The 576716-nt window shown below is 36.6% G+C and overlaps 1 protein-coding gene, 3 long non-coding RNA genes and 3 pseudogenes across 5 annotated transcripts, besides 7 other annotated features; 2 read left to right on the forward strand and 5 right to left on the reverse strand.

Annotated features, from left to right (window-relative positions):
* Positions 1–20714: 20714 nt before the first annotated feature.
* On the reverse strand, positions 20715–25917 carry LOC124903069 (uncharacterized). Its single transcript, XR_007063563.1, has 2 exons — positions 25486–25917; positions 20715–25015 (listed from the first exon to the last, which is right to left on the reverse strand). It is a non-coding gene; the product is annotated as an uncharacterized LOC124903069 (long non-coding RNA).
* Positions 25918–26004: 87 nt separating this feature from the next.
* PDZRN4 (PDZ domain containing ring finger 4) lies at positions 26005–412430 on the forward strand. Of its 2 annotated transcripts, NM_001164595.2 has the most exons (10): positions 26005–26788; positions 29143–29229; positions 31766–31873; positions 344141–344397; positions 347496–347598; positions 390341–390439; positions 393383–393445; positions 401233–401334; positions 405468–405584; positions 410049–412430. In NM_001164595.2, the coding sequence occupies exons 1-10, from the start codon at positions 26141–26143 to the stop codon at positions 411573–411575; spliced, it is 3111 nt and encodes a 1036-aa protein (NP_001158067.1). In that variant the 5' UTR covers positions 26005–26140; the 3' UTR covers positions 411576–412430. The 2 variants fall into 2 exon arrangements, with proteins under 2 accessions (NP_001158067.1, NP_037509.3); NM_013377.4 differs by lacking the exons at positions 26005–26788; positions 29143–29229; positions 31766–31873 and adding an exon at positions 275424–275698.
* Positions 117564–118763: an enhancer, noted in NCBI's record as "BRD4-independent group 4 enhancer chr12:41673681-41674880 (GRCh37/hg19 assembly coordinates)". NCBI's record gives its function as "activates an origin of replication core promoter dependent on BRD2, P300/CBP, MED14 and CDK7 cofactors, and independent of BRD4, by STARR-seq in HCT116 cells {active_cell/tissue: HCT116}" and the evidence as "EXISTENCE:reporter gene assay evidence [ECO:0000049][PMID:35650434]".
* Positions 117564–118781: a biological region, named in NCBI's record as "BRD4-independent group 4 enhancer GRCh37_chr12:41673681-41674880".
* Positions 117680–118231: an enhancer, noted in NCBI's record as "H3K27ac-H3K4me1 hESC enhancer chr12:41673797-41674348 (GRCh37/hg19 assembly coordinates)". NCBI's record gives its function as "activates a minimal SCP1, AML or CMV promoter by ChIP-STARR-seq in naive H9 embryonic stem cells {active_cell/tissue: H9 hESC(naive)}" and the evidence as "EXISTENCE:reporter gene assay evidence [ECO:0000049][PMID:30033119]".
* Positions 118232–118781: an enhancer, noted in NCBI's record as "H3K27ac-H3K4me1 hESC enhancer chr12:41674349-41674898 (GRCh37/hg19 assembly coordinates)". NCBI's record gives its function as "activates a minimal SCP1, AML or CMV promoter by ChIP-STARR-seq in primed H9 embryonic stem cells {active_cell/tissue: H9 hESC(primed)}" and the evidence as "EXISTENCE:reporter gene assay evidence [ECO:0000049][PMID:30033119]".
* Positions 130470–131669: an enhancer, noted in NCBI's record as "MED14-independent group 3 enhancer chr12:41686587-41687786 (GRCh37/hg19 assembly coordinates)". NCBI's record gives its function as "activates an origin of replication core promoter dependent on BRD2, BRD4, P300/CBP and CDK7 cofactors, and independent of MED14, by STARR-seq in HCT116 cells {active_cell/tissue: HCT116}" and the evidence as "EXISTENCE:reporter gene assay evidence [ECO:0000049][PMID:35650434]".
* PDZRN4-AS1 (PDZRN4 antisense RNA 1) lies at positions 247143–249969 on the reverse strand. The gene is made up of 2 exons (XR_001749091.2): positions 249899–249969; positions 247143–247647 (listed from the first exon to the last, which is right to left on the reverse strand). It is a non-coding gene; the product is annotated as a PDZRN4 antisense RNA 1 (long non-coding RNA).
* On the reverse strand, positions 393355–403991 carry LOC107984498 (uncharacterized). The gene is made up of 3 exons (XR_001749090.2): positions 403516–403991; positions 398223–398399; positions 393355–393519 (listed from the first exon to the last, which is right to left on the reverse strand). It is a non-coding gene; the product is annotated as an uncharacterized LOC107984498 (long non-coding RNA).
* Positions 414487–415177: an enhancer, noted in NCBI's record as "OCT4-NANOG hESC enhancer chr12:41970604-41971294 (GRCh37/hg19 assembly coordinates)". NCBI's record gives its function as "activates a minimal SCP1, AML or CMV promoter by ChIP-STARR-seq in naive and primed H9 embryonic stem cells {active_cell/tissue: H9 hESC(naive and primed)}" and the evidence as "EXISTENCE:reporter gene assay evidence [ECO:0000049][PMID:30033119]".
* Positions 480373–480927: an enhancer, noted in NCBI's record as "H3K27ac-H3K4me1 hESC enhancer chr12:42036490-42037044 (GRCh37/hg19 assembly coordinates)". NCBI's record gives its function as "activates a minimal SCP1, AML or CMV promoter by ChIP-STARR-seq in naive H9 embryonic stem cells {active_cell/tissue: H9 hESC(naive)}" and the evidence as "EXISTENCE:reporter gene assay evidence [ECO:0000049][PMID:30033119]".
* On the forward strand, positions 496361–496478 carry RNA5SP360 (RNA, 5S ribosomal pseudogene 360; annotated as a pseudogene).
* Positions 536180–536867, reverse strand: MTND2P17 (MT-ND2 pseudogene 17; annotated as a pseudogene).
* On the reverse strand, positions 537079–537936 carry MTND1P24 (MT-ND1 pseudogene 24; annotated as a pseudogene).

Consider the following 576716-nt stretch of genomic DNA (forward strand, 5'->3'; position numbering starts at 1 on the left):
TCAAACACTATGTCTGTCCAATTTTCTTCATTCTGGTATTCTACATTAGGTAAACATTTAAAATTCTATTATCTGCTATATTATGCTTTATCAGGGACACTGGTTTGATTTTCTTTATTTTAGGAAGCACTGTCACCTCCTTCTTTAAAACATTTTTACTATTTTAAAATTTGCACTGTATATTTTTCTAAGCTGTGTGGTTAACAAAGCAGTACAAATTAATTTGTAAAGTACCAACGGGTTATATAAACATTTGAACACAGACATCGTCTTCTGATAGGGTCGATGACGTATGTGGTCGCCCTGATGCTATTTACACAATGCTCTAGAGAATTTTCTATAAAGGGCCTGCAGATAGTTAGCATTTCAGGCCTTGAGGTCCATACAGTCCCTGTTACCATGGTAGTAGGAATAAACCATAGACAATACATCAACAAATTGATGTAACTTTATTCCAATAAAACCTTAGTGACAAAATAGGTGGCAGGTCAGATTCATCCTTTAGGTCATAGTTTGACAACCCTTCTCTAGAGAACCAAATATGTGCTATGTTATGACTTTCTCAGTAGACTATATTATTTTAGTGACACATGCTTTTTTAACATTAAGTTCCGAGTTAGAAGAAGAACATAGGAGTTTATTCAACTTTATCTTCAAGGTACATGCTGTGGGTTACTTCATGAGTGTGAAACTATATTATTAAAAGTTATTTTGGATTCTTCAGAAGCTAAACCAATTCAGATGTGATTTAAGAAAAGTTTGCATACAAAGAATTCTATAGGGAATAGTAGTTAAGCCTTCACTTCACTATGAACCAGTGAAGTTTAGGTTTATATCCTTAAACATTAGTATGTTTAATCTTAAATATTAACAGGAACTACTTGTGATTTATTCAATTTAAGGAGTATGTAGAGAGGGCGAGACAACATGTAAATTTCAAAATTACTGAGATGATTTATTTAGGAATGTTTGTGAGGCTGATTATAAACATAATTTTAAAATAAAATTTTAGAAATGAAGAATATAAATGCCTGTCTGTTAAAAAGTAAATTATTATACTAAAATGTAAGAAGCAATGTCTCCTTTTCAAAAGTAAAGGCATGAGTGTGGTAAGATATAACATATGAAAAATGTGAAAATAAATGCAAAACCCACAGGTCACGGGAAAAGAGAAAAAGGTTAGTAAGTAGGGCAACAGAATATATTTACAAGTAGATAATAATGATATTAATATTTTGATTTTATTATAATTATTTGTGGAAACTGAAGTATTATTCAATGGTGACACAGAGTGTGTCACAGATCAATGCACCCATCAAAATACTCTTCTGCTTGAGAAAAAGGGACGGTAAGACCTCATTTCAAAAGGTTTTCTGTTAAAAATTTACTTCAGACACGGTTATTAGATTAGACTCTAAACTCAAGCTGTACACTGCCAGCTGTAATATACACAGAACAATTAAATTTGGGAGATTTTATGAGTCAACGGACAGAAAGTCTACACTATTAAAACTATTCTAGGGGATTGCTTTTCTGAACGCTAAGTAATTTAGTGTTTACCAAAAGAAGCATAGAAACTCATATTTTAATATGAATATTGAACCAATTTCTTCCTCTGATAAATTTCCATAATACAATCGGACATTTTGAAGGATCTAAAGAACTGTTAATTTTGGTAAGTGCGTATCTCCAGTTTGTCAATAGAACAAGATCTATGGACACTTAGATGCCAAATCTAAGTCTTCATGCCTAATCTTAAAATCAGAGTACAGCCGTTAGCATACATGAAAACAGAACTTTTAGAGAAACAGGAGCTAACTTTCCTTTGGCAATTTTCTGCAGATAATTAAATAAAGCAGAATTACCAATAGCTAGCAAGGATTGTTGACTTCAAATTTAGCTATATGTATTTTTTTTGTGATTGGTGATATTTTATTGCACCTTATTTTTAATTTTCAAAGTTCATAATAATTGAATATTTAGACAATTTCCTTGCAACTTTCAAAGGACTGCTGCTAATTTTATTAGCAGTTGTTCCAGAGATATATATGTCTGTTAAGGTTCCAACAGGTTATAGGAGGTATGTATTAAGTGTGTAGTAGAAAATATATCAATGATAGTATTTATCAGACGAATGGAGAGCAATTAAAATTAGAGGTCGGAAAAGACATACATGGAAATTAAGTAAAAGATAAAAGACTAGGAAAAGATGGAATTCCATCCTTCTTACCTGCTCCAACCTAGACTGTTTCACTGTCTTTACCCCCTCGTTCCTTCCTGTATCATCAAGTGTACAGACAGCAGAAATTATGCCAAGTAAGTGAAGCCCAGAGTTGAAGGATAGGGTGAAGAACAAAAAAAATAGATTTTATAAACTATATTGATGACCCCAATCCTCCTCACACATCTCTATTATTTGAAAGAAGTTAGATGATATGGTTTGGCTGTGTCCCCACCCAAATATCATCTTGACTTGTAGCTCCCATAATCTCCATGTGTCATGGGAAGGATCCAGTGGGAGGTAACTGAATCATGGAGGTGGGTTTTCCCATGCTGTTCTCATGATAGTGAATAAATCTCATGAGATCTGATGGTTTTATAAAGGGCAATCTCCCCTGCACATACACTCTTGCCTGCCGCCACGTAAGACATGCCTTTGCTCCTCCTTTGCCTTACCACAGGACTATGAGGCCTCCTCAGACATGTGGAACTGTGAGTTCATTAAACCTCTTTTTCTTTATAAATTACCCAGTCTCAGATATGCCTTTATTAGCAGTGTAAGAACAGATTAACACAATAGGAAACCAATTTCTCTACTAAACCTATGCTTACACATTTTCTTCATTCACTCAGCAAATATTTGTAGAGTATTTATCATGTGTCAGATATTGCTCTGGGCATCAGAGTTACAACTGAGAACAAAAGTAGACAAAGTTCTCTACCCCTAATGCAGGCTCTTAGAGAATAGATTGGATTAGGAAAAGGTGTATTTCATAAAACAAAATATTTTTCTAAAGATCGAGATTCTCACAAGCCAGAATACTAATATTTTATTAAATAGAAAAGCATGTCCCTTATTTACCTTGGAACTTAAGCCAACTTCTGTGGTAGAAATGCAAGTCACTTGTTTTGCAACTAAGTCAATGGTCCAGTTTATTTTTCTGACTGAAACTTTTTATTCTATTTCTATTCTTTCTCTGATACATTTCCATAAAACATTTAGACGTTTTGAAAATCTAAAGAACCCATAATTTTGGTAAGTCCGTATCTCCAATTTGTCAGTAGAATTGATTTAGTTCTTCTACACAGCATTGATATTAGAACGAAATCCAGATATTTCTGGTAAAATACATTTTTAAAAATGGTATTATGGGGGAATATTTTAATTGTCCTGTTACCATTTATAAAAAAATTGGTTTTATGGAAGAATAGGGGGCCTGAGTATTGTAAAGTATAATGGATAATAAATCTGTTTAGTGTATAATCTCAACTGGAGAAGATATATAGAAGCAAAATGGCAATAATTCTTGGTGCTAAGCTTTTCAAAACTAAGAAAAAAAAGCTAAATAGTTTAAATGTGAAATAAGCATTAATTTTAGGATTAGTTGATCAATGTTCAAATTCTAGCCTATGACTTTGAACAATTCACTTAAAGTTCTGATACTTAGTTTTTTCATTTGCACAATAATGAAAATGGTAATGCCTGTCCTTCCTTGAGGAGTTGATGTGAGGGAAGATCAAAAATATAATATTTGTGAATGCATTTTGTAAACCCTATGGTCCTACAGAAATTGGAAGAATCATTGTTTTTCATCTCTAATATATTTTTTGGGATAGTGTAATGAGGGCACTTTTCATTTATTCAAGAGTCATATAAAGACACATGCACACGTATGTTTATTGCAGCATTATTCACAATAGCAAAGACTTGGAACCAACCCAAATGTCCAACAATGATAGACTGGATTAAGAAAATGTGGCACATATACACCATGGAATACTACACAGCCATAAAAAATGATGAGTTCATGTCCTTTGTAGGGACATGGATGAAATTGGAAATCATCATTCTCAGTAAACTATCGCAAGAACAAAAAACCAAACACCGCATATTCTCACTCATAGGTGGGAACTGAACAATGAGATCACATGGACACAGGAAGGGGAATATCACACTTTGGGGACTGTTGTGGGGTGGTGGGAGGGGGGAGGGATAGCATCGGGAGATATACCTAATGCTAGATGATGAGCTAGTGGGTGCAGCGCACCAGCATGGCACATGTATACATATGTAACTAACCTGCACAATGTGCACATTTACCCTAAAACTTAAAGTATAATTTTAAAAAAAAAGAGTCATATATTAAATATATATTCCTTAAGTTTTATTCACTTGATCATTTCTTCTTTCTAATGTAACTCCTACTTTACAGCAAAAAAAAAAAAATAGCAAAATGAGATCAAATTAATGCTTTGCTTTCAGACCTCTTTACTGAGGTTTAACCCTTTTTTCTATTTTGCTTTAAGATGACATCCAGGATAAGAGTCCCTGACGTTCGGGAGGACATCTCCTAACTATATTAAGCAGTAACAGTTATTAAGATTCTCTTCACAGAATCTTTGGGATGCTTGGCTTAGCCTAAGAGTCAGCAAATTGCATTCTAATAGAATAATATTTAAGCTTCATTTCAAAATCCCAATTCCAAGAATTAAAATAAATACTCCGGAAATCCTCCATGCTCTTTCTTCTTTTCTTTTTTTCTCCTTCGTTTTTCTTTTTGTTAACAGCTATATCCCTCTTTAGAGTTCACATTTCATTTGCTTTTTCCTACTTTTAATTATGTTAGGTGAACAATAAAGGCCTTTCTTCTATAGACATAAGTTTAAAAATTAATGTAATTAAGCAGATTGCCTGTATAATATGAGAATCAATCATTTACTACAGAAAGCAACTAAACAAAAATCTTAGTAAAGCTGGAACATTTGCTGTGAACACTTGAGGAATCTGTCAATCCACAATTTAGCAAATTGTCCATTTTCCTGAAATTTGACTTTAATGAAATTTATGTTAGTGATTCATAATCTTGGTGGTTACAATATTTAGTTGCTCAAAACTTTTCTTAGCAATTTAATATCCTGTAAAAAGTGTAAGATAAATAAGTTACATGAGGAAAATCCTTAGGAATGTAATTTGTTTTCTATTTTATCTTTAAAAAAAATGGCAGGCCTTTATTTTTCCTGAGTGCGTCGTTAGCTCGACAAATTGTGAGGTACCTAAAGTTAGCGTTCAGTGAAGTCCTGACTCTCCTAGTGAAACTCATCTCTACCATATAGTATATTTTCTATTTTGTTCAGAGAATACAACTCCTTAAGCCAACTTTCTGAGTGTGAATCCTTGCTCTATGCCAACTGATTGAGTAATGTTATCCATCTGTAAAGTAGGATTAGTAATAATACCCACCTCTTACAGTTGCTGTAAAGCTTAAATGATTTAATAAGTGTAAAGCACTTAGGAAAAGCCTGACACAGGGTGTGTGTTATTTCCTAGTATTAGGGCCTTCAAACCCAGGCAACCAGAACTTAGCCTTCATGGCTTTCCACCCGGGCCTGCCTCCCCAGCAGCACCCATTCTCCATTCTCCTAAGTTATAATTTGCCTGCCCTCTGTTTCATTCTTCCAGAAGTTTGATAGGCAATGGCTAACATAATCAACTGATTGACCTGGGATTATAATGACTAATGAAAGCCAACTTGGAAAAAGTGAGGCATGTGAAACCAGAGAAACCCAGATTTAAATCTCAGGTTGCAACTTATGAGCTGTATGACTTGGGGCTAAATACTTAAACTCTGTTACCTATGGTGGCTTCATCTCAAAAATTAAGATGATAATAAGGTTGCTGTCACCAACTGGGGATCCTGTGGATTCCATCACAGAAGCTGAACCACTCTGAGGGATGTAACACATTGATCATGGTAATTAGATCTCGTGTGATTGTGGCAGCTGATTGGGCATCTGTCTAAGTGTACCCCTCCTGTATCTGAAGCTGTGCCTGAAGTCAGCAAGTGCTAACAGCAAGGAAGGGGAGATAGATAAGAAGTCTGGAGAACAAAGACAAACTGAGGACCATGAAGATGAGCTGGAACCCACAAGAACGTGCTGGAGCCTGCTTCTGTCTTTCATTGGCACCTGCATCTGAGTCTCACTGCCTCTTGGCCTCCAACGTTGAAGAAATTGGTGACACTGCCATGGAGCTGTATATGAAATGGCTCAAATCTGGAGAAACTGAAGAAGTATCCAGTGGGAGCTGCAGGAGCTGTTGATCCATGCCAAGGAGGTGAGCTAGCAGATGTAGGACACGATGTGTGAGGACACAGCACCTGACCCTCTACCAACCTTCCCAGCATACATATGGCTGCTGCATCATTTCTGCCTTCCAAACCTTGCACAAATTATGCTCTTGGCCTATCAGAATCCAAAACCATTCAGGGAAAGGAATTCTTAAAACATCAATCCAGTTTAGCTAAATTGACATTCTATGAAACCACCACACATATCTACAGATATCAAAACCTTATACCCTTTATCTTAGGTGAGCAAGAAATTAGAGTGCCTTCATGTTCTATAACTGACTTCTTCCTGCTCCTGAGCCCCACTTGCATAGTGCTGAAAGAAGGAAGGACATAAGCTTAACAGTTAAATGCATATTCCTTGGTTTAAACAGTTTTTGGGGATAAAATCAATCTCTTTCATGTAAATAATTAGTGTTTAAGTATTTCTTCAACAACCCAGGACTTGTTGCCTTCACCTTTTCTTGTAGCTAAGATGACATCTGGCTATGACATCAGGTTTGTAAGATTGTGTGAAGATTGAGTATGTTATGGCCTCATATGCATAGATATATCCTGCTGGTTTCTGCCACTGAAGTCTGAGTTCATGGAAACTTGTGGCCTAGTTTTAGCATAGTTAAGGCCTGGTAGAAGGATCAACTCATGTTGGTTCTCCCAGGACTTTCCTGGCTTTGAAAGAGAAAGTCTCATACTCTCCTGATGACCTCAGTCTCACGCAGACCTGACCAAGTGGCCAACATAGGTCTTAATGTTCCTCCCCTTTCTGACTTGGCCCGGGCTCAGTTCTTGTCGGTGCTACCAATATCTAAACCTTTTCTTCTTGCTCCAACCAATCCAATGTTTGGTGTGTCCTGAAGTCTCTATTTCAGGGTTACCTTATCCCTCCTCCATGGCAACCACTACTATCTCTCTACTCATCTAATTTCCTAAAACCTCTTACTTGGAGGACTTAACAACTTCTGAATTCACTTTATATGGCACAAAAGCAGAGGGAAAATAGGGAGATAGGGTTGCTATTTCAAGCCCTGAGCATTTCCAAGGTTTGAAAGTGTGAGGATGGAGGTAAAGAATACACTTTTCTAAGAATGTTCACATCGAGTTTAACCACAGAAGGGATATAGGAAGGAAAGAGGGAAATGGTACATGTGTTTGACCATTTCAGCTTCTTCTTTTCTCTTTTCTTTTCTGACATCGAGTGGGTACTGTACTTGTGTCATATTCTGAGTCCCCTCTACCTATGGCTTATGGTAAATCTTCAGGTAAAATACACATATCAGGGTTGCTCCTGATATGTATATTTTGAAAATTAAAAAAAATAGTATTTCTTTTTTCTGTAAAACCTAGCTTTCAAGAATAATGCCTTCTTATGGACACAGGAAAGTTAACTTTGAATTTGTTCTCAGTAGAATCTGCTCTCTCTCTTTTCCTTGCATGATAAACCACATGGTATATTATAAATGGGGAAAGTCAGATTTAAATTGAGATAGAAAATTATTTAAATTTTTGCAAAATATTACGCCTGTTTGCAATTATGTCTTTCTGCTCCTCTTTCCGTCTCCCCAGGATGTTTATAGGAGAGTCCTGTTGTTTGTGCTCTAATTTAAAAAAATAATAAAGACAAATGAATCATAATTCTTGAATTACTTGTCTGGTAGGGAACACATTTTGAGAAGGAAGTTATTTATAATAATGTTTTTCAAATCAGAAAACATGCAAAAATGCACACTTTACAAATATATGACTCAACCATCTTAAAAATGTTTTACTGACTCAAGGCCAGAGTCGGACATCATCAAAAATAAGAGTTCAGGGTAAACTATTAGAATGAGAAAAAAAGTGTATTTTAGCAATCTGACTTATATGTCATTTTTCCCATTGTAAATAGTGTTCACATTTTGTAATAATTCATTAATAATTAATACATAAAAAGAACAATTATAGGCACTTTACATATATATTGACTCATCTAATATTCCTCCCATAACCCCCTGTGCTACAGATGAACAAACTAAGGCGCGGGGAAGTGCAATGACCTGCCCAAGGACACGCTGTTAGAGACAGCAGAACCATGAGTTGGACATCAGTGGTATAGTGAGTTGAATGGTGACTGGAGGCCCACATCCTAGCCCCTGGAACCTGTGACTGTGATCTTACTCGGAAAAACAGTCTTTCTGAGGTAAATTAAGGATCGTGAGAGGTATCATCTAGATTATCTGGGTGGGCTCTGATTTCAATGATAAGTGTACTTTCAAGAGACAAAAGAAAGAAGAGTCAGAGAGGAGGAGGAGGAAGCAATGTGACCTTGGAGGCAGAGAATGGAAAGATACAGCCACAAGCCTAAGAATGCCTGAAGTTACCAGAAACAAGAAGAGGCAAGGAAGGAATCTCCTCTAAAGCCTCCAGAGCAAGCATGGCCCTGCTAACACTTTGATTTTGACTTTTGGTCTCCAGGACTATGAGAGAATATGTTTCTGTTGTAAGTCACTCAGTTTGTGGTCATTTGCTGGGGCAACACTAGGAAAATCTATAGGTGGCCCAGCTCCATAACCTGTGTTCTCAATCCTGAAGCTATACTGTCTCTCAAAGGAGCAGATAATCCTTAACGTTTGAAATTCATGCTACCCTTTCCCAGGATGTTTGCTTCACCATCCTCCAAAGCTACTATTTCAAACATTCTCTCTCTTAAAATTAGTACATCTTTTTTCTCTTCTCCTTAGTCTTATTTGATGAAATTGCTCCATATTTTATTTATAAACAAACCCCTTTGATTGTTCAATTTCCAAACTTACCAAATTGGCTCTCCACATTTTTGAATTTTTTCTTCTTATGTAGTTGAAGTATTCTCTGCTTCTATCCAAAGAAACACTTACACAGCTCTATATCTTCTTATTTGCTGTCTCAAATTATTTACTCTGGTATTCATTATCTATTGCTGTGTAACAAATTACCCCAGAACTTAGCATCTTGAAATAACAGATATTTATTAGCAAAGTTTTTGTGCATCAGATATCTGGAAATGTCCCACCTGTGTCCCCTGCTTCAGAGTCTTTCACAAAGCTGCAATCAAGGTGTCAGCCAGCATTGGAGTCTCATCTGAAGACTCAACTGGGGAAGTATATGTTTCTAATTTCACTTATGTGGCTGTTGACACAAATCAGTTTTTATACTTGTGTTGACTGTGAGACTCAGTTATTTGCTGGCTGTTATACAGAACCCATCATCAGATGCTTGCCACATGGGACTTCCCAATATGGCAGCTTGTTTTATCAAAGCTGAAGAGAGTCTGAAAGCAAGACAGTAGTCATAGTCTTATGTAACCTAATCATGTGAGTGACAGCCTATAATCTCTACCACATTCCATTAGAAGCAATTTGCTAGGCTAGCCAACACTCGGGGAAAGGGATGAATACTCAAGGACTATGGATCACTGGGGCCATATTAGAATCCACCTGTGACAATTCTCCAATGCCTTCTTTCTCCTACATAATCACATTCTCCATCTCTAATAGAACACACTAGTCAGTATACAAACATGCTTTAGATTATCTCATTTTACAAAAATCCTGTGACTCCATTCTTTCAGCTAGTACCCACTTTTTTATTTTTTATTTTTATTTTTATTTTCAGACAGTTTTGCTCTTGTTGCCCAGGCTGGAGTGCAAAGGTGTGATCTCGGCTCACTGCAACCTCTGCCTCCTAGGTTCAAGTGATTCTCCTGCCTCAGCCTCCCGAGTAGCTGGGATTACAGGCGCCTGCCACCACACCCAGCTAATTTTTGTATTTTTAGTAGAGATGGGGTTTCATCATGTTGGTCAGGCTAGTCTAGAACTCCTGACCTTCCTGACCTCAGGTGATCCACCTGCCTCGGCCTCCCAAAGTGCTGGGATTACAGGCGTGAGCCACTGCACCCAGCCTTATTATTTTTTAATTTTGTGGTTATCACTTTATGTATCTTGTTTATGAAATTTTATCCTCTTCTGGTAATAAAAAAAAGTTCTTCTATGCTGTTTTTCTAAGACTTTGTTGTTTTTTGTTTTATACATAGATATGCATACCTTTCATTTAGAACACTTTCATACTTAAAATTTTGTGTATGGTATAAAGCAGAGATTATTATATTTTTTAATATTGTTATCAAATTGACCCAGAGTGATCTAATTTTTTAAAAAGTATCCACTCACATTGTACTGTAGACTAAACTTTGTCATTAACATGTGATTCAGTGTAGGTTAATTAGATTCCTGTATATTGTGTAGTCTAAATAAAACTGTGAAAAACAATTAACCTTATAAGACTGATTTTACATCTTCATGGAAGGTTATATTTTCCCACAATCTTGAAATGTGAAATTAAGTAAATCCCACTGATGAACACACAGACCACAGACACACAGTAAACGGATAGTCCACTCATGTATAGACACACATAGGTATCAAGACATCTACACTGTCAATAATAAATTAATTTGATTAATTCATTAGACAAATAGCATTCCTTTGCTGCTTCTTTATGTAACCTATTTTTGACTTCATAAAGTTAAATTTTTGTTTATTTCTCAGTTATTGGAATTTTTTGTGTAGATGCGCTTCACTAATTTTTCTGTTGGTATTTCAATGATTTTCTTAGAGATTTATAACATGCATGTTTATTACTCACTTTTTCACTTTGTTGTTAATTTGCAGAAGTTTTAAATTTAATGCAGGCAAACCTACTGACATTTTTCTCTATTTTCGTCAGATAGATTTTTAGAATTTTGATATGTTTTTATTATATAGAACTTATGTAGGCAAATGGAAATTGGTTAAAACTTAAATGGATTTTGTTTCCAGTATACTATGTAGGTAATTTTCCTAACACCATTTACTGAATAACCTGTTCCTTTCCCAATTTTCGTGCTGGATTGGGACTAGATAATTTGAGAAGGCTTGGCTCAGTGTTAACTCTTGCAGTATTTGTGTGGAAGTCACCTATCTTCCCTGTCAATTTCCTCCCTCCATTCCTTCTCATTCACCCTAGGTTCTGTCCTGGATCTTGTAAGCTAGGGTATCTTCACAGTCCAAAGAGATGCTGTGTGTGTCTGTATTCTGTCTTTCCTCTTAGGTTCTCTTAATGTTTGATATACGCTTTATCTTAGCTAAACTATCTCATAGCAGAAAAATTAACTTAGAAAAATATAACATATATTATCTTTGTGCGCCAGTGCACAGTATGTTCACAAAACATATACTACCCTTTTATTATTATTTTCTCTTCCTGAAGAACAGGATTGAAAAATAGCTATAGAAACTATTCTGTTATAGCAAATGCTCAGCAGACCTAGTAAAGGACCAAAGCAGGTAAAAAGGTAATTTGCTTTTCCTGCTTTTACTTTCAATATGGCTTAAATCAATCAATTTAAAATCAAAATATCTCTGTAATAAGTATATAGACATTATAAATAGGCACAATTTATGCAGCCATCTTCAGGAAATATGCTCTGGTGATATACAGGTATGCAAATTGAATTACACTTAGTATGACAAGATTAAAAGAGAAGCTGTTAAATGGATATGCATGAAGTAGGACCTGCCTGTAATTTTCTCTTTCCTTTTCCTTCATTCCTACCCTGTCCCTTTCTCTCACTGTTTTTTTCTTTTTTGTTTTTACTGAGCCTTAGAAATAGGAAATTGAATTAATCATAATTCTCAATTCATGATACACCGTCATTATTAGTCTATGCAAGTCACTCTATTGCTTTATTTTTTGCTTTTATTTCCACTCTTCACTGCTATTACCTTCTTTATATAGTCACCTACTCCACTTAAATTACTATGTATCCTTGAAAAACGTGCATTGTTGTTTTATGAATGTCTCTGTTTTAAATTTATAAACATGGCATTCTGCTACAGATGTGCTTATTGTTATTTTTAACTCAACATTGTGGCTATAGACTCAGCTGTATGTAGATCATTGCTCTTGACCACTGCACAGCCCAGAGGCTAATCTACCACACTTTTTTTTTTCTCTTCTACTGGAGACGAACACCTAGGTTTCTCATAATTCCCTGGTGCCAAGACAAAGCTGCAAAGAACCTCCAGATCAACCTTTGGAAGAGGCTCCCAGGGGAGAGTTGCCGGGTCATAGGGCTGCACATTCTTGATGTCACTAAGTGCTGCCAGATTGTTCTCCAGATTTGTGGGCTTATATTTCTTAAGTATTTTGGCAGAATTCACATTAAGTTGAAATTTTGATTTTGTGCCAACATTCAGGGGCATGTTAGAGTAACTTTATAACTGTGTGAAAAATTAAAGAAAAATATCTAATGTTTAAAGTGCTTTTATATGCAATTCTTTTTAGATTATTTAACTGAAAAACAGCATTTCTGAGCAATAGTGCATACAGTATGTAGTTTTATTCATATCTATTAATGTGGGTCAGATTTTAGGAAAATACTTTAAGTAAAATTCTACTCTCTATATCATTGGAATAAAGGTTTATATATTGTATAGCATGATTAATAGAATAATCAGACATTTTATTATGTATATTTTACATTTACAAATGCTGTACCATGAATTATGTTTGCCCTAGAGAAGACCTGCCATTTACTAAACACTTCCTATGTGTCCAAGAAATAAGCACTATTTTATTATTCTTCACATAATATATGTGTAGTAGTCATTATTTTACTCATTCTACAGGTAAAGAAATTAGCATTCAGAAAGGTTAAGTCATTTCCCACAAAAATTGTACAGCCTGTACATATAGAAACTAGAATTCAATTCAAGGACTACATTAACTACAAAGCCTGGGTCTTTCGTCATTAACTTCAAAACAAAATGGTGTATGGCTATAAGAAAGACAGCATGCCTTAGTGGTTAACAGCAAAGTCTTATAAGCCAGATGTCCAAGTATAAATTCCAGTTCTGCCACTAAGAACTCTGAAACCTTAGCATGTCACTCAAACTCTGTATCTTACCTTCCTCATCTATAAGACAAAGATAGTGACAGTAATAATATAATAATAACTCCTTTCTCAGGTTGTTTTGTCTCCTAAATGACTAAAACATATTTAAAGCTTAGGACTGTTTGTGGGATATTTCCAGCCAGTTAATGTTTCCTATTATTTTTCCAAAGAGGACTATTCTTTTGTTCAGATATTCACTCCTCTTCCTCAAAGCCCTGTTCACCCAAGGGAAGCTGGACTCATCCCCAACTCCAGGTGTGGTCCTGGTTAGTCTGAGTCAATCAGCATAATTCTATGCTCCTTAGTGGTGAGTAGTTCTGGAATGGCTTTAATAAGCAATTATGGCCAATGAAAATCAAGAAGATTTTTGCTGGGATTTTTCTAGAAAGGCCCTTTGCTTGCTTTTCTAGGAAGAACTACCTCCCTGACTGTTTGACATGCATGAGGAAACACAGAACCCTGACAATGACTGGCACCCATCCTTTAGCTATGAAGAAAACCAGCCTTAGAAGCCAGCCAGGATCATAGAAGTTAAGAACCTGAGTCATTGAAGACATTATTCCACCTGCAAACACAAAGCCTGCTCTACCTCTAGACTCCAAACTATTGGTAATGCCAATAGGAGTTCAATTTTTGGTGCCGTAGGTGAAAAGTTGTGTTCATAGAAACTGACCATGAATAAATGTTATTTTTCCTAGCTGTTAGAATTTAGAGATTAGGAGAATGAACTACTTCAACTTGAGGGGGAATTCAGGTGTCAGAGGAAATCCTGCTGAATGTCGAAATGATAAAGACTAAAGATTTTCTAGGAAAGTTTGAACATATGACAAATATTCTTGGAAACAGAAGAGGGATTACATAAAAGGGCATTGTAAAAGAAGCAAAACATTGGATTAAAAAGATAAACAACTATGTCAAATATTTTTAAAAAGAAAAGAAAGACACACAGTCAGAAAGAGTGGGGATGACAACCAATCCAAAGGGCATAAAATGTGGTGGAGGATTATGAATCGGATAGGAGAAAGGAACATGGAGCTAGAAAGTGGGCGAGGAGTACATGAGTGGAATTGATCAGCCTCTTTATTCCAGTCAGAAATTTGGTGTGCAGTTGTGGGATAACTTTGTAAATGAATACTTTAAGCATAATCTTAACTGTGAATCAAAATTGCACATAAATTTATATTTATTAAACATTAAACAAACATTCACTGATGATTATATTGTGCATACAAACATGCATAGAAATTGGCTCTCCATAAAAATATATAATTTTAGCATTGGTAATACCAAATAAAGATAATGCTATCACAAAACTGGTGAACAAGATTTCCAGCATATATGAAATATTGTTTTGGGGGCTTCAAAAATCCAGATGGAAGAGTGGTTTCCCTAGCTCTTCTTCAAAATTCCATTGAATGACACACTCTTCTCTCTAGGCTTGTAACGAGGAATGCATATCTACTTAATAGATGTGGTAAGACACAAACAAAATAAAGACTCATTCTTTTCTTTTCGAGACAACACAAGTTGTGATTTGAACCAAGACAACCTGGCTTCAGAGTTTATAGTGATTCTCATTCTAGTGATAAGTATCAAAATTGTTATAAAGGTAATAAAAACATTATTGTTCTAAGTTTCACTTATTGAAATTTATTCCAGCTCTTTGTCTGACATGAAAACAAAAATATAAAATAATTCTAATTGCAATATTGTTTATAATGTGCAAACACTAAAATCAAACTAAATCCATTAATAATCGATTCAGTTTTATAAAGATGATGCATCTATACAATGAATAACTAGAAAATAATTTAAATATATATTGTTGTTGATTTCATAACCTGGAAAAGCATTGAATTTATATGGTGAGGTGAAGAAAGACAAACTACAAAACTGGGTAGATTGGACTCCATTTGTTGAAAAATTCTACAGTAGGGCTGTATATATTGAAGAATATTTCTAGAAAATTATACAACAAATATTAATGGTTGTTATCTCTCAATGGTGGATTATTTTCCACAATGAGCACGTCAATTTTATAATCAGAGAAAATATAATAAAGCAGTTACACTTCAAAAAAATGAGAGAGAGAAAGAAAGGAAGAAGAGAAAACTAACCAAGTTGGAGAATAAATAATGACTACCAAATCCACCTTGTATTGCTGAGAATTTCTTCATAGATAAGGGGTACATTTTGTAGCAGTTATTATTTTAGTAGATTTACATCTAAATTTTATTTATTGCAATGACAACATTCTTAGTGCAAGTTATTTCTGAAAAAAAATTTTTTTTTTTTTTTTGAGACAGGGTCTTCCTCTGTTGCCCAGGCTGGAGTGCAGTGGCACGATCATGGCTCACTGCAACCTCTGCCTCCTGGGCTCAGGTGATACTCCTGCCTCATTCTCCCAAGTTGCTGGTTGCTGGGACTATGGGTTTGCACTACCACACCAGGCTATTATTTATTTATTTGTAGAAATGGGGTTTCACCATGGTGCCCAGGCTGGTTTAAACTCCTGGGCTCAAGCAATCCGCCCGCCTCGGCCTCCCAAAGTACTGAGATTACAGGTGTAAGCCACCATGGCCAGCCTACTGAAAATACTAAATTCTTATCATTTGAATAATGCAATACTTTTAACTATCTTTTAAATGTAAAACTTAACAGTCAATACTACTTATCAACTGTTAAAAAGAAAGCTTCTTGATTTTTTATTGTGTCATGACTAATGGATCATTTTCTAGTTTGACTCTTCTTCCATCTCCTGTGAGTTTGGATTGACTTTAAAGAAGTTATAATGCTTCAAACTGATTGGAGGTAAGAACTAGGGAACAGAGTAATTAGATTTACAACTCCTGGTAACTGTGATTTTTAATTACATAACAGTTATTGAAAACATGAAAATCTATATTAGACATTTTCTTAATTATGGCAAACAGCATACATTTGAATGAAGTACTTTCTCTTTAACATAAAATTATACAGAGAAATTACATTAAACTAAAACAGAGAAACATATTTTTAAACAGTCATTACAAATAGCAAAATACGAGAATTTTTTCTAGAAATTCTCTAAGCCTTCCCATTTACACAAGTTTAACTATATTTTGAGAGACTCTAGTGCACTCAATACTCTAAGTGCTACCTTGCTTTTGGGTTGAGAGTGGGAGGACATATGGCTCTTCACAGGAAGTGATGGGTATTTGCTTTACATTAATAAATAATAGGATACTCTGAGTTCTACTGTAACATATAATCATTTTATACTAATTGTAAATGGTAATTGAAGCATTCAAAACATAGTATAGACATTTTATTTATTCTTTCTTTTTTTTGTTACCATCTTTTTTTTTATTATACTTTAAGTTTCAGGGTATATGTGCACAAAGTGCAGGTTTGTTACATATGTATACATGTGCCATGTTGGTGTGCTGCACCCATTAACTCTTCATTAAATGTTAGGTATATCTCCTAATGTTATCCCTCCCCACTCCCCCACCCCACAACAGGCCCTAGTGTGTGATGTTCCCCTTCCTGTGTCCATGTGTTCTCATTGTTCAATTCCCACCTATGAGTGAGAATATGCGGTGTTTGGTTTTTTGTCCTTGGGATAGTTTGCTGAGAATGATGGATTCCAGCTTCATCCATGTCCCTACAAAGGACATGAACTCATCCTTTTTTATGGCTACATAGTATTCCATGGTGGATATGTGCCACATTTTCTTAATCCAGTCTATCATTGTTGGACATTTGGGTTGGTTCCAAGTCTTTGCTATTGTGAATAGTGCTGCAATAAACATACGTGTGCATGTGTCTTTATAGCAGCATGATTTATACTCCTTTGGGTATATACCCAGTAATGGGATGGCTGGGTCAAATGGTATTTCTAGTTCTAGATCCCTGAGGAATTGCCACACTGACTTCCACAATGGTTGAACTAGTTTACAGTCCCACCAACAGTGTAAAAGTGTTCCTATTTCTCCACATCCTCTCCAGCACCTGTTGTTTCTTGACTTTTTAATGATCACCATTCTAACTGGTGTGAGATGGTATGTCGTTGTGGTTTTGATTTGCATTTCTCTGATGGCCAGTGATGATGAGCATTTGTTCATGTGTCTTTTGTCTGCATAAGTGTCTTCTTTTGAGAAGTATCTGTTCATATTCTTTGCCCACTTGTTGATGGGGTTGTTTGTTTTTTTCTTGTAAATTTGTTTGAGTTCATTGTAGATTCTGGATATTAGCCCTTTGTCTGATGAGCAGGTTGCAAAAATTTTCTCCCATTCTGTAGGTTGCCTGTTCACTCTGATGGTAGTTTCTTTTGCTGTGCAGAAGCTCTTTAGTTTAATTAGATCCCATTTGTCAATTTTTGCTTTTGTTGCCATTGCTTTTTGTGTTTTAGACATGAAGTCCTTGCCCATGCCTATGTCCTGAATGGTATTGCCTAGAGTTTCTTCTAGGGTTTTTATGGTTTTAAGTCTAACATATAAGTCTTTAATCCATCTTGAATTAATTTTTGTATAAGGTGTAAGGAAGGGATCCAGTTTCAGCTTTCTACGTATGGCTAGCCAGTTTTGCCAGCACCATTTATTAAATCGGGAATCCTTTCCCCATTGCTTGTTTTTCTCAGGTTTGTCAAAGATCAGATAGTTGTAGATATGTGGCATTATTTCTGAGGGCTCTGTTCTGTTCCATTGGTCTATATCTCTGTTTTGGTACCAGTACCATGCTGTTTTGGTTACTGTAGCCTTGTAGTATAGTTTGAAGTCAGGTAGTGTGATGCCTCCAGCTTTGTTCTTTTGGCTTAGGATTGACTTGGCAATGCGGGCCCTTTTTTGGTTCCATATGAACTTTAAAGTAGTTTTTTCCAATTCTGTGAAGAAAGTCATTGGTAGTTTGATGGAGATGGCATTGAATCTATAAATTACCTTGGACAGTATGGCCTTTTTCACGATATTGATTCTTCCTACCCATGAGCATGGAATATTCTTCCATTTGTTTGTATCCTCTTTTATTTCATTGAGCGGTGGTTTGTAGTTCTCCTTGAAGAGGTCCTTCACATCCCTTGTAAGTTGAATTCCTAGGTATTTTATTGTCTTTGAGGCAATTGTGAATGGGAGTTCACTCATGATTTGGCTCTCTGTCTGTTATTGGTGTATAAGAATGCTTGTGATTTCTGCACATAGATTTTGTATTCTGAGACTTTGCTGAAGTTGCCTATCAGCTTAAGGAGATTTTGGACTGAGACAATGGGGTTTTCTAGATATACAGTCATGTCATCTGCAAACAGGGACAATTTGAAATCCTCTTTTCCTAATTAAATACCCTTTATTTCCTTCTCCTGCCTGATTGCCCTGGCCAGAACTTCCAACACTATGTTGAATAGGAGTGGTGAGAGAGGGTATCCCTGTCTTGTGCCAGTTTTCAAAGGAATGCTTCCAGTTTTTGCCCATTCAGTATGATATTGGCTGTGGGTTTGTCATAGATAGCTCTTATTATTTTGAAATACGTCCCATCAATACCTAATTTATTGAGAGTTTTTAGCATGAAGGGTTGTTGAATTTTGTCAAAGGCCTTTTCTGCATCTATTGAGATAATCATGTGGTTTTTGTCTTTGGTTCTGTTTATATGCTGGATTACATTTATTGATTTGCATATATTGAACCAGCCTTGCATCCCAGGGATGAAGCCCACTTGATCATGGTGGATAAGCTTTTTGATGTGCTGCTGGATTCGGTTTGCCAGTATTTCATTGAGGATTTTTGCATCAATGTTCATCAGGGATATTGGTCTAAAATTCTCTTTTTTGTTTGTGTCTCTGCCCGGCTTTGGTATCAGGATGATGCTGGCCTCATAAAATGAATTAGGGAGGATTCCCTCTTTTTCTATTGATTGGAATAGTTTCAGAAGGAATGGTACCAGCTCCTCCTTGTACCTCTGGTAGAATTCGGCTGTGAATCCATCTGGTCCTGGACTTTTTTTGGTTGGTAAGCTATTAATTATTGCCTTAATTTCAGAGCCTGTTACTGGTCTATTCAGAGATTCAACTTCTTCCTGGTTAGTCTTTGGAGGGTGTATGTGTCGAGGAATTTATCCATTTCTTCTAGATTTTCTAGTTTATTTGCATAGAGGTGTTTATGGTATTCTCTGATGGTAGCTTGTATTTCTGTGGGATTGGTGGTGATATCCCTTTTTTCATTTTTTTTTTTTGAGTCTATTTGATTCTTCATTGTTTTCTTCTTTATTAGTCTTGCTAGTGGTCTATGAATTTTGTTGATCTTTTCAAAAAACCAGCTCCTGGATTCATTGATTTTTTGAAGGGTTTTTGTATCTCTATTTCCTTCAGTTCTGCTCTGATTTTAGTTATTTCTTGCCTTCTGGTAGCTTTTGAATGTGTTTGCTCTTGCTTCTCTAGTTCTTTTAATTGTGATGTTAGGGTGTCAATTTTAGATCTTTCCTGCTTTCTCTTGTGGGCATTTAGTGCTATAAATTTCCCTCTACACATGCTTTGAATGTGTCCCAGAGATTCTGGTATGTTGTGTCTTTGTTCTCGTTGGTTTCAAAGAACATCTTTATTTCTACCTTCATTTCGTTATGTACCCCATAGTCATTCAGGAGCAGGTTGTTCAGTTTCCATGTAGTTGAGCAGTTTTGAGTGAGTTTCTTGATCCTGATCAATGAGACAGAAGGTTAGCAAGGATATCCAGGAACTGAACTCAGCTCTGCACCAAGCGGACCTAATAGACATCTACAGAACTCTCCACCCCAAATCAACAGAATATACATTCTTTTCAGCACCACACCACACCTATTCCAAAGTTGACCTCATAGTTGGAAGTAAAGCTTTCCTCAGCAAATGTAAAAGAACAGAAATTATAACAAGCTGTCCCTCAGACCACAGTTTATTTATTCTTTCAAGATTTCCGGGAGGTAGGATGATACAGGTGTCAATGATTTCATTTTATAGATGAGATTATACTGAAATTAAATAATTTATGTCAAATCTATGGCATGGCAGAACAAGTCATGGCAAAAGCATCTCTTTGTTTCTTAGACATCGTTCTAGTCAACAGAGTTTCCATGTGGAATTTCCAGTATCCATTATTTTAAAAAATTATATTTTCATGTAATAAATTATTAATATATAATATTAATTATGTCTAGATTTCCTTTGAGTTTGGGATAAACGAGCAAACAAGTGGCTTCAGAAGCCCAAAGAAATACTGATGGTAAATGAGATCAGTGATATTTTTCCTGGTTTTGTCTTCAAACCTTAGTTACATTGGTTTTAGATTGTGGTTTCCACATCACTGTAATAAAAAGTAAAAAATGACAATTGACAAAATAATTTCTTTTCTTCCACTAAGCAAGAAGCTGACTTAATGAGCTCACATCTCAAAATTCTGTGAAAATTGCTGTAATTTTGCAGAAACATCCAGAAAAATATTACTATAGAAAATTTTTATTGAACGAAGCACAAAGTAAGAGTTTGACCGAAATATATAGTGATTGATTTATTAAGACAAAACTTAAAGAACATACGCAATTGGTTTATTACATAGAAAACTTTCAGCTATTTAAGACCAGTTATGTGGAACAAAATGGTCTAAAATAGCCATATTGGTTATTGGTATTGCATAGAACAGTTAAACGATATTCTCATTTACATAAACTATTCAAAGGCCTCTAATAAACATGACCTTGGAACTTCCCTCATCAGAGGAAGCAAAACAAAAAGAGAGCTTTTAAACGATGGAATCAAATGAATGCAATTACAGAGTCCATTCACATATTTCATTCGATAGCATATTTTATTCTAAAATAACCCCATGGCAAGTGTAAGAAAAACAAGCCAATACAATATAGCGTTTAAGAGTCTGAGTTCTTTAGTGAGGCTGATCTTAGTTTAAGCCTAGGATCTGCCACTTTTGATTTGTGTGAACTTGGTCAAGTTATGGGAACAATAAAAGTACCCACTCAAAATCGTCATTGGAAGATTTGAATGAGATTGTGTATGTAGGGAATGTAGTGCTGTGGCTGTCACATAGTAAGAGTTATTATCTATTAGCTTGTGGTTGTTTTTTATACCATCTCTCTTTGTCAGTGACTATGACCCACAAGATATAACACAAAATTAAAGTTAACTAAATGCAGAATTTAATCTATTTTTCTCTATAAACCATCTCTCACAATAGTCCCTTCTTAAAAAGAATAATAGTACCCTTCCTAATGTCTGGGTGACTTTGGAAGAATCAGTCTGTAATCTAATTTTAAGTTGCCACAATTTTTAATTTAATACCTCACTTTAATTTGATTTTCTTCAAATTCCTCATTCTGCTGTGTCTGATAATTCATTCCTGCAGAGACTGCACAATTATTGTAAATTATTTACTCAATTTTGGTGTACATAATTGTTTTATTCATATTACTTTATTCCCCTTAAAAATGGCATTCTGTACTGTCATAATACCCCTTCCAACTACATTTTGCCAAAGACAGCAGGAAAGCAAGATAATAGCAAATAACTCCTAATGGATTATGTGTCAACAGACAGGAATTATAAGAATTGATACTGCTCTGTGTTCTCAGGATTTAACTGATTATGTATAATTTGGAGTGAAACATATCCAAAATGTATCACTTCTCTAACATAATATATTATCAGCCTACTTTTGTAAAATAAAAAAAATCTGCCTCATTTTTAATAAACTTTCAACTAACTCAACTTCAAAGTATCTTTTATTGTTCTTATCAAGTTTGGAATTTTTCTGTACTGTCAAAGTGACCTCGTTATTATCTCATGCATTACAAACATAGTCATTTATGCTACTAGGTGCAAATCTGATCCCACATTATGATGGAAAAATTATCAAGATAAGAACAAAGTCCATTAACTTCAACACAAATGAATGTATTCCACAGGAAATATTTTGACCTAAAGTGGCTAAGTACTTTTGCCTCAGCTACCAGAGTAATTTAGTATAGTTACAGATTACATTTAGAGCACTTGGGATAATTATAGAAATAGTACTAATTTATGATAAATGACCAGGGAATTGAGAAAAGAAAAACATAGATGATGAAATTTTCTTTATGAGAAAGTTTATATAATAGAGAATTGAAAAACTATTGTTATATATAAAGTACTAACTTATGCTATATGAACACATATAAAATAAATGTTTAAGGTCCTATTCTTTGAAAAATTCCCCCAACCTTTCCAACTTCATGGCCCTTAATTAAATAAATAAAACATGAAAAAGAGTCACAAATGAGTTGGTTTTGACAAAGCATTATCTGTGCATGAGGTGAAAAAAATCTTTCTCTTTCACATTTTACCTCTCCATTCATCATTTTTGAGTCTTAGAATACAGTATTTTATTTTGGGACTTTTAGCATTTGACTCAACAACCAATACTCCTAGATTCATTCTTGGAAGTAGGCATGACTCAGAGCTGGGATGGAACCCTGCCTCTTCTCACTGGAAACACCCAAGGCACATCCCAGTTTCATTACTGCACTAGGAATTGGCCCAAATAATTTAGCAACTTAATGTTTTAATCTCTTTTCATGAATATATGACTGCTGATAGCAGATGAAAGCAAAAACTAGTTACTAAGCTGAAAATACTCAACCAACTACTGATTGCTTAAAGATTTTATTTTATTTATTTATTTTTTCCTTGAGGTGGAGTTTCACTCTTGTTGCCCAGGCTGGAGTGCAATGATGTGATCTCGGCTCACTGCAACCTCCGCCTCCCAGGTTCAAGCGATTCTCCTGCCTCAGCCTCCTGAGTAGCTGGGATTACAGGCACCTGCCACCATGCCTGGCTAATTATTTTTAATAAATTTTTAGTAGAGATGGGGTTTCACCAAGTTGGCCAGGCTGGTTTCGAAGTCTCAGCCTCAAGTGATCCACCTGCCTCGGCCTCCCAAACTGCTGCTTAAAGATAACTTGAATCAAGCCATGATTCTTGGCTTGGAAATAAGCTAAGTGAATTCATAGTCTTTCCTTTGTTTCTTGGCTGGCAAAGCACAATCTCAGCTCCAGGCTGAACAAAAGGTTATGAGAAATGTAAAAGGCTTGGTTTTGGCTACAACGCACAACACAGCTAGAAGTTGGCCTTGCCCAACAAGAAGACAGTGGGTTTCCTTTCAGCTCTTCCCCAAGTGTTAGTATTCAGCCTGCAATTTTCACTATCCAGGGATGTTTAGATGATAGACAATTATGATCAGTGAAAACATAAGAGTATGCCCAAGCTAAAGATGCAAGGTGTTAATTTGTCTAATTTGCCAAAAAGCATCTAAATATTACTGGGTCTGTTTTGCTGAAATATTTGTGCATATATTAAACTCATTTAAAGTGCTTTCTTTGTTTACCCAAGCTAATTACTTCCATTTAATTAGGCTCCATATTCCTAGCTCACTCAAGCTTTTCACTGATATTACAATTTTGCTAATATGTAGAAAAATATTTTACAGTCTGGGAAGTGAAACGAGACTATCTGACTCAACTGATGTCACAGACTTATGCCACAATGTTTCCAGATGGCAAAAGTTTATGAGGTTCACTTGGGTGTGTCCATTCTCTTAGAGTTCAATTCTTGTCATGTTTTTTCTTTATACTTAGCTCTTTTGGAAATGCTTAGGCTTTTATTTTATTACGTAAAAGATTTTCCTGTTCTGTTTGGCCTATTTCATTACTCAGTTTCACTTTACATGCCCTCATTTTGGAACTTCCTATTCTCTGTGGACAACGTTTTTGACATCTGCTTTACTTTAATAATAAAAATGTTATGCATCCTGGAATTAGTCATAACATAATTTGCTCATGCTCCTTACTTTTGCTATAGGAATTGCATGGGTATACCAAGGATATCATATGAACTTTTTTTTTTTCCAAGTAACTGAAGTCTCATGGTCCTAACAGTCTCATGTCTCAAAATAATATTTTTGGATTCCATCTCTTCTCTCTCTTTTTAAAAATGCTGTCAGTGTCATTGTGTTTACTGTAAAACCAATAAATGTCAAGCTATAGCTATAACTGTATATGCATGGTTATAATTATAAATGTTTATAGCTGTAAGTCACAACTTTTTCTATAGCTAAAAAAAGGAATAGATTTCTCCTGCCCAGAAGTATTTTAATAAATTCTAGAACATGTATTTCCAGTTTATGCAATTCACAAAAATATTTTCATGCTGTTAATATTAAATGATTTCTTATTTAATCAGTAATTCATTGTTTGCTTATTTATTTGTAGAAAGACAGGTCGAAAGAGGGGGGAAATTTGGAACATAGGGGCAAATGTTACTTTATCACATATGAATCTATATATATTAAATGAGAAATATAGCATCTTATTTTGAAAAAGAGTTTAAAAGCATATCAAACATCTAGCACACCAATCATCACTGGTTATTGAACAACTAACAAAATCTCATCTTTCAAACAGCAAGAAGGCTCAGAAGGTTATTAGCCTCTATTATTAGTCTTTGCTAATTCTTCAGTTAGCTCCAAGGATTTAAAAGACAAAGTCTGGAGCTGTTCTCATCAATTCCAACTGATGCCATTTGGTGTCATAGAGAATTACAAGCTTTCCAGGAACAAGGCTCAACTGGCAGCAAGGAATCATCAATGATTAATTTATAAAACCCACCCAAGCATCTGGTGGCAGCTTCAGGATAATGGCAGTAAGTGATATGCAGCCAGGTGACAGGATCTCTGCATTCCTAAGGTTCAGAAGATGGTAAAGGAAGTGGAGTAAGAAGGGTTTGGAATGACGCCCTACTGCGTGTTTTCAGGACGGCTTGTCATGCTACACAATTTGAGGAGTCAAACTAGGAGGGGAGGCAATTTGGATCCAAAGGGTTCATTCAGGGTAAGTAGAAGGAAGCAGCCACTAAGATTTTATTTATATGTTATTTCACTGCTTTCTTTCATCATCCTTCCCTTTAATTTTCCCTTCCAGGTTCCCAAATGATCACATTCCCGTCCCCAGTAGTAAAACGCCCGTGGAAGTAGAAGATGGATGCTGTGGCAACTGAACCTGGAGTCAGACTCAGAATCCCAGCTTCCTCACTCGGGAGGAGGCCTTGCATGGCTGTTCATGGGCTCCCTAAGAAGGCAGTGTCCTGAGGCGGGCCCTTGACTTTTTCCCCATCTTTGCTGCTAGGTCAAGGATCGCGCCATTCTAACTCACCTGATTTCTGGATCACGGTTTGAGAAGCCTGGCCCTGTGGATTTCCTAGTGTTATTTTCCTTATAGTGATTTCCTAAGGTCACAGTTTCCTAACTTCTGATTTTGTAGTTTTGATGTGAAAGAACAAAAGTGCTTCGATTTCAAACATATTGGAGATAGACTCGACGCCGGGCGGGCCATGGGCATTCAGCGGAAAACCAGACAGACAAAAAGATTCTGCTCTCCCGAAGCTTACATTGTGGTGAATTTAAAAGTTGTTTCTCAACATTAGCGCTTTACCCATCAGCAGCCCTGCCCAGGGCGAGGCGCCTCGATGCTTGAAGTTCACTGTTCAGGCGAAGGAGAACACAGTGTTCCCAAGGACCATTGTAAGCTGGGCGGCCAAAATTTGAAAGAACATAAATCGCAGGGCAACGAAGGAGGCGGGGGTCTCTGGAGGTTACTTCTATTAGCGTCAATACGGGCGAAATCAGGGGACCTAGCAGGAGCCTGAAAACTTCAAGCCAAACAAACAGTGAGATCACACCTCCCACCCGCCACCTCCCTCCACTGCCGCCGCCGCGAGACGGCTGCCCCGGGGGTGGCCCGGGGAAGGCAGGGGGGCTCGGAGAAGACGGACTCTGCTTTCGCTCCCCCTTTCTTCCCCATCCCTAACATGGGCTTTGCCCTGGAGCGCTTCGCAGAAGCCGTGGACCCGGCTCTGGAGTGCAAACTGTGCGGCCAGGTGCTTGAAGAGCCCCTGTGCACGCCGTGCGGGCACGTCTTCTGCGCCAGCTGCCTGTTGCCCTGGGCGGTGCGGAGGCGCCGGTGCCCGCTGCAGTGCCAGCCCTTGGCGCCCGGCGAGCTGTACCGGGTGCTGCCGCTGCGCAGCCTCATCCAGAAGCTGCGAGTCCAGTGCGACTACCGCGCCCGCGGCTGCGGCCACTCGGTCAGGCTGCACGAGCTGGAGGCGCACGTCGAGCACTGCGACTTCGGCCCTGCCCGCCGGCTCCGCAGCCGCGGGGGCTGCGCTTCGGGGCTGGGCGGTGGTGAGGTGCCCGCGCGGGGGGGCTGCGGTCCGACACCCAGGGCTGGCCGGGGCGGGGGCGCGCGCGGGGGGCCGCCGGGCGGCCGCTGGGGCCGCGGGCGGGGACCCGGGCCTCGGGTCCTCGCCTGGAGGCGGCGCGAGAAGGCGCTGCTGGCGCAGCTCTGGGCGCTGCAGGGCGAGGTGCAGCTCACGGCGCGCAGGTACCAGGAGAAGTTCACCCAATACATGGCTCACGTCCGCAACTTCGTCGGCGACCTCGGTGGCGGCCACCGCAGGGTAAGCAAAGGGGGGTGGGCACCGCGGGCATGGTCGATTGGGGTGGGAAAAGGAGCGGTTCTTTCTGACGCTTCAGGATTCCTTTGGAATTGGGCATCCTTCCTCACTATGCAGCAGGAAACATCCACACCCTGATCATACTTTCCTGTCATTATCTTACGAATGGATTGGCGTCGAAGTTAAGGATTGTCCCTTTTCTGATTATATTACGATTGGAAAGAGTTAAACAGATTCGATTCTAACTTTCCCCCGGGAAAGTAGGAATTGTGAAAACTCATTTTCCATCCAGACTCTCGTTTTCCATCTTTCACCCTCCTGCCCACCGTCTCTGCCTATTTTTTGAGCACTTGTCCCGTGCCTGAAGCAAATCCGAGAAGGAAAGACAGAAAGCGAAGACTTTCCCGGCCCAGCCTTTCCTCTCCCGCGGCCACCAGCATCCCCGCGGCCCTGGCAGCCGCGCACGCACACCTGGGACTGGTGTCAGCGTTGATGACACTTGCGCTGCCACTGCCTGAATCAACTGCCTTCTATTAAGTTGGGGACTGTGAGGCACGTTGGGGCCAGGACAGCCTCAGGAGTTGAGAGATGGGGTTTCTTAGACTTGCAGAGTTCATTTCATCACTCTGACTTTCCCTAAATAAGCCTTCCTTGCCTCGGGATCTCATTATTGGTGGAGAGAGAGAGAGAGATTGAGATTGTGTGTGTGCGACCTGGGAAGTCCAGTCCGAGAACCTCCATCTGTGGTCAGACCGGCCCTGCGAGCCCCCAGGCAGCGGTTGTTTCCCTTCTTTGTCTAAGCTGCTGGCCCCGAACTGCGCTCCTGGTCCTCCCGCCGGCTTTCATACCGAATAAACAAGCCTCTTTGCAGCATCCCGTGTGAAGAGGCTTGTTTATAAAGCTGTTACTTCTCTCCTGGAGGACTTCTGCACAGTGTCTGACATTGTTGGTCGCTGCCATGGTGAGCAGGGATTTAGCAGAATTTGCGCACCATTCAAGGAGCTGTTTTCATTCTTCAGCACTCCCGGGGAGGAGCAACCCAGAAAGATTCCCATTTGGGACTGGCTGCTCCACACTGCCTCTAACTCAGGCACTGAGTTTAGAAGCGCCCGTCTTGAACGTAAAAGAGAAAATTGAAGTGAGAGGGACTAAAATGTTTCTACCTTGATGAATGGAAGCACGTTGTGTATTAAACGACCGGTTTCAAGGAGTATTTCTCTAGTTCATATATGCATATACATATACGCATATATACAGGTAAATTTACAAAACGGGAGGACCCGGGGAAAAGCACAGATAGAAGCTTTGTATTACCAGTCCAGGTTTCAAGGTCGTAGGAAACCAATGGTTGAAGGAAAGGAGGAACAGCTAGAATAATATTACAGAAAAGTCCATGCAACAAGTCAAGCTATGATTCTGAGAAGTGAGAAAAACTGCCCATGATTTGCAGACTAGCCAAAACCTTCTATGTGTTCCTCAGAAGTGTTTTTCTACTACCAGTAGGGGCTGCTCTGCGCATTGCCTGGGAAAAGCTCCTGGGAAAATATCTTGATGCTGATAGCAGTGATGATGATGCATATGTTCTGAATGTTATCATTCAGAAATAGTTTCCAAGTAAAGGTTAATAACATCTACAACCATGAATAAACCCACCTAGTCCAGCACTAATTCATCCTATGTGTAAGTTAGTCTTTACTAATAAACATTGTAGCTATAATTCATATTTGTTTTACTATTATTTGGCCAGCAGGAAAAAATACATACTACTTTACCTAGCACAAACCCTTATTTTTTTATTCTGCAGGAATTATGCAAAACCAAATAGGAATATTATTTAAAATTAGGACTACAGTAGCCTAACAGATCCTGCATTACAACAGCAACATGAATGTTATGACTATAATTTATAAATAGTTCCAGTGTTTCTTAAATTCCTTAAGACTTTACAAAATAAAAATTTTACACTATTGATAATTTATATTTTACTTTTCTGTAATGGAGGGAAAAATAAAGATACCTCCAAGGTTTAACCAGAAATCTGTTTTCAATTGCAGTGAAATCAGATTTAGATACTGCATTAGGATAAAAGAGCTTCCTGTCTCAAAATGCAAAGCCATTTAGTAATTTTTGAAAATAGGGCTTTTTCCCCTCACATGCACAGTTGTTCTTTTTCAAATACATACTTGCAAAGTAAGTATAGGAAAATGTCAACCTTCTGCCACATTCAACCATCCTTAATTTTAAAGTTTTCCTCTTTTCACATGTCAGTTAACTTACAGTACATAAAAACTTATTGTAGGATTTATTTTTCTTTTATATTTTTACCTGGTTAAGTCATTTTATACATTTTTTTCTAGGATGGAGAGCATAAGCCATTCACTATTGTGTTAGAAAGAGAAAATGACACTTTGGGATTCAATATTATAGGAGGTCGACCAAATCAGGTAAAACACCTTGTTAATGCATTACTCGTTACTTATAAAATAAGCATTAATAAGCATTACTCATTGCTTATAAAATAATAGAGGACTTAGCTTTTGTTTGTGGATTTTGAGTAAGAAAAACAAGTGGTTTAATCTTTAAAATTATACTTGTGATCAAATATCAGATTTCTTAATGCAAATATTCCAGTACATACCCAGATTTTATTTATTTATTTATTTATTTATTTATTTATTTATTTATTTTGTTTGTTTGTTTGAGACAGAGTCTTGCTCTGTTGCCCAGGCTAGAGTGCAGTGGCACGATCTCAGCTCACTGCAACCTCTTCCTCCTGGGTTCAAGCAATTCTCCTGCCTCAGCCTCCCAAATAGCTGGGATTACAGGCTCCTGCCACCACACCCGGCTAATTTTTTGTATTTTTAGTAGAGACAGGGTTTCACATGTTGGCCAGGCTCGTTTTGAACTCCTCACCCCAAGTGATCCACCTCACGGTCTCCCAAAGTGCTAGGATTACAGGTGTGAGCCACCATGCCTGGCTCTGATTTTATTATTTTTTAATTTTTAAAAATTATTTTCTTTTTGAGTTGGAGTATCACTCTGCAGCCCAGGCTGGAGTGCAGTAGCGTGATCTCAGCTCAATGCAACCACTGCCTCTGGTTCAATTGATTCTCCTGCCTCAACCACCCAAGTAGCTGGGATTATAGGCGTGTGCCACCACGCCCAGCTAATTTTTGTATTTGTAGCAGAGAAAATACAAAATGTTGGCAAAGCTGGTCTCGAACTCCTAATCTCAAGTGATCCACCTCCCTCACCTCCCAAAGTGCTGGGATTACAGGCTTGAGCCACTGCACCTGGCCTTTATTTTTGAGAAAAACAAAAAACAACAGCTAGCAAACTTGGTTCTCTTTGCTACTTTAAAAGAAGAAAAGGAAAGTACATTTCACATTTTATCTAAATTTTATTGTCCTTTTGGCAAATTTCTTGAATAAACCTATTTCACAATACCATGTGTAGGCAATTTCTATTTGATAATATTAGGCAATTGTATTGCCTGCTTAAACCTATTTATTAAGTGCAATTACTCAGTTTGAAGATGCTAATACAGACTAGGAAGAAAATTATATTGAATGAATGAATGAACAGTTGAAACAAGGGATGATTGATTTCAATAGGAAGTACCATGTTAAAGAAAAACAGTTGATTAGAAATATTTTTGGCTCCCCAAACCGAGTTCTTTGTTTGATTGCATGAATAATATTCTTCATGTTGATGTCAATTGTTTTCAAAATGCATATTTTAAACTTATAGAATATACTGTAGTTGCAAAGTTCTTTTATATCTTTGAATTCCTGTGTCAACTTAATTTTCACCGTAACTGGAAAAAGGTGGTTAAGTTTTAAAAAATGATGTTCTTTAATTTTTCTCAATAAACTGCCATGAAATTTTTGCATCCTGCATTGCAGATGTTGTACAAGGAAACTGTCTTAGTGTTGTTGGCCATATGCTCTGTTTAGGTAAGGATGGCAGTGACATATTTCTTCCTTGTTTTTAGTATTTTGAAAACTTAGCAACTAATGACTGCTGTGCTTCTCTTTTTAAAACAGTCCTCATTTATTAAGATGAAAGCCTTTTCATCATAGCATTTTCGTTATCATTTTCCCTAAGGAATATTTTTATAGATTCTATTTTGGTATTTGACATTTAGATGACATCGGGCCTTTTTAAAAAGTCTCTTAAAATTCATGATAAGGACAGCTAAAGAGAAATAATTTTATTTAACCTGTCATGAAGTCAAATGACATTTAAAATTATATAATGTATTATTATAGGATGTTGGATATTTTCCCCTAAATAAGCTTTGACTTCTTGTGACTGGCTAAAATGTCCTATTTTTACCATATTGGCTATGTTTGAGGTTTAACTAATCATGAGTCAGACTGCACCTGGAAATATGTAACGATGAGTTTGCATGGGTTCCCTTTTGCATAGGTTCCCTTGCAGTTTAGATGTGATCTTTTGGGATTTTACACTTGAGTAAGCTACCAGTGTCTCTTGTGAATAGACACAACTAGAGCTATGTTTCTAAATCTGGCACATCAAAAAGCTAAATTACATTTCTAAACTCTACCACATCTCAAACCAGTTATACAGTGGGAACCAGATATATGTTTTTTTCCTTCTTTAACCTTATCACCCTTTTACTTGCTGTCTCTCTTTAGAAGTGAGATGTTTTATAAATAATACTTAAAAGCCAGTTTATTTCACCTTGTACATGCCCTTTCCCATAGCTTTTTTATGTGAACTCAAAAATGTGAAGTAAATAGATAATCTTGTCAGAGACCCTGGACTCATTCATTAAAACTGCCACCTTGATTAATGACTAGTTGGTGTTAAGTAAGTTAAAATTCTGTTCCAAATCCCCAGCTAAGAGAGTTGCAGGTTTACAGAGGATTGGTAATGTTACATTTGGTAAATTGTCCCTAATAATATTTAAATTTTGCTTACATCTTTCTTCTGCTAATGATTTTTTAAAAATAGAATAATCAGGAAGGAACATCGACTGAAGGAATTTACGTTTCAAAAATTTTAGAAAATGGACCTGCTGACAGAGCAGATGGCCTGGAGATTCATGACAAAATCATGGAGGTAAGACAATGATAAAACATGTATATGATCCATGCAAGAAAGATTGGGATATTTTAAGTTTTCAAATTTACCACTTTACCTTGGTGTGGTGCTTATTAGAATATACATTCTTAGTAGCAGTAAAGGCATTATCATTTTTACTTTCTTACAAAAAATGTAAAAGTCACTGGGAGAGGTGGCTCATGCCTATAATCCCAGCACTTTTGGTGGCTGAGGCAGGAGCATCACGTGAGCTTAGGAGTTCGAGACCTGACTGGGCAACATTGTGAGACTTCATCTCTACCAAAAAACAAAACAAAAAAATTAGCTGGGCATGGTGGCACATACCTATGGTCCCAGCTACTCAGGAGGCTGAGGTGGGTGGATCACTCGATGTTAAACCCAGGAGGTCAAGGCTGTGGTGAGCTGTGTGTAGGCCACTGCTCTCTAGCCTAGGCAACAGAGCAAGACGCTGCCTCCAAAAAGAAGTAAAACTCTATTATGATTCTATATAATTCGTTAGATATTGTGATGAAAGAATAAAATGCCTGAAGTTTTCAAATGTGTTAATGAATACCTCTGTTTTAATAACCTGTGTTTCCCATGAACTATGATGTCACTTGCTTGATTATTAAAGGATTAATTATTATAACATTTCAAAAAAGGATGATAAATCTCTGTTGAGGAACATTTCTGATGAGGAACTATGATTATATTTTAAATTTGTAATTAATATTTTATATGTAGAGTTTGGAATAAATTATACAATACTTTTAATATTTCTTGGTGTAATATGGCTACCTTGTTCCTGTCATTATCTTTTATATGAAAGAAAAAGAGAAATACCTTTTTTTCTCTTTGTTGTGAAAACCTGGTGAGAACTCTTTGTATGTTTTAACTGTATTGTTGTATTCGGGGGTGATAAAGTGAGCACCTATATGCTAGTAAAATTGGGTTATGTTAATGAAATTTTATGTCCCTGCCATCTGCCATCTCTGTCCTTTTGACATTTTATTAACTGGTTAAGATAATATTACTTTTTGTTGCCAAAAATGGTTAAGTTACTTTTATCAGTGAGTTTATTTCCAATGGATTAGTGAAGCTATAAATAGGAATTTGGAAGGTTTACTTGACTCCACTATTGTTTTTAAAAATTCTGTTCACTCTAGGCTATATAATCACTAGTGCTATCTCTCTGAATACTTATATAAACTATCAGAATGGAGGCAGATTTTCTATATTAAATTTTAAATAAAGTTTTAGCTTTTCATTCATCCTCTGTGCACTAAACAAAGTTGAATTTTTAATGAATCGACATAGAGTAAGAGTGAAGAATATAGAAGACCCAATAGTTTGCTGTTTTGGGAAAAAAGAACACAACATTTATAAATTAGCCGACTACAAAATTTAGAAAAAAAAGAAGAGTTATCTTTTGCCAAAAAAAAAACTTTGATTTATATCTAAAGAGGTCTCTTGTATCAAGATTTTTATTCTTCCAGTTTTGTTGCCGAGAAAGTGCAGACCTACTTTTGCTGTTGCTATCCAGTTCATCTTGACAATTTGTCTAGTGGAAACATTCACATGCTGTAGCTTCTAAAGTTAGAATGTGCACAGTATGATCTAAAGGGCAACATACTTTAAACAGAAGATTGTCCCTATTACTTTCTGCATTATCTCAAAAACATATTAAGTTGTCCAGTTACCAATGGAAAATAAATTCCTACATTTGATATTATTAGAAGAACTGATGGAACTGAATACATATATTGTTACACCCACACAAACACATAGACACAACAGAAATACGTATTGGCAATTTAAAAAATAACTTATTCTAGCTAGATGACAATATTATGTATGCTTCATTAATGTTACATTAGAAAAGAAAAAGAATTTTTTATATTGTCATACAACAATTTGGTTACAAACCTACTGTTTTTTTTAAAGAGGTAATTTTATAAAACTATGGTTGAAAATCAAGTGCATCTAGACACCTACATAGTACTGTTACTAATATATGTCAGATTAACCTTATTTAAACCCTGTAAGATAAAAAGTAAGGAGGTCAACCACAGAAATTCAAATGAAATTTAACTAGCTGCGGTATTATTATTCACTTTCATTTGCATATATTAGCAGTTAATGACTAGAGCTTGAAATTTGTCTCAATGATATAGATTTTTCAATGTGTCTTTTATACCAGGGTACATTGATTTTATGTATATATGCTATAGTTGTAGAATGGATCAATGTGACCACATTTGCAGTTAAGAAATGGGTTAGATGAGGTGCATATTTCTAGAATGTTGTGTGTTAAATAGCATGAAATATTTTAGAAAGAAGATTATTAGAAATAAATTGCTCTTGCTTAGTTGTTCAGTGATGCTATCGGCTTTTTGAGTGAATAGATATTTGTGTGACTTTAATATCTAGTTAAACAAGAAGTGTGTTTTTTCTTGTGCATATGGTGTGTGTTGTAAAAGATCCCTATGTAATCATTAAAGTTAGAAATATTTGATGCTTATCATTATTTTAGTTTCTCTGTCATTATGATATCAATCAACTTTAAGCAGTTTTTAGCTAATTGGAAATTGAGAAGAAATCTATCAATTTAAAATGTGCAGATGCATATTTTAAAACAGATTTTTAAAGTAAAGATAATAATTTATTTTCTGTTTTGTGATCAAAGATTTGTTCATTGAACAAATTTAATGGCTCAATTTTTGAATTTCAAATGGTCATGCTGATTTAAACCTGGTGCAACAAGTAAGTTTGTTAACAGTGTAAAGGGTACAAACTAGTTCATATATTATAAAATTATCCGTATGACTTATGCACAATCTGACACATTACTAAATGCTTTGAATTTACTGATATATAACTGAAATAAAAAATAAAAACAATAAGAGATTCTATGGTTTATATATAGTCAAGATATGCTCAAAAATATTTTCTGTAGCTAATTGCTTGATGCACACATACAAGTTTATGAATTGTTTTTAAAAAATAATAAAATTTTCCAAAGTTATTCACTTGAAGAGGAAGTAGACATGTTAAAGGTTTTGTTCTGTTGGTGGTTAAAAAGATTTTATAAACTCTAATAAATAATATATTAGTTATAATAGTTTTGCCACAGTTCAACAAAGGCTAGTAACACGTATTATTTTTTAATATTTGCATTCTATTGATAAAATTCAAGAATAATAAAAGAATAAAAAATTACTGTCATTAGGTAAACCTATGTCATATTTTTCACATAATATAAGGCAAGTTAATTTTTGGAGTCAGTCTCCACAAGCAACTATGTTAACCAGTTTCTAGCTATTTCCACATCCATATTTGTTAAACTATTTATGCTTGTAAATTTTAAAAAATCAGTTGTGATAGTTGAGTTACACTAGGTGTCAAAATATCACTGGAGACTGAAAAGGCAGAAGATATTGTTGAAGGCATTTTGAAACATCACAGAAATTCACATACACCAAGAATTCACCACAGTATACAGCTGAATAAAAGCATGCTGTTTTTCATTCTTTCAAGAATCAAAGGAATCACAGAAAATCCCTGATCCTATCGAAGGTTGGGCACAATTCTGGAAGAAGGCATGACCATTGCTGTAGTTATCATCATGTTAGGATGCCTAAGTGGTATGTGGGAGGGAGTTGAGAAACAAAGTTCACTGTTGCTTTTAGCATCGATTCCTCTATTCTTTCTTTCTTTCTTCTTCTTCTTCTTTTCCTTGTTTTTTCTGGGTTTTTTTTTTTGGAGACAGGATCTTGCTCTGTCACCTAGGCTGGAATGCAGTGGCATGATCACAGCTCACTGCAGCCTCTACCTCTGGGACTCAAGGTATCCTCCAGCCTAAGCCTCCCAAGTAGCTGGGACTACAGGTGCACCCCACCTCACCTGGCTAATTTTTTAAAAATTTTCTGTAGAGATGGGGTTTCACCATGCTGCCCAGGCTGGTCTTGAACTCCTGGGCTCAAGCGACCTGTCCACCTTGACCTCCTGAAATGCTGGGATTACAGGCGTGAGCCATAGTGCCCAGTCTCCTCTCTTATTTCTATGATACTGATAGCAGGCAATGCAACCATAACTCCAGAGTGGGAAAGGGTGGATAATCATTCATGGCTCTTTGTTTACACTTTCTTCTCCCAGCACTCCCCTAACCCCTGCAGCTCCAGGCCAATGTTGTTTGAAACAGTGCTGGAGGCACAGTGCTTCTCTCAACTTCTGGAGACCAGAGTGGGGCTGAAGGTCTGTGGAATCTTTGAGATGAATAGCTCAGAGCACAAAGCAGAGGATTTTTTTTAGTGTATATATTAAAATCTTTTTATTCTATTTTTTACCTTGAAATTCATAATGCAATGCAGCATAAAAGGCATTTTCCTTTTCTTTAGAAATAGTTCCCACATTGGAACATCACACTCTGGGGACTGTTGTGGGGTGGGGGGAGGGGGGAGGGATAGCATTAGGAGATATACCTAATGCTAAATGACGAGTTAATGGGTGCAGCACACCAGCATGGCACATGTATACATATGTAACTAACCTGCACATTGTGCACATGTACCCTAAAACTTAAAGTATAGTAATAATAATAATAATAAATAGAAATAGTTCCCACATTGAAGTGTCAGTGTAGCACTTTCCATTAAGTGCTGTTTATTACCAGAAGAAAGAGTTTCACAAATCAGAAACTTTTTAACTATCGCCAGACTACCAACTACACTTTCTTTTATTTCTGTAATGTTATACCTCTGCATTCTCTGTGGTCACTATCTGTACTGCTAAAATGAAAATCTTTGGTAGTTGTCACGTTTATTTAGCTAACACTCTGCATAGTCAGAATGCAGCTGTTAAAGCAGGAAAATTAATTGCAGTTCAGAGCTAAACATTTAGGCATGTTATTGAATCAGATCTGCAAGGTGCTACCTCTGTATATACCTAATGAAACACTATATCTTACTATCTCACAAAGCAATGGTGCTAATTTTTTGATGCATAAGAAGCATTTACAAGTTTCTATAGGTCACCTGTAAATCTGCTGGGCAGTTAGTTTTTTGACAAATTTATGTCTAATTCAAACAGCTAAATATCACTAATCATAGAGAAATGCAAATTAAAATCACAATGAGATACCATCTTACACCAGTCAGAAAATGGTTATTAATAAAAGTCAAAAAACAATAGATGTTGGTGAAAATGTAGAGAAAAGAGAACACTTACACACTATTGGTTGGAATGGAAATTCGTGTAACTCCTGTGGAAAACACTATGGCGACTTCCCAAAGGATTAAAAATAAAGCTACCATTTGATTTAGCAATCACACTACTGGGTATCTACCCAAAGGAACAAAATCATTATATAAAAAAGACACCTGCAGTTGTATGTTTATTGCAGCACCATTCACAATAGCAAAGTCACGGAATCAACCTATGTGTCCATCAGTGAATGATTGGATAAAGAAAACATGGTGTGCCTATATACACCATAGAATACTGTGCCACCATAAAAAACAAGAATGAAATTGTGTGTTTTGCGCAACATAGATGGAACTAGAGGCCATTACCTTAGGTGAAATCACTCAGACACTGAAAGTCAAATACCACATATTCTCATTTAAAAGTGGGAGCCAAACAATGTGCACACATGGACATAGAGAGTGGAATAACAGATGTTGAAGATGTGGAAGGGTGGGAGGAGGGAAGTGGATTGAGGGCTGATAATTACTTAGTGGGTACAATGCATCTTATTCAGGTCATGTTTACCTAAAAGCCCAGACTTCACCATGATGCAATGTATCCACATAAAAAAACTGCATTTGTAACCCCTAAATCTATAAAAATAACAAATACATTTTAAAAAGAGTGTAAATGGACATTACCACCTTGCCTTAGTGAAGTGACACTGTAGATTTATTCAGTGTCCCTGTCCTCCTAGAAGTTAGTTTAATTCATGATTACAAATCATTAAATCGAGTAGGGTAACAGTAGAATCTGTGGATGGAGGCAGCCTCATAGCTTCAGGAAAGGATGCAGGTGTTAAACTGGATTTTGGCCCTGACTTTGTGTCACATTGTCACTCAAAGATTTCTCAACTTTTCCATTTCTCAGTTTCTCTCCTGTAAGTATAAGTGTCACCCTAGACAGTCCCTCAGATTTTCCAACTAGGTGGTCATCGTGGTTTTGCCACATCACTGAGACTTTATTATTAATAAACATTGTTTTATGTTAGCCTACAAAAAAAGACTGGAAAGATCCTTATACCATTGAGTGTGTTAAGCACTGTTATATCCATTTTAAATTTCTAAGACTTGAACTTGTGTTTGACTTGTGAGTGCTAAACTCCTGAGAAGGGAAACAGGGCCACCTCTTTTTACTGTGCAGCTTGCACACGGCACAGCTGGATTTGGTGTTCCTGTCTGAAGCTCTCAGTGTGGTTCCCATTCTCCTCATCATTCTATGCTATAAAAATCTCATCGGAACACCTGTAACATTATTTTGATTCATTTTAATTTGTGATCCAAAGTTGCTTTTAGGTAAAATTCCAAATTGGGGCCTTAACATACTGGTTTTTGCCCTTCTTTTCTTCCTTTCAATCATCCTGGGCACCTGGCAACTCCTTTCTGTCTTTCTTATTCCCCTGCAACATTTATTTCCAGGAAAGAAGGTCCTTACATTCACTTGCACCATTTGAACCATATACGTTTGTTCCATCGTAGTATCCGAACTTTAACTAGAGATGATGCCTTAATGACACCTAAGCTTTTATCATTTTCACCTGGGCCTGCACAGTAGCTTCTTGAGAAAACTTTCCTTTCTTCCAGCCTCTGCTATCTATAACTCCACTTGTTTTCTACCCTCAGCAAAACTTGTCATTGTTTTGCTCCTTTGCTTAGGGGCCTTTATTGGCATTATATTTTCAATTGGTTAAACCCAGGTTTTTTTTCATGAAGCAAAAATAGCCGTTTGAAATCCTTACTTTCTTTGTGCAATTAAAAAAAAAAACCCTCTACTATCGTTTCGTGAAACTCCTCCCTTTTCCTATGGACAGGCCTCTCTGCTTTTATTTGTTGTTTTCTGTCTAACTGGTATTCTGTGCCACAGCCTTCTGTAGCTGACAAACTCCTTTGTATCCTCAAATATCCTCTACTCCTGGAAGCCCTTTGCAATCCACTAAGCAATACTATCTTTTCTTCTCCATTGTCAATAGATCTTTATACCTCTCACTTTCATAGCATTTTCTTGTATTATGATATATATTTATTCTTTGATGTTCTTTTCCCCCAACAAATGTATGGGTTTCTCAGAAGTGGTTTTAGTATTTTATTGAACTTACTATCTTCAGCATCTCTTTTGCTCTCAGCATTGTGCCTGGGAAACTTCAGACATTCTGTGAATTTTCTTTGAATGATGGACTAAATGAATGGATGAATCTCAAGGTCAAGGTTTTAGGCATTATGGTATGGATCCAAGAGTTTTTCAACATCCCTGAAATTTTTCCAGTTGGGCAGTCCCCAAAGGCTCTCCTGTAACATCCGATTCCTTCTTGCCATATATTTATTACGAGATCAATCAGAAGTCGAAAGATTATTGTTTCTTAAGTTGTAAGATCTCGAAAATCTAGCCACAATGGATCAAAGCAATTGTATCTTTCTAGACTGTTTCTTATAGCCTATAAATCAAGAAAGAATCCAAGTCTACAAGGCAATGTTTCAAATTCTGTTCATGTAAATGCTTGAATTGGATCTGAAGACATGTGTGCTCACCTTCACCCTCCTACAGAAGGTTAGTTATTGAACTTGAACAACCCTGGTAAAGCTGCCAGAATTTACATGCTTGCCTGCAAAGCAGATGTGCAGAGAATGGCACTGGACCAATTATGAAATTGAACAAAAACATGATTGATTGCAGAGGAACTAAAAAGATGGAAGATATTTTCAATGTTTCCAAGCCTTGTAAATGGTCTTGTGAAAAGACCAAAAGAGCTGGAAGCTTCCTAGAGCACTGGGGATGGCACCGGAGCCTCTTTGAAGTCCTCTTGGGGAGAGCTGCTTGGAATAATTACCAGTAGCCCCAGCTGTGAGGCATTCTGAAGAAGCTTAAGGCACAGCTCACTGAGCTTGATGCTGGGAACTTTTCAAGGCAAGTTTAGGGAGGTTGTGCTTTCGTAAGTACATGCTGTTGTATTCCTAGCAGATTTTAGTGTTTCTACAAAGAGATAGGAATGGAAACTTTCCCAGTCTTTTCTAAAAATCATTATTCTTCCCAATGTCTTGAGAAAGTGTCACAAAGGAGAGAAAGGTGACTGACATGGGTTGGGTGGATTTGGTGCCTGATCCTCTTAAGCCTATGAATTATTACAGCCACATCACAGTTCCATGGCTTTATAGACAGTACTTTTAATCAGCTTTGCTCTTCTTTCTTAAGCAGATAACAGTGTTCTTAAAAAGAATGTATCACTTATTTTATAATCAGCAACTCAGAGGTGATACATTGTTATCTTCATATCAAACACACCCCAAAGAATAGACATTATTCATTATGTGGTTTCAAATATTTTAAACAATTTTGTATTGCTGTAAAAGTAGAGCAATAAATCTTTGACTTATAACATTAGATGAGCAATTGACTATGCTGCTTAGATAAGGAAATAAATATTTTTCATAATTTAGAGTATGATGCAATTTAGTATAGAATACCTGACAAAATATATAATGTTAAATGAAAATATTGTTATTTGTATGTAAAATTAGGTGATTTGATGTTTTATTTGCATGATCTATTGCATTGAAGCTAAGGGAAACAATAGATTTACTCTATGAAATCATATTTCAGAAAAAAATAGTTAACAAACATTTGTTAGTTATAGAAAAGGTAGTTTTCACAGTGAAATTTGCTACAAACATGATTCATGAAGTACATAAACACATATTTAAATGATAATAGGCTTTTGTTACGGAAGGTTGAAAAAAAAACCTGTTATTGATTGGAAGTACCTTAAAGAGCTTATAATCAAGATGGGAAGATAGTTGTATATTAATTAAACAAGCAACAACAAAACAAAACAACAACAACAAAAGGAACACAGAATGAGTGATTGGCATAGAATCGCTACCAAGAAGACTTCCTTGGTATTCTGGTAGCCTAAGAGCTTTAAGCTTTAAGGGGAAATGGTACTTGAAAGGACTCTTACAGGAAAAGTCAGAGAGGGATTAGGAGGTGAGAGAGGATAGAACAAGAGTTTTCCATATTTAGGAAGAATGCCATGAGTCAAATGACAAGGTAGGACTTGTGTGTCTTGCTTGGCAGCCATTTGGTCGATTAACCTGAAAAAATTGTAGCTAATAATTATTGGTTATTATATGTCAAGCATTCTTTAGGTTTTTTACAGGTATTAATTCTTTGTATCCCCACAACACTCTATGAGGTTGGTACTGTAGGTATTAATGGTGTCCCATTTTACAGATGAGAAGACTGAGGCACAGAGAGATCAACTAATTTGCCAAGGCCACACAGTAAGAGCTCCTGTATCTGTGCCTTCAACCATTGCTTAATACTACCTATTATTAAGAATTATATAAGTGATTCATGGTAGATAATCTATGAAAAGTCCGTTGAAGCCAGACTTTGAAGAAATTAGGGGAAGGCCTTGCATGTTTGTCTAAGGAGTTTGCTTTTTATGGTATAGACAACAAGGAGTCAGTGATAAGGTTTGAACAGTGGAATGACACAAGCAAAGCAATGACTGAAAGATTAAATCCCAAAGTAAATTTCACTGGGGTATATACCTAACTTGAAAAGTGAAAGAACTTGAGATGGGATGCTAATGGTTGGGTATCACAGTTGTCCATATATGAAGTAGTAAGGGCTTGTAGCAAATAAATGCAATAGAAAAGTACCAGAAGTATCTTGAACATTTTCCCTTGTCTTCACTTTCCAACAGTATGCTCATCATCATCTCATATCAAGAATGTAGTCCACTACCACAGAGGTTATGTATCCTTTCTTTTATTCTCTTCATTGCAGAATGTGTCATGGTGTTTAGTATAAATAGACTATGGAAATCTATCCCCTATGTCTGTTAGGAAGTCATTTGATGGTATTGGTTCAAAGAGGTCCTCTAAAAAGTCTTGAGAGAAAGACGGAGAGAGACAAAAGGCTTGATGGATTACCCTCTGGACAGGAGAGTTCCTTAAGAAGAACTAGGGTGTTCAAGCATTGTTTTCTACTGCAGGCTTGTTAGAAAAGATCTTGCAGTAATATAGTGGGTGTTGGAAGTACTAGGCCAGTTTGGAGCCTGTATTAGTCCATTCTCACACTGCTATAAAGAACTGCCCTAGACTGGGGAGGTCTCAGGAAACTTACAACAATGACCAAAGGTAAAAGGGAAGGAAGGTACCTTCTTCACAAGGCAGCAGGAGGGAGAATAAATGCAGGAGGAACTACCAAACACTTATAAAACCATCAGATCCTGTGAGAACTCACTCACTATCACGAAAAAGCATGGGGGAACCACCCCCGTGATTCAGTTACCTTCACCTGGTCTCTCCCTTGACGTGGGGATTATGGGAATTACAATTCAGGATGAGATTTTGGGTGGGGACACAGCCAAACCATATCAGAGCCTGTTCACCTTTTAAACTTGATTTGATATAGTTAGAAGTACTATTGACACTGGAGCTTTTTTCAGACAAAATTTTCTCTCAATCAAATATGTCATCTTCCCTCTCCTAGAATATTGCAATTTACTTCATATGGTTTCTTACCCACCATTTCTGTGCTCTGTCAAATCTGTCTCTATGCCAGTACTACTTGAACTATTTTTGTTAAAAGACATTTAATTATTTTATTTTATTTTTATGATTCATAGACTATAAGATAAAAATGAATTACTAGAAGAAAATGAAATAAAATGAGACAAAATGCTACCAGAACCATTTTTTATTATGTATTTATTATTATTAGGTTCATCAGACATACATTTGTCCTACCAAGTTAACATAAATGATTCTAAATTCTTGAACTCTGTTTCTGTACTTATCCTATCATAGATTAGTAACAAACTGTTCGTGACCTAGCACTGGTCTTTGGTCCTTAGTCCACTCTGAGTAGCACTGCCTCTCTCAGCAGCCAGAGAGATCATTTATGAATGCAAATTACATCTTATGATCCTTCTGTCTATAATTCCTGAAAACCTTCCCTGCGCATGGGATAAAATGTAAGGTTCTTAAGCTATTCAATGAGGTCCTGCCTCCTCTGGCACTCCTATATAAATCCAACTCCTTTGTCCACCCTCCCCTTAGCTCACATTGTTCAAGCTACACTGGCTTTCTCTTTCAGTTTCAGAATGCACCCAGCACTTTCCCGTCTCAAGGACTTCTCACTGGAATTCTCTTTCCCCTCCTTTAACCTCACTAACTTCTACTTATTCCTTCTACTCAGCTCAGATATCACCATTGCAGACAAGCCTCCTCTGTCTTTCCTGTTTAAACTCTAATCCCACGTGATGCTCTTTCATATTGCCTTCTCCTGGCAATATCATAATTAGAAATTACCTGTTTCTTTTTAAGGTAAATGTTTACAGAAGATCACAGATCATAAGTGTCTAGTGCAACAAAAGATCAAAAAGTGAAGTTATGCTCGAGACCAGCACCCAGATCAAGAAACAGAGCATAGCAGGCTCCCCAAAACCTTCCCTTCTTCCCCTGTTCCTTCATTACCTTCTTCTACATTTTTCCTATTTTTGACTTTTATATAAATAGAATCACACAATAGCTATTCTTTAGAGTTCAACTTCTTTTATTTAACACTGTGCTTGTGATGTCCACTCACATTGCTGCATGTAAGTGTTCATTCTTATAGCTGTGTAGTATTGTAGCATTTCACTATATGACTCTACCACAACTAATTATGAATTTTACCTTCAATGGAATGGTCAGTTCTAGGCTATTACAACAGCAGTGCTCTGAACATTCTTGTTTTGTGGACGTATGCATGTATTTATGATACACACACACAAACACATTTACGGGTACATTTGCAGGGTCAGAGGACATATAAATGTTTAGCTTTAGTCATTACTTCCAAACAGATTTTTCAAATGGTTTTAGCAATTTAGATTCTCATCAGCAGTGTCTTAGAGTTTCCATTAGTCCACATACTTGCAAAGACTTGGTATTGTGTGTTTTTTTAATTTCATCCATCTGGTGAAATGGTGTATGCAGATGACTCTGGCACTTCCTTGATGTCTAATGAAGTTAAATAAATCTTTGAATGTGTATTGGCCATTTCAGTCTCCTGTTTTATCACGTACCATATTAATAAATTATTAAGCTTAATTATTTATTAATTAAGCTTAATTAATTAATAAATTAATAAATTAATAATTTATTAAGGAGCTTAGAAATCCTGCCTTTTGCTGTGCCTTCAACACCCAGTGGCACTCAGCAGGCACTCAGCTATTTAATGAATACATTGGTACTATTAACTACAAGGGTAAAGCAAATCTAGCCCTGCTATCAAAACTCTGTGCTGATATATATGAGGTGTGCAATAAATATGTACTAAATGCATAAATAAAAGTTTCCTAAGTTTCTTTTAAATACACATCTATCACAAAGCAATTAAATGCTTCCTATCTTACCTGGTTTTCTCTCGGAGAAAGAGAAGTAATTCTGTGTTTCTTTTGACATTATCATGTTTGATCATCTTGGCATGCTCAATTTTTAATGTTACTCTTTTAGAGGGACCAGTCTTACACTGTCTATTTTGCTTCGCAATTCTTTGTTATAGTGTCACAAAGATTAATATGATCCCAAAACTGATACTTTTGGCCTAGATACACTGTGTTACAAATCCTTTCACTTCTTCTGAATGTGTAGGTGTTATTTTTTAAGAGACATAATTCTTTTCAACAGATAAGGATGATCAAAGAAGAAAAATTCTTTGTTTTTCTTCTTACACAAACTTTCACTTAGAGGACATTTCTTTTTGTAACACAGAACTTTATAATGCATATCTTTTCTTAGACATGTGTAATTTTTTTTGGATCCAAATTAAAATCCAGTAATGTCACATTCTATTGATTCAGAATTCAGTCATTGAGGCATACTTAATTAACCCTAAGATAAAGTTAGATTCCCAGACATACAGCTGGCAAGATAGAATTTTAGAGTTGAAAAAATTGGGTGGCTCAAAATTATCTAATAAACAATTGAAAAATAATTTTCATGTAATTTTTATATAAAAATGTTATATTTCATACAGTATGCTATTAATATTATTCTAGGCATATTTATATAATTAAATATCTTATAATGTGGGGTCATGAACTGCCAAATAAATTGTCTTACTGTAATTCATAAATAAATATCTAATACAGGAAGTACTCACAAAATATATCTCAACACATAATATAAATTATATACCAAATGGCTGTTATATTCAATCAGAATGGTAAGGATGATGATGGCTATAAAATAGCTAACATTTATAAACTCCTTATTGTGTGCCAACCACCAGGCAAATGGCTATGTGTAACAAACACATTGGTGCAATTAAAGGATTTCAGTGAATAGCAATAATTTAAACTTTGACATGGTCAATTTCATCAGAATAAACTTCATTATGTCTGAAGAGGAAATATGGCTGGTTAATATGAAGGAATAGTAAACATGCTGTAACATTTTGTGGAGACCTATGGAGTTGATGGCTCCAACTCTTCTTTAAGCCAGGCAGTGAATTCAATTGAATTACAGTATTAGCCATGTTTACAGTTTACAAAAAAAAAAATCAATGAAATATAGTGATCATTATGTGTTTTCTTATGGCACTTGGAGTTTGTAATAGCTTTCATTATTGAAAGATCCTGAAACATTTTGTGGAGCACAGTTACAGATAGTCATCCTTAGTTCTGAGTGTCCTGTCTTTTGTGTGTTTTAAGCTTTGTAAACAATCTCTTGTCCACTACTGCTTCTATTCCCAGGATTCAACTGTTAAATCCCAGGATTCATAATCTATTGGAAATATCTGACGTGACAAAATAGAAGTCTTTAAGTGTAAGCTTTACAATTAAGACTTGACTATTTGGTTCAAGGGAAATATTTAAATCCAATTCTGGGAATAATTTGAAGAGATTTTGCTGCTTTAAGAGTGATTCCCAAAGTTTAATATTTCAGGTGGTTTTCTATATGAAATGTTTTCACTAAAGAAATCTTCATCTTCATGTATATTGTCTCCATCTCTTTGCTTCTAAGGGATTTTTCAGTAATATTTGCATCAGTTTAGGGATTTAGCTTTTAATCTTTGTCAATTATTTTAATCTTTGTCAAGCTTTTAATCTTTGTCAGTAGCAGCTGAAGAAACTTGACCTTTTAGAATAATCACAACCTAATGCATTTGCTTATCATCTCTACTATATCCAGATTAATTCCTTACACGGAAGTGGTTTTTTAATATCAAAATCAAAGAAGAATATATTTTTTTTGTTTAATAAAAGCTTGAACCTCTAATCTGTAGGAAGCATGCTATGTAGTACTTTCTCTTTCTTAAAAATAACTCAATAGTAAGAAGCCTGTTGTTTATTCTCTGGGTAGAAGGCATTATTAAGGAAACAAAGTGAAGATTGTTAATTTTAATGAACATTTTTTCTTGTTCTTTGTGCTTTTTTTCCTTTTCTTTCCTTTTTTTAAAAAATATTGTTAGGGGAAAAAAAAGATTTTCCAGAAGTTTTACACATAAAAGATAATGAATTTTCACCTTGTTCATGCTATAGGAATTTGGGATTGTGCAAGTTAAGTTACATGAAGTTAAGAAAGTGCTTAACATGGTTAATTTCTCTGTGTGTATTTGTGTGTGTGTGTATGCATGCATGTGTGTTTTCTCTTTCTTTGCCCTGTTTGCAAGTAATGCATCAAGACTTTGTAAGATAATTTTTTAATTTTTATTTTGGAAACAGCTGCTTGGATACTACAGGAGTGGCTAACTTCATGAATCACGGGAAGCGGTGGTTTATTTTGAATGGAAATGAGTTTAAAAATCAACAGTTACTTTCTTTAGCTTTCTAAGAAGTCATTTAGGCACAGATGACGACATCTGAAAATTAGGCATCATTTTCTTTATCCATAAGCACAATGTCAATGGCAAGTTTTCTTTTTTCTTTTTATTTTTTTATTTATTTATTTTTTATTATACTTTAAGTCTTAGGGTACCTGTGCACAACGTGCAGGTTTGTTACATATGTATACATGTGGCGTGTTGGTGTGCTGCACCCATTAACTCGTCATTTAACATTAGGTATATCTCCTAATGCTATCCCTCCCGCCTCCCCCCACCCCACAACAGGCCCCGATGTGTGATGTTCCCCTTCCTGTGTCCATGTGTTCTCATTGTTCAATTCCCACCTATGAGTGAGAACATGTGGTGTTTGGTTTTTTGTCCTTGCGATAGTTTGCTGAGAATGATGGTTTCCAGCTTCATCCATGTCCCTACAAAGGACATGAACTCATCCTTTTTTATGGCTGCATAGTATTCCATGGTGTATATGTGCCACATTTTCTTAATCCAGTCTATCGTTGTTGGACATTTGGGTTGGTTCCAAGTCTTTGCTATTGGGAATAGTGCTGCAATAAACATACGTGTGCATGTGTCTTTATAGCAGCATGATTTATAGTCCTTTGGGTATATACCCAGTAACGGGATGGCTGGGTCAAATGGTATTTCTTGTTCTAGATCCCTGAGGAATCACCACACTGACTTCCACAATGGTTGAACTAGTTTACAGTCCCACCAACAGTGTAAAAGTGTTCCTATTTCTCCACATCCTCTCCAGCACCTGTTGTTTCCTGACTCTTTAATGATCACCATTCTAACTGGTGTGAGATGGTATCTCATTGTGGTTTTGATTTGCATTTCTCTGATGGCCAGTGATGATGAGCATTTTTTCATGTGTTTTCTGTCTGCATAAATGTCTTCTTTTGAGAAGTGTCTGTTCATATCCTTCACCCACTTTTTGATGGGGTTGTTTGTTTTTTTCTTGTAAATTTGTTTGAGTTCATTGTAGATTCTGGATATTAGCCCTTTGTCAGATGAGTAGGTTGCAAAAATTTTCTCCCATTCTGTTGGTTGCTTGTTCACTCTGATGGTAGTTTCTTATGCTGTGCAGAAGCTCTTTAGTTTAATTAGATCCCATTTGTCAATTATGGCTTTTGTTGGTCAATGGCAAGTTTTCTATAGAAAGTGTTCAAGAAACAATATAAGTGAATAATGTTAAATTATTATTGATATCTTTTGGAAGGGAAGTGTTAAAATATACTTAAATTTTACAACTGTTTTAAAAATTGAAGAAAATATTATACTTTAGATCTACTCTTCATTTGTAGCAATTGATGAACATTTTTAAAATGTCAAAATATAAGAAATACTTTAAATTATTTTACTTGTGTACAGTTATTGAAAAATGAAACCATGGTGAAAAGATGTTATTAAAACCCACTATTTCTTTTGGAGGAGAAATCTTGGAAATTTTGAAAGCCACATATAAATCTGAACTTACCTAGAGTCCAAAATATAACCTGTGGTTTTCCATATTTTTTGTGTATTTCCTGTCATGGATTGGTAGGTAAGGCTTTTGCTAGAGGTTTAAAACCCCAGAATTGCAGACACCATATCTAAGATTTCAAATTAGTTTAGAACATTTTACCAAAAGACACTAAAGTCCAAAAAGAGTTAACTCATTTTTATTCTAAATCATTGAAATCTATTTCTGTTAATTATTTATAGCTCTTCTCTCTAAGTCAAGCTGTTTATTCAAATGTAATTTCTAAAACATTGTCAGTTGTATAGATAATTTATATCTACACAATGCCAGAGAATACAAATAAATCTTAAATTTTAAAAATCACAAGACAGTGTTTCACGCCCTCAGGAAAATCCGAAGTTGAAGATAAGTTATTTCATTGCCAATATTTCCAGCTGCCAGAGTTGCCACACAAGGGTACTTTATATATAATTACCTTATTGAAAGAATTGTCATATCCCTTTTGTCCCTGAGGGGGAAAACAATCAGAAGATGTTGAAAGATGACTAGATTCTAGATTGGTATTTTAATTTTCAGAAGCCAACCCAGTCCTGGGATTGTTCTTAGAAGATAACTTCAGATTATATTGCTTTGGTTTATTTTAAGAGAAAATCTGTTGTAGAATATAAAGGAGGTTCTTATCTCTTTTATACTTGCCCATTACTTTTATTTCTTTTCCTTTGTGGCACTTACAGAAAGCCTTGTGAATAGATCTGTTTTTTTTTCTAGTAATTCCTACACTGTTGAAGAAGCTTTTCTCTGAGGTGCTCATGTATTATCATTAGCATGATTAGTGTTAGTCACTTAAACAGAGAGATATGATCTTAATCAGAAAACTATTATCCTGAAACTGCAAACCTAATGAAATACAAGGAAATTCAGGAAGAAGACCATCTGTAGATACACTCTGCCGATTTGATAATTGGACTGTTTAGGCAGGAGGCACAGAAGCCTTTATGTATATAAATGCAATTTAATTTGATGAGCTGTATGAAAATCAGTTTAGGCAAAATAAAAGCCACTTATACTAGCTAAAATAGAAATGAAAACATAGTTTCAGGATTATAGTTTTTAACGAGACCAGAAACCCATCACGAGGCATTTAATTGTGCATTCACCTGTAGATACTTAACTGTCAGTGGCTTTTTATTGGTCCCTTTATATGATACCAGGTTTCTTTGTATATTATTTCTAAAATAGGTATATTTGCCTTAGTTTAGTTTTATGGAGAAACTCCCTTTGCATATTTTATTTTATATTCTTGCCTGTCACTGTACCCTGGAACAGAATCAACCTTTATCTGGGCCCTGTACCTGTCAGCCTAATGGTGAGAGGGCTGAATCTCATGTTAACTCAATCTTGCCTTATACCAGTACATGTTCCAAAATCTCTGTGGGCCCTAATTAGATTATATTGTCATTAAAGGGATATAAACCTTCATATGGATATTTAAGCATTTGTTTTTCTCAGACCAAAGTATTGTTGTTATATATAGACATATTACAATATCAATGCAATATTTTACTTTCATTTGTTTCTTAGTGTTTCTGCCTGTTCTGTTTGATTTGGTTTGTGAACCAGTAGTTATGCAAGAAGTTTCTTGTTCAGAGGTAGATTTTTTTCCCTACTATTTTTATTTACATCCATCATTCCAAGTGGAATACCCATGTCCTCTAAATATGGAAAAGTTGACAGCCCCATCTTATTTTTCATGTGTTTTATATAAGAATACTTGTCTGGAATTAAATTGATAACTTCTGTGAAGAGTACATATTCTCTAATTCTCTTTTTTAAAATATTAATTTTATCACTTAATAAATGTTTGCCTAGCTTTTGCTATGAGCCAGCTACTGTGCTAATACTAGTTACACTACACCTAAGACACTGGAATTATGGTAAAGTCATAGACACAAGTTAAATAATAAATTAGGAATTGTAGTAAATGTATGAGGGAAGTTCTAGCTGTTGTTTGGGGAAATATTGGATGTAGAGTGGGTGGTTTTTATCTGAGAGATCAAGGATTTTTTCTTTGAAGAGTGACATTTATAGCATAACTAGAAACATGACTAAGTGTTAGCTAGGCAAGGATTTGAGGACAAAGCTTTTTAAAGAGACAGATGAGTATGTGCGGAAGCTCTGTGATAGGAAAAGGCTTAGTGTATTATAGGAATTGAAAGAAAGCTGATGGAAGAACGGCTCTCAGCAAGGATTGGAGAGTGGGAGGGGCTAATTATTGGAACATCTCTTAAACAGGTTGACTACACATCTGGGTTGCCCTTAGCAGCCTTGTTGATCTGGCAAAATGATTACTAATACTCCTAGTTATTCTCAAATGTGCCCCAATTTGATGTTAAATTATATCCTCCCCCATTTATAAATCGGGTTTTCTTTTTTCATTCCAAGAAAAATAGGAACCCATGAAAGTATTTAAGCAGGGAAGTGACATGATCAAATTACCATTTTAAGAAATCATTCTGCTGTAACGTTGCAAGTGGATTTGAGGAATCCAGATGGAAGTGGGAGGCTGGCTAGTCAGCCAGTGCAGTAGTTCAGATGCCAGGTGGCAGTGGTTTCGATGAGGGGTTTGGCAGTAGAGAGAAAACCCACGGCTTCAACATATATTTCACGAACAGACTCTGGGAAGTCGTAAGCAACAGGCATCCTCCTTTTGGTCTAACAATAATAATGCTACTCTTCTTCACTTTAATAAACAGTCATGAGCGCATGCAATGCCCACACTGACAGTTCACTTGTACAGCCATTTGTTCTTAGTTTCTGTGTCTGGTTGGGCCAGTAAAGCCCTTTCCTCATCCCTCTTTCTGCTTATCACTAGAGACAGAAACTAAAAACTATGGCTTCAGGCTGCTGAAAGCCTAAAATACAACAAAACAGAACAACAACAAAATAAGGCAGATTAGACAAGCTTGCTTTAAGTGATGTCCTGATGACAATAAGGGACTCAGTTTTTTCAGCATTTTGTGTTTTGATTAACCTGTAACAAGGTTTTGGAAAGCATCATTGCAAATAGTTGATCTAAGAAAATAGCACAGAGCATTGGTTTGGAGCCCAGTCTCGAGTTCAGTGGCCTGGATTGGAATTTCAGCCCTGCAACCAGCTGCTTCTAGTATAGAAGAGTCACTGACCCTCTCTGGTCCTCTATGTCCTAATCCCTAAAATAAGGATAATAACCTCAGAGTTGTTATCAAGATTAAATGAGTTAATATTTCAAAAAATTTAAAGCAATGCGTGGTACATAGCCACCTTCGTAAAAATTTTGTTAAATTATTAAAACTGAGTGACTGTATGGTTTGTACTGCAGCTTGATCAGAGACGTAGTGGGATAATTCTTGACCTAACTAGCTTATGTAAACTATTGATTATGTTATCTTCTGGATATATTGGCTTACGCCTCTAATCTCAGCACTTTGGAAGGCCAAAGCAGAAGACTGCTTGAGGCCAAGAGTTCAAGACCCACCTGAGCAACATAGTGAGACCCTGTATTTAAAAAAAAAAAAAAAAAAAAAAAAAAGTTAACCAGGCATGGTGGTACATGCCTGTAGTTCCAACTACTTTGGAGGCTGAGGCAGGAGGATCACTTGAGCTCAGGAGTTTGAGGCTGCAGTGAGACATGACCACCCCACTGCACTCTAGCCTGGGCAATAGAAGGAGACCCTGTCCCCTAAAAAAAAAAAAAAAAAAAAGTTATCTATTTGGGACTGTTGAGAAATTCCTGAAACATAAATAACAAATGATCCTCTAGATCCGAACCTGAGTAGAATTCTGGCTAGAATAAATAGGTAAAAGATGAAAGAAAGGGTTATATGTTAAAAAGAAAAATGTGTGTAGGCTTAATTTCTTCAGCCTATTTAGCATATGATTTTCTGCCTAGACTAAAATTACAACTACATTTATGAAATGTTAGAGTTGAAAGCCATTATAAATGACTTTTTTTTCACATTGTCTTACTGTGGAGATTAGGGCTTAGAGAAATTAAGCAATTTACATAAGATCCTATGACACAGATCAAAGCTACTCAAAATAGTTATAACAGGTAATAATAAAAGATTTCAGAAGTCTGTGACTCACAAATTTGATCATACTTTGGTGATGCTATATAATGTATCTGTTTGAGAGAAAAAAATGTCTGAAAAGCATTAAATAATGTTCAAAGAAGTGTTTTATAGCTGGTAAAGTCTAATACTCTTATTTTGTGGATGATTCTCATGAACTATAAAAATCTGTGAGATATATTTGTGAAATTAAGAGACTCATGAGAGATGTATATGTTTTTCTAGGATGGAAAATAGCCTTCAAACACAGTTGCATGGTAGGCCACTTCTGTGATATGGAGAATAGTGAACTTGCTTTCCTGACCAAAATGTTCCACATCTCACCAATTACCTGGCTTGAATTTCCACCATTAGGGATGCATTTGTTTAAGTTTTGAGGATATCTTGGTATTAAGGAATGGCTTAGAAAAATGGAAATTGTTTACTGGGCTGTCTCAATCTCAGCATGTATTAACTAAGGACTTCTAGGGAAGAGGTTCTAAAACTATAGTATAGAAATTATAATGTCACATTCTTGAGGTACTTGTTAAAAACGCAGATTCCAGAGTTCAATCCCAGACCTAGTGAAATAATCTCTAAGGTCTAGACTACTCAGATCTATACATTGTTTGCTTGATGGTGTTCTTGAATGCCATTTGAATATCACTTTTTAAATTATCACGAGTGATATGTTGAAAGTTTATAATAAACAAAAAGTATACAATTTTATTTTCACTAGTAGAATAGTAAAGCAAGTACCTTTAGTTTTATTTGCATTCTGGCTGATAATTCACTGTCATTAGAACCTCAACAGATTGTCTGCCATGATGATTACATAGACATTGTAGGATTTTTTTTACAGGTAATTGTTATATCCACTTGAATTATAACTTGCAAATTTTTCACCTTAGGCAAAGACTATCTGGGTTTATCATTTCACCTCTCATCCTAATACCAGTTTTCTCCACTTTCTCCCATAGTGGTCTAAATTCAGTGCTTTGAGTCTACCACTTGTCTTTGAAAAAGCCTCATAAACACGCTAAGCCTCCATAGTTTTTTTTTTTAATCTGTCATTGAATTTAATTTGCTCTCCTAAATCTCAGGATAGTACGAGGATTTAGTTAGGTAATTTACATGAAAGCATTTTGTAAATCATAAAGTGTTCTACAAATGTAATGTACTATTACTAGTTAAGGACCTTAAAATACCTATTACCCCTGTGGTCCTGTCAAACTCATTCTATCAATTTCTTTTCTTTCTCAGAACTCTGGTCTCAGTGATACTAGTTAGCAAATTTAATTATGTTAAATAAAATTTTAACTAATAGGTGACATCCATTTCCATAGGCCAAATCCAGAGTGAGTACAGTTAGTACAACGAGTACATTCAAAGTATTGTTCTGGACATTATAGAGAAATAATGAGTAATCTAAATGTTCTTGATAATGTTATATAGATGTTTAAAAAGAGGAAATAAGAAATGCAAGCAATCATTATGCAAATTCTTACATAATCAGTGCCATTAACAGGATAGAAGGTACTGGGGGTGAAAGTTGTTTGTTTAAGGGAAGAAGAATAAAATTAAGTTTTAGGGAATCAAGGATTCTATATAGACCTTGAACGATGGGTAGGATTTTAGAAGCTTGTGTTTCAAAGAGTTTGACTTGAATATAAGACAGAAATCATTCCTAAAACAATTTTAGCTGTAAAACTTTGATACTTAAAACCAGGAAAAACTTTGAGTATCTTTTAAATTAACTATTTTTATTTATAAAACAGATAGTTCATCAGATCTGAAAGCCTGCATATTCTAAACACTAAACTTACATCCTTTTTTGAATTGGATTATTTTATAGTAGGCAATAATTGAGTAAAGTATTCTGGGCCTGTTTATTTGATCTGCTCTGATCAATTCATCTAATTAATTTATTTGATTAATCATCTGATTAATTCATTTCAGAACACAGACCAGATATCTGTCATCCTTTCTTTTTTTTAGGAAATATGGAATCATCAAACATTACGTTAAAAAAATAATCACCAAATCAACCTGCTGAGTTAAATTAATGTCCCTCTATTCTTCTTAAAAAGGAGGCACCTGCCTTACTAATGTTCATAATAAATGCCTTGTATAGAAGAGTTTTCCTCATGTAGAAATACCTATTTGTCTCATGAAGAAATCAACTCCCCAACATCATATCCTTCTCAAAACAAATAGGTGGATTTCAGCTTCTTCCCTTTGTTGTGAATGATCCTTTCATATCCCTTTCTTGTTTGCCTGGTCAAAACTGATAGGTTAGAAGCTAGTTTAAGCAGCAGATGAGGCAATAGTGTGCTTAAAGCTAGAGCAGTGTCTGGACTGGACTTTCAGTCTTCAGGTTCAAGCAGCTCCTGAAGTAGAGGCCAATGTTCCAAATCAGAGCAACTCAATGAACCATTTTGTCTTTGTTTGAAATCTCTAAGGCAGGGCTGGCTTCATGGGTGATTACTGGGAAGCTACACAGGGCTCAGGTTTAGAGGGGTCCTGTCCTTATTTTAATGCTCTGCTGTCACCATCTTGAAATTCTTAATGTTTTTGAACAATGATTTTCCTGTTGTGCTGGGCTTTGCAACCTGGTCCTGCTCTAAGGCTTTCATCCATTACTGCAGAGCCATCTCAAAACAAAATAAAAGCACCAAATGAGTGCTGTCATTTTTTAACATGAGAAAAAAAATAGCAGGTTTCAGAGATCCAATTAGATAGTAATGCCAAATTTTCCCCAGGACATTCCCATTAAAAGTTTATATTTGAAACAGTCAACAAAGACGTAGGTAGGTCTGATTGTTAAAAATCAGTTTAGCCTGAAAGAAGACTATTCTCTGGGTAAAACAGATCATTTTCTCTTCTCTACCACAGCCTCCTCTCCTTCTTCTTGCTTGTTTCCTTCCTTTAAAGGGAACATACAGACACCTTCCATCCTTGGCCTGCTTACTGTGAGCTGCCAACAAGATAGACAAGGCTACATTTTGGCCCTGTTTCCCAGTTTGCAGAGTTCCGCTCTGTGCTCCCAAGACCTTTCTAAATCCCATCCATAACTTCACTGAAGAAATACTGAAAAAAGATACCACATGATTCATATAAACTTCCCACAGAGCACTGCCTTCCCCACCAAAATGGAAAAGGACTTGGAATGTACAAGTCAGATAGCAGAAGGCCAAAAGGCTGTGGAAATGAATTCATTCACTGAACTGAAACTTTTGAGGGAGGCCAGTTTTCAAAAGCAGCCTTCCAAGTCTTTCTACCATTCAGGCTGCTCCCTCTGCATAATGAACCTATTAAAAGAATTAAGTCAATTTTTAAAAAGCAGTGATCTTTCTTTCATCTGATTTGTGGCATAATTCAAGTAAAAGCCTCTTTTCCTTTTGTCTGTTATATGACTCTGTACTCCTCTCCTAGTTCATTGCTTTACTTCATTTTCACTTCAGTTGATACCTTGTCCCTTGGTCAGGGGAAGGCAGGATAAAGAAGACAGGGCACATGAGAGAGGTTCTCAGAGTGTTAAAGAAATACATCAAGGGCTGACAAATGCAATTCTGTTTCAGAGCAGGCCTGATCACTGACTATGAACATTTTAAAGGTGAAAACGTTCATTCTGTACTATTAATCTGCTATAGCAAATTTACTTCTGATTTGCATCTCATATTCTTGTGCTTTTGTTTCAAAAAAAATTTAATGTCTAGGAAAATGCTCATTATATAAAAATTTTATCATATACTGACATACCCCCTGTAAAGAGTGTTCTTTCTAATAACAATTGTTGGGCGTAATAAGTGACTCCTCAAGAAAGACTCTCAAATAATTTGGTTGTATCTGTTAAATAAAATAATATAAAACGAACTGTTAAAAATCATTAACTGCAACTCACTTTCAGCAAATATATAACACAAAGATTAAAGTATGTTCAAATATTTCCTATCCATTGCTCCTTGCACATTTTCAGTTAATTTCTGTTCCTTTATGGCAAGTTCAAATATTTGGCTACAAGTGAAGAAACTTTAACTGTAGAAATGTTTCCAAATCCTTAAGCAGTTATTTATTTTTACACATAAGTCTCTACATTATTATTCCAATAGCTAGGAATATTATTTTTCCTAGAATATTCCTAGATGTAGGAATATTATTTTACTAGGAATATTATTGTTCCTAAAATATTCCTAGATCTAGGAATATTATCTTACTAGGAATATTATTATTCTTAGGTAAAGGAATAATAACGTAGAGACTTAAGAGTAAAAATAAATGGTGTCTGATTTAACATACATTTAGAGAGGGTACCTTGTGTACAGAGATACAGATCCTGCCTTTCAGGGTTGAAGGTGATTAGAGAATTACAGCACTGGGTTTTTCACGCTGTGATGAAAGCTTAAAGAAGATACCCTAGTTCTAGCTGAGGTTGGTGGGAAGAAGCCAGGGGAAGAAGACTGAGAAAGTTCACAGGGAGCATGATCTCTGACCTGAATTTTGATGATTGAGTAGGAGTTCAGTCAAGATTAGAGGTGAGAATGGTAGGGAGAAGAAAACTGCATAGTCTTAAACTTCAGATTATATTTACTGCAAATATTATCTTTTTGTAAATATTTTATTATTAAAAATGGAGATGAAGGAGAAAGAATAATCTAGTAATAATGCTCTAGAAGTTGAAATGAGACACTTCTAACAGTGGGAGTAAGCTTCACTTCTTTGCTAATCAATTGCAGCCTTGGTAATGTTCTTAATAATCTGAATTTTAAACAGCACAAATACTTGAAAGAAATATGTGAGGTGAGGTATTAAAGCTGCCTCCCGAGAAACATGAGCTTGCCTTGAAGAGGCACAAAGTTTACTGTTAGATAACACAGAGTAATACTTCACGAAGTGTATGAAGAAGCAACCTTGATATGATATGAGCTGTGGGTATTTGCTGGTTTTGCAGAAAACTGAATCTTTTTCTTTAAATGCATATCTCAAAGCTGTGTTATGCATTCCACAAATTTTATTAGGAATTCCATTTATTCAGCAACAATTTTAAGCTGCTGTAGCTTCTGCTACTGATATAACCAACAACATTAATTGGGAAAATTTTGGCGACTCTTCTGTGTCAGTTTGACCTCAAGATGTCTGACTCTGCTCACGGGGAGGGTAAATCCATGGGAGTGCTTTCTGTAAAGGCAGAAAATGCAAAGGAGACAAGACTAGTCAGAAAGATCTGTGCCCAGCAATAAGGAGAACCTAGAAGCTAAGCTCCAAGAGGGTATGAAGATTTTTATGTTGGTGGCTCTTCCCCCACCTGCCTCTGTAAAGTCTTTATTAGTTTGCTAGGGCTGCCATAACAAAGTCCCATAGACCGGGTAACTTAACAGAAATGTAATTTCTCACAGTTTTGGAGGCTAGAAGTCCAAGATCAAGTGTCGGCTGGGTTAGTTTCCCGTGAGTCCTTTTTCCTTGGCATGTAGGTGGCCACCCTCTTGCTGTGTCTTCAGGTGGCCTTTCCTCTTGTGTCTGTGCCCTAATCTCTTCTTAGAAGAATACCAGTCATATTGGATTAGAGATCACCCTGATGGCCTCACTGAATCTTAATTACCTCTTTAAAGACCCCATGTCCAAATGCAGTCACATTTGGAGGTACTGAGGATTAAGGGTTTCAACATACAAATTTGGCCAGGAAAGGGGATGTAATTTAGCACAGAAGAGAATCCTCACTACTTAGAGGAAGGACCTGCCATCAAGTAGCACTCAGTAACATGATTTTAAAATAAGTGTTTGAAAGAACAAAGAAATGGCTCCGAGAGGAGCTGATGCCAGAAGCTGACTTGGATAGTGTATACAACTAGACTCTGGTAAGGAAAAACATAGTAAATTTGTAGTCAGTTCCACAGCCCTAAAAGGCTAAGTAAGTGGAATGAGGGAGAGGTTATGGAATAAACCAGGCAATTCAGAAAAATGTTAGGCATAAGTCAAGAAGGTAGATCCATAATAATGAGGTCTTAACCTTGACACTAGTTAAATCTGAGTACTTGTGGTTAGCACAACAATAAGCTGGAAGCAAAATGAAATACTATAGAGAAAAGCATCTATTTTAGGCTCCACCTTTCTACATACACTGCCTATAACCCAGTTATGGCTGAGGCAACATTGTGCATTTCTACATTTTCATTTTTCTGTGGACATAGAGGTGGGACCATATGACTGAGTTCTAGGCAAAGGAATACAAATGGAAGTAATATTGTTTCTAGGCCATGAAGCATCCATGCAATTGGCCTTGCTCTCTCTCTTTCCTGCTCACATGTCAGGAAACAAAGGACACTGGAAGGAGGCCAGATTCCAGAGTCCTTGGAGAGGGGCTACCCAGGAGAGCTCTTGGACTGGGAACACCCACTTCAGACTTTATGTGATCAAGAAACAAAACCTTTAAGGCTTGTGAAGTTAATGTTAAGTCCCTGAGATTTGAGGATTGTTTGTTACAGCACTTACTCGTCCTAACACAGAAATTAGTACGGTGAAGTGGGTGTGCTATTGTAACCCAAATATATTGCATCAACTTATATGAGGCACATGGGGAAGAGAAAGCTGATAACCAAGGCTGAAGCAATGTTAATCCATATCCTTACAGGCAACACATTTGGTAGAGCATTATATGGAAGCTAGACAATATATCAACAGCTCTAAGGAAAAAGGTTGAAAAACAGAACCTTATTAGTGTGGGTTTTTTTTTATTACCTGTGTTTGGCAAAATGTCACAAAAAGGAAATGAACTCAGGAAAGAACTGGCTAGTTTATGAGCAGAACTGATAAGGAATTTTTAAAAGTGTAGTAATTTAAGGCTTTTCAGGCTTTGAAAAGCCAACTGCTTCTAGATCGCAAGCAGTTAGCGGTCAAATTACGGTGACTCAGGAGAAAAAATCTGATTAAGGGTGTGTGTGGCCTTCCTTTTCAAGTCTTATAGACTTATTTGTCCTCAAGAAAGTTAAGTGGTGAGAAGGAGGCAACGGACAAGAAAGGAGAGAAAACTGGGCCCCTAACTTTCCTGGCACAACTGACAGCTTTTAAAGATCCAGTCCCCTACAGGGGATACTCATCGAGACATATTTGTACCTTGGCCAAGAAAAAAATACTAGACAAGGAGAACCTTTTAGGGTTTGGAGCCAAGGCCATGGACAACAAAGAACAAAGTTTGTCTTCTAAGATATAATGTGGTAAAAGAAACAGAAGCAGCATTGCAATGCTCACAAATTATTCCTTCACGTGGAGTTGATGGTGGTGGTGGGTTGGCACCACCAGAGTTCCAGCATATGACCAGAGGCCCTCTGTACTGCCTTTTCCATATGGAGCACATAGTCTACCATGCAGACTATCGGAAATTGTGTTTGCATCATAGGCCATGGGCCATATGGTATTTTTTGCTAGGCATGGACATTTGACCTGCAGCTCATTTCCTGCTAATGGATACTTATTTAACTTTTTAAAAAAATGTTTGTGCACATTTTGGAATGTCCTTTTCGGCATTTCTTTTCCCTGTCCACCTCACCTATTTAGACTGCTATCTGCCCTTAGGCAGCTGTGATGTACAGATTGAGAGGAAACAGGTTGCTGCTGTACTCGGTCACACAGAAATGAGAAAACTCATTTCGTATAAAATGAGTTTTATACTAAATTTCATGAGGTTTCTCTGATAGAGTTTGTCTAAAATGTAATATATTACTATTATTTCTATTTTTTTATTGAGATGGAGTCTCACTCTGTCGCCCAGGCTGGAGTGCAGTGGTGCAAGCTCAGCTCACTGCAACCTCCACCTCCCGGGTTGAAGTGATTCTCCTGCCTCAGCCTCCCAAGTAGCTGGGATTACAATTACAGGTGCACACCACCATGCCCGGCTAGTTTTTGTATTTTTAGTAGAGATGGGGATTCATCATATTGGCCAGGGTGATCTCGAACTCATGACCTCAAGTGATCCACCCGCCTCAGCCTCCCAAAATGCTGGGATTACAGGCATGAGCCACCACACCCAGCCTATAATGGATTATTTATAGCTCTATAGAACTACTATAAGCTGTGTTTCTATAGTAAGAAACCTGTTAGATAGAACCCACAGTATCTATGGTGTATATCCTATAATTCTTACCTTGGCTAGAACTACTCATTTTTAGTAGCTTATGTTTGGTAACCAAATTACAGATTTAAGATTCCATTTTTGCTTTATTATTAGCTTGGTGCAAAAGTAATTGCCGTGTTTGCCTTCTTTTAAATGGCAAAGCTCACAATTACTTTTGCACCAGTCTAATATAAAGAATGGGTAAGGCTTACACAACAGGTAGGTATTACAATATTTATTTGGCTCTTCTTAGACTCTATGAGAAGCAACACCTTGAAGGAACTCATAGTAAGCATGTGATAGGTTTATTTGTATCCAGAGCAGTATCATCAATATTTGGAATATAATAAATAAATTACTTTTATGATGGTTTGTGTATGTAGACATTAAAGAAAAGATTAGTCTTGTCAGGTTCTCAGTAAAATTTTCTAAATTCCATTCATCCCTATTTCTCCCTGTCTCTTCCTTCTCTTCTCTACTCCTCCCTCCTTCTCTCCCCCTACCCAGCCCATCTATATGTATTTAGTTCAGATAATCACACAAAGGACACAAAGATGAATAACATATACCTCTTGCTCTCAAATCCTGTAGACACAGAATACATTGATTGTGCTGTTTTATTTAAAAAGTGTAATCTTTTGCATTCCAAATACAAAATTCCAAATCAGAGTAATTTTTGTTTTTAAAATGTTAAAAATAAGATAATAATATTGATGCTGGGAGTTGTTAGGCCATTAAGTCTTGAAGTGGTCACTTAGGACAGTGAGCTGAAGTAGTACTCAAGCCTGTATTCACTCACTGCAGCAGAGCTAGCAAGAGGCGGAAAGAACTGACAGCTCCTCAGCCCCATTTTCTCTGTGGAATGGCACTGGGCGATGGCCAGGTGGGTGCAGCACAGGCAGGGGGAGTTGTCTCACTGCTGAGAAACCCAAAAAATAAGGCTGCAGCCCCTTTATGACCCTGTGGGTCCAGGGCAGGGTTAGAGGGAAGGGCTAGGAGTGGAAAGGTACAGAATCTTAGTGGAGAAAAGTGTTTCAGCCACGGCCTTCCACTAAAGAGGCCTCTGACCAGAAGGGTCCTGGACATGGTAGGAGGGGGACTAAGTTCTAGAGTGCAACTCTCTGCAGAAAACTGCACCAAGTTTGCTGTGGCCAGAGCAGCTTGCCCTTGAGGCCTGCCAGGCAAAGCTTTGCAATTGCCTATGGTTGCATCTGAGAGGTCACCCATAGGATTTTGTCCTGGAGCTGGGCTGTCCAGAAACTATCATTTAATGAAAGCTCACTACTTGCCAGTCTGTGGCATTCAATCCTCATGGAAGCACTTGAGTTGGGCTTTTATTAACCCCGTTTTACAAATGGGTAAACAATGCTCAGAGAGATTATGTTACTTGCCCCATACTGTGCCATGAATCTCTTAACCAATGGCCAGCTAAAGTGTGACATGTTATGAGCCATCTATTGATACATATTCATTACATTATTTTTTGTTGCAGTCTTGTACATTTATTGTATTAAATATTACTGCCAAAATTAATAGCTGGGGTATGAACAAGAGTGGAACTTTTCCTGTGCATGACACTTGATAAACTTACAGGTTCAAATGGCTTTCGTGAGGAAGAGATCAAGTGATAGTGCTTTTAGTGGAGTTAAAGAACAAAGTAAAGAGAAAATCAAGAGAATTTCTGTTCTGAGAAGTAGAGAATTGTGAATATTTTCTGATCATGGAGATAATTCCAATTTTATAGTATAGGTAAGAAAATCTGAGTTTGTGTCTTAGAGTAATTTATCTACTTTAATCCTAGAGATGGGACAAGAAGTCAAAATTCCTGACTCTTAATTCAATACACCTTTTATTATATAACAACAAGAGCTGCAACAGCAGTGGCTATTGCTAATATTCCAATTGCACAGATGAGGAAATGAACACTTTAAGATCAGTAGCTTCATCAGAATTTGAATGCAGGCTGATTAACTCCAGTTCTCATTGCTTTAATCACTACATAATAATACCCTAACACTGCCCCATCCTACTTTAGTAATAGAGATCATGTTTTCTTAAGCATAAATCATAATACCTGGCCTGAAAAATAAAAATAGAATACTTAAAGAAAAATAGGAACAAGTTTTACTTATTCAAATGATCATTATAACTATATACAGTTCTCCTGTCTCCAGAGTATAAAAAGTCATGCTATACTGAGAAAAATATAATATAGCTTTCATTTATTCACATTTTTATCAAGAAATAGTACATTATGAATTAATTATTGGACTTACGTTATCCTGTTGATGATTTTTTACTGCCAGAATTTGCAGTTATTTACCACATTAAGTTGCAAAGCTAAATAAAGATAGCTGTAATTTCAGTCTATAAACAGGAAGAATAATATCTTAATACTTTAAACTCTGGGTGGTTGCATCTGATGTAATAAATTGAAAGGAAGAAAGCTAAAAATAAAGCTCTGAATCAATGATGTAATGTATTTTATCATTCATATTGGGAAGTATAATTCACTTTATATTACACTGTGTTTTTTTTTTCTGATGTCATCTGTCACCTGTATTACTTTTAAACCAAACACATATAATTGTGGAAAATTATCTTATAATTTAGTGCTTTATACTTAAATGCTTTTGTAATAATTTTTTAATTTAGCTAAAGGAGCACAAATATTTTCCACAAATGTTTACAAAACACACCTATTTTAATTTCTCTCTGTTTTCTTTCTGTATCAAAATGGATGACTCCAAGTGGTAAGATGTTAAGAGACAACTGAATATGGGGGTGGGGGATCTAGAAACTTTATCCCTTACCTCCAAGTCAGTAACCAATACAAGCCCAAGCCATTTCTGTCGTCAATTGTGTCATATCCATTGTCTCAGCTTGTTTTGCATGTTAATTATAACAGCTATAAGGTGTTGTAGGAGTTGGCATCTCAGAATTTCATTTTCATCATGCCTTCTCCTATCCTTCTGAGCTATTCTGGAGCCAGGCACCCCCCTGGAGTAGGTAACCCTTGTCAACAGCACACTCTTGTCTCCACTTGAATTTTTTTTTCCTGCTATTCTTACCTCTCCAGGCATTCTTTCCGGTCAACAATTTACCCATTCTGAGTCTCTTTATTCCACGATGTGGTTAAATGATGTCTTGAAAGGTTCGTACTGATCATTTGGTGTCATTTTTTTTTTAACACAAAGCCCTTGAAATTGCCTGGAGAATGATGTGTGTCATATGTTGTCCTATATGTGTTACAAAATAAAGACCTTTCCCTGGCCCATTTGCTCACCAGCTTCATGGCTTTGCTCCAACATGAGGTCCGTGGTGAGCATTTGCCTGATCACCCTCTTTAATTTGCAGCTCTCCATCTCTAGCACTTCCTGCCACCCTTCCCTATTCTTTTTTTCTCCATAGTACTAGCATCTTCTAATGTACTGCATTATGTACCTAGATTTTTTTTCCTATCTACTTCTCACTAGATCAAAAGCTCTTTGAGGTCATGGATTTTGGGGTTTTGTTCACTGCAAAGAACTCCAGAGCCCAGAGCAAAGACTGGTACCTAGAAGCTCTTGAGTAAATTTTGTTGAAGGAATAAGGAATTATGGAGGAACAAAGCTTTGATTAGATTCCCAAAGGGGTCCATAATCTTAAAAAAAAAAAATGAACGTAAGGAAACACTGACTTAAGGTGTTCATTCATAGAGTCAAGCACAGATCCTCCCGATTTTAAATGTAGCTCTGATGTATAAAACAGTGAAGGTCATAAAAAATGTGTGTGGCTTAAATATTGGCCACATGATTCAAATTTGTAATCTGTATTTCAACGTATTGCACCTGCCATGCATTCTGGTATTTTAATAATGTTAAGGCTAGAAAAACTGTTAAGCCCTAAAGAAAATACCAAATAATCAGTGGCCAGATATCATAATATTGAGCTGTGACTGAAGACCCTCTGAAGACCTATGCATAGCATTCTTTCTGATGCTTTTTGTGCCAGTCAAACTGACTTTCTATTGACCATATTGTACTTGCTGTTTTTATGATCTAATACCCAGGTTTCTTGCCTGTTTGTATCATGCAGTTGCAGGATATCCCAAATTGCAAATAGGCATATGCATCTTAAACGGATAACTTTTCCCTATCCAAATTGGTAGAGTTATTCAAAACTATAGAAAAATACACATATTTAGAATAATAGCCAGGAGTTATGCTAATGTCAGATTATTTTTTACAGATAGTAAGTAAAATAAGCATAATAGTGAATTAAAAAGATAGATGTGTGACATTTAGGGAATGAGAACTTTGTTCAGTCAAGTGGTGTTCAGAAGTAATTCTGATTAAGTTTGAGGTTTGTTCTGTTTATCTTAAATCAAAGAACTAAAATCCCCAGTGATTTTGAATAACCCCATTGCTTCTCTATATTTTATCAGGGCCAATATAGAATTTGCAAATGACCTAACCAGTTGCAAACTGAGACATCAGGCTGGGTGCAGTGGCTCACACCTGTAATTCCAGCACTTTGGAAAGCCGAGGTGGGAGGATCACTTGAGCCCAGGAGTTCAAAACCAGCCTGGGCAACATGGCAAAACCCCATCTCTACCCAAAATACAAAAATTATCCAGGTGTGGTGGCACATACCTGTAGTCCCAGCTACTTGGATGGCTGAGGTGGGAGGATGGTTTGAGCCCAGGAGGTGGAGGTTGCAGTGTGTTAAGATCATGCCTTTGCACTCCATCCTTGACAACAGAGCCAGACCCTCTCTCAACAATAACAACAACAACAACAAACATTAAGACATTGATGCTACCAGGATCTCTAGTGTGACCATGTGCATATGAGATATATGCTGTTTGGTGTTTAATGAACCACAGCCTACTTCTCTCCTGTGTGAAGTGTGATAATGAAACAAAATGGCCAAAAGTAGAAATAGAAAGGAAAAGCAAAAGTCGTGTCTTAAGAAAACAAGCAAAAATCTACACACACACACACACACACACACACACACACACACACACACACCAGAAGGGTTGAAATGGTATATTACCATACTCTAAAAATATAATTACTTTCAAAGATGTTTACCAGTACTATTTAGTTGACTGATTATACTATAAAAGAAAAGGTCTTTGATGCCATCCACAGTAGAAATAAAGTGTTACCAGAAATGACAAAATAAAATGGTACAGGAAAAGACAGTCATCTGAATGGAAGTGATATGGAGCCATAAAGACTGAATGCCACATCTACTTATTACAGAACGTTATGAACAATCCTCCTCCGAATCTGCCAGAGCCCAGTGAAGATGTTTTCAACTGTTTCTCCAATCACTTGAACAGTGGCAGCCATTCATCAGTACATCACCATTTATGTCATCATAATTATCTTAAAGCACAGAAGGGAAATTCATGAGGGTTTCTTTAGGCTGGAGGCTAATTTTAATTAAGTATTGGGGCAGAAGTCAGACTTACTGACTACAGAATAATTTTTTGTGCTGCTCTGAGAATTTGTGAGTATTCAAGAAAGTTCACAACACCGTTAGTATTATATGAACTGTCTATTTAACTTGGATATAATAGGTCAAAAAAAAAGACTGACTCTTGGATTTTGAAAGGCCTTTTGCCAAAAAAAGAAAGTGTATGGTGGATTAAAGTGTTAACTGGGTTAAGGATCCCAGGAGAATGTTATCATCTTCCTAAATAAAAAGGCTACCTTTGTTCTGGGTATGCCATGCTCAGGAGGCTACCATGCTCTGAGTTTTATGAATCAGACAATTGTAATATCATTGCCAAGTATAAGCATGAGTTTTCTTAGAGAGAAAACAAAGTTCAGATTGACAGCTTCCTTTAAGTAGCTCAAGGAAACAATGTTCCTTAGTACTTCATTAGCTATTTCTATGAAATTCAATAGTATATACAATGAACTGAGGTGATTTTCTCAAACTCTTTGTGTTTTTATATGTGAAATAAATGAATTGTTCCTACAGAGATAATCTCACAGAATTTAAAAATCAGACAGAAGAAGTGTTTATGCTGGAGTATCAGCCTGGATGGGATTTAACGCTTAGATTCTTAAAGAATTCTGAAGATATGACATCCTTTTTTCCAAAAATATAAATTCTCTCCCTGAAGTAAACCTATGACCTCAATCAAATTCTGCATGATGTAGTGCTTCATAATTTCCCCCATTCTTTCACTAATTCATCTAATTGCACATCATTTCATCTAATGTTTACACTGATAACCTGAGACAGATGATCTGTCTCAGGTGATCTGTCTCGGGTTATCAGTGTAAACATTAGATGAAATAATGTGCCTGTTTAACTTAGTAATGGACCACGCAAAATATGAACCTGAAGATGCTCACTATGGCACACCCCAGAATTGTTTAATGAAAGAATCTTTTAAAGTTCCCTATTCAAATAAAACAGAGTGCCAGACAGGATTCTTAAAAAGTCTTATAACCAAAAATGGCAGGTTCAAGATCACAACCAAAATTCCCTGTGCACTGTGATGTCTGTTAAATCTGCTTTCTCATTAAACAGCAGATTCTCTGCATTTCAAGTAAGCATGAGTAGCCTGTTATGATTGCACACTACATGAATACTGCTTGACCCAGACCCCACTCCCTCAGTCCATGACCTTTTCCTTGTCTTACTCCCTATCTGCTATATCAAAGCATAGGAATAGTTGCAGTTCTGGTATCTGCTTTCCTTGAGTTTCACATTATTCTTTAAAAGAACTCCATGACCTCTGGCACCATTGGATATGGTGCCCTTGGATTTTTTCATTTGTAACCCTTCTTGTGCTGGCCTTCAGAAGTCTTGTGAATGAATGCTTAGGGCTTGGGTCCTGAGAGATTTCCCATTTTATTAACAGACTTTCTCTACCTTCAGAGTCCAAGGTGAGGTCAATGACATTCTCTACATTTCTTACTAGGAAGAGACTCTCTTTTGCCAGGCTGGAAGCTAAGGGATGATCCAACTGTATATATTTTTTTAAATACAATAATTTTTGTTACACATAAAGTTGGTGGACTTAGTGGTTTTTCCCAAGTTTCCACAAGCGGCTTTTGTCAGAGCTGGTTCATGACCTGATTCGTATTGCTGTGTTGGGGATTTCCTTATAATTCAACAGTAATCATTTTTCAAAGCCATCTGTGTCTCTTCTGGAGACCAGAAATCACAAACCGGATAACATTTTTGAATATAGTGGACATTGCTGCTGGGGAGGGCACTATGTCAGCACAATTTAAAGTAAGCCACCCCCTCTCCAGCTTTAAGTTGATCAAGCAGAGTACACACGCTCTTTAGGTTCTGGGTAAGGGACAGTGCATTCCATGTGAAAGTAGGGAGGTTTTTGAAACTTTATATTAGAGGACACTTATACATCCATGATTGCCTCAGTTGCAAATTTTTAGCCCTGACTGCCTTCCTAGCCCCTCTACTTATCACTGGAATGTGTTCAGGCAGGATAACTGTAATGAATATTCATTACTCTGAAGAAATAATAACTAGTAACTGCGTCTTCTGTTAAAATACAAAACAAAAATCATGCCACCCAATCAAAGGTCATATTTGTGATTTCTAGATTATTGCTTTGCTGGATTATCTTTATTTCTGCTTCTCTCCACTGGCATGTATCCCAAAGAATTTATCATTACTGATAAGTTATACATGCAATCTGTTAGAAATAAGGATGGCCTGTTTTAATAGTAGTGTGGAATCAGTAACATCCTAGTCTTCCTTCCTTGGAAATGGTAGATTCCAAATAAAGTGTATTTCATCTATATCACTGCACTTGAAAATTTTTCGTCTTTTTTGAAGTCATTTGTTATTCTTAGGCAGTGTTTCAATTATTTTAGAAATTTTCAGAAAAAAATAGATTTTTGTCTTTCATTTCCAACTCTTATACTTGCTTTTATTTGTAATAGTCACATGCATGGTAGTTCTTTTATATTAACACACAGCTAATCTCTTTTTTTACCCAGAAAACAAGAAAATCTGTATTTCAGTCACATTCAAAAATAACAATATACTCTTTGTTTTGTCTCTGAGCTGCCTGAATCTGCCATGGTAGGATTAATTTAAAGTAATTCCCATCACTTCCCCTGTGGTTTAATGGAGTGTGTAGGTGTGTGTGTACACACGTGCATGTGTGTTTTCAAAAAGAAATATCAAGGATATATCAAACAGAAATTCATTCATGAACTCACATTGCCTCCTATAGTAACATGATGTATTGAATGAAAAACACTCATTAGGGCTAAACAGATACAGGGAGTTAGGAGCTGATTTAGACTTGATAAGCCCTTGAGCAGTAAGATTGCTCTGTTGCCATTCCGGGTTTTATAAATTTCTCAATTGCTTTATTCAGGATTTTTATTAGAGAAAAATATATGTATGTTAACATGCCTTTGTGCCATCAGCATTAAAAACTCATTTGTTGGCATTTACATTGCCTAATTTTCCGGTAACATCATTCATTGCAGAAAGGATCAGATTTGGTCTGTTGTGACACACATAACAGCAAAAACACTGCAAGGTAGTATAGCTAACTTGCCTATCTATTTGACTCCCATGTTGTTAGAGTGATGGTGGCATGCAAATAGATTTCCCTGGAGGTATGATTATTCCAGAGTGATGGTTTTTCCTAATTATGTACTGAATGGCATGGCATCTTTTCTTAGACTTTATAAGAATTTACTTAGTCATTTTTACTGTTTCAAAATTATATTAGTTTCATTTATTTTTACTAAATAGTGATGACAGAAAAACCTGAAGCTATTATTTTATAGGGCCCAGCCCTAACTTTGCTATATGACAGTGAATAGTTCTCACATTTTCTGAACTGTGATTTCCTTATTTGTCAATTACAGTTACTAAACTACATCTTGAGTTGTGGTCAGTTCTAGTACCAAAAATTTATGGTTCCATGAAAGCAGGCTGATAATTCTTATTGTTGAAGTTATTCTGAAAAAGACAGGATCATTATACAGTAGCATTTTCAAACTACCATGGCACTGTTTGTAACTAAATTTAAAGTATATTAAATTTAAAAATCATTGAAATTATAATTGTTTTAATAAGTGAATTATTTGAAGATTTACTTACATTAGTTCTTTGTTTCTAAACAAAGACGAGGTATATAAAAAAATTTTTTTTGACTATTTCTAAGAGGCCAGTTTTAGAAAATTGCAAAGACATGTTGTAGAATGCCATCTGAAGCAGTGGAACCACTGAGATTATAAATCAATTACGGAACTGCATGCTAAAAAAGTAAGAGCTGAAATTTAGATTCCTAAGTTTTAATGAAATGCTGTCTTCATATACTGTTGCGGAATATTTATTTTCATAATAAAGCAGGTGTAAGGTGATGCTCATGTAGCCTCACCTGCCCTTCAGCAGAGGATGGTAAATAAGGAATGGCATTATTATGCTTTCCCTGGTTCATGATACACTGAATGTGCAATAAGAAAAAAAATTCCTTTGCTATTTTTCCATAGGCAGTTCCTGGATCTGTAAGCGGGTGTTCATCGGCTGCATCCTCAAGGCCTAGAATTTGGCAGCTCATTGTGAAATTTATATGGTTCTAGATGAAGTTTCTCTTATCCTTACATGTTTAGCACATCAGGAGAGGGATAACAAAGAAATCTTTGTAGATTCTGGATATTAACCCTTTGTCAGATGAGTAGGTTGCAAAAATTTTCTCCCATTCTGTAGGTTGCCTGTTCACTCTGATGGTAGATTTTTGCTGTGCAGAAGCTCTTTAGTTTAACTAGATCCCATTTGTCAATTTTGGCTTTTGTTGCCGTTGCTTTTGGTGTTTTAGACATGAAGTCCTTGCCCATGCCTATGTCCTGAATGGTATTGCCTAGGTTTTCTTCTAGGGTTTTTATGGTTTTAGGTCTAACATTTAAGTCTTTAATCCATCTTGAATTAATTTTCGTATAAAGTGTAAGGAAGGGATCCAGTTTCAGCTTTCTACATATGGCTAGCCAATTTTCCACACCATTTATTAAATAGGCAATCCTTTCCCCATTGCTTGTTTTTGTCAGGTTTGTCAAAGATCAGATAGATGTAGATATGCGGCATTATTTCTGAGGGCTCTGTTCTGTTCCATTGGTCTATATCTCTGTTTTGGTACCAGTACCATGCTGTTTTGGTTACTGTAGCCTTGTAGTATAGTTTGAAAATAAAAAAACAAACAACCCCATCAAAGTGGGTGAAGGAAATGAGCAGACACTTCTCAAAAGAAGACATTTATGCAGCCAAAAAACACATGAAAAAATGCTCATCATCACTGGTCATCAGAGAAATGTAAATCAAAACCACAATGAGAAACCATCTCACACCAGTTAGAATGGCGATCATTAAAAAGTCAGGAAACAACAGGTGCTGGAGAGGATGTGGAGAAATAGGAACACTTTTACACTGTTGGTGGGACTGTAAACTAGTTCAACCATTGTTGGAGTCAGTGTGGCGATTCCTCAGGGATCGAGAACCAGAAATACCATTTGACCCAGCCATCCCATTACTGGGTATATACCCAAAGGATTATAAATCATGCTGCTCTGAAGACACATGCACACGTATGTTTATAGCAGCACTATTCACAATAGCAAAGACTTGGAACCAACCTAAATGTCCAACAACGATAGACTGGATAAAGAAAATGTGGCACATATGCACCATGGAGTACTATGCAGCCATAAAAAATGATGAGTTCATGTCCTTTGTAGGGACATGGATGAAACTGGAAACCATCATTCTCAGCAAACTATTGCAAGGACAAAAAACCAAACACCGCATGTTCTCACTCATAGGTGGGAATTGAACAATGAGAACACATGGACACAGGAAGGGGAACATCACACACCCAGGACTGTTGTGTGGTGGGGGGAGCGGGGGGGAGATAGCATTAGGAGACATACCTAATACTAAATGATGAATTAATGGGTGCAGCACACCAACATGGCACATGTATACATATGTAACAAGCCTGCATGTTGTGCACATGTACCCTAAAACTTAAAGTATAATAATAATAAAGTTAAAAAAAAAACAAAGAAATCTGTTTCCAGATGTAGCAGAGAATCACTCTCTGATTGGCCCCCGTCAGAAAGCAATATTGGCCCTTTGAGGAATATTCATTTTAGTGAATTTATTGCTCCTTGATTAATAGAAACCTCAAAAAAGCCAACCTTTGGAAAGCATCTGCTTGATAATATATATTGATAGTTTTCCTTTAAACCCCCCAATTTATAGAGCTACTACTAAGACTGTCACTGTATTTTTCAAAATTATCTTGGCAAGTATTGAAACCTGTAATTTTCTTTACCTTCAAAACATGTACATAAAGAATACCTTCTCTGAAATCATACATTTGGAATTCTCATGTAAATTAGGAATATGAGCAGCCAGGATTAAAATAGAAACTCAAGACCATTGGTCAGAAAAGTTATCTTAGAAAAGTTCAAATGTATTTTTCAGAGCTTCAAAACAGAGAAATCTAGAACCTAGGCTGAGGGTATGGGTGTATTCCATTTATAAAAAGGGACTTCCATAATCACAATGTGAAACAATTTTTGTGGAAAATATAAGATTTTCATGTTATCACTGATAGAGATATCTAACTAGAAAGACAGACTGTTTAATGATGGTTTCTGGATTCCTGGGATAAGAGTTTTTAGTCACATTTGAGCACATAGGAAGCTTTTGCGGTTCATCTAAATGTACATATTAGTCATGTATGGGATGGAATAATCACATGCATAAAAACCCTAAAGGACAACGTTTTCTTTTCTCAGTTGCTCTTCAGTAGTTATATAAATGTGTCCTTTAAAAGTTGGTTGGATGAGAGCTGTATTTTCTAGCTCATTGAATCTCCTGAAATTGGAGATGGTTACTTAACCCTACGACAGATGGAGACAGCCTGTCTCAGCCTTCAAAGATGAAATGTCAATGAGCACGAGTGAATAAATATGGGACTAATTGAAGTGGACCGGCTGAGAGACTGAGGAAGGATGCATTCCTGGCACTCCTCAGACCCCAGCTTTTGAAGCCAGCCAACAGTCTGTGTAAATGACCCCACTAACCTACACCGGAAGGGGTTAGAAGGTTACCTAAACACACAGTCCTTTAGAAACCTATTAGAAACACCTTTCAGAGCATTGAAATATGCTGAATTCCTAAATATGCCTCGTCTGTCTTATCAATTATAAAGTAAGAATTAAAGAATACTGGTTTGGAGATGAGCACTGTAATTTTATGTTGTTCAGATATAAACTTTTAAAGTAGTACAATCAAATATGAACTCTTCATCTTGATAGCAATAGGTATGTCTCAAGCCCTAGGACCTTCTCACCTGATGTATTATTGTGCCATTGTGTTTCTTTTGCAACAATATATACCTCCTAGGAAAATAAGAAAAAGGCCAAAAAATGAAACAAAACTAAAAACAATATGGGTTTAAAGTTTAGCTTTTCAATATTATAGTTTTTCTTAGAAAATATTAAACTAACAAAGAAGATAAGCAATTATATTAACCAGGGCCACACATTCGAAAAACTTAGAAGGGCTAGGCAGACTTCACCCATGAAGGATCAGGGAGTGAGTTCCTATGCACACAGTGTGCTTTTGAATGGTGAGGATTTTGGGGAACTAGACACATAAGTTAATTTAAAAGCATGTGGGCCCAGAAATGCTAGACCTTATGTTTTTTAGAAAAAAATAGAAACCTAAATTTAGATGTAAAACATCTCAATTTTTAAATGCTGGTTTGAAAATTTTAAAAACCCTCTATGAAGAACCAAACCACATACACGCGGGCCTCAGGGGCCATTTGGCATACAGGCAATCAGTTTACAACCTTTGATGAAATGCATAGATATGCACAAACTTAAAGCTTTGTGTATCACAGGCACACCAAAAATATTTGTTTAACCAGCTTGAACATTACCAGGCATCAGCATTACGTAATTTCATTTCCAAATGTATAACACTCATTTTTTTTCATTGTTGAACTTTCAAAGTTAAATTAAAGCTAAAGAGTTATATTTAACTGTGTAAGTTAGTAACTTAGCCATTTCAGGAATCAAATTAATCCCAGAGAAAATAAACTCTACATTTATTTGAAATATTTTTTACAGTCTGATAACCCATGTTTACTGAGCACCTAGATTAAAAGACATTGAAGAGTGATTGAATAGTTTCTAACCAAAGAAGTTTGCAATCTAGTGAATAAGAAAGACTACCTTTAATATAACACAGATAAAAGTAAATGTACAAATGTCATGAGGGACAGAAGAAAATTATCTTATTTGTGCCTTTGTAGCACAAAGGCAGGAAAGATTGATTCTTTGCAGGGATCAAAGATCAAAGAAATCACCTTGAAGGAAGTGGCATTTCAGATGTGTATGACAGAGTGAGACATAGCAGAATTGGGGGCAGGGTGCTTCACAGTACTTGGACTGAGCATTGGGAAATCTGGCATGGCTGGAGCACAGAGGAAACGAAGGTGAGGCGGGAGGCTCATTTAGGGCAAGATTACAGAGAGCCTTGGGTGTCATGTTGGTGCCTGTTTTAGGATTTTATAGAAGGAGAAGAAGATAAGGCTGGTGCATTGCAAAACAAATTAGAGATGAAGGAAAAGAGACTAAGAGAGAAGAAAGGTCAGTTAGGAGGCCTTTTCAATAGTATGGGCAATAGATAATGAGGACTTGAATGGGTGTGGGGGAGTGGGACTCTGAAGAGGTGATAGATTTGGATGTCATAGCATATGACAGTCTGGGGATTGTTTTTTTGTTTCTTTTTGCCAATATGGCAAGTGAAACAATTAGACCTAGATCTTAATTTTTTCTTCCCACTTTATTAGCTCACCATTCTTTCTGAATTTCAGCACAATCAATAGAATAAGGAAGGTGTGATAAGACCATAGATACTTGGATTTTCTTTCATAGCCCCATAACAATTTATATTTTAAGCTTCTGCATCTATTTTATTTTATGTGTGGGGTTTATTGAAGAGGGGGCTCCAGAGAAGATAGAAAATGTCTTTTTCATAATATTATACTCTAAAAATGGAAGACTGATAACATTTCAAATGTTTACACAGGAAACATTTAACATAAGTAACAGATTGCAAAAAGGCAAGAAGGATTAGAATTCACAAAACTAACTTGCATCACTGGAAAAATAAAACATGAAAATAAAAAACATAATTAGGTGATATTAACTTGTAATCATTATACCTTCTTGATACTGGTGCCCCCTCATAGGCACTTCTTGGGAAAAATGGGAATCTAGAGTTTTCAAATGGACAGAGCATACAGTCCAGAAATACTTGATGAAATAAAGTAATTATTTCATAATATTTTAAAAAGAAATGTATTTCCTAGTTTTTTCTCATAAAATGGAAGTATAAAACATCTGACAAAATTAAGGTCACTAAATATGGGCACGTTTGTAGCAAACACCTTTATGGATCATATTGGCCATGTTATTGCTATAGATGTTTAAATAAATGTCTCAATTACAAGCTTTCCTGATTTTATTGCTACTGTATTCCCAGTATGTGTTGCTTTGTAATGTATGGTAAAATAATCTAATTTAATACTTTAACATTTTTGTCATGAAATATTTGCCCATACCTATGTCCTGAATGGTATTGCCTAGATTTTCTTCTAGGATTTTTATAATTTTGGGTTTTACAGTTCAGTCGTTAATCCATCTTGAGTTAATTTTTGTATAAGTTGTAAGGAAGGGGTCCAGTTTCAATTTTCTGCATATGGCTAGCCAGCTCTCCCAGCACCATTAATTAAATGGGGAGTCCTTTCTCCATTGCTTGTTTTCGTCAGCTTTGTCAAAATTCACATAGTTGTAGGTGCGTGGTCTTATTTCTGAGATCTCTATTCTGTTCCATTTGTCTATGTGTCTGTTTTTGTAGCAGTACCGTGCTATTTTGGTTACTAAAGCCTTGTAGTACAGTTTGAAGTTGGGTAGCGTGATGCCTCCAGCTTTGTTCTTTTTGCTTAGGATTGTCTTGGCTACTCAGGCTCTTTTTTCTTTCCATATGAATTTTAAAATAGTTTTTTTTCTAATTCTGTGAAGAATGTCAATGGTAGTTTAACGGGAATAACACTGACTCTATAGATTACTTTGAGCAGTACAGCCATTTTCACGATATTGATTCTTTCTAACCATGAGCATGGAATGTTTTTGCATCTGCTTGTGTCTTCTTTGATTTCCTTGAGCAGTGGTTTGTAGTTCTCTTTGAAGAGGGCCTTCACTTTCCTTGTCAGCTGTATTCCTAGGTATTTTACTCTCTTTGTGGCAATTGTAAATGATAGTTCATTCATGATTTGGCTCTCTCTGCTTGCCTGCTGTTGATGTATAGGAATGCTAGTAATGTTTTGCACATCGATTTTGTATCCTGAGACTTTGCAGAAGTTGCTTATCAGGTTAAATTTGACAAATGGGATTTAATTAAACTACAGAGCTTCTGCACAGCAAAAGAATCTATCATTAGAGTGAACAGAAAACCTACAGAATGGGAGAAAATTTTTGCAACCTGTCCATCTGACAAAGGTCTAATATCCAGAGTCTACAAGGAACTTAAACAAATTTAGAAGAAAGAAAACAAACAACCCCATTAAAAAGTGGGCAAAGAACATGGACAGACACCTCTCAAAAGAAGACATACACGCAGCCAAAAAGCACAAGAAAAAAAGCTCAACATCACTGATCATTAGAGAAATTCCAATCAAAACCACAATGAGATACCATCTCATACCAGTCAGAATGGCTATTATTAAAAAATAAAAAATAAAATAAAAAACCTCAGAATGGCTATTATTAAAAAATAAAAAATAAAAAACTCCGAAGTGCTATTATTAAAAAATAAAATAAAAAAACAACAGATGCTGGCGAGGTTGTATAGAAAAGGGAATGCTTTTACACTGTTGGCGAGAATGCAAATTAGTTCAAACACTGTGAAAGACAGTGTGGTGATTCCTCAAAGACCTAGAGGCAGAAATACCATTTGACCCAGCAATCCTATTACTGAGTAGTATACCCAAAGGACTAGAGGTCATTCTATTGTAAAGACACCTACATGCATATATTCTTTGCAGCACTATTCACAATAGCAAAGACATAGAATCAACCTGAATACCCATCAATGATAGACTGGATAAAGATAATGTGGTAAATATACACCATGGAATAGTATGCAGCCATAAAAAGGAACAAGATCATGTCCTTTGCAGGGGCATGGATGGAGTTGGAAGTCATTATCCTCAGCAAACTAACGCAGGGACAGAAAACCAAACACCACATGTTCTCACTTACAAGTGGGAGCTGAATGATGAGAACACATGGACACATGCGGGCTGAACCATACACACTGGGGCCTGTTGGGTGGAGGAATGTTGTGGGGAGGGACAGCATCAGGAAGAATAGCTAGTAAATGCTTGCCTTAATACCTAGGTGATGGGTTGAACTGTGCAGCAAACCACCATGGCACATGTTTACCCATGTCACAAACATGCACATGTATCCCTGAACTTAAAATAAAAGTTGAAGGAAAAAATACTATAGGGGATAAATCTGCCACCTGTTCTGTTTTCCCAATTTGGAAATAGTGTAATAACATAGGGAAATTACATGCTTTACTGTGTTCAATTCATTTACCAAATATTAGCTGAGTACTACCAGGTAAAAGGTGCCATATGCTATTGGGGGTAAGAAAGGTGACAAAAGACACATCAAATAAGTCATTTTCAAGAAATCGGATTTTATTTTACGAAGCTTTAGAAAGTCAAATTGTCCTTTCTTAAACAGCTTATATTTTCTGCTGATTCACTGGGAAGCATATATACCGGAGATGCTACAGGAGTAAACAGAGTTGTGTAATGTAGGATTTTGAAGAATATAAAAGCACATATTTAAAAAGGCAAATGTTAAAAATGAAAACCTTGAAATGGATTGGGCTAAATTTTTTTCAGAGAAAAGATATTTGATAGTATTTTAAACCCTGATATATCCATTATGAGAATCAGTTTTCCCTTTTTAGAGAGTTCTAATATGTGCATTTTTTTAAAGGCACATATTGCCCACTTGGGCAGCATGGAGTAAATCACTGAAGCAGGCAGCAGTTCATGTTGCTGAAAATGCGGCAAATTGTATTGCATATTGTATTTTCTTTCTTCTCTTTGCTCACTGCTTTGAAAAATTTGTCCTTGTAATATTACTATTATAATTGAATTTACATTAATTGTAAGCATTTGACAAATTTCTAGCTAATGTTTGCCAGAAGTCTTTTTGAGGGTGATTTCCTTAATATTTGTTTCTTGATATCTCCATCAATGACATAATGAGATTCTTGATATCTTCATCAACGACATAATGAGATTCAATTCCCATATGTGCATCTAAGGACCACACAAGGCCCTGTCTCAAAACATAATGGGTGTAATAACTGTAGTTTTTCAGCATCATACTAAAAAGTAAAAAGCTAAAATCTAAATTTTAGAGGTGCATCTACTAGAAGTAGCTGAAGAGGCATTTAATGTATACTTTGTGTCTGCTTTTGGCTGCCAGATATGTAGTTACAATGAAGACAGTGAACGCATCAATAAAATCACTCAAATTGGCTGCCAATGACTCAAATAGTCTGTTCAAGCTGCTATAACAAAGTACCATAAATTAGGTGGCTTATAAACAATAGAAATTTATTTCTCACAGTTCTGGAGGCTGGGAAGTTCAAGGTCAAGGTGCTGGCAGATGCGGTGTCTGGTGGGGATTCACTTCCTTGTAGACAGGGCCTTCGTGTTGTGTCCTCACATGGTGGACGGGGCCAGCTAACTCTCTGGGATCTCTTTGATATAAGCGCACTAATCCTATTCACTATTCATAAGGGCAAAGCCCTTATTACCTACTCACCTCTCAAAGACCCACCTCCTAATACTATCATCTTGGGGGTTAGGATTTCAACATATGAATTTTGGGGGAACACAACATTCAGACCATAGCGTATATAAACTACTTGTCTCTTGACCTACTAATTCTGTATTGATTATGGATTATGAAGTTTTAGAGTGGTAAAACTTCAGTATCTATTTTGCTCCTCCCCCCTCCCAACCCCCAGCTCTTTTAGCTCTTTCCTTATTATTCCAAGTTGTGTATCCCTTATCCAAAATGCTCAAGACCAGAAGTGTTTCAGATTTTGGATTTTTTTAATATATTTTGGAATATACCTTTATGGGTACAGTATCCCTCATCCTAAAATTGAAAATTGCAGATTCTCCAGTGAACATTTCCTTTGAGTATTTTGCTGGTGCTCACAAGGTTTCAAATTCTGGATTTTTGGATTATGAATACTCAATCTGTGCAGATAAAGGATACCAGGGATTAAGATCTGGAGCTATGATATACTGTGTTTGGTTGTTAATTTTGTTGTGCATCTAGATTTTTGGATTTGTTAAAAGGGGTTAGGCAAATTAATCCAAAAAGACAGTAAAGTCAAACTGACTTAAAAATCAATCCTTAAGCGAAAGAGCGTGGGCTTTTGTTACCAGATTGGCTTGGCCTGACCCTTTGTTCTACCACATACTGGCCCAGTAGTTATGGGTGTTACTTATCTCCTCTGAATCTCAGTTCCCTCATCTATAAAATGGGGATAATAACAAATACATTGGAATATTGTTGTGAGAATTAAATAATACAGTAAATATTGAAACACTTAATATAGTGCAAGGTCTATAATAGGAATTACACACACAGACATTTTTTTTTCCTTTATAAACCATTGGTGATTTGACCTTGTGTTTCTTAAGATAATATTAAAAGTGTTTATTAGTATTCATGGTTTTATTATGATCACTGAACGCTTTCCTGGGACCAGCCTAGATTGTTTATAGTGTCAGCCACTCTTAAGATTTCACAACTCCATAGTGTTTAGTTGAGCTAAGCTAGAACTAAGTCTGTCAGAACTTTCCAGTATAGCTTTGGTCTAAGATGAGCAACAAGAGAAATTTCTGCCAGATTTAGAAGATAGAATGAAGCAACAGCTATGTTTCACTCTTGGAAATTTGGTAGGGTCACTTGCAGTTGCAGCTCACACACAGTGTGAGAGATCTGCCTGCTCATGTTGTTGGCAGGAGGCAGCAAGCAAGTGGGTCTAGAGTTCCTCTGACTCCTGCAAGATTTTTCAGCTTATCCAACTCTTGAGCCAGGTATGTGTTTAACTCTGTGATGAAAGTGTCAGCATCTCCCACAGGTCATATGGAAATAAAATTTTTAAATACAAATCTTCAGGATTCCTTAAACCCTATTGAAAAGAAGATGTCATACTGATACCTACTTTCTAGTCTGTTTTCCAAAACAGTTGATTGATATGCTAAAAATAAATTTCTCAAGGAGGGAAAGAGAATTTCAAATGTGATTTGAGAGACAGAGTTCTGCAGTCCATCATCTGATGATTTGAACATTTACAAAATGTATCTCAATAACTTAGGTTAATATGTATATCCATAAATGTTATATATTGGATGCGATGTTAATAATACCTCGCTGGTTACACAACTATCCACACAATCTCTGATGGAAGCACTGGACAAGGGAGCTCTAAAACTATTCAGGATCAACACAAAGCACTCTTGTTATTCCAAATTGTAACACAAAATTATTAAGAACTATTAAGATTAGGAAGCATTTTATTCTTGTTCTTGTGGACACACACACACACACACACACACAAAGTTGATTGGGATTTCAGACAGGGTTTTGCCATATTGCCCAGGCTGGCTTCGATTTTTTTCTTGCTTCACCCAAAATGTCAGTTAGATAAAACTGCTGCTGCAAAACATGACTTTCCCTTAACACGTTGGAGAGGATGGAGAGCAGCTGTCACTTCCTGTAGGTCTCCACAGCTGTGGAGTTAATGCACTTAGCAAAAAATTGCAGTGCCCTTCTAAGCATAGCACTCAGCATAGCCACTGCCCAGTGGTAAATAGAATTGGCAGAAGCATCTTTTTCTTAATAAACTTCTGGCTCCTCTTTTTCACCTAATTGCAGTGTGTGTTGGTCCTAATGCTTTCATCATATCTGATTCTAGGTAAGATTCATTTCAGTATTTTCCTTTGCTGTTATTTTCTTTGTCTGTTACTTCTGCCTCCTGTATTTTTAGATCAAAAAGTTTTTGAGTGTAGAGGAAAGCAGAGTTTTCCCCTATGAAATGGAAGTTTTCCTTGTATCTCTTCATTTTGCCTGAAGAATGTTCTTGTTACCATCAGCAGATTGCATATGGAGTGAAAAGCATAGCAAGATATAGGGAGACATAGTCAAGGTCAGACTTCTCTAAGTAACATTTTCAACTTTAACCTTTTACACAGACATTACCCTTTGGATTTGTTTTAATTTTTATTAGTTGGGGCAGCTTGGTTAATTGTTCTGGTATTACAATGAATAATTACAATTTAAAAAATTAATAAGTTCAGTCAGTTAAACAAGGAAAAATATTGATTTTAAAATACTTCAGGTTTATGACCAGATTTCATGAGTTGTGCCAAGGTAATGACAAGGCAACTAGCTGAGAAGCAGAAGTTATTATTCATGCAAGTGATATCACGGCATTTGAATACGTTAAAAATATTTTCAGTTAGTCTGTATTTAAAGCCAGATAGATCTATTGGAGTCCCTTTCTGTTCACAACTACAATTAAAATAAATATATTATTAACAAATAAAATAAATAAAATAAAATTATCTTTCATACTTTAATTTGAGGTAATGGTTTTTCTTACTATGTGTTACAGATTCAGTACTTTTTCATTTCTCTATGGGATAGCACTGCCTGATAGCTAATTCACAGTAGCAGAATATCATTTCTATTTATAATACATTAGATGTAATATAGGACTTTATATGAAGACATGATATCCCTATAACTAATGTTCCTATTTCATAAGCTTAGCTAACATATTCACTCAAACATCATTCATTTCCCTCTCATATTCCCAGTCTCTCAATGTGCCTCCAGACTGAGTACTCTGATGGCTTGTATTTCCTACATACTCTCAGGTGATCTCAGCCAGATCCAAGGCTGGAGGAGCCTTTATGCCTCCTAATATTTTATGTGTAGGTCTGACCTTTATCCCAAACTCCATCTTCTTTCCCAACATTTTCAACTGGACATCTAATAGACATCTCAAATTCCCCACGTCTCAAACTTTTGATTTCCAATTCCTGCCCCCAAAATACTCCCCCAATTTGGTAAATGGCCATTCTATTCTTCCAGTTGCTTAGGCCAAACCCTCAGAGTCACCCTTGTCTCCTGTTCCCACACCTTACCTGAGATTCCATCTCACCATCTACACTAAGCCATTGTGTCGCTCTCCTAGAATATTTCAATACCTTCTAACTGGTCTCTCTCCCTTCCTCTTTTGTGCCACTAAGGTGTATTCTCCATACCACAACCAGAGTGTTCCTGTGGCTGTAAGTCAAATCATGTTACTCCTCTGCTCAAAGTTCTGCAATGAGTTCCCATTTTCCTCAGTAAAATCCGAAGTTCTTTCCTTGGCCATTGTTCTACATGATCTGCTCCACTGCTGCATCTCTGACCCTACCTTCTACACCTCTCTCCTTTGCTTACTCCACCCTTGCCAAACCAGAACACTTCCTGTTCCTTCAGCAGGTCCAGCAGACTCCCGCCTCAGAGTGTTGCCCATGCCAGGCTTGCCCCTGGAAGGCCTTCACCCAAGCACACCAATGTCTTTTTTTTTTTTTTTTTTTTTTCTTTTTGAGACGGAGTCTCGCTCTGTCGCCCAGGCCAGACTGCGGACTGCAGTGGCGCAATCTCGGCTCACTGCAAGCTCTGCTTCCCGGGTTCACGCCATTCTCCTGCCTCAGCCTCCCGAGTAGCTGGGACTACAGGCGCCCGCCACCGCGCCCGGCTAATTTTTTGTATTTTTAGTAGAGACGAAGACGGGGTTTCACCTTGTTAGCCAGGATGGTCTCGATCTCCTGACCTCATGATCCACCCGCCTCGGCCTCCCAAAGTGCTGGGATTACAGGCGTGAGCCACCGCGCCCGGCCCACACCACTGTCTTGACACTCCCTTCACATTGATCTCTGGTCCAATGGCACCTTATCAGGGAGATTTTCCTCAATTATCCCATATAAGATAGCATTCCTAGTTACCACCCTGGGCACTGTCTAGCTAGCGTCTTGGCAGTGTGTTATTGTATTTCATAGCATTCTCATCCTCTTGTGTATTATATATATATTGGTTTATTACACTTCCCCGAGCAAAAGATTTCTGAGCACAGGGACTTTGCCTGTTTTGTTCATGACATCTCTAGAACCTGGAACAGTGCAGCCTCCTGTTAGGCATTTAATACAAATTTGTTGAATGAATAAATGAACAAGTGAATTATTTTATCAACAAACACATATCGATTATATGCCTGATACTATTTCAATCCTTGGGGATTCAAATGTTAATAAAATAAGAGCTCTGCTTTCAAGCAGGAAAGATGGACATGTACAAAATTAATTAGAATATGATATGACAACCCCTCTAGTAGAGTCCTATAAAAAGTTTTGTATACACTGAAATATATATGGATAATGTAATAGGATACCTAGGATTGGCTTCAAAATGATATGTGGTGGAGGGAATGATTTCTGTACATGAAAAATATGTTCATAAATGTTGAATCTGGGTAATGGGAATATAGGGATTCATTCTTTCTGTGTTTTAAAATGTTCAACATTTTCCATAATAAAAAGTGAAAAAAAATATATGGCAATATAATGGATGAAACAGTAACTGTTCCTATGCTGAGGAGGAGTCTTTGCAGAGGAAACAGTATTTAGACTGATTCCTCATGGAAATCAAAGCAAGAACTCATTAAAATGGAGAGCAAAAGAAGGGCAGCCCCACCCTTATGTCACATCTGCCCTGCAAAGAAACAGAACAATGCCTGGGCTACAAATTAGATGTGGCTCAGTCCAGTTGGGTGATAGAAGGTGAGTTAGAGGGGTAGTCTGGGGAAAGCGAAGGATCTTGTTTGCAATGTGGAGGCATATGGAATTATTCTCTAGGGAGACAAAAGCCATCTGAGATTTTAAGTCTTCAAAATTTAGGATGGTAATTAATAGCATGCAGATTGAGGAGCTTTGGGTAGACAGGAGACATGTTCCAACTGTAGGGAGATTTCTCAGAAAAATAAAAATGTCTTTTTGATAATTTGCTTTGATGTCATTTGATTACATCATTTCAATATTTAATATGAGCTCTGTCTGCATAGATTTTTTAAAACTTTTGTTTTATCAGCAATGAATATGATTTTGATTAGTCCAATATATTCATCGAGGTTTTAAAACAATTGTACAGTTAATTGACAGGGTATTTCAACTGTACAGTTAATTGTACAGTTGATGGACAGTGTATTTCACTCTATATTGAAAAGCTGTCATTACAAGATAGTTAAATTTTTGGCAACAGATTATGCTGTGTGGATAGGTATGGATGGATATTAATCTAAAAATATTCTTCTTGTTATTGGGTTCTTTCATGTGCAGAGGAAGTTTTCATCCAAAACGTTTGCAGTTTGTTGCCCTGTGACATTTTGTGACACTATTACTACATCTAATTTTTTTCAGCTAACTTGTAGTGGTTTGTTGGAGCTATAGATGAGGTAACAAGTTCCTGGCATTTTGGTGAGATCAACTGCAGGGGCTTGACATCACAACCAATTTTCCTACAGCAACTGTTTCTGCTCTCATGTTCTTTATCTTATGAACCTTCCCATTCAGTGGGAGTTGTAAAACAGCAAATATGAGTTCAACTCTGTTATTCTTAATGCCTTTGGACCACTAATGAGTCCTGTTATGCCACCGGACATGAAATACAGTGAAGAAAATGACCTCTGCATTGCTTTGGAAGCTAGAAGCATTGCTCCATACAGACATTCTATACAGTTAATTTTTTTTCTATTTACTCTGAAAGGTACAGAGATCATTCTGTATTGAGTCTTCGGCTAGGATATTTTGCCTCACTTTGTTTTCAGGCCTTCAGGAATTTCTATGTCATTCATCCATCCCTTTCTTCCTTTTTTTTTCTTTCAAATTCAACAAATATATTGAGATCCAATATATCCAGTCTTCTCTGCTAGGCACTATGAGGACTATAATGCTGATGGAATCCCAGGGTCAAATAATTTAAAATTTAGTAAAGGAATTAATACCAAAATAATCATGGTCCAAGGTACAACATAAGTAAAAATGTTTAGAGAGTATGGAGGAACGATGTATCACAGCTGGTTGAGAAGAGAACTCTGGAAGTAAGATGCTTATTATATTGCCTACTACATTATCTCCTAATTAAGGTATGCAGACTGGCAGAACTAGCATTACCTGAGGAGCTGCTAGATAGGCAGATTTTCAGGCCCCAGTAAAACTCACTGAATCACAATCTTTGAAAGTGTGGCTTCAGAATCTGTTTTAACAAGCTGATATTTACACATGCTGGTACACTCCACTGACCATTGAAATTACCCAATATAAGTTGATTGATTGTTGATTTAACTTGGGGGGTTCCTTTAAAATGTTTTATGTGATGAACAAATATTCTTCCTCTGTGGTAGGGTTCATCGCCCTTTTGACTCCAATTCCTGGGTTTGGCTTTACTTGTGACCAGCTTGGAGAAATACAATAAATCTCTAACATAGTAATTGTTATATGTTTCTTGGCATAGTAGGCTTGGATAGAAGATAGAATGTACCTTGATGTAACAATTTTTTTAAAGTGCCCATTTATCTCCCATCCTTTTAATAAATACTTATATTTCCAAAATATTTAAAGACTTTAAAAAAGAAAAATAGCATTTGTGCTTAGGGTAGCCAGTTTCGAACATGGGTATTTGGAAATTGATTTTAAAAGATCTATGCTCAAACTAAGATTTTAGAAGATCCTGATTTAAGTTAATATACTTGGGACATGCATACAATTATCAGGCATTTCAGCTACAGAAAGCAATGGCATTAATCCATGTGCTGAAGGCTCACAGACGTGAAAGTTATTGGACTGTTGTTTTAGGCAGTCATGGCGAAACGGGAAATGACTTGCACAGAGCAGGCTGCAATGAACTGAAATGATGCTAGTTGTTGCAGGTTCACTTCACCACTTTGTTCTGATATTTAAACCGATGTTGCCCAGAGGGTTAGCAACTATATTTAGAAAATTATTATTTGCCTATTTGTTTTGATTCAGCAAATAATAGTGTGTGAAAATTATGGATATGCCTCAGCTGGCATGTTGCTGAGTACTTTTAGAGTCATACAGAACAATACCCAAAGTGTTAGATGAAGCTTACAAACCTAAATCTTATGGGTTATCAAGGCTTTCTATAATGGAATCCAAAATTTTTTGGCTAAGAAACATTTCATCACCATGCACACATGCACCATAGGTTTTACGAATTACACATGATATGCTGAAAACAGAGACTTACTGCAAATGACAAGAAAAATAACATTTTAATTGCTTGAAAGGAAAATGTTTACTTAGAATTCAATGACTAAATCCAGTAAGTTAGTGTGTAATGGACAGCAGTAATAGCCAAGATTTTACCCTCCTACTCAGGAAAGCCAGTGTGAAATTGTGAGTTTCGAATGGCGGTAATTAATCATTATGGTAGACTGTCAGAAAAAGAACTCAGGTCATTTATGTTAATGATTGCAGTGTGCAGTTTTTGACATATATTGTGAGCTCTAACATATTTCATATATAGCAATTAACCAAAAATGCAAACATCTGGAAAGCATTCTACCAGCAGTCTTAGAAGTGAAATAAATTTTAAAATAAATATTAAAAGATATCTTATTATAAATAATTGCATTGTAATGTAGCATTTTAAAAATAAACTAAAATACAGATTATTTGCTTGGCGTAATGTAATTATCCCCAGAGTAATTTATATAATGTCATTAGTAATTACAACCTGATTACAAAGTAATATTTGTTTGGTAATAACCAGAAAGCATTTAGATTTCATGGTTATTATATGAACCATATATGCATAGTACTTAGATAGTTTTAGTGGACATTTATGATTTCCCAGTATTTATCTTAAATTACTCTGAAGTAAAAGCTTCTTGGTTATTACTAAACAAAAATGACCATGTTATACATGCATATTCACATGTGCACATGTGTGTATACACACACATATACACACACAGAGATAGAGAATCAGTTTCAAAAAGATAATTATAAGACTCAATGTCTAAACATGCAGGTAGGTATGAAAAAAGTAATGGGTTTGCCATTAGTTTTAATGGCAAAAATCGCAAGTACTTCTGCACTGACCCAATACCACAAAAAGTACATTGTTAGTATGAACTATTTTGCATGAAGATGTATCTTGTCACTAATTAAGACAAATTCCTGTATTGAAGGTGACTTGTACAGATTGTATACAGCATGTCAAAAGAAGTTATTTTGGAGAAAATAAATTAGTATATGGGAACTTGCACACCATTTGGATGCCAGACAATATGGGAATGTACTGCTGTAAAGCCTGTGGTCTAGATTTGTTGCTGAATTGTGAGGATTTGGGGAAGAAGGTACCTGAATGAATGGCTTTGAGGCTGGACAGAAGTTAGTAGTAGGGTGACAGGAACATAATTGTGATGCCCGGAATACACCATTCCCTTGCTATTGCAGTTTATTTTCAACCTCAATTATTTAAGAAGCATAACGATGGATTTATCATCATCCAAGAGTGCTTTGCTGATGACTTACTGGGGCCTGAAGTATTATGCAGCCTTCCTTTGATTTGAAGACTTTACACTTTGACATTTTCTGTTGACTTACTCTGCACTAAATTTCAACTGTAGAAGCTAGTAGGAAGGTAAAGAAGCAGAGTGCATTCGCATTCATAGGTATAGAGTTTGGATTTGGCAACTGAAGCCTTTCCTTCATTTATAGTGAGGGGTTATGTGTGTATGTTTAAATTTCCCCATGAAGTTTTATGGGAAATCAATCTAATTTACGCACACTTTTCTCCAGGAAGCATAGTCGTGAGATAGAAATCTCAATTAAGGGGACAATTCTTTTAGACTGATCCTTTGTAGATTTGTCTAGATGGTACAGACAACTATGGAGAAAATGGGTATGGTAACTTGCATACTTGTTTGCTCTTGACTTAGGTGTTCAGACATATCATTGTAAATGCATTACAAAAGTGTCTTCTGACCACTCCAGACTCTCAAAGTATTATTTTTTTGTAACTAGTCTGTACTTCTGGTTCATTCCATGATTTAGCAAAAGCGAACAACTAATTTTCAGAAAAAGTTCTGTGTTACAAGAAAAACAGTTGTTATGAGTACAGTCTTGTTGATTTGCTCACCTCCAAAAACATTTTCAAGAAAGGTAAGAGTACTAACAAGAAATGCCTTGATTATTCCACCACCATCTTGCTTTCTTTTAATATGAGGGAACTTCAAATAGTTTGTAGAAAAATGAAATTAAAAGACAAAAATGAAAAATATAAACTATATTTCTCAAAATAACCTCCATCAAGTTCAAGATACTTTTGTAAGCAATGATGCCAGCCTTTTAGTCCATCCCTAAATAACTAAAAGTTCTGGGAATTTAACCATGCCAATGCTATCTTTTTTACATTATTAACTGGAGAAAAATGGGTGTGCTTGACAGGTTTGTCAAGCTTGGCAAATGAAAAGAAGTTTGGAGGAGCCAAATTAGAACTGGAAGGTAGATGCCTAATGATTTCCTGTTGAAACTTTCACAAAGTTGCACTTACGTGTTGAGAGGAATGAGCAGGAGCATTGACACGGTGGAGAAAGACTAGTAAATCTTTCCTGGGTGTTTTTCTGCTAAAGTTGTGGCTTTCTCAAAATATCTTCATAATAAGCAGATGTTATTGTTTGTCAACCCTCCAGAAATTCAACAGGCAAAGTGCCTTGAGTATCACAAAGAACTGCTGCTTGAGTATCACAAAGAACTGCTTTCACTCTTGACTGGTCCACTTTTACTTTGACTGGACCACAGCCAACTTTTGGTAGTCATTGCTTTGATTGTACTTTGTTTTCAGGATTGTACTGGTAAAGACATGTTTTACCTCCTGTTAGAATTCTTTGAAAAACTGCTTCAAGATCTCGATCCCATTTGTTTAAAATTTCCATTAAAAGCTCTGTTTTTTTCTGCAGCTGATCTGGGTACAATAGTTTTGGTACCCATCAAGTGGAAAGTTTGCTCAACTTCAATTTTTCAGTCAGATGATGTAAGCTGAACCAATTGAGATGTTTGTGGTGTTGGCTATTGTTTCAGCTTTTAATCATCAGTCCTCTTCAATTAGGGCATGAAAAAGATGAATTATTTTCCTCAAAAATTGATATGGTAATCTGCTGCCATGGGCTTCATCTTCAACATATTCTCATCTCTTCTTAAAATTTGTAAACTGCTTGTTTCTTTGGGGGCATTTTCCCTATAAACTTTTTGTAAAGTATCAATGATTTCACCATTCTTCCTCCCAAGCTTCATTATAAATTTGGTATTTGTTCTTACTTCAATTTTAGCAGAGTTAATATTGCTCTGATAGGGTCTCTTTTCAAACTGTCTTATCCTTAGTTCTTCAAACTAGACTCTGTTCAGACATGTTATAAAAAGTTAGTTTATTTTGATGCAAATAAATTTGAAATTCATGCATAATTTTTAAAATAATACACCTTTTCCATGAACTGTTTGAAGACCCTTTGTATATGATCTATGATAAATCATCCAACATCTCATTCCCCTCTTACCTGAGTCATTCACACTAGCCTTGTGTGGTCAGATTACAATATAGTCAACAAGTCATTAAACAAAAATTTACACAACAAACCAATTTATAAAAACGTTATATTTAAAATAAGGCGAGGCATGGTGGCTCACGCCTGTAATCCCAACACTTTAGGAGGCTGACGCAGGCAGACAGCTAGAGCCAGGGGGTTCAAGACCAGCCTAAGCAACACACTGAAACCCTGTCTCTACAAAAAATACAAAAATTAGGTGGGCATGGTAGTATGTGCCTGTAGTCCCAGCTACTCAGGATATTGAGGTGGGAGGATTGATTGAGCCCAGGAGATAGAGGATGCAGTAAGCCATCATCAAGCCACTGCACTCCAGATCGGGTGAAAAAGCAAGACCCTGTTTTAAATAAATAAATAAATAAATAATAAAATGAAGTAAAATAAGCATTGCAATACAATGGAAACCTTTGGCAATGTCTTATAAATACTTTATGGTATGATCAGTAATTCTACTCCTAGGTATTTAATACAGAGAAATAAAAACACAAACATAGGAGGGTGCTCTTTTGATAATAGCAAATATCTTGAAGTAACCCAAATGCCACAAACAGGTAAATGTTCATACAATGAAGTACTACTCAACAACAAAATGGAATGACCACTGATAGAGGCAAATTCTAAATGTTATCCTGAGTGATAGCAGGCAGACACAAAAGTTTCATTCACAAGAAACACTTAAATTTTAGGCAAAACAGGCCAGGCGCAGTGGCTCATGCCTGTAATCCCAGCCCTTTGGGAGGCCGAAGCAGGGGGATCACAGGAGTTTGAGACCAGTCTGGCCAACATGTTGAAACCCCATCTCTACTAAAACTACAAAAATTAGCTTGATATGATGGCACACACCTGTAATCCCAGCTACTAGGGAGGCTGAGGGAGGAGAATTGCTTGAACCCGGGAGGTGGAGGTTGCAGTGAGTTGAGATTGGGCCACTGCACTCCAGCCTGGGTGACACAGCAAGACTCTGAATAAAAAGAAAAAAGGCAAAACAGTCTTAACAGAAAGCAGATCAGTGATTGCCTGAGACTAGGGAGTAAGTAGGAAGAATTTACAATAAATGAACATTAGGAAATATTTTGAGGTGCTGAAAATGTTTTAGATCTTGAATTGTAGTGGTGGTTAGTTGGGTGTACATTTTCAAAATATATACTTAAAATGGGTATATTTTATTGTATGTAAATTATATCTCAACAAAGTTGATTTTGAAAGAAAAATATGAATATTGAGTGTGTAAGAACAAATGAATATGTAGTGAGATGAACATGTGGGAAAGAGCAACACTTGGAATTGTGTGGCATTAATGTCGGTATTGAATTGAGATAAAACTGTAGAAATCCCATTCTATTGATTATCATTTTACTTTGTTGATTGTTTCCCTTGCTGTGCAGGAGCTTTTTAACTTGATGTCATCCCAGTTGTCTATTTTTGCTTTGGTTGCCTGTGCTTTTGAAGTCTTACACAAAAAAATCTTTGCCTAGCTTAATATCCTGAAATGTTTCTCCCAATGTTTTCTTCTAGTAGTTTCATAGTTTCAGGATTAGAATTAATCTTTAACCCATTTTGATTTGATTTTTATGAATGGTAAGAGACAGGGTTCTAGTTTCATTCTTCTGCATACAGTTATCCAGTTTTATCAGTGCCATCTCTTGAAAAGACTCAAAACCAAATACAGAATCATCTCACTCCAGTTAAAATGGCTTCTATCAAAAAAACAGACAATAACAGAGCCTGGTGAGGATGTGGAGAAAGGGGAACCCCCATTACTGTTACTGGGAATGTAAATTAGTAAAGCCAATATGAAGAACAGGATGGAGGTTCCTCAAAAAACTAAAACTAAAACTTCCATATGATCCAGCAATTTCACTACTGGGCATATGGCCAAAAAGATGAAATTCAATATATCAAAGATATACCTGCACTCCCATATTTATCACAGCACTATTCACAATAGCTAAAATATGGAACTGTGTGTCCATCAAAAGATAAATGGATAAAGAAAATGTGATACATATACACAATGAGATATTATTCAGCCACAAAAAGAATGAAATTGTGTCATGTGCAGCAACATAGATGAAACTGGAGTCCATTTGCTAAGTGAAATAAGCCAAGCAGAGAAAGACAACTATTGCATATTCTCACTCATATGGAGAAGTTAATAAAAGTGGACCTCATGAAGATAGAGAATAGATTCCTGGCCACTAGAGGCCAGGAAGGGAAGAGGGAGAGGAGAGATAAAAGGAAATATATATATATATGTGTGTGCGTGTGTGTGTGTGTGTGTGTGTTTGCGTGTGTGTGTTTATTACCTTTGAACTACACACTTAAAAATAGTAAAGGTGGTAAATTAAATATGTGTATTTTACCTCAGTAAATATATATATAAAGTAAAACTATTTCAAAGGAAAAAGGAAAAAAAAGTATACATCAGCATTTTCTTTTATACTGTCAGAGAGATCAGAAGCAGCCACAGTTTGTTATTTAGCATAGTGAAGATATTACACTAAACACTTTATATGCATGATATTATTTAATCTTCCCCAAATACCCAATAGGTAGGCTTTAAAAAACAAAGCTTCAGGAGACGAAGTAAGATACTCAAAGTCACATGGCTAATAGGTGGCAGGGCTAGGATTTGAATGAGACTGACTCAAAACTATAATGCTTAACAGTTACACCCAAATGAAATCTTTCTGAATAATAGTTTCTTATATAATTATGCGAATGTTGATATTTAGTGTTGTTTGAATAAGATATATGTAAAAGCCTGTTGCAAATTAGAAAGTAGACCACTATACCCATGCTCATTTATGTAATAAATATTTTACCATTTCCTATGTGCCAGAAATTATGCTGAGTATGGGAGACAAGACAGATCCTCTGCAGTCCCAAGTCTGAAGATGCAGGCAGTAAAACAAAGAAATTAAAATGCTGTGCAATGAGTGAGTCACAGTGCTGTAAGACCACATTGCCTAGGCAGCCATGCCCTTGGAAGTGGTGATGTCTAAGTGAGAACTGATAGATTAGTAAGAGGTTGCTCTGGCCAGGCACAGTAGCTCATGCCTGTAATTCCAACATTTTGGGAAGCAGGAGGATCACTTAAGGCCAAGAGTTCTAGACTAGCCTAGGCAACACAGGGAGACCCAGTATCTACAAAAAATAAAAAATAAAAAAAATTAGCCAGGCATGCTGGTGCAGCTACCTGGGAGGCTGAAGTGGGAGGATTGCTTGAGCCAAGGACATTGAGGCTGAGCTGTAGTCACACAACTGCCCTCCAGCATAAAGAAAAGAAAAGAAAGAGAAAAAGAAAAGAAAACGAAAGAGTTGGCTCCCTGGGTGTGGAAAGGGGACTAATTGATGCAGGAGTGATTTATGGGGAAATCTAGGGGACAGAGTTTAGTGAGACAGGTGTAGTGGGGCCAGAGTATAGAGTGCACAGTGGGGAAGTGGTGAGGGAGAAGGCGCAAGTGATCAACAGGGCAGCCAGATCATGCAGGTCCTTTAGGTAAGACAGGTATGTTTGTCACACAAACCAGAATATGTAAAGATTAATATAGAGTTCGATAATTAAGCCAAGACAACAGATCTAAACTGGGGCTGTTCATGGCCTGCTGGTGAATCCATAAACCTTAACAGAAAGTTTTGTTTTTTTTGTTTTTTTTGTTTTGTTTTGTTTTGTTTTTGGTAAGGGTAGTAGGAATAATTGGAGAGTTTTAAGTAGGGAAGTAAAATTATTAGATTACATTCTACCTTCTGTCATGTCTACCAACATGCCTTGAGGAGGATGTTGAGGGAACCTGTTTTTATTACATTTTAACTTCCTGAAGTGTATGTACAAAGGCTTTTACATTAGTCAGTTTTTGTGTTGCTATAAAGAAATACCTCAGGCTGGTTAATTTAGAAAGAAAAGAGGTTTAATTGGCTCATGGTTTTGCGAGCTGTACAGGAAGCATGGCACCAGTATCTGCTTCTGGTGAGGCCTCAGGAAGCTTTTACTCATGTCAGAAGGTGACGGGGGAGTCAGCCCATCACATGGTGAGAGAGGGAGCAAAGAGAGAGAGCAAGGGGCAGAGCCAAGCTCCTTTGAACAACCAGCTCTCCTGTGAATTAACAGAGCAAGAACTCACTTATTGCCATGGGGTGGGTACCAAACCATTGGTGAGAAATTCACTCCCATGACCCAAACACCTCCCACCAAGCCCAATTTCCAGCACTGGGGATCAAATTTCAACATAAGATTTGGAGGGGACACACATTAAATCATATCGGCTCTTGAGGATTCACATTCTCTGTGGAAATTATGGTCACTGAAAGACTATTAAGAAAATAAATTTTTTAATGCATTGACAGGCAAATGTGTAAGGATAATTTTCAAAATAAAACTATGTATTTCCTAGTCATATAAAAGTGATTTTATTGGTATTCTAAGTAAAAGGGTCTGTAAAAGGAAAAGGAAAACAAATTTCTGAACAGGATATTTTAAAATGAATAAAAATTTCTTGAATACTTTCTAAGGTCCAACTATCTCAGAGTCAAATTTTGATGATGTTGTATAATGTAAAAGAAAATATTTAAGATTGTTTGCTCATTGAAAAAAAATTAAGAAGTGTGGCAAAAAGGGAACACTTAAATACCTTTATCCTCTGAGATTATGTCTCCATTCAATTGAATATTCAATAAATAAGTATGGAATAGCTAAAATGTGTTATAGAAACCTGGAGCAACATATTGATCCCCCTATACACAAGCCAACATTTACCTTCTCTTTTCTATCCTCTTGACGTAAGGCAAAGAAAAGTTGAACTTTTAGGGCTTCCAGAACTGTGAGGAATAAATTTATGTTGTTTACAAGATACTCACTTTATATAGTATCTTGCCATAGCTGACTGAACTAAGACACACATTCATTTGGCTGGATCATGACTGTCTCCAGACTTTCATATCTAAGTGTCTACCTGGCTACCTTCTTGTGTGTCTCAAGCCCTTTCTAACTCAAAAGGTCCATCTCATTCTTCTGTTTTTCTACCAAATCTGTCATCTGCCTATCTCAGGGAATGGTATGTCCATTCATCCAATTGAATAAGTCATAAACCATCTCTAATTAGTCAACTGGCTAGCCATCTCTCCATATTTATTGCTTATACGTATCACCATATTTCATTGTTATACATATCACCATATTTCATTGCTTTTCCCTTCTAAACATTTCTTGAACCTACTCACTTTCCTCCACATTCTTCAACCCAGCTTAGGCTACATTAATTTATCACCTGGACTGTGCCTCCTGCATCATCTACTTATACTCACTTCCTCTCAGTACCCCAACCAACCTATACTCCAAATTGCAGCCTAAGTAATGCTTTTCAAATGTAGATCAAATATGCTCCTGAAAACCCCTGAATGAATTCTCTTTCTTCCTAAGATAAGCATAACTACTTAGCATGGTTTTCTGGAAGCTGGGAAGTCCAAGATCATGGTACTAGCAGGTTAGATTCAGGTGATGGTCCTCTTCCAGGTTGCAGATTGCTGACTTTTCATTGTTTCCTCACATGGTGGAAGAGGCAAGGCAGCTCAGAGGCCTCTTTCATAAGGGCACTAATCCTGTTCATGCGGGTGCTTGCCCTCATCACCTAATCATCTCTCATAGGCCCTGCCTTCTAATACCATCGACTTAGTGATTAGGATTCAACACAGATTTAGAACATAGCAATGGTGAGTCAACTGCACAGGAGAGGTAACTGAAGCCTTGGGTGTAAATGGGATAGCCCTGGAATAGACCTTAGAGGAAGAAGAAAAGAGTCTCCAAGAAATTCAATATTTAACGGCCAGTGGAAGTGCAGAAAGCCTTTGGACACATAGAAGAAATGGCTAGAGAGGAAAGAGTAAAACAGGGAAGTGTGGTATCATGAAATTCAGTAAGTGATTTGCCAGGAGATTGGGTCTTTCAATTGTGTTTATTTTGAATGAATTTCACTATTGCTCTAGTTGGAGGAGATATTCTCAAATGGAAATTGACTGTGATTTATTTGCCCTTTTCACCTATTCACTCATTTTTATTTGTCTTCCTATGAGTGGGACAAACCACAGGTGTCTTAAAATTTGCCTGTTTATATATTTAACAGTAATATTAGAAGGTAACATTAATTCAGCACTTATGTACCTCTGCTAATGCTTTTGATGTTATTTAACCTATTCAACAAACTTTAGAGTAAGTAATATTATTATCCTTTTTATAAGTGAAGAAACAGTACCAGAACTTGAGTGATCCGGGCATGGTCACATAGCAAGTGATAGGGGCTGGATTTAGACACAATGAGCTACTCCCTGTGTAATAACTTCTGAGGGTTACTCCATCACTATTTGTCCTATTAATGTGAAGCTGACAGAGATTATACTGGACCAGTTGGTGTGCTCTAAGCCCAATTGTTTTGTATTGTGTTGTAAATTGTAAATTTTATGTTTCTATTTTTTCTTCTAGTATCCAAAGGAAAATATTTATATCTTGTTTAATTTTTAGCCATTTGAACGAATAAAACCTATAGCCTCAATGTTTTTATTTTGGTAAATAGAAGGAGGGAGGAAAGGAGAGAACGAGAGAGAGAGGAGGTAGAAAGAGTGAGACAAAGACAAATACTAGAAATAAAATGCTTTATTTTACACATAATCTGGAGTAAGAGTCATTGGTGATAGAAGTCATGTTTGTATAGATTAGCTTTAAGAAATCTTTTCTGTCCCCTATTAAAAGAAAAGGGGGTAAAAAGCAACTATTCTGTCATAAATATCATTTTAAACCATAAAATACATGATGAAAATACAAAGACTACTCTCTTAAAATTAAGTACCAAAAACGTGAAACTACATATAATTTATGTATTCCACAAATATTTATTGAGTGCATACTATTTGCTTGTACACTATTCTAGTGCTAGGGATGTAGTGATGAACAAACACCAAATTCCTTGCTCTTATGGGGTTTATATTCTATTAGGAGAGATGATCAATAAATAAATAAGCTAAGAGATATGTCAGGTGGTAACACATACCCAAAGGATAAAGCAAGATAAGGGAAAAAGGGAATGATGGAGGTGCTGTCTGATTAATGTTATGAGTAGTGATGATGATGATGGAGATGGTAAATACAGACTTTAGCTCATTTTTTGGCTTTTATGTTGGTAAAGACACTAGTAAGTAGTACATGGCGGGGGGGCACTACAATTCATTAACACTCTCCTTTATCATAGGTTGAAGCATCAATTTTGAAAACAATTGCATGCATTTAGAAATTAACCTGCATTTAAATACACACATAAAAGACACGGGAAGCAAACTTACCAAAAGTATAATGGATAATAATGGCTATCGTTGGCTGATTTTTATTTTCATGTGTATATTATAAGCATTTTCAACTGGTCCTATGATGCATAATTTTATAGTAACAATAACATTAAATATTTTCATATTTAGCCTATTGAGGAGAAAAGACAGAGTGGAAAGGGAAAGACAGGAGAAAATAAAGAAGAGTCAGAGAGACACTCATAAAAATAGACATGAAAATACAAATACATAGAAAGAAACCGTTCATATTAAGAAAAAGATGCAGAGTGAGGGACATGCTTACGTATTTGCTCACACAATATCACCATGTTATAGCCTTTTAAAAACAGTCACTGAATATTGTAATACTGCATTTTAACAAAACTAGCATGTCAAGAAACACTGGTACTTGAAAGTGTTTATTTGTGTTGGATGAAATTAGACTGAGGGTTGGATCTGCTCCTTATGGTAGAATTAAGTCAGTACCTGCTTAGGCTCTCAGATGACCTTTGTTGCAGACTATAACCACATCTGTGGACAAAGACTTCAAGACACAAGAGAAACAAGTCTGAAAACTATGTTAAGCATTTAAAATAAAAATAAAATCTTAAAAAAATATGAGTATATTGGCCGGACTGATTACTTTGCATCATGTAATTAGTTCACAAATGAGTTTAGTCTAGAGGGCTACTTTTAAGCTAATCAGCTTAGTTTTAGCCCTCTCTTTTAGATATCTTCATTGGTAACTATTTCACTTACTAGGATTATAAATTCTATTTATTTTGCAAGCAAATCTATAGAAATCGAAGTGTCAGTTACAGATGTCTTTTTCATCTATATTTCTGATAAGAGAGAATGCTGACCTTGAAGGAACAGCTTAGAATCATACTAGGACATTTTCTACTTTATTTTAGAATACTGTTGGCAAACTTATTTGTTTGGAGTATCTGGAAGCAATCTTTGGAATTGTTTTGTATTAGGTTAATGAAAATAATCTAATGCATTTTCTATCAAAAATACTGAAAGCAATTAAATTCACATTTCAAAAGTAAGATCTTTCAGATTGTTCTTTCTTTTGGCCAATTCTTTGGATCATATTTTTAGAAAGATTTCCTTTTCATGTGTTTTACTTTTTATTTTTTGACTTACGTATTAGGATAGGAACAACAATACTTCATTCATCCTATTTTCTAGCAGCATTTTTGTATAGTTTCCCTAACATAACAGCAGAGATGTGTGGAGTGGGGAGTGTCCACTAAACAAAGGGTATGAGAAGTGCCATCTTTTGTGGGTGGTCTCTGATTAAACAAGCAGTACAATTGAGTGGAATTGTGAAGCTTTATTTTATTTCGAAACTAAAATAAACTAAGGGCTTAAAGAAATTCAGAATGTAGCATATGTAAGTTATGACCCCAATTATACATGAGTTAATATAAAATTATATTTTTTACATAACAGCATTATGAAACTAAGGTTGCCTTATTTAAGTATTAGTAAAGACACATTTCTTAATATTAAAAATATTATTTGCTACATTTTCAGCAAATAAGAAAGAAAAGTTAATGTTTTATTAGTTCCATCAAAATACTTAACTGATGGTCTGTTGTGCCCACTATGAGTCTAGATAAGGTGATGCTATTATATATTTTAAAGTCAGTAATAAGAATCTTATATAAACTTGTGTACAATTGAAGTCATAATTTGGATTTTCTATAGTCTGCACTTCCTTAGTTTCATCCACAGAGAAACATTAACATTTCTCATACTTGAAATATCCCTGACAGAAAATAACGAGCTTCTAACCCCGTGGTTCTGCTGATTTTCTACAATATCACCCCCCGTAGTCAAGATAGTTTTAAATCTTGTGTTTTATGGAAATCAAATTCCATGATTTATCTCTCCCTTTTAATTAGAAAAAAACATGTTTCTATTAATTGAGTTAAATTGGTGATGCAGAAAGATGCACTATATTTATTATGTTGCCTCATAAATTCCATAGCACATCCCAGTTTTAAAAGACATAGGATTCTCTGTCCTCTTGGTTTATTAGGGATATGCAAATTTTCTAGGGGTTCAGGAATTCCCTAGAGTTTCTCATCCTAATTTGTATCAATTTTTATTAGAAAAAAAAAACTACCTTTCGTTGCATTTCGAAAAACGTATTCAGAATATTTGTGAAGAATGTAAACTGTAGTATTTAGTAGGAGGCAGTTACAAATTTCTTTAAAATATACCTAAGGGAAAATGTGTAAGCCCCATTCCATGTGGATTATTTGTTAGAAATCTAATAACTTGTGATAGATGAGTTCTGCTTCATCAGAAGTTGAAGGCTTAATCAAGATTTAGCAATTAAAGAAATTAGATTTCATTCTTTCACAAAGGCAAAGTAGTTCTATTTCTCTGTTTGTTTGTTTTCTTATTTTTTGAGATGGAGTCTCGCTCTATCGCCCAGGCTGGAGTGCCGTGGCGCGATCTCGGCTCACTGCAAGCTCTGCCTCCCGGGTTCACGCCATTCTCCTGCCTCAGCCTCTCGAGTAGCTGGGACTACAGGCGTGCACCACCTCGCCCAGCTAATATTTTGTATTTTTAGTAGAGACAGGGTTTCACCGTGTTAGCCAGGATGGTCTCGATCTCCTGACCTCGTGATCCCCCCTCCTCGGCCTCCCAAAATGCTAGGATTACAGGCGTGAGCCACCGTGCCCGGCCTCAAATAGTTCTATTTCTCTTTTTATTGTTTTGAAATCTCTTCAGTTCTACCAAATCCAGCAATTTACAATGAAGTGTAATGTAAGAAAGAGGAACGCATTCTTATGCTGGCAGATCCATGCCAGAGAACATGGGATGGGGAGAATAGTATCTGTGGTGGTGGGCAAGAATGGGAAGGGTACAGAATGGGCAGCCTGAAGTCCTGAAGATGGGCTCACTGGCTCCCCATTAAACTCTGGACATTTGTCCGGTGATTGCAATTTCTCTTCCAATCTTCATCCTTCCATTGCCTCCCCCGTGATTCCATTTGTACTCCTTCATGCCTCCCAGATGACTGGTCCAGTTCCCTAAATTAGCGTCTTCTCCAAAACGAGGACTTCTGGAACTCTTTTTCCATTTCCCAGTGGTGCTGATTGATGATACAGTGCTGTAACATTCATTATAGTTTTGCCTGCTGAAAGACCATGACCACAATCTGTCTACGGCCATGCACTGAGATAAGCAGTCACCTATGTGTCCACAACGTTCACTTGCTGGCCCTTGTCTGATGTGTTATCATACATTTGGTTCTGTTTAAGAAGCTTCTGTTGAGTGTCTTCATAAAATGGAATGCCCGTGGCCTGAGTATGCAAAAATGAGTAAGTCAAGGTTTGTGATTTTTAGAAACTTTCAAGTAAGTGAGGGAGCTGGAAAAAAATTCAGTTATTTTGTAATGTGTAATTCTTATAATAATTTCTTATGCAATAGCATCAGTATGGTTGTAGAGGTACAGACTAAAAGATACAAAGATACAACTTCCATTGAAGACATAGAATTTGTGATGATATTTGAAGGAAGATTGGATTTTGAAAGGGTGAAATTGCTATTGGTTAATAAACACCATTAAGTAAAACTATAGAAGTGATCACTGACAGAGAAAACTCAAGGGGAAACTAGTCATGAGCTGAATACTGTTTGTTTAGATATGCTAGATAATTTTAATAGTGAAATATCATTTTAGATGGATTCTATGTAAAATTATTAGAAGGTAAATGTAGATCACTAGAGCAAGATAAGATGTCGGCGTTTCTAGAATTCAATTGAAGACAAATCTTAAAGATTAATAGGTCAGTCAATTAAGTTACCATTTTTAGCCTGATTTTTTAAGTAGGGATAAAAAATACTGTATATATGTATATATATATAAAATATATCTCACTAACTAAACCACATAGTATATACTATTTAATAAAATTTACATGGTATAGATTACCTCATGCTTAAGGTAACTTCAGTGATTCCTCGAAATTATTACTGATTCCTTTAGTGAAGTCTCAAAGCAAAAATAATGTGTGTGTGTGTGTACACACACGTACATGTATCAATGAGACATATAAAATGAATTAGTCATGCTGATACCTTTTTTTGGTGGTGGTGGGGGAATGTACTGATAAAGCCTTTTTATCAAAATGTATCTTGTATTCACTTAAAGAAAATGAAAATAGTTGGGCGCGGTTGCTCATGCCTGTAATCCCAGCACTTTGGGTGGCCGAGGTGGGCGGATTGCTTGAGGTCAGGAGTTCAAGACCAGCCTGGCCAATATGGTGAAACCCCGCCTCTACTAAAAATACAAAAATTAGCCAGCATGGTGTTGCATGCCTGTAATCCCAGCACTTTGGGTGGCCAAGGCGGGAGGATCACTTGAGGTCAGCAGTTCAGGAACAGCCTGACCAACATGGTGAAACCCTGTCTCCACTAAAAATACAAAAATTAGCTGAGCATGGTGGCATTTGCCTGTAATCCCAGCTACTCAGGAGGCTGAGGCAGGAAAATCATTTGAACCTGGGAGGCGGAGGTTGCAGTGAGCCGAGATCCCACCACTGCACTCCAGCCTGGGCAACAGAGCAAAATTCAGTCTCTAAAGAAAATGAAAATAGAGTCTATCAATAAGTTAAAAGCAAAATGTTGGTAGAAAATAAGAATTAGCAATCACATGAATTTTTGTGCTTATATTAAATTTAAAAGCAAGTTACTAGTATAAACTATACAATAAAATATTTATCATATATAATCCCACACCTTAAAATACAAGAAGGAGGCTCCTCCTTTCCCCTTGTATTGATAATAGGTTTACATTTATCCATCAACATGCTTTTACCTCTGTGATCAAAGGTAAAATCAAGCTGTGGCCCAAAACTGACTCCATGAAAAACACACCCTTGACTTAACTTTTTGTCCTTTCAATTTCAGCAATATTTGAAAATATAAAAGTATAGTTAACAATATGTGCAGACTTATAAATTTACCAATTTAAGGAAAGAGAAAAAACCTATGGAAATTCTATCATTTAGCTGCCATATAATTACTTAAGGCTGTAGGTACAATGAATACATTGTTATTTATTTATATGATAACAAAATAATGAAAACATTGTATTGGCAGAGCTAATTATTCTCTAATTGCAAAGACTATCAAGTGACTTTGGCTTTATGAAAGTAAACTTCAACCTGAGTGTATACAATTTACAAAATTATGACATTGTTTTTTAAAATCATTATGAATAAAGCATCATACCAATAGTAGTTAGAATTGAACTTAGTCATAGCTCTTGGAAATTTGTTATCACCTTTGAAATATGTTCTTTTTCTTATTTTCTTTTTATCATGTAGTGGTTTGTAGTGGTTCAAAAAATCCATTAGAGGGCAATATAATATTGCTCTGAAGCTGAGAAAATATACTAGTGAAAGAACAGAGTATTACTCTGCCTCTCTGAGTTTTGAAAACAGCATTCTTACCAAAAGGAATTATTTAGTTCTGTTTTTTCATTAGTGTTTTATTTTTCTGAAACACAAACCATCAGCTGAATTTTAATCTTTTATTTATATTTAGAGCTGTAAAATAAATTATTCTAAATTTGAATTTAAATCTTGCAGGTGTATATTTAACTTGATAAATACAAATAGATGGTGCAGTAAATTTCCTTCTACAATTGTATTGTAGAAAACCTTTTTCAGAATGAAATCATGTCATTTGAAGCAACCTGGATGCAGCTGGAGCCATTATCTTAAGTGAATTAACGCTGAAACAGAAAATCAAATACCACATGTTCTCACTTACAAGTGGGTACTCATGAACATAAAGATGGAAACACTAGACACTGGGTACTCCAAAAGTGAGGAGGGAAAGAAGGAGGAGAGAAAGGAATGAAAAACTATCTAGTGGGTACTATGTTCACTATTTGGGTGACGGGTTCAATTGAAGCCCAGACCTCAGCATTGCACAACATATCCATGTAACAAACCTGCACATGTACCCCCCAAATCTAGAATAAATTGTAAAAAAACCTTTTTGTCCACAATATAATGTCAAATGAGTCCTTAAAAGTGAATAACAAACTTGCTTGGAATTTAAAAATTTAGAGATCTACATGTATAAGTGAAGAAATCCTGGGCTTCTTTTCAAAGTTGATCATTTATATTAAAGGACATATATTTTACATGCATGGTTTATAAATGCAAGACTTCTACTGGATCATCAACCCAAGTTATATTTCTAAGTTTGAAAATACACCTGAACTCATGTAACCAGTTTATATAATTTAACATAGATTTAAAGTTTTATTTAATTCAAATATAATTAAGAATTAATATGTTGTGGATATGGTTTTACCTTAAGAAACCATTCTATGTGACACCAGAAACACAGCAAGGACCGATCTCAAATCCTGTCTTAAATCCTGCAGGTTAGATTAAAATATATTGCATCAAAAAAATTGAGCATTTAAGGAAAACACTAGGCATTAAAGAACTACATTAGGAGTGCTGCTTTCTTCGAAATCTATGAGTCAGTCCTCAGTTGTTTCTTAGCATAGGGGCAGCTGCTGACTGACCCAAGGATGGACTAGACAAAGGCCATTCACACTTTTTTCTTAGCCAGATGCATGTACCACTTGTACTTAGTTATTTCATTGCATCATATTTTTAACTTAAATCAATGTATTGTAAAGGATACTATTATCAATTGCAAACCAGAATGATGTGCCATAAATATCAGGGTACCATAAAAATAAACACAGGGGAAATAGTTTACATTGAAAAAAGAAATTAAACAATAAAAATAAATTATGATGGCTCTAATATCTACGTAAAATGCATAGCTGAAAATAAGTTATTCAAATCAAAGCCTTTTTCTTCTCGGTTCGTAATAAAATGATTTGCTTTCACCCAGTGTTGCTTCGTTCATGTCTTAAAATGAGATATTAAGGCCGGGCGCGGTGGCTCACGCCTGTAATCCCAGCACTTTGGGAGGCCGAGGCGGGCGGATCACGAGGTCAGGAGATCGAGACCATCCCGGCTAAAACGGTGAAACCCCGTCTCTACTAAAAATACAAAAAATTAGCCGGGCGTAGTGGCGGGCGCCTGTAGTCCCAGCTACTCGGGAGGCTGAGGCAGGAGAATGGCGTGAACCCGGGAGGCGGAGCTTGCAGTGAGCCGAGATCCCGCCACTGCACTCCAGCCTGGGCGACAGAGCGAGACTCCGTCTCAAAAAAAAAAAAAAAAAAAAAAAAATGAGATATTAAAATCAATAAGTTAATTGCATTTTTTTCCTCTTGGTATTGATACTAACTGAAACTGAGAATCCCATTTTACCTGTGCACCTAGTTGGATATTGGGAGCTGGACTGCAATTTACATTTTCAATTACAGTCAGTGGTCCTCTGAGCAGTAGGAAGCAAATATGAAGCAGGAAGCTAGATCCCAGGCTACTCTTTGACCCAGGTCAGGAACTCACCTTAGGAAAAGATACTTTAAGAAATCTAAGAAATTATTAAAGAAGAATGGCACAAAGACCAATTCTGGCAAGAATGGAAGTGGGGGTAGTAGTTGGTTGTTCTAACATTTTAGCTTTTTAGTCCACTCATAATCTTAGACTGATCTGTTTTTTAAATCAGTGAAGGCTGTGTAAATATCCAGAATATGTTTGTTGGGAAAAAATATTTTTGTTCTAAAATAGTAAAATATTTCTTGTGAAAGTATTCAATTATTTTATAATTGATAAATGATGCTGTCTTTTATAATAATACATCAGTTAATAGTTGATGAATAGTTCTTAAGATAATACCATAAAGCTAAATACTCTTTCCAATTTTTTCACAGATTTTGTAGTACATATTTCCAGAATTATATCAGGTTGTCCATCCGTCTGTCCATCTATACAGTTAGACGACCAGCCCACCATCTCAGTGCATCAAAGCATTCTTTGCTCATGAAACTCTGCTCATGAAACTCTTTTTTTTCACGGGCTCTACAAACTGCTAGTTAAAAATAACTGTAGTGTTGGTCTGTGGACTCTCCAAGATAAACCTATCCAGACTTTGGCTATCATCTTATATGGATAATGTGAAAACTGCTTAAGACTTTCAGTGTATAATGAAACAAAAATATACTGTAGTGGATTGGGATAAGATGGCAAATACTTGGCACACATAGTGTATTACCCCTCCTGTGCCTGTGGCAGACATTGCTAATTGATCATTCCTACTGAAATTGATCAGAACCCATCTCTAGACAGCTATTACCAATCAACTGGAGCTGGCATGTTACTTTAACCTGAATGCCATTCCTATATCTGGAAGAAGAAGAAAAAAAAGACAAAGGTAAGAATATGGAACAGAAAAAAACAGAAGAGAGAACCAGGGTTTTCCATCGAATCAGAGGTTAGAAATGTCCTTTCTCTATGATATTGATAAAAATTGGAGTTGCAATAAAAGGAAGAAGAAAGGGCCAGGTGCAGTGGATCATGCCTGTAATCCCAGCACTTTGGGAGGCCAAGGCAGGTGGATCACAGAGGTCAGGAGTTCGAGACCAGCCTCGCCAACATAATGAAACCCCATCTCTACTAAAAATACAAAAAAAAAAAAAAAAATTAACTGGGTATGGTGGCGGATGCCTGTAATCTCAGCTATTTAAGAGGCTGAGGTAGGAGAATTGCGTGAACCCAGGAGATGGAGGTTGCAGTGAGCTGAGATCTCACCACTGCACTCCAGTCTGGGCAACAGAGCAAAATCAGTCTCAAAATGAAACAAACAAACAAACAAAAAGGAAGAAGAAGGTGTGAGTAAGAAAGTTGCTCTGTTAATCCCTTTCACTAAAGAAAAAGAATCCTAACAAAGGCACCTGTTACTAAGGCTGCCATTGCTTCCATGGTGGCCCAGGGGAAGCCAGAGACCTCTACTCTGAACTACTCTGATATCATTAAATTAAATTCAACAAATATTTATTAAGCAACATCATGCATACTATGCATAGGTTTCTGTTATACTAAGTTCTGCGACAGATACAAAAGAGGCATTTTTTTTATTTTTAACTTGGCTCCTATGTTGTACAAGTCACATACCAGGTAATTAACATATTTTGTTTAAATCCCCAAACACCCCTAGGTCCAAGTAGTGTTGTGTCAACTTTACAGATGAGGAGACTTGAGAAAAGTTTAGCAAATTGCCAGTAATCAAACAGCTGCCAGACGAGGCCAGATCTCACACAAAAATTTACAGTCCTTCATATTGTGTTGCCTCACATGGGCAGGAAGATAGTTTCACTTGTGTTTTTACTTGTGTCTGGATTTACTGCAAATAACAAAAGAAGCAAGACAACAGAGATGGCATAGTCTGCCTCCTGTTCACACGTGTTTTCTTGACCAAACCAGACAGGCTCCAAAGGATAAAGGTTAAACAAATTAGAATTACCAGTGCTAGACTTTTTAACATGGTCTCATTATTTGGTTTTTAATTATTTCCAGATACGAAAAACTTGACTTTTTCCCTCAAAGACAGTTGTCTGTTAAACTTTATTGTAAATATAATTTTAGAAACTTAAAGAGAATCAGCACATTAGGAAATCACATCATAATTTCCAATTAAATACATCATTCTTTTCCAACATAAAGAATTTTAGAGTCAGACTAATGAAATCTCCATTTTTTAGCAATGTTAATATTATTCTAATGGAGTACCTTTCATTTGAAGAGGTTGGTGTGTTTCTAAAAGTTCAAATTAAATTCGAGAAAGGACATTAGAGGGACACAAAGAACAAATCATTGAAGGATAAAAACATGGAAAATTGCGTGATTGAAACTAAGGGATTTCATTTTGTGCCTTGCCTTATAAATTATCAACTGGATAATACAATTCTGTATAGTAACCACCAATCATAAATTTTTCACTTGAAATGTATTGTCTGCTTCACCTAGCTCCTGCCTTGAGCTTGGAGAGCAAACAAGGATATTTAGGTTTAGCCTAGAGCAACGTAAAAGGAAATGGAATAAAATCTTCTCCAGATCTCTGTGCAGCTAGGGTCCTACAGCAAACAGAATTGAGGTTATAATGGTTCTGAAGCTAAGAACAGTACTGCTAGTGTCCATGAAAATGGAAAGCACCTATAAAAATGATTGACACTTTCTATAAAGTAGACTTTCACTGTCAATCATCTAAATATGATTCATTAATCATACTATAAGCATTTGACAGCTGACTGACAATAACAAATTCTCCCTAGAGAAAGCTATATAGAAATTTGAGAGCAGCTTATAATTGTTGATACTATTTAAGCTGGATGTTATGTATCATACAAGAAGCAGATAGCTTCTTGCAGCCCAACATAATTGATTCCAACAGAACCTTGTTACCACAGTCAGCATTTCATGGCTTCTGATGCATTCCCAATTACAAGGAAAAAAAAGGGAGAGAAAACAACACTTCTGATCTAAACTAAATAAATTGTTCAAAACAGACTTTTTGTAGAAAATAATTTTCAAATTCTTTCAGCAATTTGAGAGCCTTAATATTACAGGGCATAAAGACATGGCCAGGCCTGGCGTCAGTTTCTCCATGTTTCTAACACAGCCTGCCCAGGGTTCAAGACTCTATATGCCATATTTTGAAGTTTTCCACTGTATCAGACTGTGTTGTTTCTTGAGGTATTCCAAAGAAAGATGAAAAGCCAAACTTTAAATAAAGCACAAGATGGAAAGTTTAAGGATGTAATAATAAAGACTTGCTATGCACAGACCTGTGGGTTATCCTTGGGGAAGAAATAAAGTCAACACCAGGTTTTAAACCATAATAAGCATTCTGATACACACACACGATATTGCTAAAATATTTCTATAAAGTCAATTAAATGCCATATAAGATGAAATGTCTCTCCCCCTACCTCTCTCTTTTGCTTTGTCTGTCTCTCTCTGGTTTTTTGAATAAATTCTAATGGGTCATTGTGGTAAAGTGGACTGAGTTAGTAGTCATATAAACCTGGATTTGACTTTAATTTCACGTTTGCCCATTTAACAGCTATGGCTGAGTCAGTTACTCATTTCTAAAGCAGTGATAATTATTTTCCCATCACCACATGTTATAAATTAAATGCGCTAATAGATGTAACAATAGATTTTACTCAATTAACTCTGCAATTATCTGGGATAATTTTTGGATCGTAACTATTGTGTGTGTGTGTGTCTGTGTGTGTGGTGTGTGTGTGTGTCTGTGTGTGTGGTGTGTGTGTGTGTCTGTGTGTGTGTGTGTGTGTGTATTTAGAATTAGATTGTTAATGCATGTAACCTGGCCATAATTTAAGCAACTTATAGAAATAAAGATTAATGAATTTAGAGAAAATTGAATTCTATCACTTAATAGTAAGGGGAACTAAGTCATAAAACGCATAGATGGCTTGTGTAACAAAAGGCTTATTTCTTTAAAAAAATCATGTTTATAGAACTTTGGCTTTCTCAAAATTTCCACTTGCTTTCAGTGAAGATACAAAATTGGAATCTTTATTCCATCTTATCTTCACTGCAGTCAGAATTCACCATTTTAAACTAACTGATTAATCATACAATAAATGTACTTACTTTTGTAGTAACTATTTCTTGATATTTTTATATCCTAACAGGATAGAGATGCAGCCAGTTGGAAGAAATGATGCAGATTACATGCAAAATTTATTCATTCTTTTATTAATTTGTTAGTTACGTAGAAATCTCAAAATAATTATTGTGTGTATACCATCATGAGAGTGTTAAAAACTCAGTATATGTAGTGGGGAAGTAATATTTTAATGAGAAGTGCTCTTTCCTAAACTGATTTAGTGAAAAATTTGTTTAAAAATAATACAGTATAGTAAAGTTGATTATTAAAATGTCAAAACTTAATTTTTACACAATGAAATTTTATTTTCTAAATCTGAAATATAGTCTTCGTAGCATCACATATATGACTAATTCTACTTGACTTATATAATTTGCTTTTATATTATTTTTCATTTTGTGTTTTATATTATCTAAACCTCAATGTATATAAATATTCTTATCTCATCAGCTTAAAACAATATAGCTATTATTTTTTCTTGAATGACTGTATCTAGAGATTTTAAAAAAACTAATTTAATAAATCCACTCCTCCAACACAAAGCACAAAATAGAGACAGGATACATTAAATATCTTCCAAGTTTATTGTTTTATGAATAGCTGATTCTCATTACACTTAGCTACTTTCCCTTAGGTACAAAAAATATGGGTCAAGTCCTATTTTCATGGCCCTATTAAATCACAACTGCAGGTACCATTTTTAAGCATCTATAGCATTGTTTTAAAGGTATCTTTCACATGAAGGTAGTTTGAAAAGTCGTTCTTCCCTGGGTTTTGCATAATTATTTTCTCTTATTCCAAAACTCAGAATTTTTGGTCTAGTCTGTTTTAACCACCTTGAATCTTGCCAATTAAAATGCTAGCCTCCTGGCCCTAACTTCCTTTCCCTTGTTCCTAGCAAGCATCTGTTCTTCCACATTCTTGTATAGTTTAACTCAAAATGCCAATCAGTGATGATTGATCACATTTTTCACACAACAGCCTGGACCCGGATTCTGCACTCCACATGCATTTGCCGTTTTGATTAATGAACATAAATCAGCGGTGACAATTCACATTTGCAAGTGGATGGAAAGAATTATTAGAAATGCAGCACATTAGTAAGCAAAAGCTTCCCTTCATTCTATTACAATTGCATTGAAAACAAATACACTCCCCTCAGAGGACTTTGTGGTTATCATTAGGGAATATCTGAAATATGGAAATAAAACACATGCTGCCAGGCCTGTTTTCATTATTTTGATCTCATAAAAGATCTTTATATTTCAATACTGCACAGACAACAAATGATTTTGCAACATCATTTCTATGTTTATATAAGCCTCTACTATATAGAATATCTCAAAAAGCAATTCCTTTCTCTACCAAATAGAGTATTTTTTTTTTTGGAATGAAAGAATGGCAAAAAAAATTTAACTTGTTTCCTTAATTCACATAAACAATAAAAATCAAAGATTTTGTCTATGTCCATTCAATGAATTACTTACTTTTTTCCCTCCACTAATATTTACTTTAAGAACATAAAATTCATAAATAAATAACCTCTTCTGGTTTTAAAGCCAAAGTGCCAATGATATGTGGTGAATCAGCCTAAAGTCAACTGGTAAAAATATTGTTTTCTTTGGTTATGAAAATTTCTAACTCAGTTGAGACATACAGATCAGGATCTTCAAATAAAATATTCTTAAATGGAATATGTATGAAATATACTTCACAGACCAAATATATTGATCCTAAAGTGACCTGTTTGACTTATTAATTTTAAAGCATCATTACTATAATGGCCCATTTATTGTATTAAATGAGTATTAAATCTTTGCAGCTACTTAAGACTGCTTTTAAGGGTCACGGATTTAATTGCCTCAATAAATATATACCTATACTATCAGTTATTTCTAACTTCTCAGGAGGCAAAGGCACTGGTGTGTTTAGTAAGTATAATTGACTCTTTTAGTAAGAAATGGATACACTTTTAAAGCACATGTATCAAGACTGCCAGAAAAAAATTTAAAACTTTATCGGCAGTTCAAAAGTTATAAAAATATTTGCCAAGCTTGAAAAACATTTCTATCTTTATTTTATAATAACATATTTACTTAGAAAGTGCTTTGTTTTCTTTCCCCTTTGTGGCATCGAATTGTCAATTAAAGGCCTTTAGAGTGACCATGGGATGAGTTGGTTAAGTTGCTGTCCAGGTGGGAGAACAGCAAAATAGATGCTGTTGGTTGTAACTCTGAATTTCCAGAAGTCACATTGAAGTCCTAATAATCAAAATATTTAGGAGGAAATTGAATTCTGCAATCAATGAGAACTATAGTCTTGGCAGTTCCTAAAAGGCGCATTTCCTTGTTGTTTTGCTTAAGCTTGTCTGGGCTTCATTTAGTAGTCTGCTTATGTTAAATTTAAGCAATCATGGGTATGGAAAATGAATAAAGTGTTGACTATCCATTTGGATCAATTTTATTCATTCAAAAATGTACATTTTAATAAAGTAATGTTAGGCACTATGGATAGAAATATCAAAGAGGCTCAGTTTCTTCTTCCAAAGTGTTCCTAAAGAAGGAAATAGACATAGAAGGAAAGCAAGTTATAATCCAGTTTCATAAGTACAGTAATGGAAGATTGCATAAGACAGTATGCTGGCAAGCGCAAGAATGATCAAACCTGGTTGTGGAGAGTGTCATGAAAGTCATTATAACCAAATCTGAAAATGCAGTTCCCCAGACGCTTAAAGAAGAAAAATGTATTCTGAAAAGAAGAAACAGTGAATTCAGGACAGAGAATGAAACAGTATAGCGTGATAGAAACTACAAGTAGCCTTAACTGTAACTTACATATAGGGCATCTCCCAGAGATGGGGGAAGTGATAAAGGGTGAAGCTAGTAAGGAACTTGTATGCTTGGAAGTTTTGACACTACTCTATAAATGATGTAGAAACCAATAAATGAAGTGTTTCATTAAAGAAAAAGTATATTCAGTCAGAAATTAGCAATTTTAGGAATTTTTATAATACCTAAAAAATGACTGAACATAAAATCTTATTTTTAATTGATAAAATATGTTTTCAGGTTTACCTGCAAAAACTATGGTTGATTTGCAAACATGTCTTATTATAGTAGAAAATTACCAAATGTATGCTATTTATCATTAAATTTACCTTCATGGCAGCAGATGCCAAAGAACTAGTTCAGCAATTATGCCTTAATGTCATCCCATTATCATTTATCATTTTTCTTAATGCATCAAGATCTAAAGTCCTTGAATGCAAGCTTGGTCAGCAACCATAGAAATATGGGGTTCATTTTGTCTTTACTTTGTCATAAAAGGGGTCTTGCCTTCTTCTATGTGGGACATGGCATTTAAGTTAAGTTCATATAACTTTTTAAGTAAGGACATTATATATTTTTTTCATTTTGTACTGGGATAACTACCTCACCAATAAGTGGTAGAATAAATTGTAGCCACATGTCAAAAAGTAGGTCATCCTAATGAGTGTGTGTAAAGCTGGTATTTTCCTTTTGAAAATGTCAGGGTTTTTAAAAAAACAGAACAGAAATATGTTTTATTAATAACCACTCTGTGTATTGTGTAGTTAAAATCTTTGACTATATAACCTCTTTCATACCAAGCATTATTTAAAATAATAAATCTTTCAAAATTTAAATAGATATGGCACAAAGGTGCAATTTGAAGGAATATATAGAGTTGATCATTATAAATGGAAAACGCTTAAAATGCTGAGCTTGTTTCTATGTTTAGTGAACACTTCCTAGTTTAAGCTAGAGAGAAGGATTGCCTGAATTAATGAAAGTTCCGAATTAGAAAATATTTTGGAAGCAAATATAGTACCATAGATGCTCAGGGATATTAGAAGCCATTTTTAAATACCAACTAAAGTCTATGTAACATTGACATTATCTCTACCTCTTGTATCCCTAGACACTACTGAAATACCTGAATCCATGGTGGAGAGCAGATCTCCCAAGACAGCCTGCTTCTTCTTCAGATGATTCCATTAGGAAAAGTTTTCTTATATTTTGCCAAATCTATCATAGCTAGCATTCCCTGGCTCAAACTTTGCCTGGTGTGTTCATGAAGTATACACCCTTGAAATATCTGAAGACAGTTAAAGATTAATTCCCTTCCTGTTTACTGAATCACTGGACTCGCCATTAGGGAAATGTGGTAGGAAAAAAATGCTCTGAAATCAGTCAAATATTTGCAAAGTCTCCCAGTGAATTATTATAGACAGAACAATTTTGGCTGACAGTATAATTAGGTAGATTCAGGCCCAAGAGCTCATTGGTGGGTCAGTGTCGGACTAGGCACCTGATGCATCTATGTAGTCCAGATGCTACAGGGATCAGTGCTTTAGACTAAGATGCTGAACATTTTAACTCATGAATAAGCTGAGAGGCTTGACTGGCATGGGATCAAACTGATGCCAGAAGCAACTCTGGAAGGGAGAGTGGATATGCCTAACGACAGTTATCCCAGGGAACTGTGTGGCTCATTTCCTCATTTAATTAAAGTCTCTGATAAAAAGTCCGTATTTCAGATAGCCTCTGTCTTACCACCTTATAAAATTAGCATTCTTCCCCATCATAACTCTCTTACTGGCTCATTTTTCTTCATAATGCTTACTACCACTTGTTGTATATTTATTTATCAGTTTACTTGAACTAACCCACTAGAATGTAAGTCCCAATATTTTATAGTTTTCATTGCCAAAAATTCAATCTTTCAGTTCTTTCCCATTAAGTGATTTTGAGGCCAAGTTGTTGGCAGGATTTTTGCAGTGGCCTGAATAACAAACTTAGAAGAAGTGAGCTCAGTGGAGTGACAGGGGAGGCAGGAAGGAAATAGATCCTCTCTGCTCCACATCTTTACACACTGCATGCTAGGGTCTGTGCTAGGCGGTTGGTGTAATTTTTATTTATCTCCCTTAAAATTTTATAAGAGTATACTGTGGATTTTTTTAAAAAAATAATCATTTCTGAGGGATTATTACATATAAGGCTATAGATATATAGTAAGTAAAGGAGATAGGATTCAAACCCAAATATGGCCACAAGAGTAGGAAATAATTTTTAATATCTGCCTACAAAGGTTTCAGTGATGAGTATAAAGCATTTCACTTTTTAAAATAAAAATGGAGACTCATTGAATCTAAGGAAATAATTTAGAGAAAATGTACAGGCTGGATGTGAAAAATGAAGGTGATTTTGAGGGATGTGAGACTAGAGAAGACTATGATAGTACTTGTGAGTTTCGGAGTTGGGTAAATGGTTACAGGCAGAGGAAACTCCAGATTTATATGCTTTTCTATCTTGGTAGATGTGGTTGACTAGCAGTAGTTTCACAGTTGTTATTAATGAGAAGGGTGAATGGTGTAGGAAGCCTAGGACATTCTCGATAGGGATGACAGCAATCCCAAGGGACAAATATTGGTCCTTGGAGGGCAAGAAAGCTTACATATTACAATGGTTTGTGGCTCTCCAAAGAACTGCAGTATGTAAACAGATATACAGCATATTTGTGGTATTAAAATTTCATATGGAAGGTGGTGGGGAGATAATGGAAACCAAAAAGAAACAGGGACCTAATACAAGAAAGCAGAAACCATACAAGAAAATGATTTATACAAATAAGCTCTTCTCTGGTGTTTTAAGAACCCTTTTTAGTATATTATAGTTATTGTAGCAGTTTAACGAGTAGACCCTGGCCTCAGATAGATTCAGATAGACCTGGGGATTATTTTATACACGTCATAGTTCATATATTTATATGAAATATGAATATATTTATGAAATATGAAAATATATATTTCATATATTCATACATCATATTTATACATGTCATATTTCATATGTGTCATAGATTCTGCTAAGTGTTTCCCATTATATAGTCATTGATTAAAGCCTTGCAATAAATTTATGAGAAATTCTTTGAATAAAACTTACCCAAAGTCACACAGCTCTTAATGTTAGGGCCAGCAATCACTATGAGATTTATTTTCCTAATACACTGGGAATAGAAGGTAGTCATACTATTCTGCAGATTACAAGAATCACATCAGCTAATGTATGTAAAGTACTAAGCAAAGTGCCAGGCAGGAATGTTAGCTACTCTTATTATCTATCTATGGTCAGTACCCTATATTTGTCTGGATAAACCAGAGTCAGCAGTATTTACCATTCTTAGAGACCCAGTTCTACTTTAATAATAATGTCATGCATAATGGTTAGCTAGTGTGACAAATGTACCACACTAATGCAAGATGGTAACAAGAGGGGAATCTGGATATATGGAAACTCTCTGTACTATATTTACCACTTTTCTCTAAATCTCAATGTATTCTAAAATATAACAATTCTTTAAAAGAGATTCACTTCTAGCAACAAATTGAGTATGTTGTTGTAAATTGCAACTTTAAAAATCAGTTTCATAAATTCAGCAGAACAATGAAAATGCAAAACAGACAAAAAACAGTAATGAGCGTGCACAGGAATTTTAAACATTCCATACATGAACCAGCAGATGGCAGAGTACGCAAGCATCTGAACTTGGGTACTAAAACCCTGCTTCCCATCAAATGAAGCCTTTTCATTTTTCACGTAGTTTTAGTTAATTTATAGGGCCAACGATATAAAATCCTGCTGCCCCTAACTACAAGGCCGTTGCTGAAAATAAAACGGGCGTGAGTTCTGGGTGGATTTGTTAGCTCACAGGCACTGCAGAGGCGAATTTCCCACTGAGGAAAGAGTCCGCTTTCATTCTGAGCGTTGTGAACTCAGTTTATGCACCAGTGCAGATATGATGTCTATAAACAGATGGCCGGCCTTCTTATCCCAATCTCTTTCTCACCTTACGCTCACTGTGGTGATAGCTCACCTGGTCCAGGTGGGTGGATGATTGACTCTGTAGACCAGACTAGCTGGACTAATCAGTGATCCCCAGCTGTGCTGACACTAATCTAGAGTTACTGCTGGAACGAAAGTCTAACCTCCAACTGAAATAAGGTTGGTGAACAGCTCTTGTTGCAACGATTGAAGAGACTCTGCTGCTCTTTGGTGTGTAGGAAAAGTAATGTTTGTTAGAGGTAATCAATTTCTCTTTGGTAGATTAGCAGCTATAAATAGAATTCACATACAGAGGTTCCGTATGGATAAAGATGATTTTCTTTTCTTATGTCTAGGGGAGAGGAAGATAATTTATGTGAGCAAGTGAAAGGTGATGTGGAATAAAAAGGATATTAGTTAGACATTTTAGTCCTCGGCAAAGAATTTAAGGCTAATGGCCTCCATCTGATCCAAAAGCCAATTATGCTAATGACGCTCTTAGATGTAAAAGCTGTAGCTATAAGTCAACACAGACTTTTGGCACTCAATATGTTTGCATGGACACTAAGATGATCCTTTTCCTCCTGTTCCCTGGCTGTACTCAAAATTCAAATCCCTTTTACCTTTTGTTATATGCGTGACTCATAAGATAATAAGACTGAAAGAGGAGGCTTTTTATAAGGCCATGATTGGATATATCCTCCAAGCTAAGTCTTATGTTATATTCAGAAGTCATGGAAGAAAAACATAGACACAAGATACCAGAAAAGGTTGTCATCTCCCTATCCAGGATAATGTTTTTCACCAAATTCAAGGAGACTTTTTAATTTCTTTTGTTCAGAAGGTTAATCATTGAGATGGGTTAATGTACACACATTAGTTAATCTTAGCAGTCTGTTAAATGAACAGGTTTATTGACTTTACAAAAGATTACTTTGTGTAACGATTACATTGAAAGAGCAGAACTCAATATGGTGCAATATAAAGCATTATTTTTCCTTCCACTGTCCCTAAAACCCTGCTAGAGGGGCCAGCTATTTCTGTGCTTCTGATGAAAAGTGAAAGCAGTCCCATAGCTTCAGTAACTTTTAATTATAAAAACAGTCTCTTAATAATCAAAATTCCCTACCTCATTCAAAGTTAAACCTTGTCCAGTAGTTCCCTTGAAAGTCCTTTTACTCAAGATAGAGATAAGGGAACAGCGGAAAATGCTACATCACAACAACTGTTCCTAAGGAAATTCTATTCCAAACACTCCCATCCTTTGAACTTTCTAATTTCTAAATATCTTCTTAGTGCGGATTAAATGGAGGGTCTCAGTATTTGTTTTGGGATGCCATTTTAGCAAGCCCTGCATAGTGATGGAGCCCCTACTAAGGATGCATGGATAAAGGCCCTTATCTCAGCCTTTCAGCCTTCAGCTAAAACAGAAAGAAAAAGTCCCAGTTAAATATCCTGCCATATTTATAACTCCAGAAGGATTTTTGGGACACTAAAAATAAAGGCAGGGTGACATAAAAATAACGATGTGCTAGGATTCTTGTTAAGTGACTCTCAAAGGGCACTGGGAAACCAGTTACACGCAGGGTTCGGGTATACAGTGTTTTTCAAATGTTTGGGTTGGTAACATTTGAGAATCAATGCTCTTTTATACTTTAAACAAATCAGTCATTCTTGACATAAGTCATTTATAAAATAAGAATGCTGAACTAGAGAGATGTATAAGATTCCCTTAAACTCAAAATTATTTAAGAACTTTCTTAAGCAATCAAAAAGAGAAAATAAAATTGTCAAAATATTATTTCTAGTCATCTCAGCTTTGATTTTGTTTACATGAAGTAGGCAGGCAGTTTTTAAAACCTAAAAAGCTAAAACGTGTTGGCCCAATTTATGAACTTAAATGAGAAGCAGCATCTTCATTTTATAAAAAATGATGGTCGTGGTATTTAAAGATGGGTAGTAGTTTCCAACAATAAGTAGGAGCCACTATTATTGAATAATTAGTTTCTATTTTGGTTTTTCTAGGAAAGCTTGTATTTATTTATTTATTAACCTAAATAAGTCTCTGTGTCCTCAGATAAGAATATTAATTGACCTGGCTCCAGTCTGTGTGAAATGTGAATTTCCTTAAAACTGAAAATGTAGAAATCAAACATATTACTATTTCAAGGAAGTACTAATGTTTTCAATAGAGGGAAGAAGACATGGGTTGAAACAAAGAACTAGAGTTGGAGATAATTATAGTAGTATTGAGGATAGCCTATAAAGAGACAATAATGATTAATAAAAGCCCACCTGCAAGGCATATAAGAAGATTTTTAAAACTTGAAGACTTCTTTTTTCCATCAGTCTATAGAACTGTAAGGTAGAAAACAGCAACATAGGGAATTCCTGGGCAAGATGGCCGAATAGGAACAGCTGTGGTCTGCAGCTCCCAGCAAGGCCCATGCAGAAGGTGGGTGATTTCTGCATTTCCAACAGAGGTACCCGGTTCTTCTCATTGGGACTGGTTAGACAGTGGGTGCAACCCATGGAGGGCGAGCAGAAGCAGGGTGGGGTGTCGCCTCACCTGGGAAGCACAAGGGGTCAGAAAAATCCCTCCTTTTGCCAAGGGAATCCCTGAGGGACCCTGCCATGAGGGACGGTGCTATGCAGCCTAGATACTATGCTTTTCCCAGGGTCTTTGCAACCCACAGACCAAGAGATTCCCTCGGGTGCCTACACCACCAGGGCCCTGGGTTTCTAGCACAAAATTGGGCAGCCATTTGGGCAGACACTGAGCTAGCTGTGGGAGTTTTTTTCCGTACCCCAGTGGTGCCTGGAATGCCAGCAAGACAGACCCGTTTACTCCCCTGGAAAGGGAGCTGAAGCCAGGGAGCCAAGTAGTCTTCCTCAGCGGATCCCACCCCCATGGAGCCCAGCAAGCTCAGATCCACTGGTTGAAATTCTGGCTGCCAGCACAGCAGTCTGAAGTCAACCTGGGACACTCGAGCTTGGTGCGGGGAGGGGCGTCCGCATTACTGAGGCTTAATTAGACAGTATTCCCCTCACAGTGTAAACAAAGCTACCAGGAAGCTCGAACTGGGTGGAGCCCACCGCAGCTCAGCAAAGCCACTGTAGCGAGACTGCCTCTCTAGAGTCCTCCTCTCTGGGCAGGGCATCTCTGAAAGAAAGGCAGCAGCCCCAGTCAGGGGCTTATAGATAAAACTCCCATCTCCCTGGGACAGAGCACCAGGCAGAAGGGGTGGATGTGGGTGCAGCTTCAGCAGACTTAAACGTTCATACCTGCAGGCTCTAAAGACAGCAGCGGATCTCCCAGCACAGCGTTCCAGCTCTGAGAACGGACAGACTGCCTCCTCAAGTGGGTCCCTGACCCCCGTGCCTCCTGACTAGGAGACACCTCCCAGCAGGGTTTGACAGACACCTCATACAGGAGAGCTCCAGCTGGCATCTGGCAGGTTCCCCTCTGGGACAAAGCTTCCAGAGGAAGGAGCAGGCAGCAATCTCTGCTGTTCTGCATCCTCTGCTGGTGATACCCAGGTAAACAGGGTCTGGAGTGGACCCACAGCAAACTCCAGCAGACCTGCAGGAGAAGGGCCTGACTGTTAGAAGGAAGACTAACAAACAGAAAGCAGTATCATCAACATCAACAAAACAGATGACCACGCAAAAACTCCATCCAAAGATCACCAACAGCAAAGATCAAAGGTAGATAAATCCACAAAGATGAGGAAAAACCAGTGCAAATAGGCTGAAGATTTCAAAAACCAGAATGCCTCTTCTACTCCAAAGGATCACAACTCCTCGCCAGCAAGGGAACAAAACTGGACAGAGAATGAGTTTGATGAATTGACAGAAGTAGGCTTCAGAAGGTGGGTAATAACAAACTCCTCCAAGCTAAAGGAGCATGTTCTAACTCAATGCAAGGAAGCTAAGAACCTTGATAAAAGGTTAGAGTAATTGCTAACTAGAATAACCAGTTTAGAGAAGAACATAAATGACCCGATGGAGCTGAAAAACATAGCACAAGAACTTCGCAAAGCATACACAAGTATCAATAGCCAAATTGATCAAGTGGAAGAAAGGATATCAGAGGTTAAAGATCAACTCAATGAAATAAAGCATGAAGGCAAGATCAGAGAAAAAAGAATGAAAAGGAATGAACAAAGCCTCCAAGAAATATGGGACTATGTGAAAAGACCAAACCTATGTTTCACTGGTGTACCTGAAAGTGACAGGGCGAATGGAACCAAGCTGGAAAACACAGTTCAGGATGCTTTCCTTGCCTGATTGCCCTGAGGGATTTTGTCACCACCAGGCCTGCCTTACAAGAGCTCCTGAAGAAAGCACTAAATATGGAAAGGAAAAACTACTACCAGCCACTGCAAAAACATACCGAAATGTAAAGACCATTGACAGTATGAAGAAACTGCATCATCTAATGGGCAAAATAACCAGCTAACATCATAATGACAGAATCAAATTCATACATAACAATATTAACCTTAAATGTAACCGTGCTAAATGCCCCAATTAAGAGGCAAAGACTGGCAAATTCGATGAAGAGTCAAGATCCATTGGTGTGCTGTATTCAGGAGACCCATCTCATGTGCAACGATACACATAGGCTCAAAATAAAGGGATGGAGGAATATTTACCATGCAAATGGAAAGCAAAAAAAACAGGGGTTGCAATACTAGTCTCTGATAAAACAGACTTTAAACCAACAAAGATTTAAAAAGACAAAGAAGAGCATTACATAATGGTAAAGGGATCAATGCAACAAGAAGAGCTAACTATCCTAAATATATATGCACCCAATACAGGAGCACTCAGTTTCATAAAGCAAGTTATTAGAGACCTACAAAGAGACTTAGACTACCACACAATAATAGGGGGAGATTTTAACACCCCACTGTCAATATTAGACAGATCAATGAGACAGAAAATTAACAAGGATATTCGGGAGTTGAACTCAGCTCTGGACCAAGCAGACCTAATAGACATCTACAGAACTCTTCACCCAAAATCAACAGAATATGCATTCTTCTCAGCACCACATTGCACTTATTCTAAAATCAACCACATGATTGGAAATAAAACAATCCTCAGCAAATGCAAAAGAACGGAAATCAAAACAAACAGTCTCTCAGACCACGGTGAAATCAAACTAGAACTCAGGATTAAGAAACTCACTCAAAACCATACAACTACATGGAAACTGAACAACCTGCTCCTGAATGACTACTGGGTAAATAATGAAATGAAGGTGGGAAATAAATAAGTTCTTTGAAACCAATGAGATCAAAGACACAATGTACCAGAATCTCTGGGACACAGCTAAAGCAGTGTTTGGAGGGAAATTTATAGCACTAAATGCCCACAGGAGAAAGTGGCAAAGATCTAAAATCGACACCCTAACATAGCAATTAAAACAACTAGAGAAGCAAGAGCAAACAAATTCAAAAGCTAGCAGAAGGCAACAAATAACTAAGATGACAATTGAACCGAAGGAGATAGGAGCAGGGAAAACCCTCCAAAAAAATCAATGAATCCAGGGGCTGTTTTTTTTAAAAGATTAACAGAATTAGCCAGACTAATTAAGAAGAAAAGAGAGAAGAATCAAATAGACACAATAAAAAATGATAAAGGGGATATGACCACTGTTCCCACAGAAATACAAACTACCGTCAGAGAATATTATAACACTTCTGTGCAAATAAACTAGAAAATCTGGAAGAATGGATAAATTCCTGGATACATACACCCTCCCCAGACTAAACCAGGAAGAAGTCAAATCCCTGAATAGAACAAAAACAAGTTCTGAAATTGAGGCAGTAATTAATACCCTACTAGCCAAAAAAGCCCAGGACCAGACAGATTCACAGCCGAATTCTACCAGAGGTACAAAGTGGAGCTGATCCCATTCCTTCTGAAACTATTCTGAACAACAGAAAATGAGGGAATCCTCCCTAACTCATTTGATGAGGCCAGCATCATCCTGATATCCCAACCTGGCAGAGACACAACAACAACAACATTTTAGACCAATATCCGTGATAAACATCAATGCGAAAATCCTCAATAAAACACTGGCAAACCGAATCCAGCAGCACATCAAAAAGCTTTTCCACCGTGATCAAGGTGGCTTCATCCCTGGGATGCAAGGCTGGTTCAACATATGCAAATCAATAAATGTAATCCATCACATAAACACAATCAAGGACAAAAATCACGTGATTATTTCAATAGATGCAGAAAAGGCTTTCAATAAGATTCAACATGGCTTCATGCTAAAAACACTCAATAAACTAAGTACTGATGGAACATATCTCAAAATAATAAGAGCTATTTATGACAGACCCACAGCCAATATCATACTGAATGGGCAAAAACTGGAAGCATTCCCTTTGAAAACTGGCACAAGACAAGGATGCCCTCTCTCACCACTCCTATTTAACATGGTATTGGAAGTTCTGGCCAGGGTAATCAGGCAAGAGAAAGAAATAAAGGTCTTCAAATAGGAAGAGAGGAAATCAAATTATCTCTGTTTGCAGATGACATGATTGTATATTTAGGAAACCCCATTGTCTCAGCCCCAAAACTCCTTAAGCTGATAAGCAACTTCAGCAATGTCTCAGCATACAAAATAAATGTGCAAAGAAATTACTAGCATTCCTATACACCAATAACAGACAAACAAAGAGCCAAATCATGAGCAAACTCCCATTCACAATTGCTACAAAAAGAATAAAATACCTAGAAATACAACTTACAAGGGATGTGAAGGACCTCCTCAAGAACTACAAACCACTGCTTAAGGAAATAAAAGAGGACACAAGCAAATAGAAAAACATCCCATGCTGATGGATAGGAGGAATCAATATTGTGAAAATGGCCATACTGCCCAAAGTAATTTTGATGCAATGCTATTTCCAACAAGCTATTATTGACTTTCTTCACAGAATTAGAAAAAACTACTTTAAATTTCAAATGGAACCAAAAAAAGAGCCCATATATGCCAGACAATCCTAAGCAAAAGGAACAAAGCTGGAGGCATCACGCAACCTGACTTCAAACTACATTACAAGGCTACAGTAACCAAAACATCATCGTATTAGTACCAAAACAGATATATAGACCAATGACACAGAACAGAAGCCTCAGAAATAATGCCACACACCTAAAACCATCTGATCTTTGACAAACCTGACAAAAATAAGCATTAGGGAAAGGATTCCATGTTTAATAAATAGTGTTGGGAAAGCTGGCTAGCCATATGCAGAAAACTGAAACTGGACCCCTTGCTTACACCTTATACAAAAATTTACTCAAGATGGATTAAAGACTTAAACATAAGATCTAAAACCTTAAAAACCCTAGAAGAAAACCTAGGCAATACCATTCAGGACATAGCATGGGCAAGGACTTCATGACTAAAACACCAAAAGCAATGACAAAAAAAGCCAAAATAGACAAATGGGATGTAATTAAACTAAAGAGCTTCTGTACAGCAAAAGAAACTATCATCAGAGTGAACAGGCAACCTACAGAATGGGAGAAAATTTTGCAATCTATCCATCTGACAAAGGGCTAATATCCAGAATCTACAAAGAACTTAAACAAATTTACAAGAAAAAAAACAAAAAACCCCATCGAAAAACAGGCAAAGAATATGAACAGACACTTCTCAAAAGAAGACATTTATGTGGCTAACAAACATATGAAAAGAAGCTCATCACTGGTCATTACAGAAATGCAAATCAAAACCACAATGAGATACCATCTCATTCCAGTTAGAATGGCAGTCATTAAAAAGTCAGGAAATAACAGAACCTGCAGAGGATGTGGAGAAATAGGAACACTTTTACACTGTTGACGAGAGTGTAAATTAGTTCAACCATTTTGGAAGACAGTGTGGTGATTCCTCAAGGATCTAGAGCCAGAAATACCATTTGACCCAGCAATCCCATTACTGGGTATATACCCAAAGGATTATAAATCATTCTACTATAAAGATACATGCACATGTATGTTTATTGCAGCACTGTTCACAATAGCAAAGAGTTGGAACCAACCAAATAACCATCAACGTTAGACTGGACAAAGAAAATATGGCACATGTACACCATGGAATACTATGCAGCCATAAAAAATGAGTTCATGTCCTTTGCAGGGACATGGATGAAGCTGGAAACCATCATTCTCAGCAAACTAACACAAGAACAGAAAACCAAACACCGCATGTTCTCACTCATAAGTAGGAGTTGAACAATGAGAACATATGGGCACAAGGAGGGGAACATCACACAGTGGGGCCTGTCAGGGGGTGGTGGGCAAGGGGAGGGAGAGCATTAGGAGAAAAACTTAATGTAGATGACGGGTTGTTGGGTGCAGCAAACCACCATGGCACATGTATACCTACATAACAAACGTGCACTTTCTGCACATGTGTCCCAGAACTTAAAGTATAATTTAAAAAAGAGAAAAAAAATAAAATAAAATACCAAAGTGGTCAATAAGAAACAAAAATTTAACTCCTGATTGCTTGATGAATTGGGAATGTGATAAGAGGTAAGGCTGCCCTTCAGTATGGGCAGATCAAGAGTTGTCACACTAAGGAGACTATTCTGCCTAAAATTCTGTGTTACTATTTTGTATTTAAGTATGCTGGTATATTAAAAGTGTACATGTTTGAAAAAAAACAGCAACATAAAATCTGACTTTTAGGTTCTAAGATAGACACTAAAGAAGAAGGCTGATCGCTCAGAAAGTCCTATTTTCCTTTACAGATCATTTTCCTTCTTCTTCTTTTTTTTTTTTTTTTTTTTTTTGTTGTTGTTGTTTTTGTTGGGAGCCCACTGCAGACTTTAGCAGCCAAGGGAGAACTACCCCACTCTCCCAACCTCCTTAGAGACTCTATTTTTTAAAAAACATTCCCCAGCTAATCCCTGACCTGGTTTGCATGATCAACTGGGCACACATTCTAAGGTCTGTGAGGAAGTTTGTGTACAATGGCTGTTTCACAATCCCATTTCATTAAAAGCAGGCAAGCTCTGTTTAAATAACATTTCTGGTCCACTCACTATTCTTGGAGGCACAAGTGGCTGTCTCGATGTGTAAATGGATGTGTCAACACCAGGAAGAGTAAATGTTTGGGTGTTCACTACAAGTCTTTGCTTTGGACATTGCTGTTGTTTGCAGAAGACCCATAGGGCAGAGAGGCAGATTTCATAGCAGCAGCTTAGGATTTCACAGTGGCAAATGACTCTGATGATGTATTATGACACACACCCCATACATGCGAAGTTATGACTGTTTACATTTTAAAATATATGGGATATTTTTCTATGTTAATCATTTAATTTTTCACACCTTCTTTTCATGGTCTTTATGTTACCTAGGCTTGGAAGTGATGCCACTTGTTTTTATTTTTTTAATCAGTATCGTTTTCTTCCTTAGACATAAAAACACATCAAGGTAGCTTTTGTAGCCTTCTCATTCTAACTAATGTCCGCAGAGGACCCCAGCCAGCAACATCTTTTGATGTAGTGATGTGCAGAAATAGATCATTGTCTCCAAGCATTATTTAAATCATTCAAAAATCTTCTATATAAAACTGCAATTTAAACTCCAGAAAGTTCACTTGGAGTAACAGAAAGACTAAGTTAGAAACAGACAAACCTGAGTTCTAATCATGGTTCTGCTACAGCCATAGTCATGGTTCTGCTAGAGGCATAGCCTAGAGAAGACTTCATGAGCTCAGATTTCTAACTTGTAAAATGAACTAGCTAAATAGATGAACTCTAAGATCCTTTCTAGCTCAAAATTGTATCAAGTGAATTCTTGGTGTCTAAAAGAAACTTGCCCTTATTAAAAGTATCAATTCTACCCAAATTAGCTTTCATTCGTTACATTTAAACTATTCCTTTGTATATGGTGTTAAAATAGGAAATTACTAAATTTGTTTGCAAAGATCCAAATATCATTTCTCTATGCAGTTTGACTACTTTAATGTGAAAATAACTTGCAGAACTGCAAACTGCAGAGGAAGTCAGAGTTCATAGAAAATCTCTTGCCTTCTTTTAGGACCTTCTGCTCAGAGTGTGTTTTTAGAGTTAGGCACTTCACCATCTGAGGCAAGAAAAGAAAGAGAAAGCAACCTAATCAAATAGAAAACTCTGAAAAGAACTCTTCTTTCATAAATTAGACTTCCTGTTCTTTACTTGAGGATCTGCAGTTTGGACAGAAGCCTTACTGTTTAGTGTAAACTCCCCAACCCCCTTCAGTGAATTTGGGTAGAAAATTAAACATATTTTCCAGGACTGTCACCAAAGTTTCTCCCTTATGTAGCACTGACATTTCTTCAAATCTCCTCTAAATATTATGAGAGAAAGAAGTGGCCTTTTGTTTGGAATGCTAGTTGTGACTTAGGATTATCAGTGAAGCCCCTTTGTTTGGGCTTTATTGAAGCATGTTAACAGCTGTCAGCAATAATACTTGCTCCGCCTGCTGCAACGTGATGTATTGATGTGTATACAACAATATGTTACAAATTGAAATAAAATATGCATTTTTTCATAATTTATCAGCATTATGATGGCACAAAAAAGGCAGTCTTATGAGTAATACAGAGCTCTTCAGCGGGCATTATGTACTGTAGGTAATAAACGCAGCCTCTCCCCTGGACTGCTGGGAGAGTTGTAAAGCAGAATGCATTAGTTCAGCCCTGTGATAATAAATCATTTTAGTATGTCAGTAGGCCCTGGCTAACTTTTACTCCTGAGGTCTGAAAGAATAGTATGCCATACGGCTCTGGATGGTTTCTGAAGTGTTTAGACTGGCTCCGATTCTCCTGGGTAATGTTTTGAGTGAGTGATATGGTTAGATAACAAGTGGCAGTATTTCTCAGGTATCAATATTGTGATGCCTCCTGTTGTTTTATTGCCTGGAGTGGCTGATTTTGTCCTAATTGGAACTGTAGTTCTTCTTTGTATCTCTATTTGCAATATGGTGCAGTGTTTCTTTAAAAAATAGAAGTCGTTCTGTAATACTGTGAAACTGCTCGAAATGGCTTCACCCTGACTCTTAGTTATCTTTGCATGGATGAGAAATCAATAAATCCTCACTGTTGTTATTTTATCCTCTTAAAAATACGGATACCTTTCTAGGAACTGCTTTTCTTGGTACTACAATGGCCGTCGGTTCACCATGACCTCATTTATTTCAAATGGTAGCAACCCAGCCTCATTAGTAGCGAATTTAAATTGATTGTGTAGGATTTAAAGAATTATGTTTATATAAACTTTGTTAAACTATCCAAGCCTTCTGTATGTATTAATTTTTCCTAGGATAACAGCAGGCATAATGGTTTATACATATGTTGACAAGGCCCCATTTTAAATCACTCTTTTGGCTGAGAATACACACCTGAAATTTTAACACATTACAATTTTCTCCTATGGTAACAAAGATCTGAAAAAAAATTATCAGAAATACTAGATGGAAAACAACAGCTGCTCTGAAGGAGGTGAGATGGATATTTCATTTTGGCATTATTTTATTATGTTACAACTGTGTAAATGAATTCTGAACAAAACTTCAGCCCTTTCTTTTTGATGCATAAGATTGCTTCCCAACCCTCTGCTGTCTTGAACTAAGTATCCATATATTAAGTTCATGCTCATCCACGAACAGTTAAGAAAACAGTGATTTGATGCATCCACACAGTACTTTTTACTGCAATGTAATAGTATGACTTATAACTTAAGCTCATTTTAAACATTCAAACTAATTAGAGTCATAAAACTATAATAATAGTACATTTTAATCCACTGGTGTATTAACCAATATGGGTGGAGATGTGATTTTCATACAAAAGACTCTGAACTAGTCCAGAAAAATATATGGATTGAAACAGGTGGGAAATAACAGTTCAGGCTCACTGCTCCTTCATGTCCCTGAAATATAAATGCAGGGACTATTAGCAGCAGCACAACAGCTGAGCTGCATGAAGATGGTCAATTTCTAAGGAAACTAGAATTTATGTAATAGAGGGCCTTTTGGACCACATCAACTTGACTTCATTTTGAAGTAAATATGTAACCAGTGCAGCTTGCAAGGCACGGCATGCTTTCACGCATTTCAAATGGCTTGTGTGTGGCCTCTGTTCTGCCCCAGTGGGTCCTCTGAGCTGGCCCCACAGAAGAGATTGCTGCAGTCCAATATACAGATTAGGAAATCATGAAGCACTATGGTGACAGCAATTTCAAAGACAGATGCCTTCTGTTTATCTCCAGATTGGGGATAGTGAAGAAAATAGCGGTGCAAAGTTCTTTGCCATTAACTTACCTCTTCCATTTGCTTTGTGAGTGTACCCTAAAGAAGAAAGTGGAATTCTGACTGCATAGTGGATCTCCAGTAATTGTTATGAAAGCCTTGGAAATTTTGACAGCAAGTAGGGCATGCCATCAAATATATAAGCTTAAGGCTATCTACTGATTTGTGAGAAGCCACTGTGTACATAGGAAGTACTGGTGGTGGGCCTTTCCTTTAGGTTCATGTGTAGTTGGAGATTTATTTGATGCTTGAGATCCATTGTGCTTTGGAACAGAATCCTCTTAGCATCCCTACCATAAGCTCAGATGAAAGATGATTTAAAGTACTGTGGTTGGCTAACATGCATTGTTTCTACTTAGGGAAGACAGATTTTTAATAAAAAACTTTCAAAGCAAAATATCAAATATGTTTAATAGGGAATTTTATACCTCATTGAGTGAAGGCTTTTAAAAAATTCTTTGATTCAAAACATCTTTTGTTTGGAAAATAGAAATTCTGAAGCTGGTTGCTCTGTGGAATACACTTTAAAAGAAAAGTTAATAGGTCATTGATTTATCGCATTTTCCAGGAAATTCCTTTTTGCCATTTTATTTAGGAAAATGTAAAAGAAACAGAAAATTCCTTCACATATGTGAAAAAAAATCACCCTTCAGGAAAATTATACATCTTCATACATAGGTGTTCTAGAGCACACACATTCTGATATATATATACAAACACTTCAACTTGGAAGAAAGATCTAGAAAAATACAAAATCTAGTATTGATATTTCTTAATGAGCTTTCATAGAATAATAATTCTGAAATAGACCATGACTAAATCTATGAGGTATAATTTCATATATTTACCCTACTCTCAGAAAAATAGGTATTCAACAATCTTTTGGAGAAGGAATAACCGGTCATTTTTCATGGTCTAATGAGGTATTTATTACCTTTCCTGGGTCTGCCATGAATACCCCCTTTAGAAGTTTCAAATTTTTCATATTCATTTACAAAAATTTACAATTTTCTATGTCTAAGTAATTTGATTCATTTCCTTAAACATTCTTTGAATCCTATATTTATCTCTTTCTAAATTGAACAAAGCATACATTTAAATGAGAGAATGAAAGCCTCCTTTTTAAAGATGTAGGATCTATTTTGTTTGCTTCCAAAGTTGCTTTTTAAAAAAAAATGCTACAATTAATCTTGGGTAATGTAAATTCTAAGATGGAACTTATAAAACACTTTCAAGATGTCTGAATTATGTTATCCATTAGATTATATGTACTTTTTGCACAGATATAATAAAAAGATATAAAAATTTTATTTTACTTGGTTTCTAGGAACATTATGATCACTGAAAGTGTTGAATAATTTCTGAGATATTAGTGATCAGAAACACTATTATTTGTTCTAATAAAAAGTGTTTCTGAAGCATAAGATTTAAATGGAAGGGCCAAGAAAGTCATAACCTTACCTTAAATTTGCTTAGGTGAAGGCCTTCGTGAGCATGGTAGCATTTCTTGGATGTAGCCAGAATTCAGTTTTACCCCTAATTTCTTATTTAGTGGCTATATAAACTTCTATATATACTTAAACTCTCTGAATCTGTTTTATTATCGGCAAATTGGGAATAATGACTTTCAGAGTTTCTGGAAAATTTGAAAGTACTCAATAAATATTATTATTCTTTATTTACATGTCATAAAATCATTATTCATCCTAAGCCTCCCAAAGCCAAGAGTAGCCCTTAAACACAGTAGGTGCTCAATACACTATAGACAGGTAATGTTTATAGTTATTGAGTGAGGCCAGAACTATGTGAGTCTTGGTTTGTTCTCCTCATATGCTCAAGTTTTATGAACAGGGGTTGTGAAGAGAATAAGATTATGAAGGAAATAAGACAGCTTTGGAAACACCATGAGGAGGATCTATGGCAGGGTGGGCAAATCCTGCAGTTATTCTTCTCCATAGAGACCCCCTAATGTAGTCATTTCATTTCCAAGGAGGCACCCCATTACCTCAAACCTGGTACATGAGATGCAACCTTACTAGGAGTCTCAGCACAGGAACCCTGAGTACCAAACTGGGAGGAAGGCAGGACCAGGATAACTGGAAATATACTAGCATTGGGAAAACAGGCTAAAGGATCTGCATCCACCCAGGTTGTGTTTGGCAGTCTTCATCAGAGGTGAATCAATTAATCATCAGGCACACAAGCAACAAACAAAGCATGAGTAGCAGGCGTTAGAGAAAAAAGTGGGTCAGGCATAATAGTTCTTAGGCAAGAAAGAGATGTAATCCATATTTACAACTATGAAGTTATAAATTGCAGTGAACAGAAGGACTGAGGAAAATGGGAAGAACAACAGGTTTAAGCAAACAGCTAGAGAGAGTTGTTCATTCCCATCACAAGGCTCAAAAATCTTTATGAAAGGGGAGAATACCGTTCCAGATCTTGGCCTTCTAAGGATCATTATTTGTAGGAAGAGCTGGTTTCATGTTGCTGGAGAGCACATGTGTGCAGGAAGTGCAGACCAAGAGAAAAAATGGCAAAGGTGCAGAGGTCAGAGAAGGCAGTAAAAGGGCCCTGTAAGAAATGTTCACTTACAAATTTCATTGTGTTTTTGAAGTTACCATTTGAGGTTTTTTCTTGATTTGATCCTTACATTTCAGGACCCCCCTTTGACTGGGTTTGTGCTTCCTTTTGCCACTCGTTTGGGTAGAATTAGTGTCTGGAACCCCAGATAGCCCAGATATTTATTCACTTTTTAAGTACGCATGATATTATCTTGGCCATGCCTGGTAGCATGAGACTTCTTTTTAGTCTTTAAAATGACATTCTAAGTATGCTGAAGCATGCTGCTAATCTGTTGTCTTCATTCTCTAAGGAATTTGGAGAAGAACGTTCACTTTAGTAAGATTCAGCAAACTTGGAAACTATGTCCCAGAGAGTTGTGCATCACACCATTATGAGTAATGTTTTAGACTCTATATTGACAAAATTGGCTAAGGGTTTTAATAAACAACTCCAAATCCTCACTATTATGAAAAGACCAATGTGAATGTTTCTGGTCAGGCAGCTCTCTTAGGAGGCTCTTTTCTGAGATACGGCTAGGAATTCTGGGGTCCTTGCATGCTGTGGCTCCACTAACATCTTGGAGGCACGCGCACCTTGCTTCTGGCTGCTCACTCTGGGTAGGCTGGAAGTGAAAGGGAGATAGGAGGGACGCTGGAGAACAGGTCACTCAGGTTATTTTATGGTTATTTTATGGCCAGTTCTAAAAAAAGTATTTGTGTCTTATACCCACATTCCACCAGCCAGAAGTTAGTCATTGAAGCCCCACCTCAATGCAAGGTGGGGCTCTATGACTAACTTCTGGCTGGTGGAATGTGGGTAGAGGACACGTAATTAATTGTCCTAGGCAATGTAATTTCCCTGGTGCTGACGAGGAAAAAAATATGGACACACATGTAGCATCGTATCTGCCATAGCCTCTATAAAGCTTAGCTCTCTCCACTCAAGTGACTGAGCTAGCTCCTTCCCCACTCCATCCTTTTCTGGCTCTCCCCTACTACCTGCGCTCCTGCTCTGTCAAGAGTCATCACCTAAATAGCCATAAAGCCAGTGGCCCCAACTCTCTCTGCCAGTATTAAGAATGAATGTCAGAGCAAAGTGCCAGCAGTTTGGCAGATTTCCTTAGAATCTTTAACTGTTCTCCTCCTGTTTCGAAAAAGCAAACTCACCATTAATGCATATCCCTGGTATGTTGTACTCCAAGTAGAGGCAGAAATAACTCATCCTGGCAAAAGGAAATCACCCTGGAAATTACCAGAGGATGTGACATGGATTATTTAGTGTAATGGCTGAAGGTGTTTTCAGTAAAATGCAGTGTATGCTGTGTTCCCTGATCCCATTTGTCCTCTTAAAATTAATTTCTGTAGTGTTTCACAGTTACCTGTTTAATTATTCATTCTAGATGTCATGGAGAATGATACAGTACTGCAAAATAAAGCCAATAAAACAAGTTTCTAATGCTAAATATCAAAGCTGGAAAATATGACCATTACAAATAAGCAAGAATCTGTCTTCTCTTTTCATAAGTATTCTACAAAGACATGGCATTCAATAAACAATAGGGTTGCTTGGATTAATTTGAAGATGTTTGCATAAATAGGCTCAGAGTTTTATAGTTATGTTGTTGTGGGGTTTTTGTTTTTGTTTCTTTTTTTCCTCTATAGTTTGTTTGTTTGTATCACAAGAGTACGTGTTTCACAGGCAAAATATTCACCTTAAACTTTCATGCCATTGAAATGTCCCCTTCTCTTTGCAGTGTAGTGTTATGGGAGATGCATGAACTTTCAAAGTCAGGCAGACCTGGGTGCAAGTCCTGCCTTTAACACCCTCGTTGTGCAAGTCACTTGCCATCTCACAGGCTGTTTCTCACCTGTAAAATATACTTCCCAATATTATTATGTGTATGAAACTAAGTACTGTAGAACAAAATTTGAATTTAGCACACTGACTTGCCTCTTTCTTAAGAAGAGATTAATTTCTACTAATAATTTTATATGAACTATAAATGACAAGGTTGATTTCAATGGATAAAAATATAAGAAGAACAGTGTGAAAACTGCGAGGACTTTATGAAGACTCTTAAATGAGGGAAGGGAATTCATTCATTTTAAATATTTAACATTTAAAATTATTTTACTTAAAATAGTATAACAAAGAGAGTACTTTGAAACTAAGTTTCTTTATTAAAATAGAATAGATTACAACTCTATTACCTTAAATATTACCTCTTTATACCTGAGCTCAACGAATCACATTTCATCATGAAAATACTTAGAAATTAAGGCAGAGCTTTGCATACTATAAACAGGATTACAAAAACAATTTTCTAAAGTCCTATTGTAAATCTGGAAGATAAGGTTTAAGAGATCTAAGAGATCTTTTCAACAGAAAAACATAGAAGAACAACTCAGGAGGCTAAATATCCTTATCATAAATTCTAAAAGGAGAAAAATTAGAAAATGGGGGAAATTATCAAGTAAATGAACAAAGAAAATTTCATAGAGCTGAATAGAGACATGAATCTTCTTCAAAGAGCCCAAAGTTTTCTAGAAAGGGAAATGTGGTCATAGACATGTAAAAAAAAAAATCGCAGTAGCTCTGATTTCTCATCAGTACCACAGCAGAGACAATGGAGCAATCCTTTCAAATTTTGAGAGGTAATGTTTCAAACTGGAATTCCATACCCAGTCAAGATGTCTTTAAATGATAAGGTCAAAATAAAGACAATTTCAGAAATTCAAGAACTTCAGAAGTTTATCTTCTACTCACCCTTTGTGAAGAAGTCACCTGAAGGTGTACTCTGGCCAAACCATCATGAAAATTAAAAAAAGGATTTGAGATACAGGAAACACTGGAAACAATTCATTGAGGTCAATTACAAAGAGTTCCCATATTGTCATCAAATCAAAAATAGTCCCCAATTTCAGAAAATGTAAAACAAAGAAAATATAAATTGATTTAACTCAAAGATAAAATTACTAAGAAGCTAGAAATTGTTAATTTTGAAGGCATTTTTTTTTCTCTGCAGGACAAAAGAAAGGTAATTAGGAAAGTCAGAAAAAGAACAAATACACAGAAATGCACTATCCCTATATCACCCCCTCACCAAAATTAAACAGTCAAAAACTCCATAAGAAAATAATGGCCTAAATATGAGAGGGATCTTCAAAAAGTTCTTGGAAAATCTGTATTATGAAAAAATTATGGATGGATTTCAAAATTTTTGGCCACAAAATAAGCTCATATGAATGTGATATAACATGTCTGAACAGGATCTAGTTTGAGGTACTATGAAGGGTAAGACATCAGTTTCAAAAGAGACCCTATCAGAGCAGCACGAATTCTACTGAAATTGAAGCAAAAACAAACATCAAATGTACGGTAAAGCTTGGGTGGAAGAATGGTGAAATTATGGATGCTTTGCAAAAAGTTTATGGGGACAATGCCCCAAATAAATCAGCAGTTTACAAATGGATAACTTTTTTTCAAAACAGATGAGATAATGTTGAAGATGAAGCCTGCAGGCACAGACCATCCATTTCCTCAAAAATTAAATTTTTTGAGGAAAAATTTCATCTTGCTTGTGCCATAATTGAAAAGGATCTATGGTTAAAAGCAGAAACAATAGCCCATACCATAGACATCTCAACTAGGTCAGCTTATGCAACTCTGGCTAAAAAAAGTTGAGCAAATTTTCCACCTGATGAGTGTCAAAATTGTTGCACCCAGATCAGCTGCAGACAAGAGCAGAGCTTTCAACAGAAATTTTAAACAAGTGGGATCAAGATTCTAAAGGATTTCATTAAAGAACTGTAACAGGAAATGAAACATGGCTTTACCAATGCAATTCTGAAGACAAAGCACAATCAAAGCAATGGCTACCAAGAGGTGGCTGTGGTCCAGCCAAAGCAAAAGTAGACAGGTCAAGAACAAATTTCTTGGCAACATTTTTGGGGGCTGCTCAAGGCATTTGGCTTGTTGACTTTATGAAGGGTCAAAGAACAGTAACTTCTTCTTATTATAAAGGTACTTTGAGAAAGTTAGATGAAAGTTTAACAGAAAAATTCCCAAGAAAGCTTTCCTCTTTCCTAGAGAATCCTTCTCTACCATGACAATATTCCTGCTCATTGCTTTCATCAACAAAGGGCAATTTTTCAAGAGTTTTGATAGGAAATCATTAGGCATCCACCTCACAGTCATGATTTGGCTCCTCTTCCTTCTTTTTATTTTCTAATATTAAAAAATCTGTAAGGCTGGGCATGGTGGCTTACACCTGTAATCCCAGCAACTTGGGAGGCTGAGACAGGAGGATCACTTGAGCTCAGGAATTCGAAACCAGCCTGGGCAACATGGCAAGACCTTATCTCTACAAAAAATACAAAAATTAGCCAGTCATGTGGCGTGTGCCTGTAGTCCTAGCTACCAGGAGGCTGAGGTGGGAGGATCACTTGAGCCCAGGAGGTTGACACTGCAGTGAGCCATGATCATGCCACTGCACTCCAGCCTGGGCAAGAGAGCAAGACCCTGACTCAAAAAACAAAAACAAAAACAAAATCTGTAAAGGGCATCAATTTTTCTTCAGTTAATAGTGTAAAAAAGACTACACTGATGTGGTTGAATTCCCAGGATGTTCAGTTTCTTAGGGATGAACTAAACGGCTGGTAACATCACTTATAAATGTGTCCCGAACTTGATGGAGTTTATGTTGAGAAGTAAAATTTCTGTTTTTTAATTTTCATCTTTTAATTCCATTTTCCACAAACTTTTTGAAGTCCCCTTGTATAACAAACCAAAATATATCATACTTTTGAGCAGTTGATGGAATGTAAGGAAAAAAACATTTAATTATAATACTAGGATATTTTAATTTTAAATAGGACAGAGACAATAACATTGGACTAAAATAAATTTTTTAAAATCTGATAGAACAAATGAAATCTTTAACCCAGGGGATAATGTATTTCAAAGGCCCTAGTTCTGGCCCTGGTCCTGTCCCTGACCCCAGCTTCACTATGTGTCCACAGGAGTGCTTTCACTGGTGCTGTGACTTTTTACAAGCTCATGTATAAACTAAGGCCTGTTCTCTGAATCTTATTTTGAACTAGTTCTGACACCATTAAAATTGAGGGCAGACAGTAAACTAGTGCTGGCTGGCCTAAAAGGTGCTAGGACATTGAAAAATGGTTCGTTAAGATGTAGCCTGTTTACCAAGTGCCACTGGAGGGACATATAAAATATTCCTCTTCAGTGGAAAGGGGAGAATCTTTCCTTCCTCTTCCTTCTCCAGCCAACCCCAGTGGAAAACAGCTCTCTATAACTTGTGCCCTAAGCCCTTGTCCATGTGATTCTCAAGCACTCAGTCATTTAGTTGGGGTAAAAGAACACAAAAAATTAACCAAACTGACTATTAGGCTAAAAAAGAAAATGTGATATTTAATTATAGTCATCCTCTAAGAGACACAAGAATCCAGAATGGAGAGGAAGATCGATTAAAACAATTTCTAAGCAACCTAGAGAATCCCCTGTTTTAGACTTAGTGCTGTATTAACACAGTGACAGCTTTGAAATCTCCCAAAGTAAATTTGTAACTGTTTTTCCATTATCCCTTTCAGACTCCATTCCTAGTCTGTCCTACAGAATACAGAAACCAATTTATATTTTCTAGTCTAAACCTATGTTTTAATCTTTAATGATCATTTTTATATTATAGAAACAATGTCAGAAATTAAAATTCCCAATAATCTTACCCCAGGGAAAATACTATTAACAGTTCTTAATATATATGTTAATATATAGGTCAAATATATTTTAAGAATTGAACTTCGAAATTACTCCCAGTGATAATTTGTAGTGCTTGAAGATTATTTTTGCATATTCTCACATTTTGCTATTTGTATGTTATACATTCTTTCCCTGTTTTCCAGGCTGAGAATGTGCTATTCTGGTTGAATAATCCTGCATTAATAAATCTGAAGACTTAACGATACCAAAGCTGCGTTGCCAGTCAAATTTGCTTTTTGTTTTTAGATATCTGCATATACTTCATCCCCTGTGATACTAGTGTACAGATTTTTAGGTTTCATTTTATTTGTTTTATGAATTTTTAAAAATGATATGCTTTCTGTGGTAAATTTCTTTATAAATTACCTGATTTGGATTGGATGAGAAAAGCTGTCTAATGGAGCTAGGATATAAATTAGAATGAAGTTCAATGTATAAATTAAGGCCTATTTGCTGAAGCTTATTTTAAATTAGTTCTGATACCATTAACACTTCCAATACCATTAAATGAGCCAAACAGGTGAAATAGAACAGTACAGTATCTCCTAGAAAGAAATATAAATGTTCTAGATTATAATTAACATTTGAATTTCTATTATTTATTGATTAATAAGATTTGGGGAGAATATTCTTTTTCTTTGAGAAAGCAACATATACCCCTTCTACACTTTAAAGTGGTTTAGTGGTGATCAGTTCTCTAAGGATTCACTCTCTCATTGCTGTTAGAGCCCCAACAATCTGTTGTGTGATCACTGCATCCCCCTTTGGCCTTGTTTTCTAATTCCTATTATTCTGTGGCCCTTTTTTTCTGATGTCATCCACAGAGTGCTGTCTCAGACACTAATGCAAGAGTTGCTCCATGCATTCTTCAGTTAGAGCAATAAGCAGGCAGTGAGCCTAGGTTCTTGGAGGAATTCTTCATTTTACAACATTCTAGGGCAAATAATTATTAAAAATAAAGAGAGCTGGCCATTTTCTCGAGCTGCTTTAAGCCCTAAAAATAATCAGTCAAAAACTTTCTCTGAAATGTTCTTGTTTTTGGTTTCAGAGAGTAAAATGAGAGAGAGAGAGAGAGACAGAAATTAAAAGTTTCTGCAATTAAGCCTTGGTCTGGACACTCTTTCTCAATGAGTAGAGTTAGATTTTTCCTCTCTTTTGTAATCCAATTAAATCATCAAGATTTCTTGAATCTCAGAATGCTTCTGTTGGACGCACAATTTGTGTGTAGTTTATTTTAATTATTGGTTCTGAGTTCACATCCAAGTTGATGCTAGCTATTTTCTTGCCCAGAATTCATTTATTTTATAATCCCCTGTTTTTTTAGGCTTAGATGACACCCTTATAATATTTATAGTGACACTGTTCAGAGACAAAATTGCTATTCCCTTTTATCTGCTCGTTCTTCTAGAGTAAAACTTTCAGAGTAGTTGTTCAGGTAATAAAATTATTTTAATTTAATTTTATGGGAAACAACTGTAAATAATCCTACTATGTTTTTACTTTATAAAATTGAGTTAGTTTTCAAAGCATATTTCACTGTGTATTTGTGTTTCACAAGAACAGACTCAGCAATTTCAGTCACTAAAAGCCATTTAAGTATATTTATATATTAAGATATTACACAAGTTATTTTTTATCTTTGTACTGCAATAACAGTTGATAGATAATACTATTTTATGATGCTTTCATGAACAAAGTTTCTTTCAAAAATACATGCATGTCACCATCCCCTATTAAAAATAGACTTAGTGCATATATCTTTATTCAACTGTTTATCTATTTTGATCTCTGAGTGTCTTCTACCAGTATTATTCCAAGATAAATCTTACAATATTTATGAATGTATAGATGTATTTATTTGTGTCATATTTTATATAATGTATATTGTTATGTCATCTTTAGGTATATATTACTGATAAGTACATTCTAAAACGGAAAATACTATGTAACAATGATAGCAGTGTTACATTGCTTTTGCATAGCTCTTTTAGCTACTCTTTTAATATACATTTACTTTTGTCTTCCAAAAATCTTCTGAAATAAGTGTATTTATAATTATGCAACTTTGTTTTTGAAAACAAATGTACTATGTCAGTAAGTGATATGCCAAAGTCCCAACTCCTGATAAATTTAGTACTACAATTAACACAGTTTTCCTGAATCACAGTTCAATAATGTTTCAAATACAGATATTAAATAACAGAACTAAAATAACTCTTAATTATATTTTGAGATATATATGTATAACATTTTTATGTGAAACAGTTTAATAAACTGTCTGGCACACCCAGAAATGTGCCCAATTAAAATCAAACACATATTAGAAATATTTCATAATATGTAGGTTTTATTTTTTCCCTTGTGGTCATTATCTCTTCTTTGAGAAATGACCTCTAATAAAGATACTCATTCGGCCTCAGGATATGTGTACATTAAGGAAATAAAAACCTCAAGTGTTCTCCCTATTATATCCATAAGATATTTGTCAAATATCCCTAGGGCCTTTCACATACTGGTCAGCTGTACCCAGAGATCATTATGAAAACTTTCTGTAGTTTTACAATATAACTTTGTGATTTTTCAGAGCTATTATATCTTCTAAGACTTCCTTGTGTTTTATGGAAAGCTTCAGGGAAAATAAATATGTCTTTCTAGACCCAGAACTTGAAATGACAGTGGACTCAAGAGATCAAGGTTATCAAAACAGGAGTTCTGTGTTATGGCTTCTGTTTATCTGCAGGAAAGCAGCCAAGGTGAAAGGGGTTGTTGTTATTTTTAAAGTACTGGATTATCTATAAGGGGAATTTCTTATCATTATAGATTATTTTTGTTTCCAATTCTAAATGTTGACCTTATTTTTGATATCATCTCTGTCCTTTGACAGTTATTAGCTTATAGATGATTGCTGGGAAATATCCCCAAACTCATACACTCTTTAGGTTATTGTGAATATTTGGCTGTTTGCTTTCAAAGGGGGATGGGGGAAGAGGCAGAAACGATGAGAAAGGAAACACAGACAGACATCATGCCCATTTGAATATATTCTTTTCTTCCAGATACGCACTGTGAGGATTTCTAGTGTTTTACATTTAATACATTTAGCTTTTCTCAAATTTTCAATATTTGAAAATTCCCTTTGTTATTCTGCAGAACAGTGGAATAACTGTATTATTGCCATGATGAGGACTGTTGTTTCTATTTTAGGTATGTAGCAAATGAAATATGACTATGAACAGATTTCATGATCTTTACATAAGATATAAGGATATAAGGATAAGACATAAGGATATAATCCTTATAGAAGAATGAAGTCACATTATTGGGATTCTATGTCTTCCTGTACATAATTCAGAAGTTTTTAATATCTCACTAAATTCAAGAGCTTATTGCAGTTAATCATACTACATATTATAACCCCCCAAAAAAGATAATGCTAAATCTAACAGCTATTTTATAAGCAATGCTTTCCAAACAACTTTTTTTTTCCTTTTCACTGTGGCATAGCAAGAGAAAACAAGGTTAGTTAGTGGCTGGCAGAATTTAGGTATCAGGATGCCTGGCACCAAAATACGGATGGAAAGAGCCTGGGATTTGCTTGAGTCTCACAATTCTAGATTTGAGATCAAACCCTCATAATTTTAGCCATGTGGTCTCAGGCAAGTTATTTTGCCTTCTTGAATCTCACATGTCTCATCTCTGAAAGTGACCTAGTATTAATTTTCAAATCTGTTGATGTCATTATATGAGATAAAGCATTTTAAATATCCATCCCAAGTCCATAATATAGTATTGGTTAAATAAGCTTTTCTCCTCTGTTTTCAATTATAACATTAATAGAATATTTCATATAACATTTGTGTATGTGTGTATGCTTGTGTGTATATGTGTCTGATTATATATGTGCATATGCATACACACATGTGTGTATATAGATGTTTATATGTGTGTATATTTTTGTATGTACATACATACAGAACTACTCAGAATATTTAGACTGACCTCAAATATAACATTTCTTTGAAGTTTGTTTAATCTTAAAAATTTGTGTACTTTTGTATTTCTACATTATTATATATTTTATTATTAAAATCATATAGCCACAATCACCACTTGTTAAAATGAAACTGTCCACTCCAAAAGATAATATTGATATTGTAGCTTCTTGTGCATTTTGTTCACCAAAGTATATCCAAGGGAAGGGGTGTACACCCCAGTTTTTAAAATACAACATCAAGTGATATTTCCAGGATGTTTTGTGTGCAGAATTTTTCTTAAGATATAATGATGTACAGGATTAAAGATGTAAGGATACTATTGAGAACCACATGCTCTTTATATACCTCTCATAGACACTTAAATTGTTCTCTAGGGAGTGGGTAATAGAATCAGATTCATAATCCGGAAAGGAAGTTAAATTGTTTCATTCATGCTGAATTTGCACAGTGCGTTTTGGGAAGTTTCTTTATATTGTTAAAAATTCTTCATTTATTCAATGAGATGTCACAGCCTTGTAGAAATGTTTTCTGTATGTCATTTTTTATAACTCTTAGTTTATCAATTGTTAATTTTGCACTCCTCCCCCATCCATAATGGATGACATGAGATGTACCTAATCTAAGTGAACCTTAGAATCTAAGGGTACCCTAAAGGGTAAATCACATTATAAATTTTTCTGTCCAGGAGAATACTATTTTAGTCCTGTCCTGATTTCATATATATATATAAAATACACACACACACACACACACACACACACTCACACACACACAAACATACACTACTCAGACACTCTTGTGTTGAAAATCTAAAAGCTACAAGTGTTTAGTCCATAATACTGGCCCTAGTACTGATAGAGTGGAGTCAGTGAGCCGTGGCACACATGATCTGAAGAATTACCCACTAGAAGCACATGATCTCATGGCAGGATAAAGACGGTCTTCAGGGAGACTCCACAGTAGTTACAATGATTACTACAAGCCTTCTATTTTTATAATGTTGTCAGTGTTGGCCAGTAAATCAGTAAAACCACCAGTCAGACCATGCCCTCGGCAAAATATGATGTGGCATAATTACAAAGGAGATTTTTAGAGAAAACCCTCCTGAGTCCTTTGAGCTAAGTGCCTAAGGGTGATTTCCAGCTAGCCTGTGGTTTGATCACAGTTATGTATGATCTCATGCCTACGGGCTTCGCAGAAGTTTTCTCTATCTATGAACCATATTCTAAAACTTTTGCATCTCTGCATAGGCCAAAGGCTACATACATCTAATTATAAAAGATGATGTTTAGAAATAAAAATACTGAAGAACTCGCCTCTTTCCTCTGGAAATCTCACATTCAGTTAGGTTTCCACAAGACTTCATCTAGCTAAGCACTCAATATATATTGTGTTTTATTTAAATGTTGGAGGAGCTATGTCTGATTTGTCATCATCTTGCTTACTTGAAAATAATGCCAATACTGTCAGTATTCGAGCATGTGATTGAAAAGATTCTTGCAGACCTGTGGCATGCACCTAGGCTTCCACATGTCCACCAAAGGCTGGTTGCCTTCAATTATGTGCTCTTGCTTTTTCAGACTGGCTAAAATCTGAGTATGCTCAGAGTTCTGGATACATTAGGGGGCAGATTCTTTATTGTCACTCTGTGTGACTGCAGAACTGGGGAGGTTGTTTATCACAGACATGCAAGTGCATGACCTCAGCTTTTTTAATTCATTTGACTCTTGTTTTAGTACCTACTGTGAACAAGACACAAACTCTGGGCTCAAAAATCTCATGCTCTAGGTAAGGAACACAGACATATAAAGATATTATGAGACTAGAGCAGCTTTCCCTGAGGAGGTCAGAAAATCCTTCACAAAACATGAAAAATTCTGTCTTGAGGGATATATGGGAATTTGCTGGGTAGAGAAAGAGAGGAAATGCATTCTGGTGGCATATAGTCTCAAAGCATGGAAGAGTATGCTGTTTACATACTTTCGAGTTTACAAAGTGCTTTCCTATATGTCATATGCTTTAATCATTCACTAGCTTTGTATGATATCAGATCAAAAGGAGTTAAGTGATTATGCAGTCACCGGAATAATAGGTATCAGACTAGAGTTTGAATTAATCCATTTCTTCCTTGACTTAGTGCTTATCTAAATCCAAAAACTAAAAATAAACCTTGATTTAGTGCTTATCTCAAAGCAATGTTTCTCAAACTGTTTTTTAAATTATCTTCACCTATGAAGCTTTTTCCAAACTTTCCCCCACTCAGTGCTCTCTTCCCAGGAATTTCAATACCTCAGATATATCATATATTTGTTTTTGTTTGTACTTCAGCCTTTTGGAGGGCCACAAATCATTGTAAGAGCTAAGATTTCTTCAACGCCTTCTTAAGAAACAAGTTTTGCTACACTGAAAGTGATATCAACCCCAATGAGAATGCATGCTTTAGAGACATTCTGCCAAATGCTAGAGATATAAAAATGAATAGGATATGGTTCCCTTTTTAAGTAAACTCAATGACTAATGGATAAGAGATGCAAGCAAACAAATCATTTCAATAGAGAGTAGTGAATGCAACAATAGAAGAATGCAGCAAGCACAGAATGCATGACATTGCCTTCCACTTTGGCTGAGAGCAGTTAGAGGAGATGTCACAAACTTCCTTCATAAACATACTACATAACTGCATACTGCATAACATACTTCATAAACATACTACATGGTTGGGTCTTGCAGTATGGGAATATGACTATTAGGTGGGCTAAAAAGAGCACAGCATTGCAGACAGGCAAGAATAGCAGATTAAAAGGCAAAGGTGGTGTAGCAGCTGGGCCAGTTTTGGAGTCTGCAAAGAAGTTAGGAGAGGAGAGACTGGGAGGTATTGGGCTCATGACATAAACTGCGAGAACAGACTTGCAGTAGAGGGGTGACATTATCAGTTTTGTGTTAGAAAAATCATTCGGGTGTTTTGCTTCCTATTCAAAGTGGCTGAGGAAAGCCAACACGTTTCACTCTTTTCCCTCCTGCTAAAATACTGTTGAACTTACACACATACAACAAATCTACTGCATCATTGGAAACCTGGATGGATGCCATTAGTAAACCAGAAACAGTGAGAAAACTTGGGAAGACTTGGGAAAACAAGTGGACTAAAACACTTAGAACAGTGCCAAACATGCAATAAGTACTATTAAGTGTTAGTTATTTATGTCAATCAACTCGAGTGACTATAATAAAATACCGTAGATTGAACAACTGATGTGTATTTCTCACAATGCTGGAGGTAGGGAAATCCAAGATCAAATTGCCAGAAGATTTGGTATCTTGTGTGGGCTGCCTTGTAGGTGGGTCCTATATGGCAAAGGTAGTGAGGGAGAGAGGTCTCTTCATCTTCTTACAAGGGCACTAACCCCACCATGGTCACTCCATCCACAGGACCTCATCTAAACCTAATTACCTCCAAAAAGCCCTACCTCCAAATACCATCACATTGAAGATTAGGTCTTCAGCATACACATTTGTTTGTGGGGGGACATGAGCATTGAACCAATAGCATTCTTTCCCTGGCCCCACAAAATTTGTGTCCTTCTCATATGTAAAATACATTTGTTCCATCTTGACAATGTTAAGACAAATGTCTTAATTATTCCAGCATCAACTTTTAAGTCTAAAGTCCAGAGTCTCATCTAAATATCATCTATGTCAGATATGGTTGAGGCTCAAGGTACAATTCCTCTGGAAGCAGAATTCCTCTCCAGCTATAAACCTGTGAAACTAGTAAGTCATGTGTTTCAAAAACACAATAGTGGGACAGGCATAGTACAGGCATTCTCATTCCAAAAGGGAAAAATCAAAAGGAAGAATGGGTCCCAGATAAACCTGAAACTTAACAAGGCAAATTCCATGAGATCCTAAGGATTGAGAACAATCATTGGTTTAATACTCAACCCTCCAGGCCCACTAGGGTGGCAACATTGTCTCCACAGCTCAGGGAGCCACCCCTCAAGCGGTGGCTCTCTGTGGTAGCCCTGGCTATACCATGGCTCTGCTGGGCAGGGACTACACCCTCATGGCTCCAGGCAGCCCTGCCCCATGGCTTTGACCAGAGACTGTTGGGTCTGTTGAAACTGAGGTAGTGGCCCTGATGATCTCTGAATTGCCTTTGGGGCCATTCTTTCCTTTTCTTGAAAAATAGTACAAATTTGTAGCTGAATATTTTTATTGCCATGTCCTGTACAGTCAAAGAAGTCTGACAGCCATCCTTCCATTCCATCTCCCTCCATCCCCTTCAGTTCTAGCTGGCAATGTTTCGACTGGGGTGGGTGATTCGGTCCATAGTTCACAACTCTACTAATCTTTGTATCCAACGGTCAGTCAGTCACAACCTTACTGTTCTTTTCTGAACATGCTTTCTCATTTTTTGCAATACAGATAGGCCGAGAATTCTCCAAATGTTTAAGTTCTGGTTCCTTTTTGCTTAACAATTTCTTCTTCAATTCATTTCTCTCTTCTTGAGTTTTGCTAGAAGCAGTCAGGAGAAACCAAGCCACTCCTTCAACACTTTCACTCCCAAGTTCTGCCTTCCACAAAACACTAGAACACAAAAACAATTCAGCCATGTTCCTTGCCTCCATATAATGAGGATCACCTTTTCTTCATTGTCCACTAAGATACTCCTCATTTCCATCTGAGACCTCCTCAGAACAGCTTTTACCATTTACATTTCTACCAACATTCTGTACATGATTATTTTCATATTCTCTAACAGATGAAAGCTTTCTCTCCAGCTCTCTCTTTCCTTTCTGAGTCCTCATCAGAATCACCTTTAATAATCCCTTTATGGCAACCCTGACATTTTCTATCATGCACCTTGAAATGAGCCTGTATTCATTACCTAGTTCCAAAGCTGCTTCAAAATTTTTTTCAGTATTTGTTATAGCAGCACCCTATTTCTCAGTACCAATTCCTATCTTATTCTGCTTGGGGTACCACAGCAAATACCATAGACTAGGTAGCCTAAACAAAAGATACTTATTTCTCACAGTTCTGCATGCCGGGAAGTCTGAGATTAGGGTGACAGCATGGTTGAGTTCTGGTGAGGGCTCTCTTCCTGGCATGCAGATGGCTGCCTTCTCATTCTATATCTGTACACTACCTCTTCCCATGACCTTTCTTTGATGAGTGCTCAGGGCAAAAGAGCTCTGTCTCTCACTTGTTCTTCTTAAAAGGGACTAATCCCATCACAAGGGCCCTACCTTCATGGCCTCATTGAAACCTAATTACCTTCCATAGGCCCCACCTGTGAATACCATCACACTGGAGATTAGGGCTTCAACATAGGCATTTGAGAGGGCCATAAGTAAAGCAAAAGATGAGGAGATCCTTACATGAAGAAGGAACTTTGGAGAGCCAGATTTTTTTTTTTTTTTTGGTAAACATTTATTTGTATTATACTACAGCAGCTTCACAAAATGTGGTATTTTTTTCTTACCACATTTCTTCCAGAACAATCTTTTCACTCTTGATTACATGTGATATCCACTCTTGATTACATATGAAAACATATTTGGTCAATTTGAAATCATAATACTTTACACGTACTGATACCTTGTGATGTGTCAACCATTGGTATAATAGGTATGTTTTATAGATATTATTTCATCTAATCTATACATCACTTCTGTGAGATTATTGCTGTTATATTGCCCACTTTATATATGGAACAAAAAAACAACAACTTTATATATGGAAGAAAAAGCAAAAACTAAAGCTTAGGTTAAGTACTTTTCTCAAGTACCTGCAGTTATTAAGTGGTTGAATTTAGAATCATGACTCCATAACCATAGCCCTTCAATATCTGTAATTCTGATGTATATATATTATTATTTTCTAACATTCTAACATCAAAAAATAATTTTTTACTTAAAAATTCATAACTTTTCTGTATTATTTTTAGCTATTAACATTTTTCCCTTTACCTTTTATTAAGGTAAAACTAAAAAAATACTTCTGGCCTCATTGATAATATACGTGTTTTTGAGAAATGGAAAAGGTAAAAGCATTAGTATTTATTGTCTGTCACTAGGTACAAGACCCAGCAGTGGACTCTTTCCTATATCCTCTCATTTAATTTGCACCTTGACTTGTGACGTGACATTAAGATCCTTAAATATCGGTTGAGGAACCTGAGATTTGAAGATGTATAATTCTCACTTTTTTATATCGCATTATTCATATGTGTAAAAAATGTTTACCTTAGCATTCTTTGTTTGAAAAAAGTGAGTCAGTTGGAAACTAGATTACAACGTCAGAAGCAAGAAGTCTCAGGAAGCAATACCAAAGATGAAATCCTGAGACAATCTCAAATTCCAAACTGAGCACTAGAAATAAATCTCATATTGTCAACTTGATTGTCTTTATAAATAGGAAAAAGAGAGGTTTAGACAATGGCAAATGTCAAATAACCCAAGAATATATTTATATCTGATTTTAAAAGCTTTGGGGTATGTGTTTGTGTTCAAAAAGAGCATGTACTTATATTTGAATACTTAAGTGACAAATATTCTGGAAATTGTTTTTGAGGAAAAGAGTTTACCCAGTGAAGTTAGATTCATATTGTTTGTTTTTATACCTTACACAGTATTCTGGGAATAAAGAATACTATTCATTATTTTCTTCCTAAGAAACCATTATGCAGAATGTGATTTATCACATTCATAAATACGCTTATAATAAATTACCTCAATATATTTTATGTTCACATTTCCATTTGGGAAAAAAAGCTTATATTCCTATTTAAAATTATACATAAAATAACTTCCAGAAGGATTAAAGACCCAAAATGAGAGACCTAGATTAAAGACCTACAATACTCCCCTCAAAAACAATACTATAAAAGTACTAGAAGAAAATATAGGATCTGATGTTTCATATACTTTCAGTAGGGAAGGCCTTCCTAAGTACCACAAGAAACCTAACTTGAAACTTGAAATTTCTAAAAATAAAAGTAACCGTCTCAGTCAGTTTTGTGTTTGCTATAAACAGAATACCATAGACTAGCTAATTTGTAATGATCAGAAATTTATTGACTCACAGTTCTGGAGGCTGGATAGTCTAAAATTGAGGGGCCAGCATCTTGTGAGGCTTTCTTGCTGTGTCATTCCATGGCAGAAGGACTGAGAGGGAAAGAAAAAGAGACAGAGAGAAAGAGAAGGGGGCTGAACTTGTCCTTTTATAAGAAACCCTTATAAAGTCTGAGATAACAGCATTAATCCATTCACTCCACCCTCACGGCCTAATCATCTCTCATTAGGCCCCACCTCCCAACATTGTTGCACTGAGAATTAAGTTTTCAACACATGCTTTTTTGGGAGACATAGTCAAGGTAACTATAAGTAATATTAAAGTTAAAAATATGACTGTTAGAAACTATCTGCATGATAAATAACAGGTAAAGTTAATGGCTGTAATATGTAAAGCCTTGATATAAATAAATAAATAAATAAGAAAAAGTTAAACGATCCAATAGAAAATGAGGCAAAGCTAGCAGCATCAGGTAATACTGAATAACGGTAAAAAAATATTTTTAAAAAATACTTCACACTAATGATCAAATAAATGGAAAGTATTGATTATCAGACTGACAAAAATGAACAGAATATATACAATATCCAACATGGTTGTAGAAAGAAAAAGCAAGCTATCTCTTTTCACTATTTGAGAGACTTCGTCCTTTCTTTTTTTATTTTTTTTTTGAGACAGAGTCTTACTCTGTCACCCAGGCTGGAGTGCAGTGGTGTGATCTCAGCTCACTGCAACCTCTGTCTCCTGGCTTCAAGTGATTCTTTTGTCTCAGCCTCCTGAGTAACTAGGACTACAGGTACATACCACCACACCTGTCTAATTTTTGTATTTTTAGTAGAAACAGAGTTTTGCCTTGTTAGCCAGGCTGGTCTTGAACTACTGACCTCAAGCGATCCACCCGCCTTGGCCTCCCAAAGTGCTGGGATTACAGGTGTGAGCCACCGCATCCAGCCTTGTGAGGAACTTTCATTTTTGTTTGTGTGTGTGTGTGTGTGTGTGTATGCATATATTTAAAGTGTTACAAAAATTTGCACATTATCAATGTCCATTGGGGATTAAAAATAATAAAGTGATAGGTTTTACATGATAACAATCTGTAGAATTTTCTAAAGATCATATCTCACTCTTAACTTCATCCTCCTTTTTTTTTCACCTTGTGACTTTCAGTATTAAAGAGCTCTATTCAGTTGCTCTTAACCCTTCCACACTTGCGAAGAGGATTTAGCCTGGATCACAGTTTCATTTGCAAATGCTATCCTTAGGACCTAAGTACATTATAACTACATTGATGGTTCCATTATCACAGCTTGACCATGCCAGGCTTTATACTGTTGCTAAGTAATCAGTGTCAATTGTTGCTCTTGAGGATGAAGGACAAAAATATTTCTTAAGATAAAAGGAAAGCTTTACAGAAAAGCAAAGGCTACTTTTTTCCCCCACGTTATTCTATTTCTAAAACACTACCATGTTGTAATATTTTATTCATGAGACAAATTCTTACAAATATTTTGTCACTTTCTTTAGTAACTTTACCTTAGAATCCATTTACATTTAGGGCAAGTGGTTCTAACATACATAAAAGGGTTTTTTGTATGTTCGTAAAGTTCACATAGGATTAAGGGAAATACACAGATCTAAGAGTTAAATCTCATGAGCATATGGAAGTTCTACTATCAGCTTTCTCTGATCTAGAATGTAAATTAGGTCTCCTGCTAATAATGCATTTACTTCAGCACAGATAACAACTATTAAAAAATCTTTTTCATATCTGCAAAACTCTTATTACACCAAATCATCAAAAATAGATGAAAGCATTAAATAATTTGATTATCCTTGTCAACAATTTAGGACGTTATATAATTTTTCTCCAAAACTAACACTCTGGTACCACATCATTATATAGATTCATTTGGTTTTAATAAATTGTTTAAAAACCACACAGTCAATAAATATATATGTTAGGTATGATGTCTATGCTATAAGCAATGAGAATTTTTTTTTTTCAGAAAAAAAAATCCCCGTTAAAGTCTTATGTGGGGGAAATTATGCCTTTGCCTATGAAAGTTAATCAGCAATACACAATATAGGAGTTCAGAATGAGGCGGTGTGATGTCACATGCTGGAATTTTCAGGATGTAGAAATACCCGTTTCACATCAGTAAGTTCAGGTGGGCCTGAATATCTGTAATTTTAAAGGTCCACAAAGTGATTTTGCTGTGTATCCTGGGTTGAGAGCTACTGCATTCAATAATGTTAAGACTGAAATATCAGGAACCATTGTGATGAAATTAGAAATTATGTCTTTAGTACTTCAGGGACTTGACTTCCCAAATTTCTGCCTACTCTTACAGAACACAAAATGTCTTCATACAATGTCAAACTTCAGTTGATTATATTCAAATTTAAAAATATGTATGAATCATTGACTGTTTTACTTGCTGTATGAGTTATTGATGCTCTGTAGAAACAGAAATACATTTATATCAGGTGTAAAAATGTGTGCATTTGACAGAGACTTGATAGGTATCGTGTGACTTTTAAAAGAAAACATGTTAGAAAATTATTACACCTATTACAAAAGAATGCTTAGCTTTATAAAAAGTTATTGCAATTTCTTTTAAACTTAGTACATATAAAAATATCTGACTTGAAAAAAACTTTTTTCTTTTTCAAAACAACGTTCATCGCTGCCAGTGATTTGGCATAGTACTTTTTATAGCTACCAGGCAGCTGAGTGAGAGGAAAGCTTAGGTTGATCCTGCTGCTAAAATCATGTTTTTCTCAGTCAGTGTTAGGGTTCTTTTTCTACCATGCCCAAATACTAAAACTTAAATAGTATTACTTAAAATACATGTGCACAGTGCATTCCATTTTGTCCAAAATGTCTTCATGATCATTATATTTCATTTAGGGTTTCTATTTTTTTCTGAGTATTTTTATATTTATGAGCAGCTTTCCCTCTTTGCCAAACTGCTTTTATGGGGAAGAAAAAAAAAAACACACATACACATTTTGAGTTTCTCTATAGCAAAAAGAGACTTCCAAAATCATTCCACTGAACTTAGAATGTGGCAAACGTTGGGTTTGTTCTTTTAATAAATCCAGGTCTTGTAGTATCTTCATTTGCTCACTTGACTTTGCCTATCTGTACATACTCTGCTCCTGAGGCTGGGCGTGTGGCCTTCTGTATTAGTCTGTTCTCATGCCGCTAATAAAGACATATCTGAGACTGGGTAATTTATAAAGGAAAGAGGTTTAATGGACTCACAGTTCCACATGGCTGGGGAGGCTTCACAACTGTGGTGGAAGATGAAGGAAGAGCAAAGATGTGTCTAACATAGCAGCAAGCAAGAGAGAACATGTGCAGGGGAACTCCCCTTTATAAAACCATCAGATCTCGTGAGACTTATTCACTATTACTAGAACAGCATGGGAAAGTCCTGCCCCCGAGATTCAATTACTTCCCAGCAGGTCCTTCTCATGGCACATGGGGATTATTACAATTCAAGGTGAGATTTGAGTGTGGACACAAAGCCAAACCCTATCACCTTCTTTTCTTCTTTCTCTATATTCTGTTCCCAGGCAATTTCATTCAACCCTGCAGCCCCCGGAGGCTAGCAACTCCAGTGTCCGTTATGGCCAAATCGCACTGCCCTTCTTAGTGTTATGCCCAGAAACTCTGACTGTCCACCAGGCATCTCCGTCTGGATGTCTCATAAGCAACATAAACTCAGGACACTTATTGCCTTATTTCCACACTCTTCATTCCCCCTGTATTATCCATCTGTGTGAACTGGAGCATTATTCATACCATCTTCCAAACCAGAAATACAAAAATTATCCTATTGATTTAGAACCCCAATCTTAAATGTCTCTTAAATCACCCATCACATATTCAATACTTACTCCTAACCCTTGTAAATCTCTTTCCTCCTCATTCCCACTGTACTACCACATTAGTTCACTGCATCACCATCCTTCATCTGTTACAAAAGATTTAAAATTTTCCTTTCCCACTCCACTTTTTCACCATCCCCAGTTTTCCTTTTGCCATTGTAAAATGCAAATATGCTTTTATTATTTATTTGCTCAAATTAAAGCATGTCTTACTGCTTTGAGCAATGTTCCTACTAACAAGTTGCTCTCACTGGCAAACCCAGCTTATCTCCAGCGGACTGGTACTATTGGAAAGACCCACGTGGGTCATTCTGCTGTACCTCTGCTCATTTGTCCTGGTGCCGAGAAGGCCCCATCCCTTTCAGTCTCCCCAGCTTCCCTGAGAACTCCACTTTTCAATCTTCACTAATAGGCACCTCTGTTGAGATGACTTTCTTGACTCTCCAAGAGAAGGAATTCTTCCTCCTCGTTGAGCCCCATCCATGGACATCAGCCATAGCATCTGTCCATCACATTGCTGTGTGAACTTGTCATAAGTCTGTCCCTCCAATAGACCAGGTACAAGTCAGAGGCAGGGCAGGAGGAAGTGTTACATCTACTTTTTATTGCCAGGTACAAAGTCATCATTTAGTGATTTTTGACACAATGAATGATTTTGAACACCTTTAATTTCATTCTACCATCTGTATTCTCCAAATCTTGGTCAATTTTGAAGAGAAAATTGTTGAATGCTGTGTTTTGTGTGTATCTGTGTGTATAAACTGAGAGTAATGGGCTTTCAATGCCTTTTGTCTTTATATCAGAAGATAAATGTTTATTCATTCTTATGTGTTAGAAAACAGATACTTTGAGACCACCTATTACATCTTGCCTTGGAAATTACCACTTATTGTTAATAATTTGATGGCTCTATAATTAGACAAGCTCCAGAAATGAATTCAGGTTTTATTATTATAAGTATGAACAGCTTTTAGGTAAGGATAACCTGTAGTAAGTAATTGTGTTTTCTCAATACCCTCCTCTTCTAGCAGCCCAGATGCTGTCAAGTTCTTTTCATAGGTGATCCCTATAGAAGTTAAATTTGGTTTATCATCACAGCAAGTTAAGTTTCTGATCCTCCAACCCTATATTTTTCCCTCCCTTCCTTTCTCATTCATTGAGCATCAGCTAAGTATTAGGCACTCTCCTTAGTGCTCATGATATCAAGACTAGTTCACAGTCCCTATCATAGAGGTGGTAACAGAACAAAGACTTTGAAAATTACAATACACTGTAAGTAGTACAATTTACAGATGTAGAATATGCTGTGGTAGCATAGTCCACAAAGTGTTTATGGAGGAGCCTGGAGCCTTCACCAAAGAGGCTGCATTTTAACTGAGTCTTGAGTATTGAGTAGAAATATTCCAAAAGGAAGAAGGAAGAGGGCAATTTCATGCATGAATAAAAATGTAGACATCAAAAAGAATGTGGAACATTTGGGTAAGAGTGGAATGTTTGTGTGGCTGAAATGTGAAGGTCTTGTCGTTTGGGTTTTTCTTGTTTTGGTTATTTTTTTTCTTTCAGTAGGATTCTTTTTGCTTTTGTTTTTCCCATTCAGATATTCCCAATATGGAGATATCTAGACTGTTCACTATGATTTTTTTTCTTTTTCAAGTTTTTTTCAAGTTTCCCTATGGTACATGTCCATTGTAAGTCTTTTTAAACAGAATAAAGAAAATGCTTCTTGAGATTTCAGAATTCAAATATCCATGTAAAAACTAGCTTTAAGTCATCAAGAATGGTAACTCATGCAGACAGAGGTCACCTAGGAGAACTTGTGACTCCAGGTGATCTGTTTGCATGGTATACAGTGGTGTACACTAAGCCAAAACCATATTCCTAAATGTTCAGGGAAATTCATCTGTCTGCATTTCTTACTCTTTCTGAATTCCACTCAGTTATATTATCCATATTTTCAGTCTGAAAGCTTATGAAGCCAAACCTACAGGAAACAAGTGAGAAGATATTTCATTGTGAAATGACATTTTATGAACTCTACTTGTCCTTGTTCTTATGCATGCCTACTTCATAACAATGAAAACCTCCTCTGCTGACCAGTATATAAAATTCAGTTTAGTTTATTATTTCTACTGTCATGATCACCATAGTGAAAAAGTCAACTGACATTTGATTTTTTTCCCACTCTTGTTTATTATATTATAAAGCTTTGATCCACACCACTGGCATTTGACCTTTGAATTAAATGAAGATGCATATGAAAGGTATGAGAGCACATAAACACTACAACCCCTGTTTTTGAGTAAAATATAAAAAATTAATATGAGCATAAAGATTCCAATATTATTTGTTACCATTATAGTTTGATTTTTAATCTTGGTTAGTATAAAACTATAATTCTTGTGATTTTCTTTAATAAATTATAAATGCAGTTTTGATATAATAAGCTTGTAACACTAGGAAAATGAGGAATGAATGATCCAGTGATAGGATTTTAAACAGTATTATGCAGTACTTGTAAAGTACAGTGATTATTCTAGAACTATGTATAAGTACTATGTAGGTAAATTGCCCTGCCCTTATCCTAATTTATTATACTCATTTAAATTGTATTGCAAGTTGTTTTACTTTTGCTGTTGTCCTAGCTTTTTAAATTGGAAAGGTAGAAAGTCCTGGTCAGAACCTAAATTTGCAACCCAACATAAATCAAAGCTCCATTCTCCAGTCTGAAATCTCCTTCCCCCACCTTCACTCTCAGTGACCCTGTGAATGTAATCTTTTTAGAGTGAACCTTGAAGCTGGTCTAGACAGCATGTGACTTATGAAGTGAGGTAGGGTGAAGTGTCCAGGGAGAGAGGCAAATCCTTCAGAAATAAGTCTTAAAATAATGTATTTTCTTTCTTGGAACCCTAAAACAGGTAGAACTGTAACCCATTTTCTTTTTTTAATAGGAAAGCTGTTGATTCCAACTTGAATGCTGTCTCTTTCTCCTGATATTCGTACCTAGTGATCATAATCTATTATTACAATGTTTCTATTTTTCATGTATTGACCCCTCTAGTTTAGAAGACATGCCAGTATAAATAAATAATCCTGGGTAAGAGGAAAGCGTATGTTAAAATCAAGATAGGGAAGCAATGAGGAAGAGGATCTGCTTTTTCTTTCTTAATAGTTGGAATGTGCTTTCATTGTATGATTAGTATTCACCATAAGCAAATAATCTAGGAAGCATTTCTAATGAGCAGCTCTGAGATCAGTATGATTACTAGAGGAAAAAGGCAAATGTGTGTGTGTGTGTGTGTGTGTGTGTGTGTGTGTGTGTATAAAATAAAAACTGTAGCCCAGGACAATGAATTTCCTACAAGTATAGACACAACTAAATATTTATTATAACCTATGAAAATAATACAAATGTCTATTTCAAGAGGATTCCAATACATGGCATCAATAGAAATGGTTGTATCACGAGTACCCATGTTTGTATGGCTTATAAGATCACTTATAGTCTAGCTTGTTGGTACTTTAAGCAATTTAATCCAATTACCTCCTATAAAAGAAACTGAAATCTTATTTCTTATGGCATTCATGAGCCCAAATTTGATAATATCATTTTAAATTCTGATACTTTCAGTCATGCATTGAGGTTTGTCTATTATTTGCCAGAACACCTGGCCTCCATCTCATTGACTCCCCTCAAGGTTTCTGTGAGTCTGTCTGTTTTCCTGTCCATCACATAAGGGCTAAGGCAGGTACAGCAGCTTGCCTTGTAATGGTAGAAAAGCTTTTAATCATCAAGCACCCAATGTCACTTGCTCTTTTTGGGAGTAAGGGGGTGTTATATTAGAGTTCTCCAGAGAATCATAACTTACATAAAGTATATATATATATATATATATATATAGTATATTTGTATATTACATAGAGAATTATCTATGTGGTATACAAGTATGTATATTTGCATAATTCTCATATATATATTTAGAGAGAGAGAGATAAATAGGTAAACATCTATCTACCTAGAAACAGATAAAGAGATAAAAAATTATTTTAAGGAATGGACTCACATGGTTGTGGGGCTGTCAAATTCAGTATCTGCAGAGCAGGCCAGCATGCTGGAGATGCAAGGAAGAGTTGATGTTGCTCAAGTTGGAAGTCAGTCTGAAGGTAGAGTTGTGTCTTCCTAAGGGAAGGTCAGTCTTTTTTCTCTTAAGATCTTCAACTGATTGGATGAGGTCCACCCACAGGATGGAGAATAATCTGCTTTACTCAGAGTCTACTGATTTAAGTGTTCAGCTCATCTAAAAAAATGCCTTCAGAGATATCTAGACTGGTATAACCAAATATATGGGAACTGTGACTAGCCAAGTTGACCCATAAAATTAACCATCGTGAGATTGTTTTTTTCCTTTGTGAAGCAAAAGCAAAACAAAGAAAGAAACCCTGTGGAAATTATTTTAACTCAAATTTTGCTCATAATGATATAATTAGTATGAATAATTGTAAATTATAATGAACATTGTCCCTAGTGCAGTAAGAATTTTTTTCTAGTATTTTCAATGTGACACTTTTGGACAGTTATACATGGACTCCGGGCTCCACCTTCTCCACTGCTCTCCACCTGCACACACTGGGAGAATTGAACACATTAACATCAGGGTAGTAACTCACTACAAGAGTGATTTTCAATCGCTTCCTATTTTTAACTACTGATGTATCCAAATCTGGGAAAAGATAGTAGCAGGTGGTACGAAATGTTCAGGCAGGTTTTGTAAGTTGAAAAAAACCACAGGCAGGTGATTTTGATGTTCCCCATGGAGGCAAGTGTAGCCCTTCATTCTTCTCATTGCTTTATCCCTTAAACAATAGGTAGTTTACTCATTAATGTACTTTTCATGAAATTGCTTATTTATATTTATTGAATATCCCATTAAAAAACAACCCTAAAAGAGAACAGAGCTGCTGGAAAACTTTGTTGTTTAGATCGTTTATTATTGCCTAGATTTGAGTCTTAGGATCAGTTTTCAGAAGATAATCAAAATGACCTGGGATTTAGCATGTTTTCCTTCATTGTTTTTCCTAGAGACATTTTATTTAAGTACCTATATATAATTCTATTTGCTACCTTCTCACTATGACTACTCAATCAAAATTATTTCCATACTCTAATATGCATTAAACTTCAAAATTAACTGAACCCTTAGAAACTACTTTTGTGTTTAGAAATGATGCATGCTTATTGTAGAAAATTGGGAAAACAAAGAAGAAAATAAGAATTAACCACAATCCCAACACCCAGAGACAAATAACAAGTTATTAATACATTGTGGTGTCTCACTGAGCTTCTGCATATGCCAGGTCCTTGTGGTAAGTCAACATGGTGAGATGTAGGGACCCCCTAGCCACATAACATCATCCACTGTGCCTACCAGCCAAGAGCATTTGTATCACACTTTACTTTCTGCAGTTGTATAATGAAAACAGTGGATTTATTGGTTGTGCTTTTTAAAACTAAGCACACCAGATTCTAATGATTTTCTCCATCACCTCCCTTCCCTTCCCACTTCTGTTTGAGAAATCTAAGTGTAATGTGAGTGGGGACAGGAAAATAGGAGTAGGAAGTCTCTTCCTGTTCTGACTCTTTCACTTACAACTGTTTGATGATGGATAGATTATTACCTCTCTGAATCTTATTTCAGAGACATTAATAATTATCATTTAATAATTTGGAAAGTGGCCTGTCACAAGGATTAGAAGGAAAGATCATGTAAAGTTCCTTGTACCATGTTTCTGGAAGAAATAAGTAACTTCTTCATGCCAGGACCTACTTTAAACCCTAGCACGTATGTTGCATAATTACTTTCTCAGAACATCTGTAACCTAAAACAAACATGCAAATTTTCACATGCATCTTGAATGCTTCAGACCTCACTAGTACAAATGAGATCGTGGTCGCATTAATGCCTAAATTCTGACACTTATTTCAACAACAGAGACCTTAACCTCCCTTTGAAGTCTTCCTCAGCCTCCCTAAGATTTCACAGAGGGTTTTTGGAAGGTTTATTCATGTTCTGTTGCTCCAGCTGCCTTTGATGCACCCCGAAAACTGACCTAAGCCTCCAGTAGTGGCTGTAATGATGAATGCCCTGGGTACTGAAGCTGTGGGTGGACTGCTTTGCAGAGGTTGGGAGAGAAGCCTATGACCTGCTCTCACTCTGTCGTGAGCTAGGTCACTGGGGGCCTGGGTTCTCAGTGTTTGTGGCCACAGTCTCACAGCCTCCCATGAATACAGTCCCTCCCTCATCATTCTGCACAAACTGCTTGCTTCAAAGACCCTTAAAACCAGCCACCGCTCCTCCTCAATGCCACATCTACTGTCTCTCCACAGCACCTTGGCACAAATCTCTTTCCTCCTCCTTTCACTGAAAGGCAAAAGCTCACAAGCACACAGGCCCTCTCATGAATAACCTGCCCACCAATTCCAAAATCAGCCAGGGTTTAACTTTTCTTTTCTTCCCCAGATAGGACACCTTGGTTCTTTCAGATAATGTAACTGAGGTTGAAAGTCATTATTAAACGTTCCTAGAGGTAAAAAACAACAAAAACAAAAAACATAAACTATTTATCTCACCTGCGACTGTGTGGTTGCACCCCGGGTGCAATATGCCTGCAACCCTTGCAGAAGTATATTGCCTGCTGCCTGCTTTTTAAACCTATGGTAGCCCTACCCTTTTCTGCAACAAGAGCCACTCCATCTCTGCTGCTTGTCTTGGGTTGGCCACCTCCTATTGCTTCCCAGCAGCGGCAGCTGTGCAGTATGACTTTAGACTGTGCTTCTGCACGTCTTTAGGCATTTATTCTGCCACCACTGGGCCTTGCAGCCTCCCTGCTCAGCCTGTCTTACAGCTGCTGTCCCAGTACCTGCTGTTATCCATCTTCTGCACAGCCCCACCTAGGGGCTGAGGTAGCGAGAACATCGTTTCAGCACTAGGGCCTTGGCTGTGTTCCAGGTAATTGCTGGTGGTCTCGCCATCCCACTTCACATTCCTTGGCTTGGAAGGGTTTCTGAGAATGCTATTGGACTCACAGACCTGTGTGGGTGCTACCAGTTTCCTTAGATGTGCCCCGGGAGCAATATTAGATCCTGTGTTGACATTTCATCTCTCCTGATGTGTGCTGACTAAATAGATTCCACTTGTTTTCATTTTGTCTATCAATAAATGTTTGGATTTCTTGCTGCTGAGAACTCAGTTATGGCCATCGGTTTTCTATCTTAACAATTCAAGAAGAGCTTTGTTATCTGGGATGTTGTTAGAACACAGGATAAAACCCTATTCACATTGTCTTGAGGTGTCCTCTTATCAGTTCTTCCTTTCTAGCAGTGGACCTATAACTGAATGGGGAGACCCTGGGCACCTGGTCAGAAGGGAGACATGTATTTCCAGTTGACCTCAGGCTGTCCTGCAATCAGAGACAAGCAGATGTCAACAGTGAAATAGTTGACTCAGTACGGTTTTAAAAGTCTTAACATGTGAACATTTCATTGAATGAAGTAGGAAGTGACAATACAGAGAAAAAAAATCTCATCTCTCCTTTTGAATGACAATCTGTGAATTAAAATTCAGCAGAGTACATGAGTCAAGTTAATTAGAATAAATAATCTTATAACTATAAAAATTTCAAGAAGAAATCACACCACAAAATTAACACCAGTTATCTCTAGGTGGTAACAATTTTATGTAATTTTTATTTTGTTCTTTTTGTTTGCTTGCATCTTCTAGCATTTTCACAGTAAATATATATCATTTCTATAATAAAATATAATTAGATATTACAACTTTTACAAGTTTGGATAATCATACCCCTGAAACATTTTAGTATGAAGTAAAATCTTCATTTTTCAGCATAAATTTCTAAAATTTTTCTTACATACTGGGAAACCTAATAGTGAACTAAACAAAAACTTCTCATATGCACTTTTTAAAAATAAGGTGTCTGCTGTTTATGTCACAAAAGCTGGATTATGCAGCCCTTTAGTGTTTGAGTTTTCCATCTGCTCTTTTATTCAATTAGGTCGGTCATGGGAAAGTGGTATGCCTGGACCACACTGCCTCAATGGCACAGAAATGCCTTCACTGAGTTAAGATTTAGTGGTATATTCTCTGCTTCTAATCTTAGGATCATTTGAACATTATTTCTGGATCTGTTTTTAATGCTGTAATTTATAATATTGTGCAGATTTCACTGATCTTCACACACAGCCTGACAGAGAAATTTCCTTTGTGACATTATTCCTAGTAAACAGTGTGTTTCTATATGCAGATTTTGTGTGCTCTCTCATGGAAAAGTAAAAACTAACCCAATATTATTTCATTTACCTCAGTTCCTAGAAATTCTAGTCAATATCACTGTTCTTTTTGTTCATAATCTATTTATTCAGCTCACTTGTAGCATCTACTCCTTTGCTTTGTTTGTTTGTTTTGGTTTTGGTTTTTTGGATGGAGTCTGATCAGTCTTAATCACTGTTTTTTAAATAAATAGGCCATCTCATATTGCCTTAGGAAACAAAGACATAATAAGACGATGATCGCCTGTGTAAATGTGACAAACTAACCTTTAATTTCCTTGAACAGAGATGCTATCATCGAGGATATTTTGGAATTATTATAACTTTCTAATTTGAATAATTATATTGGGATTTACGGTTGGAAAACTTACTGTTTTCTCCTTCATTTAGGTGGATATGTTTGTAAACCAATCAAACTACCTCTCCACCCAGAAAGCATATTAGAAATTATATATTTAAAACTGGTTCTTAACACACCTCTGGGCTGGTGCACCAATGTTAAGATTTCCTCAATTTTTGTTTTGTTTTGTTTTTTGAGACAGTCTTGCTCTTCACCCAGGCTGCAGTGCAATGGCATGATTTTGGCTTACTGCAACCTCTGCCCCCTGGGTTCAAGCTATCCTCCTACCTCAGCCTCCCAAGTAGCTGGGACTACAGGAACGTGCCACCACACCCAGCTATTTTTTTGCTTTTACTAGAGGCAGGGTTTCACCCTGTTGGCTAGGCTGGTCTCAAACTCCTGACCTCAATCCGTCCACCTCGGCCTCCCAAATGCTTGGATTATAGGCTCGAACCACTGTGCTCAGCTCCTCAAAATTTTTGTAGGTAGACTTTGAGGATTCCTACTGAGTAATTTTGGATCTCATACTGGGAAAGTACTCCAAACTGTATAGCTAGATCTCATTTTATACAATGAGTGTATTATGGAATGTTGTATAAAACGAACTTTGGAAATTTAGATTTTCTTTCCTTTTTTTTTTTTTTTTTTTTTGAGACAGAGTCTCACTCTGTCACCCAGGCTGGAGTTCAGTGGCAGGATCTCTGCTCACTGCAAGCTCCGCCTCCCTGGTTCACGCCATTCTCCTGCCCCAGCCTCCTGAGTAGCTGGGACTACAGGTGCCCACCACCACGCCCGGCTAATTATTGTTTTTTGTATTTTTAGTAGAGACAGGTTTTCACCATGTTAGCCAGGATGGTCTCGATATCCTGACCTCGTGATCCTCCCGCCTTGGCCTCCCAAAGTGCTGGGATTACAGGCGTGAGCCACCGCGCCGGGCAAAATTTTCTTAAAGTTATTGGAAATATCTTCATTTAAAGGAATCTGAATTATGATCTTTTTCTCGATTTCTTTCCTTTTTTCTTTTTTTTCTTTCTTTCATTTTATTTTCTTTCTCATACATCTTGAAAAAAAATTAGATTGTTTTAAAATCTTGAAAATGATATCTACTGGATTGCTAGAGTAATGAAAAACATGGCAGAGGGCAAATAAGGCCAATCCAGTAAAGAAATGTGTTTCCTCATCCCACTGTGTCTGGCTGGTGATGAAGGTAGCTAGATTAGTGGTTGCATTACTTTTCTTTAGGACTTTCTGGATCTTATCAAAATATTGCATTTCCTTTACGCCCAGCAGGATAAAGTTCTCTGCTTTGCTCCTAAGGTTAGCATCTCAGTTGCAGCTTCAAATTGACAGGAGGACTATGCTGGAACAGTCTTCTATGGAGAGGACATGCCTTAAAGGAAATATTTAAATAAAGTAATTCTTCATTTGTATTGGAATGAAAGCTCAAAGTCAGTTTTAAAAATATAAATAATTTACCTTCTTAGTAATATATGAAAATATTGACCTCATTCTTACATTTACATAAGATCTTTAGTTGAATTTGATAGATATCTAAAAAAAGATAAAAGAACAATAAAATAGAATAAAGCCCAAAAGCAATGAAGTTATTGAAATTGCTTCCAAGATAAGCAGAAGATGAAAAAGTAATATTTTTGCCAGATGAAGAGATTGATCTTCTTATTGTATTGTTCAGGCAAATAAAAGCAAAAAATAATCATAACCAAGTTGTAGAATAAGAAGAGTATAATAAATTTTATATAATTTGAAATATATGCTTTAAAACAGTCATAAAATTATTTATATTATCCAAAAAGTATGTCACTAATACAGTAACAAATGCTATAATTTGAACATTTAATTTTTTCTTTTCTAATAATGAATTATAAAATATCTAAATATTTTCTGCACATTTATATGGTAATACACATTAGTTTTATTTTATTAATAAGTATGGTTATAAAATTTCTTGTAGAGATGTGATTTATATTAATTTTTTTAAATGACAGGTTAACCTGAGTTAATATATTATTATTAAACTCAAACAGAAAACACGTTATAAAGATATAATCCAAAACTTTAGCTGTGTGGCTCTTAAACGTAAACAACTGTTTAGGCTTATTTCTTTTGAATTCTAGGTACTTAGCTATTATAAGACATTCATAGTCTTATAACTGAACTTCCAAAACCCCACTTGCAGTAATATATGAAATAGGATGTTGTTTGTTACAGTTAGTGTTTTCAATATGATGCTGTGATTCATTATGATATGGAGTGATTGCTTAAATAAAACATATCTAAATAAAAATGATCTGATTTTTCCTTCCTTCATTCCTCTGCATGAGATTTTGCAGATACCACCAGCAAGTTATTAAATGTCTCCTTAAACATCCCATTTATATCTTACTATACAAAAAAAAATATCTGTGCAAATTTCTAGGTAAAACAAGTGTTTGAAGATTAGGCCATACTTTAAAAATCAGGAAAGAGATTACTGTTTTAATCAGTAGTTCAGCTTGTTGAGCTATTGAAACAACTGTATATTCTAGTACTTTTTGAGAAACATTATGAAAGAGCAGAAATTATACAATTTATATGAAAAGCACATTTTAATTGAAGAGCTGTCTATCCATTAACTACATATTTTCTCTTGTGTCTTTGGGAAAATAGCAATATTTTTCGTTTACACACAGATCTCTACAATCCAGCAACTGGTTTGTCATACATGTGTCATCAATAATAAGTGATTTAAAAGAACATTATGGTGTGTATTTCTATAAATCCAGATAGGTATTAGGTTGGTGCAAAACTAATTGTGGTATTTGTCATATATTCTAGATCTGTGTGCTTTCCAACATAGTAGTCAATAGTCACAGATGACTTTTGAACAATTAAAACATGACAAGTGTGAATTGAAAAGTGCTAGATTTCAAAGAGTTGGTATAAAAATATAAAAATACCTTATCAATTTTTATATTGAGTACATGTTGATGTGAGAATATTTGGAGTTAAATAAAATATATTAGAATTAACTCCAACTGTTCCCTGCTACTTTTTAAAAAGGTAGACACTAGGACATTTAACATTTGAAATTACATATGTGGCTCTCATCTGTGCTCACATTATATTGCTATTAGATAGCATGGGTCTAGATACCTCCAGTCTATCTATTTTATCAATTAATATAGTAGAGCAAATATCTCTCTTAAACTGTGGACCAACTATGGAGATATTTAAATGTATATAATTAATGTTTGTGAAATAATAAGTATTATACCATGATTATTACCTTTTTCTCTATAATATAGTATCCTTGATAATAAATATTCCAGTGTCTGGGATTTTAATTTTAGGTCATATCATTATGTGATAATTCAGTGGCATTTGAATCCTTACTTCAAAAAATTAGCAAAACTTATGTTAGAAATTAACATTTCTATGAAAGTTGTTTGTACCAGTGTGTTTAGATGGCATAATTTGCAGATTATACTGAAAATAAAATGAACCAAGATTCATTTGTATGCATTTGTGATTACAGTATCTTCGTGCTTATTGTCCTCTTTAACTGGATTATCAGAAATAGTATAATAATCAATTTTAAAAACATGTAACCAACCATCTCTGAGGAAATAAGATAAGACGGGTTATGCTAGGGAGGAGGATACCAAGTGTTGGAAACTCAACAAACTCAAGTCAACAGCAAGGAGGTTGACAGCTATGGGAAGCCAGTGAGGCCCTTCTAGAGAAGGTCAGCTACGGGTTAGTTAAGAGCAACACTCAAGGCCCAGAATTTAGAGTTTCTGTCAAAGATCATTTACTAGAGAGTTTAACTATTGATCTGTCTCAGTTAATGTGATTTTCAAACCTTAGATATGGTGAAATTAAAAAGTCAGAGTGATTAAAAAACACATTTATTTTAGCAAACAAGCATTATTCCCAACATGGAACATACACTATGATAAGAAATAAATAGACTTAAAGTGCATGTCTTGGAAAACTTGAATACAATAAATATATTATCAAATAAATTGAAAAGGCCTTCCAGAATAATTCCATTGGGGATGTTTTCGACTCTTTAGTTTCAGGGATAAGTGCTCTTCCACAACAGTGCTTTCGATGTTTCTCTTCTCTTTTTTTTTCTTGTTTTTGAGACAAGGTCTCATTCTGTTGCCTTGGGAGTACAGTGGCATGATATCATGGCTCACAACAACCTCAACCTCCCAGGTTCAAGCAATCCTCCCACCTTGGCCTCCTGAATAGCTGGGACTATAAGCATGTGCCACCACACTCGGCTAATTTTTTTTTTAGAGATGGGGTTTCACCACATTGCCCAGGGTGGTCTCAAATTTCTGGGCTCGAGCAATCTGCCCACCTTGGCCTTCCACAGTGCTGGGATTACAGGCATGAGCCACCATGCCCAGCCTCTTTCAATGTTTCTTGACCATAACCGGTAGCAATGCACTTACATGACAACATACACACACAGTTTACCTAACCATATTGCAGCTGGTGGACTTTGATTGTTTCTATCCTATTTGCTTTTATTTTCTGGTTATGATCCACTAAATAAACTTCAAATTCCATTAATTAAAAACACATCTTGATATTTTTAAAAAATCACAAAAATTGTTCCATGTGGATATCAGGTGGCAGGAGTCACAGAGCAAGGTTGAAGATTGAGCAGAAAAGGATTAAAAAGTGAGTAGAAAATTTGGCCCACATGGGATCAAGATACCCCAGCCTCAGCAAGGGCGAGAGGATCTGGAAGGTCTAAGCAACAAACAATGGTTATTAGCATCAAGCATAATTCTGGTGCAGGCAGTTATCTTCGACCCAGTATATTTTCCTCCATGAAACCACAAGAGTCCTAACTAGATGCACATGATAAGGTAAAATTTATTCCTGCTTACAGTTGGAAAATGAGGAAGCAAACAGTTCCCACAAGAGCAGAGTATAATTTAAACATCTAAAGAAAAAGTAAAATATCATTAGCTAAAGTGAATATCATATATAACAGGTTATCCCGGTGTTAATAAAGTACATGGACAAATAAGTTCAATTAAAATAAAAGGAAATAATACTGAATGACATATTATTTGCTCCCGAATGTCTGAACTGAATTATTTCTCTCTCCATTTTTTTCAATCAGTTTCTCTCCAGGTCAGTATAGTCATTGACAATCTCTATTTCTCTTGAAGATGCAATTCCTCTTTGTTTCTGTATTCCCTGGTTTTCTACCATTAAGAAGGCTTTGTTTCTTTCGAATTTGAGTACATATTCTCCATTTTGCTAACTTGGGGTGGTAAGTGCAGCCTTGAGCTTACATTGTTCAGGCCATTATTTTTTTTATTTCTCTCTCCCCCAGTAGCCCTTTCTTTCTTCAGCTGTTAGCTATTGGCAGAAAGCTTGAGCATATCCTCCTGTGGGTTTGCTCCTTAGGGGACTTTCCTTTTGCAGTTAATCCACAGTGCTAAAGCACAAGCCTCTCTCTGTTCTTTTGATGTTACTTCTTTGCAAAATCTTTTCCCTCTGTACCTAAGACACCTAAGCTACAGCACATTGTTTGGAATTTACAGGGAAACTGTTATCACTGCTAGAGTATGCACCTTGATTTCTGCTGCTTTAATTTTGGGAAAGTGGTTTTAGCTGTGAACGTCAATCAACCGGAGAGGCCTGTTCAATTTGAATAAAACCTATGTGTAGCTTGTGAAGTAGAGGATAAACAGCAAAAAGCATGCGAGCTCTCAGCACACTCTTGAAACAGTGCAGAAGGCCAGGGGCTTAAGGCTGAAATGGCTACTATCACTTTTAACTTTCTGTTGTTAAAGAACTCACAGTCACCAGTCACTACAACCTCTCCAGTGGTTCCTCTTTAAAAATGAACTCACATGTTATTTAACTGGGATATAAAATAATGTTAAACTGCTCTCTGTATGTTGGTATATGTATGTGTGTGTCTGTGTGTGTGTGTGCATGTGTGTGTGTATAAGTATACAGCTATAACTATAAATGTGAGATACTTTACATATCCAGTCCTCTACACATACTTATGCATTCAAATATATTTGTTTTAGTCTTACTGAAGCAATTAAAATATTTTTAATTTTTTGTTTATGCTGGGACATGGCTGATATTAGCAAAACTACACTAATGAAGTCAAATATGAAAAAATATGGTATATATATGATTAGGAATTCAAACGGTATTTAATGGGGCTCAGAAGACAAGAGGTGGTCTACCCAACTATTAACTATGCACTATAAAAGAACAGTGAAAGATAAAGCTGAAAACAAAATCTAAACTTTAATTGTAAATATTCTTGTTTTTAATCTTTGATCAGAGTCATTGACTTTATACAAAAAGCAGATTAAGATTGTTTGGGGGTTCTTTGGTATTTGATGGCTATGCACTAGATAAAAATGTGTCCAGAAAAATATACTGTGTATATAATACTGAAAAATATAGAACAACAGCCTGGGCAACATAGCCAGACCCCAACTCTACAAATAATAAAAAATAAATAGAATAGCCCAGTTTGGTGTCACATGCCTGTAATCCCAACTACATGAGAGGCTTAGGAAGCAAGACCACAAGTTCATGGTTACAGTGAGCTATGATAATGCCACTACACTCAAGCCTGGGCAGCAGAGTGATGCTCTGTATCTAAAACAAATAGAATATATATACAATTGCAGATTTGGCAGGTTTGTTTATAAAACAGCTCAACTTTTTTTAAAAAACATTGGTTGTTAAAAATCTGTTTATATCTGTCTGGATCTTCCCAAGAAAGAGGTGTCTAAGTTCTTTCTAAGAGCCCATCAGCATGGAGGATGGTGCTGCTTTCACTGATAGACTTAATATTTCCATACAGCAGTCTTCTTTCCAGAAAAGGATAACATGTATCTGTGACTCAAAACAAACAAGTCTTACCAGACTCAGGAAGACAGGAGACAGACATTTAAGCATAGTTGAGTGGACTTTATTTTGTGACTGGGAGTGAGGCTTTTCTGATTTGTTACTTTGTTTATTGGCCAGGAGGAGAAGATTTAGAGTACAGTATTATCAACAGTACTCCAGGAAGCAGCTTTCACAGAGTTCACTAATGCCTTTTGTAACTTAAACAAATTTGGGCACTATAAAACAGAATGGAAGCAAACTTGGGCTTGAGGTGATTGTCTTCTCTTTAGGGTTTGGACTTGTTCCTCACCTCTATTTCAACTTTAAATTTCTTCCTCTGCAAGTGAATCTAGGGATAAGGTTAGAATCGTATTGCATCTTCTTGACAGCATCCGCTGCTAGTTATTGGGTATTATAGCTTGATGTTCATTTGTTTGGGAAGCCTCAGAGATGAAAACCTCCTTTGAAGCATTCCCAGTTGCTTGTATTGCACACACCCATTCTCCTAAAGTAGGTGAGACTGTATTTAATACAGGAACGTGTATTCAATATGTTCTTCCATGGCTAAAACTAACTTTAATACCTACACATTCTAAGCTGATACTTTCCATATGTTGATGCACTATGTTTTCTCCATGTTATGCTTTTGAAAAGGAAAGTTCATCAAAGAGTAAATATTTGTCAAAGCATGTGTTTATAAATCCCATGGTAGCTTGTGAAATTTTTTTCTGCTTAGTTAATTCAGCCATCTTAGTCACTTTTAATCAGTCCCCTAATTATGTTTTCAAGTCAGTTCAGCATATTGTTTATGACAATAAATTTATCTGTTGTCATTTTTGGTGTGAGTGTATGTGTAGTAATGTAATGTTAATGTGCATTTTTTCTTTAATATAATTGTAGAATAATGCTAAAATAATGACTACTAAGAACAGGCAAAATGAGATTCTTAATTGCTGATTAAATTCCTTTTCTAGGCTTTTTAATGAGTGTTGTTTCATCTGACATTGTTTATACAAATTCAACTCCACTAAATTTATGAGAAAATATACAAAATCATCATGCAAAGAAAGTATTTCTGTAGAGTAAACCATCATTCAAGCCAAGTACTGTTTTTACTCAAGTTGATCAGACCTGACACCTAAGGATGAATCCTCAATCCTCCCCTATAATCTTTTATACCTGATTCTCTCATGATAGCCACTGGACATTCCTCGCCTGAAGGCTGGATTTTGATTAGTCTGAGAATTATAGCATACAGAGATAATGTGCTTTTTCATGTTTCCTCAAGAGAAAAGCTAAATCATTTAAAAATCCTTTGTTATTTGATTTTCCATAACAATGAATAATTTAGGATTATCATGTATTGTTTAAAAAATTTTATGTTACTTTTATGCTTCCAAAATTAGCATAGTGAGTGCTACTCTGGAGGACAAAGTACAAAGTATTTCTGATAAAATCTGAATGAGTTAAACCATTGATAACCCATGTTGCAGAGCTCACGAGTTGTCCTTGATCAAACTTCTCCAATAGAAGAAAGAGTTATCTTGACATTCCAAGTGTTGCTAAGACACCGTTCTGGGTTTTAAGTCTTCCAGCTCTTGAACCACCTGACCTGACTATGACACAAGTCTTGAGCAATCAACTTCACCTCTCTGTATCTCAGTATCCTGATCTGTAAAATGGGGATATTAAAATCAGTTTAAATCATATAACTTGCAGTTCTGTAGGTCTAATATGGTAAAAAAAAAAAAAAAAAGACAATTTCCTATGATCTTTCCTAATAGTACCTATTCCATAAAGCTCATGAGAAAATTAAAACATCTAATGTGTCTAAGCTCTTAGCACAATATAAATATGCTGGAATAAGCTTCTATAAATTTTAGTTACTATTCCTACTGTTATTAAAATAAGAAAAGCCAAAAAGTATTAGGTCAATATGCAAGTGAAGAAATACATTCAAAATAATACTATCCAGTAGCCAAAGTAATTCAGAATAAGTTACTTTTTTAAGTTTCTCAAAGTAAGAATAATTAGCCTTTATTTGCCTTTCTGGAAAATAAATGTTGTTGAAACAATATGCATGACTTTGTATGCATTCAATGCAATAATCTTTCAAGAAATCACCCCAGAAATATTTTGATACTGCCTTTAGCTCATATCATTAAAAGGTTTTCAGTATCCAGCTTTAAATTATAACATTGTACAGTTTTAATATAGTTATTTTGTTCCATAACAATTGAGACCAAAAAGCTGAGAGAATTACTGAAGTGGATTCAAACTCAAAATATCTAAAATCTGAATAGACTTTGGGGAAGACTAACATCGCAAATTGCAAATTCGTCCAATTGATTTTAGAAGTATAATCTATTCAATGAAGCAATCATAATAAATTCAGAGGATATTTAATCTCTGAGAACTTGAATTTTATGACTATGAAAAGCTGAGAAGTAGCAGGTATATTTGGATAATATTTCACTTATTCTACTGCATTAAGACCTGTCTTATGGTTTTAAAGATGTTAAGTATATTCTTAATAATTTTCTATATTTCGGTAGGTTTATCTGACCATTTACAGATGAGCGTGCTTATATACAAATATGTCAATGACCACATAAACCTAGAAACAATTACATCTCTCAAAATGTTAGTGGATATGAAGGGCTACAACTAGAAATGGGAAAAAAAGAGCTTGAAAGAGAAGCTGAAAAGGACTCTAAGCACCTGTCAAGAGATTGGCATTTACATTTCTTAAATGTGAAAGGAGGGAAAAAAAGAAGCTCTGTGGGTATATAAGTAAGTTTTAGATCTGGTTATTAAGGAAGTTGGCATTCAGCGATTTCTATTTTCACAGTAAAACATAAGAATAGAACTGTATTAGTCCATTTTCACACTGCTGTGATGAAATATCTGAGACTAGGTAATTTATAAAGAAAAGAGATTTAATTGACTCACAGTTCCATATAGCTGGGGAGGCCTCAGGAAACTTACAATCATGGTGAAAGGCACCTCTTTATAGGGCGGCAGGAGAGAGAATGAGAACCGAGCAAAGCAAGAAAAGCCCCTTATAAAACCTATGATTCAGTTACCTCCCATCCAGTCCCTCCCATGACACATGGGGATTATGGGAACTACAATTCAATGTGAGATTTGGGTGAGGACACAGCCGAATCTATCTGGAGCATTAGCTAAGAATGAGTCAAAGAGCTAGGGTAGGAAATGAACAAAAATAATGTTTGAAATAGTCATCTGTGGTAGGAAACGAGAGAGGATAATACTTGAAGTAGTCATCTCAGATATCAGGAAGTGAGCTTAATTGAGAAAGAGAATTTCTGGTTAGTATTGAGACCCCATTTGACATATAAGGTCATGAAGTGAAAACAGTATGCCAGGTTGTACAATTTTCTCCAGTTACACTCAAGTACCTGGGAGGGAGCATTAAGACGGCAGATGGTTACGTTCACCTGGAATGTGTGTTTTTCAAGGAGAGTACAAAGGAGCAAGAAAGAAACTGTGTATCTGATATGATTCTAATAATGAACGTTTGCCTGTAAGTTGGAGAAGTAAAGTTAGGAGGAAGGTGAAAGAGGGTAAAAACTCAATGGTTTAAATGTCTTTAGGACCATAATATTGTAAGGAGGGAATTTAATGGAATCAAGAAGAGAGGAGAGGAAATGTGGTCCCAAGGCAGAATGTTTTCTTTCCAGGTTTCGTGATGGTGCCTATTCTAATGATGATGAAGAGTGATCAGGTCATCAGGAGAAAGGATATGGGAGATATTGTGATGGGAAAGATCCTCTGATACAAGAAGGTTAAGAACCTAGGGGTCTTGTGATTGCATGGATCAGCCTACTGGCTGAAGTTTGTGTGGTAAGGAAGAGTGGGTCCAAAGCAGAACTCATTTGTGAATCAAGAGGAATGACCAAGAACTGAGTACAAACTACTCCAAAGGGGTAGTTTGGAGGTCAGAATAGCAAGTTTTACAAGAGGAGGATTAAAAAAAAAAAAAAAAAAAAAGATCTGGAAGTGACAATAAGTAGAAGGAGGGGGCATAACAAAAACAGTTTCTCCCTCTCCTTGATCTGAAGTATGTGGAACTGCAATGACAATAACAACAAAATAGCTATTGCAAGTTCAGTGGGAGCCAAGTTACTATTTCAAATGCCTTGCATGGATCCACCCATTCCATCATTACAGTAACCTACTGAAAAGTAAGAACTACTGACACTATCGACAGTTTAGTAAACTAAGGCAACAAAATTTAAGAATCTTTGCCAAAGTCACACATGCTAGTGAGTGATGGAGCTAGGATTCAAACCTGGCAGCCTGACCTCAAAGCCTGCACCTGTACACCACTGTGCAGCACCTTAAACCTTAATTGGAAATTGAGAAAATCAATAACTCTGTAGGTGAATATGTTCACTGAGTTTCAGATTGCTCTGGGACTATTTTGGTAGCAATGAGCTAAGGTTCTGAGACAGGTCATCGTGGGTCTCTGGCATTTATGCTGCAGACATGGAGAGGCAGTTCAGCTCTCCCTGTAAACCTTCTTTCTCAGCAGCTGTGTGCTCCAGCACAGCAGCTTCTCACTACCCTCACGACCGCCACCCCCAACTTGAACCTGGGTAAAGTCCTATCTGTTTTGCTTGGTGAAATTCAAAATGATGGAACAGACTGCTTGCTCCATGAATGGGGAGAGCTTGGCTCCTCAGTGGTCTGACAGCAGGTTCTGCCATGTGCTTCAGACCAGGGTCATTGCTTATTGCCTTTGTGTTAGATTCTGAGTTCCAGTCTCAAGTTCTACCTCCTGTCCAATCTTCAGCTAATCCAGGTCTTGGACCCTCCTTCATTCTGCCTTCACTCCATTCTCCATAGCAAATCCCCAGAATGACATGCAATTTGACAAAACAAAAACACATTCTGGAATATCTTGTTATGCCTAAAGCATTCCACCAGAAAATTTCCTCAGTTCTCATAGACTATTGAGCATTAACTGTTTCCAAATACTATCAAAGAGTGCATTTTTGTGAAGAGCTATGCAAAGGTAACACATCATGATTTGTGGGGTTTATCATATTTAACTTTGCTTTTATCTGAGTTTCAGAGTTCCTGAAGAATCTCTGTTGGATCAACCAAGTAACTTTTCATACGCAGTTATTTTTGTGTGCGCAAACATACTGAGAATTTGAACAATTAAACATTCTACAATCCTGGGCCAAAGCAAAATTTTCCTCTCTTTCTAATTCCACTTGGCTTTCAAGTTGCTGACAGGGATCCTTATTACCAGCTGACTACCACTCTATTGGCAGTATTTTTGTTATTGTTTTTATTTATGCACGCCTCTTGGGCAAAGGCCACCCTTCTCTCTGCAAGACTCCAGTAAACCTTTGCCTCTTCATTAGCATTTGAATCTCTGAGCTCCTATAACAAGGTCTTTGCTGGCCTCACACCAGTCTGAGTCCCTCAGAACAGAATTTTTCACAGACCTTCTTGCTTCTGCCTTTCATTATTCTCAGATCTTTTTGGTGTTTTTGTTTAGTTTGGTTTTGTTTGCTCTTGAATACCAAGAGTCCATCTTTGGTAGTATACTAAATATAATGAAGCTTTAGAAGTATTCAGTGGGGAACATTAATGAAAAGTTAAAAAAAAAAAAAAAAGAAAGAAAGAAGCCAAATTGATGACTGTTGTTCTAAATGCAGATGGCACTGATTAGTTTGCTGAGATCCTTCTCTGAAATAAGCTCAGCACCATCACCTCCTTATCTCCAAATCAGCTTTCCTGCCAGACATGATGGCTGGGACAATGCAGATGGCTCTGGAGCAGGAGCTTCTCTCAGAACCCAGTCCTTATCACGGCTTTGACTGGCAAAGGCTGTCATTCATTCTGTCACTCACAGTGGGGACACAATGGATCATGTCTGCCTTGCACATCATAGGTAACTAGACTAACTGGGGCTGGATTTAATTCCTTGGTTAAAATAGAGGAGAAGAGATAAATCATTGATTATAGAATATCTGATTTCCCTTTAATTCACTTGTCACTGAAACTGTAACCTTGTGTTCTAGATTGGTTAAATTTGTCAGCATCCCTAATAGAAACCACCATTGTAATAAGATTTTTTTTTCAAACCGCTATATATTTAAAAGTCAGACTGAAATATATGTGAGTCTTTCAACTCTGTCTGTGACAGTCTTTTCTTTGAAAAGCAGCAGTATGGTTTTGATGTGCTTTGGAATTCTTATCCTAACATTTTAAAGTAAAATGGGCATTAATTATCTTGATAGAGCTTCCTTGAAAAAATAGGTTAGGTAAAAATGAAAATATAAACATATTAAATATAAAGGTATTTTAGGTGAAAGTCTACTGTTCATGCAATATTCTGGATGGTGACAAGGGGAGATTCATTTACACATCTAAAGCAGCTTAGAATATTGACAAAGTGTTTGAAACAGAACTATAATAATAATCACTATTTGCCTATTTGCTATCATTTTCTTTTTTTCTTTTTATTTATTTATTTATTTTTATTATTATACTTTAAGTTCTAGGGTACATGTGCACAATGTTCAAGTTTGTTACATATGTATACATGTGCCATGTTGGTGTGCTGCACCCATTAACTTGTCATTTACATTAGGTATTTGCTATCATTCTATGTTATTGCACATCACAAATGTTGTACTTTTTCTTATATATTAATATAATCAGATAGAAGGAGCAATAACTCTTAGCTACGTTAATTATTGAGTTTTTGAAAAACTAATTAATGGTGTCAGACCTGATTTGCTTTGTTGTTGAAGGAAGGTATTGAAGATATTAAGATATGCAAACACTCCGTAGTATACAATAAAACATATTTATAATGTTTGCCCAGGATATTAGTTTTCCACTGGGTTACAGCACTGAGAATGAAGAGGCTAATATTACTTTGTGGACTTCTGCTCAGTAGTGGGAAAATAGTCACAATATTCAGGAAAAAACACATAGAGTTAATATGTCCAAGGTGTATACTTGTGAATTTTACTGGAGCAGCAAACTATGAAATATAACTCTTGATTTCCTAAGAAAATCAACATGGTAGCTTTATCTCATTATTTAATTTTGTGTCATATTTTATGCTTTTGTTGTAATATAATTTATCCAAATAATTTTAACTATAAAAGGTCAGTGCACTAAAATGAGAGTTTCTTTAAGAAATATCATTCTGGTGCACAGAACAACTCCTTTTAGGATAAGGCATATAAAAAAGTTTTCTTTTAGAAATAGTCATAGCCCTTTCTAGGTTTATGTATGTATATGCAAATTAAGGAGGCATTCCTCCTCATTTAACAATTCTCATTCAAAAGTTTTTATTGCATGCGGACGCAACACAATCCATTATCCTTACTATTCAACAAATCTGGCCAATAATATGCCAAATCTTCAATGTATCCTCTATAATCAATGAACGGCTGATTCATCCTGGCATATGTGATTCAAAGAGAAGGAATAAAGAGAGGTTGCTAAGTAGATGCTTTGGGAAAGGAGAATAATGCACTGCTTTTGTGGTGACCATTGTATGTCACTGGCTAGCTCAGTTGCTGAGCTAATTGCTGAAGTTGATTACTGCTGAGTCAGATACTCATCTCTGGTCCAATCAGTGGCCAACTCCATGTAAGCACCAGACTGACATTTCTTCCCAGAATATAGTTCTCCATATAAGGAAGTGTCAACCTAAAGGAGAATTTGAACATAGTAGCCATGCAACTGATGTGTTCAGAACATCAACTTTCTCTGTACATGCAATGTCATAACCACCTAGTGGGTTCACCTTGCCTGCTGCCTAGACAGAGCCAATTTATCAAGACAGGGGAATTGCAATGGAGAAAGAGTAATTCACGCAGAGTGGGCTGTGTGGGAGACCGGAGTTTTATTGTTACTCAAATCTGTCTCCCCAAGCATTCAGGGATCAAAGTTTTTAAAGATAATTTGGTGGGTTGGGGCTTGGGAAGTGGGGAGTGTTGATTGGTCAGGTTGAAGATGGAATCATGGGGGTCGCTGTGAGTTTTTCTTGCTGTCTTCTGTTCCTAGGTGGGATGGCAGAACTGGTTGAGCCAGATTACCAGTGTGTGTGGTATCAGCTGATCCATCCAGGGCAGGGTCTGCAAAATATCTCAAGCACTGATCTTAGGTTCTACAATAGTGATGTTATCCCAGGAGCAATTTGGGGCAGTTCAGACTCTTGGAGCCAGAGGCTGCATGACCCCTAAACTGTAATTTCTAATCTTGTAGCTAAACTGTTAGTCCTGCAAAGGCAGACTGGTCCCCAGGCAAGAAGAGGGTCTTTTTGGAAAAGGGCTGTTATCAATTTTGTTTCAGAGTCACACTATGAACTGAATTCCTTCCCAAAGTTAGTTCAGCCTACACCCAAGAATGAACAAGGACAGCTTAAAAGTTAGAAGCAAGATGGAGTTAGTTAGGTCTGATTTTTTTCACTGTCATAATTTCCTCAGTTATAATTGTGCAAAAGTGGTTTCAATGTGACTAGGGGGATTTGAGAATTTTAAACTTTTCTCCACTCGAGAAATGGGACCACTGCTCTGCTTTCCTATACCTGTCACGTCTTTCCAGTTTCTCAAATGGTACCCACAGGTACCATGTCCAGGTCAGAGCTGTGACCCTAAAAGAAGAAGAAGAGTACCACCAAAAATGGGGAAGATAAATGGACAACCAGATGCGAAGAGGATGGGACCTCCAACCTTGCCCTGAACATTGCTCTCAACTGTGAATTTAGGGATGGGAAGTAAAATTCAGAATTCTGAGAGACAGACTGGAGGAGCAATGGAGCTTGGTTCTTCAGAGAAGCCCAGTGGAATTTCATAGACTTCCAGTTTGTTATACAATAATTATCACCTGATCTCAGTTGTTATAATCCCTGCTAGTCTTTGTCTGAGCCATTCCTTTATTCTCACGAAAACTTATCAGATGACCTTGATCCCAGGGTTCAGCTTCCTTGATCACCTGCAAAGATGAGGATGAAGTCATTCCTTGGAATCTTGCAGAGATTAACCATCTTTGACACCAATCCTCTTCTTAAACGGACCAAAGCAATACTATAAAATGAAGGATGCTGGGCCATCAACATAGATGACCTCATAGAGGCCACAAGATCCATTCTCTTCCTATGTGCTGTCTTTTTTTTGTTTTTGTTTTAAGAGATGGAGTCTTACTATGTTGTCTAGGCTTGACTCAAACTGCTGGGCTCAAGCAATCCTCCTGCCTCAACCTTCTAAGCAGCTGGGACTACATGTGCATGCCACTGTGCCCAACCCCTATGTGCTGTCTTTGTAGTTGCTTGCTAATATGGTCTAGATGACTATTTATAATTAGAAAATCAATGGAAGGAACATTTTCTGTATCTTGTCTATATCTAAGTATGCGACTATAGTATATAATTTTGTTATTTCAAAAGGATTAATATCTATTCTGATCTTTTAATGTTCTATTTCAGTAGTAAAATGTAACCTGAAAGTACAATTAATTAATTCATTCATTCATATAGTATTTATCCAGTGCCAACTATTCCAATTCTTATACTTCTTCATATTAGTGAAATTTGTAAGCAATATATGAAGAATAGCATTATGGATTTTTAACAGAATGTCAATATTAAGGTAAAATGCTTATGGCCTTATTTTTCCATTTTGAATAGTATTCAAAAAATAAATCTCAGAGATGAAACAAATGAAAGAGAGATTTTTAAAAACAATTCAAAAGATCAACCAACCAAACTATTGGTTTTTCGAAAAGATAAAAAAATCAACAAAACTTCAACTAGACTAAGAAAAAAAGAGAAGACCCAAATAAATAAAATCAGAGATGAAAATGGAGACATGATAACTAACATCACAGAAATACAAAGGATCATAAGAGATTATTAAGAACAACTATATGCCAACAAATTTGAGAACATAGAAGAAATTTATAAATTCTTAAGACACATACAAGCTACCAAGATTAAAGTATAAAGAAATAGAAACACTGAACCAACCGATCACAAGTGAGAAAATTGAATTAGTAAACAACAACAACAAAATCTTTCATCAAAAAAATCCCAGGAAATATCCAGGATTAAACATAACCAAAACAGTGAAAGATATCTACAATGAAAACTAAAACAATGTAAGAAATCAAAGAAGGAACAAAAAAATGGAAAGACATTCTATGTTTATGGATTGGAAAACTCAATATTGGTAAAACGTCAATACTACCAAAATCATTCTACAGATTCAATATCTCTGTCAAAATGCCAATGATGTTCTTCACAGAAATAGAAAAAAATTTCCTAAAATTTATATGGAACCACAAAAGATTCAAAGCAGCCAAAGTCATTCCGAGCAAAAAAAAAAACAAAATGGGAGGAATCACATTACCTGACTTCAAATTATGCTACAGAGTTATGGTAACCAAAACAGCACAGCCCTGGCATTAAAAACAAACACATAGACGAATGGAACAGAATAGAGAACACATAAATAAATGCATCCATTTACAGTGAACTCAGTTTTGACGAAGTTGCCAAGAACACATGTTGGGGAAAGAATACTCTTTTCACTAAATGGTGCTGGGAAACTTGGATATCCATATGCAAAAGAATAAAGCTAGACTCTTCTCACAAAATACAAACATCAAATCAAAATGAAGTAAAGATTTAAATCTAAGTCCTGAAACTAATGAAACGACTACAAGAAAACATTGGAGAATCTCTCCAGGACATTGGACTGGGCAAAGATTTCTTAAGTAATACCCAAAAAGCATCAGCAACAAAGCAACAAAGCAAAATGGACAAATGAGACCATATCAAGTTAAAAAGCTTTTATACAGCAAAAGAAACAATCAACAAAGTGAACAGACAACCCATAGAATGGGGGTCATGAACTCTCCATCTGACAAGGAATTAATAGGCAGAATATGTAATGCACTCAAACAACTCAATAGAAAAATATCTAATAATCCAATTTAAAAATGGGCAAAAGGGCTGAATACAGATTTCTCAAAAGAAGACATACAAATGGCAATCATGTATATGAAAAGAAGATCAACATCATGGATCATGAGAGAAATGCAAATCAAAACTAAAATGAGATATTATTTTACCCCAGTTAACATGGCTTGTCTCAAAAAATGGGCAGTAATGAATGCTGGTGAGAATATGAAGAAAGAGGAACTTTTGTGCACTGTTGGTGGTTACACCATAAATTAGTACAGCCACTATGAATAACCTTATGAAAGTTCCTCAAAAAACTAAAAATAGACCTCCTATATGATCCAGCAATTTCACTGCTGAGTATATACCCAAAAGAAAGGAAATAAGTTTATCAAAGTAATATCTGCACTCCTGTGTTTACTGCAGTTCTGCTTACAATAGCCAAGATTTGGAAGCAACCTAAGTGTCCATCAACAGATGAATGGATAAAGAAAATGCAGTACATGTATAGAATAGAGAACGATTCAGCCATGAAAAAGAATGAGATTCTGTCATTTGCAACAACATGAATGGAACTGGAGGACATTATGTTAAGTGAAGTAAGCCAGGCACAGCCAGACAAACTTCACATGTCCTCACTCATTTGTGGAATCTAAAACTAAAAGCAATTGAACTTATGGAGATGGAGAGTAGAATAATGGTTACCAGAGGCTGGGAAGGGTAGTGAGGTTGGGGGTGAGGAAGTAGGGATGGGTAATGGGAAGAAAAAATATAATTAGATGTAATGAATAAGATCTAGTATTTGATAGCACAGCAGGGTTACTACAGTCAACATTAATTTACTGTATATTTTTAAATAACTAGAGTATAATCAGAATGTTCATAACACAAAGAAATGATAAGTGCTTGAGATCAAGGATACCCCCTTTACCCTGATGTGATTATCATATATTGAATCCCTGTATCAAAATATCTCATGTACTCTATAAATCTATGTTGCTACAACATACCCAGACATTTTTTAATGAAAAAAAGGCCCACGACCCATTGGCTTCACTGCTGAATTCTTCCATAGATTTAAAGAAGAACTAATACTAAGTCCCCTCAAACACTTCCAGAAAATTGAAGACGGGGAAGCACTTCAAAACTCATGAGGCCATATTACTCTTATTCCAAAACCAGACAAGGACACAACAAAAAAATAAACTACAGGCCAATATTACTGATGAACATAGATACAAAAATTCTCAACAAGATACTAGCAAACTAGCAAGCAGTACATTAAAAAGATAATTCACTATCACCAAGGGAGATTTATCCAGGGATTCAAGGATGGTTTAACATGTAGAAATCAATAAATGCATTAAAACACATTAATAAAAAGACAAAAACGTGATCATTTCAATAGATGCAGAGAAAGCATTTGACAACGTTCAACATCCTTTCATGATAAAAAAAAAAAACTCTTAAAAAATTAGGTATGGAGAATATGCATCTCAACACAATGAAGGCCATGTATGACAAACCTGTAGCTAACATCATACTGAATGGGGAAAACCTGAAACCTCTAAGATCAGAAACATTACAAAGGTGCCTACTTTTACCACTCCTATTCAATGTAGTATTGAAAGTTCTAGCCAGAGCAATTAGGCAAAAAAAGAAATAAAAGGCATCCCTGTTAAAAATAAGAAGTTAAATTGTCCCTATTTGCAGGAGATGTGATCTTGTATATAAAGTATCCTAAAACACTGAAAAACTGTTTGGACTATTACATGAATCCAGTAGTTATAAGAAACAAAATCAACATATAAAAATCAGTAGCATTTCTATGCACTAATAGTGAACTACCTTAAGAGGAAATCAATGAAACAATTATATTTATAATAGCTAGCAAAAAAAATAGCTAGGAACAAACTTAACCAAGAAGGTGAAAAATCTCTTCTCTACATTGAAAACTATAAAACATTGATAGAAGAAATTGAAGAAAACACAAATAAATGAAAAGATAGATTTTGTTCATGGATTTAAAGAATTAACACTGTTAAAACAGCCATACTACCCAAAGTGATCTACAAGTTTAATGCAATCATTGTCAAAATACCAATGACATTTTTCACAGGAATAAAGACAAAAATTCTAAAATTCATATGAAAACACAAAAGACCCTGAACAGCCAAAGCAATCCTAAGCAAAAATTAAAAATCTGAAGGTATCACACTACTTGACTCCAAAATATACTACAAAGCTGCAGTAACCAAAACAGCATGGTACTGTCATAAAAACAAACATATACACCAATGGAACACAATAAAAATCCCAGAAAAAAATTTACACACTTACAGCCAACTGATTTTTGACAAAGGTGGCACAATATATATTGGGAAAAAGATAGTTTATTCAATAAATGGTGCTGGGGTAATTAGATATTCACATCCAGAAGAATGATACTCAGCCCCTACGTCTCACCATATACAAAAATCAACTCAAAATGGGATTAAAGACTCAAATATAAACTGCCAAACTATGAAACTGCTATAAAATAGCATAAGGGAAATGCTTTATAACAGTGGGCTGGGTAAGGATTTTTAAAATAAGGCCCCAGAAGCGCGGGCAACAAAAGCAAAAATAGGCGTATGGGATTACAACAAACTAAAATGCTTTGCACAGCAAAAGAAACCCTTAACAGACAACCTACAGAATGGAAGAAAATATTTGCAAACTATAGCAAACTATACGTCTGACAAGGAGTTAATATCCAGAATATATAAAGAACTTAAACAACTCCACAGAAAAAATATAATAATCAAATTTTTTAAATGAGCAAATGATCTCAATAGACATTTCCCAAAAGAAGACAAACAAATGACCAACTGACCAACAGGTATATGAAGAAAATGTTCAACATAACTAATCAGGAAAATGCAGATAAAAACCACAATGAGATATCACCTCAATCCTGTTAGAATGGCTACTATCAAAAAGACCAAAGAAAATATATATTGGCAAATATATGGAGAAAAGAGAACACTTACACACTGTTGGTGGGATTGTAAATTAGTGCAGCCACTATGAAAAAGAGATGGAGTTTTCTCAAAAAATTATAAAATAGAACTACCATATGCTCCAGCAATCCAACTACTAGGTATTTATCCAATGAAAATGAAATTTGTACATAGAAGAGACAACTACACTCCCATGTTTATTGTGGCACTATCTACAATAGTGAAAATATGGAATTTCCCTAAGTATCCAACAATTAATGAATGGAAAAACAATAAATAGATAAAGAATATGTGGTTTATATACACAGTGAAACCCTATTCAGCCATGAAAAAGAATAAAATACTATCATTTGTGACAACATAGATGGGCCTGGAGGATATAATGTTAAGTGAAATAAGCCAGACACAGAAAGACAGATACTATTCAGAGTTTCTATTTCTTCCTGATTTAATCTGGGAGGGTTGTATGCTTCCAGGAATTTATCCATTTCCTCTAGATTTTCTGGTTTGTGCACATAAAGATTTTCATCATAGCCTTAAATGATATTTTGTATTTCCGTGGTATTGGTAGTAATATCTCCAGTTTCATTTTTAATTGAGCTTACTTGAAACTTCTCTCTTCTTTTCTTGGTTAATTTCTCTAATGGCCTTTCAATTTTGTTTATCTTTTCAAGGAACCATCTTTTTGTTTCATTTACATTTTGTATTTTTTTGTTTCAATTTCTTTTAGTTCTGCTCTGAATTCACCACTAAAGAACTCATCCATGTAACCAATAACTACCTGTATGCCCAAAACTATTAAAATTTTAAAAAGTTTTTATCATGGAAGAAGAGAATAAAGCAGTGTTTACCAGAGACTGGAGAGGGGAAGTGGGGGAGGGGAGGATAGAGAGAGTTGTATACGGTACAATGTTGCAATTAGATAGGAGGAATAAGTTCTGGTGTTCTACTGCACAGTAGGGCAACCATTGTTATCAGTAAGTATTGTATATTACAAAAAGGCTAGGAGAGAGGCTTTTGAATGGTCTCACTACAAATGAATGATAAATGCACAAGGTGATGAGTATGTTAAGTACCCTGATTTGATCATTATACAACATATATATATATGAAAACATCAAATTGTACCCTATAAATATGTATAAGTACAATGTGCCAATAAAAACAAGAAAGTTAAAAAAAGCATTTCAATTTATGTAAAGATATCAAAGATTTCTGGCAGTCTTATGGTATATTAATCTCAAAATAATTTTATCATAAAATGTAATTATGTTAGGTCCAATAAAATGCAATGCATATTATAAAATTGTATACTTCAGGTTTCTACTCATTTTTAACACAGACATTTTATGTTTCTTTCTTCATGTTAAAGCAGCTTCCCTGAGTTAGAATCTATACTGGTGATCAAATAAGTTGATTATATCATTCTGTTGCAGTAGAATAGCAGACAGAGTTCAATGAGGCTTTTTATCTTAAATTATATTTTCAACTTGACCTCATTAAATTTTTTTTCTCCTGTTTGTCATTGTTAGGCTTACTGTTTTTCATATTTCCTCTCAGCGCCTTTACCATTTTAAAAGTGTCTTAGGAAATAACTCTTGCCTGGACAGTTCATTATTTCTAATAGTGACAACATATCGAATGGCATAGTGAACTGATTTCATTGTGCCTCATGACCCACTCTTAGACAAGCTCAGGTAGATTTCCTAGTTGCTGATGAGTTTTTAGAAAATCATTAAATGTCAAAAGCTATTTTCATGTTCACGTTTGTTTTCAAATGTATTCTTAAACTATCTCTAGGACAGAAAAACTACCACCGTCTAACAAATGAAAAAAAGAAAAAACAACTTTCTTGCTTAGGCTTTGTTTTTTAGAGTAAAGAAACAAATAGGAAACTGGGTGAAATGTTTTTCCTAACATAGGACCTACATTGCGGTTGCAGTGAAGCTGATCTGTTTTTAAATATAATGCCTGTTTCTGTGCACTTTTATAATAATTAATTTTTCATTTTTTGATGTAAGATATATATATCATATATATGATATATGATATACATAATATATATATTTAAAATTTTACATAATTATCGATAGGGATATAATTTTGATTTAAAATAAAATTAGTTAGCATAAAGTGCAGCTTTTCAAACATGTTTCAAGAAAAAACTGTACTGAAATGTAATCAGATGAGCAATGCTATTAGACACAACCACTGGAGAGTCTAAAGCAACTCATAATGAATTAAAAGAAAAGAGCCATTAAACTGGAGAATCCCAACAATCAAGCGGAGACATTTCAGGCTCTTAGGCATCACTGCTGGAATAAATATGTTATTACACTAAGCTTTTATGAAAGGCCGTTACATTTTTACCAACTTTAATCTGTTTCATTTTTGTGTTTAAAGGATGGGAGTTGCATTAAAATAAAAATTCCATTTGGGTTATTATCTCCCCAGCTGTCTTTACAGACCATGGGGCTGGCCAGAGAATGTTCTCATTATGTGTGGCGAGCAGTTAGTCAGTGATTGATGCTGCATTAATGCACGGCACAGACGCGTTCCTTTTGTTACTGAATATTAGACAAATTAGTTCTTATAAATTCATGACCCACCCTCCCCCTCCTGTCGGTGTGTCTTCCTCCTCCCTCTTCTCACTTCTTTACTGACTCAGCTACTGTGGATGGTTAATACTGCTAAAACCTTCAGTGAGAATGAACTAAGGCATCAGGAGGAGGAAATTGACAAAGGGCTGAAAACAGACATTGATTCTTGCAGGCAAACAATATACAAAGGGTTCTAGTCATTTTCTGGGATTCCTCAGTGCAGTAATGACAAATAAATGTTTTGTTGTCCCAGTCCCAAATTAATTTTTCCTCCCACTTTTGGTGAGGAATCATTTATCTTCTCAGTTGCTTTTAATCTACTTCTTTTGGGATAGAGAGAGATGAGTTGCAAAATAATTTGATCGAGACAGTGTTTTTATCCAGGAAGCACAGCGTGGGGATGCATACACCTTTCTTCCTCTTGCCCCCAATTTTTGTATTGGAATTTTTCATTGAACTTTTGAAATTCCAGTACAAATATTAAAACTGAAAGATAAACTTCTGCAAATGATCACTGTTTTCCAATTGGATTGTGTGTAATATATATTTATTTTGAAAGGGTATGACAGTGAATATCAAGTATTTAGAGTTCTGATAATATATTACATGTATATTATTACCAATAATAATATTAGTTATTATTCTTATTAAAACTAGTATTTTTAGTGTTTACTGGAGGATATTCAGTCTGTGTTAAACTTTATGTTTTCTCATTTAATCTTGAAATGATCAATTTCCAATTGTACAGATGATGAAAGTGAACACGAGATTAAGCCCCTTGTCCAATGTTTCCTAGTTTATAAGCAGATCTTGTGCGCATCCCCTGAAAAGGTGCAGTATGAACTATATTTGGTTTATAAATTGGGCCGGGCACGGTGGCTCACGCCTGTAATCCCAGCACTTTGGGAGGCCGAGGCGGGCAGATCACGAGGTCAGGAGATCGAGACCATTCTGGCTAACACGGTGAAACCCCGTCTCTACTAAAAATACAAAAAATTAGCTGGGTGCGGTGGCGGGCGCCTGTAGTCTCAGCTATTCGGGAGGCTGAGGCAGGAGAATGGTGTAAACCTGGGAGGCGGAGCTTGCAGTGAGCCGAGATAGCGCCACTGCAGTCAGGCCTGGGTGAAAGAGCGAGATTCCGTCTCAAAAAATAAAAATAAAATAAAATAAAAATAAAAATAAATTAAATTAAAATTGATTATGTTTTCAAATTCTATAATATTAGACATCCTTGAAGGTTCCTTTAAGCATTATTTTTTAGTGCTCTAAATTTTAATTTTTAATATAGTAAATACAGATATATCAGTATTGCTGTATTTATTTGGCATTGATATAAACAATCTAACCAAAAGCTTGATGGTGGATGGTACTAAATAATTTTTTTAAGTATGCAATTCAATGGTTTTGGAAATGTTTGGTTTTTTGGTTTATTACAGCAATCTAGTTTTAGGACATTTTTGTCCTTCCTAAAGAAACCCCATACTATTAGCTGTCATTCTCCATTCCTCTAACCTCTCACTAATATACATTTTGTCTCTATAGATTTGCCTATTCTGGGCATTTCATATGAATAGAATCATACAGTATATGGTTGTTTGTGTCTGTTTTCTTTCACTTAGCATAATGTTTTAAAGGTGCATTGATTTTCTTGCATATATTTGGTACTTCATTGGTTTTTATTGCTAAATAATATTACATTGCATGGATAAATCATATTTAGTTTATCTATCAGTTGATAGACATTTCCAGTTGTTTCCACATGTGGCTATTATGGATAATGCTGCTGTGAACGTTCATGTATGAATTTTTGTGTGGATATTTGCTTTCATTTTCCTTGGGTATATACCTAGGAGAGGAATTGCTGGGTCCTGAGGTTAAACTCTATGTTTAACCCTTTGAAAAACTGCCAAATTGCTTTTCACAGCTCCATCATTTTACATTCCCAAAAGCAATGCATTGGGATTCTAGTTTCACCATATTTTCTTCAGCACTTCCTATTGTGTTTTTTATTATAGCTATCTTTATGGGTATGAAGTGGTATCTCATTGTGGATTTGATTTGCATTTTGCTAATGACTAATGACACTAATCATCTTTTTCTGTGCTTATTTGCTATTTGCATATCTTCTTTGGAGAAATGTCTACTCAAATCCTTAGCCTACTTTTAAATTGGGTTATTTGTCTTTTTGTTGTTGACATGTAAGGGTTCTTTAGATATTTTGTGTACAAGTTCCTTATCAGATGTGTGCTTTGGCAAATACTTTTTCTTATTCTATGGGTTGCATTTTCAGTTTCTGATGATATTTTTAGCTGCATAAATTTTTAAATTTTGACAGTCTAACTAATGTATATTTTCTTTTGTTACTTATGCTTTAGGTGTCATATCTAAGAAAGCATTTACTTATCTCAAGGTTACAAAGACTTACTCCTAGGTTTTCTTCTGAGAATTTTGTAGCTTCAGCTTTTAAATTCAAACATTTGAACATTTAAAACATCTGTAAAGTGTATCTCATGGCATAGACCTAATTCTTTCTGGTTTGGTCAGATATATTAGTTAAGTGAACGAAGCAAATATTTTTAAGTAACTATTATATAGTTATGATCCTTTCCTAAAACATGATGCGAAATTTGCCCCTGAGGGATTTTGCCTAATAAGGAGGAACAGACATGACACAAAGAACTAAGATGTAAAGTAAAATATGAAAAGGACCACATGAAATGTAATGACCATTTGTACTGGAAATTCAAAGGTGAAAGATTATTCCTGGTTATAGGTAGTGGTATTATTCATGATTTTTATCTTAAATTAAAAATAAAGGTAAAGTTTTGGGAGATTATCCCTTAACTAGTAAAAATCAAGTAAATCATTGACTAGTACCACTTGTATTTAGGTTTCTGGAGTGTACAGCATTGCTGATCTTAACTATTCTGTGCTGTAGAGCAGCACTTCTAAAAGTTTGGCTAGCAAAACTCTGGGGGCCCCTGGGACTCTTACAGGGGATCTGCTAAGTCAAGATAATTTTCATAATAAGATTCAGATATTATTTGCCTTTTTCATTGTATGAATATTTTGCTGATTATGCAGAAGCAATGATGGATAAAACTGCTATGCCTTAGGTTGAATTAAGGCAGTGGCACCAAACTGTGCTAGTAGTCATATGTTCTTACTACTACAGATTTGCAGTAAAAGTTAAAAAAATAAAACGAATGAATGAAGAAATGCCAGTTTCATTTAAGAATGTTCTTGATGTAGTAGTAAAATTATTAATTTTATTAGATCTCAACCCTTGAATACATGTCTTTTTAATAGCTTGATTAAATGGGAAACATACAGAAAGCACTCTGCTGCATACTTAAGTGATAATGGTGGTCTCAAGGAACAGCACTTGTATGATTGAGTTGCAAGCTGAATTACTCCATTTTTTTTAAATGAAACACCATTTTTATATACAAGAATGACAGACAAGCCATGGATATTGACAGAGAAGCTACTGGGTTCAGATTTCACATCATAGCTCTCTTTTAATAAATTTCTATTTGTCAAGTTTTGGTGTAGTATCAAAGAGGAATATCCACAGTTATCTGTAAAAGCTATTAAAATGTCCCTTTGTGTTCCATCTATGTACGTATATGAATCTAAATATTTTTCATATAAATATTTTATTCTTGTCATGATTTTCTCTTTGGTAACATGTATTTATTTTTTGTTAAAATGTTATTTATGTTAGCCTGTTAAAAGATTACTAGGGTCATTTAAATAAATATTTATAAATTTTAATTTTGACACAATTTTTTACACAATTACTATCAATAGGGATCACCTATATTAACAAAAAGCTCTTTGGAATCTTCAGTACCCTTTTAACTGTGTAAAGGATATTCTGTGAATAAAAGTTTGAGAACCACTGTTGTAGATTAACTTCTTTTCACTGTATTATTTAAGAGTAGTCTTTGAGACTATAAGAAGGGGAATTTCCACTACAATTTAGTCAAGTGAAATACTTTATATATACTAGATTAAGACATGTGAATTGAACAAAAGAGAAGACTGAATTTAGGATATTCTTTGTATTATCTATAGTTAAAGCTTATAGTCAAATTTGAGATTATTATAGGCACCCATTTTACCATCCATGTTTATTTTTATCTGTATACTTTGTGCTATCTTTCTATGTCTCCATTATAAAATAGGTTATTGAGATAAATAAATATTAATTTATTAGGCTTTATGTAACTGAAAAGACTCACTATTTATTTGCCCTTGCATTTCTACCTCTTCTAATAATCCATGTGTCCTTCCTTAAAAACATTAATTAACTCTATATTCGACATCTATTGACTTCCTAGTTTGTACCCAGCACCACAAGAGAATCTTGTAATATAATAATGAATAAGGAGCTTTCTTGCTTGGGAGGAGACTTATTGTATTTATGTATTAAATACATAATTACAATGAGGCATTTCATAACAGAGGTATATGTATACGGTATGGGGAAGCAATAACAAAAATGCAGTGGTCATTTCTTCCTGCAGAAGTCAAAAAGGGCCTCATATAGGGAGTGTCCTTGAGCTAATTATTGAAAAATTATATGAGGAATTATAATATATATGAGGAATTGCAAATAACACCACATGGTTGGAGTAAAGGGTACAGGAGCAACACAATTAAAAAAAATGAATACTTTAGATTTTATCCTATCTGTAGTAGAAAGTTGTTGATAAGGCTTGAACAGATATAATTTATATTTTATGTAAGTGAGTCTTCCATCAGTTTGGTGAATGTATCATTCCTTCATTCTGTAAATATTTCTTTAATTTCTCCTATGTGACAGGTACTGTGTTCAATGCTGGGATTATAAAAACAAATAAGACATATCCCCTGCTATCAAATCACTCTAATGTGCTGTTAGATTATCAAGTGTGCTCCCGTGGCTTACTGATATAATTAATATTAGTTCCTAGTACTTTGGGCAAGTGAAGCAATTCCAGAGTTTAGTGTTTTTCATCAACCTGTAATGCTTGTGACTTTGTTGCCTAGACAAGATGGCACTGGGAGTTAACAACTGTTTGTAATTAATCTTGATGAATGTCTATAGAAAACTAAATTTTAAAAGTCCTTAAAGCACTCAAGGTATCAAACAAAAAAGATGTCCTCAAGGATTCAAAATAACTTTATTATTTATGAAATCTCTCAAATTTGATACATTTTAGTGAAAAAATGCAAACAATGACAAAAATTATAGGAACAAATAGAAACGCATTCTCAAGAGGGTTGTATTCTAGTTTAAGTTGAATATGAGTGCCTGATTTTCAGCTTAATAAATTTCTGCCAAAATGAAATATAATGCATAGTTTCTTGCAAGTCATGCAGGAAACAATAGATATAACTTTCAAAAATACAGTAATAGTAGCTTAGAAAGTTACATACATGTTTTGAATATATCCCCCCAGTTATGTTGGACATGTTCTTATATCCACTTTATGAATCTAGAAACTGAAGATGTCATCAATCCAAAATTGGACTGGAGTTTGTCTGACCCAGAAGCAGCCTCCCTCTCAGGGTAGAAACAGCAGTCAATACCTCCCTACCTTCATCTGCAACACACGTGAGAGGGACCTATTCATCACAGTGTAATTTGATTGGAAAGTATTGAAACTTTGATTCTAGATAGGCTTCAATATCTGACAAAAGTCTAATTAAAAGGAAGTGGAATACATGCATTTCTTCTGGAGTTTTGGGTTATGGACACTATTCTGGTTGTTAGAAGCATCTTAAATTTTTAACCAAAAGTCAATGAAATATATGACTTGAGTTTTACATACAGAAATCTAGCATGAAGACATAGATTAGAGTCATTACCTTCTAGGTGATAATCCCTTCAGACATGACATGATGTCAGAAATTCCAGAGGAATATTGTTACCCATTTTCTTAAAACTAAGCAAAGCAAAACCAAGGAGGAGTACTCTTTATTAGGTAGTAGTATGGTGTTGTAGGTAAAACAGCTTCTTCTGTAAAGAGTTTGAAAGTCAGTGGGGGATTCAGACATATAAATAGATGAAAAGGTAAGAGGAGTGTATGAGTTCGTTCTTGCACTGCTATGAAGACACACTTGAGATTGGGTAATTTACAAAGAAAAGAGGTTTAATTGGCTTATGGTTCTATAGGCTGTACAGATTTCTGCTTCTGGTGAGGCCTCAGGAAACTTATAATCATGGTGGAAAGTGAAGGGGAAGCAAGCACATCTTCACATGGCCAGAAGGAGAGAGAGAGAACGGGGAGGTGCTACACACTTTCAAACAACCAAATCTCATGAGAACTCTGTCACAAGATCAGCAAGGGGGAAGTTCACCCTCATGATTCAGTCACCTCCCACAAGGCCCCTCCTCCAAAACTAGAAATTACAATTTGACACGAGATTTGGGTGGGGACACAGAGCCAAACCATATCAAAGAGAATAAGGCTAAGGACAATAATTTGGAGAACACTCAATATCAAACAGGTGTATTGAAGTAGGAGAAGTATTTTTAAAAATCTCAGGAGAATAAACTGGGCATGGTGATACTTGTCTGTAATCCCAGCTACTCAAGAGGCTGAGGTGGGAGGATTACTTGAGCTCAGGAGTGTGAGATCAGTCTGGGCAACAAAGAGAGACCATTGTCTCAAAATAAATAAATAAATAAATAAATAAAAATTTCAAAGGAATAAAAATGAGAAAGTAGAGCTGGGAAATAAATAGCATGAAAACTAAGGAGGTGACTATTTGAAAAAAGTGGGGATGTATTGGATTACACCGTGTGGTCATGTAAGATACTTTCTGACAAGGGTGCACTGGATTTGGCAAATGAAAGTTACCTGGTGAACTCAGTATTAACAGATTAAATGGAGTGATGGTGCCAGCTTGGAGAGTGAGCATGGGCTACACTTTTAAGAAGCATGGCTGTGAAAGGAAAGAGAGAAAAGGAAGGTGTCATCTTGCAAAGGACAGACTGTCAAGAAAGTGCTTTTGTTGATTTAGATGGAACAGACTTAAGCATGTCAGATGCTAATAGTATGAGCCAGTGGCAAGGGAGTAGTGGGTGATTTATTTGGGTGACTGGCAGTTCCTGTTCTACTCAGGATAAGATACCTTGAGTTCTTTTCATTTATCATGGCATTTCTGCCCCTGGTGAACTTATTGTTGTCAATTCTTTCACTCTATGTATTCCAGAACTTCTGTTACATGTTTTAAAGTGAAACAAAAAAATTATATGAGAGTTCAATTATTCTAGAAGCTTATTGTGATAAGGCCTTGACTAATAGGAAATCAGCTCACTTATTAACCCAATTTTTTTCTGCACTTTTCTTTTTATATGAATGAGAAAGTACGTGGAGGTGGGTGATTCAGAATTTAATTTAAAACCAACTTCCAGGCTAAACAGGCAATCAGTATGCATTTCTTATGTGTTTGCCTCCCCAAAGATATAATGATAGGTGTGAGCATTGATACAAAGAATTATAGCACATAGTCTTTATTGTCATGATGGTTGCAATCTGAGGATATAAAACTACACATGTGAAAAGGTAGCTAACAGTGTGACAATATAAATGACAAAGACCATAATGAATAATATGGATTAAATGCAATAGGAATTTAGAAGAGATGAATAACACTGAGTTGGAGTGTTCTAAGATAACTTCTTGGACAATATAGTTGGCAAGCAAATCCTTAGGTTGGGTAGATCTGGGAAAACGAAGAGAGAAAGGCATTTCATCTAGAATGGAAGAAATGTTTGTTAATTAGGCACTTCTATTTGTTGGTGATATACCAGATATTTTAATATGCATATTCATAATTATTTTAATTATTTGTGAAGATGAGACAGAATAGGATTTTTTTTCTTGCAATGACTGAATGCACCATAACTTAATGGGTTGATGGTTTTATTAGTTAATCCTAGAATTCCACTCTTTCACTCACTCACCCATTCACTTTCTCTCTCTCTTTTTATTTTGATATATTTTCTGTTTTTCCTGTCATCTGAATTCCTTTCCATTGTTTGCAGAATGTCCTCCTATATGAGCATTGGTAGGAGTCAGACCTTACTTACTGCTTTTGAACTTGTCAAGTCCAGATGCATGTTGATCCAGTGACTTTATAACGAAAGATAGGGCACAGACATAAGTTCAGCTAAAGTAGATGACTTGTCTGGGAACTTGGAATCACAACCTAGTTGTAATGAGACATGAATTTGGAGAGCAAGGGCACCTACATCCAGTCTGTGTGGTAGTGATGGTAATGCATTTGGTGTCAACCTATAGCAAGCAGCACTGGTGAGGAGGTGTGGCAAGCTGTGGCAGTGGTGGAGGCAGAAGTGTTCTCTCTAGAATGGCTCAGGGGCTGCCTGGCCTCTCTTGTTTCATGTCCATTTTCTAAATCAATTCTCTTGCCTCCCTAACAACTCTGTAAGCAACCCAGTAATTCTTCCAACAATTGCCTTTTCTACTTTAACCAGTTAGAATTTTCTGTTGTTTTCATTTAAGAATTATAACAAGTGCAAGAGTTTAGGATGAGATTATGAGGGCTTTTCATATCAGCCTAAGGAGTTTGAACTTCAATTTACAGGAATTATCCCAATATAAAAGCATTTTGAGTAGTAGGATGGCATTACCTAACGGATACTTTATGAAGATTAACATCAGTGTTATGTAGGATAAATAATTTGAGAGACGGTAACTAGAATGATCATATAGGAGAAGTGGGCCATATTAACAAGGCAGCTGGCTTGCATGGGAAAAGGTTAGACAGGTTGAGTTTGAGTAGACGCAACAAATATATAATTAGGCGATAGCAATATGAGATTGAGCACAGATTAGAGAAGTGATAATCAAAGCCTTAATAGTAATAAGGTAGGTGTCAGGTAATTTTCTAAGCAAATGGGTTATTGCACTGATGAAGAATTGTAGAGTATTGGTCCTCTCCATAATCTTCCCTGACATGCCTGAGGGCTAACATATAGACCACACATGGATTCTCCGTTTTCAACCTTGCCTCACTTATGTATTTGCATCAGAGGGAAGGATGCAAGTGTCCGTTGAGAACAACCCAAAGATTATTAAATAAGCCTCTCCCTCTTCAGTCCCATACTGAATTCATATGAATTTTTACCTATGAGTCTCTTTTTTGGAAAGTGAAAAAAAAAAGGACAGAAACAAATACTGGCTACATTTATATTATGGGCTGATAGAAAGAAATTGAATTCATAAATGAAGGAGAACAAGAATTATCCAAGAAGTATCAGAATTGCCAGAACTCTTGGCAGCTGAATTTCACATCCCTGTTTTAATCTCTGGAGGCCTACCCAGAAGTGAGGAAGGCTATCATAAGAAGCAGAAAATACCAGGCTTAGATAAAATTATTCCTTTATTTTACATCTAAGATCCTTGCACTGCTGAGTAAGAGTTTTAACCCCATTCAATTAGATATTAAAGGTTGGTATGGCTCATACAGGACACTCCTCCATCACATTCCTGTAGAATAATTCAAAAATGTAACTTTTCGGACCTCCTGGAACAAAGGGCAAGTAATATCGTACATACCATTACAAAGATAACCGAAGAATTCAATGTATATTTCCATGTTACTGTAATGCAGTGGAATTGAGGCAAGGTAAATTCCATGTTAGTAGATGCAAAGCACAGAGAATAGTGGGGAAAGCACCACACTGTTTAATCAAGAGTCTTGTTTTGCCACCGACTAAGTGTTTGCTTTGAAGATATTCTTGCCCTCTGTTGTCCTCTGCTTTCTTATCTCTTAAGTGAAGAGATCGCTGAGGGCCCTTGGGGAAAGGACTGAGAAATCGGAACTCTGGTTCAAGAAAATAAAATTGGCTACCAGAGGGAGTGAACAGATGATGCTGCAAGATGAAATTGCAGCCTTCATAGCAGAAGTTGAGAACAGTTGCTACTTTCCTTAAAGGTCATCGTTCATATTCCAATACGAGTGGGGCGGTGATGACACATTGAGAACCTGTTGTCTTTGTTAGGATGGGCCCTACCCTTTTCTAGCAGTTATCTGTTTACCTTTTAATATAATTAGGCAGACCAGATTGGTATTTAGTCTTGTTCTGACAACAGCAAATTAGGCTTAACTCTTTAATTACAATGAGAAGGAAATCACCTTTCTGATATCCTTCAATTAGCTCAAGCAGCTGTTAAGTTATAATTAAAATTTCACATGGATCATTTGAGTTCTTGGAATGTTTCCATTTAATAACAAAACATTTGCATATATGCATTCAGTTTTTAACAACCTTTTCAAATCTGTCAATGGTAAACCAAGAACATTGATACTGTATTAAACAAAATCTTTGTAGTCTTGTAAGCAGACAGCTGGGTCCCACAACATGAAAAATGGAAATAGAAGAAGGTGATCAAAAAGTATTAGTGTCTCCAAGTTTTCTGGAGCTTGTTCAGAGAATTAAACTTTTGTTTCATGCACAGTTATCCAAGAGGGAGTTAAAAAAAGAAACACTAACCAGGAGAGAGTGGTTTTTTGGTGCTTGACAAATGAACGCATGTATTATGTGCATGCCATTACTCAGTACAATGACAATCACCCCCACTGTGATTTTACAAGTGGGTTCTTGCCTCTATAGACTTTTAAAAGTATAAATATGAAAGCAAAAATTATATGTGAACATTCAAAGATCCTCTTTTGTTTTTATTTAGTTCTGAGAATTGAACTGACTAAAAAATTTACTCTCTTTGAAGTTGCTCTGGCCATTATCTCTCTGATACAGCAATGGATTCAATGATCTATGTAGGACCAAGATGTAAGAATAAACATAAACTAAGCACACTTTCAATTTAGAAACTAAGAATCTTTGAAACACTACATGCTGACTAAATTAAACTGCACCCAATTGAAGAATCATAAGAATATTTTTAAAATTATGTTTAAAAGTTTGAATTAATGGAGATTGGATTCAATATTAGAAAACTGATTAAAACAAGGGGAAGTTAAATGATTGTTTCCTCTTTTTAGATATAATTTATGTTTTCTATTCTTTAACATTGGTAGGAGGAAGTGATAAAAAATAAAAATAACAATGTTGGAAGGTGGCAGGTTTTAGAATCTATACTGAAGGCCTTAAGAAGGAGTGTATTCATGCTTATTCCTTGATAGTCTACATTGACAAGAAGAATTCTATATTGACTAAGAACCTAATGATGTCTTCCCAACCATCAACCTGTATTGTATGTTGTTGAATTTCAACCACCAAGATAATTGTATCTCCTGGAATTAAAGAAGCACATAGAGAAAAGAGATGAAAGAGCAATGTCTGATACCATAATTATACCAGTGTGCACACTTTTGGGGGCTACCAGCTGTTATCAGCACATTTTCCATCTGCCTTTCCTAATTTTACTGTGACCTTTTAGAACTGATTTCATCTGGTAGAGACTTGGATCTGACACCATCACTGAGTCAATTTTATCTTTGAACAACTAAAGGGAAGAATGAGTAACAAGTGGCATTCTGTTCAGAAAAATGTTCCAAATTAGTATTTCATTATTCTTTTGTTGGGAAACCTCATTGTTGAGTGATTTTAAGATTCATTTCAAGTACTTAGGTTTACCAATCTGCAAGTCCACAGTTTACCTCAGGGAATCAGGGTTAGAACTCATAAACTCTCAAGCTGTTTTCAGAGGAGAATTATTTGGAATGCTTGTTTAAAGGTTTTTAATTTTTTTATGCAGATGAAAAACAGAACTCTAAAAGGGTGGTTTTATTAATTCTGGCTCCAAAATCTAGAAAGATTTACATTAACTTCCCCTCTCTCTGTCTCTTTCTCTCTCTGCCTCTGTCTCTTTCTCTCTCTCCTTCTCTCACACCCACACACAAAAACACGAACACACACACATGCCTACATGAAGGCCATGCTCTAGAATATTAATATGTTTAGAACACTTATTCTGTGCCCTATGCTACTTGCTAGCAATAAATAATTTATTCATCCCAACAACCCAACAAGCCAGTTTATACTACTATATACATCTACATAAGAGAAAACTGAAGCCATGGAAAGTTAAGTAAATAGTGCTTGACGTATTCTAAGGCCCATTCTCTTCACCAGTATGGTATTATTTTCATTTATTTGTCAATTAAATAACTTAGTACCTTCTAGGTCTCAGACTTATCTAGGGGCTAGGCATACAAAGATGAACACAATGAGCATGGTCCCTGGCCTCATGATATTGACAGCATATGAGTAATTTTCTCCTTATAAGTTGATCTTACATCAATGAGTAATTCCTACATTCATGGGCTTTAGCTTAAGCATGTACTGTACCTAGTATTTAATGAGGCTGCTGAGGCCTGCAATAATGCATGCAACTTTTTGAATTTTGTGAGGCAATAGGTTTTGGCTCATCTCTGATGACCATGTTAGCCTTCGCTGGCTGTTTGAGTGGTAGCAACAGCCATGCAGCCACTAAAATGTTCCAGTACCCAGCTATTAGATACAAGATCAGTCTCTGAATTGTTCCTGGATATCCCTCAGTTTTCTAACAAGCTGTATCACCTCTAGCCTCTCTCTAAGGGAGGAACACTCTCCCCAGTACCTGATAAGTGAGAAACAGGCCATATGCAACCCAAGAGGAAATTTTCATGTCTTTCACTTCAGCCAAGACATTGGCTGATATTGTTACTCTGCCTCTTGCTTTGGAGACAATCATAAGTGAGGAAGTGAGGATGTGAAACATGGGGACAACTAGCAGGTCTGAAAAAATTCCATTTTGAACGATGTGAATTTGCAGATTTGTGGTAATGCCTCAGAGAAGCTTGTTCCCTTAGTAGGAATTGATATTCTTCTCAACACAGGAAGATTATGGGAGGTTGACAAAAAGCACAGCCTCAAAATTGTGACCCTTTGCTTAACAGCAGCCACCCCAACTAGTTATGTATGCTGAAATGAAGAATTACATTTAGGTTTACCAGAACTCTCATATATATTTCCTCAGCATAGAAAGAGAATATTTTTATTAAACTCTATTTTCTTATATTTAACCAATAAATTTCCCAGTTATTCATTTTATTAATAGCATCATTATTATTCTGCCTTTTCCTGAAATTTTCAATGTGTCAAGAAAAATGTCCTGGACAATTTCCATACTCTTACTTTCATATCTACTCACTTTTTTCCATTGTATAGATGAAATTAAGCTGAAAAAAAGTTGATTTGCCCAATGTCACCAGCTAGTAAGTCACAGAGTCGGGGAAGAATTTGAGTCTGTCTGATTTCAAACCTACTTACCTTGAACTAATCTGAGTGACAAGACTGTCCTGCCACAGCTGTAAATCACTCATATGTGAAACTTGAATATATTTAACAACTTTCAGTGCATCTTAGAAAGGTTTTCCTTTGACGCTAAAGCACAGAGCCATGGATGACTTTATTTTGTTTATACACTTTCATCTTCCAGTTGCTTGAGTGATTTGCATGCTCATTTACATATTGTGAGCACATGTCAAAGCTAGGTTATGATTCTTTCTTTTATAAAGCAAAAGCCACTCAGTAGAGATTTTATTTTTTCTACTGGGTTCCATTACTAACATTTCTGAAACAATTGGCCTTTACTTATTAAATTTATTTAAATTATTTAATTTAATGATTAAAGGTCTGGGATTGATTTGTCTAACAAAGTTCAGAAAATTGTTTAATGATACCACTTCAGCCCATTTCTATTGTTATTTACATTACGTTGTTAACTGGGTGACTTACCGCAAGTCTTTCCTTCTCTCTGGCCTTTACATTTCTCGTTCAGAATTATTATTCCTGCTACTTTCTTCAAAGGCATTTTCAATCACCAAACTTCTAACATTTTTTTTTATTCTTAGAAGGAAAGAGCTGATTAATTGTATTATGGTTGAGAAGGGTTTGGAATTGAATTGGAATAAAACTAGAAATCTCTTCAATAGCTAATTTGGGCTAGAAAAGGGACACTTCTGTGTTCAAATTATTACATTAATATATCAACTGATTTGCCCACCTCTTAAATATTTTCAGTACTGCATTCTGAAAAGCAATCTTCTGTAGGCAATCTTCATTTGGAGTTAAGAAACAGAACCTTTATTTGGCAAGCTAGGACTTACTGCACTGACATGGTTTGGTTGTGTCCCCACCCAAATCTCATCTTGAATTGTAACTCCCATACAAGTGGGAATTATAATTCCCAACTGTAATGGAATCATGGGGCGGGGGGTTCTTTCCCATTATGTTCTTGTGATAGTAAATAAGTCTCATGAGATCTGATGGTTTTATAAATGGGAGTTCCCCTGCACATGCTCTCTTTTTGCCTGTCTCCATATATGACGTGGCTTTGCTCCTCCTTTACCTTCCACCATGATTGTGAGGCCTCCCCAGCACTGTGGACCTGTGAATCAATTAAACCTCTTTCCTTTGTAAATTACCCAGTCTTGAGTATGTCTTTATTAGCAGCGTGAGAACGGACTTATACATGTACAAAGCAAGGTACCTTATCTATTCTATTTTAACTGTTAGTCTGTCAGGTTTCTCCTAGAAGTTTTGTGTGACAATTTAAAAAATCATTTCTAAGAAGCAGTAGTGGATCTTGCTATTCATAGTAATACTAGTTGAAGTTTTCCATCGGGGGATAATCAACATATGCCTGCACACTCTTCCTTTCTACTTCAGCTGCCTCTTTGACAACTATTGTAAGCATCATCCAATGTGACAATTATAATACATTTGGTTAAGATTGTTGTGTGTCGTTTTCCTAAGATGATTAGCTCCATGAACATAGAAACCATGACTTCTATTTCTTTTGTACTCCTCCATAATACCTAGCTATTAGCATAGCTATGCTATGCTATGTTCATAGAGCTATTATGTTCATAGAGCTGAACATACTGTAATCTTCTAAGAACTATTTATAGGATTGGATGAATTTGTGTCAGAAATGTTACTGATTTCTTTTGCTTAACTCAAGGAACATCCATAACCAATAAAATTATTATAATGGTGCTGGAAATTCAAATATAAAATAATTTTTAGGCAATGTTTAGGACACAAGTCTCCATCTCTCATGGTGCTTTAGCTATTGCCTGGAGAATCTTTCACAAAAGTCTAGGACCCACTCCCAGACATTCAGTTCCAGCATATTTGGGGTGAGTCTTTACTTTTAAAAATACCACAAGTGATACTAACATGCAGCTAAGGCAGAAACCTACTGGTTTAGAATGACCACAACCTATGCTATAGAAATTATCATAGAACACTGCATAGTGAGTTATATGGCTTATTTGGTGCAAAAAAATTAATGAATAATTGACTTGCATTTTATACATTTTTCATAAACTGAATAGACTAAAGGTGTAATTTTTACATTAGTAGACTACCTGAAAGAAGCTTGACTAAAAATTACCTTTTATATATTATAGACCATAACCGACACAGGAAGAGAATGGAAAAGTTGCCATCTGAAATAGCTAATGTCCATATGTACATTGACAATTATCTGCCTTCTGTTGCATGAGGTTTTCTACCTTATTGCAGGGTTACCAAATTAGAGCAAAAAATATCCCAAAAAACCTATTTATCATTCCAAAGAATAAGTAAAGTGTGTGTGTGTGTGTGTGTGTGTGTGTGTGTGTGTGTATTCTTTGGAACATACACATGTACATACATGCATATGCAATATATACAAATGCATGCTTACACACACATATTTATACATCTTACACAGATTTTCCTTTGCCTTTACAGCATGGATTTCCTTATTTAGTGTGAGTATTTTTGTCTTCCAGTTACATGAGAGATTAGTGTGCTAGTTTATGGATTACAGTTTTGTCTTTCAAGAATAATCGCTCAGTAGAGACAAAAGTATATAACAAAAGTACATAAACAAATAATTATAGAATTAGCTTTCAGTAACTTCTTTCTATTCCATTTAATTTTAAAATAAAGTCATTGGAAATGCTAATGAAATATATTTGGAAGGTTTCCTCCTAATACAACAAGGCAAAAAGAACATGATTCCTGCCTAAACTCCACTTTTAATTTTTACTTAAGACATGCAGATAAAGATGATTGTCCCTGAATTGGTATTGAGCTTGCTTGTTATGAGTTATGAATGTTTTAGCAATAAAATTTGGCTTTCTGGAACAAATGGATGTTCAAACCTGATTTTATTAGTGTGGTTGAACATTGTGGAACTAAAACAAGGAAATTTCTGCATATTGCCACAATTTGAGGCCATATGGATCATAAACTTTTCTATTTATATTTCACTGGTAGACATAAATGACATCCCATCACAAAAAAAGAAGCAAGGAATACACAACTGAAGTTTAGAAATGGACGTCTTGCTACTGAATGTCAGATAAAGGTGAAGCTTTTAAATAGAAGGCCCCTTGATTTAGTACCTTTAATGTGCACAGGAAGGGATCTGCACAGCACATCATTAGTGTGACGGGGTGAAAGGGGCAACACGTTTCTTCTGTTACTGTGGAAAGAGGATGAATCTGGCACAGCTCTGATGTCAGAACCTCCATCACCTTTCTCACAGATGATGTAGATTTTAATTGTACTCGGGGCTGACTCGCGTCGCACCAGCTCCTACGTGACATTGAGATGGATGAAGCCATTTGTTGGCATTATCAGAACCAGCTGTGTGCTTGGCTGCAGCTACAGTAGGCATTTTATCTCATGCATAATCCTCTCATTGAGAGGGGATCACAAACATCTGAACCATATGGCAAATAATTTTATTATGATCTAAAAAGGACTCTTGAAGCTAGTTAAACAGAAGAGTCCTTGAAATTCAATCAGAAGAAGTTTTATTTTCATGTCGCACCATCGTCCTAAATTAATTGTTAGTACTGCCACAATCATCAAGTAGAGCCCAGACTCCTCCACCCACCCTTGCTTGCAAAGTGAAAATAAACTTATAATTACTTTATTTTGCCTGGATTTTTTTTATACTTCTCAATGTGGGAGAATTTATTTTGATCCACATTAGAGAAGAGAATCTGGATTTCAAAGACTGAAGCTGGCTTCTGATTAAAAATAATAATTTTTAAAAAACTCTTCAAATATAAGAACCTTATATCAAATGGAATAAGCTTGAATTTTTGTCTAATTGCAGCTCTCTTAAAAGCTACATAAGATGGAGGCTATATATATATTTTTTCTTTAGGGAAGTAAAGTCTTAAAGAAAGAAAATCTATTCTTTCACAGAGTAGCCTAATGATCCTGCAAGTTTAGCATATATCTATCTTCAAATGAAAGAAGCAAACTTGTCTTTTCCACATGGTGGGCTTTCCTGCACATTGTCAAGGAGATACATAGGTCTCCGTAGCAAAGGCATGTAATCTGCTGCCCTTCTGTCCAGGGAAGTGATGGGAAGCAGCTGCTATGGAACAAGATGCAATGTAGTTAGGAGGAATTGTGTGAGGCTGTGGCAAGCAGTTTAGTTACTGCCTCACACCAGAATGACTTCTAGCTATGATATTCCTACATTAATTATGACTTTTATTAATCACAAAGGATGTTCCAAAACTCAAGTTCAAATGTTACAAGGCCATAAAACAGCAACTTGCATAATCTTAGCTTGTCTATGATGTATATGTTCTGTTCTTTTATTATAATTTTTCTTTCCAGAGAAAAGTACACAAGATTTGGGCCTTAGGGCACCTGTTAGTGATATGAAGCTGTAATCAGTAACTTCCACCCCACAGTTTGAGAGCATGAAGTATCACAGGGTCCAAATGGCAACAGCTGTCTTATCTAGAGACTAGTCTTTTATTTGGTATTTTATTGACAAATAATAAAGCTAGTAATTGGACTGGGAGAGGAATATAGCCACCTAATTTAGAGGACCTGTAATTTTCTACTACTAAATGCCTGAAGCAGCTTTTTGTTTTTATTACCCCCTCATGACTGAAGCAGAGGAGCTGGCTGAATCCTTAAAATGGTTTCAAATGTGCATTTTTATCTTCATTATTTAAGAACATATTTGAAAAAATAGGCTTACTATGAAATATGATAGTGATTCCTTAAGAAAAAATAAGCAAACAGACAAAATAAACAACACTGTGGAATTGTGATTGTAAAATCAAGATGCATTTGTTCAGGATGCATTTATTCAAGTTGCATTTGTTCAGGTGCATTTGTTAAGGATGTATTTATTCAGGATGTAACTGTTTGGGATGCATCTGTTCCAGATGCATCTGTTCAGGATGCATTTGTTCAGGTTGCATTTGCTCAGGATGGATCTGTTAAGGATGCATTTATTCAGATTTCATTTGTTTGGGTGCTAGTTTGGAGATAAATCATATTATGGCCAAGGGTCATGATGGCAGGAGTAATCAGAGGTGTTCTTGTGTTGTGATAAGGGTGGAGATGCATTTGCTCAGGATGCATTTGTTTGGCAGGTCCCTGTCGCTAGCAAAGGCAAATTGGGCAGGGCCATGTGTGCTGGTAGAAAGGGTGAGCAGAAAATGACGACTACCTTCCAGCAACTGCCAGACACAGGCTTTCCACATTGAGAAAGTGGTTAAACGTGTATAATTCCTCATCTTTGGAACTTCTTCAACTTAGCAGTTTAAAAAGAAAGAGGAGAGAATAAAGAAAGAAAATAATGGCACTGGGCCCTTCATTTGCTTGTCTATTACGGAAGTAGATATTGTAAGTTCAGTGTTATAAGTTGTAAGTTCACTTTATCATCTTTCCAGTTAATATAATAATACAAGGAAGAAGATCATGGAGATTTGATTGCCCTCTGACAAGGATAAGGCATTTGGTGGCCTTATAGTTTCACTCAAGTAAGCTTTGTTAGTATGGAACATCCAGTGTATTGGCCAGCTAAATGAAATGTGTCATTATTTTTTCTGGGATAATTCTGGTGCTTTTTAAATGTACCCTTCCCACAGTAATCATTTACACAGTGTTTAATAATTATTATCCAGTAAGCTTTCTGAAAGTTTTTTTCTGAGTGGCAGAACCTCAGTCTTCAATGCCATACTACATGCCTCATAGGGATTTTGCTGACAATGAAGGTTGTAGATAAATAATGGATGAAGTGGGGTGACAGGGCCTGAGCACTTGGGCTTGACAGATTATCTTGTGATGTATTACAATTAGATATGCGTCAGTGTCACTTCATTTATTCAACTAGTAAGAGTACATAACTCTTTGAAAGTAGATTTATTAAGAGCTTTACTCATGTCTTTTCAAAATTTAGAATTGATTTTTGAGCATCTCTAACAGCTTTCTAAATCATCTATCCTTTACAGTTTTTAAGTTGAAATTTTATGAAAATCCCTACTAAACAGGTTCCATTTTTGGTTGTGTATTTTATTTGTGCTCAAGGCAGTTGCTAGATGACAGATCACCTTGTCATCAGCTGGTCGACAGACTGAATTGGCCTTTGGGAAGGGGGAATATAGGATTCGTAGTATGGGAATCATAGGTACTGGTGGATGGCAAGTAGCAGACATTGTAATAAAGATTGGTTATTTCCATTAGCAATTTTGTACACATGCATTTCAAGTAGGGATTGTCTTATTCTTTTTGAAGAAAGAGATGCCAGTGGGGAGAAAAAAATAAATCCTGGATGTTAACATGCATTTTCTCTGTTTCTAAATTATACAAATGTAGTTTTTCTAGCCCCCTAGGGTGAGTTACATAAATTAGCAGTGACCCACATGCCTAGGACCTAAAACTGCTGGGACAGTTGCACCTCATTTGAATTTTGCAAAGTCTTACATATTATCTAAGTTTCAGATTTTTTTCTCGAAAACTTAAATTTGTGTCAGGTTTTTCTGTTCTCTTAGAGTTCAGTAAAATGGGAAATAATAAAAGATATTGGGGATGGCTAAGAAGAGAAAAAATGCTATTCTTATATGTGAATGAAGCCCATAGTGATTTATTGCTATGGACCTAAAGTTTCTAGCAAATTGTTTTTCTAGCTTAGCCTCGATCATATTAAATCAAGTAATTGATTGTGCACATGAGCACATACATTGGTTCAGCTATTATAATGTGTGTTTTTTTTTAAATTGTATGTTCTATTTAAATAGATGTTTCTAAAATAACCCACATGATTGCAAAAGACTCCCAACCTCTCAGGCCAGAGTAAACCTCATCTTACAGGAATTCAATTCTTAATTTGATGACCCTCTCTTGTATAATTAATCATTATGAAATAAATTATTTTGATGCCCTTTGAATGTTTATTTTTAGCAAAAGAAAGGGTGTTGTGTTGACGGATAGCAAGTAGCTACAAAAGCAGAAGAAACCCAGAATTCTCAAGATTATCAACATATTCCCTTTCCCCTCTTTGAGCCCGAATCAGTCTCTCCAGGGGTCTGAATAAACAAACATGCTTGTCACTGTAGAACAACTTTTACATCCTTCAGATAAGGACTCAGCTCAGTTTAGGGTCAAATTATACTGGTAGCAAAGCTGATCAGAGCAAACAAGGTTTCAGAGGATTCACTCACTCTTGTAAAAGCTGATTATAATTGATGAATGACCAGCTTGCTAGACCCTGACAGACTGGTTGCCTGGCCTTTGCTCTCTGCCAGTTCAAGCCTTACAAGTGTGAAATAGCCAATTACTGAAATACCTATTGAAAGTAATAGGCCAATGAGCAAATTGCTACTGTGGGACATCGTGGCAGTGGAGATGGAAGGAGGCCAAGATAAATTTCTGCTCTGAGCAGCTGCTCCCACCACAGATTGCTAATACTATTGGATGACCAAGAGATGAGAGCAAGGTATTTTCCCATTCAAACTGCAAGTGTCCTGCCTTGTATTGACTTAAAGTTTATGGTGCATGATACCATCTTGTTACCCTGGTCCTAATTTGCAGAAATAAATCCTCCTTTTAAAAGGTAGTTAAATAAGTAATAAGGATAGTCACGGCCATAGATTTTGTGCAAAAGCATTAAATACAATTTTTGCAGGGAATGAAAAGTCATATAGTGTGCAGAGTGTTATTACTTGCCAGCCATTGGCTATTGACAGAACAATTTATCTTGATAAAGGACAGTGAAAAACTCCAATCTATTCACTGACATCACATTATCAGCAGTAATATATGACTGCATCTAAATATAAGGTTGAGCTCTGATACAGCTGAGAAGTTCCTGGTAATTTTCCTGTAAATATATTGTGTACTGGACAATGAACAAATGACACATTTACCATGTAATTGGATAACCTATTTTTATATGAAATTTAAAGTTTTACTGTGTTTAATGGAATATACCATAATGTTTCCTTTTGGGGTAACCTGTTTCTTTAGTAAGACTTCAGCAATAAAATGGGTATTAATGGGTTTGACAGAGAAAAAGGTTAGACAAAGAAAGGTAAATTCTAAAATTCTACATAAGGCAATAGATCCTCTCGGCATTTACTACCATAAGAAAATTGCCTTAATATTTACTATAAATTGTAATTACATTACAGTTATTATAATAGAATATATCTTTTTGTAAGATTAGGAAATTGCGAATTGCATTTTAATTGAAAATGTCTTTGCAAATTGCTCTAGCACAATTCTGAATTATTTGAAATGTGCCTGAGTGGGCTACAATGCAGTTGGGGGATGAGAGGGTGCTGGGGTGGTGATACAGAGCATGGATAGTCCTATGAGACTGGTAAAGGTGATTAGACCTACGGGGAGCTGTTTGAGCCCATTCCTCCCTAGACTAGGGGGCATGCAACTTCAGCTCCATGAGATTACAAGAGGCAAAAATATAGACACACAAATCCCCTGATGTGCAACACCTTTGTGCCTTACATTCCCTAGTACCTGTACTTACAAGGCCTGAAATAGGAATCAAGTCTATCATTGCTTAAGATCTGAAACTTGAGTTGAATGGTAGAAATGTTATGTTTCCAGCCAGGTGCAGTGGCTCACACCTGTAATCCCAGCACTTTGGGAGGCCGAGGTGGGTGGATCACATAAGGTCAGGATTTTGAGATCAGCCTGACTAATATGGTGAAACCTCGTCTCTACTAAAAATACAAAAATTAACCAGGCATGGTGGTGCTGCCTGGACTCCCAACTACTCAGGAGGCTGAGGCAGGAGAATTGCTTGAACCTGGGAGGCAGAGGTTGTAGTGAGTCGAGATCGTACCATTGCACTCCAGCCTGGGTGACAGAGCAAGACTCTGTCTCAAAATAAATAAATAAATAAAAAAGAAAGAAAGAAACATTATGTTTCCTAGCAAATCTGTGTAGAAGCCTACAGTGTCTCATCGGTGCACATTCTTTCTTTCTATTGGTCCTTCATGAACACTTTCACAAGATGAGAGCTTCTTGTTATTGCCATAAAATAGCTTGGTGGTAATTTGTGTGTTCCATTTGGATTATAGCTATGAAAAAATTCAAATAGTTTACTATTTTTAACATATTATTCTGCCTATTTTCAAGAAGATTTGAGGAATCTATGAATTAAATTAATTATAATATAAAATCTCATTATTTAGTTATTGAAAACAAAAACAAGGAAAAAAAATCCTGGCGCCATGTCCAAAAGGCAGAAGGATTCTTTGAGAGAAATGTCTTGAAATCATTGGCACTGAGTTTAACAATCTGGTTTTGTGACTGCTGAGAGAACAGATGAAACCCGTATGCACCATAGTACAGAGTAGGAAATACGATGTCCTCTTTTTGCAATACTTACCAAAACCACTTGAGTTACCTCCCTATCTAATTAGCAGGGCACTTGGCTTTCCTCTCCTTGTCTCTTCTTGGTCAAAAAGCCCAGTCCTACTTTTAAAATCAAAGTAGAGAAAGATGAAAAATAAGATCGTTCCTCACCATTTGCCTGCCTTTACTTCTGTCTGCCACAGGGTGCCACTGTTGAAAATAGGACCTGCACAATTTGTTGCCACTCTGTCCACAGCTGTGATTATGTCCTTGCTGGTCCAGATCTCTGTGCAGGACAGGATGTTTTCTCTAGAGAAGATAGTCCCACTCTGTTGAGCATTTCCAGTATTTTCTACTCTTGACTTTATGCTTCACTTTCAACCATTTCCCCCCAAGCACACCTAATAGTGCCAGAGAATAAATAGGAAGGTGCTTCAAACTCATGTACATGAGAGAGTCATATAGCTGTTCCTCATTGAGCTGTGAAAGGATGAGTATTTGGTGAGATTTAAAGGAATTATATACACGCACATACACACACACTTCAAACAGAAGCTGTCAGCCATTATTTTCCAAATAACTCTCAATCAAGACAACCCTGAGATTGAGCACAGAAGCCCCAGTCTAGTCTTCCCCGTTTTCTCACCTCTAAGTTTTTTGGGGTGGGGGCTTTTGGCATCTTTCTTGCCTGCAGATTTCAGTTGGCATTATCTCACTCCATGCAAAACATTATGATATTATTTGTTCTTTAAAGGAATGTTTAGATCTGTATCGCTTCCATTAAGGTGCTCCTGTATACATTAGCTCATCTCCTCCCAAGTGAAGAGCAGTCTGGGGAGCCAAGGGGATGGTGGTCAGTGGCTGCTCTCAATGAAAATGTAAAGCTCTGGCTGCACGTTTCTTATGGGTGCCTCCTAGGACAATGGAAGTATACTGTTTCATATTTACATAAGTAAGAGAGTTACCCAAGATCGAACCAATCTTGAAGGTAACTTTCCATTTTCACTTTAAATAAATCACTTTTAAACTTTTCTTGCTAAAAAGTACTGCCCAGATTGTACTCATTTCCTGTTATGAAAAACTTTTTCATAAAGATAATTATTTTTATGTGTCAAACTCAACTATTAAGTGCTCATATAAAAACAGTATTGAGTAATCTAATGACCCTATCTTTATTATAGCTTATTAAATGAATTTTATTGGGAAGGGAAGATAATGTTTCTAGGTACTATAAACAGCATCTCATTTTACCTGCACTACTTTTTTGTCTGTTTTCAGTTTCTCAGAATGGTATGATAAAATCTTACAGTACAATTGTGCATTTGCCAATTCTTCCTTGTAGTTCTCTTAATTTCTTTCTTTATGCCTTGTAAGAATATGTAGTCAAGTGGATATATGATCAATACGGTTACCTTTTCCTCTTGTACTGTTCATTTCATTTATAAGTAAAATTGTTCTTTGTTGCTAATAACCCTTTAAAACTATTTTGTTTGCACTTAACATTGTATCAATTCTCTTTTTAATTTTCATTTCATTAATATTTTGTCATTTCCTTTTCTGTCAAACTCCTTATGACATTAAGTCTTTAAGTGTGTACATTTTCAACATTAGATTTTAATTGTTTTTAATTGGATTCTAACTTATTTTAAATTTAATTTCAGAATCTCTGTCTTTACGCATTTATATCATTTTTAAATAAAGTATACATGTAAGTCATAGAATATATTTAATTCAAATTAAATACAAACCAGAATAATGTTTGCTCTTTATAAAGTAGCAGTTAAATTATTAAAAGGAATTATTGTCTGAACTTAACTATACATCTTTTTATTTTTTATTTGCCCTGTTCTAGCTTCCATTTCACCACCCCATCAATTCTTCTATACCAGATTAATCAAAATATTTTAATCCAGACCTATTCCCATGATTCAGATATTAAGCATCTCATTTTCATTACTTAGTAATTAGTCTTAAAACTTTTGTATGCATACTTGATCTACAATCTAGAATAAATATTTGTGTATTTCTCTCAAAGGACCTCAGGATATTTTAATTCTTATCCACCATTTTAAATTACACATTATTTCTATCTATTAATTTCCCCCTTGTTTAAAATGCCCCTAAACTAATTATAATTGATGTTTTTACAGTCAATGCTATTTGAAATCATCACCATGTTTACCAATTTGCACTTATTGTTGCTTCTTTTATCTCGATTCTATTCCTTCCTTCTAGAATCAATTTTCTTCTTAATGACTAAATATCATCAATTCTTTTCACCACGGTTACATGAGGCAACTTCTTGCATTTTGTTTTTCATACTGATAATTTATTTATCTGATCACTCTCCTATACAATAAATTAGCCAATAATAAAATTTGTAGTTGACAGTTATTTTCCCTTGGTCCTTTAAAAATATTTATCCGTTGTTTCTTATTTCTCACTTTGCTAATGAAAAGTCTTTTATCAGTCAAATAACTAATTCTGCCTTTTCTCTCTGTTGCTTAAGATTTTTCACTTTGTCTTTGATGTCTTACAGTTATACAGCACTATGTCTAGAGTGTGATTTCTTTTTGCTTATCTGCTCAGGGCTTGATATTTTTCTACAATGAGGAATCTTATGTTTATATAAATCTGGTAAACTCATAGCTGTTATCATTCTCCTGCATTTTCCCCGTTTTCTTCTTCTGGAACTTCTTTTAGGTTTATACTAGACATTTTTAAACCATGCATATCTTGGTCTTCATAATTACCTGCTTTTAATCACTCTGGATTGCCTTCTCTTTAATTTCCTCATATCTATCTTCCAGTGTATGCATTCCTCACTTTAGCTATTTCTAATGTACTCAAAAAAATTTCATTGACTGTTTATTTTTATTATTCTATTTTAAATATTCCCTTTTATTTTTTACGTTATTCTGCTTTTTTCTTATAATTCATGTTCAGTCATTTACTTCTCTGTTTTAATCATATTCTATACTCTTAGATTCCTCTATTATATGCACTTTCTGAAATTTTATTTTAGATGATTTTCAGTATCAACCGGCTCTCCATAAAGTAATTCATCTCTCCATGTATATTTACAGTTTTTTGGTGAGCTCTTATTTGATGATTTTTATATATAATTCTAGAGTACTATTATATATTACATATAAATATATATCCTATATATATTAACTATTATTCTAGATTGATTTTTTTAAGTTGGCATATTTATATCCCAGGACCAATCTTTCACTACTTTTTATGTTAAATTTTTGGTTTGAGATTCTATAACTATTATATTAATATAAGGTTGACTTCAAATTACAAACTGTATATGGCACTGGCTAGGAATTTTGATTTATCAGAAGAAATTTTACATTATTGTTTCATTGTTTTCCTCTCAGAATTCCAGGAAAATAGCAGGCTTCTTTCTGCTATTCTGAGTCAGTGATTGAATTTTTTCTGGTCTTTTTTCAGAAAGAAGACAGCCCTACAAATTTCTGGTTCATGTAAGATTTAAATCCAACTTCTTGTCTCATTTGAGACCAAGGCATTAAAATACTAGGTCCTAGATTCTGTAGCCAAACAAAAAAAGAAAGAAAAACTAAACAACAACAAATAAAAGAGTCTGTAACTGCCTGAGCTATCATGGCATCCGCTAGAGGGTTTAGCTTTTTTGGTTTTCGCTTTATTTTTGCCAAATGTTTATTTGTTTGTTTGGTTGATTTGGTTTGTTTTCTGAACTTGCTATGTACTTAAAAAAGTGTTTGCTTATACGCTATCCAGCATTTTAATGTATGTGTTGTGAGAAGTGAGGTGTCATTGATGTAGCCCACCATATTTCTAGGAGACCTCCTTTGTTTTATGCATGATGAATGTGAGATATGCCGTCAATGTTCACCCAGATTAACCTAGCTAATTTATGTCTGGCGAGGCAGCAGGTCATCCAAATCTGGCTTCAGTACACTTTCCCTAGTTTATTCCCTTTATTCCCTGCAAGTCTATACTCCTACTAGATGTCAGCCTCCTGAGGAATGTATTCACCTTTGTATTTCCACTTGCTAACTACAGTGTGGGACTTAGTATAAATTTTTATTGATAGTCTTTTAAAAAATTTTGCATAATTTTTCCCCTAAAGGAAAGATGTAAAGCTATGCCCTATAAGGGATTAAAGGGGGAAAAAAAAGAAAGATAAGATCCTTCAAGTGCTTCACATTGAGTACAGATGGTAAAATAACCAGAAAATTACAGTGTGGCCCAGCCTTGTAATTATAAAACCAGTTATATAAAATGTGATTATTATGCATTCATTTAGCAACTATTCAATGTATTTCTACTATATGGTGGATGTTATGCTAGACTTTGGTAATATAACATGAAAATGATAGTCTGGAAAAGCAAACTAGTCGGGTGGAAATGTAGATAATAATTAAATAAGCAATCACAAGACTGGGTGATAAATGTTGCTATGGGAATAAGAACACAGTTCAATGTCAAAGTGTGGGGCAGTTGTTATTAAAGGAATTTAAGTAAAACTTCTCAGAGGAACTTACATAAAATGGAAAACTGAAGGATGATAGGGATGAGCCAGATAGATGAAGAGTCAGGTATACCAGAGGTATAAACTTAGTTCACGTACAGGGAATAGCATTTTTAATGGTAATAAAGGCATTTGCATAACTATTCACATAGGTAGCTAAAATGTTGACTGAGGAGTTGGGGGTTGAGGAGGTGTGATCACACTTAAGTCTAGAGAAGAGGCTAAATCATGAAAGATCTTCTAAGCCATTTAAGACAGTTTAGACTTTATCCTGAAGGTGCTGGAGAAACATGACAGGGATTAGAGAAAGGTTATGATGGGATATTTTGATTTGGAAAGAAGTCTATACAGGATGAATTTAAAAAGCTTTTACCCACCACAGATATCAGGCGAAATTCAGCCCTGATATTTCACGTAGTTTGTCTTCTATTTTCCCTAAGTGTTGGCTGGTCTGAGAAATAAAGGGACAGAGTACAAAATAGAGAAATTTTAAAGCTGGGTGTCCGGGGGAGACATCACATGTCAGCAGGTTCCGTGATGCCCCCCAAGCTGCAAAACCAGCAAGTTTTTATTAGTGATTTTCAAAAGGTGAGGGAGTGTATGAATAGGGTGTGGGTCACAGAGATCACATGCTTCACAAGGTAATAGAATATCACAAGGCAAACGGAGGCAGGGCAAGATCACAGGACCACAGGACCGGGGTGAAATTAAAATTGCTAATGAAGTTTCAGGCACAGATTGTCATTGATAGCATCTTATCAAGAGACAGGGTTTGAGCGCAGACAGCCAGCCGGTCTGACCAAAATTATTGGGAATTTCCTCATCCTAATAAGCCTGGGAGCGCTACAGGAGACTGGGGCTTATTTCATCCCTACAGCTGTGACCATAAAAGACAGCCGCCCCTGAAGCAGCCATTTCAGAGGCCTACCCTCAGGGATGCATTCTCTTTCTCAGGGATGTTCCTCACTGAGAAAAAGAATTCAGCAATATTTTTCCCATTTGCTTTTGAAAGAAGAGAAATATGGCCCTCTTCTGCCTGGCTCACCAGCAGTCAGAGTTTAAGGTTCTCTCTTATTCCCTGAACATTGCTGTTATCCTGTTCTTTTTTCAAGATGCCCAGATTTCATATTGTTCAAACACACATGCTCTACAAACAATTTGTGCAGTTAATGCAGTCATCACAGGGTCCTGAGGTGACATACATCCTCCTCAGCTTATGAAGATGACGGGATTAAGAGACTAAAGTAAAGACTGGTGTAGGAAATCACAAGGGCATTGATTGGGGAAGTGATAAGTGTCCATGAAATCTTCACAGTTTATGTTCAGAGATTGCAGTAAAGACAGGCATAAGAAATTATAAAAGTATTAATTTGGGGAACTAATAAATGTCCATGAAATCTTCACAATTTATGTTCTTCTGCCATGGCTTTAGCTGGTCCCTCCGTTCGGGGTCCCTGACTTCCCACAACACACAGGTTCTTGGGCTCCCATGAAATAGAAATTCACATGAGGTCAAGCAAGTTCCCCAGACAGAGCATTATTAGGGACTTATGCTTGAACACAAGGGAGACAGCGCTGGAGCGAGAGCTCTTTGGCTACCTCCTTGAGGACAGGTCTTTGCAGTGTTTTAGGAAGAGTGATGTGAAAATGCCTGAGGTACATGAACAGTCATAACATGTGTGGGGTGGAGCTCAGGGTATGCAGGTACAGTGAGAAATCATGTTAGTACATACATGATGTGATCAAAAAATGGCAGATAAGCCCCTTCCTGGGAAGGGAGTTTAGTATTATAATGAAACATGGAGTAAAGGTAAGTCATTTTTCTGGTCTTGTGTGCATGTGGGCAATGCAGTCAGCAGGGATAGTGACAGTGCATGATCTGGTAATTGCTGGATATGGAGAAAAAATGTTAGTGGGGCTGGGGGCTAAATCCCAGTGAGGGCCAAGTCTTGTCCCACTCTGTCTCAGAACTCTACAGGGGAAGTGACCTCACATGCTCTTGCAATAGATCAGCAAGGGTTTCAGAGAAGAGCTTATTCTAAGCTAAAAGGATAGCAGTAGGTCTATAGAAAAGTGGGAATGTTCAACAGATATTTAGGAATTACACTTGAAAAAACTTGAAGATTGGTTGAAATTAAGCATGAATGGAGGGGATAAATTGAAGGCTGCCTCTGAGGTTTCCTTAGGGAAGTTGGCTACCATCTCTAGAGCTCAGGAGAAAGATCTGGCCTGAAAGTATCAGTTGGGAGGAAGGACATTGTAGTGGTTCTTAAAATATGTACACAAATTCTTTTATACTACTCTCTTAAAGAGGTGAAGTTGAAATTTAGTTCTTTTTCCCCTAAGAATGGGCTAGACCTAGTGACTTTCCCCTAACAAATAGAACAAGGCAGAAATAATGTTATACCTCTTCTGAGATTAGGTTATAAAAAGACATTTGTTTTCATTTTGTGCTCTCTCTCTTTCTCTCTCTCTCTCTTCAAGTCACTTGCTCTGGCAGAAGCTAGTGACCCTGTAGAACAGTTTCGTAGACAGGCCCATGTGGGAAAGAATGAAGGTCTCTAGCTAGCAGCTGATAGGAGCCGAGGCTGTAAACAGTAAATTCTCCAGTCTCAGTAAAACTTTGAGATGACTACAGCCTCAGTCTACAACTTGATTACAACCTCTGAGAAAACCCTCAATTCAGAACCACCCAGCTAAGCTGTTCTCAGACCCCTTACTCTCAGAAACTATACAAGATAGTGTGAATTGTTTTAACCTATCAAGTTTCAGGGTAGTGTGCTATTCAACGAGAGCCAATACATATATTCAACTTATGACAAGGATGAGCATATACAATTTTGTAAGTAGAATGGCATTTGAACTACAATTAGATGATAGATAGAATGAAATTTCAAGAGGAGGGGATCTTGAATAACATTATAATTTATTAAGAGCTCTTTATATCCAAAGCACTATTCTCAATGAATTGCATGTACTAACTCATTGAATATAGCAATCCTATAAGCTAGGTATTATTATCCCTCCTTTACAAATGAGGCAATTAAAACCCTGAGAAGTTAACAAACATTCTTTTTAAATATTCTGTTTCATTTTCAAGCTTTATTGAGGTATAATTGACAAAATTGTATAAAGTATACAATATAATGGTTTGATATACCTATATATTATGAAAGGATTACCACAATCAAGTTAGTTAAAAGATCTCTCACCTAACCTAGTTACCATTTTGTGTGTTTGTGTGTGTGTGTGTATTTGTGAGGTGACAACATTTAAGGTCTACTCTGTTGGCAAATTTCAAATGTAAAATACAGTATTGTTAACTTTAGTCAGCATGCTGTGCATTAGCTCCCCAGAGCTTCTGCTTATATTTTGTATCCTTTGAACTTCTCATTTCCCCCAAGCCCCATCCCCTGGCAACATCCATTCTACTCTTAATTTCTGAGTGATATTTTTCAATTCCACATATAAGCAGGATTATACATCATTTGTATTTCTCTGTGTGACTTATTTTACTTAGCATAATGCCTTCAAGTTTCATCCATTTCATCACAAATAGCAGGATTTCCTTATTTTTTTCCTTGGATATGGCTGAATACAATTTGTGTGTATGTATGTCTGTGTATATCTCACAATTTTTTAGTTTGTCTTGGCTATTGTGAATAATGTGAACTGAACATGGGAGTGCTGGTATCTTTTCAACATACTGATTTTGTTTCCTTCAGATTTATACCCAGAAGCAAGATTGATGGATCATATGGTAATTCTATTTTTAATTTTTTGAAAAGCTTCATACTGTTTTCCATAATGGTTGTACCAATTTTTATTCCCATCAACAATGCACAAGGGTTCCCTTTTCTCCACATCCTCATAAACATTTGTTATCTCTTGTTTTTTTTAGATAATAGCCATCCTAACAGGTGTGGGGTGAGAGTTCATTGTGGTTTTTATTTGTATTTTCTTTATGGTCACTTATATTGAATATATTTTCATGTATTTACTGGCCATCCATATGTCTTCTTTGGAAAAATATCAGTTCAAGCCCTTTGCCTGTTTCTTTAATTGGATTATTTGCTTTTATTCTATTGAGTTGTACGAGTTTCTAATATAGTTTTATTTTAACCATTTGTCAGGTATATGGTTTGAAAATATTCTCTACCATTCCATTGGTTGCTTTTTTATTTTGTTGATGTTTTTTTCGTTGTACAGAATCATTTTAGTTTGATATCGTCCACTTACTTACTTTTGCTTTTGTGGTTTGTGCTTTTAGTTTCATCTCCAAAAAGTCATTGCCAAGACCAGTGTCAAGGAGTTTTTCCCCTGTGTTTTCTTAAAGGAGTTTTGTGGTTTTATGATTTATATTTAAGTTTTAATTCTATTTTGAGTTAAATTTTGCGAGTTGTGTAAGATAGAGGTTCAATTTCATTCTTCTGCATGTGCATATTCAGTTTTTCCAACACCATTTGTTGAAGAGACTCTCCTTTCCCCATTGTGTATTCTTGGCACTTTTATCAAATACTAGTTGACTATATATGCCTGGGTTTATTTTTCAGCTCTTCTTTCTATTCCATTGGTCTATGCATCTGTTTTTATGCCAGTATCATACTGTTTTGATTACTACAGATTTGTAATACAGTTTGAAATCAGGAAGTGTGATGTCTCCAACTTTGTTGTTCTTTCTCAAGATTACTTCTACTATTAGGGGTCTTCTGTGGTTCCATATGATAGGATTTTTTTTCCATTTCTGTGAAAAATCTCATTAGGATTTTGATAAAGATTGCATTGAATCTATAGATAGCTTTGGTTAGTGTATGGCTATTTTTACAATATTAATTCTTTTGATCCATGAATAGAAGATATTTTTCCAATTGTTTATGTTGTCTTCAACGTCTTTCTTAAAAATTGTAGTTTTCTTGGGAGGCCAAGGCGGGCGGATCACAAGGTCAGGAGATCAAGACCTTCCTGGCTAACACGGTGAAACCCTATCTCTATTAAAAATACAAAAAAATTAGCCGGGCATGGCAGCATGCACCTGTAGTCCAGCTACTCGGGAGGCTGAAGCAGGAGAATGGTGTGAACCCAGGAGGCGGAGCTTGCAGCGAGCTGAGATCATGCCACTGCACTCCAGCCTGGTCAACAGAGTGAGACTCCACCTCAAAAAAAAAAAATTATAGTTTTCAGTGTACAGATTGTTCACCTCTTTGATTACATTTATTCCTAAGTATTATAGATTTGAGTCTATTGTAAATGGTATTTTCTTAATTTCTTTTTTAGAAAGTTCATTGTTAGTATACAGAACTCTATTACTTTTCTATGTTGTTTTGCATCTTGCAACTTTAATGAATTCATTTGTTAGTTCTCTCAGAGTTTTTTGGTGGAATCTTTAGGGTTTTCTACATATAAGATCATATTATATGCAAATAGAGATAATATAATTCTTCCTTTTCAATTTGGATGCCATGTATTTCTTCTTCTTGCTTGATGCTATCGCTAGAATTTCCAGTACTATATTGAATACAAGTGATGAGAGTGGGAATGCTTGTCACTTTCCTGATCTTAAAAGAATTCAGGTTTTCACTGCTGAAGATGATGTTAGCTGTGGACTTATCATCTATGACCATTATTATGTTGATGTACATTCATTCTATACCCAATTTGTTGAAGGTTTTTATCAAGAAAGAATGTGGAATTATGCTATATGCTTTTTGGGCATCTACTGAAATTATCATTACAGATTTTCATTCTTCTTCCTGTTAATACGATGGGTTGTATTTATTGACTTGTTTATGCTGAACCGTCCTTACATTCCAGGGATAAATCAAAGCTGATCATGGTGTACGAAACTTTTAATGTGCTATTGAACTCAATTTGCTGTATTTTGAGAATTTTTGCATCTGTTCATCAGAGATATTGGCTGGTAATTTTCTTTTCTTGTATTGTCTTTATCCAATTTTCATATCAGGGTAATAATGGGCTCATAAAATGAGTTTGGAAGTGCTCCTTCTGTCTTCAATTTTTTTTTTTTTTTTTTTGAGACAGAGTTTTGCTCTTATCACCTAGACTGGAGTACAATGGCATGATCTTGGCTCACTGCAACATCTGCCTCCCAGGTTCAAGCAATTCTCTTGCCTCAGCCTCCCAAGTAGCTGGGATTACAGGTGCATGCCACCATGCCCAGCTAGTTTTTCTATTTTTAGTAGAGATGGGGTTTCACCACGTTGGCCAAGCTGTTCTTGAACTCCTGACCTCAGGTGATCTGCCCACCTCAGCCTCCGAAAGTGCTGGGATTACAGGCGTGAGCCACAGCGCCCAGCCTCCCTCTTCAATTTTTTTGGAGAAGCTTAAGAAGAATTGGCATTAATTATTATTTAAATGTTTTGTAGAATTCATCAGCGAATACTGGGGATACTGGGACTCTCAGGGAATAAATTATTTGGCAAAGTTCACATGTGTAGTAATCTATAGTCTATCTGTTTTTCAAAGGTGCTATATGGTTTGGGCTTTTCTTTCTTGGGAGGCTGTTGATTACCAATTAAATTTCTTTATTCATCATTGTGCCTTTTTTTATGATTCAGTTTTCATAGGTTATATGTTTCCAGGAATTTATTCATTTTTTAGGTTGTCTAATTTGTTGATATATGTTCATGGTAGATTTTGATGATTCTTTGTATTTCTGTAATATCAGTTATATCTCCTCTTTCATTTATAATTGTATTTATTTGAGTCTTCTGTCTCTATTTTCTGTTTTTTTTTTTTTTGGTTGGTCTAGGTAAAGTTTCATCAATTTTGTTTAGCTTTTCAGAAAACCATCCCTTCATTTTGTTGACCTTTTCAATTGTTTTTCTATTCTCTATTTCATTTATTTAATAAATAATACTTTATTTTTTTTTATTCTGCCAAATGTGGGCTTTGGTTGTTCTTTTTCTAGTTTTGTAAGGTATAAAATTAGATTGCTTATTTTAGATCCTTCTGTTTTTCTTGTGGGCATTTATAGCTTTAAACTTTTCTTTTAGAACATTTTTGCTGCATTCCATAAATGTCATTTTTTCCATTTTTGTTCATATCACAATTTTTTATTTCTTTTGATTTTTTATTTAAATATCTCTTGTTTAGGAGTGTGTTGTTTAATATCCATATAGTTGAGAATTTTTCAATTTTCTTTTATTATTGATTTCCTATTTCATACCATTTTGGCCCAAAAAGTACTTGATTTTTTTTTTAGTCTTCTTGCAATTATTAAGAGATGTTTTGGGATCTAACATATGATCTTTCCTATGGAATATTTTATGTGTATTTGAGAAGAATGTGTATTTTGCTTCTGTTGGATGAAATGTTTTGTTTATATCTGTTAGGTAATTTGGTCTATAGTGTTGTTAAAAACCACTGTTTCCTTATTGATTTTCATGTGATTATCTATTCCTTGTTTCCTACTATTAAAATTTCCTACTATTATAAAATTGCTATTTATGTCTCCTTTCAGTTCTGTTAGCATTTGCTTGATATATTTACATGTTCCAATGCTGGATGCATACGTATTTCAATTGTTATATCTTTTTGATGAATTCACCTCTTTAATATTATATATTTACCTTCTTTGTCTCTTATGACCATTTATCACTTCCACTTTATCTTCTCCGATGTAAATTTAGTCACCCCTGCTCTCTTTTGATTTTCATTGCATGGAATATCTTTTTTTATTCCATCACTGTTAGACTATTTGTGTCCTTAAATCCAAAATGAGTCTTTTGTGGGCATCATGGTTCCTGGATTTTGTTTTTTAATCCATTTAGCCACTCTGTCTTTTGATTTGAGAATTTAATTCATTTACATTGAGAGTAATAGATAAGGCCTTGCTATTGCCATTTTGCTGATTGTTTTCTGACTGTCGTTAATTTCCTTGTTCCTTTCTTCTTCTTTTTTTGTCTTCTATTGTGACTTGATGACTTTTTTGTGGCAGCATACTTTGATTCCTTTCTGTTAAACCTTTCTTTATTTACTACAGATTTCCTTTATAGTTAATATATGGCTTAAATAAAATATTTTATAGTTATAACGTCCTACTTAAGCTATAAAAACTTAACTTTGATCATGTAGAAAACTCCATAGTTTTACTTATTTCCCCCTTTTCATTTTAAGTTGTTGCTGTTACAGCTTACATTTGTTTTATTGTGTGTCCAATAACAAATTATTATAATTATCGTTATTTTTAATACATTTGTTTTTTACCTTTTATACCAAAGTTGAAAGTGATTTATGTATCACCATTACAGTATTAAAGAATTCTAAATCTAACTCTATATTTACCTTATCTGGTGTTATATATTCATATGTTTTTACATTGTAATTAATGTTTTCATTTCAGCTTGAAGTAATCCATGTGGCATTTCTTGTAAGGCAATTCTAGTAGTGAGGAACTTCCTCAGTTTTTGTTCATTTAGAAAAGCCTTTATCTCTGTCTTCATGTCTATAGAATAGCTTTGCTATGTATAGTATGGTTGACTGGAAGATTTTTTTCTTTCAATATTTTAAACATATCACCCCACTGTCTGCTGAGGTTTCTGCTGAGAAATACTCTAATAGTCTAATTGAGGCTCCTTTCTATGTGATGTCACTTTTCTCTTGTGCTTTCAAAGTTCTCTCTTTGTCTTTCACTTTTGGCAATTTTATTACAATGTGTTTCAGTGTAAATAAACCTTTTTAGATTAAACCTATTTAGGACTATTTGGGTCTCATGAATCTGGATGTCCATTTCTCACCCCAAATTTGGAGAATTTCTTTAAATAGACTTTCTGCACTTTCTGCAACTTTCTCTCTCTCTCTTTCTCTCTCTCTCTCTCCCCTCTTATTTCCATAATATATAGTTTTGCTTGATGGTATGCCTTAAGTCTTGCAGATTTTCTTCACTCACTTCTTTTTGTTATTCTTTCTTTTTGCTATTCTTCCTGGATAATTTCAAACAACCTGTCTTCAAGTTCACTGACTCTTTATTCCACTTGAGTGTGCTATCATGGGTCTCTATTCAAAATTTCAGTTTAGTCATTGTGTTCTTCAGCTCTTAATTTTTTTCTCTCTATAGTTTAAAAATATTTATCTTTCTTTGTTGAACTTGCAGTTTTGTTCATTTATTGTTTTTCTAATTTTGCTTAATTTCCATGTTTTCTTGTAGTTCACTGAACTTCATTTAAAGGGTTTTTCTTGATTCTTTGTTAGTCAGTTCATACATCTCCATTTCTTTAGGGTCAGTTATTGTAGCTTTATTAATTTACTTAGTGGTATATTGTTTCCTTGATCCCTGCATTGGTATGCGTACATTTGAGGAAATGGCCACCTCTTCCAGCCCTTAGACATTTACTTTAACAGAGAAAGTCCTTCTCTAGTCAGTTCAACCTGTGCTTCTGGATGGGCCAGCTGGTAGCATTTACAGGCAGGTAGGGCTAACTGTCAAGATCTCTTATTTGGTAGGGCCACCGTCCATGCTCTCAGTTTAGGTTTGACCACTGGCTGACTCCATAGTCAGGCAGGGCTGCTGGATGAGCTCTGCATTCAGGCTTGGCTCCACAATCACCTTTGGTCAAATGGGGTCACAGTCTATACTCCCTGCCCATGTGGTGCTGCTAGTTGGACTCAGCAATTGGACTGAGCTTCAGAATGGGTTCCATTATCACGCCAAGCTAGCTGGGGCCCCAGGATGTGCTCCCCAGCCAAGTAGTGCTGCTGGCTTCTTGCTACATTTTCAGGAATGGGCTGCAGTCTGGGCTCTATGATTGGTCAGAGCGTCAGACTGTGCTCTACAATTGGGTGAGACCACAGGCTCTGCCCTGTGTTTGGGTATGGTCACTGACTAGTTTCCCTGCGCTGTGCATGTCCACTGGCTGACCAAGGTAACTGATTGCAAACTTAGGAAATTGAAGTTCATCAAGCTTTTCTGGAGTATAAGTTCTTTCATTCATCCCCTCATTGGTTGATTTATCAATCTTTATTAAAGGCAAGTTCATATTCTTGCCAGAATCTTGACTCTTAGGAATTACCTTGCAAAGTAGGCTTAGCCCTTATACAGAAGAGGGCCCTAGGACTCTCAGGGAATAAGTTACTTGGCAAAGTTTACATATGTACTAATCAGCAATCTCTCTGCCTTTTCCAAGATGCACCTTTTCCATTACACTATTTAGCAACTTTGTGGAAGGCTGGGTAAAGACATGGAGGGACTTAGGTGTAAATGCACTGATCTTTTTTCATTCATGTAATGTGTTTCTACAACTATTCTTTTAATTTATATCTCCATTTATAGCTGTATAGCACAAGAACGTGTTAAGAAAGGGCTACTACTAAAGAATACACAAAAGTACTTAGGTTATTTGCTAACAAATGCATTATACTGATATAGAATAAAGCTGGTCTTTTTTTGCCAGTTTTCATTTTGCAGACAAAAATAAAATGATTCATAACCTTTTCATATGTTTTTTTCTCTTTGGGATTTTCCCTAGAAAGGTAGTAAATGAACACAATGTATTTATTTAAGTGCAACATAAGTGAATTCCATTTTTATGATATTATGATTTTGTAATGCATTGAGCCTCAGATATGACTGTTCAACACCTGATTATGCTTCTAGGTCCTCAGTTGTGTGAGGCCAGTGAAATAGGACCTTCTGTGCCTTTTTGCTCTTTAGAGCACTGAATGAGGACTTTGGCACCTAATTTGGAATTTTGGAGCACACTATTTCATCAGTTTTTGCCATGTAGATGCTCCAGAAATTTGCCTCCCTTCTGCCAGGGAAATGACTCCAGCAAAGCTGTTCTGTGGAGGCACTCTGAGAGAAAGAAGGCAGAAAATCCGAAAAGAAATATGAAAAGCAATGTAATGTGCTGAGCATTTTAAAGTTGTCAATAGAAATAAATACTTTCATATATTTATGGTAAAAGCACCAACTTAAATAAAAATGTATGTTTTAGAATACATTCATAAGCACCAAGTCATACTGAGTTTTCATGATTAGCAAAGATAAATGTTTCAAAGAACTTCAGAGCCCAGAAGGATCTGAGTAAACTCCTTCTCCTGCAGAATCAGTTAGAAAACCCCTCCTTTGTATGGCTTTCTCCTTTAACATGGATTCATAACTCTGTTATTAATGTTTGCTATTACTTTGTATGTTTGTATTGTAATACTTACTATACCATATTATAGATAAATGTTTCCCCATAAGTTTTAATTTTGTCAAAACATAATGAGATATTTGTAGCTGATTTACATTAGTGCAAGTTTTAGAAGACTAATGCAGACACCAGAATGTTACTTTATTTATCAAAAAGTATTGAGGATATATGGGAAAACCTTTTCATGGAATAGAGTAGTCAATTTCTTGTCTTCAAACTACCTCCTTGGAGGCTCCTGTAATAATCAGTTCATCATGATACAGGAGGAATGAGAATTTTAACATGGTAATATCAGTTTCACTATGGAGATTTTTTTTTTTTTTTTTTTTTTTTTTTTTTTTTTTTTTTTTTTTTTTTTTTGAGACGGAATCTCTGTCTGTCGCCCAGGCTGGAGTGCAGTGGCGCGATCTCAGCTCACTGCAACCTTCGCCTCCCGGGTTCAAGCGATTCTATAGAGACTAAGCTTTTCTGACTTTTTTTGAGACAGGGCCTCACTCCCATCACCTAGGCTGCTAATTCATTTATTAAATAACAACAAAAAGTCATTTGAATAATGTTTTTGCAAAAGGTAATCAGTTTATAAATCTTTTTCCATTCACTCTGGAGACTTTTTTAAAGGCTATTTCTTCCAGGTACAGAAAAACATGGTAGACATCTGTACCACTCACAGTATAAACAATGCTAGTAATATCCTCCTTACTCAGTGTTTTTCTTCCCTTTAACAACACTAGATTTAACACAGACAGAAACTTTATTTTACGGGTTTCCTGTTTTTTGACTCAATATAGATCAAATTAATACTGTCTTCAAAGAGAATTCAGTAGTGCTGGATTATTTTAAGTTGTTACAATCAGTTACTTTTCCAATAGAGTAGAATTGATCTTGGAGAGACCCAGATGTCCTCCGCTCTTGGAATGGGTTACTTCCTAGGACAGCACATCCTAGCTACTGTGAGTATACTATAACTGTTGACTCTCTCTTATTTCTTGGCTTGTGAGGCCCTTTTCTTAGCTCTCAAAAGGTTGTATAGTGTAAGGCAAAAAGGACAGGCTCTGCCAAAGTCATCATATGTTGACTGGAATCATGCATCTCCTATTAACTCAACTGTGTGCCCTGGGTGAGACTCAATTTCACCCAGGAAAAGGGAAATAATAATACTAGAAGTAACAGCAATGCCCAACTCCAGGGGCTTTAAGATTAAAGGTGGTGTATGCTAAACACTTGGAATCCTGCCTGGTACTTGGCAGGAATTCAGTAAGTGAAGGCTTTCCTCTTACTACTGCTTACAGATAAGATACACCTGATTGCATTAGAAAGTACAATGATGAATCCTACATTCTCAATTTACTCATTCATTCAATAACCACTTAGCACCTACTTGATGCCAACTATGATTTACAACACTGATCCCCTGCAGCATTTAAAAAATGGAAAATATTTCTAGTGGGGAGAGACAGACCATGAACAAAATGTGTAAGGAAATAATACTGTATAGTAGAATATGATAAGTACCTTAAAGAAAAACAAAGCAAGCTTCAGGTGATAGGAAATTCTGGGGAGGAGTTGCACAATTAAAAAGGAAGATCAGAAAAACAAGGCAACACTTGAGCCAAAGAATGAAGGAGGCAATGGACATGGCCTTGCAAATGTCACAGGGGAAAGGCATTCCAGACAGAAGGAACAGCCAAAGCGAAGTAAAATGGACATGCTATTAGCCTATTTGAAGGCCAATGTTCTAGAACAGAATGAACAAGGAAAACACAGCAGAAAGTAAGGTTGAAGAAAAGGGAAGATTCAAATAAACATCATCAGAAACAACAAAGGGGATATTACCACTGGCCCCACAGAAATATAAACAACCATCAGGGAATATTATAAATGCCTCTATGCATATAAACTAGAAAATATAGAATAAATTAGTAAATTCCTGGGCACATACACCCTTCCAAGACTGAACAAGGAAGAAACTGAATCGCTGAAGAGAGCAACAATGAGCTCTGAAATTTAGTTAGTAATAAGTAGCCCACCAACCAAAAAAAGCCCAGGACCAGATGGATTCATAGCTGAATTCTACCAGATGTACAAAGAAGAGTTGGTACCATCCCTGCTATTCCAAAAAGTTGAGGAGGAAGGACTCCTCCCTAACTCATTCTATGAGGCTAGCATCATCCTGATACCAAAACCTGGCAGAGGTACAACAAAAAAAGAAAACTTCAGGCCAATAACCTCGATGAACATACATACAAAAATCCTCAACAAAATACTGGCCAACCAAATCGAGCTGCACACCAAAAAGCTCATCTACCACAATCAAGTAGGCTTTATCCCAGGGATGCAAGGTTTATTCAACATACACAAATCAGTAAATGTGATTCCTCACATAAACAGAACTAAAGACAAAAACTGCATGATTGCCTCAATAGGTGCAGAAAAGTCTTCGATAAAATTCAGTATCTATTCATGTTAGAAATTCTCAATAAACTAGTTATTCAGGAAATATACCTCAAAATAATAAGAGCCATCTATGACAAACCCAAACCAACATCATACTGAATGGGCAAAAGCAGGAAGCATTCCCCTTGAAAACCAACACAAGACAAAGATATTCTCTCTCACTACTTCTGCTCAACATAGTACTGGAAGTCCTGGCTAGGGCAATCAGGCAAGAGAAAGAAATAAATTGCATTCAAATACGAAGAGAAGAAGTCAAACTTTGGCAAAAATTGAATAAAATACCTAGGAATACAGATAACTAGGGAGGTGAAAGATCTCTACAATGAGAACTACAAACCACTGCTCAAAGAAATCAGAGATGACACAAACAAATTGAAAAACATTCCATGCTCATGGATAGGAAGAATCAATATTGTTATAACGGCCACACTTCCCAAAGCAATTTATAAGTTCAATGCTATACCTATTAAACTACCATTTGCATTCTTTATAGAACTAGGAAAAACTATTTTAAAATACATATGGAATCAAAAAAGAGCCTGAATAACCAAGGGCAATCCTAAGCAAAAAGAACAAAGCTGGAGGCATCACAGTACCCAACTTGAAACTATACCACAGGGATACAGTAACCAAAACAGGGTGGTACTGGAACAAAAAGTGACACATAGACCAATGGAACAAAATAGAAAACCCAGAAGTAAGACTGCACACCTACAACTATCTGATCTTCATCAAACCTAACAAAAACAAGCAATGGGGAAAGGATTCCCTATTCAATAAATGATGCTGGGATAACTGGTTAGCCATATGCAGAAGATTGAAACTGGACCCCTTCTGTACAACACTTACAAAAATTAACTCAAGACAGATTAAACACTTAAATTTAAAATCCCAAGCTAAATCCTGGAAGACCACCTAGGCAATATCATTCAGACATAGGCACGAGCAATGATTTTATGATGAAGACACCAAAAACAATGGCAATAAAATCAAAAATTCACAAATAGGATCTAATTAAACTAAAGAGCTTCTGCACAGCAAAATGAACTATCAACAGAGTACATAACCTAAAGAATGGGAGAATATTTTTTCAAACTATTCCTCTAACAAAGGCTTACTGTCCAGCATCTATAAGGAACTTAAACAAATTTACAAGAAACAAACAACCCCATTAAAAAAAGTGCATAGGCCGGGTGCAGTGGCTGATGCCTGTAATCCAAGCACTTTGGGAGACTGAGGCGGGTGGATTGCCTAAGCTCAGGAGTTTGCAACCAGCCTTGGCAAAATGGTGAAACCTCATCTGTACTAACATACAAAAAAATTAGCCAGGGGTGGCAGCGTGTGCCTGTAGTCCCAGCTACTTGAGAGGCTGAGGCAGGAGTATAGCTTGAACGCTGAACCCAGAAGGTGAAGATTGCAGGAAGCCGAGATCGCACCACTGCACTCCAGCCTGGGTGACAGAGCAAGACTCCAACAACAACAACAACAAAAAAATGGGCATAGGCCATGAACAGACACTTTTCAAAGGAAGACATACAGCGGCCAACAATCATATGAAAAAAAGCACAACATCACTGATCATTAGAGAAATGCAAATCAAAACCACAATGAGCTACCATCTCACACCAGTCAGAATGGCTATCATTAAAAAGTCAAAAAATAACAGATGCTGGTGAGGTTGTGGAGAAAAAGGAACACTTATACACTGACGGTGTTGGAGTAAATTAGTTAAATCATTGTGGAAGACAGTGTGATGGTTCCTCAAGACCTAAAGACAGAAATACCATTTGACCCAGCAATCCCATTACTGGATATATTCCCAAAGGAGTATAACTCACTCTATTATATAGATGCATGCATATGTTCCTTGCAACACTATCCACAATAGCAAATACATGGAACAAACTTAATTGCCTATCCATGTTAGACTGGATAAAGAAAATGTGGCACATATACACCATGGAATATTATGCAGTCATAAAAGAATGAGATAATGTCCTTTGCAGGGATATGGGTGGAGCTAGAGGACATTACCATTAGCAAACTAACACAAGAACAGAAAACCAAATACCACATGTAATGATGAGACCACATGGATCAATAGAGGGAACAACACACGCTGGGGCCTATTAGAGCATGGAGGGTGGTTGGAAGGAGAGGGTCAGGAAAAATAACTAATGGATACTAGGCTTAATACTTGGGTGATAAAATAATCTTACAAGTTTACCTATGTAACAAACTACACATGTACCTCTGAGCTTAAAATAAAAGATTAAAAAAAAAAAAGGAAAGTTGGAGGAATCGCAAGAGCCAAATTTTGAAGCATTTTGTAGGCCACTGTCAAGACTTTGGCTTTTACTGTAATTGAAATGTAAGCTACTGGAGGATTTTGAGCAAATCTCTTGTGATATCTGCTTTACCTTTTTCTAATTTGATTGCTGTTTTGAGAATAGACTGTAAGGAACCAAAAGTGGAAGCAAGCATACATTTCAGAAACTATTGGAGTAGTATAGGTGAGAAACTGTCAAGTGGTAAAGAATGGAGATGGTGAGAAATGTTCAGAAACAGCATAATTTGGAAGACAGATTCAGGATTGGATTTTGTGTAGGAGAGAGAAAAAAAGTCAAGAGTGTCTATAAAGTTTTTGATTAAAGCAATTAAAAGGATGGAGCTTCCATTCACTGAGTTTATGTATCTTTGGCAGTTACCTTCAAATATTAGGTATCTTTTTTGTGTATTCATCTTATTTTTAAAGCTATCATGAGTTTTTAAGAGTAAGGACAGTGTACTATGTCTTCTTCATGTATACTCATGGTACTTTTCTCTCTGGATGGTAATAAGCAAATATCAATGACTAACTGATTGGCTTGTCAGTGACACTGATGAAACTTGTCATAAAGTTGGCTGTGATGGCTGAGATAATTTCACATGTCATAGGCAGAGATGGTTATGGTTGGATAGTTAAATGTCTCTGCAGGTACTTAAGATTATATGAAAAAGTAGGAGAAAATAAATGTTAGTTCAAACTAAGAATTTTGACTCCTTTTAAAATGCTTAGATCTAAAATGGAGTGTACTCGAAAGGCCCATGATAAGATATAAAAAATACTGTAAATGAGAATATTAATATGTTCCTAAGTGAAGCAACATCTAATTATAGTTAGTAAATTTAAATTAATATTTAAAATGCTAAAAACACATCCTGTTTTATCACCAAAATCCTTTAAAGGCATTCTCTAGGCTTTTAAATGAAGCCCAAATTTGTAACAAAAGATGATCTGCAAATGTAAGCAAGTAGAGCATGCCATTCCAGAATTTATAAATGAAAGGGAATTTAGAAAGTAGCTAGTTAATGGCTAAGGGAGATTTAAATCCATATTTACTTGTTCCTGGACCAGTCATCTACTATACCATGTTTATCTTGACTTTAGTCTGTCTTAATTTTCATGAGATTTAGAGATTATCTAGTGCAATCTACTCTGCAATCTGTCACTCCCTCAGCAATGTAGATGTAATATTAGAAATGAAGTGATTTGAATGTCTACTGAGATACTTGACAATCTCTGTAGCATCATGTGGCCCCAGGTTTCCATACACTATTCCCTGTTTATGGACTATGACTTGTCAATTCTTAACCCTCCAGCTCTCCTTTGCTATTGCCCTTCGTGCTGGGCACAAAGAGGTCAAATGGAAGTTGGACTCACCTGGAAGAGTGATCAGACATTTCCACTTGTGGGTTCTGCTGGATTTTACCACCTTCTGCAAAACACTGAGTGTAGTCATGACATTCACCATTACATTCAGAGTACAAATAATCCAGTCTTAAGCACTTTGGGATTTCAGTAGCCTCTTAGGTAATGTCGAAAAGGACAGATTATTCTTAAAATAAGATAAATTAATGGCTAAAAGCCAATAATTCAACAATTGGCATGTCAGTTGCAAAGTAAGGGTGGTAAATCTTGGGTAGGTGCCTGAGATTAAAACCCTTTTTACAGTTGAGGGCCGTGATAATTTCAATAACATTAATTTACAATTGACAAATTGTGTACTCTTAACACTGATAATCTAGCCATTTATTAGACTTTAAGAGCAGGAGTAATTAAGTATTACTGCCCAGAAGAGTTGCTAGGGTGTTATTTATAAACACAATGAGTATAAAAAACAACTTTTTATGTTCAAATGAATATTAATTGTTTCTTCATTAAATGCAGCCTGAGATATTTGCGTTAATGTTTTTGCTATACCATTTTATTTCCGAAGTTGATTGGGCTGCTCATTTGTCATTGTTGTTCTATTTTGTTTTGCTCCCCACCCCTAACCAACCCATATGAACTTCTAAGGGGTGAGAACAAACTAGAGGGTATTTTCTGAAAGAAAGAATTTTGCCCCATACTCTCTAAGTAAAATACTATTTTCACCTGGTAGTCTGGGGTTTGAGAACTCCTAAGCAAAAAAAAAAAAAAAGTAAAAGCTTTTTTTATATTTCTAACTTGATGATTTCTGGGGTTTAGATCATACATGTCCTTCTAATTGGGCTAAATAACATATTATCCCATCAATATTCAACGCAGTCTTAAATTCCAGTGTGTTGTTGGTAAGAATAATGTAACAGTGGTCTGCAGGAGGTAAGATTTTGCAAGCTCCTGTGGTGCAAGCAATTTCAAAAGCAAGTAAAACCAAATAACTAATGCAAACAACTTGGTAATAATATTTATTGTCATTTATTTTAAAACAAAGAAGGAAGATACTATGAATAGTTTTATTTTTTCTAATGCTAAGCGTTAAGTCCTAGATGTAGGAAGAAAATATGATTCTATCATGAACAATAAAACAAACTGTGCAAATTCTGGACTACAACTAGAATAATGGTATCTCCCCACTATCAGCCTATGGCTGGACATGCAATTTCAAATGTTCCCGGAGTATTACAACTTTCTTCCCCTCAGAAAGTCCCAAGACTTGGTTTCTTGTTAAAATTCCATACCTGCATGCTTTATATTTCTTATGCTTCACCTGTTATGTCACCCTCACTCTTGATAGAAACTTATTTGGATAATGTCTGGAAGCAAAGAGTGCCCCCCTGAAGAAGGTTAGGGATGGAGGCACTCTGTCAATACCTGACAGGTGTAAATTTTTTAATGTATGAGTAGTATATGAAAATACAAATCACCCCAGAGAGCCAGCCTAAAGCAGACTGAAAAGCTGTCATAAGCAATTTTCAAAAAGCATGAGTTATTTGATTCCCTTCCAGGGAGGAACAACTCCATAGGCATAAATTTATGAATGGTACTTGACAATCTTAACAAGTCCTGCTCTCTCCAAGCTCACCGTATAACCAACACATGACAAGGTGGACTTTCTGGTCACCCAGAATCTGTGGCCAAGAGAGAATTGACATGATAACTGAGAAGAGCTTGAGCCACCTTACTTACTGAGGCTCGTGTCAAGGAACAGATTAAATAATCTCACAATCAGGAACATTTTGAAATGATTATTTTTGGACCCACTTCTAACCGACCAATTTCTTGGATGTCATAATATGAGGGAAAATGGAGTCTTTGAGATGTACTCCTCCCCCAATCACTAGTTTATATCCTTTAGCACTGTAAATTTCTTTTTTCCTTTTTGGCCCCAGGTTCATTGAAAAATCTTTACTAACTGAATAGCCTTCTCTCTGGTGTGAGAAAGCTGACTTTAGCGAAGAAGTGCATGATTGGTGAGTCAGTTCTAATTGAATAAGTGTCATAGTCAAAAATCAACAAGTGATGAAGACGAGGAAGCCCTGGAGTGGTGTTTGTTTCAAATCCTATTAAATCTTTCTTAGTAGCACAGGACTTTAAGGAGAATATGTAAAATTGAAAAAGACAAGAGGTTACAGGATAGCTTTATGCTATAGATGTTATATTCACTAAAATGGAGAAACTTGTTTTTTGTAGTTCTTAACAAAATTAGGTCACATAAAATGTACTGATATCAGAATTCTTGTGAATTCAACACTTAGAGGTGAATTAAAGTATGAATCTGTCCTAAAGGCTTTGCTGTGATAGAAGAATAAAATAAAGGCTTTGGTTCCTGCTATTCAAGATTCCCCAATGGCTTCCACTGGTGTTCCTCTAGGACAATGATTCTTATGTTTCTTTGATCATGACCCCAGAGAAAGAAGAACTTATTCACTGGGACTCAGTGTACATACAAACACACACACACATCAGAAATAAATATTATTTTTAAAAGACCTACTCCTATCTCATGTGATTCACTTCAATACTTTCTATTCTATAATATATATGTATATTATATTCTGTTTCAATATTTCATTTAAAAGTCTGGCTGTATTTCACTAACTTGATGTCTTAGCTTGCCAATGGTTCACAACTGCTGATTGCAATGCATTGCACTAGAAGGCTCCATATTACCAGAGTATGATATGTGTATTCTTTTCAGTGGACTTGTGTTCACACCATTATTCCTTTCAGAATGTCCTCCCCTTACTTACATCCTAGTTATGCCAGAAGTTATTAATAAAGTGAGCTATCACCTATTGAATCCTATTGGAAATAGTTGGTATTATTTTATATTTGGGGTATGTAGGAGCACTGCAAACCTCTTCTTCACCAGCCGTCTCTTCCATCAAGATTCCTAATGAAACTACATGTACAGTAGAAAATGGCTGCCAAGAAACATTTTATTATTAGCTGTCTTTTGAACACCAAACCACAAGGCAAAGTAGCCCAGATAGTGGAGGAAAATATTCTAAGTTTATAATTAGCCTTGAGACAAGAATCAAAGCAATGCTCTTAGCCACTGCATTCTACTACCATATGCTATATTTATTTATTCAAATGTGTTATTCATTCAGGAAGATTTATTGGGTACCTGTTGTGCCCCAGGCATTATGGGTTAAGCATGATAACACTGTATAAGTGTTCTCACTATCACCAGTGCCTATGGAATGAAAAGATTTTCTATTCCACTAAATTCTTCAATTCCTTTCTTTGTTTCCTTCATTGAGTGCTGATTTCAATTTATAGGATTTACTATGCAGTGAGTATTTAGAAGTAGTACTTTTTCCTCTTTTTAAATCATGCAGTAGTTTTATATACACTTAGCACAAGCATTTGTTATATAACAATAATTTTCCTTTTCATCACTATAATTAGTCTGAGGCTAATAAATATTTGCTGGGTAAATGCACGAACATATTAGATTTATTTAAAAGGTTTGCATTGTTGCCGTGGCTGTGTGTAGCTGCTGTGCAACCCAATTAGTTGTAGCAAGTACATATTTAAAAAACTGAATGGTAGGATGCTGATGCCTCACTCATATATATATGGCTTTGTATGACTTCTTAGGGTCTTATGAGCTCAGGAAAGATCTAGAAACCCTTCTAAAATAAAAAAAAAAAATGTAGCTTTTCTTATTATGCATTGCTGTGTAAAGAATGCTTTTCCTAGAATTAAAATGGTAACTGTTCTAGATATCTATTATTGTATAACAGGTTCTCAACAACAATTTAAAACAACAACTATTTTATTATGTCTCATGATTTTGTGGGCTAAGAATTTATGCAAGGCTTGCAGAGTGATTATTTTCTCTATGTAGGGCTGACTGAGATTACTTAATGATATTTGGTTGGAAGGTGAGCTAATCTGGAGGACCCAAGACCACTTCACTGCCATGCTTGGTGCCTTAGCAGGAGGCACATGCCTGGGACCTTGTCGGGATGGTTGTGCAGCTGGGCTCAACTGGAACTGATAACCAGAACACCTGGTTGTTAGGTAGGCAGGTACAGGTAGCGTCTCTGCAATGACAATTATAGAGTAGAGGAATATCTTACATGGCAGATCAGAACATGTCTTAGTCAATTTGAGCCACTATATAGCAAAATATCTTAGATTGAATGCCTTATAAATGGAAATGTATTTCTCTTGTTCAGAGGCTAGATGTCTGAGATCAGAGTGCAAACATGATCAGATTAAGTGAGGGCCTTGTTCTGGGTTGCAGACAGCTGTCTTCTCATTGCATCCTCACATGGTGGAAATATGGTGAGAGGGCTCTCTGGGGTTCCTATTATAAGGGCCCTAATCCCATTCATCAGGGATTCTCCATCATGACCTAATTATCTACCAAAGCCCTGACTTCCCATCCAATCTCAATGGGGGTTAGGATTTCAGTATATGAATCTTGGGAGGATACTTATATTCGGTCTATTGCAGGACACTCCCAAAGATGCTATTCCAAGAGTGACAGCCTTCTAAGAGATACAGGTAAAATCTGTAAGGCTTTGTATGATAGCAGAATCTACAAAATATACCTTCTAATTACAGTGCATTAAGTTTCAATTATTGCATAACAAATTGCTCCAAAAGGTAGCAGCTTAAAACACAAACATTGTTATCTCATGTTTCTGTGGGTCAGGAATCCAGCAACATCTTAGCTGGCTCGGGGTCACTCATGAGATTGACCAAGCTATTGGCCAAGGCTGCAATCGCATCTGAAGATTCTACTGGGGAGATTTTGCTTCCACAGTCACTCATGTGGTTGTTAGAGGTCTTAGTTCCTCACTAACTGTTGACCAGAGACTTCAGTTCCTTGCCATGCATGCACCATCATAGATTTTCTGAGTGTACTCATAACATGGAAGCTGGCTTCTCTTAGAGTAAATGAGAGAGAGAGAGAGAGAGTGAGTGAATGAGAAATGAGAGAGAGAGAGAAAGAGAGGGCGAGAGAGAGAGAGAGCCAAACCAGAAGCCACAGTCTTTTTATAACCTAATTTGAGAGTGGCACACCATCGCTTCTGCTATTTTTTTATTCATTAGAAGTGAATGTCCATACTACAAGCAAGAAAAGGCAAATTAAGCTCTACCTCTTGAAGGAAAAAGTATGAAATAATTTTTTAAACCACTGCAGTTCACTTTCTTATCACAAATTATTTATATTGCTCCCACTATGCTAAATACACCCACCCCTGTCCAGGCTCCCAAAAGTCTCATTTCATTATAGTATCAACTCTAAATCCAGAACTTCATCATCCATATCAAGTCTAGGTGTGGATGAGTCTCTTCTGCTATAGATCCTTAAATACATCCTCTTGAGTATAGCCCCTCTTAATATGTAAACCTGTGAAACTAAAAAAGCAAAGTATCTGCTCCCCACACTCCCCAAATACAACAGTATGACAGGTATATTGTAATTGATATAGACATTCCTGTTTAAAAATGGGAGAAATGGGAGACATAAAGGAGTCACTGGTCCATAGCAATTCTGAAATTATTTGATTGGGTCTCAGAGTCTGGGAATGATTTTTTCATGGACCTTGGCTTCATCTTCTGGGCTTGAAATCAACCTCTGTTTTTCATGAAAGTTTGCACATGTTTACCGCTGAGTCATTTTCTTTGCTGCTTCCAGTGAGTTGAATTTTGGAAGTCCAAAAGTCATATTTCATTTTGTGTTATCTTTGCTTTTTTCAGTATAAGCTAATAATGTGTATACATTTATAATTCTTTTAAAATTTGGGTCTTTAGTGACTTATTGGTATCCACTCCATTTTACAAAAGTCACACTCAAAACTATCTTCAAAGTATACCTATCTTTACCTTAGGCTTCAGCTGAGGAACAACACTTTAAATTTTTCTAGAAGTTTTATTGTTTATTTGGAAGACTGGACACACATTGATTTCATTAGAAGCCTTTTGTTTAGCTGAATAGTATATTAGGACACTACCTTAGATTTTTCTGAGATCTTAATTAAAAATTTTATAGGAATGCCCTTTACTTTATCTTTGAACCAAGTTTTCTTGGTAGTACCCTATGTTTAATATTTTCTCAGAAGGCATTTTTTTAATTTTTTCATCATGTACCCCACAAAAAGAGTAAGAATTTTCAAAACCATCAACTTTCACCTCTGTTTGTTTACCAGTCATTCCTCCAGTTCATCTTTATTCTGCTGCATTTTACTATAAACAGCAAAAAGAACCCAGAAAGCGACTTTGATGATTTGCTTGGAAATGACCTTAATTAGGTCATCACATTTTACTAGCCAATTTATTAATTTTCATGTTACTGCAGGTAAAGGGGCTGTGAACGTTTTCTGCCACTTCATAATAAGGATTATTTTTCCTCTAGTTTCCAATGATATTTACCTTACTTCCCTGAAAATTCTCCTCTGCAGTCCTATCAAAGACCATAAGACAGTTTCTTCAAGGCATGCTGGCCGCTTACTAACACTCTCCCAAAAGTCCACTGCCTGATTCAAAAGCTACTACTGCATTTTAGCGTTTGCTATTGTTGTTGTTGTTGTTGTTGTTGTTATTGTTATGGCAGCACACAATTTCCGGATATCAAAATCAGTATTGGTCTTTCTATTATTGTGTAGCAAATTACCCAAAATTGTAGCAGCTAAAAACAAACATTATTAGCTCACAATTTATGTGAGTCAAGAATTCAGGAGCAACAAAACTGGCTGTTTCAGGCTCAACGTCTCTTGTGAGGTTTTGATCAAGGCGTTGGCTGGGGCTGCAGTGTCATCAGAAAGCTGAACTGAGGGAAGATCCACTTCCAAGATCCACTTCCAATCACATTTGTGATTAAACTACATAGTTCTTTATATCCATGGCTGTTTTCATTGTCTATTTGTATTATATTCTTTAACTAGAAGATCTAATGTAAAGACTTTTTGATTTCTTCATATTGCTGAAGAATCATATTGAAAAGTATTTTTGAAGCAAAGTGATTTCTTCATATTTTTGAGACATATTTGGAGAAAATGATAAAAGATTAAGTGTGTGCACAGTGAGAATGTCGGGTATTCAAGAGTGAATTTTAAAGTCACTCTTATTAGCTGTTACTTTATGATGAACCATTAGCTAAAAATCATTTTAGTGTAATGTAAAAAAAAAATTCCCAAATACAGTTTTTATAATACTTAGTTGTTATTCTCTTGCCCATAAAATACATTTTTAAGTGGTGTGTCTAGTTTGGTGGATATATTCTACTTGTAAGCAATAAATGCTTAATTGTTTTAAAGATAACTCTATTTCTAAATTCTTTAAATTCTAAACTGTTACTTGATTTGTTAAATGAATGACACTGTGTTAAAATAAAACACTAATAAAATACTGGAATTACTTCATTGACCTCTCTCTCCCTTCATGCTACATGCAGTTGTGATTTCTAAGGATGTGTTTAGCTTTGTACTCTAGTAGATTTCTGTCTTATTTTCAATCCAAAAATAGGCACAACAAAGGATTCTTGCTTTGCCCTGTGCTTGTAAATGACTGGCAAAACTAGTATGTCTTTTGAAAGCAATTCCTACTATTATAACAAGCTGGAATAAAAATGGCCAATCAGTAATAATCCAACCCTTATTAACTTGCACTAAATTATTTTCATTTGGCAGATAAAATAACCACTTTTCCAGTCTTAATTAGAGTTTCGTCTAATAGGATTGACAAGGCAAGCTGGGCAAAAAAATGCTGTATTTAATTGCTTTTAGAATTCAGTCTTTTTTAGTACATTAAATCTTGGGAAAAATCCAGAGAAATTTTAAGAGCCCACATTTTGTTTTCTGGGTTACTCTTACCCTTACAAATCAAGAACAACTCTAGTTAATGGATGTTTTAAAGTTTTGCTGTTATGTATTGGTATCTATGCCCTTGAAGAACTAATAATACTTTTATTAGAAAGTGATAGTTTACTTTTTAAGTCACTTATATTTTTTTCTCTATTACATGACTATATGTTATCCTATCCTTTGAGGCTGTGTCTTATGGTAAAAGATACACAGAATTGCCACTTATAGAGAAGAGAGGTAACATGGTTTAAAAAAAATAGGCATTAGAGTCACAAGAACTCAAGTTCAAATCTGAACTTTGCTGCCTACAGCCCGGGGGACCTTGGGAAGGTTATTAACCTGTTTGGATCTCTGAGATGATGTGAAGAATTCAGGTATAAAATGTTTCCAGTAAAGAACCTGAGCCATATGATATGTTCTGGAAATTTTGCCTGCTATTACTATTACTAATCTACTCTCAATATGACAATACATTTTAAAATGCACCCCCATTTGCAGACCCCGTGTCCTCTTATTTCATTTCCCCCAGATCAGAAGACTGGCTGGCATTGGGAAAGAGTGGATTAAAAGCAGTCATGAAACTAGAGTTTTAAATTAAGTTCAATATAATTTTTAATAACTGAAGGTGACTGGGAAACTATGGGATTTGCTGAAGATGTCACTAAGGAATGGGAAAGTGGGACAAAGTGTAGATGAAGTCAGTGATTAGACAAAAAAAAAAGTAGTTCAAGTTAGAAAAGAAAGTGAAGGGAAAGAAGTAGGAAGGAAAAGACCTTGATCTGTTCTCCCTTTTCTAGAAAAATATTAGAACACTCCCCAACAGAATGAACAGATCAAATCATAACCAAAAGATTCATGGTGATATATTTAGCTGTAATAATTTGAATCAAGAATTATAATGACTTACAAATGCTGCAAGCTGTAACTTGTGTGTAACTTCCATTTAGTAAATTTTTTATGCTTTTGTTAAAAATCAAATGTTATACTTCTTTAATTTATATCACAACTGAAGCCTATTCAGTCACCCAGGGGGTAGAAATTCAAAGATACAGCTTTCTCTTCTCATTTCTTTCATACCTGCTGTATGTAAATTATAATACAAGAGTTTTTATTCCAGAAATTACAATAGTGTCTAATGCATACTAGGTGCTCAGTAGTTTTTTGGTTGCATGAATGATAACTTAATTAATCTGAAACTCTTCCCTTAGTGCTCTAATTCTAAGATTTTATTAGATTAAATTCAAATAAACTATTTTCATCTCATCTGTACAAATTCATTTGTAAAACACTCTCAGCTGTAAAACAAGCACTTGCAAAAGTATCTTTCAATCCTTCCACTTATTTGAATTATTTTTTAAGGATTTGAGTTATTGGATCTTAGCTAAAAAACAGAAAACTAGAAAGGTCTAAAAATAAAGTATTTATTATATGTAGTAAAAAAGTATGCAATTCAAAAACACTAACTTGATTCATTAAAATTCATTAATTATTTTTAATTATACAAATAATACATATTGATTGCCAAAAATAACAGTGACCAAGGTATATAAAAAAAGAAGAAAAAATCAGTCAACAGGCATTATATGCATATATAAACACATATGAAAGCATAAGAGTATTAAAATTCAAATAGTGAATTGTGTCCCTATATTCTATTGCTTATTCTTTCTGCCTATTTTGCCAACTTGCTAAAGATTTCTTTTTCTTTTCTTTCTCAATGGTACACACTTAAAAATTTACAAATTAATAGGGTTTTAAAAGTATATTGGCTGGGCTCAGTGGCTCATGCCTGTAATCCCAGTACTTTGGGAGGCCAAGGCAGGTGGATCACCTGAGGTCTGGAGTTCGAGACCAGCCTGGGCAACATGGTGAAACCCCATCTCTACTAAAAATACCAAAAATTAGCTAGGCATGGTGGTGGGTGCCTATAATGCCAGCTACCTGGGAGGCTGAGGCAGGAGAATTGGTTGAACCCAGGGGGCAGAGGTTGTAGTGAGTGAAGATTGTGCCATTGCACTCCAGCCTGGGCAACAAGAGTGAAACTTTGTCTCAAAAAAAAAAAAAAGTATTTCAACCTATAGCGGTATGTTAATATTGACATTAACACAAGGGAAAAAAATTCCCCCTTATATTTCTTCCTTAATTGTTCAATGGGTTTTTCGTTTTTAGGGTAGAATCCAATCACTTCTGTTTATGCAGAAGCTTCTTCTCTCTTGGCCTGATAAAGGAGGCTCCACACATTCTGCAAAGGGCACAGTAAAAAGGGGGCTGGGGGGATGGGGAAGAGAGAGAGAACGTTATGGCCCTCTGTACCGGCTTCATATGTAAAATGTTGATCTCTTTTAAACTTGGGCTATTGTGCAACTTTTCAAAAGGGATATTGCAGCAGCCTTCAGTTATGAAGCAGTCATCAGATAACTCAGGTGCTGGTTGCAAGAATATGAGAGCAATACACAATACATCTCTTTGTTTCTTTATCCATGGAATCTGCAGTTTTCTAGCAGCTTTTTCTCCCTGTTGTGCATTTAACTGAAATCTGACAGAAACCACGGATGAATTTTGTAATAGACACTATTGGTACTTAAATCCTGGAAAGGCATTTTGGATAGGCTAATATCAGCAAAATTTTAGTGGGTAGTCAGGGAATGATATAGAAATCATATAATTGGGCTCCATGTGAAATAGTCCACTAATATTCTTCTGATGGGGCTTCAGATTCATCTAAATCTGAATAATTTGTGTTAAGTGATTTGCAACACTTTCGAGGCACCATCAAGGGTGCATTTTGGGCAGAAGGCATACTTTAGAAATTAGGACCTCATGGGTTTGGGTTTTTTTTCTTCTCATATGAAAATATACTACATATGTTCTGTTTTGTTCTGGGACTATCACAAAGCCCTAAAATGTTTACAGCTTTCAGCTAGAGGGAGAAATATGGAGTGAGTGGGGGGATGTAGTCAGGGGAAGACAACTCCATAAAACTGCCCTAGTGCATCATTCAGGTCTTTCTTACAGTAGAATCTAAACTAGCCCTCAATGAAAAATAATTTCATTAAGACTTATCCTATAAAAGTGCCTTTAGGAACAGATGTTGCTTTACAAGTCATGTAAAACATCTTTTTATAAAAATGTTCAAGTAGCTAACTTCATTCCAGGGAAATATAGCCAACTTGGCCAAAATTAGCCCTCCTTTGCTTTCCCTGCATTTATATCCTTTGCATTTTTGAGGTAGGCCTGAATCCTGACTGTTATTTGGCTTTGGATTGTATTGTTAAAATTCTGGATTTTATGATGTAGTTGGCATTCTCATTCATTTCATGTTGAAGCATTTTAAAAATTCTTTCTCATTACTTAAATGTTTACCTTTCAAAGAGGTGACTAATCATAATGTACCTGGTATATAGCAAAAATCCACTTACAGACAATTGAAATTTTCTGTGTAAATGTTACAAGTTTTGCCTAATAATTTATTCCCTTAATCTGCTTGCTAAGTAAGTTAAAAATACCCACGAAGATACAAATTGTCACCAACTTAACATTTTGCATGCCCATAGCCGAATGAATAAATTGTACCATTTCCCTCATTCAGGAAACAATGAATGTCTACTGAGAACTAAGCTATTTAAAACTGAAAGTTTCTCTCCAGTAGCTCATAAAAGTAACATCAATTTCTCTAACATATCTAATAAGCATGTTTCAGTTTTCTTTTAAAGTTGCACTTACATTGTGCTGTATACTAAATTTAATAGTTTACTATGAATGTGTAATTTATAAAATGCTCTCTTCACTTGCATTTACTATCCATTAATTATCGAGTCAGCAACCTCAGAATCTTCCTCAGTTTCTTCCTCGCTTGCCTCAACCTTTTTCACCGATCCAGACTGTTACCTTCATAGGGCTTCTTGAATCCATCTCTTCTTTGCCATTCTAGTCTTCACTTTTGTGCAAATGCTTCCATACTTTATCTACCTTGTTATAATACGTTTCCTGTTGGTTGTTCAGTCTAGCCTCTCTGGTATTGGCAGAATCTTTCCTTTCCAACATAAACACAGCAACATTATCTGCAAGATGAAGTCCAAATTCCGTAGAATGTCACAAAAAGACTATAATCTGTCCCCAGTCTCCATCTTTAATCTCCTAGAGTTCTCCCCAGACCGTGCCAAAACAGCCAAAAATGATTCCCCCTCTTCGTTGTGTGAAGCATTAAATTCCTCAGGGCCTTGTACATTCTGTGCCCCTCTCCTACAAGACTCCACCCTCATTTCTCTCTCTTCATGTAAAAGATTCTGTTTATCCCTTGAGGTCAGCATAAAAGCACCCTATGGATGTGGCGCTCCCTCACCACACTTGTAACTTCTTCCCACTCCTCCCACCCCTGGAGCAGGAAAAGAAAAAAAAAAAGAAATATATATATATATATACACACTGAGTATATATATATATATATATATATATACACACACTGAGTATATATATATATATACACACTGAGTATATATATATATACACACACACTGAGTATACATATATATACACACACACTGAGTATACATATATATATACACACACTGAGTATATATATATATATACACACTGTGTATATATATATATATACACACAGTGTGTATATATATATACACACACTGTGTGTATATATATATATACACACAGTGTGTATATATATATATACACACACTGTGTATATATATATATACACACAGTGTGTATATATATATATACACACACAGTGTATATATATATATATACACACTCTGTGTGTATATATATATATACACACAGGGTGTATATATATATATATATACGCTGTGTGTATATATATATATATACTGAGTGTATACATATATATATATATACTGAGTATATATATATATATATATATATATACTGAGTATATACATATATATATATATATACTGAGTATATATATATATATATATATATATACTGAGTATATACATATATATATATATATATACTGAGTATATACATATATATACTCTCTTCAAAAGTCAGAATCACCAGTGATTTTTACTTATGATTGATTAGAGGTAAAAAAAAGTTATTTTCTGTTTTGTATAAGAAAACAATCCAAAAGAAACAAATAAAAAACTAAGCTATTTGAGGGCAGCGTCAGCGTCTTATGTCTTATTTGTCCACACAGCACCTGGCACAGTGTTTTGTGTGTAACGTGAGCTAAATTGCAAAGAGAAGCTAATATCGTGGTATCAAATTTAGGGAATTGATATATTTCATGATAACTTAGATCTCACTGTTGGGTGACTCATCGCTTAATAATTCAAGCCAGATTTGTAATTGTTCCTGTTTCTAGAAGTCTAAAAAGGGAAGCCATAATAACTTTTAAAAATTCAGAATTAATGGAGTGTCTTCCTCCTGCTCATTCATTTGAATTAAACCCAGCTTCATAGCAATAGGCAGCATATTACCATCCAGCGATGTGATGAGAACTTGTGATTCCCCCCACACATTTAATACTGAGCCCCAGGGGCTAGGAAACCTCGGGGTGAAAGTTTGGGAAAATATCTGCTCTTTTTCGTTTGGCTGGTTTTTTTGCCCTGATTTTCATGTCTACCCTCTCGTATCATAACTTCAATTGTAAAACATAGCTGTGAGCTGGAAAGACCATTTGTAACAGTAGAATTAGAAAAATGAATTTTGAAACCTCTTTTGCTCCCCCAAATACATGGTGAATATAAGCTATTTCCATCGGGAACGTGAGAGATGGGGAAGGAAATATTTCGGCTGTTTTGAAAAAGTGTTCCAGGTAAATCACATATGCCCCTCACTCCAAGGTTTTGGATCCTAAGAGTTACAGAATATTCTCTTTATATGTTAAGCCAATAAATGTACTAGAAATACGCAGTTGGTTCTTGTGGGGGTTGGGATGACAGGAAAGAGTAAGCATATTTCAGTCCTCACTGAAAAGTTTGGCTTTACATTTCAATTAGAACAATCATGAGATTGTTTTTCTGACAATAAGTGAGAGAGAATCTTTACTAGAGTCTCCTGAAATGTTAGGTAAATTTTATTCAATACTAGCACACAATTTATTCATTCAAAATATTTGTTAATTACTTTTTAGTACCAGGCATATGAAATGCAATTCTAAAAATCACAAAAAAATGCAATACCAAACAAAATATAAACCCAATAAATGGATAAGTAGAAAGATAATTTGCAGTAAGCCATATGTGATAAGAAGGGAGTACAGTTGTCCCTTGGTATCTATTGGGGTGTTGGCTGCAGGAACCCTCAGGGATACCAAAACGTGCTGATGCTGAAGTTCTTTATATAAAATGGCATAGTATTTGCATAAAACCAATGCACATCCTCCTACATAGTTTAAACCATCTCTAGAATACTTATAATACCTAATACAATGTAAATGATATATACATAGTTGTTATGCTGTATCATTTTTATTTAAATTATTTTTAATTTTTGTATTGTTATTTTTTCAAATATTTTCGATCTGCGGTTGGTTGAATCCACAGATGCAAAACCCATGGATTCGGAAGACCAACTGTAAACATGGCCATAGAAATGCGAGTAGCATGGCATCTATGAGAGAGTGTGAAAGAAATTCCAAAGCCATTGGAGCACAGAGATAAAAGTTCCCAGAGAGTTATACATCAATAACGTCCAGGTTGAGAGTCAATTCAAAAACACAATCTCCTTTACAATAGCCACAAAGGAAATGAAATGCCTAAGAATACAGCTAACCAAGGAGGTGAAAGCCCTATACAAGGAAAACTACAAAACACTGCTGAACGAAATCAGAGATGACACAAGTAAATGGAAAAACATTCCACACTCTTGGATTAGAGGAATCACTATTATTAAAATGGCCATACTGCCCAGAGCCATTTACAGATCCAATGTACTTCCTATCAAACTACCAATATCATTCTTCACAGAACTGGAAAAAAAAACTATTCTAAAATTCATACCGAACTGAAAAAGAGCATGAATAGCAATTCTAAGCTGGAGGCATCACACTACCCAATTTCAAGCTATACTAAAAAAAAAAAGAGCATAGTACTGTTACAAAATCAGACACATAGACAAATGGAACAGAACAGAAAACTTAGAAATGAAGTCATACGCTTACATCTAATCTTCAACAAGACCAAAAAAACAAGCAATGGGGAAAGGACTCCCTATTCGACAAATGATGCTGGGATAACTGGCTAGTCATTTGAAGAAGGATGAAACTGTACCCTTACTTTTTACCATATACAAAAAGTAATTAAAGATTTAAATGTAATACCCCAAACTATAAAAATCCTAGAAGAAAACCTAGGAAACACCCTTCTCAACATTGGACTTGACAAATAATTTTTGGCTAAGTCCCCAAAAGCAATTGCAAAAAAAATAAGAATTGACAAGTGGGACCTAGTAACTAAAGAGCTTCTGCACAACAAGCTATCAGTAAACAGACAACCTACAGAATGGAAGAAAATATTCACAAACTATGCATCCAACAAAAGTCTAATAACCAGAATCGATAATGAACTTAATTCAACAAGCAAAAAAACAACCATATTAAAAAATGGGCAAAGGACATGAACAGACACTTCTCAAAAGAAGACATACAAACAGCCAACAAACATATGAAAAAATGCTTGTCATCACTAATTATCAGAGAAATGCAAATCAAAACCACAATGAGATGCCATCTCACTCCAGTCAGAATGGTTATTATTAAAAAGTCATAAAGCAACAGATGCTGGCAAGGCTGCAGAGAAAACGAAATGCTTACACACTACTGGTATGAATGTAAATCAGTTCAGCCACTGGGGAAAGCAGTTAAGAGATTTCTCAAAGAACTGAAAACAGAGCTACCATTTGACCCAGAAATTTCATTACTGGGTATATACCCAAAGGAAAATAGATCATTATGCCAAAAAGACACATGCGCTCATGTATTTATTGCCATGCTATTCACAAGAGCAAAGACATGTAATCAACCTAAATGCGGATCAGTACTGAATTGGATAAAGAAAATGTGGTACCTATACACCATGGAATACTACACAGCCATAAAGAAGAATGAAATCATGTCCTTCACAGCAACATGGGTAGAGCTGGAGGCCATAGTCCTTAGCAAATTAATGCAGAAACAGAAAACCAAATACCACATGTTCTCACTTATAACTGGGAACTAAACATTGAACACATGTGAACATAAATGTTGGAACAATAGACACTGCAGAATACTACAGCAGGGTGGGGGGCAGGGGAAACATGGGTTGAAAAACTACCTGTTGAGTACTATGCTCACTACCTGGGTGTAATATACTCATGTAACAGACCAGCACATGTACCCTCTGTATCCAAAATAAATAAATACATATTTAAAACTAAAAAAAACCAAAATATTTCAATAATAAAAAACATTAAATGTATCCAAAATTTAACCTAATTTCTGCTTTTTTTTGAGTGATGATTCTGCCTAAAGACTAAAATACAAGTACTAGATAAGTCTAACAAGTAACAATATTAAAGCTCTTTAATTTCCACAGTGTTTACTAAGAGCAATGTTATATTTAGTGAGAAGAAAAGAAAATGAGGAAATGACACATTTAGTTGAAAAATAAAACAGTTTGGTTGAAAACGAAACAAAAAAATGTATAAAAGAAAAAATCAACGCCTACTGTTGTCAGGAGGATGGCTCCTTACGTCATTACCAAGCTACTGTGATGTCCTCAATTTGTTGTTCTGATGTGAAATTACTGTTTTACAGTCATTCGGGACAACTCATCTTGATCAATCCAACTTATGACTTCTCATTATCAATCTGTTGAATGTGAACCCCAAATTGAGGAAGAGACCTATCAACTAGAGAAATTACCCTTAAAAATGCATTGCTTAAAAAGACAATTCAGGCCCGGCACGGTGGCTCACGCCTGTAATCCCAGCACTTTGGGAGGCCGAGGCGGGCAGATCACCTGAGGTCAGAAATTCGAGACCAGCCAGACCAACATAGCAAAACCTCAACTCTACTACTGTAATCCCAGCTTCTCGGGAGGCTGAGGCAGGAGAATCGTTTGAACCTGGGAGGCGGAGATTGCAGTGAGCCAAAATCGTGCCATTGCCCTCCAGCCTGGGCAACAAGAGTGAAACTCCGTCTCAAAAAAAAAAAAAAAAAAAAAAGACAATTCTAATTTGAAAATGTTATTTCCCATGTGTGTGTGGCACCAACAAAAGAAAGAGAAAAATGCAATCCCAACCCATGTTCATAGTTTGAATATTGCACTGACAAGAAATGCTACAACCTTTAGGTGTTCAAGAAATGCCTGATTGATGAGCATTGTTCCTCCTAATGAGCTGTGTGTTATGATAAAGAACTTATAGTCCCCATGGACCTTATGCTCTCAGAACTATTCATTTATTTTCTGTGAATTAACACTGCCTTTATTAATAGTACAAGGTTCAGCCCTTGGCAAAGTCCTCATCCACTTGGGGATAATACTGACCTATAATATCTCACCGTCATTTTAGGCTAGTACTTTGGATAATGGAGTGGACTTAGCTAGCAAGAAAACCCTTCCTTTCTTTATAAGAAGGCTTCTAAGTTCTGTGTTTTAACATGAGCCTGTAGTAAGCAGAGAGCTATTTGATGCTGAATTCTGAGCAAAGGGTTCTTTGTGGGAAGGTCTGTCAAACAGCATAGTTACCATGGCAACCCTGGCTGGATAACCCATTTGGGAAAATACTTGTAGGACCTAACACTCTATCATCTGTCATTCAATAATTTCATGTTCATAATAACTAGGAAATCAATGGCGATCCTCTGAGACAGTTTGTGGAAAGGGCAAGCATGCTATTGGCAGCTCACAGCTTACATTTGCGTCTATTTGTTGTGATTCTCGTGCCAGCTTAGGAGTGTGAGAAAAAACTTGTTTGTTTGGACTGGCACAAAGATTAAAGGCAGGTTCAGTTTTGCAATCTAATTACAACTGCAGTGTTTACATGTACAAAAGAGAAAAAAAAAAAACAAATGGCATATTAATCAAGCATTTGCTAGACTGTTAAGAAGTAAGGTTCACCTAATATTAACATTTCACATTTTTAAATTCTGCGAGAAAAGATGAGTCCAAGTTATCACGCAACTGGCATGAACAAATTTGGTAACGTAAAAGGCATTTTTCTTATCTAAGCTTTCTAATTAAACTGCTTATCATCGTAGAAGCTGTGTTACCTGGATGTTATGTACAGAATATAAAGTGATCATAGAAAAGTAATTAAAATTCTTAAACATGCAGCCCGTTGACTTAACATACAATTAGTTTTTAGAGTGTGATGTTTGATAATAAGGCGAGTTAGCTGAGTAGAGAAATATACACTTAATAATTACCTTGACAGTGTTTATCAACTAGAAAAAAATGTCAGAAATAATTTCAGGAAATGGATATTACAAATAAGAAAGCATGTTAAACTAAGACCAAGAAAGTGAGTAGGAGAGAAAAATTAAGCATTTTGTATTCTATAAAGAAAGGAATATTTCACCTTCGTGGAAACATTTAGAAGATACTGATTCATGCATTATGAAAAGCTTATTGTTTTTAATTTAGAAGTGTTCTGAAACAGAACGATAAAGATGTTTGTAAATTGCTTTCCTTTTAGCACAACAGGTTTTTATTTTAAGCTGCTCTGGGTAAAGTACACATAGTGGAGCTCCCTTTCTGCAAGTTTCCAGAGTCCAAGTTTTCTCAAAGTGGAAGTGTGGGGGAGCTGATTAAAACATCATCATTTTCAACATAAGAGATGAAGTCTTCTGAAGTGAAAATGGTATTTTATTCAAAGGAGGAATAGTTCCCTAAAGAGCTATGCTGAATATGAGCACAGAAGATGGAAAGATTATATGGCTTCTCTTACAACTGGAGGTCTGCTGAAGACTTTGGAAATCGGAATTTTATATATTTTTCCAAAAAACAATATGATGTTCTTGTAAAATTTTCAAAGATCTGGTTGAATAAATGAAGAAACTATTTTTCTATTTTTCTTCTTCCTTTCTCCTTCCTAAACATTTCTCTCTCTCTCTCTCTCTCTGTCTTCTCTCTCTCTCTCTGTCTCTGTCTCTCTTGCGCTCTCTCTCTCACTCTCTCGCACTCTCTTGCTCTCTTTCTCCCCCTTTTTCTTTCTCCTTATTACTCTTGGGGCCAGAAGATGTTCATTTTTATTATTAATGCTTGCTTGAATGAAAAATGAAAACTTCTGTTCTTTTCCTTTAAAAACATCTACACATTTTCCAACCTACTCAGATATGTAAGTAGAATCCAAGTGGTATCATAGGCAAAACTATTACTGTTATGGAATGCATTTTAAAAGAGGAGATTGATTATATTTCTAAATGTAACAATAGAGATAAGAACTATGATAAGAGTTGAAGATGATAAAATGTCTCTTTAAAGTCATATTAATATAACCTGTAAATAAAGGGAATTTATCATACTTTTAGAAAACAAAAATACCTCTTATTTTAAATACCTCTTATTTCTAGATTTTTTAAGGGTTAACATCTATGCTATTTTATTATTCCTTCATTTATTCACTTGGGACATATAGTTATTGAGTCTTGACCAGATCCCCAGGCACTCTGGTAGGTGCAAAATTCCCAAAAAAAAAGAAAACAAGGTATCTATCCTCAAGTTCTTCCCAGTCCTTTGGGGAAAAAGATAAGTAGACAGAGGGATTCATAGGGTGTTACAGGAGCATTGAGGAGAAATATTTCATGTGTCATTCTTAGATGCATTTATTCCTTTACTATAGAACTTACTGATATGAGGTAATTTCTGACCGATTTTTTCTTTTGGGCATAAGTTATTTAACACTTTATAAATGAAGATTCAGAAATACCAACGTATGAAAGTCTTCTTTGTATTCTCAATAAGATCCAGATATTTAAATATATATTTTTCAATATTCTCAATGAAACTTAGAGAAAACTAGTATTAGCATGTGCATTAATTTCTTAGGGCTGTCTCTGGGTGGCTTAAAACAACAGAAATTCACCTCATCGCTTTGAAGGTCAGCCAACTGAAATCAATGTGTCAGATGTCATGTTCTCTGAAGCCTCTAGGGAGGAACTTCTCCTGCTTCTTCGAGCTTCTGGTAGCCCCAGGTATTCCTTAGCTTGGAGCAGCATGACTACAGATTTTGTTTCCATCTCCATATTAGAATTCTCTCTGAGTCTGTGTCTTCACAGGGCTATCTTCTTATATGGACACCAGTCCTATTGGATCAGAAACCAGTATGACCTCATCTTGACTAATTACATCTGCAATAACCCTGTTTTCAAAGAAGATCACATTCTGAGGCACTGGAGGTTAGGACTTCAACATATTTTTTGGAGGGACATAATTCAACCCATACCAGCATATACACCTCTATTTCAACATTTTATCTTTTTGAGAAAATGAAACATTTTAAAAATGTGAACAATAGCATATATGATTTCTCCCAGAATAATTTCTAACACGATTTTTCATGTTCTGTTTGGCATGGTCATGTCTCGCCTTCTTTAGTGTATTTGCTTAGAAATCATAAGCAATAAATATTTCCTAAAAGCTTTCATATTCTCATATGCTGGGAAATACACATACTCACAGATACATACATACATACGTACACGTAAAATAATTACAACGGTAAAGATGAATATTCTGAAACTTGTGCATAAGTCTGCCTTTAAATATAAGCTGCAACTAAGACTTCCTTATCATAGGCAATGCTATAATTAACATATCTACTGTGCAACCATTTTACTATTGAGCCTTCTGATATTGTTTTGGGCCAGGCTGAAGTGAAATGCTAAAATATTATATTATATTCACAGTTTAGATGGTGCAGTCTTTTCTTTAGCATTTAGAATCCAAAGTATATTTTGTTGGGTACCCCATCCAGGAGGAAGAATGCTGCATTGAAAAGAATGATTTAATTGGGAATCCCACTCTGGCTTAATGGCTCTAACTGTTAAACCTGTCTCAGCCTTAATTTCCTCATCTTTAAAAGTGAAAGGGCTGTTGTCAGGATGAAATTACATAACATGACGAAATGCCTTTTCTCACCGTTGGGTGCAGAGATACCTGAGAAAGAGTTACTCAAATCTGCTTAGGAATTTGTAGCAAGTGAAGCGTAGGTTTTGGGGGATATTTTCTATTTTGAGACAGAGTTTTACTGTGTCACTCAGGCTGGATGGAGTACAGTGGTGTGATCAAGGCTGACTGCAGCCCATACCTCCAAGGTTCAACCAATCCTCCCATCTCAGGCTCCCGAATAGCTAGGACCACAGGCACGTGCCACCACACTGAGCTTTAAAATATATATATATATATATATTTTTTTTTTATTTGTAAAGATAGTGTCCCACTATGTTGTCCAGACTGGTCTCAAACTCCTGGGCTTAAGCAGTCCTCCTGCCTCAGCCTCCCAAAGTGCTAGGATTATAGGCATGAGCCACCGTGCCCAGCCTAGCATAAGTTTTACAACCTAATGCCTAGAAGGTTAGAACAAATAAAACCACTGTTACCCCCAGATATAAGTACAGCTCTCCTATTTGTAGTACTAGTCTTCATTTCTAGCCCCACTTCCTTCATCTTTCCATTTAAGAAAGGAAAAGTGAAAAGGAAGGAGAAAGATGGCAGTCCCATGTGCCACCTTAGAGACACACCACCTCCCCTTAGGTTTCTCTGCTTTAGTCATGGGTTAGATTAGTACAACTTGCACCTGTGAGTGAGAACTGTCATTGATCAGACTGACTTCTCTCACCAGCTGAAAGACAAAAAATTCAATTGATTCAGAGTTCCTTGTTTATTGGGCACTCATCAACAAAAGCACAGATATTGCATCCTGAGTTTGACTTTTTAGCACGCCAGAGAACTTGGAGGATAAGCAAATTCTGGCTTATTTGATCCTACCGTGTTATTGCTTTTCTGGGGACTGCTTAATTGAAGCAAGAATGCTATTTCAAGTAAAATACATCAAAAGGCATTTCATTTAAACCTAGTTAATTCTTTACAAGGCCCTGTAGTAAACAAAATAGAGCAGCTATATTCTTCACTCTTCACTTTCTTCTGCTATTAATTTCAGTTCTCAATGTGATCAGCAACTTTTTCTTCCAGGTAGTTATAGCTAAGAAGAACTCTTCTTGTTGACAGAGGGAGATAAAGAAGTTGAGAAGAAAGGTTAGAGAAGAGGGCCAAGTCTGGTCTAGTCAAGTCAAATCAGGTCTACTCCGGTGTCTGCTATACATTTATATATGATCTTAGTTAAGGCAAGGTATATGTCTAGGGCAGTTTCCTTACTTGTAAAATAAACAGATTGCATTACATAAACTTCAATTAATATTTTTAGAGTAAGGGTCCACTCATTGAAACTCTGATAATTCCCGTAGATTTTTCCCACCTATCTGGATATATGTTAAGTACAATTTTATATGTAATGTAGCAGTCGTAGACCCCCTTGAACAATGTGCACAGACATACCTGGCTTCCTTTTCCAAGGTCACTTCATGGTCCAAATGACTGTTTCACATCCAGTCGTGTCTGTTTTATTTCTGTTGGAAAGACAGCACGAAGGAGAAAAGGGTGATGATGAAAAACTAGCAAAGGGCATGAGCGAGAAGTGATTTCAGGAAGGCTCCTGGGAATTGCCACATGACATTTTACTTACATCTCATTGGTCAGAAACTTGGCCATGGCTGATATATGGAGTCTTCATTTTGGGTAATCATGTGCCAGGTTAAAAGTTGGGAGTTCTCTTTCTTTGGAAGGAGAGACGGGTGATAACAGGTGACATTTATCAGTCTCTGTTGCAAAGATGTATAGATAAATACTCAGTAAACAAACAAAAAGGACGGTCAATATTAACTCCAGGGAAAACAAGACATTGTATAAGAAATGAAATATAATCAGAATGTTTCACATGATGTGGCTATGAATCATATATACATAGTTAAGATGATATAATTACTAAATATTGATTTAAATAAAAACTGCGATAGAACAATGAATACCAAATGCTGAAGGGGAAGTAAAATATCTAAATCCTCAATATCTATTTTATAATAGCCATAACTAGGCCAGGCATGGTGGCTCATGCCTGTAATCCCAGCACTTTGGGAGGCCGAGGTGGGCAGATCACTTGAGGTCAGGAGTTAGAGACCAGCCTTGACAACATGGTGAAACCCCATCTTTACTAAAAATACAAAAATTAGTCAGATGTGGTGGCATGTGCCTGTAATCCCAGCTACTCAGAAGGCTGAGGCACAAGAATTACTTAAACCTGGGAGGTGGAGGCTGCAGTGAGCCGAGATCATGCCACTGCACTCCAGCCTGGGCAACAGAGTGAGACTCCATCTGAAAAAAAAGAAAAGAATAGTCATAGCTAGATGTCCAACAATGGTGAATGGATAAGGAAAATGTGGTATACATACATAATGGGATGCTATTCAGCCATAAAAAAGAACAAAATCTTGTCATTCACAGCAACGTGGATAGAACTGGAAGACATGATATTGAGTGAAATAAGCCAGGAATAGAAAGTTAAAAATCATATGTTCTCACTCATATGTGGGAGCTAAAAGAATATTTTCATGCAATTAAAAAGTAAAACAGAAGGCACTAGAGGCTGGGAAGGACAGGGAGAAACAGGGGATAGGGAGGGATTTGTTAAAGTATATAAGAGATATAGCTAGATAAAAGGAATAAGTTCTAGTGTTCTATACCACTGTAAGATGACTATAGTTAATAATACTATACTATATAGTTTCAAATAGCTAGAAGGAGGATTGAATGTTCCCCATACAAAGAAATGATCAATGTTTAAGATGACGGACGTGCTAATTATCCTGATATGATCCCTATACATTATATGTGTTGCAGCACATATAATGTTTATTCATTGTGTACTGAATAAATATGTACAATTATTATTGTCAATTTAAATTTTTTAAATTAAAAATGAGTCTATGGGTGCCCTTATATGTGAGATGAGCCTTTGAAGACAGCAGATAGCTATGTCTTGTTTTTTTAATCCAACTTGCCACTCTCTGACTTTTAAGTGGGGTGTTAAGACCGTTTACATTCAAGGTTAATATTGATATATGAGGTTTTGATCCTACCATGAAGTTGTTAGTTGGTTGTTTCATAGTTTCTATTGTGTGGTTATTTTAAAGAATCTGTGGGCTATGTACTTAGGTGTGGTTTTGTAGTAGCAGGTATCATTCTTTCAACTCCATGTTTAGAACTCCCTTAAGATTCTCTTGTAAGACTGGTCTAGTGGTAATAATTTCCCTTAATGATTGCTTGTCTGAAAAAAAATTTATTTCTCCACTTACTCACTTAGTTTGGCAGGGTATGAAATTCTTGGTTAGAATTTCTTTTCTTTGAGAATGCTGAAAATAGGCCCCCAGTCTCTTCTGGCTTGTAGGGTTTCTGCTGAGAAGTCTGTTGTTAGCCTGACAGGGCTCCCTTTGCACATGACCTGACCTTTTTCTCTAGCTGCCTTTAAGATTTTTTTCTTTAGCATTAACCTTAGGCAGTCTGATGACTATATGCCTTGGTGATGCTCATTTTGTATAGTATTTGGAATGTGTTCTCTGGATTTCTTGCATCTGGATGTCTACTTCTCTAGCAAGATTAGGGAAATTTTCTTGAATTGGTTCCTCAAATATGTCTTCCAGGCTGTTTACTTTTTCTCTTTATTTCTCAAGAATGCCAATAATTTGTAAGTTTTGTTACTTTACATAATTACATAATCTCGTATTTCTCAGCAATTTTGTTCATTTTTAAAAATTATTTTCCCTTTATTTTTGTCTGAAAAAAATAAAAAGTATAAAAAGGAAAAGAAAGAAGGAAAACAAAGACGGATGTCTTCCAATAAATAATGTACAACCATCTTCAAATTAAAAAAATTATTAATATCTAAAACCTAAAAACTAAAAAGAGCTTACTTAGTGAAGCAGATAAGCATATATGAAATTTTTACAAAAATAATTAAAACTATGATAACTACCATGATGGAAAAATATAAAATGCTACAAAGATGTGTAGCAAACAAATAATATCATTTTGAGCCAGAGGAAAGGTGTCCCAGAAGTGTCATAGTAAAATGAGTAGGCATTTACAAGACAAAGAGAAGCGTTCTTTATTCACAGGGACTAGCAGAGCCAAAGGCCCTGAGATAGCAGAGTCAAGGGAAGAGCACATGTGAAGAACTGAATGAAAGCTGGTGACTGAAAATGAGCAGTATGAGCTCAGGCTGGAAAGAGAGGTTCTAATCATGCTGGACATTGCAAACAATGTTATGGATTCAGGTATTTGACCTTAAGACAGCCAGGAATTCAATACAGATTTAAAGCAGGGATGTAGTATGATCCTGTTTGTATATTAAAATATACCTCCATTGAGATGAGCCATAGAGAACTTGTGGAAAGTGTTGGAAGGGGGCAGGATATATGAGACCAGTTTTGTGCTGTTCGGTTAAGAGATGACACTAATTGCAGCCTAGTTGGATACAATAAAAAATGTAGACATATGGGTGGAATTGAAATATATTTAGGAGGAAAAGTCAATGGAAATTTATTATATATATGAAATAATATATATTACAAATATATGTGTAATATATAATATATGTAATAAATGTTATATATATATAACAAAGATATACATATCATTGTAATATTCAGTTACTGGTTCAGAATTTACTTTTTCCTCCTAGAGTATAGCAGTATATACTACCCATATATAAATAAAAATTGAATGAACAAACATCTTGGCCTATGAATAGGAAAATATTGACCCTGTCAAATTTCTAAAAGCTAACAATCTTTGTTGTAAAGCATCCAACATTTTGGTGAAATTCAGACTTTGGGGAAGTATTGTAGTTAAGTATAGAAATGTTTTTCTTCCGTATCTAAAGGAAGAAATTGGTTACCTTATGGTAGATAAAACATAATTATTTGGAAATGAGAAATTGTGTCCAGAAGGCATGCTTTGCCATAGCAACCTTAACATTGAGTTACAGTATGTCTTTCAGTTTTGCAAAGGGTAATTTATCATGGGAGGAATGTGCTGAATATGTCACATTTTACTATCTGCTTATTTAGTTAGATAATCAAGATCTTGACTCTTGAAATAGAATTATTCTAAGTTTTGTCTTATTTTCATGCTTGTGAATATAATATGTGTATACTTTACATTCATTTTAAATTTTAAATAGAATGAAACAGACTAAGTCTAGCTAGGACACACAGGACCTAGAAGCAAAACCATATTTCAGTTTTCTTCCATGACTTTACAACTGTGTGATTGATAGAGACCCAAATATTTCCTCTGAGATTGACAAATATTTTTCCCAAATCATGCCATTAAAATTTGAGGACATAAACATAGTGTAAATTGAAAAAGAGGATTTGAATTAAAATGTGAGCAAGTGTACAAAATTTATGTTCATATTTGTTCCTTTCTCTGTAGACATACATCCACTGTAGTTTAAAGTGTGGTAAGTAAATTTTTATTTTAGAGGTAACATTTTTCTTCTGTTGTAAATAAGAGAATCTTTTTCCTCTTTCTGAAAACAAAAAAATGGCGAAAGAAGGACTTTCTTTCTGATTAAAAACATTTGGTTTTGGCCAGGCACAGTGGCTCACACCTGTAATCCCAGCACTTTGGAAGGCTGAGGCCGGTGGATCACCTGAGGTCAGGAGTTTGAGACCAGCCTGGCCAACATGGTGAAACCCTGTCTCTACTAAAAATACAAAAAAAAATTAGCCAGCTGTGGGGGCAGTCACCTGTAATCCTATTCAGGAGGCTACTCGGGAGGCTGAGGCAGGAGAATAGCTTGAACCCAGGAGGCGGAGGTTGCAGTGAGCAGAGATCGCACCAATGCACTCCAGCCTGGGCAACAACAGCGAAACTCCATCTAAAGAAAAAAAGAAAATGGTCTTTTACTTTTCTCGACATTTATTTTTATATACAGCTAGAAATTTGGACAGATTTAGCCACAGGCGGTTGCTACAAGGAATGAATTGGTTTTCTTCCCTGGGTAGATGTTCTAGTTTTGTTCAAGTTGGTTCTGAAGTATGTGTAGGATTTGGTCTATTCTTAGATACTGCAGCAGGGTACTCCAGCTGAGTCCAAATATGTGTAAACTTTCCCCAGAACACTACCTTAATACTCCTTACTTAAAATCATCATATGCCTTTATGTTTAAATTTAGTGATAAAAGCATCTAAAGAATAGGTTCTTAAAGAAACTGGAATTTGACTTTCTGTATGATAGCCTTATTTTATGTTTGTAATACAACTAAAGAGGTAACCTCTGTTTATGGCTTTTAGATTTGGAATGTTCAGAAGAATTCCATAGCTTGGTCAGTTATGATTTCCTGATATTCTTACTCGGAAAGGAAATTGCCATATTTCCTCAAATCTAAAGAAACACATCTTTAGATATTTTTAACATTTTTGGAAATGTTTTTTAAAAGGCTTGTAATTCATACATGTCTTTAATGTCATAGTGTTTCCTTCCTCTCACCAAGCTGATATTAAATTGCCAGATGTTTTATAGGCAATGCCATCTTTGGCCAGAGAAAATTTGGTAAGTGCCATTGCTAGCACAAACTGAATAGCATTACCTAATTTCAAGGAGGACAATTGTCAAAATCATTGACAATGCTAATAGTTTAGGAGATTTATATGATGATGTTCTTCCTTAATTTAGCCACTATTTTAGTTTCACATTTCTCATTCAGTCATCCATCAGTACTTACTGAATTTCTGTTGTGTACCAGGCAGTATTCAAGACGCCAGGAACACAAAGATGATGCTTGTACTCCAAGATGTTGCAATACAGCAGGCCACTAAGGATGCAATGTCAGAACTCCTATTATAGCAATAATTACAAAGTAGTGAGAAAGTATAGAGAGGAGGCACTTGATTCTGCCTCAGAAAGAAGAGAAAAGCTCACAGAACTGGTAAACTTTGCATTCTCAGATAGGTGATGGTATTAAAGGTAGAGGAAATAATATGACCAGAAGTGCATGAGAATGTTGTAGAATGGCAAGACTATACAGTGTATGTTGGTTAAATAGAGAGAATTGAACTGTAAGGGAGAAGACACATTGTGTGGGTCTCAAGATTTCACCACACTTTCATATATATATAGACAAACAGTCTAACATGTTAACTCCCTTGATAGCCATGTAACACAAACTCCAATTCATTGTCTTATTGTTTATCCTTGCAACAAATAATCGTCTTTGCCTTACATATGCAACATACCACTTGTATAATTACAGGTTTGTATATTTTTATAAAAATACTGAACATTAAATGCAAAGTAGAATTTATGCAGTTCTAATAGGATTATTTTTCCTGCTTCTATGAGCATCTTTCTGCAGCAGATTATCATTTATTTGAATTTATAACTGACATTGACAAACAACAAAAGTATATTGATGTTGCATGTATTCACTTTTTAAAAATACTAACATGCTTTAAAATCTAAATTGAAAAACTTGGAAACATTGTTTTCATTCTACGGAACATTAATTGAAAGTAGAGTGTCATCCTAAATGAATCATTGTTATCAATTCTGCTGGTGCATTATCTGAAAAGCATAACTGGAAGAAATGTATTGTGATATACATTTTCAAACACTAACAAAGGCATTCCAGTTTACATCAAAACAAGGAAGTAATAGGAGGTAGTACCTACAGATACCAACCTTAAAAATGGCCCTAAAGTAGTTTTATTCCTAGTTTAAAAAGAAAATCTGAACTTAAAAAAAATGTGTGATCATGTTTTATGCAAATCTAAAAGCAAGCTTCATCTCTCTAAATAGTCATGACTTTGTCCTATTTTAAATGGTTAAATGGGAGAATCTGTGAGAGTCACTACATTTTGCCTGTGGCTACTTTTCTACCCTGAAATTTCAGAGTTTGTTGTTATGTAAAACAAAGCAATTTTCCTGCAGTCCTCCTTGGAGGAGAGCTCTGATGTATGAAGGAAGTGTTGATCTATTGCCATTTCCCTGAGCACATTCACCAGCAGCCAAGGGAAAAGGGTTTGGCTGGAGAAGAATCGTTGGGTGACCAGCGTAGGGTGTAGGTGTCAGCTGGGGGGTAACTGCTGTCTCAGATCAGCATCTAGCTGACAACCCACAGCCTGAGAACTAGTCAAATGTGACAAATCTCCCCTTGCAATTTGATGGGATGCCCTGCTTGGCTTCTCGTAGCCAGAAGAAGAAAAGCAGATTTCAGATTAAGGCTATGTAACTCCATTCAGAGATAAAGTAGGATTTTCCTGTGCTAATTTGTATTATTTTCCACAGGAAATGAGAGTGAAAGAGAAATCCTTTGTTAAATGGACTTTAGCAATAACCCTGTATTAGGAGCCTTTCTTTTCTCCTGGGCTTCTTGTCTTGAATACCTGTTTCATATCTGGTGTTTTGGTTTTATGCCTGTTTAAAAAGTAGGATGGCTTCTGTGAGAGTCACCATAAAGCTGGTTGGACAACAAAGTCCTTGCTGCCAAATCATGTGCTGTAATCCTGTTAAGTACCTGTACAATAGTGTAACAGCTGGTGCAGGCTGCAGTTGGTGTGTTAGTGTGCTATGTTGAGACTTGGGATCCATGCAGACAATGAGCTGGGTCGGCTTAGAACAGACCCAAGTGCCCCTCAGACAGCTGGTCCAGTAACTATACACTAGCCAATCTTGGGAGAGAGACTCATCAAATAACATTAATTTTCTTCTCTACCAGACAGTAAGGTAACCAAAGCCAGGTTGGTTGTGGTGCCTTGGGATTTTTACCTAATGATCTTCTGGAAAGCAGATGCATTGGCAGGAATTGTAAGCTTCTGAAAACCCAACTAGTATTACAGAGTAAACCTTTCTCACCATGGGGGTTTTACAGGAGTGGGGTACATTAGTGTTAGATCATTATAAAGTATTTTGCTGACTACTGCAGAATTAATGGCATTTTTATGGCTCTCGGTTAATGACTGTCAAGAAATAAGAGTCTATATCGGTTCAAATTGTAATTTTAAATCAAACTAGCCAGCTGTCAGATGCATGCAGCACATGCAGACGCCTTATTGGTAATATTTGGTGCTTCCCTTACATCCATCAGGCTATAAGATCATTGCTTGGAACTGCAATTGTTTTGCATATGCTTGATGTAAATTTTATCACAACAAAAGCAAAGCAAGTTGTCACTTCTAAGAGGCAGTTTCCATGTCCTTGAAGGAAACATGATTTTCTTCAGCATTAGAGTAACTGAAATTTTTGCTATTTATTGAGTACTTGATTTATTTATTTTTTGTTTTAGTTTAAGCTCAAGAAAACTATAACCTCACTTCCTGCATTACTGAGTGCAAGGATATCTGAAGTGAGTTCATTCAAATCTCTGTTCTTCTCACACTGCTAAATTGTCCATATCTTTAGTCAGAATTGTCTTCTGCCTAAGAAAATAAAATCTTCCTTCAATCAGTACCTAAATATTGCCTTTACTGTGCCTTTCCTCCTATCCACTCTCACCTTTTCTAGATTTGTACTCTGTCTCCCTTCAGCATCTTCAGCCTCTTCTTTCTTGAACTCATTCCTATTAGAAAACAAGCAAACCAATCCTTCCTTTGATCCTACTGTCTCCTAGAATTATCACATTAGCTCTGTCTTCTTGCCATTACAAACTTCTTGAAAGACTGGTTTTTGTCTGCTGCCTCCACCTCATTATTTGTCCCATTCCTCATTCAACTCGGCACAGCCCCCTCTGCCTTACTCTTAAGTAGCTCTCTCAAACATGACTGATACGTTCCAATCAATAAACCCACCTCTCCCTACATAGCTCCCCTGCCTGGTCTTCTCAGTCTCTCTTGACCCTACTGACAATTCCCTCTGTTTGAAATTATATTTCTGCAGATTTGCAACTCCCTTAACTCTTGTCTTTATTCTCTTGACCCTTCATCTTTTGACTTATTTTAAAATCTAGGGATATCCAAAAGCTCAGTTCTTGACCCTTTTTTCCTTCTATCTTTTTCTTTGAATGCCCAACTCACTGCCTCAGTTTTAAATACGTGTTAGTGATCTTCACATCCATATTATTATCTTTGACATCTCTATTCAAAATTTCAACTCCATGAATAACATCTTTGTTCTGAGAAGCACCTCAATCTCATCATACTCAACTCATATCTGTTTATATTCGCTATTCACGGTACGTCTTCCTCCTGACTTCATTATTTTTATTAATGATGTAGCCTTTAACCCAGACACTCAGTCTTGCAAATGCACTCACCATTGATTTCCTCCTATCACTTGCCAATCATTTGGCAAAACCTCTTGTTCCTACCTCTGTAGCATTTCTCTCATTTATTGCATATACCTCTTTTCAATTCCGTGTTCAAGACTGTTTACACACTATTGTAAAACATCATTACTTTTTATAATTCCTAATGTTATTAGACTACTATTTGTTTCTTTTTTTTCTTTTGAGACAGAATCTTGCTTTGTCACCCAGGAGTGCAATGGCATGATCTCAGCTCACTGCAACCTCTGTCTCCCAGGTTCAAGTGATTCTCCTGCCTCAACTTCCTGAGTAGCCGGGATTACCCACCACCACACCTGGTTGATTTTTGTATTTTAAGTAGAGATGGGGATTCACCATGTTGGACAGGCTGGTCTCAAACTCCTGACCTCAGATGATCCACCTACCTTGGCCTCCCAAAATGCTGGGATTACAGGCATGAGCCACCGTGCCCAGCCTATTTGTATCTTTTTGTTTAGGACTCTTGGAATGATAAAATAAATGTTGGCACTCTCTTACATGGAAACCTTTAGTAGCTCTTCATTACCCACTGCAGAAAGAACAAATACAGACCCTCAAAACTGTTCACCTAATAGTCAGTTTGATCTCTCCTGAGGGATTCCACACTTTGCGCCAGACTAAATTAAGTGTCACCCCTTTAATGTTCCCATTATTTCTTAAGTATGTAACTTGTTTCTTCACTATTTCTTCTACTAACAATTTTTCTTTCTCAGCCCCTCCATTTCTGTCTGCTAAATATATCCCATCTTATTATATTTTTCTGAAAAATAGTAAAGTATTACCAACAATAAAATACATGTACATGTATCATATGTTTATAAGTAAACAATATATAAAATAGATCTCTTGACAAGCTAATATCCCGCAGTGATTAGTATGTTGGAGCTCTACTGATAATTCTGTTTTGACGATTTATTTATTTAATTATTTAAGATGAGCAGAGTACCCACATGTGTCAGTAAATACTTGTTGAATAAGTAGATGAATTTAATGGATTGTTTTTAATTAGAGTCTCTTGGCTCATTATCTTGGTATTTCTTGAGGCTGACAGAGTTATCAATTTTGCTTTCATTTGTAATTTTATTCTCACTGATTTGTACACCATATCATATGCTATACCTAGGGAAATAGTTAAATGAATTTATGATTAAAGCAGAAAAAGAAGTCAATGCACACATAACTTATCTTCATATTACTAACTAATATTAGAAGAGAGTAGTGTGTATCTGTTCATTATATGGCAGAAATTGTGGAATATATCCTCAGTCAAATGAGCTGTGTGTCACAGGTACTGATCAGATTATCTGGCTCCCTTCAGTAAATTTGTGTTGGTTATCATTATTATAGTAAAACTCCACTAGAAATGGATATGTCCATTTTCACACTGCTATAAAGATACTCCCTGAGACTGGGTAATTTATGAAGGAACAAGGTTTAATTGACTCACAGTTCCACATGACTGGGGAGGCCTCAGGAGACTTACAATCACATTGGAAGGTGAAGGGGAAGCAAGGACCTTCTTCACATGGTGACAGGAGAGAGAGAGAGTGGATGAGGGGGAATGTGCCACACTTTAAAACCTTCAGCTCTCCGAAGAACTCACTTACTGTCAGAACAGCATGGGGGAAACGGCCCCCATGATCCAATCACCTTCCACCAGATCCCTCCCTCGACATGTGGGGATTGTAATTCAAGATGAGATTTGGGTGGGGACACAGAGCCAAACCATATCAAAAACCATTACTAATGTCCCAAATTTCATAAATATATACATACACATTAGTAATATGTGTGTGTGTGTACACACATATGCACACACAATGGAAATTTCTTTTGTCAATATGGCATTTATCCAAGACACTTGCAAAATGATTAGCCAAACTTCTATCCTCCAGTATCTTCCTTCCTTTTACATATGCTGATTCTGGTTTTACATGGCTCTTACCTTCTGATATGCTCTGTTCAGCACCTCCTCTTTGTTAGTTAAAAATTGGCAACACAGACTCAACTATAGTTTTTATTTCTTGAGTGTTGATTTTTTGTACTCCTCAGGAGTAATTTAAGTTAGATAAATCTTTTTTTATTTGCTGAAACTTTTTTTTTATTATACTTTAAGTTCTGGAGCACATGTGCAGAACATGCAGGTTTGTTACATGGGTATACACATGCCATGGTGGTTTGCTGCACCCATCAACCTGTCATCTACATTAGGTATTTCTCCTAATGCTATCCCTCCCCTAGTCCCCCATCCCCTGACAGGCCCCAGTGTGTGATGTTCCCCTCCCTGTGTCCATGTATTCTCATTGTTTAACTCCCACTGATAAGTGAGAACATGAGGTGTTTGGTTTTCGGTTCTTGCATTCGTTTTCTGAGAATGATGGTTTCCAGCTCCATCCATGTCTCCGCAAAGGGCATTAACTCATCCTTTTTTATGGCTGCATATATCTTTAACCTTCATTCTACTAAGACAGTTTTCCCAAAATTTTGCTGCATCTCTGAAATCCCATACCTTTAAACTTTTATGCATCACATTGTCCTATAACAGGCATACTGTCATAAAAATGTTGCCCAACTTCTGGTGTTAATTCCATATTCCTGAGTCTTTCCCCAAAACAGAAGTTTTCTGTTTATTTTGCCATTGGACTCCTACTCCCACTGGTTAAAAAGTTGATGTGAATTTGCCATTATGATTTTGAACAGTTAGTGATTGTAATCTTTCCAAATCATTCAGAAAGTGATAAGGCTATGGGGAGCTGGGGTAAGAAAAGATAGTTAATATATGAGGATCAGTCATTTCAGGTAATCAGTCCTATCAGCAGCACCATGAGGAAGAAGCTATAAACTCCATCTCACAAATGGAGAAACAGACTCAGAGTTAAACATGGTCTTGTAGTTCACGTTGTAGGGTTGGAATTTAAGCCCATGACTGTTGTATTCCAAAGCTCATATGGCTCCATTACTCTTGCCATGTTGGGAAGTTCCTCATGTTTTGGAAATGCCTGTTCTCTAAAAATTAATAAATGCTGTCCATTCTATGTCTGGTTTCCTGCAAGCCCTACTCTGCTTTGTGAAAAAATATTTATTGCTTGATAAGGAATTAGCTTAAACTACTTATGCAATATTTGTTTGCTATGCAGTTGCAATCTTAAGCCAGTTAAAATGCAAACTTCCTCTGAGAGTTCATATTTCTGAAACGGACAGTGATTTTGCTTCAAGGGATCTTTAGCTCTATATGACACACCATGTATATACTTAGTTTGATTATATAAAGCTTTCCTTATGTTGGATTTGTTCTCCCTTCATTCCAAACAAATATTGCATATGTATGATTAAACACATGATCTGATGAAAATTTGGATGGTGTGTAGAGAAACTTAACAATTTTTATACTGACATTACTGAATAATCATTCAATCATGCTAGATAACGTTGCTATATGTCTTTACACAAAATTGGTTGCTAGAAGCTATTATGACCTGTTACTTGGTTCAATGGATTGAATTTTTTCATGCTAACTATAATTTAAATATATTTGCTTAATACATGAACTCAGAAGTGTTTACTTTGAGTCTTAGTCATGCTAAGCTATGCTGGGGCAACAGTCTTCAAATACTTAGTAGTTTCATGAAGAAAAGGTGAATTTTTCCTTTATAAAGGGTTATGTGCAAGTCAGGAAGCTCCTCTGAGTGACTTTTCTCCAGATAGTGAGTCAGGGATCTATTTCCACTATGTGACTTTGTTACATTGGTGGCTTATGCTTACAAGCCTGGAGTGAGTGGAGAGAAAGACTGAGAGCAGCAGATGTAAGAGGCCAGGCCTGACAATGCTCTTGCACTTCTGCCCATAACTAGTTGACCACAGCTTGTCATATCACCCCACTTAGATACAAAGACATTGGCAAACATTGTCTTCTGGGGCTGGGAAAAGAAAATAGGTCAGTTGATATACCACAAAGACTCTGACACAATTAGGAAGATGGCATGGATCGAAACAACATTCACAACATATGATTAAAAAATAAAATACTTTCAGTAACAGGCTTTTTAATAGATTAAAAGAGAAAAATAAAACGATCAATTTTAAATAAATTATTATACCAGGCAATGCAAATGATTCCATTGATTTGTTTTTAAAACTTAAAACATTATGTTGGTACACGAACACACACACTCAAACAAAATTAAAAATGAAAGACCTAAAAATAAAGTTAACTTTCTAACACAAGTGAGGAAACAAGCTGGTAGGAAGGTAACCTAGAAGCTGGGCATTATCTAGTATGGAAGGTGGAAGTATAGCCAAGGAGTAGGAGGAAAGCTCAGCCCTTCCTACACACTGGGGCAGAGAAAATTCAAATATATTGGCCTAGGAAAGAATCCAATGTCCCAGGAACAACTGGACAATTTTTTCTTACAAGTAATGTTCTGTTACATGCCAGATGGTGTTCCTGTACAGAATTTCCACACCAATGCATAAAGGAGAGGTCTTCAAATATAATTGTGTTTTTCTCCAAGCATCTATGAGAATAAGACACCAAATATAAGGACTACTGTCTCCTGTGCTATAAAATAAAGCCAGAAAAAAAATATGTCCACATTCACACTTGAGTCAGAGGATTCACTTTTTATTCAACTTAAGCAAACAACTAGAAAGCATTTCATCAGGAGTTATGCAAATACTGTGTAGTTGATCTAATTCAGTCAATAGCAATTGCGGATTTTTAATGGGTCTTCTTTAACCTACTAAAGCCTATCAAAATATAGTGGGTTCAGTATTAATGAGATGATTTCCCATAATGTACAACTTATCAAGCAAAAATATAAATCCATCCACTCTTCTAAAATATGTGATTTCTCTTTTGATTTCCAGTATCTCTAGACACCAAGTTCAACCTGTCTGGAGCTTAGTTGCTTACGGTTGAAATCTGTTTCATGAGGAGCAGAAAGTAGTGATGATAAAGCACTTAGGGCATTTGAGATGGAAATTGCAGTTTCAAGTTAGAATTTCTAAAATTGTTTTTGTTTTTAAATCCATCAATGTATAATGCTTCTTAGTTAAGCTGAGGTGGACCCTGAAATCTAATAACTAAATCCACTGGGAAAGGACCAGACATATCCAAGACAGATCCTGTTACCCAGTAAACAGCATTTAATTCTCTTTGCCTGTCACCAACAGCTGGGCCAATTGCTGTCCCACCAGTAGATAGGTTCGGTGGGGGCTTCTTTATGCCCAACCCATAACTGATCCTAGAAGCTAAATCCCAGCCTGTCCCACAGGTCTAGTAAGAATTTACTCACCTTTACATCCCATAGGTAGGACATGTCTGGTAAACTACACAAGGAAACAATGACTGATTCAAGACCACCTCTACCACTGACTCTTCATTCATGGCATGCAGGACCAAAGATGCTATGCTAAATGAAGTGGGTCCTCATGGGAAGAGTATATCTTATTGAAAAAGGCATGATCTTAGAATCAAACCTATTTGTATTTAAATGCCAGCTTCTCCATTCAATTAACAGTGTGACTTTGATCAAATTGCACAATATTTTGAACCTGAGTTTTTAAATGTGAAAATGCACATCTTAATAGAATTTTTTTGAGATGTAAAAAACTTTAGATAAAATAGGTGTTTCTTAAATGTTAGTTTCCTTTTCAAATTAGTAACAGATCCAGTAATCTTCATAATCACAAAAGTTAGCATATCAGAAATTATAATGATGTGAGGCATTCAAGAATTTGTCTAGTTTAATACCTTACATGTAGACTTAGAAGGAAGGAATGGATGCACACAAATGAGTTTTCTGTGGGATGCGTAAAAATGCATATTCCCAGGCCCATCTCAGATTTGCTATGAATAACTCAGAAGCCCTAGGAATTGAGCTTGTGCACTTGCAACTTGAAAAATCTTCCCAGCTGATTCCTACACACACCCCTAGTTAAGTGCTATGGATCTAGAAGCCAGCATAAAGTATGGTGAATAGGAAGTTCTCAGCAAACATTTGCAGAACTTGGATGGTCCATGTCTTAGCCCAGTTTCTACCTCCTGTAACCATATGGCTGTTTTCTGCTTCTCCCTGGCTGCCAGTCACTATGACACCAACCATTTTTATCTTAAAGGAATTTAACTGCTCCTGGAGAAAAATTGATGCTCCAAAGTATCCATCTAGACATTTGCCAAAATATAGACAAAGGAATAATATGGCTGCCTGTTTTTTGGAATATTTTCACAATGCTAGAATTTAGACACTTTGGCAAGGCTATATTATAAGCTATAACATATTAACTAATATTTATTGAACACGTACATGCAGCAGGCACTGGGTAAAGTTCATGTTCGTAAGACCCCTTTGTGGTAGGTACTATGAATATCCCTATTTCATAGTGAGGAACTGAGGCATTTCAGCACACCTCAATGTGTAACTTGTTCAACTTCATACAAGTTTTTTAGAGTGAGGCTCAAATATACTTCTAGATTACTTCAAAGTCTAACAAGCATCCGAATACATGCTCATTCTGATGATAATGTGTCCTGGGCCAGAATGTGTAATGCAATTAAACATTCTATATTATCAGTTTCACAGAAATTAATGGATATTAACATGTCGATTTTTTGGTGCTAATGTTTTAGACAACCATATGAGGACCATTTTCATGATGGAAAAAAGTGGGAATTGAATGATTTAGGTCTGAAAATGCAAGGAACACAACAGAGAAGGGATTTTCTAGGATCCCGAAGGTTGAGAAAACTTCAGGTCCTGACCACCTGGCGCAGACCTGTAATCCTAGCAATTTGGAAGGCTGGTGGGCAGATCACCTGAGGTCAGGAGTTCCAGACCCACCTGGTCAACATGGTGAAACCCTGTCTCTACTAAAAATACAAAAATTAGTTGGGCATGGTGGCAGGTGCTTGTAATCCCAGCTACTTAGGAGGCTGAGGCAGGAGAATCGGTTGAACCCGGGAGGCAGAGGTTGTGGTGAGCCAAGATTACGCCATTGCACTTCAGCCTGGGCAATAGAGTGAGACTCCATCTCAAAAAAACAACAACAAAAACAAAACAAAACTCGTCTCTTTACTTCCTATCCCACTACCTGCCTACTTTTTTTGATTTATCTGTACTTGGTTATATATATGCATGCATATAAGCAGGCAGGGAATAAAGCAGACAGGAAAGCACATTCCAGGCTCTAGAATATCTAAGAAGGATGATCTGGTTACTCCCTATTATACCACCCTGTGTTAATTTCCTGTGTTGACCCTGTTATTGTCTGGAAATGTTATATAACCATAGCTTGTGTTTACTTATGCTTTCTTCTCACAATAATGTTTGCTCCATGAGATCTGGGACCTTTATATACCTTGACTACCATTATAATGACTGAATATTTGAGCAGAATCCAATGTTGAGAGAGGAATGAACATGTATTGCAGTACCAGATAGAACTGTCCACACTCTAAAAAAAGAGAGAAATATACCAAAAAGACAGAGTCATGTTAGCAGAGTTGTAACCTTTGCTCTTAAAGCAGAAATTTCTGTTTTGTGTTCTCTTTTGTGTACATGCACGTGTGTGTGCAAGTGTATATGTATGTGTGTATGATAGCAAGAGTGAGCAAGAGTGAGAGGAGTTGCGACCAGGGAATCAGGGGCAAGATGGGCTTACAAATGTGTGTGTGTAGGCAGAGAAGAGCAAGAAATCAACAACTTGCTCCTCACACCATTAGAAACTCCAGACGCTCATGAGCGAATGCAAGACCTGGCTGAGAGAAGATGATATCCTGAATCTAGGAAAGTGGCATAGGAGAGGATGAAATGAAGGAAGGAGAGACTGCACAGTTCAGATTGACAGGGCCTTGTCACTAGATGTAGGGAGAGGGAAGAGCCAAGGCAATGCTCAAACCTCAAACTTGAGTGCCTGAGAATAGTCAGGCCATTCTGTGATATGGAGAACGTGTGGAGAAACAGTTATGGGGGAAAAGAACCATGAGTTAAGTTTTGCTAGGTAGAATTTAATATGTTTTTAATAGTCCCAATGGAAACGTCAGTGGTCAATGAATTGATGGGTCTGAAATTAAGAGGGAAATTAAGTCTGGAGATATATATTTAGAGTCATCGGTAAATCTCTACCTTTACTTTTCTTAAAACCTCCAAATTTACCTGCCTTAAGTAGCTGTTGATTATTCCTTAAAACAGAGATGTAAAATGACTGCCCTAATATCAGCCCATATATTGCCTACCATAATAACTACCAAGAAGGAAAAATATTCTACAGTTATCAGTACATATTCAATGCAGCAGTACCCAATCACCAGTGGAGTGGAGTAAGGTTATGAAATTGCTTAGGTTTTATTCAATCTGTTTTATGTAGCCATGCTTGAGGACACAACAGGGAACCTGGAAGTTAATTTTAGACTACGATTCCAGTCCTTGGGGAAATCCTTACATCTCAGTGTGCTGTGAGCATCACCAGAATTCCTTCTTCTGGCCCTCTAGGAATTTGTCATAATGATGACTGTCTCTGAGTGACAGGCAATGGAAAGTACTGGTTAAGTAGTAGATGCAGATTGTTTGGGTTTGAATCCTGGCTCCCTCATTTACTACTCATGTGACCTATTTACTTCCCATGCAGAGAGGATATATTAAGAGTGCACATCTCAGAGTGTTAATGTGGGAATTAAATACAATGAATACCATATAGTGCTGGAACAATGGCATACAAAATGTACTAAATAGGTGTTAGCTCTTATTTTTTAAAATGTCTACGTATTATCACTGCTGTACTTACACTACTATTCAATAAATACTGGTTGAATGAAAGTTTGTACTGAGCTTTACTAGACCACTTTTGCAGAACTAAAAATAGTGATAGTAGCATTCAGTGGAAACCCTACATAATACCTGTGATGTTGCTGAATGGTGTGACATTATCCAAACATGGTACCTTGGCCTCTATATGATCAAATAAATAAAGCCAACTTTATACGGGGCTAGATTAGTAGTCGTGACTAGACCAAAAGAAATGTCACTGGACTCCCTGTTTTATGATTGCAAGAAATCTTGCTTCAGATGCCATTATTGGTTTCTAGTACACTTATGTCTTCCTTATTCACACATTGTGCATTAAAAGAAACAAATAGGCCAGGCACGGTGGCTCACGCCTGTAATCCCAGCACTTTGGGAGGCCAAGGTGGGTGGATCACGAGGTCAAGAGATCGAGACCATCCTGGCCAACATGGTGAAATCCCTGTCTCTACTAAAAATACAAAAATTAGCTGGGTGTGGTGGCATGTGCCTGTAATCCCAGTTACTTGGGAGGCTTAGGCAGGAGAATTACTTGAACCCAGGAGGCAGAGGTTGCAGTGAGCCGAGATTGTGCCACTGCACTCCAGCCCGGTGACAGAGCGAGACTCCATCTAAAAAAAAAAAAAAGAAAGAAAGAAATAGAATATGAGAATTATTACTCTGTATGTATTACATTCTTTATATAGAAAAGAAATAGAGGGGTGTGTGTGTGTGCATGCATCACATTTACACAATGAGTACTTCTGTGCAACTATTTCTGTTATATAAAGAACTAGGAAACAAAAAGCCTTTTAGAAGTTGTTGCACAGTGTACAATGGCAAACAAGGTGAACAGAAGTATAAAATTTCAAACAATGTAATAGAGATTTAACATAACAAAAATTGTAAAGATAAATCATGTATTAGTCTGTTCTCATATTGCTATAAAGAAATACTTGAGACTGGGTAGTTTATGAAGAAAAGAGGTTTAATTGGCTCACAGTTGTGCAGGCTGTACAGGAAGCATAGAGGCTTCTGCTTCTGTGGAGGCTGCAGGGAACTTTCAATCATGACTGAAAGCAAAGGGGGAAAGAGGCATCTCACATGGTGAGAGCAGGAGCAAGATGGGAGTGGTGCTACGGACTTTTAAACAACCAGATCTTGTGAGGACCCTCTCAGGAGAACAGTACCAAGGGGATGGTGGTAAACCATTCATGAAGTTGGTAAACCATGATCTAATCACCTCGCACTAGGCCCCACCTCCAACACTGGGAATTACAATTTGACATGAGATTTGGGTGGGGACACAGATCCAAACCATATCAACTTGGAAATTGAAAATGAAAGTCATCATTATCATTATACTTAGTCCTGTGATTACTAATGGCCAACAAGTATTGGGCACATACGTACTCTGTGCCAGGTATACTTGACACAAATTATCATCACAGCAAGTTCATCTCTTGCAATAATTGTATAGTAGGTGCTATTATTATCCCTGTTTTAGAGACGAGAAACCAAGAAACAGAGAAGATTGAAAAAACAATAATGATTTGCCCCACATTACATCAATAGAGATCAGGGAAACTGAGACTTGACCCAGGGCACACTGACTCCAGAAACCATGCTTAACCAGCACGCCAATAGGACAGAATACTTCATAGTTCATGAATCTTCCTCAGGTCTGTTACCTTATTTCGTCTTCACAGTCAGCCTGTAGGGTAAGTGTTATCTCAGAGCATGTAAGTTGTACAAGCCCACACAGGTGACAGTGACAAGGCTCAGATGAGAAGCCTAGTCTTCTTCTTTGAAATGTTATGCTCTTTCTTTCCATTGGAGTCTAGTCTAATAATGTTTGTGACAACTCTTAGGAGTTCATAAGTTGGTGAGGCACTCTTCATTCTGCAAGCAATAACTAAATGCAAATTGAAGATGTTCAACTAGTGAACACAGTGAGGAAAGGATGCTTGCTTACACATTGATCTGTTGAGCTATAACCAAGGAGGGGATGACACATGGGAACTATTAGCAGAAGCATCTTTCTAAATTCATGATGTTAGTTAATGTTGCACAGTGCTGTTAAAAATAAAACTAGATTAGAATCAAAAGGCAAAGTTCTAGGTTTTCCAGCATTAGAAATCTCAACATCTAATGATTTCTGTATTAATAAAGGACAATATCTGACATCTTTACCTCAGAGATAGAGTGAAAATTAGATGATATACAACTACAAAAATCTGGCATTCATATACTACCAGACATATGATAAGCACACAGTAAATATTTGTGAAATAAATAAGTGAATAATTTGCTGATATGTAGAGCAGAACGTGAATTTAAACGTACAGATAGTGTATACACATAAATACACAACTGACAAAGCACATTTGAATCATACAGTACTCATTTATATACCTGTCACCGATGTTTTTCTTTCATAGACTTTCAAATTTATGTTTATGGATTTGAATCAAACTAAAAATGGTTTATGTTCATGGCCTTTCAGCCTTTTAACTTAATATTCTTGAATACTAAGAATATTCTTTAATATTCTTGAAGCAATCCTATGGGGGAAAATGTCATATAGCAATTAGTCATTGCTAATGTGTGTTACAAACATAAATTTATGTCAATTTGCCCAACTCAGGCATGCTGTCATCCCCCAGTTACACTCATTAATTCAATATATGTTTATTAAAGGCACAGAATGTGAAAGGTACAATTCTATGAGTTTTGGGGGCTCAAAGATCAATTAAATGTTAATGTTGCTCTTACATGTCTTATAGTCCAATAAGAGAGGTAAAGCATGCATCTAAAAATGATGTGAAGGAGAAGTAATTTGTGCCTTCAAATAGGTAGGGATAAAATGCACCAAGAATTCAGAAGTTGAAGAAGTTACTGCTAGCTGATGGGATCAAGGAAGAAGGAGCCTTTAAACTGGACAATTGGGTGGATAGTTTAATTTGTGGGGTTTCCAAAGAATAAGCAGAATGAGGTAACATCTGGAGCACAGGTAGGGAGATGTAGACGTGTATAGAGCAGTTCAGCTTTGCTGGAGCCTGAAAAAAGAATCGTGTATTCAAATGACCGGTTTGTGCAGAACTAAGGAATTCAGGATTTAAAACTTTCAGTGCCAAAACCAACAAAGTCCCAGGCATATGAAGATAAGCTGGTCATCCTAGTGTGTGTTCAGGTACAGCTCCTAATTACTGATTATTGTGGGACATTAGCTGATAAAAGATATTTAGCTGTGACATTCAAAAAATTTCAGCATTTTAATACATAAAGTTTACATCTTTAACCACAAGCCATTCCCTTTATTTTAAGCTACATCTGTCTTTGAAAATTTATTCTCTTTTATTTTCTTAAATTTCAGCACTTTCAGATGCTTTCCTCCATTTCCTCAATCATCAAATAAAGACATGTTCGTGTAGCTCTAGCTTCCTCTGCAAGAAAGACAGCTCAGGATGTTAGAGATTGAATTCCACCACAGAATTTGTCGTTGGAAAACTGAGTTCAGATGTCTTTACTCAGGTTGACCTTCCACAAGTCACAGTCTCTCTGGGCCTCAGGTTCTTTGTCTTTATGATTACATAGAAGGTATTTAACTGCAGAAAATGTTAGGCAGCTACGTGTCTACTAATATTCAAAAGCACGTAAGTATCTCCTGAAATGAATGCAGAACTGGGACTAGAAATTTGTAAGCCACATGTCAAGGTAGGTGGCAGGCAGAGTTGGAAGATCTGCATGTGATAGTGGCAAGGGTAAAGAGAGGGTAATCAAGCGGAGTTACGTACGGAACTTCCACACTGGCACAGGAAAAGAACACTGGAGTCATTGCAAAAGGCATAAGCAAGCCATCATCTGAAATTTATGACAGCTGTCACAGGCTCAATGGGATTGGTGATTCAGAATAGGCTCACTTGGATTTTCTATTCCTTTCTTGATAAGGGGCACAATTATGTACTACATTGGCAGCCAGGGATGAGACATAGGCACAGCCTCTTTTGTAAATTAGTCTTTTTGAAGTCTTATTGTTAAATATAACAAAAATATAGAAAACACCAATAACAAATGTCAGTTTAATGAATAGTAATGTGACCACCTAGGAAAACTACTGCCCCTATCAGGAGTTAGAACTTTGCTGGCCATGATGAAACTTTCTGGTGTCCCTTCCTAAAGAGTAACCACCATCCTGACTTTTTTGGTAATCATTTTCCTACTTTTATTTAGAATTTTATCAACCAAATGATATGTATATGTGAAAATATAGAGTAATGACCTTTTATTGTTATTAAAATCTTTTTAAATCTGTAGACTTCCTCTTCGTCTTCTCTCTCTCTTTCTCTTTTTATCTCTGAAACTGGAATATGCACCTGTCTATGTAGTGTTGCTCACAGTCTGAATTTAGCTGATTGCATCCCCATGGTTTAGCTTAATATGCTCCTCTGTTCTCTGCATTCGCTGACATTTGCTCACATTTGAAAAGGCTAATTTAAGGGCCGTGTAATTTTTCTGTCTCAGGTGGCACATATTGTACACTTATCTCGTGTGTGTGTGAGTGTGTCATGCTAGACACCATTCATTCACAGTACTTAGATCCTTGAATGAATTAAGGACTGCTGGCATGACAGTCTATCATTTAATCTTCAATTATTAGTCAGAATAATTCTATAAAGAGAAACTCCCTCTCATCTACTCTTTTGCTACTCAGTAGTACAGTTTATATGGAAAAAGCAAGAAAAATGTTGGATTCCTTCCTTTCACTTGCCAGTTTAGCCTCTTATACGTCAGTCTAGATCTTGACAAATGTGTCCTATTTTGAATGCCAATAAAATTGTGTGGAGTAAACTCACACAAATTAAAGGCATTTAAAATAAGTAACTATATCTTGAAATACACACACGACTTATGTTTTTACATTTTGATGAGTTTATTTTCTAAGGATACTTGGAAAGATAGTTCTTCATTCCCTACTTATTTTTTATCCCGTATTATTATTGCCCAAGACAGATAATATCTGCTCTATTTGCATTTTCAGGGCAGTGTTCAGATGAATGCTTTTGTCCCTGTCTACTTCTAACTTTATGCTCCAATGCAAGATTTAGTTATTGGAAAACTTAACCATCATATTCTAATGAAATTTAGAGAACTCTGGAATTATGAATCTCCCTTTTCCAAGTCACTCTTCAGTTCTATAGGATGAGTCCATTAGAAGCAGAAGGTAGAATCTCTCCAGGGTAAATGGGCCAAGGGCAGCATTTGATACATGATTGGAAAAGCTGCCCTTGCTTCCTGAGATAGAAACACAAGAATAGAGGGATTAGGAATGAATAAAGAAAACAGCCAGGAGGAGCTGCTGAAGGGTGAGCTTCTATTTGAACTTGCTTACTTCCCTAGAATGTTCATTCTATACTTTTTGATAAATAAGAAAATATTTTTAAAGCTATGATTGTTTCATTGTTCTTTAAATGCAAACTGCATTTACAGAGAAGAGAGCTCCAATAAGAAGCAGTTTTGATAATTAAATTTCTTACTTGGCTTTCATAACCTATCACACAAGAGAGTTTTATCAGTGGAAAAAGCAAACATTTTCATTGATAGAAGGGTGAGCCATCTTTGCCTTACTGCACTCTAATTCCTTGATCTGACTTTTAAAAAAATACAGAGTATGGGCTGGGTGCGTTGGCTCACGCCTGTAATCCCAGCACCTTGGGAGGCCGAAGCAGGCAGATCACGAGGTCAGGAGATCGAGACCTTCCTGGCTAACATGGTGAAACCCCGTCTCTACTAAAAATACAAAAAATTAGCCAGGCATGGTGGCACACACCTGTAATCCCAGCTACTCAGGAAGCTCAGGCAGAAGAATCGCTTGAACCTGGGAGGCAGAGGTTCCACTGAGCCAAAATGGCACCACTGCACTCCACTCTGGGCAACAGAGCAAGACTCTGTCTCAAAAAAGTAAAATAAAATAAAATAAAATACAGAGTATGAACATCTGAGAATCAATAATTCTTCCACAACTCAGCAATTTAGAATCCTTCAAAGAAATAGTCAATGTTTGCTTTGAGGATGTGAACTCTAGCATGAGAATACTTCATGGGAAGTGATATAGAGGCTTAGAGAAGTTAAAACTTTCAAAAGCATCAGACATTTATGTTTTACAGTTGCACCTGAGAAGAAGGAGATTGCTTATGTTTGTGGCCACCATGAATTTTTATAAAGGCCACTTCAAATACCTTTTTGAAAACATTCTTTCCATAGAGGAATCAAGTCCTAAAATTAATATCTCCTACAAGTGGTTTCTAATTTGCTAGAAGTCCTGGAGAACTTTTTTCACACACACTGTTCCCAATTATGATGCCACTTTCATGTAGGTCTCTCAGCTTGGCTTTCATCCAGGCTGTTAGGTGAAATTAGGCCCAGAAAATCGGATTATTACATCCCAAGGGAAACAACTGATAAGCAGCAGATGATTGTTCATCTCCTTGCTACTTGCTGGTGTTGAGGTGTTGCTAGTTGCAAAGCCAATTTGTTAACAATTAGTGCTCATTAGAATCATTTCCTGTTATCGATTCTAAACATGTGACAAAGCACTTTTAGGAAACTGGACCCCAAAACGTAGCTATTCGTCAGTGATAAGCAATTAAAAATCTCAAGATCCAGTGTAATTCCTAACCAGAGTCGTCAGTTTCCAAGTAATTATTTTTGCTTTGGAACCCACCTGCTATCCTGTCCGGTTTAAAGATGTGCTGGAACAAGGACATACTTCTTAATTAGCAGAGGGTGTGGATAAGTCAGTGTGGGAACAAAAGGAATTTTCTTTTATTATCTGCTTTAGCTGTTTGTAGTATATCTTTAAGGGACAAAAACTGCCAGCTTGCAATACAACACATGTATTTGCAAGAGTGTGAAATGAAATGCATTACTTCTGTTATCTAAACATCTAAGCTTAGTTTTTAAGTCTCTGTTCACCTTTGATCATTATGAACTCTAAATATAGAATCATAAATGGAGTCATTGTGCATTACATTCAAGTTTAACTATTGCCAGTATCAGCTTTGTAAAATATTATATATGACTTTAATAAAATTAGCATAAATACTATAAGCATTTGAAATTTTTCTTAGAAAAGGCATTGTGTTGATCTACTTTTTGAATACAAATCTACATGCGTTATATGCTACAAATATATACTCAATAGATGGGCCTTCATTATCTAATTAAAATATTAATTATCTGTACAAGTATCATCTGCTAATACTTGCTAAATATTCTTTAGAATTAAGAGAATATCCCTTATTTCCTCCTTAGTAAGTAATGGTCTTTACATATGAACTATTCAGTTATTTTTGTAGTATCAGAATTAAAACTGAATGATGCCCCTGCCTTCTCTTCCTTTTCCATGTCACCCCCCCAAATTTCCTTTGCTTCTGTGTTTATTTTATAAATGTAAATAATTATCCCTACTCATTTTCCCCTAGGTTTAATAATGCTAAAAATATTTCTCCTTCTTGTTGCAGAGCATGGATATGTAAACTAAGTATATTTCTGTTTCTGAATTTCTTATTCCCATATTAAAAGCTTATATCAATGGAGAAATTAAGTGTATGTTTTTTTTCAAATGCCCTATATGCAACCCCTCTATCCTTAATAAACAGAGATGGTATTGACACAAGTGAATTTTGTTTAACCACACTACATTTGCTTCTTAATTAGTGAATATTCATCTGTCATCAGCAGCAGCTATGACACCCCTCCCTGCTAACATGTTCTGTCATAAATAATCAATGAGGCACTATTAATATTCATGAGCTGGAATCTGTGTAGTCATGTGCACTGATGCAGAGACGGGGGAGTGTTGCCATGAACTGACTGGAAACTCTGTGTGTGTATCCGTGAGTGCAAGATACTTAGGGAAAGCGAAGAAGAGCATGCTGCTACACACCACTCTGGCTTACGCTTCCAGCTAACAGCGGTTTGTCTGTGTTTCTGGACTGAAGTGACTGATGAAAAACAGTAGTCAAGTCTGGAGGGTGATTCCCTTTCAGTTCACTTGCCTTTCAGTTCTGGGGAAATTAGAAGATTTGCTCTCTCTCTCTGCTTCTTAGAATGGGCTGCAATTTGTGCACTTTTCAGAAAAGAGAGGAACACTACAAACTGCTGTATGAAGTTTCCCAGGTGAGTGCAGGGTCTGATACCAGCAACTAAGAGCCAGGCTTTGTGTTTGTCTGAAAGACGGTAAATGAATTCTGGCTAGCTTTATTTTTTCTTTCAGTACATTTCAGAATTGAGGGCAGACTTGCTGGTTTGGGGCTTTTAATTTTGGTTTTGGGTGGCAGTTTTCAGCTTCCTTGCCACTCCCCCTTCAGATGACTTCCTGTGGGATTCTTTTTAACATTTTGTGTATCTACTGCCAAGATGTCAGTCACATAACAGGAGTAGCACTGAGATCCATGTCTGTAATATTTTGAGATATCTCTTTCATTTTGGAATACTGTTGACATTTGAAAATCAATTGTATCATTGTCTGCATAAATATTGGGGTTTAATGGGTCTATGATCTCAGTTATTTTCAATAGACAGGAGAAGTTTCCTGCCAAATCCTGTTAGCCATAGGAAATTATTGGATGAATTGAGAATTTGTGCTTTGGTTTAAGAGGAAGACCTAGTAATTTTGTATTACATGAGGAAAAAATATATGCTATGTCCTGGCTGAAACAGGAGATAAAGAAATTCTCTTACCACTTGTTATTGGATCCTTTTTATAAGGTTTTTGTTTGTTTAGCACTAGAAATTAATTTTGAGAGCTTATTACAACAACTGTAGGTGACCTAGAAAAAAGTGTATAAATTTAGATGTCTCTTTTATGTGTATCTGAGGGCTTTTAGGAATACAAATAAGAAAACTAGATCCTGAGCCTTTATAGTTTTAACAGAATTTTCTTAACTTACTGTTTTATTGGGGGAGGTTCCCCTGGGAGTGTATGCTCAAGTTCGAATTTCTTATCTAGCAAAATAAAGTTTATTTCTCCCTTCTTCCAGTTTGTCCCAAAGGTGACACAGTGCTACATTTGTTCTTAGACAAGATTGCTGATGAAGGACGATGCTTGGGATGTTGGTGGCCCATGGCACAGCAGTAGCCAAGTGCCCACTGACTACTGGCTCCCTCAGATTTCCCCCTGACGTGATTCATTTCACAGTGGGCTAATTACAAAGTGGATTTGCTACACATGAAACAGCCTCCTCAGTTGCAATGTTAATGCACATTTTCATGGTAATGTGATCAGAGGCTCATTAGCCAGTTTCCAAAATGATCTTCTGCATTAATTAAATATAAAAATGACTGCTTTATCACCATAGACAGGAAAAAGAAGATTAACATTGTTAATTACACCAGGGGCAATACCTTTTGCTTCATTTTTTAATACAAACTTGCAAGGATAGGCTAAAATAATATTCATTTCCTAGATGAGCTCTCATCCACTTTGACTCATGAAAACAGTCTCTAGGTGGAACACTTTCCTTAGTTTGGTTGTTAGAGTTTGAGTTCTAGTATTGTTTCTCTTTGGGTGGTGGAGGAGCAGAGGAGTGGATTCATCAATCTTTTTATTTAATCTGAATTACTAAATTTATATAAAAGTATAATATGGAGAGCGTGGTAGGTGGCATCCTCCCTGATTATGCCTAGGTTAAGCTGTTTATATTCTACTAAGAAATCCAGCAGGATTACTGCAGCCAGAAAGGACCACTGTATTTGCTAAGAAGCAGGAGCCTTTGTTATGGATTTTTAAAATGCTTGTCTGTGAGTTTTGCCTTCAAGTGCTTCCTAAATCTTGAGAAAATAGATAAGCCATGCTCTTTATTGCCTCTACCTGTACTCCTCCATATATTTATTTTATTTTCTCTACTCCTGAGTTGCAGTACTTATGATCTTTAATAAAGGGGGTGAAAAATGAAGTATTAGCTTCCATTTAACTGGCTTTTATTAGATAAGCTAAAGCCCCAGCTTAAAGGTCTTGCATGTGTTTTCCAAGGGGAGCCCTCCTACAGTTTGTCCCCAGCTTTGCCTTCTATTTTATTGAGTTAATGGAATAGATAAGATATCAAAGGAAACCAGTGATAGGCTCATATAATACGCTGGAGCCCCGTGTGGTGCTGCAAACTAGTTTCTATTTTTATTTGGAGGAAAGGCAGCTCAGAGCACACATGAAAGTGAACATGTTCTTAACCAGGTGTTCAGGAGGGCACATAGCTTCCCCCATAAGAGAGGATACTATTTACAAAAGTGACTTGTGATTGGAAGCCTATTTCTAGCTGTATATTAAAATAAACTTTCTGGCACATACACTAACACCTGATTGCCCAAATCATATTTATTTAAAGAATTGTAATTCTCAGATCATTTGCCTTTTTGTTTCTTTTGTTACTATTCCTTATGAGCTAAGGCAAAATAAAGTTTACCAGGAGATATGAAAATTTAAGATTAGCAGCGATCACGAAACATATGATCAACAGGAAAAATGTTTAATTCTTTATAATAGAATCATTATGATATTGAACTTTTCCACGTTTTCTTTCTAGATTTAGTGACCTGATAATACAGGACACATAGAATGCAGTTTCTGGTTTATAACTGCAGTAAACAAACCAAATGTGCTCGCTGAGGAGTCCAGTAAAACAATCAGAATGGTGCGCTTAGGTGTGAAATGAGGTCAAGTTTATATTTTGTTGATATTTTTTGCTCCTCTGGAGGAGCTAAGACTTTCAATTGGCACAAGAGATGGAATGTCACCTCAAGAAAATTATTTTCAACTGGAGTTGGGCCAATCAGGCTCCAGTATGCACACAGATACAAGAATCTAGGGTTTGGGTGGACCCAGTAACCTTCACACCATGCGGTTTCCATGCATCTTTATGCACCTATTAACTTTTATATGTGCCAGGGACACAGTTTTTATCTACAGTGATTTATTTTATTCAAAGTAAGTTATTTATTAACCTCTTATGAATTAATAAAGGAGTAATGGGAACAATGTCCTTCTATTGACACAAACTGAACTGCCTGTTTCTTATTAATTTGATTAAATACCCATCTGGACCAAGAGAGCTACAATAGCTTGTTAGGTATTTCTGACCTAATAACAGATTTATTTCTGAGTAAGATTATATAATAATACTTAAATCTAATGACGTTTAAGCTTGATTTTTTCACATATGAATCCAGTGTAACTTTTTGATTGATTACGTGATGGTGATTATTGATGGGATGTTCGTTGGTGTCCAATAATGTGTTAAAATTGGGAGCAAATATTTAGAAGACCATACTATTAACAAGAAGCTGTTTATAGGATTTCATCTAAATCTCATATTGTGATATGCAAGATTCTATTCTTATTCACTTCCCACATCAGGGTAAAGAAATTAATTTGCCTTCAATCTCAGGAAAACCAGAAGTAGACTAGCACTAGTTCTCAGACAATGTCACTGCTGTGACTGCTGTTCTCTTCTAAGTGGATACTGTAGCACAACAGAGAGTACATTTATTAATTTGAATGGTTTGGCACAGCTAAGAGGTCTCCCCACCACCTGCATCTGTGAATTAGTAACATAAACTGAAACAGAACCTGCATTGAAAGTAACAATATTGGCAGCAGCTGACAATGAGAAGTTAGAATATTCAGACACTGTGCTAAGCACTTTTCCCTAAGCATCATCTTATTTAATCATCACAATATACCATGAAATAGTTACAGGATCCCTTCCCATAGCTTTTAAATATGCTAAAGTCTCCTCTATTCTAGAATGTTTCTTGGATCTCATATAATCTCCCTTCTCTGGGTGCTGTCCCAGATCTTTCAGAAATTTATTTTGTCTCATACTATGTAACCCCTACTCATAGTCTCTTAACATTTTCCCCCAGACTTTATCCCTTTCCCATGTTCCTTAGCGCCAGTGAAGGTCTCACCCTCCCTTTTGCTTTCAACAAAACTCAAAACCACTGAATGAAAAGGGCCACTTCTGCCTTCTCCACTCACACAGTGGCTCCCCTGGCTCTCTTATTTGTGCACATTCCCAGCATCAATTCCTGCCTTCCCACAGTCACAACTCCTTTGATTAACTCTCTCTGATACCGTAAGAATTTTCCCTCTTAGAATTTGCCATTGTGTCACTCCACCCTGATGGCTGCTGCTGGAATAATTTTCTAGAAAATGTTTAATGGCTCCCAATTACTATAAAATGAAGAAAACATGTCTTATTCCAGTATTAAAGGCCCTCTTGAGTGGCTTCTAGGTTTCTTTCCAATTGTCTCTCTTCCTATTCTTCCTCTAATGCAATTTGTAATTGCTCCAGACTCTATTTTTTGCTTTTCTCTTAAGGTAGGCCTCCCAATTTGGACCCTTGTAACTTACTTCCACTTTTCTTCAGCCTCTGTGGAATACACCTTGTAATCATCTCTGCCACTATTTTCTTCTATCACTAGTTATTCAAATGTCTCCTTGTGCAGAGAAATTTCTGCATTTATTGTTCTTTTTTTAAAAAAATTAATCTCTCCCACCTTCGGACTCCTTTTCATGTTTGCCTGCCTGGTATTATAGTCAATTCTGTATGAGTGAATTATAAGCATCTGGAGGGCAGGCCAGGTGCTTGTTTGTCCTTTCACCTTCACTCTCACAGCAGATCCTCATTAGGACTCACCAGGATGCCCTGCTCATCTGCAGCCTCTTTAGAATTAAACTACCCCATCCACAGCTGCTGGCGAAGGCCCATATCACTCTGTCTTCCTCTCTACTTTATATCTAACAGCTGATTAAACCAGGGACAAGCACCTTGTGCATAAAGTTGAGGGTTCAGTTAGGTTTTTTCAGTCTCAGAAATTTATATTGTGAAGTAGGACACTAGTAATGGGGCAAGGGTACAAAGGAATGTTGGTGGGGGAGCTTGGGGGTTTGTGTTCCACCATATCTATGAGGATCTGACCTACCAAGAGAATCAGAGACATCTAAGAAATGAAACAGATGGGTAATGAGAAAGGCTAAGAAATAAATAGCAAGTCCTCAGAATGGCTTTATTTCCCCAGTTCCAATACCTTCCTATGATAAACCTCTATTTTATTTGCTAGAATGAGGTGTCTGTTCCTTAAAATCAGAATAACAAGTGAGGATGCACTATAGTAATGGCTTGCTTTTATCAACTACTCAGCAGATGTCTTAAACTCTAGACATGTGGTTCAGTTCAAAAACTCTGTGTCAGCTCTGATTGCTTAATATGTGCCAAGCCCTGGACTTTGCCATGTGATAGTCCTTGCTTTTGAGAAATGCACAGTCTGGTAGCATAAGAGAGGCATAAACAGAGAATGTTCAATTTAACCTGGTAAATATTGAGTCAACAGAGATATTGACAGACAGCTATGGAAATGCAAAGGTGCTGCTCAGCATGATGGGAGCTTGGGGAGTGGGGGAGAAGAAGGGAGGAGAAACTAAAATGATGAAAGGGTTTTTAAAAAGCCAGTGGAAGTGGTAAACAGGCAGTAGATGTCAATGGATTGGGAGTTGGAAACTATAAGCAATAGGTATCGCTAAATGCTAAAGTAAGAGGCAGACTCCCTGGGTATGGCCTGACAGTGCTCAAGACAGACCCTAAAGAATTTCCCATCTTCCAATTTTCTGTTCATTTTTTTAAGAGAAAGAGAACTGTGATAAGAGTTCAATTGTAGATTTGGTTATGGTGTGTGTTTGGGGCCAATTGGGCTTGATTTGGGGATGGTGCACTACAGCAAGACTACAACAAGCGAAACCAACCAGGAGGCTGCTGAAAAGCCTAAGTTAGTGGTCAAAAGAATGTAAAAGGAGAATAAAAGTGAGGCCTACTAGGAGGTAATTTCAATAGGTATGTGGCTCTTGAGACTGGGTTGATGTCATGAAGTTTACAGAGAGAAGAAATAAAAGAAGGGAAGTGTGTTCTGAAAAGGAAGAGGAGATTGTTGATTTCATTTGCAGGATATCTAAGCAATGTCCAGGGACGGTGGAATAGTGAATATTCAAAACTAAAACTTGGCATATATGTGTCTGTTGGATGAGATCACCCAGGCAGATGTGATAAGTAAGGAGAACCAAAAAGTGAGGAGAGGTATAAGCACTGAGAAACAGGCCAATAAGAAGAAAGAAAAGGAAAAGACTGATATTGTTACAGAGTAGGAAGGAAAATAAGCAGAAAGTTATGGAAGTCAAGAGGAGAGAGATTTAAAATCGGAGTGGCCAGTGTGGTCAATTGCATTAGAGTGTGTAATAAGAACCGAGTATCTTTGGATTTGAAAATATGCTATGTGCTACTCAGATGCCTCTTTAGAACAGACTTGCTCCAGCTGCTGGGCGTGCTGTCAGCAAAAGCCTTTAATTTTAGGCTCCACTTTAACGGTCTTAGCTGCAGAAAATCCTTCACCCAACGTCATTCCCCTCCCTGGGAGGTAAATATCCAAGTATATACAGGTCTGGCCATCTTCTGCCCCAAGCCTGACTTGGGACACTCTGAAAGGCAATTTGAGCTTAAGAGCTCCCTGTAGCTGGTATTGGGCCTCACAGTTCCCTCCTTCTGCCCAATTCTGGTTCCTTCCTGTCCCTTCCACAAAGGGAACACTCCTTAGTAAACATCTTGCACACTACATTATAATCACTATATTCTCAGCATTGGCTTACTGGAGAGCCTAACCTGGTGATGATCACAGAGCATTTCAGTGCAGAAATGTGGAAAAATAATCCAAAAAGTGTTGGATTGAAAGAAGAGACTGAACTTTCAAAAACTTTAGATATGACAGATTGTCAAAAATGAAGTTACTGCTATCACTGGACTAAAGCTTTTCCTGTCCCTTTTTGTTAAATGCAAAATTACTTAAAATTGTGAAATGAAAAATGAAAGTTATCACTACCTTTCCTTTAAAAAGTAAAATAAGTTGATTTTACATCTTGAGCTATGATGTTCAGAGAGTGATGATAATATAGTGATTAAAAAATAAAACATGTACATTTAGCTAGAATGTTCCTTATTCAAGACCTTTGAAGAAAATCTTAAATGTCAGAGTGGTTTTGATATGCAAAAGACCTTTTATAAAAATAAATATTTTAATGATTATAATTAATTTAGGTAGGTTTAATAAGTGAAGAGCCCTTCCATCATAGAAAGATCAAAATATCATATATTTTATTAAAAATATATAACTTCTTTATATTTTCACTGTTTAATTGACACAGACCTAAGAGAAAGGCAGCCATTTCTAATTGCATATCTATTTAGATGGAATACTGTAGGAAAACATTTTCACTGTTTCCAAATTATACACAAGGGAGGCACGTTACTAAAATCTTAGCTAGAAAATATGCTTAGATATTTGACTCTTCGACTCACCTGAATTTGTTGGTGAAGTAAGATAATCTCATTAGAAAATTATTTAATTTCAATTTTGGTTACAAATATTTCCAAAACCCATGATCTTATTTACATAATTATTTAACCTGCACATTTGTTATTCATTTCCAATCATGTTAGTAACAAATGAACTGCATATCTTTGGCAAAAAGTGGTTTCTTTATAAGTGTTAAGTAATTAAGAATAAAGATTAATTGATAGTGCAAAAATCCTCCCACAACAGTCAATCACTGTCCAGTACATTCATTTTATATAAGTAGATTTTCATATATTGAATTTTCACAAGTCATTTAATAGGTATGCAATCAATCTGATTAAATGATTAAGAAAGACCCAAGAATTAAATCACTAGGTAGTCACTCAAAAGAGGTCCCCAGCTTGTGGTTTTATGAAGATTCTATACTCTTGACATGTTTATAATTCATGGGGAAAAGTGAGCACATTGCCCAAAACAGGATCTGCCTCAATCATTCAATCTTTTCCAGGCACTGTTTTCTCTCATTTTCCATCCTAGGGCATGCACCTTGAGAATTTTAGGTATTATTCTTAAAAAACTTCTTCTTGTGACTCATGTGAATTTAGAGTAGCACTGGGTAGCAATCATGTCTTCAGATTTAGAATTATAGATAATTCAAATGCAGCTGTGTTTTCTATATCTAAATGCAACGTTTCCAAAGTCATCAATATAACCTGTCCCATCTCCATCTCCCTTCCAGCTGTATTCATTTCTTCTTTATTAATTCTATCACTTTCAATGTGGAATACTAGCCTTAAAAGGGTTATTATGAATACTTTATTGCTTCCCTCAACAAAAAGCTTAAAAGGTAGCAGCCCCATATTCTCCTGTATTTCGACATGTAACATCTAATTGCTAATTTGTGCCATTCTGTAGCAAGCTGTAAATCTTGCTTTATGGTTGTTTAGGTCCTCTGAAGCTTTGCTTTTCCCCCTCCCTTCTGTTTTATGTAGCTTTATAGAAACATTGTAGGGCTTTATTTATTTATTTATTTATTTTGGAAACTTGCTCTCATCTCAGTGGAAATTAGATTTTTTTTTTCTGAACTAACCTCTCACTCCTAGGCCTCTTAAGGGTCTGTTTCAGATATCTTTACTAACAACGAAAAAGACTCTCCCAAGAGTATAGGAACAAAGAGAATTTCCAAACTACTTAGTATGGTTTAAAAAATAATAAATCTGCAGATGAAAGACCACTATTGTAATCAGTGACAGTAAATGTTTTTCTATAACTGAATCATGGTAGAATTTAGATGGTTTTTTTTTTTAGGTAAAGCAAAGTTTGGGAAAGAGCATTTCTCACTGAATACCAAAAATAATGATTCTGCATGTGCTTTGTGCTCAGAACTCTGCTAGATAGTAACACAGGACACAAAAGAAGCATAAGGAAAAAAAGAAGCCAGTCTTCCAGGAGTGTATCATGAAGGAATTAGAAGAAAGTGTGGAAAGGTATGACCTTAGTACAGTGGACATGGCAGAGAAAAGATAGTTCTCTATGAGCAAGGGGCATCTAAGAAACTTCATGGAACAGCCAGACAGTGGATATTATTCCCAATGGCCTAGTTTAGGAACCAAGGGCAATTTTTTTTTTTTTTTTTTGCTTCAGCATAATCATTGCATACCATTTAGTCAAAGGTAATGTGTTTGATGTCCAGGATGTATTGTAAAAGCCAAATCACAGAAAGATGACTTATAGGACATATTTTGGGGTAATGGGAACAGCTGGACTAAAGCAGGATATGGGACGACTATAGTTATTGAGGATCTTGATCTCCACACAAAAGTGAAGGGGCTTAGTGCCGTCATCCCCATGAGACACAAAACACCCTGAGGATGCAATCAAATAGAGTCTTCAGTCAATTTTAATCATAGAATATGTATAAATATTGTTTGCTTGGTACTTTAGTTAAAAGAGCTCAGCCACGCTAACTTGACCTACAATAGGTAGATTTTGCCATTTGCTCAAGTATGCCCTTTGTTTCCTTAATGAGTCATGTTTATAATGTTTGAAGTTGACTTTGCCTATGGAGTTATGAGCCTCAGTGTTAAGACAACATGGAAAATAATAAAAATGTTTTACTAAGATGGCACATTGTAGTGTTACTGTCTTTGGTGATTGCACACTAAATATCAAGCATAGCATGGGAGAAACACTGTGCATAGAAGAAAGAATAGAGACTTTTGAATCAAGCAGTCTTCTCTCTGACTGTGAGTTACTTAACTTCATTGAGCCTCTGTTTAATTGATAAGTCTGAACCTGTAAGTGTTTTTTTGAGGATTAAATGACACAATACGTTTAAAGGGTATAACACATTACAGGCATTACATAAATGGTAATTTTTATAGTTAGGGTATCATTTCAGTCTAACAATGACCCTATGAGATATGTAATACTGTCCCCATTTTACAGATGAGAAAACTGAAGCACAAAGTAGTCAAGTAACAAATTCATATTGTCAGCATGCAGGACACCTGGAGTTCAAACCAGGGTCTGCCTAATGTTAGAGTACATGTTCATTTTATTGTAAATACCAAATGTCCCATTTCATATTTATCCACTGAACTTACCCATAAATTTTGAATATCTGACATATAGTAGGCACTCAATAAGTATCTCATAAAGAAAAAAATGGAAGAAGGAATGGAGGAGAGGAAGGGAAGAAAGAAGTAAGAGAATCAATAAAAGATGCTTTTTAAATTGTTTTCCCTTGAAAGGGTCTATGGAAGATGCTCTTTTCGGCATAGGAAGAGAAATCCTCACAACTACTTCTTTCCCCATCATTTTAGTAACTTCAGTGAAATTATCTCACCTATGAGAGCTGATCAGTATGGGAAGGTGACTTGTCACTCCCCACTTTTGAGGGCTTGAAAGCCTTTCCCCACTTTTCCATAAATCCATTTCTGCCATGAAAGGTTCCTCGCAATCTGTTTTGTTTCCTCATTCTCTCCTAACAGCTAAAATTTTAACCAAAGAAAACTATAACTTTCTATTTAAGACAATGTGATTTTTCCCATCTCTTTTTCTTTCAACACAAAGTCCCTTATGCCTACAGTGCCTTTCCCACCTCTCCTTCCTCACCCCTATTCTGGTAAAAGCCCTAATACCTTATGGCTCAATCCAAAGTTTGCCACTTACGGAGTTTTCACTGAGTCCAGGACAGAGTCAGTTCATTCTTCTCAATGATTCTCTTCCATCATGCTTCACAACTTAAAGTATAGTCAGATGCTTCTGTGTGTGTATTTCAGTTCTGCTGCGCCTATGCAGTTCTACCATCCCATGCAGTGTATGGCCCAGAGCAGCTATTTAATACAAATTGAGTCAAAGAATAGGAGTGGGGACATAGTGAAAACTGCATTCACCAAGGAAACATTTTGTTATTGTCTCCAGTATTCACTGAGTTCTGTTTGAAAATAAAATCATTAAAGAAACTACATATGCTATGTTTTCTTGATTTCGAAAATGCCACCTATTTTAAGACACATATTAATTATGAGGTTCATCATCAAATTTAAGAACAGCTGGGGGAGCGGGATTGACAAACATATTTTAATATGCATATTGACTGCAAGCTATATCCCAGTTTCAGAAACAATAAGATATTGGGAAGAACTTGCCCCTTAGAATTGAGGAAACTGTCATTGCTTTTCTCCAAAAACAAAACATTTATTGGCCCTTCCTTTGCCCCAACTGGGCTCCTCTTCCTGTCTCTCTTATCCCAGACCAAGCATTTCATTACCTCGCTTTATGCAGACCCAACACATTAGGACCTCATCTTAAGATCTCCAGTCATGACAAAAAATGATAGAATTTTTATTATTCAACTGTCAAACCGACCAACACACTAAGCTATTCTTTCTTTCCAGAATCCTCCCATTTTTCTTCATCTGAATAAGTTATAATACTCCTCAAAGTGTGGTTCAGACATTGTTTTTTTCCAGGAAATCTTCCTAGAGTCCTTTGACTTGAGTAGGTCCTTTCTTTTCTCTTTCCAAGGTACCCAGTTCATATATCTGTCATAATATGTACCAAATGCTATTGTTTTCTCAGTTTACTTGCAGCTTCACTGATCTCCGAATCTCTGGAGGTCAAAAACCCTGTCTTCAATCTCTGCATCCTCAGCCTCTACCTCAGTACCTCTACAGATGTTTCTCAAGTAAAGGTGCATGACTAAATACTAAATGAATCCTGTCTCCAGAGTCAGATGATGAAGGTGACACAATAGCATAATAAGATGGGATCCCTGCCCTCAAGGGGGTTACTATCCAGCAGACATGGGTAATGGATGTGCACGCAAATAACTATGATGCAAAGAGCAATATTAGTTCTGTGTGTGAGAGAAAGACAGGGAGGAACAAAGTGTCATGAGATGTCATAGTGATGATAATTGTCTGTAGCATAGATGAAAATTAAAATTAAAAGTAAAAATTAAAATAAGGCATCTAAAATAGGATATATCTGTGTAAAATTAAATGAATCAATTATTGACTTAGTAATTGTGATGCATCTCCTTTTGCTGCCTTCTGTGCTGTAAAATTGAATTCACTATTTTGTGTAAAAATACTTTAATATGTTTGTTTTTATTTTACGTGGTTTTTGTCCATCATTGAAATAGTCAAGTATAGCTAAATTGTCAAATTATTGATTTTATATACACTCCTCTTTAGTATAAAAAGGATGTAAGTGATAGTTATAAAATATACTGGAAATTGCCTAAATTTTATTTGATGATGATGCCTTTGGGCTTCATAATTATGATAGTACTAAAATGAGAATTTCTTCAACTGCAAATATCCAAATTAAAATCATATAAAACAAAGAGTAGCCTAAGAAAACCATGAGAATCATTTTTAAAACTTTAAGCTTTAAATAAAACCTAACCCAATTTAATAATATACTAAACATATATTGTTGAATAACTCAAAACCATATTTCTTTTACTTGTATTATTTGTTATTACTTTTACATCTAGGATATTGTTTGAACCATGAAAAATATATGAAAATAAAGATAATCTCCCCTCATATGCCCAATATCAGTTAAGCTTTTCAGGAAACTAATTCAGTGGCCCACATATAACCTTAGATAGACAACTCAGAGAGGGTGGAAGTTAAGTTACTGCTTTTAAAAATTCATTTTAACCAAGATTAATTTTCCATTCCACAAAACTTAGCTTTAAACTGTGACCAAAATGCTAACCATATTTCCCATGTAAGACTAGAATCTTATTCAGATACTGGGGAATCTGAAGAAGGAGGGAAGGAGGAAAGATATCTTTACTGTCTTGCTTATGTTGGCCATTTTAAGAACTACATGCAAAAGTGATGTTTCTACCTGAGGATAAATTTACTCAAACTTCAAGAATTCATTGAGACCAAGTGCCGTGGCTCATGCCTGTAATCCCAGCACTTTTGGGAGCTGAGGCGGGGGGATCACTTGAGGCCAGAAGTTTGAAACCAGCCTGGCCAACATAGTAAAACCATCTCTACTAAAAGTAAAAAATAAAAGAAATTAACCGAGCTTGGTGGTTCATGCCTTTACTTTCAGCTACGTGGGAGGCTAAGACAAGAGGATTGCTTGAGGCTGGGATATCCAGGCTGCAGTGAGCTATAATTGTGCCACTGCACCCCTGCCTGTGTGACAGAGCAAGACCCTGTCTCAATACAAACAAACAAACTACATATATGTATATATCTGTGTATATATTACTATATATATATAATGTAAAATTTTTTTAAGTTTTTTGGGGACAAAATTTCACATCCAAGGAGATAGTATTGTACTGAATGGAAGACTGTTATAGTCTAACTTTCTCTTTAATACAGTTAATAGAATTGAGAGAAAGTCAGACCGTAACAGTCTTCCATTCAATTTAATACTATTTCCTTGGATGTGCAATTTAGATTTAAAAAAAAAAAACTTAGAAAATATCTCCTCCTGAATTGGCATAGACTAAATGGCTTAATTTAATCTTTTTCATTTCTACCTTCTGAATAAAAATGTCACCAATAAATACTAGTAACCTCAGCAAAGGTATAAATATTACCAATTTATTTGTATGATGTGGATACACATAGTTGGTTATTAACAGGTATTAAATAGAGTCTGTGACTGCACATTTTTGTTCAGGTTTATGGGCTCCATTTGGATACTATTACAAAAAGTTGGTGAAAGTAAGTTAAATATAAATTTACAAAGAAGTTGCCTTACAAAGCTTTTATAGTGTCACTCCAGTCTCTTGAAAGCAAAGTAAGTAGGTCTTAAATTTCAGGAAGATGAAAATATGGTTTTGTAACTGATCAATGACAAAAATAAAACAAAAAATCAAACAAAAGAGTGACAAAAGCATTTAGAGCAAATGGTGTATATAATTGCCTTCTCGCAATTTCTAAGATCATCTCATTGATTAAATGATCTTCTCTGATGGACTGCCGTTTTCTGGCTGAGTAATGGACACCTTATCTGTGCTGATGAACATGATCACCAGGTCCCCTCTGGTGTCCTGGAGCACAACCAGTAACAATATTGTCAATGTGCTAATGACTGCTCTGGGGTGCTTTCCTCATCTTCCTCACACCAAAGATACCTCATTCTCATCTTCTACTACAACCAGAAAATCATTTTAAACCTGGATTCTCACTTTGAAGTTTGCTTTGGCAGCTTTGAAGTATTTGCAGCTTTCTGGCCAGTATTATCTGTGTTTCATAGATCACAGAAAATTCTGAAAGAGGGAAAAGCACTTACTAATTTGAGATGTAGAATCTTTTGTTAATATGTTTCATATAGGGTTGGTTTCATTTCTTTAATATCCTGTAATAAGTTATTGCTTCTAGAAGGTGAATAAGAGACAAAAAAAAAAAAAGTGGCTAATAGGACCTTAGGGAACTACCTATGGCTCACACCTATAATCCCAGCACTTTGGGAGGCTGAGGCAGGCGAATCACAAGGTCAGGAGATTGAGACTATTCTGGCTAACACGGTGAAACCCTGTCTCTACTAAAAAATACAAAAAAAAAAAAAAATTAGCCAGTCGTGGTGGCGGGTGCCTTTGGTCCCAGCTACACGGGAGGCTGAGGCAGGAGAATGGTGTGAACCTGGGAGGTGGAGCTTGCAGTGAGCCAAGATTGCACCACTGCACTCCAGCCTGGGCGACAAAGTGAGCCTCCGTCTAAAAAAAAAAAAAAAGAAAGAAAGAAAAATTATAGTAGTCAGAGGTGGGAACCAAGGAGTGGTCTTATGATGCCTAATATTACCTTCAGGGCTCCAAATAAGAAGCCATCATGCATAGCAAATGGTACCCCTGCTCCTGAATATGTTGCTACATTTTAATTAGTTACTGGGTTACTTAGGGATATAGAGACCCACAGAGTCAAACTCTTTACTTAAAGTGTTAAATGCAATACATTTAATTTTTTTAATTTAAAATTTTAAATAAGCTAAATAGAAAACACCTCGTCTGTGTAAGTCCAAATGAAGTAATAGTATGTAACTAATTGTGAACCTGAATATCCATAGTTGTTAATATTTCATTTAGTCCAGCATTTCAGTTACCTTAATTTGCTGCAACGAAAAAGTGTTTTAATTATGTATACTGTCTTAGGTTAAGTGGCCCCAGAAACAGGCTCTGAGGCAGAGATTTGCGTGTGAGAAGCCTGGAGAGTTGTCCCAGGAACAACACCTGGGAGGAAATGAAGGTAGTCGGACTGGGCAGAGGAAAATGTAGAACTATGATGCAATCTTAACAGAGACCCCTGCTGATCTGATGGCAGAGAGAGCTCTGAAACTGGAATGGCCTGTCAGAGTTGTCCGGAGCCAGGCAAAAGAGCCATGCCATTATCCCTGGAGGAGTGAGCATAGCTTTGAATAAAGCAACTCCCTTTGACTGAATTCAGTTTCCAGAGTAGGAAGAAGCTGCAGCAGCCCATGCCCCCCGCCCCTGGGGGAGTGAATCCCTCGATCCTGAAGATGGGATCTCAGTCTTCAGCACCCACTGTGTACACCAATTCATCTTGTAATATGCAGACATAATTTCTAAGCCATAATAAAATTTTCCTTCCCAAGTAATTTTAATCACTTATGAGACAAGGTCGGGCTCCTTAAGGTTACATTGTCCTTCTCCTCTTTACCCACTTTGTTGCTTGTTTAAATCATTTCTGGAATTAAGAGTGTGTCATTGGAGCATATTCTGAGAATGTGACTTTGAAAGTCTGACCTGCGGACATGTGATAAATTGTGTCTGGAGATTGATTTTGCTGAGTGCTAATACCAAATCATGTAGCAACATAGTTTCACCTACTAAATATTGCCAGACCATATTGTTGAAGTCTGTGCTGCCACGGTCACCTCATCAGGATGTTTTCTGTCCTGTGACTAGTGGCTTCAAATGTACTCATCCATCTTCTTGTCCCATTACATTTGGTGTGACTGATGTTCTGTACCCATTAAAATTGATGGGAGAGAACAAAGAGAAGAAAAATGTGCCCTTCGATTGATTATTTCTCTGAAAGCGTAAATGAAAATTCTCCAGTACCAACAAGAGATTTAGAGTGGGGGGTTTCCCCCATTTATTAAGTGCTTTAATTAGCAGGTTTACGAAACAGAGTTTCCTGTTTATAAGGGTGCGTTTTTCAGCTCACTTTAAAATTTAATCTCCTTCTGAAATGTTTGATCTTTATAAGATGAATTTAATAGCTGTAACATTGTTTATAGTCAGGGATTGTTTTGGTGAATTCTCAGTACCAGAACCAATTAAATCAGATGCCTTCGTGTCAGGTTTTTTTTCTTCTGATGAGCTATCATAATGGCTCATTTTATGCTCTGTGATAGCCAATAATTAAATTGACCATTGTTGTAAGCTGAAGCCAAAACCAAAGTGATTTTGGAAGGCTCAATCTTCCTAGGTTTTTCTTGGATCTATTGAATGTTATCTTTGTGTTCAACAAATTGCAGAACAGCAAGATATCTCTGCAATACTCACAACACATTTGTTTAATTACATTATTGAATGTGTTAGGGGAAAAATAAAGCCTGCCCACTGGCTGAGATCAGGCTTCGGTCTCAACACCTCTTTCCTCCTGAGGTTCCTGCGTTTGAGTTAGAGGAAACAGTGTGGACTTGTTTCTTAGGAGACATGGTAGAGTCACATTTTTAAAAGATGTATTTTTTTCTTTTCTTACAAAATTCAAAATGAAATAAATGTGGCCAAATAATAAATAAATAATATGAGACTAGTTACTTTGGTCTGTATTCCCTTGCGGGAGATTGAATACCCAGGGATCTTTGGGGTCATTTGAGTGGTATGGATAGCATGGTCCCTTGAGGGAGACAGGAAAGTAAGAAACATTCTTCCGGTGTGACACTGGTCACAAGGATGGCAGGAGATATTCTAGGACTTTGACCATAGGAATATATCTGTGAACAGCTGTCAAGTTGGCTGTGGCCAAGCTGGTCCACATTTTCAGCAATATTAGTGATCATGTGCTATACAAATACTTGACCAACTGTGGGACAAATGGAACTAAGGAGACTACAGTTAGATCCTTTCCCTTATGTAAAAAATGGCCTGAACCAACACTTTCCAATAGAAATATCTGCGATAATGGAAATATTCTATATTTGTTCCATCAAGTACAATAGCCACTAGCCACATAGGACTGTTGAACAGTTGAAGTATGGCTGGTATAACTCAGGAATTGAACTTCTACATTTGGTCATTTTAGCCAATTTAAATTTCAGTTGCCACATGTGGCTAGACTATTGTATTGGACAGTGCAGGGTCTAGAAATTATTAAGGAATCATATGCAGTTATATAGAAATGATGTCTTAAAACCTTGAAGTCTACAGTTCAATTTATATTCTATCCTAACATTTAAAAATTCTCTCTATGGATTTTTTAGGGGGATGAATTTTGTTTAAATGTGTAGTGCTTTTTTAAGAACTGAAATGAAATATAAATTATAAAAGCAAGTATAAAATATGAATCCCATGGAATAGCCTACAAAGAGGAGGCTTAGAAACTAGAATACTAAAATAACTCCCTTAGATAGCAGCATTTAGTAAATAATCTTGACACTAAAATCTCATGAAAAAGATAGTCTTATCATTTTACATTTGCAAATCTTGACAGCCTGAAATCTAGGTCATTGTATTAGCAGTGGGAATAAAGAATGAATTAATTTAATTCAAATACAAAGAGTTGCACTTCCAGAACTCAAAAAAATTGTCATCAAGTGGGGCGTTCTGAGAAAATCAGTTCCCCTTTCAACTATTGCAGCAAAAATAAATAATAAAATAACAATATTAATAACAGTTTAATTGCAGTAGCATCTTGTACTGAACCTTCTTTCAAACTCCTCCCCGATCTTAGGATTCTGTACCATAAATCTTGTACATTAATCTGAGAAGTCCTTATGAAATGCTGTTTCTTCAAACCCCTTACTGCATTTTGGCTCCAATAATACTTCCTGTTATGTCAGTATTTCATAAATATTCAGTGCTGACCATAAGATGTGTGTACTTCAGTCTCACCATTCAAGATTAAACCCATCTTGGTTGAATAGAAATTTGTTCTTTCCCAGTAGGGATATTACAGGCCATTCTCTCACTGTAAATCCTAATTAGGGAACCATTGTCTACATTGTCTACTCATGTGTGTCCCTCACCCTGTCCCCTCAACCACCACATATCCAAGTTGCCAAATTCTAATGTTCTTCATCTTCAACATTTCTTTCATCTGTATTTCTTTCAGCATTATCTCTCCTTTCCTTTACCACCAACCTTCTGGATTTATTAAGCCCACATTTTCTCTCAACCTCTGATCTCTCTCTTTGCTTCCAGTCTCTAAGCTTCAAGCCATCGTCCACCCTGCTGCCAGTACATTGTTCTTCTAGCTTCTTTGACAGATTCTCCAGTGGTTGCAGGACAAAGTCCAGTTATCCCAGTTATACCTTGCTCAGAGAACACTGCATCCTGATAGCCTTCCACAGACACCTCAGTTGGAACCAATTTCCCTCCTGCTTAAGTTACTTGAATGTACTTCTCCCCAGGATAACTCAAAAATTTATAAAAGAATGAATGGTTGTTTATTCTTTTAGAGATTATAAACATTTTTCACTGCCCTACCTCATCTTTAAGTTTTCCAGAAATCCAGTGACCTAAATAAGGCAGGCAAGATGTTTTCCCATTTTGTAAAGGAGAAAACCAGCTGAATTAGGCAAGGGAATAATCCAAGAAGACATAACCAGGTCCTTTCTATATTAATAAAATTAGTGTTTCAATAAAAATGATATCCCCAGTGCCTGGAATAGTGGTTGGCCTAAAACAAGTGTTAGGGAATAAGTGTTGACTTAATGAATGAGTAAATGAATGAATGAAGACATACTGCAGAGGGCCTTATAAATATCATAACTGGTGTTTGAACTGGCTTAACCACATAATGAATGGTCACTGGATCACCTGAGCAGGCCAAATGGTGTGGTCACACGCAGGTGCAGATAAATCTAAAGGAAAGAACGAGAAAGTTAATACAGAAATGAGGAGATTCTGCAATTGAGTATGACAATGGAACCCAAAGTTAAAATAGGAGACTGAGAGAAATTTTAAAGAAAGGGCTTAGAGTTATTACTTCTTGACACTAACTGAATGGAAGGGCCAATGGAGAAGGCAGAACCAAACATCATGCCTAAGTTTGCAGCCATAGTGTGTGGGCAAAGGGTGATGGCCATACCAGGAAGACAGGATTGTTTCCCTTAAATACAGATGAGCCTTTATCTGTGCTAAATCCTTTAGCATCTAATTATACTATAGATTTTCTTATACTCCTTACTAGATCTCTGACTAATTATTCACACATGAAAATACTGTATTTCTCAATCTTTTAATTCTTTATTGTTCCCAGGGCACCAAGTCCACTTCTCAGCAAATGGTAGACCTTAATATGATATAAACACTATGCTATTGGAGTATATCATATCCTCCATGAAAGTTTAACTTAGGTGCAATTTGTATAAACAAAAATATTATTTTTCAGAAAAACGGCTGTTCTCAAAAGTATTAGCTGCATTTTTCTGAAATGCATTTTGCTATCAGGTGCTTTGTAAAGTGGGATGGGAATGTAATGAATAATCCGAACTAAATTTTTCACAGAGGAAAAGTTGCTGGAATTTTAAAGACGATTTTCTTTTAGATTTTCTAGCAAATACTAAAATAAGAATTTAAATTTTTTTGAAGCTTCATAACAAACTTCACAGCCATGAAGCAATGAGTTATCTTTCTCTTCCTTTTTTTAGCTATAGCAGAATAAAATGAGGGATTATTGTGTCCATTTGAGTCATGTGGTTATACCTACATTTTCTAGGGGACCAAGATCTTTTCCATCAATGCTTATTTTCCTTGTACCAATGTCAGAAACATGGTATTTGTTTTAAAATAAAGTAATTTAATTTGCAAGTTTAAAATGTAGCTATTATAAGTAATTGAAAGCATTAGTAACTTTTTGGTGATAGGAGTAGTAAATTAACCCAGGGGTTGATAATGACCATCCAATTAAATCCAACAAATATTTACTGAGTGTGAATGATTCTAGGTGCAAGGCATTGCAGTAGCAAAGTGAGGCTCCAGAGGTGTGTAAGACAGGATCTTGACCCTGTAGGGGCTTTATGTCTTTCAGGCAAATCATTATATAGTGAGACAAAATACAATTGATGAGAAGAGCAGGGAAAAGGGAGGGGGAATTGGACTAAGGGGACCACCAGAAAACTTCATGAAGAACATGCAATTCAAACTATTCCTTGACAGATGAGGGTGTAGCATTCTGGCTGTAAAGATGTTAAAAGCAGAGAGTCTGAACCTGGGAAATCTAGAAGGTGTTAGTCTGAGGAGAGTGACTTTTTTTGTGTGTGTGTATGTGAGATGGAGTTTCGCTCTTGTTGCCCAAGCTGGAGTGCAATGGCACAATCTCGACTCACTGCAATCTCCACTTCCCAGGTTCAAGTGATTCTCCTGTCTCAGCCTCCTGAGTAGCTGGGATTACAGACATGCACCACCATGCCCAGCTAATTTTGTATTTTTGGTAGAGACAGGGTTTCACCACATCGGCCAGGCTGGTCTTGAACTACTGACCTCAGGTGATCCGCCTGCCTTGGCCTGCCAAAGTGCTGGAATTACAGGCATGAGCCACCACACCCAGCCGAGAGTGACTTTTATAGGTAGTTAGAAATCTTCAAATTCTTTCAGAAAAGAAGTGGCAAGATCAGATCTATGCTCAGCTATAATAAGGGAGGGTTACTATTAACTAAGTAGGGCAGGAAATTTTCACACTGGTTTTTAGTATAGCCATTTTTTTGCCAGATGAAGTAAGGAGCTTTGCACGGCTAAATTCTGGGAGTTGAGGAGGATGGACTGAGTACTGTGTACCCCACAGTGGCCCTGGAGGCTCCTGTTGGTGGGACTGAGAAGGGTGGTATGTAAGAGAGACTAGAGGTCAATAGAAAATCCCAATCTCTGGGCAAGAGTAGTGAGAATAGGGGCAGAGAGCTGGCTTGGAAGACATGGCAGTGAAGGGAAGCCAGGCCAGAGCAGCACAGTTTGGTGACTGATTTCCATGAGGGGGTTAGGGAGAGAAAGAAGTCACAGAAGTTTCCGATGTTTCAGATTGCAGCAACTGGGAAGAGGATGGACATTGGCACTGAGATAGGAAACAGAGAAGGGCAGATCTTTGGGAGTAGATGAGGAATTAGGTTTGAGATCAGAGTTCAAAGGAGGAATTAGGTTTGAGATCAGAGTTCAAAGGATTTGTAGACTAGTAGAAGAATGGGTGCCAAAATTCAGACAAATACCGGCAGCTTTATCCTATGGTTTAGATGGGCTAAATATCTGTCCAAAATAATGTCAGCACATTCCAGGTTGATAGGAAGGTGATTTGTCTGTATTTATTACTTTTTTTCTTTAGTATATCCCGTAGATTTGTTAATCTGACCTTTTATACCAACATTTCAAAACAATTTAAGGAAGTGCTAGAAGAGAGTTTTCAGACCTGGTATATGATCCAAGGTGATGTAACAAATTTTAAAATGTGTTTTCATGTGGAAGTTAAAAATGTGCAGCTTAAAGAGTAGTTGAAACTCCATATGCCTCTTTTGGCCAACCCAGTAATGCAGCTTGTGGAAATATAAATGAACATTCAGAAATTGGAAGCATGCCTTTGCCTAAAATCTGGGCCGTATTTAAGCCTTCTTACCCACTGCAACCTTTCAATTAGCCATTACCAGACTTAGCCATAGCAGCATTTGCTGTTGCTTGATTTTTCATCCTGTCTATAGCTGAATTAGATCCACAGCTAAATAAATGCAATGCTTTTAATAGCCTTTATAAACAGACTTATATACCCCAAGATTCTGTTATTTCAGGAAGCTGTTATGAACAACAGGCTCTAAATTGTGAATGCTTATTAGACACTATAAATCATTTTGCCTTGCAATAAACATCAATTAAATGTAGTTCACATGTCACAATGCATGGAACAGATTGATTTTTGAAGACAGCATAGCCCTGCATCATGTACATTCAGGGGTATTGGGAAAAAATACCCATTAAATTAACATTAGTTTAAAAAAAATGAAAACTTCTAGAACAATTACAGCTTTACTGTTTTGACTGAAGGAGAAAAAATGACCTTTGTTTCAGGAGCTGTGACTTGAACAATGCTATTCTGCATGAAATTGAGAAATTGCCAGTGTTCCCAACCTGATGGAGAGTATGTGTGGGATCTTAGTTCTGCTTCATTAAGCTCCTTGTGAATGAGTGGTAAATTTTCCCTATTTATATATTTTCTGTCAGGGGATCATAAACATAGCCTGCCTACCACATGTTTTTACTGTTACCTTTTTATGTATATATTGGTTGCACGTTTAACAAGAGTTTATTCCTATATTGAATATCCTAGTCAGGTAGGTTTTAGGAATAGGCAAAGTTATGCACTTGCTACTTTCTTACAATATTGCATATTAAATATAGAGTGATTAAAACTTCTAATTTTTCAGTGAATGAAAATAAGCTTATATTTAATTAGTTCAAACTTTCTAGTGCATAATTTTTAACATGCTGGAAATGAGGCTTAATAGAGAAGCATTTCCTGAACGAAACTTCCTTTTTGTGTTCAACTTATAAACTGAGTCTGGAAAGAAATATTGTTTCCAGATGAATTCACTTGGATTTTATTATGAGAAAATCTTAGGAGCAAATTCCTGTACCAATCTTCTAAGAGCCTTCTTGAAGGCAGGAGTATGGAGAAATAACTGGCTTAGTCTCCTTCCAATTGTGTCAATATATTTTTGAAATATTCAAATGTGTCTTAGAAGTTGTGACGTATTTTGCAAACAATATGTTACTAATAAATGTATAAAAGTACTCAATGTTCACAAACCATATATACGTAGATGTAAATATAGGAGGAGGAGGAGAGAGTAGTCCTCTAATCCCCAGTGTTACTCAGTTCCGCTATACTTTCTTGAGTGGAAAAGGGTAGAGTTATGTCTTGCTGTAAAATGCACATATAACTCTAGATGAATAAGTTCATGGGAAATGTGTCTGTCATGAGTAGAACACTTTCATGTTGCTCGTCTAAGGGACAGCAAAGTGGATAGCAAAAGTTCTTTGGAGTTTCAAATTGTTCCATCTGATCCCTACATATACAAGGGGTCTTTTCTACTGCTGTGGCTGTCCTCAGACACAGCTTTAGCTTTTCCTCTGCACTGAGTGATGTTCCCTAGAGTTTCCCTGTGTAAAAAGTGCAGCAGTTTCCCTGGGCCTTGGGCTTTAGAGAGACTTGAGTCATTTGACAAGTACTGCAGGGACTCCACGTGATTCTACCAACCAAACAAATGACAAGCACAAAAGCAACAGCATAAAACAACCATTGTGCTGCATGAGTATTACTTTCCTTTTTTTTTTCAACTTTCATTTTAAATTTCAGATGTACAAGTGCAGGTTTGTTACATAGGTAAACGTGCATCATGGGGGTTTGTCGTACAGATTATTTCACCACCCAGGTATTAAGCCTAGTACCCATTAGTTAATTTTCCTGATCCTCTCCATCCTCAAATTCTCCACTCTGGGACCAAAAAGCCCCAGGGCATGTTGTTTTCCTCTATGTGTCCATGTGTTCTCATCATTACATGTGGTATTTGGTTTTCTATTCCTGTGTTAGTTTGCTAAGGATAACAGCCTACAGTGTTGCTTTCCTAGAGAGAGTAACAGACAAGGCTCCCAACAACCACACCTCCATGCGTTATTCCCTAGGGATAGCTTACTCCTCCAGTGTGTCTTTGATATTCATATATATTAACCAGATTTACCCAAATACAAATATTAAAATTTTGGGATCAAGATTGATATGATTCTTCCCTTATTTCTTTATGTTTAGAAATCCCATATCACCTTTAGACCCAATTGAAATGGTATCTACTTTATGATGTCCTCTCAGAGCCCTAAATAGAATAAATGGATTCACCTCCAAAAATCCATAATATTGTTTGAAACTCTCTTATTGAACTTTCAGCAGATGCTTTATATTTTAATTGAGTGCATGCCTGTCTTTCTCCTCTAGAACAAAACCCACTTCTCATATTTGCTTCACTCTCTCACCCAACCCCCCATGCCCCTAGAATAATGCTTGCACATAGTAGGTGTTCAGGAAAATGTGACTCATGTTCACATTTATAATTAACCTCACATTGTGCTCCCAAGGGTTAGACTTTGATAATAGCTCTGATTACATTCGCTCTGATATGACTATGCGATATCTATCTCTTCTGCCAACCAGTAGTTCAGCTTGCTTTCTAAACTTGATTTTCAGATCTTTTCAAGATTAAACACAAGAAAATTAACTTACATTTTAAAGGGTCCTTGAGGAAAATATCCACTTCATATATGATTTTTGTATTTTGCAGAATTGCTTAATATAGTGCTTTTACAAAATAGATATGCAGTGTTTGTGGAACGAAATTGTTAAGACAGGAATACCTATAAAACTCAGATGGAGTCATTCAAGTGCTGAGCATGCATTTCTTATGTATATTTCTCATAGAAAGTTAATGTGCCAGGAAGCCTTCATTAAGTTTTCATTATGCTTTAACTCTAAAAAGGTATTGACATGGTTTAAAAGTCATTGATCATTAGTCACAAGATGCTGCTAATCTCTCTACCTGAGTAAAACAAATGAAGCTATCCAGGTAAAAAATTGCTCACCAGTTAGTCATTCCTTCAGAAGAGTTCCTAGACTATGTTTAAGGATATACAGACATATCTTTAGGAAGACCTAGGAAGTGTCTCCTGCCTGGATTCTGAAATCTTTTCTAGCCAACCTCTGAGAAAAAGGCAGAGAACATTGATTAATGTCAGATTTTGGCAAATCAAGTTTAAAAAATGTGAATTTTAGATGAGGGGGAGACTCCTTTGCTATAGAGAGAATATATTATAAAAAATTGATGAACACAATTATGTATCAGTAATTCTGTGATTTTTTTTTCAGAAAATGGTCTTATAAAAAACATAAGAATTATGATAATTCAACAGTGATATTAGCAAGAACAATTGGCCAGATGTAAAAGGATTTGAGATGTGTAAAAGGAATTGTGGTCTGTCCACTGTCAAACTCTTGGTGCATCTTGGCTTCCTCAAGGATCAGAAGGAGGGATGGAATATCTGACCCCTGAGATTGCTTCTGTCCATGATAGGCACAGCCTTGTCACCCTGATGCCAGATATGTATTCTTAAAGAATATCAAACTATAGCATTCTCTTTCTCAGAAATCTTCAGTAGCTTCCAACTATCTACAAAATCACCAAATCAGTTGTGATTAGCAAGTATTTTAAGACTGCAAAGCTGTGATCAAACCCACCTTTCTCTCAAGCCATATTTCCCTGTGCTCTGAAATGTACAAATGCCAAACTGGACAAACGGCTGATTTGTAACTTTCTTTTGAAGTTGGCCCATTCCAAGGTTTCTGCTGGAAACATTTTCTCCACTTCAGGGATGCCTACCCAGCCCCAAAGCTTTTCCTGACTTCCTCAACTATACTTTCTTTAAATCTGTAGTACTCCTAATTTATATGTCTTGGAATTAGTTCTTCATACTCTGGATTAGAATTATTCAGATTTTGAGGATTTCATCCTCAGGTTATGATCTTCTTGGAAAAAGAGAAGGAACCCTAAGACTCTTTTTTCCCTCTACAGTATCTAGTAGAATGTCTTATTCATTGGGGATATAAAATAATATAATCTTTAAATAAACAAATGAGAACTCACACCATCCTCATAGGGCACAGTGCACAGTGTTTTACAGATGTAAAGCACCATAAAATAGAATACTATAGGGTGATCACCACATCTATATTTAGCATGTAACTCTTGCTGATTCACATAGAAAGGTGCCCTGTGATACATTTAAGTCTAAAACAGAAATTGTAGGTTACTCACACCCACTTTGTTTGTAAGTACATTTTTGTTTTCCATTCCTGTTGAATTTATTATCAGAAAACAACTGGAACTTAGATACGGCCTCTGATAAAATGGAGGACAATACACATTCCCTTCAGTAGTTAAAGGTCTAGTCTCAATGAGATATGGATTAGCCATTTCCATCTAACAGAAGGCTCCAATCTGGCCAAACATATGGGTGATTCTGGGAGCCAGCTTACCCCCACAGGAGGTACAACAGCTCTGGGGCACACAGGATGACCAGAGCTCTCATGGCTTCCATCGTGAGTCTATTGCGAAGGTTGGATTTGCATTTCCAAGCACGCCAGGAGAATAGAATTCAGTTACCTCCAGAAGTGGCTGCTTTGTCCTCCACACTCTATAACACCAGCCATGTTCAACCAGAATAGTCAAGCAATCATATGCCAGCCTAGTCCTGAACGAACACAGGGGCAAAACACATTCCACAGATGATAAAACTGGCTCTCTTCAGAAATCCAGCTGAATGCCAAGAGAATTAGCCCAGTTCTAGCTTCCTACTGTACTAGCTTTCAGGAAAAAAAAAAAATAGAATACAGCTCTTATATATTGATCAATTCTATAAAATGGAAGAGTTCAAGTTCAAGTGAACAGAATAGCCATCTGTCCTGCTAATCATTTCCATTCTGATGCCATTCACTGGAGTCAGTCATTCATTCAATAGTGTCTAGGGAAGAGCCAGTCTAGACATGAGATCTGAATATTTAGAAAATTACAAGCACAATTAATATGCATTCTGAAATTGTAGTTGATGTATTTTTTTCTTATTCTTTTTGGCATAAAATTTTAGTTTTCTAAATTGGAGACATGTTTTGCAACAGGGTTTACATATGAGAATTTGTAAATAAAAACAGCCAAATACTAACTTAAACCTTTTTCTCTTTAATTCATTCATCTGGGTAATTTAGTCATCACTCTTAGAAAAAGCAAAGACATTTTGTGACAATGAAGACATTATGTGACAACTAGAGCCTGTTTAGAACCATTGGGTTAAATTTCATTGTTAAATGAGTGAATAAATGTTATAGTGCCTGTTGTACTTTTTTTTTTTTTTTTTTTTTGAGACAGAGTCTTGCTCTTGTTGCTCAGGCTGGAATGTAGTGGCGTGATCTCAGCTCACTGCAACCCCCTCCTCCCAGGTTCAAGTGATTCTCCTGCCTCAGCCTTCCTAGTAGCTGGGATTACGAGTGCCTGTCACCACGCCTGGCTAATTTTTGCATTTTTAGTAGAGATGGGGTTTTGCCATATTGGCCAGGCTGGTCTCAAACTCCTGACCTCCAGTGATCTGCCCACCTTGGCCTCCCAAAGTATTGGGATTACAGGCATGAGCCACTGCACCTGTCCGCCTTTTGTACTTTTTATCCCCTAAGACAGTGAATATGAATAGCCAACTGTCATGCCCCTAACTCTACTCCTTTCTCTAAGGGCGTAAGAATCATCTACCAATGCCCTTCTACTTACATGGTTTGCCCTTTGTGTTGCAGGGAGAGGAGGAACTTTATATTGGACAAATATGGAAGAGAAAAATACGTTTACATTTTGATATCTAAACACATTAGTGAACAACCACAGAGATTTCACTTGTAGTTGCTTCACACATCTAACAACTGAGGTTATTTTTTTTAAACTCTTTTTTTCTAAATCAAGAAGCTTAAGAAAATATGCATGTTTCTGAAAAATTGGTTGGACAAAGAAAAGCTAACAAAATACTATGTTAAAACTTTATAAATGGAAAGATTATGTATTGAAACAATAGTAAATGCCCTTCTTTGCTTATAGATAGGTTAATATAATAACATCATTTATAGTCTCTTTGGTGTTCCAGCAGTTGTTAGTCTTTAACATAGCTTTTGTTCTTCCCCTTTCCTTCTCCCCACTGCCATAGTCTTGTGTTATATCTGGACAGTTGGGAACTAACCAGTCTCTCTCCCTTCCTCCAGTTCACTGTGGCAGTGGAGATGAAGAGGAGCAGGATGTGACGAATTTTTACTTAAGACTGTTTTAGTTTCCTGCCAACTGTTTATTTATAGAGTTTCACCCAGTGATACTTATATAACTTAAGTTATAATGCCACAGTACTTTCACAAAATATACACATTACTGTTTCAGTGTTTTTTTTTAATAGCCTTGGTTTCAATGCCATTATCAGTTCATTATCAGTGTATTGTTTGCTTCCTTGTCCAGTACCACTGTCTGATAAAATCCTTAATTATTAAGTATCTGATAATACTATCCAAACTGCTTTAATTACAGAACATTTTGTGTCTTGTTTTTATTACATTTCATGCCAGAATGAACCTAGCCAGGATCTTTAATAAGCCATATTAAATCCAGGCTAGAGGTTAAAACTCATGAGGCTGCCTTGATTCTCTGCCTATTGTGTAGGGAATCTCATCAGAAAAGCCCCAAACTTCATTAAAGATGGCTGGATGTGGGCCCGCCTATATTGCCATTTACTTTAAGGGCTATCACTCAGGGGCAATTATTGGTGTGCTCCTCATGATCCCTGTTATATTAAGGCAATTTCTACACCTAGGTTAGGCATTAATACCGCCATTATCTCCAACACAAATCCCCTGACAGTTAGAAAAGCAGGAGAAATTACAGGAGGATTAATCTCTAGTGCCCATCCAAAAATAAAACCTTTCCCCAGAGGAGGGAGGAGGGTATGTTGAACTCAGTTAAGCTGTGTTAGTTGTAATGAAAAAGAGCCCCCTGTGCCTGCCTCTGTCGGAGACGTTAGATGACCCTTTCTCAACTTGTCAATATCCCTTTGGGCTTTCCTTCTCTCCACTCTTACTAGGCTTCTCAGAGTTTTATGACATCTTTAAATAATTATGTTTGCATTAAAAACGTGGAGGGGGGGACACCTAAGCTTTCCATGTAGAAGGGTTGGACAAAGTAATTCATTTTGCACAAAAAGAAGAAAAAGAGAGCCTGGTGTTTTCACAAATCCTTTATATTTCCAGTGTTTTTTTTTTTTTTTTTGGTTTTGTTTTGTTTTCTTTTGCTTTGTTTCCAGATGTGTTTATGGGTCTTGCACCATGAACCATGCTGAGAAAAGCAGATCATAGAATAAGGAAAAAGAATCCCACTATGCACAAAAGAGTAGGAAGACAAGAGCCTGCAGTGACTTGGCAGGTCATTCCCAGTGCACGCTGCTTCGCCTGATAAGGATACCTTTGACAGTGGCTGCTGCTGCTGCTGACGCACCTCTGTGCTTGCTGCAGAATGGCTGGGGTTTGGGAATGGAATGATAAGGAACACAATGAATAACTAACAAAGCTCCTTTGATGAATGCAGTCATTTGCATTACAGCGCAAAATAGCTTCGCTCCTGATGGGATCATGGCATACCTAACCACAAATATTGTTCATATCTTTCAATGACATATAAGGGCAGCAGTAGACACAGTGAGAGTTTGGTAGGTGGAGAGTTTCAACTCAGTACATGGTAATAGCATAGAAAAAAATTGGCCCAGAAAAAAATTTGTTTAATAGTATTGGTCTGAAAAACTAATGAGAATTTTAGTTTTGACTGAAAATATGTGTAATAATAGTACATTCTTTCACAATCCATCGTCATTGAAATTAATACCCCAGGTGTCTTTTATAGGTGTTAAGAAATGATTCACAATTGAACTGTTTGTCTCAGTGCTACAGAAATGCTATTTCACCTCACTTTATTCCTATCCTACTCAATAGAAAAAACACGAAAGGAGGTTTTGAGTGTGTCAAGTTGAATGTGAGGGAATTTCTGGGTTCTATATTCATTCAGAGGAAGCAATTGGTTGTATCTGTCACTATGATAGGGCTTCACCATTTGCCCAGAACACAGCAGTGTTTTGCAGGTTTAACACATCCACTCTTACCTTACCACAAACCAGAAATATAAAACTGTGACACAGAGCCAGCCATGGACTCTAGCTTCCCTGCTAATTTTGATCTACTGCCTGGTGATACTGGTGACTCCCAACTCATAATGCAGAAAGCCCCAGGGGACTCTGTACTTACTGGCCAAGTAAAAGCTAATATAAAGTGAGAAATCACTTATTCCATGAATCATTCATAATTCATGGTGTATTCCCCTTTTTGTTGGTAAACTAGTTGCTATTCTTACTGAAAGACTCTTTTCCCCCTGTAAATTACTTATTGCATTCCTGCTGTAACTTTTGATAGTCTTACATTCACTCAACAAACAAGTATTGAACACCTACTTAGTGCCAGGCATTGCATTTTGATGGTAGAAAATAAAGATGACAAAAAGAAACCCCATGGTCTTACATTTCTCCTCAAATGAAACAGGAAACAGCATACAAATATTTACATCCCAGTGTGAGGGATGTTGTAATAGGAGTGTGGGCAAAGTACTGGCTGCGCATAGGGAAGAAAGGGATAATTTGAGAGAATATGCATCTGACCCTCAGAATATGGAAACTGAACATGAGCCATTGAATATTTAGAATGACCTCCCAATTTAATTCTCTATCCCTTAGATTGAGCTACTGGATCATTGAAAATATTTAGAAAAATCTCCCACACACTTACATGGTCTTAAGAAAACTCTTTCTCACCCATACATAGGAGGGAATGTTTTCCCTTTAAAAGACTACAGAGTATGTTTGCCCTCTGTATACCAAAGCCCAAAACTAAGTGGACAATGAAATAACATAATATCAAAGACAGATATTCCTGACTGTAGTTTAACCAAAAGGGAAACCACCAGAAAGCCTGAAATGTCAATTTCCTTTTCTAAAAATGTACTTTTTTTGCTTACTCGCATTCATCCACTAAAAATATACGTTCTTAGCTAATAGCCACACTTTCCCAAGTAAATTCCCTGCCTGCTTCTTTCTTTTGAGTTGTAGAAACTATGATTAATTTTTTTAACTTTATGGGTCTTTCTCTATACAAAGGTAACTTACACTTGTTAGAATAACCTTCGCATACATTCATAATTTACAAAATTAAATGTCCTTTGTAATCTCTTCCCCTCTAGAGTGGACAAAAATAATCAGAATTGATTCTAATAAGCCTTTTTTACTCTTTTGTTTTTTGTCTTTAATTTTTGTTACTCAAATCAGTCGGGCATGATGGCTCACGCCTGTAGTCCCAGCTCCTCAGGAGGCTGAGGCACAAGAATCGCTTGAACCCAGTAGGTGGAAGTTGCAGTGAGCCGAGATTGCGCCACTTCACTCTAGCCTGGGCGACAGAGCAAGATTCTGTCTCAAAAAAAAAAAAAAAATTGTTACTCAAATCATCTGACCTTGCACCTCTTAGCCCTCCTTTTCTCAGGAGGTTACTGTGTGGTACTAGGTTTCCTGAATGCTACAGTGAGATACTAGGCAAAGAAATATTTCCTATTCAGAATCGGGGAAACTGTTTAGAACACTGACTTTTTTTCTAAGTTTGTAAGTGACATTATTTTGCTTGAATAGCCGGCTGAAGATTTATGTGTGAAAAAAGGTACACTAAAAATGATTGAGAAGTTGTAAAAGGAATACTGTAATTCGTGAAATAATTGGATAATTTGATATTAACCAAATGTGTGGAATCAAAGAATTTCAACTGACCTTGTTGCCAGTAGCTTACCCTATGTGAATCTTACCTTGTATGTATACAATTATTTTCTAAATTCAGACTTTGCTGTAAATGAAAATGAACACCGAGTTAAGTTAAACACAGTGACTTGTACTGCTGTGTTCCTTCTACTACGTAGATTCTGTCAAAGTTTTTGAGGTTTTCTTTTAATTTTTTGAGGTTTTTTTCTTTTTTCTGCACATTAATCAATGTAGTTCTGTTTCTTGCTAGCATTAGTGTGTCTGTTAATTCTGCATGCCATAGACTGGAAACCCCAATGAAATGCTTCTTGCTGGGCAGGGTGGCTCACGCCTGTAATCCCAGCACTTTGGGAGGCCGAGGGGGGCCGATCACGAGGTCAGGAGATCGAGACCATCCTGGCTAACACGGTGAAACCCCGTCTCTACTAAAAATACAAAAATTAGCCGGGCGTGGTGGCGGGCACCTGTAGTCCCAGCTACTTGGGAGGCTGAGGCGGGAGAATGGTGTGAACCTGGGAGGCAGAGCTTGCAGTGAGCAGAGATCACGCCACTGCACTCCAGCCTGGGTGACAGAGCGAGACTCCATCTCAAAAATAAAAAATAAAAAATAAAAAAAATAAAAATAAATGCTTCATAAAATTGTCTGTAAAATAAGTATAAAGAGCTCAGAGTGAGGTCTTATGGAGTCTCCCTGTGGAAAGTCCTGTCATTTGGCACTAGGAGTGTATGGCATTCATTTATTTTGACTACTTGAAGGCCTTTAAAATCTTATTTCTGGGTCTCTACTCTGTTTATCGAGATGGGTTTGTCAGAAAATTTACAAACCCTTTCAGTTTTGTGGATACAATTGAGATCTCTACCTGTAACCTTTCATCCAGTGACACAATTAAACAAATCACCCTCATGCTTAATAAGTTTGTGATGGTAGTGACAAGGAAACTCAGACTTATTTTGGCAAAAATCTCCTCCAGGAGAGAAAAAAAAATTAACTTGGTATTGGATACTCTTTTGTTTTGTTTTGTTTGGGTTTTTTTGTATGTGTTTTTGTGTTGTTTGTTTGTTTTTGTTTGTTGGTGGGACACCTTCCTCCATATGATTCAGAGACCCAGGTTCCTTCCATCTACCTCTGTCATTCCCTGTGGCTTCACTTCCTTTTTTTTTAATTTAATTATTATTATACTTTAAGTTTTAGGGTACATGTGCACAACGTGCAGGTTTGTTACATATGTATACATGTGCCATGTTGGTGTGCTGCACCCATTAACTCGTCATTTAGCATTAGGTTTATCTCCTAATGCTATCTCTTCCCCCTCCCGCCACCCCACAACCGTCCCCGGTGTGTGATGTTCCCCTTCCTGTGTCCATGTGTTCTCATTGTTCAATTCCCACCCACTTCTTAAAAGTCCTGACCAGAAATGATACAGATCGCTTCTGCTTTTACTCTGTTGGCAAGAACGAGCCTCATGGCCAAAACCCACACAATGGGGGAGCCAGGAGGTACAGTCCCTGGCTCAGGAGCACCCTCCGCCACAGCCCCACACCAGCACAGCATGAACTTCTGGTAGAGAACTAGCCATAGCAGCCATAGACAATAAACAGCCTAGAAGTTCTGGAAAATAAGGGAAAATGTACAATACAAATATGTAATAACACACATGAACACATAAAATCATCTAGCTCCACCAATGTGCAAATCCTCTACTTAGCAACACTCCTGACTGAGTTAATCATACACTATGAACACAGCGGTGGTTGGAAATGACCCCTTTAAGAAACTTGTGGGTGCAGAGCTACAGTGACAAACTTTCTTAGGACAAAGCGCACCGCTATGGCAGCCTCCCTTAAGCAACTTAAATATTATGAAAGTATGCAAATGGAGAAAGAGTAATTTCTGTTAACCAACATCATGTTCTTTTTCTTCTCACTCTTGCTGAAGGTCTTTATGTTTATTGGTTTATTTTGTTTGCTATTTATTGTCACATATAACAGGTGAAGTCAAGGAGAAATGTGAAATGCAGTCAATTCCAGAGTAAATTGTTTCTGTTGCCACATTTGAAAATATATTAGGATAGCTGAATTTAGCTTTTAAAAGGATTTATTCTTTACTTTGGCAGAGAGGATGATTCTATCTATTGGTTTGCCTTTAAAATATTGCCTTCTACAAGGTAGAAATTATTTATATAATATTTATAATTTATTTATATAATTTCTATAATAAATAGTAATTATTTATTCTATAAATTTGAATAGACCATTTGATGATGTTAATGATGATGATTGTGATGATTTTTATACAGAAACTCAGAGATAGTTGTATGAATAAATGAATGCACATTGAAATTACTTTAGCTCTTATGATGAACTATGTAATAATAATAATCATTATAATAATTATTAGGGTGATGATTATAAACATAAATCGTTGAAAAATATGCTGAGAATAATGCTCCATTTAAAATAAAATGTGCTACTTTTATAAAAATTTCTTTGTAGAAGTCAATTTGCTTTTTTAAAAATACATTTTCATACACTAAGTTTTCTGTTAGCCTAAGTAATTATATTTCTAATTAACTTCAAAGTTGATAGGTGGCAAATGATATCAATCAAAACCAGTCCAAGTAAAAAATGTACACGAATTTAATAACAATATTATTCTATATTACTTTTTTTTTTTTTTTGAGACAGGAGTTTCACTCTTCTTGCCCAGGCTGGAGTGCAGTGGCACGTCTCGGCTCACTGCAACCTCCACACCTCCCAGGTTCAAGCGATTCTCCTGCCTCAGCCTCCCGAGTAGCTGGGATTACAGGCATGTGCCACCACACCCAGCTAATTTTGTATTTTTAGTAGAGATGGGGTTTCTCCATGTTGGTCAAGCTGGCCTCGACCTCCTGACCTCAGGTGATCCACCCACCTTGGCCTCCCAAAGTGCCGGGATTACAGGCATGAGCCACGGCGCCTGGCCCTGTATTACTTATTAGAAAGACCAATTCCATTTGAAATATTTAATATCACACAGTACTGTTTATTAATCCACTGTGACAAAACAACTAGATACCCTTTTATAGATATACATTTTTGTTAGGACACATTTTACCTCTTCAGATACATTAAAAAGTAATTAATTTTCTCTGACAGTGTTTTTAATTTTTTTGGTACTCAAATGATCTTTTATTAATTTAATTTTAATTGACAATAATTGTGTATACTAATGGAGTATAGTCTGATGTTTGATCTATGTATATAATGTAGAAAAGTTCAATGTTTTTAAAAAGAGGTATCCTAGGCTCATCACATCCCTTTTTACCATGATTGCATGTTAAAATCATAATAGTACCAGGTGTCACTCTAAGAGGTTTATGTATGTTAACTCATGTGGTTTTCTCGATAAACATATGAGATGGTAGTAATACCATTTCCACTTTAACAGTTAAAAAACTGTGGCATAGAATAGCTAAATAACTTTCCCATAGGCATTGCCCTGCTAACTAGTGGAATCATATGTGAAACTAAGAAATTGAACATCACATCCCTTGCTCTGGACCTTACTAGTTTAAAGTTATTTTTACTAGCAACAACCAAAATGTTAAAGTATTAGGTTTTTACATAATAATCTTTGCAATGTAGCTAACTAAGCATGCCATTATTGAGCAGCCAGTAAGTGGATAGAATGCAAATACACTTTATTTCAGAACAGAAAAGACAAAAGAAGTTGGGAGTCACTTTAGCCTCTTAAGTTGGGTAAGATATTACAGTTTTGTTTTATTTTTTAAGTAAAGCCTTATGGAATAGATAAAATATATTTAACTGACCCTATGAAATCACCATTTTTAGAGGTCAAAAAGTGATCACAAATTGGCAATACCATATGATTCAGCCTGTTACCAACATAATACCACAATTATTTTTTATTAAGAGTAGGTCATAAATTATAAAGGGGGAGATGCAAGGATTCAAAAAGAGTAATGCATGGTCCTTGTCATAAGAGAGTTTACAATAGGAACAAACCATAACAAACCATACATACCTGTAAATTTAAATGATACCACTCAGGAAATCTTAGAATGGGATTGTGCTCAGGTGCTGGGGTTCCAAGAGCCTTTCCTATAAAACCAATAGAAGTTCAAGGGCAGGAATAAGCTCTCAGGATTTCAGGAAGAGCCATGGCATCCCCACTGTATCTCCCAAGAACACTTCTGAGTGTTCCTGCCAGATTTCTCTAACTTCTGGCCATGGGCCCCATGGAAACTGCACACACTGCATGTTTCATGCTGATTCAAGCTTGCACTCCTGTTGATTATCTCTTGTTATGTATTTATCTCTCCAGCTGTGGCCCTGGTGACCTGCTTACTAAGCACCTGTCTCTATCCCCACCCACTGCCCGCTATCTCCAACATCTGATCTTTGTCTCTACCTCTTATATCCAGTGGAGCTGTCCCCAGTGCCCCTCCTGATATCCAATAAAACCCAACCTACTAAGTGACCAAGTTATAAATATTGTGTAATAAAGTCTTTGAAAGCAACCAAAATACTTAGTATTGTAATTTTTAGGAAAGTCTTTGAGAATCAGAGTTTTTAGGAAAAACCTTCACTGAAAATGGGTAAGCCTTGAATGGAGATTTGAACACCTGGTAGAATTTGGATGAATGGCAAAATAAAAGTTAAGATACTCAGGCTGGAGAAACAGTGTAACTAAAAGAACAGCACAGAGGTGCCTATGGCCTGTGAAGAGGATAAGAAATTGTCCAGCCAAAGTGAAGATTAAATGCAGTGGGGGATAAATGAGAAAGATTAATTAGTTTCTGTCTAGTCCTCAATGTTAGGCTGAGGTCTTTGCATCACAACCAATAATAGCCACCACATACTGAGTATGTACTACGTGTCAGACACTGACATATGACTTCTCAATTTTACCCAACTGAAGAAATTATCAATTGCACAGATGAGAAAATGAGATCCAGAGAGGTTAAGTGTCTTGTCAAAGGCTATATTTTAAAATTATTTTTAATCTCTCATAAAGCATTTATTATACAACAGGCTCAGATCTAAGCACTTGGCAAAAATGAATGCATTTAAACTACACAACAACCCAATGAGTGTGCTATTATTATTCTCACTTTCTGTTAGAGCTAAATGAAGTACCCAGGGGTTTCCTGACTTGCTCAAAGTCTTACAGTTTGTAAACGATGGAGTTGAAACTCAAACACAGGAGGCTTTGCCCTAGGGTCTGTGTTCTTATGCACTCTTCTAATAGCTGTGAAACTGGGGATCTCAGGGACACTAAAGGTTTTGAGCAGGATAATCATCTATGCAAAGTGGCTTGCAAGCATTATTAAATACTTCAATGGGAAGTCGGGTGGAGGATTATGGCTATCATTTTAATCTGAGATGACTGAGGCCTGGATTAGGGCAGAATTGGTGAGGACACAGAAAAAAACTGTGGGACATCCTACAAAGGAAGAATAAAGCAGATGTGAGAACTAATTAAATATGAAACATAGGTGTGAAAGAAAAATATTTGACTCTGAGGATGCACAATTGATTCTGACTAGCTAGAATTAAAATAAAACTATCGGATATAAAAGAAATTTGCAAGGAATATTTTGAGGCAGATTTTGTGCCCAGGCTGGAAAATGCAAGTAGAACTATCTAGAGAATTACTGGACATAGATACCTGAATTTCCCGTTGTACATTGGGTGTACTTATATTCAATAGTGTGGTTACAGTATATCATAATAATGTGTCTGTGTTTCTGTTTCTCCTACCTAGAAGTGATTTCTAGGTTCTCTCATCCCTTTGAATCCTCATTGCCTAACACAGCACCCAGTAACATAATAGATGCTCAATAAATATGATTGAATGAATAAGAATTATCTAGATAGTTAATAATAGCCATGCTCTTGAGTCTATAAGGAAAATTGTAGAAAAATGAGGACCAGGTATCATATTTCTCTTTTTTCTGGAGATTATGGTCTCAGCTCTATCTTTTCCTAATAAAATCTGAAATTTGCAGCCTGTAAAATTGTAGGGTAAAATAAATCACCGGATGTTTAACAAAATATTACCTTAGAATTGTCTTAATGGTTCAGTAGTTAGAATCAATATATGACTATTGCTTTCATGGCATTAATTATGTTTATCTAGAGCACTTGATTGCTAGGCTATAAGTGATGTGGAGAAACACATTCTTTGCAGCTTTAAATGGTATTGTAGAAAATTCTCATAAGAACATTCACGTACTCAAAGTGACTTTTATTTCTTGATTATAAATAGCAAAGTATTTTGGCCCTGTGTTCTCCTGGATCTAAACCACTCTGAAAGAGCAAGTCAATGGCATAATATTAGCGCTCAAATTTTGTTTATTTCTTTTATACATAATTTCATGAAAACCATAATTCCTTTTGTATGCATGTAGTATTTGAGATGTGTTAGAAATGTTCAATGCCTGGATGATATCTTGAACACAATATTTACAGATCCCTTTCTACTTATCTCCTTTGCTGTCCTCCCCTTTGTTTTCTTCTTTTGACCTCCGGGAGTAAATGTTGTCTGTACCATTTTTTGGCACTTGCTACTTGGTATTTTAAGCTATAGTTCCACATGTAAAGAATTTCAGCTCCTTGAGGATATTGTGTCTCCAACATCCAAAAATCCTCCTTAGCACCCAGCAAACCTCCATTCATACCACACTTGTGCACACACACATACACACACAGGGAGCATATCCCAATGCCATTTGTTGACTGACAGCCTTTGAGATCCCAAAGTACTCTGAAGTTAGTCTTTTAGTATCCCTGTAAGTACATGATTATGATTTTGAAAACTTTGTATATAAAGAAAGAAACAAGGTGTTGAAATAAAAATTACCTCCCTGATTTGTTTCTCTTTGTTAGGTTGACTTTACATGTGTAATAATAGTTGTTCCTGCAAAATTGACTGACACTACTCATTTCCATGCTATGTATGCATTGCTAAAGAAACAGCATAACAAACTAGGGGTAGAATCACAATTAGAGATTAAAAATAGGAGGTTTGTATCTCATTTTTATTGTAAATTGTTAAATGAGACTTAAAATTAACTAGTGTTTAAATGCCATTCTTTACAAAAGCTGAATTAGGTGACCACTCAAAACTGAAACAGATGACCTTTTTGTTTGATACTGCTTCACCCACTTAGCCCTCATCTAATGTTTGTTTTTGCCAGACAGAAAGGCCTATAGAGCCTCCCCTTCCCAATGCTCCTACCCGAGGAACACCTGAAACCTTTGGTCTACTCTAAGAGCTTTGTTTGTTGTATTTATGAAAAGCTCCTCTTATCCAGGTGTTTCACTCTTTCAGAAAGGTGACACATTGTTGACAGCTCTGATAGTGAAAGGAAATTGACAAGCCTGAGCACCTAACGTCCTCAAACCACCTGATAATGATGGTGGTTCCCATGCCTGCCTGGCGGCCTCGATCTCCAATTAAGCATCTGTGGAAGCTGGAAAGCAGTCCTCTTAATTGGGAAGCTGCAGATGCAAGGCAGGTTACAATTTCTGCCAAGACATTTATCAGTCAAGCCAAGCTTCCTCCCCTCTTCCTCACGCTTGCATTTGTGTTTTGTTATTCTGCAGTCCCCCACACTGTAAGACAAGGAGGCTATTTAGTGAAGATCTGAATATACAAAAGTCATTTTGCATGAGCAACTTTCAGCTCCATAAATAACCTCCCGCTGAAGCAGGATCCATGATAAATTTAGTCCTAATTACACCTAACTCTCACCCTTCCTCTACACCTCCCATTAAGATATATTGTCTAGGACACATGCAGGGGATCTGTTTGCAGCTATCTTTTACATAGGACTGATTGTTTAATTGCAGATTAAAGATTAATGCAAGTATAATGATTCCATAAGGACACTTCAGACAAAAGCATCCTACATCAGGCTGCCTGCCTCCATTTTTCAATTTGACCATAAATTTGGCTGGGAATTAAATAGTAAGTAGCCGTGATTGCAACTCTGGTCTCTGAAGGCACTCACGGGAATGAAAATAAATGAACAGGCTCTCACACAAAGCATGTTTCATTATGGTCATTAGTGGGCAGATTCTCAGCAGTATTGAAGGTGAAATTGTCTAGAAAAGAGGTTGGCACATGTCTGTTAAGGACAGCCGAAAAGGATGGTGAAAAGGATGGATGTGGTTTGGGTTGGGGACAATTGTGGCATAGTTTGAGTATTTTAATTCCTTTTGTTTATTTCCATTGTTTAGAAGGTAGCAGCCATCAGCAAAAGGTTCTTTTTACTACAGAACCACAAAAACATAAGCCTTTTTTAGTATGGTTTCAAAACTGGCATGATGTACAATATGAATATAAATATAAATGATGGTTATTTGGTGAACAGACCAACTCCGCACAAAACAGCCAAATAAAAATATCCTAGAATAAACATGACATTATGAAAAGCCCACAGGCGCCTTTACCATGCATGTGGTAATGATTTTGATTATGAAATGCTTATCTTTGGATTTTTCTTGCATTTTTCAGGTAAGAGACAATTTTTCCTTAAACCTTTGGCATTGTTGACATGTTGGCCATCCACTGTAAGTATGGCATTAAATTTATTTCATCATATTATTCTCTTGCTTATCAGTGAGCGAATTAATCTACATGATATAGATAAGAGGACAAATGTGGCTGCTTTGGTCTTTGTGACCACTGGTTCTGTGTCCCCCAATAATATATTTTATCTCATAGGTACCTTAAATGTTATTACACTAATAATACATTAAATTTTTTTGTTTTTTGTTTTTTTGGAGACGAAGACTCACTCTGTCACCCAGGCTGGAGTGCAGTGGTGCAATCTCGGCTCACTGCAACCTCCGCCTCCCAGGTTCAAGCGATTCTCGTGCCTCAGCCTCCCGAGTAGCTGGGATTACAGGCATGCACCACCATATCTAGCTAATTTTTGTATTTTTAGTAAAGACGAGGTTTCAGCATGTTGGCCAGGCTGATCTCCAGCTCCTGACCTCAGGTGATCCGCCTGTCTCAGCCTCCCAAAGTGCTGGAATTACAAGCATGAGCCACTGCACCCAGCCTGTAAAATTAAATATACTTACATATATACATTAGTTTGAGTTATGCTGGTATTTGAGAAGCTGGTTTTCATTTGTTACAAAAAAATAAAAGAGCAGAGACTATTCCTATTATAATATGTAAAATGTTCAAAAACATTTTCACCTGTTGTCAATTTAAATGAAGCCAAGACACAAACTAAAATCTGACAAGACACAAACTTTTCCTCCCATTCTCTACAGTTTTATAAAAGTCCTTTTATATGGAGGAACAAATACAACTGTGATGACAACATGACCTAATAATGATATTTAGAAAGAAAATCCTAAGATGTTTTATAATCATAATGAGTTTGGGCCCTTCACATACACACACCACATACACACAACACAACACACACTGTTCCTGATATCCAGGGAGTTCTCCTAGGAAAAATTGATGAAGCTATGCTAATGTTTGATAAACTCTGTTAAAACCATATTACTTCAGAAACACACATAAAATGACAAAGCTTCAGCATTTGTAGAGATGTTCCAAATCAAAATTCTAAGGGAAAATAATAGTGTTTTTAGTTTTTCATGAGTTGAGAAAATAAAGACCAAAGCAATCTTTTTCTCCCTTCCCAAAATAAATTCAAGTAGTTGTGAAAAAAAGTAAGTTTTTTTTCTTGTTAATGAAATCCATCCAAATACTCAATATCACAATTGACAGGAAGAGTCCAGGATTAGGAATAATGACTTTTACCAATGACATATTAATGAGATACAGTAGGGGACAGATAAAAGAATGTAATCATATCCTGACTTGGATGTGGGTATCTGTTTTTTATTGATAGAAAGAAAAGCTGACATCCTCTTGAGATTGGAATAGTATTGATTTGTCAGAAAACGAAAGTAGATGACACAGTATTTTTTCTTTTTTCTACAGTCCAATAGATCAGTGAATATAGTTATGATAGTATTATGATACTATGTATCCATTCACTTTTACTTGGTTCCATTATTACTTCAAAATTCTTCTATGGCTGAGAGAATGATTGAATAACTCCTCATGTGCATGGGATTATTTTATGAAAGAGGTTAACCAGCTGCTCACTATTTTCACTGAAGAGTGAGCAAGAAGAAATCGTTTAAATTGAAGTAGCAGTTCTCTAAGTTGCATGGGAATCGTAATCACTGCCATCATCATCAGTTCAAAGGAACTCCATACACATGAGTTCCTGCTGTGCACAGAGAAAAGAGCTTCCTCTCTGGAAAGATGGTTAGATGCAAGAAAGACTTCACAAGAGAAATTCCAGAATACCCATGTGTATAGATCTCTTTATAGAAACATGTGGACATGTCTCTTTGTTCAAGATATCAATAACAAATTTGCACTAAAGAATATGAGAGCCCAGAAAATGTAAGAAATGTGGGATTTAATTAATGTATGCACATATTAAAATACTTTTTATCCTTAAAACCACTCATTTGATCCACCTGACTGTTTCATCTACTCTGAATAGCTATTATATTAAATGTGAATGAACATCATTGGTCCATAACTTTATAAAACTAAATCAAATGAATTAATGTAATTTTCATGAAACAAGATGGTTCATGTCTTGTAAAGAGATGTAATTCTTTGCATATTTTAAGTCTGTATAATGCTCATGAAATATTGGTGTAGAATTCTTCCTCTCTAAATTAGCTATTATAATTAAAAGTTCATGGGCATGATTTGGAAATATTAGCAATTTCTTCTCTCATGCACGATAATCATCTTCTTTCACCTGCCACCTGTTGAGAGAGCAGCTGGCCTGTTTATTGTCTCTGTGGCCTGGAGTCCTTTCTAAGTGAAGCTAGCTTGTCACCTCATTCTAGTTTTGATCACAATACATGCAAATCTCACATTAGTTCATTGCTCAGTCACCAAGTGGCTGGAATATTATGCATAGTCAAGTTGATATTTGAAATAAAATGTATTCCCACCTCTTTGTTCTATATCTATTTATTATATTACGAATATAGATGTTCAATGGAGTAAGAGATCTTTCTGAGGTTTTGATCTTTTAGAGACTGATTCTGGGTTGGACATCAAAACATAACATGCTTTGAGGATATAAAGCTAACAGTAGTGGGTTTTATTTCATATCCCAAATGCCTGGTGGGACAGTTTCTACAATGTATTTACTTCTACATGAATGAAGCTTGAAGGAATATAATAAACGAAAACATATAAACAAATCAACATTGCTATTAATTTTTTCCCAATATCAGGCTTAGTTACCAAATGCAGATTTTCATATAAATATTTTATAATTTCTTACCTTCTCTTCTCCTGGAAGATTTTTTTTCAGATTGTCAACAGAAAGCAAGATAGGGGAGTAGGAATAGAAAGAGACATTCTATTCAACTCAAATGTGAGTCTAGGTGAATATGCTGATACTCTATAGAATTAAGAATAAATACGATTTCAGCAGGTGATACAGAATATAATTTCAAAACATGACTAAATCAAAATTATTTTGTTTGATAAACTAAAACACTACATGTCAGATAAATTAAGTATAAAAGCCAAAACAAAGCCTTAAATTACAGGGTTTTTTTTTTTCTAATAGGCTATATTTTAGACATCTTCATTTTCCCCCCTCTGTATAAATGAATTAAGCTGCACATGAGGAAAGTGTGGTGTAAGGATTTCTCCAAATGCATGAACCCCAAACTATATCTATCTCACCATTTCCCATAATGCCTCATATTTCTCCTGTAGCGGTTGCTGCCTGTGAGCCATGTCATGATCTATCCATTTGTACCAACCTATCAGTGATAGGAACCTATCACCCATCATAACAGGAGCAGCTCATAGTCATCTCTGTTTTTTCTCTTCCCAGTCTGACCACCCATAATTAGACACTCACCTCATTTGCTCTCCAATCCTCAGTTTCTCTTCCTTCCAACCTAGCCTAAAGAATATTACCAAATTACTCTTTCTCAAGAATGAAGCTACATATACTTCTTTGCTCAAAACCCTCCTGCCAAACAACCAAGTCCAGCTTATTAACTTGGCATTTAAACCCCCACAATCTGCCCCTTACTCCCTCTCCCTGTTTTTCCATATGAAAATTTGAATCTGGTAAATTAGTCTTATCATACCAAAAGTCTTCCTTTTTGTATGTGATTGATCCAGCTATCTTTCTCTGGCTTTCTCTTTATTTTCCATTTGAAAACATGTTCCTTAAACTTCCCTTCAAAACAAGCTCAAATCCAAGTCTTCTGTAAAGTTTTCCCTGATCCTCAGTAATCTTGAGAGTTTTTTCAGCCCACACTGATTGTTTGCACTAGTAATTTCTCACTTAGTATATGCTATATTACATTATTGTTTATCTTTTTTATGTACATGTCCAATCTCTACAACTAAATCGAGAGCCTCTCCAGACAGAAACTAAATCTTATATTTATTTGCCAATGTAGTATATATTACATTTCTCTATGTAGAGTAAGCATTTACTAGATGTTTGTAGATAACCATGATCAATTTACCCGATTAAGAAGAATAATTTAATTATAACAATACTTTTTAAAGACTTTCTTTAGTTTTGGCATTTTTAATGCTTTTTGGCAACAACTAACATACCCCACGAAAAATGGATTAAATAGAGGACTTCAAATTCATTTTGATCATATCAAAACATTCCACAAATAACTGTTCCTAGCTTGGATCAGTGAATCACTGATGTCTGACCATTGGGTTGCCTTCTCTTTCTTTTAGACTTTTCCTCATTGTCACAAAGGGGCTGCCACAGCTGTAAGCATCACATCTTCACGCAGCAAAACCTAAGGTGGAAAGAAAGAGAAGGTGTTTTCCTTGTCATCTCTCTCTGATATCAAAATGAAAAATCCTAGATATGCCTCAGCAGATTCCCACAGAAATACTTTGGACCAGTGTAGGATTGTATATGCTTGTAGCTATCAAGGAAGTTGGAAAAGAAAAATCTGAAATATTTAGTTTAGGATGAGAACTTGGATTCTACAACAAGGAAAAAAAGGAAGAGGGAAATAACTGTTGGCTAGCCAACCAATAGTATTTGTCACCAGGTAAGATTCACATTCAATTAACAATCATTAAGTACTTAAAGTGGCAGGATCCATATCAGCTTCTGTCATATATGTTGAGTTATTTATTTCTCATAAAAGTCCTGTAAGATTAATATTATTCTCCCATTTTACAGATGAAGAAATTGAGGCTTAGAGACATTAGGGCATTATCAAATTTAAGTAAATAAGAGAGCTGAGATTTAAGTCCGTTTTATAAGGCTAAGATCAGTATATTTTCTACTGTACCTCAGCTGAGTCTCAGAGAAGAACATTTTAATGATACATTATAGAAGAAGAAAACCAACTAGAATGGGATAGGAGAGTATACCTAGTGTATAGTGAGAAAGGTAGCAAGGATGGCACAAGTGTATTGGCCTTCTGATGAGTGAGGCTGGGTATGAGGGAATGGGGGAAGCAGGGCATCCATCAGAGGTTAGCCCAGGATCAACCCTCAGTGTTTCAAGAACATTTTTAATATTATGCAATTATTTGTATTTATATAAACAAAAATATTTAACTTTTTGAGAAAATTCATATTGATATTAAAAATTATATATAATATATATTACATGTGGCATTTGAGAAGCAGTCATGAAGTGGAATTTTTCAGGAGACATAATTTACATGAGATCTAAAGCACAGCCTATATTCCAGCTCAGCCTTTAAATATTCTTACCCTTTTATATTTTCCCCTCTTTATGAAAGAATAGATAGTAGGTGACCTCCACAACCAAAGTTGATTATTTCTTCTTCATTTTTCAATTTCCTTTTTTAAGGTTATCAAAAAGTAGCAATTCATTTTCATTCTGTCTATGAACTTACACAAGATCCTACACAGTAAGCTTACTAAAAGAGAAGGATATCAAGAAGAGTGAAAAATAATATATCTCTTTTGAAATTTCTTAGGATTCTTATGGTGCCACAGGGCTTGAACAGGATCCTAAATCTCTCTTTTTGCAGGGTGGGAGAGGAAGCAGTCAGGAAGCAGAAAAGAGACAGTGACTGAGATTCCCAACCCTTCCCCACCCCATGTAGGGAGCTTCAGAGCAATGTGTAGAATTGATGTAAGAAACGCTATTCCTTTGTAAAAGCATCAAAAATATTAAAATACTCCTATTATCTGTGCTTAGCCTCCAGCTTCTTTTAATGATCTTCCCAGATCTCACAAGAACATAGACTAAATCGACTGTATGAGTTCAAATGATAACAACACAGTGACAATTAATGGTTCTTGTCAGGATCCATAAATTATGGCATCTTACTGCTAGTCTTTTTTTAAAGATTTTGGGCAGCTTATTAAAGCATCTAGCCTTTGCTCCAATGTGGCCTTGAAAAGGAAAGAAATAAACAACCAATCAAGTAGAAATTCTCTTTGGCTCAATGCATAGTCCAGTAGTACACACATTGCATTTATGAGAAAAGAGCCCTCTTCATCTGACATGTGAACTTACATTCTTTTAATCTAAATTTGTTGTGCTCATCTTTTACCTTTGTTAAATTTAACCTGGATTCCATTCTGAAAAAAATCATACATTTTTCAAATACCTAAATAGATGAAAATATCTCGAGTTTGTGTGTAAGATTCTACTCCTCCTTTTTGTTAGATACTCTAATAAAGTTTATCAACTTGTTTTTAAATGAAAGAGAATAATGATCTCTATCACACAGAGAACTTATTAGTGTCCTATAGCAAAATTGAGGGAGGATTTTTCCTCACAAGTTGAGGGACAAGGTGAAATTGAGAAAAGATATTTGTAAATACTCAAATAATCATAAGAGATCAAAGTAAATCTATGTGAATTTTTGAACTTGAAACCTACCTTTCTCAAAATTGCAGGATTGAAAACATTATTTATGTGTTGGCTTCTTCTTACTGCAACCAACCAACTAACTTGATATTGTTAACCTTAGTGCCTTTTGGCATGTTAGTAAAGTCACTAAGAGTTTTTGTTCAAATCCTGACTGTTCCTGAGCTAGCTATGTGAGTTTAGGTAAGTCACTTAAAATCACTGCATCTGTTTCTCACCTGCCCCAAAAACGTAATAGGAGCATCCCACCACAATGAGGTTTTTCACTTACTAAATGCTGAATGCATACAGGATATTTAACACTTGTGAATAGTACGTGCTTTATTAATGTCAGTTATTAGAAACATTGTTTTCTATATTTCCATCTCACCTCATATAACCCTGACCAAACCAAGGAGTCCAAAGACCAGATAGATTTCTGTTGCCCAGATTTGCTGTAAACTTAACAGTGTATCTTTGGGCTATTTACGTAACCCTTATGATTCTGTCTCCTTAACCCACAGATGAAGCTTCTTGTCCTAATAGTCTTTGTGGGCATGTTGACGTTTTCCCTCATTACAGGACATCAGACACCAAAGAATATCAGGTAGTAGGTCAGGGTTGCCTACAATCCTGACAACAAAGTGACTTGCGTCTTTTAGATTGTAACCTCCCTCTGGCTGTCCAAGGCTGGTCCTTACCATGTTTCCTGGGTCTGACTCCCTAATCATCCATCCCATGCCTCACAATCTGCCACTTTTCTCCAACCTCAGCCTCCTCAGGGAAAAAACATACTTGCTCTGGACCCAGGTTTCTGAGTACCAGAGTTCTGATATTAGTTGATCTGACAAACACATCTACAGTAAGTTGCAGTAAATGCTAATACTATGTGTTGTATTTCCAGAAAAGATGTGCTTGTTTGTTTTCTAATTGAGGGATAAAGTAGAGGGAAAGGGAGGACTTTCAGGCACTGTGGCAGAGGAGGTCATTGAGCGAACAAGAAGAAGGCTATCCCTGGGCAGGCAAAATGCATTATTCTGTATTTGGTGCAAGGCAAGTCAGACACTGTGTACCCCTATACCTATCCTGAGATGACTAGAATTTAGAGACTAGCTATTCCTGTGTTTCAATTCCGGTACGGAAATGACAAGTCAGGAAATTCCCAGCATGCCAGGACTCACCGGAGGTGTTGCTATTCTTACTGTCACATATCTGAGACCACTATTAACCACTGAAATCTAGAATTGCTCATAATCTTTCTCTCTTTCTCTCTCTTCCTCTCTCTTTTTCTTTCTTTCTCTCCCTCTCTCTCTTCCGAGTCCTGCTCTGTTTTATTTCTATATGAGGTTATATGGAAAAAAGAAAACAAAAATAGCTTATTACCTGGAATATAATTGAATCAGCATTTTGGATTTAAAAATCTATGATAATTATAGCAAACTATTTTAAATAAATAAACGATGAGTCATTCTTGTTCTCTGACATGATTAAAATCCAGAAATCATTTATTGGTCCTTAATTTACTATTTGTGTTTGTTTTGAAATAGAAATAAAGGCAAGACAGTTTACCATTTCCTGTATGTGTCTTTGCTACAACTTAGTCTCAAAAAACAATTTAACCAGAAATACACCTAAAGGTATGCTGTTAAATTAGTTAAAAAATTTAACACTTACTGAGATAGACTAAGACAACATACTGTTTAGGAAAGAAGAAAAAATGGAAAGGTGACAGTAGCTTTTCAATATTATTATGTGAAAAATCACAATCAATAGTTTCCAGTTTTATGTAAGGCGGAATAATAGATTATCATGGACCTATGTTATAGCATAGTTCTACATATTTTTTAAAAACATTATTTCAGCCCTTTGTTGCTAGGAGTTTTTGTGTACAGGCTGGATGACCACTGGACAGAGAAATTGTAAAAGACATTAAAATATTGAGGGCAGTTTAAATCTAACACTGAAAAAAATAAATATGGGAGTCCCGTTTTGTTAAATCCAATGTTTGAGATACTTTTTGAATTGAGTTGGGGATACAAAAACACAGGAAACAATGTAACTTGGTGTTATCTTGTGTATGGAGCCAGCCTAACTGGGGTTCAAACCTCATTGCTTTTATATAACATAAACCAAGATATGTAAACTTCATCTCTGTCATGCAAAAAATAGGCGAAGTAATAATGCCCAACATAAGGGAGTTATTGCAAAAGTGGAATCAAACAAGATTCTATATAATGCATCATGCTGGGCACAGAGTAAGAACCCAGTGAATGAGGGTTTATGATTTCTGTGGACAGTCTACCTGAAGATTGCAAGAGAAATAGCAATAATATGAGAAGGTAGCAGCTGGGAAAGTGCAAGCAATGGCAGAGAGGGAAGGAGGCAGATTGACCAAATGGGAATGTGAATGATGAAAATAGAGAAAAAAAAATCAGAGTAAGAAAAGGGGGGAGAGCTTTCTCGGAAAGTTGTGTGTCATGGGAAATCAACTCAAGGTAAAAGTCCCTGTCCACATAGTGGCCTAGGTGTCCGATTCCTGTGAGCTCATCTCTTACTTCTCTCCCCTGCTCACCCTCCTCTGCTCTCTCTTCCTCCCTGGGGTACACAAATGTGTCAGGAATGCTTCCACCCTTGGGCCTTTGCCATGGCTGCTTCTCTCCTTAGGTTCCAGCTAGCGGCAGGAGCATTCCTTACCTCTTAATTAAATCTTCATTCCAATGTCTAGCACCATCTCAGTGAGACCTACACTGACCACAAAAGAAATACTACAACTCCCCTCCTCCTGCCCCAATTCTTCTCATTGTTTTATATTTTTTTCATAGCAGTTGACACATAATCAACTTTCCATATGATTAAAATTAATTGAAGTATTTTTACATTGATTGTCTGCCTTACTAAAATGTAAACACTCTGAGGTCAGAGATTTTGTCTGACTTGTTCATTGACATTATCTCAGTGCCTAGAACAAGGTCTGGCACATGGCTGGTGCCCAATAATTTTTTTTTTTTTAATTCATGATGAAAACGGAAGGGAAAAAAGGAGGAAGAAACTAATCCCAGACTCAGGAAAAATATTTCCTAATTTTCCATTTTAATTAGCATTCCCAGTGCTTTGACAGGAGCATAACATTGCACACTAGAAAGGTCTCAACATCTAATTATATGTAAATTATAACTGTTAGCTTTGAGTTTTAATAACATCATTTGCCTTTGATTCTACTGTAACCAGCTCTAAATAGAATAGAAGTTGAAACACTATAAACAGAGAACCTCAACTATGTGTATTAAAAAGTGTTCAATATTGAGAACTCTAAAAATATGTTGGCTTCTAAAAATTAGCTAATTATGCAAAGTGTCTATTTACATGTTTGGTTATATACCAACAATATTCTTTAATTCATAAGGCTTGTCTCTTGACATCTAGTTGAAGTATCTGAAGCCCTGATATCTAGCAATTAAAATTGTAGTGGAAGCAACTGGTATAGACAAAGCACAGATTCTGTCACACTTGATCACCTCTTTCCACATCGTGCTCAGCCACCCTTAATGAGGAAAGATGGAAAATGTCTACTGCTTCTTAAAGTGAGAATTTTCCCAAATTGGAGTTAAACTTAAGAAAGTAGTTCTTCATTCGGTAAACATAGTAATTGACTTTTATAGCCTTTTTGAAAACACATATGTATGTATCCTTTTTAAATCTAGAAAGAAATGCATTATATATGAATGAATGAATAAGCAATGAGTCTGCTGTGTTTCTTTCCATAGGCATCCAAAATAACAGTATGCAGTCATGTCAGGAGCACCAAATAGTCAAGTACTATTTTCAGAACAAATGTTACAAAGTATTATTTTAATCCGGCAATGTATCACTGCCTTTTAGCCGTGCAAAACTATACTCTGCCATCTCCTCCACATTCCATTATCCAGCATCCTAAATCCTGACCCAAGTCAGTGAAGTGTACGGATAATCAACATGAAGCAGAGCATTTGTAGAAGAGCACATGGAATCTCGAACAGTTTTCAGTGCATATTAACAGTGTTTACGTTATTATTTATTAGGGTGTGCATTAGAGTCAAATGTTATACTTGAGGTTATCACTACTTGAGAAGGATTTGGAAAACTTAAGTTTAGAGGAAATTACAATATTAAATAAGAGATAGAAGATAAGATCTATGTGGAAAATTTATTGAAACACGCTATTTGTTGAAATAACTAAGTGACAATCCTCTGGAATCCAGGGATCCTTGTCTTCTCAATCCTTGTCATATGGCCACTGCCATCAAAGAATAATTTTATCTCATTAATGGCAGCTCAAGAAACCTGGCGTGTAGTCACTGATAGACAATGACAGCTTCTGAGGCTGTACACCAGGACAATGCCATAGTGGAAGAACGACAACATCACAGTTAACTTCTCCGGGCTGGAGGGAAAAAAAATGAAGCTCTGTTAAGTAATATTCCTTGCTATTTTATTCAGATATAATCCAAGTCAATTTTTTCCTTTAAAATATAAAATGAAAACAATAATCCATGAAACAGAGGTGAAGCTCTATCCTTCAACTTCTGTGTTATAGTGTTTTATCTCTCTTATAGGAAAACCAGGTCCCGATTAGATCCAGCATTCTTCAATCTTAATGGAGTAAATTGTGACTCAAAGGAAGCCTAAAGTAAATGTTCTCAAGTAGATGTGATCTCACCCTCCGGGGCAAGTTTTTCTAACCCACAGCCCATGGGCTGCATACGGCCCAGGACAGCTTTGAAAGTGGCCCATCACAAATGCATAAACTTTCTTAAAATAAATTTGTAAACTTTCTTAAATTATGAGGTTATTTTTTGAGATTTTTTTAGCTCATCAGCTATTGTTAGTGGTAGTGTATTTTATGTGTGGCCCAAGACAATTCTTCTTCTCCCAATGTAGCCCAGGGAAGCCAAAAGGTTGGACACCTCTGCTAGTCTAGGGAATATTTGGCACTCTCTGGAGACATTTTTGGAGATGTTTTGGGTGGGGGCAGAGGTGTGCTTCTGACATCTAGTGGGTAAAGGCCAGGGATGTTGCTAAACATCCTTAATGCAGAAGACAGCCTGCTACAACAAAGAATTATCCAGCCCAAAATGCCAACAGTACTGCAGTTGAGAAATCCCAGACTAAAGGTTCTAGCAATATTCAACAAGAAGTTCAGTCACTTAGGAAATAATTCCCACAGCTGCTCCTCTCTGTGCACCTTGTATTAGAGTAATCATGAGGGTAATGGAGCAGTAGATGAACTTACCTCTATGTTTGGAATCTCAGCACTTTACATGCAGTGTTTAGTATAAGCAATGAGGGGCAGTCAACTCGTCCTTCTCTAAACAAAATTTATTATTTTATTTTGAAAGATTTAGACTTCATAAAGCTTAAATATTTTACTGAGATTTCCAGGTTTTTTTTTTTTTTTCCAAAAGAGAACTCTTACCTTGCGAAGCTGTCATTTGATAAGACTAGGACATCAATAAAACTTTAATGTTGACACCAATTAGCCATAACCTGCAAATTGAGTATTTCACAAGGGCCAAGTTCAGCCAATAGTTCTGGGCTCTGGTTTCTATTAATACTCAAATCAAATATAGTCATTAGAGCTTGAGAATCAATAATAGATTCTGGCTTCTTGTTATCATTGACTTCTTTGATAAGTAATTTTGCTGAAAACATATTGAGTTTAAATTAACAACCATTTCCTATATACTGTACAGTGATTAATTAACTGATCTGGGCATTAAAAGTCAAGACTTTTAATCTCAGCTTTACCACTTGTTGTGTGACCTTAGTAAAAAAAAATCAATTAAACCAATATTTGCCTCTTATTTAAGATGTGGATAATACTTAAAACTCCTGTGAGCAGTGAAATAAATATTGGAGTGATAATTAACATATAAATTGCCAGATAAATTGCAGATATCAAGACTAACTCCCCTCATCTTTGATGACTTCACATGTGTTTGAAACTTACCATGGATTGAAGTTTCCAGAGCTTAAGAGAGTTTTCTCCAGGTCTACATTGGTAGCAAATGGTGAAACTAGAAAGACTATTTAAGTCTTCTGACCATGAATCCAAGGCTTTTTGTGTATAGTATTCTGCTCCTTCAAATCTATACCACCCAAAAATTTGCAAGCATGCTTTCTCAGCGTGTCTAAATGGGCCGTAATTATTTGCAGACAAACATTGAAAGAAAATTATTTGGAATGCCATGTCGATTACAAAGTATTAGAAATAATTTGTGTATTTTGTTGACTTCCTACTCTATCTCACATATTAATTACTCTTTATATATGTGCATATATTATATATTATAGTATGTTTTATATTTATTATTGCATTTGTTATATGTTATCTCCCCCACAGGAGCACCTCCTCATGAGTTCCTCAGAGTCCCAAGACTCTCTTGTCTTGAGGCTGGTTGCTCTTCAACATCCTTCGTTTTATTGATTTATTAATTTATTGGCTTATTGATTTTAGAGAGGGGATCTCACTTTGTCACCCAGGCTGGAACAAGGTCCTCTACTTGGAACTTCTACTATGCAATTCTCCCCACACATTTCAAGAAATTCCCATCTTCTAACTACTGGTGCAATCTCACCCTTCAAAGTCCATCTTCTCAGCCCTGAAAGTACATAACTCAGATTCATATCTGAGTCAGAATAATCTTTCATGGGTTCCAACAAGACAGAGCAGAGGAGGCTTCCGTACTCTAAGTAGCACAGAACATTTCAAGGCAAGCATGAGCACTACCAGGCTCTCTGAGGGTTCCCTACAGTGTAGTAGCACATCTGCCACATTACTCTTCTGAGTGTCCAGTGGGGTAGCTGTTAAATTACACGTACATACTGCATGCCCATTTTATCCCAATATGTGAGTCCTCAGAGAAAGTTGTCTAAACTGTCAGTCGAGTCCAATTAGTAAGTGAACAATTCTGTGAAAATTGGGACAAATAAGGTAACCATGAATCCTGGCCGGGAGTGGTGGCTCACACCTCTAATCCCAGCACTTTGGGAGGCCGAGGAGGGCAGATCATGAGGTCAGGAAATTGAGACCATCTTGGCTAACACAGTGAAACTCTGTCTCTAATAAAAATACAAAAAATTGGACTGGTGTGGTGGTGCACCCCTGCAGACCCAGCTAGTTAAGAGGCTGAGGCAGGAGAATCGCTTGAACCTGTGAGGTGGAGGTTGCAGTGAGCCAAGATCATGCCACTGCACTCCAGCCTGAGCCACAGAGTGAGACTCCATCTCAAAAACAAACAAACAAAAAAATAAAAAACAAAAACCATGAATACTGGCTTTCCCTGTCAGGGTGAATGTTTTTTGCCTGTGCCTTCATAGATAACTTTAGTGGATCACTGGGAGAGCCTGTGTCAAGAGTGGCCAACTAAGGCACAATTCTAAAAAAGACAAGACTATCTTCTGCAGTTTTTAGGATCATTGTCTTTAATAGTTTTATTGTCATTGGAAATTACACATTATATTATAAACTGATTAAGCATTGAATACATTATCATGTATTAAATAAGAGCTACTTCTGATCATATGTTATTACTGGTGGCCTTTGTGAAACCTGCAAATTTTTGCCTCTGTGTTTTATTCTATTCCGTATCTGGTTCCTAGACCTTTATTAACACCCAGTATAGACTGAATAAAAATATTTTCACTTGATATAATTTTAATAACCTAATTTATACTTGTTTCTTTCATACATATTCATATGAAGACCACATAACCCCCAGAAAAATGGAATTTATGCTATGAATTGATTAGCGTATCAAGCACTTGCATCAGATGCATACAAAATGCATGTTCTTCAATATGTACAACTTCTAAATCCCACCTGTTACTGTAACAGTCTCAAAAAATAAAACAGCAATGGCAATATGATAGTTAATTTTTAAGTTTTACACATTAAAACATCTGTAAAAAGTAAGGAAAACTTATCATCTAAGATTAACTTATTATCTTATTTCTTTTATATGTAAAACCCTTGAATTTAAATCTTGCTTTCAAGAAGACAAGGAGAAGAAAGAACTATTAGATAATATGAAAAGCACATGACTGCCTCCCGTTAGAGAGTTTCTTTCACAAAAATTAAGAAAAGGGTCAGAAGAGCAAAATTATGCTGTTCTTATCATGGATAGCATACCTTAAGAGCAGAGAAGATTGGGAGGGGACGAGTGTTTACTATTCAAAGTAAAAGCCATCATGTTGCTGCAAGGAAGAGCGTGTTTTAACTTTGCTTTGTGATTTGAGCATTTTACCAGGTTGTAAGAGTTGAAAAGCTCTGAGTCTCATTCAGTCATTTAAAAGGAAGTGAAGGGAAGGAACTGTTTAATGCCAAGTCTAACTGTCCTAGCGTTTGTATTAAGATGGAGCTACCCAAAGTTCTTTAAAGTATGAGATCTTGGTGGTGTAAGAAAAAAATCAGACTTCATTTTGCATTCTACTAGTCTCTCCTTTTGGATTATTCTTTACACCTTTGAAATGTCCAAGTCACTCAGGGATAGCTATTTGTAAGCTGCCACTATGAGATGACATTTAAAATGAATGAAAAAGATATAGACAACATCCTCTCTAAATCAACAAAATCAACCTTGGCTTGAAAGCTGGTGTGGAAATGCTCATTTTCTGTCCCATTCTTCTGTGCATATGACATTCTGGAAATTATACATTCTGTTTTACAGAACTAAATATTTATTACCAGAGGAAAATAGTTTATTAATTACAGCCAAAGGCTGCTTTGATTAAATATACAATTAATTAGCTATGCTAAGCTCATCCATCCCAGAGCTCCTAATATTTTCAGCCCGATGATTCTTCTAGTACTTTTAATTAAAATTGTTCTAAAAAGCCACAAGTTAGCTGCATGTGCACTTAAACTGAAGTTATCTCTGCAGTGTTTCACTGGTTTCCGTATGCCATGTAATTAATCTTTAGTGATTAAATGTACATAAAATCATCGGAGATGCAAAGTAATTTGTGCAGACATGGAACAATGGAGAGCTTTTACTGGGCATTGGCAGGATTGTTTTATCTGCTGAAAATTATTTCAAAAGCATACAGATGTTAATTGTTTGAAGGAAGTAAATGTACAAAACTGTGCCCTTCTCCCCCACTCTTCCAAATAAAGCTAAATAAAATCAACAGTATTAGTATAGAAAAATGTTGTGGCAATTTGAATTTAAGGATGTGATGACTCTATTTGGTGGAGATGCATCCACTTTTTTGCCCTGTCTTGTTTGCTTGCTGAGGCAATCATAGTGTCATGTAAAACATGGTTTTCAGAAAGTGCCGCCCCAAATATTATTGTCTCGTTGTACACGCATGCTCTCAGATAGACCTGAAACCTTCAGTTGGTTACAACTCTCCATACACTCCAGCTGCTGTCTTAGGGAAATCCTGTTTGAATCACTCATAGTGATTGTGTCCACGAAGGTAAAAGCAGGTAAGAACCCAGGTGGTCTTTTTCACTTGGAACTTTGTCCTATCTTATCTCAGTGGGCTGCTGAATTTTTGTAAGGCAGCAACAGCTTTACCTCAAAGGTGGCCTAGGCTGGAAAATTGGCAGGCACTAAGTCACCTCCTTTCTGAGCTTTTCCTGATTCACTTATATTAAAAAAATAATGGGGGGGGGGATTCTCTTTACCGAAGTTTTAAGCTGCATCAAGAATAGCGCTTATTCATGCATATGCATACATTATTATACATTTTTGGAACTGAGGTAATCCTTGGAGAGCATTTTGTCTAACCTATTCCTGTCACAGAAACATTTTTATTTTCATTTTGCAACTGGAGTTTCCTTGTCCTGGGAACATAAGTTAGAACAATTATCCACACGGTTATGAATGGGGATCAGGCAGTCAATTCACCACTTAATTGTAATCTTATGAACTACTTACTGTATTTACTAAAAGGAAATAGGAGAATAAACTTCCCATCAATCATCTCGTTCAAGTTTTAGAGCTTCTATGCTAAATATTTTATTGATGTTTAAAAATAATTAATATGAATGTATAGAAAAATCCTGGGTATTTTTTCACATAGTGTCATCTTCAGCAAGTTGCTTAAGTTATTTAGTTTTTTAACCTATAGGATGAATATAATAATTTCTGCACCTCTAGGGGCAGATAGTACCAAGCAGCATGTGTGACACAAATAGTAAGCACTCAACAAGTTTTTGTTACTGTTGTTGTTATTATAGTCTATTTCAAGGTGCACTTAGAGACGACCATGTCGATGAAATTACTGGGGCAAATTCCAACTATTCTATAGAAAATAGCATCAGTTGCTATTTTAAATGCATTTACTTTATTTTTTTTTTGCCTTAGGCATCAATCTATGTTTCATTAATATAGAACAAAATATTTCTTTTCTAAATCAATTAATTTGAGAAAGTTAAGGGCATGGTGTTGGGAAGGTTATGGGCACAAGTTCAGGTGGTTTTACTTGCAGATGTAGAAGCTTGTGAATTTCCCTTAGGGTTTGGCCTTTCTACTGTGATTTCATGTCATCGACTGAACTCGACAAGTGTCAGGCTGCATTCAAATGGCAGAATTGATTGTTGAAAGTGATTTAAGCCACCTGCTTCTCCTAGGAAACTGGTTGCTTGTTCAAATTTTGTCCTGTCCTTTCAAACTGATGTGAAATACCATTCATTGTGTAGGCACTAAGTTAAAAATGCTGGTATTGAAAGGGACAGTTGTATGTCATGCAAGTTCTACTTTCTTATGTTAATGTCCATGTTGCACAACTTCTATATATTCTCTTTGGTAACATACCTTTCTAAGTTTATATCCTACACAAAGGTATAACGATGCAGGTGGAGGACCTTAGAAAGTATAAGTGTGTGTGTTTGTGCATGTGTGTGTGTGTGAAAAAGAGAAAGAGAAACAGAGAGAGAGATTGAATGTGTTTATGGTGGAACAGTTACCCAATTGGCTAGGTTGGTAATAACTGGAAAAACTGAGCTTCAGAATATTGGAAGAAGTGAATTTTGATTTCTAAAATAACCTCTGAAAATGTAAGTCTTCAAGGGATGGGCAACGTCTACTTGGAATGCCTTTATATACTTAAAATTCAACCTCTTCAGCTTGTATTTCTGCACGGTGTGGATTAATTGATGGGAATAGATACCGAGGCTGGCTGTTATAGAAAATCTGCCAATCTGAATCCATGGGGCCCACTGAAATCCATGTGAATGGCAGCATCAGGATACCATTTTACAGCTCTCTTCATCCTCCTCCAACTGGACTATCCACACTGTCCCTGTCTTGACTCAAGTACCCATCATTTTTCCCACTAATTTCCTAAATGGTTTCCCTGCTTCCATTCAGTTATGTCTCACCACAGCCTTCCAAGTTTTATACCCCTAAACCTAAATGAGGCCACACTACTTTTCAGATGAAAGGTATTTTTTAAAAATCCTTTACCATGACCCATGGAGGACATTAGGATCTATGTTAAAGCTGTCTTTCTCTACAACCTCTTCTCCAAGACTCAGTCACCCCAGACCTCTCGTGGTCCCCAGAGGACTTACTCTTTCATGCCTCAACCCTGGGGTTCCTCTCCTTTCTCCCATCTGTGCAGTTTATAAAGTTTTTCATCTCATCAGACCCACCTCAAACGTCAAAGTCCTGGAGTCACATCACAATAGCACAGGCATAGTTAGCCCTTTGTGCTCTTGCAGAGCTGTTAATACCTTCCTTTCAGCTTTTTATGAGTTTGGTTACAATTATAGATATATATGTTGTTTTTCCCAGATTGTAAGAGCAGGTGCCTTTCCTTGCTCAGCCTGTTACACTCATTTACACTCAGCTTCCACAACGTTCAAATGGGGATAACATACTTACCTCCCATGACTGTTCTTGGATGTGATTGAGATAATATAGGCCAAGGGCTTGGCTCAGCTCCTGGCACTCTGTGAGTGCTCACTCAGTGCGAACTAGTATTACTGTCATTGTCACTGCCAGGAATGTAACGTGTATCCCCAGAGAGTAGCCTCATCTCTGTCACTCAAGAGTTACCCAGGAAGGAAGGAGGGAGGGAAGGAAGTGTTATGGATCACCACCATAGCACTGTGCCGGCTCCCCTAGCTTTGTTTTTATTTGATCCTATCTGCAACTCTGAGTGGATATTATTATCCCCTTTTCCACATGAAGAAGTAGAGGCTCATAGAGTTTCAGTAACTTTCTCAAAGTCACACAGCTAGTCCCCAAAACTGTGTTTAGGCCCAGTTCTGAGTGATTCCCACGTCGATGCTCTTTTCTGCTACAACAATGAATGACAGGGCATTGAGGGGTTTAAGAGCAGAGCAGCCCTGACCTTTGCTTGCCACTCAGAAATCATTTGTACAATACATTTAAGTCAAAGGAATAATGTGGACAACTGGGCTACAGAATGGAGCTGGGAAGTGAATGTAATGCAGTCTGCATTGTGAACACAGGTGATTTTAGTGACAAGTGCAATCATATTTGTTTAAACATGGTTCTTGATAAAGAAATATATGAAAATGTATTTAACACATAATTATTTTCAAGTATGTGCCAAGCACATTTTTAGGCCCTGAAACTACAGCACTAAACACAATTTCCAGTTTCTTATCATTCAGTGCGTTTTGTACAGAAGCATTTAAATAGTGAAGCCTTATGTTGCTCTCATAGATAGGGTATAATGAACCTCTGGTGAAGATACTTTACCATCTTCTTTCCCGTTATGACAGACGCCCTGTTGTTGTAATTCACTGTCTCCTATTCCTTTATGTGGTACAATTTATTTCGTTTATTTAACAAATAGGTATTTTCCAGCTAGTGCTAGTGTGGCTAAGTTGCAAGGTAGATTTCTACATCCTTTTGTGCTCTCATCACAAAGATGGGACAAAAAAGATCTTGTCCAAGGGCTAAGAGCACATTTCCTCTTGTTCAATGGATATGAAAGATGAATAGCTCTGTCCAAATCCTCAGTTGTTGATGTTGTTTGCAGGATTTTTTTTAAGAAACCTGAGTTGTTTAATGACAATGACATTTTTTTCCCAATGAAATAATTTGAGTTTATTTCAAGTGTTTATTGTATATATGCCTTATGCCTTTATATCCTTAGACCTGTTATAGAAAATTTTGTCTCCATCTGAATTCCTTGTTACGTTTTAAATACTTGGGTCTGATATGTCACAACTCAGTGAATAGGTTTATTAATAATCACCTACATCAGTTTAGTATTACGTTAGGAAGTAAAAGGTCAGTAAGTAGTTGTTAGCCAACCATTTCATCAGTGGGATCTTCTCCAAAGATTTGAGTCATTTTTCACTGCATATAGAGTCACTTGAGATATAAAAAGTCTTTTTGTAGTAATGAAAGAACTCCCACAATTAGCCAGGAGGCAGCCATCTATCTTTTTAAATAGCTCAGCTTGGAGAGCAGGATATCAGGTGATATTCAGTAGATGAATTATTATGACAAAGATAAAGTTGGTGACACAAATCTGTGTTTTTTGCTTGTAGGGATATGTGTGTGTATGTGTGCATGTGCACACAGAGAAAAAAAGACATTCATAGTACAGTAAGAATTTGTTTTTCTAGGGATATGCAACAGAAACAAACTCTACAGGAAGCTATTCATCTATCAATTCCTTATAATTATTTGTGAACTCTAAATGATTACAGCATGAATCTATTTTTAACTAATAATAAATATAACAATATTATGAAACTTTTTTTTCAGTTTCAGACATCAAAAAATTATGAGAATAAAAAATAATGATTTTAAGTTCCAAGAATAGTATAAAAATTCTCAAATATAATTCACCTAGGCTCCCCAAATTTTAAGATTAATTAACAGTTTACATTTGCTTAGGTTCTCAATCTCTCTCTCTCTCTCTCTTATCAAGTCATAAATGTTAACATCACCAGTAATAGACAAATAAACATTACATGCCTCCTGATAAGATAGGCTGAAAAGGACACACCACCACTTCTGGACATTCCTGCTCAAAATACATAAATATATAACCTGAGTCTAATCAAGACAAATATTAGACAAACCCAAATGGAGGGATTGTCATAGTTTGCTTTCTGCTGCTGTAACAGAATACCACATACTGGGCAATTTATAATTTTAAAAAATGTGTTTCTCACAGTTCTTGAGGGTGCTAAGTTCAATATCAAGGTGCCAGCATCTGGCAAAGGCCTTCTTTCTGTGTCATAACATGGTGGAAGGCACCACATGGCAAGAGAGGATGCCAGAGAGCAAAAGGTTTGGGAAGGAGAGTAAACACATTGTTTTATCAGGAACCCACTCATGTGATAATAGCATTAATCCATCCGTCAGTGCAGAGCTTTTATAAACTAATCACCTCTGAACGTTTTCATATCTCAACACTGTTGCATTGGGGATTAAGTTTCTAACGTGTGAACTTTGAGGGACACATTCAAACCATAGCAGGGATATTCTACAAAATACCTGTACACATCAAACAACTATATAAATACTTTAAATTTGTTCTATGATCTCAATAAAAGTTATATTTTAAAATCTCCCTTAAAAATGTGTAAATTTGCTAAATCTGACAAACTCATAATCTCATTTTAGATGCAACTACTTTTGATAGTAAAGTTAATTTGCAAAGATAACAAATTTTAGTTCTTGCCACATTTTTGTTAAAGTCAGAAGAGTTTCATGCTTAGGGTCCCAGAAGAAAACAAATAGCATAATCAAAGCGTTTAATTGAAGAAAGTTTAATGATGGAAAAACTTACAAACGCATGAGCAGAGTTAACATAAAGAACCTAGGGAATAGCAAGAGAGAGAGAGAGACGTTCTTACTACCTGTAGACCTGGAGAGTGAAGGTGAGTCAGGATTGTGAGCAGAGCCAAGCAAGAGCTAGAGTCTTGGGGACTGGATAAAGACCTGTAATACTCTCTAACCATTGGCTTAACCAAACAAAAAAACAGTAGAGATCCTGGGTGAGGCAGGGGTGCCAAGACAGAGAGCTGGGTAAAAAGAGCAGATTGTGGATCTGAAAGACAAACCAAAGACATCCAACTCATGTGCCAAAAAGCAGAAACTTCCATTTCTTTCATTAAGGTGAGGGGAAATAAACTTATTTATAAAGAGGTTAATAAAACTATGTCGTGTGCATTTTAGTTTGTTTTCCTCAGTAAGAATCAGAACATACCATAACACGTTTCTTAATTATAGGAATAATTCATATAAATATGCACTCTTCAAAGGTGTTAAATGCTTTGATGGGAAAGCTTAAAAGAGAAGTGTGACAGTGGGAACAAGGAAAGGAAGAGAAAATACAGAAGGAGGGATACAAAAAAAGCAAGACAAGGAAAAGATAATGAAAGGAAAAAGCAGTTGCAACAGATACATCCTCAAGATTACCTATAACCAAAATTATTCATTGGTTCAGGAACAGTTTGGATAAGTTCACAAATAATGGATCCATAACCTCTTCATACGAAAAATTAAAAATGAGTCCTGCTTGCATTTGAGAATGCCTTACCATCAAAGTGCTCTGTAGAAGGGATCAGAAGCAACATACTGGACTATTGTGACCTCAGTGTCACAATCTATTAACTAAATGTAATAATAGGCTTTTCAAATATCTCATTGGGGTGCTGGGAGTCCTCAATTCAATACTGTTACATACGTAAGCATTTCCAAGGCATTCAATTATCTTAGGTTGCAAATGGGTGTTATGTTAAATCAGATTGGTAGAGGCAAATCCCAAAATGTCACAAGTAATAGGTTAGGCAACAGTCTTTATTAAGGAAACACACAAGTCAGGAATCAGCAATACACAGTCAAGCAAGGGACCAGAAACTGTGGGCATGTGGTGGGTCTGTATTTCAACAGAGGGATCCCACCCTATTGTTGCTCTCTCTTATAGGGAACATTGTCAGTAAGGGAACAGACTACTGGAGGTTCAGGCTGCCTGGGTTAGATATCACTTATTTTCATTTGTCTGAGAAAGCCAGCTGCCTGGCAAAGTCCCTGGGGATTTTGGAGCTAAGGGAAGCTGCAACACCCTATACCCAGGGAAATGAAGCTCCCAGTCTCTTGTTGTCCAGACAGACAAGCAGAAGAAGCCCCAGGATCACTTTAGGATAAGTCTGCTTATTGTGTCACATGGAATAATCACCATATTCTCTTCCAAAAATCCAATTATAGCACTGTCCAAAGCGGAACACTGGACTAAATGGACTTTGGGGTTGATGCAATCTAACATTTCCTATGTACTTAGGTTCTGAAATTATATGAAGAACACAAACCTACATATCAGTGATTGTTTTGTTCATTGATAACCTTTTTTTTAAAGGTCGAAGTTAATTTTAGTCAGGTTTCCTTCATACAATTTTGCAGATTCCTATTATGTGACTTCTTTTTATTATAAATATGTTTTACACTGTGCTATATTCCATTAATATAACAATGTTCAAATAGAGTCAATCATACCAAAGTTTAGGGAAAAAAAAGCAGTGAGCTGAAATTTCTTAAAATTAATTTGAAGATTGTATATGACAAGTGTTTTGATGAATATAGGGTTCAGATTATCTGAAATTCCTTCTCTACCAAACATTTCAGCAGCAATTTAAATATTGTTTCTTCCTTCTGTAAAATGTTACTAGATTGTGCTTTGGCAACACCTCCCTAATTATCAAATAGAGAATTGACTCTGCGTCACTTAGGGACTTCAGTCAAAATTAATTCCACAGTTACTAGTGAGGGTGGGAGATCTTGTAGACTAACCAGGTACAGGATCATGTCCAACCAGAATTATAATACACAAGTATTTTATACTTATCCTCAATTTCAAATTCGGTTATATCAATTGTCCATAATCCTTGGAATTCTATGCTTCTTTTATGGCGCCTTCTTAAATTTATTCTCCCTTGAAAGCCATAGGTGCTTAGAAGCCCTTATTTCTCATAAGAGGCATGGAGATTTGGAAACCCTCATCATTCTCAAACAGCTGACTCTAGAAATGGCTTCTCACTAGAGTGACTGAGTTATTCATGCACTTGTTAGCACTTCAAAAGAAAATCAAAAAAGGCTGTTTGTTTTCTGATATCCAAGAAAATTTTGCATGTGGTTGGATTTGGAGGAATAATCAAAGGGGAACAGCTCAAATCCAAGCTGAGGCCACTAGGCACTCTGGGGAAGTTATTGAAGAGTGGCCCAGATTTTGCAGTATATCCAAAAGGGTAGATGATTCATTAAACAGAAGCTTCATCAAATATTACCATGATATGGTTTACATATGAAAAGCCCTCTTCTTTACCTAACATTCGCAAGTTGCTTATGGATTCATTAGCCCATCTGCCATAAGAAATGTATTCGCACATTTTTTACATTGATCACTGAAAAGTGATTGCTTTTTCTTTATCCACTTAAGATTATGCTATCAATATAATGGGAAATAATAACTTTTTAGAAACAGGATAATTATTTTTGTATCTAAAAATTTACATGTGTTTATTACAAGCCATCACTTGAATATATAATCTTTAAGGATATTTGTCTGTGCTGATCTGAATTGATAAGTGCAGGGATGAGGCGAAGACCTTCTCAGAAAATGGTTTCCTATGATCAATTTTTCTTCTAGTTTCCTATCATCCATTTACTTGTTAATTCATTTGAATATATACCTTATAACTGCTTCAAGTTTCATATGATTAAGAATGATTAAGACTACCCTCTCCACTTTTTTTCTAATCCTACATTTAGTTTGTCTCGGGACAACCACATGTCACTGTTTATCCTAGAATTTCTCTCATTGGCATCATCCTTTCTTCTTTTTTTGCTGTTGCCAATTCTGATAACCTCTCGTTGCATAATGTGTCTGCTTTTTCATTTATCTCAAGTCCAGTGGCTAAATTATCATTTCAGAATCCAATCGTCCCACCCTGGGACTACTAGCCTCTTATCGAATATCAATGGCACAAACCTTTTCAGTTGTACACTAGTTGCCCGGTTACAATGGAAACAAATCAGTCTGAGCCACAGCTATCGAAACGCCAGAAGTTATGGCAATAGAGGAAATTATTGCATATACTACTCCTGTTTATTATGACACCCTATCCTCTCAATCATTCGATATAACAACCGTTTTGGAAAAAGGCTCTTTTCCTATGGTATGCTTAAATCAAATTGCTCTTTCTTAAAATCCTTCTGCATGCAAACTCAAACCCCATAACACATGGGTATTTTTTTCAGTAATCAAGTTACCTTGCACCCTCTTCCCTCAGTTTTGCTCCTAACCATATTCATATTTTCTCCTGAAAATCAACTCATCTGTATTCCTCTAGCAAAAGATCTTCCCACCTTTTACTGGACACCCAGAAATATTGGGTATCTACCCTTAACTACCTATTTTAAATGGGACTCCTTTAATGGATAGTTTCTTCACCTTTAGTCTCATCTCACAAAACAATTAAAAACTATATGTCATCCGTACAAGACTAAATTTAAGATTGAGACAAAGGAGTAAGAGGGAAGAGGAAAAAAGGGAAGGTGGGATGGAGGGACAGAATATAGTGGTAAAGAAATAGAATAATAAGTAAGGATATGGCAATATGAAACACCAAATATCTGTTATTGGTTTAAAAACTAATCACTTGAAAAAAAAGGAAGTTTTGCTGTTGTTAACAAACTTCTCCTAGAGGGTTAACTGTAGATATTCTTCCCATATAATTCTTCTCTCTAGCTGCAACTGATGATAACTGAGCAGAGCAATTGCCAGAAAATCCCAATTAAGCTCTTCTTTTCTTTTCTTGGGAAAGGCATAATATATAAAATGGTGACCTTTTGATGGGCTAACAGTATGTTGATGAACTTCAAGTGAAGTGAAAAAAAAATGTGTTTAGGATCATCAATGCTTGCATTTTCTAAGGGATCATGTGTAGCAGTAGAGCATTTAAAGGTCATAGACTTCTTTACTTTGAGAGATATTAAATAGCTTATGAAAATAGAGGTCAGCTGCATGATAACTGGAAGAAAAGAGCATTCCCCAATAGGCAAGTAAGATCTTGAGATTACACTGACTGTCCTTTTTTTAAGATTGTATTTGATTGTTCTTAGAGAAAAGAATGAAATTTGCATATAAATTTCATGATAATAAATAAATGAATGTATAGGTCATATAATAAATAGCCATTGATCTTGACATATGAACGCTAATATTGTTTGCACATACTAAGCATTACAATAATGATTTCACAGCCTCAAATACTTTTCAATGATTTTTATATTTCCTCAGAAAAAACTATACTCTTCTGGATTTTGCAAAAACAATCCTACTTAGCTTATAGTAACACAGATAAATAATCATTATCAGTAGGAATCTCACTTTTTAAAAATCTCTGTTGCTTCGAAGATCACTGAAGCAAATAAACATTCAGAACACCAGGACTAGATTAACATGTAAGGCTGAGGAAAAATGAGCCTTGCCTTGTCTTGGGGAAAAAATAGGTGAATGGCATTTATCTGTCTACTACCTATTGAAACACTTTGTGCATTAGTAGAATTTAATGTACAACTGGAAGAAACCGTGGTCACGAGTTTTTCACTTTACCTTCAGATATTGGATAAAGTTGCCTCAAAAAAATGGTCTTATTTCACTCTACCACTATTAGGGATTCCTCTTGATGCAAGGCTTATAAGAAAAGATAACATGTTGACACAGTTCCAGTAGATATATTGAATAGTTGATAAGGCCAGGAGTGGTGGCTCATGCCTGCAATCCCAGCACTTTGGGAGGCTGAGGCGGGTAGATCACGAGGTTAGGAGTTAGAGACCATCCTGGCCAACATAGTGAAACCCCGTCTCTACTAAAAATACAAAAGTTAGCCTGGCATGGTGGCATGCGCCTGTTACCCCAGCTACTTGGGTGGCTGAGGCAGGAGAATCATTGAACCTGGGAGGCGGAGGTTATGGTGAGCTGAGATCACGCCACTGTACTCCAGCCTGGGCAACAGAGCAAGACTCCATCTCAAAAAATAAAAAATAAAAATAAATAAATAAATAGTTGATAACAGACTGTGTGACTGAGATTTCTTTTCAGAGAGGGAAGGGTGTGGGTTCCTGCAGGAACAGATCTTCACTAAACTCAGGGTACATCCTGAAGCAGGAAGGCTGAGGACAAAAGAGCAATTTTTACCTACTGCATCAATTCTCACAGAGCAGTCTTACCTACCACTTGATTATCTTCCACAATCTGGAATGTATAAATACTGACCACAATATGAAACATATGGGATGATATTATTCAATGAAAGGGGCTAGATTTTATGTTGTGCTTTTTCGTTCTGGGATTTCTTATATCATCTGCTGTCTACATGTCCTCAGGGGAGACAGTAGTGGCCCCGGCCTGAGCACCTGTCATACAGCAGAAGCTAAAGGAATGAGTGTGATCATGTCCATAGGTGTCTCATGTCCACATATCCTCATGTGCCCCAAGTCAGATATTCCAAGGTGTATCAATGAAAACTCAGTGATAATTTTTCAAGTTTAGTTCATGAAAAAAAGAATCAGACAGAGAATGCATAGATTAGTGAATGTGTTCACACTGGTAAACACCCAGTCAGATCTCCACCTGGGGTTTCTTACTAGTGATTCAAGAGCAAGAACTGAATTGGGACATATTTTGCTGGTGAAGAAGCTTAATTGCTCATTTTTTGAAGGCACATTAACTCTTTCAGGGTCCACTGAGTAAATTAGCTCCTCCAGGTCATTAAGCCTGCCTCTACATGACATGATGATTTCTACCTGGCATTGTATCATTTACCCCAAAACGCCCCACACTTGCTCTGAGCACACACATATTCCTTGTCTACTCAGGGAGAGAGAATGTGCCCATTCGAATGTCAGCAGTTTCTCTACAGCTGCAACTCAGTGACTTCTTTTGCTTCTTTTTTAGGCACCCAGGGATCTCTAAGGGTTTGCTGGTGCGTAACAGTTATCAGTGCCTCACCAACAGGCGGGTGGCTTAGTTAGCTGTCTAGAGATGGTATAGTTTCAGGGATATTGGGCACAGTATTGTGCCACCAGATAGCTCTTCACATCTGCAAAAACCAGCATTATCGATTCATCTGGGGCGAGAGTCATAAAGCTCTTTCAGGATTCTAGAGTCCTTTATTAAAACACAACTTCCGCTAAAAGGCTGTGTTATCAGGACTCATTTTAGGGGAATAAATTGACAAATATTTGAGAGTGGTCTGTTTTGCCTCCCACAAGTTTGCTAGGGAAAATGTGTAGGTGTTTTGGGAACCACAGAGGTTGGGAAACATTCCTGGCCCTTGGTAAGCTGGCATAGGAGAGTCCCACAAAAAGAATAATTTTTCTCTCCCAAATGCCAATGGTTTCTGCCCCTGTTGAAAAGCAATGACTGAGGACAAAGGGAGACTTCACCTCTTTCTCTGTAATGTCCAGGGCTACCTTGGAGAGTCATGAATTGGTAGAAATTAAAACAAGTGAGTATCTAGAGGGACATAATATACCCATTCAGAGGAATTTTAGAGCATTGCTTCTTTCAGTGAATATAAATATAAAGCCGGAATCTTGTGAGTATGCCAATTCTGATTCAGTGGGTCCAGGGTGGTGCCAGGGATTCTGTATTTCTAATAATCTTTCATGTGATGCTGATGCTGCTAGTTCACAGACCACACTTCAAACAGTGAGGATTTAGGATAAAATGCACATGGGCAATAACATGGTCTTGGATTAAAACATTATGAATATGGAGGAAATTTGACAATATCTTAAAAAATTAAATTTTAGGCAAGTAAGACCTTGATTAAATATTGAAAATCTCACCGAGAGATTGATAGATCATGAAAAAGTAGGATATACTTAACATTTCTAACTATCTGAAGACTTCGGTGACCCTTTTCTGAAGCAGATGTGTTACTTAAATTTTTAAATCTTTGCTAATAGTTCTGCTGTTTTACTAGTTAACCAACTCCAGATACTTTATAAAGATACAGAAGTAATTGTTGTTGTAATCTCAGGTACTTCATCATGTTGGTAAAGACTTCAGTAAATATTAATATCTGATTAAATATTCCATTACAAAATTCATATCAGGGCTGGTTGAAACCTTTCTCTCTGTCTTTTATTAATCTATCATGACAGCCTCTCTGATCTTTCCTCTGAGATGAACAATGTCCTTATATGTTTGTAGGTCAATGGGAAGGATCTTTCAAAGGCCACTCATGAAGAGGCAGTGGAAGCTTTTCGCAATGCCAAGGAGCCCATTGTGGTGCAGGTGTTAAGGCGAACACCTCTTAGTAGACCAGCCTATGGGATGGCTTCAGAAGTGCAGCTTATGAATGCCAGCACTCAGACGGACATCACCTTCGAACACATCATGGCTCTGGCCAAGCTTCGTCCACCTACCCCTCCAGTGCCAGACATCTGTCCATTCCTGCTCTCAGACAGGTATTTTTCTATCATTTCTTCCAAAGCCCTGTTTGTTTCCATTTGTCACGTAAAGCAGATGTTGAAAAGAAGCAGTTCCACTAGCAGGTTGACAGTTATGGAGACAGGCTTCCCAGCTCCGTTTGGAAAATGTCTCCCCTGTTTTGATATGTGCAATTAGTTCTCAGTGGTCCCTGCTAGCTACTCTCCCTGACCCACATGGTTGCTCCACCTGGGTAATCATACTTGCTAGCTGCTGTGAAAAATTCTGGCTCTGATTAGTTCATCTTCATATTACTAGCTGTCAAAAGCCTCATGCTACTCATGAACACTGGTCAGGGAAATCACTTTTCTCACCAAAGCTGCCAAAAACCTTATTAAGACTCATGTGGAAGTGGCATCTTGGCACCACATTCTCCTCTGTGGGCCACCTCTCTCTCTTCCTTGCATTTCTCTTCTTTAAAGAGAAGCTAGGAAATTGATTTAATTAAAGTGCAATTCTCTGACGAAAGCACTTACCCAATATATTGAGATATAAACAAAGGATCTTGGCTGTCAGAGAGTAAGTATAGTGCTATCAAATAAAGATCTATTCAAGGAATACTTCCTCCTGATTTTTGCCTAATTTAAAGGAAGTCAGAGAGATTTTATTCAAATAATCCTACTTGAACAGTTTTAAAAGTATGCTTGCCCAATTCATTGTGTTCTGTGAGCTTTCGAGCAAATATTCAAACATTGAGAGTTTGTAAGAGCAATAGTCTCCTTAGCCTGCATTTTCATCACCTACTCCAATCCGCTCTCTACTTCATAAAACAAAGATCTGAGTCATGCCACTTTCCTGCCCTTTGATGGCTGGCTCCCATAAGCCCGTTTCAGTGGGTCACAGATGTACAATAGAATCACCTGGGAACTTTCAGAAGCTGTATCAGTACCTGAATCACTCCTTAGGCCAATTAAATGAGAATTCTTAGAGTAAGGCTTAGGCATCAGAAATTTTCAAAAGTCTCCCTAGGCAATCCTAATGTGCAGCCAAGTTTTGAAAACACTTCTTGAGACTTCGAGTTCCAGGAAGGCAGGGGATCTGTTTGTCTTGGGTATCTCTTTATTTTAAATAGCCCTTTGTATCAGACACAAATTGGATGTGTCAGGGCTTGCAACTAGATGCTTGGCATAAAACTATGAACAAAAATAAAGTCACTGCCTTCTAGAGTTTATATTCTACAAGGGGAGTTGAACAAAAAGCAAGGAAACAAATATATAATATTCATTAATACAGCCTAAAACATAGTAGCCATCCAACAAATACTTCCTTGAATGAATAATAATAGCTAGCTTGTATTAGCTAACTTAACATGCTTTCAGTATTATTCCAAACGTTTTGCATTTATTGACTCATTTAGTTCTCACAATAATCTTAGGAGGGAGTACATTATATTATCAACATTCTATGTCTAAGATGAGGGAACAGATATTAAGTAACATGGCCAAGATCACATAGCAAAAAAGTGACAGGGCCAGGCTTCTAGGCCTAAGAGGTCTGACCCCAATGCCTACCCCCTTAGCCAGTGCATCTTGCTGCTCTTCCTAGGTCCTGCAGACCTTAGCTTAGAGACAACCTCCTCTAGAAAACTTCCTAGGGCTGCAGTGGGTCCACCCCTACCATGTGCTCCCAAGGCTCCTGTATTTTTCCCTTAATTATTGCACTGTATTAAAATTCCCACTTTGCTGCTTTCCCCAATTAATAGGGCAGAATTGGATTTTGTAAACCAACATATTTCCAGCACTTGGCCTTGCATCTGGCAGCCACTAAATAAACGTCGAATGAATAAAGTGTTCCTCACAGCAGGGCTCCCTTCTTACTATCCGAAAGACAAGGGAAACACATCAGATGTCCAAAGCAGCAGGCTTCGATATTCCAAGAGCCCAAAAGGGCTATGCGGACCCAGTCCAGCTATAAGCAAGGAGATTTATCTGGTAGACACAAGGCAAGGTGCTGCCTGTATTACTTTTACCATTTTGGCCTACACTAGTTAGACCTGTGTGGAGCTGACAGCCATAGATAGTAGTGAGGAGAGGCTGGTAGAATATTTACGCTGACTATAGTATGAGGGCATGAGGATGGGTCTCTTGCCTTTCAACAAGGGAGAAGGGAACTAATTGATACTGCTATCTCCAATTTTTCAAAAAGATCCACACTGGCAGGAGTTAGAGGTCTCATCTGCAACCAACTTGTCAATTGTATTTAGGCTTTTTCAGTGTCTTTTAGAAATAGAAAAGGCCTTATGCTCTTTGCTGTTAAACTATGCTTAGTCTTCATATGGTATGATGTGTAGTCTTTATATCAGAACATACTAAATCGAATAACATGTTTACAAACTATTTAAAAATTTCCTAAAAGTTGAAATACATAAAAGCCATATCCTCTCATTTCCTTAATGTAATCTGCTCTCTCTGTCACTGAGAATTTTCTAAAGGTATTTTGAAACCTTGTGGCTTATAGGAGTTTCCACTGATTGATCGCCATGAATGTTCTTTAATATTTGTGTATATGTCCTTGATCAAAGAGGGGAAAATGTGCATTATGAGGGAGAGTGAGAAAGGGGGATCTTAAGAAAGAGAGGAGGGGACAATGTGAGCACATTTTAGAGTCTGAAAAAATAAGTGCTTTTGAAAATGGTTTTCAAAAAATAGTTTGCAGCTGTGGATTATGAAATTGGTAGTACTTTATGACAAAATACCCCTCTTTGAGTAGACTGCAATCTCAAATGCCACACACCCACGTATGGAGCTTGTCACATTCAGTGGAATGGAAGCAGGCCAGAAAGTATCAATAAAGCACCACGGACTGTCAGAGATTTCACATCAGTCTTTCCACAGAATACAACTCTGACCATAGGCCCTTATTCCTAGCATTCTCTCAGAAATTGCAAATTGATGGACTTCACGTAGAGGGAGAAAGAAAAGCTATTGCTTTTCCTCAGCTGTAGTTTGTTTAAAGACTAGATCACTACAGATCTTATTCCAAAGCAGAGCAAACTAAAGTGAAATTCTAAAATCAGTTTTAATCTGGAAAACAACCCATTTAATCTATTCCTATCATATTGCTACATTCCCCATAGCTGCCATTCTCTACATCCAATGGAGCATGAATTTTATGAGGACAATGAGTATATTTCCAGCTTGCCTGCTGATGCAGACAGAACAGAAGACTTTGAATATGAGGTAAGGTCATTTTCATACCACTTCACATTTCTTCATGAAGTTACGGTTGAGGGGTTTTGTATAACAAAGAAATTAATTTATTACAGTGAGAAATGTCTTGTCTATTACATATCCAGTGTAAGATCTTTCAAATACTATTTGCTTTAGCTATGTGGCTCTCGTGTTTTAAGTATATTGGAAAATATTTTTATAGTATAAGCTTAAATATAATTTGCTCTCATTTTGTTGCTTTTTAATAAATAATATTGCAACAGCTACATTTTTAAAATCTGTTCTATAATATATGTGGATTTCCAAGTGGAGTTTGAAAAATATATTTAAAACAAAGATTGTGTTTACTATTTTCATTTGTTGTATAATATTCTAATTTTCATTGATAAACTAAATTTTATTATATTGTATTCTTTGGAAATGCAATACTCTCTTTGTGCCTCTGGTCTGTACTCTAAAGAGCCATTTCACAGACTTCCTAGAAATAGAGATGGCCTCATGCCCTTTGTTGTTAAACTATATTTATTCTTCACATGGTTTAATGTCAGAATATCTGTACTGTGATATATAACAATTCGAAAAGTCCATCCATTGATTATTTAAAAGCTCTCACAAAAGTTAAAGAATGTATCCTAATATTTCCTCTGCTTCTGCAGCCTGAATATCTTTGAAAGGTTTCAGACTACTCTGACATTTAAAAATAAAATAGATTGAGGAAGTAAAGAAGCTTTGGTAAACAGGCAGAGAACCCATGGTCACCTGCCCTTTTAATGCTTCAGGTGATGTCATACAAGTTCAGCAAAGTGTTCTCTTCCACTTTACAACCAGGAAATCCTGAAATCTCTTCCCTTAGGAGGATCTGAAATCAAATAAGGAAGCTCATCTAAAGCAAATGGACGTTTGTTTGAAATCTTCTCCCCACAAAAGTCATTCCTGGGGATTACAGAAATCATTATTTCTTTGCAGCCAAAATTTAGAAGGATGTGAAATGACAACTGGTAACTGAGTAGATGGTTTTTGTCATTCTTGTGTTGTTCATGTTAAATTTTTACCTCCTCTTTATTAAGTTGATTGAAAAGTTTTATTTTCTAAATCTACTCAAGCACTGACATGCATTACAATATCCATTGCTTTGTCTATTCATGTAAAATAAATTATAAAATTGAATGACTTATCCAAATAATTCAAGATTCTTATGTTTTCCTTTTGGTTAATGAATACTTTCAGTTTGGGGACTGGAATTATGTAGATCACTTCAACTTTTTATTTGGATGCCTTAAAGCTTTATTAAAATAAGTCAGTGTGCTCGGGGAGGGCATAGGGGAAGATTGTTTAGGCTAAGCAAGTTAACAGTAAAAGCCCTTTAAATGAATCAGCATGTCATTGAAATATTACAATACAGACAGATTTCCTTACATTTCTATGGAGCTTACTGTAACTGAACCACAACCTCTTTTTTGACCAATATTAATCCCCAGCAGAAGCCAGCATCAGGATGATGTCAGTGGTGAATTCTCAGACAAGCTCTCTGTAGCCTGTAATCTCAACTAATCACAGCATCATAGTCATTAATTTGCTGTCAGCTGTGATTCCGTTGCCAAAGGCTCCTTTCTGAGTGATTGAAATAAAGAATGTTCCTGTGAAATTCAAATAAGGAAGGAGTTGCTATGACAGTTTTCAATCATTAGAAAGGATGCATTTGAGAACAACATGCATGGTTAAAGGTGGGAGTGGAGGCATGGGAGAATACCTCCAGAGAAATTTACCAGATTCAAGAGAGAATAATGGTTCTGCCCAGTACTCCTCAGTCTGTTATCATTATGTGACACACACATAGAGTGGCACATGCCATCCCTTGTGGCTGCATCAAACTGCAAAATCTAGTCAGTCCACTGCCATCATTGGAGCCTGTGGTGGACACCATTAGGCTCATTCAGTGAAGAGATTTAGAAATGCTAATTCTGTCTATGTGTTGCACTTTTACTGTTACACCTAGAAGCAGACTGATCTGGTGTTTCTGTGACCAGCTGAGATGACCCTAGCTCCTCTAGGAGCTTCCTTATAACCCTATAGCTCTAGGAGCGGGATGGATGAGCACCTTAAGGAAGTACCAGTTTTGTGCCACTGAGAGAATATCACAGGAAAGTGAGGTTTAATGGCCAAGAAGACTTCAGCTCAGAAAGAGATATGCATTCCTCTTCAACCTAAACATGAGCACAACCAGGCAATCAAGGAAGTAGAAAGAAGACTCCTTTTTCATCTGCTTTCATTCATTTGTACCATAAATATTTAATGAGGACTTAAAATGTACCAGGCAGTTATCTATGCATGGGATTAGGAAGCTCCTGCCCCAGTGGAAGGAGCTTCTAGGAGAGGGAGGTCAACAATAAACATAAAAGTAAAGACATATTCTTTTCAATGGTGAGAAGTACTAATGGAAAATAATAAGAGTGGTGTTGGACAGGATGTTGCTGTCTTATACAGAGTGGTAATGCAAGACTTCTCTCATAAGAGAACTAAAGAATATAAGAGATCTAGCCATGTGAAAGGAGATTTTCAGAAAGAAGGAAGGGCAGGGGCAAAGGACCTGAAGCAGAAGCATGCTGGGGTGTACAAGGAGTAGCAAAGAGACCAGTGAGAGAGTGGAAGGGGTGAATTCAGAGAAAGGAGGGTGTGTTTTGTGGAGCCTTTGGCTTTGACCATGATATAGGAAGTTGCTTTGACTCTGAGATGGGAAGTTGCTGGAACATAGGAAAGCCATAACAGGATTACTCCAGCTGCTGGTCTGAGACTGACAGGAAGGAAGCAAAGTCAGCTGAGAGGGAGTGGGGTATTGGACCTGGGCGGTGATAGCGGGTGGAGTATGTATGACATAATCTAGGACAGCATCCACCCCAGCCTGGAGGGCTGTGCCTCAGAGCTTCAATATAGTTTGTGCTATGGCAATTTTCTTCTGACATTTTAATGGCAAAATATTACAGGTTAGAGTGAAGCACACCTTTTGGCATCCACCAGAGCAAGAGCAATGCATCCACACTTTAAAAGAAATAGCTTCTAGTATATAGACTGCATTTCTGAACTTGCTAAAATACAAACTATGCGGCTATTTAGGTGCCTTTTTAAAGACCTACTTACTATTAACTCAGTGAACCAAAGCTGATCTGTGTATCTCGTGAGTACTTATATACAGACTTAGTGCATGGATTATTAACCCAATAGACCAAAACAGATCTGACTATCTTGTAAATACATATTTAGGGACTTTTAACACACATATTATTTCACTGATGGACTGTAACAGGTCCCTTCAGAGCCACGGCAGACAAGCAAATGCTTCTTTGGAGATATTATACTCAGTGTCCATGTTATGGTGACTCTGGTGTGTTAGGAACCTCTATGAAAATTTAATGACACCCATATCTCACCATGACCTATCACCAATTTCCTAAGAAAAATATTTGACTGGGTTTAAAATTTCCACATTGTGCTTCAGAAAAGTCTCAGAGACCAGTCTACATTAAAAGACTCACAGCTTGAAACTTGTTCTCTTTAAAAAATGATGGCACTTGTTCTCTAATTAAAAATGATAAATGAGTTTAATTTTATTTTTGAGAAAAAATAAACATATACAAATTTAACAATGCACCCATCGTAAGAGTCAGGGTGTTCCATGCCACTGGAATTTCACTAAGGATTAAGCTTCTCCTCCTTTTAGTTTCAACTTTATTCATTTTTCCCCCTAGAGCCAGCTAAAGGTTGAAATAAATCATAAATAGCCCTTAGCAAGTAGAGGCAGATCTCAAATCCAACCTCTACTAGAAATAATTTAAAGGGAAAGGTTTTAAGAAACATAGAGATCTTTTTGCCCAACTCCTAATAAAGATATGTTTGCAACTGCCTGAGTGCAAGGAAGATGTTGAATTATCTACAGCATTTGCTGTTAACTCTCAAAAGTCAATGCTAATGCTGATAGAGGGGTCAGAAACCAATACACGAAAAATTTAGATAGTATAAAACATCATGTTAGTCAAGACAAGCAACAGTTCTGTGCCTGCAGATTTTTATCACTTAGAAATATCACTTGAAATCATTTTTACTTCTCCCTCAATGATCAGGCAAAGAAACATATACAAAAGGCTGAAATAAGTACCCTTTATGCGTCCAATATCATAAAAACGTAAGCCAAAAAAATTTAGAACTTTGCTTGAAGAGGTATTAAAAGTGGAAAAGAGAGGATAAATATATGTCAGAGTTCTATGTACATGTTAACCGAAAACCAAACTTGGACCAGTGTCTATAAATAGGAGTGAGCACTTAGCATATTAATTAGCTTCCTCTTGGCAGTCCTTATGCAAGGCATAAGTAAATCCTTGTGCTGTGCTGAGAAGTGTCATTTTGCAAAATGTATTTCCTGGAGCTAGATCCCTGCAAATATGTGCTGAATATTTGTGAGACTTTAAGTATATAATCTCTCTCTTACATAAAGAAAAGAGAATCATGAATCAGGGAAATTTTCATTCAAAAAATAACAAGAGGATAATTATTAACTACATTCTATCATATTTTTTGAGCAACTTCATGATTTGTGAAGCCAGTGTTGAAAAAAAAACAAGTCCCTAGCATGATGCATGTATAGAGCTATATGGATCTTAAGGCTCTGAGGGCAGCAGCTTTATCTGCCTTGCTTATCATTGTATCACATGGTCTGTTTCACAGTGGGTGCTCAACGCATATTTCATGAAGGAATAAATGAGGGTTCCCATTGGTGTCTGCATGGACCAACTTCTGAGCCACTCAGTCCCTTTCCTCTTTTCCATACAAAGGGAAGTGGAAAAGAACTTGGGACCACTGTCCAGTTATAACAAATGCCCTCTTGCTTTCCAGCAGGTATTTGTTCTTGGAGTCAGGAGTTTTAATCCTAATGCCATTTTTGTCTCAAACACTTGTAAGGAAAGGGCAAAGAGGGTGAAAAATAGGGAGACATAAGTAATGTAGTAGAAAGCTAATGGTCTCCATGAAAATTTATCTTTACTGGCCACCTTATAAAATCATAGAATCTCATATTTGGTATAAATTTGGCATGTTCTCTAACAAACACTTGTACCCCCTTTATTACTTGTTGAACAAGGGCTCAATCAGCATATGTGAGAAGCACTGCAACAGACAGGGAAATAAGCGCTTCCCCCACTAGCCAGCGGGGGCTGTCTCTGTCCATTCAGAGATGGCTCTGTCCATCTCTGATCTTGAGAGAGGCAAACCTATCAAAGAGTTTGAAAGCCAGTGATGGAAGAAACATGATGGGTATGAAACATAATTGATAAAGAGACCATATGTTATCTGTATGTTGAAGTAGATAAACGAGAAAATAGTGTATAGAGTATAAAAGAGTAGCATATTTAGATTTGTTTAACTCACTGAATGTCTTCCACTTAGTCCCTTTTCTTCCGCTTGTTAGTCACATTTTAGAATCATTAATGAAATAGCTAAAATAATTTTATATCACTTACTACTGGGGCAGTAAAATAATCCATTAAAAAAATCACCTTCATAAGTGCCGTTCCTTTGGGAAATTTACTGAATTGAAAACTGATCTGGATGAAGTGTGAAAATTTTTTATTACCTGAGCATTAAAGATAAGATGGTATTCTGTCAGTCTGGAGTTGGTTCACTGAGGAGCCTATTAATGTCACCACCATTTTCTCAAATATTTCAGATGAGAATCTTAGTCATGTAGGCCAAACCAATAAGTGATCATATATCGGAGCTAGTATTTCCAGATGCTCTGTGGCATGTTTCTCCTTATCACTGCTGCCTTCCCTTTGTTTCCAACAATGTTCTACCTTTAGGCTAGTTTTTGGTGTCTTGTAGCCAGTCCCTAGTCTTTGCAGGCTGTCCTATTCACCACTGCCAGATCAAACCTTCTCAAGTGTGACTCTCATTGGTTTACTCCTTTGTTTATCATCTTGTATGACTCTGTTCCTTGAATTAATTCTGAAATCCTCTGCCTGGCATTGAGGGTCCTTGGAACCCTCTCACCACCTCACCTTTCCAGCACCTTGGGGTCAAACTCCACAGCACAACAATACTCAGAGGAAGCTGTGTGCTTTCCTTTCTTTGTGCCTTTGCTCATGGGCTGCTGTGCCTCTGGAATGCTTTTCTGACAATCTCTGCTATCATTCAAAGACAAGAGTCAAGCATCACTCCATCAGAAGCATTCCATGATGTCCTCCTGCCATGTACCGCAATCTTTCCCACCACTGAACTCCCACACCGCATTCTGTAAATATTTTCTGTCGTTTAGATTATGCCCCAGGCTATAGTCATTTATGTACTTGTCTATTCTTCTAAATGGATAGTCTTTCATAATAGAAGTGACCACTTGTAATTATCTGCACATCACCAGGAGGGCCCAGCACATGCCCTGGCACACAGTGAGTCCTCAGTAGTATTTGTGTGATGAATGAATAAACATTGCTGCTACTATTCTTATTTTATAAGTCCCCAAAACAAGTACAAAGTGCTAAATTGGGGGAGAGGAGAAGAAGGCTGATGGAGAATAACAATTTGAAATAAAGTAAGAAAGTCTTTTTTCATAGGATATCAATTTGTCTAGTAATTAGAGGAAATGGATTTAAGTGTATACCTGAGCCAGTTTGTAAAGGAAGAAAATTGGGATTTTTATTGTTTCTATTTTACCAAGGAACATATGCGTGTTTTACCACAAATGCGTAAGCTGGTGAACCCTGGTAGATAGACATGCTAATTTATGTAGTTAAAGAATGACGGGGGTTCTGGTCTGTTAGGGTACCTATACATCCTGGTTTGCCCTAAACAGTCTTGATGTATGGCTCATTATGAATAGCAGCTTTTTTTTTTTTTACTTTCGAAAGTATCCTAGACAATACATTGTGTGGTTGTCCTGCTTTTATACTTATTGAACTTTAGTTGAGACAGATACTTCATAATCACATGTTGTATAATCCTAACATTCCAAGCAGAATTTCTTAAATTGAATACTTAAGTTTATTAAATTGCATGATTTCCCTAAATTGAGATTCCTTTTTATTTTCTTGTAAGTCTTGCATTGTGACTAGAAAGAAAAATGCCACAAAGTTGGCAACAGTTACCACAGTATTATAATTCTTTCCGATTTCTTACTGAACGAAACAAGATTAGTATTGCTATTAATTTGTTCATGTAATTTCATAAAACAAATAAGAAGCAAATCTGTCTTTTGCCTCACTGATTGTGACAACACTAAACCTTATTTCCTAAGAAAACAATGAAAAGTAAATTGAACCTTCCAAGTTGGTTATTAAACCAGGTAAGCATGGGCACATTTATTTTACCAGGGATCTAGATATAAAATAAAGATTCCTTATACTACATATATGACTTTTATCAAAATGCCGACATTCAATTTTTGTTTGAAGATACTTATGATACACATTCAGAGGATTTCCTTGCATTACTGAAAGGTGTCTGTGAAAGGTTGTGTTTAAGGTGCATATTTGCATATCAAATCATATTTTCCAGTGACTTCTATTCTGCTTTCAAAAACTGTTTTCATAGTGGCAGAAAAAGGAGAGCTGTCTTTTACAATATAAAGCAAAATTCATATTAAAGATTCTAATATTCTTTTCAGAGGCAATAAAATAGAGTGGAAGGAAACAGACTAGGAGTGTGGCCCCAGTTCTAGATCTGTCTCTTGAATGAATCATATTCCACCTGTGTGCTCCACAGAACAACCAGTGTTGGCTGTGGAGTGATTGGTCTGCATCTATTTCTAGAATGTAACTCATATAAGCAAAGTGAGACAAATTCATGGTCAAATCCTTAAAAACTTTTACGAGTATTCTAACAGTTTAAACATATCAACCCACATTTTTTTTTAGTTGTTACAGAGAAAGCCCACACACTCACATGGCCTCACACTGGTCTATGTGTAGTAACCATATATCTCAACTGGTATCAAGTAGCACACCTCTCCGTATTATCTCTGACTTTAGCTTTAGCATTCAGAGCAAGTTAGCTCATATACATTTACCAATTTGAAATGGAAGATGCAGTCTGTAAAAACTAGAAAATAAATTACTTTATTTACATATAATACATATTTGTTAATTTAAAAATACAGAAAATAATCCTAGTTTGAATTTTTTCTTCACTATATCACATTGTCTCTGAAATGAATGAGTGGAATCCTAAAGATGATGTGTTTTATATTAGGATTACAGTTCTCCTTCTCCTTCAAGGGCATAAGCTATTGATAATACTCTGGTTTCTGGTTACATATTGCATTTACCAATATTCACTGTCTATTAAATAATCCAGTTCAGTGTAACTGAATATAAATAAAAGAGAACCAGTAAATCCAATCTATGCATTTCAGATCCAAAATACAATTTTTAAATATGATGGAAATTGTACCACCTAAGATAACCACAGTTTATATTTTGTGTGTGTTTTCCTCTTCTATGTACACTGTATGAGTGCAATTTTGCCATTTTTGGGGGTTTCAGCAATTTTTCCAGATTTTATTTAAATCATTAAGAGCTATAATTAACTGCTTTATGCATAAGTCTTTGTCTGCATTTCAGAGTTATCTCCCTGAGAAAATTTTCCCAAAGTAAAATTATTGTATCAATGCACAAGAATAGTTTATAATACTTCAGATAAATATTTATTAAAAAATTGCTTTCCAAGAAAAGATGTATTAAATTATTCTTACAAGCAATATATGAGAGTAGTATCATTAGTATTAAGTGGGCGTATTTCCTTTATTATTATATAACCTTTATTTAAAGCACATTTTAAAAGGAGCATGGCTTGAGGCCAGGAGTTTGAGACCAGTCTGGCCTATGTAGTGAGACCCCGTATCTACAAAAAAAATAATTAACTGGGCATGGTGGCATGCATCTGTGGTCCCACCTAGTCAAGAGACTGAGGTGGGAGGATTATTGATCCCAGGAGTTAGAGGCTGTAGTGAGCTCTGATCACACCACTGTGCTCCAGCCTGGGTGACAAAGCAAGACCCCCAACTCTATATAAATAAATAAAAGGTGCTTGGAATAAATATCCAGTTTATGGAAATAATATAGTTTCATCAACATAGTAAATGGGCTTAACATTATAGTTAGTATGTAATGTATACCTACTTCCATGTCAACTGTATATTCAAATATAGGTCCATAAGCATAAGGTTGAAAAAAAACAGATAAGTTTTAAGAGATTTGAATTTTCAAAGTTGAAGGACATTTTAAATGAAATCAGGAAATGCCTCCTAAATTAAGCATGCTCTGCCCCAAATCTGCTTGTTCTTCTATGCTGTCCTGTTTAACAGCCTCATCAGCTGCACAATTCTAAGAGTTACTGTGTTCTGAGCATTTACGGTGTTGCTGGGCTCTCAACTACGTGCTTTAGAGATCACCTCTAATCCTTAAAACAAACTTGCTTTCTAGGTAAAGTGGCACAGACCAGAAAGCTGACAGCAGCCCTGATTCCTTCCTACTTCTCACCTCCAACATCCACAAAATGTTCTCAGTTGAGCCTGGTGCATCTTCACAGCCAGGCCCTATCCCCAATTCCTCTGAAGCAGTAGTCCCCTCACGTCTTCCTGATCTTAGTCTCTGCCACCTCCATCTCTTTCTTACTATGAATGATCGTGTCACTCCTCTGCTGAAAATTCTTCAGTGATTTTTTTTTTATTGCTTCTACCAATGCTCTTCAATGCCTTTTCATAGAGGAAAAATGAGGAACGTGAGGGGTCTTAGCCCACCAAGTCTGGGTGTAGGGCCTAAAGAACAATTTCATGCCAGTTTTGTGCTTCATTTTCTTTTGAAATTTGCGTTTTACCTCTTAGTAGATATATTGTGGTTTCCCCACACCCACTTTCACAAATTGATACTCCAGGAAGATGCAAAGTGCTTAAATTGTAGTTTTCTGGCTCCCCTGACATTCCAGTTTGGAAAACTCAGGCCTATATAATGAAATGTAAACTCCATAGCACATGAGGCACTTCCCCCCATCTGCCTCTCTGTGCTCACCTCCCACTAATCCAAGTGTGATGTGGGAACGCTGTGCTTCTGCACACACAAACTGCCTGCAGTTCCCCAGGGATGACGTTTTCTTGGTTTTTTGTTTTTGTTCTTGCTTTCCTCTGCCTAGAATATCCCCTCTTCTCTTCCTCCACACTGTTCTATACCATTGATTTCATGACGGAGGTAGAAATAAGAACACAAAAGCAAAAAAGTTTTTTTAACTCTTAAATATTTGACAAACAAAAGATATGGTTACAGTTTTTCACTTAAAGAAGTACTGAATTCTTCTTTAAAAATGCTTAGATTCTGGCCTCTGCCCTCTCTTCCATTTGCCTTATGTGCCATTATTGTTTTTTCTTACTTTGGGTTCCGCCAAAAGTCTCTAACCTTCTTCAATATGGCTGACCTTGTTTTATGCATCCCTCTCTTCCAAGTACTCTGCACATGGTAGAATGATTGAAGCAATGACTAAATCTTAAAGACACTTGCAGGCTAGCAAAGCTAAAGCATAAATCTCGAAAAGGATTTAGAACTGAGACTCTTTGGATATACCTCTCACTTTTTCAGAAAGTTGTTTTGTTCTTCAAATTAAATATGAGAGAAAATATGATCATATTTTTGTAGTTTAAATTTGAAATTATTATTTACTTTTCCAGTAAACATGCCTAAATACAGACACACACACACACACACACACACACACACACACACACACACACAGCCTCTAACTCAGCCGCATTATTGGCTGGTAGCATGTTTAAAGTGTGTTGATGGAGCAAATAAATCTTTTGGCTCATTTCAAACCCAGAGAAAGATGTCAGCAGTAATAATGATGTTTACAGATGAAGCACTGGATGGTAATATTTTTAAATACAACAACAAATAATCTACGCCTGTAGTCATCATAAATGAAACAGATTAGGAGAATGTGAAGATGAAGGCACAAAGCTGATAACCACTTGGCTTGAACTGAGATACAGCACTTCTAGACATCGTTGAATTTTAAATGTCCATATTTCATTACTTAAAATAAGACATTTAAGGCAACATATGTTTGTATTTGGTGTTGATGCAAGCTATTATAGAAGTCACAGTTTTGGAACCGAAATCTAATTGTAAGTTGGAGCTCTGCAGTAGAAGTTATTCACCAGCCGAAGTTAAAATTGACCAGTCTCTCAAATATTCTTTTGCCTGTGCTTTCATTTCATTGTTCTTGCCCTCTTACAGATATTCTCTTTTCATATTTCTATTTGTTAGCAAAACATTTCAATAGTAGCAAAATGTTAGAAGTTAAATCTGATACTTTTTCTTCATTCTGTAAAACACATTGACACCATTTGCTCTTTTTGCTCTCTTGAGCATACCAGGTTTTTAAAGTCCCAGATTCTTCTCAGTAGGAATGAAGGATTCTATAAGAAGCAGTTACCAAATAGGAATTTGCTGTAGAAAGCTTGTTGGGAAAAAAAAGTTATACATTGTATAAGATGAATAGAGTTCTTTAGTAATCAAGGCACAATAAGAGATATTAGAGATAGAAATTTGAAATAATGGAAAAACACATATGGATTAAAAACGATTACATCATATTTGGACCAAAGAGAGTTAAAATGAAGAGAACTTTGACATGGTGCATATGAACCATAAGGAGGCTATAGAAGCACATCAGATGTACTTGACAGAGGAAACTGAAGCCTGTGAAGGTTAAATATTCACCTGTCACAGCTAGTTAATGGCAAGTGCTGGGCAAGAATTTCTTCTTTCTCTTAAGAAATGATTTTTTTATTATTTTAAAAGGACTGTATGCTTGTTATTGGTATTTCATTATTCAGTTTCCCCTTTGGCATGTAATTGAGTATGTGTTCTTTCCTAGACTGTGTAATTGTCAAGAGGATATAGTATTTCACTTTGTTTTTATAAACAAATTAAAACTAATACATCCTACATATTATGTGATTACCTGTGGTTTATCTTATGAGAGAGGCCTAAGACTCCTAAATAGCCGTTGGAAGGGTAGTGTTTTTCCAAGGGAATGTTTATGAGTAACTAGAGGATCCACTGACAGCTGTTGAGCCTTTTTTGCAGCCAGGAAGTTCATAATCCTTAAAGAATTTTTCCTTCCTTTGACTTGTACATGGCTATCTGCCAAGTAAAGACAGTTACAAATCCTTTTAAGCAAAGGTTGTAAATATGCTTTAAGAGCATGTGAGCAATGCAGTTGGGAAATTCAAAAGAAAACTGATTCCCTGTGTGGAGACATCACTAAATGTTTTTAGTTAATAATGATTTAATCACTTCCTGTCTGATAGACAAAGAAATTAACAAAATCTCTCCCTCCAAAATGAAAGTGAAAGGGACTCCAAACTTCTCTTTGTCTCACTCAGATAATTTGCATGACCAGCAGACTTTCCATGACTTACTTTTTTCTGGGTTAACTTGAAGGTCTAAGTCTCCCAAATGATGAGCTTTTAGATTTATTCACCTTAACATATTTTTTTGGAATGCATTCTCATGCAATACAACCGAGTGTAGGATGGGTAAACTAATTCACAGACATAGATTAATTCATATAGGTGGCAGCACATGTGAATATTCAATTAGTTTTACTATCTGATTCTTACAGAAGGAAATGAATTAACATTATCACCACTTCAATACTGGACTGGCCGTTTTATATGCAGGTTCTATTCTTTATGTCTGCCAAAAGAAAAGAAAGCCATACGTTCTCTCAGATGTTGGGAAATTAGCTTTAGGGTCATTTCCTGTCACTTTCCTTAATGGTCTTAAACATGTGCATAGCTGTATGGTAATAAAGTATAGACGTTCATAATATTATAATTCAAAATGATCAGTAGCTGATTAGTATCAGATCAATCATGTGAAAAGGATTCTAGAAGACTTTCTATTCCCCAAATTATTTTGCTCATATTCCAACTATATGAAATAAATTCCCCTCATTAAGTCCTCATTCACTCTTCCCTATAAATAACTTGCCCAATAATTTACAAGTCATTCCTTCAAAAACTTTTATTCCCAAGATACTAGACATCTAATTGTATCACTCTTATTGGAAGAGAAGTTGTATTTAGGTATATTTGGAATCAGCCTGAAGTGCACTCAAATCAGACTCCAGTGCTTAGTCCTGTGTGACCCCTCTGAGCCTCGGGTTCCTTATCTGTGAAAAGAAGATAGTATTAATAATACATATTTGTTAATATTAAATGTGATAATATATGAGAACGTGTAGTCCTGACTGGCACATACATGGTAGATATGTATATATTCAGATATATGCCATCATTTCGTGGCCCTGAGAGAAAAATGGCTGCCAGTTTTCCCAATTAGCTGAAAGGTCCCTCTCATGTAGATGCTGTTGACTGAGGAAGAAAATGCTGGAGAAGGAGCATAGCTATAGGTTTGCTTGTGGACAATTTGAGACATGGGAACATTCACGTGGAAGCGTCTAGAAAGTAGATGGACACATGGAGTTACAGCCAAACATAGTGAGCTCAGTGGAGTTCAGAGCTAAGAATGTCAGCCTTTAAGTGTTAGTTGGAGCCTGTGACTTCACACATTGCTCAGCAAATATTTATTAAGCACCTAGTTCGTATTAGAGACTGTCTCAGGTACTGGGAACACAGGGGGCAACAACATGGTGCCACTGCTCTCCTGGAGTTTGTATTCAAAATGGAAAGAAGCAATAAAAATTAAGAGAAGTAAGAAAATCTCAGATGAAGATAGTGTTAGGAAGAAAATAGTGTGAAATTCCAGTATGGGACAAGTACAGACAGAATAGCCAAAGAAGGCATCTCTGAAAGCTGAAAACTGAAAGAAAGAACCACCCACACAAAGATCAAAAGGAATAATAATCTTCACCAATAACAACAACTATCCCTTGCTGGAAAGTACTAGTGTATATTGACTCATGTACTCATTTTTAAGCCACTTTATAGAGGTATGAACATATAAAATCTGTGCATGTTTAATGTGTACAGCTTGATGAGCTTGGAGAGAAGTATACACTTATGAAATCATCACCACAACCTATGCCATAAACATATTTAGTAAAGTTGCAGGATACAAAATCAACATATAAAAATTAGTTGCACTTCTGTACACTAACAAGGAACTGTCTGAAAAGGAAATTAAGAAAACAATTTCATTCACAACAGCATTAAAGATAAAATACTTAGGAATAAGTATAGCCAAGGAGGCAAATAACTTGTACCCTGAAATGCATAAAATAATATTGAAATAAATTAAAGCAGACACAGACAAATGGAAAGACATCTCATGTTCCTGGACTGGAAGAATTAATATTCTTAGAATGTCTGTACTACCCAAAAGTGATCTACAGATTCAATGCAATTCCTATCAAAATCCCAATGGCATATTAACTCATTTAAGCTTTACTACAACAGTATGAGACAGGTATTATAACTATTCCCATTTTACATATGAAAGAACTGAGGCAGAGAAAAGGTCAAGAACTGTTCATAGTGGGTTAATGGAGGAGCTGGTATTCACATTGTGGTAGCCTGGCTCCAGAGCAGATGCTCATCTACAGAAAGGGAAAGTATAGAGTTCAGAGTCCCTTAGGAAAGAAGGAGCTCAATGTACTACGCAAAGAAAAAGGCCAGAGTTGTTGGAATGGTGTTTATAGAAGACAGGGGAGAATTACAGGCCCGATAATTCAGGACCTTGCAAATCATAAGGCTTATGGATTTTATTATAAGTGAAATAAAAGGATATTAGAGGGATTTAAGAAGGAAACAGCATGATTTCTATTTTTATATTTTATTTTATTTTAATTTCTATTTTAAAAATATAACTTTGGCTGCCTTTTGGCGAATACACTGTCAAGTTTGGTAAGGACACAGAGAAAGGTGGTAAGTAAGAGGTGATTGTGTTAATTCAGGTGAGAGCAGATGGTGATTTGGTCAGTTAGTAGAAGGGAAGAGAAGCCAGTGAATATTTTTGAAACATGACAGACATTATTGCTGATTGACTAATTATGGGAATAAGGAAAACAAAGGAGTTGAAAGCAGCTTCTTCATTTTTGAAGTTGAGCTATTAGATAGCTATTTCCTAAAAGGAGGAAAACTGAGGGAGGGAAAGTGTGGTGTGGGGAATTAGGAGGCAAAAATCAGGAGTTTTAGGGCACATTGGGTTTCAGAGACCTCTTAGACATGCATATAAAGATGCTGAGTGGGCCGCTATTGCAATACAGCACTCAGGGAGATACCAGGCCTGGATGAGAGAGTCCCAGGGGAGAGAAAAAGGCCAAAGACAGACTTTCAAAATTTTATTACCAACAAACTAGAGGTCTAATTGTATCGCTTATTTGAGGAGGAATTATATTTCACTATTTCTGGAATCAGCCTGAAGTGAACTCAAATCAAGCTTCACTGCTTAGTACTTGTGAGACGTCTCTGACACTCAGGTTCTTTACCTGTGAAAAGATAATATTAATAATACATACTTCATAGGATTATATGAGATAATATATAAGAACATGTAATATCATGGCTGACACATATGTGAAATATATGTAAATATATATGTATGTATATATAAACTCATAGTGTAAGTATATGCCACATATACACATATGAAACCATATAAATGATGGAATATAGATATGTAAGATAGATATAGGTATAGACAGATCTACGTAGATTTGTTATATATCTCTATTCCATCATTTAACCATTGTAAGTCTCAATTTCATCACCTATAGTAGAGAATATTTATGAAGAAAGGAAAAAATGGAAAAGAAACTCCATACCTTGTGGATGATAGGGTCCGAGTACAAGCACTTGAAACATGATTCAGAGCCATGCACAAGGAAGAATGCTCTGAGAAACATAGTAGGTCTGAATATATTCAAGTGTCCTTCATCAAAAAAAAAAATTCAAATTAAGCCCATTTGTATATTTGACTTTCATATTCTCTATTGTCCCTTTTCCCAAACATCGTAAAATAGTACTTTGATTCTCTGCCATTTTTAAAAAATCTCATTTATTTCTCAACCCATTGAAATCTGATTTGAGGATGATGAGAAATAGTTGAAAGACCAAATCCAGTCCTACCTTCCACTACCTTATAATCTCAACAACACCTGGTGTACTTGGCCATTGCATGTTCCTGAGAGGCTCTTTCTCCTTTGCCTCCATAATACCACACTGCCCTTCCTTCCAATTCTAGGACAGCTCTATCTGGACTAAAGCTAGTTTCCTGTATCTAAATGTGGGGCTACTAAAACCATATGTCTTAGAGCTATGGGGAGGCTTAAGAGAGCTGACCTGTGGCTCTTGGCATTCTGAGCTGGCAGGGAGGATGGGGCTGCAGGAATCCTCAGTGTGCATGGCACCCCTTCATCCCATTTGTCTGGAATCTCCAAGCTCAGAGACTCTCTGGTTCACAAGTGCTGGAGAATAAACCTCTTGGTTCTCATTTGATCTTGCCTTAGCTTAAGGCTTTAACATAATCCCTTCTGCTTTTCATTTTCCAAGGATTTCTCATAATTTCCAATGCACGAAGAGTTGCCTTGCTTATTTTAAAACATGATGGTAATTGTTGGAATGTGGAGCATAAGGAAAGTCCTGACAAAATAAATTAATGTTGTTATTAAACATAAACACAAATTGAAGAAATTTTTGCAAAATATTTATAAAATACTTGTTTTTCACTGCTTTTTAAGTTTCACACACCCTACTATCAGACATTTGTCTCAGTTCTTAGTTTTACAACTTTATGCACATAAGTAGTCAAAGATATAAAATTTTGCTGCTTCACAGTCTAATTCTTATGCATACAAACACAGATCATGGTATTCCCATAATATGTAATTAAATACACAGTGTTAAATTTTTTTGATATTTTACTAAATTTTGCTCTTACATCCAAAGATTTTGAAATGACTTCCACTTCTACTGTAATATACTGATGCTTTCCTTTCAGCTATCTGAAAGCCATAGTGACCCAATTAAGTTCAGCAATAAATATTTTTGAGCAATACAGTTTCAGGTTCAATGCTGAACATTGGTAAGCCAAAATAAATAAGGCACTGTCTTCTGTTAGATGTAGATGTGGAAACGGGAAGACATATATAATTACACTACCGTGAGACATTCACAATAATAAAATACAGATGTGGTACAGAGAAGTCAGTGGCTGACTCTTTGGGAAATGGGCAGTGAGGAAATGATACCTGAGCAGAATTTTGACCAGGCAGACATTTAAGGCAAGAGCAAATGGAAAGGTGAAGGCACTGACAAGCACAGGAGGTTCCAGGAAATGCAAATAGGTCAGTCTAACAGGAGAATTATGTTACAAGAAGTGAAGAAAGACATGACTGGACCATGGGCAGGACCATATAAGGAAAAGCCTTTTCATAATGAGAAACTTGGACTTTACGCTACAGGTAATGGGACAGCAATTCCATATTAGAAGAAGTGTGATGGAGGTCAGATTAGCATTCCAGATAGACCCATTTTTGTAGGAATTTGCAGGAACAAAACCCAAAGAAAAGCAATAAATGAGGGGCCAATTTTTATAGACCAGTTGGGATATGAAAATAACTAGAACGTTGAGAATAGAAGAGGATTGAGTCAAATAAGTAAATAAGGGCTTTTTAAAATAAGCACACATTATTTAAGTCAACTGTTATCTTTCCCATGCGTGACAAGTGGTTATGAGCCAAATTTTCTTTATAGCCAACCACTGACCAAAGTCATTTGGGCAAGCTTGACATTCAGCACAATGTGTCCTCCTTGATAAATGTTCTAAGGAGCCAAGACAGTCACCTGTCAAAATTGATAAGTGAGACGACAGTGGGGAATGCAGGCTTATTTGTAACGGCACAGCTGCCAGCATTTGCAGCCTGTTTACCTCTAGACTGATTCTGTCTCACTCTGAGGTTTTTCTATTTCCACCCAAATAGCCCCCAAAACACATTGAGGCTATGCCTACCTATGTGAGATATTCATTCCAGACCAGTCTGCAAGTGCAGGAGGAGGATAAAGAGGCTACTTTCATTAGGCTATTTTCACAACTGAAGAGTTTCAATAGCTTTAAAAGAGACGGCATGAACTTCATCAATTCTCTGTAGCCATTTAGCAAAAAGGGTAGTAAATTCTGTGAAATAGATTACAGTAGTGCCTACTTCTAAAATCCTAAAATGTTCATCACCTCATGCATGGATGGTGTCTGAGGAATAAGGAGCCGTTTTTGGGGGGTTTTTTGTTTGTTTGTTTTTGTTTTTGTTTTTGTTTTTGTTTTTAGGACTTAGTTCTGAACAATAGAGTGGCTGGTATCTTTAAATTAAATACACAGGAAGGCACTTAAACTTCATCTTCTGCTTTTGTGAAAGAAAGAAATGAAAGTCTCAGAGGACCCTCCAGGGCTTATGTGAAGTCTCCACAGTGCACTCTGTACATAAACTTTTTCTTTATTTTCTCTTTACAAATGAGATTGTGGTTATTTATGTATATGAACACATTGCTTGTAAAACCTAGAAAGGAAAGAGCCAAATTCTTAATAGAGCAACAGCAGGACTTAGGTCTGCCCACTGTGTGGTCATCAGCAAAACTTCCATTCATTGTGGAAACTCAAAAATTCTTGAGTTGTTTTTAAAAACATGAGATATTAGACAAACTCTAATTACGGCAGACTCACATCCACTGCTTTTTAGCTCCAGACCATCCTGCCTCGCATTGTTTGTGTTGAGAAAACATATTTTTGAAGATTAAACTGATTTTTCTTATAGAAAGAAAATAACAGTTCTTTGAAACTACAGTTTCCTTTACTTTCCGGCACACAGCAGTAAATTGTAAGGTTTTATTCTTTAACACATAAGTTTTCAAAAAGTGTTATAACCCTGGTAATGTTCTGAAGGTCCTGCCTTTCATCTGCTGCAGACATTTGCCCTATTGACAGTTTAAATCAAAATTTTTATTGCAGTTTTTTAAGTCCTTTTTTTTTGCTACAGCCTTCACATTCTCCTGCTGAGATTATTTCAAGACCTAATAGACTCCATCATTAGAAAACATTTTATAGTACTCAAATTGGCTTTTCCTATGTTGAATTTCATCCACTTTTTCCTCTCCATTGCCCATTACAGAAGTAATTTGCAGAATCTCCGCATTTTAGCCAGGAGCATTCAGAGAAAGTGACTTCCTGGGGTGCTGGATACCAGTGGCATCGCCAAGCTGAAAAGGACTGAGCTTTCTAGGGCTGGTATATATTCAAGAGGAGTGTGCATGCATGTGCACGTGTGTGTGTGTTTGTGTGTGTGTGTGTGAATTTCTGGATTTCCAAGTGTACCAAATTACTGTCTGTATTACACTCATTTCTCATTCCCTTTATAAGCTGAAGGAAACGTGTTTGCACAGTCCTCTTTCCATGGCCATATTGTCCTAGATGAGATATTGAGTTAAATTTGGTTACACCAAATAGTATTAGGAGACCAACTAATTCAAGAGCACTTTAGTGCTACCATAATCATGCAACTTCCTTTTTTTAAAAGATGATATCCCTAATATCTAGCATCAGACACACACATTTATGCATTTATGCAAAAAGTGTTTATTCTTTTACATTTTATAAGGTACTACTAGGATAAAAGATATATGCACCTTCTGGCCACAGTGAATTAATATCTATTATTCATTATAAGTCACAAATAACAGTTGCCCAGTTATCTTAGAAAATGCCAACCTTAGGCAGTTATAAAACTATTTTCCTGACTCTACTCTTCCTATGTTTTTGTGGGAGTTCCTCAAATCACTCCTCAAAATCCTTCCAGAAGATTCTGAGTGTCCTCAGGGTATGTGTCATATGTGATCTCAAACTCTTTTGTTGCTATTCCATGAAATCTGACATTTTCCTTCTCTCTGGCTTCAACTGTGCTGATCATATCCTCTTCTGGACCTAATGTTCTGATGCCCACTCTCTTTCCTTCTCTCCACTTCTGACTGGTTCAGACAGGTTGCCCAGATCACGGTGTAATGCCATGCCATGTTCCAACAATTACCTCAAGGAGAAGAAGCAACCTGTGTCTGTCTTTATGCTTTTGGTGCTATCAAGAGTTGAAATGGGTCTTTCATTCTCACTATTTATCTATTATACTTTTAGAACAACGGCATAAGACTTCCATGGCAGATCTACAATACTCTGAGTGATAAATACTATGCTACAATATCAACTTGCCTTTGAACAAAGATTCAGTGAATGCCGTCTACCCAACGCTCACGTTTAGAAAAGGAGCATGATCATGACATTGCAGTTCTGTGCATGCCTGAACCACTATTTTGAATTTTATGTTTATTATTATCTTGTTTATCTTTATAATTGTGCCACATAAGTTTGTAGCTCTAAATAATGTGTTATTTAACTTTGCATGTTTATATACATGGAAAAATATTGAATACAGTATGGTTCTTCTGAAACCTGTATTTTTTTCCGAAAATTCTGAACAAAGTTCCTAGGTCATCCAAGTTGTAATGTGTAGCTGGAAATCACTCGTGTTCACTGCTATATGGGATTAACATTTTTTAAAATGGTGCAGTTTATGTATTCACTTGGTGGGCGTTTGGGTGTTTTAGTTTTGTAATATTACAATGTGCTGTGAACATTCTTTTATGCATAGACTGGTGCATATTAATAGAGTTCTCTGGGGGAACTCCTGGGCATAGGATATGCAGATCTTTATAATATATTTACTAAGAAGTTAGTGCTTGAGCAATTCTGACTCATACTAATTATGTGGAGGTGCTCCCAGAGCACCACATTCTCACAAACACTGGGTGGGCATGATCGGACTTATGATTTCCCTGACTTTTAATTTTCTCCAGTTGGTTTAAAATCTTCCTTCTGGTGATATCGAATGACGTTGAGGATCCTTTTGAAATGGGAAAAGTTCCCTTGTCCTTCTGGCAGAGAGTGCAATGGGGGTGTGGCTCGCTTCTTCAGTGCCCTGCTGCTCAAACCCCTAGGGTAGCATACAGACCGGCAGGCTGTGGGGCTTCCACCCCACAGCAGTGTCTAGGGGTAGATATTTACAGCTCCTGAAGCCCCAGTGGGCATGTGTTACAGGGTGCTCTATTTTAATTTTGCCATCTATAGGCTGCTTGTGTTAACTAGCTCAATTAGACCCTCTACTTTGTTGCAAGGACAGAGGGCTTTCTGTATCCCGGGTTCTTGCCTTGGTGTACCTGAAGAATCGGATCACACCTGGGCTTGGAGAATGAGTGCAAGGTTTTATTGAGTGGAAGTAGCTCTCAGGAGATGAGGGAGCCAGAAGGGAGATGATTTTCCCTCGGAGTAGGGCCACTCAGCTGCCTGGGCTCTCCTCCAACCGCCCCAGCCAAACTCCACGTCATTCCGCCAGTGGATGGCCTGCCGGAGTTCCAGTGCCTGTCGGTGCTTACAACGTCCTCTCCAAGTCCAGCTGCTTGTGTGTTCCTCCTCCGATGTGTTTCTGTCAACATGCACGTGTTTGTTATCTTCTTCCGCCAATCTGCTCCTCCTGAGGTCCAGCCTCTTGTGTGTCTGCTTGCTAGGGTCTTAGGCTTTTATAGGCCCAGGATGGGGCCATGGCAGGCCAGGGTGGTCTTGGGAAATGCAACATTTGGGCAGGAAAAGAAAAATGCCTGTTCCCACCTAGGTCCGTGGAGGTGGAGCCCTAGCTAGGGACCACCTTCCCTCCCCAGCACTTCCCTTCCCCACTTCCTTATCATTTAAAGGGACCATGCTGTTTTCTACACAGCACTTCCGCATCACTTCAGTATGTTTATTGGCCTGTTCTGTTTTCTTCTTTCTTATAATGCTAATTTCTATATGGACTGTTTTTTGTTTATTTACTTTTTAGCTCTTTATATATTTTAAAATCAACTCTTCATGTGCTGCAAATACAAACACTATTTCCCGGTGTGTGACTTGCTTTTTGCTTAGTATTTGCCATAGTATTTATGATAAACAAAAGTTCCTAATTTTAATGCAGTAAAATATATTAATTTTTTTATGGTTCATGATTCTTCTATCTAGTCTAAAAAAATCTTTCTTTCGCAAAGAAAAAGTAGTTTCTATTTGTATTCTAAATTTTTAAAAACAATTTGGCCTTTTACTTTAATTTTTAACCCACAGAGATTATTTTTTACTGTGGTTAGAATTTGGGGCCTAAATTTATTTTTCTGATATGTACAACATATTTACTCAGTACTACTAATTGAAAGTCCATTTTTCACCTGGTATGTAGTTATAACTCCATCATAAATCAAGTTTCTGTATATGTATGAGTCCGTTTCTGGTCTCTCCAATCTGTCCCATGAGTCATTTTGTCAAACTCTGTGTCATACTACACTGTCTTAAATTGTTATATCTTTATAAGAAGTCTTGGTAGCTGGCTGACTAATCCTGTTACTTTATTCTTACAAATATCTTCATTATTCTTTGTCGTTTGGTAGTTCATATACATTTTTGAATTAACTTTGCATGTCTACAACAATGTTATAGATTTTGAATCTATACATCCACTTAGGAAGAACTGACTCTTTTTGCCATTGATTCTTCCAAATCATGAACATGAGTTCTTCTTTTCTCTAGGTCCTCTTTAATATTTGTCAACAGATTTTATAATTTTCTCCATATGATTACACATATTTTTATTAGCTTAATTCCCAAGTAGTGCATATTTTTCTGCAATATTACATAGTAGGTAAGAGTACAGACTTCGGAAATCCCAGCTCTTCCATTTTTGGATTGTATGACCTTGGAAAAATCACTTAACTTCTTTGTGCCTCAGCGTTCTCATATATAAAAAGGGAATATTTATATACCAAACCCTTAGAATTGTTGTGAGGACTAAATGTATTCTAAATTGCTTGTAACACTGCCTAGTACAAATTAAATGTAATGTTTTTGCTATTATTATGTTGAGGAGAACATTTTTCATGAAAGATTAATTCATGCTTGAAAAATATATATATTTTTTGCATTTATTGGGGATAATGGTCTATAACTATACATTAGATCAACCTGTTAATCATATTGTTCAAATCATCTACATGCTAAAGTGTATTGCCTAATTGATCTATCAATTACCATTATGTTAATAGATTTGTCAAAGTCTACTTCTAATTCTGTCATTTTTTTTTCTACAATTCAGGATCATGAATTGAGGTACATCCAAGTTCAGAAATATTTATTTCTTCCTGGTCAGCTTAACTTTTTCTTTTCTTTTTTTTTTTTGAGATGGAGTCTCGCTCTGTCCCCCAGGCTGGAGGGCAGTGGTACGATCTTGGCTCACTGCAACCTCCCCCTCCCGGATTCAAGCAATTCTCCCGCCTCAGCCTCCTGAGTAGCTGGGATTACAGGCGAGTGCCACCACACCTGGCTACTTTTTGTATTTTTAGTAGAAACAGGGTTTCACCATGTTGGTCAGGCTGGTCTTGAACTCCTGACCTTGTGATCCACCTGTCTCAGCCTCCCAAAGTGCTGGGATTACAGGCGTGAGCCACTGAGCCCAGCCTCAGTTTAACTTTTTAAAAAATTTAGTAACCCTCATTATTTATTGTGATGCTGTTTGTCCAAAAGTATTTTTTATTTGAAAATATAGCTATACCAGCTTCTCTAAGTATTTTGTGGCGTATCTTTTACCAATATTTTACTTTCAACTTTTCTGAATTGTGTTTTAGATGTTTTTCTTCTAACTTCCTGAAGCTTCTAATTACAGGTGTTTCCTACGCATTTTTTGTATAGCTGGATTATTATTGCTTTGCAAGTGGTGGTGGTTCTTGTCCACATTTCCATTTTGTCATTTTCTATCTTTTGTTCTATTTACACTTATAATTATTTACTTATAACTATTTACAAATTTGTATTTAATTACATTACATCATACTATGCCTCTCTTGTTTTGCCTTTTCTGTTTCTTCTTCCCTTTTTAAAAATCTTTTATGTGAATTGATTGACTATTTTTCTCATCCAATTTTTTTTCTCTCTGTTGAATTAGAAGTAATATATACTATTTCTATTCTTTTAGTGCTTATCTTAGAAATTTGAGTTTAACAATTTCAAAATTAATTAATTCTTTTACTTTCCTTAAACAATAAAAGGAGTCAGGAACACTTAAATTGTATCCACTCTCTGGCTGATTCATATGTTACCTTCATAAGCATTTAAATTCCTTCTGGCATTATTTTAACTTTTTAAGCTATTATACTCATTATAAGTTGCTATATACATTCCAGATTTGGTTAGATTTTCTTTGCTTTTCGTTCCTTTTTAAACCACAGACCTTCCATCTGAATTTATCTTCTGAATTTGCACATCTCTTTTTAACTTTTTTTTTTATTTTAAGTTCCGGGGTACAAGTGCAGGATGTACAGGTCTGTTACATAGGTAAAGATGTGTCATGGTGGTTTGCTGCACCTATCAACCCAATACCTAGGTATTAAGCCCAGGATGGATTAGCTATTTTTCCTGATGCTCCCCCTTCCCCCTTCCCCTCACTCCTCACAGGCTCTAGTGTGTGTTGTTCCCCTCCCTGTGTCCATGTGTTTTCATTGTTCAGCTCCCACTTATAAGTGAGAATATGCATTGTTTGTTTTTCTGTTCCTGCATTAGTTTGCTGAGGCTAATGGCTTCCAGCTCCATCCATGTACATCTCCTAAAGTTTCCTTTAGTTACAGTCTGCTATTGGCAAAATACTTAGGTTTTTTGTTTGTCTGAAAATATCTTTACTTTACCCTTGTTCCAAAAAGATCTTTTCCCTAGGTATAGAACTCTAGGTTTGCAGATGTTTTGTCTCAGCACAATAAAGATATCTTTCCACCATGTATTTACTGATCCATAATATAAATACAATACATAGTGAAGAAGGTTATTTCTGCATCTGTGGATTAGCACTTTTCATCAGTTACACAATATTCTGTCTTTATCTCCATATTTCCTAACTACTATCTCCTAGTTTTTATTTCTTTGTGTCTTTGTGTGCATTCTAGATAATTCTGTCTAATCTACCTTCTAGTTCACTAATTTCCAGTTGAGTAATTTCCCTCCTCAGGTATGTCCAACCTGTGGTTAAATGCATCCATTAAATTTTCATTTCAATTGTTACAGTTCTAATGTTTATAAATTCTTCTTTCTTCATGTTAGTTATTTTTATACTAACTCTTTACTTATATTTGCAATCCCTTCTCATATTTCTTCTGTTATGTTAAATCTCTGTATATTTCTAATGGCTTTGCAATTATGCAACTACTTTTTTCTGTTGCTGGATCTCACTCATGATGCGTTGTTTCTTTGTGTATTTTGTGAAATTTGACTGTAAGCTCATTTTAACTTTATCTCTGGGACCCTTTGACCTGGGTTTCTGGTTACAAAGTGTGTTTGTTTCTGCCAGACTTCTGAAGATATTACCCTCTTAGGAGTTTTTTAAGCTTAATTATCAGCTTGAACTATTTTAGACACATTCACAAGTTAGTGTGAATTTGAACTGCAAACTTCTGTGAGGTTTCCATAAGGCCCAGTTTATTATTGGTACATTCTCAAGTGAGACTTTTTTCCTTTTCACTCAGGCCAAAATGTATAATAGGCAACTGTTACTGTTTGAATGTGTCCCCCAAAAAGCATGTGTTGGAAATTTAATCTCCCATACTGCAGTATTGGGAGGTGGACCTGATGAGAGGCTATTGGACCATGAGGGCTGTGTTCTCACAAATGCGTTAATGCTCTTACCATGGGAGTGGGTTTGTTATTACAGCAGTGGGTTCATTAAAAAATGGTGCATTTGGTCCCTTTTTCTCTGTCTCTCTTTTGCCCTCTCTTTGCCCTTCCACCGTGGGATGATGCAACATGAGGTTCTTCACCAGATGCTGGCCCCTCCAGCTTAGACTTCCCAGCCCTCCAGAACCATGAGGCAAATAAACTTCTTTTAATTTGTATTATAAATTACCCAGTCTTGATATTCTGTCCTAGCTGTGTAAATGGACTAAGGCAACACTTTTCTTTACAATCCCTTGGGAGGGGTCCTGTGTGTTTCTTGTTCACTAAGAGTATAGCCGTCGGGTTCCCAGCTTCATTCTCGTGGTCTCCTATTAGACTCTATACCATGGGCTTTGTCTCCTGTCCTTCATGCCCTATGAAACTGTCAACATTGAGGCTGAGGTTCACTTAAATCAGTAAATATGCTCAAGGTTAAAATCTACTTCCTTAATTGCTAAAACAGGAAAGCAACCAAGATGTCTTTCAGTAGGTGAATAGATAAATGCACTAGGTTTACCTCTAGACAATGGAATATCATTCAGTGCTGAAAGAAATAAGCTGTCAAGCCATGAAAAAACATGGAGCAAACATAAATACACATTACTAAGTGAAAGAAGCCAGTCTAAAAAGACTACATACTGTATGATTCCAACTACATGGAAAGGCAAAACTACAGAGAAAATAAAAAGATCAGTGGTTTTCAGAGGATATTGTGGCAGAAGGGATGAAAAAGTGTAGCACAGAGGGTTTTCAGGGCAGTGAAACTGTTCCATATGATACTATAATGGTAGATACATGCCATTATACATTTGTCCAAACCCACAGAATGTACAATACCAAGAGTGAACCCTAATATCAACCATGGACTTTGAGAGATGATGATGTGTTAATGTAGTTTTATCAACTATTACAAATATGCTACTCTGGTGGAGGATGTTGATAATAGAAAAGGCTATGTATGTGTGAAAGAAGGATGGAAAATCTCTGTACTTTCTGCTAAATTTTTCTGTGAACTTAAAACTGCCTGAAAAAAATAACATCTATTGAAAAGTAAAAAAAAAAAACCCTTCTTGATTTTTCTTCTTCTTCAAATTCTTACCTTCACTCATTTGTTTTGTCCTCTTAGTATTTACTGTTATTTTGTCATCTTGTTAGTATGTTTAACAAAAAGAAGCATCATTAGCTGTTTTTAGCAGGCATGTTTTTCATAGTGCCTAGCAATACCTACTGGCAAATATGAAACTTCTATGTTTTTGAGTCATACTCCTTGAATCGTTGTTTCCTGAGTATCAGTATTATTTTCCACAAAAAGACTCTTAAGCCGTCTTTCATATGGGTCCTAGCAGGCCCTTATACTAGTCTTCTAGACATGTCCTGATGTAACTGAATACTGGTCTGAGCATAGTATAGGGCCTTAAGCTGGGATTGTCCCTGTCTTCCATTAAAACACTATAAGCTCAAGTATGATATGTGTTGAGATAGAGATGCAGAGATCTCTGTGTACTCAGAGGGTGGAAAAGCACTTCTGGTGATAAAAGAAGACTGTGGTAAACACGTGGTTTGAAATGTGTGCATTTATGTGGCAAATGGGCAATGAGCACTTCTTACTTGCAAAGTTCTATAATCAACAATGAGATACAAAGCTGAATACATTTGCTCTATCCTTTGGAAACTCATAGTTCACTAAATCTTGAATCATAGGTAGAATTTTAATTAGGATAGTAAACGAAGTGGCATACATTTTTTGTGAGGAGGAAGAGGAATCCCTACAACAGAGTTGGTGGGTGGTTCCTACTTCAGTTTGGCTAGGTCGTCAGATGTGTGAGTGGAATAGTAGCAGATTTGGGGGAAATGTTGTTTGAGATCAGATTACAGAGGGCCTATAGTGTCAATCTGAGGAGTTTGGACTTCAGTAGTGCTGTAAGGATGTAATGATGTGTTTAAGGACTTATATTAAGAAGATTCATCAGGCAGTAATGTACCAGGTGAATTCAAGGAGATAGAACAGTTAGGAAAGAGATTACATCATCCTGAACTGTAGCAGCAACAGAGGGAGTAGAAAGTAAGGGGGAAAAGATAACCCTGAAGAGAAGACCTAAACCTGGATGACTGGCAAAATGATAAGGTCATTAACCAGCTTAGGAAGAAGATCAGATCTGTGAAGAGTCACTAAGACCAACCCGCTCATGTGGAGATCTGGTTCTGATGCCAGCAGAAAGAACTTCAGGCACTAAACTTGGCAGCTGAAAAGCTTGGCTGCACTCCACTGAATCAATCAAATTCCACTGTTTTCTTGATTCTTAATTAATATTTTCCAGTAAACAAGTTGATCAGGTAGGAGAGAAAGAAAAGAGATGAGCAGATTTTATGGTGTATCCATTATTTATTTTATTAAGGATAAATATTTGTATTTTAAAATAATGCTTATTTTTCTAATCTTAAGTAACTATATGGTCACAGCAAAAATGTCTGGAAATACAAAGGTATATTAAAAAAAAAGTAACCATCTTGATAATAACAGCAACTAGAGCTAACTACTATTTCCATCTAGAAATTTTTCTTTGAATACAAGACTTTGAAGAATGAGGTTATGTTTTACAAATTTGTGATCATTTTGCTTTTTATAAAAGTTCTTCAGAGTCATAAAATTCATTGTTTAGATATTTCCTTACTTATTTAAGAAACGTTATATTGTGGACATGGAGGATATTCATGATACTTTGCTATTATAAATTATGCACTAGTGAACAGATGCTGATATACTCGGGTTAATTTCGATGATCCATGTTTTTGCATGTAGCTACTAAACCAGAATGAAGAATAGATAATGCAGTGATTGAAATTAATTTCAAATGGCCAAATGATCAGATTAATCCATTAACAACAAATGGAGAAACATGTCCACTCTTTAAAGGCCCAAGGAAAACGCAATTGATATAATTGTTGGGCAAAAAAATTAAACATTTTTAATAAATAAATACATTAAATAAATTAAACATTAAAATTAGTTTGATGAATAATTTAATCCTATATTCAAAAGTTATAAAATACTACTCGAATTTCTTTAAAATGACACAAATTGTCATCATCATTATACAAACATACAATTATACAGCTATGCACCAGTCACTGGAAGAATTATACTATCTAGAATGAATTATTGATATATATGTGTGACAGTATATACATTCTTATGAAAATTTAACAGTGCACAAAATTCTATACCATCATTTATTTTGCATTTTGTGAAATAGATGATAACACAATGTCACTGTTAAACATTACAGTCCGCTGTTAGCTATAAATCCAGGAGGTACAGGCAACTAGTTATAATCAAACTTAGAAGGTATGTGCACATGCAATTATGCCAATAAGTGATATATGTGTGTATATATATATATTATGCGTAAATATAATATATATATTTTGTGGGAGCTCCTCTAATTCTCCTCCTCCAGAATGGACATATCTCCTCAAAATGACTTTTTCTCTTCTAAGAGTATACATATTTAAAATGCATATCTTCCTGCTTGTTTAAAAAATTCAAATATCCTGAGTTTTTTGGGAAAAAGAGGTTTAAAATGGGAATAAAACACTAAAGTTTAACATCAATATTTTATGATCTTTTGTTATATTTTTTAGTAAATCTATTTCACAGTTTAATTTATTTGATTAGATCAGAAATGTCTGAACATATTTAATTATATTAAAATATTACCTTACCTAACAAGAAAAAGAACAGAGAAAAGCAATTTGGGAACAATTATTATTACATTCATAGGATCTTGACAGCCTTAAGTCTTGTACCTTTTCCTGTTATGATGACCACAGGAAAAACTCCCTCTCCCCAGTATAAAATAGCTTAGAAACATTGCAGGAATAGCCCACTGCCTCATTAGAAAAGCCTCTATTTCCTGCTTCAGTAACCAGCTGATAGAAATGAAGTTCATCTTATCAACAGGGTTATCTATTTTCTATTCTTCTTCTTCTTTGTTAATCTTCCTTTTATGTTTTCTTAATAACACATGCTGGAAAAGTTCCTGAATGCTTTTCAAATAAAGAGAAGTTCTGAGGAGGACTGACAAATCTCTGTTGTGTCAACATAGACACGGGCATCTCCCAGTCTGGAATTCAATGTATAATATCTGAAATAGATACATGTAGACCCTCCTTTTCTCATTCATCAGATCAGGAGATATTCAGGTCTACTAATTGGTTTTAATGCATGTTACTAGAATTTTATTGCCAGTACAGTAAAGATGTAATGCATTTCATGTATCATAATAGACTGGCATTAAAAAATAACTAGGAGAGCTGGCTCTAAAAAGAAGGAATAGAAAAGAAAAAATCTAGAATTTGTGCTATTAAATGAGTTTTTTAATGCTTTGGAATTATGACCAGTGACAAAATGTAGAACCTACCAAATTGGAAATCATACATCAATTCAGGATCAGCCCATTACTTATGATTAATCATTATGTATTTACAACAACATTTTTTGTTATTATACACTGTAGTACTAACCTGAAGATGAGAAACTCCAAGCATTTTTTAATAATTAATCTTGTAAATCAAATTTCTCACTGACCATCAGAACCTAGAAGAAAATACTGTATTTTAGGGGTGTTATAGTACGGCATGGAAGAGATTTAATTCATTATTATGTCATATTCTCAATGAATGTCTGAGCATTGGGTATAAAAATATAATAATATAAAAGGATTTCTTTCTTTGATCTACCTTCAGGAACATATTCATTCTGTGTAATGTTTTCTATGTAAAACCTTTGTCATTTCTATGTAACACAAACAATCTGATCTACCTATGAAGAAAACAGTAGGTTTGCACTATATTTTTTGCAAATAATTGTCATTCCTCATCAGCATATAGGTCCATCATAAAGCATGATAAATGGAATATCATTTGATAAATTTAAATTAACATCTCTATGCAAGTTCAAAAATTAGTTTTTGTTAACATGCCCCAGATTCTTTTCTTTCATTAATTTCTAGCTCAATTTTACAGTAAATATAGCCTCTCTATTAAACTCTGTGTGCTTTGGAGCAGTCTTTCAGCCTTAGCAAACCTAAATAAACTTTCCTACTTGCCTTTTTCTTGGACTGCAGCCCTACAGCCCCAAGGCCCCTTTTCTTCGTTGTTGTTGTTGTTGTTGTTGTTGTTGTCCCTTTTCTTCGTTGTTGTTGTTGTTGTTGTTGTTGTTGTTGTTGTTTCGGAGACGGAGTCTCACTCTGTCACCCAGCCTGGAGTGCAGTGGTGTGATCTTGGCTCACTGCAAGCTCCGCCTCCTGGGTTCACGCCATTCTCCTACCTCAGCCTCCCGAGTAGCTGGGACTACAGGCACCCACCACCATGCCCAGCTAATTTTTTCTTTTTGTATTTTTAGTAGCAACAGGGTTTCACCATGCTAGCCAGGATGGTCTTGATCTCCTGACCTCATAATCCGCCCACCTTGGCCTTCCAACGTGCTGGGAATACGGGTGTGAGCCACCATGCCTAGCCAGCCCTACAACTCTTAATTCTGCCTCCTTTGTCCTTACCCATCTATCCTACCTCTCAAGGGCTAAGCAGTGTCTCAACTCTTGTGCCAAATATTTAACAGGGCTTACAAGATTCCAAAATGTTGGCTGCCAACGACATTGATTCCCACTAGATAAGGCAATGATAACCCTTACCACCATAGTATGTCACCCAAAGTTGATATTTATTACTTCTTCTAGACTTTTTTTTTTTTTTTTTGAGACGGAGTCTTGCTCTGTCGCCCAGGCTGGAGTGGAGTGCAGTGGCTCAATTTCAGCTCACTGCAAGTTCCACCTCCTGGATTCACACCATTCTCCAGCCTCAGCCTCCCGAGTAGCTGGGACTACAGGCACCCACCACCACGCCTGGCTAATTTTTTGTATTTTTAGTAGAGACGGGGTTTCACCGTGTTAGCCAGGATGGTCTTGACCTCCTGACCTCATGATCCGCCTGCCTCGGCCTCCCAAAGTGCTGGGATTACAGGCGTGAGCCACCACGCCCGGCCCTTCTAGACCTATTTTTAAAAATTCCCTTGAAGGCACTCTTGTGGATCATTTTGCGAATGTTTAGACTTTGCTTTTATCCCTGACAATCCTCTTTCTGGCACCCGAAGTAGCTATCTATTATCTGTATCTGCTCTTATATTTAGGCAAAAGGTATTTTGCCTTTCTGAAGTGAATATGTCTTCAAAGTGACTTTTTAAACTATAAAACAGTATCCCAAACAGTAGATGGTATCTCTTTAGCTGACTTCCTTTGCTGAAAACATAGCCAACTCAAGAGCATGATAACAGATGTAACCAAGAAGTACAATCATCGAATCAGAGACAACCACAGCACAAAGGGTCACCCCGTCCTTATGGATTGCTTACTTTGCAGAGTGCACATAGCTAATGTCAAAAGAAGGTTGTTAACACTCTCTTTTGAAGAGCTATTTTCAGTAATTCAAAGGAAAGACAGTTTACAAATGCTGAGAGTGGAGATGCAATCAAGACCGCGGGGCCAGGTGAAAGCAGCACTATAGACATTACAATAGGGATTTGAGCCTCTCCAAGAATGGACAGTACTCTTCTATAAAAGTGAAGTCTGCTCTTTCTTCTTTTTAAATTTGCTATAGACACTAAGGGTTGAAAGAATAGTAAAGATCTTTTCAACTCAAGCCTTGCTTTCCTAAGAATTCTATGCTCTCCATCCTCATTCAGTTGACATCACAACAAACGAAGCTCTCCACCTTGTTCCTGCCTCCACACATTTCATCTGGATAATACGCTTCATTCAGCATCTCTCTCCCATTCAGTGATTCTGCCACCCCCAACACACACGTTTCCATGAACCCCCAGACCTCAGTTCCAGGTCGGAATGACTTGATTGAAGAACAGTATCAGCATGGTAACAATAAAAAAGAGCAACTGAATGAAAGTCAGGAGGCCTGGTTTCTACTCTCAGCTCTGCCACTAAATTGTCAGATGAATGTGGGTAAGTCATTTCAATTTAGAAAAGATAGAAGGCAAGTTAGATTATGTCTAAAATTCCCTCCCAAATAATTCTAGGAAGTAAATCATAATTATGTTTTTTTTTCTAAAAAATCTAATCAATACTAAAGATAAAATAGAAGAAATTTATGCTTTTGCTTGGGTTAAATACCAGAAAATCAAGTTCTTGCTTTCTCTCAATCATCCTAATTTTATAATTGCTTATGTTTTATATAAGATGGAAGCCACAGATTATGCATATTGGCCTCCCTCTCCCTTTTCTGCCCAGGACTTTGGTTATGAGACCTGTTAGAAATCAATCCTAATCCACCTCTCTAGTGTCCTCTCTTAATACATCCCTAAACCCTCTTCATGGTAGCCAACACTGAACTTCTCACCCTCCATGTAAACAGTAGCTTCTCTCTGGAGCATCCCCTCTTGTGGCTCATCTTGCCTCTTGATTCATCCAATCTATCTTTTACTACATATCCCATTGCACTATAGTGAATTCTTTATGTGCTTAAGCCTCCGTCTATAGACAATGATCTCTTAAATGACCATTGGACTATAAGAATGCATCTCTTGAAAAAGCAATCTTCAGAATTAAAAAGTGTGTGTGTGTGTGAGAGAGAGAGAGAGATCTGTGTTCAATTTCTGATTCTGATGAGTAGTTGCTGAGTGACCTTAAATAAATTACTTAATGCTGGCTCTGAATTTCCTCATTTATAACATAAAATTTGTAGATAATACCTACAAAAAGCAATTGGGACTACAGTCCAAGAAACAGAAGACCCAAAACAAATGCTTAAGGGAAAAAGGAGTTTTATTGGCTCTCCTTGCTAAAAATTCCAAAGGTTTATTGTTTTAGATATAACTTGTTGCAGGGGCTCAAATAGTGGCACTAAATTTCAATCTTTCTCCATCTTTGGCTTTTATTCGCTTTTTTGAATCCATTCTCAGGGTCTATATATTGTGGCATGATAAAGCTTTGAGCTACTCCTGATCTACATTTTTGTGGTTCAAATACAATAGAAAAGACAAGTGTTCTTTTCCTAATAGTTTCAACAAAAGTCATGAACCTGATTTTGATGGGCTTGAACTAAATCCTCATTTTTGAAATGATCACTATACCCAGTGAACTAAATAAAATGCACTCATTAGCTAATCCCTAGATCACAAGCCCAGCCCTGGAGCTGGAATCAGCCCTGAACAAACACATGGACTAGAAAGAAAAAGGTGTAATTCTGCAAAATAAATTTTAGGGTCATATTTCCAAAAAAACCATGAATAAATGCTAGATGGACCAGAAATAACTACTGTGCACTGTATTATCCTATCAGATTCTTAACAATTAAATGAAACATTATTCACAAATCATTTAGAGGAATGTTTGGTACATAATAAGTTTCCAAGTGTAATCCATTGCATGTAGCAGGTGCTAGGAAAATGTCCAGTGAGTAAAGTGAATAAGTAAAAACTGAACATGCTAGAGGAATTCTTAGAATGAGTAACTTCATAGATAATTTTGTTTTAATTTTACAGTTCATTTTTTGATTACTTTTCTTGTTGGCAGAGATAAGAGACTGGGTCACATCTATTGTTTGTACAGCTTTCAGAACGTATTCTACTTAATCTAAGACAATTATGCTGCTGTACAAATATAGCAAAAGCAATTACACTCTACACCCAACTTCGCTTTAGCAGTTAACTAATTCAACAAACGCATGTGGGGCTTCTCATAAGCTCTCAGTCCTCTGCTGGTACTATAAATGCAAAGAAAAAGAAGGCAAGGTGCCATCCTCAGAGAAACAAATTTCTTTTTGTTTCATATCTAATGCTGTGGGATATAATAACAGACCTAACAGATAAGGACCTTCTTAGAGAACAATAAACAGGTATTTTAAAACTAAACATCTTAATGAAATACAAATTTTCTAATTAAAAAAAGAAAGAAAAATAAATGCTCATAATTGCCAAGAAGCTACTAAGCATCAGTGAAATTTTGATAGAGGACTTCAGGACCCCTATTTCAGAAAGAGTGATAGACAGTGGTACCATCTGGCAATTAAGCTGAGAGCTGAAAAATGAGAAAGAGCAATATACTATGAAATCAGAGGAAGGTGCTGTTTAGAATTCAGACCAGGTCCCTTAGCTAGAATGTGAATCCCAACTCCACTTTTGACTTGCTGTGTGACTTTGGGCCCAAGTTCTCTCTGTGGCTTCTTTTCTTCATCTATGAAATGGAAATAATGATAACTGTGTTTAAGAACCGATAGGACAATGACACTGCTTGCATTCAAGCCCTTAGCTTCTCTTGCATGAACTGGTAACATTCGCTTAATCCCTCCAACTCACCCACTATGCTAGTGCTGAAGTCATCTTTCTAAACTACAAATATGATAGTTTTATTTCTTTTATAATAGCCCCGTTTACTTTTTGCAAAGAACCCAAATTATTTAATAGGGTGTAGTCATCCTTCCGTGATCTGGCCTTTGCCTACCTCTGCAGTTTTAGTGTTCACCATGACCCCTCACCCAGCCCAATCTTAAACTCTTAGCTTCGCACACATTAACTACGTAAAGTTCCTCTAACATGAAATGCTGTTTCCTACCTCTGTGCCTTTGCATGGTCAATGTTTCTCTGTTTGGAAATTTGGTCTCCTTGGTAAACACCAAGACTAATTTTATGATCTCTTCAAAATTTGCTGGATTCTTCCAGTAGCCCCCAACCTAGAACTGACTACCATGTCCACAAGATTTCCCTCTGCCCCAGCCCATATTGATGATATTAATGTGTGTGTGTGTGTGTGTGTGTGTGTGTGTGTGTGTGTGTGTGACAATGAGAGTGATCTAATGAGGATACTGAAATAAGTAATACAGGATAAGAAGGAATAATTCCATGAGATAAATTCTTGAAAAATAATAAAGGAATGGTTTACAGAGCATGAATGGAGGCACTCAACTTTGGTAGGATTGGGGATTTTTCTTTTGCTGTATAGAAAGGCAGCCCAGAGAGTCTTTCTACGTACAAATGCATGTGGATTGACAAGTGGAGGGAAGACACAGAGGTTTCCATTCCATGGTTTCTTTTTCCTCCATGAAGTCTAGAACAAGATGACCAGCCAAGCATGAAGAGAGAGAAGGGCATGGTAGCAGAACTGCAGACAGAAGAGGTACGAGATACCAGACTGGGAGAGCAGAAAGTTGAGGTCATAATAATCCACTAGGATCCAGTGAACTATCAGATAACGTCATCAACTAAGAGTGGGCGGTTTTTGTTGGAAATTTGAAAAAAGAGGAGGAATTATGGCACTAGTTCCTTTAGCATGTGAAACAGCAACTTGGCAAGGAAAGTAGAGTATAATTGTCGGGCAGCATGGATTGCTCATTTGCAAATTGTGGTAATGAACGTACAGGGAAAGCAGTCACTATGGTCGTCATGGTGTGCATCCCCTCTGGGACCATGTCACTGCTCAGCTGGGGAAGCAGGGAGGTGAATACTTGGTCTTAACCACAATTGACCTTCTTCTGGATGATACAGTGGACAAAGAGAACAGGGTAGTTGAGGATTTCGGAACTCTGCCAATGCTTTTTATCTAGAGTCATGTTGCCATTTTTGTCCCAAGAAAGGCAGGATTAGATTATTGTTTAACAGATTGAGTTGGTGTAGTGTATTCTTGGTTATCAAAATACTCGTATAGCTTTGGGATTTTGAACTGGGAATATTCATGATGTGTGAAAAATCATGATACATACTGTACGATCTCAGTCCCATAAAACTGAATGTTGTGCCTACACATGCACAGGACCTAGAAGAACATGTCAAACTATAAACTGCTTGTGATTGTGAATGACTTTGTTCTTTGCTTCTTGTGTTTTTCAGTTTCCTATAATGCACATATTAACTTTTTAAAAATAAAGGTTATTTTAAAAGCCAAAAAAAAGATACTACATCTAACTGTGAATTTCAAGCTGCATAAGGAGACAGGAGTGAGCCTGAGGGAATTATTGACAGTGAGAAGGGGAAGGGTCAACAGGTTCGAGCTCTAGCGAGAGAACAAAAGTGCTGGAGTGGGAATGCAAGAGCATTTGAGCTGACCAGGAAGTGAAGTGCTTAACATTGCTATTTTTAAAATAAGGCAACTATGAAAATGACATTTTATGAATGTCCTCTTCTACACATTGCTTATAGCATGTTAAACTATTTTGATGGAGATCTCCCAAAAACTGACATGTGAGTCAGGAAATCAAATCACAAATGGCCGTGGATAGTTAGCAATACCTTTAGGAACCTAATAAATGATCATTTTAATATCTGCTAAAAACTCAACATTCAACTATGAAAAACCTTGGATTCTGGATTCTTCCAAAGGTAAACCACATGACACTAACAAATAGCAAAGTAATTGCAATTTCCTCAAAAGATACAACAAGCAAAATAGAGAAGGGGGAAAAAACCTTCCTGATGTAAACAGAAGTGTCTTCCTGGTTTCCTTCTATAGCTTTGTTCTTTGTTTTAGACAGATTGCTTTTGGGTGGAAGCCCATTCTAGGAAAGGTTTCCATGCAGTCTGCCTGGTTCCCTAGTTGTCACAGCAGAAGTAATGACACAAAATTTATGGATCATGGCCAGGCACGGTGGCTTATGCCTCTAATCCCAGCACTTTGGGAGGCCAAGGCTGGCAGATCACTTGAGGTCAGGAGTTTGAGACCAACCTGGCCAACATGGTGAAACCCCATCTCTACTAAAAATACAAAAATTAGCCAGGGGTGGTGGCAGGCACCTGTAATCCCAGCTACTAAGGAGGCTGAGACAGGAGACTCGCTTGAACCTGGGAGTGGAGGTTGCAGTCAGCCGAGATCATATCACTGCATTCCAGCCTGGGCGACAGAGTGAGACTCTGTCTCAAAAAAAGAATTAAAAAATAAAATAAAAACAAAATGTATGAATCACTTCTCACTTACTTCAATTTATGTTTCTCTTTTCTATTCCTGGTCCAGATTTCCTGACATCGACTGTTGTTTGCCAGCATCATGAATTCATTTCCTCCCCCATTAACAGTAGAGGCAAAAATAATGTTTCCTTCTTTGTTAAGGTATAAAATCTACACCAAATAGGTCATTGATGACTTTTTAAGGGGATTCACAGCCCACAGTGAGAAGCAGCCAACCTGGGCCTAGAGAAATGTGACTGCTTTCTTTCCCAAAGAATCCAGAATGTCTCTGATTCTAAGAATGGGAAATTGGAGGTTAAAAGTTGCCCATATTTCAGAAGACCATTGAAAAAGAAGTAGTCAAATAAACAGGCGGGGTTAAGGATGTTAGAGAAAAGACATGATCATAGGCTTTAGCTTTTACCCTTATGTCTCTACAGAAATGTGATTTAATTATTAGTTGCAGCAACTTGTTATGAATAATTTGGAGTTGGAGGGTGCAAACCTGAAATGTTTTGTCAGAGGGATTTGATATTCCAGGAGTTTCGTGATTTATTTTTCACTAAGTATTATCCCCAGATTCCATTATGCAGGAGATAATGATACTGAAGCAATATTTTTATAATAGACTATCTAGCTTTCTCTTAGCTGTGGGGATTAAAGTTTTAATATTTCTCATTTGATTTATTTTTTGAAATAAGTGTTTTATTGGAACAACAAAGCATATTTCACTAGTTGCTAATCAACATTAAAAAATGTAAGATGATATATGATTAACACTCAGATTGAGTAAAAGTGCATGTATTGTCTAATAAATGAAAACCAGGAAAATAAATAAAGATATGGACATAAAAGACCCTACATTCCCCTGTTGTCAACTGATATAAACGGCTAGCGTGTCTAGCCCTAGCTCTTCTTCAAACTTGAATAGTGCTGACTGCATTTGAATTTTCTTACGAAGAGGAAAATCTTTATGGCATGCATGGGCCTAAGGGTTCTTTAAAGTTTGAGAACAATGCTGCTTAAAAAGCCAATGCTTTTTAAGCAGTGTCAACTCTTGTTTCTTTCCCCAGTAAGAGAGAGTTCTATCTAGAAAGCATTTTTTTTCTAAGTTTCTCATTTCTCCCTAGACTCAATCACAAAAAAATATAAAAATTTCACACCGCTGGAGTACAACCAATGTATGTAAAAATCCCATTTGTGTCATTCTATGATTAGAAAGATGTTTCACAGCAAGCTTTAATAACAAACTCTAATCTTCTACTCCACCTTCAACCTATATATAATCAATTTCTCACAATATTAGATGCTGAAGTTTGATTTTTTTTAAAGAGACTTTAGACGCGTCCCCAGAATAGCACGTCTTGAAGTACATTTAAGTCAAAATAAATGTAGTTTCACCAGGTGTGTGAAGTGATTCTTTCACTCTAGTGACAAATGACTTATGGATGGTTAGCGCTGCCATCCATGCAGGCTTGGCATTGATTTGTATACACTCATGAATTGTCTCCATGGAGAAAATGTACAGAGGTAGCATTTCACTTTTATGTGTTTCATCAAACAGCTTCCAAGTGACAGAGGGAAAGGTATGAAAGTTGTTAGGGAAAACATTCTCTATTACCAAGAGGTTGTTTCTTCAGAAGTCAGAGGCTTGTGTGTCCTGTGAAGGGAATACTTAATTAAACCTGTGCTGCAGAATTCCTTTCAGATAATCAAAGTCTTTATAAAGCCACCTTTGCCTCCTACAAACAAAATTGTCTACAGGTAGCTGCTTATGAGTTATTTTGACACAGAATTAAGGGAACTTTGATTCTAAAATGTATGTTTCTGTGTTTTAATATAAACTATGTAGTATCTGAGACAATCTCAACCAAGAAATACAACTTCACACTTGGGACTGGTGTGAGGTGGTTTGCAGGTTCCAGAAAAATCTCACTTGGGTCTCTTATGGTGCCTGAAGGCTTTCTGCCAAGGGTTTAGTCCCTTGCATTAAGGCTTTGTATTTTCAGCCTTTATTAATATGCGCTAAAGCCTGATGGGGTCACATGTTAAGTAATTGTTAATGATGATTCCTTTGAGAGATATTTATGTATCAATTATTTGTATGTCTCAAGAGTTATCTGTGAGAGAATGGAAAATCACACTGAATGCCAGGTTTTGTTAGGGGACAAGCAAAATGGCAAATCTATAATACTCATACCTCAAGGACTCCAAGGAGCTGAAAGGAAATAGGAGGGTGTTGAGTGTCTTACAAAGGGGAATATTGGAAACAAAGACCATGGAGATAACTTTGAGACCTGTTTCACAGTTTTGGTTTGGTCCAAGGTAAGGAAAATATTGAAAAGTTACTTTGACCTGAGGACCTTAGTCTCCTTTCCTCTGAGATACTTGGGTAAGTGCTTTGATTTGTGGTGTCGAAGAATTATAGGCAGATTGTGCCCTTTTTGTTTTAATACATTCACTCAATTTTATTGCCAAAAAGTTGTTCTAAGCAAACACCAAAGTCAAAGTACACCATTGAGAATGTGGAGAAAACGTTCAAAAAAGAATGTCCCCCGCTGAAAATGTCTTCTCACAATACTGAGAGTTGCTTCCGTGCTTTGTTAGGGCATTGAAAGTCGGTGGATTTCAGCTTTGGCTACAGCTCCTCATTTGTATTGATTTAAAGGTCCCAATCTCAGCTCGTTTTGGAGTGTGTAGTTTTCCTTATTGGCCTCTTAGGAATCACTAAGAGATACTCCTCAACTACATACCTTGTTGCTGTAATTGAAGCTGTTTTGTTGCTATAATTCCTTCCTAATGTTGCAGTTTTAGTCAAGTATTCTTTCCCTCTGGAGGCATTAATTATTACCAGTTTTGAAAAGAACTTTGCTTGGTGTGTACATTTTTGCTTCTGGTGCTAAATCATTTCACTGTTTCCTAGTCTACGTCTAGGAAAAAGGATGTTTCACCTTTTCTCTTTACTGTGCAGCCTACACTATAACCTTCTTAAGCACTATAATATAGAGTATCTTTGTCCACCAGTCAGAAAGTCAGCATTCTTCATAGTTTCATGCATTTCACTAATTTGCAGTACCTATCTCAGAATAGAGGATTTAAATTTAGTTTTATTTGCTATTATCTGTGAAATTATTGGTCACTGGAGTTTATGAGAGCAAATCCCCTTGCTAAGGATTTACCCATGATGTACAGCACATCATTTTTAAACAGGTTATTATCCACTGACAAGGACTTCATTCAAATACAAAATTGAAAAGGAGGATATATACTCAAATGTACAGAGTGTTCTGGGAAATATTCTCTTGTTTGAAGTTAAGTAAGTTTTCCTTCATTTTGTACTGGTAACTATTTCAGATTTTAGACAATTAAATGAATACTTTTTGTCTTTGTACATTTGGGCTGCTATAACAAAATACCATGAACAGGGTGGCTTCTAAACAACAGAAACAAGTTTATCACAGTTCTAGAGTTTAGGAAGTAGAAGATCAAGGCACCAGGAGTTTTAGTGTCTGGTGAGGGCCTGTTCCTCATAGAGGTCACCTTCTCACTGTGTCTGTCCTTACATGGTGGAAGAGGCAAGATAGCTCTCTGGGGCCTCTTCCTAAGGGCACTAATCTTTTTCATGAGGGCTCAGCAGTTCTTACGACCTACCAAAGTTGATTACCTTTGGTAATCACCTACCAAAGTCCCCACCTCCTTGGTAGGTAAAATATGTTGAAACCCTAATACAAATTGTAGGGAACACAAACATTTAGACCTTAGCACTCTATTCTTATCAACTTTCATAATCTTTACACACACACACACCTCACCTCTATTTCCAATCAAAGAGGAAAGACTACCTACCTATGGTTTTACAAAAATCTCTGTGCATCTGGAAAGATTTTTGAAATAAAATTAGTCACCCTTCAGCTAGTTGTTACTGAGTGCCCACACTGAAATATCCTGTTGTAGGCACTGGAGAAAGAGCATTAAGCAAGACAGATAAATTCAGAGCTCCCACAGAGCCTGAGTGCTAGAAATTGATCCAGACTTCACTTCTAATTTAAATAGACATTGTTCTTCTTCATCCAATTATTTACTAATGGGTCTTATATTCTACATCCAATAGGAATAAATTCTCCATAATTAGTGTGCTAATTTGTGTTTTAATCCTTGGAAATATGTAATTTATCCTGAAGTCATCGGCTTCTGAAAGTAGTACAAGTCCATTTCATTATATAAAACTGAAATACACTGAAATTTATTATTATTTTACTGAACATAAATCAGGAAATGAATTTAATATACATTACCTGAGGACTGACATTTCAAGCCCTTAGCCATGTGTTTCAGTAAATGTATTTTCCTGTTCATTTACTGCTTCATTTTGAATCATTGCCTCTGCCCCAAATGGCTTTTGATGTCTCTCCCTTCAGCCTGGATGAAACCATTTCTTTCCAAGAATGAGAGTTTCTACAAAATAATAGAAAACCTTGGCCTGACCTATACAAAACACTTGCTTATTATCATATTGTGTAGAACTTCAGAGCAGAATTGATGGAAACAGCTTGGTATAGTCTTTTTTTTATTATTTGAAGTTATGTTGTTTTCTTACAATACAAATAAAAACATGTAATAGTAACTCCTCATGTTTTTATGAACATTTTGCCACTAACTTTGACATTCTCAATTATTTTATTGATTCCAGTGTATTCATGTATACATGTATTTGATTTATACATTATTGTGTAATTTTTAAGGAGTTTTGCATTGACAGCTTGATGCAAACAACTGTGTATCTCCAAACTTACAACAAAAATATAAAACACTGGCTTCCCTACATAGAAATCCATGCTGAAAGAACATTTGAATAATATTGGTAAAAAAAAAAAAGTTAATTTCCAATGTTGGGCAATAATTATTAATACTTGCCAGAGTAACCCAAAGAATATCAGTGAGTTCTCCATTCTGTTGCAGATTTTCTCTCTGACATAAATGTCATCTGTGTGTGTTGTTCTTTCAGGAGGTCGAGTTGTGTCGTGTTAGCAGTCAAGAGAAGCTGGGCCTGACAGTCTGTTACCGAACAGATGATGAAGAAGACACCGGCATTTATGTCAGCGAGGTAAGAAACGCCATGGAGGGGAAATTCGAGGAGGGAGACTAGGAAGAACAGAGCGAAATGACTCACAATGAGAAAACCCTTCCTTCAGAGGCTTGAATGTGAAGAATTGGAGTTGGCCATGTTCCAAAACGTGTCACCTTCAATTAGGAAAGTAAATTATTCTGCCCAAGTAATGTAATTATTATGAGCTTGTTTAATGTGAATACTTTCACCCCAGAATCCCAGCAAGGAAAAGTGCAAAAGTGGTAACATTGTCCAAATTTGAATAAATTCCCATAAGAATGCAGCAAGTCCAGCAAAGTTTTTGATCCTCAAACATCTGTCCTTCCATTCTACTGTGTCTTTTATGAGTTCTATTAACAGTAGCACTGGCTAATTGTTTTAAATTACTACTCACAATAATCACATCTTTTACTCTGCTGATGGCATTGATACAGTTGAATACCCAATGAGTGCATCTGTTAGTTTGTTTTATTCAACCCCGCAAGTGAGATTCCACACTTGATCTTAGGCAAAGGCCAAGAAGCAATGCACAAGTGAGAGTCTAAAATGCGAGATACTGTTAGTGTTCATTCCTTTTAAAGACTGTGAAGCAAATTGTATTACAAGAGATGATTTTTTAAAACTCGCAAAAAGCATTATTTTATGTGAAGTGGGAAGGAATGTTTTTAAAAATTAAGGCTGGGCACAGTGGCTTATGCCTATAAACCCTGCACTTTGAGAAGCCGAGACAGGAAGATTGCCTATGGCCAGGAGTTTGACTCTGTCTCTACAAAAAAAAAAAAAATATTTAGTCAGTCATGGTGGCATATGCCGGTAGTCCTAACTACTCAGGAGGCTTTGGCAATAGGATAGCTTGAGCACAGTAATTCGATGTTACGGTGAGCTATGATTGTGCCACTGCACTCCAGTGCAGTGACACAATGAGTGACAGAATGAGACCCTGTCTCTAAATATAAATAAATTAAAATTAAATATGCTTATGATAAAAAATTACATACTTATATGTGAAAAACATATGTGTACATATGTTTATATATAAATGCAGAAGTTAGACAAACTAGATACTAATTGCTGCTCTATGCTGTTCTGAGTTTTCTTGGCCATAATCTTGAAAACGTTACCTAAATATACTGAGCTTCAGCTTTCTCAACTACAAGGTGAGTACAACAGTGCTTATCTTATTGTTTTGATAGACCTGCTTAGAATGTGGAAGAGATAATGTAATTAATGCATTTAGAAAACAACACAACTCTGTAAGTGTAAAATATTACTCTTTATCCCTCTGCCAAAAAATTTACTGACCGGCTTCTGCGATGGAAAAATCTCCAGATAATATTCAACTTATGTACTTCTTTTAAATATGCAATTAGGATAATTCCTCTGATTAGGGTGAGGAAGTATAAGGAAACACCTGTGGCATTATCTCTTGTAATATGTACAGAGATAGGAAGGTAGAAGTTTAATATTAGTTTGATTACAGTTCTAAAGATGAGGCTTTAGATTGTGAGTGGTTTTTAAATGGGATACAGTTCATGAATCACCCTTCACTTCCTTCTAGTAAGTCTCTATTTACTATTTAAATATGTCAGAATTGGAGCTGCACTTTTCAGGGAAGGGAAAGAAGCCACAGGATCTGAACATATGTACTTGGAAGGAATGTTTTCCTTTTACCTCTTACATGTAATTATAGTGTCACTTATTCTTGATTGATGATTTAAGACTCAATTATTAGGTGGCACCCATAATAAGAAAGTAATATCTAACATATGGATAGGATGGATCAACCTTATGCTACACTTGAAACAGTTTGCTTAAAAAAAAAAAGCTTTGATGCAACAAGCCTAAATAAAGTTTGAAGCCATCACATGAAATCTGATAGATGAAATTACCCGCAGTGAACTGTAAGTCATCACTCAAGTTTAGCCCATTAAAATGCTGATAAGCTCCTAATACAGCCTTAAATATCTATACATTCTAAAATAGTTTATAGTTAATATACTTTACCCCACATGTAAAGTAGTACTGAGTAATTAAATGCATGGATCAGATGTGCGTGTGTGTGTATGTGTGTGTGTGTGTGTGTTTCTTGAGCAATATAGGTTGTAAATGTCTTTATATATAAATTAATGTGCCCATGAGACATAATTCTCTTTAATAAGTATGGTCTTGGGCCGGACGCGGTGGCTCACGCCTGTAATCCTAGCACTTTGGGAGGCCAAGGCGGGCGGATCACAAGGTCAGGAGATCAAGACCATCCGGGCTAACACGGTGAAACCCCATCTCTACTAAAAATACAAAAAAAAAAAAAAAAAAAAAAAAAAAAATTAGCCAGGCGTGGTGGCAGGCATCTGTAGTCACAGCTACTCGGGAGTCTGAGGCAGGAGAATGGCATGAACCCGAGAGGCGGAGCTTGCAGTGAGCGGAGATGGCGCCACTGCACTCCAGCCTGAGCGACAGAGCCAGACTCTGTCTCAAAAAAAAAAAAAAAAAAAGAAAAAAAAAAGGACGGACTTACACTACAGCTATCAGCTTTGCTAAGACAAAAAGTAAATTTCCTGGGTCCAGAGAGTCCTAGCATTACCATCACCTCATGTCAACTGAAGATCATGTGACAGTTGGGATACAGAAATGAGTGAACAAATGTGAAAAAAAAAAAGAATGAAGGGAAAAAGGAAAGAAGAAATAGAGAAAGGGTGGAAAACTGGTCTTCAGATTAAGTTCTGCTCTAGTCCTCACAATTTTATTCATGTTCATTCTAAAATAGCTCATTTACATTTTTAGAATCAATGAGTTTTGTTGGAGAGAAATATTATGTATACTGTCACAAATCAACAGAGAATTTTGAAACAGCTTTTTCAAAATATATTTTAAAGCCATATTTTTAAGTTCTTGAGGGAATGTTTCATACCCAGTTGAAGATGTATGTCCTCTTCATTACAGGTTGACCCAAATAGCATTGCTGCCAAAGACGGCCGGATTCGAGAAGGGGATCGGATTTTGCAAGTAGGTGGTATAGTAATTTCCTTTAGTTCCCCACGATCTGTCCAAAGTTACTATTTTACTTTGTTTCTTGTAAACTGTTGAGAAAAGAATTTGTCTTTGCTTTTGGATACTAACATCTACAAAACCAAAAAAAAAAAGTGCTGTCATTTAAAACTAATTTAGGATGGTGCGATATATTAAGAGTGATTAGCTAATAATTAGTGGTTCAAATACCATCTCTGGAGTCAAATTTGACTTCTCTTCCAGCTTCACCATTTGCTTGGCACACTGCATAACCTCCTCTCATCCTAAGCTTTATTTCCTCATCTTAAAAAAATGGTAATAATAACCTATTGTTGTTGTGAATGTGAAATGAGATTATGCTTGCCATACGCTTAACACAGTGCATAAGTAGTTAATAAATATTAATGGCTATTATTACTAGCAGCAGCAGTTATTGCTGCCTTTTCCAGAATAAATTAAGTGAACATGGATCTAGATGTTCCTTTGCTATATGAAAGTCTAGAAGTTTGAAGGTGCCAACTACAGTCATGAGTCACTTAATATGTTTTGAGAAATGTCATTAGATGATTTCCGGGTTGTGCAAACATTGGAGAGTGTACTTACACAGACCTAGATGGTACAGCCTACTACACACACACTTAGGCTAGCTGGCGTAGCCTACTCTTCCTAGGTTACAAATCTGTACAGCATGTTACTGCACTAAATACTATAGGTAATTGTGACACAATGGTAAGTCTTTATGTATCTAAACGTAGAAAAGGTATAGTAAAAGCATGGTATTATAATCTTATGGGCCCATTGATGTATCTACAGTCCATTGTTGACTGAAAAGCTGTTGTGTAGTGCACTACTGTATTTACCAATGAGTTGCTGGGAGATGAAGGAGAATATGTTTTATTCCCCACATGGAAATGTGGAAACATAGAGACTGATTACATTTCAGCTTTATGCAAGAGATAGTAAGCAGACTGTAGGAGGGATGTGAGGCTGGAAAGAGTTTTAGGCCAAATCAGGAATAGCTGAAAGCCAGTTTCTATCCTAAACCTGCCTTCACCTGCTTGCTCTCTCCTTTCTGAGTCCTCTCCCATAAAGAATGGCTGCAGGGGCCAGGCCCGGTGGCTCACGCCTGTAATCCCAGCACTTTGGAAGGCCGAGGCAGGCAGATCACCTGAGGTCAAGAGTTTGAGATCAGCCTGGCCAACATGGTGAAACCCTGTCTCTACTAAACAATACAAAAACTAGCCAGGCATGGTGGCAGCCACCTGTAATCCCACCTACTTGGGAGGCTGAGGCAGGAGAATCGCTTGAACCCGGGAGACAGAGGTTGCAGTGAGCCGAGATGCCACCACTGTACTCCAGCCTGGATGACAGAGTGAGACACTCTCAAAAAAAAAAAAAAAAAAAAAAAAAGAATGGCTGCAGGGAGACACACAAACTCCCCAGCTCTTGTGAACAGATCAACTCCAAGATAAGACCAGAGGTGCTTTGGGATGGAATTTCACTGCCAATCACAACTGTGAAACAGAGAGGAGGACTTGAATGATAAATCCAGGGAGCGATAAGCTGTTAAAACGTCACTGCCACTGTTTCAGAGCTACTATTTCTCCTTGTTGGATACAGACCCTTGGAGAGTGTTTTTTTGGATTCCACACTTTTGGAATCCGAAAACCAGGGTTTCAAAAATAGACAAGATGTTGTCCCAGCATTTGGAGCACACCATCTCTGTTTAGGAAGACAGGAACATACACAGATGATTACAGTACAGCATGACACTGTCATGGTAACACTCTGCCTGCGTGGCCTGGGCACATGTCCTGCCCAACTTTCTGCAGTTCTCTCCCTTGTTCAGGACAACACTCATGGAATCACACCATCTCCTCACCGCCTGTTCTTCCTCTAGCTAGATAGTGCAGAGCTCCTTTTTTTTTTTTAACCGTGGACCTTCTGTTAAGGCTCCAAACAGGAAAGAATACAAAGTGTGAATTAATGATCGTTTGGGGTCCCACTAGTTTTCAGAAAACCTCAAGAACATAATTTCTCCTTCAGTGAGCTCCCGAAATAGTGATCTATAGTAAACAAAATGGAACTACGTCTATCATACACAGGGGAATGAAAAGTGGACCAGGAAGCCAAGACATAGTCTTGTTGACCACTGCATTTCTGTCATCTTTAACACATGCACATGAATAAATCAATGAATGAAACCAGGGTATTCAGTGGAGAGAATGATAGGGTAGATGAGTAACATCTGTTGAAAGGCTTTGCTTGTACAGCTTCGTTAAGAAATTAAAGGGACCATTTTCGTGTGTCATCCAGATAACAAAAGCTTCAAAAGTGTTTTACTATTTTTTAAATTTTGAAATAATTTTAAACGTATTGTTCACTTTGTTAACATCTCCAGTAAAATATACTGAAAATAATGTAATCTTTTGATGCTCAGAGTCACGTTACATCCAGCATTCATTCCACAATACTATAATAGAGTAAAATGCTCAGTGATTGGAAAGTCTGGAAGATCTGTGCCCCAACATGAAATGACCTTATTTGGATACACTTGCAGATGCATTAGGTCTATATTGTGTCATTTTTCTTACTCCTCCCTTGCTGTTGCCAGCTGGTACTTCTTCCTCTTGCCATCTACTTCATATCCCATACCTCCTACTGTACCTGGCACCCTTCCTAGTTCCCAGCTAACCCCTCTTCCCTAGGCTAGATACACAAATACAGTTATTAAAATTTCATTCATTTGTTCTGTGGGTATAGTTGGATGGAAATAAAGTGCATGTGTTTCCATACATGCATACTGTATGTTATGACACTTCCAAAATCCTTAGGGATATTGTGGGCAGGTAAGTTTTTAGAGAAAATACCTGCTAGATAATAAAGCATTTCTTAATGGTCTAGATTCACTAAGGAAACAATAGCAGGATGTTAAAGTGCTGTTTTCCGCCTGATTACTTTATATTCTGTGACAAATATGTCACACTTAATACATGTCCCAGTAAAAAAACCTGGAATACAATTCTGTTTGCACACATAGGAAACAAAGAGTCTTAAGGGTGATTATGAAATTATATTAAGTAAAACTCTGACAAAATTGTACCCAGAGACAAATAGCTCCCTTATGGTTGATGAGGAGATTATGGGATACCCTGTAATGAGCAGTTAATGACTCCTTTCCCAGAGAGATGAGAGTGAGAAAAACAGAGGATTTACTTCTTATCCTTAAAGTTTCTTGGATGACTTTTATTTAAATGAGTCCCTTTAGAGCAATTGTGATTTTAATTTTCTGTTCATTTGACCTAAGTAAAGTATGTCAATGGCCCTGCCCTCACTGTGTAGCCAAACTTTTCTTAATGTAGCACACCATGGGCCTGTAGGTGAACTCACCCAATGACATCTCACTCACACACACATACATACACACACACACACACACACACGTGCTGTCACACAAAGGGGATTGTTATAGAGTAGGGATTGTGCAGAAGAGAAACCAGGAACCAACTTCCTGAGAATAGTTGTGGTTCTCCTGTGTTTTTAGTCTGCAAGGAAAGTTCTTCCTTTTCATTCCTTCACAGTTCTGTCTGCTGTGTCATTGCCAGGGACTTATATCAAATGTCTCCAGGAATTAATTTGGGGACATTCTCTCACAAAATTGCAGTGCTGAATATGGCATTTCTGAATCAGATAACAAGAGTAAAAGACCACATATATGACCAGCTTTCCAAGGAGTTTCCAAGGAGAGAATGCTATATTCTCCTTTTCTCCTTGGGATGGTAAACCTGTAATATTCCATGTAAGCCTCCTAATCTCATGTTGGCCAAAACTCAATAACGTTCCTAAGGATGACTTCCTGATGAAACTTTACAAGAACTCAGTGAAACAACACGACTTCTAATGAGCTCTCTCTTCATTTCTCTGTTCTACACATAAACTCGTTGATATGGTTTAACTATGTCCCCACCCAAATCTCATCTTGAATTATAGTTCCCATAATCCCTATGTGTGGTGGGAGGGACCCAGTGTTAGGTAATTGAATCATGGGGGCGGTTACTCCCATGCTGTTCTCGTGATAGTGAGTGAGTTCTTTCAAGATCTGATGGTTTTATAATGGGCTTTTTTCCCTTTGCTCAGCACTCATTCTCTCTCCTGCCACCCTGTGAAGAGGTGCCTTCTTCCATGATTGTAAGTTTCCTAAGGCCTCCCCAGTCATGCAGAACTGTGAACCAATTAATCCTCTTTTCTTTGTAAATTACCCAGTCTCAGGTATTTCTTTATAGCAGCATGAGAACAAACTAATACCCTGGTTCTCATATTCTTTTATTTTCTTCCCTTTGGATATTTCCTCCCTATTTCTGTTTTTTCCGCATCTATGTCTCTAGACTTTGATCACCTCCTTTGTCTCCATACTAAAATATAAACACATTTGAAATAAATCTTTTCTTATTGCCTAAGATTCTTGATGGTTGGATGTCAAGAATTTGAGTTGCCCACCTACCTCTGGTACAATAATAGAAAAAACCTAGATATTGGTATATGGAAGAGAAAAGCTATATTACATCTCATTTCTAAGCTTTTAGGGCTTTACACACACACATACAAAACACACTCATACACACATACAGGAGATTGGGCCTAAAGTGAGATTTTGACAGATCTATCCATATAAGTACCACAGATCTCTTCTTAGCCAAGGCAATATCCATTTTGAAACTAACATTTACATATGGCCATGTAAAGAAAATGAGACAGTTATGTTAACAAAACTTACCTGCTGTCTTTCTCTTGGTTCTCTTTCCCTCTATTTTCCTAAAGTGGAAGTCCTCCATTAAGCTATGTGACGTGACTACTCATCTGTCTCCCTCCCTTATTGCTGGGTCCTCCACTTCCATGTCTGCCTGGTATTTTCCTGGCACAGCAGGCTGCATTCCCACAAACAATCCTGTAACTGTAAACCATTATTTCAGGACCAAGAGCAACCGAAGGTTGAAAGCTCTATCTGATTCTGTTCCTCAATTCTTTTCATTCCTTGAGAGGTATCTTTGCTGAAACCCATGGCTACATTTCTTGCCCCAGTATCAGTTTGGGTGTAAAACTAATGTCCTGAGTACAATAGCATCTACCAACCGGTTGGCTAAAGTGTGGCACTTATTTTCTAAAAGAAACAATAAATTACATTTTAATGACAGATTTCTGTGTCAGTGATTTCATCCCAGGTACGATCCTGAAGGTAGAAGTGTTTCTGCAAGAAATGATCTGTTGCCCCAAAGTAAGAACTAATTGTTGCCAGGACCAGAGACCATAGCTCTGGTCATAATGAGTTCTCAGGGGAGAGAAATGAATACCAACTGTAAAGAAACTAAAAGGCAAAAAACCCCATTGTTTCCTGATGGTCCTCTAAGAGTTAGAAATACATATGAGGTAGATATCTTTTAAAATAAAACCATGTTTACTACTATGCATTTAATAACCTTCTATAAATTTCACTTTATTTGCTTTATTTAGCACGAAAGAGTCTTGTCTTTACTAAGGATTAAAATGTAAATGATGATAGTAATAACAACAATAACAATAGCATCAACAGTAATATGTGCCAGCATTGAAGACATTCTATGTACCAGGCACTATTTAAGATTTTTACCTGTATCGACTCATGTAATCCTTATAAAGACCCTCTGAGAAAGGCACTATTATTATATGCATTTTAAGATAGCAAACTTAATAGCAGCATTAGACTAACATGAATAAGTATTTAGATTAATGGTAAGTGCAATTTAGATGAAGAATGAGGAAATATATATTTTTTATATATATTATATATATTAAGTTATATATATAAAGACTATATATATATATATATGTACAGTCAAGTGGAGACCAGGAATAAAAGAAGTGAGAAGTATATTTCAAACAGAAAAGATGAAGATAAGCTGTGTAAGATCACCCAATTCAATTCTCTTAGGATCAGATGTGCCTGTAGTGGAGAGGAGATGAATAAACAGGTCCATGTTTGACAGACAAATAAATGCATTGCAAATATATTACTAAGAATTACCATGAAACAGACATAAGCCCTCAAAGTGCAAATAGAGTAAATACTACAAAGTCATTATTTTAAAACTACACTTAATAGAGGGTAGGGGAAGTATAGTGGAATCCACCACTGCCAATTTATCTTTATTTGAGAAAAAAGGCCTTGGAGTCAGTACACACATACTTTTCCAGAGGTATTTATGACAAACCGCAACATATCCTTCCCGGTCATTATTTCCCATTGTGGAATCGTAGCTTCTGTTTCCTAATTGGATGAATTTTATTTGTGAATTGCAAAAACAAATAGGGAATGCATGTGAAACTTATAACCACTGAATTTCCTTTCTGTGTATACAAGTGAGAAATGACAGTGATTGGAGTAAGAAAATACAATTTGTGCCCATATATATATATTTTTACTATTATTGCCTGCTTTCCTTGCACTAAATACATATAAGAGTATAGGAATAAGGATTATTTATTGTGGTTCAAGGTTGAAATTCATGGGCTTGTTTTCAGATAATTATGTCTGTCCTCATGCATCAGCCAGAAACCCAGAGACCTATGAGGAGAAAAACCTCAATAGTCTACTTCATGCTTTTAAGCAGAAGTCCTTAGTGAAAGACATTAGATTATTGAAAAAAGAATGGTCAGTGCTGCTACATTTTCCATCTGCTTCATTTATTCAAGTAATTAATACTATTTTAGACAGAATTACTTGATCTCTTTAATTGGAATTTCTTTCCCATTATTTGATTACATATAATTATAAATCAAAAATCTTGCTGTCTCTATGGAGTTGAGTAATCAATAAAAGAAAATAATTATTAAATATCCAAAGGAAAAAGTTTTATTAATTAAGAGCTAAATATATTTGCACATGAAAATGTAGTTTAAAAAAAGAAACTTTACAAATCTTATTTACTTTTTCTTTAGAACTTAGAAAAAGTAAAAAGATATATTTCTAATGTCACTGGAATCTTTTCCATGAAATCTAAAGTTTAGTCAAGCTTGGTTTCTTTCACTCATCATTATTTTAAAAATTCAATTTTACTCTATGTTAATATTTTTTAAATTTTTAAATTTAAGAGATGAGTCTGAAGATATTTCATTAGTTGTATTACTTTAGGAAATGGATAGATATTAGAAGGGAAATGGAGTATTGATGAGAATGTTATTTTACTTTGATCAGTTAAACACTGAGATTTATCCTGACGATGATGTTTGGGCAACTGGGTCAGACCCACACGCAAATATGAAATGATTAAATAAAAATGCAATCAGCAGTGGCCTGGGAGCATTGCCTGGTGAGAGATAATACTGCAGCTCTCTAATTGGCTCGCGGCAAGCGTGCAGGATGACGGATTTCAGTTGTGGTATTGCCAGTCCTTCTTCCCCCAGCACTATTATCTCAGAGTGACACTTCCATTACTCTGAGCGAAGAAAGATGAACGTCACCTGTCAGGAGCTGGTTAATTGTGTTGCTAGATGTATGTTGCCAGGGCGCAGGTTGGACATTTATGAACATAACTGCTTCCTCTGATGTCCGCCATCCTTCACGGATCGATATGGCTCTTACAGTAAGCGCGTAATTGAGTGAAGGCACTTTGAGCTGAGGGGCTGAAGATGAGCCCATTGTGTGAGCTTCATTGTCCATACATTTACCATAAATGAGCTGATATTTGCCATTTATTGTGTGCAGCATTGTGGAAATGGAAACTAATGTGCCACTCTCATTTGTTTTCTAGATAAATGGGGAAGATGTCCAGAATCGAGAAGAAGCAGTGGCCTTGCTGTCTAACGATGAGTGTAAGAGAATCGTGCTGCTTGTTGCAAGGCCAGAGATTCAGGTCAGAACAGAGATCAAAAGCCTTGAGACTGAACTTTATATTCATTGAATTCACTGAATGTAAATTCGTGAATGAATTATATTCATTATCTGCTATTCTCTATCAAATCATTATCACGGTTATCTCTCCCCATATAACCCACCAGATGGCCTATGTGGGAGTGAATTTTAAAAATAGATATGAAAGCAATTAAGGTATACAAAATACAATAAAGACTGATCTTTCCTAATTTATCAAAAGTATTACACATTAAAGACTTCCTTATATTGCTCCATAGAATGGCAGCTAAATATCCCTTTTAAGGGGGGAAAAGCATACCAAATTGAATTGTGATTCTCTCCTTCAATTTGCCACTTACTTAAATAAATACTCAAATGAAAAATGGCTGTGTGGATCCTTTTAATTCTGTGTGGATCCTTGCTTTAAGTTTCCATCTGAAAATACTTAAATGGCATATGAAGATATCTTGGAAGAAGCTCCACGAGAGAAACACTAGCCTATCTAGTCATCAACTTAAATCTTTTTAAAATAACTTTATCAATTAGAATGTCTTGTATAGCATGATCTGGTTCCATGTATAGTAAATGAATTGTTTCCAAGTTTAGTGTGACCAAAACAATTGTCCAGCCAAAAACTGATAACTTCTAAATGAATTTTTTAGATCTTTATGGAAGAAGATGTCATGAAAGTAGAGTAAAGGTAATGGAAAAAAAGTACTATTGGGGCTTCCTTTTATATCCTTTTTATCTCCCATCACAAGGCAGAAGGGACAAAACATTGTCACCAGTCTATCTATCTGTCAGTAGTTTGAATAAAGTTAGTTATATCGCCATTTGTCTCCTCGGTTATTGATATGATATTTTTCAGACTCAGTAACTACATACTATCTATAAATTACATTGAGTAAGTGTATTTCAGTGTCAGACTGAATCCTGACTTGAATATAGTGGTTATAAAAGATCACCCTTTCTGCATATATTTCGTTTATGCCCTTGCCCATTCTAAATGGTTCTCATAAAGTCTGCCATAGCCTGGGGCAGAGTAAAGTTACACACCTGAGGTCTTAGGAGTGGGGAAAAAAGCCCACAAAACCCCCACACTGCCTATGTGGGAGTGAATTTTTAAATACATATGAAATTATACCAATTATCTGGAAATTTCTCAACCCAGTTATCTCGCTGCTCCCATTTTCTTCAAAAAAGAACATAATAAAGGGGCTAAATGCATATTAGTGAAATTTATGATAAATTGAAGTTGCCATCTCTATTGTAGAGAAGATATTTTTATGTTATAATGTGGTTTCCCTGCCCTTTCCATGTAACTGCTAGAGAACCTCATTAATTTAGAACTAAAGCATTTCCTTAAACTATGCCACATAGTGGCCATAATGGGCTGTAGAAATAATAGAAATTAATAACATAGACCAGATCCTGTTAATCTTTGATGGAATACATATGCTGGGTAGAACCAGTGGAAAATTTGAGTATCTGGCTACACTTCTGACCTTTTTCTCCAAAAGAGTCAATGCTGAAGGATGAATTTTCAAATGAGACTTCCCTTTCCACATTTGATGAAAGATGGTTGTCTGACTCCATAGGATGCTGTCCTGCCTGTCAAAATTATGATCTGCATTAGCCCCTTGATCCTAAAGAAACCTTCATGACACTGGAAGGAAGCTAATTGCCTATAGAAAAAAAAAACAGATTTCCAGAGAAATCAGGAAAAGAAATACATTTTAATACCATACTTTTAAAATGTAATTTAATCAGTACATGCTATAAAGTGGCAAAAAAAAAACTAAAAAAAAAAAATCTTGTCTTTATATCACCCATATTTTTCCATTGAACTCAATTTATCTCATTGTTGTATGTTTTTTTTTTGCGTGTGTATTTTATTCGGGGAGAATGTGGAAGCTTTTGTGTGCTTTTTCTAGCTTTTTTTAAACATTTTTAACGTTTCAAATACTCTCTAGATTCTTGGAAATGATCTACAGAGTTGCTGGGGGCAGTATTGTACATCTGTGCAATATTTTTAAATAACTCATTTTCCTCATTTCCTGTCAACTCTCTTTCATTTTCTGCCCATTTTCTTCCTGAGACCATTAAAGATATTGCTTTTCTGTCCTATTTCCCTCAGGACACTGGGGCAGAGAGGATTCTCATAAGAACTTGTAGCCACTACCTTTGAGACAGTGTAGGTTGTTCCTTTTTCTGAGATGCCACATGTGGCCCCCTTTGGTGCAGATAGATCCCCACTCTTAGTAGTAACAATCCCTCTTTTCCTGCAGCTCAGCTCAAGGGAGATGTCTGTCTCTGCCGTTACATTAGACTCAGACCATAGTGAATGTACATCTAGGTAGAAAGGGGGAAATAGGAGAGAAGAAGGAAGTGAGCAAGAAGAATCTCCCTTTGCTAATTGTGCTGTGTGCACCTCCAGCCTAAAAGAAAGCCTTATCAAAATAGACATATAATGACTATGGCTGGCAACTCAGGAATCTACTGGATTACTCAATAAGAAAAGAGTTATGGGGAATCATTAATTTTGACCATTTTCTCTTTATTTTCCCCACTACTTCATTTAATCCTCAAAGGACTCTGTTTCATCATTCAATATATCAGTGTTAGAAAATACTTTATTTTGACCTGATTAAAGAAAAATTCCTTGATGTGTTTGTGAATAGTAAGCACTCCCCATTTTAAGTAATTTTTTATGATGTCTGGCATTTGTAGCTTTATGATACTTGAAAAAGATTAAAGAATGTAAAATTTGAACAATTATAAATTGGGCTGAATTTACATTTTTACTTGGCATAATTTTCATAGCTCATCTGCATATCAAAGTCACAGGAATTTGATCAAATTATTCAGGCGACATTAAGATAAATGAGGATGAACAAATGTGCCAGCACTTTGGGCCCCAGTTAAGTTTGAGGTCATTTAAGTTCTACATGGCCTTTAATAGATATCATGAAATCTATGATTTGCCTGCATATTAATAAAGATGATACCTGTATGCTAATGCCTCTTTTGGTGCAGCTGAATGTCCTTTCCAGTTTGTTTTTAAGTTGTAGAAGTTCAGTTATGTTTAAAAGCTTATTTTGCCAGTTCATTGGTGGTGAAAATATCTCAAACTATTATCCATGTTTGCTCACTAGAATGCTATTTCTTTGTACAGGGTGATGCAGAGTTTTGACGATAATCCAGTTAATTTAATCAGCATAGACAGCTAATTTATGTAATCCAGCTCCAAAAATCCACTTTGAGGCAAATTATCTGTAGTAACTGTCAACACTGATCATATTAGATCATATTAGCCAGGTAACCACCAGTTTTCCACTTCACTTTGTATTGAAAAGCCGAAGGGATTTGTTCAGTTCAATTTGCATTAAGAGTCCTACAAGAATACTTGTTTTCAACACCCATAAACAAAACCCTGCATGCCCCACACCACTCCACCACCCTTAAATGTCGCATCCACTGAGGTGTTTTTCCTATAAAATTGGGCCTGAAAACAAATTAAAATAGACATGGAGTAATATTGCTTTTCTTTCCTTTCCTTGAGAAGAATAACTTAGAATTTTCCTTTCTTCACAGACAAAATAAATGTCTTCTGTACATTCTTTTGTGGCAAGCAGCCATCTTGTTGACATGGGAGCCCACCTAAAAAGAAAAAAGCAGGATGAGGATAGCACGAGCGTATGGGGGGAACTTTGTGTGCAGTCTCGTTGGGGGTTGTTGTTAAAGAAAACAGCCCAATTGTCTCATAGCCCAATTAGTAGCATGGCAGTCCTTTTAACACGGGACTGTTGGAGGTAATGAGCATGACAGCTGTGGATTATGCAGGATGCTTTTCATACATTTTGAAAGAAGGTAATATTCTGTGCTGTGAGATTTACTTGGTTATGAGAGAAAATCTGTAGTCCCATTTCAGGAAAGGATAAAAGGCATAAGAGTCCTTTTTTTTTTTTTTTATCACCTTTTCTTCTTTCTGAGAGGTGAACTGTGGGAGGCTGGTATTCTGAAGAGAATCATTATGATAAAAGGAACTCGTCGGGCACCGGCCATTTAAGTTTACTCTATTTTAACATGAGTTCTCACTAACATAATATAATGTACTAATGTATTCTTTTGCAGCTGGATGAAGGCTGGCTGGAAGATGAAAGGAATGAATTCTTAGAGGAGTTAAACTTGGAGATGTTGGAAGAAGAGCATAATGAAGCAATGCAGCCCACTGCCAATGAGGTGGAGCAGGTAGGGCCAACAATTTGAACTACATCATTTGATATGTTGCTTGTTCTTTTTTTAATGTGTAACCATAAATGAAGATGAAAACAAAATCAAAGGGTTTAATCCATCATCTCTATCATGGTAATTTTTTAGAGCAAATGATCATCTCAAATGAAGCAGAGGGAATAAATAAAATGTTTTTCCATTAAGAATATATCCAGTTTGGGAAGCTTGGGGACAATTGTTAATACAGTACAGTAGTATTCAAATGTTGACCCAGGCACTACTTCAAACTAATTGCAGAAATTTAAGAGTAAAAAATGTGTGTTGCTTATCAATATGCCAGCTGAAAACAAACTGAGGTAGCTTCCCCAATAAGTAATTTTTTTTACTCTAAAATATTAATGTATCTATTTGAATACTTAGGCTATCACTATAGGATGAAGATGACATGATGTAAGCCATCAGTTTTATTTGCGTACTGGATGGCGTGATTACACCTGTATATTCTGAATAATCGTAGAGATTATCCTTGGTCTTATGGCTGCTGTTGACACATTTCCCATAGTATAACTTGTGCAACATTTCTCATAGCATAGTTTGAGATTATTAACATCATTTTGCCTTGAAGTCACATATTCATTCAACTAAACACTTTGAACTCCTAATATGTTCCAAGTACCCCACTTGAAACTGAGAATAAAAAGAAAAATGAGCAGAACTGCTGTCCTTAATGGATTCATAACTAGTAAAAGATCACAGTGTGATTAGTATATTATTTTTATTGTCTTTTTCCCATTTTACAAAAACAAGTTCAATGTATTCTAGATTTTTTATGTTACACTCATGTCATTTATCTGCCTGATATAATTTTGTTTTCAGTTTACTGATTTGTTTAATTATCTTCCTATTCTCAACATTATTATATGTATTTTATTATATATATATATACGGAATCTTGCTCTGTCGCTCAGGCTGGAGTGCAGTGGCACAATCTCAGCTCACTGGAACCTCCGCCTCCCGGGTTCAATTGATTCTCCTGCCTCAGCCTCCTGAGTAGCTGGGATTACAGATGCCCACCACCATGCCCAGCTAATTTTTGTATTTTTAATAGAGACAGGGTTTCACCATGTTGGTCAGACTGGTCTTAAACTCTGACCTCGTGATCCACCTGCCTCGGCCTCCCAAAGTTCTGGGATTACAGGCATGAGCCACCGTGCCCTGTCTATTCTTATTATTATCATTATTATTATTATTATTTTAAGATAGAGTCTCACTCTGTCGCCCAGGCTGGAGTGCAGTGACACAATCTCAGCTCACTGCAACCTCTGCCTCCTGGGCTCAAGCGATTCTCCTGCCTCAGCCTCCTGAGTAGCTGGGACTATAAGTGCACGCCATCATGCTCAGCTAATTTTTGTATTTTTAGTACAGATGAGGTTTCACCATGTTGATCAGGCTGTTCTCGAACTCCTGACCTCAAGTGGTCCACCAGCCTCAGCTTCTTAAAGTGCTGGGATTACAGGATCCCACCACCACACCCAGCTAATTTTTGTATTTTTAGTAGAGATGGGGTTTCACCATGTTGACCAGGCTGGCCTCGAACTCCTGACCTCAAGTGCTCCACCAGCCTCAGCCTCCTAAAGTGTTGGGATTGCAGGCATGAGCCACTGCACCTGGCCTCAACATTAATTCTTAACACATCTTAAAAGATGATAATTTTTTTGAAAATCTTGACAGGCTTAGAAACTTGCAGCACAAACATTCTATCACTTTACCATGTTGAATAATGAAATATTCAGCTTGCTAACATCCCATAACAGAAATGTGTATGTGTGTGCACATGTCCACATATTAAATAAATAATTAGATTGCACACTATAGCATCAACATAGTCATATGTGATATACTCATGTGCTCATTATGTGGAGTTTGGCCACTCCACAAACAGAATTTCATGCTCACAAGTAATATCGCTACTGTGGTGACTGTCTTTCAATATAGGTAGGGCAGATTAAAATTTTTATGTATAACTTCAACACTGGCCAAAAATAAAGATATTTTTGGTGGCAGCTGCTGGTTACAAGCAAGAAAGTCCTTGCTCCAGGCTTTTTTTTTCTTAGATACAAAATGTGACCTGATACTGAATTGATAGGAGGATGTTGGAATAAGGAAAGCAGGGAGAAATCCTGTCCAGGTAAAGTGACAACGGTGTCAAACGCTGCCTACTCATCAGAGGTAATACAAATGTTAGGTCTCGTGAGGTAACACTAGATGCCTCTGAGGTTAGATTCTCATTGTGTGGAATTTTTTTCTTCACCATGAGACTAAAAAATGGTGAGAAGTACAGAAACCTTTAAAAGTCCTTTGCCCTTATAAACAATAATACTACATTAGAAATGTCTAGGTAGAAACATTGCCTGTCACTATAATAATTCCATAGGGAAATGATAAATGATAGAGTAGCATTGCATTAGAAACTAGGAATTCTAGGTTTGAGAATAGAAAACTATTTTATTTTCACAGTTGTTCATAGACCAATAACAAGGGAAAGGGGATATTCAATTGAAAAAATAAAATACCTACCCATATGTGAACCTACTTTATGGAAAGTTTCATTTTACACAGTATGTTTGGTCTTATGAATGCCGTTACATTGTGCAACATCTCCCATAGCATAATTTGTCATTATTATGTCATCTGCATGTAAAATAAGAAAAAAATTACTAGTCTTCTTGTATTTTTCAGCTCATGACAAGATATTAGAAAAATATAATTATAAATAACACGATATATAAATTCAAATGCCCAGTATCAATAACATTCTTTGAGAGTTATATGGTGTAGTATAAAGACATTGCCATATTAAATACTATTGTCACCTTATAAGTCACAGCCTAGGGATGCAGCAAGCTTCCCATTGTTCGTTACAGTTACTTATTATAATTTTTTAATCAATAAGACATTTAAGATAAATCTCAGTATGTTTTCAACAAATGAAGGAACATGTTCCAGGGAAAGAAAGATTGAGAGTCATAGAAAAGCTGATACATGGTTATGTTCTCTCCTCTTGATATTGTTACTTTTTATCCTGCCACTACTTTTGTGGAACAAAATAACAATTATCTAGAGAGACCTTTTTAGACTTCTTTTAGAATATCTTTTGTCACCCGTTCTATCCTTCTTTAGCACTAGCTGTTGGCTTGATTATATTTAATTGTGTAATTACATCTTCTAGAGGGATGGAGCTATATCTATACCTATCTATCTATCTATATATATATATAGTGAATAAACTTAGGCATAAGGCAGATATAACCTAGAAACTGCCTTATAGATTATCATATGATGACTGATAGAGGTGAAAGTAACTTTACCATATTCACAGAGAAAGAACTACACATGCATCTTATTAGGACAGTTACAGTTAATTGTTTTACATGAAAGCCAAAAATTACCAGAGTCTCTCTCTCTCTCTCTCTCTCTCTCTCTCTCTCTCTCTCTCACACACACACACACACACACACACACACACTACATAAACATACATGCATGCCTATATACATATATGTGACATAAGTGTCAAAATTTTTTTGATATTATGCCCATGTCTGGCAATCAGTGCTGTTCAAATTTTCATGGGACTGAATTTTTATTCTCAATAGACTAAAATTTATCTTTGAAAAAAAATCCCTGGTTAAGAGTAGAAAAATCTTATACAACCCCAATGAGTCCTAAAACATTGTTGTTGCTTTTGAGAAACATGATTTAGAGTGCACTGAGGTCAGAGCACATGTATTCAGGAATATGGCATCCTGGACATATAAGAAATTCTGGCACTGGAAGATGAAGCTTTGCCTCCATCTGTCATTAATAACCTGAATCTGCCACTAATAACCTGAATCCTTTTGGAATTGAGCATCCTCACCTATAGATAGCAATGTCCTAGGCTCCAGTACATAATGTTAACTTAGTCCTAAAACTCTGTGATGTTTGGCTTACCCATTGTCAGCATATTACTAAGCCAGTGAAGTTTCCTCTGTACTTAAGGGGAAAAACATAAGGTGATTGTGGCTTCTGAACATCAGGTCTCCATATTGCTGAAGACTATTTAGACATTCTGTCTTATTCTTTTGCATATTATCACCTCAGAAATTCATACAGTCACTTTGTTTATACACCTTCAACCCCGAGTTTCCCAAGTAAGAGAAAACCTAAAGAATCACTTATTTGAATGCATTCTGTCTTATTTATATCCATGTGAATATCATAGCCATATTCAAGCGGGTTTTGTTTTCTTCATTTCATTGTATAAAAAGCTGCCATGAGCTAATTTCCTTTATTTCTAAAATTGTGATGGACCCTAAATTAGAGCAACTGTCTAGGAGATGCAACTTTGCCAGGAAACATTGGTTTTCAAACAAGATTTTTAATAACAAATGTCTTCCAAAATCATTAATTTTCTTTGTTCTTTCAACATCATTTTCTTAGCCAAAAAAGCAAGAAGAAGAAGAAGGCACAACAGACACTGCAACATCCTCATCCAACAACCATGAGAAGGACAGTGGAGTAGGACGTACAGATGAAAGCTTGCGAAATGATGAGAGCTCAGAGCAGGAGAATGCAGCCGAGGACCCCAATAGCACATCTTTGAAGAGCAAGAGAGACCTGGGGCAGAGCCAAGACACTCTGGGAAGTGTTGAACTTCAGTACAATGAGAGCCTCGTATCTGGTGAATACATTGACTCAGACTGCATTGGCAACCCAGATGAGGACTGTGAAAGATTCAGGCAGCTCTTGGAGCTCAAATGCAAGATTCGAAATCATGGAGAGTATGACCTGTATTACTCAAGCAGCACAATTGAATGCAATCAAGGGGAGCAAGAGGGAGTGGAGCATGAGCTACAGTTGCTTAATGAAGAACTGAGAAACATTGAGCTTGAGTGTCAGAATATCATGCAGGCTCACAGGCTCCAGAAAGTGACAGACCAGTATGGAGACATCTGGACATTGCATGATGGAGGATTCCGGAATTATAACACCAGCATAGATATGCAAAGGGGAAAGCTAGATGACATCATGGAGCATCCAGAAAAGTCTGACAAGGACAGTTCTAGTGCTTACAACACAGCTGAGAGCTGCAGAAGTACTCCGCTCACTGTAGACCGTTCCCCTGACAGTTCCCTTCCAAGGGTGATCAACCTCACCAATAAGAAAAACCTGAGAAGCACAATGGCAGCCACCCAGTCCTCTTCCGGACAGAGCAGTAAAGAGTCGACCTCCACCAAAGCCAAAACCACTGAGCAAGGTTGTAGCGCTGAAAGCAAGGAGAAGGTTTTAGAAGGCAGCAAGCTTCCTGATCAAGAGAAGGCAGTCAGCGAACACATCCCTTACCTCTCTCCTTACCACAGCTCCTCATATAGATATGCAAACATCCCAGCACACGCCCGGCATTATCAAAGCTACATGCAGTTAATTCAACAGAAATCTGCAGTCGAGTATGCTCAGAGTCAGCTCAGCTTGGTGAGCATGTGCAAGGAGTCTCAGAAGTGTTCAGAGCCCAAGATGGAATGGAAGGTGAAAATTAGGAGCGACGGGACACGGTACATCACAAAGAGACCCGTGCGAGACCGAATCCTGAAGGAACGTGCCTTAAAGATCAAGGAAGAGCGGAGTGGCATGACCACAGACGATGACACCATGAGCGAGATGAAAATGGGGCGCTACTGGAGCAAAGAGGAGAGAAAGCAGCACCTGGTTAGGGCCAAAGAGCAGCGCCGTCGCCGTGAGTTCATGATGCGAAGCAGGTTAGAGTGTCTCAAGGAGAGCCCTCAGAGCGGCAGTGAGGGCAAGAAGGAGATCAATATCATTGAACTGAGTCACAAAAAGATGATGAAAAAGAGAAACAAGAAAATTTTGGACAACTGGATGACAATCCAAGAACTGATGACCCATGGGGCCAAGTCTCCAGATGGCACGAGAGTCCATAATGCCTTCTTGTCGGTGACCACTGTATGACCGAATGAATGGAATGCATGCGACTGATTTTAGGAGGATGCTACCAGTTTCGGTAGAGTATGATTGCCTCGTTCAATGTGGCGTTTTTATATATATTTTGTGACTCTTTATAGTTTAAATTTTTTGTAAGCAAAAAATACCTGGTAATTTTTCATTTGTTTTTCATATACTGGTACCTTCTTTTTGGCTGAGATCTTTCTTTTACTTGTGATATATTCATATTACTCGTTTATAAAAAATCAAAAACAAAAGGAAAGAAAACAAAAAAAACTTGCACAAAAATACTGAGGAGCCAATTAATTTCCTACTTCAATGTATCTAATGTAAGTGAAAATCTGGATTTATTTCTCTAGTTTACTTATTTTCTACTTTAATAATAACTCAATGCCAAAATATTTCTATGCTTGTTTCTTGGCATAATACATTTTAAATCAAACCTGTTCGTAATAAATCATGTGCCACATCTTGTCTTACACATAAAAGCCACTGCTTTTAACATCCCATTGTACATTTAACACATAAATGGTGTTAACATCCCATTGTACATTTAACACATAAATGGCCATTGTCTTTGTCTCAGTAAAGTGTAGGTGGACAATCTTCCTGTGATATGTAGTGACATTGGTCATGTAGCTAGATAATTATGGTAATTGTGACAATTAAAGAGAAATAAATTATTGATTATCCTTCAGAAAAATTATCAAGGAGTGTTTTATTTTCCTTGTCCACAGTGGTTGACAGTTATAAAGTAGTTATATGTGTATACTATTTAGAAGACGCCTAATTGTGGATTATAAAATGTGCACATTTTCTATCACTTGTTTCCAATAAAGTTGTATTGAAACATTCCCTATAGATCACTGTGTCACATATGCCTACCAGGATTAAATTCGATAATATATGTATAGCATCTAACAGATGCTAACTCAACATTCAATAGCCATTAGTTCATGTTCCCGTTGCCTGCCACCCACTTTTAAGGTAAAACCAAGAAAAATTTAAAGAATGCCATGGAGAGAGAATATCAGTGAAGTGTCTGAGATTGTTTATAATGCTGCAATGTATGTTAGTCTGCTCTGGCTATCATAACATAATGCCATACTTAAACAACAGGAATTTATTTCTCATAGTTTTTTTTTTTTTAAATGGTGGTCTCACTTTGTTGCCAGGCTAGTCTTGAACTCCTGGATTCAAGCAATCCTCCTACTGAGGCCTTCCAAAGTGCTGAGATTACAGGTGTGAACCACTGTGCTGGGCATCAATTTCTCATAGTTCTGAAGACTGAAAGAGTCAAGGTCAAACACACTAGGGGTTAGGGTTTCAACATATGAATTTTGGAGGAACACAATTCAGTCCGTAGTGCTATGTGTATTTAGTTGATAAATAAATTTTAATAATTTATAAATAATTTTAGGGAACCATATTTGCAAAATCCTCAGCATAGTCAAGTATAAATGCTTCATATGTCAGTTTATTAAAAGGTAAGATTATTAGATGACTAGATAAATTTTTTAAATCTAACTTTTCACCATATAAACATATGAACTATATTGCATATCCATCATCATACCTCCAAAGTGAAAGGCCAGATCAAACTATGTACATGCAAACATGAGTTTGATCAAATTTTCATTCAACTTAGCAGATTGTTTTAACATAATAGATACACAACGTCTGCTTATTTCTGAAGCTACTTTCCCATTTAAAAACCTACAGTGGCTTCCTAGGAGCTCTAGAATCAGACTCCTATGGCCCTCCATTAACTTGTGGGCCTTGCCTATTGCTCTTTCTATTTAGATCTTCTCTGAGTTACTCCTGACTCCTTAACAGCCTAATCATTTCCACTCAGGTTATCCTATGCTATCGTCCTGTCTGGGGTTTCTGTGACAAATCCTACACCTCCCTTGGCATGGGATCACATACATTTCCTTTTTGGAGACTCTTTTAATGACATCAGACTTTCTCAGCTATTTGACATATACTATCATGCCTATTGCTTCACCTTGGAAATTGTATTCTTTTGTTATTGAATCACATACATGCATAGAACTTATTGTCTCCCTGCATAGATTTGAAGTTCCTAGAGGAAAGCCCTCATGACCCCCCTCTGTCTTTGTAAGCTGGTAGGATGCCATTTGAATAATAATAAATTTTAGTTGAGCTAATTATTTTATGCATTTATCTCTCTCCTCCACATATTCGTCCTTTTGTTACTGTTTTCCTTGCTCTTCTACCCTTTCAAGTTCTTGTCTTTTGAAGGGCTATCACACAGATGAAAAGAAACTAATCTTATTTATATATAATGAAAAGCTGGACTCAAAAACTTTAAGATAGTGATAGTAATAGCAACCTAAGGCAACTGAAAATTTCATCACTTGTAATTTGAGCTATTGTTAATCCAGTGAATAAGACTGCCCCCAGAGCACCTAGAGGGTTAACTTTTGAGCACCTAGAGTTAACTTTTGAATCACGTAAGAATGCCTGTCTATCTTAAGTGCTCAGTTCTTTCCAGATCTAATGCCTGTCATTATTGTTTCTCCTCTTGACACAACTAGGTTGAAATATTCATTGCCTTTGAATTACTCCAATAGATAATCTTCATTAGGAACCAACATGTAGATTTTTCCAGAAGAAACATGTACACATCTCACAGTATGCAGTTTCCAAAATTACCAGTTTAATTTTATTTTTATTAAGGCCCAATGTGCTTGCCAATTGTTTAAAAATGTGATGTTGGTGTCTTTCATGTCTGTGTTTATATAGTTCTACAAGTTGAGAAATGTCTCTTTTTAAAAAATCAGTGAAAATATAAAAAGTGTCATGCTTTATCTTTCTACATGACATATCTTTGTGCTAAACTTTTTTCACATAAATGAATAATAAATCTGTTGCTCGGCAAAGAAAAATAATTGGTTATATGCGGGATATTTTATTCCAGTTCAGAAGAAATACGTGAATGTAAAGAGGAGAGATATTTTACTTGGGCTTATGAAATTTCATATTTATTATTGCTTTTTATACTCAAGATGTGACAGAAATTGGTGTTAGGATCTGAAGAAGGAAAATGACAACAGGTTAATCAAAGAATCTAAAATGGAGCCAGGAGGCCATTTTAGCTTGAACCTCAGGTAGGCCTTGGATGGAGGTCACAACTTCCTGGCTGAACAATGGCCAAAGCATCTGCTGACTGCTTCCTGCTGAGCTCTGGAAGGTCCCTTACCACAGGCGGCCTTTTTAACTGTTAAAATCAGTCCCTTTAGATACAATCACACCAATTGTAGCAGTTGAAAAACAACTTTTGTAATCTCCCCTTCTCCTGATTCATCCTTTTTTCTTTAAAAGCTCCAGCATCTCTTTTGTTCTCCAGGGCACTTCACAAAGTAACTTGGAAGCATTTCCTGGGCTGCAGTGATTCAAATTTGGCTCAAATAAATTCTTTGTTGTTTAAGACATACCTCAGTTTTTTCTAGGTCCACAGATCCATATGTGAAGGACATAAGGGGACAGAAAGCAATGTATGTTCAATGAGTATTTCTTCATTGTGTGCCATGAAGAAGCCTATCGTTGGCATCATATTTTGTGTAGACTGTCTCTTTATGAACACATATTGTGGGTGAGGGAAAGCCTTCTCTCACATAGCCTTTCCACCTACATATTGAATTAATCCATGTCTTCTTGTTGTGTCTCAATCTGCCACCTAAACTCATCTGTCTATCCCTCCGGTGAGCCTCTCCTCTAAGCTTCAAATTCCTCATTTTGTCATGACATTACTGTTCCCCTAGTCTCTCATGCTTACCACCTGAGCCTTGTTGGATTTCTCATTTAGCTGGTCAGTTATAATGAAAAGCATTGTTAATTTCTCTTCAAAGTGTGTTAGATTGTTTCTAATAGGCTTCAATCACCCATAGGCTAGACTGTCACTGTCTCATGCCTAATTACTTCAGCAGGTCCTTAACTGTTCTCCCTGTACCCCTTTCCAGTCTACCTATATATAGCCACAACACTTGCCCTCCTAAACATCACCTTCCTCATTGTGCTCAGATACCTTCAGAGGTCTTTTCCTAAATATCAGACAAAAGCTGAGAACCTGAGATGGTCATTTTAGGATTTCCATCATTTAAACTCAACCTATTTTTCCATCTGACCTCACACTTCTCTTCAAGAAGACTTCCAACTGAGACCTTGAGAAACCTGCCTTGAGTAGATGACTAATTTGGTGCTCCTTCAAACTAACATTTTTGTATTCATTTTTCAGAGACAGGGTCTTGATCTGTTGCCCAGGCTGGAGTGCAGTGGTGCAATCATAGCTCACTGCAACCTCAGACTCTTAGACTTACATGACCTTCCTGACTCAACACCCTGAGTAGTTGGGAATGTAGGCATGTGCCACCATACCTGACTAAATTTTTTTTTATTTTTTGTAGAGATATGGCTCTCACTGTATTGCCCAGACTGATCTTGAACCAATTTGATTGGCCTCAAATAATCCTCCCACCTGGGCCTCCCAAAGTGCTGATATTACTTTGGGAGGCAAAGTAATATGAGTGATATTACTTTGGGAGGCATGAGCCACCATGCCCAGCCAGTATTCTTTAAATTTTCATTAAAAGTTAATTAAATTTTCTATTCTATTAATTTATTTTCTATCATTAATTAATTTCTGCTACAATTTTAATTCTATTAATATACTGTTAATATTATATACATATTATCAAATAATTTATATTAATTTTCTAAGTTGAACACTGCAACAGGCTCATCAATTAATTCACTTTTTCTGAAAAAAAAAAGTAAGAAAAAACATTTTCCCAGCAAATTATTTCCCTCTTATCTGAAGTTTTCATCTTCTCTTGAGTATTATTTTATTATTTTCTGAAATGTATGTCTTTGGAAGTAGTCCAAAGTCTTTGAATATCCTCCAAAGGACATAAAATTTAGATAAAACAAATCAGTCATTCCTGTTAACTATGCAAGCCATGGTTTCAAAATTTCAGTAAACAGTAACTACAGGAAGCTACTGACAAAAGTAACTGACCGAGACAGGTCACCTACTGAGGAGTGTTTCAGGATATTTTAGTAAAATCCGAAGAGAAACCAGACTGTTGCTTCGAGAGGTTTTTGTTGATGTTTTTTGTCTTTGGTATTTTGTTTATTGTTCTGCTGTTTCCACTCAAGTTGTGCTGCTCTTTTTAGCCAGAAGAGGACCAGTTTACACTGTAAGTTTTGCAAAGTCTCCTTATAGAAGTGAGTAAATGATACCATAATGCTGATTATTTGGGGGACATTTTTGTGCTACTTTTAGGTCCCACTATGCCTCTGCTCTGGACTCCCTGCAGTTTTTCGAACATGACATTCTCATTTCTGGCACCACTCTTTGCTCTTCGTGCTTTGCATGCTAAAGAAACCCTTCTCCTGTCTCTGTGTCCATCCTTCCCTTGATGTTCATTTCATGCCTTCTCATCCCTCCAGGAGATTTTCCCTAAGTCTTGCTAACAGCCACTCATTTCTGAACACTTATACGTGGTATTTTCTTATCACTCACTTGGCTTTCCACCCAGTAGCGCCTAATATATTTTTTCTATAGTGTCTAGCATGAGTAGAGCGTGTTGCACAGTAGTACCACTGCTACATTTGTTCTTCTGGCATTTCTTCCATTTTACCAAACAGCAGCTGCTCAGGATTTGGGGAGTCATGCATCTTTCACATACCCCAGCCAACAGTGTTGTCTTCCAACAAACATTGCTCCTGGGTTCAGGAGATATCTATAAACTAGGGTCCCGCTTGTTATTCATTATCGTACTACATGCTTTTAACTTATTAATATCCACTACTTAATTATCCTTTTCCAGCTCTGTCACTAAGTTTGCATTCTTAGGCATGTGGCTTAACTGATGCTCAGTACAGTGGAGATAATTATAGCCTTTTTCATAGTCTGAGAATTAAATGGGTTAATCTATGTAAAGAAGCTAGATAAGTATTGGCACAGGGTGGGCACTCAATATATGTTAGCTATTGTTTTTATGTACAGATGAGCAAAATATGTCTAATATAATTTTTGTCATCTGCCACGAATTCGACAGCTACTAAGCAATGGTTCACTATGGTGTGCCTCAAAATTTTTCTTCTTTCCACAACTCACTGCCTCCACATGAATTAAGAATGAACATCAGCAGCTTGTCTGCTTGTCATCAGCTCTGCTTCAAACAGAAGTCCAGGCACACAGAAATCCAGGCACTAATCCCATTTTCCCTGTGTCATCAAACACGTGCTGACCATCTTCATTTGCTCCTACTTTGTCAGCCATCCTATTTTTTGATTTGTATGTTGCTTATGGTAGGGAATGATGATGCTAGATTTTGTTATTGATCAGTCATTGAGCCTATGATAGTTTTTCTAGACCTAACCAGTACATAATGGCATTCTGCTTCCATTTATTATGGCTCCATTCTATTGTGCTGCCTGTCATGCCCATGAGCAGAAATGTGACATTGTAAAGAACCTCTGGGATGTACATTTTCAGGACTCTCTAGGATCCTCAAAGTTTTAATGGGGGGCAGGGGGAGAGTCAATGCTGGATATTCAATCCCCAATCATATCTAAACAAGAAGTTTGATAAAATGAGACATTTACTCAACTTTACCTTTCTGATGGTGACGAGAATAGATTGAATGGGATGCAACTTCTCAACATATCCTGGAATATTTGTGAGGTGCTCTGGGAAGCGAAGTCTACTCAAATGTGTCAAAAAACCAGCCCTAGCCTGGTGTTCTCATTATGGTAGGGTCAGTGAGTAGAGCAGCTTTGTGTCCATTTAACTTAGTCTGACTTCGTTTTTGAAACAGAATACTAATCAGGAAATCAATAAGTATTGAAATGTGCTATGTGAAATACACAAAGCAATAGAAATAGTACAAAACAGTTAAGACAAGGAAATGTGAAAGTCTGTGATGCTTAATGTGTTAGATGCTTTACATGGGTCATTAATAAACTTGTTATCTTGGGGAGATGAATGATGGGCACATGAAAAGAAATCTAACTGTATAAAGCAGAGTGTATAAAGTGCAGCGTGACAGAGCCCCTGAGGAGCTCAGGAGGGTTGAGAGGAGTGAAGGCTTGGCATGGGCTCTCATCTCTGGGAAGCCTTCCTTGGCTTCACAGCCTTCAGTAATGACTCACTGAACTGACAAGTTCCTATCAATTCTACAATCTATATAATCAGTTCTACAATTTGTTGCACAAAGTCTGACTGAAATTTAAGTTAGGAGGAGACTGGGAGAGGTAGGCAGAAGCCAGGTCATGAAGGGTGTCATATGCAAAAAAGCAGGGGAGTGAATGTGATCAAATTTATGTTGGACACAGATCAGTCTATCAGCAATTTAGACCTTGTTTTGGGTGGGAAAACATTTAGAAGGACAACAACCAGTTAGGAGGAGGTAGTTTTGGTGATCCAGAAGAGAAGAGTGAAGGGCTTGAACAAGGGACTGATGGGTGCACAGGGAGGAACAGATTTGACAGGTATTAAGGACTAAGGTGGAAGATTGAGTACATAAAATTACAAGATGACCAGTTAAATTTGAATCTCAGAACAACTGAATATGTTTCTAATGTAAACGCATATTGGGGACATACTTAATAATACAGTTAATTTTTGTTTATTTGGAGTTGGCGTTATGTATTTTATCTAGCAACTTTATTAAGGAAGTAGAATAGTCAGGTTCTGGGGACTGACTGGACATAGAATGGGAGAGAGCAGATGGAGGAAGGTTTTGAGGATGATTTCAAGGCTACTGGTTGGGGATCTGAGTAAATGACAGTACCACAAGCAGAATGAGCTTAGCAAGAGAAGGTGAACTATTCAGTCTTAGGCATGTTGTTTTAAAGATGCCAATAGGACAGTCCAGGTAGAGATGTCTAATGAGCAATTAAAAGATACAGAGATCAGAATAGGAGACAGGGCTTGGAGGAATACCTGTAGAGGGCACTAATAGTACCATCCACTGGTGTTCTCTTTCAACTAGGTTCCTCCATGGCCATAAAGGCCAGGCCACCAGGAGCGAAGCAGTGAACAGAAAGCTGCTGAGTGTCAAGGAGGTAAAGGGTGCATCAAATTGTTATGGTCCTTCATTGTCCTGGGCCCCACCCTGCTTCTATAAGGTTTCTGGTTTTCAAAGTCACCTCTCTGCTTTGTTAAGAGGAGAAGGCAAGAGCATCCCTGTCAAATGTCCTCCCAGCTCTTCTGAAGCCATTGTCAAGTCTAGAGGATGAGTTTTAGAAACATTCTCAGTAGCATCTGGGGAAGCACTCAATAATCAAATAGATAAATATTTCTTCTGTGAAACATATGAATATTTAAATATAAATAGCCCCATGTAAGTTCGGGCCATGTTTTGCAATCCAATTATTTACGGAAAAAAAATTGCTTTCAGAGATTTATGAATTTTAGAATCTCAGCTGAGTGATTATGATCCTTATTTATATCAATGGTAGAAAAACCAAACAACCCTTTTTTTACTCAATATCATCCCACATTTTTCCATAAAGAATCTCCTCTTTCATTTTTCCTTCTTTTTAAAGGAAATAGTATTCCATTGTATTGATGTACCATAAAGGTATTAATCTATCACCAATGTAGGGATATTCTGATTGTCTCTACCATTTAGCTATTGCTTTTACAGTGTCCATCATCCAAATAATGTACATTGTACCCATTGATTTCTCATCCCTCCCTATCCGCACCCTTCTGAGTTTTCATCGTCTGTCATTCTACACCCCGTGTCCATGGGTACACATTGTTTAGTGCCCACTTATAAGTGAGGACATGTGGTATTTGTCTTTCTGTGTCTGCGTTGTTTCACTTAAAATAATGGCCTTCAGATTCAAGGCTTCAATGAATAACCTTATACGTATGTCCTTTCACTTATGAGTATAACTCAGATAAGTTTCCAGAGGTAGAACTGCAGGGTCCAAGCACATGCACATTTGTGATTTTGATTATTACTATCATAAATATGACTCTCCACAGAGGTGGCATGATTTCAACTCCCACCAGCAGAGAATGGAAAGACCTTTTTCTCCTACTTCCTTCCTGGGCTATTTTCAGCTTGTTTGCTCTCTGCTGCATCTTTCTTCCTCTGCTAGGCTTATTCCTCTGATCTGTGTCTCAATCTCTCCTAACAGCTGAACTCACTCAATAGGTGTCAATGAAAAGAGAATGGGGAACAAGAGGAAGGAAAAGCCATGGCATTTGTACCTGTAGCTAGGTTTCGTCAGATCTGTGGCTTAAACACTTGGGAGTCCTAACAGAGAAAAATTCATTTAAAAATTATGAATTCAAAATTAGGCACAAAAGTAAATAGTTATTTAGCAAACACCTACCTGTACATTTTGACTAGCTTACAAATATCAACTGAGAAAACTTTTAAATTACTATTTTTATTAATTATCTACCAAGCATACCTTTTTAATATCTATTCCTCCTGGGTTTTTGACTGCCTACTCTTTGATCATCTCTTTATATGACAATTATTTTGTGATCTTTGTATAAAGACAATGAAAGTATAATTTAGTCTTTCCTTTATCATTGTTCATAAAAATGTATTTGACTACTGACAGTTTAAAATATTTCATCTTCTCAACTCATTATTCATAATGTCAAGTAAATTTGTAGGATTGTATAAATTTGGGGAGAGCCTCTTTCGAGTTTCTTCTTTACCTGAGCTGAAAAACTGAAGAAAACCTACCCCAGATTAGTTTCTAACTCTGTACATTTTAAACCTTGTTTCTCCTCCATCACTTATAACTATCACTGCCAGCTCTAACTCTTCTCTTCTGTATAATGTCTTCAGATAAGTTAGAGAAGAGGGGGATTCCTAAAAACTATTTATATGAATATTCCAGAAAAGCTAGAAATAAACTAATTATATACATAAGTAACCATAAAACACATAATATTACTCAATAAACCAAAAATAAATCTATACTCAGCTTATCTTCTGTTTAATTTGTGCCTCAAAATGTCCATGGCCATCCCATCAACAGCTGGCATGGGGAAAAATGAAAAAAGAAGTCAAGTAGAAACAGGCAGCAGTCTTAACTGATCACAGTTGCAATGTCTTAATTTAACACATTTTATAAAATCATATGAACATGTAGCCGGGCGCGGTGGCTCACGCCTGTAATCCCAGCACTTTGGGAGGCCGAGGCAGGTGGATCACCTGAGGTCAGGAGATTGAGACCATCCTGGCTAACATGGTGAAACCCTGTTTCTACTAAAAATACAAAAAAAATTAGCCCGGCATGGTGGCGGGCGCCTGTAGTCCCAGCTACTCAGGAGGCTGAGGCAGGAGAATGGCGTGAACCTGGGAGGCGGAGCTTGCAGTGAGCCAAGATTGCGCCACTGCACTCCAGCCTGGGCAACGGAGCAAGACTCCATCTCAAAAAAAAAAAAAAAAAAATCATATGAACATGTGAACACATTGACCAGCCCCTCCCAAGGCCTTAGTGGATGGGCAGTGAGCTCGACCTTCACTGGATCCACTGTCAGTCTGCCTCCTGCCCCTCCCCTCCTTGTCTGGGCAGCATCTCCTGCAGAAGCTGCATCTCCCTCAGGCTGCAGCTCCCGCCAGACAGGTAGACCATGCTCCCAGATTCCACCAGGTAATCATGGCCCCCGAATGCCTGTAACACTGCCTGAGGATGGAAATGGCTTCCCACTATTTCTGACTTCTGTGTTATCTCATTCTCAGATTCTTCATTATACTTGATGGATTTCCTGCATTACACTTTCTATTTTATTTAAAGCATTTTTTGTTCTTCTGCTAAGACTCTAACCAATACTTTTGTTGGTACTAGAAGTGGTCCCAGTAAACAGACTCCCAGATAAGATTCTAGAATGAAATTACTCTCTTGTTTGTGTGTGAACACATCATGACCTCCTTGAAGACAGAAAATGAGACCTTAGTAATGCGGGCATGTAACGCATCACTTGTGGTTGCTTGGGGCTAAATATATGTTAAAATAAAAATTTTAGGGAACCAAATAGTTTCTAACTTGCTACACTTGCCCAGTAAGGAAGTAATGATGATTACGAAGAATATGGAGTGTAATAACTATTTTTGATGGCACTGTAAAGTTTATGAGGAAAAATATTTTAGGAAAAAAGTCTTGTGTTTTTAGAGACCCATCTATGAGCATCAGAAATAAACACTGGCAATCTGAGAGTGTGTCTATGCTGGACAAGCTAAGCTTCAAAATGCCTAAAGCATGCTTACTTCTTTTCTAAGCACAGTAGTTTATTTCATAGGTCACCATATGCTATCATCAACCATAGTTGATTGGACCAAAGGGTAAGCATCTAACCCAAGGTTATCTGAACTTCAGCCAGCCATCTTCTTAAGAAGTGGCTTAGAATTAAAGCATTGCCCAAACAAATAATGACATGCAGAAGCAATCAAATTTACTAGATATTGCACAACATGGTAACTATAGTTAAGAACAATGTGTCGTATTTGGGAAAATTGCTAAAAGTAGATTTTAAGTGTTCTTACCACAAAGATAAATATGTGCAGTAATGCATATGTTAATCAGCTTGATTTAGTAATTCCACAGTGTATACATACTTCGAAATAACCTATTGTATATAATAAACATATATAATTTTTATTTGTCAATTTAACATTAAAAATGCTAAAAACATCATAAAAAATCTGCTAGCAATTTTTTTTGTAGCTTTTGGTGTACAGGTGGCTTTTGGTTACTGGATGAATTATATAATGATGAATTTTGAGATCTGAGTGCACCAGTCACCCAAGCAGTATACACTGTACCCAATATGTAGTCTTTTATCCCTCACCTCCTCCCACTCCCCCACTGCCCAAGTCCCCAAAGACCATTAAATCACTCTGCGTATCTCTGCATCCTTATTCTGCTAGGAATTTGAACTGGAGCTTTGGGGAGATAATCAGTTAGTTATTAGCTGAGGCTTAAACCAAAAGATACTCAGAAAAAGAGAGTCTTCATAATAATGAAAAACTAGAGTTGGGATTCATACATTCTCAAAACAGTAAAACTCATCGCTAGCTCATGAGTGACTGTCTACTTTCTCTTTCCATAAAACTTGATCATTGCAAGTTCATGCTTTTTTGGTAATGACTCGTAATGAAATTTCTTCTGATTTCACATGTGGAGTAGCTGAGTGTTGGATCCCTTATCTTCATTTGCATGGGCCACCATTCTTATAGTAACTTGGGGAAGTCTCCATTCACTACAACCAGAAGAATCCACCTAAAACAATGTCCCATTAAACCTTTTTCTATGTACTTTTATGATTTTTACTACAAAATCAAATCATATGACAGAAATGATATCCCAATTGTTGGATTTAACAATACATTTTAAATATCTTTCTATAACAATAAATGTGTATATGAAGCAACATTTTCAGTGTTTAGAATATCCACTATACGGATCCATGCCTTATTTAACAACTTCCTTTTTTCCCTTTTCTCTTGTTGTTTGCTGTTGGTATAATAAATAATGATGAAATAAAGACACTTGTGTACGTATCTATGTATATTAATCTGAGTACTCCCTTTGGATAAATAACCAGGAGTAAGCCAGCTGGATCGAAGAATATGATCATTTATAAGACTTTTGAATTGTATTGCTAAAATACCCTCCAGAAATTTACTAACAATTGCATTCCCAATAGCATTACACAAGAATGGCCATTTCTATGAAAACAATAAATATGTGCCTTTTTAAAGCCTAAAACCTCACTGTCCTTGAGGAGTGTCCTCAGATGCAGTATAAACATCAAAGGAGCCCTATTATTGAGGGAGCAATTTGGAAGCGAATGGAACTGTTGACCATGAAGGGTTGTCAAATTTTGCAATAATTTGGTGGATGAAACTCGCTGGAGACCCTGCTTTCCAGACACTTTCTAGGAAAAAAAAAAAAAAAAAAAGACAGTATACACTTCCCAGAGTAACCAGAATTTTTGTGGGTTTTGCTTTCCTACATAGTTTGAAAGTTCTAGCAAATATTTACTTTCTTTCCAAGGTATATTTCTAAGTGGGCTAAGAAACAAAATGAGAAACTGTTAATATATGGATACTTCAATAGTGTGAGGATGAATACACCATATATATGAAAACATACATATATATTTGTATAAATAGTATATGTGTGTATGTATATTATATATGGTAAATCTAAGAGGCAGTATGATAAGGGAAGAATGCTGAACTGGTAATCAAAAAAACTAGACCCAGCTCTTTACTAACTCTGTAAACTTTCAAAAATTACTTTATCTTTCGGGATTAGTAAAATAAAGCAGTCAAGCAATAGGACACTTTCCAGCTTTTAATAAGAAATGAATCAGACAATGCATTTTAGAAGATGATTAGAGCTAGGAATTTCTCAAGAGGACACAAAAAGTTTCAATTATTTAATCTGTGATTTTTGAAAATTATGTCTTAAGAAATTGTCACTTCTAGGTGAGCTGACACAAGCCATATGTGATGGCTGACAAGGAGCAAGAACACTGGGTTCAACTCTGTGGTCCCACAGTATTGGCCTTACCCAGTCATGGCTGAAAACTCTTCCTAGTGAGAATCTTGCTGGGAAGACTGCATGAATTCTCAAATCTCCTGTTTGAATTTAGTCCTGAAAATGTTAAAAAGTATGTAAAGAAAGACCCATTCATCTTCCTAAATGAGGAGTCATATGCTGGGAATTAAATTTTTATGCTAAAAGACAAAAAGGTTGACACCATATTTATGATGGCTGGACCATCTTTGGCAGAAACTGTGGAAAAAAATGGAGTAGGAAGTTTGGCAGTCAACAAGCTCATGAAATTCACTAGAGATCAAAACAGTCCTTTTTGGCATTTTAAAGGCTTTCTGCTTATTTTCTGAGGTTATTTAACCCTGCTGCCAATCTCAACTGTGCATGAATATTTTTGTGCCTTTGAAATCACCAGCATAATGGCATATAGATGCTATACAGCGAGAAATATGAAGTTTATAAATATTAATATCAGTCAAGATGCTGTCACACCTTAGACAGGATGGGATCTCCAAAATTAAAATATAAAAAGGATATTCAGTTTTCCCTCCTCTTTTGCTTTGGCTTCGTGCTTAAATGAATGGTGAAGATAAAGAAGTGGACCCTGAAATTTATATCAAGATTCAGGTGTAAGAAATTAAAACTAAAGACCAGTTCAACCCTGGCAATTTAATATACTTCTCTTAAGATCTTTAATACCAAACTTATCAGTTCTCTCTGTTAGGCATTAACTTGTTAAATGAGTCTTAATTATACATAAGCAGATGGAGATTTGAATTAAAATTACCTTACACTCGAGTGGCTTTAGTTCATTATAACATATCTTCCTCTTAATCATTTAGGCAGTCTCATCATCTTTCATATAGAAAGTTATTAAAATATTCCAATTTCCATATTTCTTCAGATACAGCCACTATTAAGTGGTGAGTAATGCACATTAGTAGGTGACTTATACCATCCGAGAGTTGGTGAATTATTCACGTCAGGAACAATTTTTGCACTTTTCTGTCATCTGTAGTATTGTCTTTTAAATACTTTATATTTACTTGATACGTGGAACCTCACCTCATTTAATTTTAAGTACCAATTTTAATTCCATTTTATTTCCAAAGGGATAGAAACAGAGTATCATCAACTTTATTCTGTACTTTGGTTGATCAGAGTCCAGAAAGTAGAGGTGTAGACTCCTATTCCTTGAAGGCATTCAGTGATGAAAGCTAAGTACTTCTTAATCACATCAGCCTTCAAAAAGACTGCCACAACCCTTAAAATGAGCTACAATTTTGCTAAATATCGAGACATAGTAGCAATTGTACTTTTGGCAACTAATATTTCTGGGCCTAACAACTCAATCCAGGGTTTATTCTTCTCCAAAGTTGCTAAGAAAACCCAGCAAGGGTACACCTGGATATTGTTCTAAGGCCAATAACTCCAGGGTACAACAAGGTTAACTTAGGCCAAGTAGTAGCATTTTAGTATTTCTGAAAGTGAGAAATTTACAGCTATCCCTATAAGAACCCTCCTGAGAAAACTTTAAAGCCCGACACTGCCATGCCTTCCTTTAGAAGCAGAAGCCCCCTTGGGCTGTTATTTTACCCAAGTAGTCAATCAGGCTCCAGTAATGTTCTGTTCCAGAGGTGTCACTGGATTTACAGGCAGCAATGAGAGTGGCAGCAGAATCAAACTAGACAACTGACAAGAGTGGAGAGTCCTGAATCTTGGCTGAGTCATCAAGACAAAAGTTCAGTCAGTCTTGCCAAGCATTGTCATATTTTATTTATAAAATGAAGCAAAATATCATCCTTTATGTTTGACAAAACCCAGTATTCAGCACAACTCTTTCTGCATTGTTTAACCTGCGTGAGTGAAGACATGAGTCCCAAACCCACACGTAATTTGAAAGTACAGTAAATTGGGCCTGAGTTACTCAGTGAGTTGTAGTAGCTGCAAATGGGATCCTGGAAATACTGCATGAAAGAAGAGTGATTCTAAGAAATTACTTCTTTTAATGCAAGGAAACTTTTCTCCAACCAGTAGGTGAAAGTTACGTTAATTTTTAATTACACAGTATATTAGCATTTTGATAATTGTAGCCTGCTAATGCATGTTTTTATAGAAATGTAAAGTAAAAAGTATAATCACATCCACACCTTGAAGGCAAACATTGAGAACGTAAGATGTGATAGAAACATTACAACTGTTCTGCTTTGTTGTTTTCTTGAATTTATAAATGCATTTGTGTGTATATACCTTCTGCCAATCCTTGTGGAAATAGAGATACACATTTATTTTCTTTTTTTATTTGTTTATTTCACCTACTGCCACATACTAGTGAGTTACTTGAGAAAAGAATATATAAATATAATGTGCCCTCAAATGCAATTTAAATTGATTAATAATATTTGGAGGCTTTGAAAATTGTCCAACCAGTCTCCCGGTCATGGCTGGTAGATTTAAACATGGTCTCTTCTCTGCTGAAAGCACATACACTATTTGGAATCCTCCAGCCAGCACATGCTCTGGACTCCAACTAATTAAGTTTTCTGCTTGCTGCCGTTGAAAGCGTCAGTCAGGTGCAATTAAAACTGAGCCAATGACAGCAGTGGCATTTGTCAGAATCATCCTGTGGTTCAAATACCAGTTCTGACAGAAATGTCAAACTGATAGCACTCCCATCTTCCCAGTGCATGTTAGGGAAAAGCAGGGAGGACTTTTATTATAAATGCTTGGCTGATAACCTTTTTGAATCCCAGAACACCAAATGCCTCACATGAAATTTCATTATTCTAGAAAAGAATTCGGCTCATAGATGCTTCCTTCCCATGAAGTAAAGCTCAACCTAGCTCAATGGTCTTTACTTCTGTTAGGTCTTTCAGGGAATTTTGAAATAAATAAAGAAAATAACAGATAATCAGGTGGATAGAAGTAGTCTAGTTATAGAGGCATGAAACTCTTAAATGAAAATGGTCTCAGAGTTAAAACTGTTGTTATCAATCAAATTTCTGGATACATTGTTAGATTTGAGCTTTGTCTTCTGTTTTAGTGACAAATACAGTCAAAAACAAGTAAAGACACCATTGCGAGGGAAGAGAGGTCACAAACTCTGGACTCAGATTCTAACCCTCTCTAATTTTATGATTTATTACCTAGCATAGCTCCTGATTGGACTAAGTATATTACTCTGCAATGTTTGATAAGTTAAAGAGCAAATGAATGAGTGAATATCACATTACTTTCGTTTCTAATTCATGAAATGAAAGTAGTCATAGAATTTTAGAGTGAAAGATAACTTTGTAATTACGTATTTTAGGGATGAGAAAGATGAAAAATGGAAAGAAGTTATTTGTACCCCTTCTCTTTCTATATGCATGCATGATAGTGAAGATTGGATAAAGTAACAAACACAGAACACTTTCATCAATCTTATGGTCTAGAAAAAAATTAACATGTTCATGGGCCAAACGATAGCAGATGTGAAGTGCTTAGGGTCAAATATGCTTGAGCTATTGCATCTTAAAGATTTAATATCTACACAAGAAATGTTATGACTGTATAATTTTGTCTAACCTTTTAGCATATTTTCCATTTATATCCCCAAATACAATGTTGTATCCCATGGAAAACATTTTTAAATGCGTACCTTTGCACGTGCATGTAAAATATTCCCTACAGAGGTGGGAAACAGAACAGAGCAAGCTGGAAGGGCACAGAGCTATGACTCAGATAAAAAGTCAAACTGATACCAACAAACCTGGCACTTGGGAGATGCTCAGTAAATACTTGTTGACTAATGAGGAAGAAAAATAAAAACAGTAAACAGGAATTGATTTATAACAAGGCTCAGTAAACCCTTTAGTGTAGAAAGTGAGATCCTAGGTTATAAATGGAAAGAGATAAGTGATGACTAAACTACTCTTCATAGTATAAAAACAGAAAATGTGGAACAGAGGGAGGTTCTGAGTAAAAGGGAGTAGGAAGGGAGACAATGGTCAGAATTATGCGGTAGAAAACAGGGGCCTCTGGCAGAAGGGGGCCAGTGAGAAGATTCTTAGTGACAAACAGATTGGATTACTTTTGAGAACAAGGATCTCTAATAAATAATTTTTCAGACTTTTTGCATTTCTATGCCTGAAACTCCTCAGTCAACCCAAATATCAGTATGTTCTACCGTACGCACTAATAGGAGACATAAAACAAGGGGCCGCATCTAGTTTTGAATAGAACAGAGGAATACTCTCGGGAGGTGAAACATGAATAAGATCGAGAGTTCAGTAGAGGAAGAAGCCCAGACCCAGAAATGTGCATGAAAACATAAACCTCTGGGAACTTATGGAAACATTAGGGCAAGAATGGATTTCTTAAAAATACAGAAGAGTATCGAGTCAATTGTTCATAAACAAGAGCTAGGTGATTTCGTCTAATACTTGATTTTTTTGTTCTCAACAGTTTAATTAATGAATTGAGTAATCATGTAATTCTTTTATGTATTTTTCACATGGTCTTTCATTGAATAGCCCCACACCCAGAATTATTGTTATACATGCTTTTCAAAATATTTTGCAAAAAAAAAAAGCAGTCTTTTAGAATATCGAATATGTTTTTACAAAAACAGTTGAGGAAAGGAAATTCTAATTCCTTTTTCAAATTAGTTTGTGGACACTAAGATAACTAAAATAACACAGGCTGACCTCCCCAATCCAAAAATCCAAAAATCAAAATGCTCCAAAATATGAAATTTTTGTGTGCTAATTAATATGATGCTCAAAGGAAATACTCATTGGAGACTTTTGAATTTTCAGATTTGAGATGCTCAACTGGTATAATGCAAATACCCAACATCTGAAAAAACCCAAAATCTGAAAAAAATCCAAAATCTGAAACACTTTTGGTGGCAAGCATTTTGGATAAGAAGTACTCAACCTGTATGTACCAGAGTCTTCACAGCAGTGTCCCTATAAAAGCCTTAAGTATACTAATTACCAAAAGAAGAGTTATGTTTAACAGTGTTTCCTAAACATATTGGAGCCTGGAACATCTTTAAAAAACTCAACAGTCGTCTTTGAAAAACACTGGTTAGTGTTAACTGGATCAGCCCATGAGAAAGAAGTTAGCCCACTTGGGGCCATAAATGCCTCTGATAACACCTTGAAAGCTTTAGACCCCCCAAAGGCACTCCATTCATACACAAAGAACTACATATACAACTTTGAAGTAGAAGTAGGAGTAGGGAGTAGGAAACCTTGAAATTCAAAAGATTTTTAATAGTCAGAGGATATTCATTATATGTGTATGAGTATTTATCCAATCTGCCACTGATTAACATTTGGATTGTTCTTAGTTTTTATTTATTAAGAATAATACTGTTAAAAACATACTTGTACACATCTTTTGGTGCAGAAATGGATACATTTCTGTTGCAAAAACTAGGAGAGAATTACTGGTTTATAGAGTGTGCATATGTTCAACTTTACTAGATACTGCCAAATAGTTTTTCAAAGCTGTTGAACTCATTCATACTCCCACCAACAGTGACCAGTGTTCCATTATATTCTCCTTGTCAATATCCTGACAACACTTCAATCCCATTTGGTAATGCTAATTTTTGTGATTTTAGCCATTCTGGTAGGTGTATAGAAGTGTATCATGATGGATTTAAGTTTTTATTTTCTTAATGAATAATAAAATTGAGTACTTTTCATATGGTAGATCGTCTTTAATGAGGAGCTTGTTCATTTTTCCTATGTTTCTGTTGAGTTGCCTGTAATTATTTTATTAATCTGTAGAAGTTTTTATATACAATGATAGGAAACTTTTGTTGATATATTTGATTGCACATATCTTTTAGTTATGGATTACCTTTATTCTCTTTCAACAGTGTCTTCTGATGAATAGGCCATATTTATGTAGGCTCTATAAGTAAAATAGGTTCTATTTATATGTAATCTAAATTTATCAATATTTTTCTTCATGGCTTGTGTTTATCAGTACTGTTTAAGAAACTTTTTCATTTCCTATGGTCATGAAGATATTAATCTATGTCATATTCCAGAGCTTTATATTTTTACCTTTCACATTGAGATCTACAATCTGGTATTAATTGCTCTGTACAGTGTGAGCTAGGGACCAACTTTAATATTTTTCTATAATGATATTAAACTGAATGATAATATTTATTGAAAAATATAAACTTTCTCACTTTGAAATCTCAAACTTTTATATATGGGTCAGTTTCAGGACTTTTGTTTCATTGGTCTACTTGTTCATTCTTGTGCCAAGATCATATTATCTTGATAATGTAGCTTTGTGGGTTTTGATATCTAATATATCTAGTAATGTAACATTGCTTTCATTCTTAAGGGTACCTATGGCTTAATTTGCCCATTTTCCTTTTCATAACGATGTTATAATCAGCTCGTCAACTTCCACCAAAAGAAAAAAATCAACCAGGATTTAATTAATATAATGTAATAATCCTTATATAATATAATAATTATATCATTATATAATCATTTACTATAATAATCCTTAATATAATAAGACCTCTTTATAATATCAAACTTTCCAATTCATAAACATGATATATGTAGGTATTTTCAAAAGCTTTTACTGGATTTATTCTGAAATATTTCTTATTTTCAGTGTCTTTTTATAAGATATCATTCTTTAAATTTCGCTTTTGAATGGCATTTTGGTGGTAATGGCAAAACCAATGTATTTTTGTATATTGACCTTATATCCAGTGACCTTGCTAAATTTATTTATTAAGTATAATAGTTATATCACTGATTCTTGTGGATTTTTATGTACATAATCATGATGCTTGCAAATAATGCTAGTTTAATTTCTTACTTTCTATTTACTATCTCTTTTATTATTTTCCTGCTTTTTGCACCAGATAAAACCACTGGTACAATATTGAACAGAAATAAAAAGTCATCTCATTTTGTTCCCAGCCTAAAGGAAAAGCTTTTAATTACTCGCTAAGCAATATGTTTGCTATTGGTTTGTTTTTGTAGGCAACGTTTATCAGATTAGAAGACTTCATATCCTTTTGTATTTTACTAAGATTTTGAAATTATAAATCAGCATTCTACTTCATCAAATGTTTTTTCTGCATATATGGAAATGATCACATCATCTTTCTCATTTTTCTGTTAACATATTACATTAAGTGACTTTCAAATGTCAAATGAACCTTGCATTCCTGAAATAATATCAGCTTGGTCTTGGGTATTATCATATTTATGTATTTCTGATTTTGGTTTTGTAATATCTCACTAGAAATTTTACATCTATATTTATTTTAAAAGATTGCTCTGTAATTGTCACTTCTTACCATGTTCTTAACAGGATTTGGTATGAAAGTTAACTGCTTTCATAAAATGAGTTGAGAAATGTCACCACTTTTTTTATTCTCTGGAATATTTTTGTCTAAAACTAACATTATTTATTTCTCAAATGTCTCATAGAATTCAATAGTGAATACATTTGGCTTTGGAGTTTTCATTGTAGGAAGACTTTTATTTATGGATTTAATTACTTTGATAAATTTAATATTACTTTTTCTCGAGTATGTGTTAACTGTTTTTCTAGGAATTTGTCTACTTCATTTAAATTTTCAAGTGCATTGGTTAAAATGACTTCAAAACATCATACCTTTTAATGTTCATAAGATCTATAGCAATATCCCCTTTCATGTTTCTGATATTGACAATTGGGCTTTCTTTAATTTTTTTTCTTTATCAGTCTTGACATAGATTTATCAATTTTATCATTCTTTTCAAGAAACCAAGCATTTATTTTGTGCTGCTATAACAGAATACCACAGACTGGATAATTAATAATAAACAGAAATTTATTGATTCACAGTTCTGGAGGCTGAGAAGTCCAATATCAAGGTGCAGGCATTTGGCAATGGCCTTCTTGCTGTGTCATCAGATAGCAGAGAAGAGGAGAAAAAGTCTATGCCTGAAAGCCCCTGTGTAAAGACTTCATGGCCTAACCATCTCCTAAAGTTTCCACTTTTTAATACTGTTACAATGACAATTAAATTTCAACATGAGTTTTGCAGGAGGCAAACATTCAAACCATAGCATTCCACCCCGGCCCAAAAACTCATATCCTTCTCACGTACAAAAATACATTCATTCCATCCCAAGGTCCAAAAATCTTAAGTCGTTCAAGCACCAACTCTTAAGTCCAAAGTCCAGAGTCTCATCTAAATCAGATATGCATGAGACTCAGGGTACAACTCATCTTGAGGCAAATTCCTCTGCAGCTGTCAGCCTGTAAAATCAAATAAGTTACCTACTTCCAAATCACAATAGTGGAAAAAAACTATGATAGACATTCCCATTCCAAAACAGACAGGTAGGCAAAGAAAAGGCTGGGGGAGAGTAACTGATCCCAAGCAAGTTTCAAACCCAACAGGGTACACAATATTTAATCTTAAGGCTCCAGAATTATCTTCCTTGACTCCATGTCCCATCTTCTGGACACACTAAAGCAGGGGTAGAGCCCCAAAGGCCTTGAATAGCTTCCCCCACCCATGGATCTGCCAGACTCAGCCCACAGAGCAGCTCTCACAGATTGTAGTCTAAAGCCTCATCATCTTTTAAAGGCCCCACCTCTTACTACTGTTACAATGGCAATTAAACATCAACATGAGTTTTGAAGATGGCAAACATTTACACCATAGCACTAAGTTTGACATTACTGATAACCTCTAATATACATTGATTCCCTTTTCCCTCTTCTTTTGTTATATAACAACCATTGTATTATGATCACAGATTATCTGGGTCAGGAATTCAGAGAGGGCACAATGGGGATGGCATCTCTTTGCTGCACAACGTATAGAGTTCCACTGGGAAGACTCAAAGGATGGGAGGATGAAATAATTTGAATACTGCTGCACTCAGAAGTATAGAAATTGATGTATGCTGTCATCGGGACCCCTACTACAGCTGTCAGTTGTAACACCTACACGTGGCCTCTTTAAATAGCTAGTTTCGACTTCCTTGCAATGTGGCAGCTGGATATCAAGAGCAAGTGTCTCATAAGAACTACATAGAAATTGTACTACCTTAAAAAAACAGCTTTGTGGAGATATAATTCACATACCAAACAGTGATCCATTTAAAGTATACAATTTAATGATTTGCAGTGTAGTCACAGAGTTGTGCAACAATCACCAGGATTAATTTTTGAACATTTTTATCTCTGCAGATAAAGAAAATAATTCCCCATTTTCCCCTAATGCTCCCAGCCCTAGGCAACAACTTATCTTTCTGTATGAATTTGCCTATTCTGGACATTTCATAAAAACAAAATCATATGCTATCTGGTCTTTTAAGTGTGATTTATTTCACTTAGAATAACTTTCTTTAAGCTCTGTTCATGTAATATGTATCAGTACTTAATTTCCTTTTATGTCCATGATATTTATGATATTCCATTGTGATTTTATTTGTTCATTGATTAGTTGATGGACATTTGAGTTGTTTCCAATTTGGGGCTATTTTGAATCATGTTAGTATGGGAGTGGAATTGATGGGCCATATGGCAACTTTGTGTGTAACCTTTTGAGGAACTGTATATCATTTTCTAAAGTGCTTACACCATTTTATTTCTGAACTCTCAATTTTACTCCATTGGTTTCTTTATTTATCTTTATGTCAATATCACGCTCTTGATTATTATAGCTTTGTTTCAGTTTGGAAATCAATAAATGTGAGTCTTCCAACTTTGCTTACAGTATACTGTTTAATTTCCACATATTTGTGAGTTTCCCAAATTTCTTTCTGTTACTGATTTCTAATTACACTCCATTATGACTGGAGGACATATACTGTATGATTTAAATTCTTTTAAATTTATTGACATTTGCTTTACATCCTAGCATGTGGTCTATCCTGGAGAATAGTCTGTGTGCACTTCAGAAGAATGTGTATTCGGTTGTTGGGTGGACTGTCCTATAGATGTCTGTTTAGATCTAGTTGGTTTATAGTGCTTTTCAAGCTCTCTATTTTCCTCCTGTACATTGGTTTTCTATTTTACTAATTTTTGCTACTTTCTATGATTATTTCTGTCCTACTTTTCTTTGTGTTTAATTTGCTTTTCTTCTTGAAATTTCTTAACATGCATGTTTTAAAAAGTTTTTCTCAAGTTATTTTTATTATTGCCCCCTAAGAAACTCTTTAGACATGCTTTTCTTAATTGGCTTCCTTTTCAAATTTAAATACTAAGGATATATTTTATATATATGTACTGTATATCTGCCTGTGCTTCATGTCTGAAAAGAATACGATTTTTTTCACTAATACTAATTTTTGTCCCCCGGATGAAATTACACCAGTTGAAAATCCATGTCTTAGGTTTTACCCATCTTCTTTTACAATATATGTATTTAAGACAATAAACTTTTTTCTTCTTTTTTTCTTTTCTCTGAGACAGAGTCTCGCTCTGTTGCCCAGGCCAGAGTGCAGTGGTGTGATCTCAGCTCACTGCCACCTCCGCCTCCTGGGTTCAAGTGATTCTCCTGCCTCAGCCTCCTGAGTAGTTGGGGCTACAGGCTCCCACCACCGCACCCAGCTAATCTTTGTATATTTTAGTAAAGACAGGGTTTCACCGTGTTGGCCAAACTGGTCTCGAACTCCTGACCTCAGGTGATATACCCACTTCAGCCTCCCAAAGAGCTGGAATTACAGGCATAATAAACTTTCTTCTAAAGATAGCTTTAGCTAGCTGCATTTCACAATTTTTAAAACACCTATTTTCATCATTATTTAGTCAAAATATGTTCTAATTTCTACTGTAATTTCTTCTTTATCAATTTGTTAGAAGTGTGTTACTTAATTTTCAAATATAAAGGGATTTTCTATCTTTGTTCTTCTTGTTGATTTTTAATCTAATTCCACCGTTTCCAAAAAACATACTCTTTATGATTTTAATCCTTTAAAATTTTTTTGAAACTTACTTTGTGGCCCAGAATGTGATCAGTTTTTAATATTTGCCCCTGTTCATTGAAACCATGTTGTTGGGTATAATTTATAATTTTTCTATGTATGTCAATTAGCTCAAATTTGTTAAATATGTGTTCAAGTTTATTATATACTCATCAACCATTTGTGGTCTTGCCCTATCAACTATTGAAAGAAGTGTGTTAAATTTTCCCTCTATGATTGTTATTTTCTTATGACAAACACTAGGTTAATATCTTTAATATATACCAAGCTCATACAAATTTATCAGACCCCAGAAGATAGAGCAAAGGATATGGACAATCCACAAAAGAGGAAATACAGTCGCTTCACATGAAAGATGCTCAACCATGCTATAAATCAATGAAATGCCAATGCTATTTTTTCATTATCAAATTAGCAAATATTTAGCCAGATGATAATTCCAAATACTGGCAAGATGGCCATGTTTATACTTGCTGGTGGCAGTGTAAGTGGATACAAATGCTTCCGGAAACTATTTTGTCAATATGTAGTAAAAGCCTCAAAGGTTTTAATCTTCTTTAATTCAAGAATCCCACCTCTGAGAGTCTATCCTAAGAAAATAACTTGACATTGGGAAAAAGCCTTGTGCACAAAGATATTCATCAATTTATAACTAAAACTTAGTAACAGCATTAGTGATCAGCAACTGGCACAACAGTCCATCTAGTCGATGGAAGACTACACAGCCACTCCAAAATAAAATTAGTAATAACATGGGGAGAGGCCCACAATATGCTCAGTGAAAACAGCTGCACAAAACTGAATCATTACAGAAGACAGCAGCATAACTATGTTAAAACATAATGCAACGAAACTATAGTTGGGGAAAAAAGCCTGAGAGACACCAAAATGTGATATTTTGCTTCCTTCTTTCCTCTACTTTCAAAAATGTATCTAACATGTGGTTTACATGGATAATGAGAAGACCTAGTAGGTCTGGTGCTTGTGTATGGAAGATTATTAATTTTTCTACTTTTACTTCCATCAATTTTGGTTTCACATATCTTGAAGCTAAATTATCGGATCCATACTAATGTAGAATTGTTCTGTGTTTTGGGTGGAATGACACCTTTATGTTCTTCTTATCTACAGTATTTCTAACCTAGGTGTTTACTTTGCTTTATATTATTATAACAATACAAGCCTTCTTTAGTTACTGGATAAAAGGTATATCCTTTTCCATCCCTTTACTTTCAGTGTTTACATAAACTGAATGTAGCTAGATTTTGTTGCTCTATATAGCCTGTTTTATGCAGTTTTATCTTTGATTTTTAATTGAAGTATTACTGATCTACCTGGTTTTAAGTACACAATTTTAATACTTGTTTTCTGTTTGTTGCATTTGTTCTATGTCTCATTTTCACTCCTTCTTGCTTTCATTGGAATAATTTATTATCGTTGTTGTTGTTTTCTTCTCATGTCATATGATTATATTTACTGTTTTATTCCATATTATCTTAAAAGTACAATATACATCACTAACTTATTAACGCTGCTATAATTTACCACTTCCCAAACAATGAAAGGAACTTAGTACTTTTTAACTTCATTTACTCTCTTCCATCTTTGACTTATTGTTTACCTGTATCATTACGGACATCTTAAATGGCCTAAGATATTATTTTATTGTTTTAATCATTACTCATTTAGATTTATCCATGTATTTACCCTCTTCATTACTCTTCATTCTTTCTTACATCTCTCTGTTCCGTTCTAAGATAATTTTCCATTTCCTTTTGTGTTTTCTTTAGTTCAGGTGTGCTGATAAAGAATTCTCTCATTATTATTATTTTAATACGTCTTTATTTTGGCTTCATTTTATAACAACTTAAAATATAGTGGATTAAAAAAAGCTGAACATGTTCAGTTTATAGTGTGCAATTTGATAAGTTTTGACTTATGTAATACACGTGTGAAACTATACCATAATCAAGAGAGTGAATATATCCATCAACCTCAAAAGTTTTCTTGCACCTCAATGGTTAATCTCTCCCTCCTGAAACTCCCAAGCAATCATTAATCTATTCTCTGTCACAATAGTTTACATTTTCTAAAATTTTATGTGCATGGAATTATATAGTATGTAATATCGTTTTTGTTTTGGTCTGGCCTCTCAGTCAATATAATTACTTTAAGACCACCCATTTGTTATAGTTTACTGTATGGATATATTACAAAGTACCCACTTACCTTTCGACAGACACTTGACTTGTTTAGAGTTTAGAGCTAATACAAATAAAACTGCTTTGAACATTTGTGTTTACATCTTTATATAGGCACATGCTTTCACTTTTCTTATGTAATTAGGTGGAAATAGAATGGTTGATTCATATGGGAGGTATACTTTAACTATTTAAAAAATTGTCCAACTTTTCCACAGTGGTTACATCATTTTACTTTTCTACCAGCAGTGTATGAGAGTTCCAATCCCTCCATGTCTTTGCCAACACTTGGTATGGTCAGCTGGTTTAGTTTTAGCCATTCTAGTAGGTTTGTAGAAATATATAATTGTGGTTTTAATGATTACTTCCTAAAAATTAATTGTATTGAGTACCTTTTTATGCAGTAGTCCCCAACCTTCTGGCACCAGGAATCAATTCTGTGGAAGACAATTTTTCCATGTATTCATGAGGGGGCATTGCAGGGAGTGCAGAGTAGGAGGGAGATGGTTTCAGGATGATTCAAGCCCATTACATTTATTGTGCACGTATTTCTATTATTATTACATTGTAATATATAATGAAACAATTATTCAACTCACCAAAATGTATATTCAGTGGGAGCCCTGAGCTTGTTTTCCTGCAACTAGACAGTCCCATCTGGGAGTGATGGGAGACATTGACAGATCATCAGGCATTAGATTCTCATAAGAAGTACACAACCCACATCTCTCACATGTGCAGTTCACAATAGGATTTGCTCCTGTGAGAATCTAATGCTGCTGCTGATCTGACAGGAGGCGGAGCTCAGGTGGCTGTAAATACAGATGAGGCTTCACTCACTTGCCCACCACGCATCCCCTGTTGTGTGGTCTGATTCCTAACAGGCCATGGACCAGCCTTGTTGGGGAACTCTGTTTTTACGTTTTTATTTGTAGTTCATTTATCTTCTTTGGTGAAGAATCTGTTCAAATATTTTGCCCATTCTTTACTGGATAGTTTGTTTTCTTCTCATTAAGTTTTGAGGATCTCCTCTCTCTGCACTGTGGACTGGAAAGTCTCTCAAGGCATTCAGTTGGGGTAATTGCAGTGCTTACCATTGCAGTGCTTACCATATCTGCTTCAAATCTCTCAGACATCATTTTGACTGCCTTCATGGCCAATGCCTTCAAACTTTTGATTTCTTTATTTTTTCCTGTTTTGTGTTTGCTTTAGGTAGGAGGGTAAATCCGTTTCCTATTACTCCATATTGTCTGGAAGCAGAAGTTCATATCTGCTCTGCCCTTTTTTAATGCTGCTTTTGCTGAACATAGAAATCTTTGGCACTTTGAAGATAATATGCATTGTGGTCTGTCTTGCATCATTTCTTTTGATAAGCCTTATTGTTGCTCCTTTAAAGGTATTATAATATTTTCTGACTTCCTTAAACATTTTTAACATTTTTATCTTAGTCTTTTGTATTCAGCAGTATTATTATCATGTATCTGTACGTGGTCTCTCTGTATTTATTCTGTGTTGGGATCACATCACCTCTTGAACCTGTTGCTTCATGTCTTTCATTCATTTGGAAATTTTTCTGACATTATTCCTTCAAATAATAAATATTTCTTCTCTCTCTCTGCCTCTTTCTCTCTCCCCTCCCTCCCTTTCTTCTGTAATTCCAATTACACATATGTTAAGACATCTTGGCATTCCATATGCCTCTAATGCTCTTCCCTGACATTTCTAATCCATTGTCTTTCTGTGCTTTAGTCAGGATATTTTCTTTTGATCTGTATTTCAGTTCAACAGTATTTTCTCCAACTAAATCTAATCTGTAGTTAAATATACCCATAAATCTGTTGATTTTAGGTATTTGTCAGTTCTAGAATTTCCATTTGAGTCTGAGGAGTGTATTTCTACTCTCTTCTGAAATTCTATATCTTACCATGTAATTTCATGAATGTATATTAATCACACTCACTTTAAGTCTAACTACACAGGGATATGTTTTGAGAAATGTGCCATTAGGTGATTTTGTCACATAAACCTCATGGAGTGTACTTATACAAACCTAGATGGTATAACCTACTACACATCCAGGCTACATAGCATAGCTTATTTCTCCTAAGCTACAAACCTATATAGCATGTGACTGCACTGATTATTATAGGCAATTATAAAACAGTGGTAAGTATTTTTGTATCTAAACATAGAAAAGGTACAGTAAAAATGCAATATAAAATATGTAAAAAATAGTATACCTGTATAGGGCATTTACCATGAATGGAGCTTGCAGGACTGAAAATTACTCTAAGTGAGTCACGGAGTCAGTGGTCAGTGAACGTGAAGGCCCAGAACACTATACTACCGTAGATTTTATAAACACTGTCTACTTAGGATACACTAAATTTATTTTAAAAATTGCACTATGACGCTACAACATTATGATGGCTACAACATCACTAGGTAATAAAAATTGTTCAGCTCCATTTTAATCCTATGAGATCAACATCATATATGCTGTCCATTGTTGACTGAAATATTGTTATGTGGTGCATGAATGTACTTCAATAGTTGCATTAACTGTGGACCTGTTTCCATTTTATTCCTCTTGGTTCTGGGTGAATTTTTATCTTCTCTACCTTGTTATTTTTTATTCTGAGCAGTAGACTTTTTTATGAGAAAATATTGAAAGAACTTGAGGCTCTGGATGATGTTATAATCCTCCAGAGAACATTTACTTTTGCTTCTTGAAGAAAGTTAGTTTGGAGGAAGATCACAAATCAATCATGAATTGAGTTGCTTCAAAGCTGGGTACCTTATCCCTATTTTCCTCTCATTCTATACATTCTCATCAGAAATATTTATTAATTTTTTGAATTAATTCCATGAATTCTAAAAATCTGATAAGGTGGTTCAGATGCTGGGCAATTAAAAAGAATGACAAGTGCCCACCTAGTTTGCGACCTCAAAAATGTAATGTCTAGGAAAGTATCAGTTCTATCAAATTTCATGCACATGTCTATTTAAATTTCTAGAAAACTAATTTGACCTGTTCAGAAATAGCTGAACAATGATAGTCTAATAACCTGGCATATTTATCAAATGTATGATTCTAGATTTTATGCCATAGGTGTGATGAATGAGCTCCTTGTCATTTTTTTCTAATTGTGGCCTTCAGGTGATACAGTTGAAACAAATAAAATATACATTTTTTTCCGAACAAAAAGTGAAAGACTATCAATAAAACCTAGAGCACTGGATACTACTATTTGAGGAGAGATATGAACTCACTTTTGGAGCCAATGAAAGCTACAGACTCCCTCCCAAATGGAATTGTAGAGAACCCATTTACATGCAAAATTTTGTGTACAGTTTTAGCATGCTTGGGTCCCAACTGAAGATCATGAGTGAATCTATTGCTAAGAATTCCTTCTCTAGAACAAAAAAACAGTTTTTTATTTTTTAAGCAAAAAGAAAAATGTGTAACATTGACGTTTCAAGAAACGCTTTCTCATTCAACACTTTTCAATCATGTAGGTCATAGAAACCACATTGCATATGTTTGCCTTTTTTTCTTTATCAGAGAAGTGAGAGTCACTAATAAGAAAGGGAAAAACTTATATAACCTTTAAATCACAAAATATACTAAGAGCAAACACTAAATCTGTGAACACACAGAAGAAGAGGTGCCTGTCTCCAGCAAGTAGATTTCAGAGAAGAACTGGAGGCCAGCAGCCCATGCCATAAGCCACAGTGACAAACAATGGACATATATATGGCTGTGTCACGCTCATAGTCAGATTTGTTAGGTCCACACAGTAATTAAAACATTTATATTAGTTGTCAACACTTAGAAATTGGGAGATTTCTTTTTTTTTCTTTTCCTTTTTTTTTTTTTTTTTTTTTTTGAGACAGAGTCTCTCTCTGTCTCCCTGGCTAGAGTGCAGTGGCACGATCTTTGCTCACTACCACCTCCACCTCCTGGGTTCAAACGATCCTCGTGCCTCAGCTTCCCAAGTAGCTGGGATTACAAGCATGTGCCAACATGCTCAGCTAATTTTCTTTTATTTTCTTTTTTCTTTCTTTTTTTTGGGGGGGTGGGGGCGGTATTTTTAGTAGAGAGACTGGGTTTCATCATGTTGGCTAGGCTGGTCTCAAACTCCTGGCCTCAAGTGATCTACCTGCCTCGGCCTCCCAAAGTGCTGGGATTACAGGTGTAAGCCACTGCCTGGCCAGGAGATTTCATATTAAAGTACTTTTTTCTGTCCCCTCTTTAAACGTCAAGAGATACAGACACAGTTGGCCCATATCTCTATGTTGCAATAATCAGCCTGGGATGAATAGCCACTTCCTGTTCTCCCAGTTCATTACAATCCTCAGAAGCACCTACTTCTCTGTTTCACTGATTTCTAGTACATGGTTGACTTCTGTAGGCATTAGAGCTTGTGATTCATGGTGGTCAGCCCTCAAATAAATGAATGTTGACCCAGTGTCGTGGAACGCTCCCTGCTGAGTGAGCCTGCTTTCCCCATTTCCTTCTATCTTAGAAAATTACACCTGGCTTCTCAAGGGGAGATTCCAAACTCATCCCATTCTCTCTGAATGCATCTCCACTCAATTTTTTCCAGATAACTTCCAGCTGACCTCTTCCCACACTCTTCTAAGGAACAAAGTTTCTTGAAAGGATGAAGGAGAAAGGACTGTGCCTGGAATGCTAACCTCACAGTTAACAACCTCTGTAGCATTCCCATTTCCCCACACCACTTTTTCTTTTCTGGTTTTTTTTTGGGGTTTTTTTGTTTTGTTTTGCTTTTTTAATTTTGACCTTCATTAGAAAGGTCATTGAAATACTTAGTGCTGAAAGCTATATCTGAAAAGACTGTATTTCTTAGTGAAAATGTCTTGGAGATCATCGTTAGTATTTGTGGCAGAGCTAGGTCAAAATTAACATATTACAACAGCTTGTGTCAGTCTGGGTTACGAACTTTCCATAAGAAAGTGTAGGCCGAAAGGTCACACTCATTAGCTCATACCACAGAGAACTGCAGAATCCTAAAAGACAATTTCTTCTCTTTATAAATAAACAAGACTGATTTCCTCTTGCTCCAACCACCACCCCTTCTTACCCATACGTATGACTTGCAAGCACACTACTCACCCACACTTCACAGCTATAATTTCTCTGTCATCCGTTTCTGTAAATTTGGTTTCCTTGAGTCAGTTCCCAGATTGCTTATATACGATATACGCATTACATCATCCTACTTTTTCAGTTGCCTATACTCTTGTGAAAATGCATATTTAAATCCTTAATAAGCCACTAGCCCAGACCCCAACAATGACTGCAATTAATAACAGAGTTCTCGCTCGCAATTCATCTTGTGTGACCTGTGCCAGTGGTATGATTTGTTAGTCATGAAACTTCTTTAACCTACCTCCATTATGCAAATACAACAGGAAACGCGCTCTTCTGTTTCAGTTGCTGAAGTGTAGGCTGTGATCCTGTGTTGTACACTCCAGCTCACAGCCCACGGGAGGGACGCCAGAGTGTGGTAGGCACCAGTTGCTGCAGAGAGAGATGCTCAATGGACTCTGCACTCAGTTAGAACGACAAGCCTGATGTGGCCATGCATTCAGCATGACGTCAAAATGACAGGTTATGTTCTGTTACGTGTCCGCTGGTATCAGCTGTATTGATCCTGAGGTTGGTGAATGAAAGATGCCCTCACTTTACCACTAATGCTGATTGCACTAACCTTGCACTAATCTTTCTAGGTGAGAGTTCAGATTCTCTGAGAGCCAAGCTGTATCCTCAGAGAAAAAAAGATGAGGAGAATTTAAAGCACTTGGCCAAGGGCCTGGGTTTTTCCTCTTCTCTGCTGACCCCAACATCACCAACATAGAACATGTCAGCTCCTTCAGTTATTAGACAGCCAGCTCTGAAAGGTGCAGAAACTAAAAAGCATTTCTAACTATAGGAGTCTCAGAGTATTTCAGAGCTTCATGTCACCAGAAACACTATTTGCTTAGGCTACCCCAAGGAGAGCCACTTGATTTTGCAAGAGGCTATCTTTTTCAATGGGTCCTGTCCTTTCTCTACCCTTTGTCACAAACCACCATCAATTCCTATATTATAATTCCTGTGTCTCTAAATCAATTTCTCTCTCTCTCCCTCCCTCCTTCTCTTTCTGCCTCCTTCTTTACAAAGCATGCTGTCTTTCAATTAACATAGTGATGACCTATTGTCACCCGTTACCATGCTAATCCTGAGCTGGTGTGAAATTACTTTATAATAAACACTATGGAGCTGTGACTTTCAATTAATTTTTCACATGCTGCGCTAAATCAGATTAACGCTCCCCGCCGCCACCACCCTTTGACCACAGACGTAATTCCTTCTTTATAATGAAATGGAGGATTAATTTATATGAAGCATATCTGTACACATTTGCAAATAAATGTAAGGATAGACTTTGTGCCATATTTGCATTGTGCACTGTCTCAGGTTTAATACAGACTCTCTGAGATGATTAATTTTTTGTGTTCACTGGGGTGGGGAAAGATATTTCCAGCTGTTGTTGTTTCTCTGTTAAATTCTAACTAAATGCCTCCACAAAGAATAAGCAAAGAAATGCTCACATATGCCGCAATGCTGAGAGAGTGGTGACTTCTTTCCTAAATCTCACAATGCCGCATTAGAAGAAGCTGAAGGAAAATGTAAACACTCTGAAATGGAAACAGTGAGCATTAACTGCTAAATTGATTGTTGTTTTCCCTGGATGTGCACCTTCACATTCATCCTGAATGAATGGAGGGGAGGGGGTAGAGTAGCTTTTTAAATGACCATTAAATGGAAGGAATTTGATGACAATTTCAAGCGAGTGATGGCTCATGCCTTTTTAAAACTCATATAGGCCCTGCACTAAATTATCTTTTTGGTGAAATAATTATTTTCATCTTTGAAACTCATTATTAGAATGGAGTGATGGAAGATGGAGGTAGGTACACACTAAATGAATAAATTTGTGTTTAAAAAAGTTAATCATATGACTCAGATGCTAGGCTATATATTTTTTTCTGTCAGTCTCCAGTGTATTTCATTCAGCTTCTTTTATTACTACAAAATATTGATAGAAAAATTTCTCCAACACATAATTCCTTTATGACATGAAATAAGAAAAACTGCCAGGAGAACTAAAGGTATGGTGCATATAAAAGATAAATATGTACTCATCAAGTCCTTAAAAGCAATCTTTTATTAACAATAGAAGAAATAAAATCTTGCTCAATGTTGCAATAATGAAAACCTTGTACCATGAGTTATTTTAAGGCACACTAAGCAAATTATGCTTGGTGAACACTGGAAATTTATTGATTCATTCATTCAACAGACATTTATTTAATGGCTGCTGTATTCTAACCACTAGTCTAAGTACAACTGATAAAACAGCCCAGACAGGTAGACTCTTCCTCCCACATGGAGATTCCCATCTAGGGGGATGTGCATTTGAAATGGTAAAGGCAGTTCATCACCGTACTCATTTAAGAATTTCTTACTAGAGACCACGACTGTACCAAATGTCTTCTATGTATAATCATATATTTCAATCCTCCTGTTTACCTTCCTGCTAAGTTATTATCACACATATTTAAACATGAATAGCTAAAGCTTAAAATAAGCTAAGTAATTTGTCCAAGGTCCTGCTGATATAAAGTGGCAGAGCTAGAATCCAAAATTCAGCTTTTGGGACTAAAAATCCTGTGCTTTTATTCACTATGCTATATTGCTGATGTTGTTCATTCTCTCAAAAGCATGCATATCAAAGGGAAATAAGTCAGAAACAAGGTCAAATAACATATTCTCACTTTAAGTGGGAGCTAAATAATGCTTACCCATGGATATAGACAGTGGAATAATAGACATTGGAGACTCCAAAAGGTGGGAGGATGGTGGGTGTCAGGGATGAAAAATTACCTATTGGGTGCAATGTACACTATTCAGGTGATGGTAAGACTAAAAACATAAACTTTATCACCACGCAATATATCCATGTAACAAAACTGCACTTTACACCCGCTAAAAAGCATATATCATCATTTTCTATTTGGCCAAATTTTATTTTTTACACAATGGTGGGCAAAATAGAAGCAGAAGGCACAATCCATGACCTAAGGAGATTTCTGGTCTATTCAGAGAAATGTATGCATTTGTAAAACAACTATTATTTAAATTTCTTTTGTGCAGATAAGTTTATAGGCCATAGACATGCAATGGGCATGTCATGGGGGAAGGGGACAGAATTATTTTCTGACATTAATCTCTGTTGAATAATATATTCAACATCTATGACTTTATGTATTATAAAGTGCATTATTAATTTAACAGAAGATTTTAAAGAAATATTGAAATAATAACACATTAAATATGTCCATTATATGCTATACGATGTGTCCTAATGTCGGTTTCATGGAATTGTGAAAAGATTAAATTTTTACAATATTGCATACCATAGTGTAAGAACAATTCATTCCTTAAAGGTTTAAAAGACTTCACTTTGAAACTGTATGGACACTAAGGCACAATTTAAAAGAGAATCTTCTGGACCACTGATAATTTCTGTCATGGTATTATTATTTTTTGTTATTTATGTTTTCCTAGATATTCATCCAATTCATCTAAGTTTTGAAATATTATCATAAATGCAATTTAAAAACTTTATAAATTTATTTAATCCTGATATCTGCAGTTATTTCTAATTTAAAATGCCTTTTTTTTCCATTTTTATTTCCTCTCTTTTCACTTGATTGGGCTCCCTTTATCTCCCTGCTTATTTTTTCTATCTTTCTTCTTTATGGTTTCCTAAAGAATCATTTTATTCAAACAGCCAATACTTACATTTGTTTCTCGATGCTATTTATTAATTCATTTATTTTTGCTTTTATGCTCATTAATTCTAACTGCTTTGCATAGGTATATTTTTCTTTCTTTTATAATTTCTTGAGTTGAATAATAATGTGTAATTTGTCCTTTCTAAAATACTGTGAATTTTCCTTCAGTACAGCTTGCTTGATCTCATCATTATTTTCCCAAATATTCCATATTTAAGAAATTTTGAGTTTTTCCTATACCTAAGGATTTTTTAGAATGTTTTCCAAATAATTCAGCTTTTCTCTCTTTATACTTTCAGTATCAATTTCCAATTTTAATATAATGCACTTCGGAATGTTGTCTAATAGCTGGCCAAGGAGATACTTGTAATAAAATGCATTTGCTGTTTGTATAGTATAAAATTTGATTATCTATTAAAACAAGATTATTTTGTCAGTCTATTTCCATTGCTATAAAGGAATAACCTGAGAGTGGGCAATTTATAAAGAGAAGAGGTTTAATTGGATCACAGTCTACAGGCTGCACAAGCATCCGCTCAGCTTCTAGAGAGGACCTCAGGAAGCTTACAATCATAGCAGAAAGCAGTGAAGGGCCAGCATGTCACAGGGCAAGAGTGGGAGCAAGAGAGAGTGGGGAGACACCACACTCCTTTAAACAACTAGATTTCACATGAACTCACTGAATGAGAACTCACTCGTCACCAAGATGATGGCACTAAGCCATTCATAAGGGATCCGCCCCCATAATCCAATACCTCCCACAGGCCCCACTTCCAACACTGGAGGTCACATTTCAACATGAGATTTGGAGGGGACTAACATCCAAACCATATCAACTGTCATTCAGATTATCCATGCTCTAGTTAGTCCTTGAACGTTTTATCTGAAAGTAACTGAGAAAATTGTATAAGATCTTCTAATGTCATTATAGTTCTGTTAATTACTTTTGTTGTTGTAGTTTCTGCTTTTAAATTTCAATGATATTATTCAGGATTTAAATGTTTGTGGTAGTGTGTCTTCAGCACTAAAACTGACACTTCGGTCTTATTTAATAAGTCAACATAATGGAATATTGAACGTGATATTGTTTGTAACAGAAATAAATTTGAGACAACCTGAAGGTCCATCAATAAGGGACTAGTTAAATTTTATATATATATATATATATATATCCATTAATTCAACCAAGTATTTATATTCATTGAAAATAATGAAGAAACCCTATATGTACTTACACATAACAATCTTAAAAAAATTTTTCTACATGAATAAGCAAGGTGCAGAATAACGTGTAGATTCTGTTATCATACATTATCAGGTCCACAGAAGGCAGTTTGCCACAGTAGTAAGAACCCAGCTTCTGAAGTGAGTGTGATTGAACCAAATTTGGTTCCAATTTCCAGTAACTGTGACCTAGGACAAGTTATTTAATGTCTCTGTATCCTCGCTTGTGAAATGGGAGTAAGAATTAAGTATCTATCTGGAGTTTGGGGGAGTATTAAATTAACTAGTACAAGAAAAGTATCTAAAACACTGCTTTACACCAGTGGTCAATACATGTTAGTTGATTAACATTTAAAGCCAAAAAAAAAAAAAGACGAAGAAAAGGAAAAAATTCATATACAAATGAGTAGATAGGTAGATATAGATAGATAGATACGGTTTGGCTCTCTGTCCCCACCCAAATCTCATGTCAACTTGTAATTCCCAGTGTTGGAGGAGGGGCCTGGTGGTAGGTGCTTAGATCATGGGGGTGGATTTTCCCCTTACTGTTCTCATGATCGTGAGTGAGTTCTCACAAGCTCTGGTTGTTTAAAAGTGTGTAGCACTTCCCCCTTCACTCTCTCTGTTCCTCCTGCTCTACCATGTGAAGAAGGTGCGCTTGTTTGCTTCCCCTTCACCCTTCCACCATGACGGTAACTTTCCTGAGGAATCCCCAACTATGCTCCCTGTACAGCCTGTGGAACTGTGAGTCAAATAAACCTCTTTTCTTCATAAATTACCCAGTTTCAGATACATCTTTATAGCAGTGTGATAATGGACTAATACAAAGAATTGGTAGTAGGAAAGTGAGGCATTGCGATAAACATGCCTGAAAATATTGGGAGCAGCCTTGGAACTGGGCAATGAGCAGAGGTTGGAACAGTTTGGAGGGCTCAGAAGCAGACAGGAAGATGAGGGAAGGTTTAGAACTTCCTAGAGACTTGTTGAACAGTTTTGACCAAAATGCTGATAGTGATATGTACAGAAAAGTCCAGGCTGAGATAGTCTCAAATGGAAACGAGTAAATCAAAGGCTTCAGGTGGCAACACGTGTGTGTGCATGTTACTTAAATGCACACATGTATGTGTCTACCCCTAATACTTAAGTGCATACATGCATATAAATATATCGATATGTGCTTCCATTTAAGGATAAGTCATTTAACTCACGCAACGGTCCACTAGACTCAATTTTTTGATATCTGAAACCCTGTACTTTTCAGCAACTGTCATGATGCCTGGTACACAGTAGGTACTCAAGAAATGTTTCCTGAATGAATGAATGAATGGACACTGTAGAATAGGTGTTAAAACCCTGATGCTCAAGATGTGGCTCTCCCAGTATCAAGGAGTTAGTAAAATATATTTCTGATGGGATTTTCTTCTTCATTTCCTTTTTATTCAAAGTCCTCCTTGGACCAGAAGTATCAATATCACTTGGGAGTCTATTAGAGATGCAGAATCTCTGGCCCTACCCCACATATACTGATACTGAATCTTCATTTTAACCAGATCCCCAGATGAAGTGTATGTAGCTGAAAGTTGGAGAAGCACTGTGCTATTGTGCCCTATGTCTTAGAAAAATGAGAAGGTGAGCTAGAGCGTTCTGGAGGTTTGTGAAGGAAAAATGAAGAATTAAGGTGGAGACATGAATGGGAAGCATTTTGGGGAAGGCTGTGAATACAAGGCTGAGGAATTCATCTTAAAAACCAGGGTTTCCAAAGGAGGAATCTTTGGATTCCAAGGGGGAAAATAGGCAAGCAATCCACTGGGCTATGAGGAAAAAATTTTCAAACTCATTAATATGTAATTTTTATCTAAAAACAAGAAAGAATTGACTTTACTAATAGTTGTTCTATTTAATGTTCAGCCACACCCATTCCTACACCACTCATTAGGTTACAATTCAGATAGGTATCATGGGAAACACAATTCCAGCAGCCCACAGTGGCATCCCTCCCTCTCCCCAACTCCTCCCCACACCTTGTGCACACTACTGGGTATCAAACTATAGGTAGACTTACTTAAGAAAACCCTTGTCTTAATCATGTTGTTTTAATTAAAAGAGCCTTCACAAAATGAACAAGTGGTCTTAAATTATTCCTGAGCAAGAGCACGCTCATGTACATATATGTGTGTACACATGTGCTCTCACACACATTGGATACAGGGTTAAAAATGCAAGCACATGTGAACAAGAAAATGGCAGAGATAATTCTTCTCTTGCATCTGATAAAAGGTGTTAGCCACATTACAAGGGAAAAACAATGACGGTCTCACCAAATCTGACAAGAAGGCAGCCAACAAGTGAATAATGTAAATGCTTTTCAAAAGAGGCTTATGTTATGAAGTCAGCGTGTCAAAAATGGATGCCTGGAAGTATTTCCATGGATTGTGTTTTTGTTGACAATAATAATGTAAGTATATATTCTATAAAAAATGCTTGCATATCTGCATATTTAAAACTGTTGGAGAAAAATGTATAACCTAAAAAAAAATCTTCTAAATAGAATTACATTGAGTTTAAACAAATGTAAAAATGCAACACCTTCTGTTTAGTTTGCAAAAACAACTGACTGACATAAGGGAAGATGCAAATGTATGAGCTGGCTTTAAGCAAAAACCTTGGCTTCACTGTTGGTTGGGATTGAATAATGAGTATTGTGATTTAGTAAGTGTAACCCATCTTGAACTTCAGTTTAGATGTAAATATCTTTGTGAGGTATCTTTCTCAAATGTGACATGTAATAACACCAAGTACTTAAATCAGCTGAATTTAGAAATCACCATGACTCGTAAATAAACCAAAAATTTAAAAAATAATAAAATCTATCCAACCATGTTTTTCTCACCAAATATATTGCAAGGGCTAATAAGTTTTATACTATTAATAAATGTTAATGTATTTAAATATTTACTTTCTCTACATCAGCATGTCCTCATATTTGTTTTTGTGTATAATTTATAATGCTTGCTGTTATAACTTACAATATGTCACCTTATTTTAGCAAATATAAGTTGTAATCAATTGAAATAGGTAATATAATTGTATGTTCCACTAAGAAAGATAAGAATACTATAATTATAATGCCACTAATTGTTTAAAGGCATCAGGTTTCTCAGAGGTTAAAATCTGGTGGAGGGGTAGTACAACTAGAATAATTATGATTAAGTTTGGCTGCTAATAAAACAAAAACAGCAGTGGCCTTAGCAACATCAGAGTCTTTCTCTTTCCTATAAAACTCTGGAGATATGCAGTTCGGGCCTGGTAGGGGGATGCTACTTTGCAAAGATGTCAGTGAACCAAGTTTTTCCATCTCTCTGCTCTGCCATCTCTACAGTGTGGTACAAAGTGAAATCTAAAAAAATGAGAAGTGAAAGATAAATGCCAGTTCTTCCTTAAGGAAGGAAGGAAGGTTGCAGAATTTCCCTTACACTTCCATTTACATCCCATTGGCCAGAATCTGGCTGTACAACCAGGCACAAGTGCAAAGGAGGCAGAGGAGTGTAGTGTTTCTCTAGGTGGTCATGGTGCCAACTACACTAGCTTAGGATAGGAAAATATCAGATATTGGAAGACGTCCATATGTCTATCCATGATACATAATAACTAGCACAGGAATGCACATGTTATGGTTCGGCTGTGTCCCCACCCAAATCTTATCTTGAATTGTAACTCCCACAATTCCCATGTGTTGTGGGAGGAACCTGGTGGGAGTTGAATCATGGGGGTGGGTCTTTCCCGTGCTGTTCCTGTGATAGTGAATAAGTCTCACGAGATCTGATGGTTTTAAAAATGGGAGTTTCCCTGCACAAGCGCTCTCTCTTTGTCTGTTGCAATCCATGTAAGATGCGACTTGTTTCTCCTTGCCTTCCACCATGATTGTGAGGCTTCCCCAGCCACTTGGAACTGTAAGTCTATTAAACCTCTTTCTTTTGTAAATTTTCCAGTCTTGGGTAGGTCTTTATCAGCAGCATGAAAATGGACTAATACAGTAAATTGGTACCAGTAGAGGGGGGTGTTGCTGAAAATACACCCAAAAATGTGGAAGGGACTTTGGAACTGGGTAACAGGAAGAGACTGGAACAGTTTAGAGGACTCAGAAGAAGACAGGAAAATGTGAGAAAGTTTGGAACTTCCTAGAGACTTGTTGAATGGCCAAAAGCCTGATAGTGATATGGATAATAAGGTCCAGGCTGAGGTGGTCTCAAATGGGGATGAGGAACTTGTTGGGAACTAGAGCAAAGGTGACTCTTGTTATGTTTTAGCAAAGAAACTGGAGGCATTTTGACCCTGCCCTAGAGATTTGTGGAACTTTGAACTTTAGAGAGATGATTTAGGGTATCTGGCAGAAGAAATTTCTAAGCAGCAAAGCACTCAGGATGTGACCTGAGTGCTGTTAAAGGCATTCAGTTTTAAAAGAGAAACAGCACATAAAACTTTGGAAAATTTGCAGCCTGACAATGTGATAGAAAAGAAAATACCATTTTCTGAGGAGAAATTCAAGCCAGCTGCAGAAATTTGCATAAGTAACGAGGAGCTGAATGTTAATCACCAAGACAATGGGGAAAATGTCTCCAGGGCTTGTTAGAGACCTTTGTGGCAGCCCCTCCCACCACAGGCCCTGAGGTTTAGGAAGAAAATATGGTTGTATGGGCCGGGCCCAGGGTCCCTCTGCTGCGTGCAGAGGGACTTGGTGCCCTGCATCCCATCTGCTCCAGTGATGATTAAAAGGGGCCAACTGTATGCTCAGGCTGTTGCTTCAGAGGGTGGAAGCCCCAAGCCTTGGCAGCTTCTATGTGGTGTTGAGCCTGAGGGTGCACAGAAGTCAAGAATTGGGGTTTAGGAACCTCCACCTAGATTTCAGAGGTTGTATGGAAACGCCCAGATGCCCAGGCAGAAGTTTGCTACACGGGCAGGGCCCTCATGGAGAACCTCTGCTAAGGCAGTGCATAAGGGAAATGTGGGGTTGAGCCCCCACCCAGATTCCCTACTGGGGCACCACCTAGTGGAGCTGCGAGAAGAGGGCCACTGTCCTCTAGACCCCAAAATTGTTGATGTGCCAACAGCTTGCACCGTGCACCTGGAAAAGCTGCAGACACTCAACACCAGCCTGTGAAAGCAGCCAGGAGAGGGGCTATACCCTGCAAAGCCAAAGGGGCAGAGCTGCCCAAGGCCACGGGAGCCCACCTCTTGCATCAGCATGACCTGGATGTGAGACATGGAGATCATTTTGGAGCTTTAAGATTTGACTGCCCTGCTGGATTTCAGACTTGCGTAGAGCCTGTAACCCCTTTGTTTTGGCCAATTTCTCCCATTTGAAATGGCTGTATTTACCCAATGCATATACCCCCATTGTATCTAGGAAGTAATTAACTTGCTTTTGATTTTACAGGCTTATAGGCAGAAGGGACCTGCCTTGTCTCAGATGAGACTTTGGACTGTGGACTTTTGGATTAATGCTGAAATGAGTTAAGAATTTGGGGGACTGTTGGGAAGGCATGATCAGTTTTGAAATGTAAAAATGACATGAGATTTTGGAGGGGCCAGGGATAAAATGATAAAATGATATGGTTTGGTTGTATCCCCACCCAAATAACATCTTGAATTGTAACTCCCACAATTCCCACGTGACATGGGAGGAAGCTGGTGGGGGGTAATTGAATCATAGGAGTGGGTCTTTCTCGTGCTGTTCTCATGATAGTGAATAAGCCTCGCAAGATCTGATGGTTTTAAAAATGGGAGTTTCCCTGCACACGCGCTCTCTTTGCCTACTGCCAACCATGTAAGACGTGACTTGCTTCTCCTTGCCTTCCATGATGACTGTGAGACCTCCCCAGCCACGTGGAACTGTAAGTCCACTAAACCTCTTTTTCTTCCCAGTCTCGGTTATGTCTTTATTAGCAGCATGAAAACAGGCTAATATGGCACGTATATAGTTTACACATAAATAAATACAGAGAAGATGCATGCATATAATTTATTTTGTGGATGCAGGTTTGGAGATAGCTACTGTAGAAAATCATTCTTAAGACCAATGAGTATCTTACTTTGGGTTCCCTGGAAGCAGGGCCTGAGATGGGAATTTTTGTTCAAGTGACTTACTGAGAGAGATTGCTCTCAGAAGAAGGGATGTGAGAAGCAGGATGGAGCATGGAGAAAAAGCCAAGCAAAAATATGGGGTCAAATGGAGTCTAGCAAGAGTCTGCTCCCTCAGGAACCACTGGAAACAGATTCCACCAGAATAGTCCCCATCTTGAGAAAAGGGGAAGGTGTTTTGTGTACCTGATTGGATCTGTTATTGGGCAAAGAATAAGGGGCAGTAATCTCTGAGGCCTGCCAGCTCCTATTTGGCCCAAAGGGCTTCTCTAGAGAGGGGCAGTATGAGCTGTCTGCAGCAGACATTCACAACAGCTGAGGGATGTCCACTGGTCTCGCTGACCCCATCAACTGATGATCTTCCTTTAATCAAATACATAATACTGTGTATTGCCTTCCTCATTCATTTGCTTTGTTTATTAATTTCATCATTCATTCATTAATTCATTAAGAATCTGCTATGAGCTAGGTGCTAAAAATATAAGAATTGTCTAAGCTGGCTAAGCATTATTCACAGCCTCCTCCTACACAGGGACAAAGCTTCAGGTGCTCTATCAAATGGTCCTGTTGTTGAGTGTCAGTCCTCTGGGGAACCTTTTGCACCTCTGTTACCTGCTCACTTTATCTCATTTGAAATTCTTGGTCCCAAACTATGGTTTTCCCCTGTCTACCAACAATCAAGAAAAGGTGAGCAGTACCACATGCTGGCTGGATGTTGTGCCTGTACCTCAAAGCCTAACGAATCTGTGTGTTAATCATGGCTTTGTGATTCAGATTCATCTGCAAAGTGGGATTAATAAAATATTAGGTTATTTGTTTGTGTGGAGAATTAAACTAAATTATATATATCATTTATAAAATATATTATATATGTATATTATATATTTTTGAGACTGGCTTTCACTCTGCTGCCCAGGCTGAAGTGCAGTGGCATGATTATGGCTCACTGCAGCCTCAAACTCTTGGGCTCAAGTGATCCTCTGGCCTCAGCCTCCTGAGTAGCTGGGATTACAAGTGCATGTAACCACACTCTGCCTTTTTTTTTTTCTAGAGACAGGGCCTCACTATGTTGCCCAGGCTGGTCTTGAGCTCTTAGCCTTAAATGATCCTCTTCCTTTGGCCTCCCAAAGTGCTGGGATTACAGGCATGAGCCACTACACCCAGCAGATATTATGGAATGCTTATATAAGCATTTTTCTCAATTCAACCTCCGAAAGATTGCTCAAATCCATCTACTTTTCCATCATCAGTGCCACTGCAGGAGTCAAACTACAAATCCTTGCCTTAACCACTACAGTAGTTTTTAATTCCTTCCTTTAATGCATTTTTTTGCACATAACATGGGTTAAGGCACTGCCTGTTTACAGGCTTTTAATGGCCTCCCATTGCACTGAAGACAAAAGCACACACTGTTGCTTGGTCTGCAGGCTCCACGTGATCTGTCCTGTGTCTCCATCTGTCTCTTTCCTACCCTCATTATGCTTCTGCTACACTGGCTCCTTCCTCATTCTCTTTGAATACACCGATCTCTTTCCTGCTTTGGAGTTTCCACACATTCTCCCCTGTTCCTTTTCTCTATGGAACCTCCCATGCCTCACCTACTGTGGATTAATTTCTTCCCAACCTTCGGGTACCAGTTTAACTATTACTCTTCAACAAAGCCTTCCTTGACTCAAAATCCAAGTCAGGTCCTGCTCGTTATTACCTCTCATGTGCTTTCTCTTCCTGGCCCTCATCACAATTCATCATTATCCTTATCATGTGTGTTAGCTTAATGTCTGTAACCCTCGCTCCCCCTAGAAGGCAAAGATTGTAAATGTTTCTTTGCTTCATTCTCATATTCAGTGTCCACCTGTGCCTGGCAGGAAGTGCCTGTGCAATAGGCAGTTTCTGGATAGCTACACAGCTGACAATTAATTTTTGGACTCTTGCTCTTATCCAGACACCATTCTAAGGTTTACATTCTCATTTAATGCTCAAATTCCACTAGGTAATTATTGGTGTTAGCTTTATTTTATGGATGAGAAAACCAAGGAAAAGATATTAAGTTTCAACTTGAGCTGACAGCTCATTCATTAAATGTTCATCCAGGCCAGGCGTGATGGCTCACACCTGTAATCCCAGCACTTTGGGAGGCCGAGGCAGGTAGATCACCAGAGGTCAGGAGTTCGAGACCAGCCTGGCCAACATGGTGAAAACTGTCCTACTAAAAATACAACAAGTAGCCAGGAATGGTGGTGGACACCTGTAATCGCAGCTACTCGGGAAGCTGAGGCAGGAGAATCACTTGAACCCGGGAGGCGGAGGTTGTAGTGAGCCAAGATCATGCCATTGCACTCCAACCTGGGCAACAAGAGCAAAACTCCATCTCAAAAAAAAAAAAAAAAAAAAAAGTTCATCCATATTTTTTTAACACCTACTCTTTCAGGCACTTAGGTTGTATCAATGAAACAAAACAGACAAAAACCCCTATCCTCACGAATCTTACTCTCTTGCACATAGTAAAGAATCAAGCTTGAATTTGGACCTAGCAGTGTGACTCTGGAGCATAAGGCTTTATTTCTACTCCACACACTGACCCTCAAACAGAATGAACATTGTGGAGAGACTATAACAGACATTTCATTTTGAAAACTACACCTACCTAACTTCAGGTTATTCATTCATACCACTTTTAATTTGTTTGGTATTAAGTTTCTCCTGAGTTCTCAAGGAAAAATGAAATGCAAAACAAATCATAATCTCCCTTAGAACTTTATTCCTCTTTATATCCCCAGCACCTGACATCTGCTAAGCACACAGTGACAACAAAATACACATTTATTTTGAAAGATGAATGAGGTCCAATTAATTGTTCTCTCCTATGTGCATTACCACTTGGCTGTTTGTGTGCAAAGCTTCTAGTATTATTTGCTTTGATTTTTTTAGGCAATAGACTCAGAACTTAACTTACTAAGACTATGTCTTATCAAGCACATGAATATTTAGAGTGAAAATTGGTGAGGTTTTCACCCCTGCAGGGAAGGCAAGAGCATTGTAGAGAGGCTCAGGGGGAGGACAGAGGCATTAATCTGCAGCTGTGTTTGACAACAGGAAGGAGGCACTTGCAGTGGGGAGTGGAAAGAATTGGAAAACAAGAAAGAAAGACAGAAAGAAAAGAGGGAGATGGATACAGAAAATAAAGGCACTAGTGAGACTGACCACTTTTAATACTATGCAGTAATTTTTAATAAAAGAAAAAATTGATTTAGAATATATTCTTCCTCTCTCTCCTTTCTCTTGATCTTTTTACACTAATAGATATAATTATTTACATGTAATTTCTTGCTGGTTCAATGTTTAATTTCTACACTTAATGAAGTATTACCATTTGAATAAATATTTAATACTTACAAATACTCAAAAAGCATAAGCCATTCACTTGCTTAATACAATATTTTTTCATCATATGAAGAAAGCTATCATTTAAAAGGGCTTCACATCTTGACCATATTCTCATCATATGCAATATGCCTGGTTATTGCTGTATTGTAGAAAAATGTCCTGGAAAATCTATCAAGTAGTTTAAAAGGTAGAAAACAGGGAAGGTGAAAGGAAGTGATATTGCATCCTTGGAATTCCTTCTAGCCATATAATTTCATCACCCTCACACCCAGAGGTTTAACCTGAATGATAGAGTTATATAAAATATAAAAAGTAATAAGAAACCAGCGCTTTCACTCTTTCCTGATATTTCCTTCATTGTGCTACATGTGAAATGAGCTAATCTGTTATCGACTCCTAGAAAAATGGAAGAGAACTGTGCACTGATAAAACATAATTCCTTCTATTATGAATTTTGCCACCTGATCTTGAATATTAATTTAATTGGCATATAGCATGCATGCTGTAAATACATATTGGTGACTGTTGATTGAAATAAGGTTCTGGAATGCTGTTGTTATCTGCAAAATTCTAAAGCAGAGTTTTGGAGCACTGTCCTAGTGAATCCTTCACCCTTGGTCACACATTCAGGTAATACCCACTTCTGCCTTTAGACACTAAAAACAATTATAGCACCAAGATGTATAATTCAGGCTGCAAATCTCAGAAAACAAAAATGGGTTCACTTTTTCCTGCACACCCTTCCCCATTCTTCAGTGAACATCAGAGAACCAGGGAGATAATCAAATATAGGAGAATCTCACATCACAATAATTGCAATTATTTAGCAGCCACCAGAACACACAAAGGCTATTCTTCTTAAATACAACCCTTGAATTCAACCCTTTCTTGAAAACAAAAAACGTACCCAATAAAAAGAAGCAGGGTAATTCTGGCTTTTCCATATTGCCGTACTTCCTAAGAAACCACAACAGAATTACCTAGCTTTGATAAGATGGCAATAAATGCATGTGACAACCTTCCACAAGGGGAGGTCAAGCCCTTTTTCCTGAACAAGGGGCCTTCAAAACTAGGAATGAAGCTGTAGCCTTAAATATTTCAGAAGAAAACCTGTAACCTTCACAGGGATTTTTATTCCAGCTGTGTTCACATTCATTATAATGACTCTGGAGAACAGAACTGACTCATTTTAGATGATGACTACATAACTATTCATTTATACTTAATGAGCTTATTCCACCAGGTATATGATGATCTCTAAACAAATAGTGTCATCGAATCACACATGTCAATAGACTTGAGTACTAAACTGATTCCACCTTGCAAAGGTAATGATAAACTAGGAAGAAAAAGAGCTGTGTCTAATTAATGAAAATGCCCTTTGTATTTTCTAATGGTTGAAACATTAACTTGAAAATGGCTTTCCCTGCAATAATTTACAGACAAGCAGTCTTTAATGGGAAAACAATTCAAATTTATGTGCAATTGAACTATAATTATTTGATTAACATTATTAAATTCTTGTTGATTCTACAGTCTGGATGAAGTGTATCATTTTTTATAAGTTTCATATGTTGCAGTTTTACGTTTTTCAACCTCAGGATTCAATTGATCCTGAAAATGTCCTTAGGAACCTCCTTTTGAGCCTGATGAATAAAACGTAGGTGGCTGGGATTCATTTCACTTGTCTCTTTTCATAATGATAATTTTATTTTTATGTTCAAGAAGCACTTGAATAAATCTAGTAGAAGAATTCATGGGATTCTCTGCTGATTTGTGTGTAATTGAAATGATGGGAATCACTTGACTGAAGGAAGCTCCCTTCAATGAAATGAAATCCATATCTATATATTAAGGTTTAACTAGGTAGTACTGACAACTCAAAGTATTCTCATAGAGCGCGAAAGACTTATATTAAAAAGAGCTGGGCTCAGTGGCTCACACCTGTAATCCCAGAACTTTGGGAGGCCGAGGAGGGTGGATCACCTGAGGTCAGGAGTTTGCGACCAACCTGGCCAACATAGCGAAACCCTCTCTCTACTAAAAATACAAAAATTAGCCGGGTGTGGTAGCACTTGCCTGTAATCCCAGCTACTAGGGAAGCTGAGGCAGGAGAATTGTTTGACCCAGGGAGCGGAGGTTGCAGTGAGCTGAGATTGCATCACTGCACTCTGCCCTGGGTGACAGAGCAAAACTCTGTCTAAAACAAAACAAAACAAAACAACAACAACAAAACCTATTAAAAAGGAAAACGAGAGAGAGAGATAGAAACATCCTAAATCAATAATCTAAACTTACACATCAAGAAACTAGGGGAAAAAAGGAGCAAATTAAACCCAAAGCCAGCAGAAGAAAGGAAATAATAAAGGGAGAAGCTAAAAATAATAAAAACTAAATACAGAAAAACAATAAAGAAATAAAACTAAAAGGTAGTTCTTTGTAAAGATCAATAAAATTTATAAATCTCTATCTGGAGTGGCAAAGACAAAAAGAGAAAATACAAAAGTTACCAGTATCAGGAATTAAAGAGAATATATATTTACAGATATAAGTACTACAATATTAAAAGGATAATTTAAAAATATGAATAATTTTATGCCCATAAGTTCAACAACCTAGATAAAATTGACAAACCCTTTGAAAGACACAAGCCATTAAAACTCACTCAAGAAGAATTAGACAAGTTGAATAGTCCTAAATGTATTAAATAAATTGAGTTTGTAGTTAAAAAACCCTCCAACAAAGAAAACTCCAGGCCCAGATGATTTCATTGGAAAACTCTATCAAATATGTAAAGAGAAATTAATACAAACTTGACACAATCTTTCCCAGAAAATAGAAGAAAATACTTCTCACTCATCTTGTGAGGCAGGATTACCTTGATAATAAAACCACACAAAGACATTACAAGAAAAGAAAACTACAGACTAATATCCCTCAGAAAAATAGGTGTAAAAATCTTTTTAAAGAGTGTCTAAAAACTGAGTTCACCAACATGTAAAAGTACAACATTTTATGACAATGTGGGTTTATTTTTAGAATGCAAGGCTGGTTCAACATTCAAAAGTCAATGTAATTCAGGATATTAACATTAAAGAAGAAAAGCTAAATGATTATCTCAATATATGCAATAAAAACATTTGACAAAAAATGCAGCATTCATTTATGATTTTTGAAAAAAGAAAAGAACTCTTAGCAAACTCAAAATAGCAGAAAGCTTCCTTATGCTGATAAACAGTATCTACATAAAATCTACATCTGACATTATACTAAATGGTGGAAACCGAAATGCCTTCTCTCTAAGACTGGGACAAAGTAAGGATGTTTATTCTTATAATTTCTATTCAATACCATACTAGAAGTTCTAGCCAGTACAATAAGACAAGGAAAAGAAATTAAAATATGTATTGAAAAGAAAATAAAAACTCTCTCAATTGCAAATGGCATGATTGTCTATGTATAAAATTAGAAAGAATCTATAGTCTCCTAGAATTAATAAGTGAGTTTAGCAAGGTTATAGAACACATGCTCAATATAAAAAAAGTCAAGTGTATTTCTATATGCTACTGTATAGCAATAAACAGTTGGAAATCAAAATTATGAAACAGTTCCCTTTAACATAGAACCAAAAAATGAAATTCATAGATATAAATCTAACAAAAATATATTCAGATTGTCTGGTGAAAACTATAAAACATCCATGAAATAAATAAATGGAAATATGTACTGTGTTTGTTTATGAATTGGAAGAGTCAATATTGTTAAAATGTCAATTCTCTCATAATTGTCCTATAAATTCAATGTAATCTCATTCAAACCCCCAGGAGATTTTGTTGTAGCTATATTGACAAGTTATTTCTAAAATTTTTCTTAAAATGCAAAGAACCCAAAATGGGCAAAACAACTTGGAAACTAGGAGGACACACAATACCTAATTTCAAGACTTATTATAAAGCTATAGTAATCACAACAGCATGGTATTGATGAAAAGATATAGACATAGATCAACAGAAAATAATAGAGTTCAGAAATATATCCACACAGATATGGTCATTGATTTTTGAAAAATATGCAAAGGCATATTCTCTTATCAATGGATAAGAGAATAATCTTTTAAACAAGTGATGCTAGAACATATGCAAACAGAAATCTCAACCTACACTTCACATCTCATACAAAAATTAATTTCAAATGGATCATAGACCTAAATGTGAAATGCAAAACTTCGGAGATTTTAAAAAGAAAATTTAGGTAAAAATCTTTATTATCAAGAGTTGAGCTAAGAGTTATTAAATGTGGCTTGAAATCATGATCCATAAAATACAAAAATTGATAAATCAGTCATCATAAAACTTAAAACTTGGCTTCTCTCAGTTCACTTGGACAGCTATAACAAAATACTATAAACTAGGCAGATTTTAAACAATAGAAATTTATTTCTCACAGTTCTGGGGTCTGTGTACACATGGCAAAAGGGTTAAGGAAGCTCTCTGGGGCCTCTTTTACAAGATTACTAATCCCATTCATGAGGAATTAGTGACTCAATCACCTCCCAAAGGAGCCACGTCTTAACACCATGACATTGGTGACTAGGTTTCAACATGAATTTAGGGGGACCATAGCAGGCTCTGAGTAAGACACTATTATGGGAATAAAAAGACAAGCTTTGGACTGAGAGAAAATTTTGCAATTCACATATCTGACAAAGGATTTATTAGCCAAATGTATAAAGAACTCTCAAAACTCAACAATAAGAAAGTAAACAATCCAATTTTTAAAGATGGAAATTTTTGAGGAGGTAGGTCACCAAACAAGATAGAGGGATGACAATTAAGCAAACGAAAAGATGATCAACATAATTGGTCATTAGAAAAAAGCAAATTAAAGTCACAATAAAATAGATACTACTACATAACTATTTGAATGTTTAACAGAAACAGAACAGACAATTCCAAATACTGACAAGAATGCAAAGCAATTGGAACACTCATAGATTGCTGGTGGAAATGTAAGATGGTATGGTCACTATGCAATTTGATGATATCTTGTGAAATTAAACATTCACTACCATACGGCCCAGAAATTCCACTCCTAGGTATTTATACCAGAGAGAAGACAACTATGTTCACACAAAAACCTGTATGCAAATGTTTATAACAGCTTTATTTACAATCATTTAAAACTGAAAACAACTCAGAAATCTTTCAACTGGTGAATGGATAAACAAACCATTCAGCAATAATAAGGAATGAAATAATGTTACACACAATAATGTGGATAAATCTCAAATGCCATATGCACAATGGAAGAAGCCAGACTCCCAAGGCAACCTATTGCAGTTTTCCATTTTGAAAAGGCAAAACAATATGGACTGGCAACCACTCAGTTTTCGCCAGAGGTTAGGAATGAGGACAGATGTTGACTGCAGAGCGGCAGCATGAGAAAATGTTGGGCGGTGAGATTGTGATAATGGCTACATGACTATGCAATGTCAAAACTCATAGAACAGTACACCAAAAAGAGTAAACTTTACTGTGTGCAAATTACAAATAAAATAAATCCGTAGAGATTTAGATTGGCTGAATTTCACCTTTACCTTATACTTCCGTTTGCATTATTAATCAGTCCATCGCTGTCAGTGGTACTATGTTGCCTCCAATCTTTGATCATTATCTCCCTACCTTTGACTTTTTTTTTTTTTTACATTCTCCTCAACACCACGTTATTTCCACTGGGCCACCACTTTCTGCCAGTTCTTACTACATCATATCTTTCATGTTTGCCTTCTTTTTCTCATTAGTTCAACCACTCCCTTCCCTTTCCACCAATCTATAACTGCATCCCACTAGCTAATTTGCTTGCCTAAAGGAATTGTTTTTTGTCTTTTCGTAACATTGTCTTTAAAATTTTTCTTTTCTCAGCCGGGTGTGGTGGCTCAGGCCTATAATATCAGTACTTTGGGAGGCTGAGGTGGGCAGATCACGAGGTCAGGAGATTGAGACCATCCTGGCTAACACGGTGAAACCCCATCTCTACTAAAAAAAAAAAAATACAAAAAAATTAGCCGGGTGTGGTGGTGGGCACCTGTAGTCCCAGCTACTCGGGAGGCTGAGGCAGGAGAATGGTGTGAACTGGGAGGTGGAGCTTGCAGAGCTTGCAGTGAGCCGAGACTGTGCCACTACACTCCAGCCTGGGTGACAGAACGAGACTCTATCTCAAAAAAAAAAGAAAAAAGAAAAAAAAAAGAAAAGAAAAAAAACTTCTAATGGGAAATCTTCAGTGGTTTTTTATTTTCTAACATATATCTTCAATCCTACAAAATTAAAATACCGTTCTACACACCCTTTTCATGCCTTAAAAATATTTCTTCATTCCAGATAAACCAATAATACTGATTTTAAAATACCTGTTTATTGAGTGTTTGTTATATTCTAGGCATAGTGCTAAGTTATCTCTTATTATTTCTATCTAATCCTGACAGCAATCCTATGAGGTAGACTTATCCCCACTTTACAAATGAGAAAACTGAGGCCCAAAGAAGTAACGAAGTTTCATAACATAAAACATCAAGTAAAGAACTAAACTGGAATCCAATTCCAGTCTCTCTGACTCCAGATCCTGTACTCTTAATCTCTAATCCTTTAAAGTCCTTCAAATTTATTTCATTTGATCCTCAACAACATCCCTTCGCAAATCATTTATTCTCCTTAAAGATTATCTTCTTCCCAGCAAATCCTTGCCAAATTCTTCAAGAAGCCTTCCCTGACTACCTCGCCCCACCATTTAATTATCCTCAGCAGATGTTTTCTTGTCACAAATCGTATATTGCCCCACAATTATTCTCCAAGATGTTTTAGATGAATATTCTTTATCTTCCCCCACCCCACAGTCTTATTCATTCATTCACAAGCTAAAGGAACACAGATTTAATGAGCACCTATTATATGCCCAGCAATTAGCATGATGGGTCACTACTTTAAGGAGCTCATAGCAAATTCCCTGAGAGCAGAAATTATGTCTTTTCTCTTTTCTTGCTTTTACCCCTTCCCCCAGTCATCCCAAGCATCTATTATGCTACATTCTATAAGCTTTCAGGATGGACGAGTGAACGTGCTGGTTTGCCATAGTCACAAATACACAACATCTGAGAGTCAGGAAGGGCTACCACAGCCCTGTGAAATTTTATATTGAAAAACTGCTAATGATGCCATCAGGCCCAGTGTCCTTCAGGAAAGAAAATGAGTGCTTGAGGCAAACATGTGGAAGCTGCAAACCATTTGTAATCAGAAAGTGAAGTATGCAACAAGGGAAACATGCCAAGCTCAAGGACTCGGTGGCTTTAATGAAGGGCTGGTATTACCAGTGGAAATCTAACTTGCCTACCAGCTGGGCGATCTCATCTTCACAATGAGCTTCGCTGGCTGATAACCACAGGGTCCTGAGAAATTAAGCAGACCCACAAATTACCTACATAACATTCTGGCTAGATATTCGAAAGTTGAATTAATTGCCTGAAAATAAATGAACGGGTAGGGCCAAGAATTGCCTCATTAGTATTCAGCAACAGTGCTGTCTTTTGAAGAAAAGGAGAAAAGGTGGGGGAGGAAGGCAAAACAATGGGAAATAGGGAAGGGAGGGAAACAGAGAATAATGAGAGAAATCGTTATTTTACAAGTGCATTATGGGTTCCCTGTTTATCTGACTAGTTACAAATTTCCTGGTCTGGCCCAATTCACCATGCCTAGGTAGACTACACCTGTGCTTTCTGATATAGCCGACACACTCAGGAGCCCAGCAATTGATACACGCCTAAAATACAAAGTGATTAACTATGTGGACACTTTCCCTTTACTTCCCAAATGAGAGTCAGCAGCATTCACGTGTTTTTCTTTGGCAAGAAAGGGGAAACTGGAGAGAAACAGTGCCCAACAGGTGCACCACTCAGACACATTCATCAATGGCTTTATTCCAGCAAGCACTACAGCTAAAGCCTGCATCCTCCAGGCATGATTACACTTTTTCATACAGCACATTTAATTTCTTCAGTTAATAATTCTGTTCAATCTTAAAAACCACCATTGCAAAGCCATGCCATGTGATGCTTATGTGCAGAGACAGTTTCTCCAAAGCTTGCAACTAGAGAATGCTACTTCTCAGCAGCCCCTTGAAAAAATCCATGCAAGGATCATGACATGAAGGGGATGTTGAGGACACATGGCCAGACAGTGTGTTATGGGCTGAATGCTTATATTCCCCCCAAATTCATGTGCTGAAATCCTAATCTTGAATAAGCTGGTATTAGGAGGTGGAGGCTTTGGGAGGTGATTAGGTCATGAGGGTGGGGCCCTCATGAAGTAGATTAGTGCCCCTATAAGAAGATACAGGGCAAGAACTTGTTCCTTCGCTCTGCTCTCTACCACATGAGAATACAATGAGAGGAGCCATCTGCAAACCACAGGTGGGCCCTCACCAAAAGCAGATCTGCCAATACCTTGATTCTGGACTTCCAGCCTCCAGACTATGAGAAACAAATGTTTGTTACTTAAGCCACCTAATCTACATTATTCTGTTACAGTAGCCCAAACTGACTAAGACACAATGCCAGATACTGAGAATGGCAAGTAGCTGCCAGAAAGAGTCACCAATAATTTATCATTTATCTCTTTCTGAAAACCTGTGGAACCTTCTGTTTGACCTTTTATTCCAATTGCTTCCTAAAGTCAGTTTTCATTCTTTTCAGGGTTGCTGACATCCTTTCAACTTTTCAAAGCCTTTCTGCACTGATTTCATCTAAAACCTCTAAGATGTACCCCAAAGCCTAAAGGTAAACCGGGTACAAATTAGCTTAATTCATTCGTGGCCTGCTTACTTTTGTTGTGCTTCTGACAGGGGTGGTCAAGGACAGTATCTCTTTTTGTGCTTTGAGTAACTTCCAACTAAAAGGTTTTTCTTCATTCTGAGTACTGAGAATATGCCTGTCCAGGAGACTTAGACCTGCACAATTGAATTCTTTGCATTTCAAGAAAGATTTCATCTAATTATTCTCACTGCAGCTTTCTGTTACAGAATTAGACCTTATAGCACCATAAGATTATGAAAACAATTCCCATTATTTTAATGTTTCCTTTAGGTTCCTTTGCCTTTCAAATATCAAGTTGGATCTTATTTCGCTCATACTATTTTTACATCCCCAAAATATAGCCATATGCTGGTAGTAATCTTAAAAAGCAAAATGTTCTCTGTGACCCATGATTTATCTTGGGTAAGAATATCTGCTTTACTTACTTGATAGACAGTAACATAAAAGCAAATATGTCTTTTTAATCATATATAGAGAAAACATTTTCAACCTCACTTCAAGAAACAAAAATTTTAAAGTAAGAAATCAATTATGACCAAATATACATTGAGAATCTACATTGGGCACTGGTCTTTGCACTCTGGAGTATGTAATCACATAAAAGAACTGGAAACCCAACTTGTGTCATAGATGTTTTCCTCTTTTGCGTATCCAAAGAAGTTGGGCACAAATGATTATGCCAGTGATTCAGAAGCTGCCATGTGTTGTATTTTTTTTCCCAAGTAGCAATCTGTTCAGACTCCATGTATATTTCACTTGTCTTAGGTTCAACTTAAAAATTCTCATTTTAGGAAAAGTGTGTCAGCCCCAGGAGATGAACATATGCTTTCATGCTTGCCCTTGTTTTATTTTATTTTTTTTTTTTTACTTTTTATTTTGGACTTGCTGAACTCCTGTATTAGTTAGAATGCTTTGGGCTGTAAATATAAGAAAATCCATCCCATATCAGCTTACACAGGGGTTTTGTGTTGACCTGTGTCCCCTCCCAAATTCATATGTGGAAGTCCTAACCTAGTACCTCAGAATGTGGCTGTATTTGAAGATAAGGCCCTCACAGAGGCAAGAAAGTGAGGGCATTAGGGTGGGCCCTAATTCAATATGACTGATGTCCTTAATAAAAGGGAAAGTTGGAGACAGAGTCACCCACAGAGAGAATACCCTGTGAGGATGAAGGCAAAGATCAGAGTGATGCTCCTATAAGCCAAGGAATGCCAGAGATCACCAGCAAACCACCAGAAGCTAGAAGAGAGGCATGGAAGAGATTCTCTTTCACGGGCCTCAGGAGGAACCAACTCTATTGACACCTCGATCTCAGACTTCCAGCCTCCAGAACTGTGAGACAATACATTTGTGCTGTGTAAGCTGCTCAGTTTTTGGTACTTTGTTACAGGAGCCTTAGCAAATGGATATACATGGGAAGATAATAATGTCCACTACCATGCTATAAATTTCCCTATCTGGTAAGTGGCCTCAAAGGCCACCAGAAACACTTCTCTTGAACCCATTAATATATGTGAATGACTTCATGGTTACCATAGCCCAGTGAAACCATGATAGCAAAGAATGCATGTCAGCTGGAAAGGATGCAGCGTAGGAAAGAGCAATACATAGGCAGATGAAGAACATACCTTCAGAATAAAATAAAGAGATCTGAGAAGACTTCCTGCCCAGCGGATGCCTCCAGTTGCCTTCTCAATAACCCCTGGGCTCTGTCAGCTTTCTTCACTGTCTTTATCCACACCGTCTAGAACCACCAATCAGAGATTCTTGTAGATATAAAACACTCTTTTAACACAAAAATCCCAGGAGGGTTTCTATCCATTACTACTCACACTGTTGGCATGGAAAAAGAAGAATTTGAGGTTTAAGAGTGAGAAGGAGTTAAAGCCAATAAGAAAACAAAATATGATTTCCATATTGCAGACTTGAGTTAAGGAAAAAAAAAAACTACCAAGCCCTTAATGCTGCAGTCCTTGAGATTTATTTATTCCATCACTCATTCAACATGTTATGGCATTCCTCTAGCCAAAAACATAACAGTAAACAAAACAAATGTGGTGTCTGTCCTCACTGAGCTTAGATTTTGGTGGAGGAGAAGAGTACAGAAAATAAATAGAAAATTTTAATGTGGCAAGTGCTAGAATAGAGGACATTTAGGATTCTACGGGTACAAATAAGATGTATATCATCTACAATCTGGTTTAGAGTGAGTCAGGGGAAGTTTCCTAGAACAAGATTTGTCTAAGCTCAACTTAACAAATAAGTAGGAAATATTCATGTCAAAAGAAGTGTATGGGGGAGGACAGAGGAGGTCATGGCTACTGGTATAAGCCATCTTAATGGGAGTCCTAGCTAGAGCAATCAGGCAAGAAAAAGAAATAAAAGGCATCTAAATAGGAAAAGAAGCAGTCATATATTTCTTCATGGACAGCATGATTCTATACCTAGAAAACCCTAATGCCTTCATCAAAAGGCTCCCAGAAATTATAAATGACTTTAGTAAAGTATCAGCATACAAAATCAATGAATAAAAACCAGTAGCATTTCTATACAGCAGAATATTTGGGTTGACACAGATCAACCCAAAACACCTGTGTAAGCTGAGGTGGGATGGATTTTCTTATATTTACAGCCCAAAGCATTTTAACTAATAAAGGAGTTCAGCAAGTCCAAAATAAAAATTAAAAAAAAAAAACAAGGGCAAGCATGAAAGCATATTCAAGGAAAATCAAGAATGCAATTCCCTTTGCAGTTGCCACACAGAAAATCAAATACCTAGGAATACATTTAACCAAAGAGGTGAATAATTATTACAAGGAGAACTAAAAATACTGCCAAAAGAAATCATAGATGACACAAACAAATGGAAAAATATTCCATGCTTGCAGATTGCAAGAATCAATATTGTTAAAATGGTCATGCTGCCCAAAGCAATCTACAGATTCAACACTATTCCTATCAAACTACTAATATCATTTTTCACAGAAATAGAAAAAACTATTATAAAATTCTAAATGGAACTAAAAAAGAGCCTCAATAGTCAAAGCAATCCTAAGCAAAAATAACAAAGCTGGAGGTAACATATTACTTGACTTCAAACTATACTATAAGGCTACAGTAACCAAAACAGCATGGTGCTGGTACAAAAACAGACACATAGACCAATGGAACAGAATAGAGAACCCAAAAGTAAAGCCACCCACATACAGCTATCTGATCTTCAGCAAAGTCGACAAAAATAAGCAATGGAAAAGGGACTACCTGTTCAATAAATGGTGCTGAGATAGCTGGCTAGTCATATGTAAAAGAATAAAACTGGACCTCTACCTTTCACCACACACAAAAATTAACTCAAGCTGGATTAAAAGTTTAAACATAAGACCTCAAACAATAAAAATTCTAGAAGAAAACCTAGGAAACACCATTCTGGACATCAGCCTTGGAAAATAATTTATGCCTAAGTCCTCAAAAGCAATTGCAACAAAACAAAAATTGACGAGTAGGACTTAATTCAACAAAATGGCTTCTGCACAGAAAGGAAACTATCAGCAGAGTAAACTGACAAACTACAGAATGGGAGAAAATATTCACAAACTATGCATCTGACAAAGGGCTACTATCCAGGATCTATAAGAAACTTAAATAATTCAACATATAAAAAACAAATAAGCCCTTTAAAAAGTGGGCAAAGGACATGAACAGACACTTCTCAAAAAAAAATGACATACTCACAGCCAACAGGCATACAACAAAACGCTCAACATCACTGATCATCTGAGAAATGCAAATCAAAACCACAATGAGATACTATCTCACACCAATAACAATGGCTATTATTAAAAAGTCAAAAAAACAAACAGACGCTAAGTGAGGCTGTAGAGAAAATGACATGTTTATGCACTATTGGTGAGAATGTAAATTAGTTCAGTCACTTTGAAAAGTAGTTTGGAGATTTCTCAAAGAACTTAAAACAGAACCACCATTTGACCCATCGATTCCATTACTGGGTAGACTATATATCCAAAAGAAAATAAATTGTTCTGCCAAAAGACACATGCACTTGCATGTTCATTGCAGCACTAATCACAATAGCAAAAACATGCAATCAACCTAGGTGCCTATTACCATGGATTAGATAAAGAAAAATATGGTACATATATACTATGGAATACTATGCAGTCATTAAAAACATCCTGAAATTATCTCCTTTGCAGCAACATGGATAAAGCTGGAGGCCATTATCCTGAACAAACTAATGCAGGAACAGAAAACCAAATACCGCATGTGCTCACTTATAAGTGGGAGCCAAACACTGGGTCCTCATGGATCCAAACATGTGAACAACAGACACTGGAGCCTACTAGAGAGGGGAGGAAGGAAGCGGGGCAAGAGGTGAAAAATTAACTATTGGTACTATGCTTGCTACCTGGGTGATGGGAACATTCGTACCGCAAACCTCAACATCACTCAATATGCTCATGTGACAAACCCTCACATATACTCCATAAATCCAAAATAAAAGTTGGGGAAAAAAGAGAAAGGTATCTCAATAATTACATGTTTGATCCTGGAGAAAATGGGGAAGCATAAGAAATAATACCATAAGTTATGTAGTTGAAAAAGTTTACTCTAAATTACCCAAAACTTCACCCATCTAAAATAATCAAGTTACCAGTCATTTTTAGACAAACCAACAAGACCATAGTAATGTGAGAAAGTATTGAAAAGACATTTTCATGAACGAAAATACTGTGACACACCTCTGGGCAAGATAATATAATCTTGTCAGTGATCATCATTTTTAAAAATATAACTGTTCAAAATATGATTTTAGAAGTAGAGAGCACCACATGTAGAAGGTCTAGGTACTAAACTAGCAGATGTTTTCTAAGTTTACCAAGGTAGTCAGTTACTTTGGTGGCCCATAATTAACCACACTTTCCACGTTCACAGCCTTGAATAGCTTCCTTCCCTTGAATCTGGGAGCAACTAAGGCTTGCTTTAACCAAAAGAACACAGCAGACATGAGGCTCAAATTCTGGGCCTAAGCCTTAAGAGGGCCTGGCACAGGTAGCCTCTGCTTTTGCAGTCTTAGGAGTCTTGAGGCACTTCGTAAGATGTCCAGACGCTCTGCTTAAGAGATCTTGTGCATGGACCACATGGAGGGGCCGTGTGGAGCAGAGGCCCTGAGATTACAGGAAGACAAAGTCCCAGCTGCTCTCCTGTCCTAGCTAAGCCTCACCCCAGATGGCTCACAACTGAATGCAGCCACAGGAATTAACACTGAAGGACTAGCTGAAGCACTACTCACCTGAGCCCAGTATGGATTGCAGAATTGTCACAAACGGTAGTTATTTGTGACAATATTGCACAGTTCTGTGAAGGCACAAAGTAATAATAAAAATTTATTTATTATTATGTTTGATTCCTTTATGTCATAGAAGGAACCTGAGAAACAGAGAGGTTAGGTGACTTGTTCAGAGTTCCATAGCATCTTCCCATTCAACATACAACCTAGCCTCAGTTTTCTAGTGTAAAAGGGGAGAGAGGAATGGAATAGAATGTAGGAGGAAAATAGAAAAGATCTGGAATACAAAAGGCAATCACAAATCTTCTAACAAACTGAGAACATTCGTCAGAAAGTTGAGCATTCGGCCTTGGGGTAAATAGAGAGCTCTTGTTTTTTAATATATTGCCTTGTATAGATATTGTGTGTGTACTCATAGGACCAAGAAATCTGGGAAGTCTGAAGACCAAGAAATCTGGGAACTTTGAGTACAATGCATGACCGATGAGGACTAAAAATCATTTCTACTGTTCACATGTCACCCTTATTACCTCATTTCACACTCTGTGTTTCTGAGATATTCTTCAAGTCTTAAAGGAGCTGATGAGCTTACAGTCATTTGACAGCAGCAGGCACCCAATTGACTCCCAACCTGCTTGCACAAAAAGATAACACTTCAGGATTCTAAAGTGGATTCGTTTTCCCAGGTGAGGCTTTACTCAAGATGTCGAGTAAAAAGATCTCTCAGGTCCTTTCCCGTTGGCCCAGGAGCTAGTGCCTTCTGAGGCATTTTATAAATAAGTAAGTTACCCTATTCTCAAAAGACTCTAGATGGAAACACTTTAATAAGGCAGACCTAATTTTTCAATCTCACCTTTTGTAACTGGGTATGAATGAGCTATTCTTCATGTTCTTGTAGCTTGACAGGAACAAGAAAGTGTACCAAATCATTAATTCTCTAATTTGCCCACATAACATAAAACCAGCTGGCTTTTAATATTTAATTAAATTAGTGTGCTCCCCAACTGAGTTCTAATATTCCAATTTCAATTTTCAGCACAAAGCTAATATAAAACCCAAAAGCACTGAGTGATGTGGAAAGGGAAAATGTGACCTTGGTAGGATAATGTGAAGGCGTCCACAGATGAAAAGAGTCCTTTTTTTTTTCTTGAGCATTATAAGATGTCCAAAGTTAACATTCTGACTAAATATATTGCATTCTCTTTTAAGAAGTAGCATCATGTGGTAAAAGTACATTTGGGAGCAGTCCTTTTTTTCATTACTTAACTCATTTTTTTACTCATTCATTTCTCCTACCTGTTGTGTGCCAGATATTATACTAGGTGCTCAGGCATGAGAATGAAATACATTGTCCCTACCCTTGTAGGAGCACATTGTCTCTGCGTACTACGGACCTTGTAGCCAAGTGTGTATGTGAGATCTTGGACAAGCTTAACCTTTGAGCTTTAGTCCACTGTCTAGAAAATGATTATGTTAACAACTCTTAGCTCTCAGATCTTTGTGAGGATTAAATGAGATGTTGTTTTGCAAAAGAGCTTTGCACATTGCAGAGTGGTAATTGAATGATGAAAAGAAATTATGAAGTATTTTGTGCAGGCTTTTTACTGTTGCTGTTTGTGTGCATTTGTGATTACGGGAGGCAATAGGGAAACGATCCTGTCATGACTGCCTATTTTCTAATTGTTCCCTTCTCAGTCACAGGCAGTAAAATGTGCTTAAGTCTGGCCTCAAGAAATTCAATCTTGGCTTTTATCTGCAATTCTTATGAAGCGTCTGCTGTCCTGAATATCAGATTGAGCATTCAGGGCCAGTTTTTTTCTTGTTTGTTTTCATTGGATTGGATTATGACAAATTTAGGCAAAAGGTTTTTCTTAGCTTTTTATGGTGATTTTAGACTTGGATGTGAATGTTTATTACAGCTGTTGATTTTTTGTTTCTCTCTATAACACTGGGCTTATTTTCTTGCTTTTTATGAGAGTTATAGAGCACCATGGTACAAAGCTGGCTGGTGCAAGTGATTGGTGAAGATATCTGAAAAATGCCCAGTGAGGAAGTAGAACGGCAGGCTGTGAGTGTCGCTCTGTGGTGTGTCTGAATCCATGCGGCACTCACAGGACAGGCCTAGACTAACATTCAGGGTCAAGGTCAATAAATATATATTGAATGTGTACCATGGGCCAGAGTTGGGGCTTTTAGAGCTGTAAGCAGATAGGTTCATACAGTACCCAACCCTCTACTTCTTTCCTGCGCTTTCATTTTGGATTATGATATGACTATTCACACAGTTTTCCCAACAAGGACTTAAGAGGAATCCTTGATTCATTCATGCTCTTACTCACTCATCCCATGGATAAACATCCAGTCTTATCTCAGAAACCACTTGACTTCTGTTCCCTCCTTTTTATTCTACTGTCACTATCTCAAGCTTGGCCTTCATTATGTCAACAATATTCTACAAACCAGCCTACTTATGATGTAATGCCAATAGGATAATGTACAACGCCTTAGAATGGAATTCAGCAGTCCTTATTGAATCCCCAATCTGTCTTTCTCATTTATCTCCTCCAACCACAACCCTCGACTCCAGGTACCAAACTGAAGCTGCTTCAAAGCTGTGTCTTTGCTGGCGGGCTTTTCTCTGCTTGGAATGTCACTTCCACTGCCACTCATTCAACCCAGCAAACCCCCACTTATCCTCCAAAGATAAGTTCAAGTGCTGCCACTTCTCTAGTTTTTCATGACCCTCCAAGGCAGAATTAATTGTTCCTGTCTCTTTGTCCCCGTGTCCACGTACACACAACAGAAATTTTAAATTTATGCATCCATCTTTTCAACTAAATAGTGAGATATGGAAGAATAGGAATGCTTTCTTGAAAAATAGCTTTATCTCTAATGTCTAGAAATATGACCTATTGCCTACCCATGAAGATCCTCAACACATTCTTCAATTGAATTGTTAAATTGTTTATCTTTTATTTTATTTTATTTTATTTTATTTTTTTAAAATTTTTTTTATTATTATACTTTAAGTTTTAGGGTACATGTGCACATTGTGCAGGTTAGTTACATACGTATACATGTGCCATGCTGGTGTGCTGCACCCACTAACTCGTCATCTAGCATTAGGTATATCTCCCAGTGCTATCCCACCCCCCTCCCCCCACCCCACAACAGTCCCCAGAGTGTGATGTTCCCCTTCCTGTGTCCATGTGATCTCATTGTTCACTTCCCACCTATAAGTGAGAATATGCAGTGTGTGGTTTTTTGTTCTTGTGATAGTTTACTGAGAATGATGATTTCCAATTTCATCCATGTCCCTACAAAGGACATGAACTCATCATTTTTTATGGGTGCATAGTATTCCATGGTGTATATGTGCCACATTTTCTTCATCCAGTCTATCATTGTTGGACATTTGGGTTGGTTCCAAGTCTTTGCTATTGTGAATAGTGCCACTATAAATATATGTGTGCATGTGTCTTTATATCAGCATGATTTATAGTCATTTGGGTATATACCCAGTAATGGGATGGCTGGGTCAAATGGTATTTCCAGTTCTAGATCCCTGAGGAATTGCCACACTGACTTCCACAATGGTTGAACTAGTTTACAGTCCCACCAACAGTGTCAAAGTGTTCCTATTTCTCCACATCCTCTCCAGCACCGGTTGTTTCCTGACTTTTTAATGATTGCCATTCTAACTGGTGTGAGATGGTATCTTATTGTGGTTTTGATTTGCATTTCTCTGATGGCCAGTGATGATGAGCATTTTTTCATGTGTTTTTTGTCTGCATAAATGTCTTCTTTTGAGAAGTGTCTGTTCATGTCCTTTGCCCACTTTTTGATGGGGTTGTTTGTTTTTATCTTGTAAATTTGTTGGAGTTCATTGTAGGTTCGGGATATTAGCCCTTTGTCAGATGAGTAGGTTGCAAAAATTTTCTCCCATTTTGTAGGTTGCCTGTTCACTCTGATGGTAGTTTCTTTTGCTGTGCAGAAGCTCTTTAGTTTAATTAGATCCCATTTGTCAATTTTGTCTTTTGTTGCCATTCCTTTTGGTGTTTTAGACATGAAGTCCTTGCCCATGCCTATGTCATGAATGGTAATGCCTAGGTTTTCTTCTAGGGTTTTTATGGTTTTAGGTCTAACGTTTAAGTCTTTAATCCATCTTGAATTGATTTTTGTATAAGGTGTAAAGAAGGGATCCAGTTTCAGCTTTCTACATATGGCTAGCCAGTTTTCCCAGCACAATTTATTAAATAGGGAATCCTTTCCCCATTGCTTGTTTTTCCCAGGTTTGTCAAAGATCAGATAGTTGTAGATATGCAGCGTTATTTCTGAGGGCTCTGTTCTGTTCCATTGATCTATATCTCTGTTTTGTTACCAGTACCATGCTGTTTTGGTTACTGTAGCCTTGTAGTATAGTTTGAAGTCAGGTAGTGTGATGCCTCCAGCTTTGTTCTTTTGGCTTAGGATTGACTTGGTGATGCGGACTTTTTTTTGGTTCCATATGAACTTTAAAGTAGTTTTTTCCAATTCTGTGAAGAAAGGCATTGGTAACTTGATGGGGATGGCATTGAATCTGTAAATTACCTTGGGCAGTATGGCCATTTTCACGATATTGATTCTTCCTACCCATGAGCATGGAATGTTCTTCCATTTGTTTGTATCCTCTTTTATTTCCTTGAGCAGTGGTTTGTAGTTCTCCTTGAAGAGGTCCTTCACATCCCTTGTAAGTTGGATTCCTAGGTATTTTCTTCTCTTTGAAGCAATTGTGAATGGGAGTTCATTCATGATTTGGCTCTCCGTTTGTCTGTTGTTGGTGTATAGGAATGCTTGTGATTTTTGCACATTGATTTTGTATCCTGAGACTTTGCTGAAGTTGCTTATCAGCTTAAGGAGATTTTGGGCTGAGACAATGGGGTTTTCTAGATATACAATCATGTCATCTGCAAGCAGGGACAATTTGACTTCCTCTTTTCCTAATTGACTACCCTTTATTTCCTTCTCCTGCCTAATTGCCCTGGCCAGAACTTCCAACACTATGTTGAATAGGAGTGGTGAGAGAGGGCATTCCTGTCTTGTGCCAGTTTTCAAAGGGAATGCTTCCAGTTTTTGCCCATTCAGTATGATATTGGCTGTGGGTTTGTCATAGATAGCTCTTATTATTTTGAAATATGTCCCATCAATACCTAACTTATTGAGAGTTTTTAGCATGAAGGGTTGTTGAATTTTGTCAAAGGCATTTTCTGCATCTATTGAGATATTCATGTGGTTTTTGTCTTTGGCTCTGTTTATATGCTGGATTACATTTATTGATTTGCGTATATTAAACCAGCCTTGCATCCCAGGGATGAAGCCCACTTGATCATGGTGGATAAGCTTTTTGATGTGCTGCTGGATTCCATTTGCCAGTATTTTATTGAGGATTTTTGCATCAATGTTCATCAAGGATATTGGTCTAAAATTCTCTTTTTTGGTTGTGTCTCTGCCAGGCTTTGGTATCAGAATGATGCTGGCCTCATAAAATGAGTTAGGGAGGATTCCCTCTTTTTCTATTGATTGGAATAGTTTCAGAAGGAATGGTACCAGTTCCTCCTTGTACCTCTGGTAGAATTCGGCTGTGAATCCATCTGGTCCTGGACTCTTTTTGGTTGGAAAGCTATTGATTATTGCCACAATTTCAGATCCTGTTATTGGTCTATTCAGAGATTCAACTTCTTCCTGGTTTAGTCTTGGGAGAGTGTATGTGTCAAGGAATTTATCCATTTCTTCTAGATTTTCTAGTTTATTTGCATAGAGGTGTTTGTAGTATTCTCTGATGGTAGTTTGTATTTCTGTGGGATCAGTGGTGATATCCCCTTTATCATTTTTTATTGCGTCTATTTGATTCTTCTCTCTTTTTTTCTTTATTAGTCTTGCTAGTGGTCTATCAATTTTGTTGATCCTTTCAAAAAACCAGCTCCTGGATTCATTAATTTTTTGAAGGGTTTTTTGTGTCTCTATTTCCTTCAGTTCTGCTCTGATTTTAGTTATTTCTTGCCTTCTGCTAGCTTTTGAATGTGTTTGCTCTTGCTTTTCTAGTTCTTTTAATTGTGATGTTAGGGTGTCAATTTTGGATCTTTCCTGCTTTCTCTTGTGGGCATTTAGTGCTATAAATTTCCCTCTACACACTGCTTTGAATGCGTCCCAGAGATTCTGGTATGTTGTGTCTTTGTTCTCGTTGGTTTCAAAGAACATCTTTATCTCTGCCTTCATTTCGTTATGTATCCAGTAGTTATTCAGGAGCAGGTTGTTCAGTTTCCATGTAGTTGAGCAGTTTTGAGTGAGATTCTTAATCCTGAGTTCTAGTTTGATTGCACTGTGGTCTGAGAGATAGTTTGTTATAATTTCTGTTCTTTTACATTTGCTGAGGAGAGCTTTACTTCCAAGTATGTGGTTAATTTTGGAATAGGTGTGGTGTGGTGCTGAAAAAAATGTATATTCTGTTGATTTGAGGTGGAGAGTTCTGTAGATGTCTATTAGGTCCACTTGGTGCAGAGCTGAGTTCAATTCCTGGGTATCCTTGTTGTCTTTCTGTCTCGTCGATCTGTCTAATGTTGACAGTGGGGTGTTAAAGTCTCCCATTATTAATGTGTGGGAGTCTAAGTCTCTTTGTAGGTCACTCAGGACTTGCTTTATGAATCTGGGTGCTCCTGTATTGGATGCATATGTATTTAGGATAGTGAGCTCTTCTTGTTGAATTGATCCCTTTACCTTTATGTAATGGCCTTCTTTGTCTCTTTTGATCTTTGTTGTTTTAAAGTCTGTTTTATCAGAGACTAGGATTGCAACCCCTGCCTTTTTTTGTTTTCCATTTGCTTGGTAGATCTTCCTCCATCCTTTTGTTTTGAGCCTATGTGTGTCTCTGCACGTGAGATGGGTTTCCTGAATACAGCACACTGATGGGTCTTGACTCTTTATCCAATTTGCCAGTCTGTGTCTTTTAATTGGAGCATTTAGTCCATTTACATTTAAAGTTAATAGTGTTATGTGTGAATTTGATCCTGTCATTATGATGTTAACTGGTTATTTTGCTCATTAGTTGATGCAGTTTCTTCCTAGTCTCGATGGTCTTTACATTTTGGCATGATTTTGCAGCGGCTGGTACCGGTTGTTCCTTTCCATGTTTAGCGCTCCCTTCAGGAGCTCTTTTAGGGCAGGCCTGGTGTGACAAAATCTCTCAGCATTTGCTTGTCTGTAAAGTATTTTATTTCTTCTTCACTTATGAAGCTTAGTTTGCCTGGATATGAAATTCTGGGTTGAAAATTCTTTTCTTTAAGAACGTTGAATATTGGCCCCCACTCTCTTCTGGCTTGTAGGGTTTCTGCCGAGAGATCCGCTGTTAGTCTGCTGGGCTTCCCTTTGAGGGTAACCTGACCTTTCTCTCTGGCTGCCCTTAACATTTTTTCCTTCATTTCAACTTTGGTGAATCTGACAATCATGTGTCTTGGAGTTGCTCTTCTCGAGGAGTATCTTTGTGGCGTTCTCTGTATTTCCTGAATCTGAACGTTGGCCTGCCTTGCTAGATTGGGGAAATTCTCCTGGATACTATCCTGCAGAGTGTTTTCCAACTTGGTTCCATTCTCCCCATCACTTTCAGGTACACCAATCAGACGTAGATTTGGTCTTTTCACATAGTCCCATATTTCTTGGAGGCTTTGCTCACTTCTTTTTATTCTTTTTTCTCTAAACTTTCCTTCTCGCTTCATTTCATTCATTTCATCTTCCATTGCTGATACCCTTTCTTCCAGTTGATCGCATCAGCTCCTGAGGCTTCTGCATTCTTCACGTAGTTCTCGAGCCTTGGTTTTCAGCTCCATCAGCTCCTTTAAGCACTTCTCTGTATTGGTTATTCTATTTTTACATTCTTCTAAATTTTTTTCAAAGTTTTCAACTTCTTTGCCTTTGGTTTGAATGTCCTCCTGTAGCTCAGAGTAATTTGATCGTCTGAAGCCTTCTCTCAGCTTGCCAAAGTCATTCTCCGTCCAGCTTTGTTCCGTTGGTGGTGAGGAGCTGTGTTCCTTTGGAGGAGGAGAGGCGCTCTGATTTTTAGAGTTTCCAGTTTTTCTGTTATGTTTTTTCCCCATCTTTGTGGTTTTATCTACTTTTGGTCTTTGATGTTGGTGATGTACAGATGGGTTTTTGGTGTGGATGTCCTTTCTGTTTGTTAGTTTTCCTTCTAACAGACAGGACCCTCAGCTGCAGGTCTGTTGGAGTACCCTGCAGTGTGAGGTGTCAGTGTGCCCCTGCTGGAGGGTGCCTCCCAGTTAGGCTGCTTGGGGGTCAGGGGTCAGGGACCCACTTGAGGAGGCAGTCTGCCCGTTCTCAGATCTCCAGCTGCATACTGGGAGAATCACTGCTCTCTTCAAAGCTGTCAGACAGGGACATTTAAGTCTGCAGAGGTTACTGCTGTCTTTTTGTTTGCCTGTGCCCTGCCCCCAGAGGTGGAGCCTACAGAGGCAGGCAGGCCTCCTTGAGCTGTGGTGGGCTCCACCCAGTTCAAGCTTCCTGGCTGTTTTGTTTACCTAAGCAAGCCTGGGCAATGGTGGGCGCCCCTCCCCCGCAGCCTCACTGCCACCTTGCAGTTTGATCTCAGACTGCTGTGCTAGCAGTCAGCGAGACTCCATGGGGTAGGACCCTCCAAGCCAGGTGCGGGATATAATCCCGTGGTGCGCCGTTTTTTAAGCCAGTCAGAAAAGCGCAGTATTCCGGTGGAAATGACCCGATTCTCCAGGTGCCCTCCGTCACCCCTTTCTTTGATTAGGAAAGGGAACTCCCTGACCCCTTGTGCTTCCTGAGTGAGGCAATGCCTCGCCCTGCTTCGGCTCGCGCACGCTGCACGCACCCACTGACCTGCGCCCACTGTCTGGCACTCCCTAGTGAGATGAACCCGGTACCTCAGATGGAAATGCAGAAATCACCCGTCTTCTGCGTCACTCTGGCTGGGAGCTGTAGACCGGAGCTGTTCCTATTCGGCCATCTTGGCTCCTCCAATTGTTTATCTTTTAAAAGTATTGTAGGGCAGCCACAGTCATGCCTTGCATGTGCCATTTCTAAACCATTCAGTATTATGATTTATTTTTAAAGTAACATTTGTTATTTTTCTGATGATAATAATAAAGTTAACTCATTGTAAAGTTTGGAAAATATAGAAAAAATGTAAAGAAAATAAAAATCATACATTAGACCCACCATCAAAGATAGCTGACACTAATAAGTTGATGAATTCCCTTTCAGTATACTTATGATGCATGTAAATTTTATGCTAATTTATAATAACACCTTTTTCATTTTTTAGGATAGCAAATTTGCTCCCTTTGAAATGACAATACGTGTGTCACTATCCATTGCCAATTGATTTCAGCTCCACAGGTCTTATAATTAGTGTAAATCCTCAATGTCTGAATATTGACAGAGACTAAGTCACAGATGTTATCCTAAACAGAAGCTTATTTCAATATACATTATTTTCTATAAATTTAATATTGTACTATATAAATTATTTTTAACTTAACTTTTTCCCACTTCATATGATACCATCACCCTTTCCCTATGCTAGAGTCTTCCCAATATGATCTTTAGTACCATGCGTTTTAAGCTAAATTGTGTCCTCTCAAAATGTGTATGTTTATGCCCTAACCTACCAGTACTTCAGAATATGACTGGGTTTGGAGATAAGGCACACAAAGAGGTGAATAAGATACAATGAGGACATCAGGATGAGCCCTAGCCAAATCTGATTGGTATCCTTATAAGAGGAAATTTAGACACACAATGAGAGACACCAGGGGTGAGTGTGCATAGAGGAAAGACCATGTGGAGAGACAGCAAGAAAGCTGCCATCTGCAAGCCAAGGAAACAGGCATCAGCAGAAATCGGACCTGCCTGCATCCTGATCTTGCACTTCTAGCCTCCAGAACTGGAAGAAAATAAATTTATAATCCTAAGCCACTCAGTCTGTAGTATTTGTTACAGCAGCCTAGCAAACTAATATGCTGCTTTATACAATTTATGTAGTCACTCACTTACTGTTAAGTGCCAGTTTCTCTTTTTTAAAAACAATGTTAGGATGTACATCTCTGTAAAGAAATTCTTACTGGATTATTGACTATCTTCTCAGAAGAATCTTTAAAATTTTCCCATTACAAAAATAACATATATTTATTTATGAAAATCAGAAAATAGAGCAAAAAAAAGTAGCATAATGTCATTATTCGAACACAAAGATGGTTATATTTATTGTATTTCTTTCTAATGTTGCTTTTTCTTATTTAGACACTGCGATGGTTAATTTTATGTGTCAACTTGACTGGGCCATGGGATGCTGAGTTATTTGATTCAACATCCTTTCTGGGTGCATATCTGAGGGCGGTTTCTGAAGGGGACCAGCATTAGAACTTGTGGCCTGAGTAAAGCAGATGGGCCTCCCCAGTGTGAGTGGGCATCCTCTAAGCCTCTGAGGGCCTGAATACAACAGAAATGTGGAGGAAGGTTGAATTCACACTCTGTCTGACTGCCTGAGCTGGGACAGCAATCTTCTCCTGTCCTGCACACTCCTGCTTCTCAGGCCTTCAAACTTGAACTGGAATCTATACCATCAGCCCTCTAGCTCTAAGGTCTTCAAACTAAACCACCAGCTTTCTTGAGTCTCCAGCTTGCAGATGGCAGATTATGGGACTTCTCAGCCTCTATAATTACATGAATAATAAATCTTACATATATATTACATATATACACATATATATCTCATTTAAATATATAAATTTAAATATAAAAATAATAAACATTATATTTATATCTCAAGATTTATATATATATTTTGTTTCTCTGAGAAACCCTGACTAATACAGGTACTTAAAACAATGATTGTAATCATGTTTATGATTTTTCATTTTGCTTTATAAATTTGACATAACATCATCAGCATTACTTCATATTATTGCATACTCTTAATAAGTATTTTAATGGCTCCATAGTAAGTAAGTTCATTAAGAAAGTAAAACTAAGCCTTCCCTCACCATAATTTTCTTTCTATCTGGTGTTTAGACTTTTACTAGAGTACAGCTCAAGCTACAGATGTGAAAGAAATAATAGAATAAAGAAAAGAGAGAAAGAATGGAAGGAAGAGAAAGAAAAAGAGGAAAGAAAGAAAGAAAGAAAGAAAGAAAGAAAGAAAGAAAGAAAGAAAGAAAATGGAGGGAAGGGAGGGAGAGAGGGAGGGAGGGAAAGGAAGAGAGAGGGAGAGAAAAAGAAAGAAAGATAGAAAGAGAAAGAGAGAGAAGAGGGAGGGAGGAAGGGAGGAAGGAAGGAAGGGAGGGAGGGAAAGGGGGAGAGAGAGAGAAAGAAAGAAAGAGAAAGAAAGAAAAAAAGAAAAAGAGAAAGAAAGAAGAAAGAAAGGAAGAAAGAAAGAAGGAAAGAAAGAAAGAAAGAAAGAAAAAAGAAAGAAAGAAAGAGAGGAGGGAGAGGGAAGAAAGGAAGGAAGGAAGGGAGGGATGGAAGGAGAGAGGGAGGAAAGGGAAAGGGAAAGACAGCAGCTTAAACTGATGGCCGTTCATTTCTCTGTCACACAACAGTCCATGGCAGGCAAGGGTTCAGGCCTCCCTCACCCTGGCCCCCCACTGTGTGCCCCAGTTGGCTACTCTAGGTCATATTATCTCCCAGCCAGCATGATGTGGAGATAGGACCAGGTGAGTGCCCTCACAATCCTTTTAATGGCAAGACCCAGGAGTGGCACACATCACTTCTACCATGTATCACTGACCTCAACTTAACCTTATGGCCACATCAGCAATAATGGAGGGCTGGATCCTACACTTCCGATAAAAATAAAAAATATATTGACTCAATTGGCATTTATTGCACAAACGTTGTGTGATCGAGACTTTCAGCAGTTACTTCATTTAATATTCTCTGACTAGATATCATCAGCTTGGTAGCTGGGGGTCACCAAGCCACTGCAGAGGTTAAGTAACCTTCAAGGTCTCAACATCTCCTTTATTCAGACAGAACTAATTCCAAGTCTGTTTAATTCCAAAACTACTGTTCTTCCTGGTATATTATTATTTTGTTTCTTTATTAAATTCCTAAAGATTAAACTTTAAAACTTCAAAGCATTTACTTCCAAGACTTCTGAATTTTTAAAATAATTCTTAGTGAAATAAAGAATCTCTGTTATGCCTCCAAATACAGGTTTAGTAGAAAATATTGTCAGGTAGTTTTAGAATAAGTTCTGTCTCTGGACTTCTGGGACTAGTTAAGTAAATAACCAGTATTTATAATGCTCCATTTGTTCCCATGTAAATTATGACAACAATAGTCATTGTTTTTCAAACGTTTCTAGATCTTAGAGAATAGACCTTTTTGTGACAGGAAACTGGAAAAAATATCCCCCCAGATTATTCACACAAAAAATAGTGATATTGTTTTGCTAGGGGCAAGGTCAGAGGGAAGAATTCTACCCTTCCTTCATATGATGAGAAAATAAATGGAAACATGACAAGATGGCTTACTTTTTAGGAAAACTAATGAGGCAATCAACTGCATGGCTTTCTGCTGGGAAGATTGAACTAGAATTGGAGCACCCAGGTTCACTGTCACATACAGGATTGAAGCCTTCACATCTGACACTCAACTTTGCAGGACACAAGGGACCAAAAGGGAGGAATTTCTCCCTGTGGAGCATCAAGGAGTTTTGTAAAAGGTTTTTCAACTGAGAGACATGAAAGAGGGCCTCAGAGAGGGGACATTTGGAATGGTCTCTTTTTGGAAAACCGAAGCCATAAACAAACCCTTCCCTTCTTTGGTTAAGAGTATGAGTAGATTAGATTCAGTGACAGCCTTTGTTCTCTCTCATACTATATTGCTTTTTTGAGAGTTACTGCAGCTTAAGAAAATAACTTTGTATATTTCCATTATAGAGGGTTTGGTCTGGGGAAGATAGTCAGGACAGTAGGTACACAAGGAAAGGATGGCAGCTGCTCTCCAAACATCTTTCCAGGGCTACAGAGCACGGGGTGGGTGGAGGTGGAGCTGGAGGTCAATTCTTTGGATGAAATCCTCCAGCCCTGCTTTGCCCTCCACCCTCCCACCATCACCCATGATAAGCATGGAGCATCGTTCAGGACAGAAAAGAAGAAACTCCTTCACGCCAGGCTATATGCATGTGGTAAGCCCAGCTAAAAGTAATGGACACATGAGCAAAATGTTGAGGATTTAGAATTCCAGGTGCCTCTCAGTGAAAGTGGCAATGGTTAATTGAATAGAATACATAATCAAATAGTACAAGTAGGCCCGGTGCGGTGGCTCACGCCTGTAATCCCAGCACTCTGGGAGGCCAAGGTGGGCGATCATGAGGTCAACAGATCGAGACCATCCCGGCCAACGTGGTGAAACCCTGTCTCTACTAAAAATACAAAAATTACCTGGGCATGGTGGCATGTGCCTGTAGTCCCAGCTACTCAGGAGGCTGAGGCTGGAGAATCGCCTGAACCTGGGAGGCGGAGGTTGCAGTGAGCCGAGATCGCGCCACTGCACTTGAGCCTGGCAACAGAGTGAGACTCCGTGTCAAAAAAAAAAAAAAAAGTACTTTTTTTTCTTTAGAATTCAACATCAGCTAAAAGGCTTCTACTGTTTATGTTTTATTACCTGGTTTGTTACACATCTATTGTAAAGTGCTATTAAATTATAATAAATTAGTTTTCCCTCCACAGAAGTGTCACCTGAACATACTTAGCTGGCTCATCAGTGCCACAAATATGTAATTATTTATCTTATTAAGCAGTTTTGTTACCTTTTACACATTGCATAGTGCTTTTTCATTAGCTTTACCTGAAAAAAAAAAGAAGAAGTAAACTATTGTAAAGTGAGAAGTTCTTAGCCATGGTTATATACTCACTAAATTCTAAAGTTTCTTGAGCCTCTGGATCCTGCTAAGAATTTTGCCTTTGATCTACAGATCAAAGACCACAGCAAGAATCTCATTAAAGCTATGAAACTTCTCTCTAGAAAATGAATGTAAACAGAGAATGCTATATAAAATTTCAGGGGTTTTATGGATCCCCAGAAAGCCAGTCGGTGGAACCCCAGATTAAGAAACTCTGGTTTTTAAAAGGATTTTGAAAATTCTTGATAAATTATGTACAACAATAAATTTTCTGATACTCTACACTTCACTCTTTCAGGTATTTATGCATAAGGCAAATATCTATCACTGTAATGGCAAAGATGACAGGGGTAATTTCAATCTGGATTTTGTTGGTTAAAAAAATAAATAATGTCCTATCTCTTCAATCTTTCTACATCAACCAAAGATACATTGTTCAGTCCCTTCCCCCAGGTAAATTTTACATGAAAAAAGAAATTACTTTGGCCACTGCAGCAATGTCAAATCCTAAAGAATTGAGAAAGCATGTCATGTTCTGAGATATATTGGGTGCTTATTCTTTGCTAGACATTTGTGCTAAGCACTTTACATGCATTTTTGCATTTAATTCTCAGAATAAGCATGTGAGAAAGTCACTAGCTTATTTTTTAAATCTCCATCTTATATATAAGGAAATTGAGAGGAACTCAGTAATTTGGCTGAGGTCACACTGTTGGTGATGATGCCAGAACTCAATTTTTCTTTTGCAATTTCTTTTGCCTGGCAACCAGGCAAAAGTCATCAGAAACAGGTGTCTTTTATCTAAAGTTCTGTGAAGGAGGAGCAGTTTTATTTTATTTCAAAGAAACAAATGACATAAATAAATTTGCACCTGCCCTCGATGTTGTGCAAATTTATTTATAATGAATTGCAAAGAAAGGGGAAGTAGCCCTAAATTCAGAAAATTTTAAATAATCTGAAATCAGGTATGTAACATGCAATCCCATTTGTCCAGAAAAGAGGCCAAAGGCAGAACAGTAAATATTTTCCACAGCAAAATTATCACAAGGGTGCATGGAGTCTTCCAATCTCGAGGACACTTCCCGTTTAAATGGAAACTGCAAATCACCAGGTTACCATGTGGTATAAGTCATGAGTCTATCAATCTCTTTCACTCTTCATTTGCCTTAGATTGATTTGACTTTGTGATAATGCATCGTTCTGATCACACTGTGCCATTGTTGATATAGAGTCTCCAGAGAAAACTACAAACAGATAAAGAAGGCTGGCAGCTCAATTTTAATAGAGTCTTAGGATGAAGAACAGTAATATTTGGGAGCATCACCAACTAATACTGGTGCCCAAGAGAACTTTCAAGATATAAGCCAGCAGTAAAATATGTGTAGAAGTGAATGGTAAGGCAGAAACTGAAAACGAATTACTATAACCACTCCAATTCATTGCAAAGTTTTGCTCCTAAGGATATAATACTCAGATGCTTACTGAGCATTTAAATATGCAGCTAAATATGTACCACAGTGGTTAATCAAGTTGAAATACAGGGTTGGGGTTTGTATACGTGAGAAGCTGAAGTCCAGAACAGTTGAATTACTTGAGGTCTCACTGAAAATTGGTGATATTAGGGCTTATTCCAATGTCTGTTCACTATACCTCATTCCTATTCCAGTCTATTCTAGACCAAGTGTCAGCAGGCATTCATTTTCTTTAAAAGTCAGATCACAAATATTTTAAGATTTCAGTTCATTTTGTCTCTGTAGCAACTACTGGGGTCTGCCATTGTATCACAGAGCCAGCCATAGACAATAATAATGAATGGGCATGTGTTCCAATAAAACTTTATTTATAAAACAGACAGCTGGCTGGATTTTGCTGGCAGATAGTAATTTGCAACCCCTGCTCTAGACTACAAATTTCATCTCTGCCATTCATTAATTATAGGTTTTGAGTTAGTCAGTAGTCTCTTTCAACCTCAGTTTTATCCCCCAGTGAAGTATACTATTTTCCCAATAGTGGAAGTAATTTTTCTCAGGTAAATTGTTGAAAATGGCTTTCAATAGAATATAGTTTGGGGAATATCAGTCTTTAGATTTATAAAATCATATACAAATATTTGGGTGTATGTGTGTAAATGTACACATATAATTTATTGAATACCTATAATGTGCTACATACCCTAGCAAACACTTTACAAATAACAGATTTGATCCTAAAAACTATCTTTCAGTGTAGATGCCAGGTGGTTGAAAGACATTAGTGAGTTTGCCAAAGCTGCATAGCACCCAAGTTGTGGAACTGTGATCAGTTGCTTCCTAAAAGCTTCACTCAGGCCCTTACACTATGCTGTCTTTCCACTGTCTTGATGAGGACAAACTACTAATTTTCTTGGGAGTTTCATGTATGTGGAGTAGAAGGCATTTTTTGTGGCAGACAACCTTCTGCCCATACTCAAACATGCACTGCGCCATGTTTTACCAGTGAGTGAAGCAACAGCACTAAAATGTAGTGTTCGTGGCTAGTGTGTGCCCCCATTCTAGTCCAGCTTCCTTTTATACTTTTAGTTGCAATGACTGTTAAGAGGACCCTGTTCTTAGAAATTTTCCCTCTACCTAAAATATTTGGGGATCTCTGAAGAACAGAAACACCTGGGGGCTCCGACTGAGGAACAGGAATGCAAGAGGCAAAAATACATATCATCAAGACACCATACAAGAGAAATAGCCAGGGAGGGACACCACTGGGGCTGGGTTGGGAGAGGGCTCCTGGGGAGCTGCTACCCAAAGAATGCACTGAAGACCATCTGGAGTCCGGTGCTGTAAGGGTAGCCCTCATTGTTTTCCTCATGGCTACTATATCCCGGGAAGAGAAGGGTAATACTAAAAAGCAACACTTAATTCCCCAATAAAGTAAGTGCAGCAGAGACTAGGAATTTATTTTGCTTACAGTTTGATTTCCTGGCCTGTTAATTTCTCAGAAAGAAGAAAAGGAATTTGAAAGTGAGAAATATTTACTTATGTGGGAATAAATATGCATGAAAATGCTAAACAAAAGTGCAAAACCAGTATTTATGCCCGTTTGCATGAATTTTAAAGCAATATGAATCAAGAAAGCTCTAACATTATCATTCTGACTCTTTATAATGGGACAGAGAATACAGTTTTATATATATATATATATAATCAAATTTTATTCTATGTATGAATAGATGCATATTATGTCAATGACTTTCTTGATGAAATAACTATTTTTTCTTGTAAATCTCATAAAAACAGTTTGAGATTATCAAAATTAAGGGATCAAGCTAGTGCATAACAAAGTAAAACATTCTAGTCTGTATATGTAAATGAGGTAACAGCAACACATTCAACATCTGTTAAATTCACAAAATATAATATTCATTTCATAAGGTTTAAAATACGGGCATGAGTATTATGAAGAGGAATATAACTGCACAGAGAGAACTCTGTGACATTTTATTATTTCATATTTACACTCAGCTATATGTGTAAATAAACAGGTATTTTAAGATCTGTGCCAAATGAAAAAATATATATTGCTCTAGCCTGAGCTTTGATGCACATGGTGTATATATGCAGTTTAATTTCAAAAAGAAAATGATGGAGAGCCTGGAGATTATAAAAGTTGTACCTAGAGAAATGAGAAATTATCACCCTAGCCACTTTCCCTGTTGAATAGAAGTCTGGAAATGCATTCATTTTATGTCAGCAGAAAACACACCCTTGCCTTGTAAATTGTTACATATTGTAAAATACAGATTGTCTCTAATTAACAAAAAGAAAGACATTGCCTTTCCAAGTCTGGGAATGTTATCTTATAATTTTGTCACAACTGATCTTTATTTAATTGTTCCATTTTAAAGATGATTTATCTTGTTTTTGCCTCTTTGATTGCCTCCGTCTACTGTATTATAAATTGAAACCACTATTAGCAACATCACTAATTTCCCTTAAAGATCATCTGAGCTTTCAAGCTGAAACATTGCACTCAGTTTTATTTTTCATAAAATTGAAATGGTTTTAGATGGCTAATTTTTATCATTTTTAATGCAAGCCTCAAAGGTAGCCTGTTTTTTTAACAAATAAGTAATTGCTTGGACTGAAATTTTTAACTGCCATATTTCAAAGGGAAGATAATGCTAAAAGGGTGTTGGTTATAATAATTAAGCCCTTTGTTCAATCAAAAATAGACTCTAGCTAAAGGCCACTAAACTTCACAAGGTATATAACAAATCATATTTCAATTTAATGAACACAAACTTTTTTCTTCTGTGTTTAGTATTTGTCATTTAGATGCATAAATAGAGAACTAGATTAGGAATAAATTAAGCATAGAGATAATTTGTGGCAGCTCTAATCAATCGTATCTATATGCACTGTGATTACATGAAATGAAAGGGCCATTCGCATATAAGGCTGATAAATGGCTCTAAGTCCAGAAAGAGTTTGATCTGCAGACCAGCTGTCTTTCTTTTTTTACCCAGGCAAAAAAAAAAAAAAAAAAAAAGAAAGAAAGAAAGAAAAAGAAAGATCAACTGTTTAACTAGAAAGCCTTTACCTAATATTTCAAATGAAATTTAAAATATTACAGTACTAGGTGATGTTCAATAATTAGGATTAAACACAACAGGATAACAAATATTATTCAAAACACAGAACTAAAAACTAAAGGCGTGTGACACAGTTCATTGATGGGAAGATACTTTCCTGGCTGATGTAGAGAAGAAATGATATGGTGCAGAGGATGATAAAATTGAAACTGAAAGCTACAACTACTCGATGAAAGGGTGAGAATGGAGTATTTACTCTGCTGGCAGTGGGGAGCCATTGTGGATCTCGACAGGGATTTACGTGAAGCGGGCAACATTTCTGAAGAGTGATCTGGCAGCTGTTGGCAGGAGAGACTGAACAGAGAAGGGTTTGAACATAGGGTTGCAAGGGAAGAATAATCGTAGTGGCTAAAGAGCACTACTGAGAAGTTGCTGAACATTGGCGGCAGTCTAATACACCTGGTCAGGTGCATTAGTCCGTTTTCACACTGCTATAAAGATAATACCTGAGATTGGATAATTTATAAACAAAAGAGGTTTAATTGACTCACAGTTACACATGGCTGAGAAGGCCTCAGGAAACTTATGATCATGGCAGAAGGTGAAGGGGAAGTAAGATGTATCTTACAGTGGCAGCAGGAGAGAAAGAGAGAGAAAGGGGGAAGCGCCAGACACTTATCAAACAACCAGATCTCATAAGAACTCAGTCACTATCACGAGAACAGCATGGGGGAAACTGTCCCCATGATCCAATCACCTTCTACCAGGTCCCTCCCTCAACACGTGGGGATTACAATTCGGATTACAATTCGGGATTAGATTTGGGTGGGGACACAGCCAAACCATGTCACTAGAAAAGGATGTATTGAGAGATATTATGAAGGAAAAGTTGATAGGACATCTTTCAGTTGAAAAAAAAAATTGAGAAGTTTCTAGAATTACCAACTGGGGAAGTGATTTGGGGACACGAAAGGCTACTTCTGCAAATCAGTTGAGATGGTATAAATTGTGCAATAGTAACAGAGTCCCCAGATCTCCTATGCATAAAACACCAAAGTGTTTGTTGTTGTTTCTGTTGCCCACATACACTACCTGTCCATGGTGGTCAGCTGGTCTCTGCTCCTCCTTAAAAGCCTCACTCAGGGTCACTGCTGATAGCTGCTGCAGAAGGAAGAGAGAAGGGAAAACACACACTGTGTCTACAGCTTCTGCATAGAAGGGACACGAGACTTCCTGTTATGTTCCACTAAGAAAAGCAAGCCACATGGCTCTGCCTGGCTTCAAGGAGATGATGCTGATGATTAGTAATATAATATATCACTTTCTCCTCTTGCAATGGGCCTAGGTATTTTGTATGTAAGAACATTTTTTAGACTAGGTTCTACAAAATATGAAAAGCAATTTATTGCCTTTGTCTCTTAGAGACAAATAAATAAGTGCACCTGAGTCAATGTGAAAAGAAATAGAAATATGTGCAAGTGATAAAGAACATCCCTAGCTATGTAGTCAATTTCATAAATATCCAATCTCCTAAATACTTGGTTTGCCATTTAATAGGACTTTCTACAAATTAGTTTCATATGGCTACTGCAATAGATAACCACAAACCTGATGTCTTAACATACTGTACATTTATTCTTACAGTTCTGGAGGTTAGAAGTTCAAAATCTATTTTACTGGGCCAAAATGAAGGTGTCAGGAGGGCTGCACTCCTTTTGTAGACTGTAGGGGAGAATCTGTTCCTTGCCTTTTCCAGTTTTTGGTGGCTGCCAGCATTTCTTGGCTTGTGATTGCATCACTCCAGTCTTTGGCAGTGGGGAGCCACTGTGGATTTCAGCAGGGACTTGTGTGATGCAGGCAACATCTTCTGAAGAGTGATCTAGCAGCTGTTGGCAGGAGAGACTGAACAGAGAAGGGTCTGATCATAGGGTCACAAGGGAAAAATAATCACAGTGACTCAAGAGCACTAATTAGAAGCTGCCAACATAAGAGTTGGCAGTGGTCACGGCTAGGAAAGGATGTTTTGAGAGATATTGCCATTGCTTCTATGGTCACATTGTCTTCTTATCTTCAGTGTAAATTCCCTCTCTGCCTCTTTCTCATAAGGACTCCTGTTATTATATTTGGGCCCATACTGATAACCCGACATAACTGCCCCATCTCAAAATCCTTTATCTTTCCACATATGCAAAATCATTTTTGCCATTCACAGGTTCCCAGGATCAGGACCTCCTTATCCTTGGGGGCCATTATCCAGCCTATGGCACTCATCATGGAATTACTTCTGTGGCTTCCACTGTGTTTAGATAAGCACAGGATATAAAATCAACCAATGCATCATTAACATAGACCTATGTTCAAAAACATCAGCCATAAAAAGGCTCTAAAAGAATTTTCTAATATAAGGAAAGAAGGCATCATTTTGTTTAAGGTTAGGAGGAAAGGTCAACTAAATTTCATCTAGCTTTAAAAATAGTTGGTCAAGGATGATTCTTGTTTTTGTCAACTTTCTCAAAATCATTGAATTTATTTGTTCAGAAATTTTTTAAGTTTTTAAAAATTTTTTTAATAGTGTCAACTTTTATTTTAAATTCAGGGGGTACATGTTTATGTTTGTTACATGAGTAAGTTGCATGATGCTGGGTTTTGGGGTATAATCGGTCCTAGTGAGCACAGTACCCAACAGTCAGTTTTTCAACCCTTATTCCCCTCCCTCCCTCCCCCGTCTAGTAATCCCCAGTGTCTGTTGCTGCCAAGAGATGATTCTTGAAAGAAGGGGTGTTGCTCCTGCAGGTTGGCAGCCATCGTTTGCACAGTATGGATATTTATCCAGATGAATGAACAACAGTTTGAGACTAAGATTATGTGCAAGGTCAGTTTGCAGGTAAAGAACATGCGCAGGTAAAGAGGACAGTTATGAGGATCTAATGCAAAATTTTCAGGTTTTCAGCATCTCTTTTAAAAAATCTGTTTCTATTTATAGACTTCCAATTGTAGAAGAGCCATTATCTAAGGAATGGAGTCACTTCTGCTGTCCTTGACGTTTCTGTGTAAGTTTGACTCTGCTCTTGAACCTGTCGTTCTAATGATCGAAGGAGAATAGAAAGAAACTAAGAAAAGTCTGACATGTGTACATTAGAAAAGGAAAAAAGCTTTCTGCACAAAAAAATAGATCTAGAAAGGCAGAAAATGAAGGAAGGGGATAAAAGTTATGCCAGACTAAAGAACAAATGGGGAAAATGGGGAAAAATAATTTAAATCATTTTTCTTGCTGTTAGGAATATAATTTTTATTTGCCCCTCTTCTAAAGACTTCAGAATATATATATATATATATATATATATATATATATATATTCTGCAATAAACAAAAATGACACCAGTTTTCTGAGCACTTTTTTTTGCAGAAAATACACACATATATATATATGTATATATATATATATATATATATATATATATATATATCTCCATGGCTAGACACAAATTCCCTACAGAGAAACTTTCCACTAATTATCTAAATTTTACACTAACATCGGTGACATAATGTAAGTTCCAAATTTCAGCAACTCTTCTCTTGAATATTTTTATGTAACATATTGGAGGTTGTAGTTTTTCTCATTGGGTAGGTGTTTCCCAATTATAATCTTACTTTAAATTTTCTTTAAGTGTAAAAATGATTTTAATTGATAGTGTCTGTGCATAAAACAATTTTGGGTAATTAAACATACCTGAATGACAGTAGATCATATTGATTGGTCAGCAATTAACCATAATTAGGAACAAAACAAAATGAAGCAAAAGATAAAATGATCAATTTGTTAATATAAATAGACACACCTTAAGATTTCATTTGTTCTTGAAAATCCTATCTGTCCTAAATTCAAAGGATGATGTCGAATATTATAATCATATCCTAAACAGTCTCTAGCATTCTCCCTAAATTATCACATAAATTATTGTGTATGGAGTAAAGACAACCAGGCTCTGTCTAGGTTTAATGGAAAAGTCCATTCTGAGAGGTAGCTGGATCAATGGGATCTTCAACTATAAATAACATATATTATCCTTCTGAATTTTTCTACCGATTGGTTTATAACCCTTCATATTCATTATCTTGTTTCAAGCTCACAAAATCCCCAGCATTAGTCAGAATAGCCATTGCATCCTGTTTTGTTTAAAAAAAAAAGAAAAAGAAAAAGTGCTCAGAAAACTGGTGTCATTTTTGTTTATTGCAGAGGAAAGTCTAGAACGCAGGTGTTCTGCTGCTCCCACATTGCCTTGTACCTTAATTCTCTAAAACATACACATTGCTTTTTTGGCTAACAAATAGCTCATACTTCAAAAGTTCCAAGGGCATATTTTTCTTTCCAAATCCTTAACAATTGAAAAATCCATCTGGTCTCTGAAAATTGGTCTCTGAATATAAGGACAGTGCTGGTCAGAAGTAGATTCTGGGCTGGTGGGCTGCAAAAACCTAGTCTCATGTCCTATGCAGAAGACACTTGTGCTACCTAGTCTGATTTTCCATGCAACCCAAGTGCACAGTTTCCAGTCAGCTTGGAACCCAAATAAAACCCAAGAAAAATGTTCAAGCAAGACTTTCCCAATGGTTACTTCTAAGCAGGCTGCTCATATGCCACTGCCATCCTTTAGCACATTGCCCTAACTTCATTAAACACTTTTAGGAATATATATGTGTGTATATATATGAAAAGTCTTTATTTAATAAAACCTTATACTTTAGGCATTATGTTATATTTCCAAGAACTTTAGTCATTTTTCACATTAAAGTCTTGAACTTCCCTAATTAAACTGTGAATATTAAAATAACTCTGTGTAAATAGCAAATAACTGGGAGTGAGTGACATTCAGTGGACATTCATAATCAGTTATTGACCACCCCTTAAATACACACACCACAAATACAATCTCCACAATGTTCCCTACTCTATCGTTCAATACATTTTATGCATCGATTATTACATACTAATGGGCTGTGTAATATCCTTTCCAGATTTCATTGTAGGTATTTTATTAAAATGAATAGATTCAATTATAGAAAAAAAATTAAGTCCTTTCCTACTGCTGTTCATTTTAATTGTAAGTAGTTAAGCATTTATATTTTGCACTCTTTGGTTTGCTACATGTGTGATCTGATTCCCATTGGTAACTCCTTGCATATTACCTTTATATTGTAGGTAGTCCAGGTTGTGAATTTCTGAGGTTATGTTGTACACATTCCATTTTTAGCACATACATAAACATTTGCCATCTTCAGAGTTTGCAACAGGAGAAAATAATTTCATTCATTCATTCATTTATGCCACAAATATTTATTGTTTGCCTACTATGTATCAGGCACTGTCTTAGTTACTGATAACAGATTAGTGGAGGAAAAAAGAGAGAGATAAATATCCTTGCAGTGATGATGTTCTAATTTGGGAAGACAGACTACAAAGTTAAAAGTAAAATGTATAATATGACAGATGGCGATACATACTAAGAGAAAACTAAAGCACAAAAAAAGGTTGGAGAATTCCAAGGGTAGGCAGATTTTAAATAGATTGTTTGCCATTCCAGGATGGTATCCTTCCTGAAAAGACCTAAGGAAGATGAGAAAGCAAGCCATACAGATATCTTGAAAACACCACATGCAAAGCAAACAGTAAGTGCAAAAGCTCTGAGGCAGAAATGTGCACAGTGTCCTAAGATTAACCCAGAGGCAGGTATGTCAGGAGCAGAGTAAACTAAGTGGAGAGTAAAAGGAGATAAGAGCAGTGTTGATGGCCATATCACCCTAAGCATGCCAGACCTTGTCTGATCTCAGAAGCTAAGGAGGGTCTGGCCTGGTTAGCATTTGAGTAGGAGATTTTAAGATCGACACACAACAATAAATTATATTTCTACATACTAACAATAAACATGCAGAAACTTAAACACATAATACCATTTATAATCACTCCTAAGAAAATAAAATACTTAGGATAAAAGGGCAGGGAGGTCATGGTAAAAATTGGATAGGGCCTGAATGCTACTGTAAGGACCTTGATTTTTACTCTAAGTCAGATAGGAAGCCATGACTTGATATACATTCTTTCTAAATAAATGTTAAGTCCAGTGACGCTCTAGACAGAGCATCCCTGCATGGTGAGTAGCCCTGCAGAGTCCCCCTGCATGGTGACTCAGTGACCCAGGTGGCCTCTAGTTGTGGCTCTACTATTTCAACACTCAGTTGGCATATTCACTGAGAAGGGGAAAGTGAACTGGAAGGTCCACAGGGGACTTTTTCTTCTTCTTCTTTTTCTTTCCTTTTTTTTTTTTTTTTTTTTTGAGACAGCGTCTTGCTCTGTCGAACAGGCTGGAGTGCAAAGGCCCAATCTCGGCTCACTGCAACCTCCGTCTCCCAGGTTTAAGTGATTCTCCTGCCTCAGCCTCCCAAGTAGCTGGGATTACAGGCGCCTACCACCACGCCTGGCTAAATTTTGTATTTTTAGTAGAGATGGTGTTTCATCATGTTGGTCAGGCTGGTCTTGAACTCCTGACCTTGTGATCCGCCCACCTCAGCCTCCCAAAGTGCTGGGATTATAGGCATGAGCCACCTCACCCGGCCAGGACTTTTTCTTCCACTCACAGTCCATTGTCAACAACTAATCAGAAGCCCCAGAAAATATAGTTCTCCCAGGAGAAATGGAAAACTAAATTTCATTGAGCACCAGTAATGTTTACTATTTGGGGCAAAGGTAGAAGCAGTGAGGCCAGGTAAGAGAAAATTGCAGTTAGCCAGAAAAGATGATGACAACTGCTTGAACCATGTTGGTAGCTGAAGACATATTCTGAATATATTTTGAAGGTAGGAGCAATAGGATTTACTGATCAATTTCGAATGGGGGATTTTAGAGAGGAGGTAAGTTGGAAGGATGGAGTTTCCCATTTACTGAGCAGAGAAGACTTCAGAAGTAGTGCATTTAATGGGAATATCAAGAGTTTGGTTTTGAAACACTGAATCTAAAATTTCCATGGAACGCCCAACTTGAGATGTTGGGTAGATAGTTGGGTATATGAGCGTGGAGTTCAAAAGATAGATAAATGTAGGTATCATCCACATAGTGACAGTATTTACAGCCATATAACATAGAGAGATACCTAAAAAGCATGTGTAGATTTAAAAAAAAAAAAAGAAAGAAACAAAGAAAAAGTTCAAGGACTGAGGGCTGAGATCTAGGGCATTTAAACTTTTACAATTTTGGTAAATGAATAGGACAAGCAAAGGATCTTAAGATAAAGCAACTATGAATCAGGAGAAAAAAACAGCAATGTGCAGTGTTGCATAAATGAAGTGTAAATAATGTATAAAGGAGAGAGTAATCAACATGGCCCAGTCCTCCTAATACACCAAGTTAGATGAGGACTGATAATTGGCCATTGAATTTAGCAACATGGAGGTCATTGCTAACCTCAACAGAAGCTATTTTGTGGAATGGCAGAGAGGAAAGCCAATTAGAGTTCTTCAGGAGCAGAAAAATGGGTGGTAATTGGAGCAGGATGTGGGAGAAATTTAGTATGTCTGTATGCTGATGAGACCAATCCAACAGAGAGAGAATCGAGGAATACGCAGGCAAGGCAGGGGATATTCCTGGGGTGATATGTTTAGTAAAGGACAAGAAATGGGTTCTGACACTTTGGTGGGGGGTTTCTCTCTGAGAAGAGCATCATAGTTTCATCCATTGAAATGGAGAGAAGTCAAAATATCTGGGCACAAATGCGAGTAGGTGGGAAACCGTGATGATAGGAACCAGGGGGACATCTTTCTGATAGCTTCTGTTTTCTCAGTGAAATAGAAGCAAAGTCACCATCTAGAGTTAGAATGAAAGAGGTTTGAGAAGAGAGAGGCAAGCTTGTTGTCTAGCGTGTTGTAGGAGAGTGAATGAACTAGGGGATGGAACACGATTTCCAGACTGCTCTGGGGGACATTTGTTAGTGATCATGAACTTGAAGTTAGGCCAATCAGCATTGCTGGATGTTTTTCTCCAGCCATGGTCGACAGCGTAGGTACAGGGGCAGGTGTGAAATGGCCAAAAAGTTGGGTTTTAAGAAGTCTCATTTACATTGATCATGATCTTGCCACTAAAATTCTTGATTATGTTAACCATCTCCTTACCCACAGATGCCCTGAGACTGGGGAATCACTGTAGAGTCTGCCTTCCACACTCCAGTCTAAATCTACTCGCTCTTTGTTTCCAAACGCATTATCTATACCTAGTTTCCTCTTAGTGCCCACTGCCTCTGCCAGGACTGTTTATCTTATTCCTACTTGACTGTGAAGGATATGGCTCCAATTTTTCTCAAGTGCTCAGCAGCCTCTGGGCCAGTTTCTCACATCTCCACCTCTCCCTTCATGTTAAGGCCTGTCTGCAGCTCCCAGCCTGGATCAGCACCCTGAGTCAGGGTGTTCAGAATGTGGATTGGAGTGAAGTAGTCCTATCACAGAGACCTGTTCTCTGATAAAATAAGAATGGACTGAACACCACTGAGAGAAGAAACAAGAAATCTCGGGCCCCGTCTTACCACTCTGAGCCCCATCTGCTTTTCTGCTTCATCCAGGAGCCAATCCAGAGACAGTTTGGATTGCGAGTGACATAGGGTGACAGATTGCATCATAGAGCCTTTGCTCCTTACCTCAAATTAGACCAATTCTTTCACAGTCCAGATGGTTAATGCTGCTGCGAAGACCTCAGCAACATGTTGAGCTTACCACCCAAATAACTTGCTCCTGGGGAAATTTTAGAAACTGTTATCTAAACAAATGGGAGGTCAGCTTATTTTGTTGGAAAAAAAGAGTCTCTACAGAAACATTTGGGCAGGTTTCAGTTTGGGCAAAAAGCATTTCATTCATTTCATTTTAACGGTCACTGTTGAATAAGCATGAAAAATGTTTTTCATTAGTCCTTCTTCCATATTATACCTGACATTCAGAGGAAAACATGAATTTTTCCTGTGCTTAACAAATATTCTGTAGTGATATGGAGCAGCAGGAGAGATGCAAAAGGAATGGTAATTTCACAAAATGAAAAGGCTTGGGCTAAAACAGCTCATTTATTCCCAGGAAGGAGCAAGACCATGCTAGCACATGATAAAAATAAACTGATGAAATTTCTAATACTGGAGATTATGATTAAAGACAATTTATAATCGGTCTGAAAATGAAATGGGGAGGAATGCTTCATTTTTGTTATTTGCTTCAACCTAATTTATTTTCTCACACCCCATTCATTCAACAGGGGACCCCCAACAGTCTCTCCATAGGTAGAACTTTTTGCCTCATGCTCTGACTAATGCTTATAACCACACAAATAGCTTATTTTGCCAGCTTCTTTTATTGCTATGTCTAGGATTTTAACACTAATGTGATTTTCCTTTATTTTTAATGTTCTGAAATTAATCGTACATGTGTAATATCTAGTTTTGAAATGTAAATGCCTTTGACATTTTGCTTTAATTCCAATGTGAATGGTAATTTAAGGGTTTTATAATAAAGATGAACCAACCTATACAATGAATACATAAACAGGGAACAGGAATATACAAAAGTAAAAGAAGGTTTTTGTAATGTGTTCTCTGTAGATTCCACTGGAGTGGGAGAATAGTGTGAGTTCATTTCTAATACTTCATCACAAAATTAAAGATAGAAAAGAGCTAGTTCAGAATGTTACCTGTTTAAATAACTTATTTTAGGCTAGTTAGTGGTTGTGAATACCAGTAATAGTAAGTAGAAAAAAAGAAAATGGTGGCTACTTTGACGAAAGAATGAGAAAAGCAAACAAGTAATTGACATCTAAAAGGAATACTTCCCGGACGGGCACGGTGGCTCTCGCCCGTAATCCCAGCACTTTGGGAGGCCGAGGTGGGCGGATCACGAGGTCAGGAGATGGAGACCATCCTGGCTAACACGGTGAAACCCCGTCTCTACTAAAAACACAAAATGTAGCCGAGCGTGGTGGCGGGCACCTGTAGTCCCAGCTACTCAGGAGGCTGAGGCAGGAGAATGGTGTGAACACTGAAGGCAGAGGTTGCAGTGAGCCGAGATGGCACCACTGCACTCCAGCCTGGGCAACAGAGCGAGACTCCATCTCAAAAATAAATAAATAAATAAATATAATTTTTAAAAAAGGAATGCTTCCCTTAAGCTGACGTAAGCAAAAACTTGCTAAAGTGTAACATGGAATTTGCATTGAGCACTAATTATGAGCCCGGGAATGTGCTGCATACTTTACCTGAATTGTCTGATTTATCCTCATACAGCTGTATGAGCACTCCTGTTATTTTTTCTTTATTTGCGGATGAAGAGACTAAAGTTCAGAGAAGTGAAATAACTTGCACAAGGTCACACAACTAGTAAATGGCAGAGGCATGATTTAAAATCAAGTCAATCTGACTCCAGACTTATTTTGTACAAAGATAATTTCTTAAAATATGTATTTTCATAAAAATCTTCTTAAAATGTATAAATAGCAAACAACTTTTAAAATGTATAGAATATCTTCTTAAAATGTACAGAAGAAAAAGAATCTTCTTAAAATATATAGACTAGCAAAAGTCTGATAATAAAAGTGCATACCCATTAAAAGTTAAATGACATCTGATGTTAAAATTTTATTAGTACAGAATGTGACACAAAATAGCACTTATTTCTCCATGAGCTTTGCAGTAAGCCCTGATCAACCTTCAAAGGAATCCTCCTGAGTTTACATGAGTTGGAAAATGTGTTTTCCTGGCTCGTTAAAGTGGAACCAATCTCCTCCGTGTGGTAGAGAGAGGCAGTACATGATTCCCTAAGTATTTACCCTGAGGTTGAAATAGCATTCCTACAATTTACTTCGTTCCTCTTAACTTATACCTCTCAGAAGCTCAGTGGAAGCATTGGAAAAGGTTACTACCTTACTTCTAATTCTGCGATTTTGTTCCAAGAACTGGAAGATCCATTCTGGACTGAATCCTATGAGGTACACAAAGGAAAATGATCTCATCTTCTCACTGTGGAGACATCCATTCTCCAACTCTTTGGGGATAATCTGATAGAATGCATTCCTTAGGTTGTTCTGGTGAAGGAGAATTACAGTAATAGTTTCAGCTAACACAGTCAAATTGCATTTTTCCTCACATGAACTGATGTATCAGCAAAAAACTAACAGTCTTTTTTTTAGCAAAACAGGAAATATAAAGTTATTTTTAAAAGAAACCTGGAACATAAATAGGGAAAATAAGTACATAATAGGTTATAAAGTATTAATAAGCTTTTGACAGTTCATACAATTCTTTCAGATAAAATTTTATTTATTTTGATAATGATCCCTTGAGTTGAGTAGGGCAGATATTATTATATTCATTTAACAGAAAAGACAATGGAAGGTCAAAAAGGTCAAGCCGCTCATCTGGGGTTACGTGGATTGAAATTAACACTTCTGAGCTCCAGCACAGGTCTTTTGACTCTTGTCAAGATTTAATATTGATAAAATGTTTATTATAATATCTGGAAGCTTTTTTGGACAATTATTTCATTAAACAGAAAGCTTTCCTGGGGTTTTTCCTGCAGATTAATACTTCTCACTGCATGTCTACCCACGCCACAATATTTCACAGTATAAAATTCCAATGATAAGACATCATCACCCTTCTTGTCCCTAGGATCACAACAAACATCAGTCAGTGCCTGTGATGTGTTACTCTGTATCTGATATTTTCAAATATTAACTGTTTCAATAAGCAGGAAAATGCTAATGAGGTATATATCATTGTTCTTTTTTGTACAGAAGAATCTAGGAGAGGAAGCAATTATCTTAACAATGCTATTAAGTAACTATATCAATCAGGCAGATAGCCTGGCATCCATGCTGTGGTTAGTAACAAAATCAAAGACCTCAGTGAGTTACAATCTCAAAGGTATATTTAGAGCCAACAAGTACTAATGTACTAAGCAGATTCTGCACAGCAAAAGAAACTATCATCAGAGTGAACAGGCAACCTACGGAATGGGAGAAAATTTTTTCAATCTACCCATATGTCAAAGGCCTAATATCCAGAATTTACAAGGAACTTGAACAAATTTACAACAAAAAACCAAACAACCCCATCAAAAGTGGGCAAAGGATATGAATAGACCACTTCTCAAAAGAAGACATTTACGTGGCCAACAAACATATGAAAAAAAACGCTCAACATCACTGATCGTTAAGAAATGCAAATCAAAACTACAATGAGATACTATCTCATGCAAGTCAGAATAGTGATTATTAAAAAGTCAAGAAACAATAGATGCTAGTGAAGCTGTGGAGAAATAGGACTGCTTTTACACTGTTGATGGGAATGTAAATTAGTTCAACCATTGTGGAAGATGGTGTGGCAATTCCTCAGGGATCTAGAACCAGAAATACCATTTGACCCAGCAATCCTATTACTGGGTATATACCCAAATGAATATAAATCATTCTGCTATAAAGACACATGCACACATATGTTTATTGCAGCACTATTTACAATAGCAAAGACATGGAACCAACCTGAATGCCCATCAATGATAGACTGCATAAAGAAAATGTGGTACATATACAACAAGGAATACTATGCAGCCATAAAAAGGAATGAGATCATGTCCTTTACAGGGACATGGACGGAGCTGGAAACCATTATCCTCAGCAAACTAATTCAGGAACAGAAAACCAAATACTGCATGTTCTCACTTATAAGTGGGAGTTGAACAATGAGAACACATGGACACCAGAAGGGGAATAACACACACCAGGGCCTGTGGGAGGATGGGGGCCATGGCGAGGGAACTTAGAGGACAGGTCAATAGGTGCAGCAAACCACCATAGCACACTTACACCTATGTAACAAACCTGCATGTTCTGCACATGTATCCCAGAACTTAAAGTAAAATATAAAATAATAAAATAAAATAATGGAATCATTCTTATCTACAACAATGTATAAATTCTAATTAACTAGTTAACAATATATTTTATACAAATGGGCAAAAAATATTTTGAACTTGATATCTCAATAGGTTAAGTCCTAAGTTTTCTACATTTAGATCATAGATTATAATAGTTGATTAGCCGCAAACAAGATATGTGAGGGAACGATTGGAAGTTCTGAAGGTTATTCTCTGGAAAAGATATTCTCCCTTAAAAGTCCTCTCTTACTAACATTTTAATTAGTCCAAGCTTGGGTATTTTAACTGAATTCAGGGGACCATGTTTTATATTTTTCCTAGATGAGCAATTCACAATGAATTAACACTTCTGCTTTTTTGGCTTATACATAAGTTTATTATGAAGTAAAGTCAAGATCTGAGGTAATTATCCAGAAATTTAGAGCCTTAGCTTTCTTAGACATATTCTTTTTTTTTTCTTTTTTTTTTTTTTATTATACTTTAAGTTTTAGGGTACATGTGCACATTGTGCAGGTTAGATACATATGTATACATGTGCCATGCTGGTGTGCTGCACCCACTAACTCGTCATCTAGCATTAGGTATATCTCCCAATGCTATCCCTCCCCCCCACCCACCCCACAACAGTCCCCAGAGTGTGATGTTCCCCTTCCTGTGTCCATGTGATCTCATTGTTCACTTCCCACCTATGAGTGAGAATATGTGGTGTTTGGTTTTTTGTTCTTGCGATAGTTTACTGAGAATGATGATTTCCAATTTCATCCATGTCCCTACAAAGGACATGAACTCATCATTTTTTATGGCTGCATAGTATTCCATGGTGTATATGTGCCACATTTTCTTCATCCAGTCTATCCTTGTTGGACATTTGGGTTGGTTCCAAGTCTTTGCTATTCTGAATAATGCCGCAATGAACATACATGTGCATGTGTCTTTATATCAGCATGATTTATAGTCCTTTGGGTATATACCCAGTAATGGGATGGCTGGGTCAAACGGTATTTCCAGTTCTAGATCCCTGAGGAATCGCCACACTGACTTCCACAATGGTTGAACTAGTTTACAGTCCCACCAACAGTGTCAAAGTGTTCCTATTTCTCCACATCCTCTCCAGCACCTGTTGTTTCCTGACTTTTTAATGATTGCCATTCTAACTGGTGTGAGATGGTATCTTATTGTGGTTTTGATTTGCATTTCTCTGATGGCCAGTGATGATGAGCATTTTTTCATGTGTTTTTTGTCTGCATAAATGTCTTCTTTTGAGAAGTGTCTGTTAATGTCCTTCACCCACTTTTTGATGGGGTTCTTTGTTTTTTTCTTGTAAATTTGTTGGAGTTTATTGTAGATTCGGGATATTAGCCCTTTGTCAGATGAGTAGGTTGCGAAAATTTTCTCCTATTTTGTAGGTTGCCTGTTCACTCTGATGGTAGTTTCTTTTGCTGTGCAGAAGCTCTTTAGTTTAATTAGATCCCATTTGTCAATTTTGTCTTTTGTTGCCATTCCTTTTGGTGTATTAGACATGAAGTCCTTGCCCATGCCTATGTCCGGAATGGTAATGCCTAGGTTTTCTTCTAGGGTTTTTATGGTTTTAGGTCTAACGTTTAAGTCTTTAATCCATCTTGAATTGATTTTTGTATAAGGTGTAAGGAAGGGATCCAGTTTCAGCTTTCTACATATGGCTAGCCAGTTTTCCCAGCACCATTTATTAAATAGGGAATCCTTTCCCCATTGCTTGTTTTTCTCAGGTTTGTCAAAGATCAGATAGTTGTAGATATGCGGCGTTATTTCTGAGGGCTCTGTTCTGTTCCATTGATCTATATCTCTGTTTTGGTACCAGTATCATGCTGTTTTGGTTACTGTAGCCTTGTAGTATAGTTTGAAGTCAGGTAGTGTGATGCCTCCAGCTTTGTTCTTTTGGCTTAGGATTGACTTGGCAATGCGGGCTCTTTTTTGGTTCCATATGAACTTTAAAGTAGTTTTTTCCAATTCTGTGAAGAAAGGCATTGGTAGCTTGATGGGGATGGCACTGAATCTGTAAATTACCTTGGGCAGTATGGCCATTTTCACGATATTGATTCTTCCTACCCATGAGCATGGAATGTTCTTCCATTTGTTTGTATCCTCTTTTATTTCCCTGAGCAGTGGTTTGTAGTTCTCCTTGAAGAGGTCCTTCACATCCCTTGTAAGTTGGATTCCTAGGTATTTTCTTCTCTTTGAAGCAATTGTGAATGGGAGTTCACTCATGATTTGGCTCTCTCTTTGTCTGTTGTTGGTGTATAAGAATGCTTGTGATTTTTGTACATTCATTTTTTATCCTGAGACTTTGCTGAAGTTGCTTATAGCTGAAGGAGATTTTGGGCTGAGACAATGGGGTTTTCTAGATATACAATCATGTCGTCTGCAAACAGGGACAATTTGACTTCCTCTTTTCCTAATTGAATACCTTTTATTTCCTTCTCCTGCCTAATTGCCCTGGCCAGAACTTCCAACACTATGTTGAATAGGAGTGGTGAGAGAGGGTATCCCTGTCTTGTGCCAGTTTTCAAAGGGAATGCTTCCAGTTTTTGCTCATTCAGTATGATATTGGCTGTGGGTTTGTCATAGATAGCCCTTATTATTTTGAAATACGTCCCATCAATACCTAATTTATTGAGAGTTTTTAGCATGAAGGGTTGTTGAATATTGTCAAAGGCATTTTCTGCATCTATTGAGATAATCATGTGGTTTTTGTCTTTGGCTCTGTTTATATGCTGGATTACATTTATTGATTTGCGTATATTGAACCAGCCTTGCATCCCAGGGATGAAGTCCACTTGATCATGGTGGATAAGCTTTTTGATGTGCTGCTGGATTCCGTTTGCCAGTATTTTATTGAGGATTTTTGCATCAATGTTCATCAAGGATATTGGTCTAAAATTCTCTTTTTTGGTTGTGTCTCTGCCAGGCTTTGGTATCAGAATGATGCTGGCCTCATAAAATGAGTTAGGGAGGATTCCCTCTTTTTCTATTGATTGGAATAGTTTCAGAAGGAATGGTACCAGTTCCTCCTTGTACCTCTGGTAGAATTCGGCTGTGAATCCATCTGGTCCTGGACTCTTTTTGGTTGGAAAGCTATTGATTATTGCCACAATTTCAGCTCCTGTTATTGGTCTATTCAGAGATTCAACTTCTTCCTGGTTTAGTCTTGGGAGAGTGTATGTGTCGAGGAATGTATCCATTTCTTCTAGATTTTCTAGTTTATTTGCGTAGAGGTGTTTGTAGTATTCCCTGATGGTAGTTTGTATTTCTGTGGGATCAGTGGTGATATCCCCTTTATCATTTTTTATTGCATCTATTTGATTCTTCTCTCTTTTTTTCTTTATTAGTCTTGCTAGTGGTCTATCAATTTTGTTGATCCTTTCAAAAAACCAGCTCCTGGATTCATTGATTTTTTGAAGGGTTTTTGTGTCTCTATTTCCTTCAGTTCTGCTCTGATTTTAGTTATTTCTTGCCTTCTGCTAGCTTTTGAATGTGTTTGCTCTTGCTTTTCTAGTTCTTTTAATTGTGATGTTAGGGTGTCAATTTTGGATCTTTCCTGCTTTCTCCTGTGGGCATTTAGTGCTATAAATTTCCCTCTACACACTGCTTTGAATGCGTCCCAGAGATTCTGGTATGTTGTGTCTTTGTTCTCGTTGGTTTCAAAGAACATCTTTATTTCTGCCTTCATTTCGTTATGTACCCAGTAGTCATTCAGGAGCAGGTTGTTCAGTTTCCATGTAGTTGAGCAGTTTTGAGGGAGATTCTTAATCCTGAGTTCTAGTTTGATTGCACTGTGGTCTGAGAGATAGTTTGTTATAATTTCTGTTCTTTTACATTTGCTGAGGAGAGCTTTACTTCCAAGTATGTGGTCAATTTTGGAATAGGTGTGGTGTGGTGCTGAAAAAAATGTATATTCTGTTGATTTGGGGTGGAGAGTTCTGTAGATGTCTATTAGGTCCACTTGGTGCAGAGCTGAGTTCAATTCCTGGGTATCCTTGTTGTCTTTCTGTCTCATTGATCTGTCTAATGTTGACAGTGGGGTGTTAAAGTCTCCCATTATTAATGTGTGGGAGTCTAAGTCTCTTTGTAGGTCACTCAGGACTCGCTTTATGAATCTTGTTGCTCCTGTATTGGGTACATATATATTTAGGATAGTTAGCTCTTCTTGTTGAATTGATCCCTTTACCATTATGTAATGGCCTTCTTTGTCTCTTTTGATCTTTGTTGGTTTAAAGTCTGTTATATCAGAGACTAGGATTGCAACCCCTGCCTTTTTTTGTTTTCCATTTGCTTGGTAGATCTTCCTCCATCTTTTCATTTTGAGCCTATGTGTGTCTCTGCATGTGAGATGGGTTTCCTGAATACAGCACACTGATGGGTCTTGACTCTTTATCCAGTTTGCCAGTCTGTGTCTTTTAATTGGAGAATTTAGTCCATTTACATTTAAAGTTAATATACTTATGTGTGAATCTGATCCTGTCATTATGATGTTAGCTGGTTATTTTGCTCGGTAGTTGATGCAGTTTCTTTGTAGTCTTGATGGTCTTTACATTTTGGCATGATTTTGCAGCGGCTGGTACCGGTTGTTCCTTTCCATGTTTAGCGCTTCCTTCAGGAGCTCTTTTAGGGCAGGCCTAGTGGTGACAAAATCTCTCAGCATTTGCTTGTCTGTAAAGTATTTTATTTCTCCTTCACTTATGAAGCTTAGTTTGGCTAGATATGAAATTCTGGGTTGAAAATTCTTTTCTTTAAGAATGTTGAATATTTGGCCCCTCTCTATTCTGGCTTGTAGAGTTTCTGCCGAGAGATCCGCTGTTAGTCTGATGGGCTTCCCTTTGAGGGTAACCCGACCTTTCTCTCTGGCTGCCCTTAACATTTTTTCCTTCATTTCAACTTTGGTGAATCTGACAATTATGTGTCTTGGAGTTGCTCTTCTCAAGGAGTATCTTTGTGGCGTTCTCTGTATTTCCTGAATCTGAACGTTGGCCTGCCTTGCTAGATTGGGGAAGTTCTCCTGGATAATATCCTGCAGAGTGTTTTCCAACTTGGTTCCATTCTCCCCATCACTTTCAGGTACACCAATCAGACGTAGATTTGGTCTTTTCACATAGTCCCATATTTCTTGGAGGCTTTGCTCATTTCTTTTTATTCTTTTTTCTCTAAACTTCCCTTCTCGCTTCATTTCATTCATTTCATCTTCCATTGCTGATACCCTTTCTTCCAGTTGATCGCATCGGCTCCTGAGGCTTCGGCATTCTTCACGTAGTTCTCGAGCCTTGGTTTTCAGCTCCATCAGCTCCTTTAAGCACTTCTCTGTATTGGTTATTCTAGTTACACACTCTTCTAATTTTTTTTCAAAGTTTTCAACTTCTTTGCCTTTGGTTTGAATGTCCTCCCGTAGCTCAGAGTATTTGATCATCTGAAGCCTTCTTCTCTCAGCTCGTCAAAGTCATTCTCCATCCAGCTTTGTTCCGTTGCTGGTGAGGAACTGCGTTCCTTTGGACGAGAAGAGGCGCTCTGCTTTTTAGAGTTTCCAGTTTTTCTGCTCTGTTTTTTCCCCATCTTTGTGGTTTTATCTACTTTTGGTCTTTGATAATGGTGATGTACAGATGGGTTTTTGGTGTGGATGTCCTTTCTGTTTGTTAGTTTTCCTTCTAACAGACAGGACCCTCAGCTGCAGGTCTGTTGGAATATCCTGCCGTGTGAGGTGTTGGTGTGCCCCTGCTGAGGGGTGCCTCCCAGTTAGGCTGCTCGGGGGTCAGGGGTCAGGGACCCACTTGAGGAGTCAGTCTGCCCGTTCTCAGATCTCCAGCTGCGAGCTGGGAGAACCACTGCTCTCTTCAAAGCTGTCAGACAGGGACATTTAAGTCTGCAGAAGTTACTGCTGTCTTTTTGTTTGTCTGTGCCCTGCCCCCAGAGGTGGAGCCTACAGAGGCAGGCAGGCCTCCTTGAGCTGTGGTGGGCTCCACCCAGTTCGAGCTTCCCGGCTGCTTTGTTTACCTAAGCAAGCCTGGGCAATGGCGGGTGCCCCTCCCCCAGCCTCGCTGCTGCCTTGCAGTTTGATCTCAGACTGCTGTGCTAGCAATCAGCGAGACTCTGTGGGCATAGGACCCTCCAAGCCAGGTGCGGGATATAATCTCGTGGTGCGCCGTTTTTTAAGCCCGTCGGAAAAGCACAGTATTCGGGTGGGAGTTTCCCGATTTTCCAGGTGTGTCCGTCACCCCTTTCTTTGACTCAGAAAGGGAACTCCCTGAACCCTTGCACTTCCCGAGTGAGGCAATGCCTCGCCCTGCTTCGGCTCGCACACGGTGCACGCACCCACTGACCTGCGCCCACTGTCTGGCACTCCCTAGTGAGATGAACCCGGTACCTCAGATGGAAATGCAGAAATCACCATCTTCTGCGTCGCTCACGCTGGGAGCTGTAGACCGGAGCTGTTCCTATTCGGCCATCTTGGCTCCTCCCTCTCTTAGATATATTCTAATAACAAAATTTTCTGGTATGAAAATCACTAGCATAAAAAGTAACTGAAAAATGTAATCAGTTATATGTTCATCATGTGGAAACATTAAACATGCTGGCCTCTTTTGGAGCCAAGATGGCCGAATAGGAACAGCTGCGGTCTACAGCTCCCAGCGTGAGCGACGCAGAAGATGGTGATTTCTGCATTTCCATCTGAGGTACCGGGTTCATCTCACTAGGGAGTGCCAGACAGTGGGCGCAGGCCAGTGGGTGCATGCACCATGTGCGAGCCGAAGCAGGGCAAGGCATTGCCTCACCTGCGAAGCGCAAGGGGTCAGGGAGTTCCCTTTCCAAGTCAAAGAAAGGGGTGACGGACGCACCTGGAAAATCGGGTCACTCCCACTCGACTATTGCACTTTTCAGACCGGCTTAAAAAACGGCGCACCATGAGACTATATCCCACACCTGGCTCGGAGGGTCCTACCCCCACGGAATCTCGCTGATTGCTAGCACAGCAGTCTGAGATCAAACTGCAAGGCGGCAGCTAGGCTCGGGGAGGGGCGCCCGCCATTGCCCATGCTTGCTTAGGTAAACAAAGCAGCCGGGAAGCTCAAACTGGGTGGAGCCCACCACAGCTCAAGGAGGCCTGCCTGCCTCTGTAGGCTCCACCTCTGGGGGCAGGGCACAGACAAACAAAAAGACAGCAGTAACCTCTGCAGACTTAAATGTCCCTGTCTGACATCTTTGAAGAGAGCAGTGGTTCTCCCAGCATGCAGCTGGAGATCTGAGAACGGGCAGACTGACTCCTCAAGTGGGTCCCTGACCCCTGACCCCCAAGCAGCCTAACTGGGAGGCACCCCGAGCAGGGGCACACTGACACCTCACACGGCAGGGTATTCCAACAGACCTGCAGCTGAGGGTCCTGTCTGTTAGAAGGAAAACTAACAAACAGAAAGGACATCCACACCGAAAACCCATCTGTACATCACCATCATCAAAGACCAAAAGTAGATAAAACCACAAAGATGGGGAAAAAACATAACAGAAAAACTGGAAACTCTAAAACGCAGAGCGCCTCTCCTCCTCCAAAGGAACGCAGTTCCTCACCAGCAACAGAACAAAGCTGGATGGAGAATGATTTTGACGAGCTGAGAGAGGAAGGCTTCAGACGATCAAATTACTCTGAGCTACGGGAGGACATTCAAACCAAAGGCAAAGAAGTTGAAAACTTTGAAAAAAATTTAGAAGAATGTATAACTAGAATAACCAATACAGAGAAGTGCTTAAAGGAGCTGATGCAGCTGAAAACCAAGGCTTGAGAACTATGTGAAGAATGCAGAAGCCTCAGGAGCTGATGCGATCAACTGGAAGAAAGGGTATCAGCAATGGAAGATGAAATGAATGAAATGAAGCGAGAAGGGAAGTTTAGAGAAAAAAGAATAAAAAGAAATGAGCAAAGCCTCCAAGAAATATGGGACTATGTGAAAAGACCAAATCTACGTCTGATTGGTGTACCTGAAAGTGATGGGGAGAATGGAACCAAGTTGGAAAACACTCTGCAGGATAGTATCCAGGAGAACTTCCCCAATCTAGCAAGGCAGGCCAACGTTCAGATTCAGGAAATACAGAGAACGCCACAAAGATACTCCTTGAGAAGAGCAACTCCAAGACACATAATTGTCAGATTCACCAAAGTTGAAATGAAGGAAAAAATGTTAAGGGCAGCCAGAGAGAAAGGTCGGGTTACCCTCAAAGGGAAGCCCATCAGACTAACAGCGGATCTCTCGGCAGAAACCCTACAAGCCAGAAGAGAGTGGGGGCCAATATTCAACATTCTTAAAGAAAAGAATTTTCAACCCAGAATTTCATATCCAGCCAAACTAAGCTTCATAAGTGAAGGAGAAATAAAATACTTTACAGACAAGCAAATGCTGAGAGATTTTGTCACACCAGGCCTGCCCTAAAAGAGCTCCTGAAGGAAGCGCTAAACATGGAAAGGAACAACCGGTACCAGCCGCTGCAAAATCATGCCAAAATGTAAAGACCATCGAGACTACGAAGAAACTGCATCAACTAACGAGCAAAATCACCAGCTAACATCATAATGACAGGATCAATTTCACACATAACACTATTAACTTTAAATGTAAATGGACTAAATTCTCCAATTAAAAGACACAGACTGGCAAGTTGGATAAAGAGTCAAGACCCATCAGTGTGCTGTATTCAGGAAACCCATCTCATGTGTAGAGACACACATAGGCTCAAAATGAAAAGATGGAGGAAGATCTACCAAGCAAATGGAAAACAAAAAAAGGCAGGGGTTGCAATCTTAGTCTCTGATAAAACAGACTTTAAAACAACAAAGATCAAAAGAGACAAAGAAGGCCATTACATAATGGTAAAGGGATCAATTCAACAAGAGGAGCTAACTATCCTAAATATATATGCACCCAATACAGCAGCACCCAGATTCATAAAGCAAGTCCTGAGTGACCTACAAAGAGACTTAGACTCCAACACATTAATAATGGGAGACTTTAACACCCCACTGTCAACATTAGACAGATCAACGAGACAGAAAGTCAACAAGGATACCCAGGAATTGAACTCAGCTCTGCACCAAGTGGACCTAATAGACATCTACAGAACTCTCCACCCCAAATCAACAGAATATACATTTTTTTCAGCACCACACCACACCTATTCCAAAATTAACCACATACTTGGAAGTAAAGCTCTCCTCAGCAAATGTAAAAGAACAGAAATTATAACAAACTATCTCTCAGACCACAGTGCAATCAAACTAGAACTCAGGATTAAGAATCTCCCTCAAAGCCGCTCAACTACATGGAAACTGAACAACCTGCTCCTGAATGACTACTGGATACATAACGAAATGAAGGCAGAAATAAAGATGTTCTTTGAAACCAATGAGAACAAAGACACAACATACCAGAATCTCTGGGACGCATTCAAAGCAGTGTGTAGAGGGAAATTTATAGCACTAAATGCCCACAAGAGAAAGCAGGAAAGATCCAAAATTGACACCCTAACATCACAATTAAAAGAACTAGAAAAGCAAGAGCAAACACATTCAAAAGCTAGCAGAAGGCAAGAAATAACTAAAATCAGAGCAGAACTGAAGGAAATAGAGACACAAAAAACCCTTCAAAAAATCAATGAATCCAGGAGCTGGTTTTTTGAAAGGATCAACAAAATTGATAGACTGCTAGCAAGACTAATAAAGAAAAAAAGAGAGAAGAATCAAATAGATGCAATAAAAAATGATAAAGGGGATATCACCACTGATCCCACAGAAATACAAACTACCATCAGGGAATACTACAAACACCTCTACGCAAATAAACTAGAAAATCTAGAAGAAATGGATACATTCCTCGACACATACACTCTCCCAAGACTAAACCAGGAAGAAGCTGAATCTCTGAATAGACAAATAACAGGAGCTGAAATTGTGGCAATAATCAATAGCTTTCCAACCAAAAAGAGTCCAGGACCAGATGGATTCACAGCCGAATTCTACCAGAGGTACAAGGAGGAACTGGTACCATTCCTTCTGAAACTATTCCAATCAATAGAAAAAGAGGGAATCCTCCCTAACTCATTTTATGAGGCCAGCATCATTCTGATACCAAAGCCTGGCAGAGACACAACCAAAAAAGAGAATTTTAGACCAATATCCTTGATGAACATTGATGCAAAAATCCTCAATAAAATACTGGCAAACGGAATCCAGCAGCACATCAAAAAGCTTATCCACCATGATCAAGTGGGCTTCATCCCTGGGATGCAAGGCTGGTTCAATATACGCAAATCAATAAATGTAATCCAGCATATAAACAGAGCCAAAGACAAAAACCACATGATTATCTCAATAGATGCAGAAAATGCCTTTGACAAAATTCAACAACCCTTCATGCTAAAAACTCTCAATAAATTAGGTATTTATGGGACGTATTTCAAAATAATAAGAGCTATCTATGACAAACCCACAGCCAATATCATACTGAATGGGCAAAAACTGGAAGCATTCCCTTTGAAAACTGGCACAAGACATGGATGCCCTCTCTCACCACTCCTATTCAACATAGTGTTGGAAGTTCTGGCCAGGGCAATCAGGCAGGAGAAGGAAATAAAGGGTATTCAATTAGGAAAAGAGGAAGTCAAATTGTCCCTGTTTGCAGACGACATGATTGTTTATCTAGAAAACCCCATTGTCTCAGCCCAAAATCTCCTTAAGCTAATAAGCAACTTCACCAAAGCCTCAGGATACAAAATGAATGTAGAAAAATCACCAGCATTCCTATACACCAACAACAGACAAACAGAGAGCCAAATCATCAGTGAACTCCCATTCACAATTGCTTCAAAGAGAAGAAAATACCTAGGAATCCAACTTACAAGGGATGTGAAGGACCTCTTCAAGGAGAACTACAAACCACTGCTCAAGGAAATAAAAGAGGATACAAACAAATGGAAGAACATTCCATGCTCATGGGTAGGAAGAATCAATATCGTGAAAATGGCCATACTGCCCAAGGTAATTTACAGATTCAGTGCCATCCCCATCAAGTTACCAATGCCTTTCTTCACAGAATTGGTAAAAACTACTTTAAAGTTCATATGGAACCAAAAAAGAGCCCTCATTGCCAAGTCAATCCTAAGCCAAAAGAACAAAGCTGGAGGCATCACACTACCTGACTTCAAACTATACTACAAGGCTACAGTAACCAAAACAGCATGGTACTGGTACCAAAACAGAGATATAGATCAATGGAACAGAACAGAGCCCTCAGAAATAACGCCGCATATCTACAACTATCTGATCTTTGACAAACCTGAGAAAAACAAGCAATGGGGAAAGGATTCCCTATTTAATAAATGGTGCTGGGAAAACTGGCTAGCCATATGTAGAAAGCTGAAACTGGATCCCTTCCTTACACCTTATACAAAAATCAATTCAAGATGGATTAAAGATTTAAACGTTAGACCTAAAACCATAAAAACCCTAGAAGAAAACCTAGGCATTACCATTCAGGACATAGGCGTGGGCAAGGACTTCATGTCCAAAACACCAAAAGCAATGGCAACCAAAGCCAAAATTGACAAATGGGATCTAATTAAACTAAAGAGCTTCTGCACAGCAAAAGAAACTACCATCAGAGTGAACAGGCAACCTACAAAATAGGAGAAAATTTTCACAACCTACTCATCTGACAAAGGGCTAATATCCCGAATCTACAATGAACTCCAACAAATTTACAAGAAAAAAACAAACAACCCCATCAAAAAGTGGGCGAGGGACATGAACAGACACTTCTCAAAAGAAGACATTTATGCAGACAAAAAACACATGAAAAAATGCTCATCATCACTGGCCATCAGAGAAATGCAAATCCAAACCACAATAAGATACCATCTCACACCAGTTAGAATGGCAATCATTAAAAAGTCAGGAAACAACAGGTGCTGGAGAGGATGTGGAGAAGTAGGAACACTTTTACACTGTTGGTGGGACTGTAAACTAGTTCAACCATTGTGGAAGTCAGTGTGGCGATTCCTCACGGATCTAGAACTAGAAATACCATTTGACCCAGCCATCCCATTACTGGGTATATACCCAAATGACTATAAATCATGCTGATATAAAGACACATGCACACGTATGTTTATTGTGGCATTATTCACAATAGCAAAGACTTGGAACCAACCCAAATGTCCAACAATGATAGACTGGATCAAGAAAATGTGGCACATATACACCATGGAATACTATGCAGCCATAAAAAATGATGAGTTCATGTCCTTTGTAGGGACATGGATGAAATTGGAAACCATCATTCTCAGTAAACTATCGCAAGAACAAAAAACCAAACACCACATATTCTCACTCATAGGTGGGAATTGAACAATGAGATCACATGGACACAGGAAGGGGAATATCACACTCTGGGGACTGTGGTGGGGAGGGGGGAGGGGGGTGGGATAGCATTGGGAGATATACCTAATGCTAGATGACGAGTTAGTGGGTGCAGCGCACCAGCATGGCACATGTATACATATGTAACTAACCTGCACAATGTGCACATGTACCCTAAAACTTAAAGTATAATTAAAAAATAATAATAATAATAATAAAAAAAACATGCTGGCCTCACAAATCCTTGACCTCTTGATTTTCCAATAAGTTCCAACTGTGTTTTTAAATATTGTTTCCGTCATCCTTTCCACTGGCCTCATCCATCACTTGATTTTATTTATTTTGCTATCTCAAAGGGGAAATACTCTTTTCTGACCACAGCCTCTTATCTTTCCATTTCTTCCTTTCATTACCAAACACTTGGGCCTTCCCTTTCCTCATTATAGTTTCCCAATGTCCAGTTTGAATCGGATGGTCATTTCTTTCTAGTTTAATTTCAATGGAACCTCAAATTGCTCTCCCTTCTTTCACCGAAACTGCAGCATAAAATATGTCAGGCTGAGATAACTTGTTGGCCAAGTTGTTTGGGTGGTGGCAGAATGAATGGCAATAATGCATTCTGTACACGATCCAAAGCTCTCACCAGGGGAGAAAGCATACAGTAGGGGAGATTTAAAAGCTACAGCTTGAAGTATGTATGTTCTGAAGACTTTGATAGGGAGGGGAAGAGAGAGACTACTTGGGATCCTATTCATTGGCTTGAATAAGGAATAAATAAAACCAGGAGGAACAGGCTGGGACACCATCAAGCAGACATGGACAAATATGGATCTGTAGCAGTAGATCACAATACCAGATAGTGACTTTATTGAAACCAAAATGCCTTGGCTCTTCAGTCTTCATTTCACAAATAAAAGAATTCCCAAGGGTGAAGTGGAGGATCTAATACACCACTCCATAGGTTGTTGATCTAGTATTTTGAGGAACATACTAGGATGCATTACAATACCTCACCTTAAATGTATAGAATGGAGTAGCATCTCTTGATGGGATCTTCTCCAGCTGATTGTCTCCAGCACCTCTGAGTCAGATCTGGTGAGATGTGCAGCTACTATAGAGTACATATGTGTACAGATGCACCACAGAGATTCAAACACGAGGGGAATGTCCTTGTTCACAATGAGGGATTACCAGATCCTCTTCCCCAGTTTATAGCCAGGAATGTTGCCTTCCACTGGATCTTCCACACACTTCTGTTTCCACAGATCAATTTGTTCTTAAACCAATCATGACAGTTTAGTTGTATTAAAGCTTCATCATTTAAGAGTATGTATACTAATAAAATGTGAATGTGGAAAGAAATAAAATTGTTTTTATGAGTAGTTAAATGCTTTGAAAAGATAGGTTGGTAAAAAATAATTCCTGATAAATTAGACATTTGTATTAGAGTTCTCCAGAGAAACAGAACTAATAGAATGTATTATAAAGAATTGTCTCATGCTGTTATGAAGAATAAGGCCCAAAATCTTCACTCAACAAGCCAGAGACCCAGGAGAGCTGATCTAGTTTGGATATTTGTCCCGGCCCAAATCTCATGTTGAAATGCAATCCCCAGTGTTGGAGGTGGGGCCTGGTGGGAGGTGTTTGGATCATGGGGGTGGATCCCTCATGGATGGCTTGGGCAATACTCTTGGTGATAAGTGAGCTCACGCTCTGAGTTCACATAAAATCTGGTCATTTAGAAGCGTGTATGTTTAACAGCTCCTCTCTTTCTCTTTCTCTCTCTCTCTCTCTCACTCTTGCTCTTGCTTTTACCAAGTGATGCGCTTATGCCCACTTCGCCTTCTGCTGGGATTGTAAACCTCCTGAGGCCTCCCCAGAAGCAGATGCTGCTATGCTTCCTGCACAGCCTGCAAAACTGTAAACCAATTAAACCTCTATTTTTATAAATTACCCAGTCTCAGGTATTTCTTTATAGTGATGCAAAAATGGATGGATACAAGATCCAATGGTGGCGTTTCACTCTGAAAGCCAGCAGGTTAAAGGTCCAAGGTAATCCAGTGTTTCAGCCTGAGTCAAAAGTCCAGAAAAGATCAATGCCCCAGCACAGTCAGGCAGACTGAGTTCCCTCTTACTCAGCCTTTTTGTTCTATTCAGATCTCTATCTGGGAGATTGAATCAGGCCCCCTTACATTACTGGGTTTGTGGGGAGTGCTGGGGAGGTGGGGCAATCTGCTTTACTCAGTCTATAATTCAAATGTGAATCTTATCTGGAAACACCCACCCAGACAAACCCAGAATAATATTTAGCTAAATGTCTGAACACCCTATTGTCCAGTCAAACTGCCACATAAAATTAACCTATTGCTGAAGCATTTCTTTTAAAAAATTTTAATAATCCCTAACTCAGATTCAATGCATGAAAATTATAGATGATGTATTATTATATGTGCAATTTATGGGAAAGAGAGGATAAAAGATCTTTTGAATATGGTTAGATTTACATCCATCTAAAAACATGTCTGTGTTCTGCATTCAAAATAGTGGAGAAGTTTTAAGGTAAAATAAAATGATGTTTGCATACTTCAATTTTTTAATGATTCCACACTTTAATAGATTTTTTTCAATTAATCCACTAAATAGTTGTCTCAGATAATATAAGTTAACAGTGATTCTAGTGTATAAAACCATAAAATTGGCAAGTACAGTCAAGGAAATGAGATACATGAAAGTCAGAACTACTTATGAAGACAGCTTAATTTTGCCTCAAGGCATCTTTTTTCCCTGTGCATTCTATATAGTGCCAATTCTTGCTATTTGGTGTTTTAAAGGTCACTCAGAACCTGGAACTATCCATCGTAGCCATTCCAGCCTTTAGTAATGTCAATCATCATATCACTCCTCTCTTACTATTGACTGCTGAACATGTTAGAAAAAGTCATGCAGTGATGGCAGCTGGAATGACAGCCAATCCATGTTATCTAACATCAGCTGCCCATCAAGACTCCTGGGCAATCATTTATCTGCAGTTGACTCTCACTTCATGCAATTTGTGTTATAAATGTTTCCTGTGTTTCCAACTCCTACAAAACCCTCAAATCCATGTGTATCTTCTTCACTTTCAGCCAATAGGAATCTCGCCTCCTATATACTTGAGAAAGTAAAGGCCATATGATATGAATTGTCTCCATTTGACCACAACATATCTGCGATAACCCTCTTGCTTTCCTCTTACCTCAGAGTTTTCTCCTCTCTCTCTCGGAGATGTCATTCATTTACACAATGCGACAACACATAGATCTCACTTCTGCATCTTCCCCTACATTGTCATTCAACTAACTACTGAATGTCCTCAACTAGATTTCCTGCAAATGCTTTAAACATAGTACCTTTAAATTCTTTAGGATTTCCTTCAATCCTATAAAATTTTGTGGATCTATAAAATTATCTGGATAGTTGTCTTTATTCTCCAATTCATTTATTCAGGTCAAGATAGGTGAATGATTGATTTTTTTTCTCTCTCTAGCACTAAAATTCCATAATCTTTTTACTATGTCAAGTTTAACACCCTATCAAATTCTTCCTCCAGGATTTAATCCCATAATGCATTCACTTTGGCCATCTTAATCATGAGCTTATTCCTGTAGTAAAATGAACTTGCATTTTCCTGCTTCGTCAAATGATAAGCTAATGAAAGATCCTTGCCAACAGAGTTTTTAAATGATAACTGGAAGTTGCCAAAATACTCCCCTGACAGAGTCTCCCTTCATTCGGACAGAATCTAAGTTCAACCAGCAGGGGCTCCCTGAAGGCCAGACCTGCCAGCTGGCACCAAGGGCTTCCAGGTGGTCATCTCAGCTAATTGACAACGCCACTGGAGAGATTGCCAACTACACTGACTCATAGAAAGGAAGTTTACCTTTCTTTCAGGAATGGAAAGACAAAATGCCAAATGCAGCAGGTTGCATATCTTTGCTCATAAAATGTATAATTTGTCAGAATCATTTTTCTTTAAATGCTTTAATGGAAATCCTTGGCAGGTGCATACACTAATGATTCCCATATTAATTCAGTCCTCAGTCGTTCCATTTTATCCCTAAACTCTTTGCACCTCTTAGGTAGTGCTATTATTTTTTTGATTATGAATCACATGACGAGGCCATTTTTCCAAAGAAAAGGATATCTCTGTTACATTTGAAAGTGCTCTGTGACTCTTCTTAGATGGCCTGTGCTGAAATTAGTAATAACAGGTGGGATTGACTGTGGAACCATATATAATGTCTTCGTGCAATGTTAAATTTTACAGCCCCAGAATAATTGTAGAGAAACATTACAAAGCAAAGAGAAAGTAGAGTTTTCAAAGCTGAGAAATCTCTTTTGTCAAATTTATCTTATTAAGAGTGGTTTTCCGATTTGAAAGATATTAGAATATCATTTATTTTACTGCCAACTTTGATTCTCATTAGATATTCAAAAATTTTCCTCAAATAAAATGTTGAAGTTTAACCTAACCCCCTAATGACAGGGTTAATTTGGCTGCCAAATTTATACAAGAATAGAGAAGAAAAAGATATGTGCTTCAAGAGGGAAAAAAATCACATTCCATTATAATAATGCAGACAAGGAGTGTAGGTTTTGGGTTCTGAAGTCTATGTGAACTCCAGGAGTGGTCATATTAAAATTCATGTCACATCGCAAGTTTGTTTCTACTGAAAACTGCTCTGCTTAATCTGATATCCTATCAGTCAGATTTTAAGCACTTCTCTCACCTTTAAGAATGTGATAAAAATGTCCTACTGAGCCATCAAACTGCTTTCATTTTGTTTAATCCCTCAAAATGCTGTTGCTAAGGGAGAAGGGAGCCTAGGTGAAGCCATTCTGTTCATGCAGGTGCTGGCCGCCCAACACCACCCCTATGCCAGATGTGCAAAGCCCTTCATATTTTCCTTGCCAAAGGTAGGCTATTCAAATTTCATAGGCTTAGCAGTTTTACTTCTCCTTTTCTCTCCTCACCCTCAAGATATTCTCAGAGGGGTTTTATTCAACACCATACCGTGCTGAAGTTGTATGGGTGATACAGTAATTGCATGTAAGATACAGTTAAGGCCTAATGAACATTATATTTATGAAGAATGTAGCTCTGATTTCTAAAAGCACTTTGGTAAATTATACAAATTAAATATTCATTACCTTGTACTTCATTAGTTCACACTTGGAACACTTTTTCTTCATTATGGTAGCCTGGAGTAAAAGCTTTTTTTCTTCTAACACATTTTATCCTGCTATTTTTCAAAAACCCTTTTTTTACAGTATTTGGGGGAAACTGTATTTTTTCTATGGGGGCCATAATATTTATCATTTTCTTTTTTTAAAAAAAACTGCATCTTTATCTCACACAAAGAAAGCAAATATCTGTTTCAAGTTCTTATTTCAATAGTCAGCATAAAAATGTGCAAACTTTTACCTCTGGCTTTCACTCATCGCTTACTTCCTGCTCTTATTCCTATAAAAGAAAGTTATTTCATTAGGGAGAAACCTTGGCACTAAGCTAGAGGTACTGCAGAGTTATAAAGATGTGTATTTTCCATACTGGAATAACCTTACAGTGATTTATTAGTCATCACGCTCTGAGAAGTTAAAAATCCTTTAAGTGGTAAGGTTGTTTGTCTGAGGTAGGTGATTAATAGACAGCCTTCCTCAGCACGTGCAAATTAAAATAGAAGAAGGAATTATGATTGGAGCTCTCCTTTTCCACTTCTAAACACGCTAGTCAGCTAGGATGTATTCTTTCTTTGATGTATTCAGCAAATGTGTGTGTGAAATACTGAAAATGAGTCACCCTCCTAGGAGTTTATCAATTGAATGTCTGTTGCAGGTGGTCATACAGTCTCAAACAACTGAAAACAGGTGACTTAAAAATGTACTTGTAGACAAAATAAATGTCTCCAACTTTAAAGCTCTTCAGATTTTGTTCTCTTAAGATGTACATAAATGGCAATTAATGATGGGTTTTTACTAAAGGATGTCAGGGAGAGACCTGAATTGTAAAAGCATTTTAAAATCAGGTTTGAAAAGATAAAATGGTCTCCTTGAATTTTAAAGAGCACTTGACTAGAAAACAGGAGACTTGAATTTGAGTTCTGGATGCATCATGTAGTCTTACAATCTTCATAAAAATCCCTTACTCTTTTTAAGCATCAGTGATCTAATCTGGTAAATGGGAATAAGAATACTCACTTTGCCCATTCCTCTGATTTGTAGTGAAGATTATAAAAAGTTTTTAAAAACCAAATGTGAAAGCTTTTACAAAGTAAAATAGGTTAATGATATTAAAAATTAAAATCATGTGCTCCATAATTTCCATACACTAAAATATCAATCAAGACCTGAAACCGTAAAATTTGTAAAAGATAACATTGGAAAAACTCTTCTAGACATTGGCTTAGGCAAAGAGTTTATGACCAAGAACCCAAAAGCAAATGCAACAAAAACAAAAAATAAATAGATGGAAACTAATTACACTAAAAAGCTTCTGCACAGCAAAAGAAATAATCAGCAGAGTAAAAAGCCCACAGAGTGGGAAAAAGTATTTATAAACTATGCATCCAACAAAGGACTAATATCCAGAATCTACAAGAAACTCAAACAAATCAGCAAGAGAAAAACAAATAATCCCATCAAACAATGGGCAAAGGACATGAATAGACAATTCTCAAAAGAAGATATACAAATGGCCAACAAACATATGAAAAATGCCCAATATCACTAATTATCAGGGAAATGTAAATTAAAACCACAGTGAGATACCATCTTACTACTGCAAGAATGGCCATAATTTTAAAAATCAAAAAATAACAGATATTGGCATGGATGTGGTGGAGAGGGAACACTTTTACACTGCTGGTGGGAATGTAAACTAGTACAACCACTAGGGAGAGTCCTTAAAGAACTAAAAGTAGAACCATCATTTAATCCAGCAATCCTGCTACTGGGTATCTACCCAAAGGAAAAGAAGTCATTCTATGAAAAGCACACTTGTACACACATATTTATAGCAGCATAATTCACAATTGCAAAAATATGGAGCCAGCCCATCAACCAATGAATGGATAAAGAAAATTTGGTGTATATATACGATGGCATACTACTCAGCCATAAAAAGGAACAAAATAATGGCATTTGCACAACCTGGGTGGAGTTAGAGACCATTATTCTAAGTGAAGTAACTCAGGAATGGAAAACCAAATATTGTATGTTCTCACTTATAAGTGGCAGCTGAGCTATGAGGATGCAAAGGCATAAGAATGATACAACTGACTTTGGGGCTTCAGGGGGAAGGGGAAAGGGTGAAAGGTGGGTAAGGGATAAAAAACTACATATTGGATACAGTGTACACTGCTCTAGTGACAGATACACCAAAATCTCAGAATTCACCACTGAAGAGCTTATCCACATAATAAAAAACCACTTGTTCCCCAAAAACTATTGAAATAAAATAAAACTAAAATTAAAAATAAATATTTTTATACTATAACAGTATAGTAAAAAATAAAATAAAATATGGTCTCCATTTTAAAGCATGCAAAGTGAAGAAAGAATAGCAGTCCAGGCAATCATCTTTCTTGAGTGGTAACATGTATTCTATCAGCATGCTTTGGCAGGCTGGTCATTGTATCACTTGGGTGAGAGCTTATCCATGATTCTTTTTGCTTCTAGTGCCTATTCTAACTAACTTCTCTTCCATAGGTAACTTAAAGGAAATAATACAGTTATAGGAATAAGCTTTCAGCAGGAACTTGAAAGAAATGACAATAAGTGGCTTTGTAGGTATTAAATCTACTTATGTCAAAACTGAAAGAGTCCAGAGAATATAAGGGAGACATGAGGAAAGGAGGAACGTGGTGACACAAGTAGCTTAGAGAGCAAAGTAGAAAATAGAACAGAGACTATGAAAAAGGTGTTGGCAAATTGTTTTGTTTGCATGTTATGTTGGAAAAGAAGCTCTTGAAAGCAACCAAGAAAAAAGGTAAAAGTAAAAAATCTGCTTCAGAAAACTGTGTAAAGATTTGACTGGGGTAGCAGTATTTTGTATGTATCAAAAAAAAAAAGTGAGTAAAAGAAAGTCCTAGAAGCCAGAAAAACAATCTGCAAATTGACTCTGACATTCTGAGAATAGGAAAAACAAAAACCCAAAGTATTATTTTTCCTAACCTCTACTCTCTATTCAACACTGAATGTTTCTGTGTCCCTACATGTGTGGAGGGTTTTCCTCATACGCTAACCAAGCAATTCTGCAGTGGACACCAGCTGGGTGTCCTCTCATTCAATTCATTCTGACACCATCTACCTGGAAACAGTGTAAGGTCCCATAGGTTGAGGGCTTGGTCCCACAAGATTGCCCCCCACTCCAGATGCCTATTGCAAGCCCCAGGTTGACCAACCAGCTGAAAATAGAGGTTCCCCTAGTGCCTTCCTTGGGTTCAATGTATTTGCAAGAGTGTTTCCCATTACTCAGAGAACCACTTTACTCACATTGAGCCACTTATCATAAAGAATATTACAGGCCAGGTGCTGTGGCTCATGTCTGTAATCCCAGCACTTTGGGAGACCAAGGCAGGCTGATCACCTGAGGTCAAGAGTTCAAGATCAGCCTGACCAACATGGTGAAACCCAGTCTCTACTAAAAATACAGAAAAATTAGCTGGGCAAGGTGCCGAATGCCTGTAATCTCAGCTACTTGGGAGGCTGAAGCAGAAGAATCACTCGAACCCAGGAGGTGGATGTTGCAGTGAGCCGAGATCGCGTCACTGCACTCCAGCCTGGGCAGCAGAGTGAGACTCTGCCTCAAAAATAAATAAGTAAATAAATAAATAATTTTTTAAAAAAAGAATATTACAAAAAATAAAGCTAAACAGCCAGATGGAAAAGACGTTTCGAGCTAGGCATGTGGGAAGGGCTGTAAAGCTTCCATGCCACCCTCCAGGAACCACCATGTTCAGCTATCTGAAGTTTTTCAAACCCAGTCCCTTTGGCATAATTGATTAAATTATTGGCCATTGGTGATCAACTTAACTTTCAACCTCTCTTCCCCCTAGAAGTTGTAGGGGTGGGGCTGAAAATCATCACCCTCTAATCATGCCTTGGTCTTTCCTGCTACCAGCCTCCACCCTGAAGCAATCTAGGAACCCCCAGCCACAGGTCATCTTATTAGCATCCTCCAGCGATTCCAAGGATTTTAGGAGCCATATGCCAGAAGGAAATTGGGACATGTACCAAATATATATTTCACAATATCACTGACATGTTAAAAAGAAATATCTACATTTGTCAGCCAGATTCATTTGTGGAGAGAATGGTAATTGCAAGGAATCAAAGATAATGGGAAAATTGCAAGTTAAATTAATGGGATGTATAAGGGGTTTCCTACAGGATAAGAATGACAGATTAGAATAAATATTAGGACAAACTCAAAGTTAAGCAAAAATGCCTCTTCCTGTTCCCTATTGATCTGTGTTCATTCCTGACATTAAAACTTGTTTAAAATTCACTTTATTCAATAAGCCTCTTCAGAAAAATCAGAGAATCATGACAGCTAGATATTTCAGATAATTCATCCAGCCATTCACACCTTGAATCAGTTCAACAGCATCCCAGCCAACTGGGTGCCTGGCTTATGTGTAAAACACCTCCAGAGATATTCACTGTGTCCTGAAGCAACATATGCCACATTTGGTGAATTTCATACATCAGAAAAGCCTTCTTTATATGAAGCTGAAATGGATCTTCTATAGCTTCTTCCCACTGAGCCTATTCTACCCTCTTAGGGTATCAAGGCTGATGCACACCTGTTCTGCTCAGTTCTGTATGCCTTACTTTCTCATACTACTGTATTAAACAAATTTTGACACTAACATTATATACTGTGCTATTATAAATTCATCTCCCCTTTCATCCTCACAGTGGTAACAGAGTCCCCCCTCCACCAAGCCCCATGTATTGACATTACCACAGGCCCAAGGTTCTGTGACAAACACACCCATTCCCAATTTTCCAAGAAGAAGGGGACTTCCACTTGATGAACCCTGTGATGTGCCAGAGATTTGAGATAGATTCCATTATTCCATTCTCTTATCAACCCTACAAAACAAGTTGCTATTGACCTCTTCAAAGAGATAGTTTTATTCTTTTATACTTAAGACTGACCATCTACATTATTACTTTCCCAGGTACTGATTTTCTATGTATACTCTTACATTCTCTAATATATATTAATATATATAACATTTATTATATGTAATACAATATATGTGTTTGTATTTTTATTATTTTTTATATTTGCTCTTCTAGAAGTGTTTTCCAATGCTTTCTTGAATGAGGCAAGATATAAATAAAATAAATGGTATTTTAAATTGACATTTCACAGCTGGACTGCCGAAGCTCAAAGAGGGTGAGTAACTTGACCAAGAGATGTTCAGAGTCTGGAAAATGGATTCTCGGTAACTGAACTCTCGAGAATCTGATTTATGAACCCAAAGTCTCATTTACTTCTTTTAATGGAAGATCGATGTGGAAGAATAACTGATGCCCGTCATTGCACAAAGTGCTCAAAATCAAGTCACAAATCAAACTGCATAGGAGAAGATTGCTTAGTTAAAAGCTCTGAAAAAAAAGAGTCTTTGATGCCAAAATGAAATTTGCATAAATACAAAATAATGGACTGTTAATCTTCTTTGTCTAGGGATGTTTTAAGCTTAGGAGTTCTTCAAAATAATCATTAAAATTATAGCACCAGGTCTTTTAGACATTTTTAAAGCTAGTCCAGATTTTATTTTCCAGATTTCTTATCTCAATGTTACTGATTAGCTACTTACATTTTCAGGACAGTGCTTACTATATAATTTCAAAACTTACTTTTAATTGATTATACCTTAAATATGGTTTTTTTTTTGTTTAAGGACAAAATTTTGCTAATTAAAAATACCAGAAAGATATTATCACATCTATTTAGGTAGAACCTTATTGGTTACCATTTCAAGGGATGATAGTTTATGATTTCATTCCTGAATACTATAGCTATGCTTTGTCTTTCACAGGTACACCCTGTGAAAGTGGTGGGGTATTTCCCTTGAAGAAAATGGTTGTTCACTGTGTGATGGGAAAAGTTCTGGGACCAGGAAAAATGGGACCCTGGTGTCCAAAGAGGAGGACTTGCTCACAGAGACCAAGCCCAGGGGAGTTAAGTAGGCTGCTATAACAAGGGCACAGTCCTGGGACCAAGAAGGAGCTGATCAGTGGAGCCCATTAAAATGAGAAGGGCCAGGGGCTTCCAGTTTCCCATCCCGCATGGAAGGAGCTCAGAAGTTGCCACTCTGTCTTCACAAGTAACAAGCTGAACAAACTGAAAAATCAACTCTTCTAAGGTCTTTCAGAGATGCGAAGTCACAGGGAAAACCTCTGCCCCCAAAATTGGAAGGAAAGGCAGATACAGGAAATCACAACTTACCAGAGCAGAAAACCATGAGTGGATACCTCTGTGGACACCATTGCTGGGATAGGCAAACCTAAGATGAAATTCACAAATTGCTGGAGGCTCAGTGTGAACAAGCCTGGAAGTTAAAAATAAGGGTTGGGAGAGGGACAGTTCTGATTGGTGGGCTGGGGGTTGCGGGGAGGACCGGACAGACTAGGTCCTTTTTTGAGTTTACCCTACAGCATCTCTATCAGCCCATGGTGAGCTTCATAGTCCAGGGCACAAGCTCACCAAGAGGCTGAGACCTTGGACTTCGGAGACTCAGAGGGGTGAAGATGGGCGGGAGACGGGATAAAAAACTATATATTGTGTACAATATGAACTATTTGGGTGATGGGTACACTAAAATCTCAGACTTCATGAGTATATAATTCATCCATGTAACCAAAAACCACTTGTACCCAAAAGGCTATTGAAATTTTAAAAAATAAACTTTTAAAAAAAACTACGACCTAATCAGAGGACTATACAATGCTTCCCTTCTCCCCACCCCTTACCACGGCACCACTAAAGGCCTATTTGCTGCAGTTCTTTTTACTTAGTACATTATGTCCTTCTTTCAGCAAGAAATTACAAGGCAAAAAAAAAACCCTAGTTTGAAGAAATTGACCAAGTATGAGAATCAGAGTCAGATATAGCAGGAATGTTGGCGTTATCAGACCAAAAATTTTAAAAACTATAACTAATATGCTAAGGGCTCCTAGGGAAGTATGCAAGAACAGATGGGTAAACATAAGCAGAAAGGTGAAAATTCTACAAAAGAATAAAAAAGAAATGCTAAAGATCAAAAACACTATAACAGAAATGAAGAACACCTTTGATGGGCTCATTGAGTAGATTAAACACAGCTGAGGAAAGCATCTCAGAAATTGAGGATATGACAATAGAAACTTCCAACACTGAAAAAGCAAAAGTTAAAACACAAAACAGAATATCTGAGAATTGTGGGGCCACTACAGATGTGTGGCATATATATATGTAGCATATATATATAGGATATACTGGAAGGGAAATAAGGGAAGAAACAGAGAAAAATTTCAAGCAATAATGACTGACTTACCCCAGATTAATGTCAGGCACAGATCCAGGAAGCTCAGGGAGCACCAAACAGAATGCCAAAAAAAAAAAAAACTACACCCAGGTATATTAGATTGAAACCTCAGAAGATCAAAGTTTTTTGAAAATCTTAATAGTAGAAGAGCCGGGGTTGATAGGCTCTAGGAGCACCAATTTCTCTCAAAACTCTTAAGTTTTCATTTTCTGTTGTGTAACTCTATAATGGAACTTCTTAGTGATATATTTGGTTGATTTAAGGGAGAGTTCCTTAAGAAGAAAGAAAGAGATAATGAAAACTGTATAAGCAACTAACAATATCTGTCTCAGAAACTGAACCACAGAAACAACTGGATAAAACAACAAACTAGTGTTTCTCCTGGTGGTTTCTATAAATATTGTTTTGAATTTCAAGTTTTGACAGTCCCCAGTGAATTTTTCAAATTATGATCATAATAAGCCAAGCTCCCAAATGGATACGTTATCAGCTATGTAAAATCAGAAACATAATTTCAGAAAGAAATTTCAGAAAGAGAGATAAGTATGGCAATTTGTTACGCTTACATTGATAAAACAATGCAACTAATAGAAAATATACTTCTCTTTCTGTTTCATAATTGTGCAAATGAATAATAAATGAGCATAAAATGGTCCTTATAGCCATTTTAAATTTATTATAAAACTGTTACGTGTTTTGAGATTTTTTTAAACTAAGGCATGTTTTATATTTAAGATCAGGTTTTTTAGACTCTCAAAAATCAATGAAAATTTCACATTTCTAAAATATGATTCACTAAAACTGATTTGAAATTTAAAAAAAATCTTCAACCATTAGACTTCAGAAACATAATAAATTATATTGGCTTATATATCCTCTTTAACTTATAGGAATTGGAAACTTTAAATTTTAAGTCAATTCAGTTACATCAGAAAGCTAATCAGTGCTTTCAACTCTTTCTTTCTTAGTCCTGTCAAAAAAACATATGTTATTGAAAGTATTAAGGTCCTGGAGGTAAAATTATAAAATGAATACAGATTTCTCAACTATGAACTCAAATGTGCAAATAATGTCAGTTTGTTTTCTATAATTATGCTTATTTTTATCTTGAACTTCTGATATGGTTTGGCTCTGTGTCCCCACCCAAATCTCATGTTTAATTGTAATTCTCACATGTTGAAGGAGGGACCTGGTAGGAGGTAATTGGATTATAGGGGTGGATTTCCCCCCACAGTGTTCTTGTGATAGTGAGTGAGTTGTTTTGAGATCTGCTGGTTTAAAAGTATGGCACGTCTCCCCTCGCTCACTCTCTTTCTCTCCTGCTCCAACATGTGAAGACTGTGCCTGCTTCCCCTTTGCCTTCCACCACAACTGTAAGTTTCCTAAGGCCTCCCAGCCATGTGGAACTGTGAGTCAATTAAACCTCTTTTCTTCATAAATTATCCAGTCTCAGATAGTTCTTTATAGCAGTGAGAGAATGAACTAACACAACCTCCATTCTACCTGATGGCAGCAGCTTACTCTTTGTAAATTCAGAGCAAAAAATAATAATAATAATTCAGGGTTTTCTGTCAATTGACACTTTTTCTGAGTAAACTTATACTTCCCTTCCAGTCCCTGTGGTTGTGTACAAGTTTGGGGAAATTTACACAATGGCCCTTACATACTCATGTCAGCTCCTCCAACTGTCCTTGTGTCTGGTTAGTCTCCAGATATTGGAATCTGGAGTATATCTCATTCTTCATCCAGCCTCCATTCACAGATTGCAGGCGGATTTGCTGCTGCCTTATTCTAACAAATGCAGTGCTACTTCTGGTCTGCAAGGGTCTTCTCTGCTACTGCTGTGTCCCTCTTTGGAGCACAGAAAATATTCAGATGCTTTCCAAAACCCCCTCTGGGCCCAAGGAAAAACAATGAGCTATCTCCATCCTTCTCTGACCATTCATATGGAGGTTAACCCCTATGACCTAGGTTAGGGCTCTTAGTTGTCTCTAAGAGGTCTGGATAATTGACCCTTGATCTTACCCAACTGAGTGGGGTTCAGGAGTGTGCTCACAGCAGGCTGCAACTGGGTGGGGAGGCTGAGTCCTCAGGATCCTCTGTACTGTTCTCCAGTAACCATAATGTGCTAATGAGAGCACACCTGGGAGATTCTGGTGGCACAGGTCCAGATGAATGGTTAATGTCTTACACCTAAGAAAAAAATGAAGCCCTTCTTACATATTCACTAGCATCTAAGCTTCCTCTTGCTCAGGACTTGTTCCATAGTCACCCTCTGTGGAATCTTTATCTTCTTGAGGGTAGGGGGAGAAACCGCTCTGAAAACATCATGCACTTCTCTCACATAGATGTTTTTGGAAAAATCTCTTGGCCATAAATCCTCCAGGGCCATGGATTTTGAGACCAAAAAGGAAAGGCATTCAGACTCAAAATGTTGTCTCTCAAACTTTGGTCTCTGCCATGAATTTCAAAATTCACTAGATGATTCAAGGAGTTATTGGATTTTTAAAAATACTCTGAAATTCAAAAGACTACAATTTATATAATTTTTCATATTTTGACTTTTAAACATTTCAATCCAGCCAATTTCATTATGAAATAAACTCTTAGCTTAATAACCAGCAATTGTCTAGATAATTTCCTCTTAATTGTCGGTAACTTCAGTTTATATTTGACATTGTGCTTACTTGATTAGGGAAAGTACACTCTCTTTGAAAAAATGTTTAAGTCAATCTCCTAACTCCTTTTAGCATAAGCTCTTTGCCAGTATTTAGAATAAATCTTTCCAAACCAATGGAGTTTTAACAATAGAAATCAGTTTCATAATACAGCTTGAAAAATACTCCATTGAATCTAATTTTTAGACAATATTCTTGTAATTTTCAGGTTCTCACATAATTAAACTTGTACTCTCACTCCCACTAGTGTATTATTTCTAGTATTTTTGGATTACCTATGCTCTTACTCCTTTAAAGGATTTGTTTCATTTTATTTCAGACTAACTAACCTATATACAGAAGGACCAAGCCCTGCTTTTCCTATTTAATAAGACTAGGAGTTAGGATTCCTGTACTACAATATAAAAATGACTTTCCCAGTCACTTTATGAGACGTTAATCTCAAAGTACTCTTAACACAAATACACTCTTCCTGCAAAAGAAAAAACATGCCATGCTTATATATGTCATCAAAGAGATTACATGACCATGAACTGTAAATAGTTTGTAGGTGAAAATCACTGCTGATGAGGAAAAAAAATGGTAACTTTAGTAAGTAATTCAGCAGCATCTAGGAAAATAGAAAATGTATTTACCCTAAGACTCAGCAAACCCATATCTAGGTAAATATCTCAGAGACTTAAATATGCACACAGTAGATAGACCCTTTTAAGTATGGCATTGCAGCATTATGCCAGTAGTGAAAATGTGATTCATTCTCAATGACTTTCAATAGAGGAATAAGTAAATACAATATCAATATCATAAAGCAGCTAAAATGAACTTTATCAACATTAGTAGATCTCAAAAACACAATGTTGTATGGAAAAAGCAAGCTGTAGTTTCAGATTAACATATACAGCATGATGCATATTATATGTATTTTAAAAGCCATAATATTCAAAACAGTGTGGTATTAGCATAAAGACAGATGTATAGACCAGAGAAATAGAAGAGAGAGCCCAGAAAACCCCCACATATATTTTTATAAAGGTGATTTTTTATAAAGGTGCCAAGAGCATTCAGCGGGGAAATGGACCATCTCTTCAACAAATGGTGCTGAGTAAACTGGATATCCACATATGGAAGATTAAAGTTGGACCCTTATCTATCACCATACATGAAAATTAATTCAAAAGGGATCAAAGACCTGGAACTATAAAACTCATAGAAGAAAATACAGGAAAAACGTCTCATGATATTGGATTTGGCAATGATTTTTTGGATATGAAAACAAAGTCACAGGCAACAACAAAAAATGGACACATTGGACTTAATGAATATCTTAATAATCTGTGCATCCAAAGACACTATCAACGGGCAACCCACAGAATGGAAGAAAATATTTGCAAACTATGTGTATGATAAGACAGGGGACCCCCAACTCCTGGTACTGGTCCGTAGCCTGTTAGGAAATGGGCCACAAAGCAGGAGGTCAGCATGGGCCAGTGAGTGAAGCTGAGCTCCACCTTCTGTCAGATCAGAGGCAGCATTAGATTCTCACAGAAGCATGAACCATATTGACCCCACGAGGGATCAAAGTTGCATGCTCCTTATGAGAATCTAATGCCTGACGATCTGTCACTGTCTCGCATCACCCACAGATAGGACCATCTAGTTGCAGGAAAACAAGCTCAGGGCTCCCAGTGATTCTACATTATGGTGAGTTGTATAACTATTTCATTATATATTGCAATGTAATAATAATAGAAATAAAGTGCACAATAAATGTAATACACCTGAATCATTTTGAAATCATTCCCCTTCCCCATCCATGAAAAAATTGTCTTCCACAAAATTGGTCCCTCATATCAAAAAGGTTGGTGACCATTGTAATAAAGGATTAACATCTGGAATATATCCTAAAGCTCAACAACATGAAAATAATCCAATTGAAAACTGGGCAAAGGACTTAAATAGATATTTCTCTAAAGAAGATATACAAATATCCAATAAGCACATAAAAATATCCTTAACATCACTAGTAATTAGGGAAATGCAAATCAAAAGTACAATGAGATATTACCTCACACCCATTAGTATGACTACTATTAAAAAAAAAATAGAAAATAAGTGTTGGTTGGCCGGGCACAGTGACTCACATCTGTAATCCCAGCATTTTGGAAGGCCAAAGCAAGTGGATCACCTGAGGTCAGGAGTTCGAGACCAGCCTGGCCAACATGGTGAAACCCTGTCTCTACTAAAAATACAAAAATTAGCCAAGCATGGTGGCACACACCTCTAGTCCCAGCTTCTTGGGAGGCTGAGGCAGGAGAATTGCTTGAACTCAGAAGGTGGAGGTTGCCATGAGCCAAGATCGCACCACTGCACTGCACTCCAGCCTGGGCAACAGAGCAAGATTCCATCTCCAAAAAAAAAAAAAAAAAGTGTTGGTGAGGGCAATGATGTGGAGACATTGTAGAATGTAAAATGGTTCATTACAGCCACTGTGAAAAACAGTATGGTAGTCCCTCTAAAAATTATAAATAGAGTTACCATATTATACAACAATTCCACTTCTGGATATATATCCAAAAGAATTGAAAGATGGGTCTCTAAGAGATAATTTGTACACCCATGTTCACAGCAGCATCATTCACAGTAGCTAAAATGTGGAAGCAATCTACTTTCCATCAGCATATGAATGGATAAGCAATATATGGCATATGCATACAATAGAATATTATTTAGCCTTAAAAGGGGAGAAAATGCTGACATATGCTACAACATGGATGAAACTTGAGGACATTATGCTAAGTGAAATAAGCCAATCACAAAAGGATAAATACTGTATGATTCCACATATATGAAGTATTTAGTGTAGTCAAAATCACATAGACAGAAATAGTGGAAGTTGTTGCTAAGGGATGGGACAAGGGGAAAATGGGGAGTTATTATTTAATGGGTACAGAGTTTCAGTTTTATAAGATAAAAAGAGTTTTGGAGATGGATGGTGGTGATGACTGCACAACATGATGAATGTATTTAATGCCACTCATCTGTATGTTAAAAACAGTTAAGGTGGTACGTTTTATGTGTATTTTACCACAATGAAAAAAAAATGGGAAAAAGCATACAGAAAGAACATATTATTCATGTGTATAGATATATATAGGCATGAATAATAAAAATGAATACTTAACAAATTCCTTCTCTAAACTGTAAAATATTCTTGGTTAATAATATTTTTATTGATGTATTTCAAGCACCTAGAACTCTGCCTGGCATATAGTAGGGACTCACTAAATATTTGGTGAAAAATGCATTTGTGACAGTGACTGGCTGGGATAGGGTCTGGGAGGAAAATAAAGCTAGAAATGAGGAAGAAGAGCAACAACTTTATTTGTAATGTGATATTCCTCTGGTTTAGAGAAAGAAGGAGAAAGAGACTTAAAGCAAAAAGGAAAAAAAGTTACTTTTCAGTTGTTAATTTGTATATGAATGTCTTTTATAACCGTCTCTATACTTTCCTGCATTGTTTAACTTTAAAAACAAAGCAGGTCTCACAAACTGTAGCTCACATTTTTAGAAAGCATACACCTTAAAAATTAATAAGAAATTTTAAAGGAAATTTAGTGAGAATACTCTCATCCTTAATTCCAAACTCTCGCCCTCTATAATTACATTCTACTTGTTCCATGTGTATTCATTTTGTTTTCTACTTTATATCGTGAGCAATTCATGTAGAAACTCTCTAGCTTTAACATTTGTCATGTTTCTCCTAATCTCTTGACTCAGAAGTTAGAATATTTGGTTTTAGACTTAGTTCCACATTTAACTAGCTGTGTGACTTTCACCACATTACTCAATCAGTATGGAACTTTGCTTCCTCATTTGAAAACTGGAGATATTGCAAAAGAAGACCCTTAGTGTCCCTCCCATATTTAAGATTTTAGGACTTGATGAGAGTCTTCAAAAAAATCATGAAAAATGCATATAATAAAAAACCTATGCAAGTTTTCAAAAATTTTTTGCACCAAAATAATTTCTTAGTAACTTGTTATAACATGGCTAAACACAATCCAGCTTGAGGCACTAAGAAAAATAAGACATCAGTTTGAAAAGAGCCCCCTGGCCAGGCACGGTGGCTCACCCCTGTAATCCCAGCACTTTGGGAGGCCAAGCAGGGCAGATCACGAGGTCAGGAGATCGAGACCATCCTGGCTAACATGGTAAAACCCTGTCTCTACCAAAAATACAAAAAATTAGCCAGGCATGGTGGTGGGCACCTGTAGTCCCAGCTATTCAGGAGGCTGAGGCAGGAGAATCATTTGAACCCGGGAGGCAGAGGTAGCAGTGAGCAGAGATCATGCCACTGCACTCCAGCCTGGGTGACAGAGCGAGACTCCATCTCAAAAAAAGAAAAGAAAAGAAAAGAAAAGAAAAGAAAAGAAAAGAAAAGAAAAGAAAAGAGCCCCTATCAGAGCAACATGCATTTTGCTAACATTAACCCAAGAACAAATATCATAATTAAGGTGCAGTTTGGATGGAAGAATGGTGAAGTCATTGATGCTTTATGAAAAGTTTATGGAGACAATGCCCCCCAAAAATCCATTTCCAAGCGGATAGCTTGTTTTAAGAAGGGATGAGATGTTTTAAGAAGGGACAAAGGCTATAGGGGCAGACCATCCACATCCATTTGCAAGGAGAAAATTAATCTTGTCCCACCCAAACAGTTTTGATGGAGAATCATTAGGCATCCACCTTACAGTCCTGATTTGGCTTCTTCTAACTTCTTCTTGCTTCCTAATATTTAAATAGCCATAAGGGCACCTATTTTTCCTTAGTTAATAATATAAAAAGGACTGCAGTGCCATAATTAAATTCCCAGGACCCTCAGTTATTTAGGGATGGACTAAATGGCTGATAGTATTGCTTACAAAAGTATCTTGACCTTGATGGAGCTTATGTTGACAAATAAGGCATGCGATAGCGATAGACTTGCAGTGCTTATGCTTGCATTAAATATTATAAATATAGCTACTGTCAAGACAAGATAGATAATTAAGGTTTGGATAGTAATATTTGGGTTATATGTTAAGATTGCAATCATTCAGCCCATGTGAGCAATTGATGAACAGGCTAAGATTTTTTGCAGTTGCCTTTGGTTGAGTCCTCAGTCCCCTACTAGAACAGATAATGTTGCAATTGCTACTAAAATGTTTAGGTCCATTGAGAAGAAAATTTGAAATATAATGGAGATAGGGGCTAGTTTTTGTCATGTAAGAAGGATTATACCAGATGTTAGTGAAATTCCCTGGGTTACTTCTGGGACTAAAAAGTGGAAGGGAGATATGCCTAATTTTATTGTTAAGGCTATTAATATTATTAAAGATGCTACTTGATTGATTGAGTTTATGATTATTCATTGTCTGGAGCACAGTATATCAGTAATAACACCTGTTATGAGGATTATGGATGCAGTTGCTTGTGTAAGAAAATATTTGGTAGCTGCTTCTGTGGAGTGAGGGCTTGCTTTTTTATAGAATTGGGACAATGGCTAATATATTTATTTCCATGCCCATTCAGTTGAGAAGTCAGTGTAAACCTATTATTGTGATGACAGTTCCTGTAAAGATAGTGAAAGAGATGATAAGTTGGGTTACAGGGTTGATTAGTGTGAGAAAGTGTATAAACCAAGATTTTTGGGATATGGACCCTATAGCTTATTTAGCTGACCTAACTATAGGATATGATGTATTAGGTAGCATGGAGAATTTTTGATTCTCAGGAATACACTCAACTCCTATAATTCTAGAAATAAGAGGGTTTAAACCTCTATTATTTACTCTATCAGAGTAACTCTTTTATCAGACATATTTCTTATGTTTGAGGTGGAATACTAGATATTATGATGGGCACAGAGATACGTTATTTGCAAAGTGCTAGTGTGAGTAGTGAGAAGTTTTTTCACAATATATGAGCTGATCATAATGAAATAGAGGGTATGATGCTGGAATTCATAAAAAAAGGGTCGTTAAAAGGAGGGTTTTGCTGACAAAATTTATGGTGTAGAGTTCTGGTATATGAATATCATATACTGCTCCTAGGAAGATACTAGTGATTAGTGCATTCATTATAATGATATTTATATATTTTGCTATAAAGAACAGGGCAAATGGACCTGAGGCATGTTCAACATTAAATCCCAAGACTAATTCCCCTTCTGTTAGGTCAAATGGGGCTTAGTTAGTCTCTGCTAGGGTGGAGATGTATCATATTATAGCTAGAGGTCATGATGGTAGGAGTAGCCAAATAAACTCTTGTGTTACGATGAATGTGGGTAAATTAAATGAGCCACTTATCAAAAGAACTGACAGGAGGATAATAGCTAGGGTAATGACATATGAAGTTGTTTGGGCTACTGCTGGTAGTGCGCCAAATAGCGCATATTTTGAATTGAATGCTCATCCTGATCCTAAGATAGACAGCTAGGCTTGATGTAGCTAGTATAAATAAGGGACCTATATTAAGATTAAATAGGGGGTATGGTATGGGGAGGGGGATTCATACAAAGAGTGCAATACGTTGGAGCAATACTATATGGGGAATGACAGATGCTAATGGTCATAGTGGTTCTTTAATAAAAAGTTTTATTGCATCTGCAAAGGGTTGAAGTAGTATGTACTGACCTACACTGTTAGGTCCTTTGCAGAGTTGTATACAACCTAAAATTTTTCTTTCAATTTATTTGAATGAAATAAATAAATTATTTTAATTTCATTTTCCTTGAACTTTTTAAAATCCCTTTATATAATCTACGTTTTCTTTAAGTTCTGAAATTTGATGTGGATTTTCCCATGAAAATCCATTACATTTGTTTTGTACCTTTACTACAGTGTCAAGCACACTCTCTCCCGCAACAATTACAAAGTACAAAAAAAAACACAATAAATGTTTGCTGTTTTATGGTGAATAACTTCACTTTAGGGTGAATAGCTTCTAGAATGCCAATTAAGGTTCTTAAAAGAATCAAGTCTAATATCGCCTCTGTGTATTCATAAATGTTGCATTGGTTTAAGCCACAAAATTATGAGAGAAGAGACTGTTCATTGGTTTGTTCATTTATAGCAGGTTGATGGTGAAATACATAGTTCTGTCTTAATGCCGCAGTATATTGATATGAACACACATATTGCCTATCTCTTCACCCATGCATTTGAACAATCATAGATCAAATGGCATCTAATCCATGAATCGTTCTCCCTCTCCCCTACATGGTCCTTTTGAAGCCAGTGTAAGGTAGACCTGTTTCTGCGTGACTTTTGAGTTCCATTTCAACAGCCCTGCTTGAAAATCCAGTTACTATGGTGATATGTACCACTGCAAATAATCTCCTCCTCAACAACTGAAGTTATACCCTACTCAGTAAAAGTGGTATCTACGGCTTAATGGTTTAGCAAAAGGCTGACAGATCTATGGTCTTATTTCCAACTGAGAGATTTTTAATAAGTAGTTTGAGCTCCTGGAATCTGAGAAGACTAAACAGCCTCTGTCTAAATTTAGCAGGATCAATCTTAAAGGACATTTCCTGGACGGATCAAATACTATATTCATCAGAATATGCTGTATCAGCATGCCGCCATTTGACCCTTTTCTGAGGCAGGAGACAAAAACAGACTGTCCCCTGAGTCTTTCAAAAGAAAAGAAAACTGACATCCAGGGAATGGACACCTCTCCCCAGTGTGATTCTCCTGTCAAAGGCCCCCATCAGTCCAGCCCCAACTCAGCCAGGTGCTCCCCCAGCAGGTCTCCCACCAGCACTTCGAGGCTGTGGTTTTAGCTCTTACTCTCTAAAAAGGTAGGGCCAGTGGCAGGAGGGCATGTTTTCTATCACTGCTGAGATGTGATCTTCTTGGCATTCTGGTGGCATTTCCAAATGCATTTTCCTTAAATAAATATTGTTCTAGACAAAGATTAGGTTCAGTAACAGCATGTGTCAGAGGCTATATAGGATTGGAGTTGACTTGCACATTAATACCCTCTATGTTCTATTTATATGACAAAACCATAATGCATTCTCAGTTCTGGACAACTGTCTTAAAGTAGAACTTTTGTAAAACAAATTGTTATATTATATAACTTTGTAAACTGCTAAAATGTGAATACTTCAAAGGATAGAAATGGCCTCCTTCTTCATATGCATCCAGCCTTCCTAGCATAATAACAGGCATAATGCTTAGTAGTGTTTTGGGTGGTGAATGAGTGGGTAAGACATTAATAAATTTAATTCAAAAGTCTTCTGTATGGGAACATTTTAAAATATGTGACATGTATTTATCACAGTTCATCTTCAGCTGTTTTTGGGAGAGATGTTCCCAAAGCCTAGGTGTAACCACTAGTCAAGCCCTCCCATAAAGGCACTAACAAATAAGGAAAACAAGAAAGCTATGTGTTAATAAAGTGAACCAGTTAAGAATTATTATTACAATCTCAGACTGCAAATTAACAGGGTCACAGTCTGCAAATAAGAACATCTGATGACATAAGCAGTAACATCCTAAATTCATATCTGCTCTGGGGTAACTACACAGCTTGAGGCAAAATGCAGCCTGCTGGCAATTCTCCGGTGTGCACCGTTGGTGATAAGGCTGAATCAGCAAATATTTTTATCATTAGATCCTTCTACCTTGGAGACTATGGTTTTAATTGTGATCTCTATTTGTAATTACTAATCAAAATGTTATGAACCAAATCATTATCTCTTAATAATATGGCACTATATTTTTCACTCTGATAAAAGATTTAGTCCTTTGCTCTGTGTGTGTGTGTGTGTGTGTGTGTGTGTGTCTGTGTCTTTGTGTCTGTGTGTGTTTGAGGTTGGCTACAAAGTCTCAGTTAACCATGAGTCATTGTTTATTTGAAACCCTTCCTTGATTGCTAAGTTGTAAATAACTCCAGATCAAAATGCTGAGAAACTCATTACCTAAGCTCAGTGGACATTTTCCTGCCTCATTTAGAGATGATCACAGTTTCTTTTAATCTAACTTTAAAAAAATGCTACTGAATATCAAATTCATGAATTGTATTGTTTTCCATCAAATCATTTTGCGGAGCATATTAAAAATAGCGTTCTAAAGCATAGAGTTAACTTGATTTTTCTCCTTCCTTAGATCCCCAAGGAGCCTACCGTCCTAGTTTTCTTTCTTTTTTCTCTTTGCTGTCTCTTGCTGTGGTTGCTTTTCCTCTAGTTTCATAAATATAAGTGTTACTTAATGCTCTGTCATATAGCTCAGTTCTCCACATTTTTCCCTGTGTGATCTCAACAACTTCTCACCTCTTCCACCATAGCACTGTGGACATGACTCCCCAAATCTGCGTCTCTCACCCTACGTTCTCTTCTAAGCTCCAGGCCTGCCAGCTATAAATCTTTATTAAAACACTATAAACAATATGTATCTGTTTAATAAAATACTCTGAACAATATGTGTCTGTTTCTCCCGTCTTGCCCTCAAACAATCTCCTCCTGATATTTCTTGACATTATAAATACCTCTTTTAGGTGCCATAGCCCCAAATCTCAGAATTATTTTTCATTCCTTCCCCTCCTTGTATCCCACATCAAATTAGTTCCATCCTTCGGGTTATTTCTAGAGTTTCCTATTTTTTTCTTCCTGGTCTTTTCTAGTCCAGCTGTCATAATTTTAATTCCCATCACCTTCCACTTGCTGTATTAATGTGACTGGTCACCGAATTCCTTACTCCAGTTAACCAAACTAGCACTTCCTAAAGTGACTGATGCGCTTAATATACAACATCATATACAGCATTGAATTTTTAAGTTTTTCCACCGGTTGTAAATATGTGTGTGTGTGTATATGTACATCTCTATTTAAACCATCTGGCCGTTTAAAGTTTTCATGTCATTTATTCCAATAACTGGAACTTTCATATATTGCTGGTGGGAATGTAAAATAGTATAACCAGTTTGAAAAACTGCTTCATAGTTTCCTATAAAGTTAGATGTATAACCTACCATATGTCTCTGCCATCCCATTCCTGGTATTTACTCAGGGGAAATGTTTTAAGTCATTTTGCTAGTCACTGTAAAGCATCAAATTAACCAGTCATTAAACCAGTGTTTTTCAACATATAACAAAGATGCATGCATGCACTTTTGTAATGTTTCATAGCTTTTAAAATCAAGCATTTTAAAGTTCTTGGAAGAAAAACAGAACTCAGAGAATGGTATGTTTGAGGAAAACAGATCCCATCCCCTCTAATTACATTAAAGAAACAGGCAGGACAATTTTTTAAGTGTACAATACATACAGATTGCTAACCACAGGCACACTGCACGACTGATCTCTAGAACTTATTTTGCCTAACTTTATACCCATTGAACAGCAACTGCCTCCTTCACCTTACATCATCCCTTGACAAGCACCATTCTACTTTCCATTTCTATGAGATTGACTATTTTAGATACCCCATATAAGTAGAATCAATCATTATTTTTCCTTCTGTGACTGGCTTATTTCACTTAGCATAATGTCCTTCATGTTCATCCATGTCATAGCATATGGATGGATTTCATCCACGTTGTAGCACAGGAAGGATTTTCTTGTCTTTTAAGACTGAATAATATTCCATGTTGTCTTTATCCATTTATCCATTGATGTACTTTTAGGTTGTTCCCATATCTTGGCTATTGTGAATAATGCTACAATGAGCACGGGAGTCATATATGTCTTTGAGATCTTGATCTCAAGACTTTTAGATATGTAACTCGAAGTGGAAGTGCTGGATCATAAGATAATTCTATTTTTAATTTTGCTGTTTCCCGTAAGAACTGCTGCATTTTACCTTCTTTCCAATAGTGCATACAAGGTTCCCAGTTTCCCCACAGCCTTGCCAAAACTTATCTTTTTTTTTGGGTGAGGGGGTAATAGCCATCCTAACATCACCTTCATTTTCTAAACAGCTTTATCGAGGTATAATTTACATACCATAAAATTCAACCATTATAAATACAAAATTCAATAATTTTAGTAAATTTATGTAACTGTGCAACCATTCTAAAATCCAGTTTTGAACATTTCCGTCACTCCAAAAGTGCCATCATTCTTTATTACAGTTAATCCAAGTCCAAACCCTAGTCCTAGGCAACAACTGATCTGCTTTCTTTATAAATTTGCCCTTTCTCTACAGCTTATAAAAATGAAATTCCACAATATATAATCTTTTGTATCTGCCTTCTTTCACAGAGCATAATGTTTTTGAGAGTACTCCATATTGAAGTGTATAAATGTAGTTCATGCCCTATGCCCTTTAACTTCAGGATATTATTTCTTTCTTTCTTTCTTTCTTTCTTTATTTGAGACAGAGTCTTACTCTGTCACCCAGGCTGGAGTGCAGTGGCGTGATCTCAGCTCACTGCAACCTTCGCCCCCCCAGGTTTAAGCAATTTTCCCTCCTCAGCCTCGAGAGTAGCTGGGATTAGAGGTGCCCACCACCACCGCGCCTGGCTAATTTTTTGTATTTTTGGTAGAGATGGGGTTTTGCCATGTTGGCCAGCTGGTCTCGAACTCCTGACCTCAGGTGATCCACCTGCCTCGGCCTCCCAAAGTGCTGGGATTACAGGCGTGAGCCACTGCACCCAGGCGCAGAATATTATTTCATCATATGCATATACCTTGTCTGATTTTCTCAGTCACTAGTTAATAAACATTTGGGTTGTTTACAGTCTTCAGTTATTGTAAAGAATATTCCCATGAACATTTCTGTACAGGTCTCTGTGCAGATGTATGTTTTATTTCTCTTGTGCCTATTCTTAAGAGTGGTTGCCTTCATTTTTGATAAATATTTTTACTAAATAGAAAATTCTAGTTTGACAGGTTTTTCTTTTCTTTATTTTAATGATGCACTGCAGTCTTCTAGCTTGTGCCCTTTCACAGGAAAACTGCTGCCATTGTTTCTGTCTACATAAAGTGCCTTTTTTCCTCTGGCTGTTTCTAAGATTCTCTCATTATAATTAGTTTTAAATCATTTGATTATGAAGTATCAGTGTAGTTTTCTTCATGATCCTTGTGCTTCAGGTTTGGTGACCTTCCTTAAACAGTCAGTTTACCTTTTTATCAAATTTGAACATTTTTGGCCATTATTCTTCAAAATTTTTTGGCCGCATCTGTCTCTTGCATCTCCTTCATGTACTCAAAATACATGTGTATGTGACTGCTTAAGGTTCTCTCAAGCTCATCACTAATGGTCTGTTCAATTTATTTATTTATTTATTTATTTATTCATTCATTTATTTATTTATTTATTTTCAGACAGAGCCTCACTCTTTCGTCAGGCTGGAGTGCAATGTCACGATCTCGGCCCACTGCAACCTCTGCCTCCCAGGTTCAAGCAATTCTCCTGCCTCAGCCTCCCAAGTAGCTGGGACTACAGGCATGCGCCACCACACCCAGGTAATTTTTGTATTTTTAGTAGAGACGGGGTTTCACCATGTTGGCCAGGATGGTCTCGATCTCTTGACCTGGTGATCCGCCCGACTCGGCCTCCCAAAGTGCTGGGATTACAGGTGTGAGCCACCACGCTCAGACAGTCTGTTCAATTTTTTTTTAGTCCTTTTTCTCTCTGTGTTTTATTTTGGATAGTTTCTGTTGCCATTTCTTAAAGTTCACTAATATTTCCTTCTTGAGGATTTAATCTGCCTCTTATTCCATCCATGTATATTTCGTCTCAGACATAGCTTTCATCTATAAAATGTTGAGCCTGTTTTTTATGTCCCATGTCTCAACATGTGTTAAATCTTTCTGCTAGTTTCTTGAATGTATGAAACACAGAATTCTTTTTAATAGCTTCAGCTACAGATTCATTCATATCTTTCATTTCTGGAACAGATTGACTGATTTTTCACCTAATTATGGGCTATATATTTCTGGTTCTTTGCAACCCTGGCAACTTTTAATTGCATGCTAGTCCTTGTAAATTCTACCTTTTAGAATATTCCATGATGTCAGGGAATACGTTTTTCCTATTTTCCATCTTTGCATCTAGCATAGTTGCTGACTCAGCAAAGACTAAAATATTTGTTGAATAAGGATCCTAAAAGAAAAGAATGAAACTCAGTTATCTATTTTCCTTCTATTTCTACTGGGGCAAAAATTAGTATTTTTTTAATATAATTTTAACTTTTATTTTAAATTAAGGAGATACATATGCAGGTTTGCTACATGGGTATGTTGCATAATGTTGAGGTTTGAAGTATGAATGATCCATCCTATCACCCAGGTAGTAAGCATAGTACACAATAAGCAGTTTTTCAGTCCTTCTCACCTCCCACCCTCCCCACTCTAGCAGTCTCAAGTGTCTGTTATTCTTATCTTTATGTCCATGAGTACCCAGTGTTTAGTTCCCATTTATAAGTGAGAACATGCAGTATCAGGTTTTATGCTCCTGCATTAATTCACTTAGGATAATGGCCTCCAGCTGCATCCATGTTGCTGCAAAAGACATTATTCCTTTCTTCTATGGCTGTGTAGTATTCCATGGTGTATATGTACATTTTCTTTATCCAATCCACCACCAGTGGGCACCTGGGTTGACTTCAGGTCTTTGCTATTGTGAATAGCGCTATGAAGAACATAAGAGTGCATCTGTCCTTTTGGTAGAACAATTTATTTTCCTTTGCATATATACCCACTAATGGGATTGCGGGTGGAATGGTAGTTCTGTTTCAAGTTCTTTAAAAAATGTCCAAAATGCTTTCTGCGGGGGCTGAACTACTTTGTATTCCCATCAACAGAGCATAAGCATTCCCCTATCTCCACAGCCTCACCAGCATGTGTTAGTTTTGTTTTGAGAAGAGCCTAGCTCTATTGCCCAGGCTGGAGTGCAGTGGCGCGATCTCAGCTCACTGCAACCTTTGCCTCCTGAGTTCAAGCAATTTTCCTGCCTCAGCCTCTCGAGTAGCTGGGATTACAGGCATGTGCCACCACGCCTGGCTAATTTTTGTATTTTTTAGTACAGATGGGGATTCGCCATATTGGCCAGGCTGGTCTTGAACTCCTGGCCTCAAGTGATCCACCTGCCTCAGCCTCCCAAAGTGTTGGGATTACAGGCATGAGCCACTGCACCCAGCCACTCTGTTAGATTTTGACTTTTTACTAATAGCCATTCTGACTGATGTGAGATGGTATCTCATCATGGTTTTGATTTGCATTTCTCTAATGATCAGTGATGTTGAGCTTTTATTCATATGATTTTTGGCCACATGTATGTCTTCTTTTGAGAAGTGTCTGTGTCCTTTGCCAACTTTTTAATAGAGTTGTTTGTTTTTTTCCTGTAAATTTGTTTAAGTTCCTTATAGATGTGGGATATTAGACCTTTGTCAGATGCATAGCTGGCAAAAATTTTCTCCCATTCTGTAGGTTGTCTGTTCACTCTGCTGGTGGTTTCTTTTGCTGTGCAGAAGCTCTTTAAATAGCCAGTGTCCAGAATGGCATTCTCTAGATTTCTTTTTTATTTTTAAGAGATAGAATCTTGCTCTGTCTCCCAAGCTGGAGTGCGGTGGGATGATTTAGCTCACTGCAACCTTAAACTTCTAGGCTCAAATGATACTCCTGCTTCAGCTTCTCTAGTAGCTGGGAATAGGTGCATGCCACTACACCTGGCTATTTTTTTTTCTTTAATTTTTTGTAGAGATGGGGTTTTGCTTTGTTGCCCACATTGTTCTCACAAACTCCTGGCTTCAAGCAATCTTCCCACCTCAGTCTCCCAAAGCATTGGGATTACAGACATGACCCTCCACACCCAGCCAAAATTAATATTTTATAATGGTAGTGCTAGAATTCATTTTAGAGAGGAACTATCTTTGTTAGCCTTAAGGATAGAAATTGAGACTCACAAAGCATGCGTTAACAGTAAACAAAGCAATAATGGACACAGCTAAATTTATTTTCATGATGAATAATCAGGGAATTTGAGGGTGGATTTTGAATGAAGAAAAAATAGAAGAGGGGAGAAAGAAGAGGTAAACAATTAAAAATGCGGTAGAGAGTTTGAATGACATTTAAGATCAGGAATGATTAACATTTAAAGTTCTTTGCATTACTAAGAAGTAAATCTGACACCTCTCCAAAACTTCAGTAAACTCTGATGCTTGCATGTCTCCTGAAAGTGTTGTTGGTTGTTGTTGTTTTTGCCAAAGAAATAAATGAAGGACTAAGTCCTATATTTGCCCTATTGACAAAGCAGGAATAAAAACATGCAGAAGGCATACAAGAAAACAAGGATTCTGTGGAGACCGATAATGAAAGCCAAACGGATGATGAGAATAAACTTTTCCTTGCCTCGATATTTGTCAGGAATTTGAGGGAAAGGCATGGAAATTTTCTCGGGGCATGAATTACTGGTTCAATTCAATTTTATTACCACTTAAACAGCTAAAAAGACCTTGCTGTGCATAGATTTCTAGATGGCATAGATCTCTCTACCAGGCAACACCTTCTCATTTTCACCAAAGGCGTTTACTTTTACTATCAGCATTAAAAGCACCCATAATCATTAATTTGTCCACAGTTTTACTTTTCAACTGTCCTAATGTACGCTCTTTCCATTCCTCCTCCTTTTCAGATGCTGCCTCTGCTCACTACCATCTCATCACAGGCTTTTCTGCCTACCAGATGGTGGTGTGTGCCTTTCCTTCTTTGCATTCACACTCCCTACAGTGAGCACTGCATAAACACTGAATACAATAAACATTTCAGCTGCTCAAAAATTGTTCTAAAATTTATGGCAGAGTCCTTTCCATTTAGGAAAGGCAGCACACATGTATTAGTGTGACAAAAGACATAATAAAATAACAATACCAATTAACAGGGCTAAAATTCGCAACATTCCTTCACATTTTGTTTTCTGCACCTCCCCCCACCTTCATATTAGTAGAAAAACCAAGGATGCTGGGAATGTAATAGGTCTGTTAACCATGCTGGTTGTCAAGAGATACTGAGCCTTGGTTAACCCTGATGACCTCTCCAAATGATAATAATTAACACCTTTGAAGAGAGAAAGTTAAGTACTCAAATAGAGTGCTTAACATACCAGAATGAGTAACTCTTGACATGGAGTTGCGGAAGATTTTATTAGGGAAAGTCTCATAGATGAGGTGCCATGTGAATTGCATCATGAAGGAAAAGGAAAAAAAGTTTGCCAGACAAATAAAAAGGGGAGAACTATTCTAGGCAGAGACAGTACTGCATTCAAAGACTCACAAACGAGAAGAAACTAAACATCTTTAGTGGACAGCAGGAAGTTGAAAAATTCTGTTAACATGAGGAGAGGTTATAAGGGCAAGTTGTTAAAGAACCTATCCCAATGACAGTTCTCGGAAATCCCCTTTAGAGAGTTTGTTCAGGCAGTGGTGTGAACCAAATATTAAACAAATAGACAAACAAAAATAGGCGTTGTAGGCTTTGCACTTTCGTCTCTGGAATTTCTCCAAACTATAACCTCATTGCCCACTGAGGATAATTCCAGGACCCTGGAAAGTCCAGACATTACTACCTCATTCTCTCAGGCTGCCCTTTGTATCAACAACTTGCCTCATCTCATGACTCAGACACCACACTGATCTCCTTGACTTTGGGTATATGCCTTCTGGTTCTGTTCACCATAATCTCTGGAAAGAGCTTTATGCCCTCCTCTCACCACTCTCACCCTACACACACACACACACACACACACACACACACACCCTACCTTAGGTTACAAAGCAGTTACCTTCTGTGTCTCCACTTCCCAAGCTGGCCTCATTACACACTGGAGTCAGACAATTACCAGTGAAAAGTCAAAGGATGTTTTTAAGCAAAAGAACAATGTGCTAGAATTACCAAGAGTACTGACATTGGACATTTTTTCTTATTAAATATGAAAGCAATAGTCGTTAAAAAGTTGGAGTTCAAAAAAATAGCCAGATAAAATTTTAGCAAAAATTCTCAGATGATTGGCATATGAGTGGCAAGGTATTACAAACTACTTAAGGGTATAAGAACACAATAAAAATAGTAAGCTCTTCAGATTTTTCAGAATTAAATACTTGTCTAAAATCCATCTTATTCCCCCCTACCATTCATCTATGTGAATTTTATTAACCAAAGTAACACATAAAACGGAGGGAAAGAGACAAAGAACGAAGGATGCAGTGCAAGATAACAAATGAGTACTCATTACAGGATTGCAACGAAAACTAATGTTAAAACCTAAATCTCCATAGCATGAACTTCGGGAGATTTGCATGGTATCAAGAAATCATTTATTATTGGTTTTTCTGCACTTATAGATAAATGAAGCCAGGAAAATCTCCATTTTCCCAGCTGCAAATTTTCTGAGTATGGTGTAATATTCAGCTATTGAGTTGAAGAGTGTTGTTCACTGTAACTACTAGTTTTGAATATAATATGAATAATCAGCATGAAATAGCATTCTTGGACCCCTCGTTGTAATCAACATGTCATTGTTACAATATTATGGTACCAACATAAAGTAGAGTCTCCTCATTCTAATTTTTGAATGTGTTTAAAGAATAAATTATAATAATTTCCAAAAGCATGAAGGACAGCTTTGTGAGATTGCATCTTTCTCCTAAAAATGATAAGAAATTCACTAATGAGTCCATTAGACAGAGTCCATTAAAGGTGACAGGACAAAGATCTCTTGGAGACTTCATCAAGTGGAGACAATATGCAAAATTAACTCAGTGTCCATTCGGCTTCCCTGTGCTCAAACAGGAAATGAGGTTTGAGTGACGACTTTATTTAGCGAGTCAAAGGTGGCTGAAAATTTTATGAAATGGTGCAACTCACATGCAAAACAGAGCAGATATTTATTAGAAGAATTTGATGTGGTACAGTGAAAAATGTGAATAATTCTCATTAGATATCAGTTAATAAAGGGCATGAAATATAAATCAGCCGCAAGCTTGATGTGCATGAAGTTGACTTTTGTTGGCGATAGTAGCCTTATCACTGTACGTTCATTAATATGGATCTCATTTATTGTCCTGTCTCCTTTTATAGTCAACTCATTTGAAATCGTAATAGTTCCTATTAGTTAGGCTTCATTTAAAATTATCACGATTGTTTAGACATCCATCCTTAGAAATGTATTTATAATTGCAATTCTTGGGGCCCAGAGATTTTGTTTCAGTCAAGAACAAATTTTTATTTTAAGAAAATGTGTCATATACACAGACATACAAAACAAGGGTTACTGACACTTGGACAACTCAGAAGATAGAATTCTACATTTTAAAAGTGTTAGGGGAAATATTTTCATGTGAAAAACCATGAAGGCATGTGGCCTAAAATCCACTGCGGATAATAATGCACATGTATAAATTTTATGATAAAAATACAAACATTAATATTTTATATATATTGTTTCATTGTTATATAATATTATTATTAAAGAAACTAAATTTTTAAGAAAGAATATGAAGACAAAGCCTAATTTTATTAAAGCCCTGCTATTGTAATGATGACAAGACTCAACATTCACAGAATAATAACCAAACATTTACTAAATGTTTTACATTTTTTCATATCTTACCAATACATAAATTCAACAGATATTTGTGTATATTTAGGTTGTTTTGACAAAATAATTATCCTTCTATAACCATATCTAAATTGTGAATATGTTAACCAAAATAGTACTTTTTAAAAAATAGGGTGTAGCTGGCAAATTCAATATATTCTGGTTTCCATTATTTTAAAATTAAATGCTTAATATGCTTGATGTGAGTTCCACTTTGGGGTACTTCCGTTATTTGACTATGGCAACCCATGTGTCTCGTAAACTAGCATGTTACAGGAAACAAGCCCAGGATACATAAGCCTAGGAATTACAATGAATCACCTTCACAGTGGTATCCCCAATCATGAGAGTCTGCTTCCCCAGCTGTTTAACCATCAAGAAGTTTAGATCAAACCAGTTATCTGATGAGTGTCCCCCAGTCCAGACTTTTTCAGTTTTTTCCTGGTATCATTGTACTACTTCCTCTAGCTCCAGTATTTTTTTGTGAATAGGTAGTGAATTCAAGTTAAACACATTTGGCAAGAATATATTCTAAGGGATGCTGTATACTGCACATCACATCACATTAGGAGGCCCTTTGTGATTAGCAAGCCATCTACAGGTTGACTGGTATTACCTGAAATCATTTGCCTAATGGATTAGCATCCATTGATAATGATTGCTTGAATCAAATAGTTTATTAGAGGGTTAACAATGATTTTTAAAGCTACATAATTCCTTCTGCATTTCAGGTGGCATTCTTCTGTAAAGTTTCCTCATCAATAGATCTATTTGCTGACCCTGAACTACAGTCCTACGAAAAGGGAGGATAAATACTTAATTCTTTCCTTTTAATTACCAACTTCGAAAGACGTTGATTTAATAGTACTTTCCAATGGTGGCAAGTGAAGGCTTATTCTTTTTTTTTTTTTTTTTTTTTTTTTTTTTGAGACGGAGTCTCTCTCTGTCCCCCAGGCTGGAGTGCAGTGGCGCGATCTCGGGTCACTGCAAGCTCCGCCTCCCGGGTTCACGCCATTCTCTTGCCTCAGCCTCCCGAGTAGCTGGTACTACAGGCGCCCACCACCATGCCCGGCTTATTATTATTATTATTATTTTCTTTTTTTAGTAGAGATGGGGTTTCCCCGTGTTAGCCAGGATGGTCTCAATCTCCTGACCTCGTGATCCACCGGCCTCAGCCTCCCAATGTGCTGGGATTACAGGCGTGAGCCACCGCGCCCGGCCTGGTTTATTCTTTTGCTTTTTTGTTGTTGCTGTTAGTATCAATATGCACTTGTGAATTTTTATATATTCAATGACTTTCACTTCATTGCATTATTTGTTATGATCAAAATTTCAAATTCGGTCAGCTGTGGTCCTTTCAAATTGGTCCCCATGTCCTTTGAATATGCTTTTGTTGATTACTTTCTCACTTTCTGGTACAGAATATCCTAAACTTGGAAACAACTCTTTCTCCAAGAATTTTTTAGTATCAAAGGTATTTAGAAACCGAAATGTGGGCACTAAGAGCTTCAATGTTCCTGAAGTATCAGTGATTCTAGGTTTTCATCAGTGGGCAAAGCTAAAAACTACATATTTTTCACATCATGGGTGCATATCAATATTTCCTATTAAAATTGATCATTTCAAGTTTATTTCATTTCTTTGATTTTTATACTTATGTCCCTTCTCTTACACTTCGAATTTTGTTTCCTAACATTATATCACTCTTGCTCTACACTACAACAGCAATAAACACAGTTTCAAAATAATTATGTCAATACTAATAGTAAAACTGACTGAAGTTTAATATTTTTACTGTTTTGCTTCTTTATTTTTGTTCTTACATACCAATAAATGTATGCAGAGTTCTAAAATTGTTTGAAATTATGATTTTCTCTCTGTATGGTTATGGTTCCAATTTGGCATAGAACTGGGTTCATTTGTTTCTGTTTGCATTCACTTCAAAGCCGTGCCTTAGCTACAGCGACATACTGTTCCACTGGGGGACATAGCATGGTTTGCCCAACTGCAACCCTGTCAATGTCCATCTGCATTGTTTCCAATTTTGTGTTATTACAAACAATTTGCCTTTAATTCAATTTTCACAACACATCTTTGGTATTATTGCCTCCATTTTAGTATTATGAAACTGAGGCTCCGAGAAACTGAGAAATTTGTCCAAGTTTGCAAAGCTGTCTGAGGCGAAAATCTTGCTGTTAATGTCTAAGTACAGTGCCCCTTCAGCATTCCCCATCACCACACTCAGTGACCATTTTCTGCTATCCCTTGCTTCCACACATCTCTGTGAATAAGAACAAACCAATGGAAGGACAAAGGCAAGTCACCCCATGCATCTTTGGATCCAGCTGAATATTGAAGAGGGCCTGGGCAGGAGAAGGATTATCCAGTGCTAGAGCTAGCTGAACCTCTGCTCCTTCCTAGCCCCAACCTGGTACAAAAAATAATTCATTCTACACCTACTCATGTGCTTAAACAAAATGCCACATATAACGGCCAAAGAAGTGGGGTTTAATGTGCAAATCCTTTGTAAGAAAGGATAATTATCATATTTGCTTTGGTGTCAGTGTGCAGGGTGATATTAAATAATACAGTTTTATTAAAATTTTCATATATTCAACAGTGTGAGATCCACCCATAAAACACCTACTTTGGGTCTCAGTAAAATACATGAAAAGACAATAGATTATCAAGAGTTTGCCTTTGAAGCTCTAATGAATTGTCTTGATCTTGGACTATTTTTGCTCCACAACTTTGAAGTGACCACTCAAATGTCATTGTTTAAAATGTAGCAAGAAAAGCCCGCCCTGCTATATAGGAGTGGCTTGCTTCTCTGGAGAGGGAAACTTTGGATGGCTCCATGAAAGCATTCTGGGGGTTTGGGGAATAAGGGTAGGAAACTGATTGCTCCTCTGCATATAGAAAGAGAATGAAACTCTTTTCTGTTTGAATTTACATTTAATTTTCATCAACCTGACTTTGTCCTGGAAGATGTGGATATTACAAAGTTTTCACCTCTGGGACTCATGATGACAATCCATCCCTTTTCCCCATATTTAAAGGCAGAATTGGCAGCATTCTCTTTATTTCATGAACTGCTTTTAAATGACATGCAGGAGAAGAAAGACACCACAGTTAAATATATAAAAATAAATTTTCTTGGCTTACTGGGGTAGCAAACAAATATCTATGAGTAATGCCCCTATATCACCAGCTAGCAAGGCACTTAATAAAATCCAAACAACTGTCACACACGGGTTATAAGGTCATTCCTCACATATAAGATAAACTAGAAATCTATCCAAAGGATAGAATCAGGGAGAATGTTATGAAGTTTGCTGTAAAATAACAAATGAGTTTCACATGTTATTTCATTTCCCAAGGGCACTTTGATAAGCATACACACATATTGTCAATGCATGCTGGGACCTCAGTGCATGTGGCGGACACAGAAACAAGCAAGTTCAAAACCATAAATGTCATTTAGTAACAAATTAAATATTTGTCACAAGTGACAGCACAACAAATAAGTAAAACAACGCAGTATACTTTTTGGCTCCCAACAATGTGGAGAATGATGGAAATGCAAAATATGAAGACACTGTCCTTCACGAAGGTAATGATAAGGTTTCTATTTATAACACTTTTATAACATTTCCATTTAAAAGAGTCACAGAGGCTTGAACTTATCAGTATGGTGAATGAATGAATGAATGAATGAATGAACAAAATTAAATGCTGTAGGAAAGTGAGTGTGTATGGGTTGTGGAGAAGAAATGAGAATTCATAGACATGGTTTAAGAAGCAACTAACCAGGCCAGGTGCAGTGGCTCACACCTGTAATCCCAGCACTTTGGGAGGCTGAGGTGGGTGGATCACCTGAGGTCAGGAATTTGAGACCAGCCTGACCAATATGGTGAAACCCCGTCTCTACTAAAAATACAAAAATTAGCCGGGCATGGTGGTGGGTGCCTGCAGTCCCAGCTACTTGGGAGGCTGAGACAGGAGAATTTCTTGAACCCGGGAGGTGGTGGTTGAAGTGAGCCAAGATAGCGCCACTATACTCCAGCCTGGGCAACAGAGCTCAAAAAAAACCTGGGCAAGCCTGTCTCAAAAAAAAAAAGAAGCAACAACCGTATTTCCAAATGAAGTCTAAAGCTAAAGAAACCACTCATTTTTAATACCTCTCAAAACTGTCAGTATGTGCACAGACGCACAGCAGAAAAATCCTAGCCTAGTGGTATTTAAGGTTCAGTGTGCATTAAGATTCACCTGAAGCGTCTGCTAAAAATGTAGATTCTGATTCAGGCTCAGGAATTCCTATTTAAATGTCTTATGTGATCCTGAGAAAAAGTGGTACAAAGAGAATTTTGAGAAACACTGTTCCCTGCCAAGTGGCAGGCCTGCGGAGAATGGTTTGGTTCCCCCCTCCTTTTCTCTATGAGCTTTCTTAGATAGTAGTTTTTGTTGTTGTTGCTTTGTTTTTACTGTCAGTAACACACCTCACCGTCTTAACACCATAGCTGAGCTCATCCTTCTTATAGGGAAATATTATTTTTTACCTCAAAATTCAAATTTGAAGTATATTTCAAATTAGAGTCTTTGCCAAAAACACCGATATTTAAATAGAGAAAAGTAGTGGATCTGGGGTTTTTATTCTGTGATAATTACATGGAACTTGTGGGGTAGGAAGAGCAGAGAGTAAGGACTAGAAAGATGAATTAAGACTTTACTTCAAATAAAGACACTGCAAAGATGCTGGAAAATATCAATACATAAAAATATTTCTCTGGGTATTAAAACTAAAAATGCATATTAAGTTTGCTAGATAAAATATAGGATGGCCAATTAATTTTGAATTTCAGATAACAAATACATTTTTAGTATACATATCAAATTTAACTGGGCATCCTGGATTTTTATTGGTGAAATCTGATAACTCTAATGCTTATTACACAAAGCAAGTGTTAAAAATTACTTTACTGTGTGGCAGAGAATGAAAAGCATGGATTATGTAGCTTTGAGCGGATCATTGACATATTGAGGCCTGACTTCCGCTTGAAGAAAACCTTGCAAGATATTTCCCGTGCCCTGGGAACCACCATTTATATCAAACCTCTGAGAAATTTCCCCAAAGACTATTTTACTCAATCAATATGTCAATTTGCTCCCAGCAAGAACCTCTTAATACCCCACAGACCTTTTAAGTGAAAGATTGTAGAGGGCAGTTCAGTGCACATAACTACATTCGTTTTCTAAATGTACATAATTATCTAATAACAATGCTGTATATATTATTTCTCTTCTTTCCCATAGGAAACTCATTTGTGCCTTCTGGCTTTAAACATTAAGTTCTGAATTTTGGGGGTTTTTTTGTTTTTTATATCTCTAGTTTTCTCAAGGCATTCTATTAGTTTAGTTCTTTACAAGGGATTTTTGTGGGGTTTTTATGTTGTTGTTTTTTCCCTAGTACTATTCACGTTTTTGGCCAAATAGTTATTTGTTGTCAGGGCTGTTCTGTGTATTGTAGGATGTTTAGCAGCCTCTCTGACCTCTATTATCTAGATATCAGAAGCACTCTCTAAGTTGTAACAACCAAAATATCTCCAGACATTGCCAAATATCCTCTAGAGGACAAACCACTCCTAGTTGAGAATCACTACATACAAGAATAGTTCGTAATTTGGTGCAACTTGACTTTTTTTCTTTTTAAAAAAATGGAAAAACATAATTAATCTAAGGTCTCTCTTTTTTTTTTTTTTTTTTTTTAAAGTAGAGACATGGTCTTAGTCTGTCACCTCGGCTGGAGTGCTGTGGCACAATCATAGTTCACTGCAGCCTCAAACTCCTGGGTTCAAGTGACTCTCCTGTCTCAGCCTCACAAGTAGCTAGGACTACAGGTGTCCAGCTAATTTTAAAATTTATTTTTATTTTTTGTAGAGACAAGGTCATGCTACGTTGCCCAGGCTGGTCTTGAACTCCTGGCCTCAAGCAATCAAAGTGCTCCCAAAAGGTGTGAGCCACCATACCCAGCCTACACATATTCTTAACAGAAAATTTTGTAAAAATTTTTATAGATTTAAAATTTTTAAAAATATGCAGTCAAGTATACCCAAAAATGCGTTAGGAAAACAATCAATAAATGATATCAAAATAGACCAATAAGCAATTCTTAAAAATAGGTCACCAAATAAACTCTATATCTACTAAATAAAATTTCCTAAACTGAAATACATAAAAACTGTTGAGAACAATCTTGGGTATTTATCAATATTGCATATTAATAACCTAGTAAACTGAGGTAATAGAAATAAATCATAAAGGAAAAGACTGAAAGATTCAGCTCCATAGACATTAAATATCTATGTAATATAAATTAAAATAATAATGAAAATGAAAATACTGCAAAAATATATCTTACTAATATAAAGGATATATATGGTGGAATAAAAAGGTATATAGCTATAATTTAGTATATAGTAGATGCCCTCCCAGCTGAGGCTATTGGGATAGCAGTTAGTGAGTTAATCAAAAACTTAAAATTCAAATTACTCCTAAGTACCTTAAATACTTTAACTTAAACCATGTAAATGCAAAGTTATTAGCAATCTTTGATATAGAATCAACCCTTTTATTTTGAATATTAGTTCATTGATAGATGTTCCATACACACTTTCTTTCAGAAACCACACCCATAATGCATCTGCAATGATTTCCTGCACATTATTTTTTATTGAGAGTTTTTTAAAATCTGAGAGCAAAGTTATTTTCAATGCTTATGTCTTTCAATCTGTTGCAATTATCTACCCATCTTCAGTTCAACAGCATGATTCTCTTGTTAATTAATCTTTATTCCATCTTTCTGATGCATTCAACTTAGTTTCTATAGAAATGCCTCTCTTTCCACACTCGTATTTCACTACTTTAAATAATATAAAATTGAACAATAACTTCACATTACAAACCAGTTTCAAGCAACATGAACAAGTGAGGGAAAAATACAGCTGACTCCTGGTAAGAATACAACAAACATACTTTAAATAGAACTGAGGCAGGAAAATAGGATCTGGAGGCAGGGAACCTAAGGTAGATTCGCACTGACTTCTAGAACTAGATCAAAAGGAAAACCCCAACTTTTCAGGCCCAAGTAACAAAAGAACAGAGGCTACTCCCTTTGCAACCCCCTCCTCCCCCGCCACACACACACACACACACAAACACACAACTTTCTGTACTGTAGATGAGAAATGGAAAGTACATCTGATTGGTCCACTCCCACAACCAAGCAGACATTTGCATGGGGTGTAACGTTGTAACTTTACTTTAGCCTCTGATTGGTTGACCAATCAGACTGGTTGCAGGCCACTACTTCATTTACATAGGGTGTAAACCAAATAACCAGTGGGAAACCTCTAGAGAGTATTTAAACTCTAGAAAATTCTGTAACTAGTGCTCTTGAGCCTCTATGCCTCAACCCCGTCCCACTCTGTGGGGTGCACTTTCATTTCAATAAATCTATGCTTTCATTGCTTCATTCTTTTGTTGCTTTGTTTGTGCACTTTGTCCAGTTATTTGTTCAAAATTTCAAGAAACTGGACGACTTGTAGTCAAGACCCTCCAATGGTAACAGACTGCACACTTGATTTTTTTTCTTTATGAATTACGCTTTTGATGTCAGATCTGTGAAATTTTTGTCTAACCTAAAGTCACAGTGATTTCCTCTTACAATATCTTCTGGATGTTTCACAGTTTTTATCTTTACACTTAGGTCTATTATCCGCTTTGAGTTAATTTTTGTATATTGTACAAAGAATTAATGGAATTAAAAATTTCTGCTATTCAAGATCGCTAAGAGCATGAAAAGACAAGCTACAGACAGAATTTAATGTTCAGCTTCTTTCAGCAATTTGTGTGTGATTTTCATCCATGTTGTTGCATAAAGCTGTAGTTCACTCATTTTTATTGGTAAATAATGGCCTATTGTGTGACAAGACCACAATTCATTTCTCCATTCTATTGATAGGCTTTTGGTTGTTTACAGTTTTGGGTGCTAAGAACGTTATTTTACATGTCTTTTTGTACATAAGAGAACACTTTTTTTGCTGTTGGATATGTTAACCAGGATTGAAATTGCTGGGCCATACATAGCGATGCGTTTGTAAACCAGCTCACTGAATAAGAAAGCCTTGATTAGCATTTGCTAACATCTGTGATGTTAATACTCCTACCATGGCCAATTTCCAGCTACCAATAATGTAATGACCCACTCACAGAAGCCCTTTTAACAATCGCTCTCATGAGCTGCTCGGAACTGGCTCCAACAATGCTGACTCAACCCACCATACAACCCACACTTTACCTGTTCTTGACTTTAGCAGACGATGTCAAACTGTTTGTCCAAATGATTGGATGAATTAATACTCCACCAAAAATGTATGTGTTCCCCTCGTTCCATAGACTCACCAACCCTCAGTATTGTCAGTCTCTTCCATTTTGGCCTTTCTGTTGGGTCTGAATTGGTATCACTTTGTGGCTTAATTTGCTTTTCTGTGGTGACTAATGAGGTTGAACAACTTTTCAGATGTATCACAATGGCATTTGGATATCCCCTTTTATGTTATGCCTACTCTTGCACATTTTTCTATTGGGCTTCTGTCTTCATGGATTCACATATTCTGGACATGAGCCCCTTGTCAGTTTTGTGTGTGTCAAATACCTTCTCCCACTCTTCTTTTATATTTTGACTGTCTTGTGTTTTCTAATAAACAAAAATTCAAATTTTAACTTTGAATTTTAAAATTTTTCTCTTTATGATTAGTACATTTTATGATTAGTACATAAGCAATGCCATGTTTAAAAAGTATTTCTGGCCAGGCACAGTGGCTCATGCCTATAATCCCAGCACTTTGGGAGGCCAAGACAGGAGGATCACATGAGCCCAGAAGTTTGAGACCAGCCTGGGCAACATAGTGAGACCTTGTCTCTACAGAAAAAAAATTAAAAACTAGCCAAACATGGTGGCATACACTTGTGGTCCCAGCTGCCTGGGGAGACAGAGGTGAAACTATTGCTTGATCCCGGGAAGCAGAATCTGCAGTGAGCCAAGATCACATCACTGCACTCCAGCCCGGGTGAAGGTCATAATGATATGCACGCAAATTATTTTCTAGAAGTTTTATTCTTTGTCCTTTACATTTGATTTTATAATTTATGTGAAAATAATTATTGTATGTAGTATAAAAACGGACCTTTGTATTTTTCCTAGATGAGTAACCAATTGTCACAATACCATCTGTTGATGAGCCCTTCATTCTCTCAGTTCTGTAGCTCTACCTTAATCATAAATCAAGTGCCCATGTCTGTTTCTGGGTTTTCAGTTCTATTCTACATACTTGTTATTCTTAATTAAATACTACATTGTCATAATCGCTGTAGCTTTGTAATATATCTGATATCAGCTAGATCAAGTTCTCCCATATTATGTTTCTTCATTACCATTGCCTAGTGCCAGGGCTCAGAACATGATACCCCCAACGTATGGTGCCTTGGCATGCTGAGTACTTCAAAGTGAGGGAAATCAAAAGGGTCACAGTAGCAAGATCTTTCTGACCTTCTCCTACCCTTCTTTCTCCTGTGCTCCCATTTTCCCTAAGGCAGGCCATAGAAACTACGACTCTTCTTCCCCAAAGCCAACCATAAACAGAACCATAAACAGACGTTGCTGGGTGCCCTTGCCCCCCACCTATTGCCATTAAACCATACCCTTTTGTCCAATCACATTTCTACCCAGCTACGCATTCTTCATCAAACCTAAGCATAAAAATGGACAGTTTTCCCTGAATCTTTGGGTCTTCATTTCTGAAGGCTCCTGTGCTGTATAGAACTTTTATTAAATAAATGTGGATGTTTTCTCCTCTTAATCTCTCTTTGTCAGTTTTATTCAGACCTAGCCAGACACTCTAGGATGGTTTCACTCCCTACTTTAGTCTTGCCTTTTACATTTTCATTTCATTTTAGAATCAGCTTGTCAAGTTCCACACAGGAAAAAACAAAACAAAACAAAAAAAACAAAAAACAACAACAACAAAAAAAAAACATTGGATTTTGATTGGGATTTTACTGATTCTGTAGATCAATTTGAAAATAACTGACACCTCTAATATATTGAGTATTCTGAATAATAAATGCTCCACTTTTTAGATTCTTTATTTCTCTTAATAATGTTTTATAGCATCATACATGGAGGTCTTACAATATTTTATTAGATTTATGCATAGATATTCAACATTTTTATTTTATTATAAATGTTACCTTTCAAATTCTTTTTCCTGCATATTTCTGTAATTCATATATAGTCTATATTTTTCTAGTATATAGAGATTAAGCACTTATAAAATAATTTAAATTAATTTAATTATAATAATTTATCCATATTTTCTTTTAGATTTTTAGTTATATAATTATCGTCAAATGATGATAGTTTTATTTCCTCTTTCCAATCTTTATGTCTTTTTTTTAACCTTATTGCACTGGCTAGAACATTTAGAACAATATTCAACAGAAGTGATGACAGTGGAAACTCTTGTCTTGTTCTTGATCCCAAAGGGAAATTTTCAAATATTCTTCATTAATTATATTTTTGTAGATTTTTGAAGATATCCTTATTAGCATAAGAACATTTTCTTCCATTCCTAGTTTGTTAAGGGTTTTTATTGTTAGTATGTATTAAATGTTACCAAATTATTTTGCTCTTTTCTTCTAATGTGGTAAATTACACTGATTTTTTTAAATGCTAAACTAAACTTACATTCCTATAATAAACCCAATTGGTCATTATATACTTTTATTACTTTTTATACTTTTTTATTACCTTTATTACTTTTTTATTACTTTATATACTTTTCATTATATTATATTTACACTATATACTTTTGAAACCTAGTTTCAGTCTGACTATATATTGCTTAGAAATTTAACATCAATGTTTATTTAAAAAATTGGCCTGTAATTTTTTTTCTTTTAATGTGATTTTTAGGCTTTGATATCAAAGCATATGCTAGTTTCATGAAATTATTGGGATTGTTTTTTCTATTCTCTGCAAGAGTTTGTGTAAAATTGGTGTTATTTCTTCTTTAATATTTATTAGAATTAGCCATTAAAACTATCTTGGCTGGAGTTCTCTTTCTGGTATATAATCACAGAATCAATATTTTTAAGTATTATAAATCTCTTCTAATTCTCTATTTCTTCTTGTACCAATTTTGGTAAGCTAAATTTTTTTAGGAATTTGTTTATTTCATGTAAATTTTCAAATTTATTGTCATAAAGTTTTTCATAATATCCTACTAGAATATTGTTAATTTCTATAGTATCTGTAGTAGTGTCCTTTCTATTTTTTATTCCTATTACTGATTATTTGTTCTGCCATTATTCTTTACCTGAGTAGTACAGTGGGGGTTATAAATTTTATTAGTTTCTTTAAAAAGCTGTCATTGAGCTTAATTGATCCTTGCTGTTGTATGTATTGTCTATTCAAATTAATTTCTATATTTATCTTTTTTCTTTTTCTACTTTCTTCTGACATAATTTGATGTTTTTTCCCTAATTTATTATTATGCATTCTTAGCTCATCAATGTTTAGTCTATTTTCTTTTCTAACATACACATTTAGGGCCATACTTTTTTTGCCTCTAAGTTTAAATATGCAGCATTTTCTTTTTAATTTAGTTCAAAATATTTTCACATTTCCATTGATTTGTGTTTTAACTCATGCATTGCTTATAATTGTACTTCTTAATTTACAAAAAAATGACAGTTTTAAATTTTTGTTTTATTATTTGCTTATTGTTTAATATCACTCTGGCCAGAGAATGTACTCTATAAGTGTTTAAATATATTGAAATGTAATTTATAGCTCAGATTATAGTGATATATTATAAATATCCTTTGTACTTACTTCAAAAAGAATATGAAATCTCCAGATTTTGTGAACAGTGTTCCACATATGTCAACTTTGCTAATTATCTTATTCAGTTATGTACTTTCCTTGCTAATTTTCCATCTGATTGTTCTATTATTTAATGAGAGGAACTACTCATACAGCAGTCCGTCCCCTTATCTACAATTTCTCATTCTGGGGTTTCAGTTACCCATGGTCAAACATGGTCTGAAAATATTAAGTAGAAAATTCCATAACTAAGCAATGCATAAGTTTTAAACTGTGTGTGCTGTTCTGAATAGCATGTTGAAATCTCACACTCACCTCCCCACCTTCCCAACTTCCTCTTATACAGGACATAAATCATCCCTTTGTCCAGCCAATCTGCTCTCTATACACTCCCCGTCACTCAGTAACCAACTCGGTTACCAGATCTACTGTTGCAGTATTGCAGTGCTTGTGTTCAAGTAACCTTTATTTTAATTAATAATGGCCCCAAAGCACAAGCAAAGTGGTGCTGGCATATTGTTATAATAGTTCTATTTTATTAGTAGTTATTGTTGTTTATCTCTTACTGTGCCTAATTTATAAATTAAACTTTATCATAGGTATGTATGTAGGTATAGGAAAAAACATAATCTATATAAAATTAGGTACTATCTGTGGTTTCAGGCATCCACTGGGGGTCTTGGAATGTATTCCCCATGGATAAGGGGGGACTACTGTGTATACTATTTCCATTGTTTTTTGTTCCTTTCAACATTATAATCCTCTACCTACAATTTTTTGTCTTCCGCCTTAAGAACACTTTTTCTTATTTTCTTTAGTGTATATCTGCTGTCAAATAATTACTTTGTTTTTATTTATCTAAAAATGTATTTTGTCTTTTTTTGGAGTTGTTTATGGAATTTTTGTTGCTTTCATTGTTACTGTCTGCTTTGCATATAGAATTCTTTCAGCACTTTGTAAATATTTTATAATCACATGCTTTCCATCGGTTCTACTGAGACGACAACTATCAACCTAAATGTTGCTTTGCTGAAGGCAATCTGTTGCTTTGTTTTCCTTATCTGCTTTTAAGATTTTTGTATTTGTCAGTTGGGGGGAAGGTCTCATCTGTTATCTCTTTAAATATTGCTCTGTCTCATCACTTCTCTCTTTTCCCACTGAGACTCCAATCACATAAACATGATACCTTTTCACCCTCCTCTGTGTCTCCTAATCCTTTCTTCTGTATTTTCCATCCTTGTATTTCTCTTTGCTTTATTCTTTATATTCTTCTCATCTATATTCCTGTCCATTAAATCTCTCCTCAGTTACTTCTAGTCTGCTATTTCTCCATCTTTATGCTCTTAATTTTGATTATTACATTTTGTAGTATTAGAATTGGCATTTAATTCTTTTCCGTGGCTTCCAATTCTCTAAAAAAAAAATCATTCTGTATTTTGTCATCAATTACGGGCATATGTATTTTAAAATACACGTTTAATAAACTTAGTCTTCCAATATCTGAAGCCAATATTTATCTGTTTTTGTTGTTTGTTGTTTCTATTTAGTTCTTTCATGATTTATTGTCATCCTGCATGGCTGATTTTTCTCTATTGTATACCAGATATTGTATTTGCAAAATTATTTATAAAATTCACTTGAGTCCAAAAATTTGGTGATTGTTCTTTAGAGAGAATATATGTTGCTTCTGTTGATTAGGGGCTCTGGCAATCTGAGCCCACCTCTTTTTAGTTTAGAATTAGACAGGATTTGCAGAGAGTCCAGGCTTTCTCAGGTTTAATTCTGATCTGTTTTCTATTCTTGGAATGCAACCCTATGGGATATGGGTCAGGATTTTCACTAGGGCCCTTTTACCTTTTTTCCAGGCCTGAATTCAAATTCTTACTTTCTTTGAAGGCTATCCAGAGCAGCAGCCAAGCTCTCAGACTCTGATTTCCTTTTTCTAGAAACAGTAACTCAACTCATTTCAAGGAAGGCAGCCTCAAAAAGAGAACTCACTTCCCCAGGTCTTGGTCCTTCCTCCATTCTAGCCTGATTTAACTTTATTCTTTTCATGGCTCTCTGACATCATCACTGATAACATTGTATGTGTGCTTTGGAGTTTTTGAGCCCAGGGGAGGCTGGAGCCTGCTCCCCTCAATAGTTCATAAGCAGAAAGCATTATTGTAACACTACTGACAGTGGGAGCTGAAGATGAGTTCTTCCCCAATTTTCTTTGACCACATAAAGCCATGTTTTCTCTTTGTCTTCAGTGGAAGAATCTCCTAAATTATTTCATGCACCATTAACAGAAGTAGAAGCCAACCTCTTTATGGTTTATGCCTTTTTGGTTTCTTTTGTTACAACATTTAGGTTTCAGACTAAGGAAACAGTTACATATTTTACCCAATAATTATATTTCTTGAGAAAAAATGATATGCTCCATAATATTTATTTAGCATTTTTACATGGCAGGACAATATACTGAGGTATGGATGTGAGCCTTATTCTCTGAGAACTTAAAAGAATAACATTTTCTTTCTTTTCCTCTTTCACACAAAGGACATGCATGCCTGTATTTTATAAATTCTAATCTCTTCTCGGGGTGGAGCTCCACGGGGCTTAACAAGCTCTTTTTGGTCTTTTTATTTCAGAAGCTTCCCTAAAGTCATCCCCACCGAAGCCTTGGTTTGAGAGGTCTCGGTTTATACAAGAAATAAATTAAAATTGTCTGACAGAGGATGGAAATGGAAGCTGGAATCACCAGGCAATGGAGTTAATCCTAGGAGACTTCCAGGGCAGGTTTGGGTTTGAGGTTTTTTGGATAGGAAAACTAATTGAGTATAATGTGAAAACTATGCACATGGTTGAGTATAGTCCTCAAGAAGTGAAAAAAACCTGGGGGAAGCCGAAGGAAGGTAGTGATTACATGTCAGAGCTGCCACCAATGGGCAGGGCTTTCATGAATGGGCTTTACTGCTGCCATTCAGAGCTACCATAACTACAAAACAGTGAGGACCAGCCCTCCACATTGGATTGTAAAGAAAAACAAAAGGAACAAAAGTGGGATGGAATTAAGGAGCTGGTTCTCCATTTTCTTGAGTCATATAGGCCCCAGGTTTCTGGTAAAACCAGTGAAAGAGACAGAAGCTGTTTGAAAAAGGGCTGAGATTGGATTTCTCATTAACCTTCACAGGTGGGAGCCCTAGCCATATTTAATTTGATTTAGAAAAATAAAGAAACATGACCTTTCTTGCACTGGAGTGTCATGAAACCATTCATTTAGGTTAGACTCATAATAGTAAAATATAGAAAACAACCTAAATGTCAGACAGCAGGGCGAAGAGCAGTCATGATATATCAACTCTACAAAATTGTATGTGGCTATTAGAAACTGTAACTATTCAGAGTATTTAGCAGTGAAAGGAATGTTTGTGCAACATTTTCAATGTAAAGATAAAGCAAAATTTCATCTATTTAGAATAGCAATTTTTGAGAAATTGTGTAGAAATAAAGATGAAGTCTAGAATAAAATAGAAAAGAATGAAGATTTGATACTTTGGGTGACATATTTTGGGTACATGTATTTCTTCTATGCTTCATTTATTTTTACTATTATTAGTATAATATTTCTTAGCCCAAAGTTAAGTGATTTTTATTTTTTAATGATACATGATCAATTCATTTGCAAAGATTCAGTACAGCTCAATTCTATTATATCGTTGATCATTAATCATTCATTTACTCAACAAATGTTTATCAAGCACTTACAAAGGCACCAAACACAATGCTAGTTGATATTATTACAGTGGCAAATAAAACAGAGCAAATCCCACATCAACCACATGCTGAGAGAGAGGTAGACCTAAACAAAAGCACAAATATGTATTTAAATCAAATTTTTAACTCTCTTAATCAAATTACTCCTTGGTAAGAATGAGTGGTGCATAACACTCTTCAGGTAACTTTGGAATTAATATTTAAGCTGAGCTTTGAAGAACGGGGAGCCAGGTGAATAGGAAAGGGAAAAGACAGCCTTAATGGAGATGCACCAGGAAGCATCAGGCCCTAAACATTGGAGATTCAGAAGGGTGGGAGGGTGGGAGTGGGGTGAGGGATGAGAAATCACTTAATAGGTACAATGTACACTATTCAAAGTCCAGACCTCACCATTCCACAATATATCCATGTAACAAAATTGCACTCGTACCCCCTAAATATATAAATATATATATAAAAGAAAACTTTTTAAAGAAAGTATCAAGCCCCATTGTGAAACTAGCAGAAGGAGCAGAGCACAATAAGAAAATGAGAGCTGCTTACTGGATAACATTTCAGTGGTATGCATCATGTTTTTGCCAATGAAATATTAGTTGAAGTGCAACCTCCATGACCCTGCACTCTCAGACAATTCTACTTCCTTTCATCTATGAATTGGTCATTGAAAGAGAGTTTAATAACAGAACTATGTGTAGGGACTCATAAACACAGTAGACAGGGAGTCACAAGGGACAGTGCAGTACTCCAGGACAAGTAGCAGTAGAGGCTGTAGGTAACTCCAAGCATGAAGGAGTCCAGGAAACAGTAGCTTCCAGAACCTGGAGTGAGTATCACCTGGAGAGGGCCACCTGAAAGGGGCTGTGTCCCTAGGGCCCTGGACACATCCAACTTGAAGCAACCCCAAAGGGAGGGAATAACTACTTTCACTTTCCACTCTTTCCTGCCTCTAATCTCCTGTTGTCCTCCATTGGGCAAACCCAACCAAAAGCCAGAAGACAAGAGACAACCAAGATATATGCCAGGCAGGCCAGCCTCCATGGCACAAAGCAGTGGGGAGAAGGATAAAGAGTGGATCTGGAAAGGCAAATGGAAGATGCCCAGCATGGATAGTAAGTTGACTCAACTTGACTTCTTGGCTTTGCTGTTTGATAAAGAACCTGAAGAAAATGGCCCAGCAGCCATGAAGCCAAGCTCCAGAAGAGTCACTGCACTGTCATTGTATCCTTTGCTGGCCACATCCAATCCAAGATCTAACTGGTTGCTACTGATTTCAGAGATGAAAGATCAGGAGAGAGGCGGTCGTTGTCACCTCTACTTTTTCTTTCCTTGGAACCCCTTACATTGGTTTCCTTTCTGTGAACTAACTCTATTCAATTGGCCTGCATGACAGGTTGGGGAGAATTAGGATAAACTGATGCCCTCAACTTATCCTTCCAACAGAGGGCTCACTGGAGCACTCCAAAGTTCTCTTTACTCCTAAACTTGGGGACATAAATATCTTTACCTTTTGCTATCTTCTTAACAGTCCTCCTCTCAACTATTATGGATGCATTTTCCCTTCATCTTTACTTACATAGATTCCAAAATGTTTTTACTAGTTCATACCAGGGTACAAAAAAAGCCCATTCGGCCGGGCGCGGTGGCTCACGCCTGTAATCCCAGCACTTTGGGAGGCCGAGACGGGCGGATCACGAGGTCAGGAGATCGAGACCATCCTGGCTAACACGGTGAAACCCCGTCTCTACTAAAAACACAAAAATTAGCCGGGCATGGTGGCGCGCGCCTGTAGTCCCAGCTACACGGGAGGCTGAGGCAGGAGAATGGCGTGAACCCGGGAGGCGGAGCTTGCAGTGAGTCGAGATCGCGCCACTGCACTCCAGCCTGGGCGACAGAGCGAGACTCTGTCTCAAAAAAAAAAAAAAAAAAAAGCCCATTCAGCTTTGAATGTCAAAAATTAAATGATTATATCAGTTTATATTAAAAATGTATCTAATTTTAATATACTCAAATGAGTTGGCAATAAACATGATCCCTACACCCCTTGTGGAAAAAAACAAGAACAATCCCACAGCAACTGCCATTGTTCCCCCAGGAAAAAAAAAAAAAAAACTTCTCCCCCATAACTACAGGAAGAATTTGACTCCTTGAATAGAGTTTTCAGAGTTAGTCAGACTGCTGGTTCCCTGAAGGGAATTTGCAAAATATTCACAGAGCCACATTCAAAAAAACAGGTCCCGTCTGATAATGAGCAATGATTTCTTAAATAGAACACAAAAAGCACTACCACAGAACGAAAATATCGATAAATTTTATCTCATTAAATAACTTCCATTATTGACAGATTCTATTAAAAGACTGGAAAGACAGGCCATATAGACTAAGAAAACAATATTGGCAATCCACATAGCTGACAAAGGACTTGCATCTAGAATATACAAAGAACTTCACACATTAATACAAAGGAGATTAAACAATAAATTTTTTTCAAAACATGTGCTATAAAGATAATTTCCAAAAAACCTAAAATGACCAACAAATATATGAAAAGGGGTTAAACAACAATACTTGTCAGGAAATGTTCCCTAAATAGAACTCAGGAATATACCACCAATTCCTCATCATAATGGCTACATTTTAAAAAGAATAACAGTACCAAATGTTAGTGAGGATGTGGAACGACTTGAACTCTTTTAACAGTACTGGTGGGAATGTATACTGGAGCAATCACTTTGGAAAATTGGCAATATTCATGAAAGCTAACATATGCCTGCCGTATGATCCAACAGTCCCAGACCAAAGTATATATTCAAGAGAAATGACTGCGTATATCCATCAAAAGGCACATTCAATAATATTCATAGCAGCTTTATTTATAGTAACCTCAAACTGAAAACAACTCAAATGTCCAACAAGAGAATGGATAAATGAGCTCTGGCATTTTAATATACTGGAATGCTACTCAGGAATAAAAGGAAATAAGCTGTTACATGCAACAACGTGGATGGATGGCACAGACATTATACCAAGTGAAAGAAAACACAAAAGCTCATATAGTATAGGATTCGTTTATATGAAGTCAAAGAAAAGGCAAAACTAGTCAATGACAACAGAAGTCAATATAGTGGTTATCTCTGGGGCTGGGAGTATTAACTGGAAAAAAACACAGGGAAACTTCTGGGATGCAGGAAATGTTCTCTATCTACATGGACTGATCATGATGGTTGTATACATATGCAAAAATACATAGAGCTATATACTTAAGATCAGAGCACTTTTTGTCTATTAATATGTGTATGTTATACTTCAATTTTAAAGAGTGAAACACAGGATCGGGTCCCACTCCCTGAATTTCCTCAATCGGGACAGCCTCATGTGGATACAGCAAAATTAAAATGAATGCACTTTGTAGTTCCCTGGGGTGAAACTCTAACATGACAGACCACCACAAATTCCAAGGGTAATTGAATTGACTCAATGCTCTCTCATAATGAAATTCTGCAAGTTTGGATTTAGCTGAGAGCACAGAGAGACTCCAAAGGAGCTGTTAAGAAGGATGGTTGAACAAGCTGTTATATTTCTTTTTGAACATATTTTTTAATGAAATAGGTGTTTTAATACCTATCTTTAAATGAAATAGGTATTTAAATGCACCAGTTAGGTAGGTCAATGGAGATCCATTATTGTCTAATAAACTAAATCAAGGACTCTACAATAGGAAAGGATAAGAAAAAAATTTTTGAAGGTGCTTTGTGCTCATTTGCAGCCAAATTCAATAGCTTTCATGCAGAAACCCAGGGGAGTTTTTATTGAATTCAATCCTTGAATTGTTTCTAGCTAACGGGCTTACTTCTATTTACAGCATTATTTTCTATTAAAGGACAAGCCTGGAAAGTCAAAGAATTTAGAGCTACTGTTTTACTTGAATAATCAACACTTCCTAGGCTGCCTTTATTGTTCTGTTTTAAAAGGATGGAAATCAAACAGACTGCTTTTTATCAGCTAAGCTGAAATCTTCCAGGAGCAGAGATTTACATAAATATATATAGATGGTAACTATAAAAATGTAATCAGCCATGAGAGGAAGCCAGTTATGGTCATATGATGAAAACTACTAGAATCAGGGGTTTCTTCATGCTGAAAGATGGTAAAAATGAAACTCGGTTATAAACTCAGCATCCTCCAAGAGAGTGGATCTCACTTGAAGACATTTTGACTTAATAATGCAATCAAAATATTGGACTTAACTTACCTTCTAAATACTGAAACAAGTTTAATTTAAATAAGCAAAGCTCAAAGTAAACCACCTCTAGTCATGCACCAATCTAGAAAAAAAAATTAAAGAAAAATTCAAACAAGATTTCATTTTTGCCAAAATCTGTCACCTTCCCACTGAAACCTAAAAGCTGTCAAAAATCACATCCCTGAACATTTCCTTCGAGGGACTTATCTAGGTCTTTATATCAACACCTTCTTTTTATTTTTAAGGGAATTATGCCATTATAAAGTGCAATCAAACTCTGGGTTTAAGTGACATTTCAGAAGGAATATGCAAAATGCCAAAGTGGACATGTATCAGGACTTCAAATTCTGTCTTTAGAACATAGAATAGTTTTTACTTAACTGTCAAAGCTGGAACTAAAATATAGATCTGATAATTCTCAGACTATGGCTTTCTCTACAACCACAATGACCCTTCCCCCAAATGTCTCCACCATCGACCCTGAAATTTCTACCACGTTGAAATGCAAAGAGTATCTGTGATAAGGAATTTATTGAGGCATTGCCCATGTTATACCCTGATCAACTTCAGGAAAGCAAATGGTTCTTGAGGCATTAAAATCTATTGTTTTCCAAGAGTGGGTGTCTGACCCTGGACAGAATTGAGAGTAGCTGCCATTAGGAAGGTGAACAAGTAGCTCCATTGCCTGAGGAAGGAGGTGCAATCAGATATTTTTGTATTTTGAGGATCCAAAAAGAGATACCACCAGACCCTCATGGAAGAGAGTAGAAGAAGGAAAAGTAGCTGAGTTCTGGTGGATCCTGGCCTGTGCTCTGAAGCCAGAGTATGACTATGGTTCTGAAGGTTCTGTATACATGAACAGAGACCTTGTGTAAATAGTCATTGAGTCTGTGACAGTAGCTATAATGGAAGGCCCAGCTCGATACTACACTGTACACTGATTATGTTTTTATTAAATACTATTGCAAGACTATCATTATTATTATTTTTACTACTGCTGCTTGTTCTAGACTATCTTTCATCAGCACAGAATCACTACCATTTCTTCTCAGGAGAGCAAGCAAGAACTACGTTTTCCAAAATGCCTTTCATATATGGTTTCAGGTTAGCATCTGCTAATGAGAGACACTTACGTGGGACTTCAAAGGTGGAAAGAAGTCACTGTGCTCCAGAGATAGATGCAAGCAGATGTGAGCTTCTTTAAGCAGCTTCTAGAAAACCCTTTAAGAACTGCCCTTTTCTTTTCTTTTTTTTTTTTTTTATTATACTTTAAGTTCTAGGGTACATGTGCACAACGTGCAGGTTGGTTACACAGGTATATATGTTGGTGTGCTGCACCCATTAACTCGTCATTTACATTAGGTATATCTCCTAATGCTATCTCTCCCCACTCCTGCCACCCCACAGCAGACTCTGGTGTATGATGTTCCCCACCCTGTGCCCAAGTGTTCTCATTGTTCAATTCCCACCTATCAGTGAGAACATGCCATGTTTGGTTTTCTGTCCTTGTGATAGTTTGCTCAGAATGATGGTTTCCAGCTTCATCCATATCCCTATAAAAGACATGAACTCATCATTTTTTATGGCTGCATAGTATTCTATGGTGTATATGTGCCACATTTTCTTAATCCAGTCTATCATTGATGGACATTTGGGTTGGTTCCAAGTCTTTGCTATTGTGAATAGTGCCACTATAAATATATGTGTGCATGTGTCTTTATAGCAGCATGATTTATAATCCTTTGGGTATATACCCAGTAATGGGATGGCTGGGTCAAATGGTATTTCTAGTTCTAGATCCTTGAGGAATCGCCACACTGTCTTCCACAATGGTTGAACTAGTTTACAGTCCCACCAACAGTGTAAAAGTGTTCCTATATCTCCACATCCTTTCCAGCACCTGTTGTTTCCTGACTTTTTAATGATCGCCATTCTAACTGGTGTGAGATGGTATCTCATTGTAGTTTTGATTTCCATTTCTCTGATAGCCAGTGATGATGAGCATTTTTTCAATGTGTCTGTTGGCTGCATAAATGTCTTCTTTTGAGAAGTGTCTGTTCATATCCTTCGCCCACTTTTTGGTGGAGTTGTTTGATTTTTTCTTGTGAATTTGTTTGAGTTCTTTATAGATTCTGGATATTAGTTCTTTGTCAGATGGGGAGATTGCAAAAATTTTCTCCCATTCTGTAGGTTGCCTGTTCACTCTGATGGTAGTTTCTTTTGCTGTGCAGAAGCTCTTTAGTTTAATTAGATCCCATTTGTCAATTTTGGCTTTTATTGCCATTGTTTTTGGTATTTTACACATGAAGTCCTTGCCCATGCCTATGTACTGAATGGTATTGCCTAGGTTTTCCTCTAGGGTTTTTATGGTTTTAGGTCTAACATTTAAGTCTTTAACCCATCTTGAATTAATTTTTGTATAAGGTGTAAGGAAGGGATCCAGTTTCAGCTTTCTATGTATGGCCAGCCAGTTTTCCCAGCACCATTTATTAAATAGGGAATCCTTTCCCCATTGCTTGTTTTTATCAGGTTTGTCAAAGATCAGATGGTTGTAGATGTGTGGTATTATTTCTGAGGGCTCTGTTCTGTTCCATTGGTCTATATCTCTGTTTTGGTACCAGTACCATGCTGTTTTGGTTACTGTAGCCTTGTAGTATAGTTTGAAGTCAGGTAGCTTGATGCCTCCAGCTTTGTTCTTTTGCCTTAGGACTGTCTTGGCAATGCAGGCTCTTTTTTGGTTCCATATGAACTTTAAAGTAGTTTTTTCCAATTCTGTGAAGAAAGGCATTGGTAGCTTGATGGGGATGCCATTGAATCTATAAATTACTTTGGGCAGTATGGCCATTTTCACGATATTGATTCTTCCTACCCATGAGCATGGAATGTTCTTCCATTTGTTTTTGTCCTCTTTTATTTCGTTGAGCAGTGGTTTGTAGTTCTCCTTGAAGAGGTCCTTCACATCCCTTGTAAGTTGGATTCCTAGGTGTTTTCTTCTCTTTGAAGCAATTGTGAATGGGAGTTCACTCATGATTTGGTTCTCTGTTTGTCTATTATTGGTGTATAGGAATGCTTGTGAATTTTGCACATTGATTTTGTATCCTGAGACTTTGCTGAAGTTGCTTATCAGCTTAAGGGGATTTTGGGCTGAGACGATGGGGTTTTCTAAATATACAAGCATGTCATCTGCAAACAGGGACAATTTGACTTCCTCTTTTCCTAATTGAATACCCTTTATTTCATTCTCCTGCCTGATTGCCTTGGCCAGAACTTCCAACACTATGTTGAATAGGAGTGGTAAGAGAGGGCATCCTTGTGCCAGTTTTCAAAGGGAATGCTTCCAGTTTTTGCCCATTCAGTGTGATATTGGCTGTGGGTTTGTCAGAAATAGCTCTTATTATTTTGAGATACATCCCATCAATACCTAGTTTACTGAGAATTTTTAGCATGAAGGGCTGTTGAATTTTGTCGAAGGCATTTTCTGCATCTATTGAGATAATCATGTGGTTTTTGTCTTTGGTTCTGTTTATATGATGGATTATGTTTATTGATTTGCATATGTTGAACCAGCCTTGCATCCCAGGGATGAAGCCAACTTGATTGTGGTGGATAAGCTTTTTGATGTGCTGCTGGATTTGGTTTGCCAGTATTTTACTGAGTTTTTTTGCCCTTTTCAATGCTTCAGATTGTTAACCATGCTAGAGGCTTTCTTGACCTTTGTCGTTAGAGCCTTTCTAAACATTGCATAAGACTTTACTTTCCTTATGAAAATCTTTTGTATTTGAATACATATAGTGTCTTATGTTTTATTTGACATTTCAAGGTTATGAGATGAACTTCTGTAACATCATGAGATGTCGATTTTTCTTTATGAAACAATTATACCTTCAAATTTCATCATTTGCAGTAGTTATGTTCCCTGAAGTCTCCATGAACATGGAGTTAGCAAATACTGAACTACTGCTCCTAGGAGAAATACAGGATTAGGTTCCTGTGAGTCTCTGGTCACATGTACATCAAGCAATCAATATATAAGCTCGTTTTATGTGTGTTTCTGTTTTAAAATATATTACTCAGTATATATCATTGTTCAATTAACATTTAAATCATGGTAACCGCACTATAACTCATGCCTAGATGAAACTTATCTAACACATATTTTCTCCAGAAGGCATATCATGGGCTTAGAAATACTAAACAGCACTTCAGCCCTACAGAGGGGGCTGATAAACAGCAAAGTCACCAAAAAAAGTACAAAACTGCCAAAAAAAAAAAAGTGGTACTATAAAGATGACTTGTTTATAGTATGAGAGCTGAAACAAAAAGACAGAATGTCATCTTGTTCAGTCTCAGCTAGGAAGGCATGTTTCAGGTGGCTCACATTTTTTAGTGCTCTGTGCATGCTCAGAAATAATTGTGAAAGCACCACAACTATTGATTTGGGTGTTACAAATAAATTTTAGCAATTAAGTGAACTGGCAACTATGGAATCTGCAAATAATCAGAATCAACTGTTTTTGAGAAATTAAATGACTTCCTTATTGACACATTCAAGCAGTGACAGAATTAGGACCAGAATCGGTGCCTTCTGCTTCCAAATCCATGTGCATCCTAGGCAATTTTGGCATGTATTTTTTCTTCTATTTTTATTTGCATCCTGCTGAGCCAAAAAGCAGTGCTTACTATGTTTCTAGCTTTAAGAAATGAATTCATAACAAAATTACTCTGGAAACAAACAAATAAAAGAAGGTCACTCAAGGCCATTCACTGGGAAAGCATGTGGACAGCAATCAGCAATGCCACAGATCTGAGGCAGCTTTTTTCACTGTTCAATCAAGGAATGAACAAGGAAATTACAAATTAGTAGGAGTAAGTTCATGCCAATAATCCATTTATTGGCCCATAGTTTCATAGGTATCCAGTTTATTCTACTACTAAAAGACGTACATGCATAACCAGTTTCCCCAGCAAATGGAGAGAGAGTAGGCCAGAAATTCCCCAAGCCCACCAAGAGAAAAGGCTGGTGGACTGTGGTTCTCCTTCATACCACATGTAATTAATCTAATCTATACATTATTCACTACAGCGCCTAAAGCAGGACCACAATGTCACTCACATTTTCTTCTAGTTCTTATCATCCATTCCCCTAAAATCAAAATAAAACTTCAGTGTTTTTTATCAACTAGTAACATGGTAGTTAAGAACACATTTATTATTTTGTATCTCTATTCTGTGGAATTTTAGAGAGCTATTTTAATGCTTTGGGGTCAATTGCACATATAAAGTATTTAGAACCAATTGCATTCCAGCTCTCTGATACTTGAATACTAAAGGAGATCCTGTCTATCCAGCTAAAACCATTTAAAATCTGTGAAATGCAATGGGATGAATCTGTCTAGAACCAAAAGAAAACCTATATTTATAGCAGCTGATTTATTTTGTTGATATACAGTATGTACTGTGGTTTATAATTTTTAAGGCATGTGAACTGGGACATATTGGATATTACAGAAAGAGTGAGTTGATGATTTACAAGACTTCATATCAGGCCTATTGACCTTCTCAATAAGAAAGGTTGGTTGTCGTAACAGCACTGAAAAATGCAGCCCTCGGGAGTCAATTTAATGTAGAATAAACTCTTTAACAACCAGCAAGATGGCCGTATCAGCTGCTCCAACTGCAGATTATGCTGCTGCTGTAAAAAGCACATTTTTAAGAAAAAATGCTTAGGCCTTATTTTTGAAAACATATGTTTCTCCCTTCAAACAAACCAGCACTTTCTCCCACATAGGCACCCTTGCACTATAAGAATATCAGGTTTCACAACAACAACAAAAAGATGTGAGGAGGGAAAAGACCACACCCCACTATCAAAAGAATGCTTGCAGCTATTCGCTTAGTGTTCTTCTAAAAATTAATCATGCACCACAAAACAAAAATGTAACTGTGTGCCCTTTATTCTAATTAAATATGTTTTTCTCATCCTCAATGCAAATGATATTAGTCCGTGTACAAGCCAATAGAATCAATCAATAGACTTAGCAATTGGTGATACTTCATGTTAACACCCTCCCTCTGAAACTGATCTTTTGAGAACTAGATGCTTCACTTAATTACTGGAGTCATATGTCAAGGGAATTCCAAAACTAGTCAAGCTAAGCATAGTAAGTCAAGTAACTCAAACATAGTATGTCAAGGTAAAAAATAATAACAATAATAATAATTCTAAATGTGCTTTTCTATTAGCACAGATTTTCTGGCAAATTGTTTACCTCATACCACTGAAAATGAAAGAAAAACAGATACAACTTGCTTGATATTTGCCTGTGTTTTTTGGTTTTTTATTTTCTCTTAGTATTCCATAAGCAATTAGCTGAAATCACTCAGGGGAAAAAAAGCAGGATAAGACACTATTGAAAAAGTCAAGCTTTAAAAATAAAAAATATTTGTGTTTATGAAACCTGATCTTACTCAGCAGTCGAGACTGAATCTATAAAACAGTAAAACAATGGGAGGCCAAGTGAAAACCTTAAACAATAGATAGGGCAGTCTATTATCTGCCAGGCAATTAGTTTGATTGAGTCTTCCTACTGTGCCAATCGTTTTGATGATAAAAACAAAAAAAAATAGAATTTTGTCTCAAAGTTTTTCTTTTATTTGTAAACCCTCCCAAATATAACTGTCTCCTAAAACCTAAGCCATTGTATAATGTCATCTATTTGTGTCACTGTCTCCCTATGACTTTGTGAAGTCTTTGACAGCATGACCATTTCTTAGTAATCTTTGCATTCTCCAAATCTGGTATAGTATCTGGCACATAATAATCATTCAATAAATACATTTTGAATTGAATTAACTGTAAATGTGCATGTCCTTTAAATACTAATAGTCTTCAGTAGCCAAATGCTGATAGTCACCAAAGGGTTTCTGAAACCCAAGTGTCCTTTTAAAAGTATCCAGTAAGCAAAAATCGAACTAGTAT

The sequence above is a fragment of the Homo sapiens genome, chromosome 12 (genome assembly GCF_000001405.40).
Source record: "Homo sapiens chromosome 12, GRCh38.p14 Primary Assembly".
Classification (NCBI taxonomy): domain Eukaryota; kingdom Metazoa; phylum Chordata; class Mammalia; order Primates; family Hominidae; genus Homo; species Homo sapiens.

Excerpts from the sequence above, each read along its gene's own strand:
- PDZRN4 (NM_001164595.2), top strand. The coding sequence starts at position 26,141 with ATGGGCTTTGCCCTGGAGCGCTTCGCAGAAGCCGTGGACCCGGCTCTG. Across the intron at positions 344,398-347,495 it reads CCATTCCTGCTCTCAGACAG|CTGCCATTCTCTACATCCAA; the intron begins GTATTTTTCTAT and ends CATTCCCCATAG. Across the intron at positions 401,335-405,467 it reads TTGCAAGGCCAGAGATTCAG|CTGGATGAAGGCTGGCTGGA; the intron begins GTCAGAACAGAG and ends ATTCTTTTGCAG.